Source organism: Lissotriton vulgaris, chromosome 1_1 (genome assembly GCF_964263255.1).
Source record: "Lissotriton vulgaris chromosome 1_1, aLisVul1.2, whole genome shotgun sequence".
Taxonomy (NCBI): Eukaryota; Metazoa; Chordata; class Amphibia; order Caudata; family Salamandridae; genus Lissotriton; species Lissotriton vulgaris.
This window is the reverse complement of record NC_141685.1, coordinates 750,640,197-751,111,509: the sequence shown is the minus strand read 5'-3', so window position 1 is coordinate 751,111,509 and position 471,313 is coordinate 750,640,197. Positions and strand designations below refer to the sequence as shown.

The 471,313-nt window shown below is 45.9% G+C and overlaps 1 protein-coding gene across 1 annotated transcript; it reads left to right on the top strand.

Moving 5' to 3' along the window:
• Window positions 1-112,054: 112,054 nt before the first annotated feature.
• On the top strand, window positions 112,055-367,291 carry LOC147747758 (2-5A-dependent ribonuclease-like). Its single transcript, XM_086955550.1, has 7 exons — window positions 112,055-112,158; window positions 114,988-116,709; window positions 214,495-214,595; window positions 217,589-217,773; window positions 273,345-273,474; window positions 362,832-362,956; window positions 364,835-367,291. The coding sequence occupies exons 2-7, from the start codon at window positions 115,194-115,196 to the stop codon at window positions 364,974-364,976; spliced, it is 2,199 nt and encodes a 732-aa protein (XP_086811676.1). The 5' UTR covers window positions 112,055-112,158; window positions 114,988-115,193; the 3' UTR covers window positions 364,977-367,291.
• The last annotated feature ends 104,022 nt before the right edge of the window (window positions 367,292-471,313 follow it).

Below are 471,313 nucleotides of genomic sequence, written 5' to 3'. Positions count from 1 at the left end.
ACATTTAAGGAAGAATGTGCACGCTTGAAAATAGGATAGTATATATGTAACAGTATACTTGCAGCAATAATCAAAAGACTTAGAAAAAACATAATCAATAGTGTCACGATACAGTGACTACGAAGAGATTTACAATATTTACGTTTCTTGAGCTGTTTCTGTCTATCTCTCTCTCTGTTGGGGTCTAGGGGATACATGTCAGAAACCCGTCTAACCGATTCACCTAGGGGAGGACTTAAACAATTAAACTGTCTGACTTGCTAGACCTCAATTTTAATTTATATTCTTGAGAAGAAGTTTTCTCGACCAGGGGGAGTTTTGAGTCAGTCTGTGGAGGAGGGCAGGGCTGGGAGTCTAGATCTGGCGGCAGTCCATGGTATTTCTTAATATGACTTGAGTGAAGCCAGCCCTTGCGGCCCTCGACTTTAATCGCGGTCCTTGTGGTCAAAAGTACTAGCTTCGGCGCTTGCCAACGGGGCTCCAGCGGACTTCTCCTGTCAAAGTTCCTTACGAAGACGAGATCCCCCGGAACAACCTCATGTGGCTTCACCTCGGTGTTGTCGGGAAAGGCTGCAGCAACCTGTGAACGACATGATTGTAGTGCAGACATCAAGGAAGCAAGGTAATCTGTCAGCATGTTACAGTCAACATCAGTGATTTTGCGAGGCAGAGGCGTCCCCCACATATTTGGTGGCCTACCAAAGACCACCTCATACGGGGATAGCCCTGTTCTGGAGTGTGCGACCATTCTCATGTAAAAGAGTGCAACTGGTAAAGCTACTATCCAGTCGACACCTTTTTCTCTACAGATCTTGGCAAGACGAATTTTCAGAGTCTGATTATGACGTTCCACGAGACCTGCTGCCTCGGGATGTCGGACACAGTGGAATTTCCATTGATAGCCGAGCAGGAGAGATACCTGCTTCATAAGCTCGGACAAGAATGGCTGACCGTTATCGGAGTATACGATGCGGGGCAAACCATATCTGGGGAAGAATTCACGAACCAGCTGCTTGGCAGTGGTCGGAGCAGTGTAATCTGGGACTGGATATGCTTCTGTCCAACGGGAGAGTGCACATACAACTACGAGGACATACTTAAATCCTCGACAACGTTCCATCTGGATATAATCCATCCGGAGGACTTCAAAAGGGTGATCGGGAGGATGAAATCCACCTTGCTCTACGGGAATGCTTTTCCCTGGGTTGAACTGACAACAGATCATGCAAGTACGCACTTTCTGTTTGGCTGCTGCTCGTAGATGTTTATTGAACCAGAGGTTTTGAATACTGTCTAACATGGCTTTTTCTCCTAAATGTGCAGGACTTTGTACTGTGTTAATGATTACTTGGACCATAGAGTCAGGGAGAAACCATGTAGATTTTCCCTTCGTCATCCATCCCTGTTCTGTCTGGATCCCTCCTAGTTCAATCCATTTCTTGATTTCGTCTGGTGTAGCATGTGTCTGTATGTCAATTACATCTAGGGCGGGATCCTTAACTGTCATACAATGTGTCGGTGTCTGGACTATTGTCTTTGTCAGATCAGTTGCGTGAGTCTGAGTCTGAGCTGTATGCTTTGCTGTTCGGTCTGCCAGGTCGTTACCCTGGGAAATTGTATCTGTGACTTTCGTATGTGCCTTGCACTTCATGATGGATATCGCTGTAGGCAGATGTATTGCATCTAACAGAGCTTGAATGAGGGGACCGTGCTGAATTTTGGCTCCGTGAGAGGTCAAAAAACCTCTCTCTCGCCAGAGGACACCGAAGTCGTGTACGACTCCGAATGCATAACGTGAATCTGTGTATATGTTAACTCTCTTGTTCTTTGCTTGAATACAGGCTTGAGTCAGAGCGATGAGCTCTGCTGCTTGAGCTGACAGGGTGTCTATACAATTTGTTTCTATGACTTCAGTTTCTGTCGTGACTGCGTAGGCGGCCACTAATTCTCCTGTACTTGTTCTCATGCATGAACCATCCACATAAAGTGTCAGGTCTGGATCTGGTAATGTGGTGTCTGTCAAGTCTTGTCTTGGTTTCGTCGTGATGGTAATGATTTCAATACAGTCATGTGCCAATGGGTCTGTCTCACTTAATGGCAGAAGTGTAGCTGGGTTCAATGTGTTGCAACGTCTGATTTCTATGTGTGGCTGAAACAATGTAAATTCATAACCTGTCAGTCTTGCTATAGTCAAGTGCTGAGTCTGTGTTCGGTTTAAAAGAACTTCCACGGAGTGTGGAACTTGTACTGTCAATTGATGTCCTAACACTATGGAATCACTTTGTCTGATTGCTAGAGCTGTTGCTGCTACTGATTTCAAGCACGCAGGCAGCGCCTGGGCTACTGGGTCCAATGTACTAGAAAAATAAGCACACGGTTTGTATGAACCTGCTTGATCCTGAGTGAGTACTGACAATGCGGTACCTTCACGTTCTGTGACAAAAAGTGTAAAAGGCTTATTGTAACATGGTGTCGCTAAAACTGGTGCTTGACATAAGGCTTTCTTTAAGTCGTCAAAAGCTTGTGTGTGTTCCTGAGTCCAAGGGAGGGCAGTCGATATCGCTGCCTCCTGGGTTGTCAACTGTATGAGTGGTTTCGCTAGTACTGAGGGATCCATTGTCTACAGTAAGAAGTGAGGCCTATAAAGGCTCGTACCTCCTTTTGTGTCTTGGGCTGTGACATGTTTACAATTAACTGAATGCGGTCAGGTGTTAGCTGTCTCCCCCCTTTGGACAGCAAGTGCCCAAGGTAAACCACTTGCTGAACACAGAATTGCAGCTTCGAAGGGGACACCTTGTGTCCCTTGTCAGCCAGGAAATGCAAAACCGTCAGTGACGCTTGCTCACATTCAGGTTCGCTGCGGGCGGTGATCAGTAGATCATCGACATACTGTAACAGGGCAGTGTTGTCAGGCATGTGTATACTGTCTAGTTGTCTTTTCAGTGCTTGGCTATAGATGCTGGGGCTTTCTGTGAATCCTTGAGGTGCGCGTGCAAATTTGAAGCTTCGACCATTTAAACAGAATCCGAAAAGATATTGGCTTTCTGGATCAATTGGGACACTAAAGAAGGCGTTCTTCAGATCAATTACAGTAAAGAACGTTGCTTCGGAATCAATGGCTGTCAATAGAGACGAGATGTCTGGGACCACGGGATACTGTGGTACAATGCATTTATTCAATTCGCGCAAATCGATAACTAATCGATAAACTGGGGGTGCATTTGGATCAGTACGTTTAAGAATAGGAATGATGGGGGAGTTACATAGATTCGAGTCGGTTTCTACAACCACTCCTTGTGCAATGAGCTCGTCAATGATTTTCAGTAAAGCCGCTACAGCATCTGGAGGTAACTTGTATTGTCGGATTCGTGGTAAGACTACTCCTGGCCTGAGTGTGACTCGATATGGTGTAATGTGCATACAACCTACATCAGTGGGGCCTTGTGCCCATTAAATGTGCAGGAACATTCTGTAATCTGGGATCAATATCTCTCAACACATAGTGACCCTTAAAGTCACGTAAGAACAATCTTACTCCTTCCGGAGAACAGCAAATCACAGCTCCTAGAGCTTTCAGTGTCTTGATACCTAACAAGTTTTCTGGACATGATTTCGTTAATAACAAATCTGTAGTGCGAGACAACGGACCAACTAAAAGTGGTACTGGTTTTGATACTTCATTTACAATAGGTTTGCCTGAAAATCCAAGGGAAACATTCTGGGAGCCTGAGAGGGGTGCCCCTGGAACCTCGTCATGACTTATCGTTGTTCTGCTTGCCCCTGTATCAAAAACTTTCTATCTTTTCCTAACACTTGGCTATGTACATAAGGACCCTCTTGATCTACAGGAACCTCAATAAGAGGCAAGCCAACTTCCCTCTCTAGGCTGTTTCATGTGTATCGCTGATAATCGGGGTAATCTGTTTGTGCATACTGGTACATCTGTTGCGTTGCATGTTGTGTTGCGGCAATGGGCTGTGGCTGTGGTACTGCTACGGTCTGTACTGTCTGTTGTGAAGCTTGCATAGGCTGGATATTCTGCGATACTTGTTGTTGGGCCTGGTCCTGTCTAGGAGGACGCGGTCTTTCTTTAGTTTTACCTGTAGCTATATTGTGTTTCAAAACTGCACAATCGTTTATATAGTGACCTGGCTGTTTACAATAGTTGCATGTCCCTTTAACAGGAGCTACTGAATTATTGGACTGTGTCATGCCCTTTTTCTGACCGTCAGCTGGAACTGACTGAGCAACTAACATTTTCATTTTCGTGTCTTTCATACGTCTTTGTTCATGATCATGTTCTTCTCTAATTCTGTTCTGGTGGTACTGTAACATTTGTAACATTTGGGAAGGCGTGTTTGCTTGCCATGTGCTCTCGACTTTCAGAACACGATTCTTGACTTGGGGCAGAGAATTCTCGACTAACTTGGATACAAAAAGGTGTGGATACGACTCGCTACTTGCTTTCAGGCCACTATTAATAACAAAACATTTTTCAAATCGGGAATAAAAATCACTAGTGTCTTCATCGGGTTTCTGTTTACAGGCTGAGATTGCATCCCAGTCTTCCTTTTTCGTTGCTAATAAACGTGGCAATACTTGTACTAACAATCCTGGTAATGCTTTAGTTTTGTCCCCAGGCCCTAGGCCTGGGGTTCTAGTATTCTCTTCGTTCTCTAATGCCGCCCAATCAATCTTTTGCTCTCCCACCTCCCATTCTTTTTCTTTGAGTTTCTCGTAAATACCGGCAGGCAATAATACTTTCAATATTTTCATGATGTCGGGATAGGTATAATCACCCATGAGTAACATGTCTTTTATTTCACGGTGGAAACCTGCAGGGTCTTTATCGTGACTGGGCACTAATTTCTTCATTTCTAATAATTCCATTTTAGTTATGGGCGTGTACACAAACACTCGTCTAAAGGTATTATCATCATTCCTGACTGGATGCACTTCTCGTAAGGGATTCTGTCTGTCTATGTAATACATTTTTCTTTCTACTGGTGGAGCTGGAACAAACTGTGGATTCAGGAAAGCACTATATCTGTGCCGATGTTCTAGAATTACCTTAATTAAGTCGGTACCTAGGCCTCTCCATTTATTCATGAGTAGCTCTATTAGTATATCCGGTAGGGGCCCCGGATCAGAATGTTGGCTTTTATACAATATAAGGAGGTGCTGTATCATATACATACCAGCTAGTCGCTGTTCGTCGGGGGAAAGATTTAAAAAGGTCTGCGCTAATGCGTCATCACTATATTTATCGGAATTGTCAGCCCATTGTACTGCTGATCTGGCTAATTCTTGCTCATCCATGGAATCGAGTACATGGTACCCCATTCGTTCTTGAAGTATTTTATCGGTAGCCTGAAACAAATGTTCAGGAGTCTTCGGATTTGACATAGCAGTGTGAAAAAGTGTTTTACTTTCTGGACGTATCGGTTTATTAAAGGGTATACCCCTCCCTACATAGGCTATTGTTCCTCTATCTTCTGTCTCTTCCTCTGGTTCCTCCTCTGAGGATTTATTTGCATCAGATTCTGCTTCCCTTTCAGCTTTCGCTTTTGCATGGAATACTACTATTTCTTTACGAATCTTTCTGTACATGGTCTCTATACAATTTTGTTTATCATGTTTTCCGTCTGAAATATTCTGGCTCCATGCAGTTAGTACCTTCATCTCTTCTTGATTTACACCAGGCCTGTCTCGTTCTCTTATGAAACAGTTTATGAGGAATCTTAGTATTAGGCTCTGAATGTCGACTTTCTGATGCGCCATGGCCTCGTGAACACATTCCGGACCCTCCCCCGTCTGAACGAACTGATATATCCTGTCTAGATTAGCTTTTATTCCTGGAAACAGAACTAAAAAGTCTGCTGCACGTCTTATACGTATTGAGGCTAATAACATGTAACCATCTTTGCCTGGTATGGGGTCATATCTACAATATGTGAGAAGTTCTTTCGCTTTTTCACTGGTAATCGGTTTCGGAGTACGTTGCATTGCTAGTTCTCTAACATCTAATCGATGTACTGGTGGCGGGGTCTGGAAACCTCCTGATGCACCTCCTGAAGCGGAGGCTTGAGCATGATCTGTCGGTAGGGCCGTGTCAGGCCCGAAAGGATTTTGTGGATTAATTGGGTTAATGGGGTTTGCAGGAAGTGGTGGAGGAGTGTCCTGTCGTTGGGGATGGCGGTCAGGGGGTGGTATGCGTGCAGGCGGAACATTGATATATTCGGGAGCTACAGCGTCTAAATAGGAAGAAAGGAAAATATCCTTTGTGGTCTTGTGACGTAATTTAGTCGGAACCAATGGAGGGGGCAGATCTTTCGGTACTTCCGGGGTCGCCTTGGGCAGGCCCTCGGCCAGGACTGGATACAATCCTGTCATAATAGTATTACTGCGTCTATCGTGTTGTTCTATTCTAACTCGTTCTCCTTCTTCTAGTAGTTCCTTTTCTTTGGCTTTTTCGGAATCCTCTTTACTTCTCTCTGCTTTTCTGAGTGCTTTCTCTGTCCGTCTGTGCGATTCTTTACGCCATGATTCAATGGCAGCTTTTTGTGACTGTCTGGCTTTCTTTTTCCATAACGCTTCTTCTACTCTCATGATGCACTCGGCATCCCATGTCCCTGTAACGGGCCATCTCTGATTCTCTGCTAGATCTTTGGTGTAATCCACCCACAAATCGAGAAATAATACAGCATCTAAGCCGTGTTTGTGGTACATAAAATACCCTGGAGTGTCCCTGGGTGGGATGGGAACAGCTTCCTCGAGTATCCCTTTTCTAGTTCCTATCTGTTTCAGTTTGGAAAACAGTGGCATGTTTCAGCCGTGCTACTTGGTACTTGATACTTACTTGGACTTGGACCCAACTAATACAGTAAACACGATAATGTAGATCGGACAATCACTCATACCACGACATTAAAACACATTTTAAACATTTTGAAAACGAACAACAATAACTAGAATAAAACTAGCTACCTGCATACTCGATATACTGCTAAACAGTACAGATACACCGCTAAACAGTGCAGACCGGGTCTGTGTACCCAAACCCGTCTTGACCGGGCACAAATTAATGCACCCGTCTAGATGCGTCCCCAGCAACGGTACTCACCGGGAAGCACGGAACGGAAGGCCTCGGAAACTCGACACTGCACTGGACCGGACTGGACTCGACTCGACTCGTGACGTAGGTACTTCGGAACTTCGGAACTGGTGGGCCTCTGAATACCTCGGACCTTGCTCTCTCAGCTAGGCTCTGGTCGGGATCCTCCGCACTCCTCACCGCCTCGTCTGGGTGTCGATCGCAGCCTCAGTCACCTCCGTTGGCCTGAGGGAGATACAGGAAATCCTGCGGGTACGTGTAGTTGTCCGTCCGGCTGTGGCAGGGGGCTAGGCCTGCAACGCACCGCCGGCGCGTAAGGTGGGGGAGGGGTCCCTATTCGGGCGCCAATTATGTGGTAAATTTAAATTACCTATACTTAATTTATGCGGTAAAGTTCAATAAGAATAACTCAGTCAAAAATAAGAGGCAGAGTCCGTGGCATCTGAGTTTATGAAGGTTTTATTCCTTAAAAAGGAATTGGTTCGAACCAGGTATCATGTTCCATCACCACAAGGGTTCAGGAAGGGAATGGACATGGACATGTACAATGCTTTATTAACAGGATATCATATATATAGTCAATACACATAATAGTAATGAATGCAGAAGGCTTAACAGCTGAGAGAAACGAGATAAGAACACATGTACGTAACAGAAGGCGTGCATGAGGGCGTACACGGAGGTGTGTGCTAGACAACGTCACTTGAAACGTATCACAGGAGGGTGGATCCATAGAAGAATCCTGCAGTGTCAGCAGAAATACATGGCAGAGATGCGCGCGCAGCAGCATGACGTGTGATTGACGTGGAACTGGAGGGTGAAGGGGACTTGACATTTAGCCCTACATGAGGAGACAGAAGTCTGGGGTGTCAGAACAACCTAATCCCAAATCATATCTAATATCTTGAGTTTGAGGAACTGTATTATCTAGAAGGAAAGGTCTCTCGGGCAGAGGCTATTCTATACTGACTGCTAGTGCGTGCATATGTGACTTCGTGTCTACGTGTAAAGCAAGGGGGCCATGGGCCTACCATGGTAACAGGAGCTATGAATTACTTGCACGGAGACAGGAAGGCCGGGCCCTTTGCTCTGCAGCTGGGGAGATGTTTTCCTAAACTACTAGACAGGAATGTATTTTCGAGGAGCGGAGCAGATAACTTGAAGGCTGAATACAGTCTTGGCAGGCAAGCAGGTCGAGCCAGGCACCGCTCGCCTCACAGGGAGTAAGGCAAGGGTCAGGAAGCAGCAGACTGCAGTTTTCAGAAACAGAAGGCAGAAAGGGCTCGATGGCAGGAATCAGGGCCTAACTCACCAGAGCGAGTAAAACATGAAAGTGCACCATGTAAAGACGTTGGCAAGGCACACTTAGGAACTGAATATCCGACCCATTCATGTTGGATCTGAAAGAGGACATGTTAACGTTGGACGCAAATGTATTTGCGTCTTCATAGCTGAAATTGGAGGGAACATACATGTACTTGAAGCACGTACATGGAGCCGTTGGGGTCTACGTTAGGGGACATAATTGACCATAAAATTCATATTACCTCATAAGCACATTTGGGAGAGGGTCGGATACATCAAGGGATCTCTAAATCTATACTAGAACTAAAGGAGACATATAGGTGGCCAGGGATGAATACCCACAATCATGAATTTGCAATCAACTGCCATGACTGCAACAGAGATTGCAGCAAAGAACTCCGCCAGATACCTGACTACAGTGTAGCCAGCCCAGTACAGACACCGTTGTTAGACAGCATTAGACTGTCTACACGCAGACGTCCCTATGGACAAATGCAGTCCCACAACTATTAGGACAGATTTATTTGGATGTGGCCTCAGCGCTCGTTTGACGCCCGAATTGTAATGAAAGATTTGCAAGTTTTTATCAGCACATACGCAGTCGGCACGCTACATATTGACCAGGGTCCTGCGTTTAGCTCAAAAGCTTACAAAGATGCCATGGCCAATCTGGGCGTTGCATTGCGATATTCTAGTCCATTCCATCCTGATGGAAATTCTGTAGTGGAGAGAAAAAACCGGGACATAAAGCAATCTATAACAGCTAGGGAATTAGGCTTGGTGACGGGTGGGTCTAATATCTAATAAGTGTCCTACGTAGTCTAAACAATCTGTCAAGAAGTTCACTGGGTGGAATCACTCCATATGAAATCCTTTTTGGTACTAGAATGATTGTCCAGGACCTTGATCGTCACACTTCAGTGGTAGAACAAAAACCTTTTGATATCAAAGACCGTTTGGCTGTTTTGCAGGACTTAAATGAAACAAGGAGAAGTCAAAGCAACACATTGCAGAAGCCTACGACCACTGAAGGGGAACCACCCGTCCCTGCAAAGCCTGCCTGGATTCCAAAGATTGGGGATCTAGTCTAAGAAAAGATCGCGGATAAGAAGGAATTGGGGCCTTCTTACAGACAACCAGTACCTGTGCTAGCAATCCATGAATCAAGAACAGTGTTACTGCCGCCCCTTGCTGGAAGAAAGGAGAAAAGGTTCGTATCTATCGACCTGGTAAAACCACATCCTGTGGCCAATCAAAGTAGTAGGCCAAGTGGACTCCAAAGATGTAGCAGATGACCAAATCTGGCTACTATCCAAGAGGTTCAAACTGAAAAGAAGGACTAAGCAACAAAGTTATGGAACTTGTGCCTCTTGAGACCCAAATAACAGTTTGTCAAGAAACACCTGTCTACCATGATATAGCATCTGACTATACTAATATGAGAGGGGATCCAGTAGCTCCAGTGATTTCAAGTAATCCTGATGCAATACCTACAATTGACAGACCTGCATCTGGCTATTTCATTAACTTTGATACGTTTTCCGAGGATCCCAGTGAACGTAAAACGACGCCAGCAAATAAAACTTTTAAAGAACAAGCAACATAACTTTTTAATCATCCTGAAAAATTGTATCTGGTTTCACCATGGGTTGAACTTTGGATTGTGCTAGGTGTACATTTTCTCCTACTTTGGCTAATTCTTGCTGATAAATGGAAGATATAGTAAAATAGACACAGCAAGTAAGAACATGAACTTACTCCTCAAGCCACACAAATCATCTCATTGTGAACGAAGAGACTTGACATCAGTGAACATCACAGCCGTTCCTATACCCGGTGGTATAGCCTGGGACAGAACTGATTATGACATCTTTGGTCCTGCAGAGCTGTTGAAGATTCCACACAAATTCAAGGTTTCCTTGAGTGACTTTGTTTCACCCAGCACATTTTCTGATGATTGGGACTTTGAGACTGTTAATAATATGATGTTAGACTTAGAGATGTCTGCACAATTTACAAAACATGAATACTTAGAAGGTTCATCGGATTATGAACAAATGTACTGTTATAATCACTATGGTCATCATTATTTGCAAAAATTCTGCAAACCCTAGAAATGTTCATACTTATAATCAATGAGAACATGGTCCAACACCACCAAAGGGTAGTTAAAAAACATGCTATGAAAAATGTCCATACTTCTCAGGTTTTAATGTCTCAAATCCAGAAACATTTTACTTTAAAAATGTTAATAAGACAGGAATGAAAAGTATGTTGACTAATACTAAGCAAATTTATTCTGCAGCCTTTTATGCCCAGCTGTCCTCGTTAGGTTTTGACTTTTGGAGGGACAACATTGAGACAAAAACTGTCTGAGGCACAAAAGACTGGCAGGTGCAGGAAATAGAAGCTTTATTTCGAGCCTGCATTATCCCTGAACAAATAATGTTTTTGAACGACCCTGTCCAACAGACATCCTGTCTCGGCCTAGCTTGTAAAAGATTTGAACAAACTGTCCATACCTACACTTACACCTGATAGTAAAAACACTACAGAGGGCGTGGTCGACGTAAAAACAATTTTACTTAAGAACAGAACTGATCCTGATTGGAAAAAATTGTTAATCTGGTCCACAGACACAAATAACTGTCAAGATAGATTCCTGAATAAGACACAAGGGTTTACATTCACTAGGCCAGATCCAAGATATGTCCAGAGACAACATCCAGGGGTAGTAACAACATACATTGTAGGAAAACTGTGCCTTGATTGGCTACAAAAATCTACACTAACAGAGGTAAAACAACACTTATATTTACTTAAAGATGGCGTTGATTTAAGGGACTTCTTACAAGGTCCTGCGAAACGGCGTCATAAACGTTTTATATAAGCTAGTATATATGCCATTTATAATGAAGCTTGGAAAGCGACACAAGCATAGACTGCAGAACGAATACGAGAAATTGATCGTATTAATTTAGAGAAATCTCTCTCTGTAGTTGACAATAGGTTAAAGATTCTATCATCCAGAATTTATTCTTTGGACAGCATAGTATCCTCTGCCATAGACATAATGGAACAGGACTTGCTCTTGCTACAGCATGGACAGTCAAAATTACGTTCTATAATGCTTTTAGGCTGGACGTTACAAAATCTTCGTTCTGGATTTGTGCCATGGCGTCTAATCAACACCACGTCATTGTTTTCTGTACTTAACCTTACAGATAAACAAATCACTTTGGCACAAAGAGAAGCAGACTATACAGTGCTGAGCATTGAGAAACTCGAACGATTACCATTAACTGTTTCAGAAAAATCTGCAATAGAATGGCTAATACACGGAACAGTTACTCTGCCTGTCACAATTTTCCATTTTCAGTATTGTTTAAAACATATACCAGCTGGCGTATATGAAAGGTTGGGTAAAGACTACATCAAGTCAACCTGTGAATTATACACACAGATTTTGGAGTGGGGGAAAAGAAGTATTTCTTAGTGATACAAATTGCAAAAGCGGACTAAATGGTACACTTTTATGTCAGGGTATTAACTTACAAGGGGCCTGCGATGGTTCTTCGACCAACTTATCCTGCCACCTGCAAGGGTCTCTATCTGCAGTGATAGATCCAATTTTTAGGAAGCTTTCTAATGGAAGCTATATTATGTTGAATGTTCACAGCTGCTGTGGAATGTTGCCAGGAATAGCCTATCTCGTAACTGTGTCAGCCAAGGTCACTTGTTGTATGCAAGTATTGTTTCCTAAAACTAAGACAGACGAGGAGTTACAGTTATGGCCTTCCTGAACATCTCTTCTATATGAAGTGATACTTTAAGCAGGATGAAAGCCATTCTTTTACAAAAAACGGTGCCACTGACCTCATCCAAAGAGACGTATGAATTACAAGTTGCAAGGTCTTCTGCAGAGATACATGCCCTTTTATCAACAAACTGCCCTATACATTTCGTTGAAATGTTAGGATGTATCTTAAATATGGCTGATACCAGTGGTTTTGTACATGTATTTAAGACAGTTTTTTCAGGACTGTTAGCACCGTTTGAAGCAGTCCTCAGCATATTTCCAAACTTCGTGCACTCTGTGTTCGGCGGCCTGCCTCTCATTTTGGGACTTAGCAGGAATACTATTTTCATTCCTTCTGCTCCAATATGGCAAGTAAAGTCCATTCACCAGCGACACCCAGATTACCTTAGAGAACACTCTCCTGGCAATGAAGTGTCGTGAGCGCATGATCCAGATTCTGGGCTTGCCTCGTTTAAGAGATCTGAATCCCACGTGGTTTCCATCATTCCGACCAATCTGGCAAGATTGCATCTTACCTGTTCTACGATGCCTGCTATGTGGAGAAGAATGTGTGTTAGACATCTGTCTGACACTTGCATCAGTCCTGCCAACGAATGTTGATACTTTGCTTGGATCGGTCACGGCTCATGCATTGTGTTGTCCCCAGCGGCTACCAATCCTGATACCGGCATTCATTGAGGTCTCACAGACGCAAACTGCTGACGGTGAGATACGTGGAGCGACAGGCACACAGGTACCATCTCCTTTGAACATTGCTAATGCGGCTGACGGTGATGCTTCTCATTTTTGTACAATCGATCTACTTAATGATGTAGTCCAACTTTCACCTACTGTAGTAGACAAATTATTCACAAGCTTAGAAGATTTGATGTATTCTCCAAACAATGAGACTGACTTTTGAAGTTAGCACACAGTTTTCTATGGGACTCTGTATTCGACCTTCACTTTTCAAAACAAGCTTCTAACTTTGGAACTCTATTTTTCTACAATTTGATTTTTTTTTCAAAATTGATTTCTTGTTTTTGGGCACAAAGTACTCTGCTTAAAGTAGAACTATTCCTAGAGAACAAGAATTGTTTGAATACTTCCAAGACACAATATTTTACCTTGTCCTAATACAAACATACTCTGCCATGGAATGGTCTCATTTTTTTTTCTGTATTTAAGAGCCATTTCATAAATGTATTTTTCTTGATTTATTCAGATAGCATTTCCAATATCATACTATATGCTTTGATTGAAAACATTGCTTTTAAAATGCGTACAGCACAAATGCTCTTTTTATGTACAACTCATTTCAAATGCATTTCTCTGTATTTAAGTAGTGTTTTTTAACACATCATGCTTTAGATATGTGTTTTTGTGCTTAGAACTTATTAATGTCGAACATAACAAAGTGGAGTGGGTGTTGTATGGCGTTTTAGGATCAGAGACAAATTTCCCAATTCATGCCCATATATAGGTACAATTCACATTGCCCTAATATAGGCATAGAAATCATACCCATATTTAGACATAGCCCATGCAGTCCAAATACAGGCATGGCTACTTCCACCCGGACCAAAACATCACAACGATTTCTTGGAAAATCGGCTTAAGCAGTCGGGGACTTCCCCTTGCTTGAATATTGATTTGTCCAAGAACTCATGGACTTTACAAAGAACTACTGTTCCCTTGGGGTTCTTTCCTGACCTTATCATGCCCGACTTTACGTCAAACTAGGCACCTTCAAGGTATGAATATGCCTTCACTTGCTCTAGCAAGACAAGGTGGTTCGGAGCAGCTCGACTATCTACTTGCCCGACGCAGCTCGCTACAGCAAGTGCCGAAGGAAGCCCACCCTCCAGCTGACGCACTGATCGAGAGGCTGCAATTCTCTCAGCGAGAATCCAGCTCCAGTGTTTCCAAGCTCCCCTCAAGGGGTGTTGGGAAATTGATTCCCGAGACAGACATACCAGACGTCCTTCATTCTAAACTAAGGTAAGAAGCTGATTAGACCCTAAAAGAAATCTTGGATAGATTCTTGGCAAAGAAAACCAAACCTATGCTACACTAATACTTACTCCCTCTCGCGTACTAGACTTAGGTTAGGTACATTGGGGTAGGCGCATTTTAGATAGCACTAGTTGAGTATTTTAGTCTGTGTATTTATGTATGTACTTTTATATGGCTTAGAAACCATAAAATGCTTTTACAGTATTATTTTTTAATTCTATTCTCGCTGTACGCATTATACTTTGCAGCATGCATTACAATTGTAGCAGTTCACTTTACTTGCAAGAGAAAGAAGTCTGTTCAATAAATCCTTATTGAAAACACCCGTATCTCTATTTCTCTGCACCTCTGTTGAAACGAAGCATGCACGATTGACTGAGTAAAATATTTATCGTTTGTTTCCAAGATTCTGAAGATACGTCTTGGGGAAACAAAGTTGTCATGTTTATGGGGTTGTCAGAAACGAATCCCTTCTTGTGTATTCGAGGAAGTTTCTAGTGACCTCTGAGCTAGCTGGCACTCACTATTAAGTTTAGTATATTCGATAGAGACCTAGATGACTTTGGTCCTACGTTCAAATTCAAAATATTGCTTTATTTGATTCAGTAATTCAAAATCATAAAATCATACATATTAAAAACACATGTTACAAAATACATCCTATTAAAACCAGTCCGATGCATGACTATTAATTTTGCTAGTAAAAAATTCAATATTACACATCAAATAGGTTGCACTCAGCTCATACTGTTGCGAAACTTTACCACAAGTTTTAAAAAACAGTTCAGTGCATAAATGACATAATCATCTTCCAGCCGTTGCAATTTAACACCTTGGCTGCTAGAGGTTTTCCCCTCCTGTGCTGTTACTTCAGATTCCCCATTGTTCATGACGAGCTCAGCTCGTCATAAGCACAGCCCCAGTGTGACTCATGACGAGCAGAGCTCGTCATGAGCAGCGAAGGGGTTAAGAAAGGCTAGCTTACAGGATCAAATCCCCCATGCCTTGAGAATAGGTAGTAAGTACGTCCTGCGAGGTGCCTGATAACATTTACAAAATAGCACACAATGTATGTTAGATTGATAAGAAATATCATCGCAAGGACATACAAACTCAAGCATGGACCAATTGTTACGATCAGGGAATGTAACCAGTCGGAAGAAAGTGCCTAGCCTAAAATGAGTAAGCAGCATGAGGGCATAGGGGCTGCTAACAACTGATAGGTATTTTTGTAACCCTTCTTGTGCAGTAATTTGCTGATATCTAACAGTGCTATGTTTTTCTCTTTTGATATTCCACCTCAAGGTGACAAGGTGCTCCAGGGCCATATTTTTAAGGTGGCATTTTGGAACCTTCTCCATCGTGCTAGGTCTTAGGAAAAATTCCAGATGGCCAATCTCCTTAAACATGTTTTTCACAGAGTGTAGCCATTTGATTTTGAGGGCTCAATCTAAAGAAAGGCAGTCAGTGATTAGCTCTCTGTTTAGAGAAGTTTCTGGGGTGACCCAGACCTTGTGCCAAAGGAGCATCAGGGAAATCCTGATGGTATCTGTAATATAAGAAAGACCTGCTTCTATATGCAACATATACCTGGATGTGGTTTTGGGAACCCCCAGTAGATAAGTAAGGAACTGATTTCCACAGCTTTGCATCGCCGGTGCTTTTTCAATGCCCCATAAGCCAGCACCATAAGTGGCAGTTGAGACACACTTAGCTTTGTAGATATGAATTAATTCTTTGGCTGGCTTCCCTCCTAGTTTACTAGTGAAATTTCTCAAAGCACCAACAGAGCGTAAAAAAGTGCCTTGCATTAACCGCTGGTTGCCAAGAGCTTCTCCTGTCGAAATTCACCCCTAAGTAAGAGAATCTATCTGTCGATTCGATTCTCTTATCTTCAATGAAGATTGGACAGGGGGTCCTTTTTCTGCCATTTCCGCAGACCATTGTAAAGGTTTTGGATATATTTATTCTTAGACCACGGAGCTTCATGTATATGTTGAATTTATCCATGGTTCTCTGAAGCCCTAGTCTAGTCCTTGACATTAATGCTGCGTCGTCAGCGTAAAGTAGTGGTGGAATGGAGGTCCCTTTAATTGTGGGGTAGTCGTGCTGAAAATCCCTAAGATATGATCCAATAGAATTAATATATAAGGTGAATAGCAGGGGTGCCAAAATGCACCCCTGCCTGACACCCTTTTCTATGGGGAATTTATCTGAGCACTCGCCCTTGCGGCCAAACCTCACCTTGCACCTGCGCCTCTATAAAGTTCCTTGATGTATGTTATAATTTGACTGTCGATCGCAATGTCGCTAAGTGTCGACCATAGGAATTCATGATCGACACAGTAAAAAGCCGAGCTTAAATCTATAAATGAAATAAAAAGGTGACCGCTCTTTGCCTGAGTGTATTTTGCCATAAGGAGAGCCAGATTTATACATTGTTCCATGGTTCCCTTTCCTGGGCTAAAACTGTATTGCAAGTTGGAAAAAAAATTGTTTTTCCTCCCCCCAGGTTTGTATCCTATTTAAAATAATTCGACCTGCCACCTTTGCCAATGCATCCAGCAGTGAAATTGGCCGATAGCAGGTGGGGTCGTTCCTATTACCCTTTTTATAAATAGGTATAGCTATAGCGTCAGACCGGGTAGATATGAAACCTTGTTGGTTTGCTTTATTTAAAACATTGGTGATCATGGGGGCCCATAGATCCATCTCAGCCTTATAGGCATGTATTGGCACGCTGTCCGGGCCCGATGCCTTGCCCGACGAACTGTCCTTTATGCCTTGAATAACTTCCTGGCAACTGAAGGTTAAAGTTAGTGGGAAAGAGCTTGAGTAGTTTACATCCAAGGGGTTGTTTACCTCATCAGTGGGAGCAATACCGTTATTATAGGAGGTAGATCTACCATACAATTTTTTTAAATGAGCAACCCAGAGATCGCTAATGTGATATGGCTCCAGAGACCATGTTTCCTGCAGGCAAATGATGTTATGCCTGATAACAACATCTAACCAATGCCGATGCATCACTTTATCGGCTAAGCCAGCCACATTCCATGAAAGAACGCTATAGATAGGATCTCTTTGTTTGGTGGTTTCTATTAATGGGACAAATTTTCCTTGCTTTTCAATTAATATTTGCGAAGGATCTAATTCCAAAACATTATGAGAAAGGGTGGGTCATCCTTGACTGCTAGAGTGATTGATTGATCATTGTGTAATGACGGTTTACCAGGTGGGTAGGATAATACCAAAAGTTCCCTAGTTGCTGAGACCGATCTAAACCTCCCGTGCTGACTGGGATTTATCAGCGGCGGTAGACATGATATTTTCATATTATGAGCCGTGATGATTCTCTGGAGTCAATCTAAATCATTTAAGTTCGAGAGAGCATCATATCGGTTTGTTAGGAAGGGGCGCCAATGTGATGAGTTAAGATCGTATTGAGTTGACTCTCTCTGGCGATAGGTGGCCCTTTAGCACACTCAAAGATCGGATAGGTGGAACGCCGTTGGAACCCATCGCATGGATGGAAAGGGTAGGAGTTACCTCTATGGAGCCTAGGGGCACATCGCTGTCTGCGCGGGACTATCAATGCCTCGGGATAAAAGTAGGTCAGGGTTCGAGTCGCTATGCTGCTGCACCCCTGACTCTGATACCAATCAGCAATGTGTTGGACCACCCTTCGGTCTCTAAAATTAATCATGATTATGTCCCCGGGGATATCTTTTGGTCTAGATCCTACCCACGCTAGTCTTCTGGCAAACGCTATCTCCCCATCTATGTGGGTGGGGGGCAGAGGTCAATTTTGTCTAAGCCAATAAATAGCTTTGTTTTTTTAGATCAGAATAGCCTTCCTTCGTTCCTTCAGCAAGTTCTGAAACACCAGTTAGGACCACTACATACGGGACTGCCTCTGGTGGTAAATTAAGGTGGGGTCCTTTAGATCTGATGGATTTATCTGGAAATTGAGATTTATCTGTATCGGCAACCTTAGTGTTTGGTGGGCAACTTCCTGCAGTGTGACTATTAGATAAAATGGCAGACGTTTTAACCACTTTCTCAGGAATCTCTCCGGGCTTATTTGGACCGGAGGAGGGATCTTTGCACGGCCTTACTTTCCCAGATGACATTTTGGGACCGGATAAAGTGTCTTTTATACTAGTCTTATTTGGTATTTGGTGTTCACTATTCTTAGTGTTCACATTGATGGCTACCAGACCTTTTAGAAGCTGTGAATTAAGGGTAGTTTCTACCACTAAATCGTTTAGTTGGTCACCCAGCCTTTTAATCCTCTCTAATACTGGGAAAATTAGGGATCTTACTAGGTGTTCCATATCTTTCACCGTGCAATGATTCGAGGGCGAATCGATGGGTTGATTCTTAAACAAATTTTGCATTGCCTGGGGTTTTGATTTTAGCTTTGATGAGGATGGATGTTTCTGTTGTGTTTCTTTATTTAGGTCAATTAGCGGGCTTGAGCCTAGTCTCGGTGTTTTATTTTATCTACCCTGGTGTAAATTTCCCCCTGTCTTCCTTTTCAGCATTTTAACTGGGCTTGATGGTTTTTGTATGGGTAAGCTCTTTTTATTTGCAGGGGTCGGTTTAGGCAGCTGTAGCAGGGAGGATTCCTCTAAGGAAAAGTCCAAAGACGGATCTAGATTTAAGACATCAAGATTGGGACTCCTTAATAGTACTTGAGATAAAGGTGGAGAATTATCTTGAAAGAGGAGGGGAATACTATTATCCCTCAGAGAAAGGAGCCCTGGGGCATATTATCAAGGGGGTTTATCTCTGCTTTTTTGGCTTTAAAAGCCAAGAAAGCGGAGATAAAATTATCTCCCTATTACCTAGCTGTCGCTAACACCAGTTAGCGATAGCTAGTAGGAGATAGCGACCATCTTGGGCTCCACTTTGCATGTCAGTGATATTTATCACTAATGACATGCAAAGTGGGCGTGCCAAGATGTTAGCGACTGAAAACAGTCGCTAACATCGCTATCTCCTATTACCAACTTTTGGAGATATTCGCGCTAAGCGCAAATATCTCCAAAAGCTAACACCTGCCCTGAGCAGTTCTTAGCCATGTTATCCAATGGGAGGTGGATAACATGGCTAAGAGCAATAGCTTGGTAATGCATGAATATCGCTGACTTTTCAGCGATATTCATGCATTGCGGCGATTTTTATCGCATTTGCGATAAACCTTGGTAATACCAAGGTTTATTTGCGGTAAAAATCGCCGCAGCTCTGCGGTAAATTTTTGTCTCTAACCAAGCAATAGCGATAATTATCGCTATTGCTTGGTAATATTCCCCCCTGTCCTCTAAGTACTGTGTGTGGGAGGGGAGGGTATCTGTACTAATGTGCCTAATGAAGAACGCTTGTGTTGTTGCAGCTCAAAGGATAAACGAGACTCTACAATGGAAATTTCGTGATCCAGGTTAGACACCGCCTTAGATAAAAAGGCATCCAGGGTGCCTCTAGTCTTCCCCCCCGCAAATGTTTTTCGAGCGTTGCTGGGCTTCGAGGTCATTGTCAAATTTATCAAGTATAGTTTCTCTTAGTGGGTAAAGGAAAGTACGACTAGCAGGAATCAAGTACTGGTAAAATAGTTGGTGATAGGGAAAATAAGTCACAAGGACCAGGGGCCAAAAGGGGGGGCCCAAGCCCAGCCTCGATCAACCTAGGACGGCCCGCCCTTTGCCCAGACTTAGCCCGGCGTCCGCCCGCGCGTCCTGCGGTGGCGTAGGGGGTGTTCCTGATATAGGATGAGGAGGGGGCGGGAAGAGGCACCAGGTGCGCAGGGTTGAGATAGCGCTTAGACCTCTGGGCCTCGCAGTCCCGCTCCCCCGTTAACACCCAATTAAGGGAGAATCGGCAAACACAGCAGTAGCAGCTCCCAAGTTGCAGCAGAGTCTGGCTTTCCAAATCAGCGGCAGACCCGGTCAAAGTGGCGGCAATGTTCCCAAGTGTGCACCAGTTGCGATAAAAGCAGAGTTCCTCGACTGCGAGCGGCTCCTGCGAAGCGGGGGCCGCGAGTCGTATTCAGGTGAGCAGGGAGCAGCAGGGAGGAGGGGCGGGAAGAGGCACCAGGTGCGCAGGGTTGAGATAGCGCTGAGACCTCTGGGCCTCGCAGTCCCGCTCCCCCGTTAACACCCAGGAAAGGGAGAATCGGCAAACACAGCAGTAGCAGCTCCCAAGTTGCAGCAGAGTCTGGCTTTCCAAATCAGCGGCAGACCCGGTCGGAGTGGCGGCAATGTTCCCAAGTGTGCACCAGTTGCGATAAAAGCAGAGTTCCTCGACTGCGAGCGGCCTACGTCTAAACTATAGGATATACTATTCCAATGCCCAGAGCCTATTGGAAATATAGGAACTACATTACACAGGGACCTGAAAAAAAATAATCAATTATGTGAGAATTATGCACAGGCACTTGCAGCTAAAAGACAGGCACTACAGGAAGAATCATGTACTAATTTAGCCAAGGCATTCGAGTCTAAGGACTTGGTTCTCATCTGGCACATCATGAATGCCCCTTTCTTAAAGGAAGAGTCTATGCTTGAAGTTAACACTCTAGTTTCTTGTGAAGCATGGGTCACCCAGTTTAGCTGCATTTTTAATTAGTTGATGGTTTATACCCCATTAGATAGTGGCATGGGACATTTGATTGACTCGCAGCTACCCTTGTCTATCACATTGGACGAGGGTCTCCTTGCTATTGATAAAAGTGTAGGGGGATACGCACCGGGTCCGGATAGAGGGATTCAAAGCCTCAAGGGAGTACTCCCCCCCCCCATCCATCTTGGGTTGTATCTACTTGGCCTGAGCAGTGAACTCCAGTCCATGGGTGGAGTTCACAGAGTTTTGCTACTCTGCACTCCGCTTTGAGCACAAAGTTTGGCAAAAGCTCCACCTCCACTGCTTAGCGGAGTTCACTGGCACTGGCGACTAAATTCAATTGATTTGGAACTTGTAACATACACAACACACTTATCAGATGTGGCCTGGAACCAGAAAGCAAAAGGGCATATGACAAGTTCAACCTGGTTGCAAAATGTCACACTGGGGTCACACACACAACAACACGCATCTCAGAGCCAGAACCAGAAAGCAAAAGGGCGCGTGACAGAGCTCCAGCTTTTAGGCATCCAACTTTGCACTGCAGTGGCTGTCTGTAATATTTAAAATATATCTCCATGTAGACCGGTGCAGCTGCCCTCCTTGCACCTGAGCTCCCTCACCGAACTCTGCTGTCGTAAAGGTGAACAGAGAGATTGACCCCATGTGCTGCTTGCTGCCCAGGCCATTCTCCTGGATGACGCGTCCATGGTGCAGAACACCCCATTGTGCCAGGAGAGGGGTCAAGCCGGCTGGCAGTGGGAGTCAGCCATCAGAGTGGACTACAGTGCCCCCGAGCATCTCTGTATCTGACTGGCCACTTTACAGATGGTGGGGAAGAAGCGGGCATGGAGGCATTGTGCAAGCCAAAGTGGTGGAGAACCGAAGTTTGGTGGTATGGCTCCTGGTTGCAGAAGCCCATGGTGATAAGAGACCCAAAAATGTGTTTTGTTTCTGGGTTATGTTGTTTTCGGAGGTATCGGGGTAATTTTATTGTGTGATTGCCCCTTTTCTAGCAGGTTAGGCACCTTCTCATGGTGTGCTTTCATTAATACATGACCAATAATTCCCCACCATTCCTCTTCAACCCCTTGTATACTTGTTTCACAAGTAAGCGTATTTTCCAGCACAGAGACGCCTGCGGGTATTTGTCGCACTCTAGAAATGTCAAAAATAAATAAATAAATAAATAAATAAATAAATACATTTGTAAGCGACGCTGCGCAGCATAATGGCCGCGAGTTAGAGCAGCTCCTGAAACAATTACTTCCTTCTTGCAATCCACCACAACAATCCGACTCCCGTGGAGTGGGTGAGCCGTCAGAACCTAAGAAGGTGTCGCGAAGCTTAAAACCGCCTCTGACGGACCAGTATTAGCAGAGCTACGGCCATCTGAAAGTCGCGGCCTTCCCGGACCCTGAAGCCGGGACCTGTGGTGAGTGTGCGTAGCTGCGCTGAGTGATTGGCCTGCGCCGGGGACGGCACAGCGAGCTGCACCCAAGACGAAAAGTAGAGGAGGTATTGCGAAGCAGCGGCTCCGAAAAGCGACACTGCGGTCTGTAGTAGCCACCAACAAAGCCCGTGGGTAAGCGAGGCCCATCGGTGCAGAATGAATCAGCAACCGAGGAGGAGTATTTCGATCCCGGGGGTCTAGGCCGCAACGAAGCACTGAGGAGGCCGGAAATGCAACGCAGGCCGCATCAGGCCCACAGAACTGATGCGTCTTAGGCTCTCGAAGGGTTGCTCATGATCTGCAGGGGAATAAAGGATATCAACGAGTGCGACACAACCAGCCTTTTCAAAACAAGCAAGAGGAATCTGCTGCCACCCGAACTGACCTGAGGGTGCGTGAATGCCCAGAGTCCTGCTTTCCTTGGTGCTGGTCACATCAGGATCTACGACAGATACAGCACATCAACTGGGCGATATCGTCTTGCCCACTGAAATTGCAGAGAGAGGGCAATGCCTGATTAAACATTTTAACTACACCCCCTCAATTAACGCCAGCGTGACTACCCAAAGATCTGGAATGAGAAAAAGCAGATCAGCCGGAAACCACATTGCTGAATAAACCTAATGGAACTGGTCACATCAAGGGTGGGTCGTTTCCCCCCCTGCTCTCCCGTCTCGACATCACATCGTAGCTGGGGCCCCCATGACGTTTAACAACCGGTGAGACCTGGTGAGTAGTGAAGCGCCTGTAAGCCGAGTTTATGCCACCGCCGGTAATAGGGAGTTGCACAACACGCGACTGGGGAAGATGTCGAGTTCAAGGTGACCCAACAAATCATGTTGGACAGATACACCACACCGAGGTCGGAGACACCTGAGCAGGAATCCAAAGAAAAAAAGGCAGCCGAAATGGAGGGTGACCTCTCTGAACTCACCCCGAAGGACATTATCAAAGCAATCTCGGGGGTGCGTTCGTTTTTGGAGCAGCTTATGGACGCAATAACATCGGAGGTGACACTCATCAGGGCTGACCTAACAAAAATTGGTGAGAAAGTCAAACAGATGGAAATCACTACCTCTAGCCTTGTAGGTGATGCCTCACAAATGCAGCAAGACATTAAAGAGTTGCAGGACTTCTGAACGTTTGCTGAAGACAAACTAGACGAGTATGAGGGATGCACCAGACGCAATAATGTGCACATTATTGGAGTGCCGGAGAGGGCGGTGGGGCAGGCAACCGACCTGTTCATCGAAGACCTCAATCTTAAACGACTGCAACCCAAGAGTCTGTCAAAATTCTTTGTAGTCGAAAGGCCTTGGGCGCCCTGTGGGGCGCCTGAGGCCTGGTGCACCTTCACGTCCTACCCTGGCAAAATTGTTGAATTTCCGAGACCGGGCCGATATCTTGCAAGCGGCCAGAGTGACCTACCTCTAAAGTATGAAAATGCAGAAATTTCTTTCATCCCGGACTTTACCATTAATGTGCCAAGGCAACGGCGTTCATTCCTCGTAGGGAAGAAATAACTAAGAGACAAAGGGATCAAATATGCAATGCTGTTTCCAGCCCGTCTCCGGGTGGAGGCCGACGGCAAAGCATGGTTCTTCGACCATCTCGAAGCGGCTACAGACTGGATGGAGAGGAGCGAACAATCATAATGTTCTAAGAAGGTCAACTCTATCCTAACCAAAGGTTGAAACTGTACGGAGAAAGTAAGGTGCTCCAAGTATATACTGGCACTATTAGACTGTCCAAATCTATCAGGGAGGTAACTTGTTGATCCATAATGTGGCGCAATGCCCTACTAGTGATTTTAGTGATATGGCTTTATTTTGTTGTTGTTGACCGGTCCCCAACCTGGGAGCCTCATTATCATACCAAATAAGGAAGGGAGTGGAGTTGTTGAGTATCTCACCCCGCATAAATCTACCATTAGATCTAGTTCGGGCAACAGGCACTCTGCATAGATGTTAGATGAGCAGTTTCAAGCCCAGAGTGCAGGGGAGCAGGGAGCGGGGTAGTTAGGAGGGGGAGGGGTGGCTAAAACACCCACAAGTTCAATCAACATGGTTTAGCTGCAGACAACATGAGATAGACATGGATTACACACGCTGTAATGAGTACACACTGGGACAAAAGCTTTAAACTCCTGAGTTGGAATGTCAATGGGCTCAGAGACAAATTAAAATGAGGCATAGTACTGCAACATCAAACGACACTCCCCTGATATCGTGCTTCTTCAGGGGTCCCACCTGGTAGGCAACAACTGTAAAGTGCTGAATAGATGGGGCTATAAACTGATGCCACACTTTGGCTTCTCTACTGGCTCCAGGGGGGTGGGTATCCTACTTAAACACTCTTTCCCGCTTTCCATACAAGGTACCTGGATTGACGATATGGGTCGACACGCCGCGATCTCGGGCAGTGGGAAGTGCCGACGCTCACTTTGTTGGCGGTATATGTCCCACCAGGCATACAGGTCCGTACCTTCAAAGACTTGGGTACAATCATACTCTCACTCCTGGAGGGCCACTTAATTGTAGGGGGAGACTTTAATTCTGTAGCATCGGGACCTCTCGGTCACCATCCCCCATGCGACACAGGCTCTTCAAGTAGATGGCTCCCAGGCTTACTAGATGTCTTAGTCCTCACAGACGTATGGAGAGACTACTACCCGGACAGTAAACAATACACCTTCCACTCAGGGGCACATAACAGTCTTTCCTGGATAGATTATCTGCTTAACCCTGCACCACAGATCGCAAATATCCGTGAAGTTAGGCACATGGCAAGAGGGATTTCTGACCATTCCCCGGTGTGGGCCCAACTTGTCCTGAGTGAGAAAAGGGTGGGAAGCATTGCCCCTGTCAACCCGTGATAGCTTCGCAACCCAGTCTAAAAAAAGCACTCTTACTGACCCTAGATCACTATTTCCAGGAAAACAAAGGGTTGGTGGGGTCATCCCAAACTATATGGGAAGCCTTTAAAACGATAATAAAAGGGCAGTCACTCTTGCTAATAGCAGGAGCACATAAGGAGTAATTCAAAGAGCTGGTTCACATAGAGAATGAGGTCCTCCAATTAGAGGAGGTGATGAGTGAAGAGGACAAGCAGGAGAGAATACATGCATTGAAACTCAAAAGGGACGAGTATAAAGCTATAGCTACCAATATGGCCAAAACTCTAGCGAGAGATAAGGATGGAAGAGCCGATAATCCGGGAGATAAGGCTGAGAAACTGATCGCCTGGTGGGACAGGTATGAAAGAAAAGGAGGGTAGATTAGTGCCAGAACTGATAGATGACTTGGGTGGAAAATAACAGATCCACAAGAAATTGTTAACAAATTCGCAGAGCACTATAAGTTAGTATATCAAAGAAGCTCACATCTACCAAAAGAAGACTCAAGAGCTCTACTGGCAGACGTTACGTTACCCAATTTGTCAGACGAGGAAAGGAACATGCTAGATAGTGATCTCACAAAAGATGAAATAGAGCAGGCAATAAGAAACCTCAAACCTGGCAAAGCCCTGGGCCCTAATGGCCTGCCTATTAAATTATACAAATTAAAACTGGATAAACTGGCCCTGTGACACCGGGCCATGTTTGAGGAGAGCCGAGAGTCGGAGCAGCAATCACAAGACCAGAGGGTTGCTACATTGATCACCATACATAAAGAGGGAAAGCCAAAGAGGAAATGCTCATCTTACAGGCCCATCTCCTTACTTAACGCAGAGCCAAAAATACTAGCTAAGGTACTGGCCAAGTTATAAGCAAGTTGGTACACCCCGACCAATCAGGATTCATGCCGCATCGGAATACCGCATTAAACTTTCAAAGGCTGCATGGCGTGCTGGAGACAATTGACAAGATTCAGGAACATGCAGTAGTATTTTCGTTCGACACCACAATGGCGTTCGACACCATCGAATGGCCATACCTCTTCACAGTATTGGCAAAGATGACTTTCGGAGCCAGTTTTATTGAGTGGGTGAAGCTCCTCTATGCTGCCCCTCTGGCCCAAGTCGTGGTCAACAAAAAGAAATGGGGAGGTGTTCGAACTGGGTGGACAGAAGGATGGGAGGGCTGCATCTCTTTATATGCGGACAATATCCTTTTATACCTTGCCTCCCCGAAAGCGTCGCTCAATAGAGTGCTCAATATTTTCACAAACTTTGGTAAATGTTCTGGGTATATGATTAATTATGGGAAGTCCCTGTTAAATGTTCTGAACGGAGACCCGCCTTTCCCACCCCAGGGTTGTCCAATTCAGGTAGCAAGGATGGGCTTTTAATATCCAGGAGTCTTTATCACCACAGACCCCAAACTCCAATGTGAGCGCAACCTGCTTTCCCCACTGCAGAGTTTGAGGCGGGATGTCGCAAATTGGAAGTCACTGCCGCTGTCCCTGCTGGGTAGAGCAGCGCTCTTTAAAATGATCTTGTTTCCACGCTTTCTCTATGCTTTACAGAACTCCCCAGAACATGTTTCAGCGAGATATTTTAAAGAAACTGAGGTCCTGTAGAGGGAATTGCTATGGGACGGTAGACTCTGAATAGCGTCGCACAAACTGGTACTCGGTTGGTATGATGAGGGGGATAGGACTCCCAAATTAAAAAAATAATATTGGGCCGCCCACTCAGCTGCCATCAACCACTGCACCTTTCGACAAGGAGACAACACTGGGTACAGAATGGACAAATGGCTACTGCCAGGTGGCAACTACAGCCGGGCTATCTACCCTAGACCCCTTAACAGGACCAAATAAACACTCAGTTCAGGTCTGGTATGTATCAAATAGAAGCCTGGGATGGGACCAGAAACTCACACTAGTCACCCCCTTGTGGGACTCAGAACAACTGGGCACGTTGAGGATCTCATAGGGATTTGACAAATGGTACTTAATTGGTATCTCAAAGATTGGAGACCTATGGGAGAAAGGCGAGGTTATGACATTCGTATCACTCCAAAGATATTTAGCTAGCACAGAATATTTCATATACCTGCAAGTGTGGCACGCACTAATGTCAAATCTAGCAACTTGCACCTCTCCACCGGATTCATCTCCACTGGAGGATAGATTACTGGACGGATACCTGCCAGAAAAAGCGATATCCCTGACCTACAAAAAGTTGATTAATAATACTTCAGATCCCCTTGGGCAGACAAGAGAGCGCTGGGAGGGAGATGGGCAGGACCTAGATGACGAGGAGTGGCAAGAGGCGGTGGCCTCCCCACGAGAGCTGGTGATTTCTTCCAGACTGCGCCTCATTTAACTCAAAATCTTACAAAGAGTTTACGTCTCTGGGCCCAGACTAGTCCAAATGGGAAGAATAGATAATGGGAAATGTAGGAGATAATGTGGTCAATTAGGCATGTTCATGCACATAATATGGAAATGCGGGGGTGTTCCTAGATACTGGAAGAAGATACATGACTGTATGAGCATGGTGCTAGATTTTGTTATAGAGCCTGAAGCCAAAAGATGCCTTCTAAATGTATGGGAGCCCACTGACCTCAATAGTACAGACAAACTATGGGTTACACTAGGTCTAATAGTGGCAAAAAGAAACATTGCACAGTAGTGGGGGGCAGAGGCAGCGCCAAAATTAAAGGCCTGGAAGGAGAATATGGAGTGGTGTATGATTAGAGAAAGAACAGTATACATTGCACGTGGATGCCCCAAAAAGTGGTCCGCAGTGTAGAGCAAATGGAATGCCTACCGGGGGAATATATGTGTCCCACCTGTTGTCCTCTCCTTTGACGAACCAACTACTCTGTAAATACTGTAATCCACTGAGTTTTCAGTTGAATGTACTCTGTGATCAAATGTATTCCATCCTACTTTGTTGCATAAGTCTATTTTAACCATACTGCAATGTAGATCATTCTTAATGTTCAATAAAAAGATTTATGAAAAAGATATACATTTGTAAAAATTTGATTTTCGCCGTCTTTGTGCAGTGCTGTGCATGCTCATCATCATGACACTATTGCCTATTGCTAATTGTTGCACCTTCACTGGGTGCTTAGAATTGGATGTTGCCCGACACGATTCATGCATCTGCACTACTCATTGTTTATTGAAATGTCTTTAATGATTGTGAATCCTTGGCATTTAGGACGTCTGGAACAGGGTCATTGTCCACTGACTTTGCTGGAAGGTAGTAGCTTGAGAGATGCCACTACATGGCCACTCCCGCGTGTGGGCAGTGGGAGCCCGCAACTCTGCCGGCTCACAGAACTCTGCGGATTTTGACAGAGTTTTTCAGTTACTCCACAGAATTCCCCTGAGTAGAACTCTGCGAGCTCCGCCTAGGCCTAGTATTGACCATAGTCCCTATTTTTAAAAAGGGAAATGAATCTGAGCACAGGTGTTATCGCCCAATTTTCCTTCTCGATTCGTCAGGTAAATTGATGGAGAAGGATCGTATGGAGAAATTGGGCAGAGAGTATTTCCATTATTTCAAATGTGCAATTTGGATTTAAGAGAGGACGGCAGACAGTGGAACACAGTATGAACCTAGAATTACTTATCTGGAAATGTACCAAAGCTAAGTCAGGTTCCCTTTTATTTTGTTTCGCTGATCTCAATAATACCTTCGACTTGGTTGACCATACTTTACTCTGGACTACATTGATTGCCCAAGGTGCCCCTAGCAACATAATTAGCTTTCTAGCACATCTTTATGGAAATCTATCTGGCACGGTGCAGTATGGCCCTAATGGGAAATGCTCCCTCTCATTTAAAATCATAAGGGGTATAAGACAGGACTGAGTATTAGCACCGCTCCTCTTTTCACTTTTTATCAGTGGGGGTAGTAGACTCACTTCAAACAGTGCAGGCTGAGGCCCCTGATGTTGGTAGATACCCTGTACCAATCTTATTGTATGCCGACAATGCTGTTCTACTATCTAGGACACTCGTTGTGTTACAGAAATAGATGGACACCCTCAGGCACTTCATGGATTCTAGGAAAATGAAAATCAATAAGGCAAATACCTTTTTGATGTATGTGGGAAGCACAGAAACATATGACATTTTATATCGAGGGTGTCCCTATTAGTAATATAAATTCCTTCTCTTATCTAGGGATTCCATCAACGAGTAGTGGATCATGGGTTCAGCAGATTTTAAGCACACAGATGAAATTGAGCAGAGTTTGTGAGAGAGTATTCAGATGTTCTTACAAGATTGGCAGTCTCCCAAATAAGGAAATGATTTAAATCTACAAGGCTAAGGGCATTTCAACTGCTACCTATGAGGGAGGTGTGTGGGGTTAAGCTCCCAGTCAACTATTACCGGTGGAAGACTCCCACTTTCTTAAACATCTGTTGTGTGCAGCTCGATTTGCAACATCCTTTATAATATATAAAGAGGCTGGGATACTTTTTGTAGAGGACATACTAGCTCTAAAACCCTTTTTACTTTGGCACTCTATATGGTTGAAAACAGAAACAAATGTTACCAAGTCAATTATAATTGACTGCTTAGCCCTTGACTGTGCATTGAAAATACCTTTGTTGTCTTATAATATTGGCTTTTATAAACTGTTGTATGACCTACTTATTGCGACAAACCCTTCAAGTTGTTCCTCACTGGAAAAAAAAGCCTGCATTACAGAAAGGAGCACAGAACACTTGGAGAATTTAAGAAACATACTGCAGTTCTATATGTATCAAATACTTTGTTGGAGGGATGTCAGCATTATTTAACCTGGATGAATAAATGTTTTGTGTTAACCAGACTACGAATGGGTATTGTACACCATTTGCTCGGCTTCTCTGAAATGAAAAAGCATCCGTCAGCCACTATACCCTTGCACTAATGAATCCTTTGGTCCGTTTTAGAATAGCGCCTTATATTTGGGCAGCTATGCATCTCGGGTAAAGCATAGTACTGTAATGTATTTTATGTAGATTTCAAGTTATTTTTTTATATTTTTATATATTTTAAAATTGTGCTGTACCTATATATTTTATTATTGTGGTGTTTCAATGAATTCCTATGATGATACTTTTGTATGCACGTTTATGGCCTTTTGTTTTGTGCTGAATAAAGTTCAATCAAATAAATTTGATTTGAAAGAATCAGGAGTCTCTCACTTATAATAATAATAATAATCTTTATTCGGTTTTTTAGCAGTGCAAAACCATAAAAGTTATCATAACATACAAAAAACACAGAATTTTTAAAAAATGCAGTTATACAAAAAATTTTAAAAGCATACTACCAGGTACTGTGCGAAAAAAAATTGGTAAGGGGCAGTAGTAACCTTCTGATTTTTCTTCTATTTCACAGGTTATTTCTATGCCTCATGATACACTTTAAAAAATTGAGTACGTGGTAGCAGGTACATTCGGAGTCCAATGTCTGAAGTGCTAGCATGGCTGGGCGACATTGTCTGTGACCCCATCTTTTTAATAAAGGGGTTATCCAGATTTTTCGATGAGTGTGGAAGAACTTACAAAACAAAATTGTATGAATGGTAGACTGTTGGGACAGATCATCACATTGGCAGGGGTCCATGTTAGTATTCCAATTGTTTTTTTCAGGGAATGTCACTAGTCTATAAAAGAGATTCAGTCTGAACCTTGTTAGGAGCATCTTGTCATATGCTGTAAGCTCCAGGGTCAAATATAGCTGGATTTTCGGGGACTGCTGTATCATATTCGCATGAATCACAGATTTTTTGGTTGTCAACAAAGTCAGTCTCAAGGACTCTATGTGGCTCAGCGCGATTTGTTTCAGTTCTTTCTTGGATATTTCTTTTAGTTTTTCTGGGGTATGATAGTACTTTTGTAATCCTAAATTGGAAAAGAAATGTCCGACATAGGAGAGCCATGCTATTTTCTGTACATGGTCCAGTTCCATGGTATCCTGTAAAATATTTTTAGTCAGGCTATTATTTTCCGACAGCCAGACGCGCCTCCAAAGTAAGAGTGGTTGGATCTTTATTAAGTCTTCAATATATGGGATTCCCAATTCCATATGTGAGGCATAGATGGAAGTGCCTTTTGGCGTTGACAAGAGGAATCAAATGAAGATGTTTTCTTCTTTTTGGAGTGAACCAATGGCTGTATGTCCCCAAATCCCTGCCCCGTATAGTGCGATGGCTTGGCATTTTGCAGCGTAAATCTGTAACAGTTCTACTGATGGTCTTTTTCCAAGTTTATTGGAGAAGTTCATCAGCGCCAGAATTGCTCGTTTGAAAAGATGTCTCCTAGCCTCAACCGCTGCTTTCCAGTTTAGGCTGTCATCGATCATGATGCCTAAATATGGGTATTGCGAGGTCTTTTCGATTTTTTGGTTTTTCAAGAAAATGGACTTAGTGGCTTTTCGTTGTCCACCCGCTACCATGACAAATGTTTTTTTTACGTTGATATGCAGGTCCAAAGCACCCATAAAGTCCGCATATTTAGATAGAGATTTCTGAAGTTCGATAGGGGTACGTGCTAAAATAACTGCGTCATCTGCATAAAGCAGAGCGGGGATCGGGCGATGTTTCACTCTGGGCAAATCCTGCCCCCCCCCTCAACATGGTCTCCTCTAGACCGTTGGTATACAGAGAGAAGAGGAAGGGGGCCAGGACGCACCCTTGCCTTACTCCCCGCTCTACCCTAAACGGTGCAGTCAGCTCTCCTTTTGTCCCATATCTCACTCTTGCAGAGGCTTCACCGTACAACTCCCTCAGAAAGGCCAGGAGGGGAGGGTCAACCCCTAATGAACTCAGCAGTGACCAGAGCTTCGCGTGTGACACGCACTCGAACGCGGAGGACAAATCCACGTAGACCATATAGATGGACCCTGGTTTAGCATGGATGTACTTTGACACTAGCAAGCTTAGATTTAGGGCCTGTTCGACTGTTCCAAAGCCCTCCCTAAATCCAAACTGCAGATCCGAGAGGATATTTTTGTCTTTTGCCCATTGCTGTAGTTTTTCTAGAACAACTCTGCCCACTACTTTGCCCAGGGAGTCAAGCAGCGATATTGGTCGATAACACTTCGTGTCTTGACGGTCCCCCTTCTTAAAGATAGGGACCATGATGGAGCATGACCACGACTCCAGCAAGCCAAGTTTCGCTGCTGCTGTGCATACTCTTGTGAGTATTGGTGCCCAGAGATCAGGAAGATGTTTAAATGGATCGACTGGGACCCCGTCGGGCCGGGTGCTTTACCACTCTTACTCATTGATAGTGCCATTTCAACGTCCTGTAGTTCGAAGTCTATTGGTATTGGAAATGCTACAGGTGGAAGGTTAAAATGACGTTCTTCTGTTATTGATGTTAGTTCAAAAATCTTTGAGAAGTGGTTCACCCAGGTTTCCTAATCGATGGCCACGTCAATCTGTGGGATGTTGGAGTCCGTTAACAAGGGCGACTTAACAATTCTCAAGAATGCCTGACTATCTTTCAAGAGTGCACTTTTGTGCAGAGCGTTCCACAAGGACAGTTTCAGCTCCTTTTTCCTTGCCTTTCTGACATTATTGTACTCCCGCCGGAGATGTTGAATCTTTGTTTTATCTCTATTTGAATTTCCAAGTGCTTTTCTCAGGTTGGTCTGTGCCTTGGTACAGTCATGGTTGAACCAACCTGTAGTGCTTGATTTATTTTGTTTGGGTGATTTGGTCAACAGTTTTTTAACTTGTTCTAATATCGTCCTGAAGTTTTCCAGGATTTGCTTTGGTTCTGCGTGTGGGTCCAGGCAAATCAAAATGTTGCTATAAACGGACTTTACTAAAGTGTTAGTGAGATTGTTGGGATCCACTTTTTCCCATTTTATAGTATATCCGTTGTTTTTACCCAGTTCAAGCCTGTTTTGTGATAGGGTGTTTGCTATTGTTGCCATCAATGATCTTGGTTGGTTCATTTGTAGATTCAGGCTTAAGGCAGAGTGGTCGCTAAGGGTATTTTCCAGGATTGTAAAGTTACTGGTTTGCTCTTTTAGACCTTCTGTGATAATTACATAGTCAACTGTGGTCTCGTGCCCCCTTCCTCAATAGGTAGGTTCTAATTTATTGTCTGGTTGTAGAGTAGGGTTTATTATTTGAAGTTCCAGGTCTGAAAGTGTCTTGTTCATAGCTAGCCCCGCTCTTGAGTGGATAAAGTGGACGAGTGGGTTCTCGTGTTCGTCCACCAATCCACAGGTCTGATTGTTCGGGCAGGGGTGTAAGTTGAAGTCCCCTCCCCAGATTATATGAGCATTTCCCATTCTCTCATAGGGGTGCCGATGTTGGGTGATTTTTTCTTGAATTAGGGAAAGGGTGTTTATGAAATTATCGTCATCTAGGTTATTGTATAAGTTGATTATCGTGATAAAAAGTTTTTTCCCAGTTATGAGAGTGAGCAACTGGAAATTTGGGAATAGATCTACCTTTGAAACCTTCATGTCGGGAATTGTGTTCGCTATGTAGGTTACCAGCCCCCCTCTAGGTCTACCTGAGCTACTTGGAAGGGCGGGGGATGAATATGTCTTGTATCCTACAAGGTGTAGGGGCGTCGTGGCCCAGGTCTCCTGTAAGCATATGATTTTGGCATCCTCCAAGAAACGGGCGGCCAAACCATCCTCTATTTTATTTCTGAGGCCTGCCACGTTCCAAAAAATCACCGGGAGCTGTAGGGTTTCCTTTTCTGAGTCTGCCTTTTTGGTTTCTAATAGGGCTGGGGTAAGATTGGATGTGGCCGGGGTTATATGTAGGGGCGCCGGGGATTTCACTCGTGGTCAGTCGACCATTTCCAGGCAACTAAACCGATTCATGGTCGGTATGCCTGGCCAGTTTTGCCCATATGTGGTGTCTCTATAAGTGGGTCTATGTGATTGATAGAGCGGTCTCTCCCACTGGTCCCAATTTCTAAATCTGTTTTGTGGGCCCACAGTCTGCCACGGGGCTTCTTTTTGTTGGTAGTTCTGGTTTGCTGACCACCAAGAGTTATCAAGTTCACTGTGTCGTTGAAATAGTTTTGGGCCGGCGACGTCTAGTTCCCATGGCTGTGGGATAGGTTTTCGCCAGATGTTATCAATATCGTTTGTATAGTTATTATAATATCTTTCTGGGTAGAAATAGGAGAGGGATCTTGTAGCAATCCCCCCAGAGGTGTTATTATATTCCCAAGAACAGATATGCTCAACTATGCTGGGATCCTCAAAAGTGATCACTATACAATCTCCCCGGATAGTTTTTTTCCTATGCCCCACCCACGGGGTCCTACAGACTGATGTTATTCTACTTTTCCAGGTTGGCGGAACAGGTCGATTTGTGTTCAGCCAATACTGTACTTTGTTCTTCAATGACCAGTTGGGTTCCGTCCCCTCTCCCGTTAGTTCGGGAACCCCCGTCATTACTACCACGTATGGGCATGCCTCAGGTGGCATGTTTAAGGAGTGCCTGTAATCAGTGGTCCCTCTCAGGGCTCCTTTGTTATTTGAGGGATTTGTCTTTTTGGTGGCAGGAGTTTTGGGGGCCGGCGTGTTTGCAGTTGGCGTATTTACTTCATATGTATTAGATAAGGTGTTAATTCGTGGGGGAATGGTCAGAACCTTAGGCGTGGGTTTCTGTACAGTGGAAACCTTTGGTACTGTAGGAACTTTTACTGTGGGTTGCTGTTTGGGCGGCGGGGCAGCTAAGGTTGCAGGTTTCTTGTGTGTGGGCAGAGTGGTCGAGGTGTTTGAACCCACTTTTGGCAGTCCCTGTAAAGGTGTTGGCTTAAGGCAACCAGAGATTTTTGTCAGTTGGGCCTCAATATTACTGAGTCTGGTCTCTAATGGGCGAATATAGGAATCTAGGAGGGAAGCTACCTCCTTAATTAGTCTTGATGATTCTCTTTCCTTGCCCATTGTTTGTGGGACAGAGGATTCTAAGATGGACATATCTTGGAGATTCTGTGGTGGCTGATGGATCGTTATCACATTATTACTTGGGGCAGCAGTGTGATGGGATAGTGCTGCCGGATTTGTAGTGTCAATCAGGTCTATGTGATCGATCACTTTGGTGTTTACGATGCTGTCAGAGTTTTCCCTAGCCTTCCTTTTCTTTATAGCTCCCTCCCTCCTCCCTCTCGCTTGCCTTACTTCTTCCGGGGTAGAATCAGGGAAAATTTCAGGAGTTTTTTCTAACTCGTTTTCTGAAAAGGTTACAGAAAGTTGCGAGGCTGAAAGATCTATATTATTTAGGAGACTAAGTCTGTTTGTGGCCACTGTTGTTTGTGTCGGGGCTGACTGTGTATCTGGGGTTCTTGCAGTTGCTAGTGGTCCCATTGAGGATCGCCTTGCGATTGCGAGTTCAGTTGATACTCTCCCCTCAATCAGACTTATACTTTGGTCAATGAATGTGTTTGCTTTGGAAATAAAATCATCCATTGGTCCTAACAGTTTTTCTCCTATCCCGCTTTTTTTGAGTTTTTTTTGCTTACTTGATCTCGTGTTCATTTTCAGTTGATGGGTTATCAGAAAATCTTTAGTTGGCAATAGTAGGTTATAGCAAGCTTCGGAGAGATGGTAAGTACCTGTGTTTGAATATCCAAGATGTAAAGCTTAGGGGTGTGGGCCGGACCGGACTCTCACGTTCTCGAACGGCCTCAAACGGCCCGCTCTTTGCCCGGTCTTTGCCCCGATCTCCGCCCCGCGCGCGTCCCGCGTCGCGGTTGAAATGATGGTGATTATGTACTTCTCGGCGGTGGGCGTGTCCGTGGGCGTGGCCGCCGGGGGAAGAGGAACCAGCTGAGCAACGTGGAGATTGCTGGTCCTCGCAGTCCCCCGGCTAGCTGCTGGTGATTCGCCCAAGCCTCTACCCTCGGGTCTCTAGCTGGGAGCGCTAGACTAGCTCTGCCGGTTGCAGAGCTCGCTCCCACCAGCGAGTCCTCGTCAGGGGAGGCAGCAGTCAGCAAGGCAGAGGTCTTTGTTGCGCGGACCTTCACAGCGTCCTGAGCACAACAGGCAACAGAGTTCAATCAGGCAAGTGAGTGGCACCCGCGAAGCGGGTGTCACGAATGGTTTTGATGACGGTCGGCGGTGGGCGTGTCCGTGGGCATGGCCGCTGGGGGAAGAGGAACCAGCTGAGCAACGTGGAGATTGCTGGTCCTCCCAGTCCCCCGGCTAGCTGCTAGCTGCTGGTGATTCGCCCAAGCCTCTACCCTCGGGTCTCTAGCTGGGAGCGCTAGACTAGCTCTGCCGGTTGCAGAGCTCGCTCCCACCAGCGAGTCCTCGTCAGGGGAGGCAGCAGTCAACAAGGCAGAGGTCTTTGTTGCGCGGACCTTCACAGCGTCCTGAGCACAACAGGCAACAGAGTTCAATCAGGCAAGTGAGTCTCTCACTTGATTTTTGCATGTTGGCACATATGCTTTGTCCCCCACTCAAAAACACTGGCTCAAATTAAACACCGAATCAAAGTGTACAGTGTAAAAACGTGATATTCGCAGTAAATGTTACAATTGCTCATAACCTAGAACAAGACTGGCTCTCAAAATGGCAATTAAGTCACAATTTTGTCAAACTGCATACAGGATACCGTGGAGCTGACTAAAACTAGGCACGCAGCTTATATTATGGAATCCTACAACTCGGGAATTAAAATATTAAACTGACATAAGAAACATCTCAGAGCTTTAACATGCTGTAGAACTTCTAGAAAAAGTATTTTATTAAAACTTTTACAATTATCCTACTTACTTGATTTGATTATGCTTCAGCAAAATGTGTTATTAATGTAAACGACAACCAGGACTTCTGCTAATTGCTGCATCTTAAAATGTCTGGGAGCAGAACCATATCCCAATATTCAAGACACCCCAACATTCAGATCACTCTCCAAAATGTAGCTCAGGCGGTTATTCATTGGGATGATTTTGCACAAATAAGGCACCCTCCCCACCAACATCATTTTAGCAGAGTTCTAGATCAGAAGAAAGATAAAGGGTTTTATTACAAAAATCTCAGAAATCAAGTGGTACAGAATACATAGAATAAATGCCATGAAGGCTAAAATTCCGAATTATACAGAGTAATCAAAAGTAGAAAATCATTTTTTTTATTGGTTTTTTTGTCCTCATACGCCAGAAAAGATATTTTCAGTATTGATTATACCGAGAATCTTTATGGATGCTCTTTTTGCAGACACCCAGTATGTATCTCACGGTACCGCCATGTCAACAGTCATCTCAATTTTCCAGACCCTTAAACTGATCTTAGGGTGGTTCATTCTACAAAAAGGCATAATCATTGGACAAAGTTGTTCATAGTCCATCGAGCCAAATAATACAAGGAGTCCAAAAATGATTTTCAAAAGTAGAAAATCACTGCAAGCCCCAAATGAGCAGCAATGTTATAAATAAATCTAGCAGCACCCCTAGTGGGACATCTTAGAATTGTAGCTCACCATCAAATCGAGTTCGCGCTATATAAAACGTTATAAATAAATAAAAATAAAGGCATTCTTATACACAATCCTTGCATAACAAATGAAAAACCACAGACTTATTATGGCAACTATCACAAGTAACAATTTTCTTTGCAAATCAGAAAATTATACATCACTACATAAGCACCATCTCATTTGAAGAAAACATCCAACATCTTCCATGTTATTGCCACCCAGAGATGTTCTAACTAATCTGAAACATTACGTCAATGATGCTTCACACAAATGAATGAGACTAGTCCCAGCAACTGAACTATAGCTTAAGGGCTTTGAAAAACTGCAACAGTTAGGAACAGTAGGAATTTAATTCAAAACACACACACAGTAGAAATCCATTACATTCATTTACCTTTGCTTCTGCTAAGCCTGTGGTCAGAAAGATGTGTGGGTGAAGTGGCAGAACAGCATAAATGTTTAGTTAGAATGGTGTTTTCATAAAAATGTGGCGTAACTAAAACATGCAATTAAACATCATATTTAACTTGCTTCAACATTAATCATGTTAGTACAGTATTTGTATATTAGATCTGACATTTAAATGATTATGCTTCATTATTATTCATTGCCCAAAAATATAAATCCAGGCAAACGCTACCACACGTGTCAGTCAAACAAGTTTTTTGTTAGTTAATTGCTAGGTGGCTTGACTATCAGAATTTTTCAATGGTTTTAATTAATCAAAAACAATTAATGTATTACTTATGACAGAACATCTGTACAATCTATCAAAGAACGTATTTTAATTAAAAAAACAATGGACCTGCATGGTAGTTCAGATGTGAGATTTGGTATTGATACATTAAGTAGAAGGGATTACAATATATATTTATAGCATTATATCCTATCTAAGTTTTTCACTCTTCTTGAGGCCTGCTTTGCAAGTTATCATTACTTTCATAGTGAATACGTTTACAGGTGGCTTTCATGAAATGATTGACAATGGGTGTCACCGTTTCTGTGAAAAAATGGTAACAATTTGTAGAGAGGGAGAGTGACACTGAGAATACACATTACTTGGAAAAGTAAGATAGGAGATGGTAATGCATAACATTTCATGCAACAACCAGATGGTGAAGAAGGTTGTGAAGGTTAATGTGTTCATTCATGGTGCGGTCTGACATTGTGCATTGCCATGCACAAGGAGAAGAATACTGTAATTGCTTTATGCACTCCTGTATTACAGCACAGTTACATTATGCTTATTGAGCAATGGGAGGATTTCTCAGTGGGACTGTGGAAGCAACATTAGGTAGCTGTTGAAGTGAAGGAACAATATCTTAGACAAGAGCACCTTAGATAAAACAGAAGCCTCCATTTCCAGATGTGAAACCCAGTGCACAATTAAAATGAAAAGTAACTTGTTTTGGTTCCTTTAACCTAGTGCCCTCCCATTCCAAAAGCATATGTAGATGGATTTTTGGAAAGTGGCTGGCTTGGGGCATCTTACTACTCCCTTCCAAATCAGCCACTTCAGTTTTGCCCAGGAATGGGAGTATGCAGGATTCTGCTATTAGAACCAGAGCCTGCATGTAGAGAGCCAGGGCTAATTTTGGGAAGGGGGCAAATCCTGAGAAGAATACTTGGCATTTAGGATGTCTGGAGCAGGGGCATTGTCCACTGACTTGGAGTTTATGTTTTGAAGGTGAGCTTGGGGGCGATAAGGAGTGGTGCATTGGAGTCTTCAGGTCAGAGCCATCAGACAGAAGGAGAGATTATGCTCACTCACTCCTATGGGGTACTTCAGAATACTTGGGGTTCTGGCTGCGTGTAATAGCTTTTCTGGCCACCAAACACTCTGCCCCACAACCTTTATGGCATTCATATATCAGATTTATATATCATATGGGCCTTGATGAATTGCAGCTGATGCTTTATTTTATCTGTCAGCTGCCACAGCTCACTTTTTGCTTTAACTCCATTTGCCCCAGGCGCAGGGACTGTATAAAAGCAAATGAGCTTTTCAGTGTAGGTATACGCTATCCCCGAACCTTTTTTGTGTTGGCATGTGCCTGTGCCAAATGGTCTTTGATAGACAAGATTAGCAGAATAAAGTATTGATTGAACAATACATTACATAATTCGGAGTGGATTTAGCTAGTGTAGAAGCTTTGAGGAGCAGGATGGAGAACTGGGGAGTTTAATCTTGTATCTCTTACAGTGTGGATGCACGTATGTCAGTCCCATTGGCAGCATCATATACCAGGCACATCAGTTGAAGAACTTGTCTCTAAACCAGACGCATGTGGTCCTTGTTATTGTATCCCACCAGCAGCATCTTACAACTAGCAGAAGATGTATACCTATTGTATGGATGTTAGTGAAAGGCTGTCCATGCTTATGCTACAGAGACTTTTTTTCACGAAACTTCATGAAATTCCATGCTACTTCATGAAATGACGCTATTTGTAGCAAAATGTGATGTGCAGTTCTCACATCACTTTTGTATTTGTTTAACCAGAACACTTGTCTCATAAAAGATACCGTCAAAAGATAGGTTCAGTACAACAGTCTCTCACAAGACTATGGGCCATATGTAGGTAGCTTAATACTGGTCGGTAACGGTCGAAATTCGGTAAATTTGCCGTTACCGACTGGTATTTAGCTTTTTCTAATGTAGGTGGCTGGATTTAAGGATTCGGTAATTTACCGATTTGATCTTTTAAGGAATCGATAAATTATGGAATCCTTAAAATACCGAATTGGTAAATTATCGAATCCTTAAATCCTAAGTAAGGAGCACTCAAGTGAGTGCATTTTTGACTCATCCTCGACATCCCTCGCCACAGCCACATATCCGCCCACCTGAGAATCCTGCTCTGGCTCCCCGTCAGCAAGAGGATCATGTTCAGGCTGCTCACCCACGCGGTATACACCCGTTACAACGCATCTTTTACTCCGCACTACCATTACAACGCGACTTTTACTCCGCATACCATTACAACGCATTGCGCTGGGGGGCGCTCTAGGATAGGGAATAAGTATAATTTACTATCCAACACCTTCCCTAGGGTCCACGGGGACTGGAGTTAGAATAGTAAATTATACTTACCACTATCCAGCACCCCAAAGCGCTATGCGTTGTAATGGTATGCGTTGTAAAAGTCGCGTTGTAACGGTATGCGGAGTAAAAGTATGCGGAGTAACATGGTACATCCCACCCACGCACAAAGAGCGCTCCACAACATGGGCCCCGAATACCTCAACAGCCGCCTCTCGTTCTACACTCCCACCCGCGAGCTCCGCTCCACCAGCCTCGCCCTCGCCAGCGTCTTACGGATTCGCAGAACCACCACCGGAGGAAGATCGTTCTCCTACCTAGCAGCCAAGACATGGAACTCCCTCCCCGCACACCTACGAATGACCCAAGACCATCTCACCTTCAGGAAACACCTCAAGACCTGGTTATTCAAGCAATAGTAGGCAACCCCCCTCCCTTCAGCGCCTTGAGACCCTCACGGGTGAGTAGTGCGCTTTACAAATATATTGATTTATTGATTGATTTATTGATTGATTTAAGGATTCGTTATTTACCACCAACTACAAGCTGGTGGTAAATATCGAATACCTTTAAAAAAGCTATTTTGTGCTTTTTTTAAAGTGCCATGTATTAGACATACATGCCCTAAGGTCATATATGCGCACCACATGTGCACACATGCACGATTCAGGGATGCAACAGGGTGTCAATGTGACACCCTGCCACCCTTGAATATGCTCCCCCTATCACTGATTCGGTATTTACCGAATCTGTAATAGTAAATGGCTTCCCATTCATGCATCACGACCAACACCGACGACACCCTCGCACCCGCAAGCACCTGCACTTCCAGGTCCACATCAACCCCAAGACCACCCTCAGAGGCACCCTCATCTACAGACCCTCGGGACCACGCACACAATTCAGCGAAGACATCGCCGACTTCATCAGCCCGCTCGCCCTCTGCTCCGCTGACTACATCCTCCTCGGGGACCTCAACTTACACCTGGAGAACAACAACGACCGCAACACCACCACCCTGCTGGACAACCTCGCAAACCTGGGACTCAAGCAGCTGGTCACCACCCCCACCCACTACGCCGGACACACACTCGACCCCGTCTTCTCATCCAGCAAGGACATCGCCTTCAGCCACGCCACCGGACTCCACTGGATGGACCACAGCTGCGTCCACTTCAGCTTCGGAAGGACCACGATCCACCACCACCAGCAACAGGTTGCACACAGAAGCTGGAACAAGATCACAGCCGACCAGCTCGCGACCTCCCTGAGCATGAACCCTCCCACCAGCACAACGAACCCAAGCCAGGCGGCCACCAACTTCACAAAGTGGATCAGCGACAAAGTGCAACTTTGAGAAATTTCTTGAATTTCACTTAACCTAGAATTCAGAAATTTTGACAAATTTTACAGCATAATTTAATTGAAACTAATGCCTATGTAGCAGTCTCTTGGCAACAACTGCATTGTAGTAGTTTCAGTCTTTGACTCAACATCGTGTCCCACAGTAAAAATGTATTCCGATACCTTTATGTATGGGAAACATATACATTGAAGTAAACAGACAGCTTCGAAGATCAACCAAATAGCCACTCAAAGCTACCTGCTCACATACTTTTGATGTATTTTTGTTTTTATATACATTGTCTGGAAGATCAACCGAATACCTACTCAAAGCTACCTGCTCAAATGCTTTTGATGTATTTTTGTCTTGATATAGATTGTCTGTAACTGTGTCTCACCGACTATTTATGTCTGTTTACTTCAATGTATATCTCTGAGAAATGTTGTTAAGATATCAACACATATAGGTATCCAACAGACAGATAAAATGTGTATCAGAATGTTTTTTAATTAATTTTGTATTAATAAAATTAGCTTTTAAAGGATTTTGAACATACTATGAGTTCTATATCATGTTTGTGGTTTAGATAGTGTGTTAACCTTTATAAACCGTGAGTTGCCTAGGGATTTTTCCTATAAATTGTGCATTGCCCTGCTCTAGGAATCTACGTTTTTTGCAGGGGGTCATTGTTATCTAACCTTAAATAAAATGGACATTAACATTAGAATGTGCAATGTGAGCACTGATTTTAATGAGAAAGACAGTAGCTAAAATAATTTGTGCTTCGTAAAGGTTCACTTTACCTAGGCTTTCAAATACGGAATGTTGTAATAAGCCTGTAACATGAACAGAATATTGAAAAATTAGCATGGAAATTGACTATGAGTTCAAGTTGTTATAAAAAAATCAATTATGGATATTCCATACTTACATAATGTAGACACAATCATCCACGCGGCAAAGGTATGCCGCTGTACAGCTTGACGAGACACACACCACCCAGACCCGCACCTTATACCCCTACATCGTAAATCCTTGCACCTATCCCCAGTTTTTTCCGCCCCGGTTCTATACAGCATCCACACCGCTCCAAGTATCACTGTTCGCACAAGACCTACTTCTCCGCTTCACACATCATCGTTGACATAATTTATTTACACAAATGCAGTGTATTACTTACTCGTATGTCTTGTCCCATAACTTGTGATGCTCAATTATAAAATGCCAATAAAAACAAGTTTCAAAACATAATGGAGACACAATCATTAGTTGACCTGAAAAAAGAACTAATGAATAGTATTCAACGATGTGAAATTCATATTTTAGGACAAACTCATCACTTATGCTGCGTTTCATAGAGGCCTCAAACTTCTTTCCTTCCTAGCATGAACTAATGAACTGAATAGTCTGAAGCCTATGAGAACTTTTTGTAAAGTTTCTACTTGTGCTCTAACGCTCAATAATTCATTTAAAACTTGTAGCTTATTAGACCGCACTAGCAACACATTTGTTACGTCCTAGAGTACATTCTTGGGAAAAGACTGACAAAGGATGAGAGGATGGACTCGCCTATTTCCTAGATGCCATAACCACTCATATGATTAAAAGTCAGTGGTATTATGGAAATGTGCAAAATAATAGATTGCTTAATCTTACGGATTGGAATACATCATCTCATCCTGTCCTATAGAAAATGACCAATGGGACAAGCTGGTCTGACAAAATTAAGTGATGTCAAGGGGTGTAACCATAATTCAATAGAGTATAATTACCTAAGTTGTGGAAAGGGACGACCCCCTATTTTATCCAACTTCTCAACCCCCTTTTGTTACAGAGAATGATGATTTGGACTGCCAGAAACTAACATGAAGTGAGAGGTATTACTGTGTTTGCTGCCGGCTGGTATGCTTGCGTAAGTGGAACCTTTCCATCAGGAAGGTTTCTGACAACAGCTGTGACATTGATACTGCAGTGTGGACAGCAGCAGATGAACCTGTTCATGAACTGGAACTGGTCATTTGGTGATTCCTGGTACCATATCTATAGGGTGTGTATGAGGGTTATATGCTTTAAAGGACTCATGTCCCATGATACACTCTCCCTCGGCAGAGGAAGAAAAAACTTTTCAAACTTGATTCTTACAGCTTTATTAATGCTTATTAAATCTCTATGATTTGTAAATCAATTTGGCATGAATACTTCTTTAAATTAAGATACCAACTTAGATAATTATTCTGCTGATTCTTTTTCATGTATTTGTTGTGGTCATTTTATCTGTTTCCAAATGAACAAACCTAAACATGTACTGCCTAAACAAATCCATTTGGTAATGAATAAATGTTAACTATTATCTTATTCCAGGTCCTGAAATGATATAAGTTCATTGCCTAAATACTCTAGTCCCTTTCAGTACAGAACAAGATCCTTTGGAGGACCTAATGAGACAAAAGGTGTTAGCTGAGGTTATTCTGGGGAAATTAATTTTGATGGAGAGATTTATTGAGGTCCAACATGTTTAAGCTACAACAGTTTTTCTGGTAGCGTTTCAGATGGTTTCCTGTCTGACAAGACTGAGATATAAAGGGGATGTGTAAGGAGAGTATCACAGATAATCGAGTTCAGTGATTCTTTAGCTGAATGCCAGGTCTGACGGCATCAAAACTATGAGACAAGTGATGTGAGTAATAATAGGGTTGTGAAAATATTGTATTTGTATGTGATACTAATGCTAGCTAGTAAAAAGTCTGTTTTAGTGTTTGATGAAGACTAAAAGTTGTTATAGTATTGAAATTGTATCAGGTCCGAAGTGGCCTAAGTTCCCAGGCTATACCCCTAAGGGTGGTCTCAGTGTGGCATACGCTGAGTAAGTTTGTTTGTTGTTTTGAAGATGCTGTACATGAGACATCATCGGCAGTGAGAGTGTGAGAAGCAAAAATCTTTAGGATTTTTTTCAAGTGCACAGAGATCAATCGTAAGGATTTTTCAGTTGAAATCGCACAGGTTAAGATTTTGTTTAGGATTGGATGAATAATTCTTGGTTGTGTGGGGATCTATCATTTCTTTTAGTGGAGCAGATAAGAGTTTATCTGTGGTTGGTACTTTGTTGAAAATTCGATTTGGAGAAGTCGGATTGAAATGGGAGGATCAGTTGCTGCTAGGAGTTGGTCTGAGGTCACAGAGTGCCTCGCTGTGATAGGACGGTTGGTGTACGGCTGCAATGGGATTGGTTGCTAGCGTCAGGGAAAAGTTGTGCCGTTATTGGAAGCTAGCAAAAAACACAGTCGATGGACAGAATGCAGAACAATGTCTTACATTCACCCCAGTACAAAGATCTGGGCCTAAATCCATAGTTTTTTTGCACTCCACACCACCCTAGGTCAGACAATGGCTATATGCAAATCAGCCTTGACCCTGTGCCTCATGGGAACAGTCCAGCCCGAACTAGCAAGCCATGTCTTTCCCAGACCGGAATCAAGCATCCAAGGACCGGTTTCTGGCTATCAGCCTTCTTCAGCCTGGATAGCTTGACTCCAGTGATGTGGAGTGCCTGGGACTCACGTCTGAACATACCCAGCCCACTCTGGGTGAAAATTGCAAAAAACACAGTTGATGGACAGAATGAAGAACAATGTCTTACATTCACCCCAGTACAAAGATGAAAATGTGGAGATGGGATATTGCATAAGGAGCACGAAGGTATCCTGTTCTGGCTGCAAATAAGGGGGAGGAGAAAAATGCAAGGAAAAGAAAAACATCCAGAAAATGCTGAAGCTCTCATGTTAACTGAGGATAGTTGGAATGAGATAGATGATGAGTTTTTGAGCACATTTTAATGAATCTACCTCCAGCATATAATGAAGAACAGTCACAATCAGGGCAAAACCCCAGAGTGGGAATTCAATCAGGTGCATCTGTCATACCAAATAGTTTAAATTCTGTAAATCCCGTTTTGACTAAAGAGCCAATACCAAGAGGAGCAGGAATTAATAGCTCAATAATACCTAATGCTCCTGGAAACTCCCGATAGAGGGCCACAGGTTCAGACAGCTAGACCCTTACAAATGGGAGCTCGAGGTTCTGAAACTTATGTCACACAGCAAATGGAGGGAGCTAGTAGGGGATCTCAAGAGGGTGTGGTAAATTAAAGAGTAGGGCCTACCCCACAGAGGTTGGATGATTGAATTAAGGAGATAGCCCCTTCTACCTTTAATAGAAATGTGGCAGGAAAGGCAATTTCAGATGCAGTAAATTCAAACTAAAAAACGCTGGACATAGCTCAACTGAAAGTGGAATTGGAAGAGATGATTTTGGGAACTATTAGACCAGGAAGAATTGCTAATTAATGTGACAATGAATTATTGATCATTTGCAAGGCTATCAACGGGAGAGCTAGAACCACACATGAAAAGTTTGTTGAGGTTGCACAAAATATGGGGTGGATATACAGAAGTCCAAAGCTTTACAAAAAAAACTATTGATTTGAATTTAGCGATAAGGATTTGGAAAGTTTAAACCCATCAGGGGAAAGAATACAGATTAAAGCATAATTGTCAACATTCAGGTAATAGAGCGAGTTAGAGAGATGGGAAGGCAGGTGGGCTAAAAAGAAGGAAACTAAAAAGGTAACCATGACAATTTACCGACTGTTCGAAGGGGATACTGAAAGTTTAGAAACAAAAATATTTCCAATGAGAGAAGTACCAGGAGTAAGGTATATTCAATCAATCAATCAATCATATCATTTGTAAAGCGCACTACTCACCTGTGAGGGTCTCAAGGCGCTGGGGTGGGGAATGCTGCTACTGCTCGAAAAGCCAGGTCTTGAGGAGTTTTCTGAAGGTCAGCAGGTCTTGGGTCTGCTGTAGGTGGATGGGGAGGGTGTTCCAGGTCTTGGCGGCGAGGTGGGAGAACAATCTGCTGTCTGAGGTCGCTCTTCGGAAGCGGGGGACTGTAGCAAGGGCAAGGTCAGAGGAGCAGAGCTGGCGGGTGGGGGTGTAGAAGCTGAGTCGTCTGTTGAGGTACGTTGGTCCGGTGTTGTGGAGTGCCCTGTCTGCGTGGGTCAGGAGCTGGAAGGTTATCCTCTTGTTGACCGGGAGGCAGTGCAGGTCTCTCAGGTGGGGTGTGATGTGGCTGCGGCGAGGGATATCGAGGATCAGGCGTGCAGAGGCGTTCTGGATGCGTTGGAGCCGTCTCAGGAGATTGGCCGAGGCTCCTGCGTAGAGGGCATTTCCATAGTCCAACCTGCTGCTGACAAGGGCCTGGGTGACTGTTCTTCTCGTTTCATTGGGGATCCACTTGTAAATCCTACGGAGCATGCGGAGGGTGTTGAAGCAGGAGGAGGAGACGGCGTTGACCTGTTTTGTCATGGAGAGGGTGGAGTCGAGGATGACCCCTAGGTTGCGTGCGTGGTCGGTGGGTGTTGGAGCGGTTCCCAGTGCGGTCAGCCACCAGGAGTCATCCCAGGCCGAAGGGTTAGATCTGAGGATGAGGACCTCCGTCTTGTCCGAGTTCAGCTTCAGTCGGCTGTTCCTCATCCATTCAGCAAGGGCCTTCAATCCTTCATGAAGGTTGGTTTTGGCAATGTGGGGGTCCTTGGTGAGGGAGAGTATCAGCTGGGTGTCATCGGCATAGGAGAGGATGTTGAGGTTGTGCCGACGGGTGACGTGGGCGAGCGGTGCCATGTAGATGTTAAACAGGGTTGGGCTGAGGGATGAGCCCCGGGGTATGCCGCATATGATCTTGGTGGCTTCGGAGCGGAAGGGGGACGGCGGACGCTCTGTGTTCTGCGGGAGAGGAAGGAGGTGGTCCAGTCCAGGGCCTTCTCTTGGATCCCAGCGTTGTGGAGGCGTGTTCGTAGTGTGTGGTTACAGACCGTATCGAAGGCGGCTGACAGGCCCAGAAGGATGAGGGTTGCCGTTTCTCCGTTGTCCAGCAGGGACTTGATGTCATCGGTGGCGGCAATGAGGGCAGTCTCGGTGCTGTGGTTTCTGCGGAACCCGGACTGGGAAGGGTCCAGGATGTTGTTCTCTTCGAGGTAGTGGGTCAGTTGTTCGTTGACGGTCTTCTCGATGACCTTTGCCGGGAACGGGAGCAGGGAGATGGGCCGGAAGTTCTTGAGGTCCGCCTGGGTTTCTTGAGTAAGACGTTGATCTCAGCGTGCTTCCAGCTCTCCAGGAAGGTTGCTGTCTCGAAGGAGGTGTTGATGACTTTCCGGAGATGGGGTGCGATGGATGTGCTGGCTTTGTTGAAGATGTGGTGTGGGCATGGATCTGACGGAGATCCGGAGTGGATGGTGTTCATGATCTTGATGGAGTCATCGTCGTAGATGTTGGTCCAGTAGAGCAGGCGGTTGGTGTGGATGGTGGTTGTGGGGGCGGAACTCTCAGTGGTTATCGGGCAGTCGTGGCGTTGAAACTGTCGTGGATGTTTGTGATCTTGCGGTGGAAGAAGGTGGCCAGTGATTCGCACAGGTCTTGCGAGGGTGGGACGTCGTTGGTGTTGGAGCTGGGCTTAGAGAGTTCCTTCACGATGTTGAAGAGCTCTTTGCTGTTGTGTGCGTTGTTGTCTAGGCGGTCTTTGAAGGAGGCCCTTTTGGCGGATCTGATGAGGTTATGGTGTCTGCAGGTGGCATTCTTGTGGGCGGCGTGGCTGTCTGGTGTTCGTTCACGGAGCCAGATCTTCTCGAGCTTTCGGCAGGTTTGCTTGGAGGCCCGAAGGTCTTCAGTGAACCTGCTGGCTTTCTTGTTGGTATGATTGTTGGAGAGTTTCTTGATCGGGTGTTGGAGCAGTCATTGATCCACTGTCTGAGGTTGTGGGCGGCGGTGTCGGGGTCGGTATGGTCGGCCGGTGGGCTCTGGACGAGGGTGGTGGTTAGCTGGTATTCGGTGACTTTGCTCCAGCAGCGGTGAGGCATCTGTTGGGTGGGGTGGTGCGTGGTGGGTTTCTTGAAGGTGAAGTGGATTCAGCGGTGGTCGGTCCAGTGGAGTTTGGTGGTATAGTTGAAGGAGACATGGGGGCTTGCAGAGAATATGGGGTCAAGCGTGTGACCGGCGGAGTGGGTGGGTGTTGTGACGAGTTGCCTGAGTCCGAGGTTGGCTAGGAAGTCGATCAGGGTGGTGGAGTTGGTGTCGTCATTGTTCTCGACTTGGAAGTTCAGGTCCCCGAGGAGGATGTAGTCCATGGAGGCTAGGGCGTATGTGCTGACGAAGTCGGCGATGGAGTCGCTGAACTGTGGTCGGGGTCCGGGCGGTCTGTAGATGAGGGTTCCTCTGAGGGTGGTGTTGGGGTCGGTGTGGATCTGGAAGTGCCGGTGTTCGGCGGTCCTGAGGGTGTCATCGGTGTTGGTCGAGACTCTGAGAGTGTTCCTGTGGATGATGGAGATTCCTCCTCCCGCTCTGTTGGTGCGGTCCTCGTGGGTGATCTTGTAGCCTTCCGGGACGGCTATGGCTATGTTGGGTGCCGAGGCGGGGTTCAGCCAGGTCTCCGTCAGGAAGGCAATGTCTGGGAAGGGTGAGTCGAGTAGGTCCCAGTGTTCAACGGCATGTTTTCGCGTGGAGCGGGTGTTAAGAAGGATGCATCTAAGGTGGCTGGGTTCTTTCCTGGTCGGCAGCATGGTGGGGCGGATGCTTGTGAAGCTGCAGTTCCGGCAGGTGAAAGCTCCGTGAGTGCGCTTCGGGCGGCCAGGAAGCAGGTGTGTGATCGTCCGGTGTAGAGTGCGTGGAGAGTTCTGGCATCGTAGCGGTGTCGGGTGTCTTGGCTTTCGTGGTCTCCAGGGGTCCTGGCGCTGGGCACGGTCCAGGCACAAACGGGCACAGACAGGCTTGCCTTAAGTGCACCAGCGGTGCACCAGCGGCACGGCCGTGTAGCGGCTTCCATATGAGGGGATGTGAGAGGGAGGAGCAGCTTTGAGGCAGGAGCGGGCGGCGAATGGGATTGTAGGTGGGCGGGGCCGCAGGGATGCAGCGGCGGGAAAAACGGGCGGGGCCGCAGGAGAACTGGGCACAGGAAGGAAAAACAAGTTTAGGCAAGAAAACAAGTACAGGCACAGAGGAATAAAAACAAGTCTGGGCAAGAAAGCAAGTTCAACACAGGGGAATAAAAACAAGTCTGGGCAAGATAGCAAGTACAGGCACAGGGGAATAAAAACAAGTCTGGGCAAGAAAGCAAGTACAGGCACAGGGGAATAAAAACAAGTCTGGGCAAGAAAGCAAGTTAGGCACAGGGGAAAAACTACAAGATTAGGCAAAAACAATGCAGACAGAGCCGTGCAGCAGCATGGGGAGCGACCTGCCTGCGAGCAGGGTCATGGGTCGCTCCTTTCACCGCTGTGCAGCTTCCATATGAGGGGATCTGGGAGGGAGGAGCAGCAGGGAGGCGGGAGTGTGCGGCGAATGGGATTGCAGGTGGGCGGGGCGGCAGTGACGCAGCAGCGGGAAAACAGCCGGGGGCTGCAGGAGAACTGGTTACAGGAAGGAAAAACAAGTTTTGGCAAGAAAACAAGTACATGCACAGAGGAATAAAAACAAGTCTGGGCAAGAAAGCAAGTTAGGCACAGGGGAATTAAAACGAGTCTGGGCAAGAAAGCAAGTACAGGCACAGGGGAATTCTTACAAGTCTGGGCAAGAAAGCAAGTACAGGCACAGGGGAATAAAAACAAGTCTGGGCAAGAAAGCAAGTTAGGCACAGGGGAAAAATACAAGATTAGGCAAAAACAATGCAGGCAGAGCCGTGCAGCAGCGTGGGGAGCGACCTGCCTGCAAGCAGGGTCATAGGTTCATGTTCCTTGGACTAAACCAGACATATTGTCCTTCACAAATGATTTTCCGAAGTTGAGAGAAAAGCCAGCTGAATGGTAACCGCAGGTTGAGAGGTTTGTGAAAGTTTCAAAGGATTTGTTGAAGGATTTAGAAACCTTGTTTGATATTTTGCTACCGAGTGATTTATGGATCGAATGCCAGAATGTGGTAGATTGGCCAGAGACAGAACCTGAGAGAGATTTGAGGACTGGTGCACCGCCACCTGAAGTAAAACATTTATACAAGCGGGTCATTACTTACTTAAAAGGAAAAATTTCTCCAAAGGAGACCTATTCGGTAAAGATTGACAGGACAACACAGGAGTTGAAAGAGACAGTGCATGTGATCCAGCAAGTGGGCCAGAGATAAATACTCTACACAATTCAATAAGGCCCATAAACATTTACCCAACTTCTCATCACTTTTCCCCGGTACCCGCTGAGGGTCATGTTTTACAATTCACTCAGATGTCAATTCATTATTTTCCTGTAGTCTTGAAATTTTCGAAACAAAATAAATAACAAAACTAATCTTTCACGGATAAACACTCTTTCCTCTGGTCTATGGACCATTAGTTGAGTTAGTTGATGGTGATATTAACAGTTTTCTAACTAATTCATATATCTTAGTGAAATAACCACAGACTCTGGGTAAGATTCATAAGTTTTATCTAAATTTCAGACATAAAGGTGAACGCTCTTTAAATACAAATTCACAATGCAAACACCCTCATTTTTACATGGGATATCGATAAATCATTTAGCAGATACAGCCAATGACACAAACTCATTCAATAATTCAATGCAAAAGGAGTGGATAGATGAAGAGACAAAAGGAGTTCAGAGGCTAGAATATATTTGAAAAACAATATGCAAATTATGAGTCAGAATAATATTTACCTATTTGAAATACTGAAAAACAACCCTCTGGCCAAAGGAATGGTGGTCCCCTGAGTTAGAATAAGGAGACAAAGACTATAGGACAGGGCAGATACTTATTAGACTTCTCTATAAACCTGACGTGCCACGGCGCATCCCTCTCTTACACTCTCTCCCTCCTCGATGTTCTTCCGGAATCTTCTAATCTATTTAGGCTGTCATTCGGATCGGAATCTTCCCAGAAAGTTCTCTCATCTCTTTTCTTGATCTTGCTCGACCCAGCTTCTCTCTCTCAACCCAGTAGCAGCAAGCTTAACTTGGCTTCTCTTGGCTTGCCAATAACCCACTAACATTCTAAAGTCACTCTAATTATAATCTCCATTTCTACATGTCCCACCCTCAATAGTTGCAAATATTAATAACTATAATATAACAGAATATAATTGGACAGGGCTAGGGTAGTTTTCATCACAATTTGCTGACATATTCATTTTTATTTAGGTACCATTGTTTAGCAAACCCTTCCCTTTTAGCTAATTCATGCTTCCTTTCAAATTCATATATTGTTGCAACTTTTAATAACAATTCCAATGCAGGCTCCATAGATGAGGCATACACGTCTTTACTTTCCCAGGTCTTCTGTCCTTGAATCGTTGGGTCATATTCTGAGTCTACTGAGCATGCATAATCTCATCGTCATTGGACTCCATTTTCTCTCCCCGTCATATGGGAAACAGTCTTAGATGCACACATTAATAAAAAAATCATAGAAGATGTTGTTTTCTCAAATATATAATTCTCACTGTTCACCACCCACTTCTACTCTATTCCATGTTATTATTATTTTTCTAGGCAAAAGCATTAGCGTAAGTGGCTTTCTTTTTAGTACAAGCAAGCAGATGCCGGGCATGTGGTTCCGCAAGACCACATGTTAGTCCTTGTTTCGCATCTGCAAAGATTGCCCTCCAAAAGCGAGTTAGTCATGTTATCTCTACGTAATTCCAGCTTGCACATGCGCAAAGCCTTCTTACAAATTAAACCAGTTTTATTCTCATTGCACTTTATTCCACATTAATTAAGCATGTGTAAAGCTTTCTTCCCACTTGTCGGTGTTTGGTGTATATTAGTTTTGTCTCATCTACAACTTTTAACGGTTAATAAAGATTAATGAAGGATTTATTCCGCGCAAGTTTCGTTTTCTTGAATCCTTGCTCCATCACATGTATATGATGAAAGACTCCGGCTGGCAGTTACACAATATAGAGGAATGGAGACAGCGACTGGTAAAGACATGGGACATTTTGTCTAACGATTTATGTATGGATTGATGCCTGAGATAAGTGAAAAGATCCAACAGCATTTGATTTGCTGGCAGAGCAAGCCAATAGATGAGATTCTTAATTATGGAAAGTACTGTGGAGATGAAGTGGACTCCAAATATAAAAGATTGAAGCAAGTGTTGAAGTTGGCTCAGATGATGGCAGCAAATAAAGTTTTGTGTCGGTACTGATTGTTCTGCAATAGTACTGGGAAATAACCAAACTAACACTGGCATACAGGGAGTAGCAGATTGACAGCTACAAAATGTGACAGTCAAGGGCAGAGAAAGAAGGGTTTCAATAGAAATATGGAACAAGATTCATCCATGTCATATTTGCAGCATTGGAAGCACAAGTGAAGGTTCAATCCACTGAATCAGATGAATGGGCAGGTAGCAAAAAGTAAAATTACACAAGCCCAGACAGTTAAAATGATGCAGAATCAGCAGACACAATGGCTAAAAACAATGAAAATTTGACTATGCCACAAGCCCCTGTACCTCAATGTAATGGCCAAGTGCAGAAGTATAATGTGCACATGGAATTTCATACAAATGATCACATTGATACCTATTCAAATATAACCCAGCAGTACCTGTTCCAGATTGATGACAGTGATTCTGATTTGTCCCAATGACGGTGCCTGAGGAAGGAGGAGGAATGTGTGCTTGGCGCATCCTTGGAGGTAGACCAGGGTGGTCCTTTTGTGGATGGCAAAGTGAATGGAACACCTATTTCATTCCTTGTTGACACGGTGTTACCCGTTCCTGTGAGCTGCGAGAATAGCGGAAGTTCCCAACCTACCCCTTTTGGAAGAAAGTATCCAAGTTGTTGGAGTTTTAAACCAATTAATGTCAACAGCGGTATCAGAACCTGTTACATACAAATGTGATCATTTAAGGATTTGCACAGATTTGTGATATATGATTGCAGCCCACTGAATTGAATTGCTTCATTTATTGTTGTCCGAACGCAATAGAATTTCATACAATCATAAAGATATTGTACTAAAAATGTCAAAACAAAGAATTCACAAGTAATGACTTACCCTTAGAGACACTGTGTTCCCAGAGGTTTGGTATTTTATAGGAAAGGATATTGTATTGATCAAAGGAGCAGCTCCAAATGTAGGATTCCCTCAGACTCCACCATGTAATCAGAGTCCTGACACAATCGCAGGTATAACCCCTTTGATCAAATCACTGATTGAGAATTTTGAGAGAATTCATGGCAAGCCCATGCAATTCATCTATCCTGTGAATTCAGGAAATAGATAGAAAGTATAGGACTGAGCAGGATTTGCGCAAAGTTAACCATATTGTGGTACTGTGCTGTTCAATCATGCCAAATCCCACTGTGATACCATATCAGATTCCCTTGCAAAGCTGAATGGTTTTCTGTCATTGACTTGTGTCAAACCTTCTTTTCCATCCCTTTGCACCTGGATAGCAACTTTTTATTTGTAATCCGGTTCTGAAACCGTGTCTTGGCATAGTGCCGAGTTTCAACACGGTAAAGGAATTTTGAGTCATTGGTATTGCCAAACCACTCTGTTCTGGTACAGTACATTGACGACTTGTTGGTAGCATCAGGTACTCAGCAGGCTTGCGTATGTGTCACTATTGCATTACTGAATCATCTGGCAGTGAGTGTGCATAAGGACTCACCTACTAAGATACAGTTTTGCAAAACAGAGTTCATTTGCCTAGGACATCACATTGAGAAGGGAGCCAGAAAGGTGTCACAAGATCAGATAACTGCTTTCTTGCAGATAAACCCACTGAGAACTCAAAAGAAGGTTTGCATGTTTCTGGGAATGGATGGCTATTGCTGACAATGGATTCCAAATTTTTCATTAACTGCTAAGACACTTCAGAGGCTTGCACACAAGGATGTGCCAGATCCAGGTCCATGGGGTGATGAATGCATGCGCTTTTTTAAAGAACTGCGAAAGAGTCTGTGTTGAGCTCCAGCATTGGAAATGCCCTACTTTAACAAAAGTTTCACTCTATTCTGCAGTGAGCGCGAAAGCTGATTACTGTCAGTGCTAACTCAGATGCATGGAACTGCACAAAGACCTGTTGCATACTTCTCAGCTACATTAGACCCAGTAGCTGCCGCATTGCCTGGATGTCTAAAGGCAGTCCCTGCTACATATGTGAATTCAGGAGCAATGTGAGAGCATCATGATGGGTCATCCACTGAAAGTGCATGTACCACACTCTGTTGAGATTTTTCTTTTTGCTTACTCGTGCACAAACGCAACATCTCACAAGCAGTCTGTTAACCAAGTATGAGCAGGGGTTATTGGGTACGGCGAACATGTCATTGCTGAGATGCATAGTTTAAACCCAGCTACCTTGATGCCTTTACCAGGAAATGAAGTTGTGATTGATGAAGCAGATCATGATTGCTTGGACATGACCGAGCTGTGTACAAAACCTCATCCTGATATTATGGATATTCCACTACCTGAATCAGATCATGTGTTGTTTGTTGATGGATTGTGTTTGTGGGATGATGGAGGAAACCTGAGAGTTTGTATGTAATTTGAACGGTTGTGGGAGTGGTGGAAGCATCATGGTTGCAAGGAGTGCATTCTGCTCGGTATCTGAGCTAATTGCCCTGACAAGGGTTTGCAGCATTACTGAACAATTGAGAGTTACCTTCTTCACAGACAGACAAAATGATTTTGGGCAGTTGTGTTCTCAGCATGGATTCATGACCTCTTCGGATTTACCGATCGGAAACGGGGAGAGCGTGGAGACCCTACAGCTGTCACTACAATTGCCAGCCCAAATTGCAGTGGTGAAGTGCCCAGCCCCCCAACAAAGAAATGATTATGTGACTTCGGCAACTGCTATGCGGATGAGACCACGCGCTATTGCATTCTAAATTCTTGCATCTTCAATGGGGACCCGTTGAAATAGCAAACTGATGTCGCAGAATGCCGGGTGATGTTTTCAGTTGCGGAAACATGGGAAGAAATAAAAGCATTACGGGATAAAGTTCTGGAAACTGAGTGACAAGTGTGTATTAAATCAGGATGCATACAGAGACAAGAGAATGAGGTGTGGGTGTACACATAAAAGAGACCTGTCCTACGTGATAGTTTGTCATCACCAATGGCAAGAAACTATCATGGACCTGCGCATGTTGGGAGGGATGCCATGATGCACATTCTCCGACCAACCTGGTTTAATCCCCGATTCAGAGCTGCGACCGAACTGTTGTGCCAGAGGTGTGTAATATGTCAACAACAAAATGTGGGGGAGAAAACCCTTATCACAATGAGTCATGTAGGGAGATCTGCAGGACCCTTTATTAGAATGCAACTTGATTTCACTGAGATGCCACGTGGCAATGTTATGTTATGTTATGTTATGAGTTCTTGTATAGCGCATGACTCACCCGGGGGCATCTCAGCACTTACCAAGGGGATACCAGGAAAGGTTCCGGACAAATTTATTCAGGAGAGACCAGATTTAGAACAAGAAAGTTTTTTATTGTTTCCTAAAAGACAGATAATAAGTGGATTTACAAAGGGCCGCTGGAAGCAAATTCCAGTGTTTGGGAGCGATAAAAGAGAAATCTCTGCCACCTGTGTGACTTAGCCGGATACGAGGGAACTTCAAGAGGGCCAAAGCATTCGATCTTAAATTGCATACAGATATCTGTTTGAAAAGTTTGTTTTGCAGGTAGCGAGGTCCCCAACCCTTGAGTGCTTTAAAGGAAAGACAACAGACCTTAAAAAGTATCTTTTTTTTACCGGGAGCCAGTGCAGTTGTCTAAGTAAGGGCAGGGATGGGATCCTGGGGGGCGGTTGAGGACCATCCTTGCGGCAGTATTCTGTATCACCTGATGTTTTGTTAAGGTAGTCCCCCTCCTTCAGCCAACAGGGCGTTACCATAGTCAAGCCGACTAATAACCATTACCTGGACTACTGTTCTTCGGTGTTCTAATGGTAGATAAGGGAGTATTCTGCGTAGTAGGCGCAGGCTATAGTAGCACGCCCCAGAGATGTTTTTCGTGTTATCTTTCATGGTGAGTTTAGGGTCCAGCTGGATTCCCAGACTCTTTACTGAGGAAGAAGGGGTAGGGGCTCCACCAATCAGATGACCAGGAGTGGGCGGCTTTGCCTAAGATCATGAGTTCCGTTTTACCCAGGTTGAGCTGGAGACAATGCTCCCTCATCCAGTCCGAGATTGCTAACATTCCACCCGAGAAACGTAGTTTCTCATCGGTGGGATTTAAGCCTTTTGGGAACAACAGCTGTGTATCGTCGGCATATGAGACTATTTTGAAGCCGAATGGTTGGAAAATCTTGGCCAGGGGGGCCAAGTACATGTTAAAGAGGGTGGGACTTAGGCACGAACCCTGAGGCACCCCCTTGTCCAGCAAGAATTTTCTTTGGGATACAAACGGGCCCAGAGTGGTGGTTTGCCATCTATCTGTTAGAAAGTTAATCAGCCACTGCAGGGCTATACCCCCGATGCCACATTCAAGCAGTCTCTCCGCTAGTCGTTGATGGGAGATAGTATCGAATGCAGCGGAGAGATCTAGGAGGATCAAGATCATGGATCCTCCGGCATCGAGGGTAAGTCTCAGAGAGTCAGTTACTGCCAATGGGCTAAAATACGTTCTAGTGATTGTGTCTTCTCTCGTTGGGTGGCAGCCTATCCAACTAAGCATAATGACAGTATAACTGTGGCAAAATTACTTCTTGGAGAGCTTATACCGCAGTTTGGATTTCTGACCTCTTTGGAATCAAGATAGAGGGACACATTCAAATAATGAGGTGATATGAATGCTTTGTCCAGCATTACAAAATGAACACAAGTTACACTGTGCATATCGACCAGAGGGGTCCGGAGTGGTCAAACAAGAAAATTGAACCTTAAAGTTCCGTTTGGCAAAGGTGTATGCAGCTACATCTTTGAAATGGCAGAGGCTTTGCCTTTGGTGTTGATGAGTTTGAGAAGTATCCCAGACAGAAGAACCAGACTGTCCCCACACAAAATCATAATGGGGCGGGCTATGAGAATGCCTACAGTCCCAGCCAATCAGCTAGTAAATATAACTGATGTTTTGGTACTCGATTACTGTAAAGGATTGGCTGATGTGATCCATTCTGCGTCTCACCAGGGGAAGCTGCTAATCCAACACAACAGAAGCAGTGCCATGACTTGTGCCCCGGCGACTGGTTGGTAGTCAAGAAGCACATGCAGAAAACGTGTCTGGAGCCTTGTTGGCGTGCGCCATATCAAGTGATTCTTGGTACCACAACTTCTGTCAAATATGGTCCTCTGCCTAATTAGGTGCATGCTAATTATACTCACAGAGTCCGATGTCCCCTTGAAAATGATGTGCCTGCAGTGGATGTGCCAGTGGTTGCAGTAAGACGCCCAACTCATATAAATCCCAGAGTAGAGGGGGCAGCAGCAACTGGGTCTTGAAGCACAGGTTGAAATGAGGGTTTGAGAGAGTCAGTTCCTATAGGAAATGAGGGCGAGGTGACGAGGGACCTGACTAGGTGAAATACTGACCCCCTCGATGTGAATAGTATCTGCGAAAAGTGAGTGGTAAATGGAGACCATTGGCCCAACAGACTGACAGATTGAGGCAAGTCTTGGCAGAAAGTAAAATATCTCCAACTGTAATTGCAGTTCCGTGCCAAACTGAACAGGGAGACACAGATGATGATGAGACTATAATGAGGAAATCAAAAATAGCAAGGGTACCAAGTCAGAGATACGCTGTACCAAAGTGGACATATTTAGCAGCAGCAAGTGACTGGAAGAGAGCATATCATGCTTTTGTTTCAAGAACTTGAACTCACAAAAACCACCTTGTGGAACTGATATGATAAGAGACATTTGTGCAAAGCAGGAAAATACATGGGAAATGGCCTTTGAATAATTGAGGAGACAAAATACACTGGATGATGCCAAACCATTGGAACTTGTGAATTGTGACAGTGGGAGACGCAAAGAAAATGTGTTTCCTGAACAGGGGAAAAATACACTTACTGCAAAGTCCTACATTATAAGGCATTCCTAAATTTTGACAACAATTATAAATTCCTCTTCTAGGGAGATGGAAAATCCAAACCTGGTATTGTTAAAACGTAAATGCATATGTACTTGCTTTCTAGCTGCTTTTTCTATAATTCTCATATTAGTAGCAATTGATCTAAATCTGCCTCATCAGGTCTATGTTTCACCTGCACTTCATCCTTGGTGGTCCAGTGGACCTCTGTCTCCATTCTCTTGCTCCGATTTTTCTCTCCTTTTGTACTTGTTTTTTCCCTCACTTCTATCTCCCCCTTCACTCTCCTCCTGGGTCTTAACCTCCATTTTCTGTCATTTTCCCCTCATTTCAAGCTCCCCCTTCACTCTCCTGTGTCTTTCCTCTGTTTTTCACTCGTTTTTTACCCTCATCTCAATCTCCCCCTTTTACTCTCCTGTGTCTTTCCTCCACTCTTTCTTGCACTTTTGCTGCCTTATTTGCACTTTTCTCTCTCTTTTTGCCTTTTTTATCCTGTTTTTCCCCTCCGCTGCTGCCCTCGCGGCCTCTCCCCCCAGCACGACCGGCGCAATCCAGCTCAACTCCCCGCTCCCGCCTCCCAGCTGTCCAGCCCTTCCTGACCACTACTTAATGGTGGACACTGTGCGACCGCTGTGCGGCAGCGCCGGCAGGGTGCCAAAGTCAAGCCTGTCTGCGCCTGTCTGCATCCCGACTGCGACCAGCGCCAGGAACCCTGGATCTCTGCGCTACCAATGCTACAACCCAGCGGCACTCCACGCTCTCAATCCAGGGCGCAATAACAACTGCAAGCTTGCATCACCAGCCGACACCGACGGACCCTTCAGCTATCACCGCTGACGGCACACCTGCAGCACCGCCAAGACCACTGACCCAGCGCAATCCGCCCGCAAGAACACAACCGAACCAAAGACCCTACAATGCATCCTCCTCAATGTCCGATCCATACACAAACACGCCACCGAAATCTAGGACCTCCTAGACAGCACTACTCCGGACGTAGCATTCTTTACCGAAACCTCGACCAACACCACCTCGGGACCAGACATCGCCATCGCCATCGCCATTCCCCAAGGATACAAAATCTCCAGGAAGGACTGCCCAACCCGCCCTATAGGAGGAATCGGACCTTCGCTTCAAGTTACTGGCCAGCCCTACCTCCACCCTCTGTGGAAACTCATCTACCGACCCCCTGGACCCCGCAGACTTTTCGCCAACTCCATCACGGACATCATCTCCCCGCATGCCATCGCTTCCACCAACTACACCCTACTGGGAGACCTCAACTTCCACCTCGACAACCAACTGGACTCCAGCACCACATCCCTCCTGGACAACCTCCCCAACATTGGACTCGTGACTGAACCCACAACTCAGCAGGAAACACGACCCCCTCTTCACAACAGGAAACTCCATCACCTTCAGCCACACCACCGAACTCCCATGGACTGACCATCAATGCGTCCACTTTACCTTCAGAACACCCATCATCCACAGACACCAGCACCTGCTCCCATGAACAAACTGGACTAGAATCACCGACGACCAGCTAACCTCATCACTCAGTAACTCCACCCCAAATATCGTGGAAAACGACGACGACAACACCGCAGCCCGAACCGTGCACAGATGGATCTCCGACAGGGCCAACACCATAGCCCTCCTCAAGAAAAACAACAGCATCCACGCCAAGAAAGCTAGATGGTTCACCACCGAATTTCGAGAGTCCAGACGCACCTGCCGCCGCCTCGAAAAGGCCTGGAGGAACACCAAATCCACAGAAGCCCATAACAACTTCAGAGTCGCCTCAAACGCCCACCACCAACTCATCAAAAAAATGAGGAAAAAAGCGATTGAAGACAGAATCTCCACTCATGCACACAACAGCAAAGAACTCTTCAACATTATCGAGGAGTTCGCCCAACCCCCCAGCGAGTCTACCGACATCCCTCCCTCACAAGACCTCTGCGACAAACTCAGCACCTTTTTCCACCACAAAATCAAGAGTATCTACGACAACCTCGACGAAGACAACCAACACACTGAACTCTCACCAACTTCCCCCGACACCCTGAAGCCAGCGATCAACCCCAACCACCTCCGATGCATACTACTGAACACCCGCTCCGCACGCAAGCATGCCATTGAGCTCTGGGACCTGCTCGACACAACATCCCCGGACGTCGCCTTCCTGACAGAGACCTGGTTTAACGACTCCTCCACACCCAACATCGCCATAGCCATCCCAAACAGGTACAAGATCACCCGCAGAGACCGCACCAATGAAGTCGGCAGAGGAAATGCATCATCCACAAGAACAGCATCAGGGTCTCGACTAGCACCGACGAAGCGCTCAACACCGCTGAACGCATGCATTTCCAGATCCACATAGACCTTAACTCCACCCTCAGAGGCACCCTCGTCTACCGACCCCCCGGACCCTGCCCCCGGTTCAGTGACTCCATCAGCGACTTGATCAGCACGCACACCCTGACCTCCACTGACTACATTCTCCTCGGGGACCTGAACTTTCACCTTAAGAACAGCAACGACAACAACTTCACAACCCTGATCGATAACCTCGCCAACCTCGGACTGGAGCAACTCGTCACAACGCCCACCCACTCCGCCGGCCACAGGCTCAACCTCGTCTTCTCCTCAAGCCTGCACGTCTTCGTCAGCCACACCACCGAACTCCTCTGGACCAACCACCGCTGCATCTACTTCGCCTTCTAGAAGCCCACCACACACCACCGCACCCAACAGATCCCCCACCACTGCTGGAGCAAAATCACCGAAGACCAACTACACGCAAACCTCACTCTCAGCCCACCCACCGAACCCTCCAACACCGAGGATGCTGCCCACAGCCTCAGACGCTGGATCGAGGACTGCGCCAACACCCTCGTCCCGCTGAAGAAACTCCCCCACAGAGAGACCAGCAAGAGGGCCAGCTGGTTCACCCCAGAACTCCTAGCCTCCAAGCAAGCCTGCCAGAAACAAGAGAAGAAATGGCACAGTGAACAAACTCCGGAAAGCCACGCAGCACACAAGGACGCCATCCGGAAACACCACCACCTCATCAGGGTGGCCAAGAGGACCTCCTTCAAAGACTGCCTCGATAACAACGTAGACAATAGCAAGGAGCTCTTCAACATCGTGAAGGAACTCTCCAACACTAACGATATCCCGCCATTGCAACCCCTGTGCGACTCCCTCGCCACCTTCTTCCACCGCAAGATAGCAGACATCCACAACAGCTTCAACTCCCAGACAGCCCCAACAGACAGCAACACAACAAACCCTCCGCACACCATCGACCACGACCCCCTGCTAGCCTGGGCCAGCGTGAGCATTGATGACACCATCAAGACCATGCGCACAATCCACTCCGGTCCTCCGTCACACCCATTCCCGCACCATCGCTTCAACAGAGAAAGCAGCTCCATCGCACCCCACCTGCGCAACATCATCAATCTCTCTCTCGAGAACGTGACCTTCCCAGAGATCTGGAAACACGCCAAGATCAACGCCCTACTCAAAAAACCTAAAGCAGACCCAAGAGACCTCAAGAACTTCCGGCACATCTCTCTGCTCCCCTTCCCGACCAAGGTCATCGGGAAAACCGTCAACAGACAGCTAACTTGATACCTCAAAGAACACAGAATCCTGGACCCTTCCCAGTCAGGGTTCCGCAGTAACCACAGCACCGAGACCGCCCTCATCGACTCCACCGATGACATCAGGACCCGCTGGACACCGGCGAGACCCCAGCACTCATCCTCCTGGACCTCTCTGCCGCCATTGACACCGTCTGCCACTGCACACTATGCGCACGCCTCCACGCCGCAGGGATCCGAGACAAGGCTCTGGATTGGACCACCTCCTTGCTCTCCAGCAAAACCCAGAGCGCCCGCCTCCCCCATTCCATTCTAAAGCCTCCGAGATCATCTGCAGCGTACCCCAGGGATCCTCCCTCAGCCCGATGCTGTTCAACATTTACATGGCCCCGCTCGCACACGTAGCCCGACAGCATGACCTCAACATAATCTCCTATGCCGACGACACTCAGCTGATCCCTCACCAAGGACCCCATCACCGCCAAAGCCAACCTCCACAAAGGAATGAAGGCTGTCCCGACTCGATGAAGACCAGCCATCTGAAGCTGAACTCGGACAAGACGGAGGTCCTCATCCTCGGCTCCAACCCTTCAGCCTGGGATCACTCCTGGTGGCCGACAGCACTGGGGGCAGCCCCGACCCCCACCGACCATGCACGCAACCTGGGAATCATCCTCGACTCAACGTTCTCAATGACCAAGCAAGTCAACGCTGTCTCCTCCTCCTGCTTCAACACCCTCAACATGCTCCGCAAGATCTACAAATGGATCCGGACACATACAAGAAAGACAGTCACCCAGGCCCTCATCAGTAGCAGACTCGACTACCGAAACGCCGTCTACGTGGGAGCCACGACCAACCTCATCAAACTACTAAAGCACATCCAAAACGCCTCGGCAAGACCAATCCTCGACGTACCACACCACAGCCACATAACTCCCCACCTGAGAAACCTGCACTGGCTCCCCGTCAACAAGAGGACATCCTTCAAGCTCCTCACCCACGCCTACAAGGCACTCCACAAGACAGGCCCAGCATACCTCAACAGACGGCTCTTCTTCTACATCCCCAACCGCCAGCTAAGCTCCACCGACCTCTCACTCGCCACCGACCCGCACATCCGAAGAACAACCACCAGTGGGAGATCCTTCTCCCACCTCGCCTCTAAGACATGGAACACCCTCCCACTGAGCCTACGACAAGCCCAGGAACTGCTGACTTTCAGGAGAATACTCAAGACCTGGCTGTTTGATCAGTAGCGCCCCCCCCCAGCGCCTTCAGACCCTCGCGAGTATGTAGTGCGCTTTACAAATGATTAATTGATTGATTGATCGACAACTAGACAGGCCCCACCACCGAAGACACACTGAAGACGATGAAGTCAATCCACTCCGGGGCCCCCATGGACCCCTGCTCCACCACATTTTCAACAGAGCCGCCGACACTATCGCACCCATGCTCTGCCACACCATCAACCGCTCTCTGGCAACCGCCTCGTTCCCTGGCGACTGGAAACATGCTGAGATCAACCCCCTCCTGAAGAAACACTCTGCGGACCCCATCGACCTCAAAAACTACAGACCCATCTTTCTGCTCCCATTCCCAGCGAAAGTAATCGAGAAAGCCATTAACAGCCAACTCGCCACATTCATCGAAGAGCACAACATCCTCGACTCCTCCCAATCCGGTTTCAGAAAAAAACACCGTACAGAAACCGCCCTCCTTGCCACAACAGTCAACATCCGTACCTTGCTGGACAAAGGAGAAACAGCAGCCCTCATCCTCCTCGACCTCTCAGCGGCGTTTGACACAGTATCTCACCGCACCCTAATACGCAGACTCCATGACGCAGGGATCCAAGACAAGGCCCTCGACTGGATCCGCTCCTTTCTCTCAGGCAGAAGGCAGCGGGTCAGACTCCCCCCTTTCCTTTCAGACCCTACACCCACCACCTGCGGAGTCCCCCAGGGGTCCTCCCTCAGCCCTACGCTCTTCAACGTCTACATGGCTCCACTCGCCCCCATCATCAGAACCTACGGACTCAACATTGTGTCATACGTAGATGACACCCAACTCATCCTCTCCCTATCCAACGAAACCAACACCGCCAGACACAACTTTCGAGAAGGCATGGAAGCCGTCGCCAAATGGATGAAAAACAGCTGCCTAAAACTAAACACAAACAAAACAGAAGTACTCATCATGGGCCCAAACCAAGATGCCTGCAATGACACCTGGTGGCCCCCTGCCCTCGGAAGCCCGCCCACCCCCACGGACCATGCACACAACCCTGGGAATCATCCTGGACTCTGAGCTCAAAATGGACCACCAGATCAACTCCGTCTCGTCCTCCTGCTTCCACACCCTCTGCCTCCTACGTAAGATCTTCAAATGGATCCCCCTCGAACACAGAAAGACCGTCACCCACACCCTGGTCACCAGCAGGCTTGACTACTGGCTCCCCATCGAAGCTAGAGTCACCTTCAAGATGCTAACCCATGCTCACAAGGTCCTCCACGACACTGGACCAGGATACCTGAACAGCCGACTCAAATTCCACGCACCCTAAAGGACCCTACAATCAGCCCAGCTCTCCTACGCCGTGGTCCCCCACACCAGAACGACCAGATCGGGAGGGCGCTCCTTCTCCTTCTGCGCGGCCAGTGCCTGAAACAACCTTCCGCTCCACCTCAGACAGATAACATCGCTCCCCATCTTCGCACAAAACCTGGCTCTTCGACAGACCCCCTTCTTGATGGACTGGAACCTGCAAACCCCCCACCCCCCACCCCCTAAGCGTCTTGAGACCCTTATGGGTGAGTAGTCGCGCTTAACAAACACCTGATTTGATTTGATTTGACATGAACCCTACCCCTGTTACTAAATCAATAGAGGGGAAGAATGAAGGAGTTGCAACTAACGATCTAACTGATATGATTTTACATCATGATCAATCAATTAATGATTTTTCTTTAAATGTTTTCACTAAACTCATCTATGACTATGTGTACATTATGGATGCAAGGGATTGCTATGTGTGCATGCAATTACCTGCTTCAGTATCTGAGGGAGTGACTTACCATCAATTACCTTTAACATATGAAATTTCTTGCAGTGTACTAACTAGTTTATTTTATGGCAAAGGGCAATTTCAATTTTATTACTAAAATTATGATTTACCTTCTCAGAAATACCTGCCAAGAAGAATTTGAATGTTGCACCAGATTCAGGAAATGGCCGAAACGATGGATGCATTTTTCCAATCTACACACAGCAGAGATAGAGTACATGCGCGTAGACATAATTTAACTTGCTTTCTAGATAATGTAGAAAAGGATTTCATAAATTCAGTCAAGGATAGACGAGGGCATATTAATAAAAAGGCTGCAACCCAATCAAAAATTCCACCTTTGGGAGGGTGAAATCAAAAAGGGGGAAGCACACTCTTCTATGGCTTTGGACTGGCAACACAAGGGGAAGCTATGCATTCTAGGACGCAAAACCAAACTTAACAATACATTTGCTGGTTCCAATGAATGTGATCAAACTGTGGGAGGTTCAGGTCTATATCTTGGAGGGCCTGATCCTGTTTTCCCAAGGGTGTACTATATTTGTGGTAGAAATGCCTATCATGGGTTGCCAAAACAATGGTCTGGATGCTGATATATGGAAATAGTTTATCCGAAAATGCATCATGTGGGTCAAACTAGTGGAACCAATGATTGTAAACACACTCGTTTAAAAAGGGGAATAAGTGCTGCTGAAATAATTGGAGGTATTTTTGGTGCAATAATACCATCAGGTAAGGTGATTTTAAATTCTTACAAAATTCAAAAGCTCTCTACTGTAGTTGATCATTTCTCAACTGATTCAACAGGAGGTTTCCTTGTTGTAGATACTGAAATGGTTGCTTTTATATCGATGGTTTTACAAAACAGACTTGCATTAGATGTCCTACTTGCAAAAGAGGGTGGTGTCTGTTGCATGTTAAAAGTCCAACAGCACTACACTTATAACCCTGACAAAATTAAAGATTTGCGGGGATATATCAGCACTTTTACTAAATTGGGAAAGGATTTGACTGAATTGGAAGCTGAGAGTGCATCGGAATCTATTGGGAAGGGATTTAAGACAGTGGGGAAATGGTTTGCAACCTTGAGAAGTAGTTTAGTGGGGAAAATATTGACAGCTATATTAACAATTGCTATTGGCTTGCTAGTAATAATAATAATAGTAACAACTTACAGGTATTGTAAACACAGAACATTTGAAAAGGAAAAAAGGGAATAAAGAGAACTAGAAGATAGAAAATGTGGATGTTATGATGAATTAAAGGTTTTAGAACAAACTAGACAAACTAATGTAGACAACTGCCTTATAAATGTGACTCAGATAAAGAGAAGAGTGTGATGGCTTGATACGTCATGAAAGGGGAAATTGATAGAGCCTGGATGTTATTATTCATCTGATCTCTATAAATTAATCTTGGGAAAATGATTTGTGACAATAATTTATGAATATGACAAATGTGTGTCGCATTATCATGCTTTAAAAACATGCACTAAAATGAAGTTTGCTTTAGTTACTGCATCGTAAAAGCATGCAGAATGTTGGACGTAGATTTGTGATGGCACTTAACAACAGATGAACTAATGAGAAGTTTAATAAAGCTATTGGTATATGTTTTCTTTATTCATAAATGAACATAACAGAAACTATAACATAGAAATTCCTAATACGTGTATGAATAAAGTCATTTTAGGTGTTAAGAAAATGGACATTAACAATAGAATGTGTAATGTAAGCACTGATATTGATGAGAAAAACAATTGCTGTAGTAATTTGTGCTTCATAAAGGTTTAATTTAGCTATGCTTTCAAATACTGAATGGTGTAATAAGCCTGTAAAATGAGAAGAGTATTGAAAAATCATTATGCAAATTAACTGTGAGGTGTTATTAAAAACTTTTTATAGATATTCCATACTTACATGATGTAGACACAATTAATAATTAACATGAATGTAGAACTAATGTATTGTATTCAATGATGTGAAATTCCTATTTTAGCACAAACTCAGCGTGCACAGGCTGTGTTTCATATAGGCCTCAAACTTCTTTCCTTCCAAGCATGAACTAATGAACTGAATAGTCGGAAGCCTATGAGAATTCTTCGTAAAGGTTCTACTTGTGCTCTAACACTCAATTCCTTTCACGCTTGTAGCTTATTTGACTGGAATTGCCACAAATTTGTTACTTCCTAGAGTACATATTTGGGAAAAGACTGACAAAGGATGAGAGCATGGGCTGGCCTACTTCGTAGATGTCATAACCAATCATATGACTAAAAGTCAGTGGTCTTATAGAAAAGTGCAATGTAATGTATTACTTAATCTTCTGGATGTGTATACTTTACCTGCATCATCATCATCTCATCCTATCGAAACTGACCAATGTGACAAATTGGTCCGACAACATTCTGTGATGTCAACTGGTGTAACCGTAAACCGATAGAGTATAATTACCTAAATTGTGGAAAGGGACAACCCCCTATCTCCTCCATCTTCTCAACCCCCCTTGTGGTACAGAGACTGATGATTTGGACTTCCAGAAACTAACGCGACCTGAGACATATTACTGCATTTGCTGCCAGCTAGTATGCTTGCGTAAGTGGAACCTTTCTGGCTGGAAAGTTTCTAAGAACAGCTGTGACTCTGATGCTGCAGTGCTTACAGGAGCCGATGAACCTGTTCACGAACTGGAACTGGTCATTTGGAGATTACTGAACTTATATCTATAGGGTTTGTATGAGGGTTTTATGCCTTAAAGGACTCATTTCCCAATCTCCCTCGGTTGAGAAGAAAAATATTTTACAAACTTGATTCTTACACTTTTATTAATGCTTATTTAATCTCTATAAGTAGTAAATCAATTTGGCATGAAAATTCCTTCAAATGAAATAAAGATACCAACTTAGATAATTATTCTACTGATTCTGTTTCATTCATTTGTTGTAGTCATGTTATCTGTTTCCAAATGCACTAACGTAAACAGATCCTGGCTAAAGAAATCTTTTTGGTAATGAAAAAATGTTAACTATTATCTTATTCCAGGCACTCATATGATAATAGTGCATCCCCTAAGTATTCTAGCCCCTTTCAGCACAGAACAAGATCCATCAGAGGACCTAATTAGACAAAAGGTAGTAGCTGAATTTATTCTGAGAAAATTAATTTTGATGTAGAGATCTATTGAGGCCCAACACACTTACGCTACAACACCTATGTTTTGGAGCTGACCGTTAGCATAATTTTTCCCATCTTCATTCTTGTAAGTTACACTTCATCAATGCTTTCCAGTTGAAGACACTCATTTCTGGTGCATTGTGACTTGATCAATAATTCTATTCTACTTCTCATTCTATTTGGGATTGATTTACTATTCACATAGATGCTCATTTAGCTGCCAAGTGACCCCATGTCAACCTAGTGTAAGCTAAGTGTGAGCGTAACTCTAGCAATTTGCTGCACCATAATTACGCAAATTAACACAAATGTACATGTAATTCTACGTAATCATACTAAAAGAGTAATTCAGCATTTATCGTGATTATCTTAGTCCAAAAATGCCCTCTCACTTCCAGAATAAATCCTAGGATGCACAGTGTGCTACTGAATCGTGCTAAAGGCAACAGAACACAAAGAGAAGCACAATGGGGCATATTATCAAGGGGGTTTATCTCTGCTTTTTTGGCTTTAAAAACCAAGAAAGCCGAGATAAAATTATCTCCCTATTACCTAGCTGTCGCTAACACCAGTTAGCGACAGCTAGTAGCAGATAGCGACCATCTTGGGCCCCGCTTTGCATGTCAGTGATATTTATCACTAATGACATGCAAAGTGGGCGTGCCAAGATGTTAGCGACTGGAAACTGTCGCTAACATCGCTATCTCCTATTACCAACTTTTGGAGATATTCGCGCTGAGCGCGAATATCTCCAAAAGCTAACACCTGCCCCTGAGCAGTTCTTAGCCATGTTATCCAATGGTAGGTGGATAACATGGCTAAGAGCATTTGCTCGGTAATGCATGAATATCGCTGACTTTACAGCGATATTCATGCATTTCGGCCGATTTTTATCGCTTAGGAGATAAACCTTGATAATAGCAAGGCTCCTAAGCGATAAAAATCGCCGCTAAACCAACATAGCGATAATTATCGCTAGTTGTTGGTAATATGCCCCAATATTTCTTCCAACTTCTGCCATTTAGCGCTATTCTCTTAGCACAAAATGGACGCGTAAATGCATTTTTCACTAAGAAAATAGAGCTCAGTTCAAAACAACATTAACAGCATCTCGAGCAGCCACTCAGTCGATAAATGGTGTTGTTTCTGTGGCAATTTTCTCCTCAAATTACTCTTAGTTATGCGGGTATATTCACACAATTATTGATAATTCTTCTGTGTCAAGGAGTAACGCTGAATTACCACAATGACTCCAATTATTCCAGTGTAATTAAAATTACTCCCAAGCGTTTTGCAAGCCAACCTTTCTTTTTAGACAATAGCTAATAGCATTATGCTACATGCAGTTTGGCTTTTAGAATTGTTAACCTGGTCTCAAAAACGCGAGCATGCAGAGGGATATGGGCATAAAGATGGGCCTAGGAAAATATGTCAGACTTTTGCATACCGGCCACTTAGCAGATGTGAGCAAAGAGCTAGTCAATGTACCTGTAGTATTAGTTGCTCCTGTGAAGATAACTATGCGGACAGCCATGGACGGTCTACTGGGGGTGAGTGGCCACTCCATCTTAACTTTTGCCCATCAAAAACAGTGTCTGTCAGGCTGAGCAAGGGTCCTTGAGGCCCTTCCCCTCGGTGACGAGATTTAGCATCACACATTGCCTCGGACCTGAATGATTCAGTCTTAAGCTCTGAAGCGGCAAGGGTCGAGTGTCAGTCAGTTACACTTCGTCACAGAGTGGGTTGGGGTGGGGTTACCAGTCTCACCGACCCCATCCCACTCTGTGACAAGGTTGGGACTGCTGCCTTCCCTCATTAACTGACCTTAGGTCAACCAATGAGGAAAGGCAGCAATCCCAACCTTCCTGGGACTTCCGAGACAGAGCTGTGGGTAAGTGTGATTTTTTAAAATTATTATTTAGGGCATTCGTGTATGTTTGACAATGAGTGCTGTGAGTGGATGCATGCATGAATGCATGGGTGTGAGTGAATGCGTATGTGCGCGTCCCGTCCACCTCCCTCCTAAAAATAAGTGGCAATCACTGCATGTGGATGTCTCCCTTAGGGACAGTTTATTATTTTCATGTATGCAGTGGCTCTTGGGAGTCCCCATTGTACTTTAGCCCTTATGAGCACATGAAATCTGCCAATCCTGTGAAGATGAGCACTCTGTGCAGGTGGACTGGCATCTGAGCAAAAACTGAACTTGTTAATTAACTGTCCTAGTCTGGTGTATCCCCCACACCTTCCTGGGCTGCATATGGGAGCTGCAGCCATCTGCATCTGGGACAGTCTTTCTGCTCTCTGACAGCAAATAATGTATCTCTTTTCAGCTAAGCACCACATAGGCCAGACTATGGCCATCGCCATTTTAGTGAAAGCTCTAACTCACACATAGTAATCAAGATTAGCAACTATACAAGCTCACTCACATATTTGATAATTGTACTGTTTTGGTCTCAGTTTTGTACGGTAGAACAGGCATGGCTACCAAGTGGCAGCATACAGCGTCACTTTACTCTCATTTAAGACATCAATGCTTTTATTCTGGCACTCTTTTTTTGATATTTCAAGTACGCACTCAAACCTCCAATCCAAACTTCTCTTGGCTAAAAGTTCAGAACTGAAGGTCCCACACACGAACCTTCGTGTATTGTGAACAATGAGATTGAGAAGTTTTAAAAGACTCCCCGATACCGAGAATATGCTCTTAACTGCCACTTGGCTACTCAACGCATGCCATGGGGATGTTGCTGAAGTAGAGGTGGAGTTATCTCATTTAAGTGCCCCTGGGATGCAACTGGATGTTCCTTCAAACCTCGTGCTGTGTCAGGGGGCTAAAGATCTGTGCAGTCTGCGCAATGGATACATGCAAGGAACACTGCAACCGTTTAGCAGTTGGCGCACACTCTAGAATTGGCATTAGGGCACAATTTCCTAAATGCAATGACCATTGTGCAAATTCCAAAGATCTCAAATGTTGCTCAGCTTTTATTGTACAGTCAGAATGATGGGGTGATGTTTATCTGTAGGTATTTGATCACCACTGCTCTAGATGCTGACTGGGAGTTGGTATTTGGAAGCAGCATTAAGAGTACTGTTGAGGAACAGCACAAATACTCCCACCCCACAGCACAAAAACCATACCTCCACCCCCATGGTCCAGGAATGGTGGCAAGCATTATTCGTTACCAACTGACAATATTTACCTGAATCAGAGCACTCCACTTCCTGCACTGAATGTCTACATTCCACCAGCTGATTCAATAGTGATCTTGAACAGGGGGGTGAAAAGGAGCCTGCATGAGGGACTGGGGCAAATCCCTTACAACTGCCTCCCACATGCCTTATACATGGATATTGAACATCTGTGTTCAGCATGTATCCTTTGGTTTTGAAGGATTTCTAGCACAGGTTGTTTGGAGATGCATCAATTTACATAGGTCTCCCAGGGTGGGTGGAGGATGAGACTACGCCTGTACACAGATGGCACAAGAGCACTGCCTGCAATTTTGGGATTCTTACTGATACCAAGCTGAGTATGGAGCAGTATACGAATTTTAGAAATGCGCAGGATTTAATGTTTAGTAAAGGTAACAAGTGGTCCCGACGTATCTTATTTATCTAGGAATGCATGAGATGCAGATGGGGATTCAATCCAGACGATTATTTAGCAAGCTATACGCGTACAAGGAGTATTAACACAGAGAGGACACAACGCAATTTTATATGTTAGAAGAATCTTTGCTTATGGAATCTATATAAACATCTCATATTTAATACATCATTTTGACAGTAAAACAGGTTGTCAGAAGAAGCGTGAAAACGAAAGTGCTCATGTGAAAAGTGAACGTGGAGAGATAGGAATTCAAGGAAAAATGAGAAACATAAAATTAATATGGTTTACATGTAGAACATTGGTTGGAACAAGGCATTAAATGAACCTATAAAAAAAGAGAGAGGTCCTGTGCACACCTTTGTAATCCATATTGTTTGTCAAACGTCATCAATATGGATTACAAAGGTGTGCACAGGAACTCTCTCTTTTTTGATGACTTAAATTGGTTTCTGCCCTAAAACACTTGTTGCACCCTAAAAACATCGGAAAACACAGGCTAGTATCAACATCGCCGCGCACGTGTGATGCACATCTTCGCGTTCAGGAGGAACTTGGTTGTCAATGAGTGGCTTCATATTAGATCTTTGACCTTGCACAACAAGTACTGTGAACAAACGTATCCATGTTTCATGTAAACCGCTATACATCAAGCGTAATGGCACCAGTCTACAAGTAACAAGAACAGCTTGTAACTGTGTGTAGAAGTATATACAAGAAGTCTTGAATGCTCAACTTAAAAAGCAGCCCCGTGCTGCTACTTTGGGCCTAGGAAACCAGGTTAAGTTTTCAGAGTGCAGATGGTGCTGCTGGATGGACGAATCAGGACAGGCTGAAAGTCAGTGACCTGCTAACATCAGAACTTCCAGTATAGCAGGCCCTAGGGAGGTGGGGGGTCAGAGGGAAGATAAAACAGCCCTCTGCTCACCTCCAACATCTTGCTGTGATGAGCACACTGTCTCTGGGATGCAATAAAATGGTTTGTTTTCTGCAGGTGTTGCGATTTCTTGGGCACTGGGCAGAGGCCCTCGGCTGCACAGGTCATGAAAAGAAGCAGCACCGAGAGTCCGACCACGGCCAAACTCCAGGATTTCTTGTCCGCTTTAGTCAATTCCTCTACAATTATCGATCTGGCCTTCCCATTTCCCCATTATTGTAACTCTATGAGGAATTAAAAATATGACTCAATAGGAACAGAAAGGGTTAAAAGAGAACGAGTGAAACAGCGAAAGGGCAAAGAAGGTGGAGAAGGAAGGCAAAGAAACGGAGAATGGGAATGCGGATGGGGGGCTTACGAGAAAGAGGAGAAAAGGGTGGAGAGAAGGTTGAAAACGGTCTGTAATCAAAGAAAGGGTGGAAAGAGCAATTCAGAAAAAAGTCTTAAAACCAGTTTGCAAAACCATATTTACATATATTTTTCAATTTGGTTGTCAACCGACTTGCCATTGCCATTTTACTGATTAAGGTGTGTGCCAGTGCCCAGGAGCTTTCCACTGATATTCACACGTACGACCCCCAGGTAGAAAATGCCCCAAGCAAAGTAAGACCTTTATTCTCGGGGCAATCGCCAAGTTGTATGTCGATAAGGGGGTTTTGGGGGACCTCGAGGTGGGAGGGGGAGGGGGCGAGATGGCGGCAACCATGTTGTGCTGCTTTGGGCTGTTTGGGATAGCCCAAAAGCAGCCCAATTGTGTAAGGAAGCCCAAAGGGAATATAGGGGGTCTCAGCGCCTGCCCAGCCACCAATTTAGGTTTGGTAACCTGGTGGCTGGGAGCGCTGCAGGATAGGTTTTTGTCTGGGGCCTTGTCTGGCGGTGTCTGACCTTGTAACTTAGTGTTATGGCGGCTGAGGATTTTCCCGTTCTCAAGGCCATCCGCCTGCTCAGTGAGGCAGGGCGGAGGGACCTCCTTGTGGGCCCACAGAGGGGGGCGCGCCCGGTGCAGAACGTGTCTGCGGGGGTGGCGGCAGCCGTTCTGGCCTGCTCGCCACCACGGAAGCTGGCGCGGACCCAGGGCCCGGTGTGTCTGTGGTGGAGGGAGCCAGGGGAGCGGGGGGCCGGGGGAGGCCGTTGCGGCGGGGACACTCTGGGGGTTTGCCGTCGGGGCAGAGCGTGGTGGGGCGCACCACCCCGCTGCTTGGGGGGCGGCCTCGTCTCTGCGGGGGTGGAGGTCTGGGGTGGAGGTCGGGCCTCCGGCCGGGACCCCCGGAAATGGTTCAGGCGGCTCGGGGCGGCCGGCGGGCGGCACTGCGGGGGGAAACGAGGGGCACGTTGCACCCGTTGCAGAGAGGGGGGGGGGGCGGGCTGGAGCGCCGGATGCGAGTGAGCGGGTGCCGCGGAGGGTTAGCGCGAAGAGCACTCCCGTGTGGCGAAAGGACAGGAGTCTTCGGGTGCGGGAGGGGTGGGGAAGAAAGTGAAGGGCAAGCGGCAGGGGGGCAAGCGGAGCGTCTCCCCGGCAAATGTCCCCGGCAAACGTCCACGGACTCGATAATTCTCGCTTCGGTGCCTGACCTAATCATGGGTTCACACTCTGCAACTCTGGGCATTAAGCTTGCTTAATCTCCACAACGGCCCCCCGCGGCGGGATGCCTGGCTTTCACAGGGAAAAACCAGGACGGGTTCCCAAGGCAAGCGCTTAGAGACCCCTGGGTGATAAGCGCTATATAAATCCAATATACAATACAATACAATACCTAAGCACGTGGGCGGTGCGGAGACGTCAGCCCCCCGCGGGATCGAGTGGAGTGCGGGGGCTCAGGGGGGGCGGGGAGGGTTTTGAGTGGTGGCCATGGTCTGGGAGAGGGGGGAGAGGGCCCAGCGGGGGGGGGGCCACAGGGCCTGTTGAAGGGGGGAAAGGGGGCCAAGAAAGGGGGCGGGGGCCGTAGCACGTTGGGTGTTTGGCAGAGGAGGAGGCTGCAGGTCTTTCGGGAGGGAGCCAGGGGGGGGGCAGGTGGCGGCCGGGGGACACCAGTGGATGGGAGGGGCTGTGGGGGCAGTCTGTGTGGCAGAAGGGGAGGGGCAGGAGCGGAGGGGAGGGGGGAACTGGGAGCCCAGGGGGAGCAGGATGAGGTGGGGGTGGTCCCCTCTTTTGATATCGGAAGGGACGGGGAAATTGGGAGGGGCTGGATGTTTTTGAATCATGGGGGAGGGGATTAGGGAGGCGCGTGGGGGGCACGGGCGGCCTGGGGGGTCGGGAGGAGGATGGGCCGCAGAGGTGTGTCGGGGGCAGGTGTCTGGCGCGGCGGGGGCTGGAGAGACGGGGGCGGGGTCAGACGATGTGGGTTTCTGGGGTTTGGCGTGGAGCGACGAGGAGGAGGGGGGAAGAGGAGGAGTTGGAGGGATGGGGGGATTGGGGGTCCGGGGCGCGGGGGGTCGAGCGGAGACAGGGGGGGGTCGGGTGTTGCAGCTGAGTGAGTGACCCAGCACACCAGTCCGGGCATTTTTCTTACAGGAAGAAGAACGTCGAGGGGCTCCTGACTTGGCAGGGCTGTGGGCGGCCCAGCGACGCCAAGGTGGAGGGAGAGCGGAGCCTCCCGCGGCGAGCCTGGTACCGGCAAGGGATCCCGTCACGGCCGGCACAAGAAGGCTTTAGGCGGGCTCGCCTACCACAGCACCCATGGGGCACCAGCGGCCTGGGGAATCTCGCCGCTGGAGGAGCGATACGCGCATTTTGTTTAATGTGGCAGGCAGGTGGCAGTCGGCGCTGCCGGCAGGAAGGGCAGCTTCTATGCAGATTGTGGAAGACAAGGATAGTTTGGAGGAAGGAGAAGTGCGGGATGCCGAGGGCAGTAGTGGGCACTCTAATGGTCTTCATAGTGTTTTACAGAGGTCACGGGGTCAGCTGGAGTGGACGGCTCGGACATCGCATTGGGAGCCGAGAGAGGCATCGGTGGAGAGGCAGAGTGGAGGACTTCCGGTGGATGCATTGGTGTCAGGTACGGGAGCACCGGCTGCCACAGCGCGTTTGGTGTCTGTGGGGGGGACAGGAGGGTTGGGGGAGTATGGCGGGGCGGGATCGGCAAGCAGGGGCGCGGCGGGGGAGGACGTCGCGAAGCTGTAGAGTAAGGAGCTAAAGATTAAGAAGCTTCCGCACATGGGGGTCACGAAGCCGTTGGGGACACACTTGATGTTGGCTACGAAGAAACGAATTTAGAAAGGGGAGTACGTGGAGATCCTAAAGCTGCTTCATCGGGAGGTACGGGCGAAGGAGGGATCGAAGGAGGAGGAGTATGAACTCCAGAAGCGGCCGAATGTGCCTCTCACGATAGAGAACTGGACGGTGGCGTTTTTAATTTTTGACAGCGTATTTTGCGAGAAGTTTCCGGAGCGGTCGGTGTCCATGTTTAAATACATGGACGTCATTCGGAAGGCCCAAATCACGGGGGCGGTTTTGCCTGGGCTCAGTATGATGAGGAGTTCAGGGCACGGATGGCCTGGGATTCGGAGGCGAAATGGGGCGAGCTTGATACCGACCTTTGGCAACATACGATGGGGTTGGCAGGGTTGGGGAAGACCATTTTTACAGCAAGGGGGCTTCCCATCATGTATCAGCCCTTTCAAGGCCGCCCCACCTGGGGAGGGGTGGGGAAAGGGGCTAAAAATCAGTCCGGCAATGTGGGTCCCTGTTGGGATTAGAACAAGTGTTTGTGTACGCGGGAACATTGCCATTTCCGACACGAATGTTCCGGCTGTGGGAAATGCAGCAGCCCACTGGTCAGGTGCTGGGACGCGGTGGGCGTGTCCAAAAGAGGACAGCGAGGGGCATTGGGCGGTCAGCGGGCGAGCTTCAACCAGGCAGGCGGAACGGGCAGAAGCGAGAAGGGTCCTGGGCCCAAGGGCTCATATGCCGGTTAAAGTGGACCGGCTGGTGGCGGCGCTCCGCGATTACCCGGATGCGGAGGCTGCCGAACGTTTGCGGGTGGGGTTCCAGGACTGGTTCCGCCTGGGATACGAAGGGCCCAGGCTGCGAGGTGGGCGGATAATTTGAAGTCCGCTAAGGAGCACCCGGAGGTGGTGCAGAGCAAACTGGAGAAGGAGGTGTTGGAGGGCCGCATGGCGGGTCCTTTTGAGGATTGGCCGGTGGAGGAGTTGATTGTCTCCCCGGTCGGGGTCGTGCCAAAGAAGGAGAAAGGGCAGTTTCGGCTGATACAGCACCTGTCCTGGCCCAAAGGGGGCTCGGTGAATGATTTTATCAACGAACGGGAGACTACGGTCTCATATTCCTCCGTTGATGCGGCCATGGCCTTAGTAGTGTCGGCGGGCGCAACGGCAAAGATGGCAAAGTGCGACATCAAGTCGGCTTTCCAGCTGCCCCCAGTCCATCCAGATGATTGGGGCCTACTGGGAATTCAGTTCGACGGCCGCTGGTGCGTGGACAAAGCATTACCGATGGGCTGCTCGATGTCATGCACACTTTTTGAGTGCTTCAGCACGTTCCTGCAGTGTCTGTTTACGGCACGGACGGGTCACCAAGGTGTCACACACTACCTGGATGACTTATTTTTTGTTGGCTCACCCGGTTCTGCGAACTGCCAGGAGGCGCTGGACAGGTTCAAAGAGCTAATGGGGGAGTTGGGGGTGCCACTGGCACTGGAAAAGACAGTGGGGCCAGGCACGGCGCTGTCCTTTTTGGGCATTGAGCTGGACTCGGAGGCTATGGAGGCCCGCTTACCGATGCATAAAAAGCAGCACATGTTGGAGCTGCTGGCAGGAATGTTGGCACGACCCAAGGTTACAGTTTTGGAGATTCAGGTGTTGCTGGGCCACTTCAACTTTGCATGCAGAGTAGTGCGCTTGGGGAGGACTTTTTGTAGAAGGCTGGCCAGGGCGTTGGCGGGGTGGCACCCGCCACATCACCACGTCCGGCTCCCCGCGGGAGTGAAGGAGGATTTACGGATGTGGAGTTTTTTCCTACAACATTTCAACGGTATCCCCATGCAGATGGGGGAGGCTCTGGTTTGAAGGGTTCGGTTTGTACTGGCAGGGATGGTTGTGCGCGGAAAAGTGGCCCCCGGAGTGGGTGGGAGGGGGCAGGAGTATCGCCTTCTTCAAATTTTTCCCGTTGATGGTGGTGGTGGCATTGTGAGGGGAACTGCTGGCACACAGGAGGGTAACATTTCACGTGGACAACATGGCGGTGGTGGAGGTGGTCAATCGGCAGTCGGCCAAAGATGTACAGGTTTTGAAGCTGCTGCGTGTGTTTGTGCTTGGCTGCTTGCGTTTTGATATTGCTTTTCGCGCAGTGAATGTGCCCGGGGTCGACAATTAAATAGCGGATGCTTTGTCTCGTTCACACTGGGGGAGATTCCGTGGCTTAGCCAAGGACGCAGATTGGGACCCGACCAGCATCCCCCCCAGATGTGGTACGTAGACAGCACAGGATGTTGCAGCTGGTTTTAGGGTCCTTCCGGTGTCTACGAAGGTGACATATCTGAGGGCATCAGAGGACTTTTTGGCGTCTGGGGCGAGGTGGCGGTCCTCGGGAAGGGAGCGGCAGGAGGATGTGGTTCAGTTCATTCATGACTTAATTGATAGGGGTCTTACGCAGGTCAAGATTGCAGGAAAACTGGCGGGGATCGCGTTTATGGGCAAGATGTGGTGGTGGTACGCACGGTCGGCGGGGGAACTGGGCTCGCGCATGCTGGAGGGGTGGGCCCGAGAATGTGGGAGGGAGTGCAGGGTCCGGCAGCCTTTGTCACCTGGTTTGTTGGTACAGGTCGTTGAGGAGTTGCCAGGTGTGTGTTTTGACACTGGGGAGGCCTGTTTGTTCGCCACACTGATGGTATGGATGTTTGCGGGGGCCTTTAGGGTGTCTGAGTTGCTGGGGGTTGTTATGGCTGTCTTTTTGCTAGCTCCTTGGAGAAGGAGAATGATGGAGAGTGACTCCAGCCTATCACCCCCATAGCATAGGGATTAGGCCGATAGACAGGGACCCTGTCTTACATATATAAGGGCATTTTCGTATTATTTTCCTTAGAGTAAGGCTTATGAATTTAAGTTAGGGGATAGATATATAAGTATTAGTTATGATTCACTCATTTGCTAACATGCTGAGCTGTTTTTCATGGAGCTATGCATATTATGGGCTCCGTAGGCCTTAAACGAGACAGACTCCATTTTGCTTTCTGCCCGGTAGCTCGAGAAGGCTTTCTAGGTGAAGAGTAATGTTTTAGTTTCAAGCTGTTGTTCGCTTGGAGAGAACCGGTTCAGGCTGACCCTTATCGAAGGAATGTATTTTTCTCCACTCCGAAGACACAACTTCAGGCCGGCCGGCTGGGAAAGTGTCCTTGGTACGGGGAGGTACAAGAATTTGGTGGGCGGCAGGTTACTGGCCGTGAATTTCCATGAAGGAACGGGCTTTGATATTAGCGAAGGTGTTAGTCAGTTTGTCAGTTAGTCCGTAGGCGGCATCTAGCCGTTAGCATCTCTGCCATTATTCATTTTCATGGTGGACAAATCGCCATCTTTGAAGTCGGAGAAAGATTTAAGACCGAAACTCTCTGAGAAAGACTGAACGAGAAGTAGCGCGGAGCGCACTGATACAGAGAGAGAGAGAGACGGTAGCTAATAATCAGCAAGGTTCCGAGGTCCTGAGGGGAAGCAGACGAGGTTGAGCCTAGCAGTGCAGACGTGTACTTGTGACGGCTGAGGGTGACTGCAAGGCGAGCCAGGACACAGAGACGAGAAGGGAACCTAGATGACTGCCGAGTCCAGACTTCCCACTAACCAGGTGATACCCGCCCAACTTATTTAGGATGTGCACTCTAATCTTTACCTTTTTCTTGCTAAAGTTATGCGGCATAGTAATGTGATTTGTGGTAATTGTTAATAAATACCCTAATTCATATAGAATTACTGTGTACCTGGTGTTCATGTTCAATCTCGGTAAACTGCACTTCTAGTCGAAAGCTGTTTGGGTGAACGGATGAGAAATCCCGATCAGGTAAATGGTGATCGAATAAAGAGGGAGTGAGTGGACCTTTGATGCCAAGAGCAGGGAGTACACTATTCAATCTGGAACTATATTCAAAGTTATTATTGTAGTTCTATTCCGAGTAGGTAACTGAGATATTATCCCAATAATGATTCATAGGAATGTGGTCGTCGTTGATATGCGGCGTTAGTGAGAGCGTTGGGGAGGAGACCAACGTTTATACCCACTGGATTGTGGCTTGAATAAGTGAGAACGCCAGGGAGGATACTGGCGCTTAGTTTCGCAGGATTGCGAACAGTTTGGAAAAGGGAGCATTGGGTTCTGCAGGCCCATGTGTAGTCGCACCGGATTGTGCGCAATATCTGCCCTAGGGTAGACCGGTCTGGGTCTGAGTGGCCGCGAGACCAACTGATGTGAATAAGATATTGTAGAAAATCTGTACATACATATATTGTCATTCCCCATCCTTAGGTGCGACCTGTATATTTACCTGTATATCTACTCATTGTGAATACGATCTGAGGAGGGAAGGTGAGTACGTTTTGGCTGGGTCATAGGGGCCCCTGGGGGCTGATCCCATCTAAACAGAAAATCCAGCCATTACATCTGGCGTCACGAACTGTTTACGAAGCCTGTGTGCATTGTATTGTTTTAATCTTGTTGGTTTGCGCTCGGCTTGTACGTATAAAATTTTGTTTATAATTGTGTATATAATTTTTTTTTTTTGTGTCATTATGTTTGCGAAAAAATCATCGTCGGTTTTCAAGTTACCGATTCAGATTCCCGGCTGGGAATGTACCCCTTACGAGGCTTTGGCCCGTGAGTGGGCCGATTCTACTGGTTTGAGTGAAAATTGGTCTTCATGCTTGGAGCAGGCGGAGCCTGCTGATGTGGTTTCGTGCCTACAGAAAGCGCCAGTAGTGAAGGGTGATGAGCTTCCTATTTTAGGACGCAGAGGTTGGATTGTTCTTAATGCATATAGAATACTGCATGAGAGGTTGGTACAGCTACAAAAGCAGTTTAAGGACATGGAAGGTCAGTGTGTTGAGTTGCAAAATGCGCACACTTTGTTGCGTTGTCAAAATAAATTGCTTGCCGACAAACTTGAAACATATCAGACCATTGCCGAAAGAGCTGCGGTCCGTATTGCACGATATAAGTATAAACATCGTCGTGGACGTGTGTCTACACGCAAAGTGCGTATGGTTGTTGCAAAAGCTGGAATGGATTGGAACCCCGATGAGTGGGACGGTAATATCTGGGATTCTCATACTTCTGACTCCTCGGCAGAGGAGGGTGACAAGCGCGAGTCTTCTCGCTCCGGACGTGATTGTAAATCTGCTTCATGTATTGATTCAACTCCCGATTGTGACCGTGCTCGCTCTTCCCGTGTGGATGACGCAGCTTGCCCTGATTGTGCTGTTAAATTTAAGATGCGGGCTTCCTCGGAAGCTCTTCCCGCAGTTTCCGCTCACCCGATTTTTCGACGAAAATTACAACAGGCCCCTGGTAACCCGGGTGGTATAGCTCTTGATTGTATTGAAGACTTTACTCAGCAGGAGATTAGTGACATTTTGCAACGATTTCGACAACGGCCTGGTGAGGCCTTGCTTACCTGGATGGTGCGTCTTTATGAGCTTGGCGCTGCCGGTATTATGCTCGATGCTGTTGATTGCTTACGATTTTGCTCTTTGAGTTCTGATTCTACGATTCAGGATCATTTTCGGAATTACAATGGTGCTGGTCAAATTTCTTTGCTCCAGCTTGCGTCTGACGGCTGTAATCATAAATATCCAACTGAATCTGATTGGCCTACTGATGAAAAACCTTGGTACACTCTGCGCGATGCGTCGCAACGTTTGAAAGAGGAAGTCATGAAAACGTGTATCTTCCTTAGTACTGCTGACAAGTTATTGGATGGTCTTTTAACATCTTCTGTGCGTAATCGCATAATCCGTGCTTCTCCTGTTGCTTACAAGCAGGTTATGATGACATTATTGATTAACCAAACTGGCAACCCTTTGTCTGTTGTGCTTGAGTCTGTTCGTCAGCTTGGTGAGCTGGGTGAATGGTTTAAACCTGAAAGACAATCTCGACCTGAGGGTCGTACTGGTGGGGACTATAAGTTCTCTAGACGTGACATGTTTCTTGCTCTCATTGCTGATGGTGTCAAAAGAGAAGACATTGATGGCGAGCCTAATAATCGCTTATGGGACATGTTTCGTAAGCGTGGTTTGGATCGAAAGGAGGGTGCCCGTTGTGTGCGAAAGAATGAGTATGATCGTGGTTCGGATGACAGTGGTGATGAGAGACGACGTGTAAATTCTGATCGCCGTGATGATCGGCGCTATGAACGTGATGGATCCCCTCGTCGTAATGATGGGAGGGGGAGAGAGGATGATCGTGAGAGGGGAAGAGATGATCGTGGTTCTAGCAGACGACGAGATGCAAAGAGTTATTCCCCTGACGTAAGAAATAGGGAGGATCGTCACAGACTCCCTGACCGCAACTCACAACTTTTTGAACCTGACACTAATCCGTTTCGTACTGGAGACGGATATGAACAAGACATTCTAATACCAAAGAAAACCGAGAACATTTACCCTGATTTGTCTTGGTTGACAGACCGCAGGAAAAATGACTAGGAAATAGGTCAAGCTCCGGTACGCAAGTGGGCCCACAGAGATTACAGACCCTATGTAGATATTGAGATTTTTTGGAAACATCGTAATATCCAAAGGGCCCGAGCGTTGGTTGATACTGGGGCGGAGGCCACTTTAATTCATGGTAAGTCGAGAAAATTTCATGGACAATCTTTTACGATTACTGGTCTAGGTGGTAAAGAGACACCCGCAGTTCAAACTGCACTCGAAATTAAAATTGGTAGAATTCCTCGTAGAGAATACTCTGTGTTGGTTGTGCCACTTTTGGAATACATTATTGGAATTGACATTTTAAAAAGTATGACTTTGCATCTGGATGATGGTTGTTATCAATTTGGAACTAGACAGTACATTTCGACCAGACCCGTACGGGTTGGCCGTTTACGCATGCCACCTATTAAAATACCTTTAGCAACGAAAGTGATTTCACAAAAGCAATATCGCATCCCAGGTGGTCATGAAGAAATTACCGCTACGATTCAGGATTTGGTTGACGCAGGAGTCATTACTCCGGTCACATCTGCTTGGAATAATCCCGTTTGGCCCGTGCGCAAAAGTGACAATTCTTGGCGCATGACTGTTGATTATCGAGAATTGAATAAACATACACCTAAATTGACTGTTGCAGTGCCTGACATTGTCACACTAATTCAGAGAATTCAAAAGCATCCAGGTACATGGTATGCTTCCATCGATATTGCTAATGCGTTCTTTTCAATACCAATTGCCCCCGAATGTCAGGAACAGTTCAGTTTTACATGGAATGGACGTCAAATGACGTTCCGGAGTCTTCCTCAAGGCTATGTACATAGTCCTACAATCTGTCACCGGCTGGTGGCGGAGCATTTGTCTGAAGTACCCACGAATCCACAAGTTCAGATTTGTCATTATATTGATGACATTTTGATTCAAGGTGAAACGCAAGACCAGGTACAGTCCCATTTAGATCAGATCATTGACTGTTTGCGAGCGAAAGGTTGGGAAATTAATCCTGATAAATTACAAACCCCATCCCAAGCTGTAAAATTTCTAGGAATTAATTGGCATGAGGGTCACAGAGAAGTGATTCCACAAGTTAAACGAAAAATTCTTGATTTTGCTGTTCCCAGAAACAGGAAAGAAGCGCAATGCTTTATTGGATTGTTTGGATTTTGGCGTCAGCATATTCCCCATTTGAGTCAAATCTTAGCTCCACTGTATCGAGTCACTCGTAAAAAGAATGCGTTTGAATGGGGTGAACCTCAACAGACTGCTTTTAATTTGGCTAAAGAAGCTATTCAGTATGCTTTGGATTTGTGGCCCGTGAGTGAAGGTGATGTGGATTTGAATGTGTCCGTGGAAGGCTTGTATGCTAATTGGAGTTTGTGGCAAAAGCAAGGCAGACAAAAAGTGCCGTTAGGTTTTTGGACCAAAAAGTTACCTGAGGCTGGTGAGCGTTACTCACCTTTTGAAAAACAGTTGCTCGCTTGTTATTGGGCTCTGGTGGATACCGAGCAATTGACCCTAGGCCATGCTGTGATTTTGAGGCCTGAAATTCCCATTATGCAGTGGGTTTTAAGTTCACCAAAGTCCCATCGAATTGGACATGCTCAGGAGGCTAGTGTGATTAAATGGAAATGGTACATTCAGGACAGGGCACGTGTGGGTCCGAAAGGTGTGGCGGTTTTACATGAGCGAGTGGCGCAGGCGCCCTCCAATGAGAGTGAAAGTGAGTGCTCGGTTCCCGTAGTGCAGGAGTCTCCCGTGAAGTGGGGTAAATCATTTGATGATCTGTCCGCGGAGGATAGAAAACATGTGTGGTTTACGGATGGTTCTGCGAAGTTCATTGGTGACAAAAGACATTGGAAGGCTGTCTCTTTTAACCCGATTACAAAGAAATTGTTAAGCACAACTGGAGACGGTAAGAGTAGCCAATATGCTGAACTCTATGCAGTTTGCCAAGTTTTGAAACAGGAACTACCAGGTACATGTCATATTTTCACTGATTCCTGGTCCACTGCAAATGGACTAGCGGTGTGGTTACCTACGTGGCATTCTCATAATTGGGAACTGCATTCCAAGGAGCTGTGGGGCAAAGAGCTCTGGCAGGAAATTTGGGAGCTGCTCCCGCAGAGTACTGTAACAATCTTTCACGTGGATGCTCATACTCCAATTGACTCCCTTGACAAATTTTTTCATAATATTGCAGATGAACAGTCTAAAATTTCTGAGGCAGTGGTTGACATGCAAGATTCTGATTTGGCGGGATTGGCGAAGTGGGCCCATCAGAAAGCAGGACATTTTGGAGAGAAAGCCACTAGCAGGTGGGCTGCCGATAGAGGAATTCATATTCCCTTTTCTTTAATTAAAGATGTCATTCTACATTGTCCCATTTGCCAACATTCTAGGAAAAAAGAGGTGCCTCAGATTGTTCGAGGCCACTTACATCGAGGTAAATTGCCCGCCCAAATTTGGCAGATTGATTATATTGGTCCGCTCCCTATGAGCAGGAATTGTCAATATATTTGCACAGTGGTTGATACTTATAGTGGCCTTTTGGTCGCTTTCCCTTGCAAGAACGCTACCCAAGTGAACACAATTAAAACCCTGGAGCTCATTATTCTGTATTATGGTGTCCCATTCCAGATTCAATCAGACAATGCATCCCACTTTCATGGAAGATTGGTGCAGGAATTCTGTACGGAAAATAATATTGATTGGGTGTTTCATATTCCATATCATCCACAAGCTTCAGGATTGATTGAGAGAATGAATGGCTTGTTGAAAGAACAGTTGCGCAAGTTGACTGATGATCGTTACAGCCAGTGGAGAGATGTCCTACTTCAAGCTTTGTTAATTTTAAATAATCGTCCTTTGCTACATGCTGAATCTCCTTTAATGCGTTTGTTTCCTCCACATGTTGATGCAAAACCAAATTCTGTATCGAACACTGTCATGTATTGGGAAATTACCCCCGGTGATGAAGCCAGGGAAAGATGGCTGGGAAGCTGTCCCAGCTGATAAATGTTATTTACGAGAATGATTAAGGCCTGTGTTTGTATTCTTCCAGATCATTCTTTGGATTGCTGCTGCAGGATGTGTCGGCGCTGGACTCCTTTTGGCCTGTTACGCCGGGAGAGGAGAGGATCTACCGACGCCGGTTGATGGGATAATACGAGCCCCGCGGTCTGCGTGGGCTGCTTCATCTAATTTTTGGATCACACTCGCGAAGCGAGTGACGAACTCTCCGCATTTTTGCCTTACCCCCATGAAGAGCGTTACTGACATTTTAGCGACCTGTCTGGTAGCTGTCCCTGCATCCATTGAGACACTTCACCATATTTTTAATTTTTCTAATGCCCGACCTAATGTTATTCTGGGTGACTTTGCAGCACATGACTTTTGTCCCTCATGTACTCTTATTCCAGACCTTGATGTCTCTATTAATTCCAGAATTACTACTTTTAATATTACCCCTGGAGATCTTTGTTTCATGATGACATGCTGTTTTAATTTGTCTGACCATTCTAAAGCTATCCAATCCCATATTAACAAACTCCACGACTTGACTGCAGAAATTAGAGAACATATAGATCAGGGTTTCTTTGACTGGCTTTTTAACTGGCTCCCTGACATGCATTTAATACAACACATTTTAGGGGGGGTTATTCTTACTATTTGTATACTCATAGCTATTTGTTGCTTTATTCAGTGTATCCCTTCCCTGCTACAATTTCTTAGACTTAGTAAGGGTCGTAGATCAGTTAATTTTGTTTCATATTATTCGTCTACTGACGTTAGCTCCATTTAGTTTGTGGTTAATAGACTGGAGTCAAGGGGTGTAATGTTATGGCTGTCTTTTTGCTAGCTCCTTGGAGAAGGAGAATGATGGAGAGTGACTCCAGCCTATCACCCCTATAGCATAGGGATTAGGCCGATAGACAGGGACCCTGTCTTACATATATAAGGGCATTTTCGTATTATTTTCCTTAGAGTAAGGCTTATGAATTTAAGTTAGGGGATAGATATATAAGTATTAGTTATGATTCACTCATTTGCTAACATGCTGAGCTGTTTTTCATGGAGCTATGCATATTATGGGCTCCGTAGGCCTTAAACGAGACAGACTCCATTTTGCTTTCTGCCCGGTAGCTCGAGAAGGCTTTCTAGGTGAAGAGTAATGTTTTAGTTTCAAGCTGTTGTTCGCTTGGAGAGAACCGGTTCAGGCTGACCCTTATCGAAGGAATGTATTTTTCTCCACTCCGAAGACACAACTTCAGGCCGGCCGGCTGGGAAAGTGTCCTTGGTACGGGGAGGTACAAGAATTTGGTGGGCGGCAGGTTACTGGCCGTGAATTTCCATGAAGGAACGGGCTTTGATATTAGCGAAGGTGTTAGTCAGTTTGTCAGTTAGTCCGTAGGCGGCATCTAGCCGTTAGCATCTCTGCCATTATTCATTTTCATGGTGGACAAATCGCCATCTTTGAAGTCGGAGAAAGATTTAAGACCGAAACTCTCTGAGAAAGACTGAACGAGAAGTAGCGCGGAGCGCACTGATACAGAGAGAGAGAGAGACGGTAGCTAATAATAAGCAAGGTTCCGAGGTCCTGAGGGGAAGCAGACGAGGTTGAGCCTAGCGGTGCAGACGTGTACTTGTGACGGCTGAGGGTGACTGCAAGGCGAGCCAGGACACAGAGACGAGAAGGGAACCTAGATGACTGCCGAGTCCAGACTTCCCACTAACCAGGTGATACCCGCCCAACTTATTTAGGATGTGCACTCTAATCTTTACCTTTTTCTTGCTAAAGTTATGCGGCATAGTAATGTGATTTGTGGTAATTGTTAATAAATACCCTAATTCATATAGAATTACTGTGTACCTGGTGTTCATGTTCAATCTCGGTAAACTGCACTTCTAGTCGAAAGCTGTTTGGGTGAACGGATGAGAAATCCCGATCAGGTAAATGGTGATCGAATAAAGAGGGAGTGAGTGGACCTTTGATGCCAAGAGCAGGGAGTACACTATTCAATCTGGAACTATATTCAAAGTTATTATTGTAGTTCTATTCCGAGTAGGTAACTGAGATATTATCCCAATAATGATTCATAGGAATGTGGTCGTCGTTGATATGCGGCGTTAGTGAGAGCGTTGGGGAGGAGACCAACGTTTATACCCACTGGATTGTGGCTTGAATAAGTGAGAACGCCAGGGAGGATACTGGCGCTTAGTTTCGCAGGATTGCGAACAGTTTGGAAAAGGGAGCATTGGGTTCTGCAGGCCCATGTGTAGTCGCACCGGATTGTGCGCAATATCTGCCCTAGGGTAGACCGGTCTGGGTCTGAGTGGCCGCGAGACCAACTGATGTGAATAAGATATTGTAGAAAATCTGTACATACATATATTGTCATTCCCCATCCTTAGGTGCGACCTGTATATTTACCTGTATATCTACTCATTGTGAATACGATCTGAGGAGGGAAGGTGAGTACGTTTTGGCTGGGTCATAGGGGCCCCTGGGGGCTGATCCCATCTAAACAGAAAATCCAGCCATTACAGGGGTGCAGAAGGATGCGGGTCTGCAGTGGTCAGAGGTGTCGTTTGAGGAATGGGAGGTACGTTTGTGGTTGAGGAAAGCGAAAACGGATCAGAGGGGTGTGAGTCGCTGGGTTTCCTTGGCGGCAGTCGCGGCGGAGGGTAGGTGCCCGGTACGGTGGGGATTGAGACTGTAGGCGGTGGGGTGCCTGGAGGGGGCTGTTTTCTGACACGTGGATGGGTGTCGGGTAGAGGGCAACTACTGGCGGTGCTGTGCAAGGCTTTGCGGGGCCTGGGCCTGGACGGGAAGCGCTTTGGAACCCATTCTTTTAGGATTGGCGCGGCTTTGGAGGCGCACCGGCAGGGGCGTGGGTGAGGGGACATCATGCGGCTGGGCAGATGGTTTTCAGATTGTTATCGGCATTACATTGGGGGCACGCCCAGCGTTTGAAACGAGCAGTGAAGTTGGTGATGATGGTACTTACTGTTTGTTTCTTTTCTAGCTTCAGTGGCGGGTCCCCTCGCCAGAAACATGGCGGTCTGGATGTGAGGTATTCTTTTGTTAGGAGGGCACAAGAGCAGGCGTGTTCCAGGTATTTTGAAGAAAATTTGGGTTTCAACCCTACTGTGTTTAGCATAAGTTGGAGGGGGTAAAGAGGGGATGTTGTGGCGAGAATTGGTACCCACGCTCAACACCATGGTGGTAGCGGGTAGGTGTCCTGATGTTTTGGTGCTGCATTTGGGGGAAAATTATATGGTGAGGGACACTGGTCTGGTGCTTATGAGGGCCATGAAGAGGGACCTGGGTGAGATCAAGAGAAGGTGGGCAGGGTGTGTGGTAGTGTGGACAGAGTTTGTGCCGCGTCGGGTGTAGAGGGGCGCGGTGCATCATCAGGCAATTGACAAGGCACGGAGGAAGGTGAATGTGGAGATGGTGAAGTTCTGTAGGCACCTGGGTTTCTCTAGGATATGGCATAAGGATATTAGATATGAAGCCCCGGAATTGTTTAGGAGCGACGGGGTCCATTTGTCCCATGTGGGCATGGATCTTTACCTGCTGGAGCTTCGCGAGGTGTTGTTGCGTTTGTTCGGTGTTCGCTAGAGAATTAGATGGTCCAGCCTATTTGGGGAGAAGGGGGGGGGGCAGGAAAAGTAGGGAGGCGGTGTACCCACCTATCCTCCTGACTTTTCCTGGGTGGCGGTGTTTGTTTTGGAAGTTGGCCAAGTTTGGCTGGAGTTTTGGTAGTTAGCCTTAAGTTGGGGAGTTGGTGTTCAGGAACGGGGAAAGGTTAAACAGGTTGGAGGTTTTACATTGGTGCTCATTAGATACAGTTGCAGGAAGACAGATAGGAGGTAAAGTTTTTGGGGGGGTAAGAAGGTCAAAGGTTATGGGAGAAGATTGTGTATTATGGTGGATTTATGCAATGTATTTGCATTTTATGTATTGTGTTTTGCAGGGAGGGGATGTTTTATCATGTGGGGACCGTAGGGGCGGGGGAGGAAAAGCAAGGGGTCAGGTGACTCGATGTTTAGAGAGGTTTTCATTTTGTAAGGCGGTGAGCCAGTTAATAAAGTTTGTGATGTGCACCTGTTTCAATAAAGCAGCCTTTTACACAAACAATAAGGTTGTCAGTCTGACTTGCCCCCCCTTCTCGCTCCCACGGGGGTTTTGGGGGGCAGCCGAGCCCCGAGGTCGGCCCCCCAGGCAGATTGGGAGGGGGAGGGGGGCGAGATGGCGACAGGCATGTTGTGCTGCTTTGGGATAGCCCAAAAGAAGCCCAATTGTGTAAGGAAGCCCAAAGGGAATATACGGGTCTCAGCGCCTGCCCAGGCACCATTTTAGGTTTGGTAACCTGGTGGCTGGGAGCGCTGCAGGATAGGTTATTGTCCCCGCCCACCCTCCCTGGGTTTTAGTGTTTTGGGGAGGTTTTCGAAATTTTTTGTTAGGTTTTGACAGGGCCCGTTTTGGAACAGGTGCGCAGGGGTTTCTGAATTGTATGTTGTTTTGAACAGGTGCTGGCGGTGTTTGTTTTGGAAGTTGGCCAAGTTTGGCTGGAGTTTTGGTAGTTAGCCTTAAGTTGGGGAGTTGGTATTCAGGAACGGGGGAAAGGTTAAACAGGTTGGAGGTTTTACATTGGTGCTCATTAGTTACAGTTGCAGGAAGACGGATAGGAGGTTACGTTTTTGGGGGTAAGAAAGTCAAAGGTTATGGGAGAAGATTGTGTATTATGGTGGATTTATATCATGTATTTGCATTTTAAGTATTGTGTTTTGCAGGGTGGGGGATGTTTTATCATATGGGGATCGTAGGGGCGGGGGAGGAAAAGCAAGGGGTCAGGTGACTCAATGTTTAGAGAGGTTTTTATTTTGTAAGGCGGTGAGCCAGTTAATAAAGTTTGTGATGTGCACCTGTTTCAATAAAGCAGCCTTTTACACACACAATAAGGTTGTCAGTCTGACTTGCCCCACCCTTCTCTCTCCCAATTCCCGCCTTTAAAGCCGTTGAACGCAGTGGGAGGTGTTCAGGGAAACCCCTCATGCTGCCTCCCGGTTGCAGGAATCTGTCACCACAAGGAAACCTCCCTTCCTTCAGATGCGCAGAACCCCGGCCCCTCGCCAGTCAGTAGTCAACAGGTGCTGAAGAAAGACCGTCCAAATGGCAACATGGGTTAGGGGGGGCTTAAGAGGGCTGTGGTCCGGCAGACTGAGCTCACTGTGGGCACAGATGTGCTGTAAGGAGACACCAGAGCAGCCCTCTTCAGCATCCTTGCCTCAGTCCAATCTAAGAAACTCCTCTGCTGAGGTGAGTTACTCTGCCCCTCGCGCTGAGAAGTGGTGTCAGGAGGGAGGGGCCGGGTCTCACCGGGTATGAGCACCGGCAGTTTTTTAAAGGGGGTCTGGAAACGGGTCTCTATCGGGCTCTGTGTTGAATGTGCCCTGCTGGCACAGGCGGTCCATTTTGTTTTTTCCGGACTGCAGTGACAGACAGGAACAGCAAAATACAAGTCGGGCGGCAAAAGTTTTGCCCGAATTGCAGGGGGTGCTCTCATTCTGAACTGTAATTGCATTTCTGCGTGTGCAAGAGCTAAGAAAATGGCAGCTGTTCTCTCTGAGCAGCCTGATGTTCGAAAATTTAAGAGAAAGTAGATTCGTTCACATGTATTTTTAGCACAATGGCATCCTCAGATGACGCTATTCACTACAATACACTAAAGACTTTGAAACTTGTCAATGACTCCTGTGAATACTGTTTCTGATGAACAAAAAGCCCTGCATTATTACTGCGAGAGAAGGAAGACATGCAAGCGAGTTTGGTTCCAGTTACACAGCGTGATTTGAGTGGGAAAGGCAATATTTTATGTACAGGGAAAAATAACATGGCTACATTTCGTAACAAACATAAACACTGCATCGCATTTCTGGCCCATACTTTGCAACGTTAAATGTGGAACTACAGATTAGAAGTTGCAACCTGCTCTAGGTACGAAAAAAACAGTATTGGCTGATAGCACCGTCACACATGCAATACAACAGCTGCTATATGTTCATTAACAACTGAGGCCTTCTCAAGAAACACTAACAGTGCTAAATATGTGCTCAGGAGGCCTTTTGGTGCAGTGCAACTTTGTGAAGCCCCTCGGGCGGTATTTACTGCTCACGCTCATTCTGCCCTTGAGCGGAAAATAAAGGCCGCCAAATCAAAAGGCATATGCCAGCTGGGACCTGGCACCGAAAGGACTAAGGGCACAAACCACAACATCACTAGAAGCAGGAGGGCGGCCACTGCAGCATCCACACAGAACTGGGCAGCTTTGATGTGCCAACTGTTTAATGGTACAAAAGGGGGTGGTGATGGACGGAGCATCTGAACCAATCAAACACTCACACCCAGTCAAAAGATCTGGGTTTAATCCATCACCGTTCTTTAGCCCACTCTGCCACCCCAGTTCAGACATGGCTATATACAAATCAGTCTGACCCTGTGCCTCATGGGAACAGTCCAGCCCGAACTGCCAAGCCATGCCTTCCCTGGACCGGAAAGAAGCTTCCGAGGACCGGTTTCCGGCATTCCAGACGTCTTCAGCCCGGCTTGCTTGAATCCAGTGGCAAAGTGAGCAAGGGACTCACATCTGAGCATACCCTGCTACACTTATGGCGGCCAAAAGCTGTACAAAAGGGGGTGGTGAAATGTTGCTGGAGTTGAGTTCAAATTCTGTCTTTGCTGGGTTGAACTTTCCTGGACATCCTAATCTGGGTGAACGAGATGTAGTACAGCGGTGATGAATGAAGCTGACTGATGGAAATTTCACATGCAGATCAGTGCCACCAGCTTACTGGAGTCTGCTGATTCTGTGAACGGCCCGAAGAGATGATAGAGGTTCAGTGTGGAGGTTTAAGATCACTGAAGAACTAATGGATTCTTGTGTGATCAACTGACAGCTGATGTGTTCTAGAATCTCACATTTAAATTAATCTGTCCCTTTTGAAAAGGTACACATATTGTTTGCAGTATTTATGTTAGATTGTTAGTGTATGACCTGCGATAAATGCCTGGAAACTGATTTAATTCTAGCCCCTTAAACCTGCCAATAGGCCCCCATGTTTTTGCTTTTTTCCCTTTTTTGTTGCCCCTTTGGCGGTCTTAAAGATGGTTGTCACACAGTACCTAAGTAGATTAGATCTAACACAACTGTTAATCCCAATTATTTTTCCTTTAAATCCACCCAGATCCAGTTCTGCTTTTGCCGCTAGATTCCGGGGCACAGGCCTTTGCTCCACAGCACGCAGGGTCTCTAAACAGCCGTATAGATGCCTTTGTCGGCCGAAACCGTGCTACTCTGCCGCCATCTTGGCCACGCCCTCCCAGCTTATTAAATTAGAAAGCTTTTGCTTGGTTGAAATAATATACATATAATAAAATTGAGATTATTCAAGACTAATAATATTAGTAGCTCTCAATGTGTTTCATTGAATATAAGTAGCTCTCAGTACAGAAAAGTTTGGAGACCCCTGCTAGTCTCTGCTCTTACTGCATGTGTGGCCTCCTCCTGCCTCGGTCTCGGGCAGGACATTCAGTCAGGTGGAAGAAATGAACAAAAACGCACATGATGCTAGGTGACATTCCAGTTCATGAAAAGGTGGTGAAACAAGTTTTTTTAAAAGGGTTATGGGTCTTTCACTGTCTCATCATTTTAAAACTGAAACATTTTCAATGTTATATTCGACACAGCAAAGATTGCTGCTTTTTTATTTTATGCAACTAGCAACCATTGACAAAGGCAATAGTACTGGCTTGTATCTGTAACACTATTTGTTGTGTTATATATCTGGATGCAATGACAGAAGCAGTAAATTACCAGGAGGGAGGAGCACTATGCTAAGCACAGATTTTTAGCTTTGATGTTTTAAGCCATGCCCTTAATTACATCGAACACCTCCTTTGGAGAGACCCCCCAGTTTTTCCATCCCACTTACAGCCCTGGAAACAACAAAATGTCACAGTGGCACTGGGCATCATGAATGACTCACAACTTTTTCGGATTGCCTATGTACAGGGGCATGGTGAGCCCTTCCCAGCCCCACACCTTGCTTTAGGAACTACAGCAGGGGTGAAGTCATTGATGGGTCTCTTCTGTCTGGAACTCTGCAGACAAAGGCTCAGCTCATAATTAATGTGAAAAGGTGTGTAAGTGAAGGCATAGGTGGACGGCTGGATGGATTTGTGGAAGGGTGAACGGATGAATGTAAGGGTGAATGGATGGATAATGAAAGAAAAGATGGACTGATGTTTGAGTGGAATGATGGATGAGAGAAAGGGTAAATAGATGGCTGTATGGGTGGAAGGCTAGATGAATGGGTAAAAGGATGGATGGATGAGTGAGAGGATGGATTGATGAGTGAAAGGGTGGGTGACAGGTGAGTGAATGGCTGGATGGATGAGGGAACTGATGGATGGATTGATTAATTGATAAGTGAAAGGGTGAATGATGGATGGATGGATGAGTGAAAGGGTGGATGTAAGGCTGGATGAGTGAGTGAAAGGGAGGGTGGATAGATCATTGAAGAAGTGAAAGGGTGGATGGGTGACAGAAAGGAAGGAATGGATGAGTGAAGGAGTGAAAGGGTGGATGGATGAGAGAAAGGATGGATGGTGAGTGAAGGAGTGAAAGGGTGGATGGATGAGAGAAAGGATGGATGGATCAGTGAATGGATGGATGAGTAATAGGGTCAATGGATGGATTCCTGAATGGATGAGTATATGGATAGGTTGATGGAAGGATGAATGGGTAATTGAAAGAGGGAAGGAGAGAGAAAGGGCGGATGGATGGATGACTGAAAGGGTGGAAGGATGATTTACTGGGTGGATGAATGAGTAAGTGAAAGGATGGCTGAATGGGTGAAAGGGTAGATGGCTGGATGGATGAGTGCATGGATGGATGAGTGGAGGAGTGGATGGATGAGTGTACAGATTGGTAAGGTGAAAGGATGAATGGAGGGATGGATGAGTGAAAGAGGAGGGATGGATGAGTTGAATAACGGATGGATGGGAGGCTAGATGATGGATAGGTTTGCAAATGGTTGAATATTGATATGGATGGGCACAGAGATGGAAGGACAGAATGAATGGTGAAAGACTGAATGATGGATGGAAGAATGATTACACCTTGTAACCCCCATTATCTTAAGTACATTTCCTATAGATTGACTTTCCCATTTATTTGAGTCATTGTCTCTATATAATATGTGTGTGATGTAACGCACTCCGACACCCTGTCCTAATTACTTGGGATGAGTAGCACTATAAAAGAAATCAAATACACATGAGAGAGGGTCTATGTGAAGAGGAGGGTCCCATTGGAGGGTGTTAGCAAGGCCGGACCGGGCATTGGGTGTTTGCCTGGGAGGCTAAAAAGGTAGGGGGGTTGTGGGGAGTGCGTTTTTTTACCACAAAAGAACCTAAACATTTGCTCAAAACTGTGCGCATACTTTTTTTTTTTTTTCCTCATATTGCGGGTTATGCAGAAAGAAAGGTGATTGGGAGTCCGACAGTATCCGAGCGGTTGTACCTCCAAAGCTGCCCCTAATCGTCTATCGAGGAGTACAAGGGGTGTGTCTCATTCTCGTTCCAGTCAGGTTCCTTCCGCACACCTTTATCTTGCTCAATAATTCCTTTTTTCTGGAGATTTCTGACCCTTAGGGAGTTTGACAGACTTCAAGTCATGCCAGGAATTATTGTTCCGCTTAATCATTGGAATCAAAAGAAAAAAGAAAAAAGAAAAGAAAAAGAAAAAAGAGTCAAAAAGCCTCCGACAAGGAGATATTCTAGTTTATCATCTAGAAACGATATAGTTTTCCAAGATCTCCCAATATTTCATATTTTTAAGTTGTTTCCCTTTTCTATCCAATCTACTAGTTCTTATTACAGCATTTAACCAATTCTCATGGGTTGGTGGTGCTGGTTTTATCCAGTTAATACATATCTCTCTACGTGCTAATAGGATCATAACAAACAGTAAGTTTTCTTGGTGTTTATTTAGCTTAATCTGATTCGATTGAGTAGTATGGTGTATCCCAAAAATAATTAAGATAATACTCACAGTTATCGGTGTTGCCAGTATTGCAGTTAGTGTCTTACCAATCTCTTGCCAATATTGCGTAAGCGATGAGCAGTCACAAAACATGTGAATATCATCCACTTTTTTCTCGCCACATTTACTGCATGATTTTACAGCCGATCCTTTAAATTTTGATAATTTTTTGGGTGTCCAATACGCTCTATGTATAGAGAAAAGATGATTCCTTTTTAAAGCTGCGGGCTTTACACACAGCCAACATTTCTCTATTGATTTTTTCCAGATGTGACATAGATCCAAATCTTCGTTAGGTAGGTCTTTCTTCCATATTTTTTCAGCGATAGTAAGATTTTCTTCTCCGGATTCAATTAGCATCCAATACCATTTTGAGACTTCTTTTTTTAATTCCGTTTCATTCGTCATTTCTGATTCTAGGTTTTCCGGATCTGTTGCTTCCTTCTGGATAGTATTTGCCCAGCTGCTCAATTGATAGTATTTGAACTTTGATATTTTTCGATCTGTAATTACTTGCAAATGTTCCCATGATATTAAAGAGTTTTCATACAAAAGTTGTCCCCATTTTTCAATTCCGGATTGTCTGAGTGGGCTTGATCGTGAGTCCTTTAAACAATCTGGGGTGCCTGGTGAGTCCCATATATGAGCCATACTACTGTAATATGGAATCTTCGTGGCAGTTCTTATTTGATTCCAAATCTTAACGGCATTATTCAGAATCTTTAGTTTAACTTTTTTGAAAAATTTGGGGTGACCAAATTTGAAAAGGAAATGATCTTCACCGTTTGTTAAATGTTGTAAGTAGATTGGGTATGCTTGATGCACCTTCAGCAGAGCGCTAACATTTTTAAATTGGAAGGCTCTATAGTATTCATATATATCAGGACTTGCTATTCCTCCTTGTTCCTTTTTTCTCCTGAGTTTGTTCCATGAGATTCTTGTACTCTTTGCTGACCAAATAAAGCTGGATATTTCACCTTGTATTTTTTTTAGGGCTTCCTTTTTTAATTCTAACGGAATGTTATTAAAAAGATACGTGAATTTGGGAGTGATTGACATTTTTATTATATTAGATTTACCTAAGAAACTTAGCGATAGGCCTGACCAAATTTTAAGGAGTTTTTTCATTTCTTTCGATACTATGTTTAAGTTTGTTTCCGATAATTTTCCAAGATCTTGTGTTATAATGATGCCTAAATATTTTATTTTATCCTTTAAGAGAGGTGAAATTAAGTTCGAGTTCCAGCTCATTATCTCTGTTTTGTCAACATTTATCAAATAACCTGAAACTTTGCCAAATTTGTTCATCGCATCCTCAATCGCTACTTTAGAAGAGTTATAGTTATCAGTAAACACCATTAAATCATCTGCGTATAACGCAACTTTCTTTGTCCAATTTAGGTATCTAAAAGGTGTTATAATTGATTGGTTTCTGATAGAATAGGCCAAGGGTTCAATATATAAATTGAAAAGTAACGGAGACAAAGGGCAGCCTTGTCGTGTGCCTCTCTGAATCTCGATATTATCCGTAAGATTACCGTTAACTGCTACCCTCGCTCTTGGGTTAGTGTATATTTCCTTTACCATGTGGATAAAGTTTGTCCCTAATTTACTTTTTTCTATGATTTTATTTAGAAAAGCCCAGTTAACACGGTCAAAGGCTTTGGCAGCATCGTATGTGATAATCGTGAGAGGTAACTTTTCGCATACAGCTGCGTCGATTGTTGCCACTAGTTCGTGTGTAATTTCCTGGATTTGTCTGCCCTTTATGAAACCCTTTTGGTCCGGGTTAATTAATTTGGCCATAACTTTTGATAACCTTTTTGCTATTATATTCGTAAACAGCTTATAGTCGCAATTGAGGAGTGATATTGGCCTGTACGATGCGCAGTTCTTAGGGTTTTTACCTGGTTTTAATAATATGCTTATCGTCGCATCATTCCATGAATCTGGTATCATTTTGTGTCCCAGATAAGTCTTATTCATTATTTCTGCTAAATGTTCAATTAGTGTGTCTTTTAATGCGATATAAAGTTCATTTGGTAACGCATCTGGTCCCGCAGCTTTTCCTCTCTTTAAATTACTTATGGCACTCCTTAATTCCTCCGCTGTTATTTCGGTGTTCATGAAATTCACTTCTTCGTCTGTCAGACTTGGAAGTTGAATATTTTCTAGATAATTCTTAATTTCTTCCTCTGAAGGATTTGTATCTTCTTTATATATTGAGGTAAAAAACTTGGAGAATTCTTGCCTTATTGAAACATCATCTGAGCAAATGGCTGATTGGTCTTGAGTGTAAATGCTTAATATATTATTTCTAGTCTGATCTGACCTCATTTTCCAGGCTAGCATCTTCCCGCAGCCTTCTCCATATTCATGGTTTGCTAGTTTGCTATTCTCCCATTTTTCTTTAATTATATTCTCCAGATAATTTGTCAGGTTCTCTTTTGAGTTGCGATGCATTTCTTCTAGGTTTTCCCTCAGTTCTTGAGATATATCGCATTCTAGGCGTAGTTCTACTTCTTTAATTTCTGTTTCCAGCTTCTTTATATCCTGTTTTTTTATCTTGTGATTGTGAGCACCCAAGCTGAGTAGTTTGCCTCTTATTACTGATTTGTAAGCATCCCACGTTACTCTTTTTGATGTACCAGCTGCGTTATCTTGAAAATATTGTCGGGAGGTTGTTATGAGTTCCTCCACACATTGTTCGTCTCTAAGAATTGTGCGGTCAACTGTCCACCTATTAGCCAGCTGTAGTTGTGGAAGTGTTATATTTAGCTGAACTGCAGAGTGATCCGATAAGTGCGCAGGTAGGTGTTCAATGCTTTTAACCTTATCTCGCAGATTTTTGTTTAGTAAAAAAAAGTCTATTCTGGATTTGTGTCCTAATTTTTTGTTTTGAAAGGTATACGGGTAGTTTTTTACACCTTTTAGCTTCCACATATCTTCCAAAATTAAATCTTTTTTGTAAATCCCTAACCATTCCCTCATCTTCGGTAGATTCCATTGTTTTGTTGGAGGGATTCTATCTATTTTAGGGTTTTGTATGAGATTAAAGTCTCCTCCCATGATAATTGGGGTTGGGAATGTTAGAAGTTCAGAGTATAGTTTTTTTAGGGGCTCTGGGTCGTCCCTATTAGGGCCATAATATCCCACAATTGTGAGAGTGCGATCTTCGACTTTAACTTTAGCAATTGCCCATCTACCGTTGCTGTCCACTTTATTAGCTTCTATTTTGGCCTTGAGGGATTTCTTTATGATAATTGCCACCCCCTTTGTATTGCATTCTTGTGTTGTATGTATACTTGATCCGATCCAATTCAGATTTTTTGCCAGTTGAGTCCACTCTACATTTATTAGATGTGTTTCTTGAAGGATGATGATTTCACTTTCTATTTCCTTCAGATATTCCATAATCCTTCTTCTTCTTGAGGGAGTTCTAAGTCTGTTAACATTCCAAGTTAGAATTTTAATTGATTTCTCTTTTACCATCTTAAATTGTTGTTTCTATTGAGGCAGCCCTTAACTCCCTTACCGTTTTTATATTCCAATTTTGAGGATTTTTTTTTCTTTTTTCCCTACTTTGCTCCCCACCCATGTGTATTTACAGAGTTGCATCTTGCGTTTGCGTGTTAATTTGGGTTCCCTCCCTGGGGAAGCCTCCCTTTTTCTTCTTTCGGGTTTTTTCCACCCGATTTCGTGCTCTGATTCTCCAGGTATTTCATTCTTTTGATTTTTAATGCGTAAGTGCTTCCCAAATTTGTTATATTATAAATGTTTCTTTGCCTCTGAAAACTTTCCTAGTTCCTTCTTGGTGTTTTTAGTACAAGAAGTTGGTTCCTTCAACTCCTGCATAACTGTATTATTCCTTGTTTAGTTTATCAATTTCAATCTGATCTTTTATTAGTTGAATAAGGTTTTCTACCTCTTTTGGCTCTCTTAAGTTGTGAATTTTATTTCGCCACATTATTCTAAGGGCGGCAGGGAATTTCAATTGTACACTTGCTCCGAGAGTTTTCAGCTCCTGCATGTACTGCCCTAACTCTCATTGCCTGTCTTGCGTGGCTTTGCAAATATCTGATCGTATACGAAATGACCAGTTGAGTTTGTTGAAGTTCCCAATTTTTAGACCCTCACTCAGTATTTTTTCCTTCAGGGAATATGTTCTGAAATTTACCAAGATTTTCCTCGGAGTTTTCTTCTCTTTACTCTTTCTGAATGGGTCTCTGTGGACTCGTTGAATGTCTGCTTCTAAATCACAGTCTTTTGTCCAGGGGAGGAATTCTTCTAGCAGGGATATTACGTAAGCCTTAATGTCTGCTCCCTCTGAGTTTTCAGGGACATTCAGCACGCGAATATTATTCCTTCTTCCTTGGTTTTCCAAAGATTCTAGTTTCTCCTTGATTGCTTTCTCGTTATCTTTTAACTGTCTTATTTCTTTTTGGCTTGTATATACTTTTTTGCTTAAGGAGCCCAACTCGTTCTCAACCGCAGTGACTCTGACCCCTAGATCATTTAGTTTCTGATCTAAACTTTCAACAACCTCTTGTATTTTGTTCTGATTTGCTTCTGAGATTGAACATTTTTCTCTCATTTCCCCATTATTTTTTCCATCATTTTATCCAGGCATTGTTCTAGAATATTTTCTGTCTTGCTTTTGTCTATATATTCCATATGTTCCTGCTCTGGCTCGTCCTCTTGGATCTCTTGATCAATTTCAACTTGCGGTGTGGCACTTGAATTTACTTGCGTTTGATGTCCTGGTTGTGGTGACAGGTTTAGTAATAAAGATGTTTTCAATGGGGAAATCACACTTATGATTGGGGCTGGAGGAGGCGGTGACTGCATATCTACTCCTGTTATTCTTTCCTTGTCTGCAGACTCTTCCACTTCCTTTTCAAAGATAGGGCTGACGCTCTGGTTGTCTGAGTTTAGAGCTAAAAATTTTGAGAGCACTGTGTCCGCTGTATTTTTTATATCTGTTGTGTTAGTCGTGTTATTTGCTATACAGTGACTTCCTCCTCTTACTTGTACCACTTGTTGTATTTTAAAGTATGATCTTAATGATGGTGTGATCTTTATTTTCTGATCCTTGTTTTTCCTTGACCCTCTGCTTTTTATACTCTCTGTCAATTCCTCTAAGCGTGGGGGGTTTTTCACAGTTTTTTTTTGTGCTTCTAGGGGTCATACACTTTTTTTTGTAGGTTGTAGAAGGCTCTGTTTGCTTAAATTTTGATTCCTGAGGCAATACGCTGACCTTATTTCTCCCTCTTCTGATCTCTCTGGCGCAGAGAAAAAAGTTCCAACTCCTTGGATCTTCCTTGTTCTAGATCTTGTAAAATAATTAAAGTGTGGTGGGCTTTTCTCTTTTTTTATATTTGACGCCGTTGTGAGTTTTTCCTGGGCTTTGTGATAATAGATCTGTATTTTCTTGATTTTCTATTTCATCTTTTTCTGTTGCTTTTTCTGTTGCTGCCTCTGTTCCTCTCTGTTGCTCACTATGTTTGTATCCTTCTTCTTCCACTATTTCCTTAGGAGAGAGACTTTCACTTCTCTTTTCAATCATCCAGCTGGGAAATATTGACGGTTTTGTATTTATAGCACTTTCACCAAGTCCTTTTCCACACTTTTTTTCTAATATAAATCTTTGGTTGTGTTTTCCAATGAAAATAGGGCTCCTCGAACTTTCCCAATGCCCCACATTAGAGAGTTCGTAGCTACCACCTTGTAATGCTCCCACCGAGTGTTTTGCTCTGATCCCTACCTCCTCTGCACATTCATTTTCATTCACGGTAGAGTTGCACTCTATGTCACTGCTGCCGCCGCCGCTCTTACCCCGGAAGAGAAAGCCGACTCTGAGGAGTTTCCTCCTGCAGATCAGCGCAGCTTCCCGAGCTCTCTCCCACAGTCCAGGGTTAACTGCCGTATCCGGGTTTTGGTGCACCAGAGCCGCGACCCACCCCGTCATGTAGAAACAATGCTGCTTCTCGTTCAGCTCGACCACCTTTCAAGACGCTGCTTAGCGAAGAACACACAGCGCCGAGCTTGGGAGCACGCCGCCGCCTCTGCCGAGCCTCCGCTGCCGAGATTGCCACACCGCTGCCCTCAGCTACACAACTTGCATCGAGCAGGTAACGGGGCGTCCAGTTATTCGTTTGTTTCTGATATTAATGAGGGCACATAGGTTTATTGATTACCTTGCTATAGCGCCCAGAGACATATCACGCTTTCTGACTAAATTAAACATTGGGAAGCGATTTCAAGCCTGTTTCACCTGGAGTCTTTGCGGAGCTCGCGACGAGCGTCTCAGCCGGCTGCCATCTTCCCTCTCACTCTCCCCCAAAAGTCCCATTGGAGGTTGTTAGCAAGGCCGGACCGGGCATTGGGTGTTTGCCTGGGAGGCTAAAAAGGTAGGGGGGTTGTGGGGAGTGCGTTTTTTTACCACAAAAGAACCTAAACATTTGCTCAAAACTGTGCGCATACTGAACAAGCATTTGCAATGCGATAGGTCTCGCATTTGCGAGAGTTTAAGCTATTGGCATTGTAAATGGCAATTCCTTTTATTTATGTTTTTAAAACCAACACGTACATAAAAGGCATTGTCATTTACAATGCCAACAGCTCAAACTCCTGCAAATGCGAGACCTATTGCATTGCAAATGCTTGTTTTTCCTATTACGGTCAGTGGTGGGGCGGGGCTGGCAAGAGCTAGGGGAAGAGTGGTGTACGCATTAACTGTTAGGCCGGCCCTCTTGGGCCAACCAAACAGTTCATGCGCACTTTGCATGCTCCCACCAGGCTGCATTAGACAGCTTGGTGAGGAGCATGCACAGGCTCCCTGTTCCCCTCTGTGTGCCGAACCACGGGGCTCAGACCAATCACAACACTGCATTTCAGTGTAGTGATTGGCTCAGGGGAGCCTGTGTGTCGGGTTGCTTCCTGCTGCTGGCCGGTACAGGAAGATGAAGATGAAGAGATGGAGGCGGATGAGAGACGGCAGCAGGCCGTTAAAAGTAAATCCTTTTAAAGCAAGGACCTTAAGTCCTGGGTTTTACAGTGACCCCAGCACTTAGAGGATCTGCCCCCTACCCGCCCCTGGAGACCATCACATGTGAGTAGTTGCACTTGATTGGTTGGGGCGTCCCCTCATTGTTGCTCCCATCACAGAGGGCCGGCTGCCTCTATGAAGCTCCCAAGACACATGTTCAGCTGTTCTTTGTTTTATCTCCTGTGTGTCAGTGCACTGTGTAAGCGCAGAAGCATACCCTGCTCTCTCTGGAACACTCATACTGCTGAGTCACTCTCACTTTGCTGTCACTCTCACTCTGCTGTCACTCTCACTCTGCTGTCACTCTCACTCTGCTGTCTCTCACTCTGCTGTCACACTCACTCTGCTGTCCCTCTCACTCTGCTGTCACTCTCACTCTGCTGTCACTCTCACTCTGCTGTCTCTCACTCTGCTGTCACTCTCACTCTGCTGTCTCTCTCACTCTGTGTCTCTCTCAATCAGCTGTCACTCTCACTTTGCTGTCACTCTCACTCTGCTGTCTCAATCTGCTGTCACTCTCAATCTGCTGTAACTCTCACTCTGCTGTCTCTCTCACTCTGCTGTCACTCCCACTCTGTTGTCACTCTCACTGCTGTCACTCACTCTGCTGTCACTCTCACTCTGCTGTCACTCTCACTCTGCTGTCACTCTCACTCTGCTGTCACTCTCACTCCTGTCATTCTCTTTGCTGTCACTCTCTCGGCTGTCACTCTCACTCTGCTGTCACTCTCACTCTGCTGTCACTCTCTCTGCTGTCACTCTCACTCTGCTGTCACTCTCACTCTGCTATCTCTCACTCAGCTGTCACTCTCTGCTGTCAATCTCACTCTGCTGTCACTCTCACTCTGCTGTCTCTCACTCAGCTGTCTCTCACTCTGCTGTCACTCTCACTCCACTGTCACACTCACTCTGCTGTCACTCTCTCTGCTGTCACTCTCTGCTGTCACTCTCTCTGCTGTCTCTCTCACTGCTGTCACTCACTCTCTGCTGTCACTCTCACTCTGCTGTCACTCTCTCTGCTGTCTCTCACTCTGCTGTCACTCTCACTCTGCTGTCTCTCACTCTGCTGTCACTCTCACTCTGCTGTCACTCTCACTCTGCTGTCACTCTCACTCTGCTGTCACTCTCACTCTGCTGTCCCTAACTCTCCCGTCACTCTCACTCTGCTGTCACTCTCTCTACTGTTACTCTCACTCTGCTGTTACCCTCACTCTGCTGTCACTCTCTCTGCTGTCACTCTCGCTCTGCTGTCACTCATTCTGCTGTCACTCTCACTCTGCTGTCACTCTCACTCTTCTGTCACTCTCACTCTGCTGTCACTCTCTCTGCTGTCACTCTCACTCTGCTGTCACTCTCTTTGCTGTCTCTCACTGTGCTGTCACTCTCACTCTGCTGTCACTCACTCTGCTGTCACTCTCTCTGCTGTCACTCTCAATCTGCTGTCACTCTCACTCTGCTGTCTCTCACTCTGCTGTCACCCTCACTCTGCTGTCACCCTCACTCTGCTGTCACCCTCAGTCTGCTGTCACTCTCACTCTGCTGTCACTCTCACTCTGCTGTCACTCACTCCACTGTCACTCACTCTGCTGTCACTCTCTCTGCTGTCACTCACTCTCTGCCGTTCTCCTTTTGCTAAATTTGTATATATCACCTGTGATTCTGTGTGTACGGGTTATAGGTAAATTTCTAGGACCTAAAATTTTACTCACATAAATTTAATTATGTCAAAGAAGAAAGCTGTGACGGGGGGTAACTCTATTGAAAATTATATGGTTCAAGTAGTGTCAAAGATAAATACCGACAGGAGACAATCTTTGGGTCTCAGTCATTCCCCAAATTTATCTCCTCTAAGTCCTTCTCTAGATTCACCTTGGTTAGATATTCCATCTCAGGCTGAGGGTAGCTTAATTTTAGATCCTGAGGCACCTGAAAATGGCCCACTAAACATGAGTATAGCCCAGGATCAAGATATAGCCACAATCAATGTGTCAGACTCACAAACAGTAGACCCTGAAGAAAATCTTACTGTACAAATCAGTGAGCAGACAAGTATAGAAGCCGACCCTCCCGTCTTAACTCCGGCCGCTCGAGCAATTAGAAAGTGTAGAAAAATCCAACTGCCTCGAGGTGGAGCCATCTTAGGGAGGAAGAGGGCTGCGTCTCCACTAAGAAGCAGGGAAAAAGGTAGGAGGAAACTAGAAGAGGATGAAAAATTAGATATGGAAGAGGATCTTATTTCCAGGTTGGTAGACATAATTGATACCAAATTCAGAGCCCTAATTAAACCAGTAGTGGCCAAACTGGATAAGCTATCCGCAGACGTAAAAAAGCTGGGGGTAGATCAAAAGAAGTTAATAGAAGAAGTGTCCATCATATCCGGCACAGTAAAAAACTTGGTAATACCTGTAAAAGAGGTACTTGGCCTCCAACCAGATACAGGATCAATCTCTGACTCTTCAAGGGCAAATCATCCAGATCAGATACCTAACACTGTTCCCATCCAGTCGCCGGCAAGGGATATTCACCTTTCACAACCACGAGGAATAACCCCTCCAAGAGTAGGTGAAGATACACTTCATTTTATTGAGGATGCAGCCCCTATAGTGCTGGTTTTAGCTAATGCTCCCCCTTTAACACCAGACCAAACTGAAACACCTACGGCGCTAACTAGTAAAGCCCTGCATTGGTTAACGGGCAATATGCGGTTGGCCCCCTGGGGGAAGCAACAACTAGCCAGAGATATTAAATCAGCTAGAAGGGCCACATGGATAGGCCCAAACCCTAAAAAATTTAAAGGCGACTGCATCATAATAAATCTTGCCAACTCTGCAGTCTTACCAAACATCCTTCCAAATATTTTACCACCACAACGAAGGAGTGGCACTATCATTCCTCTTACTCTGGATTTCTTTGGTAAGAAACAAAGGAGTATGACATACCCTAAGCCTGACTATAATCACACCTACTCTAGACACATATGGCCAGAGAAAACAATCGGTTGGGGTTTTGACGCTCCAGCAAATAACTGGGGCTATAGTAGGGACGGATATGACCAACAATCACGATCATATCATACAGATCCCTACTACTTTAATATCCCCACCGCAAACAGGTATGATATTTTCTCTGCGGAGGGAGGGTTGGATGGTGTAGAATGACTACCAGAAGATATAGGCATAGTGGATGTGAATACTTGTCGTACTGTAACCCCTATTATTAATTCCCCTGTTACAGAAAGTATGAATAGAATACAATGTGGAGGCAAAAAAAGTGCGGAGGGTCTTCTTTTGTTATCATGGAATATAGCCGGACTCTCTGATAAAATGCAAGATAAGGACTGGCTGTATTATGTTAAAAAATATCCCATACTATGTTTTCAAGAAACCTGGGTAATAGGGACAAACTTGTACATTGAGGGATATCAGAGTTTTATAATCCCAGCCACACCATCTGCAAGTGGAAGAGCTAAAGGGGGTTTGGCTATCTTTGTTAGTTTGTCGCTCATATGTCAGAAGATTGAACATAAATCTGGCAACAAAAACATCCAGGTTCTGGAATTTAGAAGGGGTAAAATCCATTTTGCATTGATTAATTTTTATAATTCTGTGAACCAGGCTGGAGATTGCAATATAGAAATCTTACGTGATTTGCTAGGAGCAATAGATAGTTCTCTGCCATGCTCTAAAATACTAGTAGGTGATTTCAACACACATTTATGTGGGAACCCGAGTGTGGTACCTGTTGGTGAATTGGGATGTAATAGCATGGAAGGAATACACTTTGAACACTCGCGGAGGGGTACAGGGTTAAACGAACTGATGAATGAAAATAATTTGTTTACTGCAATGTCGACTGTACCAGATCAAACTGTATTCCCAGTCCCTACTTTTAAAGGCCATGCTTCAGGCACGTATATAGACCATATCCTCATTTCAGCAGATTTTGTAAATATTATTGAGGACTTTAGGATCTTCATGAGCATTTACAGCGACCACAATCCCTTATGCATTACTCTGGGCATGAGTTTACTTGAATACCACATTCCCCGCGAGGACCGTGGCCGTTTAAATTGCATTAACGGGAAGCGTCGCTTAAAATGGGCTATGGTGGATAGTGATCAATTCTATACATGTGTCAATGCAGCCTGTAATCAAGAATTAATGATTTGTACATCCCCTACATCAGCTCCTCAGCAAATCCTGACATCCTATAAGGAGATAACTAAGAAGGTGGAGTCTCTTTTAATGGTTCCTAATAAGGGAAGGTCAAACTCTAACTGCAATCCAAAATGGTTTGACAGTGTTTGTTCAAAGGCCAGTCGCGAGCTCAAGAAAGCTCTAAATACAAAACCAAGAGATCTATTGATCATCCGGGGTTTGCGGACTGAATACAAGAAAGCTTTGGCTATCCGTAAGCGTGCAGTTAAAAAAAGTGTTTGGGAATCACTCCTAGAGCCCGAGACTCTAAAAAATAGCTCGAAGTTTTGGGAGATAATTAACAAACCTATATTTGACTGTCCTTCTATCCCAAATGTGGGCACGAACATTTCAGAGGACGAATGGATAGACCATTTTAGTTCTATTTTTACAAATAATGTTTCACAGACAGAACATAATTCTGGTACAGGCAGAGATACATCTCTAAGCTTTTCAAATGAGGAAATAGTTAAAGGAATTACAGGCCTCTCAAATAATAAGGCACCGGGCCCCGATGGACTCCCGCCTGATCTCTTTAAGTCACGGGAAGCGCTATGGGCACCGGTACTCACAGCTGTACTTAATGCAGCTGTGCTTTGTGGATGCCCTAAATCATGGGGGGTATCTACAATAGTGCCTATATTCAAGAAGGGAGACCGTAGTAGTCCGGCCTGCTACAGACCAATATCTTTAATAAACTCTGTGGCGAAGGTGATAGGAGGAGTAATTTTAAATAGATTGACTAGTTGGGCAGAGGAAAATCATATAATATCGCCAATCCAGTATGGCTTTAGGCCTGGACATTCCACCATTTCCCAATGTCTGAATTTGTATCTCATAGCCGGGAAGTACACCAAGGCACGAAGAGGAACGATCCATATGGCTTTTATGGATCTCTCTTCGGCCTTTGATTGTGTGAACCGTGGGAAACTATGGTGCGCCATGGAAAAAATGGGCGTTGACAAAAATCTAGTAAACCTGTTGGAAGATATACATTCGGACACCAAAGCGAATGTTAGATATACCCAGGATCTAAAAGTTACCAAAGATTTTGGAGTGTTTCGGGGCGTCCGACAAGGGTGTATTCTGGCCCCGTTCCTCTTCAATCTATATATTAATGATCTGGAAGAGACCCTCCTAAGCACCAACACAGATTATCCTTACATTGGCCGAAAAGGTCTGCCTGTCTTATTATACGCGGACGACGCAGTCCTTTTATCTAGAACGGCCAACGGACTTCAAATATTATTAGACTCCTTTTACACCTTTATGAAAACCAGAGATTTATGTATTAACAACACCAAATCCTACATAATGAAGATTGGTGAAGGATTTAAGAAACCAAATCGCCTAAAAGTAGAAGGAGTGGAAATACCTGTAACGCATACATTCTCCTATCTCGGGGTCCTCTTTGACAGTCAACTAAAATGGGGACCCGTGATACAGAAAAAAAAGGGTGACGTTACAAGGGTAAATGCGGCCATATTGGACTTCTCTAAAAAGTTGGGAAATAGTCCAGTTACCGCTCTACTCCAATTATACAAGGCCAAAAGTGTAACCACAGCTTGTTACGGCAGTGAAATATGGGGCTATGTTCCCTTGGATGTACTTCAAATAGTTGAAAACAATTTTTTAAAACAGATTCTAAGGGTTCCAAGGGGTACAGCAAATTTTTCTGTGCATGAAGAACTGGGGGTTCCGTATGTTAGTGATAAAATTGCTTTGAATCCCATGTTATGTTGGATGAACAGCTGGTTAAATGACAGTATTCCGCTGACCAAGCTTATTCTAAAGGAAGCTCTTACATGGGATAACAGGATGGAAATTCCCTGGCTCAAATATTTATTGAAATGTTTTTCTGATTTGGGCCGTCCTGAACTCTTTTTATGTCCGGAATCCATCACTAAATTGGATCTTATTTTAATTAAAAATGCTTTTACTGATTTAAGAGAACAGGAAAGGGAATCATGTGAATTAAAAAAAGAAAGTGTACGCAATCACATATTAATTAAAAGCACTTTACTTACGGAACCCTACTTGACATGGCAAATGTCAAGCTATGACCGTTTTTTGTTAACTAGGTTCAGGTTCAACTTGTTTCATCTAATGTTGGCGGTACCTAGGGGTTCCCATAGAGGTCAAGTGTTGCCAGCTTGCGGCTGCGACGAAAAGTCTCCGCAAGACCTGGCACACTTCCTGTTCTTCTGCCCTTTTTATGCTGTACCAAGGAAGTTATGCTTGAAACCTTGTTTGAAAGAATTGAACTTTCGTCAATATCGTCCAGCACAATATTTTTTACAGCTGCTAAATTGTGATTGCACTTTATTTGTTTGTGGTTTTCTGAAAATGGCGATCAAATTCAGAAACAGTATGGAAGGATAATTATCTCTGATTGTAATTTTTAAATCTATTGTCAAAAGAATACTACTTTTAAAAGGGTCTCCTATATCTTGATATAGTGCAGTATTTTTAACCTAGTGATCTTTTTTATCTGTAATCGATTATGACTTTTTTAAGATTGTGTGTATGTTATGTTATTATCTGTAGTGTAAATACTTTTATGGTTGTCAATTTGAACAACCGAATAAAGTTATTTTGACTTTTTTTTGACACTCTCTGCTGTCACTCTCACTCTGCTGTCACTCTCTTTGCTGTCTCTCACTGTGCTGTCACTCTCACTCTGCTGTCACTCACTCTGCTGTCACTCTCTCTGCTGTCACTCTCAATCTGCCGTCACTCTCACTCTGCTGTCTCTCACACTGCTGTCACCCTCACTCTGCTGTCACTCTCACTCTGTTGTCACTCTCACTCTGCTGTCACTCACTCTGCTGTCACTCTCACTGCTGTCACTCTCACTGCTGTCACGCTCACTCTGCTGTCACTCTCATTCTGCTGTCACTCTCTCTGCTGTCACTCTCACTCGCACTCTGCTGTCACTCTCACTCTGCCGTCTCTCACTCTGCTGTCACTCTGTCACTCACTCTGCTGTCACTCTCTCTGCTGTCACTCTCACTCTGCTGTCACTCACTCTGCTGTCACTCACTCTGCTGTCACTCTCACTCTGCTGTCACTCTCACTCTGCTGTCACTCTCACTCTCCTGTCACTCTCCCTGAGATATACAGCGATGTCTCACACACTTATCGTTACCTCGCACACACACACTCCCTCAGGCATACACAGCTGCCTCTCTCCGTTACCCAAACACAAACGGAGGCTGCTGTCTCTCTCCCTCACACACACTGTTCCTATTGTGAATAGCTCTGACACCTTCGGGTAAAGCCCACTACAAAAACACATAAAATAAATAAACGCTGCTGTATCTCCCTCAGACAGACACACCTGCCTCACACAAACTGCTGTCTCCCACGGTCTGTGGCTGTGCCGGTCACGGACTTCCAGTCATGTGATCTGCTGGAGGTGGAGCTGAGTCACACGGGCAAACCCTCCAGGACGGAGGCACCCGGGGTCGGACTGGGACAGTAAATAGACCCGGCACCTAAATAAACGCGGACCATGCTATTGTTACAATACACGTTTCTAATGGAGAATTAAAAAGTTTTAAAAAATGTATATGAAATGCAATAACGGTAGCGAGTGGCCATGCAGCACTTTGCAGCTGCTTCCTACTTAAACTAGCGAGACATAACAAGGCAGCGTGACGAAGCTTCAGAGAAGAAACTTAGTCACGACGGCCGTAATGCAGACTACCATGTCTGGAGGGGCAGTTCCGAAAGCGGACAGGGCGGCAACGGAAAACCCTCCTTTCTAATAGGAAGCCAGCGTTTACCATGAACGCTGACGCTGCCCAATAAAAAGGAGAGGCGGGTCTTAGGCTCCCTTTTTGTTTACAAGATCTCTCTGAGAGCGGGGCAGCTTTGCTGCCACACCCACGCGAGACCTAAAAACGATGAAGTGCTCAATTGTCTCAACCTAATATACTTCTTTTCACTTGTACTTAAGTGGTTGTCTATTTACTTAATTTTATATTATTGCGCAACCTCTTCTGATGCCTCTGTAAAGCTTACCTTTTGTCCTGAATTTTGACCCTTTGTCCTGAATGTTTACAGTCATAGTCCTCAAATTGCACCCATGCCAGTTGGTCATCCTAGGGTGCACACATGTGCCAAGATCAGCTTAGAGCGGTCTGAGTGTTAGGAAGATATCGTCTTCCATACATGCCAACATTTTAGAAGAGGATGGAAAGATTTAAAAAAATGATCGGGAGAATGTATTCCCCCATTGACTTTTTTTGAAGTAGAGATAATTTCTAGAGACAGCCAAAATAAAGCCATTTTGGCTTAAAAGACCCTCTTGCAGTCTCCCGCCGGATTGGGGTCTATTGACAGATGAATACACCTATTGTTTTTGAAAAGGCGACACAGGCATCATGTCACTAGGATATACGAGATCCTTACGGTAGCTTCTCTCCGCCCAGGGGAGCTGCAGTGTTTCTTCAGAGTGCGGAGAGCCTTCGACGCCCAGCGGGGCTATGTCGTCACTGTGTAGAAACGAAAGTCGAAGACGCTGCCTGGCTCCTCCCATCGCTGCAGCTCGCGCCCTACTCTAAGCTGCTTGCAGCTGTTGCTGGAGCTTGGCTAACCTGGGCACTGAAGCGTCGGCTGCAACGGTGGACGGCAATTGGGGGTGAGTAACATTCAGTGTTTGTCGTCGAAATTCCCAAGTTATGGCTGGTCGCAAACCAGGCGGCTTTATCTTGCAAGAGCACAAAGGCAGTTTGTTTTGTTTTGTTCTTTAGCAAATGTTTCGTTATTGTTACTTGTTTGAAATAATACAGGAAACGCGAATGGACGTCTAGGCTCCAAATTGCTTAGACAGCTGAAGTGACATCGTGCAGCTTTTGACGCCCGGTGATACCTCAGGGCAAGCTCCGTCCTTAGCCCCTCAAAAGGCTCGTTTTTGCCACTGAAGGGTGGAGGGCAGGGTACGTGATGGAAACTACTGGAGATTCATAAAATCAACAATATTGACGTATTTCGTTGGACCTCCACAGTTAAGGCACCTTCCTCGGGACAACAACATATATTCTTGCACACAAAGAGCATAATTTACATAAAGCCGGTGTGTGTTGTTCGAAAGTCCTTAACCCCTTCCATGCTGATGACGGCCCCCAGCCGTCATGCACTACGGTGCTCGTGTGCTGATGACGGCTGGGGGCCGTCATGAACCCGCCCACTCGCGATTCTGCCGCAGAATCGCGGCCGCATGGAAGAGGTCTGTACTCAATCAATTAAAGTCGCCCACTTTGCTTAGTCATTCGTCCTGTGATCTATTAGAGACCTGCTTCCAAGTCACCAGGATCTCAAGGTGCACAATTTCAACTTCCTTTTCAGGCTATATAACATGATTTGGATTTTACTTCTGTTCTCCATTCATGTACAGGAATTTGAAGGACACATGGCTCTAAGTACTTCTTTATGAAGGATGATTTCCTTATTCCTGTCGCCACTGCATATAAGGGAATGTAATCCTCCTCCCTGTTCTTTCTACCCCCGTATTATTCTTGTGGCAATTGTCCAATTAATAAAAATGGCTTGCCTTCTTGGAAGTACAAGCCGCGTGGATGCCAATATGCGGTTTTATCAACAAAACCTTCGGTGCAGGAAGAAAGCTGAGTTACTTATGGCAGGTTCCTGCCTATGGTAGCTTGGTGGGAGAAAAAGCCATGGACTGTGCTGCAGCCCTACGTTATTAGCAATGACTGAGATCAATTTAAGCATTCTATTAATCACTTTTTTGCCCCGGTGTGATGCTAAAAGTGTGAGGGGTATGTCCAATCATGGGTCCTAAGCTCACTGTACCATTGAACTCAAGTTGCAGCCTATGAACGAGGTCCAAGTGGGCCACAAACAGTCTAGGGTTACCTTTGTTCCTGTTCAGATTTGAACCTGGCCTGGCAGTTCAGCCTGGACTGTTCTTATTGGAGCAGGACCAAGGCTGATTTGCCTATGGCTGCTTTCTAATGAGGACCTCATACAGCCATAATTATTTACCAGTTCCTTGGACCAATTCAAGAATTCCATCCATTACTTTTTCTTTTCTTTAAAGTAGCTTGGTACTCACTTCACTTCAACATTACTGGCTTATAGCACACCAGCCAGTTTCTTGCTAAGGGAGGGATTGTTACACATTCATGGGATTAACTAACAATCAGAATCATGGAAGATGCTTCCAATTATCTCTATTTTTAGACCATCAGTATCTTGTCATAGCTTTACCCTGAAATGGGAACTTTAGCTCATGTAGCAAAAGTGAAATGGTACCCCCTGTAGGCCTTGGGCAGAGAGCATGCAAAATAGCAATGAAGGGTAGAATGCTTTTGAGATGGATACCTTGAGATTTGGGGTTAATGGAGTGTGAATCTTACCGTCTTCGTGGCAGAGGGTCATGGTTGGGCTTGAAAATGGTCCATGTTGCTGGAGCTGAGTTCAAATTCTGTCTTTGCTGGGTTGAACTTTCCTGGACATCCTAATCTGGGTGAACGAGATGTAGTACAGCGGTGATGAATGAAGCTGACTGATGGAAATTTCACATGCAGATCAGTGCCAAGAGCTTACTGGAGTCTGCTGATTCTGTGAACGGCCCGAAGAGATGACAGAGGTTCAGTGTGGAGGTTTAAGATCACTGAAGAACTAATGGATTCTTGTGTGATCAACTGACAGCTGATGTGTTCTAGAATCTCACATTTAAATTAATCTGTCCCTTTTGAAAAGGTACACATATTGTTTGCAGTATTTATGTTAGATTGTTAGTGTATGACCTGCGATAAATGCCTGGAAACTGATTTAATTCTAGCCCCTTAAACCTGCCAATAGGCCCCCATGTTTTTGCTTTTTTCCCTTTTTTGTTGCCCCTTTGGCGGTCTTAAAGATGGTTGTCACACAGTACCTAAGTAGATTAGATCTAACACAACTGTTAATCCCAATTATTTTTCCTTTAAGTCCACCCAGATTCCCTATGGATCACAGATAGTAATGTACGAAACCTAGTTTTACTGTAGCCCACATAGTTAACATTAAAAATTCAATGTTTTGTAAAATATATGTTAAGTAAAAATTATAGTATACCTCTTGTTTTACCTTTTTAAGATTATACAAAATATTGGACAATGGATCACACCTGGCATTTATGATCTCAAGGTACAGGAAGGAAAATAGGGAAAACTATGTGTGGTATGTCTGAATCCCCTGTGGTGGATGATTCACATGAATGGTTTCAATGCTGGATGCAGTTACCGTAGTTGGCGGTTGGGAGACAGAACTGAAAACTGTGAACACTATTTTGAACAAAACAGTGCAGAATTGTTTGAGTGTTTCAGAATTACATATATCAAATATAAAAGTGCGTTTTTGACTAGCTGCACCCAAAACTGGTAAACTATAAACTAATTGTGAAAGAAAGTAGAGTAACGTGGTGCTGACTATATTGCTAATCTAATTACCCTTTCTGCTTTAGGATTAATTGCACAATTTCTCCAGTTCGGATAGAGCCTCAACCGGATGAAGCAGGTCATCAGAGCAGGCAGTACCGTTCAGCAGGGGAATCATTCAGAAGTAACGATTAACTTCATCTGTACTCCAGAACAATCCAGATAGCAGCCTGTGCCATATATGTGTTTCCAACCACTCAAGCAAACTTCACTGTCATGAACTGGGAAGGACATGGGATCCTCCATGCCAAGAGCCCCCTCCGTGGAGGAACAGGAAATTATTACTGTGGCAGAAGAGATGCATAGTGCAGTCTCAGGCATCCAATCTCAAACAGGATCAGAGTCGCAAGTCAACACAGCGCTTTATCCAGCGGGGTTAAGCAAATGCAGGTTGCTTTGGAAGGCTGTTGTAGAAGGGAATACTGATGAAGTCCGCCTCCTGCTGGAACAAGGTGCTGATATCAATGCAAAACTTAAATATGGATGGACCCCTCTGCTTCAAGCAGTGCAGCTGGGATGGGATGAGATTGTTAATCTTTTGTTGGAAAGGGGGGCAGACCCATTAGTCAAAAAGGATAATGGTGCTACTCCCTTCATTATTGCTGGGATGCTGGGAAATGTAGAATACCTGAAGCTTTTTCTTTCCAGAGGAGCAAATATCAACGAGCAAGATGATTATGGCTTCACAGCTTTAATGGAAACTGCCTTATATGGTCATGAGAAAGCCACCAAGTTCCTCTTGGGTGCAGGCGCAGATGTGAATGTGGTGCGGAGCGCAACTGATAAAGGAAAGTCCAAGAGTACAGGTGGACAAACAGCTCTTATGGATGCGGCAAAGAAAGGTCATAGAAGCATAGTTAGGATGCTGCTTGCTAAAGGAGCCGATGTGAATCACCAAGACCTTCATGGACGAAGTGCATTGCTTCATGCCCTGAATAGTTCAGACCCTACTGTCATCAGTATTTTGCTTGATTTTGGTGCAGATGTTAACATGAGAGACAAAGAGGGCAAAACAGTTCTTTTCCTAGCAGTGGAGAAGAGAACCCCAAGCTTGGTTGAGGCTTTATTGAGTAAGTGTGGAGGTCAAGTTAATGTCCAGGATAACACCGGAAGGTCCGCTTTGCAGGTGTCTGTCAAAAACAATGATTATGAAACAGTCAAACTCTTGTTGGAAAATAGGGCAGACCCAAAAAATAAGCACTTAATCCGGGAAGCCCTGACCAAGTATAATCCATTGATGGTGAAGCTGCTTCTCAAGTATGGTGCACCTGTGGATCCAAATGACATGTCGACAAACTGGACTGCTGTCAGCAAATGCTGGGGGGAGAAACTTAAAGAACTCCATGATATGATGCGTCCACTCAAAGGGAAACTGGAAATTTTCATCAAGGACGACTACAAGATTAAAAGTACTTCCGGGGTAGGCATCTATCTAGGCATCTATGATGACCTTGAAGTAGCTGTGAAGATAACTCTGAAAGAAGGTGGGAATGAGAGATTTCTACAGGAGCAGCGGTGTCTAAATTATTTCCAAGGCAGAAGCCATACTATGAAGCTACTTGGAACAGAAGAAGATGATTCTCTCCATTACTTGTGCCTTATGTTATGTGAAAATAGCATTGAGGGACAGAAAAACCTATCTCAATTGAAAACCAAAAACATCCTGAAGGATGTATTCCAAGGTCTTGAAGACTTACACCAATCAAACTTTGCCCACCAAGATGTATGTCCTGCCAACATTTTGATAGGTGAGTACTGTCTTCTCACTCATGCAATGAGTACATTTTGTCTAGTGGGTTAGGTTTTGAGTTGGAACTAAGTGTTAGAAATACAACATTGAGTAAATCAGTTTTGAAGCAGACAGTATTGTAATTAATAATTGAACATATACTAAAAAGCGCCCCCTTGCTTATGATTGGGTGACTTTCTTGTCTATTTTACCTTCCAGTGCCTAACATTTTGACTTTGGCTTCCCTCTCTCTATTATATGATTTTCCCACCCAGAGACGTTACCAAGTTTTGATTGGTTGACTTTTATACTTCATTTACTGATTTCAGGGGACTATCGTCCCTTTGGTATGCTTCTATTGCATTTCTGTATTTACACAGAAAATATGTATTGACCCTTGTCTTTTCTGCCTTTCTTGGTAGGCTCTCTGCTCTCTTTTTCTCTCTGTGTGCATTAGTTGCCCCTACTCCGTCTCCTTTGCCATGCCGCATTTCACCTTCCCTCCCGTTGGCCTCCCCTCCTGTCTCTGAGTATGACGCTTGAGCCTACTTATCGGAGTTCTCCAGACCTTCCTCCTTTCCTCAAGCTGTGCTGTAACCAGCATAGTGTGGGGAATTGGTTGCTGCCAACAAGTTTTAGGCGAGAAGATCCATGTGGATGGATTATATTGGGTTGAAGTTTATTTGGTCATACCTCCTCTTCGTTACTTTGTAAGGGTTGGTTCTTCCCACGTTCCCCTTCTATGAATAAAGTGATGCGTGTAACAGCAGGTGACTGGCTGCAAGAGGAGTACCCACAAGGGCACAATGAAGTGTGAGATCTGAGCACCTCAATGTCATCAGCCTTCCTGAAGCAACACTCTGGGACAGACAAAAAGGCAGCTCTGGTATAGATATTTTCTTATTTTGAATATCAAAAACTGCAAATTCACCCCTCATCCCTACAACCCATCAAATAGCAGTGCTCAGGAAGAACCCATCAGCAGACCTTGCATACAAAGTCTCCATGAATTTTCTGTTAGCCCTGCCTCTACCCTTCTTGCTTCAGTCCACCCTCCAGGTATCGGAATGTAGGCAATAAACTTCCACTATCGGGAGAACTACCCTCACTGTCCATGGTGTGGCATGCCAAATCAGGGGCATCTAGAATGGATTCCAATAGATTCAGTACTCCATCTCTCACACAGACACGCAAACAGAGTTTGAATAGCAAACGTGTGCTATGCTTACTGTATGTGCACATGTACTTGACAAATACACAGCATTATCACTGCCTAGTTCTGCATTTCTGATAACAGCAGAAACTTACATGAGAGTGGTCAGTAGACTGCACCCTCTCTGACACATTTGTCTTTTATTTAATGCCAGTAGCGTAGAGGTAGCCTAGCTGCAGACAGACCATCGAAAAACCTAGTAGAGCAATATTTCATATGCTAATAATGTTGTTTCTTTCTACAGTTGTACATCCTCATAATGCTTGTCTACTTAATATGCCTTCTCTATATTCCTAAAACCCTGCATGAAAAATTGGCAGACTTAAAACGTCCGACTCATCCCTTTCCATGTTTTCTTTCAAATGACTCTCGCCTTACTGTCCATCCTCTGCATGTCTCAGATTGCAACCTACTCCTGTTGCATGTGTTTGCCTTATTCTATATTATTGTATTTTTCCGAAATGCCTGCATGTAATTTTATAGATCACAACTTCTCTTTCTGGATACCATACCATGACAGTATAATAATACCTTATCTCCTCTAGTCCACATGCAAATCTCACTTGTCAATATTCATGAACGCACATAGCTTCCAATGTTGGTCACAAAAAACCCTATCAATTTAATCTACCACAAAGACACTAGAGCATATCCATGTAATGGACTCCTCAACAGCACAAGACAAATCCGAAAAAACACTGTATTAAATGCTAAACTTGGACTCCAGGGCAGCATGCTACCTGGCTAAAAGTGCTTCAACGCATTGTACAGGTAGTAAGTACTATATAAATTCAATACAATATACATTCATTTGCAATGCATATACAATAAACCAAATACATGATTAAAAAACGTGATTTGTAGTTGCCCATTGAAATAATTGTTGTCAAACACAAGTGAGTGCTCAGAATAGTCCAATATCACACAGAAAGTAGTATTACATGAAGACAGAAATGTATCCATAGTAAAAAGAACTGGACCCAAATCTACCAACATAGCATACAATATCTGAAACCCAATCAACAGTCAAAATGATGGTACAATAATATTTTTGGTCTCAGTAGTCAGGATATGATGTTTCCACCTGCACATTAGTACAAGGTCATCATCAGGACGAAAGAGTGCTGCAACAAGAGCAATTAGAGATCGGGTACGACCAACACGTTTGAGGCTCAGTCCATCTAGAACATTAATACTGACTGGCCTCCGTTAGTCAACAAGCATCTCAAATTAGATGCAAGATGTAGGTAGGTTAATATGATTAATGAAGAAATTCAATTTTAGATAGTTCCTTAAGTGTTCACAATTTACTCCGAATGTTCAGAGGGCAAGCAAAAAAGGAATGAAAAGTGGGCTAACTAATTAGTTAGAGTGTCTCCAAAGAAAGCACATTGGGCAATATGAATAATCACTTTAATAGACACAAACACTTCAATTAAGTATTAAAATACTTTTTGGAATTTATTAAAGTAATTGTAGGAGTCATAAGCAAAACGTTTACCCTCGCCTACAAAAAAAATACTGGTCCTAAAAAAGTACTGGTTGTGAATTAAGGCTCTGCTGTGTAAAGTCTGAGATTCTAATATCGTTGGAGAACCTATCAAATTGCACACCTAAAATATTTGTAAATAGAGTTTTTGGCAGTGTCTTTGGAACTTTTTGCTGTGCTTGATTTTCTTTAAACTTTAAACTTTTCTTGGGGACGATCCCCCAAAAAGTGCTGCATAGTTCCCATTTGTTCTGCAGACCACAAAGTATTGGAATAGTTCATGAGTTCCTCCTCATAATTACCTGTTGCACCTTGGACTTTTTTCTTTGGAAAACGTTAATAGGAAATGCACAATTGGGCTTCCCCTTTCCCTTGGTTTTCTTGGGCGGATAACCCTTCTTAAAGAGTCAGGCTCGCTTTCTTTATGTAATTACGCGAGGGATTTACACCCCGTTTCAAACGTTATCAGGCGTCACTACATCGAGTATAGCAATTTGTGCGGTCATTCTCGCCGGTATGGCCAGTGCAAGAGCAAAGGTGCATTTTATGTTAATAGAGCCGTCGCAGCGTGTCACTGTTTCTGTCACCATTCTCCAGACAGGTCCTGGTTGCTTTCTGAGGCAGCTCTGTTTCTGCTCCTCGTGATGCCGCATCATGCGATGGCAGGTTCCAAAATTATCTCAACAGACAGCTTTAAATCACCCTGAGAAGCAGATTGCAGCTGCTTGTTTCTTCAGGGACTAGTGCTCAGAGACAGACTTTTGGTTATCATAGCCTCTACGTCGATGTGACACCACTGTAAACAGGAAAGCTCTGAATGGGAGTTGATTGCACTAAATGTAATCGATAAAATGCAACAAGCAGCTGTCATTTACTCGAATAAACCCAAGGGGTGCAAGAGGTACAGTATTCATCCATACAGACTTCCATTATCCAGAGAGAGCTCTTTGGGAACATTATCACCAACCTCCTTTCAGACAAGGTGAAATGTTGCTTCATGTTTTGACCTTGAAAACAAACGCCTTTGCTTAATCTTCCATAAGCATGTGGCTGTGGTTTTCCTTTTTAATGACCTGGGCCGCTAGACTAACTGACACCCTAGGTCATAACTGTTTTGAACATCACTGTCATTTCCCTAGGCATTCTATGGCATTTCCTCTGTTTCAAACCAACCATAAAATGACCTTGGATATTTTAACAATACATTCTAGTACAGCTGTAAAAGCACTCAGGGTGCCTTGCTGTGTCTTCAAAAAATTTGTAATAATAATATAATAATAATAATCTTCATTCAGAAGTGATTACAACCATAAAAGTTAAGAACAAAATATGAAACACAGCCTCAATACAATTAAAATTCACTTAAAATGTGTGCAAAATCGGAAATTTCTAGCAGCCTTCAATCGCACCTGGAATTTCTGGATCTAAGTGCCGCACTCAAATTCATTACTACGAAAAGCGTGTAATCATTGGGCAGAAGCTGCAGATACATTAGAGCAACACAGGCTTGTCTAAAACTCATGTCTTTTAAAAGGGACTTAAGAAACACTCTCCTTGGGTGACTAAAATATTTACATAAAAGGAGAAAATGTAGGGTATCCTGTGGAGACCTATTGTCACAGCCACATGGACTCTCTCCTCTTCATGTAAAATAAAACCTGCCGGAGATGCCAAAAGATGACAAAGCTGATTAAATCTAATTTGAGTTATTAAAAATCTGTCGGAGGCACTTGTTCCAATAAAGAGATATTTCTCCATACCCTGGACTGATTTTAAAAGTGTGCCCTCTCACCGCAGGTTTACTAAGCTCATTATCCTCGCGGGGAGCCATGGCATATTTAAAAAACAACTCTGTTACTAGAGTCAAATCCCGGGACTTCACTGTGCCATGTTTGAGAAAAACATCTGCTCATTCTAGGGACGTGAAAGACTCTTTAACATACCATACCCAGGGGATTTTGAGTGCATGATCAAGTGAAAGAAAGTCAGAGATGACCAAGCCATTACATTCTGCCTCATCGTTCGACCAAAATTTCACTCAAAACAACAAAGGTTTGATTGCCACCAGTTCATTTATAAACTTAACTCCTAGTTCTTCATGTACGGAAAATGACGGGGTGCCCTTAGGTACTTTCATGATATGTCGTAAATACTTAATTTGAAGTTTGTTAACTGCCGTGTACTCCCCGACCTTGCTCCTGTACACAACCTTGGAGATGAAGAAGGACTGTTAAAGCTATAAAATCATCCCCGGAGACCAAGTACCTAATCTCTGAGCATGGTTAGCAATAGGTCCCATTGATTTATTCATGTCTCCTATTTTACCCTCTATCAGATCTTTTCAGTTTAAATTTGCATCAAATAAGATTCCCAAATAGAAAAAACCTGGGACCTTTGATAAAATGTGGGCTCCTGCATTGAAAGTCTTAGATCGAGTCACCTGGGGGCCAACTTCCATAACGTACGATTTTGAGAAGTTGGCCGACAGGTCCAACTTCTTCATACTATAAACAAAACCATCAATGAAGGCCTGTAGGCCTATCGGTGCACATGCCATCAGTACCGCGTCATCCGTGTATAATAGGATGGGTATTATTTTCCTGCCCACTCTCGGGCTGTCAGTCTTTAGTGTTGTCCGGGCAGGTTCTAGGCCACTGATGTATATAGTGAATAAAACAGGTGCTAAAATCCACCCTTGGTGAACCCCCCCTAGTGCATTTAAAATGGTCTGTCAGACCCGTTCCATGAGAGTATCTGACTACAGCTGTTATGTGGGCATAGAGGGTCATTAATACATTTACAATACCCCCAGGGAGCCAAGTAAGGCCCACAATTTCTTACGATTCACCCGGTAAAAAACTGAGGTAAGATCTAAAAAGCCCAAGAAAAGGGCTCCATGTTTGGCAACCACATATTTGGAAATTTGAGGATAAAGGTATAGGCACTGTTCTGTGGTTGATGTTCCAGCTCAAAAACCGTATTGCACCTCCAAAATAATTTGGTTTGTGTCAGCCCAAGCAAAGAACCTATTTAATAAAACCCGACCTAAAATCTGAACTGTACAATCAATGAGGGATATACGGCAGTAACAGTAGGGATTGTCCCTGTCCCCCTTTTTAAAAATCAGGATGATAATAGCATTAGATTAAGAAGGCGGCATCCCAATCCTTACTGCAGCATTTAACATCCTGGTAAGAACCGGAGCCCATACATCTATATTGTCCTGAAAAAGTCCGGGGCAATCCCACTGGGTCCTGGGTCCTTGCTCCATGACAATCCCTTAATGCCCAGCCTTACTACGTCCAAGAAAAAAGTGACAGGAATATCAAGCGGGAGTCTTCTAACTCATTATTAGATCCCTCACTTTGTTCAAAGTTATAAACTCTTTCATAGTGGGCTATCCATTTTTCCGGGGTAATATGATGGTATAATCCAGGTCTTAATGACTCTGAGAAAACAGGGTCTATTAAGAACCTGCCAGAAGACGGTACCATCCTGCTGTTCACTTGCTTGAGTTTCCATGCTTGCCTCTGTAGCAATCACCTCCAATCCTTGAGGACCCCCTTATAATTACTACGACATTTTGCCACCCAGATTCTATCTCAAGGGATCTGTTTCAGGGCCTTCTACTAAAGACAGAGGGCCCGAGAACACTCAGCATCGAACCATTTCGGATGTTCTAAAGTGGGGGTCAGCTCCCAGAACTGGTAGAAAACCATCTATTGACTGGGCGATGCGGTTAAATAAACATATGACCTCATCATCAGAGGTTGCGGGGTCTAAATAAGTTTGGATCTCTCATTGTCACGTTTTAAAAAGGGAGTGATTAATGGCCTTAGTATATAGCTGCGACCAGCGTAGGCACCTCCCCATATCAATTAAAGATTTTGTGCCTGTGGTTGTGCTTGAGTGTGCTATCTGGGTACCCACCACTTCAAGCACTAGGGACAAGGGGTCGTGGTCACTAAAGGCCCTGTGTAAAATGTTAAAAGAAATCGAGACCAACCTTCGGAGGCCGAAACAAAAATGTAATCAATTATGGTTTTGCATCCCCTACCTTTATAGGTTAGGGGAGTATTAGATTTAAAGAAATTAGGCATTTTGTCGGAGGTGAATATTAAACAGTGAGTATGTAAAAGACCATTCAACTCAAAACCTTCTGGGGAGTGCTCCATGTGCAGCCCCTCTTCTATCATGCATGCTTGCAGACTATGCAAGTATTGTAAAGAGTCTGAACAAGGATGACAATTAAAATCTCCTGCTACGATAAGATTAGCCTGGGAAAAACCTTCACCTCGTATTGAATCAAGGACGCCACTTAAGCTGATAGGCTTGAAGGCCCTTAGTTCCTCCGTTTTGCATTGTAAAAATTAATCAGTGTCAAACGTAACGATCTTCCCACTACAAATTTGAGGACCTTCAGTGCATTGGAGTTCCACTTTAGTGCTTTCACTGACCCACAGTGTTCAGGGGCTATGAAAATGATCAGACTTCCGCTCGCTCTGCCTACTCTGAAGCCCACAGCCATAACAAACAAGCATTTACAATGCAATGGTCTCGGCATTATTAAAGGTAGAGCTATTGGCATTGCTCATGACATTTTTTTTAACATTTTTTTTTAAATCATAAATAAATGGCATTGTCATTTACATTGCCAACAGTTTAATCGTTAAATAAATGGCATTGTCATTTACAATGTCAATAGGGGCGGGTTCAAACCCCCTAACTAAGAAACATTAATAGATTATTACTCCTTTTTCCTACGCCTAGTTTCTCCTTTTCCTCAATTGTACAAATGGAGCTCGAGATACCCCCCCACACTCACACACCCAACAACCGAGGCTCATCTTTCACTCTCCTCCTTATGCATTTATGCTATTAGGACTTATTTCTCGAGTGCGCACTGGGTCGGCACATTAGTAATGTTTGTCATGTTATTCACAAAACATTGATCTAAAGTGTGAGAAAAATGAAACGTGCTCGTGTAACCTGAGAGCCGGTTAACTAACGAAGAGAGCTGGTGTGCACGAAACAAACAGAGAAAGAAGGAAAGAGAGAGAAGAAAGTAAGTAGGATGAGAAAGCAGGACAAAGACTGAGGAAAGCCTCAGAGAAAAGGAAGAGCGGAGGGAATTGGGGAAGCTAGCAGAGTAATGCGGGAGATGGGAAGGGGAAAAGAAGACAAAAGGAGGTAGTGGCAGTTACAGCAGGACCGGTTTATATTTGTTGCATCACACATACAACAGCAGACTCTCACTCTGTGCTCTGGGCACAATGTTGAATGTATGTCGGTCTAATTCGGCCATCTGAGTGAGTCATACAAAATTATAACGCGCCCTGTCACCCCCAGGCTCCCCCCGTACCTATAGATATGCTCTGAAGTGAAGGACAGACACAGGAAGTGAAGGACAGACACAGGTACCGAAGCCAGGTTTTGGTTTTTACTGAAGTGATGCACTGCAAAGAGAATACAGGGCTTCGAATCTCATTCATGTAGAACGGTTCCCTATGAAAGTCATAAAGAGCACTTCAAGAGCAGCTGGGAGTCGTGCTGTCAATACAAACTGCGGGACTCGCGGGGGGGCGGGACAATTCCACGAACCATGAACAAGCCGTAACCCAAGTCTCTCGGGACACAAGGGAGGGACAGGTGTTAGGACAGTACTTTCATTGCTTATGTTAAATAGCTGAGGTACAGAAAGGCATTCTGCAGAAGAGAAAACCGATACAAAGCCTTACACAGTCACATGAAGAGTGAAGTAGATTTCGAAGAGCTAAACATTGTAGACTAGGCAAACCCGGACCATAAACCCACGCTAGTACACGAAAGATTCAAATGTAAATTTATTACCAAACATATTGGAAACAAGGAGGGTAATGGGGGGCATGGAAGGAACTAGGCGGTGCAAACACGACACTCAAATGAAAGATGAAGGAGAGGGAAGCGGAGCGCGTGTAAGGGCACAGAGGAGCAGGGGGGAGCAGCGGGGGGGATAGCGGGGGGGGGGAGCACAGATCATGCGTTTAACCCTCACTCAAGATGAGCAGTAAATGTGCCACCACAGAAGGGCAGGGGTAACCCCGGCCAAGTGCGGATTCAGCGCGCACAATCAGCGCATGCAGGGACCATTACTGAGGGACAAAGAGAGTCAGTCAGCAGCAGGCCCGGGCTCCGTAAATCCCTAGACTAGCTCTGTGTGTGTGTGGCATTTAATGCAAAAAAAAAGACGCTACACAGCTCCCCTTAGCGCCTCAGCTCTGTACACGAGGTGAGGAAGTAAGATTTGCGAAATGCCCCCTGTAAGCAGGCTCCGGTACCAGACGCCTGTAATGGTGTGCATGTGACCCGGCCAACCCAGCTCCCAAATCAGCAGGGCATGGCCCGCCGGCAGCGCTCCCCTCCACAATGGTCTCAGGCTCAGGTTCCGACTTCACTGAGGGCGCTGCATGGGAGCCCGGAGGCGAGGGGGAGCTGAGCCAGGAGTGGAGGAGGTAGGCAGGGGGCAATGTATGTTGGTAGAGCGCCGGATACCAGCTGCTACCCGCACTCCAGTCTAGCACCCCCCCTCCCCGATGCTGAGATCCTGTGCAGGCGGGCGTAGACACCAGACTATCAGCAGCTCAGGCTCGTGTTCCAGAGCTCAGCTGAGAACAGAGCAGGCTGGGACAGGCAGCGAGTGGAGCGGACTGTGCCTCTGAGAGCACGCTCAGCAGGCAAGAGGCAAATTAGAGAACCTACCACAAGGGAAGCCATGGGGCACATCAACCGGAGCAGGAGGAATCCGGAGCAGGGGCCTGCAACGCCCAGCCCTGGGAGCAGCCTAATGCGGCTCCTCTGGCCTCGGGCAGTCGGCGGTGAATTTAAAGCATGCCCGCATCACCGCATCACTTCTGGAGATCGAGGGCCGGTGACGATACAATACCGGCCCTCGGGGCTTCACTTTGATCACGGACCGGCCTTCATTTAAGACACTCGCAGGGGGGACGGGACTGGTGCGGGGGGGGGGGGACGGGACTGGCGGGGGGAGGGGCCGGGCCTGGCGCGGGGCGTTAAAAAATACATTTTAAAAAAAAGAAAACTTACCTGACTGCCCGTGTCAGAGCAGAGGAAGCGGCACTAGTGTGGGTGGAAAGCGGCAGCATCACCGTACTCGGCGCCGGCTGGGCAACAATGGCTGCCTCGAGCTTCTAAAATTTTTCGGATTTGGGGGCGTGTTTTGCTGTCCTGAGTGACGGACAACGTCACGAGCTAAAGAACAGCAAAAATGACGCCCCCAAATCCGAAAAAGACGGGGCTTGTTTGGAATGACTCACTTCTCTTCCAATGGCTGGCCTCTGTTTAGGAAGCCAGCCAATGGAAGCAAACGGAGCTGAGAGGCGGGACTAAACTGTCTACTACACAGCATACGATCTCCTCCCGGAAGCTGGCAAGCCAGCATTTCCGGTCCTCGACCGAAAAAGGCCTTGAAACCCTCAATTAAAAAAATATTTTCAGTTTCGCAGCTTTCATGGAGGCAAATATTGTTAAAAGATCTAATGAACAAAATCCACCTATCATCTGCAAATGTTGCAGCTAAACCTGCTCTTTCCAAGAAACAAAACTTAAATTTTCCACGGTGCCCTGATTATAGTTTAAATAAGGAATTGTGGGACCTGCAAGCTGGTCAATTGTCACATTATTAGGTGCCCCACTAAGATAGTATTCTACATTTTCGGGCCTGTTCTTCGCCAAGTCTTCATCCAGGCATGCTCCCGCATTTCTCCTGCTCAGTGGGAGCCCCAGGGAGCTAAGTAGGCGCCTCTGGATGCGAGAGCGAAGGCATGGACGGCGGCCGCCACAAGTAATGCTGGAGCCTGTAGTCTGCCCCCTTCTCACCACTGGCTGCCGATATTGCTGGTGTCAAAATATTAGTAACCAACTAAAGTGGAAGAAAACAGACAATCTAACCTATTTGAGCCATAATGCTCATGGAAATGTATTCCAAATCTGATTCAACCTATGATTGATAAATGTTTACAAAACGTTTGCATTTTTCATTGATTCCATTTATTTCTTAGAAATATTTATATAGCATGGACCCAGCTATAGGAGCAACAGCATTGACAGGCTTTCGCAACCCAAACCTCTTCTACTACCCATGCAAAATTCAAGAAGATTGTGCTTGCTTCCAAGAGTCTCACAGTATGGAATCCAAGTCAATTAATCATTTGCCAATTAAAAAAATATATCTTAATCAATTGAAACTATTTTAAAACATTTATAGGCACATTTTGATTTTGACGGGCGTTGCGTCACTGCACGAAAGAGGTTCACAAGTAGGGTCTTCAAAACTTTTATTTATTTAGGAAAGCCCCTATATCTTACACATTAGTATTCTTGTAAGAGCTAGCCTCCAACATGTCTCCACCAAACTTTGTATGATGATGTATCTCGGATGCTCAGTTAGGTTCATCTTTTGTGACTTAGTTTGGATCAGTGTTTCATGCATGATGATTCCTCTTCCTTTGGGAGCTGCTGTTCTCCTTCATTATGTGGATACAATTTGTCCTGGGGCATAATCGTCTCCATGGGTGTGAGGCTGATGGTACTGCTTGAAGTGAGAGATGCGTCAGGTTATGTTTTTGTCCCAGGTCTTGGCAATCACCATCGTTCCTTTTTTCAGTCACTCAAAGAGTTTTCACCTCATTTTGGTGTCTGCTTTCCATCATCATTGCTCATCTACTTAAATGTCTTTTGCTTGGTCTCTTCTCTTGGTTTCCGCATGCTTCTCATCTTTTGTTTCTCCTCTTGATCTCTTCTCCACACTTCGTTTTTGCTTCCCTTGTTTGATCATGATACCACTTGCTGTAGAGTCTTCTTCAGTATCTTCATGTATCTTTTGAGCACGCTGTTTGGTTGGGGCCATAAAGAAGGTTCTCTCTAAGAGTATTCTTACAGTTAGATTCCCCATTTTTTGATCTGGGGTGTCATCTTGGCTCTGGGATTCTAAAAGCTGTTCAGCAGTACTTGGAGGTCCATCACGATATTGAAATGTTTTACGTAGTTGAAGAAGCAATTGTGCTTGCACGCCCACAGTACTGCCAGGCTCTCTTTCTCAGCTTGTGAGTATAATATCGTGATATCTGAGAGACTGCAACTGGCATAAGATACAGTATATCACTTATCATCCTCTCTGTAGTGTTGCACCATGATAGCCCCCAGTCTGACTGGGCTAGCCAGGTGAATAGTGTGACGTATTGCATACTTTTATAAAGTTCCAGATGGTGATACCTTTTGTTGAGGTTCACCTTCAAGAATACTCTTGCCCCTTTCAGGATTGTAATCGTGAACACTAGGTGTGGTCCTCAGTGGTGTTCATGCTGGATGATTGTGTTTGGCAGGCTCATGTCAACGCAGAGTGGGTCCTTCCCTTTTTTGCTGCGACTTAGTACCAGTACAAGGGGCTATATCCATGAGGGACGGCCTTGCAATATTTCATAGCTGTCTGCTCACTGAGCTGTTCCTGGTTTTTGTCAGTGGTTTTCTGGAGCTGCAATGATGTTTTCGTATTATGCTGTGCAATTGGTTTGACACTTTCATTTATGGGCAATTGTACAGTGAAGTGTCACATCTTTCCCAGCTTGTGGTGTTAGTTTTCTATAGGTGGCATGTCTACCACCATGTAGAGAACAGCTATGAGCTTCAGTTGCTGTGCTTGTGTCCGGCTGAGGAGGCAGTCCATCAGAATTGCTCCTTCCATCACTTGGATTTCGGCACCAATCGTGTGATCTTTGTAGCTCATTTTTGTTGTGAACTTGCCAATACATGGAAGGGGTTTCTTGACTGTCATCCAGGCACAGCCTGCGGGCTCATTTACGGTCACTACACTGGCTTCCTGTCGAAACTCGCCTGAAATTTAAAATGCTGTCAATTGTGCAACGGGCCCTTTTTACGGTCTCGGCCCCATCTATTTGCAGAAGAGATTTGCTTTTTACATACCAGGGAGACAGTTGCGTTCGTCTTCGCAGTTGCTGATGCAGACTCCGAAGTTTAAGCGTCAGCGACTGGGGGGAACCTCCTTTGTGAGCAAAGCTTGTTTGGCCTGGAATACGTTGCCCTTGGCTTTGAGGGCCATCCAGGATCCTCTTCTGTTTAGGAAAACCTTAAAAACCCTACTGTTTTAATTGGTTAATTGTGCATTTTTTGCCTTTTTGCTGTAAGCGCCGGGACACTTCTGAGTAGCTGTGCGCTGTACAAATTAAAATAACATAACATATGCAGACTTTAACTTTTACCTGTGATAGTTTGAGTTTGGGCTTCATCTTGTGATTTTCAACAATGCAGAGGTAGTTCAGCTATGTACTGCTGTCTAGTATGAAACAAGTGCAGTGTTTTCCCATAAGGAGGCTTAATTGTGAGTATTTCTCTCTTCCCCGTTTTCATGGATGACCATGAGTAGGTATTAATCACTCTCTTGCATGTAGGAGGACTATGAGCGGCTACTTGAGCTGCTGGATGATGATCTTCTTGTCTTGGTGTGTGCGGTCACTTGTGAACAGGATGAGCTGCTGCTCTTTTGCCTGACAGCTTCCTTTGGTTTCATTTGTACCTGTCGTTGGGTTCTTTTACAAAATTTTCAAAGTTATTGTGCTTGCTGTTGTGGTAGTTCTGCCCGATGACAGAACCTGCCCATTTGTGAGAGTATTTTTGTTTGCAGCAATAGACTTCTCTCTTGTTGTTTGGTCTGTGATACATGTACTTTCACCTGTATCGGTCTTTGGATCTGGATTGTCACTCGTGGTTTTTGATTGATCTCTTGTGTTGGTTGTCCTGAAGCCAGAAGGCTTGTTCTTGTTGTTCCACCTTCCCTGCCTCAATTTTCTTTGCATGGATTTCTGCTTGATCATTTATCCATATATTTCTTCAATTTTTTTCTAGGCCGTAGCTCTTTCTCAGTAAGAAAGCCTTAGAGATTGAGATTGACATCCCTCTATGACCCTCATCTGGATGGCTTCTTCATATGAGAATTTATTAAATTGGCAATAGTTGAAGAGGTGATATAGTCTTGGGATAAAGTTGCCAGTGGGTTCTTGCTTTTCCCAGGAGGCTAAGTTGAACATATAACATTCATAATAGACCTTCTTTTTTGGTAGAAATGTGTCAAGATTTTCTGGTTCCTTTTATTATGCTGTTAGTTGGCCGGTGTCAGCTCAATTATGATTTTACCCACATATTTATTGATGAGGTCCTATATTGTTGATATGATTCGTTTTCATATCTTTCTGCCGATGCTTCGATGAAGTTGTTTAAATCCTTCCACTTCCACTTGTTAGAATCCGCTGATCTGAGGTATGAGACATGACGCTGATACTGTTGCCGATTTTGTCTCTGTTGATATGATGACAGTTGCCTTCTCCATTTGCTGGTGCTTGTTTCTTTCTTGGGATATCACCCACATTTGAAAACTGTCTCTCTAAGTCTTGTTTTAAAGGAGCCTGCACTCAAGATGGCACCTTGCTTCCTCTGAATGGGCTGACTGTTCTCAAGATGGCTACCTCATTGTCATTCACTGATAATAAATGACCTGAAGATGGTCCTTAACTGGGCCCTTGTTTGTTGCTCAAGTGGGATGCTTGACTTCAAAATGGTATTTGGCCTGCTACGGTCAATGTTTATTTCTGCTGTTGTGTTTTCCATGAGACTGTTGCTAATTCCTGGATGATGTGACCCTGCTTTGCTCTGCATTTATTTTTCTGGTCTGGAACCTTGAGTGGAGCGATAGTTCCTTTGTTGTATGCCGATTTGGCTTTCTGTCTCCCTAGGTGCGCATGTCACGTGGTGCTCTCAGGACTGTTTCTGCCCTTCACTCGCCTCATTTTAGAGCACGCCCTCCATTGCAGCACTGGGTGCACATGTCACGTGATGCTCTTGTGAGCTGCTTACACGCTTTTATCCTCTTTGCTTTTATGATGCTTTCTTCAAATGCTTTTCCAATGCACAAGCATCAAGCTCCCCATCTTTGTTGCCTGTTCATGTCACTGCAGGCAAAAAGGGGGCAATGTTAGGTTTTTCAATGCTTTTCTTTACTTAGGAAAATCCCTGCATCTTACACATTACAACAGATGTAGGAGCTAGTCTCCCACATGTCTTGCCCTATCCTTCCTAAATCCCCATATATATCTCGTCTGAGGAAGGACGTTTCTTGATCATTTGGAGTGCTGACCTCTCAATTCTGATGTTGCATTATGGCGACATGACCCTTGCTATTCCCCCACTATGTTTAGAGACCAAGGTAGTGGCATGTTTCTAACAATCAATCAATCAATCGATCAGAGTACGTGTAAAGCGCGCTACTTACCCGTGAGGGTCCCAAGGCGCTGAGGGGAGAGGGGGTGCTGCTACTGCTCGAAGAGCCAGATCTTGATGAGTCTTCTGAAGGTGGGTAGGTCTTGGTTCTGCAGTATGTGGGCAGGGAGGGTGTTCCCGGTCTTGGCAGCGAGGTAGGAGAGGGATCTGCCACCGGAGGTTGTTCGTTGGATGCGGGGGACAGCGGCGAGGGCAAGGCTGGCGGAGCCGAGGTGGCGGGTGGGGGTGTTGAAGCTGAGTCTGCTGTTCAGGTAGACTGGTCCGGCGTTGTGGAGTGCTTTGTGTGCATGGGTGAGGAGCTTGAAGGTGATCCTCTTGTCGACGGGGAGCCAGTGTAGGTCTCTCGGGGGGGGGGTGATGTGGCTGCGGCGGGGGACGTTGATGATTAGTCGGACGGAGGCGTTTTGAATGCTTTGTAGTCATCGTAGGTGTTTGGCTGGGATTCCTGTGTAGAGTGCGTTGCCGTAGTCCAGTCTGATGCTGACGAGGGTCCGTGTCACTGTTCTTCTTGTTTTATTCGGGATCCACTTGTAGATCATGCGGAGGGTGTTGTAGCAGGAGGCGGAGATGGCGTTGACCTGCTTAGACATGGAGAGGGAGGAGTCAAGGATGAATCCTAGATTGCGTGCATGGTCGGTGGGTGTTGGTGCTGTTCCCAGTGTGGTCGGCAACCAGGAGTCGTCCCAGGCTGAGGGGGTGGGTCCAAGGATGAGGACCTCCGTTTTGTCCGAGTTCGGTTTCAGACGGCTGCTCCTCATCCAGTCGGCGACGGCCTTCATTCCCTCATGGAGGTTGCTTTTGGAGGTGTGTGGGTCCTTGGAGATGGAGAGGATGAGCTGGGTATCGTCAGCGTAGGAGATGATGTTGAGGTTGTGATGGCAGGCCACTTGTAAATGTACATGTAAATGTACAGGAATTTATATAGCGCAAATCACCGAGCGGTTTCTAAGCGCTTGCTTAGGGAACCCGTCCTGGTATTCCCCTGTGAGATAACCCCGGCAGGGTATCCACAAGGTGAAAGCCAGGCATCCCGCCGCGAGGGGCCGTTGTGGAGATTAAGCAAGCTATTGCCCAGAGTCGCAGAGTGTGAACCCGTGAATCGAGTAGGCACCGGAGCAAGAATTGTCGAGTCCATGGACATTTTTTTTAGGACTCAAGACCCCGCCGAGCCGGGAATTGAACCCTGGTCCCGGGCTGACCTCTGCTTCCAGGTCTGCCTCCTCTAACCAGTGAGCCACACTTCTCCACTTGTGCGAGGGGGGCCATGTACACATTGAACAGCGTTGGGCTGAGGGATGAGCCCTGGGGACGTCACAGATGATGTTGGTGGTTTGGGATCGGAAGGGTGGGAGGCGGACGCTCTGGGTTCTGCCGGAGAGGAAGGTCTTGGTCCAGTCAAGAGCCTTCTCTTGGATTCCAGCTTCTAGGAGGCTTGCCTTTAGAGTGCGATGGCAGACCGTGTCGAAGGCGGCTGACAGGTCCAGGAGGATGAGGGCTGATGTTTCGCCATTCGACGTTCTGCTGGAGCAAGCCTTTAACTGATGGCCAGTGGTCAATACACATCAGACCTTCTACCCTATTCCCTATGAGGGTGGATGTTCTGATGTCTATTGTTTCCTATCTCAGATTGACAATGAAAGCATGTCAACGGCATGACTCTGCTGACTCCACTCACCACAGCGCGGGGACACGCCATACGTGCGTAACCAGGCGCTTTATAAATCTCCCTTAATAATAATAATAATAATAATAATGTCAGTACCAAACAAAAAAGTAAAGAAAATGCTCTTATCTACTGAGAGAAAACTGTGCTTCACTGGAGCTACCATGGCCACGGCTTCTCTGAAGGCACAGAGATTTCCCACCTGCCTGGCAAAGTTTTCTTAATACAGTGAATTATTTCTTTACCAGGGGATATCAGACATCCCTCATCTGACATGGCTGGCCAGTGGGCCTGCCTGTCGTTCTCTAAATAGGCCTCTTAGGCCCTCAATAAATCATAGGGGCTAAATGCTGATCTCTGTGCAAACCACAGTTTGCACAGGTAAATATCTGGACATTTCAAGTAAATTGCAATCGTTTATGGATGACTTCTGTTAAATGCAAACATTTTTCATTTTGTAACAATCCTAGTTTTCATAGACAAAGCATTTTTGGTGTTGCTAATAACTTTGGTGTCATTTGACTAATCTTCCCCAAATTTTCAACACTAGTTTGCCACTTCAGCTGCTGTTTATAAAAAGTTTTGGAGTGACTCGTCAAGCAGGAGCCGAGAAAAAGAGATCCCAAATGCTTTTCCCCATGTGACGTATTGCTCACATTCCCACTCACACATACCCGCGACACTCCACTCACACCCCCCCAAACATACCCACACAGCAACCAGCGCACCTACTCAAAGACCCATACAGCCACTCACACCCCCACAAACATACCCACACAGCAACCAACACACTTACTCAAAGACCCATACAGCCACTCACACACCCACTTGCAGACCCATATAGTCACTCACACACCCACTTGCAGACCCATATAGCCACTCACACACCAGACCCATATAACCAATTACTCACTGACCAATAGAGCCTCTCACTCTCATAGAGCTACTCATATACCCACTCCCATACCCACAAAACCACTTCCACTCACAGACCCATACAGCCACTCACACACCCACTCACATACCCATACAGCATGTTGCAGGGATTCTGCTCAGTCACAGAACTGTGCACAGAGACTCAGGACCTCAGTGAATTAGAATGTACCAAAAACTCACCTTAGTACACAAAATCCCCTACCAGACTAGCATCAGTGTCTCATTAGCTCTTCGTCCTATAGCAAAGTTACCAATGATTAGACAACCCAGAACATGCGACTTAGGATACCTCAGGTTAGGTGGGAAACATGAGAACTCTTTCGTTATACTCTCATTTCAGTCCAGAACAGGGAGTAAAGGGAGACACGAGCAGGTTTAAAATATTTATTTTAACGATGTGATCTCAGGTACAGCATCAAAGCTAATACAAGCAGACATATGATAAGAAATAAGATTGTTAGCATAGTTACTATTCCATAATATTTAAAGGGAGAAAGCATGTTATAATGCTAAATGGAAACAGGGTAAATATATACCTATATTTCACCCTCCCTTGCTAGTAGGTTATTCTATACCTAAAGAAGGTCTCTTAGACTTGCATAGGGGACCCCATACCTCAGAGATTAGCATGAGTGAATCACATTGAGTTCAGCAAAAACTCTCAGCATACAAATGTTCTCCAAGTGTGTTCAAACATGCCTACACAGTGTATTATTAAAGGCACCAGTATCTGAGCTGTCCACAGCTGTATGTATGTTATGTCTAGAACGTGCACTGATCAGTTCGAGCAACAGTGTTGATATAACCTTGAAGGCCTCGGCACTCACTGTTCAGACTAAGCTTACGAAGCAAGTCTAGCAATGTAGAAAAACACGTTTTTCTCATGTGAAGCAAAACACTCAGCCTAACGCGAAACAATATCTAATGTGTGTGCCGTGTGCAAAAGAAAGCAAAAGGTAAAATGGCGTTTAAACTTCTAATAAGCTCATGCTAACTTAACACTGTATAAATGCAAGGCTCATCCCCACCACAAGCCATTCAATCACCCACTCAGAGACCCATACAGCTACTTAAATAACCACTCACATACCCACACAACCACTCACACCCCCACAGCCATTCACACATCCACACACTATAACATACAGTCACTCATACACCAGACCCATATAGCCACTTACATACCTACTCACCAACCAATACTGCTACTCACAGCCCCATAGAGCTACCCACACACATCCACAAACTACTCACACACCCACTCACATACCTATAGAGCCACTCACACACCCACTCACTTACCTATAGAGCCACTCACACACCCACTCACAGACGTATGCAGCTTCTCATTCATCCTTTCACAGACCCACACAGCCAGTCACACACCTACAGAACCACTCCCATACGCACTCAATTACTCATACAGCCACTCGCATACCAAACCCTTAGAGCCACTCACACACCCTTTCACTGATCCAGACAACCACTCACACACCCACTCACAGACCCATTAGGTTACTCACCTTACTCACTTTCAGATCCATACAGCCATTAACATACGTAAAACCACTCACCCACTCATATAGCCACTCACACACTAGACCCATGCAGCTACTTATACACCCAATCACTGACCCATACAGCTACTCACACACCGACACAGACCCACAAATCCACTCACACACACTCAGACTGATAGAGCCACTCTCACATCCACTCACACACCTACAAAAAGCACCCATAAAGCCACTCACAGACCCACTCACACACCCCTATAGCTACTCACACTCCTACACACAGACCCATACACACATTCACACATCCACTTGCCCTTGCAACCATTCACACACCAACACTCATGCAGCCAGCCACAGACCCACACACCCACTCACTGACCCATACATCCACTCACCATCTCACACACACCCCCCCCCACAAAACTCACACACTCATGGACATGCCCACCCAGCCACTTCACACCTGTCACAGACCCATACAGCCCCTTACACACCCACTCACAGACCCATACAGCCACTCACACATGCACTCACTGACCCATACAGCCACTCATCCCTATAGAGCTACTCACAGACCCATATAGTCACTCACCCATACAGCCAGTCATACAGCTACTCACATAACCATACATCCAGCCAAACACAGACTCATATAGCCACTCGCATACCAGATCCATACAGCCACTCACACACCCATGTAGCCACTCACACACCCACATGCACAGACCCTACAGCCACTTACACACCCACATGCCCAAACCCACTCACAGACCCAAACATCCACTCTCAACCAGACCCATACAGACACTCACATACCCGCTCACATACCCATACAGCCACTCATACACCCACTGTATTAAATGTGGTGTTGTTTTTTATTGAATGTGTGCTTTTGGTTGGGGACCGATCCGCTGATTTGCCTCACCTGTATCAGGGCCTTTCTTTTGCAAATCCGCAGTGGATCCGCTGATCAGTAAAATGATTTAAAAAAGCAAAAAACTTATTTTATTGCATATACAAAAACAGCACATAAATTGTATTACCTTGAATTGTGATTTGTTACTTTTAAAATGTACATTTATAATTGTGAGAAGAAAATGTATTTATATACTTGTAATACAATTGTATTACTAAATTAGACATATGTGAAATTATAGTACAGATTTTTTATAACAAAAAACAGTGACATTCACTTAAAATCAAAGGTTAAAAGGACGCTTAGATTTTAGATGCACAAAACCAAAGGAATTCAGCAGTTATAGTTACCTGAGCTAACTATAACTTGTACCCCCGTAATGCATTGCTTATGACCACACATATTACATCACTCATAAATGGTCAGTAACATCACTGATGACAACATCCACCAACGTAAACCTAAATATATTTCATAAAATAGCATTTTTGTTTTTAAATTATGAAAGAAGGATGACAGACATACAGCACAGGGCTCGCTGTACGCTTGACAACAACTACTACTCAACTACTACTAATAAATCAAACCATACAGGTTACTGTATTGCAAATCTTAACAATTCCATTCATCAACATGGAAATAGGTTTTAGTGGATATTTCAGTTTTACACATAGCATTACAACACACACCCTGTACAGAGATCTTAGTGGACAAAGCACTATGTTACAAAGCACTAGTAAAATCATTCTTGATTCTAGAGAAAGGTCTACTATACTGAGCGACACCATAGTCTTAGTGAACAGAGGAATTTATTGTAATCCACTAATACAGTTGTAAACTTTATAAATAAATACATACATTCATCAGAAAGGGTTGGGGTCCAAGGAAACTGATCAGTCTGTCATAAGTTCGAACTATACTCAGCCATCACTATGGAGTGAAGTCTCAATGAACAGCTTAGACTGTTGCAAAGCACAACCATATGCATAGATCAGCAGGGGACATGTGTCAGTGTAGAGGATAGTTTACACTCGCTTTAAAAACTGGATTATAGATCAGATGACATGGGTTAGAAATAGTATCACTCATTAGTAGTACAGAAAGTATAGTACTTTTACTTGTTCAGTAGCTTAGTATATATCAATAAGTCTGAGAAACATTTACAAAACACTAGTTGATGTCATCAGTAATGTCATTTGAGATTTCATGTGAGAAGTCATCAGTGATATCACTTAACATATCATGAGTCATGTAATATGTGAGGGTCATAAGCAGTGTAATGTGGGGGTGTGAGTTATAGTTAGCTCTGGTAAGTAGAACTACTGAATTTCTTTGGTTTTGTGCGTCTACAACTAAGCCTGACTATAACCTTTGTTTTTCCTGTGAGAATATATATATATATATATATATAAATATATATATATATATATATATATATATATATATATATATATACACATATTTTATGATAACGGCAATTCCTAAACCTCGTAGAGGAGGTGATAGGGATAAGATGTTGAGAAAGATGGAATCCAAAATGATACTTGAATTGGATAGCAAATTCCCACATGGTTTAAAACAATACAGAAGATCTATATCACTTCCTATAATGTACATTAGCGTTATATTGAATTTAGAGCTTAGACATCTTTTAATAATAAAGGAAAAAAAATTGTGGATTGGAAATCCAGCTAGGGCAGTCAGGCTCCTTGCAGCATGATTGTATTTAAAAACACACCTTATTTATTCATTTTTTCCACGTAGGTCTTATTTAATCAAGCACTAGCACTTTATGTAGGCGGAACTTTAGACTCTGGCCACATTATATTCAATACTTAGTACTATACTTAAACATGATTTCGGAAGGACACATTTTGTGATGTAAGGACATTAGACATACAAACATATAAACCTTGTTATTCTAGCTATTGTCATGTTATTCTTATAATATTGATAAATTTAAGTAGATATTGAAGTTATTTAGACCAGCATTTATGTAGTTATTCAATATGGAAAATGATCTTCTGTTTGCAATGTTTGCACATGGGTCTAAGTGTAGGGAAGTCAAATCTGTTAAATAAAACACAATAACAAATGTGTTTGTAAGAGAAGAGATTTAATACAGCTTCTCAAGTCCGAGCTTATCAGTTAATGACACAACATTCTCCCCGTGATCCAACTCTCATGCAAAACATAACAATTCTAAAAGAGAACGCTATCTTCCACGAGCATAGAGTGCAGCGGAAGATAGATGCATAACAGTATATATGCAACACATCTCCCCCCCCCTTTTTTTACTTCTCTATAGCCATAACACAATCTTTGAACCTACCCGGCACATGATGTTCCCTTTTCTCCCTTTGATTTTCCTCATTTCCTTTAGAACAACCTGGATTAGACCTAGGAGGAGCACAAGGTCGTACATTTTCCCCCAACCCAGATTCTCTTGCAGCTTTGAAAGAACGATCAAATCCTTTATACAATGAAATCCTATTGAAATTCCACACACTTCTCCCTTCTATTCTGACCGCATTATTAAAGACCTCAATAACCTCCTTAGGATCCGACCAACATTGAGATCCTTTAGAGACATTGGTGTTTCTCTTTACTTGAACAAAATCACCAATGACCACCTTTTTCTTGCTCGGGTGGCCTCTTTTGTTGTCCATGTTCACTTTCATTTTACCTTTGTACCTCTCAACTCTTTCCTTTACCACATCATAATCAATGTTGTTCCGTTTACCACTTGAAACTTTCCCTTTTAACTATCATGGAACCAAGGTAGTACTAGGCTTCTTCCCTCTCAAAAGTTCAAACGGGCTGACTAAAGTAACCGAATTAGGAGAAGGCCTGTAAGACAGGAGCATGGAACCTAAAGCATTCTTCCAATTCAGACCACTCTTAATAGAAAGCTGAATAGCCTCTTTCACCACCCGATTAAAGCGTTCCACCTGTCCATTGGCTTCAGGATGGAAAACAGCAATTCTCTTGTGATTTCTTCCACACTTATTGAAAAAAAACTCCATGTCCTTACTAATAAATTGCGGACCATTGTCTGTGACGATTACTTTAAGAATACCCTCTCTGCAAAAAACGTTATCTCAAAATTCAATAATTCTCTGAGATGTGACCTCTCTGACCATTTTTATTTCCGGCCATTTAGAAAAGTAATCGATCAAAACAATACCAAAGCTCTCTTCCTTAGGCAACACATGAAATGGCCCGACAATATCAATGCCCAACTTCCTCCATGGCCCGTCTGGAAATTTCACAGGAATGGATTCAGCTCGCAGAGGAAAGGCAGACTTGTCACCGTTTGCACAACTACCACAAAGTCGTACAAATTGTTCAATAGAGGAGTCAATCCCCGGCCACCAAAACATTTCCTTTATGCGCCTTCACGTTAAAGAGATACCCAAATGTCCCTCGTGGCCAATCTCCATGATGGTGCGCCTCAGATTAAAAGGAGGAATTATTTTATCTTCCCTTAGAACAATGCCATTTTCAATAGCTAACTCACCATTAACCTTAGCGAAGCTCATTAACTCCCTAGACAATTTCCTCATCTCAGGCCAACCTTGAACAATGAACTTCTTTACTTCACTTATCACAATATCTTTCTTCATCTCAGAAATCCATATTTCTTCCTTCAAAACATGCTTATCACTACCAATCAAGTTCACATCCCGAACAGTAAACGCTACCTCACAGTCATCTTCCTGAAACACACCTTCTTCGACTATGGGCAACCTGGACATGCAATCAGCGTGGATATTGGCCTTACCTTGGACATACTCAATACTGAATCGAAAGGATTGTAATCTTGAGGAAAGTCTTGCCAACCGCGCCGACATAGACCTACCTCCACCCGGGGACATCAGAAACACAAGGGGCTTATGGTCCGTTTTAATTTCTTACTCAGTTCCCCAAAGGAAACTTCTAAAATGCTTGGCCCTTCACACACAAGCTAGTAATTCCCTCTCGATCACAGAATAATTTTTTTCAGGTTCCCTCAACGCCCTAGATGCATAAGCCACTATCCATTCATTATGATCGTCCCTCTGTAAAAGAACTCCACCCAGTCCTAAATTGCTTGCATCCACCATCACAATGCATTTCTTCACAGGGATGAAAGGTTTTAAGCACAGAGCATTAACAATAAACTCCTTCAGCACATTAAATGCAACCGACATCTCTCCAGACCATTTAAAAACAGCATTCTTCTTTTTTTTTTTTTTTTTTTATTTCTTTTTTTTTGTCCTCATTAGCCAAAAAGTCGATCCAACTATGCTCTTGTCCTCACAGACACGAGGACCGACCCCCCCGTAGCACCTATAAGCCCAATACTAAGCTCCAGGTGCCCAGAGAGTCAGCCCCAATGTCGCCAACAGAGCTTGGGTGGACATACTCCCTTCGGACCAGTTCGGACAGTTGTCCAGTAGCTGTACGATACCACCCTTTTGGACAGAGAGATTTTAGACCTAATCATCGGACCCGGGGAAGAAAAAAAAACAAAAAAAACCCCGGGTTGGCTAACTATCCCTCCGCCAATCGATCAAGAGGTCCCAAAATCTAAGAGATCGAGGGCTGCATGTTCTCGATAGATCCAGCTTTGAAGTTGCATATAATGAAGACAGCCACTCTGCATGTGTTGGGGGATTTATGTTAACCCAATTTTTACAGATTTCTCTTCTAGCCAGTAAGATAGCATAAAACAGAAAATCTCTCTCTAATCCCATTATGTTGTCATTTAATCCGAAAATGATTAAAGACCATGAGCACGGGATAGAAACTCCAAGAATAGATTCGAGTGTTGTTCTGACTTCGTGCCAAAAGGTGGCAATGTTCGGACACTCACAAAACATATGAAGATCTGAGGCTGCTGGTAAAGAGCATTTACAGCAGCACTTCCCGGTTTGAAATTTCGACAGCCTTTTAGGAGAGTAATACGCTCTGTGAAGTGTGAAGAAATGGTTGCGCCTCAGCCATGCTGGCTTGGTGATTTTATAGAGGAGGGTAAAAGATTCCTCCCAAATGTCCTCCATATATGGTTCTCCCTCTGCACCCCAAAGTTTTTCCGGGAGGTTGAAGTCTCGCTCTCCATCCTCTATGATATGCCAATAGAAGAGTGCAACTTCCTTTTTTCCTGCCGGTCTTTCAACTAGGATATTTTCTAAAGGACTCTGCTCTCCCATCATTCCTTTCTTCTTAATTTGAGTCCGAATCCAACTTCCTATTTGTAGATATACTATCCAAGAGAGTGATGATGTTACTTTAAGCTTGAAAATATCCCAGTCAATGATTGATCTTTCCATCAGCAGATCGCCCCACTTTGTTATCCCTGCGTCTAGTAGGACTCTTTTGGCTGTGTTGGCTTCTTGTGATGCTAGTCCAGGTAAGTCCCAAATCGGGGCATGTTCAGATAAGTATCCTATCCCGGTCTTAGATTTTATTTGAGACCACTCTTTTAAACTACTCAATAGTGTCTTTAATCTGATTTTTTTGAAAAACTTCTGGTGGCCGAACTTGAAGAGAAAGCCGTTCACTGGAAGGTCCGAACCCAATAGCATTGCCTTGTACATAAGCCCATTTGCATTTTCCCGGGGGAGCTTAAGTAACATCCTAGAGTGGGTCAGATGAAATGCCCAGGCGTAATATTCCAGGTCTGGCAATGCAAGCCCCCCTTTTTCTCTTCTCCTTCTCAGATTTTTCCAAGCTAATCTGCTGGATTTATATCCCCAAATAAATGAATTAATATTTTGCTGGCATTTTGCAAGCTGCTTGGTATCAAAGACTAGCGGAATGGAATTAAAGATAAAAGTAAATTTCGGGAGAATACTCATTTTTATCAAGCTAGTTCTCCCATAGATGGTAAGCGGGAGGAAGGACCAGGCTTTCATCAAAATTTGGGATTCTCGGGAGATACGAGCGAAGTTGTTTTGAGCCAAGTGTTCTAGATCTTTAGTTATTGTAATTCCCAGGTACCTCATTGAGGATTTTACCGGGAGTTGAAGATTGTGAATATTCCAAACCATAATTTCGGTTTTCCCTGCATTAATTTCGTATCCCGAGAATTTCCCGAAATTCTCCGCTTTCTTTATAATTATGGGGAATGCCAATGTAGGATCAGTTGTATAAATGAGTATATCATCGGCATAGAGGCCGATCTTCTTTTCCCAGCCCGAAAAAGTAAAGTGTGGAATATTGGTATCCTCCCTGATAGACTGTGCAAACGGTTCTACATATAAATTAAAGAGAAGGGGGGATAAGGGGCAGCCCGGCCTTGTTCCTCGGCTGATTTTAAAAGGAGTTGTTCGTGTACCATTTATTAGTAGGGATGCTCTAGGGTTGTTATATAATAAGCCTATGGTCTTACAAAATTTGGGTCCCAGATGGAATTTATTCATTATTGAATTTAAGTATGCCCAATTTACCCTGTCGAACGCTTTGGTGGCGTCGAGGGTCATGATGGCCAGGGGTAGGCCGAAAGTTGAGGCAATGTCCGTGGCTCCCACCAAATCATAAGTTAGATCAGCCAGTTGCCGGCCTCTGATGAACCCCTTTTGATCAGAGTGGATGATCGACCCAATCTCCCTTCCCAATCTCGCAGCCAAAATTGAGGTAAAAATCTTGTAGTCATTATTGAGAAGCGAGATTGGGCGATATGATCCACATTCGGCTGGGTCCTTGCCTGTTTTTAATATTAAAGCTATATTGGCTTCCCCCCAGGAGTTAGGTGGTGCCTGCCCTCTAATCATTATGTCATTAAAAAGGTTCGTAAGGACTGGGGTAAGCGTAGAATTAAGTACCCTATATAATTCTCCTGGGAGACCATCTGGTCCCGCGGCTTTGCCCTGTGATAATTGCTTGATGGTGTTAGAGACTTCTAATTCCGTTATATCTTTATCTATATTTTCAGTTTGGGAACTTTCCAGTTCCGGGAGACTTATATTATTCAACCATTCGTTCCTTTCATCTAAATTAACGTTCAGTTCCTCTGTGTATATATTCTGGAAGAACTCACTAAAGGCTTCCCCTATGGCCGTGTTTGTTGACCTACTATTGGCTTCTCCAGCGACCCTCACTTCTTTAATGAAATTTCTAGATTAGTCAGCTTTAATTTTCCAGGCCAGCAATTTTCCTGCAGATTCGCCATATTCGAAGTGGGCAAGTTTACTTGCCTGCCATCTTTTATTTATCCTCTCCTGCAGTAGTGTGTCTAAATTGGCTTTTAATTCTGTTTTTTCCTCTTGATTGTCTGAGGGGAGCTGATCTAGTGATTCTAAATGAATTAATTCTTGCTCAATATGTCGAATTGCCTCTTCATATTTCTTTCTCCTGTATGAGGCCCTCCCTGTAATGCAGCCCCTGATGAAGGCCTTCCAAGCCTCCCATACCATGACCAAAGAGGTAGAGCCTAAATTTTGCTGTAAAAAGGAGACTGTTTCCTGCGTCAGATAATCTTTCTCCTCTTCCTCCAATAGAATTGTTCAGTCAAAAGACCAAGAAGGGTGGGTAGATTTCTGATCTAATTTTACAGAGAAAAGAATAGCAGAATGATCTGACAAGTGTAGAGGGAGGTATGTTATGCTTTTAACCTGATCCTTAATGGAAAGACTGAATAGAGCATAGTCAATTCGTGATTTATGTCTGTATTTGTAGTTGTGGTATGAGGCTCCCAGGGCATTGCCAGCCCTTTGTCTCCATAGATCTATTAGGCCAAGATTCGACATACATCTGAGCAGTGTATCCCTCATGTTACTATGGGCGACCGCTCTAGAAGTAGGAGATTTATCTAGCTTTGGATCTAGGACAAGATTGAAATCTCCCACCCATATTATGGGATCAGAACAGGTAATCAAGTGGTTCTGCAGGATGTTTAAATAAGAAGGGTCGTCCTGGTTAGGTCCATAGTAGCTGATAATGGTAACATCCTTCGAGTGTAATTGAGCATTGACCATCAGCCATCTGCTACTCGCATCTGTTTCCCAACTCGTAATCTGGGCCCTTGCTGCTTTTTTAAAAATTATGGCAGTGCCACGAATACTAGTGTTGTGGTCCGTAGTTATAAATTTATCAACCCATTTGAGCTTTTTAAGTATATCTGTAATCTCCTGTTTATTCATATGTGTTTCCTGGATCGCAATGATCTGCGCGGGTGAATCTCGTAGGTATTGTAAAATTCTATTTCTTCTAGCCCAAACACGCAGACCATTTACGTTCCAGGATAAAAATTTAGTGTCCGACATTAATATTTAACAAAGTTTCCCAACCCTCACCTCTGATACTTTTTTTGCAAAAATGCCTGTTATTAACTATATCTCTTGCTATTTTGGCCAAACAGCCGCTTTGAAACACTGATGGATCTATATTCTTCATGATTTTAGAATTCGGTTTATGAGGACTTTTATATTTTGCCTTTCCCTTCCCACCCCTCCCTCCCCTGGAAAACCCCCCCCAACTTACTCTGGCTTGATGTATTGCCAGCTTGCGGTCTCTGACGTTTTCCTGCTCCATGCCCTAATATCTATCTTATTGGTCACTATGCTTAAGATATAGGCAGTGGTGGTTCATAAAGCCCTATTTTAAGTCCTTTATCTAGTAGTTATCTTATAGCATTTTGTTACTATTGGAGATACTCAGGTGGCCAAGGATGGATTTGGGCAATAGTGTGGGAATTGAAAGTAGGTCCCGTTGCGGCCTTGTACCTCAGACTTTTAAGAATAAGTATGCTAGGGGTTTAAGATCTGTAGTGAGATTCCCAAGTTGATAAGCTTTTGTTTATCTATCACCCACTACTGTTTAGTTTTCCTATGTTTTAATATCGAAGTTGTGTATCATCACCCAAGTGTTCATACTTTTGTGTATTTCCCTCTTGCTTTCCCCCTTTTTTCCCCTTTCCCTTTATTCTTTTCCCTTTACACCCCCTTCTTTTCTCTATTCCCTCTTTTTTTTTTTTCCACTATTGTCTTTCCCTTTCCCTTTTTTTTTTTTTATTTCCCCGTTATGAGTTTTGTTCTTTTTCTTGTTTTTCTTGTTCTATTTTATTTTCCCAGCTTTTTTTTCCCCTTTCCTTCCTTGACTCATTTAACAGATTGCTCTATTATTTTCATTTTTATTTTTTACAAAGATTTTTCACACGTGATCCGGAGGATTAGCGTGTTCGCTAATAGTGACAAGTAACTCATCAGCTTCAAAGGGAGACTTGACATTGTACATTTTATTATTGTACATTACCCTTAGAAAAGCAGGGAATCTCATTTGAACAGTAGCTCCTAGACTTCTGAATTTTTCCATCCGTTGGCCTAGTTCCCACTGCCTATCCAGTGTAGTTTTGGACAGGTCCGATCTCACATCAAAAGAGAAATCTAAAGTTTTCAAGGTCTTGGCTTTCAAGGCTGAAGTCAAAATCCTCTCTTTCAGAGAATATGTTAAGAAATTCACCAGGATCTTCCTTGGTTTATCTCTACCCAGTTTAAGGCGGAACGGATCCCGGTGTACCCTCTGAATATCTGTTTCTATCTCGGACAAAGGTTCGTCCATATTTAGAGAGTCTTTTAATATAGTTGCAACAAAGTTCTTTAAGTCTCCTCCTTCTTTTCCCTCCGGTATTTTTAGGAGCCGTAAGTTATTTCTTCTAGAGAAATTTTCGAGGGACTCAACCCTCTCTTTGACTGTATTGCCTTCTCGTCTTAATGTCTGAATCTTCCCCTCGGCAGCCTCCAGTTTTGCCTTGAGTTCTTCAACACAATTCTCTAGGCCCCCGGTTCTTAGTGAGAGACCATCTACCTTAGACTCTAAATTTTCGCACATTGTGCGGATCTCTGATTGAGTGAGTCTGGACTCCTCAAAACATCTCTTTGATTCCTCAAATCCATTTCCGATCTCTTTCCTCATACTAAGAAGTATGGCTTGAATGGTATCGTCGCTGCCATTATCTTCGCAACCCCCACTGCATTGATCCAAGTCTTTTGTATTACTTCCCGCTCCTGCGGTGAGGGCTTGCTGGTCCGGAGGAGAAGTTGCATCCGCAACTCGATCTACTGGGTCCCCCATCTCTATACCTCTATCTAGCTCTCCTTCGCCTTCTAGTTTTCCTTCCTTATCTTCTAGATTACCGAGTATAGCTGTAGGAGGTGTAGAAGTAGTTGTAAGTCCAGCCTCTTCCACTAATGTGAGTGCAGTTTGTGTACAAGGAGGTTTTTGGGCCTCTTGATTTATGTTTAAGACCTGGGGGAGGACCTTAAAATAAGACTTCAGTGAGGGTGTGATTCGGGAGATTTTTCTAGCTTTTGTTTTGGAGCCCCCCTTAATCGAGCTAGCCTTATGCGGCAGCTCCTTCGGAGCGGTATACCGCAACTGATGTTCCTTACCCCTTTTCGATAACCTTAAGACAGGGGGTTGAAATGTATCAGTTGCAGCCTCGTGCTCAAATTCGGCCTCAGACTCAGACTCTATGAGGGGCTGCTCCCCTGGGCTTTTTTCGGTTCCCTGCGCTTGGCCTGTATCACTAGAACCTGTAGGGGCGACTAATTCTTTGCCTTTATTGCTGCCTTTTCCTTTCCCCTTAGCCTTCCGCTTCCCCAGGGTTCTAGCGGTAGTTATATGTGAGATCTCACTCGATATCTGGCTAGAAGTTTGTAATTGTGCGTTAAATCTAAAGATTTTAGGTGTGGGGTCTGAATTTTGCAAAGAATGACAGCCCTGTATGTCTACGGGGTCCTGGCTATCGATAGGCTGTAGCTCACCTCTCAAAGCAGACAACGCCCTCCCCCTCTGCTGGTCCCCCTTACCGCACCAAGTAGTTGTTGCCACTTTTTTTGCTGATATGCTGTATACCGCTGCCCTTCTGCTTCTTCGGAACTCCACGGCTGCGTCACCCCAACGGTAAGGTGCGGGGAGAAGAAACTGCCCCCGGCACATTGGCAGCTCTATCCAGGCTTGTTTTGATGTAACACTGGTACCGTCCTTGCGCCGTCTGACTTTCAATCTCTTCCTAGGCACAGCACAGCACAGCCCAACGTTTGACTCAGCAGATTACAGCTCCGTGTATACAAGCCAGCCTGACCCAAGCCTGAGCCTGCTCCAATCGTCTCAACCTCCAGGCAGTGTCTCAGTGACTACGAGATACCAATGACACTTATCGCCACTCCGCTCTGCTCTACGAGCCTCGGTGTCACCAAGTTCTATTATTCTGTATTATTCACGCTGCGAGCTCTCTCCTCCTCCTGCGCCTGAGCCTGCTCACTTTCTTGACACACGCCGCTTCTCACGCCGTTCTCAGAACGGCACCGCGGCTCAGTTAACCTCAGCACGCTGCTGGCTCTTGGAGCCGGATCTCCCTTTTTTTTCGATACACACCGCTTCCCACGCCGTTCTCAGAGCGGCACCGCAGCCCCGCAGCTCAGCTGACCGCAGCACACCGCGGGCTCCAGGAACCTGGAGCTCCGCCCGCCTTTTCCCTCTCACTCCCCCTCAGCTTACGGAGCTTACGGAGCCTGCCCTAAACCTCCGCTGCGGACCCGAAAGTTTATCCGTGATTTTGGGGGTCAGTTTTGCTTGCTTTGCCGTCTCACTGCTCGCACGGACCAAGCAGACCAATACTGCTAATTCATACGCCGGGGCATATCGCCAGGAGCTTCGTCAAAGACGAGCGCACCGCCCTAGCTAGCGGCCGCCATGTTTTCCCCAAAAACTTTCTATCTCCACCTTAACAAAAAAAACAGCATTCTTCTTAAGTAAGCATCTAAAAGGATCAACCTTGACTGAGTAGTTAGGAATGAATTTTGCATAAAACTCAGTTAACCCCAAAAACGCTACTAATTGTTCCTTAGAAGATGGAAAAGGCGCATTCACAATGCTTTTAACATGCTTTCCTTTAGGCCTAATACCGTCCCCACTGATAGTATGACCTAGGTACTCAACTTCCTTTGCCTTGATGTTGCATTTATCTAACCTGAGGGTGAGACCCTTCTTGGCTAATACAGAAATAACACAGTATAAATTACGATCATTATTCTCATCACATTTCCCATATACCAAGATGTCATCTTGGAAAGCGACAGCCCCGTCCAACCCGTCCAAGGTATCCTTCATTAATCTCTGAAAGACAGAGGCTGCACTCGCAAGACCAAAAGGCATGCAGCAATACCTGTAGAGACCCTCAGGAGTGATAAAAGCAGTCATATTTTTAGATTCTTCCGACAATACCACTTCGTGGTACGCACTAGCCAAGTCAATGCAAGAAAAAACGTTAGCATCCGCTAAAGTGGAAACCATCTCATGTAAATTAGGTAAGGGATGAGCATCCACCCAAATAGAGCGATTCAAACTGCGCAAATCAACACACAATCTGAGCTCACCAGAAGGTTTCACCGAAATCACAATTGGAGAAACCCATGGTGAGGATTCAATAGGCTCTATTATGCCATCATTACATAGATTTTTCAACTTATCCTTTAATTTACCACGATAAGAAATGGGAACATTTCTTACTCTATGTGTTATGGGAACAGAATCTTCGTGTAGCTTTATAGTGTGCTCAAACCCAAGATACCTGCCCAATGTCCCACTGAATACTTCAGGGAATTCTCTTCTTAGCTTCTCAACCAAAACATCACTATTTTGCGTTGATAGTTCAATAGCAAATACAGGAGGATTTGCCCTAGGGTCAAGCTTAACTCCTAAATCAAATTGTTGTGGCCATCCAAGTAGTGACTTCCCACTTTTTGTCACATAAACTTTGCTTGATGCATGGTTTTTGCCAAATTCTAACTCAGCTGAAAAATATCCCACTAAATCAATTTTATGGCCCGTTTGATAACAGTCGGGACTGCTAATACCAGGATGCAATATTGCATACGCCGAGTACGGTGCTAAGACACACCCAGATGGGCTGGTTTTGTTTAAATAAAGCAGGTGTTCCCTACTGACGGTTGCTGTGTTTCCTGAATGTTGTGTGGCTCGTGATCAAGGGGCAACCCGAAACGCGTAGAGCTGAATGTTTGATGGACAGTGCTGGCAGCAATTGGCGGAACCCTGGGTGGCAGAAGGTGTCCTCCGCTGTGGCCTCCTTACAAGGGCAACCTTTTTGTGTGGATCTATAAAGCGGCCGGTCCCGGTCGCAAGGAGAGCCCGCCACATGGTTGCGGATCCTGGCAGCGAATCTTCGTGTGCCGCTAAAGGGAGCTGAGGTTTTTCAACACCCAGGGGTGACATAATCCAAAGGATGCTGACTATGTACTTTACATCACCCACTGTGGATTTTAATTTTGACAAAAGGAACCAGTGGTACCACTCACTTGAGTTTGATAACAGTCGGGACTGCTAATACCAGGATGCAATACTGCATACGCCGAGTACGGTGCTAAGACACGCCCAGATGGGCTGGTTTTGTTTAAATAAAGCAGGTGTTCCCAACTGACGGTTGCTGTGTTTCCTGAATGTTGTGTGGCTCGTGATCAAGGGGCAACCCGAAACGCGTAGAGCTGAATGTTTGATGGACAGTGCTGGCAGCAATTGGCGGAACCCTGGGTGGCAGAAGGTGTCCTCCGCTGTGGCCTCCTTACAAGGGCAACCTTTTTGTGTGGAGATATATATATATACCGATATATACCGATTTTGACCGCCATACTTGAATGGTGATGTTGAATTGCCGTACATTACAGTAGCCCACTGGGGCGAGACTTAATCTTGTTTAGATTGAAAGTATTATTGTTTATGTACAGAGCAATCAGCGTGGCGCGTCAACATCATTCCAAGATGGCGGCCAAAAAGGGTCGAGTAACTCGTTAATATGAGTAAACCCTTAAATTTGATTTCACTTATAATTTATTGATAATGAGCGAATTATGGCTTGATTTACTTTGCAGTATACCTAGTTTTGCACTAGAATTATGTGTATAAAGACATTATGACAATCTATGTTTAATTGAAAACACCATTCAAGTATGGCGGTCAAAATCGGCCGAGTAGATCTACTGTAGTCCTACCTCTATGCACTTTGTTTTCACTATGTAAATAGCACCATGAAATGTACACAATAACCGTGACCAAGCCTTAGTGGCGAAACGCGTCGGTAGGGAGCTGCCGATTCTGTGCCTTAAATAAATATATTTTGAAGCATCCAAAGGCAGCCTGTGCCGTTCTTCTGAGAGGGGGAACTTTGTTTCTGTAAATAAAAGGGTGTCCGGCACCCACACAGGCTCGCCGTGCCACGAGACGAGGAATAGCCGGGAGCGGTTGTTGGAATATATATATATATATATATATATATATGTATATATATATATATATATATATATATATATATATATATATATATATATATATATATATATATCCAACACGAATGCCGCTAAAGACCCCTGCCACTCGCAGCGGCGGGCCCGGACGGGATAGCGAGTCCCTACAAATCCATCACTCTGCTTTTCAGGTAAAGAAAGGACTGTCCAGGCCACTCGTTGTTCCAAAGAGCGTGTTTATTCTAAAATAAACACGCTGCTTGGAACAACGAGTGGCCTGGACAGTCCTTTCTTTACTGGAAAAGCAGAGTGGTGGATATATATATATGTATATATATATATATAAAACGCTCAATATTTTCTTTACTTCCAAAGAAACAAAACAGCACTCGAGGAGTTCGTGTCAACCACAAACGATTTATTTGCGGGGGACCTGCACAGACGCGTTTCGGCGTGCTGCCTTCGTCAGTGTGTATAGCACAACGACAACATTCAACATGTTAATAAAGTTTTTTTCTCTCATGAATCATGGAAATCGACAGAAGACTTAACCCTCATAAGATCACAGTGCGCCATCTTGGAGTGTATTCACAAGACTATTCGGCCCATAAAAAGCTCATATTCTGCCCACCGATGGGCTATTACCCCTGAATAGGAGAGTGTTTGTAACATCAAAAAAGTCTAAACATTAAACAATTCATAAAGCCGCGGATCGGCTAATGTCCTCTGTTAATCTGTCCCATCATGATTAATCTTATATAACAAGATTCGCACGTATCAAACCGAGTCAATAAAAAGTTCATCAAATTTCATCATTCAAGACTTAATATCAATGGGGCAGTTCAAAATCATACCTTTAATAGATCAATTATTTCAGATTCAAATTTTCAGTTCATCAATCAAATATTATAGAAAAAAGTAGAAACATCATAACTTCAGTGGCAAATTCATATACATAGATATATAGAGCTAATAAGTGTTCTAGTCAGAGACATATATATCAGATCACCTATCACAAATCACAGATCATAGATCATGGTTTACAGCAGGCATTTTGGGAATAGGCTTGGAATTACATGTCGTGTATCTGGACTTCCATATGTTGCAACCCATATGTTGATCCCAATCGTCTTTCAGTTACACCCTTACTTTCCCAGATGAAACGCCATTTCCTCCCCACTATTTAGGCCTTGTGGATGCTTGGTAGAGAGGTCTATAATGTACCTTGACTCCAATCTGCGGAGTCGTCTTAAACAATCACCGCCCCTGGCATTAGGTGGCACTATGTCCAAGCTAAAATACTGTAATTTATTCGGTCCCGAACGTGGACCTCAGCAAAATGGCGGGCTACCGGATAGGCGGAGTCCGCCTTATCTATGGCCCTGAGATGTTCTAGTATTCTCAATTTCAGATCCTTGATTGTGCTACCGATGTAGCGAAGGCCACAGGGGCAGAGCAAACAATAGACTGCATATTGAGTACTACAGGTAATGAACTTCTTGATGAATATTTTCTTCCCTGTCTCAGGTATCATGTACAATAGAACCTTTTTGCTGCCCGCGCAAGCCTTGCAGCGGCCACAGGGATAGAACCCTTTCTGTTCTTTAAGAGTATTGGTCTTAGACATAGGTCTCTCCAGATGACTGGTGACAAGCATATCTCCAAGTGACCTTGCTTTACTGAAGGTGAGTAATGGATAAGTTGGTAGATCTTCCTTCAGCACATTGTCTGTTTGTAGAATGTGCCAGTTCTTTCTAAGCATCATTCTGAGGTCATTGGCCCTTGATGAATAGGGAGTGATTAGCCTAAATTTCCCTTCACTCGTGGTTTCATCCTTTTCACGGCCTCCCCTTGTGGGTTTGGCAGTAAATAAAGTCCCTCTTGGGATCTTTCTCACCTTCCTCAATGTCCTTTGCAGCAATTCCCTACCATATCCCCTAATTGCGAAACGTGATAGGCATTCCGAGGCGGCCGCCTCGAAGTCGGTATCCCTGGAGCAATTCCTTCGGAGCCTCAATAATTCCCCGTAAGGAATGCTCCTGATGAGCTGAGGGGGATGGCTGCTGCTGGCAAAGAGTGTTAAATTGCCAGCAGTCTCCTTTCTATACAGTGCCGTGTGTACTTGTTCTCCCTCTATGAACACTCTCAGGTCCAAGTACTCCGCTGCCACCGGACTAATTGAACCCGAGAACTGCAGGTTAAGGTTGTTATTATTCAATTCCCTGATGTATTCCTCTGCTGTGTTCATACCACCGTTCCAAACGATGAATAAATCATCGATATAACGATGCCAACACACGGTTTCCCCTTTATCATTTCCAACCGTACAGCTCCTGGGCAACTGCTCCTCCCACGAGCCCACCAACAAGTTTGCGTAGGTGGGAGCAAAGCAGGTGCCCATCGCCGTTCCTGACCTCTGTAGATACAGCTGGTCTTCAAATAAAAAGATATTGTGGGTTAGACAAAACTCAACAAATTCAAGGATCATTGTTATGCCTGGCAAATCACAATTGGCTCTGGTCTAAGAAATGCTTAACTGCTTCCAGGCCGTGTTTATGTTCAATACAGGTGTATAGACTGGTGATATCCAACACCAACAGCAAATAACATGGGTCCCATTTCAAATCTTGGATCTTCATCAGAAAATCCTTGGTGTCCTTGATATAAGATTCCAATGTCAACACCAAGGGGAACAAAATGTTGTCTACAAATCTGGACATATTCTCGATTAAGCTGCAGATGGAGAAAATGTGTATATATATATATATATATATATATATATATATATATATATATATATATATATATATATATATATATATATATATATATGGCATGACATTCCTTCAAAGAAAGAATCGGAGGCCAGAGGGGTTTCCCAGGTCAAACAAACAGCTTTATTCCAACAGGTTACAGTGGCGGCGAATGCATTTCGGCAGTGGTGCCTTCTTCAGCGCCCTGCGCTGTAACGAGTCCATTAACCTGTGTACTGCTTCCTGCTTGTAAATACGTGTCAGCACTCAAGCCCCTCCCCCTGCTGCACTCGGCACACCCGTGGTAGTTCCAAGAAATGGCAGAGAACTACCAACCCCAGAGTGCACTGTACTGGCACTGCTGATTTGGTGACATGGGAGAGTGGGACAGACGGTAGGTCCGTGCCGGCAAGCAGGAAAATGGTGCAGGGTTGTTCAGTCCAAATCAGAAGTCCACGTCTGTTACCTCAGGTCCCCTTGGGCCGCTTAGCCAGTCCTCACAGGTCCGCTGCTGGGTGGGGGGCTGCCAAGTAGAGGCGTCACACCCCAGCGAGGTGAAATACCTCACTCCATCCATGCAAGCCTGCAGTTTCTGGCGGTCGCCGGAATAATCGTTACCACGATCAATGACACTCCAAGCAGCCAAACGCCAAGTAGAATCAGGGACACTTGATAAGCAGGGCCTTCCGTATTGCACACTTGACCTGCGCAAAATATGTGGCATGACATTCCCTCAAAGAAAGAATCGGAGGCCAGAGGGGTTTCCCAGGTCAAACAAACAGCTTTATTCCAACAGGTGGGTTAGACAAAACTCAACAAATTCAAGGATCATTGTTATGCCTGGCAAATCGCATTTGGCGCTGGTCTAAGAAATGCTTAACTGCTTCCAGGCCGTGTTTATGTTCAATACAGGTGTATAGACTGGTGATATCCAACAGCAAATAACATGGGTCCCATTTCAAATCTTGGATCTTCATCAGAAAATCCTTGGTGTCCTTGATATAAGATTCCAATGTCAACACCAAGTGGAACAAAATGTTGTCTACAAATCTGGACATATTCTCGGTTAAGCTGCAGATGGAGGAAATCCAGCCCGGCAGGATTGCGCTGGAGCTGGGGGCTACATGACGAGTTCAATTCATATATATATATATTACCTACTGGCGGTCGCCAGTAGGTAGTTATAGTTAGGATTATTTTCAATGCAAAATCTCAACATTCTATTGTGAATAACTTTGGCGCCGGTTGAGGAATCTGCCTGAAAAATTCCTCAAATTTGCCTCGCGGTGCCCCGGTCCTTCCCTGAAAGTTTGGGGGGGATTTGTCAAGCAGGGGCCGAGATAAAAGGGGGGTCCCAAAACGTGTTTTCCCCATGTTAATTTCCAACGGCTGAATGGATTTCCACCAAACTTGGCAAAATTTGTAGGGACTGGTAGCCCGATGTGCCTTTGCTATGTCTCCAGATATGTGCTCCAGTGAATTTTGAGTAATTTAGGTTCAAAAAAATATATATAACTATGGCCGCGACCCGGTACGCGCCCCGGTACGCGCACCGGGGCGCAAACCAGCGGGCTACGCGAGTTCGCGCGCGGAAACCTGATTGGCTCTCGGATGTCTGTAAACATTCCAAACAGTCCGGAGCGGCCGCCATCTTGTGTCTCGGTAGGATCGAGACACAAGAGGTGGCAAAAACAAAGGAGGAAATTACCATAAGGGGGCAGAGTAGACCCCTCCTGACCCCCTAGGTTTGATGTGGGGGCTATAAAAGGGCCCCGCGGGGCAAAAAAAATGTTTTTTTTTTATTTGCGCGGGGGGAGCGCCCGGTACGCACACCGCGGAGCGTACCGGGAAGTGTTTCATGGGAAAAAGAATGATAGAGTTTTTAAAAAATGTAGCCTTTTTTATAATTTGGAGGTAGTTCTAAAAAGAACTGTTTTTTTTCTTCTTTTTGTTTTATATTTTTTTAATGTTTTTTGAACATTTTGTACTTTTTTTGGCTTTTATGAACTATTTTATATTTTTTTTGTTATTTTTATGGGGAGAAACAAAAAACAGGGAATTGAAAATGGCTCAACTGGAGCAAAAAAAGTCAGGAAAAAATTAGGGTTTTTTCGGGCAATTGTGGTTGTCACCAGCCAGGAGGATGACCTTTATGCTCTGTTCACCATAGGAGATGGTCTTACCACAAAAAATACATGTAATTCTGAATTCCCCAAACCATGGTTGTATGCAAGGGATCGTCTCCCTTGTCTCTGGTCCCGATGGAGTGGGTTGCTTTCTTTTGGAGGTGGTGGTTGTAGATTGGGGAGGGTTACTGGCCAGTTCTCTCACCTCTGCGGCAGAATAGTTGTTTGGATGCTTGCGCTGCATGTGCCTAATCATGGTATTATTACTGAAAGAATATTTTTTGTTAGGGTTCCCCCTTGAAAGTTCCATGCCACAGATTAGGCAAGTCACCTTGGGCGCATTGACTTTTTTCTTGCCCTCTGGGATTGAAAAAAACTCCCATACAATGTGCTGCCTTGGTTTGTATGGGGCATTGTCTTCTGGCAGCCACCTTCTTCCTTCCTCCTCCTCCTCCTCCTCTTCTTGACCACCAATGTAATGTTGTGGTGGTCCTCTTGGTGGTGGTGGTGTTGGTGGTGGTGCAGATGCTCCAGCCGCTGCTGCTACTGTAGCCATTTTAAAGTACGACATTTTTCTCAAAGATGTTCAAACAGGTCTTCCTCAGTCAAAGGACAAAGTCAGAATAAGGAAAAAAGTGGGGTCTTTCATCATTTGGAGAAAAAAAACTGTCCTGAACCAATGAAAAGTGTTATTTTCAGGTCACATGACCCGGGCTTTCATCATTTAGAAACCAAAACTGTTCTGCACCAATGAAAAGTGTTATTTTTAGGTCACATGACCCGACGCACTTACGCGACGTGCCCCCGGGCGCGCCCGGGGTCGCGCCACGGGGTGCGTCGCGTAAGCGTCAGATGATTACGTTGCGCGATCGTATTCGCTCGAGTATTTCCGGGTGCGCTTACGCCGTGCGTATCACGCGGACGCGGCTACGCGATACGTCATGATGTTTTTGTTCGCGGCAATAGCGCTAATGGGACGCTCAACGGTGCGCGACCCGGGGCGCTCCGAAAAAATGCGCTTTCCAGTGCGCACACCGGGGCGCGCACCAGGGCAAAAAAAAAAAAGTATTATATAAATATACAATATAGGATTCATTATAAAAAATGTTACTTTTCATAGGTTTGAGGCCCTATATATAGTTAGAAATTAGCATTTAAAAAACCTATGAAATTCAATGAAAGAACCATAGGTTTCACACCAGTTATAGTTAGGAATTAGCATTTAAAAAACCTATTAACCCCTTCGAAGCTAATGACGAGCTGGGCTCGTCATGGCGCTTACCTGCCGTGCGCGGATGACAAGGCCAGCTCGTCATGATTTATGGGATTTTTGTTTTTTTAGCGCAGGACGGGAAAACGCCTAGCAGCCATGTGGTTAAATTCACTGAAAAAACCATAGGTTTCACACCAGTTATAGTTAGCAGGAAGTTTTACTCGCATAAAACCATTGAAATTCCCACGTTATAGTTAGTTGGACTCACTATAACCTGCGCGTGCAATGCACTGCTGATGACATCACATATTACATCACTCATGACATGGTCAGTGACATCACGCGCAAGTTATAGTGAGTCCAACTAACTATAACGTGGGAATTTCAATGGTTTTATGCTAGTAAAACTTCCTGCTAACTATAACTGGTGTGAAACCTATGGTTTTTCATTGAATTTAATAGGTGTTTTAAATTCTAATTCCTAACTATAACTGGTGTGAAACCTATGGTTTTTTCATTGAATATATATTTTAATCTTTTAATCTAACCTCGCTCTGGGCAGCGTGTGACTTCACTGCAGTCCCTGCCGCATGTATCCCTGGACTTCGTGGCTGAAGCGGTACAGGGGAGCTGAGGAGGCGTTGTTCTGTGGACTGCAAAGCTGCTTTTTAGAAAATCATCACATTTTGGTTTTTTATTTTGGGGTCACACTTTGCTTCCCGCACGCATGCACAAGGAGTACATTTTTACTTCATCCCCCCAGCAATGCCTCCAGGAACCTACCAACGGGGATTCTGGGACGTGTAGTTTCCCTTCACCAACTGGGTACTACACAGGTGAGCTGTATTAAGAACTTAGGGGCGGTGCTGACTTGCTACAACAGGTCCATAAGATAGGGGCGGGACCCACCAGCAAAGTGCTGCATCTCTCGAGGAGGCTTTGGGCGCTGACGAAGGCTATCACCGGCCAGAAATGCATCCGCCACTTACCACAAAATAAATGCCTCCAACTGTTTCCCCTTGGGTCTCTGTTCTTTTCTTTGGGAAGGAGAATCGTGGCATAAATCAATGCGTCAGCCAGAGACGCATCACAGAAACCCCCGCTTCGCTCTGGGCTTGGACTTCACTGGCTTTGAACTGTTCCAGTTCGTTGTGCTGCCAAAGGTATTTGGATGGTCCTATGTCCGCCAGGAATCCGGGAAGAAGTTTGGTAGTTGCGAGGTTAATCTAACCTCGCTCTGGGCAGCGTGTGACTTCACTGCAGTCCCTGCCGCATGTATCCCTGGACTTCGTGGCTGAAGCGGTACAGGGGAGCTGAGGAGGCGTTGTTCTGTGGACTGCAAAGCTGCTTTTTAGAAAATCATCACATTTTGGTTTTTTATTTTGGGGTCACACTTTGCTTCCCGCACGCATGCACAAGGAGTACATTTTTACTTCATCCCCCCAGCAATGCCTCCAGGAACCTACCAACGGGGATTCTGGGACGTGTAGTTTCCCTTCACCAACTGGGTACTACACAGGTGAGCTGTATTAAGAACTTAGGGGCGGTGCTGACTTGCTACAACAGGTCCATAAGATAGGGGCGGGACCCACCAGCAAAGTGCTGCATCTCTCGAGGAGGCTTTGGGCGCTGACGAAGGCTATCACCGGCCAGAAATGCATCCGCCACTTACCACAAAATAAATGCCTCCAACTGTTTCCCCTTGGGTCTCTGTTCTTTTCTTTGGGAAGGAGAATCGTGGCATAAATCAATGCGTCAGCCAGAGACGCATCACAGAAACCCCCGCTTCGCTCTGGGCTTGGACTTCACTGGCTTTGAACTGTTCCAGTTCGTTGTGCTGCCAAAGGTATTTGGATGGTCCTATGTCCGCCAGGAATCCGGGAAGAAGTTTGGTAGTTGCGAGGTTAATCTAACCTCGCTCTGGGCAGCGTGTGACTTCACTGCAGTCCCTGCCGCATGTATCCCTGGACTTCGTGGCTGAAGCGGTACAGGGGAGCTGAGGAGGCGTTGTTCTGTGGACTGCAAAGCTGCTTTTTAGAAAATCATCACATTTTGGTTTTTTATTTTGGGGTCACACTTTGCTTCCCGCACGCATGCACAAGGAGTACATTTTTACTTCATCCCCCCAGCAATGCCTCCAGGAACCTACCAACGGGGATTCTGGGACGTGTAGTTTCCCTTCACCAACTGGGTACTACACAGGTGAGCTGTATTAAGAACTTAGGGGCGGTGCTGACTTGCTACAACAGGTCCATAAGATAGGGGCGGGACCCACCAGCAAAGTGCTGCATCTCTCGAGGAGGCTTTGGGCGCTGACGAAGGCTATCACCGGCCAGAAATGCATCCGCCACTTACCACAAAATAAATGCCTCCAACTGTTTCCCCTTGGGTCTCTGTTCTTTTCTTTGGGAAGGAGAATCGTGGCATAAATCAATGCGTCAGCCAGAGACGCATCACAGAAACCCCCGCTTCGCTCTGGGCTTGGACTTCACTGGCTTTGAACTGTTCCAGTTCGTTGTGCTGCCAAAGGTATTTGGATGGTCCTATGTCCGCCAGGAATCCGGGAAGAAGTTTGGTAGTTGCGAGGTTAATCTAACCTCGCTCTGGGCAGCGTGTGACTTCACTGCAGTCCCTGCCGCATGTATCCCTGGACTTCGTGGCTGAAGCGGTACAGGGGAGCTGAGGAGGCGTTGTTCTGTGGACTGCAAAGCTGCTTTTTAGAAAATCATCACATTTTGGTTTTTTATTTTGGGGTCACACTTTGCTTCCCGCACGCATGCACAAGGAGTACATTTTTACTTCATCCCCCCAGCAATGCCTCCAGGAACCTACCAACGGGGATTCTGGGACGTGTAGTTTCCCTTCACCAACTGGGTACTACACAGGTGAGCTGTATTAAGAACTTAGGGGCGGTGCTGACTTGCTACAACAGGTCCATAAGATAGGGGCGGGACCCACCAGCAAAGTGCTGCATCTCTCGAGGAGGCTTTGGGCGCTGACGAAGGCTATCACCGGCCAGAAATGCATCCGCCACTTACCACAAAATAAATGCCTCCAACTGTTTCCCCTTGGGTCTCTGTTCTTTTCTTTGGGAAGGAGAATCGTGGCATAAATCAATGCGTCAGCCAGAGACGCATCACAGAAACCCCCGCTTCGCTCTGGGCTTGGACTTCACTGGCTTTGAACTGTTCCAGTTCGTTGTGCTGCCAAAGGTATTTGGATGGTCCTATGTCCGCCAGGAATCCGGGAAGAAGTTTGGTAGTTGCGAGGTTAATCTAACCTCGCTCTGGGCAGCGTGTGACTTCACTGCAGTCCCTGCCGCATGTATCCCTGGACTTCGTGGCTGAAGCGGTACAGGGGAGCTGAGGAGGCGTTGTTCTGTGGACTGCAAAGCTGCTTTTTAGAAAATCATCACATTTTGGTTTTTTATTTTGGGGTCACACTTTGCTTCCCGCACGCATGCACAAGGAGTACATTTTTACTTCATCCCCCCAGCAATGCCTCCAGGAACCTACCAACGGGGATTCTGGGACGTGTAGTTTCCCTTCACCAACTGGGTACTACACAGGTGAGCTGTATTAAGAACTTAGGGGCGGTGCTGACTTGCTACAACAGGTCCATAAGATAGGGGCGGGACCCACCAGCAAAGTGCTGCATCTCTCGAGGAGGCTTTGGGCGCTGACGAAGGCTATCACCGGCCAGAAATGCATCCGCCACTTACCACAAAATAAATGCCTCCAACTGTTTCCCCTTGGGTCTCTGTTCTTTTCTTTGGGAAGGAGAATCGTGGCATATATATATATATATGTATATATATATATATATATATATATAAAAAGTTTGCGGTGTACTAGCGTGCTGCCAAATCGCTGGTGGTGCTCGGAGGGGGGTGCTACGCTAGCACATAGAAATGAATATATTCCTCAACTGTATTAAATTGAGGAGCCAGCACGGTATTGCACCGTTACATCGCAACTTTTACAACGGGAGTCTATTACAACGCAACTTTTACAACGCTGGATCCATTACATCGCATGCCTTTACAACGCATGACATTACATAGCAGATGCTATTACAACGCATGCCATTACAACGTAAGTATAGGTAAGTATATAATTTTTTTTAATTTTATTTATTATTATTTAATTAATTTAATTATTATTAATTATAAATAAATATATTCATTTATGTTTTTTTATATTATAAATTAAATGTATTAATTTAAGTACTTTTTAAAATAAGTATGAGTATAGGAGTATATGTTTTGGGGTACTGAGGTATATGTTTTGGGGTACAGGGGTATTTTTAGGTTTCAGGGCTGGGTTTGTGTTTTGGGGTACAGGGGTATTTTTAGGTATTAGGGCTGGGTTTGGGTTTTGGGGTACGGGGGTATTTTTAGGTTTTAGGGCTGGGTTTGGGTTTTGGGGTACAGGGGTATTTTTAGGTTTTAGGGCTGGGTTTGGGTTTAGGTACAGGGGTATTTTTAGGTTTCAGGGCTGGGTTTGGGTTTTGGGGTACAGGGGTATTTTTAGGTTTTAGGGCTGGGTTTGGGTTTTGGGGTACAGGGGTATTTTTAGGTTTTAGGGTTGGGTTTGGGTTTTGGGGTACAGGGGTATTTTTAGGTTTTAGGGCTGGGTTTTTTGTTTTGGGGTACAGGGGTATTTTTAGGTTTTAGGGCTGGGTTTGGGTTTTGGGGTACAGGGGTATTTTTAGGTTTCAGGACTGGGTTTGGGTTTTGGGGTACAGGGGTATTTTTAGGTTTTAGGGCTGGGTTTGTGTTTTGGGGTACAGGGGTATTTTTAGGTTTTAGGGTTGGGTTTGGGTTTTGGGGTACAGGGGTATTTTTAGGTTTATGGGTTGTGTAAATTAAATACAATTTTAAAATTAATTAAATTAAATTAATTATAATAATTAACATTATTTTAATTATATTAATTCCATTTTTAATTTAATTTAATTCTAATTAATTAAATTATTTTAAATAATTTAATTTAATTCTAATTTTAAAATTAATTAAATTAAATTATTTAAATTAAAATAATTAAATTAAATTAATTACTATTTTAAAATTAATTAAATTAAATTAAATAAATTACAATAATTAAATTAACTTAATTACATTTTTTTAAAAAGATATACTTACCTATACTTACATTGTAATGGCATGCGTTGTAATAGTATCTGCTATGTAATGACATGCGTTGTAAAGGCATGCGATGTAATGGATCCAGCGTTGTAAAAACTGCGATGTAACGGTCTGCGTTGTAAAATAACGCGTTGTAACGTCATAGATCCACTTAGCACACGTTGTTGTGGGGGTTCTCACGTTTATTACGTTGGTTACAGCATACACAAGAACAGGGACGCGTTTCAGCAGTCAAGCTGCCTTTATCAACCTGAATTGCGCCATATTGGTGTTTCTTTTAAAGCTTACATTTCATTAAAATTGAAGATGCACTTCACTTCACAGTGATTGGGTAACTACAAGCTTGTGGGCAAAAATGCAGTTCGTTTTTTTGCACAAAGAGCATAACAGGAATATATTCAGACAAAACCACAACAGTGTAAATCCTGCAAAACAAAATTTGCCTCAAGGTTATTTACAAACTGTGTTTGCGTTATACTGTCATGTTTGAGCTGTTTTAAAACATTTTCCAGCATGCTATGTTATGTAACAAATGTAACCCGGACTGGATTATTATGAGTCCTCCAACTGCACCTGAAGGCATCATACTAACATCTTTCTTTTTTAAAACCAAAGTCACGCATTTGACCAGTTTAAACACTTTTACTTCAGATAACGTCGCTGTCTTTCGTATCCTGTCAGTTCCTTATCAGTTCATATATCTCAGAGGCAATCCTGTTCTGCACTCGGGGACAGCTCGTTGTTTCGGACCAATTGCCAAATACAAAAGGAAAAGGACTTACATCGACGATTTTCATGAAGCTTGAATTTCGTGGCTCCTCAATTTAATACAGTTGGGGAATATATATATATATATATATTCACTGAAAAAAACCATAGGTTTGACACCAGTTATAGTTAGCTGGAAATTTTACTGACATAAAACCATTGAAATTCCCATGTTATAGTTAGTTGGACTCACTATAACTTGCGCGCCTGCAATGCACTGCTGATGACGTCACATATTACATCACTCATGACATGGTCAGTGACATCACTCATGACATCAATGATGACACCATCCAGTGAATGTGTGTCTTTCTGAAAAATAAATATGTGTGAGTGACTATATAGAACTGTTGGTGTATGAGTGGATGTGTATATAGATGGTGGAATTACTGAATTGGTTGTTGTAACTGGTATGGGTATCTCAATTTTTTTGAAAATTTTAGTTTCTATTTTTGAATATGTGTTTCAAGGGTTACATTACACTGAAAGGAGGTCTGTCACTCTTTCACAAGGATGGTGTCATCAGTGATGTCATGAGTGATGTCACTGACCATGTCATGAGTGATGTAATATGTGACGTCATCAGCAGTGCATTGCAGGCGTGCAAGTTATAGTGAGTCCAACTAACTATAACGTGGGAATTTCGATGGTTTTATGTCAGTAAAATTTCCAGCTAACTATAACTGGTGTCAAACCTATGTTTTTTTCAGTGAATTTAATAGCTTTTTTTAAATGCTAATTCCTAACTATAACTGGTGTGAAACCTATGGTTTTTTCTGTGAATTTCATAGGTTTTGTAAATGCTAATTCCTAACTATATATAGGGCCTCAAACCTATGTTTTTTTCAGTGAATTTCAAAGGTTTTTTAATAGCAAATTTCTATAGCTATGAAATATATAATTTTTTATAATGAATCCTATATTGTATATTTATGTAATACTATTTTTTTTATGTATATTGTTCATGTTTTTTTTTTTTTGCCCTGGAGCACTCCCGGTGTGCGATCCGGTGTGCGCACCAGAAAGCGCAGTCTTGCGGCGCGCCCCGGTGCGCGTACCGGTGAGCGTACCGGTGAGCGTCCCATCATCATCGTGACGTATCGCGTAGCCGCGTCCGCCTGATACGCACGGCGTAAGCGCACCAGGAAGCACCCGAGCGCATATGATCGCGCTACGTAAGCGCCCCGGGCGCGTAGCGTAAGCGCGTCGGGTCATGTGACCTGAAAATAACACTTTTCATTAGTTCGAGACAGTTTTTTTTCCAAATGATGAAAGCCCCCACCTTTTTTCCTCATTCTCACTTTGTACTTTGACTGAGGAAGACCTGTTTGCAGACCTATTTGTAGTGAGAAATGGCTACAGTAGCAGCAGCAGCTGGAGCATCTCAACCACCACCACCACCACCACAAGGACCACCACAACACCACAGTGGTGGAGAAGAAGAAGAGGAGGAGGAGGAGGAGGAGAGGCAGTTCCTGCCTGAAGATAATACCCCATGTAAACCAAAGGAACACATTGTCTGGGAGTTTTTTAAAATCCTAAGGGGCCTAAAGAAAGTTAATGTTCCAAAAATTACATGTCTGATCTGTGGCACTGTACTTTCCTGGGGGAACCCTGCCAAAAAGTATTCATTTGGCAACAATACTATGATTCGCCATATGCAACGCAGGCACCCAAACAGCTGTGCTGCGGCAGAGGTCAGAGAACTGACAAGAAACCCTCCCCAATCTTCTCGCAGCACCTCCAAAAGTACACAACCCACTCCATCGGATCCAGAGACAAGGGAGATGGTCCCAAGTATCCAACCCCAGTTTGGAGATTTTAAAATTGTTTGTAAATTTTGCGGGACTACCATTTGCTATGGAGAGCAAAGTATCAAACTGATTAATCGTGCTGGAGACAACCACAACTGCAAAAACCAATCTGAATTTTTTGCTGATTTTTTTTGCTCCAGTTGAGCCGTTTACAATTCCCTGTTTTTTGTTTGTCCCCATAAAAATTACAAAAAAAATATAAAATTGTTCATAAATGCCATAAAAAGTCAAAAATGTTCCAAAAAACAATAAAAAAAATATAAAACAACAAAAAGAATTAAAAAAAAGTTCTTTTTAGAACTACCTCCAATTTATTAAAAAATGCTACATTTTTTAAAAACTCTGTCATTCTTTTTTCCCCATGGTACGCTCCTCGGTACGCTCCGCGGTGCGCCAACCGGGCGCTCCCCCGCGGAAATCGAAAAAAATAAAACATTTTTTTTTGCCCCGCGGGGCCCTTTTATGGCCCCCACATCAAACCTAGGGGGTCAGGGGGGTCTACCCTGCCCCATTTTGTCATTTCCCCCATTGTTTTTGCCACCTCTTGTGTCTCGATCCTACCGAGACACAAGATGGCGGCCACTCCGGACTGTTTGGAATGTTGACAGACACCCGAGAGCCAATCAGCTTTCCGCTCGCGAACTCGCGTAGCGCGCCCCGGTGCGCATACCGGGGCGCGCCTATAGATATATATATATTTTTTTAACCTAAATTACTCAAAATCCACTGGAGCACATATCTTGAGACATAGCAAAGGCACATCGGGCTACCAGTCCCTACAATTTTGCCAAGTTTGGTGGAAATCCATTCAGCCGTTCGGGCTAAAAGTGAGTCCAACCGCCCTATGGAAATTAACATGGGGAAAACACGTTTTGGGACCACCCTTTTATGTCGGCCCCCGCTTGACGAATCCCCCCCAAACTTTCAGGGAAGGAGCGGAGCGCAGCGAGGCAAATTTAAGGAGAATTACAGGCAGATCCCTCAATCCGCGTCAAAGTTATTCCCAATAGAATGTTGCGGATTTCCTATGGAAAACGATCCTAAGTATAACTACCTACTGGCGACCGCCAGTAGGTAATATATATATATATATATATATATATATATATATATATATATATATATATATATATATATATCCATTATGAGAGTACCCTCCTCGTTTTAGAAATAACTATATATATATATATATATATATATATATATATATATATATATATATATATATTCACTGAAAAAACCATAGGTTATAGACCATATATAGTTAGGAATTCGCATTTACAAAACCTTATTTTACTCACACAAAACCATTGAAATTCCATATATAGTTAGTTGCACTAACTATATATCGCGCACCCGCAATCCACTGCTGATGATGTCACACATTACATCATTCATGACATGGTCAGTGACATCACTGATGACATCACTGATGACATCTCAAATGACATCACTGATGACATCTCAAATGACATCACTGATGACATCACTGATGACATCTCATTTGACATTACTGATCACATCACTGATGATATCATTCATGTGATAATACGATGAACCTCTTCAGACTCTAATATAACCTTAGATACAATCAGTGTAAACAGACACTCACAGACTGTCACTCATCCATGGAGTTACTCACACACCTAGTCAGTCATGCAAAGAATCAATCACACCTCCATTTCCTCAACTATACAGTTATACAAACTTTACTTATTCAAACATATACTAACACATATTTACTCTCTTATACAATCCCTGATACAAGTTCACAATGATCCATACAGCCACTCACACATTCACTGGCTCTTATGCACAGTTATTTATATATGTCAACTCTCACATGTACTGTGTTTTACATATGTACTTACTTTGACATGTAGCACTGAGATATCCATTCACTCACCAATACACTCATGCACACAGTCAACCGCCCATACAGCTGTTTCCACATGCACTTTTGAAACCATACATCTAGTGAATCAACTGCTCACACATCTATGCACAGAGTCATACACCTCCCAACCACCCACACACACACTCAGTCTCCCATACAAATACTTGGGCAACCAATAAATAACCCATATAGTTACTCATATAGCTACTTATCAACACATGCAACAGTTTACAGAACAACAGACATAATGATGCACAAATTAAGACAGTTTAGTCACTAACCCATGCACTCAGTGAGACACATTTAATCCCTCACTCATACAGTCAGTCATGCACCTACTAAATCCTTCATCCAGACACTTATACATCCACTCATTCTTCAATATGTAAGACATATTTTAACTTTACAGAAACATACAGTCACTGGATGTTGTCATCAGTGATGTCATCAGTGATGTCATTTGAGATGTCATCAGTGATGTCATCAGTGATGTCATTGACCATGTCATGAATGATGTAATATGTGACATCATCAGCAGTGGATTGCGGGTGCGCGATATATAGTTAGTGCAACTAACTATATATGGAATTTCAATGGTTTTGTGTGAGTAAAATAAGGTTTTGTAAATGCGAATTCCTAACTATATATGGTCTATAACCTATGGTTTTTTCAGTGAATTTTCAAGGTTTTGTAAATGCTAATTCCTAACTATATATGGTCTATAACCTATGGTTTTTTCAGTGAATTTTCAAGGTTTTGTAAATGCTAATTCCTAACTATATATGGTCTATAGCCTATGGTTTTTTCAGTGAATATATATATATTACATACATATATAAACATATATCATCTGTATATCTATATAAATACAAACATAAATGCATGCATACATATACTTATATGCATACAGATGCATGTTATTTACATGAAAGTTGAAAAAACACTAATAAAAGCAAAGCTAAAAAGCCACCTCATTACAAACAGAATGGCTTTAACGTAAACGAGGGCGAGATCTATTGCATTTTCAATGCTTGTTTACTTTGGTTCCATCAAGAAGGCATTCAGATGTGTCACACATTTGCCATAAATTCTGAATGTTAGCACTCTAGTTGCACATTAGATCACTGTAGTAAAGCTACTGCTCGCCAGGGACGTCTGCTGCTGGTATTCAAAGTGCATGTTTCAGTCTGCATGTCAGAATTTTTTTAATGAAATAGAAGAGGATTTGAGAAGTCACTCAAAATGATCCCTAATTTTTCTTTCTGAAGCACTAATCATACTTTCTATGGCAGAATTAACCCCCTCATGTTGTTCCTTTTTAAATTGAGTGTTTTCAGACTTACCACTTCATTCCAATCAAGATGGCTTCTGGTGTGCCATACTTTTGTCATATGTAAGACTGTTAGCGCTCTAGATGTAACCCCAAGTACTCTGGGACATTCTGTCATTGGGCTATACTTGGGGTACATCTGGGTGATATTTGGGCTACATTTAGGCTCTTTTGTCTCTGGTGGCCATCTTGGGAGACTGTATGTCAGAATTTTTTATTGAAATTGAAGAGGGTTTGAGAAGTCACTCAAAATGTGCCCTAATTTTTCTTTCTGCAGCACTAATCATAATTCATATGGCAAAATATACCCCCTCATTTTGTTCCTTTTTAAATTAAATGTTTTAAGAGTTACCACTTTATTCCAATCAAGATGGCTTCAGGTGTGCCATACCTTTGTAATAAGTAGGACTGTTAGCGCTCTAGTTGTTCTTTAGAACACTCTGGGACATTCTGTCATTGGGCTATACTTGGGCTACATCTGGGTGATATTTGGGCTACATTTGGGCTCTTTTGTCTCTGGTGGCCATTTTGGGAGACTGCATGTCAGAATTTTTTAATGAAATAGAAGAGGATTTGAAAAGTCACTCAAAATGTGCCCTAATTTTTCTTTCTGCCGCACTAATAATACCTTCTATTGCATAATATACCCCCTCATTTTGTTCCTTTTTAAATTAAATGTTTTAAGAGTTACCACTTTATTCCCATCACGATGGCTCCAGGTGTGCTATACCTTTGTAATAAGTAGGACTGTTAGCGCTCTAGTTGTTCTTTAGAACACTCTGGGACATTCTGTCATTGGGCTATACTTGGGCTACATCTGGGTGATATTTGGGCTACATTTGGGCTCTTTTGTCTCTGGTGGCCATTTTGGGAGACTGCATGTCAGAATGTTTTAATGAAATAGAAAAGGATTTGAGAAGTCACTCAAAATGTGCCCTAATTTTTCATTCTGCAGCACTAATCATACTTTCTATGGCAAAATATACCCCCTCATGTTGTTTCTTTTTAAATTAAATGTTTTAAGAGTTACCACTTTATTCCAATCAAGATGGCTTCAGGTGTGCCATACCTTTGTAATAAGTAGGACTGTTAGCGCTCTAGTTGTTCTTTAGAACACTCTGGGACATTCTGTCATTGGGCTATACTTGGGCTACATCTGGGTGATATTTGGGCTACATTTGGGCTCTTTTGTCTCTGGTGGCCATTTTGGGAGACTGCATGTCAGAATGTTTTAATGAAATAGAAAAGGATTTGAGAAGTCACTCAAAATGTGCCCTAATTTTTCATTCTGCAGCACTAATCATACTTTCTATGGCAAAATATACCCCCTCATGTTGTTTCTTTTTAAATTAAATGTTTTAAGAGTTACCACTTTATTCCAATCAAGATGGCTTCAGGTGTGCCATACCTTTGTAATAAGTAGGACTGTTAGCGCTCTAGTTGTTCTTTAGAACACTCTAGGAGGCTGCAGTAGAACACAAAGGAATCAACTGACAGTCTCTGTCCTTGTTGGATGTACATGTTTTACTGAGAATGTCAGACTTCATTTTCACATGACTGAGAAAGATAATGTGAATTTACAGAAAATATGCTTTCAGTTTAGCTTATAGATCCCCTTCCAAACCACTGTGGGAAAATCATGAGATATTAGTTTTCTTTCAAACAATATTCATGATATCACAGCAGAAGGTTTTTTCACATGGTAAAATCACCTTAGAACCCACCACAATTCCTAAAACGAGTATGGTACCATCAACAAATGATTTATAATGTAACTAAAGTCCTAAAACCCTCTATTAACTACAATGCTTTTTAATGAGGTGCTATCATGTATATTGGTCCCAAGATGGCTGCCAACACTTCTTGGATGAAGTGCTGACAGCCAATCAGATCAGATGTGTGGTTAGGCTCCGCCCAGATATATATCTTTTTTTGAACCTAAATTACTCAAAATCCACTGGAGCACATATATTGAGACCTAGCAAAGGCACATCGGGCTAACAGTCCCTACAATTTTGCCAAGTTTCGTGCAAATCCATTCAGCCGTTCGAGCTAAAAGTGAGGCCAACCGCCCTATGGAAATTAACATGGGAAAAACGCGTTTTGGGACCCCCCTTTTTTCTCGGCCCCCCCTTAATTAAACCCCCCCAAATTGTCAGGGGCTGCTCAGAAACAAAATGTTCAATTTTCCTGAAAATTTCAGCCAATTCCGTCCACAAACGCCAAAGTTATTAGACATAGAATTTTCAAAAATCCCATAGAGAAAAAATCCTAACTATATATACCTACTGGCGACCGCCAGTAGGTAATATATATATATATATATATATATATATATATATAACCAAGATTCCGGTACATCACCAGTCACGCTCGCGAGTGGGTCGGAGTAGGGCTCCCGGTCACCAACTATCTTCACCAAAATAATCCATTCAATCGAACAGACGTCTCCGACACTCGAAAGTTGCTGTGCACGTAATCTTTAATCAGCAGGAAAACAACGCGTTTCGCAATACAGCTTGATCACGTGATCAAGCTGTATTGTATTGTGAAACGTGGTGTTTTCCTGCTGATTAAAGATTACGTGCACAGCAACTTTCGAGTGTCGGAGACGTCTGTTCGATTGAATGGAATGGATTATTTTGGTGAATATATATATATATATATGCATATATATATATATATTATTATAATGTGTATGTGTATATGTATATATAGCAGCTGTGGACTGCGCAATACAATGTCGCTCCACTCCTTTAATCCAAAAGAAGATATCGCACTCCCGGGGACGTTGTCAAGAAAGTTTATTCAAATGACCAGCAACAGACGTGTTTCGGTGAAAAGGCCTTTCTCGATGTCAATGACTCACCGGAAACGCCATGCTTTTCAACACATCTCATTCAATGAAAACAAGGAAAGGACTAGCGCATTTGATCTAACATGAGCGCCATTTTGTAGTTAGTATATAACCTCATATTATGTATACACTTCAACTCGTATGTGAATTATTTCACAAGTACCAAAAACAAATATGTATAAAATTGTGTGCACTTGTACATACGCATGATTGTTTATCATCATGATGCATTTCATAATTCTAAAATTAATTCTACATTTTTGCTCGTGAATGTAATTCATGACGGATACCATCAACCGTGTATCAGTTTTACCCTATACCTAATGCCATGGTACATAAAATGTATCTCGCCGTGGATCGGCTGGTGTCCCTTCCTTGGAAACATTTCTAAGAACATTTCTAAACAAATGTTATATATAGATCATATTTCATTATCATTTTGTCGTGAGGCACGTACTAATATCATATTTCCTTATATATCTACATATAGTTTTAGCACATCTGCCATTACTAGACTGAAATACCTCTCTGGCTGTCGTGCATGTGGCACTAACGATTAAAACATGGACCATGCTATAAACATACACAATGACAACCATACCTTCTCAGAATTCTACCACCACTGAGACAAGGACCTCCAAGATATGGTCATGCCAATGGGAGAAGGGTACAAAACGGAAGCTATAATGCACTACACAATGCTTGTGAAACCACCCACCCTACAAAACTATGCAGCTGCAATCCCAGATACAGGAAGTGCCTGTAAATATAATGTGATTGTTAACTGTCTTTTTGTGCAGTATCTGAAAAGATTGGGTGCCTGGCACCACAATATGGAAAATGTGCTGGGCTGGAACCGGCATGGGCGCCTGCTTTGTGCACCCGAGGCACTTTGGTATTACAGAGGGGATATTGTTTCTTTGCGTCCCCTTCTGTAAAACTTGTGTGCATGCAGCACCAGCGCTATCACGAGAGGGCGTTCCCCATTTGCATGGAGGCATGGCCTCATGCAAACGGGGGACTTATTTTTCCTATATACCCACACCCTATTACAGACTTGGACTCAGAAGCAAACAGGCCTTTAGGAGGCTCACTGATAGTGTGTGTCAAAGAAGTGGCGCACTGTTAGTGCACCCTATGAGGGCAGCCCTCTGAAGGGGAAAAGTGGGTCCCTAAGACTACTCCCAGACAAACCCCTGCAGGTGGGTGCGGTCTCTGACTGCACCAACCTGTTGGAGCGCCTATGTACTCTCTCTAAATTGAAACAAGGAGCGACTTGGAATACCCTACTCCGTCATTCATTGAATGTGCTGCCCTCGGAGCAGCTGCGAGTTGATGGCTGCTCTGGGTGCGGCATATTCATTCATAATAGGGTGCCCTATCTCGGTCTGCACCAGGTGCACCTTTTGTGGCGCAAACAGGTGAAGTGCACCCTATGTATAATACGGGCCTTGGTCTGTATTCTGGTTACAAGATATCTGAATGTATGACTCTCTCCCACATCCAGGGGTGGCTTGAGGAGTCTTGAACATGGTGGTCTGGAGCTCCCCTCAAGTGGACCTACCCTCTGTGATCACAACATGTGAAAAGATGCCAGTGTGGAGGGCAAGTGTTTAATTATTAGTTGCCTGGAGGGAGGAGCTGAAGCACAAAAGGTGTCCTGAACAATGCATCTTTAGAAACACATTTTTAACATAAAGATGTTAGTAAGGAGAAAAGAGAAACTTGTCGGCAAGTAGCTCTGACACATGGATATAGAGAGTGAGCCCTGACCCTGCTTGCAGGCCAAGTCACCCCCCTGCTGCCCAAACAGCTCCACCTGCTCCTCAGCCCACCCACTCCTCAGCCCACCCCGAGCCGATCGCGGGTTCACACCAGCTGCGCCCCTTTGCCACTGTTTGCAATCTGCTTTGGGCTGAAGCCTTCTGGGCTGGTGTTTCCCCCTCTTTCCGCTCCTGTTCCCCTGCTCCATATTTTATTTTTATCTTTATTATTTTATTTTTGTTTTCCCGCCACACAGCGTGTTCCACCCCCACCCCCCGCTTGAGTCTACTCCCCCTCTTCCTGCTGCTGCCCCTTATGGCCACGCCCCCTCGCTGCCCCGCTCCCGCCTTCCAGCTGCTCCTCCCTCCCTCACCTCCTTAAATGGCGTCCGCTGCATGACTGCGCGCAGCGCCGAAGGCGGACTAAAGGCAAGCCCGTCTGCGCCCGTCCGCGCCCAGTGCCAGACCCCCTGGACCCCGGACCCGCCACGACGCCAGACGTTGATAAGATGCCAACACCCTCCACGCTCTCAACACCGGCCGAGACCACCGCTGCTTCCAGGCTGCACCCAAACGCACCCACGGACCCTTCACCTGCCACACCTGCAACTTCACATTCGACAGGACCACCAAACCTCCAAGAACCAGACCCAACCACTTCCCCTGCATACTCCTCAACACCCGCTCCGCACGCAAACACGCAGTCGAGCTCTGGGACCTGCTCGACACCTCCCCCCCGGACGTTGCCTTCCTGACCGAGACCTGGTGGAACTACTCCTCAGCGCCTGACATCGCCATAGCCATCCCGAACGGCTACAAGATCACCCGCAGAGACCGCACCAAAGGAATTGGAGGAGGAATAGCCATCGTTCAGAAGTCCACCCTCCAGGTCCTCACCCTCGCAGACAACTCCCTCAACGCCGCCGAACACCTCCACTTCCAGATCCACACCGACCCCAACACCACCCTAAGAGGAACACTCGTGTACAGACCTCCCGGACCCCAAGCCCCTTCAGCGACTCCATCGCCAGCCTCGCCATCACCCACGCACTCGCCTCCATGGACTACATCCTCCTCGGGGACCTGAACTTCCACCTCGAGAACAACAACAACGCCAACTCCACCTCCCTGATCGACAACCTCGCCAACCTCGGCCTCGGACAACTCGTCACCGAACCCACTCATGCCGCCTGCCACACACAGGACCCCGTCTTCTCCTCAAGCACCCACATTACCTTCAACCACACCAATGAACTCCACTGGATCGACCACCGCTGCATCCACTTCACCTTCAAGAAACCAATCACGCACCACCGCACCCAACAGCTACCTCGCCGATGCTGGGGCAAAGTCACCGAAGACCAGCTAACCCTCACCCTCGCCCAGAACCCGCCAACCGACCGCACCGACACAGATGCCGCCGCCCGCATCCTCAGACAGTGGATCGACGGCTGCGCCAACACTCTTGCCCCGCTCAAGAAACCCTCCACCAATTACTCCAGCAAGAAAGCCGCCTGGTTCACAGAAGAGCTCCAGACCTCCAAACGTACTTGCCGGAAGCTGTAGAAGAAAGGGCTCCACGACCACACACCAGACACCCTCGCAGTCCACAAGGACGCCATTCGCAGACATCACCACCTCATCAGAACAACCAAGAGATCTTCATTCCAAGCCAGCCTGGACAACAAAGCACACAACAGAAAAGAGCTTTTCAAAATAGTGAAGGAACTCTCCAACCCCAGCGCCAACACCAACGATATCCCGCCCTCACAAGATCTGTGCGACTCACTGGCCACCTTCTTCCATTGCAAGATCACTGACATCCACAACAGCTTCAACACCTCACCCACCCCGACCGCTACAGACCCCACCCCGAACACCACCTGCACCAACCAGCTGACCTCTTGGTACCACGTCAACGACGACGAGATACGCATAGTCATGAACTCCATCCACTCAGGGTCTCCATCAGACCCCTTCTCCACACCATGGCTTCAACAAAGCCGACGCAGCCATCGCACCCCATCTACGGAAGGTCATCAACATCTCCTTCGACACAGCAACATTCCCGGAATGGTGGAAACACGCCGAAAACGACGCCCATCCTCAAGAAGCCCAAGGCAGACCCCAGAGACCTCAAGAACGTCCGGCCCATCTCCCTGCTCCCATTCACGGGGAAGGTTATAGAGAAAATTGCCACAACTGATACGCCACCTCAAGGACACACAACATCCTCAAATCTTCCCAGTCCAGATTCAGACCAAACCACAGCACCGAGACATCCCTCATTACCACCACAGGCGCAAACTAGACAACGGCGAAACGTCAGCCCTCATCCTCCTGGACCTATCAGCGGCCTTCGACACAGTCTGCCACCGCACACAATAAGAACACGCCTCCAAGACGCCAGAATCCAGAAGAAGGTCCTGGACTGGACCACGTCCTTTCTCTCCGGCAGAACCCAGCGAGTCCGCCTCCCAGCCTTCCAATCCAAAGCCACCGACCTCATCTGCGGCATACCCCAGGGCTCATCCCTCAGCCCAACTCTGTTCAATGTCTACATGGCCCCCCTCACACAACTGGCCCGCAAGCACAACTTGAACACCACCTCCAACGCCGACGACACCCAGATCATCCTCTCTCTCACCAAGGACCCGCACACCGCCAAAACCAGCCACCATGAGGGAATGAAGGCCATCGCCGAATGGATTAGAAACAGCCGCCTGAAACTGCACTCAAACAAGATGGAAGTACTCATCCTCGTCCCCACCCACTCTGCGTGGGACGACTCCTGGCGGCCGACCACACTGGGAGCAGCTCCCACACCCACAGATCACGCACGCAACCTAGGATTTATCCTCGACTCCTTCCTTTCCATGTCAAAGCAGGTCAACGCCATCTCCTCGTGCTACAACACCCTCCAAATGCTTTAAAGGATCTACAAGTGGATCCCACCCGAAACCAGAAGAACGGTGACCCAAGCCCTCGTCAACAGCAGGCTGGACAACAGCAACGCATTCTACGCAGGAATCCTGATTAAACTCCTGCAATGACTACAACGCATCCAAAGCGCCTCTGCCCAACTGATCATCAACGTCCCCCGCCGCAGCCACATCACCTCCCACCTGAGAGACCTGCACTGGCTCCCCATCAACATGAGGATCACCTTCAAACTCCTCACCCACGTACACAAAGCACTCCACAAAACCGGACCAGCAGACTCAATTTCCATACCCCTGCCCGCCAGCTCCGCTCCGCCAGCCTCGCCCTGGCCGCCGTCCTGCGCATCCAACGAACAACGTCCGGCGGCAGTTCCTTCTCCTTCCTCGCAGCCAAGACCTGGAACACCCTCCCGCTCCATCTGCAACAGACCCAAGACCTGCTCACCTTCAGAAGGCTCCTCAAGACCTGGCTCTTCGAGCTGTAGCAGCACCCCCCCCCCCCCCCCTTGAGACCCTCACGGGTAAGTAGTGCGCTTTACAAGTTCATTGATTGATTTATTGATTGATTGATTGATTGATTGATTGTAGTTCACCTTGCCTGTGGCATCTTGGTTTATCCCAGAGTCCACTCACTAGCTTGTTGATTTCCAGGAGCAGTCATGGCTTCATTATGAGTTACCCAGAGCAGTATCCCTTCGGCGAGGATGATTATCTCTCTGGACAACTATAAGCTCCTTGTGTTTCTGTACCTGACAATGTTTGCCCAGAAAACACTGGACTGCGGTGGCAGCAGGCAGAGACGCTGCCTGGCCTCACCCACTCATCTCTTGCTCCATTGTAGGAATGTTCCCCATTCCCAAAAAACAGCCTGTGATGCCTATTATTTTGTGTCTGAATACAAGCTGGCATCCAAGATTTCATTCCCTTGGCACACATGCATAAGCTAACAGGCTCCTTATAATGAGGCACTTAATATTTTTAGGTGCCAGAAACAGAAACATGACTTGCTCTAGATCATGATATTATGAGGGGCGTAGCCTGGATGGGCAAGATAGTGGATGTGCTCCTTTAAGCTCCTGTCCGATACCACTATGGAACCCATGTTTTATGTGCTGGTGTGCCCAAACGAGCCAGCACAGCTTGGCAAAGTCCCTGGCACTCCAAAAGGTTGCGTAGAATCATGAGGTCTCAACTCTGGCGGCGGACATGGGCCGCAGGACAGTAGAAGCCTAACAGTAATGGCTGGATGGGCAAGCCCCCCTGGAACCTGATTGCCACAGAGAAGCTTCTCCTGTCTGCCTATTTGGTCCAGCTGGAGCCAAAACTGTGGGAAACGCCGCAGGTGAAGACTGGCGTTACCCTAGCACCGGCTTTAGGGGATGCCTTGCAGGGCTTGGGACCAGGCCTGGAGGTTTGTGGGCAAACAGCAAGTACTGGAATGCTGCGGGGGATGTTTCTGATGCTGGGGGGATCCAGTGGGATTTGTAGCCCCCCCCGGCGATGACCTTCAGTGAGTGATTGAACTGGTGAGGGGAGAGGAAGAACACCCCTTCCCCGATTACATTTTCACAGCACCTTCCTCCTGCTCTCCCCCCCCATTAGCACGATTAAAGTGGTTGGAAATACGGGCTCTGTTGACAGTGTGGAGGCCGGCCTTATCCCTGATGTGGACTGATGAAGACACCCTCCGGGAGGGACTAAGAATCTGTGGTGGGTGAAGGTTGTGACTCATCTGCAAGAGGCGACTGCTCATTCTGCCCAGGTGCATTCTGAGTGGATAAGTGGGTCTGACCCCCTACAGTGGTGACACCCTGTATAGGGTAGCCGGGTAGGGGGTTTGGGCAACCCTGGGATTCTCTTGGGATTGGCATATTCCAGTATCAAAAGGCCCTGCAGTTCCTTGAGGGATAGGCAACGACAAGGCACCCCAAGACCAAATCGACAAATGCACTGCCCCAGTTGGGAGCGCAACGTGTACTCCAGGTTGTGAGCAGGGCACAAACGACCCCTCAGGGTGTGCATAACACAGCAGTGATCATACAAGCAATCCAAGATTCCAAGGGGGTATTGGAGACTAAAATCAGAGAAGTGGCCTTGCTGCGCCAGGATCTCAGCCAGACCATGGATCGGGTTGCCGAATTTGTGGGCAGGATATCCGAATTAGAAGATACAGTATGGACTCCTTCCTCAGAGGTGTCCCGACAGTCACAAAACTCAAAGACCGGTCAGAAGATGCTGAAAACAGAGCCTAATCACACAACGTCTGTTGCATAGGCTTTCTGGAGGGGCCAGACCGCGGAAACCTTTCTTGAACAGTGGTTTCAATCCTGGATAGTTGCGGAGGAACTGTCTGCCTGTTTTATCCTTGAGAGGGCCCACAGGTCCTTGGCCCAGAAACTGCCCGGGTTCCCCCTCGAGCGATGATAGCAACATTTTGGGATTATAGGGACAGGGATGCTGTTTTGTGAGGAGCACGGGCAAAGGGGCAATTACTTTTTCAATCTGGTCGGATCATGATATTTCCTGACTTCACATGAAAGGTTCAGACGAGATGCAAATCCTACGACCAATTGAAGTAAAAACTACAATCCATGCACTTAGCGTACATATTTCTTGACCCTGCCTGATTTTGCATAATCCACAACTCAAAGTCTGCATACCTTGACAGCCCGTAGGTGGTTTGGGACTGGCTTACAGAACAGAGACCCTTGACTGTGAACCAAGCTCCGCAGTGGCAATCGGCCACCTCATCCAAGACTGGACAGTGCAAACCTGAAGGGGCTAAGTCTGTGCTACAACGATTCTGGAGAAGGCGGGGGTGTCTCAGAGACGGAATCAGAAGGGGAGTGGTGGAAGCCCTCCTAGGCTTAAAGAGCAATGTCCCAGTAGGAGCCTCAGAGGTAACTGCTAATAGTGGGGGCAGGTGCCTGGAACAGAACCTCAAGGAGAATTAACATTCTTCAGTTTCCATATATCTTTTATGGTGTGCTAGCACCAATATATCCTAAGACAAGCTTATCATTTGTATTTCCTTTTTTCAGTATATAGGGGGACTGTCTGGACCATCTAAGCACATCGCTGCATAGTTAGTTTTGTGTTTAAGATGGGCATGAGCCAATCATGCTTCTTCAGAGTGGGAAGTATAGGGTGGGGGGAGTAGTGGGGGTGAAAGTACCATTATTCATTTGAGTTTTGCCTGGCTATTTGTTTTGTTTTGGTGCTCATCATCTCCAGATGTACAGTTCATCCCTCACTTGCCCAGCTGAATGGGGACACACCACTAACGAGGATGTTTCAGGCCACCTATACATAGTCACCGTAGGGGCTCAGTCGGCCATCAAGACCTGGAACATTAATGGGCTGTCAGACCGGTTTAAGAGGGCACCGCTGTACAATTCGTACATAGACATACTCCGGCTATCCTGATGCTCCAGGAAAACCACTTACTGGGGCACAACTGCCAGTTCTTGGCCTTTAGGGGTTATAATAGGATATACAATGCAGGATATTCCAGGGGTTCATGGGGGCGGCCATCATCTTACACAAGACATTACCTCTGGTAGTAACTCAAGTCACAAGGGATGTTGAAGGCAGATATGTAATACTAGAGGGCTCTATGGAAGGTACCCTTACAATTTAATCAGTGTGTACATCCCACTGGCCACAGGCCACACACCACTCTACACTGCTGACTCTTAAGGAGCCATAAGCACCCTGCCCAATGGGGTTATAATCGTGGGAATGTGCTTGAATTATGTTGTGCACCCACAGGCTGGGTTTGGGGGACTCATGGCACATTTGAAACCCTGGAAAATATGAATACACACACACCTCAGCAGCACATGGCACACAGGCCCACATTGACTACCTGTTCTTATCAGCATCGAACCTTCTGCATACCAGAGGTTCACATATCCTCGCTTTTGACCATGCCTTGGTGATTACTCATTTAAGGACTCCGGATGCCTGGGATCGACCAGTCACGCGGCTCAATGCCTGGCTCCTCACTGATTGGCAGTCCTCAGAGTATCCGTCAGAGGTACTGAAAGTGTTCCTTGCCCTAAACAAGGGCTTGGTGGAATCGGCCAGGGTGTTGTGGGGGGCATTTAGAGCCTCAATGAAGGGTATCACTCATTCCTACTCCGGGGGGTCGACTGAAAAGCAGGCCCACATTTGAGACCTGGAAGCCTCCATACTGGCCTGGAATCTGTTGGTTCCAGATATTGAGTCAACTCTGTGGCAATTGCAGTTAGCACTAGAATGACCCTGCGTCAGTTATGCATGGATGAAGTCTGCAAATGCTGGACTGCTTCCACTCAGAGTGAGTATAAGTGTGGGGGCAAGTTGAACAAGCTCCTTTACTGGTTAGCTGCAATGACACAGAGTCCATGTAGGTCCCCAATATAATGGACAGATCGGATCAGATGAGGGTGGACTCTAAGCAAATTATGTCGTTATTTGCTAAATACTATGAAACGCTGTATGGGGAACAGGTATGCCCTGTGTTGTACAGCTTCTACTTTCCCACGAACTGTGCGTTCGTTGGACGACAAAAACATTGGTATTGTGCCAGACTGATTGATTTCACCCCCTCAGGAAATGTTCGCCTATAGTCCTGCTAGCTTACAGTGCACCATCTGTACCTCTAGACCCTAAGCAAGTTACAAATTGATTGTGCAACCTCAGGACATGATGACCCTGAATCCCTAAAGAATCGTGAAAACAAATCCATAACCCGTTCGCTCAATCACACATGCATACCCAAGGATATACGAAAGAAATACGCAGAGGGGAGTCAATATTTATTGAAGCATTGTGGTTCTATTATAAAATGCATGTGCTGCTATGATCAATAGAAGGAAACGCATTATTATAATTAGAATTATGAGAACAGTGAAAAAGATAAATAATTCCATCATCTTGCTAAACAATGTATACATGCTGACATAGAAGTACTATATATAGCGTACTCATACATTGCGCTCCCTAACCGATTTGCTTAGGGTGGGCAATCTTCCAAAATCCCATCTGGATGATGAAATTCCACATTACCTGTGTGTAAGTGTTCTCAGGGGGCCAGTGTTGGTCACAAGTTGGACATCCCTCCTTGCAGAGAAAAAAAACCTGAAATTAGTTGAGCTGAAATTCCGGCATGCAGTGACCTCGCAGTGACAGCAGAGTGCTCTTCTGATTTGAAAATGTAAATGCATGGTTATATATAGTAAACAGCAATCATGCTTCCATGCCTTAGCCTCGGCCAGGCCATTATTGCTTATTCTCTCGTGATAGCTGTGTCGCCTAACTGACGATCAACAAACAACACCATTTGCGCAGTGAACTTTATTCCATGTACTAAATGTTCGAGGTGTTATGATAATGTGCCTCCAAAGTAGAAATGTAAGCAAATGTGGTTTCTAAGAACGATATCGTGCATGGTCACCAAGCAAATGTATGTCAAAAGTCATTGTGTAACAAAGAGTCCAAGTTTAGAAACTTGTGCATGTAAAATGGTGGAGTTTCTTCCCGGGCCTAACCTAGCCACTTGACACCTGACTGTAAGTCCACTACCCTTCTGGGAGCGAACCTCCCCCTGTCTTGACTGAACGACGCGGACAGAGTCGCCATAGATCAGGTGCTCACCTTTGAGGAAGTAGGGAACGCCTTAGCAAACCTAAACTCCGGGAACATATATTGGCCCCACAAATATTGGGCCCAGATGGCTATTTGGTGGAATATTATTGGAAAGTCCAAACCGATATCCTCCCTCCCATTATGGACTTCTTTACTGAGGCAAGTACCAAATGCCAATTCCCACAAGAGATAGACCTGGCTACTCTAGTCCTTCTTCCTAAACCGGGACGCTCCAGGGTCATTATACCTCATACAAGCTCATTTCTCTCATCAACAGGGAGGTTAAATTATATGCAAAGCTCCTAGCCAATTACCCTTTGCAGGTGTACCCCAATTAGTCTAACCAGACCAATGCGGGGTTATCCCCCATCGTAGCACACATATTGCATCTGGAAGGTACACTTAGCATTACATCGGGTTAAGTCCCTAGGGGGTTCAGTAGGTCTTTTGTTCATAGACCTTAAAAAGTCATTTAGCACCCTGACTGGTCATTTGTGGATGAAACCCTTATCAAGATTGGGCTTGAGCCCGAATCGAGAGTATGTTAAGGTCCTTTACACCCTGCAAGCCCAGCTGCAACTCAACCGGGTTCTGTCTTCGATATTTCTAATCAGACGGGGCACCAGATAAGGCTCTGCCCTCTTCCCTCTCCTATGTGCAGTAGCTATTGAACCTCTGAGGGTTTGACTGGGGATTGGTGATGGAGGACTGAATAGCATTATGGGTCATATGTAGGTGGGCCAATATGGGTCGGTAACGGTGAAATTCGGTAAATTTCACAGTTACCGACCGGTATTTAGGCAATTGAGATGTGGGGAAGGATTCAGTAATTATGAATCGGTAAATACTGATTCATCATTACCGATTTCAAAATTACCGAATCGGAATTACCGATTCCTTATTTACCGAATCGGTAAATAAGAAACGGTAAAAACGAGAAAAGAGATGTAGGAAAAATCGGTTATACCGAATTTCTTGAAATTCGGTATTTAGGAGTCGGTAATTAACACTGACTGAAAGCAGGTGGTAATCAGCTTCAGTGTATATAAGCAATCCCAAAATGCAACAGTATGAGATCTAGGGCGGCTTTTATATGTGATTGCAAGGCGGCTATGGCTACAGGCAGCAGGAGTGGGGATCTGGAGATGGGAGGATCGCGTTTACAGACAGCGCATCACACTCTTCCAACTGACTGAGTCAGAGATCCATGAAAGACACAGGCTACACCCCACACCATCCTGGACTTGATAAGGGACCTGCACCCACTCCTGGAGCACCCAACACCAAGGGCGAACGCCATACCACCACATGTGCAGGTGCTCGGTAGCCTACACCTACTTGCATCTGGCATTTACCAGGGGGGGATAGCTGTGGTAGGCGGGGTATCTCAGAGTTGCTTGTCCCGTTTCTTCAGAAAGTTCCTAGATGCCATGATGCAGAGAATGCATCACTACATTAGCTTCCCAAACACACAGACGGACCTGCTGAAAACCAAGACCGACTTTTACCAGATGGGACAGTTCCCGCATGTCATAGGGTATATTGATGGCACACACATTCCAATCTGCCCACCTGCAGCCACTGAGTATATCTACAGGGATAGAAAGTCCTCCCACTCAATAAATGTGCAGGTAATCTGCGATGCTGCCAACATAATCACCGACATCGTGGCCAAATTTCCTGGGAGCACCCACGACTCATACATCTTCCAGAACTGTGGGATCTACACACGCCTGGCTGCTGGAGAATTTGGTAAAGGATACTTGCTAGGTAAATCACTGAGACACACCCTGATAGTTACTGCAGATGAATGTGTTTTGGTGTATGTAACTAATGGCACTCTCTTTCTCACCTGGGCGATAGCGCATATGCCGTGTCGTCATTTATCCTCACTCCCTACCTAAACCCATCAACCCCGAGTGAGAGACGATACAATGTGGCACACAAATCAACACGCAACGTTGTGGAGCGCACCTTTGGTCTATTGAAAAGGAGGTTCTGCTGCCTCCACAAAAGCGGAGGCGCATGTCAGTACACACCCATCAGCTGCTGCAAAATCATTGCAACTTGTGCTATGCTGCACAACCTTGCCACAAAGAAAGTTGAATTAACTCTTTTTGAGGACAATGATGATGAATTTGCACAACCAGAGCCCAACGCAGCAGGAGTGGCGCCAGCAGCAGATGGGAGACAAAGACTGGCAGAGATCACATGCAACTATTTTTAAGTAAGTAAGGAGACTCAGCCAGTTGTATGTAATGAAGTCGTTTTAATATCTGGGCACTACGCCACAACACAAACGGCGAAACTTGGCAGTCCAATTTGTGACATCCTTAGAAGAATGTCATGGGTTACTTCACCCATTTCAGTTCTGAAAATGTGGGCTGCATCAGCGTCTGCGGCCACGTACTACAGTGCTGGATGCCATCAGCTGACTTTCATCACTGGTTGTGGAACCAGTGCCAGCCCCATGTCGTCTGCTGTTCCTCCGGGTGTCTATTGCAGGGGGGGGGGGGTAATGCTGCTCCGACTAGTCATGTCCTCGCTGTCCCCGACTTTCACAGCACCAGTAGTTGCAGACTGAGTCGTCAGCAGCACCTCAAGTGCAGTGGTTACCTTTACCAGCCCCCTAGAGACATCAGTGCTGCAGTGCGCCAGCCCCTCCTGCATGGCCATGGAGCACCTGCAGAGCAGAGAAGTGGCAGTGGCTAGGCGGTTCACTGCCCTCATATGGTGTTCCATTTTCTGCCTCTCACTGCGCCGTATTGCCCTGTCCTCATCCATTTTGCTGCACAGCAGCCTCACTGACTGATACAGAAAAAGGGGGTGGTGATGAACAGAGTGTCTGAATTAAACAGATCACTATTACCCAGTCAAGAGATCAGGGCTTAATCCATCACCGTTGTTTAGCTCACTGCATCACCCCAGTTCAGAACCTGGCTATATGCAAATTAGCCTGACCCCATGCCTCATGGGAACAGGGCAGACCAAACTACCAAGCCAATTCTTCACTGGTAAGGAGACAAGCTTCCGGGGACCGGTTTCTGGCATTTCAGCCGTCGTCGGCCCGGCTTGCTTGAACCCTGGTGGTGCAGTGAGCAAGGGACTCATGTCTGAGTATACCCTGCCACACCTGTAGTGGCCAAAAACGATACAGAAAAGGGGGTGGTGATGAACAGAGTGTCTGAATTAAGCAGACCACTCTTACCCAGTTAAGAGATCAGGGCTTAATCCATCACCGTTTTTTAGCTCACTGCATCACCCCAGTTCAGAACCTGGCTATATGCAAATTAGCCTGACCCCGTGCCTCATGGGAACAGGGCAGACCAAACTACCAAGCCAATTCTTCACTGGTAAGGAGACAAGCTTCCGGGGACCGGTTTCTGGCATTTCAGCCGTCGTCGGCCCGGCTTGCTTGAACCCTGGTGGTGCAGTGAGCAAGGGACTCATGTCTGAGTATACCCTGCCACACCTGTAGTGGCCAAAAACGATACAGAAAAGGGGGTGGTGATGAACAGAGTGTCTGAATTAAGCAGACCACTCTTACCCAATCAAGAGATCAGGGCTTAATCCATCACCGTTTTTTAGCTCACTGCATCACCCCAGTTCAGAACCTGGCTATATGCAAATTAGCCTGACCCCGTGCCTCATGGGAACAGGGCAGACCAAACTACCAAGCCAATTCTTCACTGGTAAGGAGACAAGCTTCCGGGGACCGGTTTCTGGCATTTCAGCCGTCGTCGGCCCGGCTTGCTTGAACCCTGGTGGTGCAGTGAGCAAGGGACTCATGTCTGAGTATACCCTGCCACACCTGTAGTGGCCAAAAACGATACAGAAAAGGGGGTGGTGATGAACAGAGTGTCTGAATTAAGCAGACCACTCTTACCCAGTCAAGAGATCAGGGCTTAATCCATCACCGTTTTTTAGCTCACTGCATCACCCCAGTTCAGAACCTGGCTATAAGCAAATTAGCCTGACCCCGTGCCTCATGGGAACAGGGCAGACCAAACTACCAAGCCAATTCTTCACTGGTAAGGAGACAAGCTTCCGGAGACCGGTTTCTGGCATTTCAGCCGTCGTCGGCCCGGCTTGCTTGAACCCTGGTGGTGCAGTGAGCAAGGGACTCATGTCTGAGTATACCCTGCCACACCTGTAGTGGCCAAAAACGATACAGAAAAGGGGGTGGTGATGAACAGAGTGTCTGAATTAAGCAGACCACTCTTACCCAGTCAAGAGATCAGGGCTTAATCCATCACCGTTTTTTAGCTCACTGCATCACCCCAGTTCAGAACCTGGCTATATGCAAATTAGCCTGACCCCGTGCCTCATGGGAACAGGGCAGACCAAACTACCAAGCCAATTCTTCACTGGTAAGGAGACAAGCTTCCGGGGACCGGTTTCTGGCATTTCAGCCGTCAGCGGCCCGGCTTGCTTGAACCCTGGTGGTGCAGTGAGCAAGGGACTCATGTCTGAGTATACCCTGCCACACCTGTAGTGGCCAAAAACGATACAGAGAAGGGGGTGGTGATGAACAGAGTGTCTGAATTGAGCAGACCACTCTTACCCAGTCAAGAGATCAGGGCTTAATCCATCACCGTTTTTTAGCTCACTGCATCACCCCAGTTCAGAACCTGGCTATATGCAAATTAGCCTGACCCCGTGCCTCATGGGAACAGGGCAGACCAAACTACCAAGCCAATTCTTCACTGGTAAGGAGACAAGCTTCCGGGGACCGGTTTCTGGCATTTCAGCCGTCGTCGGCCCGGCTTGCTTGAACCCTGGTGGTGCAGTGAGCAAGGGACTCATGTCTGAGTATACCCTGCCACACCTGTAGTGGCCAAAAACGATACAGAAAAGGGGGTGGTGATGAACAGAGTATCTGAATTAAGCAGACCACTCTTACCCAGTTAAGAGATCAGGGCTTAATCCATCACCGTTTTTTAGCTCACTGCATCACCCCAGTTCAGAACCTGGCTATATGCAAATTAGCCTGACCCCGTGGGTATGCACCTGTTACAACGCATTCGTTACTCCGCACTACCATTACAATGCGACTTTTACAACGCATACCATTACAACGCATTGCGCTGGGGGGCGCTATAGGATAGGGAATAAGTATAATTTACTATCCAACACCTTCCCTAGGGTCCACGGGGACTGGAGTTAGAATAGTAAATTATACTTACCACTATCCAGCACCCCAAAGCGCTATGCGTTGTAATGGTATGCGTTGTAATGGTCGCGTTGTAATGGTAGGTAGTTGTAACGGTATGCGTTGTAACATGGTACATCCGACCCCGTGCCTCATGGGAACAGGGCAGACCAAACTACCAAGCCAATTCTTCACTGGTAAGGAGACAAGCTTCCGGGGACCGGTTTCTGGCATTTCAGCCGTCGTCGGCCCGGCTTGCTTGAACCCTGGTGGTGCAGTGAGCAAGGGACTCATGTCTGAGTATACCCTGCCACACCTGTAGTGGCCAAAAACGATACAGAAAAGGGGGTGGTGATGAACAGAGTGTCTGAATTAAGCAGACCACTCTTACCCAATCAAGAGATCAGGGCTTAATCCGTCACCGTTTTTTAGCTCACTGCATCACCCCAGTTCAGAACCTGGCTATATGCAAATTAGCCTGACCCCGTGCCTCATGGGAACAGGGCAGACCAAACTACCAAGCCAATTCTTCACTGGTAAGGAGACAAGCTTCCGGGGACCGGTTTCTGGCATTTCAGCCGTCGTCGGCCCGGCTTGCTTGAACCCTGGTGGTGCAGTGAGCAAGGGACTCATGTCTGAGTATACCCTGCCACACCTGTAGTGGCCAAAAACGATACAGAAAAGGGGGTGGTGATGAACAGAGTGTCTGAATTAAGCAGACCACTCTTACCCAGTCAAGAGATCAGGGCTTAATCCATCACCGTTTTTTAGCTCACTGCATCACCCCAGTTCAGAACCTGGCTATATGCAAATTAGCCTGACCCCGTGCCTCATGGGAACAGGGCAGACCAAACTACCAAGCCAATTCTTCACTGGTAAGGAGACAAGCTTCCGGGGACCAGTTTCTGGCATTTCAGCCGTCGTCGGCCCGGCTTGCTTGAACCCTGGTGGTGCAGTGAGCAAGGGACTCATGTCTGAGTATACCCTGCCACACCTGTAGTGGCCAAAAACGATACAGAAAAGGGGGTGGTGATGAACAGAGTGTCTGAATTAAGCAGACCACTCTTACCCAGTCAATAGATCAGGGCTTAATCCATCACCGTTTTTTAGCTCACTGCATCACCCCAGTTCAGAACCTGACTATATGCAAATTAGCCTGACCCCGTGCCTCATGGGAACAGGGCAGACCAAACTACCAAGCCAATTCTTCACTGGTAAGGAGACAAGCTTCCGGGGACCGGTTTCTGGCATTTCAGCCGTCCTCGGCCCGGCTTTCTTGAACCCTGGTGGTGCAGTGAGCAAGGGACTCATGTCTGAGTATACCCTGCCACACCTGTAGTGGCCAAAAACGATACAGAAAAGGGGGTGGTGATGAACAGAGTGTCTGAATTAAGCAGACCACTCTTACCCAGTCAAGAGATCAGGGCTTAATCCATCACCGTTTTTTAGCTCACTGCATCACCCCAGTTCAGAACCTGGCTATAAGCAAATTAGCCTGACCCCGTGCCTCATGGGAACAGGGCAGACCAAACTACCAAGCCAATTCTTCACTGGTAAGGAGACAAGCTTCCGGGGACCGGTTTCTGGCATTTCAGCCGTCGTCGGCCCGGCTTGCTTGAACCCTGGTGGTGCAGTGAGCAAGGGACTCATGTCTGAGTATACCCTGCCACACCTGTAGTGGCCAAAAACGATACAGAAAAGGGGGTGGTGATGAACAGAGTGTCTGAATTAAGCAGACCACTCTTACCCAATCAAGAGATCAGGGCTTAATCCATCACCGTTTTTTAGCTCACTGCATCACCCCAGTTCAGAACCTGGCTATATGCAAATTAGCCTGACCCCGTGCCTCATGGGAACAGGGCAGACCAAACTACCAAGCCAATTCTTCACTGGTAAGGAGACAGGCTTCCGGGGACCGGTTTCTGACATTTCAGCCGTCGTCGGCCCGGCTTGCTTGAACCCTGGTGGTGCAGTGAGCAAGGGACTCATGTCTGAGTATACCCTGCAACACCTGTAGTGGCCAAAAACGATACAGAAAAGGGGGTGGTGATGAACAGAGTGTCTGAATTAAGCAGACCACTCTTACCCAGTCAAGAGATCAGGGCTTAATCCATCACCGTGTTTTAGCTCACTGCATCACCCCAGTTCAGAACCTGGCTATATGCAAATTAGCCTGACCCCGTGCCTCATGGGAACAGGGCAGACCAAACTACCAAGCCAATTCTTCACTGGTAAGGAGACAAGCTTCCGGGGACCGGTTTCTGGCATTTCAGCCGTCGTCGGCCCGGCTTGCTTGAACCCTGGTGGTGCAGTGAGCAAGGGACTCATGTCTGAGTATACCCTGCCACACCTGTAGTGGCCAAAAACGATACAGAAAAGGGGGTGGTGATGAACAGAGTGTCTGAATTAAGCAGACCACTCTTACCCAGTCAAGAGATCAGGGCTTAATCCATCACCGTTTTTTAGCTCACTGCATCACCCCAGTTCAGAACCTGGCTATAAGCAAATTAGCCTGATCCCGTGCCTCATGGGAACAGGGCAGACCAAACTACCAAGCCAATTCTTCACTGGTAAGGAGACAAGCTTCCGGGGACCGGTTTCTGGCATTTCAGCCGTCGTCGGCCCGGCTTGCTTGAACCCTGGTGGTGCAGTGAGCAAGGGACTCATGTCTGAGTATACCTTGCCACACCTGTAGTGGCCAAAAACGATACAGAAAAGGGGGTGGTGATGAACAGAGTGTCTGAATTAAGCAGACCACTCTTACCCAGTCAAGAGATCAGGGCTTAATCCATCACCGTTTTTTAGCTCACTGGATCACCCCAGTTCAGAACCTGACTATATGCAAATTAGCCTGACCCCGTGCCTCATGGGAACAGGGCAGACCAAACTACCAAGCCAATTCTTCACTGGTAAGGAGACAAGCTTCCGGGGACCGGTTTCTGGCATTTCAGCCGCCGTCGGCCCGGCTTGCTTGAACCCTGGTGGTGCAGTGAGCAAGGGACTCATGTCTGAGTATACCCTGCCACACCTGTAGTGGCCAAAAACGATACAGAAAAGGGGGTGGTGATGAACAGAGTGTCTGAATTAAGCAGACCACTCTTACCCAGTCAAGAGATCAGGGCTTAATCCATCACCGTTTTTTAGCTCACTGCATCACCCCAGTTCAGAACCTGACTATATGCAAATTAGCCTGACCCCGTGCCTCATGGGAACAGGGCAGACCAAACTACCAAGCCAATTCTTCACTGGTAAGGAGACAAGCTTCCGGGGACCGGTTTCTGGCATTTCAGCCGCCGTCGGCCCGGCTTGCTTGAACCCTGGTGGTGCAGTGAGCAAGGGACTCATGTCTGAGTATACCCTGCCACACCTGTAGTGGCCAAAAACGATACAGAAAAGGGGGTGGTGATGAACAGAGTGTCTGAATTAAGCAGACCACTCTTACCCAATCAAGAGATCAGGGCTTAATCCATCACCGTTTTTTAGCTCACTGCATCACCCCAGTTCAGAACCTGGCTATATGCAAATTAGCCTGACCCCGTGCCTCATGGGAACAGGGCAGACCAAACTACCAAGCCAATTCTTCACTGGTAAGGAGACAGGCTTCCGGGGACCGGTTTCTGACATTTCAGCCGTCGTCGGCCTGGCTTGCTTGAACCCTGGTGGTGCAGTGAGCAAGGGACTCATGTCTGAGTATACCCTGCCACACCTGTAGTGGCCAAAAACGATACAGAAAAGGGGGTGGTGATGAACAGAGTGTCTGAATTAAGCAGACCACTCTTACCCAGTCAAGAGATCAGGGCTTAATCCATCACGTTTTTTAGCTCACTGCATCACCCCAGTTCAGAACCTGGCTATATGCAAATTAGCCTGACCCCGTGCCTCATGGGAACAGGGCAGACCAAACTACCAAGCCAATTCTTCACTGGTAAGGAGACAAGCTTCCGGGGACCGGTTTCTGGCATTTCAGCCGTCGTCGGCCCGGCTTGCTTGAACCCTGGTGGTGCAGTGAGCAAGGGACTCATGTCTGAGTATACCCTGCCACACCTGTAGTGGCCAAAAACGATACAGAAAAGGGGGTGGTGATGAACAGAGTGTCTGAATTAAGCAGACCACTTTTACCCAGTCAAGAGATCAGGGCTTAATCCATCACCGTTTTTTAGCTCACTGCATCACCCCAGTTCAGAACCTGGCTATAAGCAAATTAGCCTGACCCCGTGCCTCATGGGAACAGGGCAGACCAAACTACCAAGCCAATTCTTCACTGGTAAGGAGACAAGCTTCCGGGGACCGGTTTCTGGCATTTCAGCCGTCGTCGGCCCGGCTTGCTTGAACCCTGGTGGTGCAGTGAGCAAGGGACTCATGTCTGAGTATACCTTGCCACACCTGTAGTGGCCAAAAACGATACAGAAAAGGGGGTGGTGATGAACAGAGTGTCTGAATTAAGCAGACCACTCTTACCCAGTCAAGAGATCAGGGCTTAATCCATCACCGTTTTTTAGCTCACTGGATCACCCCAGTTCAGAACCTGACTATATGCAAATTAGCCTGACCCCGTGCCTCATGGGAACAGGGCAGACCAAACTACCAAGCCAATTCTTCACTGGTAAGGAGACAAGCTTCCGGGGACCGGTTTCTGGCATTTCAGCCGCCGTCGGCCCGGCTTGCTTGAACCCTGGTGGTGCAGTGAGCAAGGGACTCATGTCTGAGTATACCCTGCCACACCTGTAGTGGCCAAAAACGATACAGAAAAGGGGGTGGTGATGAACAGAGTGTCTGAATTAAGCAGACCACTCTTACCCAGTCAAGAGATCAGGGCTTAATCCATCACCGTTTTTTAGCTCACTGCATCACCCCAGTTCAGAACCTGACTATATGCAAATTAGCCTGACCCCGTGCCTCATGGGAACAGGGCAGACCAAACTACCAAGCCAATTCTTCACTGGTAAGGAGACAAGCTTCCGGGGACCGGTTTCTTGCATTTCAGCCGCCGTCGGCCCGGCTTGCTTGAACCCTGGTGGTGCAGTGAGCAAGGGACTCATGTCTGAGTATACCCTGCCACACCTGTAGTGGCCAAAAACGATACAGAAAAGGGAGTGGTGATGAACAGAGTGTCTGAATTAAGCAGACCACTCTTACCCAATCAAGAGATCAGGGCTTAATCCATCACCGTTTTTTAGCTCACTGCATCACCCCAGTTCAGAACCTGGCTATATGCAAATTAGCCTGACCCCGTGCCTCATGGGAACAGGGCAGACCAAACTACCAAGCCAATTCTTCACTGGTAAGGAGACAGGCTTCCGGGGACCGGTTTCTGACATTTCAGCCGTCGTCGGCCCGGCTTGCTTGAACCCTGGTGGTGCAGTGAGCAAGGGACTCATGTCTGAGTATACCCTGCCACACCTGTAGTGGCCAAAAACGATACAGAAAAGGGGGTGGTGATGAACAGAGTGTCTGAATTAAGCAGACCACTCTTACCCAGTCAAGAGATCAGGGCTTAATCCATCACCGTTTTTTAGCTCACTGCATCACCCCAGTTCAGAACCTGGCTATATGCAAATTAGCCTGACCCCGTGCCTCATGGGAACAGGGCAGACCAAACTACCAAGCCAATTCTTCACTGGTAAGGAGACAAGCTTCCGGGGACCGGTTTCTGGCATTTCAGCCGTCGTCGGCCCGGCTTGCTTGAACCCTGGTGGTGCAGTGAGCAAGGGACTCATGTCTGAGTATACCCTGCCACACCTGTAGTGGCCAAAAACGATACAGAAAAGGGGGTGGTGATGAACAGAGTGTCTGAATTAAGCAGACCACTCTTACCCAGTCAAGAGATCAGGGCTTAATCCATCACCGTTTTTTAGCTCACTGCATCACCCCAGTTCAGAACCTGGCTATAAGCAAATTAGCCTGACCCCGTGCCTCATGGGAACAGGGCAGACCAAACTACCAAGCCAATTCTTCACTGGTAAGGAGACAGGCTTCCGGGGACCGGTTTCTGACATTTCAGCCGTCGTCGGCCCGGCTTGCTTGAACCCTGGTGGTGCAGTGAGCAAGGGACTCATGTCTGAGTATACCCTGCCACACCTGTAGTGGCCAAAAACGATACAGAAAAGGGGGTGGTGATGAACAGAGTGTCTGAATTAAGCAGACCACTCTTACCCAGTCAAGAGATCAGGGCTTAATCCATCACCGTTTTTTAGCTCACTGCATCACCCCAGTTCAGAACCTGGCTATATGCAAATTAGCCTGACCCCGTGCCTCATGGGAACAGGGCAGACCAAACTACCAAGCCAATTCTTCACTGGTAAGGAGACAAGCTTCCGGGGACCGGTTTCTGGCATTTCAGCCGTCGTCGGCCCGGCTTGCTTGAACCCTGGTGGTGCAGTGAGCAAGGGACTCATGTCTGAGTATACCCTGCCACACCTGTAGTGGCCAAAAACGATACAGAAAAGGGGGTGGTGATGAACAGAGTGTCTGAATTAAGCAGACCACTCTTACCCAGTCAAGAGATCAGGGCTTAATCCATCACCGTTTTTTAGCTCACTGCATCACCCCAGTTCAGAACCTGGCTATAAGCAAATTAGCCTGACCCCGTGCCTCATGGGAACAGGGCAGACCAAACTACCAAGCCAATTCTTCACTGGTAAGGAGACAAGCTTCCGGGGACCGGTTTCTGGCATTTCAGCCGTCGTCGGCCCGGCTTGCTTGAACCCTGGTGGTGCAGTGAGCAAGGGACTCATGTCTGAGTATACCTTGCCACACCTGTAGTGGCCAAAAACGATACAGAAAAGGGGGTGGTGATGAACAGAGTGTCTGAATTAAGCAGACCACTCTTACCCAGTCAAGAGATCAGGGCTTAATCCATCACCGTTTTTTAGCTCACTGCATCACCCCAGTTCAGAACCTGACTATATGCAAATTAGCCTGACCCCGTGCCTCATGGGAACAGGGCAGACCAAACTACCAAGCCAATTCTTCACTGGTAAGGAGACAAGCTTCCGGGGACCGGTTTCTGGCATTTCAGCCGCCGTCGGCCCGGCTTGCTTGAACCCTGGTGGTGCAGTGAGCAAGGGACTCATGTCTGAGTATACCCTGCCACACCTGTAGTGGCCAAAAACGATACAGAAAAGGGGGTGGTGATGAACAGAGTGTCTGAATTAAGCAGACCACTCTTACCCAATCAAGAGATCAGGGCTTAATCCATCACCGTTTTTTAGCTCACTGCATCACCCCAGTTCAGAACCTGGCTATATGCAAATTAGCCTGACCCCGTGCCTCATGGGAACAGGGCAGACCAAACTACCAAGCCAATTCTTCACTGGTAAGGAGACAGGCTTCCGGGGACCGGTTTCTGACATTTCAGCCGTCGTCGGCCCGGCTTGCTTGAACCCTGGTGGTGCAGTGAGCAAGGGACTCATGTCTGAGTATACCCTGCCACACCTGTAGTGGCCAAAAACGATACAGAAAAGGGGGTGGTGATGAACAGAGTGTCTGAATTAAGCAGACCACTCTTACCCAGTCAAGAGATCAGGGCTTAATCCATCACCGTTTTTTAGCTCACTGCATCACCCCAGTTCAGAACCTGGCTATATGCAAATTAGCCTGACCCCGTGCCTCATGGGAACAGGGCAGACCAAACTACCAAGCCAATTCTTCACTGGTAAGGAGACAAGCTTCCGGGGACCGGTTTCTGGCATTTCAGCCGTCGTCGGCCCGGCTTGCTTGAACCCTGGTGGTGCAGTGAGCAAGGGACTCATGTCTGAGTATACCCTGCCACACCTGTAGTGGCCAAAAACGATACAGAAAAGGGGGTGGTGATGAACAGAGTGTCTGAATTAAGCAGACCACTCTTACCCAGTCAAGAGATCAGGGCTTAATCCATCACCGTTTTTTAGCTCACTGCATCACCCCAGTTCAGAACCTGGCTATAAGCAAATTAGCCTGACCCCGTGCCTCATGGGAACAGGGCAGACCAAACTACCAAGCCAATTCTTCACTGGTAAGGAGACAAGCTTCCGGGGACCGGTTTCTGGCATTTCAGCCGTCGTCGGCCCGGCTTGCTTGAACCCTGGTGGTGCAGTGAGCAAGGGACTCATGTCTGAGTATACCTTGCCACACCTGTAGTGGCCAAAAACGATACAGAAAAGGGGGTGGTGATGAACAGAGTGTCTGAATTAAGCAGACCACTCTTACCCAGTCAAGAGATCAGGGCTTAATCCATCACCGTTTTTTAGCTCACTGGATCACCCCAGTTCAGAACCTGACTATATGCAAATTAGCCTGACCCCGTGCCTCATGGGAACAGGGCAGACCAAACTACCAAGCCAATTCTTCACTGGTAAGGAGACAAGCTTCCGGGGACCGGTTTCTGGCATTTCAGCCGCCGTCGGCCCGGCTTGCTTGAACCCTGGTGGTGCAGTGAGCAAGGGACTCATGTCTGAGTATACCCTGCCACACCTGTAGTGGCCAAAAACGATACAGAAAAGGGGGTGGTGATGAACAGAGTGTCTGAATTAAGCAGACCACTCTTACCCAGTCAAGAGATCAGGGCTTAATCCATCACCGTTTTTTAGCTCACTGCATCACCCCAGTTCAGAACCTGACTATATGCAAATTAGCCTGACCCCGTGCCTCATGGGAACAGGGCAGACCAAACTACCAAGCCAATTCTTCACTGGTAAGGAGACAGGCTTCCGGGGACCGGTTTCTGACATTTCAGCCGTCGTCGGCCCGGCTTGCTTGAACCGTGGTGGTGCAGTGAGCAAGGGACTCATGTCTGAGTATACCCTGCCACACCTGTAGTGGCCAAAAACGATACAGAAAAGGGGGTGGTGATGAACAGAGTGTCTGAATTAAGCAGACCACTCTTACCCAGTCAAGAGATCAGGGCTTAATCCATCACCGTTTTTTAGCTCACTGCATCACCCCAGTTCAGAACCTGGCTATATGCAAATTAGCCTGACCCCGTGCCTCATGGGAACAGGGCAGACCAAACTACCAAGCCAATTCTTCACTGGTAAGGAGACAAGCTTCCGGGGACCGGTTTCTGGCATTTCAGCCGTCGTCGGCCCGGCTTGCTTGAACCCTGGTGGTGCAGTGAGCAAGGGACTCATGTCTGAGTATACCCTGCCACACCTGTAGTGGCCAAAAACGATACAGAAAAGGGGGTGGTGATGAACAGAGTGTCTGAATTAAGCAGACCACTCTTACCCAGTCAAGAGATCAGGGCTTAATCCATCACCGTTTTTTAGCTCACTGCATCACCCCAGTTCAGAACCTGGCTATAAGCAAATTAGCCTGACCCCGTGCCTCATGGGAACAGGGCAGACCAAACTACCAAGCCAATTCTTCACTGGTAAGGAGACAGGCTTCCGGGGACCGGTTTCTGACATTTCAGCCGTCGTCGGCCCGGCTTGCTTGAACCCTGGTGGTGCAGTGAGCAAGGGACTCATGTCTGAGTATACCCTGCCACACCTGTAGTGGCCAAAAACGATACAGAAAAGGGGGTGGTGATGAACAGAGTGTCTGAATTAAGCAGACCACTCTTACCCAGTCAAGAGATCAGGGCTTAATCCATCACCGTTTTTTAGCTCACTGCATCACCCCAGTTCAGAACCTGGCTATATGCAAATTAGCCTGACCCCGTGCCTCATGGGAACAGGGCAGACCAAACTACCAAGCCAATTCTTCACTGGTAAGGAGACAAGCTTCCGGGGACCGGTTTCTGGCATTTCAGCCGTCGTCGGCCCGGCTTGCTTGAACCCTGGTGGTGCAGTGAGCAAGGGACTCATGTCTGAGTATACCCTGCCACACCTGTAGTGGCCAAAAACGATACAGAAAAGGGGGTGGTGATGAACAGAGTGTCTGAATTAAGCAGACCACTCTTACCCAGTCAAGAGATCAGGGCTTAATCCATCACCGTTTTTTAGCTCACTGCATCACCCCAGTTCAGAACCTGGCTATAAGCAAATTAGCCTGACCCCGTGCCTCATGGGAACAGGGCAGACCAAACTACCAAGCCAATTCTTCACTGGTAAGGAGACAAGCTTCCGGGGACCGGTTTCTGGCATTTCAGCCGTCGTCGGCCCGGCTTGCTTGAACCCTGGTGGTGCAGTGAGCAAGGGACTCATGTCTGAGTATACCTTGCCACACCTGTAGTGGCCAAAAACGATACAGAAAAGGGGGTGGTGATGAACAGAGTGTCTGAATTAAGCAGACCACTCTTACCCAGTCAAGAGATCAGGGCTTAATCCATCACCGTTTTTTAGCTCACTGCATCACCCCAGTTCAGAACCTGACTATATGCAAATTAGCCTGACCCCGTGCCTCATGGGAACAGGGCAGACCAAACTACCAAGCCAATTCTTCACTGGTAAGGAGACAAGCTTCCGGGGACCGGTTTCTGGCATTTCAGCCGCCGTCGGCCCGGCTTGCTTGAACCCTGGTGGTGCAGTGAGCAAGGGACTCATGTCTGAGTATACCCTGCCACACCTGTAGTGGCCAAAAACGATACAGAAAAGGGGGTGGTGATGAACAGAGTGTCTGAATTAAGCAGACCACTCTTACCCAGTCAAGAGATCAGGGCTTAATCCATCACCGTTTTTTAGCTCACTGCATCACCCCAGTTCAGAACCTGACTATATGCAAATTAGCCTGACCCCGTGCCTCATGGGAACAGGGCAGACCAAACTACCAAGCCAATTCTTCACTGGTAAGGAGACAAGCTTCCGGGGACCGGTTTCTGGCATTTCAGCCGCCGTCGGCCCGGCTTGCTTGAACCCTGGTGGTGCAGTGAGCAAGGGACTCATGTCTGAGTATACCCTGCCACACCTGTAGTGGCCAAAAACGATACAGAAAAGGGGGTGGTGATGAACAGAGTGTCTGAATTAAGCAGACCACTCTTACCCAATCAAGAGATCAGGGCTTAATCCATCACCGTTTTTTAGCTCACTGCATCACCCCAGTTCAGAACCTGGCTATATGCAAATTAGCCTGACCCCGTGCCTCATGGGAACAGGGCAGACCAAACTACCAAGCCAATTCTTCACTGGTAAGGAGACAGGCTTCCGGGGACCGGTTTCTGACATTTCAGCCGTCGTCGGCCCGGCTTGCTTGAACCCTGGTGGTGCAGTGAGCAAGGGACTCATGTCTGAGTATACCCTGCCACACCTGTAGTGGCCAAAAACGATACAGAAAAGGGGGTGGTGATGAACAGAGTGTCTGAATTAAGCAGACCACTCTTACCCAGTCAAGAGATCAGGGCTTAATCCATCACCGTTTTTTAGCTCACTGCATCACCCCAGTTCAGAACCTGGCTATATGCAAATTAGCCTGACCCCGTGCCTCATGGGAACAGGGCAGACCAAACTACCAAGCCAATTCTTCACTGGTAAGGAGACAAGCTTCCGGGGACCGGTTTCTGGCATTTCAGCCGTCGTCGGCCCGGCTTGCTTGAACCCTGGTGGTGCAGTGAGCAAGGGACTCATGTCTGAGTATACCCTGCCACACCTGTAGTGGCCAAAAACGATACAGAAAAGGGGGTGGTGATGAACAGAGTGTCTGAATTAAGCAGACCACTCTTACCCAGTCAAGAGATCAGGGCTTAATCCATCACCGTTTTTTAGCTCACTGCATCACCCCAGTTCAGAACCTGGCTATAAGCAAATTAGCCTGACCCCGTGCCTCATGGGAACAGGGCAGACCAAACTACCAAGCCAATTCTTCACTGGTAAGGAGACAAGCTTCCGGGGACCGGTTTCTGGCATTTCAGCCGTCGTCGGCCCGGCTTGCTTGAACCCTGGTGGTGCAGTGAGCAAGGGACTCATGTCTGAGTATACCTTGCCACACCTGTAGTGGCCAAAAACGATACAGAAAAGGGGGTGGTGATGAACAGAGTGTCTGAATTAAGCAGACCACTCTTACCCAGTCAAGAGATCAGGGCTTAATCCATCACCGTTTTTTAGCTCACTGCATCACCCCAGTTCAGAACCTGACTATATGCAAATTAGCCTGACCCCGTGCCTCATGGGAACAGGGCAGACCAAACTACCAAGCCAATTCTTCACTGGTAAGGAGACAAGCTTCCGGGGACCGGTTTCTGGCATTTCAGCCGCCGTCGGCCCGGCTTGCTTGAACCCTGGTGGTGCAGTGAGCAAGGGACTCATGTCTGAGTATACCCTGCCACACCTGTAGTGGCCAAAAACGATACAGAAAAAAAGGGGGTGGTGATGAACAGAGTGTCTGAATTAAGCAGACCACTCTTACCCAATCAAGAGATCAGGGCTTAATCCATCACCGCCTCACTGACTGGGACATGTCCTGCATGCCCACGGCCATCTCCTTCATGCCCTCAGCTATTGAGCTAATGCCCTTCTCAATGTCTTTCCTTCTAGGCGCTGCACCTTCACCATGTTTTCCTCCAGCCCTGCCAAGAAACCATTACCCTCACCCTGTTGAGGTGGACTGCTTTCCCGAGCCCTGCGGCGGTGTTTGGCACCTGAGTGTGCTCCCTCAGAGGTGGACAGCAAACCAGCATTACTGCCATCCAGTGGCACAGTTGATATCCCCCCTCCCCTCATGTCTTCTAGGGACAACTCCATCTCCTGGAGAGTGGCAACAGCATGCCTCCTGGGTCTAACCACTGCAGGTGGTGTTGCTGCTGGTGAGACTAGGTGACGCTGGCTGTGGTGGCGAGGCTGGCTGTGGTGGTGTGGTGTGCCCTGCACTTTCACTGGCCTTGTCTGTTCTGTCCTTCCGGGGTGCCCTTTCTCCCTTGTCCTGAGCAGTCCTGCGTGATGTCTCGCCTGTGGACAGAAATTGTACATTAGCTCAGTGGTCCTGCAGCCCTGCATTGCAAAATTAAATATTCATTTCTGCCACACTATCTCATTGTCCTCTGCCTGCTTATCACTGATGTGTGTCACATGCCTTGTTGTTCAGTGCGATTACTGTCATGATAGGGGTTTCACTGACTACATCTCCCATAATGCATTTTGGTCTTAACAAAAACCTTTACTGGAGTGGGATTCACACAGCCTAATTGGGTATTTGGGATAGGGAAAGGGGGGGGTGCACAATGCTGTGCATTCTTCTTACTTTGTTTGGTAGCAGCCCTGGCAGAGCTGTCTGCATCCCCGATTCCACAGACACTTTCTGGCTCTATCGTGGACTCCACAAGCTGCTCAAGTTCAGTCAGGGCAGGTACCCTGTCCTCCCTCCTCCTGTCTGGCTGGCTTGTTTTTTTAGATCCGCCATCTTCTTTTTGGCGATGCCCCTGATGTCATACCACCGTTTCTTGAGCACTTCAATGTCCCGGGGGGTCACTCCTATCGCATTCACCTGTGTCTGGATTTCCAGACAGATTTTTATTTTTTCCGATTCAGCCACTTGCAGGGACTGCTTCCCAAACAGCTTAGTATGCTGTTTTACTACCTCCTCCACAAGTACCTGCAGTTCCTTTTGGCAGAATTTCAGTTTCCTCTTCCTTTCTCCTGCTTCTCTTTCTTTGTCCTGGCTGGCCATTGTGCACGTTTTTCTGGAAAAGTTCACCCAGTGGACTCTCTGTTGCTCTCCTCTGCACTCCCAGCCTCTCCAGAAGGTTCTGATTGATTGCACCTGTCTGGGTGTGGCCACTTCCTGGTTGGGAGGGGTGGTGGCTGCACAGGATTGGTTGATTCCTCAATTGCTGTTTTTTTAAATTTACGAATCTGTATTTACCGATTTGGTATTTACTAATTTGGTAATATTTACTGATTCAGTATTTACCGAATTGGTAAATACCGATCGGTATTGTGGAATCGGTAACATTTTTCAGACTTTTACCGATTCGGTAAAATGTACCGATTTTTTTTTTTTTACATACATCAGAAATACCGATTTCTAAATACCGATTCGGTAAAATTCTGTATTTAGGAATCAGTATTTCCAAATTACCTACATATGGCCCTAAATGCTGATGACGTGTTACAGTTTCTCTTTCGTCCTGCTGAGACACTTACTAAATACCTTTGGGGCAGGATCCAGTTTGAAGGTTAATTTATTTATTTTTTATTTCGACATTTATACAGCGCTCTGTTGTCCTGGCGCTAAGTGTTACTCCTGAGATAGAGGCAGGTTAGGGAATCAGTTGGTAAACAGCCATGTCTTTAATGCTCTTCTAAAGGCCATGAGGTCCGTCAATTTTCTGAGAGCGTGGGGCAAGGCATTCCAAGCTCTGGCTGCGCCCAGCACAAAGCTTCTGCCTCCCCTTCGTGTCCTCTTAAAACGAGGGATCACAATCAACCCCATATCGGCTGATCTAAGATTTCTCGTGGGACGGATAAATCCAACCTGGTGCCTATACGGGGAACTGCCAAGACGAAACTTGGCAACCCGAGATCCCCATAAGTCGACTGTGCTTTTTATATCATATACATTTCCCGGAATCCAGAACTTACTTGGTGTCTCTGCCTTGGCCCTGTGATGAGGAAAGTTCATTAAGATATGTCCTGGAGGGGCAAGCTTCCCCTAAATGTCTTGAGTAGAATAACTATTTTTAAAATGGTGATCCTTCTGTGGCTACTTGATGTTCTTCCGAATTATCCACTCCATATTCTGTAGGCCTAGTTTGATTCCTTGCCGGCCATGACAAGAAGGTTTATCTGGGAACACAGGTCCCCAAGTGTGGCTTTTGCAAGTGTGTCAGCTCTATGTATGAAGGAGGGCTAACTATGACGGACGTTCATCTCTACTGCTGGGCGGCTCAACTCAAGACTGTAAATGACTGGTTACTTGGGGTATTTTGGGACCCAACATACCACAGGAAGTAGTTTCTCCTTGACCTGAATCTGGTATTCGGGTCCTCTGTGGGGCACCCATTCTGTCAACACTTCCAGAATTGACTCAGGTGGTTTTACGGTTGTGTAGGGTAGGTCTGAGATGGATAGGCTGGGGTTGCAAATTCACGTCAGGCCCACCTTGTGGGAGGGCTGCTGGCTGGCACAAGTGACGTCTCTGGAGCATTTCCGGGGAAGAGATTGTATAGGAATATTTTACTTGGGAGATGTATGGGACCAGGACCATAATAGCGCTTTTGGAATACAAGGGAGAGTTGGACGACATCCCAGAGTATAGTCCACTCGAGAGCCACTTGCTTATGGGTCTCATATTGAAGGGTGGAATCTCGCAGATTTACAAGACCCTGGTATCGCACTCCCCTTACCTGCTGGTCCCGTTATGGGAGAAATGGAAAGGATGGGTGGGAGCCCTAAAAGGGTCACACTGCCAGGTCGCATGTATTCCCCCTTGCGATGGAAGTCTTGGCCCGGCTCCGGCTCACACAATTTAAGTTTCTGCAGCAGGTGTACCTAACATCCCTCTGGCTATGGAAGGTGGAAACCCGCATTTCCACCGAACATGACAGATGCCAAGAGCCCAAGAGTTTAGTCATGCCCAGTAATACAAATGCATTTCAACACCATGATATCTACTTTAGCACAGTGCCGCAATATGTAACTTTAGAGTTACATATTGAGGCACATCCAAGAATTGCGCTGCTGGGCATACTGGAAGATCTAGGGGGCCCCTGAGGAGACAGAACACTAGTGGGTTTTGCCACGATGGGGGCTAAACGGTATATAGCCAAACAGTGGAACTCTGCTGTGGCCCCTTTGTTAGTGGCATGGACAAATGGCTGGTGTGCCAAGATGGAAGAGCAAAATACACTGCGAGGGGCTGCCCCTGTAAATACGAAAAGGTCTGTAGCAAATGGTGGTCATATCAAGGACTAGATGGATGAAGATGGTGGGGCATATTGCAAGATTGTTTATCCGTGGGATGAGATTAGGCGGTGGAGGGGGGGGGCTAGATGTTTCATTTATATGCTGTGTATTCCAGAAGAGCACCTAGTTGTACTGTTTTCCACTAGAATAAAAATTAAATGTTTCTATTAAAAAGAAAACATATCATGGTATTTTTCATCAGACAATGAAATGGCAGACAAACATGTTTTTCAGTTCTAAAGCTGTCCCCATAAGAGATACTCTAATATTAATTTTCTTTGTCCCCATTTGTCACAGCATACAGGCTTCATGTCCTCTTCCTATGTTTGCCCTCACTAAGAGCGTGGACTAAGTACTTGTGCCCATCAATTTCTTCCGTTTTTGTAGCAACTTTTTTTTGTGTTCAAGCACCTCATATGAGTATTTGTGTTTTCAGTTTGTATCCCATATACCCATCCATGTAGCTTCTATTCCCTCCTACCTGTTCCCCTTCCATGTTGCTTGTTTTTCCTACCACTTCCTTCCCTATGCACTGCGCAACTGCACTCTATGCCACCTCACTCGACACCACTGCACTCTATGCCACTGCACCCTACTTACCACCACTCTACACCAGTTCACTATACTTTGCACCACTGTACTCTGCGACTCTGCACTTTACGCCACTCTACGAAACTCTACTCCATGCCACAGTACTCTATGCCACTCTGCCCTTCTCTGCATCACTCTACTCTATGCCACTCAACTCGACCTCACTGCATTCTAGGCAACTCCACAGCACTCTATGCTACTGCACTTTATGCCACTCTACACTGCACCACGCTACACTAGTTTACTGCTCTTCGCTCCACTGCGCTCTACTCTGCACCACTCTACTCTACTGCACTCTATTCAATGACACTGCACTCTATGCCCCTCCACCACTCTACGCCACTGCACACTAAACCACTGCACTCTAGTCTGCACCACTGTACTCCACCTCTGCACTCTATTCCACTGTACTTTACATCACTGCATTCTACTCTGCACTCCCTACTTTACTCCACTGCACTCTACTCCATGCCAATACATCCCATGCCAGTGCACTCTATGCCACTCTACTTTAATTTGCACCACTCTACTCTGTTACTGCACTCTATGTCACTCTACACCACTGCAGTCTACACTACTCTAAGCTATGCTGCACCACTCTACTCTACACCACTGCACTCTACACCACTGCACTCTTTTGTGCACCATTCTACACCACAGTACTCAGCACCTCTCTATACCACCCCACTGCACTGTACACCACTGCACTCTATGCCACTGCACTCTACTCTGCTTTATCCTACTCTACGCAACTGCACTCTACTCTATGCCACTGCACTTGGTGCAACTGCATTCTACTCTGCACCACTCTGTTTTGTGCCACTCCACACACTTCACTCTTCTCTATCCCACTCTACGGCACTCCAAGCCACTCTACTCTACTCCACACCACTCTACGCCATGCTGTTCCACACTACCCTGTTATACAACACATGGCTAAAAGACATGTGCAAAGCCAATGGTAACACCTATTGATTTTGCCAGTGCATGTTTGATTCTGTATGCCTTTGAGAGGCAAAATCAAAGTATTATCTTGTCTTTGGCATAGAACTCAAGTATCATTATGCCATTTTGTGAGGAGAGAGAGACCTGTGCAGCTGCACCTCACACCTTCATTTGGTACCATGACAGCACTCTTCTGCTTAATAAATTGGCAAGGGCTGCGCTAAACAGATACCATTTACATAGATAAGCGGGAAAAGCTATGGGGCAACATAAATTACCCCACAAGTGCAAGTATTACAGTATGTTGGGCAAGAAATTGGGACACAGATTTGACCTGCCTGCTTTAAGATTGTTGGTTTTTTTCCCTTCAATTGGACTTTGTTGTAAGTTCAGCTTTGTTTTGCTTATGTTGTGAGCTTTGTTTTATTTTTTGTTCAACGTCTTGAGGCAAGGTCCTTCCTGGCATTTTCTGCACATTGTGTCTGAATAAATAATTCATAAAATCAGTTAGATAAATACGTACTTTCATCCCCATCTTTTTGTTTAAAAAAAGATTTAATTTAAGAAATTAAGACAGTCAATGGAAACCTAGGCATATATATATATATATATATATATATATATATATATATATATATATATATATATATATATGTAAGCAAGCGAAACTCACCTTAAATACCCAATATGATGTAACTGCCTTTTCCCAGAAGTCTTTAATAATATCGTTAACTGGGTAAATGCAATGAAAGAAGGAATTAAGCAAATTATACAATTTTGGAAGAATGGTAAGTTTATAGGGTATCCTGGTGTTGGCAACAAAGGAATAACAGCTTTTCAACATACACAATTGCTATCACAAAGAAGTGATAAAAGAAGTAGCAAAGTAGAAGGTGTACTGTGGGAGTACCAAATAACTATGAATTATTCGTAGTTAATACTATAATCTAATGCGCCAGTAGAAGTCAACAAGAGAAGATGTAATAAAGGAGAAAAGGGAAATTAGCTTTGTACTAATGCAACTAGTCAACATTATTTAATATTTCAAGATGCCATTTGTCTGTTAGGAGAGTATGCCAGATTTGTTTCCGCTTCTAAAGTAATCGTAATTTGTAATCTGTGAGGCAGTAAACAATTACTTTCACAATCTAATTTCAAGGTTACTGTGGTAATAAACAGTTTTTTTGCCATCGCACTGTAGTAGTAAATCTGTGTTTATTTGTACAGTTGCTCTAAATAACACAACAGTACTTAGCAACATTTAGACAAGATCTCCATCTTCCATACCTCCGAGCCACACTAGACTGACCACCACTGTGTTCACTTCTCCTTCACCAAACCCACCGTTCGCCACCACACCCTCTGCAATCCTTGCAGAAGCTGCAGCAAGGTCACCAAAGACCAGCTCACCACCTCCCTCCGAAAGACCCCTGCGCTGGCATGGATGCCAACACCTCAGCAAGCAACCTCCACCACTGGATCTCCAACTGTGCCAACACAGTGGCCCACTATCAGGAAACCACTCAGGCAAACAGCCCTCCAAGAAAGCCAGCTGGTTCTCCCCTGCCCTACAAGAGTCCAGGCGCACCTGCAGACGGCTCAGGAAAAGATGGAGGAGCAGCAAGATCAGGGCAGACCACGCTGCCTTCAAATCCACTTTCACCGCACACCACCGCCTCGCCAGAACGGCAAAGAGAGCAGCCATCTATGAACGCATCAACACCAACACACACAACAGCAAATAAGCAAATAACTCTTCACCGCTATCAAGGAAATCGCTAAACCCAGCACAGAGACAGCAGAAATTCCCCCGTCTCAAGACCTGCGACAACCTTGCCACCTTCTTCCACTGCAAGATCGAGGAGATCTATTACAGCTTTGCAAACCAAGTGTCACCCACCACACCTAATGGCTCCAAACCCCAGCAGACCTTCACCAGCTGGACTACCCTGACCACACCCTCAGGATCAGGCAGAGCATCCACTCCGGAGCCCCTTCGGATCCCTGCCCTCACCACATCTTCAACAGAGCTGGCATCTCCATTGCACCTGAACTCTGCTGCACCATGTTATGTTATGTTAAGACTGGATTTGTAGAGCGCACAGCTACTCAGAAGAGTTTCCCGCCGCTAAGACAGAAAGATGCAGAGGTCAAAGAAGGAGCATCGGTCTCGGGGTGGTCGGCCATTATACTGCTTGTTGGAACAACCATGTTTTCAGTTGTTTCCTGAGAACCATTATGCCAGCCTCAGCGAAAGAGGTAGCTTGTTCCAGAATCTAGCCACTAGCACTTAAAAAGAACGTCCGCCACGGCGGGCTCTAAGACACTAAGGGATAACGATTAAGTGTTGGTGTGCTGATCTAAGGGATCTGCCAGGCACGTAGTAAGAAACTCTTCTATGAATGTAATGTGCCCCTATGCCATGTAAAGCTTTAAAGGCAAGGACAAGTGCTTTAAAAAGTATCCTGCATCGGACAGACTACCAATGCAGCTTCTTCAGGTGGTGGGAGATCCGGTCTCTGGGTGCGAGTCTCAGGACTGCTCTAGCTGCAGTATTCTAGACGACCTGCAGTTTATTGAGCATAGACTCCAGAAGGCCCAGATAGAGGACTTTGGCATAGTCCAATCTGGAGGTGATGAGGGCCTGAACGACCGTCTGTCTGTGCGAGGTCGGTAATATGAAGAGAAACCGACATAGCATTCTAAAGAGGCCGAAGCACGTGCCCACTACTGACTGTACTGGGGGCGCCATAGATAAGGCATTGTCAATTTTCACTCCCAGGTTTTTTACAATCTTTACTGTTGACTGGGGGGGGAGACATGTCCGTGGACCACCATTGTTTCTAGGCGTCCAGAAGGGGGTAACGAAAAAAATGATTTCAGACTTTTACGGGTTGCATTTAAGATGGTTATGTCTGAACCAGGCAAAGATTTCTCTCAAGCATTTGTTAATCTTCTCGCCATTGAACTCCTCACCCTTGCAAGTGAAGAGCAGTTGAGTGTCGTCGGCATAGGATATAATCATAGCCTCACCCGCTTCCGCCAGGGTAGCCAGGGGAGCCATGTACAGATTAAAAAGTACAGGATTGAAGATGGATCCCTGGGGCAAGCCAACCTTCAAGGGTGGCATACTGGCTGAAAATGGGGGCATCCAGACCTCTTGATTTCTATCCTCCAAAAAGGAGGAGAACCACTTCAACACCGTGCCTTCGAGTCTAAGCTCCCGTAACCTCTGCAGGAGGAGGCTGTGGGGGACGGTGTTGAAAGCCGCAGAGAGGTCTAGGACAGCTTTGCCACCTTTATCCAGGGTCTCCTTGATGGAATCGGAGACCTCCAGATAAGCTGTCTCTGTGCTAAGGTTCTGTCTAAAACCTGACTGACTCAGAGATTATTGGCTTCAACAAAATCGCTGATCACTGAGTGAACATATTTCTCTATTGTCTTTGCGAAGAAAGATAGCAAAGAGATTGGTCTGTAGTTAGTTAAGACCGTGAGATTGGCTGAAGATTTTTTCAGTAAGGGGATAGTTTTCACGCTCTTCCAGCTAACTGGGACCTGACTGCTAAGAAGAGACACGTTCAGAATGCTGTTCACTATGGGATTCAGAACCTCCGCCGTAGAAGCCAGAAATTTGGCAGGGCATGGATCCACAGGAGCTCTGGATTTAAGACCCTTCGTTATTGATAAGGACTTCTCGGGGACAACGGAGGGAAGTTGGAAAGGTAAGCCCTACCGTCATGATTCTGGGGGGCAGGTGATGAGGAAGTCATCACATCTTTCCTATCCAACCCATCAAAAGATGATTGAATGGTGATAATCTTTGTGTAGAAGAAGTTAGCTAACTTTCCGGTCCAGTCATCTGAGGGAAGGGAGAGCCTAGTTGCAGCGCTAGGTGAAGAGAAGCTTTTAACAATCCTGAAGACTTCTCTGCTTTTATTTCCAGCGGACTTAATTTTGGATGCAAAGAAACTCTTCTTAGCTTCCTGTATTCTTCTGGGATATTCTCTTAAGGCCTCTTTATCGTTCTTTTTATTTTACACATTAAAATCTTTCCTCCATACTCTTTCCTACAATCCGTTCTACACTGTCGCAGGGTATCGTTTTAATAGAGCACTGGGTTAAGGGGGCAAGGGACAGGGTACCTTGCATGATCCACTTAACAAGGGCTTCCGCATCCTGCTCTGTATTGCCTCTAGGCATAAGAGGGTATTTATCGAGTTCATCTTTGAGGGCAACTGGGGTAATCTTATGAAAAGACCTTGTTTGACCAGGGTCAGTGAAGGCTTCGTTAGTTTTGGTAGCTTAAATCCCACCAGGTAGTGGTCTGACCATAGTAGAGATAAAGGAGTCTCAGCCTGGATATTACAGTTGGCAAATACTCGGTCAAGGGTATGGCTTTTGTATGCGTAGGGGTGAAGACATATGGGACAAGATTAAGCACATCCAAGGATTCCAACAGAGAAATAGTCTCCGGGATATCCTGTTTGTCCATATGTATGTTGAAATCACCAAAAACAAGAACATTTTTAAATCTAGAGGCCACTGACGCGATAGCTTCACCGAAGGACTCAGGAAGGCCCCTGCGTGACCCGGGGGTCTATATATAGGGACTCCCGCTACGCACTGATGGGGGGAGAGGGTAGCCTGAAAACCGAGGCACTCAGCTCCTTCAATGTCTTCCATGGGAATGCATGTGATGGCTATATCCAATTTACAAATCATAGCAACACCACCTCCCATGCTTCCAGCATGATCCTTCCTTACAATAGAGTAACCCGGGGGGTGGCTGTGGCCATAGTCGGATTCGAGGAAATCTGGCTTGCTCTCGTATAACATGTCAACTGCTCCATTGAGTCCGCAACCTTCCTGGAAGACTGGAAGCGCACAGAGATCAACCCCCTACTGATTAAACCCTCTGCCAACCCAACAGACTTCAAGAACTTCAGACCCATCTCTCTGTTGCCTTTCCCAACCAGAGTCATTAAGACAGCAATCAATGCCCAGCTTCCACCTCTCAGAGTTCATCGAAACGAACAACATCCTGAACCTAGCCCAATCGGGCTTCAGAAGCAACCACAGCACTGAGACCGCTCGACCTTTCTGAGGCACATGACATCTGCATCCTCCTCGACCAAGGCGAGACTGTGTCCCTCATCCTCCTGGACCTCTCAGCCGCATTCGACACCGTCGCCCACCACACCCACTACGCCAGACTCCACAATGCCGGCATCTGCGACAAAGCCCTAGAATGGACCCGCTCCTTCCTCGCTGGCCAAATGCAGAGAGTCAGACCTCCGTCGGTCAACTCCAAACCCATAAAGATCAGCTGCGGAGTGCCTCGTGGATCCTCCCTGAGCCCCACCCTTTTCAACAGCTACATAGGCTAACTTGCAGCCATTGTCCGAAGCCACGGACTCCACATCGTCTCCTATGCCGATGACACCCAGCTGATTCTCTCACTCACAAACAAACCCACAGCCTCCAAGATCAACTTTTCCACAATTGAATGAAGGCAGTCACTGCTTAGATGAAGGACAGCTGCATCATGCTTAACTTTGACAAGACATAAGTCCTCATATTGGGCTCCCCTCCAACTGGGCTGACTCTTGGTGGCCCACAGCACTCTGACCCCCCACACCCTTCCCAAACTTACGGACCACGCACGGAACCATGGCATCATCCTGGACTCCTCGCTCTCAATTAACCATCATATCAACGATGTTTTGTCCTCCTGCTTCCACACACTCCGCTTGCTTTGTAAGATCTTCAAATGGATCCCCACGAGTCCAGGAAAATGGTCATCCATGCGCTCATCAGCAGCAGACTCGACTATGGCAATGCACTCTATGCTGGCACCACCCAGAAACTCCAAAAGAAATTACAGAACATCCAGAACGCCTCTGCCAGATTCATCCTGAATATCCCACACCGCAAGCACATCACAAACCACCTGAGAGACCTACACTGGCTACATGTCAAAAAAATAATCGCCTTCAAGCTCCTCACGCATGCCTACAAAGCCCTCCACAACGCCGGACCTACATAACTCACTCACTGCCCCTCCTTCTACACTCCCACAAGACAGCTCAGCTCTGCCCAACTGGCTCTGGCCACCATCCCACACATCTGCATGACCACAGCTGAAGAAAAATCCTTCTCCTAGCTCACTGTGAAGACCTGGAACTCCATTCTGCTGCTCCTCAGGCAATCACCATCGCTGTTGCAATTTAGGAAGGACCTCAAGACCGGGCTCCTCGACTGAACCGCAGACCCACTCCCCCTTAGCGCATTGAGAACCTCACGGGTGAATAGTCACGCTTTATAAGATATCTGTGTATCTATCTATTTGCCTACCTATCTGTCTCTATGATGGTAAGTGCTTCAAACCGGAAACAGTAATATGCTTTTCTAAAGTCTGCTACTTTCGATATAGACACTGCTTGTTCCTCTACACTTAATTAAGGATAGACACCGGTACACTCTTCGAAAGTGATAAGTGCTTTACTTTTTCTCTGCCAGAAAGCTCAACGCATTTTGGCTACACCAATGGCTTTTTCATGGGAGTGCTTTTAATAATACACCACATGATACCGACAATAATAGAAAAAAACAGTTCTGTGTCAGCCTTACAATTTTGAGCATACTAGTGAATACTGGAATAGCCATCCAATTGATAAATTAACACTGAATTGATTTGTATGCCCCAAATACAATTAAACTTGTTTGTTTACACGTTCAAGGTCCCCAGATTTGTCCTCAAAACATAAACAGATTGAGAAGTTTAGCCCCAGTGGGCTTAAAATGCATAATGCATTTAAATGCAATTACCACAATATATATGAATTCAGAATATATAAATATTGAACATTTACAAAATAATTATCTAAAGATCAAAATCAAATGATTAAGGTCATGTTCATGCAGACTGCTATTGAAAAGAAATTCTTCTTTTTGAATGGTCATCTCCAAGTTTTGGACTGATGCTGTCCGTTTTTGCTAACCAGATGCCAGTGCCATGACCCCAAAACGTGTATGTTACATTGACTATACCCAATTGACATAGGCTAACTTAACTGTATATGGTCCCCAGTGCATGTAAGATATAGAGTCGCTCCAAGGATTGCAACCTGGTTGTGCCAACCTAAGAGCGACACCGGTAAAACGAGCCTCCCAGTCAGACGGATCCTGTGAGTTCTGCCAGAGAGGAAGGATTGGAATCCAAGGAGCCGCCCTCGACTGGATCCAATCCTTCCTCTCTTACAGATACCAGAGGATGCGTCTCCCCCCTTTCCTCTTGAAACCCACGGACATCATCTGCAGAGTCCCCCAGGGATCTTCACTCAGCCCCACGCTCTTCAACATCTCCATGGCCCGCCTCGCCGCCATTGTCAGACTGCACGGGCTCAGCATCGTCTCTTACGCCAACGACACTCAGCTCATCCTATCGCTCACAAAGAATCCCGAAGACACCAGACTACGCTTCCAGGAAGGCATGAAGGACGTGGCAGCCTGGATGAAGGACAGCTGCTTGAAGCAGAACTCAGAGAAGACCGAGGCCTGGGACAACACCTGGTGGCCCGCCGCCCTCAAGAACCCACCCACCCCTACAGCCCACACGCGAAAAGTCAGCATCATCCTTGACTCCTCCCTCTCCATAAACCGCCAGATCAACGCCGTCGCCTCCACCAGCTTCAAATGTCTTCGCATCCTCCGCAAGACTTTCAAGTGCATCCCTTCCGACTGCAGAAGGCCCGTCACCAACGCAGTCGTCTGTTGGACTACGGAAATGCTTTGTACGCCCTAATCAACAAAACGCTCCTACACAGACTACAGTCCATTCAGAATGCCACCGTCAGACTCGTACTAGAGACTCCACGCCACAAACACATGACCCAACACCTTTAAGACCTCAACTGGGTCTCTGTCGAGAAGAGGGCCACCTTCAACCTCCTCACCCTCGCTTATAAATCCCTCAACAACATCGGACCCAAATACCTCAACGAAAGACTATCCTTCCACGTACCCAAGAGGAACCTCCGCTCTGCGGACCTCGCCCTGGGAGAGGTCCCCCGGATCCTCGGGATCAGAACAGGTGGGAGAGCCTTCTCCCACATCGCAGCCAAGACCTGGAACAAGCTCCCTCTGAACATCAGACGCTCCCCAACTCTGCACGCGTTCAAGAAGGACCTCAAGACCTGGCTCTTCGACTGATCCGGAGCTCCCCTCCCTCCCAGCGCCTTGAGAACCTCGCGGGTGAGCAGAGCGTTTTACGACCCCTGATTGATTGATTGACCCATTGCAGACTGGAAGGGCATATTTAAACTGCAAGCCTGACTTGGCTTTAAGGCTATGGCAAAGTAAAACCTCCCTCTATAATACATTTAAGTCACGTCTACCGAGCCCTAGGGCATGGTGCAGCACATTTCATCAGCGGAACATGCATTTTTTTGTTCTGGATGTACAAAAGCAAAACTGTGATTTTACTGTGGAAGGACCTGGTATCCCCATTGGCCAGAACAGGGTTACACGCTGAGCCCCTTAGCTGTGCTAACTCCTGAATGGTGCAACCAAAGTTGATACTCCAATGTATCAAGCAACTTGTTGTATGAAGCCCAATTTGAGACTCAAGTTGAAATTAATTTAGCAATAGTGTGCAACTTTTACAAAGTTGCCACTTAGTTGCTTTCGATTTCCTGTGTCCTTAACAGTTACACAAGGAGCTTGAACTGATACAGCTTTCTGCCTTCCTAAATTGACGTTCTAATGAATCCCAGTATAGAGACAATAGGGGTCTGCACTTGAGAGAGGTGTTACCTTCCTCCTGCAAAACACCACGCTGGTGTTGGCCCAAAAGGGGAGCTTGAAAGCTGAAGCCACCTATTAAGAGCAAGTGGGGAACACTTGGGAGAGGGGCAGCTGGATTGTTTAGGTACACAAGCTGACACCCGGATAGGAGGAGGGAAACCTGTTGTCAAACTGGTTTTAGGGGCGGGTAGCCCCCATGGTAGCCACAAATTTGGGTTGGGCTACAGAGCTCTGGACGCTGAGAGAGAGAGGGGTTCTGCCATCTTGGGAATAGGCAGAATAGTGCATCCTGGGATAGCCAGATGCCACACTTCCTAGGAAATGGTCATCAGGAGGGAGGGAACCTAGTATCCCATTGGCTAATGACTGCTCCTTCACTGGGGGCTATTTCTGAGCACCCAGAACTCAGATCTCAACTGGACTGGAAGTAGGACTGAAGAAGGACTACCCTGCTGCACCTTGGAACTGGTAAAGAGAGACTGCACCAGCGTAAACTGCACCTGCTGAACCTGGTAGTTAGCAAAGAAGAGGGATTGTGCCTACTGTGTCCTCCTCATGGAGAAGTTGGCTCCCGTGCCCAGCCAAAGCAAAGAGACTCTAAGGATCAGTTGACTGTTCTGTTCACAGCACAGGGCCACAACAGCTGAGAAACTTACATTTTGTTAGTTTATTACAAAGCCAAAAACAATTGGACATATACTTCAAAGGGAAAAGTACAATTCATGCCCACAGAAATCGGTCAACATAAGAAATGACACAAAAGCCTCATGAAATAACATATAAAGCGAACATGATTTATGGTGTATTTCCAAATTACCACATTACATAAGCACATCAAACACATGAATAATTGTCAACATCATGTACAAATTCTGCACATTAATGTTTTCAGCTAAACACAAATAGTCGCAACTTTAATTTCTTCACGTTTACTTTGAAATATCTCTAACACGTCACCTTTGACCTTATTAGAGTTCACATTCTATGGACCTAATGTTAACACAATACAGGATTATATGCAGGTGTGGACTACCCATGGAAGAGCGCAATTAGCGCTCTAACAGGACTATTAGGTTATTTAATTTACTGTATCTGTAGGTCTGAAAACGTTTGTAAGATGACAACAAGGACACGTCTTTACATATGTGAAATGAATACTGCCTGAAATATAAACTAATGCAACTCAGAGGTTTTCAGCCTTCACACAAATTGCATCAACTGTATAGCAGTGCCTTCCTTCTGCAGGAAGTGGTTCAAAATTGTAATGTACCTGTAGACCTCATTAATCATTGTTGTGCACAACTGCTTTCAATATTATGTTTCAGCTAATATTATGTTCCATTCTTCTGCCAACATAAAGAGACATCTGCTATACATATAGGACTGATTCATTCCAGTGCACCATTTTCTTACCAACGTGAGCAGCTGCTACCATATGCTGAAGTTAAGATCACATAAAAACTGAATGTGTTACGTTCTGAGTAGTTTATATTTTCACCTATTTTTTTTTTAGTTGTATTAATCACATTGCATATATTTGTAGTTCCTAGTATTTGTATAGCACCCAAACTGCCCAACAGTCGGAGTCATTGCACACTGGTTGTGTTGCCCTGTACTTTTCATCTTAGATCAGGGTGCATTGGTTGTATAGCAACACTTCATCGAGCGTCATTTCCCTCTTTCTTTAGGTTTTGCTATTTTAAGTTTAGAGTGTAGTGATATGTTGATACATGTTTTACCATATCAACCATTTCCCACGCCTCTAAAATAATCCATGGTCAGTTATACAGGATTTTACATGGGGAAACAATCTCCACATCTCATTTAGATAAGGTTTTCAATCAAGTGGAAAAACCTCTGCCTTGCCCCACGTCTTCACTGTACAATTGTGTAACGTGTTTATGGTATCGATACACGAGAAAATCCCATTGAAATTGCTGTTATTTCTAAAGCAAACAGATGAATGGTATTTATGAAAGTGTTCCCACTGTACTTAGATTACAGGGGGAAATGTTACCTCGCAGACTTTGACAAGAGCCGGCAATTTGAAGGCAGTGCCGATAATGAAAAGCGAGAGCTGATCAAAAGTGACATGAAGGTAAGCGCTAGAGGCTTCCAGCTTCACAAGTTTCTCTGCAAAATGCTTATTGTCCTTTCGGTTGTGTCAGGTTTCTCTGCAGATAGTGGTGTCCGCGCTTTTCTGGTCTCGGTCTACTTGTAGGAAATGATGTCTGTCCTTTCACCCCCCGTGTTGGTGTTTCTACAGTCAAATTGCAAAGCAGATTATGTATTTTCCTTCCTCTCAATGTGATTCTCTCTGCTGGTAATAGTGTCTGTCCTTTGCTCCCAAGGAAAGGATCACTCACAGATGCAATAAACATGGGAATCATCATACCCCAGAGGTGAAATCACAAGTTGAACACGCTTTTGAAGGATATTTTGTGTTATGAAGCTTGTTCAGCTAACAGTTTTTGCAATAGAGTAGAGAGCAACTGAAAATAGTGCGAAAAATGTCATTGTTTCACAGCCTTGTTCTCTTTTCAGCATGTAGGCAATGTCCATTAGCAAAGTACTAGAAGCCTCATCATGCAAAGGAATACCTTCTTTCCAGTGTTGCTGTTATACTTTTGAGGAATGTATTAATGTAGATGTAGTTTTTTTTTCTCTCTATAATCACTACTAGCTTAACCTGTCCTATCTGGCTGGGATCTGGAAGCTTCCACTGCCCAATGGTGAAGCACCTGCTGTGAGATCTGAAGTAGAGACCTTTAGTGAGGTGGTCGGATAGGAAACCTTAGAGGAGAGCCATGGACCTGAAAATAACATTGCATTTTTTTTAAAGTTTCTGGAACAATAAAATACAATACCTCTCTCACACCTACTAGCCCACCAATAACACATCCTGATGATAATAATGGAGTGGAAAAGGAATGGGGAATGATAGAGATCGCTGTCATACAGGCACTAAAATGCCAACAGAGATCGTTGATTCACAACAATCTTAGTCTTACACCAGACACATTGCAGCATTTTCCGAGTGACTGTTAAGACAGTCAAATTACCCAGGTGTCCCCCCGTTTGATCCCCTTGGGATCACAAAGTACAGAGACTGGAAGTAAATAGGGTGAGATGAACCAAACTTTGTGTACTGTCTATGTGTAGAAATAAAATGTAATTTAACGGTACCCAGAGTGAAGAGTACCCTAGATGGCAAAAGATTACTAGTTTTGGAATGCCACTTGTCCTGAGCAGGATTAAAAGAGCATGGTAATTGCTTCCAGACAGTCAATGCACTGGGGATGTGGCATCTGACCAGGTGCCAGTCTTTCTTGGATGGTCACCTCTCAGTGACGACTGTTGCTGTTCTGAACGGTGATTCACAGAGTTATGTGACTGTGAAGTAAAAACCTTCCCTGGAAGTCTGGTGTGTAAATTCCGTCAAGGGAAGATATGGGACTGCATCCAGGATCAGCATTTATGAAACCAGTGGTTTGAAGAAAGTATAAAAAATGGATTTAGTTTGCACAAACAATGCTAGGTCCACGAGCTCATTGATAAGTGGGTTGCAGAAGAGCTGAAGACTATTTATGGAAAAAGTGTCTTTACCATCATTCTTTGCATCATAGTACTCGGGTACTTTCTTCCACACTTGCTGCCAAGGGGTGGTCGGTGTGCAGATCTCTCAACTTTCCTTCTTGATTGCCCGAGGAATGGATGAAACTGCCCAGTAGCCACGGTTCCACTGTGCACATAATATTCAAGAGCAAGATATCAAGTGTCTCCTAAAGAGCGTTCCCATTAGGAGGAAAAGCCAAAAATGGCAAAAAAACACATTGCCAATATTGGTGATTCCAGATTATTGATGATGGCTAATACAAGAGTTGATAAAGCTAGTTACAAATTGCACAAGGAAAAAGAGTAGAGTGTGTGAACCCAGCATAAAGACTTCAGAATTAAATAATTCAGAAGTGAACTCAGCTGCAGAAAAACAGACAGAAAAGAAGTCATGGACAAGAAGGCTTCCAAACTAATAAAGAATGTGACGGAAAATAGCAGAAAAACAATTGTTGGGATGCATCCATGTCAAAACTTTGCTTCTGTATATGAGGCCCAGACAGAAAAAAATTACAATGCAGGAAAAAGGGTTAGAAACATCTTAGATGAGCAACTTCAAACACTTGGAAAGTATCTATTATAGACAGGATTAGATTTAAGGCCAGCTACACCCCTTCTTCAGGAGACTGGTGACTTCCAGGCGTGAGATGAAGAACGCCTTGTTGGACAGCCTTCCTATTTACAATGCTCTTGTCCCCTGCAAGCCATCCCTCCAGGCTGGCGTTCCACATGGCCCACGGTACAGCCCTCCTACTGGCCCTGGAGTTGCTGATACTGACTGGGCAGTACAGGGGAATGTACCTCACCTTGTACTGAGAACGAGGAATTGAATATCTCAGGCAGATTTAACACCCACCAACCTGGATCTAAATCGAATTCCATTCTGTGTTTTTATAGTTCTTCAGAGTGGAACACAATTTGAAGCTTTCATACGTCTACATTGTTCATGTTCATCCTTTTACCTTTATCTGTTTCACTGTAACAGTCAAATTAGTCGATTTGCCTCTACTTATTTAGGCGTAAGCTACGTTCATTTACAATGTCTCGTCATTCCATATGCAAGGCTTGTTAAAGTCAAGGTTCTTTTTACTGGTGGCTGTAAAGGAATCGAGGTGTGAGAAAAAAAGAGAAGCATTATTGGAAAGGGCTGCATAGGCATCTTTGGCTTAAATACTATTTAACCTGTAGATTGGTTCCAGGATTGATAACTCTGGTACCTCGATGCCATTTGTTGGGATGTTAGTGTTTCAAACTAGTGGCACAGTGGTTTTAGGAAACTAAACAACTATTCACTCCCAAAACAGAATTTCATTAACACATGAAACTGTATTTTACACTGTTATAGCAAAATGCAGTACATCACCTCCAGTGTATTTAGTTATGACCTGTGCTTTAATATTAATTTGAAACAATGATTATTGAACATACAAGAGTCTATTGTGCGTTGGTAAGATAACATGCTTCCTCCGGTTCCAGGGCCTGGCAGAGGTGGTTCAGTACATGACTGGAACAGTGGGACAGGATTTGGATGGATTACCTCCAGATGAGGTGGACAGCTCTGTGGAGGCGGGGGACTTGATCCGAAAGCTTCTGAACCCAGATGAGGAGCACCAGTCAATAAAAGACTTCTTCAAGCACCCTTTCTTCTGGAGCCGTGAGAGGTGAGAAAGAACACATGCGTTACGTAACACAAATAATAGGGATAGGACAGTGCTCAATATCTTCTTTATATTGCCTATGTATGTTCATGTTACTCAATTACACATATATACAATTTGTGACAGAGGAAAGTATACTGATTTGTCCAAACTCCCATGATTGATCCCATGCCTAAGTAAGGAATATTGCCATTACGCCACATCTCCCACTGGGAATATGTAGCCATTGTTTCTCTGTTTGAGCCCTCAGATGCTTTGGTGTTATAGCTTGGCTGCCCGTAAAATGTATAGGTGTAGACTCACATCCTGAACCATTGTGTGCACATTTATGCAGTACTCGATTAACTCTTCAAAAATCACATGGTCATTACACTTGCAAATGTGTGGCTAAGCCTTGTTGTTATTGTTGTCCAAGGTACCTTTCAGCAAACCTAACACAAAGCTGCAATCGTGTCAAACTGCAATATTTATTTACAGATTCAAATTGTGTACAGTTCTGTAACCATCATACTGTCATATGCTGGTGTAGCTCACTCATCTCAGAGACCATAACAGTATAAACTCCCATATTCACTCCAGATGTTGCAAATAGCTTACACTCATAACAATTAATGGTTAGGCTGTAAAGAATTTTTTATGACACTAGATTACGTTTTTGTAAATTCTGATTATTGGGCTACCTGTAAGTCATGGAACCTCATGTTTTTCTAACACTAATGCTGACAGCATAGGTTTTCAAGCAAGAGAGTTGCTTTGATAAGAAATATCTTGTGACAGTAGACAGTCGTGAGGGAAAGGTACACACAATCATTTATTCTCATGAGCCGATAGTGAAAATGGGGCTAGTGATGATAAACACTGCAAAAGTCCTGATTTTCAAGCAGTCGTGGACCCTTATGTTGCCCACATTAAATCTGTAGTTCTCACAAGCATTATGCATGGTACATGAGAAAAAACTATGCATGTTTGTCTACCTCTGGTAAAGATAAATCTTGTAAGATTTTGTCTTCCTCTTAAGGCTGGGTCATCTGTACATATCCCAGTGGGAGACTAAAGTTGGCACACACATTCCCTGAGCTGTTGTGATGGATCCTTCCTTCCGACTCTCATTAGGGTCTATGTGATATTAAGTTGTGCTTAGAATTAATCAATCAGGGTTCTTGTATAGCGCGACTTCACACCCGTTAGAGTCTCAAGGTGCCGAAAAAATATGTAGCTGAGAGCTAGGTTTTGGCTAGGTCCAGTCCCTCAATCTGGAGGTAGGTCCTACCTACCAAATCTTCTTCACCTGGTTTGTTATTTCTAAGAATGGTGACTCGCATTTGGTTGTCCACTTATTGTTCACAAACAAATTATCCATTTCTGGGTTCCACCAAGTCCTCTCTAGCTCCTGTGTTGTGCACTTCTTAAAGATGGGCTGGTTATTAGGATGGCTGTAGGGGACGAACCCTCTGGTGGCTCGGACCTGTCAGGGTTTTACTGATTAGATGATAACCTATAGTTTCTCTGCTCTCCTGTTCTGCTGCTTTTTGCAAACTAACAGAAGAGGAAGGATATTGGAAAGTGTAGGAGAGGTCAGAGAGAGAAATTGAGACATTGCAGCGACCTCTACCGTTTGGTCGAGCACTGGTTCAAATAATCACAAGTAGGTATACTGGGACACCCTTAGAAGTACTATAAGGGAAAGGTCATAAGGGAACAATGGTTTCAGACATGTTACAACTAACAAAGCACCGGAAAATACATCCCCAGCTTCAAAAGTAGCAATAGTGATGACTGGTCAGCAGGGAGGACCTGACTTTCAACCCTGGAGAATGATAATCCAGAATCTAATGAGGAAGTCAGGACACAGGGTAGACAGAAGAAGCTGAAGCCTATAGAATACTTGCATGCGAGCACCTGTGGAAACTGGAGCAGAAAGGACAGCTAAGGAGGAGAAATTAAGGAAAACAAAAAGGTATGAGGTTGGGAGGTTTTGTGCAAACTTGGCCAGAAGTAAAATTCCAGAGACACCCAGGTCATTTAACCAGGTGTCACGTTTTTGTCTTTAAATGGCATTACAGTGCTTCTGCTTGTGTTCCTCCTGAATCCCTTATTGTGAGACAAAAGTGATACTTCCTTCCTCTGGGGAAAGCCACTTTTATTGTTTTTATCTCTGCAAAGCAATATCCATTTCCCCATAAATGCAAGTCCTGTGTTGGAAAATCTCCCTCTCGGAAGGCCACCCCAAACACTTTGCCTTCCTCTTCCTCTTTTTCTGTCCTTGTTTTTGTTGGCTTTAGGACTCTGGGCACTTTACCACTGCTAACCAGCGCTAAACTGCATGTACTTCTTCTCTAAACATGGTAACATTGGTCTAGCCACAATTAGGATAGTTAATTCATCTGCAAGTCCCTAGTAGAGTGTACTACCTATGTCCAGGACCTGCAAATTAAATGCTACTAGTTGACCAGCAGCACTGAGTGTGCCACCCAGTCAATTAGCTTTTAAACATGTCTCAGGCCTGCCACTCTAGACCCTGTTTGTGCAGTTATATGGCCATGCCGATTTGCCATTTAAAACTCCTTGCAAAACCTTAAACTCTACTTTTATTACACATAAATTACCCCTAGAGTAGCTCCTAGGTAGCCCAAAGGGCAGGGTGTTGTGTCAGCAAAAGGTAGGACATGTACTTTTAAGTTTTGCATGTCCTGGTAGTGAAAACAAACACATTTGGTTTTCCCCACCGGGAGGCCTACCTCTCTCATATGTTATCCTTAGTAATTTCTTACTACACTTTTAAGTTGTAATTCCTGATTGAGAAGGAGTAGATCTGTCATGTTATATATCTTTGGAATGGTAATTATAAATCCTCTTTACTAGTAAAGTTAGATTTAACATTACTATTTTAGAAATGCCACTTTTAGAAAGTGGACATTGCTCTGCTCTTAAAGCGCTGTGTGCTTGATGCCTGTCTCCAATACATGTCTGGGGTGGGTGACAGCTTGACTTTGTGCATTTCCTCTAGACAGCCGCACCCAAAGAAAGGTTGGATGTGTCTGAGTGGCCATCTGCATCCTGATGGCTCATCTTGGGCAGGATGGTAGGAAGGAGCTGACACACCTGAATAGGCTGTGTTCTGTCCCCACAAAAAGGGTTGATTATTCCCTTGTGGTAAGTCTAGAGCCAGGGCTAGGAAGAAGGGACGTCTGTGTACTTCAAAGAGCCTTCTTTGAAGTCACCCCCACTTCAAAGGCACAACTGGGTATAAGTACTGGATCTCTGACCCCACAAAATCAGACACTTATGGACCTCTAAAGAAACTTTGTCAGAAGAACTGCTGTGCTGCTATAAGGGCTGTCACATTGCTAGACTGCTGCTCTCGAAGAACAGCTTTTCTGCTGTGCTGCCCTCTGACCCTGTTGAGGAACAGATGGACTCTGGTCTACAAGAGCTTGTGATCTTGCCTCCTGTTTCAGAGACTCAGGACTATCAAAGTCTCACCAGTTACTCCAGTGCCTGATCCATTGGAAATGAACCCAGGTGCTTGCTCTAGTCAAACCAGCGCATCTCCTGTGTGCGTGTAGCAGAGCCGATTCATCAACGTTGTTGCGGTATCAGAATCGGCATATTGCACTCAAAATCAGCACATTGCCTTAAAGAACTGACACATCTGACTAGACGCATCGCTGTCCCTGCAGTGTGGGAAGATCAACTCAACACCTTGACTGCTTGGAGGAGCCCGGCGCATCGCCTTCAGAACCAACGCTTCTAGGCTCGGTGCATCATCTTCGGAAACGGCACATTGCCACCACTGCATGAAGAAAATTGACGCATCACCTTGACTGCGGGACCGACGCATTGTTTGGCTGCACCCCCTATCTTGCTGTTGCCACCAGGATCAAGGTACTGTGTACAGCAGGTCTGCGTGGCTCCTGTATCAAGCATGTGCTCCATTGCGCTCAGGCTGAGTCCTTGACTTTTCCCTGGTCCAGCACAACCAGATAACACCTATAGGCACTTATTGCTTCTAAGCACTATTGACATTCTTATTCTTTTTTAAAAAATCATATCTCGCCTTCTACTCATTGGAGTTTTGTTGTTTTGGTCTTGTTCTATTTTTTTTAAAAAAAATCTATTTTTCACCTCTGGTGTGGAGTCACTTTGTGGTGTTTTCATTGTGTTACTGTGTGTTGTGTTGCACAAGTACTTTACACTTTGCCTCCTAAGTTAAGCATGCCTGCTCTGTGCCAAGCTACCAGAGGGTGAGCACTGGTTGAGTTATGGTGTGTGACTGACTTACCCTGACTAGGTTTGTGACCCCTTCTTGGACAGGGTGTATACCTCTGCCAACTAGAGATCCGATTTCTAACATCCTTTCTCTGTGGAGACACTTTGTGTGCCTAATCTGCTGCATATGGGCCCGCAGAGTAACCCCACACCAGAAATCCCACCCCTTATGGGGAAGACACTGACCATATTTATGAAGATATCTGTGGTGATACATGCCCATTAAGTGAGGGACATAAACCTAATTAGCACATTTGCATGATCTTTTGAAGATATTGCACCCTTTCCAGACCATTTAATAATAGAATTGACTATGTTGTATAAGGGAATCAAGGATGGACTTCACATCATGCTCTTTGTATTCATCTACGGTTACGGGAATGGGAGGAGGACTACTGGGCTCGGACAGAGCTGGTTTTTACCTGGGTACATGCATCAGGAAGAGGTAAATCTGCAATGAGACTGCAAGGAGAGCCATAGTGTTGAGGAAGCCATCCATTTGAGAATCTTTAAAGGACCAGCAAACTTGGGACTAGGGTGACATCCTGTTATGGATAGAAACGTTGCAGAAAGACACATTTTCTCTCTAACATTGTTGGGGGGAGTAGGCCAGTGATGCCTGTCAAGGAAGCTTTGCTACTGTGCCCTGGCATGTAGGAGGTGCTGATATTGAAGTTGGAGGCAAGGCTTGAGGCAAAATGTGTGGAATTCATATTGCAGGAAAAAGACGAACTCCCCAAAGACTTATTCAAGGAATTACAGTATGTAAATTCAACTACAGCTACCAACTTTGCCCAGTCCTCTTGATGATTTAAGAGGCAAATTCAGCAATATTGTTCAGGGTTTTGATTTATCCTTTTTATCTATCCATCAATTTAAAAATGATAAATTGTGGATTTGAAGTCTTTTCTTATTCATTTCAATAGAATTTTCAAATATTGGGATGTAAACTTTGTACCTCTGTCTGTGAATCTTTATTTCTGGGATACTACTGGTCTCGTTTTATGAAATAACCCATCTCAGCTAACAATGCATTATGTCCATGATACTTTGGTTGTTCATTAGTTAAATCCATAGAAGTCATGATCAGTGACTTTGAAAGTACAACCATAGTTTATAAAGGCCCTGCAGGTTTCCTTTGCTTTGTCTTGGCTTGTGCACAGATGGAGAAAAAGGAAACATAGTTGTTGATTTGTTCCTACATCTGTGTAACCAAGTTATGATCTAATAGTTAATTGAACTTCTTTTTTCATAGTGGGCTCCCATGAGGGAATTGTAACACCACCATACAGCCTTTTGTTGTTGCTCCTGTGTGGACAAGAGCAGTGGTCTGCAAAGATCATTATTTCATTCTGAACACTGGCCTTACTTTGATCCTCTCATTAGCTTTACAGTAGTCTGAGCATAAGATACCTGCCGCAGAAATTACTGCAGTTCTTCCGACTAGTTTGATATAGTGGTGAGAATATATGGGGTGGAAGGCTCACCTTCTGAGCCTTTCAGTTGTCTTTATAGGGCCTCAGCCTTCCCCTGCTAATGATCTGCTTGATAAGTGATGTAGTAATTAATATAAATTGAGATTAAAATAAAGTCCACCCTTCATGAAATGTAGGAAAAGTATGTTCTTATGGTATATTCAAACCCTGATCACATGCTTGGTCCCCTCTAAAGCCCTTATTACATATTTCGTAGAGTAAACCTTGTTATTTGCCCTCCCCTGGCATTACCATTATTGGGGTGTCCTAAAAATCAGAGAGTGGGGACATAATAGCTAGTACAATTTTCTGGGAATAACATATGCAAATCAACTTTCCTCACATTTTTCTTCTTGGTGTTTCTCTTGGAGATTTCGGCCGCATTAAGGAGCTGAAATCTCTGTGTAAAACACTGCAACTTCCATTCTGATGCACCACTCTTAATGTCACTTTTAATGTCATGCCCAGAGCTGTACAAAGAGCTTACGCTAGGCACTGTGGACTCTGAAGGGGAGGAAGTTTCCTATGTGCTTCATGTTAGCATGCTACTGCACAATCAAGAATGAGACAACGCTCAACTTGTGACGAACACGAACCCGGACAACATAGGTGACCATTTTAGGACACAAGACACAAGCCAACTATCAATATATAGTTTCTGTGTGACGATGTGGCTAGCTGGGACGAGGGGCCTTTGCTACTACTGGTCACCGTTTGTTCGTAATAAGGGTCCAGAAAAGGTGGACTTTGTCCTCGTGCCCTGAAGAAATTGCCACTACAATATACAGGCAATGAAACATGTCGGCCTATCATTACATGGTCTTCAAACATACAGTTTGTTTTTATTTTGAATAAGCCCACTAGTTGAGAATCAAAGTAGCTCTGTGGTGACAGTGGGGCTTATCTCAATTTTAATTTCACGGGGTTGCATTGTGTGATTGTTACACACATATTCACTGGTTTCACAGGTTTTCTAGACACCCACAATACTATTTATTTTTTGCAAGGCAATCATCAATGATGAGAAATGTGGGCATTACTGGTAACAAATAACCAGTAAGCTCCTCTGGTGGTGCGCACGTGAGGTGCTACCTTGTTTTTTTCACATTTATTCATTCACACTGACGCACATTTTTGTGTGATAATACCTGTTAAAGTAGAGGATATTCTAGTTGAACACAGTGACTGGTTACTCAGAGGTTGTTTCCCTTTTTAAATTTTTTTTGCAAAATTCAAAAAGAATTAAAACTAGAGGGCGAGTATGAGTAGGGACAATACCTATATAATAAGAAGCGTTGTTGGTAAAGTAGAAAGTCAACTCCCATTCCCACTCAGAAAATGGAGAGAATTGATTGCCCATGCAGGTCAGGTCTTTTTGTTGTGGTTGATTACCGAAAGTGGAGGGCGACCTGATCAGAATCCCCCTGTAGCTCCTTGCTGTGTAGAGCATGTTACTGCACACCATGCATTTTCCGACTTAGGACTCCCTTACCGCCAGACGTGCTATTGTGTGTCCAAACCAACAGCGACTGGGGAGAGTTTCTGGTGGGGTGCTAGTAGTGTGGAGCACAGGCAGGAACAGCAGAGTTCCAGAACATACCATGGTGCACAGAATATCAAAATTGTTCGAGGTAGAGCAGACATCAAGAATTCACAAACAGGGGTGGAGGGTGGCCCTATAAAATGCCCTTTCCAAGATGGTGGTCAGTCAATTGGGAGTTACTGGAATATAATCCAAGATGTTGCAGACATTCTTCCTATGAGTTAGGTTCCTGTATCAAGCATATAACTGCGTCAGTTGGAACAGCATAATGCATAGTAAATCCTCTCATTCCCTGATAATGATTTTTTTTGTGGTAAATGCCCACTTATTAATTGTTTCATATCCCTGATTTCTTTTCCTGAACAAATTGGATTTCTCATTCCTGCATCGTCCTTTCTTTGATCCCTTTTCAGTTAGTGTTTTTAACACTCTTTGTGATTTTCTTTTTCGCAGTCGGTTGGATCATTCCTTGTTGATCATCTTTCTTTAAAACTCTTGTTCTCCTTGGCCCTTTTTTCATTCCTGATGTCAGAATGTGTTTAGTGCCCTGCTATTATCATCTCCATTATCTACATCTTTTGTCAACAATTGCAAAGAGTGCCGGAGGAGATTTTGTTTCCTTTTTGTGAGTTTTTCCTCCAAATTGTGACCCTCTATGGGAGACAGCGGTCACCGTTTATGTATATTATTCCATGAAAGGTGTACCAGTCGCCTTTTTCATGGGCAATCTAGATGGACATTTGACAGATCTCCTCCACATCCAGTTCTTGGCATGTATTGAATGCCTAAGTAATGGCAACAATGGTAAAATTATTCTTTGATGGCCAACAACCCTTGGACATATATTGTGTAATTCATTTCGGTCACAAATAATATCCTTGAATAAAATGCCACAAGTTGTAACTCCTTAGTACTGAGATACCTTTGTGACAATATTGCAATTACATCTACAGAGTAAGCATCTGTTTCCACAGTGAAAGGTACCTGTTCACCTGAATAAATGAGAATAAGGGCTATTGGGAAGGCTCCTTTCAATGATTAGAAAACATTATCTTAATCACCAGTGAAATAGAACCCCCATCTCAGCTGGACAACGATCTTGATAGTAGATGAGAAATCCTGTATAAAACTGGGATAAAATTTGTAGAAGCAGATTAAACATATTTCCTTGACACTGTGGGCTGGGGCCTGCTCACATTGCTTTAACTTGTTTTCTTATACAATACCAGCAGCAGAAATACTGAAGCCCAAAAATGTGATGCTGAAAGCTTTGATGCACACTTCTCAGCCTTGACACAAGGTGATTGTTGTCATAATCTAGTCAAGACCTCGTTAATGTTTCTGCTGTGTTTTGGGAAAAATATTAAGATATCTCTGAGGGACATAATTACACACATGTTTAATAGATTCTGAAAATCGAGTTTTCAAAGTGATGAAATACTGCTGGAGTGCTAAATAAGTAGAAAGGCATCACCAAGTATTCAAAGTGGCTCTATCCTATAATAAATTTGGTCTTCCCCACATTGAAGAAATATAAACCTCCTACAGGGGTTCACTGATACACCTGGTTCTTTTAATCAACAAAGGAGAGATTGGCTCAGAAGCTGTAATATAAAAAGAATGCATTTATTAACCTCAGATGAGGGAGACTGCGTCATACTGTACCCTCAGGCCACTGTAGGAAGCATTCTAAGGAGTACAGAGAACAGTGGCCTTATATATGCATAGGTTTACATAGTCAGCATAAAACCAAGGGGAGGTCCTGGCACATACAAGAATACTTACTGACTAATATGGCTAAACAAAATTTGCTTGCTCAACAAAGTAGGAGGAAAGACATTTCTCCTTACATCAGCAAGAATAGCCTGACAGATCTATACTAGGAGCAGGTGCATTCTACTAGCTAGGCCCCTCTGAGCATGTGCAAAACTCTGGAACAGGGAGAAAGCACATGGCTAACTAAGATGGCTGCTAAGTACATAATGGCTTACAGATCCTGCTAACAGATTCCTGCAATCTTTAACAGATAGTCCTTTTAGCATGAGGTAAAGACATTCCTATGATCTAGTGGGAACATAGAAAATATTTGGCACATTTATTTTCATAAACTCATCAATATCCTAATTCATTGCTAGGTGGGCATTTTTCATTCTAAACATTTCATTAAGCGGGTATATATAAGGTATAAGCAGGAGTACAAAGGAAACAAAGTATACAGAAAGCCGGAGAGAGTAATGCATCAATTTTTCCAGCCCTAAGCAAAAAGCAAATCCTAGAACTATGTAGTCCAATTCTATGTAAAGAACATTTTCAGGGCTCCTGTGCATTTCAGTGACCATCCATTTCAATTTCAGAATAGCCAACAGTACATATCTAATAAAAACATTTTCAATAGACTTTTCCAGTGTTCCTTTTGTAAGGGCTAGAGTGTCAAGTAATATATTCAAAGATAATCTTGGCTCTAGAGGACCAGGAGGACCACACAGGGTCATAGGAATTAGGACAAGGAGCTGGGAAGGGCTGCTCCTCCTCAGAAATGAGACGTCCAAAGGGGTACATTATTTTTTTTCAACTTTGTTTTTATTTTATTTTATACAATTCAATAACATTACTACTGACAGATGGGAAAAAAAGTCATCAGTGCAAGGTGTATTATCAACATTAGGCATGGAGGTACAGCAATGGTTGATGAATTTCGCAGCAGAGGAATTCAAGAGAAAGTGGCCATGCATATCAACAGTGACAATCCGATTAGTACATAGATCCATTCTACTAAAGGTAAATATGCGAATAGAGGGCGAGAAAGCGATCCCTATAAGCCAGAACTAGACCTCGCATTAGATAGTTCAAGGTCTCCCTGCTCTAAATCCAACTCAAGCTTGTTGAACTTCAACCACGGAGACCACATTTTCCTGAATTTACGTGGGCATCCCCTTGCTTTATAAACCACTTTTTCGGCAGCCATGTAGAAGTCCATATTGGATTTCCATTCTGTGAATGTAGAAGGCGTTGTGCACCCCAGTACTTTGCTATGTCCCGTTTAGCCACCACCAACCCCAGGTTTACCAGTAAGAGCCCATATCTGGGAAGGTCAACATCAGTGGGAATGCCTAATAGTAGAAATTTCACATCCATCTCAATTGTTGCCCCAAGTATTTTATTTAGGTCACCCACTATCTTGTGCCAGTAGGGCTGGATGTGATCGCATTCCCAAAGGGTGTGAATGTATGTGCCATGCGCTGTGCAGCATCTAAGGCATGTAGGGTTGTCCACCCTCCCCATCTTGTGCAATCGTTCCCTATCATAGTAGACCCTGCGAAGGATCTTGTATTGGATAAGCTGTAGTCTTAATTTGATCACCACCTCACGTGGATGCATGAGAGGGTTTTTCCCCATCGATATCCTCAAGGGGTCCCGTAGTAAGTTCCTGCTTCACACGAAGTGGGACGAGATAGTTTTGCACATTGTTGAGCTGTGTTTTATATGTCAGTGATATCGCCTGAGTCTGGATCTCCTCCCGAAGGAGTCTACCATCAAGGGGTGCGTATTCCGGCAGCACCTTGTTGTCTAACCCTTCCGCTCGCCAGGCATGATGCAAATGGGTACATTATTAAAAAAAAAAGAAGTCCTTGGGAAATTGGAGCCCCTGTACAACCAGCCAGAGGGGAGTCTTCCCCCTGTGTCCGTTTGAGCCTCATAGAAAGGCTCTAGTTGTTCCCACGGTGGAGCTGCACAACTCGCAAATCAGGAATCACGGCCCAGTTTAAGAAGGAAAAGAAGTCTTTCAATGATCCTGTCCAGTGTCTCAGGCAGTGCACCAGTTTTCTTCACTTCAATCTAACATGCACTGGAGACACAGCACCTGTACCCTAAACTTAAGCCCTTCACTAAATCCTGTATTGCTGTCTTGGCGCACTGCTCTTCTGTTGGGGCCACAAATTATCCAGTATGCCCAGGCACTCTTGGTCAACAAACAAAGGTGCAAACTTGAATTCACTTTGGGACCAGGATTCAGAGGCCTGATGCTAGGATTCTCTGAAGCAACCCTTGTTTCAAAAGGGATCACCTCAAGCGAAAGCCTCCTAGCCGTTCTGGTCGTTCTGTGACTCTCAGCTGGGCATCAAAAACTTGATCCACGATTTCTCCTTTCTGATTTTATGACCCAGTCTTTCGCTCAAGACAGTGGCCGGGGTACACACTTCACATCCCAGTGCTTCAGTCTTCACTGAGGTCTTAGTTGCCAGCAACACCTGTGTTGGTTACCTTCACCTTGGCTTCAAGCTGGACTGGTGCTGACTCCCCAGGCTGGATCTGATGTCCGGGCCCCTCTGGCAATGGTTGTAAGGCAGCAAATATCTATTGGTGAACAGAACAAAAGGTCTTTAGACAAGGCACAGGAATAATCTATCAACAGAGAGGATAGTCTCAGAATACTTCCTAGTCTTGGGACACCCCATATATTAGCAAGGAATCCAAGAACTATTTCATCTATCTGAGAGTAAAAAAACCTTGGATCTTTTACTCTATTTGAAGCAGCTAAGGAAGTCTGTGTTCATTTACTAAATTCTGAGAAGAGAAAAATAATACAGACATACTGCAAATCCTTACATCTGTGTATTCCTATATTACTAATCTGAAGACCCTCAAGAAACAAAATGCTCTATACTTTTACTCATATACTTTACATTACTTGTACAGGACTGCAGATACTTCTAAAATGATTTCTCTTAATAAAAAGACCTTCATTGTACACTTAGGACCATGCTCTTATGTTAGAGGTGCAGCAGGAAAAAACCTAAAACATCTAATTTAACAGGGATTCTTATTACATAACAAATAAAAAACTTCAACATAGTGGGTACATACATTTCTCCAGCAGAGCACAGTTGTGACAAACTCCTATAAAACAATATTTTCTTCAAAAATGTTTGCTGAGGATCACATGGGCGTCATTCCTGTATTCTACGTTTCACGATCCAAACTATGCAACATCAGCTCTAATAAGGACTGTCAGTTTATTTACACAGACTAGCTGACAATAATGGTGTTATCACCTGAGAATTTTAGAACAAAAACTACCTACATCTAGTTCCCCTTAAAGGTCAAATAGGGGAACAGCCATCTAGACTACTCATCCTTTCATAATTTCATCTGACAGGATGGGCAGTAACATAGCATATATATTTATTCATTTTATTAATGCTAACATTTTTTAAAACAGTGTTACTGAATAGCCAATTAAATGTTTCATGGCTATTTCACAGACAGCTTAGACAGTCTCAAAAGAGTTTGAGAAAAAGAGAGAGAAAACATAAATTTGCCTACCCTTAATTTATAGAGGAGCTCGCCCGCTTCACCTATTTCGACAATAGGAAAACCTGAAACCGGTTTTACTTCTATCGACACTATCCACTTCTATCTGTGGCAGCTGGGCACAAATACTCTTGTAGGAGGTAAATAGCACATGTAGCTAGCTAGAAAACATGAAGAACCAACCACCAATCCCTTTAGCAAGTATACTAGTTGTAACATGAGGGCACATGAATTCAAACTAAATCCCATTGCCTCCTTACCTCAGCCCTAAATGCATTAGTGCTATATACATGGCAGAGCTATTCTCTGAATCAAAGCTAACATATAACATTATATTTCCTTCTGTTCATATGAGTGCACAACTACTTGATTTTGCCAAACAAAGTACGCAACACTTCTCTTTCTCTCCCTGCGCTGTAAAAAAGTTTCATAGGTCGAAGTGTCAAAGCAAACCTTGCTCCGAGCCCTGCTAGGCTTCTAAATACAGAACTCAACCTTTTAACCTTCTTTCCTATTTGTGTGCAAGGCTTTCAATGCAGCTTTTCCAATTCAAAGCAACTATGAAGAATCACAGCTGAAAGACAGTCCTGTCCATTCCTGTTTGCCAGTAATTTAGAGGTACGTTTAATAACTTCTTCTGGGTTTTTACATTTAGTTTCATTTGTGTGCAGTGTGCGGTGTGCTTTCCTAGCACTATAGAGGTCAGCTGTTTATGTTATACTTAAATGTGTGCATGTACTGGAGCCTAAGAGCAGTTTGAAAGCTGCTCTGAGTGGCAGAATTGCTTTTAAACAGTGAATTCTGCCCAATTTCGACGTTGGAATTTGGGACACTTAAAAATTAATACCCTACAATGTTTTGGCATATTAGTCATCCCCAGACTGTCCTCTACATATTTCAGAGATGGGGAATCAGAAATGTATAAGGTACACCCTTATAAAAATTAGTTTTGTACACCTGGGTGATGTGACATTTTCCATGCTAGTTTCCCCAATTGCGGTAAAATGCTGCTTAAATTCAATTTTAATGTTAGAACTTCACAGTATGATAATTAGACAGTATAGAGATTAAAAAACGTTTTTAGTGAACTTATTTTTAATGAACATGTTTGTTTTCATATAATCAAAATTCCCCTTTTTTATTATTATTTTTTTAATAACACCAACCCTGTTGATGGTTGCACATATGAAAAGCAAGCTTTATTTCTTTCCTATCATATTTAAACACATTCATTTATAACCCTAAGCACAGAAGCCTTACTTGAAATATGAAAAATCAGTGCCACTTTTTAAAGGACAGTTCTTATTTAACATCAAACCTACGGATGTGCTTACGTAAAAAGGCATTGAGAAAGGAAAATCCCTACTTTCAATTTTTTCTCTGTTATCCTAAATAAAGAAACTCTCTTTTGTACCAGGTTTACACTGACTTAAAATCTAGTTGACTCAGCAGTTTCCTTGTGGCTTGCGGTCAGGAATAGCCATGTGCTATTGACGCAGCTGTTGCCTGACCAGCAGGCATTGAATTCTGCACCTTTCTCAGGAGAAAAAACACCTTTTTTCTGTATTTGTAGTGTCTTGACTGAGTTTAATCCCCATTTGTTGTGTCAGACAGCTTCTTCTCAGTGAGGCAGTTTAAACACAGCTGTTGGAAAGCTTTTTTTCTCTGGTGCTAAAAATAAGCACGTCAGTCTATTTACAAACTGAGGCATTTCAAGGCGGTCAAAATCAATCGTTCTATTATGTCATGTTCAGTTCAGCAACTACCAATTCACTCGAGGTGAATGCCTTTTAATATCTAATACAATGTATCTAAGGAAAATGCTGTAACATTTTGCATTTTAGTCATAATTATTACAAAGTACCCAATTTCGTTTTTGAGGCCTATTTTATTCCTATTGAATGTGAATTCTAATTTTGTCTTTGGCATTGTGGCAATTTGCACATATGTATAGTTTCTTACTCTGTCAATTTAATAGTAATATGTAGCTATTTAGCATATGTTATATAATTCATTTCTGGATTTTTTATTTTATATATAATTAATTAAATTACATATTACATAACAGAATGATGACAACAAAATCAAACAAACACATTGAGCTCATTCCAGAGATTTACAGAAGGGAGTCATACACTCAGAACACGCAATACAGCGCGCTTAAGGCTAGCCATTCTTACACAGAAAGCGCAATCGCTACTTACTCACACAAGTACCACTGATGTCAAACCACATGAACATTTAAACACACGATTAGCACACAAATGAACACTTAGGACAGAAACAAAAGGCAGCCCGCAGACTGTACTTAAACCAAACCATTTGTAAATACTAATTGTAAGTCATATTTACAAGAAAAGCTTCTCATAAGTAGTCCAAAGGACTGCACAAAAATAGCCCAAAGACTGTTCCATGTACAAGAAGCCAAAATACTCCAAATTTGCTAGTTTTGGCTGGCAGAACACCCAAAAAGCGCTCTGTATATCACTACTTATAAAAGTTTAAAGTGTACAAATCGGGATCCTTTTTTATGTACATATTTAATTCCATGGGGTACGTAGTCACCAAGGAAGAAATACATTTTTATACCTAAACCTATTTAAGTATCCCCTCTAGGGGAGCAGGCTGATTCCATTCAAGTTCCATAATGGTACCTCCAAGAAAGCAACATATTCTACGATGTGTGCTAAGAACAGTCATGCCAAAAATATTGCAGCATTTGCAATATTATCCGCAAAGTAGCACTTATCTCAATGTGTGCCGTTCAAGTTTTATAAAAAGTAGAGAAAAATCTCCTCATTATGTGTCTATATTAATTGCAATTCATATATATCCAAATTCCAAATATTGGCCAACTTCCATACAATTCCAAAACCAAAAAGCGTCGCAATAAACGACCTTACCAAGCACAAATCTCCCACCTCCCACTGCCAAGTGACCTAACAGTCGTATTAGAATACTCAGGCTAAAAAGGTTCTCAGTCAGGAGCGGTAAATAGTTCGAGGAGTCAAATCAGGAAGACCAGAAATATACTGGGCTGCACAGACAGAGAATCTCAGTGCGCAGGGTACCTCCTTAGTAAAGTCCTTTCCTGACCTCCTCAGTAGATTCGTGTCAAGACCACTCCCTTGGATAGCTGCTTCTCTGATGAGGTCCACGTGGGGCGCCATTTGAAGAAATATAAACCTCCTATAGTGGTTCACTGATACACCTGTTTCTTTTAACCAACAAAGAAGACATAGGCCTAGAAGCTGTAATCTAAAAAGAATGCATTTATTAACCTCAGATAAGGGAGACTGTGTCATACGGTACCCTCAGGCCACTGTAGGAAGCATTCTAAGGAGTACAGAGAACAGGGACCTGTTAGATTTGGGGGTCTTCAGTTGGCACAGGTAGGTACTTATGACAAATAGGGACCCTTGCCTCTAGTCAGAGTAAGGGGGTACACTTCTAAAATGACCCCTGCTCACCCCCTTGGTAGCTTGGCACGAGCAGACAGGCTTACCTCAGAGGCAGTGTTTAAAGCATTTGTGACCACATACAGTAACCCAGTGACAACACTACAGATGGACACCACACAGTTCAAGTTCAAGTTCAAAGTGCTTTTTTCGGTATATATATATATATATATATATATATATATATATATATATATATATATATATATATATATATAACCATATAGCAGACAAAGCATAAAACATGACATTACATATGAAGAATATAGACATAGGACACATTTTCAGGGATAATTAGACAGTCACAAAGTATGTACAGGAACTACAGTACTCTTTATGCGCAAAACACGCCTAATAAAGTGCAATTTCCTTTATAACGCATGTGCAAACTCGCAATGGTAAAGTGACACATGCTAATAACCAGAAAACACGTGCATGCGGTTTCCTTGATAACACATGTGCAAAACTTGCAATGATAAAGTGCAATTAGATATATAGCACATGTGCAAAACTCGCAATAATAATAATACGTATACTAGTAGCCAGATAACACGTACTGGTACTAAAATAAATACTCGTCTCTCCCACTAAAAATAACATATGCTAGTTCTTGGTACTGCATATTCATATAATAATTGATTTCCTTGCGGACATACATCTTAAAATATATGTAGCTACATAAAAGCATACATCCGGACTTCCCAGTTCAAACATTATCTGCATCGCAGCCTTAGTGGATCGAACCTTATATTTTAAAAAGATGAGTTTTAGATAAAATTTCCTTAAAAAAGTATAACATTTACAAAATAGCATAAAATGACAACAGCTCTGTTTGGATATACCCTCGCAGGGGCATGGAAAGGTACTGTTCCGTCTAGTATAAGGAAATGCCACAAGGTGGTGTACAGTGCCTAATCTTAAGCGTGTTAGTGCAAAGCGATGAGAATTTCTTGTGACTTCTGTTAGATAGGGCTAGAAGCCTTCACTTATATTGTGCTCTTGATAAAAAATAAAGGTGCATTGTTTCTCGCATTCGACAACCCTGGCATTCCTTGTGTATTCTAGGAAGGATTCCTTAAGCTCTTTTTTAGATATAGAGGCGCCCTGTTCCATCTCCTGGAAAGGATCTAGGCCATAAAGTAACTTGTACCAGTATTGAATGTGTCTAAGCCATGGGATGCGTAAACAATAATCAAGCTTTAGGCAATCTTTAATTCCGTCCTGGGTGAATTTAGTTTCGGTTTTAGACCAGATAGATCTCCATAATGCCAGCGGACGCAGGGCTGTTAAGTCCTTAGCATAAATTAAGCCCACTTCCCTATGGATTATCTCAGGGGCACACAGCAAGCGTTTCAGGAATATATTTTCCTCTTGTTGGATTAGCTTGCCACTGTGAGTGTGGTGGCCCCATACACCTGCCCCATATAATGCAGATGAATAGCACCTTGAGTTATAAATTGACACTATCTCCTTAATTCTACGGCTCCCCAATTTGGCGGCAAATTTAAAAACGCTATTAGTGTTCCTAACCATTTTATGTCGTACGCTCTCTTGTTCATTGGCCCACCTTCCATCTCCAGAGAATGTAATGCCAAGGTAACAGAACTTTTTAACAGTTTCTAATTTTACATCATCTAGATAAAAAGTCCTATTTTGCTTTATCTTCTTCCCACATGACATTGCAAAAGTTTTTTCTTTGTTAATTAACAATTTCCTACTGTCTATAAACATCTGGAATTTGTCAATAAGCCGTTGGAGACCGTTTTGGGTACGTGATAGGAGGACCGCATCATCAGCGTATAGCAATATTGGGATAGAATTACCATCAATCAAGGGGGCATCCGCTGGGGTCGTTCTAAGAATTGAGTCAATTTGGTTAATAAATAAAGAAAAGAAAAAAGGTGCTAAGACGCAAACTTGTCTGATGCCTCTATTGACCTTAAAAAAGGGTGTACATTCGCCGGTAGGACCAAAACGCACTTTACTAGACAGACTTTCATAAAGTCTTGCCAGGAAGTATATAATATCCTTTGGCGCTCCCATTTCTAGTAAAATTGGACATAAAGGGAATGTTCAACTAAATCAAAAGCAGAACTTAAATAGGCAAAAAATAAAAAATAAATTGCCTTCTTTAACTATGGTATATTTATTAATAATAAGGTTGAGATTTACACACTGCTCCATTGTTCCCATCCCCCTTCTGAACCCGTACGGTACGGGTGATAAGATGGTATTTTCCTCTGCCCATTTTTCTAGTCTGTCTAGGAGGATTCTGCTCAGAACCTTAATCGACGAGTCCAGGAGGGAGATGGGATGGTAATTGCGTGCCTCTGACCTTGAACCTTTTTTAAAAAGGGGGACAGTATTCGATTGTCCCCAAGTCAATGGAAGGTTATCTTCAATAGCAGCATTAAAAAAACGTGTTAATATAGGTGCCCATAAATTCATCTCATGCTTATATAAGTCCACTGGCACGCCATCGGGGCTGTGGAATTACCAACATTGCTCTTTGCTAAACCCTCATGTACCTCAGCCAGACTAATAGATATTGACATAATCGGCCATTTGGATTTATTTTCCATTATAGAATTTAAAATCAACCCATCCGAGGTAAAAATCTTTGAAAAATGGTCTATCCAGGCGTTACAGTTTACATGGGAAGTTATTTCAGGAATATTTTCATTCTTTAAAAAGGGGCAATTAATAGTTTCCCAGAATAATTTGTTATTTTTTGTGGCCGCCGCCAGTTCCAAATTAGACCAGGCCTCATTTTGTAATTCTCTTTTTTGCGCCTCCAAAGAGATCTTATAATTGTGGCGCTCGTCCCTGATTTGCACTGTCTCTTGGTTTGGCAACTAAAGTCAATTTTAATTTAACTAAGGCTTGGGACAATTTTTATCAAACCAGCCAACCTGTGTAGTCCTCATTTTCCGGCTCCTAACTGTCAGTAAGCCCTCTATTACCATATTTATCTTACTAGAATTTGGAAAGCAGGGTAGCAGGGGTCACCTCGTTACTTAAACAGTAACTTATTTCTGCGCTATATTTAGTTTGGACATCCGCCAAGAGTTGATCAGGATTAATATTGACCCACTTATTTCTCATGCCATTCGGTTTTACCGCCGTTATATCCTGAATGGGACTGCCATGGATATGAGTTTTACGTCCCCAACCCAATAATATCAGTGAAATGCTGTTATGATCGCTCACGGCCTGCTCAACTATCCATAGATTAGAGTAAGCCGAACCACAGGACACAAGGATATGATCAATATTAGAATGGGCGTCCCTTCCTTTAAAGGTTGGGCACTTGATGTTACCCTTTTTCATAGTGCAATCCAGTAACTCTAAATCCAATTTGGCAACTAGATTATTCAGCCCAGTTCCATAGTTATTATGAGAAAAGTGATTTTGTGAGGCACTGCCTTTGGGGTCCTGCTCGCCAAGAAATCCACAGATCCCCTTTTGTGCATATTTGCAGGCCTGTATACTAAAATCTCGAGCCCACAGAATAACCGGTGGGTCTTTGGACTGGGCTAGGATTTCATTTATAATCTTCTCTATGTCCTGCACTATCGATCCCCTGCTAGCGTCAAAAATATTATTATAAAAATTAATTATGACCAAATCCCTACCTTTATGATGCTCCAAGCGTAGTGACTGTGCATATGGGGCAACCTTGGAGCAACTCCTAAGTTTGAACTCAGTTAACCTGATCAGGACGCCAGGCAGCAGGCTTACCACAAAGCCCGTTTGCTTAAAGATGATTCCAATGTCCTTGTAAGTCCTTGTGAATTCAGCAGGCAATGTGATGATGAACCAAAGAGAATGGGCCCAGCCCAGCCTCCTTCGGCCTCGGACGGCCTAATACGGCCCGCCCTTGTCCCGGGCTTCTCCCGGCGCCACCCGCACACGTCCCGCGACGCGGGAGCGCTGCCTTGGTTATATGCGCCTCCGGGCACGGAAATGGGCGTGGGGCGCGTGTGGCGCAAGGAGTCCTGGGACGTGGAGTCCCCCCCCCTCAGCGGCCGTGCGATATGGAAAGCAACGGCGCCGGGGGAGACCTGCAGCAAGCGTCGCGCAGGGTAAGTGAGCCGGGTGGTGGCAAGTCTAAGCCCCACGCTGTTGTTTGCTTCAGAGATGGCCCCCGCTCTCCAGCAGCGCTGCCTTGGTTATATGTGCCTCCGGGCACGGAAATGGGCGTGGGGCGAGTGTGGCGCAAGGAGTCCTGGGACATGAAGTCCCCCCCCCCCCTCAGCGGCCGTGCGAGATGGAAAGCAACGGCGGCGGGGGAGACCTGCAGCAAGCGTCCCGCAGGGTAAGTGAGCCGGGTGGTGGAGAGTCTAAGCCCCGCGCTGTTGTTTGCTTCAGAAATGGCACCACACAGTTGTATATTGCAAATAAGTATTCTTTATATAGACTTAAGACCACAAATGTTTAAAAAAATCCACAATACTATACTTAAAATGGTAGTTTTAGCTTAGTTCTGTTCAGTTCTTAAGATGCAACACTTTAAGTCACTGTACCTTACGATGCGGGGCGCTTCCACAACAAAAGTGTTGCAGCGATGGAAATGCTGCAAAGTTCCGGTGCAAAGAAATAAAGACGTGAAGATCTTCCAGATGCGAGAAGTCTCGGTTCGATGCGTCAACTGCAGCGGCAACACCCTTGTTCAGCGATGCGACGGCAACAGCCTCGGCTGCGGCACTCTTCTCCAACGTTTGCGAGACGCTTCCGCGCAATGCGGCAACTACAGCGGCGACATCCAAGATGCGACGCAACAGCTCCGATGGCGGCACACTTCTCCGTGGGTGCGAGGCGCTTTCCTCAATGCGGTGCGACAACTACAGCGGCGACATGCACGATGTGATGGCAGCAGCGTCGACAGCAACGCGCTTCTTCCTCGTTGTGAGACACTTCTCTCGATGCGGTGCAGTGCGACAACAGTTGCGACATCCAAGATGCAACAGATGCACAGACACGCTTCCTCTTTGTTGCGAGACGCTTCTCTCGATGCGGTGCAATGCGTCAGCTACAGCGGCGAATCCCTCCTTCGGAGTTGCGACGGCAGCAGCTGCGACATGCTTCTTCCTCTTAACTCGCGCTTCCAGGTCCTTAAGACACGCAGTCCCTCAGAAGGCCCCAAAACAGCAGCAGGCACTTCCAAAGAACTCTGGGGAGCTGGGGTTTGAAGTCAGCAGGAGGCATGCTCTGTTCCAAGCCCTTGGAGATCCTTCACAAGATGAAAATAAAGCACACAAAGTTATTTCTCCTTTGTTTAGCAGCCAGGCAACCACTGCAGGCCAATCCCCCAAGCAGCACTTCAGCTTAGGGATAGTCTCTCCTCAGTTTCTTCAGGTTCCTCTCCTCAGCAAAGGTTCTCTTCTTGTAGTCCAAAGTGATCTGATTTCTTGGGATCAGGGTCCGAATATTTATACCCAAAAATCCTTTGTCCTCTGAGGGCAGGGGGCCTTTGGCCAGTCCAAACCAGTTCTGGAGCACTCTGTTTATGACCCCTTCTTTCCTTTCACAGTGAAGGGCAGAAACATCAGACGCCCCAAAAGAGGTGGAGCCAGCAGTGCGGAGGGAAAGCACAGCCTGGAGCACTTTGTTGACAGGATTCCTTCTCTCCTTTCACAGTGCAGGACAGAGACATCAGACGCACCACAGGGGGTGGAGCCAGCACTGTGGTGGGCAGGCACAGTCCTATTTAGGTCCCAGGTGCAACTCCTCCCTCTCATCTAGATGCAGATCTCTCTATTCACCACTGGGCTGGCTCATCTTGTCTCTTTGAATCCCCCAGCCGTGTCCCCCAAACTCCAGACAAGGAATACACAACCTAGCAGAGGCAGGTTTGGATAGTTAGACAAGAAAATACCTACTTTCTAAAAGCAGTATTTTCAAACACAGAATGTTAAAACCAACTTCACTAAAAGATGTATTTTATCATTCTGAGTTCAGGCATACTGAACTCGAATTTCTACCATGTTCCCTGAGTCATTAGGATTATAAGATGTAATAATCTAACGGCCCATTCCGGCCTATGGAGAACAGGTAGCCTTAAAATAGTGAAAAACGAAAATGGCTGTAATTCACTATTAGGACTTGCCAAACACACCAGGGCAGGTCCTACCTTATACATAAAATGCACCCTGCCCTTGGGACTTCCATAGTGGTGTTTGATATGAAGACAAGGGAAGGTTTAGGGACTGGCAAGTGGGTGCACTTGCCCAGTCAGCATGGCAGTACCAGACTGCACACAGGCTCTGCAATGGCAGGCCTTAGACACACTTTTACAGGCTGCTTCTGTGGGTGGGACAACCAGTGCTGCAAGCCCACTAGCAGCATTTGGTTTACAAGCCCTGGGCACACTCAGTGCACTGTACTAGGGCCTGACCAGTAAACCAAAACAGCCAATCATGGAATCACTAATTCATACATCAATTTATAATAGTGAGAGCAAACGCACTTTAGCACTGATCAGCAGTGGTAAAGTGCCCAGAGTTGTAAAACCAACAAAACAGGTCAGACAAAATACAAGAGGAAGACAAAAAGTTCAGGGATGACCCTGCAAAAAGGGCCAAGTCCAACAATGCTCTACAGGTATAATCCCACTTTACTGTATTTTATTTTGCAGGAATATACTAGTTGGTTTAACTATCCAATTATGTAATGGAATCAGGCCAAAAGGACTCATATTCTTTATGTGGAGTGCATGATAATATTTTATCCTACTCTCAGTAAGTGTATCATAAAGTATCATTATAACTCCACCTAACGATATAGTACCAAGAAGAGCCCAGCTTGCTATATGTGGGCAGGATCTTGTGTTTAAAACGTGCAAGATTTGCGGGTATTAAGGTAATCTAACAATGCTCATTACTGCACATTAATACTCATGACTAAGGTGACTGTTGTTAACAGACCTATTACAAGGTCCGATGCTCCCATATCAGCTAGTATTCACTTGGTGATAACCCCCGTTTATGTTCAACATGCACCCGACATCCAAACAAAATAAACAGCGCGTTGCGCCGTTTTTAAATTCACCCTCACTTGTCTCTAACGAACAATGCCATACCTAGAAGCCGTTCTACATCAGAGAAAATCTTTCGATGTGTGGGCACCATCTTGAAGTTCCTCCCCATGATAAATGCCCTATAAGTGATAACCAGTTATGGTACAAGAAGATACATATCGCCTCACCTTTAGTTTAATTGTCGATACCGAACTCTCTCAATTTTCACATGTCCACTAATGTCCTCAATTATCCTAATCACAAATACGAGTACGAGTAAGTTAAATGTGGCGCTTCCGTATCGTATGCCCTCATTTGTCTATCTCAAACAATGTGATGAACCATGTAGTGAAGGCGAGCTGTGCTATATGGAATTAACCAGTGGTCGAAGGAATAACCGAAGATTGTATCAGTGGGCGGAGTCAGGGGTGTGGCTAGAAATAGCAAAACATACCAATTTTTTATACGTTTAGCATTTCACTGACCAGTTACAGCTTGGAACGTTATTTAATCCAAACAATGAATAAATATGTGTATTTGAGGTTTACTTCAGGAAAAAGCAAACACTCATAGGGAATACAGGTTTATGTAAAGCGTGCGAAATATAAGCAGGAACAATATGTTACCTTAATGCTTTTACTCTCATTGTTCAGAAATCCTTGAGTATTTTTTGTCTCAAACATTGAGGACATTAATACAGGGCTCCTCCTGTGCACATGTGTTAAGCAGGGCTCGAAAAAGACACTTCAGGAGAATCTAGACTTAAGGAAACCCACAAAGGCTCCTTCATATTCATGTCAGCCAGCTAGCTGCTCAATCATAATATAGCAAAAAGAACAACTGGTGGACAGAATGCAGAACAATGTTGTACATTCACCCCAGTACAGAGATCTGGGCCTAAATCCATAATTTTTTTGCTCACCATGTCATTCCAGTTTGGACCCAGCCATATGCAAATCTTGATTCTGCGCCCAATGGGAACATTCCAGCCCGAACTGCCAGGCCAGGTCCTCCCTGGACTGGAAACAAGCATCCTAGGACCCGTTTCGTGCTTTCATCCCTCATAAGCCAGGACAGCTTGAATCCAGTGGCATGGAGAGCACGGGACCCACGTCTGGGCATACCCGTCCCACTCGGGTTGACAAAAGCAAAAAGAACAACTGATGAGCAGAATGTAGAACAATGTCATACATTCACCCCAGTATAGAGATCTGGGCCTAAATCCATCGCTTTTTTGCTCACCATGTCATTCCAGTTTGGACCCAGCCATATGCTAATCTTGATCCTGCGCCCAATGGGAACATTCCAGCCCGAACTGCCAGGCCAGGTCCTCCCTGGACTGGAAACAAGCATCCTAGGACCCGTTTCGTGCTTTCAGCCCTCATCAGCCAGGACAGCTTGTATCCAGTGGCAGGGAGAGCACGGGACCCACGTCTGGGCATACCCGTCCCACTCGGGTGACAAAAGCAAAAAGAACAACTGATGGGCAGAATGTAGAATAATGTCATACATTCACCCCAGTATAGAGATCTGGGCCTAAATCCATTGCTTTTTTGCTCACCATGCCATTCCAGTTTGGACCCAGCCATATGCAAATCAGTCTTTTTTTTTTTTTTTTGGAAAACCTTTATTGGTGATTCAAAGTACACCGCTATTCAGCCGTACATCCCGGAGGCTAGGCAGCATTATGAAAGCAACGCAAGGTGTGCACAAAAACAGTAAAAGGAGCTGTCAGGTTTAATTTTATATTATTAACGTGAACCTAAGAACAAGGTAGAAATCGGAAAGGAACAAGGGGAAGAAAGGAAGAGAGGAAGGGGAGGAAAACGGAAAAAGATGGCAAGGCTAAAGAGAATGAAAAAACGGTAAAGCACATATCCAGGGGGACGAGTGGGAATTTCAGCATCTTGAAGTATACATAACAAATAAAGCATACAATTGTGGGGGGGAGAAAGAAACAGGAGTATCCCACGTGAAACTTGGGCGGAGGGAATAACTAAGGTGAGAGACGAACCTCCGGCCGGACTACCTCAGGGGGTACACAAATATCGCCTCTATACGCATTCCATGCCCCCCAGACCATCCCCCACATCCTATGCTTACCCCGGGGCTAAGTAGACAGTTTTCTCACGAAGCATGCACCAGTCCATGTTGGTTTTCCAAAGACTCACAGTGGGGGGGGTCGGAGCGCCCCATTTCTGAGCAGTATCCCTCTTGGCCACCATGTTACCCAGTGTGACCCAGCGGGTTTGAGCATTGTTATAATCAGTCGGACCCCACACATTCAACAAGCACCGTCTAGCTTCCGCAGGCAAATCAACACCAGTCACATCACGCATGACCGCATGCACTCATTCCCAAAATGAGGCAATGACCTGGCACTCCCAAATGGTATGCATAAAGGTGGCAAGAGCACCACATCCTCTCCTGCAAAGGCCATCCTGGGAAAGGCCCATATGAATCAGCCTGGGGCCAGTGACGTAGACCCTGTGTAGCACTTTCAGCTGAACCAAGCGCAGCCTGGCCGAAATTGCTACCTCCTTGGGGGAGGATACCGCACACTGCCAGTCCTCATCATCCATCTCAATCCCATCATTCATCCACTGATCTCGCACTTTCATCAACAGGTCTGTCCGAACATGAATTCGTTTTTTGTAAGTCAGGGAGATGGCGCTGTCCGGCATATGGCTGTCCAGCACCCTGTCCTCCAGCGGGGATGACTCGGGAACTTTTTCACCAACAGGCAGGGTGGATGTAAGGGCGTGCCTCAATTGCGCATATCTGAAGTGTTCCGTGGCGCCCAGTTGGAACTCAGTCTGTAGAGCATCAAACGATTTAATTACCCCCTGGCCATCACATCAGCCACCTTGGAAATGCCGATGAGATCCCACCGATCAAACCCTTTGGAGTGCCATAACCTACCAAGCAAGTCAGAATCGTAAAGGGGAGTTGCCATGGTGAGCCTATCCTTCCACCCCAGTGCCCTCGTAACGGCCCTCCACAGATGCACTGCGGTCCTGGTGGGGCCAGTCAATTTCCGGTCCAGAGATCTAGAGTACAGTGCTCGGTAGTACATCCCATCGTTCATGAGCCAGCGATCCATGGCGTACCCTGGACTTATCGCCGGTCCGTAAAAGCCATGATTAAGAGCCGCCAATTGGGAGGCCCAGTAGTACCGGCGGACATCGGGCAAGGCGATACCGCCGTCGTACCACGGAATGGTCAACTTAACTACAGCAATGCGCGGTCTACCTTCCCACAAAAGGGTTCGCTGCAAACCTTCGATCTCCCGGAAGTATTTGGAAGGGACTGGGTCCTGCGTGTTTTGAAGCGCATCATTTTGAACAACGCCGCTCGGCCCAGCAGGGATAGCGGCAATCTCTTCCAACCCTCCACGTCACGCCGGAGGCGCGCCAGTGGAGGGAGCAAGTTGTTAGCGTAGCGTACCCGGGCATCCGTTGAAACATAGATACCCAGGTATTTGAAGCCCTGCTGCGAGATCTGTATCGCACAACCTCTAGGGAGACGAGGAGTGTCTCCGCGAAGCACATATAAGTAGGACTTGGACCAATTAATGACCAGGCCCGAGTATTTACCAAAGGTACCCAGCGCATCGAACACCACAATCAAAGATCGACAAGGGAAGGTAAGGTAGAGCAGAATGTCGTCCGCATACAGCGAAACACGGTCCTCAAATCCCGGTGACCACTTGATTCCACTAACATCAGGATGAGTGCGGATCCAGGCAGCAAGCGGCTCAAGCGCAAGGGCAAAGAGGAGCGGTGACAATGGACAGCCCTGTCTAGTACCCCTGCGTAAGGCAAAGGAAGCAGACATGCGACCGTTGACCGTTATATTGGCCAACGGAGAGGAGTAGAGAAGCCGGACCCAACTGATGAAATCAGGACCAAACCCAAACTTGGACGGCACAGCCCAGAGTTAGTTCCATTCAAGAGAATCAAACGCCATCGTCGCGTCCAGTGAAGCCAGGACAGTTGGCTCGGAGAGCATGTGCGCCCGCGCCATGACAGCATGAAGCCTCCTCAGATTAAGGGCCGTATTGCGGTGAGGTATGAAGCCCGACTGGTCTGGATGGACCAAGTCTGCAATCACCCCAACGAGCCGGTTGGCCAGCAACTTAGCCCGGATTTTAGGTTCGGCATTAAGCAGGGAGATGGGGCGATATGATCTACAAAGATCTCTAGGCTTCCCTTCCTTATGTATCACCACAATGGTGGCCAGGCGCTGGTCTAGTGGGAGTTCGCCAGCTTCCCGGGCTTCCAAAAACATACTCCTCAGGGGCACTGCGATGGTATCCGCTTTGATCTTATAAAGCTCCACCGGTAGACCATTGGGTCCGGGAGCCTTCCCGGATCGCAGGGACCGTATTGCTAGCGCCACCTCGTCCGCCGTAATGCCCCGGTCCATGTCGTCACGCTCGGTGTCCGGCAGGCAAGGGAGCTCGACCCTCTCCAAAAAGGAGGCCGAGTCCGATTCAGTCAGGGCGGAGACTGAGGTATAAACCGTCTCAAAGTAATCGGCAAATGCCGAGGCGATAGCATTGGGGTCAGTAACGACCACTCCGTCATCGCCCAAAATCTCAGGTACCACACGGGAAGCCAACTCTTTCTTATCTAACCAGGCAAGGAGCTTTCCCGCCTTGTCACCGGCGTCGTATATCCTCCCTTGCTGTTCCCTGCCCATCGCCTTGGCAGCGTCAGTAGCAGTGGCCTTATATTCCGACTGCTTCAGGGAGAGAGCATGCAGCAGTTCGGGTGTCGGTCCCAGCGCCAACTGGGAGTCTAATCTTGCAATATCCGACTCCAACCGTACCATGTCCTCATCCCTTCGTCTGCGCACCTCGGCTATCAAGGAGAAAGCCTCCCCTCTCAGGACAGTCTTAAAAGCCTCCCAAAGGGAAAGGGCCGACGTTACCGTACCTGTATTCTCAGTAAAATACAGGTCAATGGCTTTAGCAAGGAGGTCCCGAGTCCTGGGGTTGCGGAAATACCAAGGATTGACCGGCGCCACCCTAGTCGCCGCCGCAATACCAAAGTCAAAGGATACCCAAACTGGGGAGTGATCCGATATTCCTCTGGCCATAAGGCGAGCCCCAGAAACGGTCGATGCCTGAGCCGCCGGAGCCAGAATGTAGTCAATTCTGGAGAGGCTACCGTGTGCGCCCGAATGAAAGGTGTACTGCCGCTGGACAGGGTGTAAAAGCCGCCAGCAATCGATAAAGCCCATAGTACTCATGAAGTCCGGGAGCCATGATTGTGCACTGCGCAGATCTCTGGACGGAAAAGGATCAAGGGTGCCCGAAACCACGGAGTTAAAATCCCCACCCAATATTAGCAAGCCCTCCGGGAGGCCCAAAATGGCGCCTCCGAGATCCTGAAAGGTAGCCGTCAGGAGGCCCGGGGGGACATAAACAGAAACCAAAACCAGGGTGCGCCCCTCCCATCAGCTCACCACAGCAACATAGCGGCCCCTATCGTCAATCACTTTGGACTCCACCTCCAGGGGAAGAGACATGCGCACCATGATCCCAACCCCCCGGGATCCCGAAGAGAACCCGGAATGGGCCACCATTTTGAACCCCTTTCTGTTTAGAGCCTGGCAAGTATTGCCAACGAGATGAGTCTCCTGCAGAAGGATAACATCGGGCACACAACGTTTAAACATTTGCAACACAACACCACGTTTAATACGATCCCCCAGCCCATTCACGTTCCAACTTAGCACATTTAAAGTCTTACCCCCCATCCTCAAAGATGCCCCGTCCCAACCACCCCCCCCAGAATGCAGCCACCGCAGCGGTGTAGTCGAAACAATAAAAGCCTCGCCATGAGAAAGGAAAGAGAGGAAAAGCAAAAGAAGAACACACAAACCAACCACCCCCCACCCTGCACCCCTGCACCCCTGCATTAGACTAACAGCCCCCCCAACTAGCAGTGTGCCTGTCGCCCCATATAACTAACCTACAAAAAGCCCCCAGAGGAGAAAGGAGACATCCTATCACCCCCCGTTACCCTCCAAAGTTAAGAAACAGGAGAATTAGAAAAAGAAAACAAAAGTCAGTGAGTGATGGCATCCGCAGAGCCCTCCACCGAAAGAAGTCCAACGCGACACCGGTTATTCCTGGGAACCAGGATCGCCCAACGCCTCTTCCGATAAGTCCTCAGGAGCAGTCCGACGCTGAGGCAAAGTGTCCAGCCAGTCCCCAGCTGCATCTGGCAAGTCAAAAAACAGCGTTCGAGCGCCATGCTCTATTCGAAGCTTCGCTGGGTAGAGCATGGAGTATCTCAGCCCCATCTCTCTCAGTCTCCGTTTGACGCCCATGAAACTCTGTCGGCGCTTCTGTACAGCCTGAGTGAAGTCAGGGAAGAAATTCACATCAGCATTCTGAAATTTCAACGGACCGCCACTTCTCGATGCCTGTAGGATCGCATCTCGGTCTCTGTAATTAAACAGTCTGGCAATGATGGGGCGCGGGGACGCACCCGATTTCGGTTGGCCACCAGGCAGTCTATGAGCTCTCTCCACCGAGAAGAACTTACTCAAGCCCCCGGGAGCTAAGTGCTTCACCACCAGGTCCTCCACAAACAAATCAGCAGCGTCCTCCTCCGCACCCTCCGGTACACCTGTAATGCGGACGTTCTGGCGCCGTGCCCATCACTCAAAATCATCAAGCCGGCGGGCAAGCATCGAATTAGCGGCCTTCAAGTCCCGAACCTCCGTCTGTACATCAGACACGTCAGTAGTCAGACTCGACGTCTTGATGTCGAGTGACTTGACCCTGTCATTCGTTTTCCCGAGGTCGGCTCTGATGAGGTTGAGTTCGATCGTGAGGGTATCAACCTTGTGGGACATCACTTCATGTTGTTTGTGCATTTCGGCCTTCACGCCCGCAATGGCTCCCATCACGTCTCGGAGGGTGGATTCAGCATCTTCAGGGGATCTATCCCGATGCGAGTCTTTGGTATGGCCCGATGCGCCAGGCGAACCTTTGGAGAGGGAGAAGCGTTCAGGAATGGTGGGCTGCGAGAGGGAAGGTTTCCTGCTGACTCTTGGAGGCTTCCCTTTGTCCGGGTCCCCTCTGCCCGCCATGATGGGCGACGGGAATTGTGCGACCCGAGACGACCACTGCCACCTCCAGACGATCGAGGCCAGTAATCACCTCCACCGTCCCCAGGGAACTTCAAGCCTCGAATCGGAGCAATACAGTCACCAGCGCTTAGCGAAGCAGCTCGTCCCTTCTCTAAGTGCCACCGCACAGGAGCGCCGCCGTCACCCCAACAACGCCAGGCCGTTATGGCGTCGTCGTCATCAAGCTTCACAACGGTGTAACTCGGCTCAGGAAGCTCGGATCTTCAAACGGAGAACGGGCGCCGCGTCAGCATCAGCACCACAACTGATTCCCACTGTCGTGGGACAGGATAGTTAACAGGATCGATACGGAAGATCGGAGGGTCTTCGGAGCTCCGAGCTTACGCGGCCATCTTGGTTGCCCGCGAAGCTCCTCCCCGTGCAAATCAGTCTTGATCCTGCGCCCAATAGGAACAGTTCGGGCCGAACTGCCAGGTCAGGTCCTCCCTGGACTGGAAACAAGCATCCTAGGACCCGTTTCAGGCTTTCAGCCCTCATCAGCCAGGATAGCTTGATTCCAGTGGCATGGAGAGCATGAGACCCACGTCTGGGCATACCCATCCCACTCGGGGTGACAATTGCAAAAAGAACAACTGATGGACAGAATGCAAAACAATGTCATACATTCACCCCAGTACAAAGATCTGGGCCTAAATCTACTGTTTTTTTGTTCACCGCTCCTGCCCGTTCACTGCTCCTGCTTCTGCCTAATCACTGCTTTTGCCTGGCCACCTCTCCAGCCCCAGTCACCTCTCTGGCCCCAGTCGCCTATCCGGCCCCAGTCGCCTATCCGGCCCCAGTCGCCTCTCCGGGCCCAGTCGCCTCTCTGGGTCCAGTCGCCTCTCCTTTCCTATTGCCTCTCTCCTGACCCGTCACTGCTCCTGCCCCGTCACTGCTCCTGTCCAGTCACTGCTCCTGTCCAGTCACTGCTCCTGCCCTGTCACTGCCCCTGCTCCATCACCGCTCCTGCCCGTTCACCGCTCCTGCCTGTTCACTGCTCCTGCCCGTTCACCGCTCCTGCCCGTTCACTGCTCATGCCCGTTCACCGCTCATGCCAGTTCACCGCTCCTGCCCGTTAACCGCTCCTGCCCATTCATCACTCCTGCCAGTTCACCGCTCCTGCCCCATCACCGCTCCTGCCCCATCACTTCTCCGGTCCCATCACTTCTCCGGTCCCATCACTTCTCCGGTCCCATCACTTCTCTTGCCCCGTTCACTGCTCCTATCCGTTCACTGTCCCTATCCATTCACTGCTCTTACCCAGTTACTGCTCCTGCTCATGCCTAATCCCGCTCTGGCCCGTCTCTTCTCCGGCCGGTCCCTTCTCTGACCCTGTCCCTTCTCCGGCCCTGTCCCTTCTCCGGCCCCGTCCCTTCTCCGGCCCGTCCCTTCTCCGGCCCCGTCCCTTCTCCGGCCCCGTCACTTCTCCGGCCCCGTCACTTCTCCGGCCCCGTCACTTCTCCGGCCCGTCACTTCTCCTGCCCGTTCACTTCTCCTGCCCGTTCACTTCTCCTGCCCTGTTCACTTCTCCTGCCCCGTTCACTTCTCCTGCCCTGTTCACTTCTCCTGCCCCGTTCACTGCCTTTATCCGTTCACTTCTCCTGCCCCGTTCACTGCCTCTATCCGTCCCCTTCTCCTGCCCCATTCACTGCCTTTATCCGTTCACTTCTCCTGCCCCATTCACTGCCTCTATCCGTTCACTTCTCCTGCCCTGTTCACTGCCTCTATCCGTTCACTTCTCCTGCCCCGTTCACTGCCTCTATCCGTTCACTTCTCCTGCCCCGTTCACTGCCTCTATCCGTTCACTTCTCCTGCCCCGTTCACTGCCTCTATCCGTTCACTTCTCCTGCCCCGTTCACTGCCTCTATCCGTTCACTGCTCCTGCCCCGTTCACTGCCTCTATCCGTTCACTGCTCCTGCCCCGTTCACTGCTCCTGCCCCGTTCACTTCTCCTATCTGTTGACTGCCCCTATCCATTCACTGCTCCTGCCCGGTTACCGCTCCTGCTCATGCCTAATCACTGCTCCTGCCCGGTTACCGCTCCTGCTCATGCCTAATCACTGCTCATGCCCGGTTACCGCTCCTGCTCCTGCCCCGTCACCTTTCCTGCCCCGTCACCTCTCCTGCCCCGTCACCTCTCCTGCCCAGTCACTTCTCCTTTCCTGTTGCCTCTCCTACCCTATCACTGCTCCTGCCCCATCACCGCTCCTGTCCCATCACTTCTCCTATCCATTCACTGCTCCTGCCCCGTCACTTCTCCTGCCCCGTCACTTCTCCTGCCCTGTCACTTCTCCTGCCCTGTCACTTCTCCTGCCCTGTCACTTCTCCTGCCTCGTCACTTTTCCTGCCCCGTTCACTGCCTCTATCCGTTAACTTCTCCTGCCCCGTTCACTGCCTCTATCCGTTCACTTCTCCTGCCCCGTTCACTGCCTCTATCCGTTCACTTCTCCTGCCCCGTTCACTGCCCCTATCCTTTCACTTCTCCTGCTCTATCCGTTCACTTCTCCTGCCCGTTCACTTCTCCTGCCCCGTTCACTGCCTCTTTCCGTTCACTTCTCCTGCCCTTTTCACTTCTCCTGCCCCGTTCACTTCTCCTGCCCCGTTCACTGCTCCTGCCCTGTTCACTGCTCCTGCCCCGTTCTCTGCTCCTGCCCCGTTCACTGCTCCTGCCCTGTTCACTGCCCCTATCCATTCACCGCTCCTGCCTGGTTACAGCTCCTGCTCACATGCCTAATCACTGCTCCTGCCCGGTTACCGCTCCTGCCTTTTCACTGCTCCTGCCCGGTTACCGCTCCTGCCTAATCACTGCTCCTGCCCGGTTACCGTTCCTGCTCATGCCCCGTCACCTCTCCTGCCCTGTCACCTCTCCTGCCCCGTCACCTCTCCTGCCCCGTCACTTCTCCTGCCCAGTCACCTATCCTGCCCCATCCCCTCACCTGCCCCATCCCCTATCCTGCCCCATCCCTTATCCTACCCCATCCCCTCTTCGGTCCTGTCACTGCTCCTGCCCAGTTCACTCTGTGTACAACATTGACAAATTACACAAGGGGGTAAGTTCCCCACAGTACTCTGTTTGGGGAAAGCTCCTTTGAAATCGCTAACTCTGATCTCACTGGCACATGATATGTTAAAAAGGCAGGCGGGGGTCAATTGTCATTCGGAAGGGGATAATCGGCCTCAGTCGGAATGACAATGGGCCTGGCCACAGTCTCAGAGCTCAGGGAGGGGCTGCTGCAACCTCTGGAGTTTCAATAGAGAAATCCGAGCCACCCCTGGCAACACAAAAGCTGAATGAAAAAGATATCATTTTTAAGTTGGACTATTCTTGCCTTCCTGGGATGCTTTTTTGAAAGAAAGAAGTAAGGGAACAGACTGAAATATTTTTTTTAAGTAAGGGCACCTTCCGATACCGCCCACTTCTACCACTGGAATTAACTTCCCCAATACCATTTTGACGTTTCTGAACCATGTTCAATGCCATGGTTTTATTGAATGGGGAAAACAGTGAAAGGCACTGCCACCTAGCGTTCGACCTAGGTAATTATAAACAAACCTCATTATTTTCCATTGTTATGTTTGAAAGAATTCTTAACTGCACTAGCTTGAATATACATTTGTGTAGATTAAGGATGTAAACACGAGTGTGTCCCAATTTGTATGACCAAACTGAAGTCTAAAAATGTGGGCCGTGTAGGCATATTGAGATGATGGCTGACCTTGTAGACAAGCGCCATCTTCCTATCTGTTTGACTGCCACGCTGGATTCAGCGGTCTCCCGTCTCTTATCAGGGCTGAGATAAATCTTTTTGCTATATCTCTGCATTATTTTACGGTGCCCAACCTAATGCACAGGTTGGGTTTAGTGGCTGGTTCCTGTTCATGGCTGGTTAGCCCTTTATCTGTTCGTTTGGCACAGCCCTTTGGCTGCTTTTATTCTTTTCAGTCCTCTGACTGTGCTTAGCCCAAGAGGATACCCGTACCAGGGATTTGCCTTACCCTATGTGGGTATTCATGGCATTCGGTTCTGCCGTTTCCTTGGTATGCTCCTATAGATTCTCCAAGCACACGTTCTGCTGGGAGTCACTTGTCCATTCCTACAGAGTTCCTAGTGTGACTTGCTTCTTGCAGGTTGGGTTTCTCTGTCTGTATTGCATCTAAATTTGGCATGGGTTCCATGCTGTGTGGGGTTTATCCTGTATGCCTGGTGAAACACCAGGTTGTAGCAGTTCTTTCCCTACAAGGCTTCCTATTTGCCGCTATGCTGTGTTCTAATGGTTGCTCGTCTTAGTGCGACTTGGACATACAACCCCTTTTGGTTCTTGCTCCAAGCGAGTGGTTTAGCAGTTGTTCTTGGTTATCCGTCGTCATAGCCTCTTTCTGGCCGCTTGTGTTACAGCGGTGTGCATATTCCCTGCTTTTTCAGTATGAGTGTTCCCACACTTTCTTTGCCTTCATACTGTGTACCCTCCAAGGGCCTGTTTTCCTTTGAAATCCCTGCTTGGGGTCCGTGACCTTTCCATTGTCCTCACTTCGGCCGTGTCAACGACTTGTTCTTCTCCTAATCTGTCTTGCAGGGGGCGGTTGTTCCACTCTGCAGGGAGCATGGGTTACTGCTCTGGACGTTGTCCTACCCAATTTACACATCTCTGCAAGTGTGTTCAGCATACTGTAGACTCTTGTTGAGTCACGTTTTCATTGTTTCAATGTTTTTCTTCCTGCTATGGAGCTGCTCTGTGTGCTTACCCTGCAGATTTGTTCGGGCTTCTTCATTCACACAGTGTCTGTGGTCCCTGCCCAGGTCTACTTGTTCCACCAGCTCTCGTAGTTCCCGGCTGGCTGGTGCCTCTTTTGTACCATTGCCTTCTCACCTTCTTACTATTAGGTGCCTTAGGCTACTACGCAACCCAACAGGAATACTTTGCTTCCTTCGTATGGCTCCAGGTCCACATAGCATACTTAGGTCCCTTCCGGTCTTCGCTTGTGGTTGTTAACGCACAACTACTTGTCTTTGGCCCTTCACATATTATAACAACATCCACTAGGCCTGGCATGTTATCTGTTTTCCTGCTGTCAGCATCTTTTGGGCATCGACTGGCAATCTGCCACTGCTGTCACGTGGCTTGCTGGTTCCGGTTTCAACAAGGGTTCTTTTCGCTCTTGTGCATATTGGACCGGTGTACAATGTCTCTGTTATACCAGCTGCCATCTCTTTAAATTTGACTGTGGTTGGCATACTGTGCCCTGCGGTCTTCTCGGTCCTTCACTTCGGCTACACTTCTTGCAAAGTCATGGCCTTCCTTTTAGTCCATCATATCTGATATGTAGTTTCTTTTCCATGCTGGCACTTGCGGGGTAAGGGTTTCCCTATTGCCTCTGCTTTCCACTTGCCTTGCAAGTACAGGTGCCACAGTGTTTTTTGACACTATTTTCTGGGTCGACTGGTAATTGTTTGCTGCTGTCGCCAGTTCGGATCCTGTGGATCGTTTCACATTCTGGGTTGGTTCATCTTCTTTTGACGTATGAACTCTGACTTCGCCCCGGCATCTAACTTGTGTTTCTTTCTCAGAACCCAGTATACATAAAGGGGTCTTCCGTACTGTTCTTTACGGCTTCTACTGCCTTTGCCCCTCATTGCTTTCTGCTCTCCTTAGAGCTTTATGGTCTGGAGGTTGACTGCGCTACCTTTCATGGCCTTATACTTCGTCTCTAAGGTTAACAGTGCTGTTTAATCACCTTAAGGACAACTAAGTTCATTCACAAACTTAATGGGGTTCAGTTGCAAACCCGCCTCCTCTACGGGTATTGCTTTGGTATCCATTCTAAGTTAAGGAATCTTCAGCTAGACGTCTCTATCAGATGAACGGGTTACTTACCTTCGGTAACGATGTATCTGGTAGGGACATAGTCTATCTGCAGATTCCTTAACGCCTGCCCAACCTACTCGTTCTCCGAGGACCTTTTCTGGTTGAGGTTTTCTATACTCGCCTCCTTTAGGGTGACTTGCCACTTCCTGGGTGCTCTGCTCTCACTCCATTACATACTGATTTGTTCTCTTTCTCTGCTGCTTCCCGCCATTCTCTAGAATTAGGTGGTATGTTAAAACATCATATGTTCCTTCCAGCACTAGACCTGGATTGTACTGTGTGAAATCTATTCACGCTTTTTCTCACAATCCCGCTTTCCACTTCTACATGGCCTATTGGTCGTTACCTTCTTGGCAGGCTTTTCCTTCATGGCTATTGGCTATGTCCAATTATGGATCTTTAATGGAGATTGCAACGTCTCCTTCTGGTGACGTCTTGTGGTGCACTCTCCTTACTCTAGTGTTCTGAACTTGTTCTCCTTCACAGTTTTACTTTCAAGATGTGGGCTTTCTTCTTCTGCCGGGCTGTTTTTCCACATCCATGTCTTCCTTTGACACTAATTAAGCCTACGCTCTTGCGGGGTGGCTCTGCAGAGCACTGCTCTGTCTCACCTGTCAATCATTTTTGCACACTGTTCCCATATTCTCACAGTTTTTTGGTGATGGCTCCGTTTTCTGATGAGGAAAAGTTTGTCTGACGAAAACTGATGTCAGCGCGCCGGGTGGGGGCATATATGGCTCCACTGACCTCATGTCTTTGGACGACGTCAGGGCGGAGCCGGGCAGCGCCGCCCCCCGGCATGCAGAGGTGCTGCTGCGGAAAGTTTTCCGGATCCAGTCTGACACCAGGGGATATTCTAAGTTAAAGAATCTGCGGTTAGACTATGTCTCTACCAGATACATCGTTACCGAAGGTAAGTAACTCGTTCAATAGAAACTTAACTGCAAAAGATGTGAGATAGTAGTTGTGAACATGAAAATAAAGATAACTGCCATGTTTAGAACTCATGCTCCAATAATACACCACTAAATTCATGGAACTTTAGAAGTAGCAGAATTATCCTGCCATGGTTGGCATGTGTTTATCCTCGTAATATAAAAAGCACAATAAATTCCTACGTTGTATATAAACATAGCACAAACACTCTTGGTAGCAGCATGCTTGCTAAATATACATACAACGACGGGGTGGGGGCGGCGGGTGAAAGTAATGATCAGGGCAGGGATGGCAGTTGGCGGTGGATACCAGCAACGTTGGTAGTCGGAATGGGGAGAGAACAGTCTGAAAAAACATTCACTCGTTTGGAGTGCTACAGATTAAGTGAAAAAATAGAGGAAAGGGGCAGGACTTAGGAGGAGGCATAACGACCAGAACTGCTGACCTTGGAGCTGGGGAGCTGGATTTTAATCTCGGCATGGGTTCACAAGGACACTTGAAATGCATGCCCAAAAAGTTTAAACAAAAAACAAGATAAATGCATGCAGCTAGGAAAAGTAAACCGTATAGAGCCTTAAAAAAAGTGCTGTGCATTAAAGAAAAAGTGTCCCAACAACGGAAGGATACAGTACTTTGGTGCCGGGAAACTGATAGGAGAAGCACACGTGTAACAAGCATTGGTAAACGCAGAAAACCATGCTACTGCCATTAGAAATGGAGGAATACTTTGTGACAAGCAAAGGAACCAATGAAATACGAGGGGGGCGAGATGTAACCCCTTTTTAAGATTATATTGAATACCATAGGCGAGACCTAAAAAGGGAATAAGTACAAACCATTGCTTACATCTCTCGAGTGCTACATTCTTAGGCCGTTTCTTCAGGTAATGTGGCTGCAACATCAAATTGAACATGGCATCCAAGCAGGCATTAGTCTCTAGGAGCTAACAAAAGACTTAGGGTCAACAGGTATAATAACCTCAAAAATTCCTCAGCCAAGGTATGTTGTTATAGATCAGGTAACTGACTACCTGTTGCTGCCCACGGCCGGGCTCTGCTCTGTTGTTTGTTTTCAGCCGGGCTTGGCTCCGCCATTGTTGCTGTGGGTGCTCCTGGCCGGGCTTGGCTCCGCCATTGTTGCTGTGGGTGCTCCTGGCCGGGCTTGGCTCCGCCGGGGGACACTTGAAACTACATCCCCCAGCAGCCCCTTTGCGGCAAGGACGCCGCCGCCGCCACACTCGCAGTCCGGAAGCGCCGGGAGGCGCATAAAGGAGAGCACGCCGCTGAGTCCTGTGGGAGGCGTAACTGACTACCTGTTGCTGCCCACGGCCGGGCTCTGCTCCGTTGTTTGTTTTCGGCCGGGCTTGGCTCCGCCATTGTTGCTGTGGGTGCTCCTGGCCGGGCTTGGCTCCGCCATTGTTGCTGTGGGTGCTCCTGGCCGGGCTTGGCTCCGCCGGGGGACACTTGAAACTACATCCCCCAGCAGCCCCTTTGCGGCAAGGACGCCGCCGCTGCCACACTCGCAGTCCGGAAGCGCCGGGAGGCGCATAAAGGAGAGCACGCCCCCTCGTCCCGCGGGACGCGCGCAGGCGCGCCCGGGAGAAGCCCGGGACAAGGGCGGGCCCTCTGTGGCCCTCAGAGGCCTGAGGAGACTGGACTGGGCCAGGGACTTTACATCGTTTTCTTTGGACCTCCAACGTGCTGCGAGCACGTAAGACTTTTTTGTCATATCTTTTGACTTTTCTTGTGAGTGTGTAGACCAGAGGGTATTAGTGTATAAGTTTTGTACCAACACTGTTTATAATGTCTAAATCCAAAACGGATAAGGTGGTGGTGGGTCCCGCCTCTCTGGATAATTATCTGGTTAAGAAAGTAAATCAGATAAACAATGATAGACGTGCCTCTTTGGGGAAGGGCACTATGACAGTGGAACTATCAGAAAAATCCCCAATTACTCTGACCCAAGACATTGAGGCTAACACAAGTGATGTTATTTCTGTAGATCCTCCATTGCCCATTGTAGTGAGTGTCGAGTTCCATTCAGACTCACTGGCCCGGTTAAGCGAAGATACCGGTGTGCTGAATGAGACCCAGCCTGAAACTAGGCCCCTGAGAACTTGCAGGACAGTACCTCAAAAAGAGGCGGGGAAGCACAATAACTCTAAGGCTAAAAAAAAGGGCGGCAAGGCACTTAATAGTCCTGCCATAATCCCTTTTGTATTTACTGGCACTAATGGTAATGGTGTTAATTTAAACTCTGATCTGCTTGCTTCACTGATAAAAAATCTAGAAGTCTCTTTAACAGCGAAGATAGAGGAGCTCATTAAACCATTAACCAGGTAAAGGAAGTGGCGAGGCTGGGTGGTCTGTTACCGACACAGCAGACTGCAACATCTAATGGTAGTGTACACTCTGGGGGAAAAGGGAAAGAAGCTGTGAAAGCTAATGATCTGCGGAATAAGGGGAGGGGGAATACTGTTGCAGCAGTTGCCACGGGTTCTGAAACACCTAACCGATTGGACGCCCCTGTGGTAACTGCTTCGCAGCTACAACCGACTATAGCCCACCAAAGTAGCAGAGCCCCTAGACCCCCAAGGTATAATCGCTATCTAAATTTACCACCAGATTGTGCACCGTTTGTGGCAGTATTGACCAATGTTCCCCCTTGTGGTACCCATCCTGCATCCCCTTATGATGAATCCCACACCTCTTTGAAAAACAAGGCAGTGCCGTGGCTTAACAAAAATTGTGGCTTTCCCATTTCATATTCTGACCAGATAATGGCAGTAAGGCGTATAAATTGGGTGGGACCTTCCAAAAAGATAGGTTCTGGGGATTGTATAGTTATAAATTTTAAAACCCCCCAGCATGTGGCAACTGTCCTTCTGAGAGCTTCCTCATTGGTATACAATGAGAATAGTATCTGTGTGCGCCCACTGGGATACTTTTATGCACATTTGTGCAAACCCACACCCCAACAGAGTTTAACCAGGCGGGTGTTTGAACCTTATACTCCAGTTCAGGACACTCAATTCATCTATAACATCACTAATCCCTGTGGGTCAGGTGGACCGAACAAAATTTACAACAGGAATACTAGTGTGGGGCGCTATCAATATAGGTCGAATGTCAACACACAGAACAGGTACGAAGTCTTATCCGGTCTTGAGCTGTGTGATTGACAGGTGGTACCTGCGGCTCAGGATACTGTGGCTACAGGTGAATCTATAAACTCAGAAAACCCGGTGGGTATAACGTCAGGATGCCATGTTGTTTCATGGAATATTGCAGGCCTTGCGGCCAAAATGTCTGATGAAAACTGGGTGACCTATATTAAGCAATTTACGATCATCTGCCTACAAGAAACATGGGAGGTGGGATGTAACCTCTTTTTGGAAGGGTATAAGGCCCTCTATGTGCCAGCTTTGCCATCAATAAGGGGTAGGCACAAGGGGCGTCTTGTAATTTTTTTTTTTTTTTTTTAAATTTAAAACCTTTATTTCAAAGCAGTGCACACAGCTATTTAGCCTTACATCCCTGAGGCGAGGCAGCAGAACGGAGCAAAGTAAATCAAAGTGCAAGAATCATTACATCAGAACGAGTAAAAGTTAATTTTTTTTACTTTTTAAACAGATGTGAGAAAGAGAAAAGGAGAAGAAGAAGCGCCGAAACTGGCGCAGAGAAGAAGGCAATGAAATTCAAAGTACAGTGAGGTGTAGTGGAAGGGCCGGGAAGCACAGTGAACACAGTAATAATCAGTGTAGTAGAAACACTAGGAATATGGGGGGAGGGAAACACAGGATAGCAGAATAGTAAATCTCCAGTTGGAGTCATAGGCTACGGTGATAAGTGTTCTTCCTGTGGAGCGGACTCCGGAGGTATGCAAATGTCCCCTCTGTACTCGTTCCAAGCCCCCCATATTTTCTGCCACTTTTTAGTTTTACCCCTGGCAACATACACAGTCTTTTCCCGGAACATACACCAATCCATGTTGGCCTTCCATTGTACAACCTTCGGAGCCGTTGTAGCCCCCCACATCTGTGCAATGTCCCGTTTCGCGACCATATTACCCAGGGTCACCCATTGGGTCTGAGCCACGGTATGGTCCGTCGGACCCCATATGTTCAGAAGGCATCTCCTGGCTTCAGCATGCACCTCCACTCCAGTTACCTCGCTCATAATCGAGTGTACACGCTGCCAGTAAGAAGCTATTGCAGAACACTCCCATATAATGTGCATGAATGTGGCGAGGGCACCACAGCCGCGCCTACAGAGGCCATCAACAGAGTGTCCCATACGTACAAGTCTGGGGCCAGTGACATAGACTCTGTGCAAGATTTTAAGCTGCACCAGCCGAAGACGGGAAGAGATAGCGACCTCCTTAGGAGAAGATACCGCACTCTGCCAATCTTCGTCGTCAATCTCTATCCCGTCTCGCAACCACTGGTCCCTCACTCCTAGAAGGAGGTCTGTACGGACGTTGATAAGCTTCTTATATGCCAATAAAATGGCACTGTCTGGCATGTGGCCATCTAGCACCCTATCCTCCAAGGGAGAACCATCAGGAACCGCCTCATCCTCCGGCATGGCGGACAGTAGTGCATGCCTCAGCTGAGCATACCGGAAAAATTCCGTTCCACCCAGCTGATACTCTGCCTGTAACTGGGCAAAAGATTTTACCTCGCCACGCAACAACATGTCCTCCACCCTGGAGATGCCAATCAGATCCCACTGATCAAAGCCCTTGGTATGCCACAGTCTACCCAGTATGTCCGAGTCGTAGAGTGGGGTCATCTTTGTTAGCCTGTCTTTCCATCCCTGTGCCTTTGTAACCGCCCTCCAGATATGGACGGCGGTTTTCGTTGGACCAGACATCCGCCTGTCAAGAGACCTCGAGTAGAGTGCCCTATGGTACTTCCCTCCACCCAGCAACCACCGATCCATGGCATACCCCGGATTGTCCAATGGACCATATAAACCATGATTAATGGCCGCTAGCTGGGAGGCCCAATAGTACCTCCGCACATCAGGCAAAGCTGTCCCCTCATCGTACCACGGCAGCGTGAGCTTCGTGATAGCGATGCGAGGGCGACCATCCCAAAGCAGAGCGCGTTGTAGGCTCTCGATCTCACTGAAGTAACGGGCAGGGACCGGATCTTGAGTGTTTTGGAGGGCGTAAAGGAACCTGGGCAAGGACATCATTTTAAACAACGCCGCGCGCCCAAGCAGAGAGAGCGGTAGTTTACGCCACCCCTCCACGTCTCGCCGAAGGCGGAGAAGAGGGGGAAGCAAGTTATGCTCATAGCGCGCTTTGGAGTTAGTGGAGATGTAGATCCCTAGATATTTAAAGCCCTGGTTCGCCACCTGTATGCCGCAACCTCTCAGGAGGCGAGGCGTTCCCCCTTTCAGGACGTACAAATGTGACTTAGACCAGCTAATAACTAAGCCGGAGTACTGACCAAAAAGTCGCAATACGTCACAGGCCACAATGAGGGACTTGCAGGGGGAAGTGAGGTACAGAAGAATATCATCTGCATACAGTGATACTCGGTCCTCGAAGTCCGGGGACCACCGAATACCATGCAGGTCGGGGTGGCTGCGTAACCAGGCCACCAACGGCTCGAGTGCAAGAGCGAACAGGAGGGGTGACAAAGGACAGCCCTGCCTGGTGCCCCTCTGAAGAACAAAGGATGCTGAAACTCGACCGTTGACCGCTACATTAGCCAGCGGATCAGCGTATAAGAGTTTGACCCATCCTTCAAATTCCGGGCCAAAACCGAGCTTCGCCAACACTGCCCACAGGTAATTCCACTCAAGGGAGTCAAAAGCCATCGTGGCATCCAACGATGCCAGGACAGCCGGCTCCTCGAGCGTATGGGCCCTGGCCAGGGCGCCATAAAGTCTACGTAGGTTAAGAGCAGTGTTGCGGTGTGGAATAAAGCCCGACTGGTCCGGGTGCACTAAGTCGCCGATGACGCCAATCAAACGGTTGGCGAGCATTTTGGCTAGAATCTTAGGCTCCGCGTTCAACAGAGAGATGGGGCGATATGATCGGCACAAATCTCTTGGCTTCCCTTCCTTATGGATAACCACAATGGTGGCCAACCTCTGGTCGTGGGGAAGTAAACCAGTCTCCCGCGCCTCAAGGAACACGTTCCGCAAATGCGGGGAAACCATATCCGGCTTGATTTTATAAAGCTCTACCGGAATACCGTTAGGGCCAGGTGCCTTGCCAGATCTCAGGGAGCGAATTGCGAGTGCAACCTCGTCTGCAGTTATGTCCCTGTCTAGATCGTCTCGATCCGCTTCCGACAGGCATGGGAGGTCGATGTCCGACAGGAGAGCGCCCGAGTCGGCCTCAGATCGGTCCGAGACCGAGGAGTAAACGCCCCGAAAGTAATCCGAGAAGGACTGAGCGATTGCGCTCGGGTCAGTAATCAACAAACCTTCGTCACCCAATATCTCCGGGACGACGCGGCTGGCCCTCTCTTTCTTATCGAGCCAAGCTAGTAGCTTGCCCGCCTTGTCACCCACGTCGTAAATCCGGCCCTGTTGTTCCCTGCCCATGACAAGAACAGCGTCGGTGGCCAGGTCTCGATACTCCAATTGCTTAAGGGAGAGGTTATGTAGCAGCTCGGGCTCAGGGCCCTCCTCCAATCGAGAGTCTAACTCCATAATCTCTGCCTCAATGTGCACCATGTCGGCGTCCCTGTTCCTACGAGCTTCCGCTATGAGGGCAAATGCCTCACTCCGCAAGACCGTTTTAAACGCCTCCCATAAGGTGGCAGCTGATGCAACCGATCCCACATTCTCGGTAAAGTAGAGCTCGATCGCCTTGGCCAAACGACCACGCGTTTTTGGGTTCCGAAAGTACCACGGATTGACCACCACCGGTCGCTCCGTTACAACAATATTAAAATCGAATGAGACCCACAACGGGGAATGATCCGATATACCTCTCGCCAAAAATCAGGCCTCAGAGATCGCCGGTGCGTGAGCAGCCAAGGCGAGAACATAATCAATCCTTGACAGGCTACCGTGTGCGCCAGAATGAAAGGAGTATTGGCTTTGGGTGGGATGGAGGAGTCTCCAGCAGTCGACCAACCCCATAGTATCTAGGAAAGTGGGCAGCCACAGTTGCGAGCTACAGAGGTCTCTAGGCGGGTGCCTGTCCAAGGTTCCAAGCCATTGACATTCCAACAAAGAACTTTCAATGTCCTACCCCCCATCATCGTGTCCCAAGCCTTCACCAGCCCTCAGAGGCCCCACCGATACATGAAACAAAGCATAGCATACGAACCATTGCCTAAGAGAAAGAAGAAAGAAACAAAGAAAGCACACAAAACCAACCCCAACACCACCCCCCACCCTGCACCCCTGCAGCAGACTAAAAAGCCCCCCCAACCAGCAGTGTGCCTGTCGCCCCATAAACTAAGCTACAAAAAGACCCTAGAGGAGTAAGGAGCCCCCACAGTCCCCCCCTGCCACCCTCCATGTGAGAAAAGGATAGTCCCATTAAAGTGCAACAGCATTGGCTTTATCGGTCATAGTCAACGGGCACACCAACCGACAAAGGTAGTGCGAGAAGTACTATTCCTGAGGATCAGGGCCACCAGATGCGCCTTCAGAATGTTCCTCCTGCTCCTCCCGCCGATGCGGCAAAGTGTCCAGCCAGTCGCTCGCAGACTCAGGCATATCGAAAAACAGGGCGCGGCCATCACGTTCAATGCGCAGTTTAGCGGGGAACAACATAGAGTATTTCAGCCCTAGGTCCCTGAGGCGCCGCTTCACCCCCGCAAAACTTTGACGCTGTCTCTGAACAGCTCTGGTGAAGTCCGGGTAAAAGTTCACGTCTGCATTTTGAAAGTTGAGAGGCCCATGTCGGCTCTAGGCCTGGAGAATCGCATCTCCATCTCTGAAGTTGAATAATCGGGCGATGATGGGTCTCGGTGCGACGCCCGTCTTCGGGGGGCCGCCTGGTATTCTGTGGGCCCGCTCAACCGAGAAGAAGTGACTAAGGCCTGCTGGAGCGAGATGGGTCTTAACCAAGTCCTCGACAAAGAGGTCAACGGCCGCTTCCTCCGCTCCCTCCGGCACCCCAATAATGCGAACATTCTGCCGCCTGGCACGTCCTTCGAAATCCTCCAGCCGCCTCGAAAACAGGTCATTAACCGACCGCAAGGTACGGACCTCCGCTTGCAGGTCCGAGACATCGGTAGTGAGGCTGGAGGTTTTGATATCGAGAGATTTCACTCGATCATTCGTTTTGCCCAGGTCGGCCCTGATCAAATTGAGATTGATAGCCAGGGTGTCCACCTTGTGTGTCAGGACCTCATGTTGTTTATGCATCTCAGTCCTGATGCCTGCGATCGCCCCCATGATGTCGCGAAGAGTGGGTTCCGACTCCTCGGGTGAGCCCGCCCGTAGGGAGTCCTTAGATTGAGCGACCACAGTGGGCGAGGTCCTTTGCTGGGCGTACCGGTCGATTTTGTTGGTCTGGGGCTGGATCGTCTTCCTACTGACCCGGTTCGCCGTCCTGTCGGGATCACCTCTGCCAGCCATGTTGGGTCCGGGCAGAACAAAGGGCAGCGGGACGATGTCGCTGTGAGCCCTCAGATGGGCGCGGAGCGCAGCCTCACAGAATGCAAGTCAACAGTAGGCAACTCTGCCGCTACGTTCACTCCGCCAACAGAAGCTGGAGGCGCTCACTCAGCATATCGATCATGCTATGCGTCGTCTCGACCGTCGGCCGTCTCCGGGACAATGGCGCATCCCTGGCACAGAGTCATAACTCCGCCAAGAAATGTCGGATTTGGAAACGGAAAGCGGGTCCCGTGTCTACGACCACTCGCCAAATGGAATCCACAACCGTGGATCAGGATTTCTCACAGGATATATGCGGAGGGTCGGAGGGTCTGCGGAGCTCCGAGCTTACGCGGCCATCTTGCTTGCCCGCGAAGCTCCTCCAGGTCTTGTAATTTTTGTTTCCATATTAATACCCTGTGAAGTACGAAGAATTGAATCACAGCATACAGGTGTAATGGGCTTAGCTTTATCTGGAGGTAATTGCCATGTTGGCATGGTGAATTTTTATAATGCTACTCAAGATAGTGCAGGCAGGAATCAAATTCTTATATTAAATTCTTTTGTCTCTAGTTTTATGAAAGATCTGGGCCATAACCTCATGATTATGGGGGATTTTAATGTGCATCCTTGCGTAGATCCATTGAATAAATGTTTACCAGAAATGTTTTGCGAACGTGCGGGTTGTTGCGGGGGAATTGTGTAATGACTTGTTGGATGATTTTGATCTATCACTGGCCATGACACTTAGGGACCCGCTATACTGTTTTGATATCCCCACCTTTAAAGGGCATGGCAAGGGCACCTTTATAGACCATATACTGGTCTCTCGGACGATGCAAACTTTCTTAGACTCTTTCTGCATTGTCTCAAGCGAATTTAGCGACCATAACCCTCTAACAATCTGCCTAAAAATGTCCCTGGGTAAAAAAGGGAAATAAGACTAATAGTCAAGGCAGGCTGGGAACAACAGATGGAAGGAGGCGGTTAAAATGGTCAATGGTCTCTGCGGATATTCTCTACAAAAATATTGCTGAACGGTGTTCAGAGGATATCAAAGATTGTACCATTGAGGGGGGTGATCCCAGGCAGGTTCTAGCGGCTTATCAAAATATATCGGAGAAGGTGTCAGAGCTATTATCTGTCCCTAATAAAAACCAGGTGAAAATAGGTCCGAGGTGGTTCAGCCATGATTGTACTAAAGCTGCTCGCAAACTGAGGCTTGCTTTGTCAGCTACCCCGAGGAATCAGGAGAACGTAAAATTATGCAGAAAGGAATATAAGGCTATAACTGCCCATCGCAAGGAATTCCTAAGAAAAGAGGCCTGGGAGGAATTACTTGATCCCTCCACTCTGAATAGCAGCACCAAGTTCTGGGCACTGGTTAAAAAACCTTTTTTGGCTGAGGACCCAGGAGATGGACTTGTCTGTTGCATAACCAAAGAGGATTGGGAATGTCACTTTAAAAACCTGTATTACTCTGAGGATCCTGGAACCATGGATTTCGCCCCCCCTGACAGGGGTGGCGGTATTACATTTGAGAAAAGTGAGGTCTTGGCTGCCATAATGGGTCTTCCTGCGATAAAGCCCCGGGACCTGACGGAATACCACCGGATCTTTACAAATCTGATCCAGCTTTCTGGGCACCCATTCTGGTGGCTGTATTTAATGCTGCAACCATAGTGGGTTGTCCGGGAACGTGGGGTTTGTCAACTATAGTCCCTGTCTTCAAGAAGGGAGATAGGGGAAGTGCTCTCTGCTGCCGACCAATATCCTTAATATTTCAATGGTTAAGATCATGGGGAGAGTCCTACTTCAACGTTTAACAAGCTGGTCAATTGAAAATAATATTATGTCTACTTCCCAATACGGCTTCTGCGAAGGCCGCTCTACCATAACCCAGTGTCCCAACCTGTTTCTTATTCTGAATAAATACACTGTTGTACAGAAGGGAGCAGTTCACCTTGCCTTCATGGATCTGTCCTCAGCCTTCGACTGTGTTAAGAGGGGGAGGCTGTGGCAGACCATGAGGGATAAAGGTGTTGATAGGGGGATTGTGGATTTCCTAGTGGATTTGCACAATGACACAAGAGCCAATGTGAGGTTCTCATCGAACGGGGAAACCACAGGAAATTTTAGTATGAATAAAGGAGTTCGTCAGGGCTGTATCTTGGCCCCATTTCTTTTTAATTTTTATATAAATGATTTAGACGCCGTACTCCAGGAGGTAAAATCAGATTGTCCTAGAGTCGGTACGAGGGGTATTCCTTTACTTTTATACGCAGACGATGCGGTTTTAATTTCAAGAACAGAAAAGGGTCTCCAGGCACTCTTGAATGTTTTTAATAACTTCATGACTGATAGGGACCTTAAGGTCAATAATTCTAAATCCTATATAATGCATGTTGGCCGTCAATCAAAAAAGAAGTTCATTTTTAAACTAAATGATGTCCTGATCCCCATCACCCATACGTTCTCATATCTTGGTGTCTTATTTGATACAAAGCTTAGTTGGGCTCCACATGTGGCAAGGAAGAAGGGGGAAACGACCAGAGTAAATGCCTCCATTTTTAACTTTGCCACTAAATTGGGGAAAAAGCCAAATGTGGCCATGATGAAATTATACAATGCTAAATCAATAGCCACCGCAGTCTATGGCAGCGAAATATGGGGCTATGCAAACGGCGAACAACTACAGATAGCTGAAAATAACTTCTTAAAGCGTTTGCTTTGTGTCCCAGTAAGTACATCGAATTTAGCGGTACATGAAGAGCTGGGAAGCCAGCACTTATCCGGCATTGTTGGATTAAGACCACTGTTATGCTGGGTAAAATTATGGTCAAATCAGGAAATTCCTTTAACCCACCAGATAGTGGAAGATCTTGTATCGCTTGATCATGCAATGTGTGTACCATGGCTTAAATACTTGAAGTCCCAATTTCTGAAGCTTGGACGCCTGAACTTGTTTTAAAACCCGAGTGAAATAGTTAAGGGTGATGTTGCAGCAATTAAGAGGGCCTTTTACATGGATCACAGTGCCCTAAGAGAAGAAGTTGAGCTCTTGAAACCTAATGTTAGGAAGTATATCATGTTAAGAACTTGTGATACCATGGAACTGTACCTAACATGCTCCTTTACCTCCCATGAAAAATTCTTGCTGACCCGGTTCAGGTTTAATATTTTCCATCATCTTTTAATCAGACCAAAGTTGGACATTTTTAAGAAAACTGCAGCTCCCTGTGGCTGCGACGGGAAGTCTCCACAGGATATGCTGCATTTTATATTTTTATGTAGATTTTATGAATTCTATGTCAGGACCGGAGGCTTCGGATTATGCTTTTCTCTCTTCGCTGTTTATTCACATAACACCACACAGCAGCCAGAAAAGCATCAAAACTTTGAAAAAATTTTGTATTCCAAACACAGGAATATCAGAAAACATCATAATAACACTTTTATAACTACAAGTCCCATGAGATCAACATTAGGCAGTCCTTTCTTAGTGTCCATAAATCCCAATATAAGGCGTCCATCTTGTGAACTCCTCCTCTTTCTTCGCTGCTTCGCAGCCAGTTAAGTGCTATTCTACCTCTCTTTCACAATTTGGTGTCTGATGGGGTTTTTGTTTTCTTGCATGGTTGATATTCTATTTGCATAGATTCTTGCTATTGCTTTGGGGGTCTGTGGGGTTTTTTCTCTTCCAGAGCCCCTTCCATCGCGGGGACGCCTTCGCCCCTTACGCGATGTCCCCGTGTGTTCCGCGGTGTTGATATCGCCGCTAGAGGGCGCCGTAGCGTCTCGCCTGCCCGCGCGCGGCTTCCGTCTCGCTGATTGGAGCCGCGCTGGGGAGACGACGTCGCCGGAGCCCTGCTGCCGCCTAACCCTGACGCCCTCTTGGGTTGTACTGTCCTGTGTTTGAACGCCCCGTTGGGGTCTGTACTGGTGGTTGTGACCACGTTGACGCCTGCGGGCGATTTTAAGCACCTTCCTACATCAGCTTCCGCTGGGGTGTTACCCGCTCAAGCGCGCTGGGAGGCGGTGCGACCCGGTCTCTGGAGAGAGGGTCGGCGCGCTAAGAAGGCTGGTGCTGCCTTCGTGACTGCCTGGTTCCGCCGGCCTAAAAATCCTTGCTAACCTCCGGTTGGCCCATACGTGGCAGTTGTCTACGCCATCGGAGCCCTCAGATACCTATTTTTTCTTTGCTGCGTGGTGGACGCCATGGCTGAGGGGTACTACGTCGAGGAGGAAGAGTCACACCAATACCTCCAAGACGACGAATTCTATGCGGCTGTGGATCAGTCGATTTACCGTTGCGTGCAGGAAATCGTAGGGCCTATGGAGGACAGGCTATCGGCCCGCATTGTTGAAGAGTGCGCCAAGTTGGCGCCGGGCCTCGCGGGGATGCCCGCCAACGATCCTAGCCAGCCACCGGCGGCCAAGAAGCCACGTGGGGACGCGGGTCCCAGTGGTGCGCAAGGCGTGGACAAGGACGCCTTCGAGCGCCTACGAGACGCTTTCCTGGCTAAGGCGACCGGGCCTGCCCCCGCGGCGCCCCCGCCTCAGGTCCCTTCGACGCCGGCGGATGCTGTCCCTGCCTCCCCGGGAGGTGTTTCCCCCGCGGATACAGAGGATGACGACGACGAAGACTCCGTGCGGTCGTGGCGACCGGCATCTAACTCGACGGAGTTGCCCAAGGACACTTCGGGCATGCTCGACCCGGATGAAATCATGCACCCACGGTCAGCTGCTTGGGCGCCTGGGGACAAGGTAGCGCAGTTTGTGGCGGGCCGCCTCCGCAAGCCCTTGGAGAAGGAGGCGCGCAGTTGCTTGAGGGGTGAATGCCCCCGCCCGACTTTGGATGGAAAGGTGGCTATGACGCCGGAACTAAATGGAAAAATGGCCACCTTCATGGCGAAGTTTGTGAAGGACCCCCGTAAGGGGATCGACCGTTCTTGGCGCTCCTGTCAGGACAAGCTATTGGACACCATTGGCCCCCTCACCAAGATCCTGGATATGGCCGAGGAAGCCAAGGTGTCGGGCAGCGCCATATGCCCGGAGGTGTTGTCCAATTGGGCGCAGCGGGCCGTTATATTCCTAGGGAACGCTAACTGCGCCCTCTCGACCGAACGGCGTCGGTCGCTTCTGATCAAACTGGACCCCAAGTTGGGTGATTTGGCCTCCTCGGAGGCTGGCGCTGTTGCACAAGGGGGTCTCTTTGGCGAGCCATTCATAAAGGAGCTGGGAAAGTTTGTCTCCACCTTCACTTCCCTGGACAAGGCCCAGTCAACCATCAAGCGGGTCTTCCACCAGCGTTTTTCCCGAGGGGCTGGTCGTGGCAGGGGCCTCACGACCGGCCGTGGCGGTCAGCAACAACCCAACAAAGGGCATGGCTCCGGCAGAGGAAACTACAACTCCTCTGCGAACTACAACAACTTTTACCCAACAAGAGGTCAGCGTTTCCGAGGACGCGGAAACTTCCGGAATGACTCCGGCGGCAACAATTCCCACGGTGAGTGTGATCCCTGCGGATCAAGTTGTTATTGGGGGGAGGTTGGCATGTTTCCCACAGGCATGGGCGGCTATTACGACGGACGCATGGGTCCTTCAGACCGTGCGGGGGTTCCGCATAGAGTTTTACGACCAACCGCGCCAGTTACGGCCTCCTCTGCCCATAACTTTTTCTCAGCCAGACGTGCTGTTGATCGATGAAGAAATCTCGGCGCTGCTGCGCAAAGGGGCTATTTGTCGAACAACGCGTCACCCCGGGGGTTTCCTGAGCAATATTTTTCTTGTGGAAAAGGTGGACGGGGGCAGACGGCCGGTCATCAACCTCAAGGAGTTCAATGGCTGGGTAGTGTACAACCACTTCAAGATGGAGGGCATCCATCTGTTGAGAGACGTTTTGCTCCCGAACGATTGGATGGTCCGCCTGGACTTCAAAGATGCGTATTTGGTGGTTCCCATTTACCCTCCGCATCGCCGTTTCCTCCAGTTTTGCTGGAAAGGCATGGTTTTCGAGCTCAAGGCCCTTCCGTTCGGTCTTTCCTCGGCCCCTTGGTGCTTTACCAAAATTCTGCACCCGGCCATAGGAACCCTGCGGAGTCAGGGGATTCGGTTGATCGTCTATCTCGACGACATTTTGCTGCTGGGACAGGACCCGAGCAGGTGGGCCGCTCATCTGTCCCAGACAGTCTCCCTGTTGCAGGGTCTGGGGTTTATCGTCAACAAGGAGAAGTCGGTTTTCACGCCCGCCCAGACAATGGTGTTCTTGGGCTTCGTGGTGGATTCAGTGAACTCGACTCTCAGTCTACCGTCCAGGAAGATGGCCAAAATCAAACATGTGCTGCGGCAAACTATTTCCAAGTCGCACACCTCCCTTCGGCAGGTTGCCAGAGTGGTAGGCCTTCTCTCGTCGTCAATTCAGGCGATATTTCCAGGCCCTCTTCATTATCGGGCCCTTCAGCGCCTGAAAGCGCATCATTTGCGCAGGGGGCTCTCTTACGACCGCTTGATTCCCCTGTCAGTAGAGGTCAAGGAGGAAATGTCCTGGTGGCTCGCCCACATGGAGGCGTGGAACGGGCGAGCGATTTTCGGGTCCGTTCCGGACTTGGTGATCGAGTCCGACGCCAGCAGGTCCGGCTGGGGCGCCCGCTGCGGGGATTTCTCCACAGGCGGCGCTTGGTCATCCGACGAACAGCGACTTCACATCAACTGCTTGGAACTTCTAGCAGGTTCATTCGCCGTCCGTTGCTGGACGAGAGATTCGGTGAAGTCATGTGTCCTTCTGCGGATGGACAATGTTTCGGCGGTTCGGTATGTGAACCATTTAGGGGGTCCGCGATCGCGGGCACTAGCGGATCTGGCGAAAGACTTTTGGGATTATTGTCTCACCCATCAGGTCTCGGTAACGGCAGAATATTTGCCGAGACGGGCCAATCAAGTGGCAGATTGGCACTCGAGATACCTTCGAGACTCCAGCCTGTGGAAGCTGGATGTTCAAGTGTTCCACTGGCTGGCGGCATGCTGGGGTCCTTTTTCCCTAGACCTGTTTGCATCCCGTCTGGACTTCCAGCTACCGAGGTTCTTCAGCTGGAGACCGGACCCCTTGGCGGAGGCGACGGATGCGTTCCTCCAAGACTGGGGCCAGGAACGACCGTATGCCTTCCCGCCTTTCTCCATGATAGTGCGGGCCGCGGCCCAGATTCGCCGCCAAATGGCGGACGTAGTGATGGTGACGCCCGTGTGGAGGTCGCAAGTGTGGTTTCCAGTTCTTCTGGAACTTTCCTGGGATTCTCCAATCCTACTCCCCCGGCTTCCTCGTCTTCTCCTCAATCCAGATGGGGTCCCTCACCATCTCCTCCAGGGTTCTCTCCGCCTCATGGCATGGAGGCTTTCAGGCGACGCTGGTCGCTCCCTGGCCTTTCGAACTCAGCTCAGCAACTTTTGTCCAAGGCCTGGGCAGGCAGCACTGCCAAGAGGTATAGATCGGCTTGGACCAGGTGGGTTCGTTGGTGTCTTCGACGGGATTTGGATCCCATGGTCGCAGGTCTCGTTCCCATCCTGAATTTCCTGGCGGAACTTTCTACTGCCGGCTTAGCATACCGGACTATTAACACGATACGTTCTGCCATATCAGCAGCTCATGTGCAGTTGGATGGAGTGGCGGTCGGGGAACATCCCCTTGTGTGTCTGCTCCTCAGAGGAGTACGTCTAGCTTTACCACCGGAGCCACGATATTCTGTCCTGTGGGATGTTAACGTGGTGTTGAACCTTTTTCTTTCCTGGCAGCCTAACAAGTATCTCTCCTTAAAGGAACTGTCAGCTAAACTGGCGATGCTTCTCTGTTTAGTGTCATGTCGCAGAGTGTCTGACGTGCGTGCCCTAGATGTCACGGCGAGAGCATTTTCCCCGGATGGGGTGACCTTTACCGTGGGCCGCCGCACGAAATCGGCTACGAGGTCTATTTCTTATCCGGCATTTGCAGATGTCCCTAAGTTGTGTGAGGTACAGTGTTTAAAAACATATGAGGAGGTCACAACAGAACTTCGCCCTCCGGGCGAGCGGCAATTACTCATTGCGCTGCGCAAACCTCACAAGGCTGTCTCTTTCCCCACTATAGCCCGGTGGGTGCGTTGGGTATTGCAGGAAGCTGGTATTGATACAAAGCAGTTCGGAGCGCACTCCGCAAGAGGGGCCATGGCCTCCAAAGCGTTTGCCCTTGGGGCACGTTTAGAAGACCTCATGCGCGCTGCGGACTGGTCTTCGGATTCCACCTTCAAAAGGTTTTATTTTAAGCCAGTGGTGGATATTGCTAGTTTGGTGGTGAACAAGCTTTGAACAAGCATAATCCGAAGCCTCCGGTCCTGACATAGAATCAAAATTTTCCTAGCGTAGTAACGGTAAGTTTCAATTCTATTAAGGACACGGAGGCGAGGATTATCCCACCCATACCTCCTGCGGAGATCCTGCCCGTACTGGTGTAAGTAATCTCTTTCCGGATTTCAATGTGGATTACTGTTTCTGGATTGCATGTCATTGACTTGTAGCAATGTCTTGTTATCTTGCCTTCGAATTTAGCGGGTATGGCTTAGCTCACGTTGTTCTTTTTTCCGCCAGGAAATGATGGTGCGAAACGAGATGGTTGAGACTTTGGCCTGACTCGCGACGAAGAAAGAGGAGGAGTTCACAAGATGGACGCCTTATATTGGGATTTATGGACACTAAGAAAGGACTGCCTAATGTTGATCTCATGGGACTTGTAGTTATAAAAGTGTTATTATGATGTTTTCTGATATTCCTGTGTTTGGAATACAAAAATTTTTCAAAGTTTTGATGCTTTTCTGGCTGCTGTGTGGTGTTATGTGAATAAACAGCGAAGAGAGAAAAGCATAATCCTCGCCTCCGTGTCCTTAATAGAATTGAAACTTACCGTTACTACGCTAGGCAAATTCCGATTCCCCTCGTAGGCGGTATCTTGTCACTCTTTTAAAGAGATTACATTTTAATCAAATTAGACCTGCCCTCATGTATTTACAGCTTTTGCACACTGACAGTGTCCTCCAGGTGCTAGAATTTTTAAAACTAACTGTGAGATTAAGAAAATGTTTAGATGAGTAATTATGAATTAGCCGAAGTCCAACGCACTAATGCACTTTGTTGTACGTGGGCACTATTTGCACTTTATCTGTGGTACTGATTTTGTCTACTCACTCTTTTAAGAAAAGTGTATGATGTATGAATTATGATTGAGTTTGTAAATGCTATGGTGTTTTTATTATGAAATGTGTAATGATTTTGTGCTTTTATGGATTGCAATATATCCGAAATAAATTCAATTTGAATTGAATTTGAATTGATCAGGTTCTTGCCCTTTCTGCCCATGTGAGATGTTCACACTTCCATAAACACCACAAGGTAGACTTTGGGCTTGAAAAATGTCCCACCAATGGGGTGCTATTACAGAAGGTGCAGAGGGGGCACAACGGCTGTCTGTGCCCTTTCTTTTGCCCACAGAGCTCTTTAGCATTAGAGAAAGGTCTGCAGACACTTGAGTTGCTATTCCTGTGTGGATGATTCTAACACACATTTTATGCGTGCCCAGTCCTAAGATGATGTTACCTTATTTTCATGAGGCATGACTCCATAAAAAGGAGGGAACACCGTGCCTCTGCTCCCATGCCACAGATGTGCAGCAGAAGAGAAGAACTAATTGTGTGCCATATACAGCGCCTTGTGTCAAAAGTGAGAAATTGAATGTTAAAAGCTTACAAAAACAACAATAAAATATTCTAAAGATAGCACGGATAATTAAAAATACATCAGTTATAACTGATCCACAATTGTTGCAGCTTGCCATTCTTGTGTTCGTGAGATATGTTATGTACAGTAACCCTTGAGTTTTTCTATTTTTACATTTTTTACCAAAGCATGCAAAACGTAATTTCCCTTTTCACTTTGCCCCTTTCAGCAAATTTATTTTTCTCCAAGAAGTTGGAAATGAACCTGACATCAAGACGTCGGAGAAGTGTACTCTGGTTGTGAACTTGAACTGCCCGGATGCAATTGAGGGAAAAACTTTCAATGAATGGACGAAAAGGGTAATGTATTTACCAGCAACTCATGAGTGTGCCTAATGTATAAAACAGTTGTGGATTAATATGTTTCTAAAGAACGGGTTACATTTTGGACATCTGCGTTAAATCAGATTGCAGAAACTCATCCGTACACAATAAGGCCCCGATTTTCTAAACTGTGGGGGTGAGTACTTAATACTCAGGCAACACAAAATGGGTGCTGTGCAACAAACAGTGGCTTAAATGATATTCTCAATCAACTTTCATGAACAACTTTCTTGTGCCAAAAGTTGACAAAAGTGCACTACTACAACACATGAACCCGCTGGTAATCTGTGTAAAGTGGGTGTAATGATGTGGGAACAGGGCAATATCCATATCAATTAAAGTCATGCAAAGTAGCGCAAACACCTAAAGTCAAGCCAAGTAGCACAGCCTATCTTTGCATAGAATCTTAGTGCCAAATGAAATCAGTCTGAAACAGAGTGTGAACGGTAAACAAGCATTATATTGCCAAATGTACTATATCTTATTTCTATCAAATTAAACACATATGCGGTGATGTATCTTTTGTTTAAGTTTAAGAAAGACTTTACTGATCAAAGTTATATGAAATGTATATGAAATATAAGATAATTAACATTCTGTATTGAACAGCAAAATTACGCTTTAACGTAGAAAATAGTGTAAATTGAACTTCATTTCTAGAAACGACTCAAAACATTAATGAAAGGAATATATACAAAACTCCATGCATAATCAATAAGGAAATTAGAAAGAAAGTAAAAAGGAAAGAGAAGAAAAGGACTGAATCATGGGGAATTACTTAAAGGTTAGAAATATTGAGTAGTAAATGGTAAACGTTTACCACAAAACTTTTTGTTACAACGACCGTGTTGTGATTCTGCATACCATTACTCCGCAAGTCATAACAACGACTTGCGGAGGAGGGGGGGGGAGGTGTTGGATTTAAAATCCAACACCTTCCCTAGTGTCCGCACAGACTGGAGTTGGAATAGTAAATTATACTATTCCAACATCCAGCGCCCACTCCGCACGTCGTTGTCCGACTTGCGGAGTAATGACATGCGGAATCACAACGCCGTTGTTGTAACGACCACTTTGTGATTCCCAGTGGGGAAAAAGACTGCGGGATAATGACACACATTCGAAGTAAATAGGTGAAGCATATGAAATAGCAGCAAGGCCGGCCTTAGGCATGTGCAAGCTGTGCACCTGCACAGGGCCACCAAACCCCAGGGGCCACCACGCCAATAAATATCCTTAATATAATAATCCTCTGAGGATGGATACATATTTGCAAGGCAGCTCCTGGCAGGGATTTGGTGGCCTCCGGCTCTGTTCCTCTTCCAAACACCCTGACACCCCCCCTCTTCACTGGCCTCCGCACCTGCGTTCTTCCGGGGGCCCCCTACCTACGCTCCCTGCCCAGGGCCACCATGAGCCTAGAGCCGGCCCTGATAGCAGGTCTGGTGAGGGTGTTAGTTAAATTACATGAACACACCTATGCACAGGTCCGATGGGGTAAGCCAGGGGAAGTGACAGCCAGGTTTGAGGTGTTAAAGGGAGTAAGACAGGGGTGTGTCCTGGCCCCCACGTTATTTTCCCTATTTATTAATGGGGTTATGAACTATTTTACTAATAACCCTACTGATTCCCCCTCCTTAGCGGGAATGAAGATACCTCTGCTCATGTTCGTGGACGATACGCTTCTAATATCCAAAACTCGCCAGGGGCTACAGAAGGCCCTGGCGCAGTTTGAGCTGTTCTGCCGCGAACATGAGCTGGAGGTTAATGTGGGGAAGACAAAGTTTATGGTGTTGAGGGGGTCTAGACCAATAAAAGCAAGTGTATTTATGGCAGGTACCTCTCTCGAACAAACACCCATCTTTACTTATCTAGGTGTGACTTTTAGCGAGACATTGAGCTGGAAGCCCCAAATTGACCTGTTTTCCCTAAAACATACCCAATTAGGAGGGGCCCTACTTAGGGAGCATAAAAGATCCCTCACAAAACCACTGGCTGCACTTATTAAAATTTATAGCTCAATTTTTTTTACCAGCAGTATTGTATGGAGCAGAGTTGTGGGGTTTTAGTAATGTGGATGCCCTGAAAATTGGTCAAAACCAATTTTTAAGATCGGCAGTGGGTTTACCACAATCTTCCCCCCGTATACCCATGTTATATGACCTGGGTTGCCAGCCTGTAGAGGACATAATTCAGTACAGACCGCTGGCGTTTTGGCGACGCGTGTGGACTGTACCTGAATTATCGTTGTACGCAAAGGGTCTGTTAGAGATTATAAGGGGCTCCCATAAGATCGTGTGGCTCGATGGAGTCAAGTCATTGTTACTTGGAATGGGGTTGGGAGAGTTGTGGTTTAATCCTGAAACTGCGATATTCCCCCCAAAAAAGGTATTGAAAGAACAATACTGGAAGTGGATAACATGCAGACGTCAATGTAGTGTAGCTGATGATTCTCTTTCTGCTAGCTTTTTAAATGCCAAAGATAATTGCCTCTTGGAGGACTACTGGGGCATTATATCAAAGAGCTTTGATCGTAAGCTCTTCCATCAATTTAGAGCTGGTTCATTGCCCGTAAGGGGATTAACCAAATCCTGGGGCAGGGGGAACAGTAGCAAATGCTTGTCTTGTGTTGACCAGGATGAAACATTAGACCATTTCCTCTTCGGTGGCCCGTTGTGTTGTGCTCCGAGGCGGAAGTGGCTGCGTCCAGTTTGCTGTCTGTTGGGCACAAGGTCTGCTCTAACAGCCAGTAGAATCTTGAAAACTGACACTTCCATTGTAGTAGTGACTGGGGTAGCCAAATACATTAGCTGGGCATGGATTATCCGGTGCAGGGTTGCCCGAGAATGTTCTCTTGGGCTCCGGGTAGAGAATAGAATTTCTCTCTAGCACCATTGTGTCATTATTTTATCAACATATATTGTAAAGTCTTTTCTGGATTTATTACTTTTTTATCTATGTTTATATATCTATGAATTTTATTAACCCTTTCCATGCGGCCGCGATTCCCCTGGTGTGCTGTAAACAACACGAACAGGGGCGGGCTGTGACGAACCCCAGCCGTCATCAGCACACGAGCACCGTAGTGCATGACGGCTGGGGTTCGTCATCAGCATGGAAGGGGTTAATATGTACATTACTTGCATCAGATTTTATTGAATGGTTTTATGGTGATAATATAACTGGGATGTTTTTATTAATGAAATTTTATTAATTGTATGCTAGTATGTCTTTTATGATGAAAATCGAATAAAGACTTTTTTTAATTGAATTGAAATTGAAATAATAAACATGTAGCATTATATACTTATAATTCAGTAAAAACCATAGCATATTATTGAAAAATTATAGTCCTTTAGAATCATCGTGTTATAAAGAGTACATCTATAGATTATAGATAAATGTGGGTATTAATTTTTAATTGTGCTTCAAATAGAATTACTAAAGAAAGATTTTCAAGGGTGTTTGGGCACCCTTCAATCAAAGGTTGATATAAAGCATCCAAAATAGCATTATTTGATGAATGGTTACAGGAGACCATGGAGCTTCCCTTTTCATAGCAAGTGAGATAGGTGCAATATAAGGTCTATCAGGTTTGTTATAACATATTCCATACCTCCAAGCTTGAAACTAAATGTTTTTTGAATTCGTACCCTCTTTTAAGTCAAGCCTAGAGCCAGCGCGCTGGCGATGCAAAACTTATTGTAGAGGAGTAGGATATAGAAGCCCCGCTCACTCTCCGCCCATATTTGCCATTGGCGTGTGTCATTGTCCATCCTAAATGCTGTCCACTGATTCACCTGTAGGCTTGTTAGTTCCCCCTTAGTACCGCCTCCTCTTCATTTGTCACCTCCAGGGCGACTGGACCCTTTACTTCGGTTTTTACCCGGTACATGTTTAGACTGTGAGCACTATTTTCTTTAATGAGGTTCTCCTACTAAAGGCACGACATGCTTTGGTGCCTTCTCCCCCCACAAACTCCTTCCCATTGTCCGTGCCTTCTTCCCCCCCCCCCCCGCCTGCCATCCCGTTGTCCGTGCCTTCTCCCCCCACCTGTTGTCTTTGCCTTCTCCCCCGCCCGCCCTCTCTCCCGTTGTATGTGATGCCTACCATTTGAAATGCAACAGGTCTCGCGTAAATGCGACACCTAATGCATTTGCTTGTATAGTGTTTGTAAGCGCTGCAGGAGCATACGCTCTAGAAGTCCGTCTTTTGGCAGACAGAAAGTGGATTGGTGCCATGCCGTAACCTGGCTGCCACAGTCGGAGGTCGACAGCGCTCTCTGATCACCATGGGGCATGTGACGTGCGCGCGGCAAGATCAGTGAAACTTTCTGTGCCCAAACCCTTTGGAATTCGATAACAAAATGAGTATTGTTATGAAGCCGTGATTGCACTTCACAAGCTCCTTGAGGGCGACAGATGGTGCTTGCTAAGTTCCTCTTTACATATCTAAGGTTTGATTTTATCATGTAGTATTACTTCTCTCAAAATAAAACAACTAATGGAACCGGGGAACAGAGCAATAAGGCGACATGCCCAGGATCACACCATTTCCTGAAGCGAGGAAATTCGTCTAAGAGTTTGGTGCAGCTTTTCAGCGTGAACCCCTGCCTTCTTTTAATGCCACAAAGTGTTTGTAGCTCCAGTGTGTTCTTTGGCAACACTGTTTCAGTCTGACACGTGTTGGAATGTACATAAACGTCCTAGATTTTCTTTTGACTCTGAACAATATTGCTTTTAAAGTTTGGCCTCAAGGACATATCGCCTTCAGTGCTTTTTTTCTTGCCATCTTGACACTACATAGCATACCCATTTTCTTTGCATTGGCGTCTGCTGATCTAAACCAAGTTATTCCCAAATATAAAGCGCTAGATTACTGTTTGCAACTAGAGCACGGTGTAAACATATCATGTGTAAAGACGTATTGTGTGTGTGCTGCGTTTAGCTAACTAAGGAAATGTATGTGATGTGACTAATGTGATATGACTAGAGGTTTTTTTTTGCATTGTGCGCTTCTCCCTCTCGTCTGCACCTGAACACTAATCGCATAGGCGCTTTCCTCTAACATTGTTCAATTGCATAAATGGTTATGCAATACCCGCCACTGATGGCTGAAGAGTATTGTTGGGAAAGATTAAAAGTTTGATCTTTTTATTGTGGAATGAGCATGGTGCGGGCTATTTGTCTCTCGCTCACATGTAGGTACTCAGAGGTCGTAACTCTTTAAGGTATTCCTGGGTGTTTTATTAAATGTATCCTTCCATTGGGTCATTTTAATGGCTTCAAAATGTCACATCCAAAGAGTGCATGTGGTAGTTGGGAGTGCAGATTTGCATCTGTGCTCTTTCCCCTCTTGCACGTTTGTCTGTCTTCTTCGCTATCTCCCAAGAGCCAGCAGCAGCAACATTCCAGGGCTCTTCCCACAATAATCCAAATGAGCATTTGCTACAGCGCTTAGAAAGAAAAAATATATAAATCCGTATTTGTAAAGCGTGAACTACTCACCCTTACGGGTCTCAAGGCGCTGGGGGCCGTAGTGGAAATTAAGTGAGCTATTGCCCAGAGTCACATGGTGCTGATCTGAGCTGTCGCTGGAGGCGGGGATCAAACCGTGAATCCTGTGCACCGAAGTCAGCAGCTCTGACCGCTGCATCACTAGCCAAGAAACAATGCCACTTAGACTGTTTCCCCCAAAATGATTGAGTGTTATTACAGACAGCTAAGGAGAACAAGCATTTACAATGTAATGGTTTCGCCTTTGGAAAAGTTAGAGCTATAGGCATTTGACGTTTCCCACCGAATGTTCTCTCAGTGCTTCTAGATCTTGGTGGAGAATGTGTGCAAAACCAACCAGAAAGAAGGCAGGCAGAGAGGCTCGACCTAGTGCAGTTACCAAAATATGCTTGGAAAACGGATGGCACTGACTTACTGTAGTGGCAATTTAGCCGAGTTACAAGCCGGGCCAAACTGAACATCTTGCACCTACATACTGAGTCTGAGTTATTCAGGCTTGTCAGTTTGTCTGTCAGGGGAGAGTTTCCAAAGACAAGCTCTGAAGTGGCTGTCTTTAGGGGGATAGTGAGTGTGTTAGCAACAGTTCTTTATATCATTAGGCTGAATCCTTGCTCATATAATTTGAGTCAAAAGCCCGGAAGTTTCAGACATGCGCCATGCGCCGTAATAAAACGCTGTTTTACGGACACCAGCACTGTCCATTTTTATCCTCAATCATTGAATTCACTTAAATAATGCCACTTTGAAATGGCGGAGTCTAAAAACACGACCCGACAATTTTAATAAGTCCGTTGTTGATTATTACCAAATACGTCAGCCTGTCTGAAACTTCCGGGCCAACCGACGATAATACCTATGAATGAACTAATAAATAATATAGCACGATTAGCTCCTAGATATTATTGAGTCTACTTAATCTAAAACGCATACCGTGCATTGTTTATCTGAAATATAGGAAATAAACTAAACAAACACTTTTTTCGCAATACAGCACTGACTTTGCCTTCCGGGTTAATTTTTGTCCTTCCGGTTTAAAAGAGGCAGCCCGTAGTCATACATAAACACACACGCGAAAGCGGAAGGAACGACCTGCAGGCTCCCGACTACGTAACTTAGGGATTTCCCCTCACAAGTAAGTGCGCCTACTGTCTCTATGGACAGGTTTCCTTTTGTAATACTTCCTCTGTGTCCGTATGACTTGACTCTTGCCTAAATACGGGACCATTTTGTCTTTCACACTTGGGCAATACGCCGATATTTAACAATTTTGCTAGCGTAATACTCTGCCAAATACCATATACCGGAACCCACATGCCAGACTATTAAAACTATTCCCAACTACTAACTTGTTTTTCTAATTAGTTTTAAATAATAGTGTCCCCCTTTTCAAGTACTACAACTTCTGAGTGTAAAATCAAAGATGATTTAAGCTACCTAATTCTACTCCCTTTGACTAAACTACAAACATCGCTGTGCATTGCCTCTCAATTAAACCTGTCGCAAAGAAGTCAAATACACTACAATATAGATAATGGTTTTTTTATCAGTTTCGTAGAGAGAAGGCAACTAAATCGTTTAGCAATAGCTCATATTTCATAAAGTGAATCTCTGCTTGTTAAGGAAAAACGCTTTAAATGTATTGCTATGAATATAGTGGATAAAACTGTCTCTAAATGTAAATGTTGTATTAACAGATCTTTACTTTGAAAAACCGGACTTTGTTTGAAAAGTAGTACAAATTATGATGAAGAACTGAAAAGAACAAACTGTAATGTAAATAGGTATGCAGCACTAACTGTAAAGCCTCTTTTCCTGCTTCACATCCCTCTGGCATGTCAATTTGATCACTTGGAACTATACTGGTCTGCTCTATTTTGATTTAATTTGATTTTGAACCCTTTCCTGGCCAAACTAACTACACTTTTGCTTCATATACAAACTTCCACAACACTTACGTATTAAAAAATCACATAGGTGAATGTTCTTCCTTTGCTTGGTATTCACCTTTTGTTATGTTCTAAACTTGTCACCGAGGCTCTTCTCTACACTGATCACTAATCAGAAACTTCACTTTAGAATGAAATTGGTGCCTTTTTGTCTCACTTCAATCATTTTCCTTTCCATTTTTTCACTCACTGGTATTGGGGTCAAAGGTCAGTTTTCAGGCCACTTGTTTTACACATGTACCTCTGATCTTTTACAGCCTTGAAAAAGCCCTGGCGCGAATCGCCACAGGGGGCGAAACACGTGTCGGCTGTTTATGTTTTTTACCTAAATCAATAAAGAGCATTTTCCTATACAAAATGGACTTTTGACTCAAATTATATGAGCAAGGATTCAGCCTAATGATATAAAGAACTGTTGCTAACACACTCACTATCCCCTAAAGACTTTACTGTTCAAAACACAAGAGGTCCAGAGTTTTTTTGAGTGTGTTTTCTCTACAAAAACCATGTGAAAACTGATATGGACTTGGATTCTTCCTTGGACCACCCTTCCTCTCTAGAAATCTGAAGTGGCTGTCTTCTCCTTTGGTACATCACTAATAGGCTATAAAGCTTGCTTCATACCAATGTTGATTTATGAAGCTTGCCCATGGTGTGCTCCAGGGTTCACCTCTGAGCCGTACATTGTTCAATAGGTAGGTGGCTTCACATGAACAACTAGTTAGATTATTTAGTTTCATATGGATGACTCAGGGTCACGATAAACAGGCTATTGAGCAGTGTGATGCTCTGCTGCATAAAATAGCCCATTTCTAATGGTATATGCGGGCAGTGAGGAAATGGAAAATCTTCATTCTCAGGGGTCTTACTAATATCAATAAAGAACTTGGCACAGAAGCTGAAATATGAAAAAGACATCTTTATTAAACTTAATTAAGTGAGGCTACGTCACCCAGCTGCCTTAGCAATTGAATGAGGCAGTCTGAGGAATACAGATAACAGAGGCCTTATATATGTTTTGGGTTACATGACTCAGCACAAAAGTAAGGGGCAGTCCTAGCTTTTGCAAGCATGCAAAAAACCCAACATTCCTTCTTACACAATGCTGGACAAACCCATAATAGAACACCACAACCCATATCGTAAACAGGTCATAAAAAAAGGGAACAGAAACAGATGAGAGGTAGGATAAGGGGTGTGTATGTGCATACCAAACTTTACAATCTCCTGTGCTTTGATCCTTAATCTTGATCAGCTACTGGGCAAGAAACTGGTCTAACAAGGTCAGCTTCTGGCAACAGGGTCAGTTCACTCAGGTCATCCAGCAGTCAGCTAAAGTTATCAGCCTATGTGAGGGCAACTACAAAATGGCTGCCATGTACAAAATGGAACCCATGTTTCAGAACAAAATCTTCAAATACACAGTGAATCCATCGGTGTAACATGATAAAAACACTCATACTTGCTGAACTCACTGTTTAGGGTTCGCTGTTACCAAAATCGTAACAGAACCACGACCTTTATGACCCAGGTTCAGAATTCACGGAACCTCAGCAGTGGCAGACTGGAAGAAAATGAATACCCTGAAACTTAACATTGAGAAGAGCAGTTGCTGTCCGTGATTGCCTACAAATTATTTTAGACTAATTAGTGGTAGCCTGCTTAGTGGGGCCAGCAAGTGTCACTAGTGCAAAACAGCTCTAGTTAGCACATTAAACACAGAACTTGTTGGCTTTGCCAATGCTGGTTTGTTTCTAGCAGCACAAGCCTGTAATAGTATACAGGTGAGTCTGCACATAAAAGAGCATCAGCCCCCATTTTGGACATCTGCCCCTTTATGACACGCAACAATATTTTGACAGTTTAGTGATCCTGTTAATCTTTACAACAACAAAGCACCCATGGATGATCAATGTGTTGAATGAAGGTCTTTCATTCGTTCAAGACTAGGCTATCTTGGAAAGAGCACTGAAGACTAAGATGAAAAATAAGTACTGAGTCCTAGAGTTGAACAGCTGGAGAAAAACGCTGAGGGAAGTGGTAACGACGAGAGCAACAAAGAAAGAGTGCAGCTCACATGGATGAGGTGCATCAAGGTCAAAACACATGCTTGTGTTCTTGATCAACTGGGTTGCCACCTAACTGTTTGTGCTAGACAGTCCTTCTTGAGACTGGGTCAAGACCAATCTGCACATGGTTTGTTCTGTTCACTAACTGCTACAAGTCAAGCACAAGTCAACCAAGAGCTGGGTCTCCAAATATCAATCTATTAAACTATTCACTTGTACCATCAAATCTGTCAACTTGACTTTTTAGTGTAAATATTCTATTCATTTCCGGCAATTAGAAAATGTAGCCCATGTGCCCGATGCATTTCGACTGTGCTCTTCATCAGAGGTCTTGTGTTGAGTACAAGTCAAAGCATCTCTGCAGTCACCAGAAAGTCTTGTGCACTGATTGGGCAAAGTCTTTGTCTAAATGATTTGATGGTACAATTTAATAGTTAACAGAAAAATACATAACAGTTGTGTAAACTAGTGCGCACCAGGAGATACAGGTTAGAAATGACTTGCTTTATTAGTTGCATACAATAGGAGGCTGAAATGATCTATTCCTGTCTACATAGTCAAACTGAAAAAAATCCAAACTTTTGTCCCATCAGGATTTATGTAGTCACAAAAGAATGTCTCGACTTTTCACCAGTTGGTAAGGCACATGTAAGCTAAGAGGTGATAGAATGTGCACAAGGGTCAGAATGACTCCAGCATTTCCACTCAATACATTTGGTGTTTTCTAAGGAAAGGAGGCTTAAGACATTTCCTCAAAACTCTAACATATTGACATGTCGAACACGCCATTCATAAAAGCTACAGGGAATTTATTACAATTGTGGTCTCAATTGAAAGTTTCATTTGCCTCAGTGTAAGCAGTAAGGTCTACAAGACCAAAGGGATGAAATACTGCACACCTAAAATGCGGGTGTACTGTTTACTGTAAATACTTTAAAAGTGATTGAAAGATTTAGGGAGAAGTTACGCTGTTTTGGGCTTGAGGCTCAACATTCAGCACAGGTGGTGCCAGCTACCAAGAGAAAACAGCCGCCTTGCTCCGTGAAAACGAGGTCCAATATAAAACAGTTTTCATTCTTCAATATTTGCATACATTCAGCTCGCAGAACTTATTGTTGATTTTCCAGCCACAAAAAAAAACATTCTTAGTTGGGGCTAACGGGGGTTGGGGTGCTTGGAAAAAAAATACAAATTTGAGAGCAGGAAAAGGTCGATAATCGATACTCCTAAATTAAATAATAAGAAAAAAACAGTGCCACCTTATGTGCCAGTTCACGTCAACGAAACATTGCGAGGCAACTAAGATAAAAGTACCAAGGATAAATCAACATTTTATTTGTTTCCAAAGTACAGGTCGCCACCTCAAAGGACAACAGTATAATGAAGAACATTCTTATTTCCCAGAAGAAAGCATCACGTAAGGAGGGCCCTCTGAGGCCCAAGAAAAGGATTGCTGCCATAGCGATCTAGTTGAAAGATGCAGGTGCATCGCACAGAAGATGAGATAAACTGCGGCGCTGTGTCAGTCTCCTGAAATAATCCCATGATGTCATTGTGCAGCGTGTGCAATGCATTTAGGGACCACTACTATTGCAGCCTTGAATTCACGCAACCTCGGGAGTCTTATATGGCTCTTCGTCGGGATTCTACTCCAAGAACATCTCTTAGAAGAGTCTGATGTCACCCGACAGTCATGGCTCCACGCTACTTTTAGAAGGCCAACTAAAATTGAACACCCCATGATTGAGCACATCTGCGCATAGGAAACCTGCGAGGACGTTATCCGTATCTAGACACGACCTGACCCAGCACCACCCTGTCAACTCATCAATCCATGGTTTGAGGCAGACCGCGCGTGCTGCGTGCCAGCACTTCGAAATGTAAATGATGTGGGCGAGCACTGCCATCCTCAGCCGGTGGTAAACAAGACAGCTCCACCCTGGCTACGTCTCTGCCTTGAGTGGGCATTACAAAGTGCTTCCACGACATGAACATAGTGTTAAATGGGGCGGGGGAGGAGGGGATGTTAAAAAGGGGTTCCAAAGACCCTTTTTTGTTGCCCGGCGGTATCGCCTCTATGACCCACCAATGTTAATCAATGAAGAAGCAGGCGCTGGAGACTGGAAGGCAGGAAACGAGGATTTTATTCTCTCCGGAGGAGAACACATCAATTCAGACAGCAAGTATCGTCACGAGGTGCTCTAACCACATCTCTGAGGCCTGGCCTCTTATACTAGGGTTTATGACCTTTATTGCACATAACACATTCTCGCAACACGTTGATAGTTGAAAGAACATCCTCGGAATCTCCCCTTCAGGCCCGTTCCCACATACATTTACAGTTGGATTCCCCACCCCGGTCACAACAGGTGATGGTTGCCGCACAGCAGGGCATTCCGCCGATTCACGGAATGCATGGGGTTGATCGGATCTCATAGGGTGGGGGCTTTGATCGGCTCGAGGGTCTTTTGATGGGGAGGGGAAGCTTCCTACTGTACGGGGTAATAAACAGTATCCGCAGGGCCGGGTGGCGGCCTGGGAACAAGGAAGACAAACGGGGACACAGGAAAAGGGGGTTTGCATCAAAAGGATTTTGAGGCCATGAAAGGAATGAGGGGAGGTGTTGCGCTGGGAACAGGATGGGGTTCTGTGGTGAAGCTGCGCTGAAGAGGGGTTTATGACCCAGGGCATGAGAGAGCGGGGGTTGTCAGTGTGCGGGGGGATGCTTGCGAGGTTAAGAGAGAGAGAGAGACGCGCTGGCTATCAGCGAGGGGCAGGGAGGCCATGGTGCTCAAAATGGCTGCCGCTTACGCGCACGAATGGGCTCGAAAAGGGGCAAGATGGCGCCGATAATGTTCACCAAGTTTGTATTAATTTTCCACAGTCCTCCCTTTAACATTTCCAAGACATCTTGCTGGCCTATTTCCTATCTATACCTATATGCAGCGATCATAAGTAAGGGAGGGAGGACTTAGGCAAAGGAACTGTACATTTGCATCATATTATAAACGTCACATTGAAAAATCTCATCATCTAGTAAGCAGGTTCATCGTTAAGTTGGTTGTAGAAAAAAAAAATCATCGTAATGTAATATCAGACTAGAATTACGTAGTGAGGGCGTTGGGTACAGATCATAGGTACTTATAGTCATTCGAAATAGGAGCTGGTAAGTTATCATATAAGTAAGTCCTTTTTGTATTCGGCGGGTGCATAGTTAGTCCAATGGTGATTGGGAGAGAAAGGAGATACAGTAAAAAAAATATCAGAGTTCTCGTTGTCTTTTGTCGTCTTCTGTCGGCACTGTTGAGCACCTGGATTACCTATCAACAGAAATGTTCATGTGGATTGAGTCGTTGGGGGTCTGCGGGTAGGGGTGCATTTTGTTTGGTTTTCGTCAGACCTCGTAGGAGAAATGCGTTACGGTTTTGGAGCAGGTGCATCTTCTTCCGTAATGCAGAGCATAGATTTGCAATGGAAAATGCAATTGTTCCAGAATTGTGAGATCTGTTTGTTTCTTGAGTCTCTGTGGTGGGCATTTCCTGTTGCTTCCATCATCTTCGAGGCGTTCAGCAGCGGGTAGAACCACATACTTCGTTCATCTTCTCTTTAGAGGCGACCCTTGGTGGAGTTCTAGGTCACCGTTCTAAGATTAACATAGTTCGTGGTCTACTTAGTCGGAGCTCCCTCCCTTCTGACGCAGGGAGTACTCTTCTCTGGGTAGCTCAGTAGGATTTGGAGGAACTTGGAAGTTTAGGTGGAAAGGTGTGGGTGTGAACAGTCCTTATGGTAGGTCGGAGGAGGAGGGGATGGAGCAGGGCCAAGTCGGGAACAGATCAGGGGGACGGAGAGTTTGCGACAGGCGGGTCCGTAACCATGTTCAGAGAGCGGGGACTTTTTGGCACACGTTGATCATAGAGCAGGGGCTTCAGGTCAGCCCTTTCCTTAGCTTTGTCTGAAACAGTGCCCCGTCCTGCGACTCCTTACTGCTGTGGTCTCGCCTCGGCCTCCGTCGCTGATGTTCCACAATCCGCAGTCAGGCCGCGTGCTCCCACATCCGGTCTCTTTCTCCTCCGACAGTGATACCCTTAAATGAGTTTTGAAAAGACAGTCTTTAGAGATTTTGCAGAAGAAGGTAATTACATAAATCTATTTCTCCCAACACCAAGCAACTGGGGTAAGCACTCGCTACATTTGAGATTTTTGCGGCTAACGTATAAACAATTGATGATGGGTTTGCTGGATTCCTTACAACTTCCTTTTGTTGGCTAATTCTTTGGCGCTTTGATGATTATTACGTTCATTTGTAATAGGTACGAGGTCTGGTACTCATTTATTGCATACGTCTATTATAGTAGATGTCAGTTCTTCTGGTAGAGACCCATTTCCCTAGTACGAGTCTTGCAAGGCTAGGCTGGTCTTCAGGGCCTTGTATTTTACGAAAAAGTGCAACGTGCTATTCACCACAGTCTGATAGGCATCCTTCTGAGGGGTGAACATAGGCTAAACAAGTCTTCATTACATCAAAACATCTTATTTTCAACATGGCTTACTGCAACAAGTTCTTTCGATTTTCGATCTAATTTTTAACTTTGCACACATCTTTCTAACTTTCTATATAAATCCTCGCAACCTGGTTACTACAAAAACTCGGGGGGGTGGTTTGCGATAATTAGTAAACTTATCCTCGGGGAAGGTGGGATCTTATGGAAAACAATTAGGAACACAGTGAATTGGAGCAGGGGGCGTTTTTCAGGCTCTCGTTCAGGGCAGCTGATACCAAACTGGGGGCATTTTGGGAAGACGGGGGTGTCTCGATCATTTCTTACTGTTTGGGGTATGGGGACAATTTGGAATGGGGATGGTCGCATTACCACAGACATATTTTATCATAGAAGCCACTGACAAATAGTTCCCTGGTTGTGGGTCAAATTTGGAGAACCTTAGCTGTCTTACCTGTCCTTTTCCTTTCGGTCAATTTAAATTTCATCCATATTTTAGTAGAAAAGGAGAGGTAGTAACGTGGTACCGATACAATTTTATTTAGGACAAATTTGTGCAAATACTTGTGGTATTTGGGGCCAATCAGGAGGTGCACCAGGTTCGTCAATTAGGTGCCAGTCTCTAGGAAGAGGGAAAGTGTGGAGGGGTGAAAGAGTGAGAGAGAGAGAGAGAAAAAGAGAGAGACAGAGAGAGAGAGAGAGAGAGAGAGAGAGAGAGAGAGAGAGAGAGAGAGAGAGAGAGAGAGAGAGAGAGAGAGACAGACAATAGGCCAAACGGTACACGTGTGACATGGAGAATGACCGTGTATTGTTTGGGCTATTCAGTGCGTTACCCAACGTTAGACGTTTTGGGTCTAGGTTAGGACGTAGAAAGCATGCAGTTTTGGGACGGAAGAGCATTAGGTCAGGTACAGAAAGATCGTGCATTGGGTAGGGCGTCTTTTTGTGTCGTCTTGCAGCGTTAATCCGTTTTCATGCATCGGGCGTGACGTGGCTCCAGATCCTTTACGGTACCCTAATCAGGACCCCAATGTAATCTGCAGAGAGAAAAAGGAGGGAAAAAGGGGGGGGAAGGTGGGGGAACAACATTCGAACACATCAAATGTGAGGGCACGAAAAGTCCTTTACTTACCGCATACTCGTACTTATCTCTTCGGGATATAATCCTTAGGGTCTTGGTCTCTGAAGTCAAGGGGGGGCGGACAATGTGATAGATGGTTCATGGGGGGGGGGTTCGAGGATGGCCTGAAGGATCGTGTGTAGGGAAACGCTAAAAAGGAATCAGAGGTGCCTAGCGTGAGGTACCCGGTTTTGTAGATGTATCCGGCCATCGGGATCCTTAAATCATTCCCAAAGCTGTGAGGTTCTAAGGCATATCAGTTCTTCGTTTAACCCGGTACCTTAGTACCTTTGACCACCATATCTTTATAACATTTTATCAATCACACCGCTTTACTTTACCCATTCTCAGACGTCGAGGTCCTTCTCCATACGTTAGTTCCTGAGCTTAGTCGCATTTTTTGGAGGCAACGTATCATACCTTCGATTCGGTCATCAATCCAGGGCCGAACAACCATTTCTTCAGATAACCTTAAAAAAAGGAGCAGAACGGTTGCGTACAGAAAAACCCTCCCACCGATACCCGCATTTACAAAAGTATGCGATGCCTATTCATAGTTTTTAAGACCTTTATTTGTATAATCATTCAGTACGTAAAATGTGAGAGCGCAATCATAATTTGGCCTGACATGTCGTCGATGGAAGCACATACAGTAGGGGGTTATTTTGTAGCACAAGAACATGTAAAAAAAGGCCTAATTTATTATTTGCAAGTAACTAAAAACATTTCATTGCGTGACGAGGGAATCAGGGGCATTTCAGTTCATAAATGGAAACACAGTCAAGCTCATCGGAATCACATTTCCTAGATGTAAACCGTGGGTGTGCATCATAAGCGACGTTATGTACCAGTTACAATAAATATCAAAAATAAATCGTTCATTGAAATCAACATTTTTACGGAACCCCTCTCAAATGTTCGCCAAGTGAACCCTCCTCCCTTTCTCATCGAGTGCACAATGGTTCGTATATATATCTTAGTACATCAAGTTTCATTAGCTAAGGAACACCACGAGGCATCCGTTAGTTTCCATTGATACCGGCGCCATTTTGGGCGAGGCCGGTTTAGTCCGGAAGTAGCATCAGGGGCAAAAAATGTCCCCGACGATTGGCGGTTGGACCAGGGTCCCTTTCGGCAGTTCAAAAAAAACTGTGCTAACAGAGGGGCTGGTGGCGTGGACCGTCAATCAAGAGAGGGAGGGGGTAGAGTCTTTCTTACCGGGTCATGTTGATGTTCAGCCGGAACTTACTCGAGTTCGTTAGCCCATAATGTTCCTGGGTGGTTCAGACGGAAGCTGATGCAGACACGAGAGCACCGCCATCTTGTTGCTGTGCCATGGTTATTTCATTTGAGATCAATGCAGCTGTTCCTCACCGGAAGCCTGAAGGGGCTGAGGGCTCTTGGGACTTTGGTAGAATCTTCAAAGTCGAGGGGATGTTTGTCGATGGTGGGGGCTTGCGCCCAGGTGGGCAAGTGCCCGAGTTGCAATTTCGGACAAAGTTACTCCAGCGGCCTAGACCCGCCTTCCGAGGGCCCAGACGCCATTTTGAGACCCTGCGGTAGCCGCCCGTCGCCGTATCTATCAGGAGTGGAAGAAACTTCTTGTGGTGATGAAAGACAGAACATCATGCTGTTGGAGCAGGACATTTTGGTTCGGGGCGCCAGGGTGCAGCAGTGGAGCCTTCATCTGGGGAGGTGAGGGAGGCTCGCCCGTGCCGTCTCCCTCTCCCGGCGCATCCCACGCTGTCCCTTTTGAATCAGGGGTGCACATGATGACCACCCTACACCCCTGATTCCGACTCTTGGGGGACCATTGTACATCCGGTGCTCCGTAAATATGCCCGTCGGACATTGTATGTCCTGTGCTATGCAAATATACCAGTCGGGCATTGTATGTCCTGTGTTGCGGAAATATACCAGTCGGGCATTATATTTCCTGTGCAGCGTAGGTATATGGCCGTCGCCCGGCTGGAGGACATCGGCGCCGGACCAGGGCAGGGGAGCCTCCTACCTGTGGAGGCGGGAGAGGCTCGTCCGCGTCGCCTCTCCCTCCCTGCCCACCCTGCATCCGTTCGATGGAGGAATTCGTGATGGCCGGACCAGGAGATACGAGGGAGGGGGTCATTTGCATCCGCCCCCTCCCTACTCGTGGCCCGGGGGGCGCCATCTCGGGAAGGGTAGTATGGGAAGACCATTTCATTGCCTGCTTTGTGGAGCCTCCAGTACCTTCTCGCCAGCGATCTCTTTTGGCCCATGGCTGCTGGCAGGCCCCGCCCCACACGTGCTATGTGTTTCGGATGGGCGGGACCATCGAACTGTTACATTTCGAGGACTTCCGGAGTGAGCATAATACGTTTTATATTTCTCCTATTAGTACAGTTTGTTTTAGAGAGTGTTCTACTAGTTATTCTATTTACCGTTGGTTGTGTGTTTTCTTTACCGTAATTAAATCCTAAGTTATATAATAGACGCTTGGCTTCCTTGAGTCCTTTCTCTAACGGGGGTTGTTTACACTGGTCTGTAATTGTGTTTGGTTTTCAGAGTGGGGGAGCAACAGAGAGCAATCAGTCCCAGAACTCTAACATGTCGTTAGAATTGGTCTGACGAAATCTGTGCCATCGAGCATAATCAAACGGGGTGGTTCTGTCTGTCCTGTCTGCACTAGTCTGATTGGTTTTTATCTCGCGCCTTTTCCCTTTCTGTCGGCCTGTCCTTTCTGTCGACCCTCCGTTCTTACCTATGCTCTGCAGAGTCGGGCATTGGGCTTTCCAGTGCCCGAGGCATTTACAGAAAGCACATTGGTTCTGTTTTAAATCTATTCGTCCTGTGCGCAGTGTCGGGGGATTACCTTCGGGTCGTTGTGTCCCGGGGTTGACTTGTCGGCACATCCCTTTACACCGTTCTCTTTTCATGTCTACTCCTCGGGACTGTGCCATCGCTGGCCCTTCCCTTTGCCTACTAGACGTTTGGAGGGTTGTCCGTCGTGTCCCTTCACCTTTTCTGAATTCGTCGCCTTCCCTTCGTCGTGTGGCTTCTTTGCGCCACATACCGAGACTATCGAGCATAATAGGTGTTGTTTCATTCCTACGAAGGGCTATTTCTACCGTTTCTATTTTGTCAAGATCAAAGGATCCTCTCAGTGGCCACTGACTTTCTCGATCCTTTTTCGTATATTTATGCCACAGCTCACTATAGGCTATAGCGATCAATCCATGCTTCATGAACATGTCCTTATTAGGGGTGCCTTCCAGTGGAGCCGGATGGTTCATCTCTAATAAGCGGTCCGGGCTAAACAGGCTACTAACCAGTGGGGAGAAGACAGGCATGACGGATCACAATGGGATAATAGTCAGCACTACCTATCTTATCGCTGCGTGCAAAGACTAGACAGAATATTTCTATTCTACGTTGTTTGCACGTAGTGAATACCTCATGAACCAATCTTGAGCAATCAATGTTAGGTCAAAAATAAAAAATCAATATGGTCAATGGGGAGAATAAGTAGGCTCGCAAAGGTTCGCGTCACCTACCCTTTCACTATCTGCAAAGAGGGGACCTATTCTTCCCTGTTTGCAGACAGAGAATCTCCAGAAAACAATCTATAACAGTTAATCAATGGGGGGTGGGGGGGCAATTGTTCAATGGGGGAGAAAGATAGGTCCGACGGGTGCGTACCTATCCTTCGCTGTTTATAAAGAGAGAGCCTGTTGTTTCTCCGTTTGCAGACAGCGAATCTCCAAATAAATTAACAAAAAGTAATACTAGTATTTTCTCATCAATTATCAATCACTTTCAATTATCAATCACTTTCGCAATTCGTCGTGTTTACACGACCTTACCCGGACCGCATGGACAGTTTCTTGTCTTCCGAATCCAGCGCCCGATCGTCCTCTTCTCTTCGTACTTCTCGTGGCACTCCTGATGGTTCCCAGTCAGGACCGCAGATCACTCGAGAGAGGTCTGTTCGGAACCAGTGAAGTTCGGATGATCGGCTGTCAGACGAGGGTCTATCGGACAGGGTACCTTCCGATCGTTGCAGTCGTTCACTCTGTCGTCAGGACCTCTCCCACTGGATCCACGAGTCGCTGATGGGCCCCACGTTTGGGACGCCAATTGTTAAAAAGGGGTTCCAAAGACAACCAGTAACCAAAGACCCTTTTTTGTTGCCCGGCGGTATCGCCTCTATGACCCACCAATGTTAATCAATGAAGAAACAGGCGCTGGAGACTGGAAGGCAGGAAACGAGGATTTTATTCTCTCCGGAGGAGAACACATCAATTCAGACAGCAAGTATCGTCACGAGGTGCTCTAACCACATCTCTGAGGCCTAGCCTCTTATACTAGGGTTTATGACCTTTATTGCACATAACACATTCTCGCAACACGTTGATAGTTGAAAGAACATCCTCGGAATCTCCCCTTCAGGCCCGTTCCCACATACATTTACAGTTGGATTCCCCACCCCGGTCACAACAGGTGATGGTTGCCGCACAGCAGGGCATTCCGCCGATTCACGGAATGCATGGGGTTGATCGGATCTCATAGGGTGGGGGCTTTGATCGGCTCGAGGGTCTTTTGATGGGGAGGGGAAGCTTCCTACTGTACGGGGTAATAAACAGTATCCGCAGGGCCGGGTGGCGGCCTGGGAACAAGGAAGACAAACGGGGACACAGGAAAAGGGGGTTTGCATCAAAAGGATTTTGAGGCCATGAAAGGAATGAGGGGAGGTGTTGCGCTGGGAACAGGATGGGGTTCTGTGGTGAAGCTGCGCTGAAGAGGGGTTTATGACCCAGGGCATGAGAGAGCGGGGGTTGTCAGTGTGCGGGGGGATGCTTGCGAGGTTAAGAGAGAGAGAGAGACGCGCTGGCTATCAGCGAGGGGCAGGGAGGCCATGGTGCTCAAAATGGCTGCCGCTTACGCGCACGAATGGGCTCGAAAAGGGGCAAGATGGCGCCGATAATGTTCACCAAGTTTGTATTAATTTTCCACAGGGATATAAAATAAAATACATACCAACCACAAAAAAAACACTCTTAGTTGGGGCTAACAGGGGATCCTGAAAAGAATACATTAAAGATAAAGATAAAGAAACTTTCCGGTAAAAAAACAAACAAAAAAAAAAAAAACACAGGTACACTGTGTTCCAAACACGTGACTGTGCTCTTACAACAACCAAAAGCACAAGTGAATGTCAGGGTTGAAGGACATATCAGTTTAGTAGTGTTGCTCAATGATTAGAGCGGCAGACCCTGATGCAGAGGTCTAGCCCGGGACCAGGGTTCAATTCCCCGCTCGGCGGGTCTTGGGCTCAAAATTCCATGGACCTGATAATTCTCACCTCAGTGCCTATTCCAATCATGGAGTCCCGCTCTGCAACTCTGGGCAATAGCTTGCTTAATCTCCACAACGGCCCCCCCAACGCTAAGGATGCCTGGCCTCCACCTTGGGGGTGCCCAGGAGTGGACGCCTCACAGGGAAAGCCAGGATGGGTTCCACAGCGGTATTCGTACAAACGCCTTGAGACCCTTGCGTGTGAGTAGTGCGCTATACAAGTATCAATTTACAATTTTTACAAGCAAGCAAAATGTACTTGGTCACGTCACGAAGATAACTGCTTTGCTGTAGAAACAAACAGTATTTTCAGGATAATGTCATCCAGGAAATAACAAAACGATATGTAGTTATGCAAGGAATGTGACTGTTGTAAAAAGGGTGAAGGACGTAAAATTAAAGAGACTCCGCGTAAACGCGAACACTGCCTTTAGAAAGCAATAAAAAGGTGAGATGTTGATTCTGTGAGCACAGCAAGGAAAGAACTGCGTTTCAACATTAAATCGAAACGAAAATAAATTACACACGCTTATGGGAGGTTGAAAATGGCCTCGCGGTTGTATATGTGCAACGAACCTGGGCTTTTTTTACGGTTTCTATTTTGGAAAGGTGATGTTGGAAATAGGAGGGACGTGTACAATTAAGATACCCGTGCCGTTACTATCATCCCTACACCAACGCCTCCTCCCCACCCTATCGCAACAAAAACAAGTCCTAAAACAAGACTGGGATTGAGGGCTGAGATACGGCTAGAGGTGCCCCATGTGACAGCGGGGACGGGCACACGGACAGCGGGAGTTACGAGGGGGTGGCGAACAAAGACACGGACAGTGGGAGGGAGGACGGACAGCGGGATACAACCATGCAGGACCAGGACGATCGAACAAATGATGAAAAACAGCCATGTAAAAAAAAAGTACACGCCCACAGTGGACACGTCTTCATGACGTTGCGAAAAGCATAAAAATCGCCGGAACGCCCACGAATCTGCTCCGGCTATGACAGACAGATCTCTGTTCCTATGGCTAGCCTCCATTTATGGTGCTAGCCAATGGAACAGAGAGGCGGTGACCAAGCCACATACTGTTCTCATTAGATTTCGCCTGCGCGAAAGGCTGCTTGCGCAGCTTTCGACAGGCGAAACCTAAAAACTTGTCCAGGGATCCGTTTCTTCTGCTGAAGGTTTCAGGCTCCAACAGAAACCTTGCTGATGCAGCCTGAAATGTACCCCCTAGCGCACAGGTGGCAGCTCGAATCACCCTTATTAATTCCTTCGTCACCATGGAGAGAAGAGCACAACATGCCGACCCTCTGATCTACTGAATAGGTTGGTGTCTTTGAGTATGTGGTTTCTGCCTAGAGAATGTGTTGTCCAACATGGAACCTGTGTCCACCCTTATGTGTGTAATAACAGAGGTGATTGGCACAGAAGGGATGCAGTTCATATCTCATCAGTGACCTATGTGTAACAAGCATTTGCAATGCAATAGGTCTCGCATTTGCGAGAGTTTGAGCTATTTTTATTGTAAATGACATTGCCTTTTATTTATGTTTTTATTTTTGAAACTTAAATAAAAGCCATTTTCATTTACAATGCCAATAGGTCAAACCTGTGTAAATGCGAGACCTATTGCATTGCAATTGTTTGTTGTATTCGTTCACTAGGCACATCTTAAAGAATGGTTGACAGAAGGTACATACTTTGTTTGCAGTTGGGGCTGTCTCGGATATTCTTATGTAGTGCCTAACCCATTAGGGGGGCTTTTGTAGGGGTGCAGAAGGATTGAGGTCCATAAGAGATTTGCAACTATTTTCAAGAATGCCTTGCTGCCGTGTTTGTTGGGGTAAGTGCTGTGGGAGATCTAATGTTGCGGTGCTGCTACTGCTAGGCTGTGGCCATGTTTTTGGTGTAGTATTCAACATTTGCTACTGTGGAATTACCATGTGTTCTGCTGAATTTTAATGTTAAATGTATCAAAATTAACCTTTCTTGTCATCTTTCAATGAATTAACAAAAGCATTAACTGTTACATTGGATTGGCCTTAGGGCTCCTTTGAAGGGTTGCTTTAGACAAGGCGCAATTTAGCAGCAAGGTTATTATCTTTAGGGCGAAGAAACCTAGCTTTCAATCCCTGCTTTCTACTCTCCATTAAATTGTGTGATCTTGGGCAAAACACTGCCTTTGGCTCAGCTCCATCGTCTGCGACAAATGTTGAGAGTGCCTAGAAGCAATTAATTTTACAGTGTGTCATTTGAAAGAAAATGTTACCCACTCCCGAGTATCCCACTCATCACTGCATGGGGAGGGGCAGTCTCCTTCACAATGACCAACTTGCTGTGAGATGTATGGCGGGGAAATTCACATTACAAATCCACACTCTGAAGGGGCATTGAATTTTGACTCCAACATGCTTTCACTACAGTGGAGCCTTTTGGGGGGATGCACGTGTGGAACAAACATCCTGGCATGTGGGGAACTGTACAATGAAAATGTACTTTGCGTTAATGTAAGTAGGCTACCATTGTCCTCCTTACATCTCAGCCTTGCCCCACGCCTCATCCCATTCTCACACCTTGTACGGTTTTCTCAAAGACGGTTGCAGGCAGCCGCCTTAGACCCGTCACGAAGCCCCCCTTGAGTCTGCCACAGGAGCTCCGACTGAGACCCATACCAATATAAATTTTTAAGCCCAGTGGCCTCCGGAGAATCGTTCCCGGAGGGCGTGACATTGCGTACCGGCGCTGCCGGGCTCGCCACCCTCCTCGTCGAGCTGCCCAGAGTTAATCCGGATTAATAAGGCTCTCATGTTACTTCCACGTGCAAGTGCTCTCATTGACGTGAAGGCATTCAACAGAGTTTACTATGCAAACACCGAGTAATGAAAAATGTTTGGTATCAGTTATGCGACCAGGGAACTTTCTGCACCAGTTGAGTAAGGGTTACCGCTCCTCTCCCTACAGATAGGAACGTGTCTCGTTGCCTCCAGACCACCTTCCTTGTTGTGGGATCGGAACTGGTCGCAGGAATAGCACGTACGGAAGTCGGACATTTTGGGACAATCAAACCTTATTTAAAGACTACCTTGCGCAAAATCACAATACCGCGCAACTGAGTTATTTATGCCTTTGTTTTTGTGATTTTTATATAGCAAAGGCTAGGCCCAGAGCGCTTTACAATAGAGTTGAAGCAGTTCAGTAACAAGTCACGTATTGAAAAAAACTCACCGCCGCAACCTGGATTGGAAAGGAAGCCAGGCAACCTGTTTTGGGACGGGGGCGAGGCCGCAAACAGGAAGCAGACGGGAGCCTACCCCGCGCTCCTGTAGCCAGCCGGAAGATTTGCGTGTGAGCTAGCGGGACTCCCGTGGTCGTGGAGAGCCCCGCCTGTTGCCAAGACTGACCCGCTGGCTGCGGAGGGAGACAGGGACACGCGGAAAGACCCCGGTAAGTGGGGGGGAGGGGGGTGCGCATGTGTGTCTGTGTGTGCGCGTGCGTGTGTGTGCCTGCCTGTGTGTGTATGTGTGTATTTGCGTACTTCAGGGAATCTGAGGCAGGAGATGTGCACAGCGCCGGCCTGGACGTGCGCGTCCACAGACACCAATCGCCGCGCATGCCCGACCCCTGTCTCAGATTCCCAGGAGACGGTCAACATTAGATACTTCGCTGGACGCAATGCTTCGCGTTGCTTTCTCCAGCTCGACCTAAAAACTGAGGTGATTGGCACAGAAGGGATGCAGATCATATCTCAGCAGGTACCCGTCAGCATCCACTGTCCATGGTGACTCCATAGGCATTTTTACAGTGCAGTGTTGGGGTGTTTGGCGCTATGCTGTTGGGTCGTTCACTGAAAAGTACTGCAGGGATAACAGCCAGAGACCAAAAGTAAAGTGTCGGTTTGTGGTAGTAAGAGCCAACACAAATGGCATAGCGATGGCACTCGGCTACCACAAGTGAATACATTCATGAATTTGTATTAGATAAACTGACCGAAAAAGCACAGTGGACAAAGGAAAATAAGAATGTAATGCTGACTGTCCAGGCCTTTAACTGATGTTTCAGGCAATAAACAGAATCAGTGGTTCTTCCACCCATATGGTACGTGAGGCCAGCGCATCCACGTGTGCTTCGTCAGATGTAAAGAATCTTGATAAGATCCAGGATGACATTGAATGTCCTTGCCGCCACAACGGTCAATCATTAGGCTGCAATTAGCTTTGATGGGAGCTCTGCGGCTCTGGGATGATTGTGGTATGTTATGCATGCTGTGGGTCCCCCTCTTGGGCTAGTGGCCTTTTCTGAATACAGTGGCGGGCCGGTAGGTTTTGGGGAGAGGGGGGCAGACGGGACACACACACACACGCTTACATACACATAACACTCACAACCAGACGCACACACATAAACACATTCATTCACAACACTCTTTCCCAAACATTCACACATGCACGCACGCACCAAACAATGTAAAAAGAAAATAAATCACACTTCCATTCAGCGAGCTCTGCTCTGCCTCGGAGGTTCCAGGAGGCTTGGAACTGCTGCCTTCCCTCATTGGCTGGTCACAGGGATGGGGTCAGGTAGACTACTGACCCCACCCCACCCTGTGATGAAGTGTCACTGATTGACACTCGACCCTGGGCGCTTCAGGGCTTAAAACTGAAGCGTCCAGGTGCGAGGCTATCAGTGACGCTATCCCTCGTCACTGAGGGGAGGGCCTCACTAACCTTTGCTGAGCTGAGAAAGTCACGCCCAACGGAGCTGTAACTTTCTCAGCCCAGCAAAGTTCAGTTCAGGCAGCCAGGAGCCAGCGCTAAATGCGCATGTGTGTCTCATGGCTGCTTAAACTGAAAATGAATAGTGTCAGCCTGACAGACACTGTTCCTAGGGGGAAAAGGGGACGGGGCCCTTCCGCCCAAATGGACCAGCCGCGCCTGGCTGAATGGATAAACCTGATGGGATAATATGGTTATCTTGGCGCATGGGCAATGACGATTAATGCAAACCTGATGGGGCCGTATGATGCTTGCATTTTCAAAATTATGTACATTGTAGCCATAGTTGTTCCTTATTTATCTTATTGAACTAACAATCATTGACAAAGCCAATAGTCCTGGCTTGTTGTAGGTGTAATGTTACTTTTTGTATCCGGATGGAATGACGAAGCGGCAAAATACCAGTGGGGTGTCACACTATGCTATGCATAGATTTTCCGTTTTTGTTTATAAGCCACACCCTTCATTACATCGGCCACGCCCCTTCGAAAGCCCCCTTAAGGTAGTTGGGTTGAAAGTTATCTTAGACACAATTTTAGGAGTTTTAAGAAGTCTATAGTATATGAACAACAAGAATTGGGTAATGTTTCTTCCCTTGAAATGTTTCAAATTTCATTGCACACATTAACAACCATTTAACATTGAGAGCTTCTCACTTCAGTTCTGGCTGTGATTTTTGCCTCTCAATCAATCAATCAATCATATCATTTGTAAAGCGCACTACTCACCCGTGTGGGTCTCAAGGCGCTGGGGTGGGGAATGCTGCTACTGCTCGAAAAGCCAGGTCTTGAGGAGTTTTCTGAAGGTCAGCAGGTCTTGGGTCTGCTGTAGGTGGATGGGGAGAGTGTTCCAGGTCTTGGTGGCGAGGTGGGAGAATGATCTGCCACCTTAGGTCGCTCTTTGGAAGCGGGGGACTGTGGCGAGGGCGAGGTCAGCGGAGCAGAGCTGACGGGTGGGGGTGTAGAAACTGAGTCGTCTGTTGAGGTACGTTGGTCCGGTGTTGTGGAGTGCCTTGTGTGTGTGGGTGAGGAGCTTGAAGATTATCCTCTTGTTGATGGGAGCCAGTGCAGGTCTCTCAGATGGGGTGTGATGTGGCTGCGGCGAGGGATGTCGAGGATCAGGCATGCAGAGGCGTTCTGGATGCGTTGGAGCCGTCTCAGTAGTTTGGCCGAGGCTCCTGCGTACAGGGCGTTTCCGTAGTCCAACCTGCTCCTGACGAGGGCCTGGGTGACCGTTCTTCTCGTTTCAGTGGGGATCCACTTGTAAATCCTGCAGAGCATGCGGAGTGTGTTAAAGCAGGAGGAGGAGATGGCGTTGACCTGTTTAGTCATGGAAAGGTGCAGTCGAGGATGACCCCTAGGTTGCGTGCGTGGCCGTGAGTGTTGGGGAGGTTCCCAGTGCGGTCGGCCACCAGGAGTTGTCCCAGGCCGAAGGGGTGGATCCGAGGATGAGGACCTCCGTCTTGCCCGAGTTCAGCTTCAGTCGGCTGTTCCTCATCCATTCAGCAACGGGCTTCATTACTTCGTGAAGGTTGGTTTTGGCGGTGTGGGGTCCTAGGTGAGGGAGAGGATCAGCTGAGTGTCATCAGCAAAGGAGATGATGTTGAGGTCGTGCCGACGGGTGACATGGGTGAGCGGTGCCATGTAGATGTTAAACTGAGGGATGAGCCCTGGCGTACGTCGCAGATTATCTCGGTGGCTTCGGAGCGGAAGGGGGGAAGGTGGACGCTCTGTGTTCTGCTGGAGAGGAAGGAGGTGGTCCAGTCCAGGGCCTTCTCTTGGATCCCGGCGTTGTGGAGGCGTGTTCGTAGTGTGTGGAGGCAGACCGCGTCGAAGGCGGCTGACCGGTCCAGGAGGATGAGGGCTGCCATTTCTCTGTTTTCCAGCAGGGACTTGATGTCATCGGTGGCGGCGATGAGGGCAGTCTCGGTGCTGTGGTTGTTGCGGAACCTGGACTGGGAAGGGTCCAGGATATTGTTCTCCTCGAGGTAGTGGGTCAGTTGTTCGTTGACTGTCTTCTCGATGACCCTTGCTGGGAACGGGAGCAGGGAGATGGGCCGGAAGTTCTTGAGGTCCTTAGGGTCCGCCTTGGGTTTTTTGACTAAGTCGTTGATCTCGGCGTGCTTCCAGCTCTCTGGGACGGTTGCTGTCTAGAAGGAGGTGTTGATGACTTTCCGGAGTTAAGGGGCGATGGCTGTGCTGGCTTTGTTGAAGATGTGGTGTGGGCATGGGTCTGACGGAGATCCGGAGTGGATAGTCTTGATGGTGTCGTTGTTGATGTTAGTCCAGGAGAGCAGGCGGTTGGTCGAATGGTGGTCGTGGGGGCGGAGGTCGTGGCGTTGAAGCTGTCGTGGATGTCTGCGATCTTGCAGTGGAAGAAGGTGGCCAGCGAGTCGCACAGGTCATGCGAGGGTGGGACGTCGTTGGTGTTGGAGCTGGGGTTGGAGAGTTCATTCACGATGTTGAAGAGCTCTTTGCTGTTGTGCGCATTGTTGTCTAGGCAGTCTTTGAAGGAGGCCCTTTTGGCAGATCTGATGAGGTGATTGTGTCTGCGGGTGGTGTTCTTGTGGGCTGCGTGGTTTGCTTGGAGGCCCGGAGGTCTTCAGTGAACCAGCTGGCTTTCTTGTTGGAGTGACTGTTGGAGGGTTTCTTGATCGGGGCGAGGGTGTTGGCGAAGTCGTTGATCCATAGTCTGACGTTGTGGGCGGCGGTGTCTGGGTCGGCAGGTGGGCTCAGGGCAAGGGTGGTGGTTAGCTGGTCTTCGGTGACTTTGCTCCAGCAGCGGCGAGTCATCTGTTGGGTGCAGTGGTGTGTGGTGGGTTTCTTGAAGGTGAAGTGGATGCAGCGATGGTCGGTCCAGTGGAGTTCGGTGGTGTGGTTGAAGGAGACATGGGGGCTTGCGGACAAGATGGGGTCAGGCGTGTGACCGGCGGAGTGGGTGGGTGTTGTGAGGAGTGTCTGAGTCCGAGGTTGGCTAGGGTGTCGATCAGGGTGGCGGAGTTGGTGTTGTTGTTCTTGAGGTGGAAGTTCAGGTTCTCGCGGAGGATGTAGTCTGTGGAGGCAAGGGCATGTGTGCTGACTAAGTCGGCAATGGGGTCGCTGAACTGTGGTCAGGGTCCGGGGGGTCTGTAGATGAGGGTTCCTCTGAGGGTGGTGTTGGGGTCGGTGTAGATCTGGAAGTGCAGGTGTTCGGCCATGCTGAGGGTGTCATTGGTGTTGGTCGAGACTATGAGAGTGTTCCTGTGGACAATGGCGATTCCTCCTCCTGCTCCTTTGGTGCGGTCCCTGCGGGTGATCTTGTAGCCTTCCGGGACGGCTATGGCTATGTCGGGTGCCAAGGCGGAGTTCAGCCAGGTCTCCGTCAGGAAGGCGACGTCTGGGGAGGTTGAGTCGGGTAGGTCCCAGGGTTCAATCGTGTGTTTGCGAGCCGAGATGGTGTTGAGAAGGATGCATCTGATTGGGTTCTTTCCTGGTCGGCAGCATGGTGGGGCGGATGCTTGTGAAGCCTGTGGGGAGAGTGTATCCCAATTGGATGTAATCTGGTATGTGACATACTGTGCCACAGTGGGCGCCATATCAGAAAGGTCGCCTCCTGCATGAGCAAAATATGAAGATTGCTCATGAAACTTATAAGAAAAGTTGAGTTTTAACATTCAAAAAAGAAGTTGTACAATGAGGTATTGCACGAGGATGTTCCTGGATTCACTATTTCAATGACCTAATGGTGCTGCCCACGTAGATCCTATTACAGCCCAAAATGTAGGTGACATATGTGGTCTTACAGTTAATCATCTGTTTGATATTGTATACTTTTCCAGTGTTGAAACTAAAGGTTTTAGTTTTGTCCTTTCCTAATCAACATACACTGCAATCCCTACAAGTAAAGAAGCCCTTTATTGTTTGGGACTACCAAGTTTCTGCCTTTGGTGTGGCAATATAGCTAGGGCATAGCCAGTTTCTCAAAGTTTGTCCACTTCTGTATGTTATTCTGGGTGTAAGGGTCGTGGTGTCATTTAGACTAGGTATATCCCTGAGGAGATGCCAATGTTTTCTAAGGACAGTATGGATCAAATTATTTAGGATGTTTTATTGTGTGTTGAATGATACCGGGATGGTATTCTACCTTTACTACGCGGTCATTATTTCGTATTACTACGCATATTTTAGTTCGCAGATGCCATTACTTAGCAGTCATTTACTTAGCATGTATTTACTTAGCGTGTTCCATTACTCAGCATGCACTTACTACACATAATGGAGTTACTGTGCAAATTAAGTTGCGTTTAGGTTTTGGGGAGCTGGGGTAATTTTATAAGTCAGGGTGGGTATGGGTTTTGGGGTGTAGGGCATAATTTTACGGTTCAGGGTGCTTTTAGGTTTTGGGGTACTGGGGTATTTTTAGGGGTCAAGATGGGTTAGGGTTTTGGGGTGCATGGGGTATTTTTTAGGGTTCAGGGTGCATTTAGGTTTTGGGGTATAGGAGTATTTTTTTGTGGGCAGGGTGCGTGTAGGTTTTGGGGTACAGGGGTATTTTTAGTGGTCAGGGTGGGTTAGGGTTTTGGGGTGCAGGGGTATTTTTAGGGTTCAGGGTGCATTTAAGGTTTTGGGGTGCTGTGGTATTTTTGGGGTTTTGGGTGCGTTTAGGCTTTGGAGTGTTGGGATAGTTTTATGGGTCAGGGTGGGATATGGTTTTGTGGAGTAGGGGGGATTTTTAGGGTTCAGTGGTGTTTAAGGTTCTGGGGTGCTGGAGTTTATTTGGGGTTCAGGGTGCATTTAGGTTTTGGGGTACAGGGGTATTTTTAGGCAGCAGGGTGGGTTAGGGTTTTGGGGTGTAGGGGTATATTTAGGGTTCAGGGTGTGTTTAAGGTTTTAGGGTGCTGGGGTATTTTCTGGGTTCAGGGTGGGTTTAGGTTTTTGGGTGCTGGGATATTTTTAGGGGTCAGGGTGAGATAGGGTTTGAGGTGTAGGGGGTATTTTTAGGGTTCAGGGTGCGTGCCAGGGGATAGGTTAATATTATGATTGATTTTTTAGGTCTCGCCTATGCAGCGCGCATGCGCTGCATAGGAAGAGACCTCTTGAAATCGATTGAGCTCTGCATGCAAAAACGTGCAGGCGTTGCATTGCTTTCAATACAAAAGCGTGCACGTTTGGCGATTTCCTTGCGGGAGCAAGCTCCGCCATATGTTAGCAATTATTGTGCTCGTTCTCGCAAGGGAAACACTGCCTGCTCTCGGCCGCACACCCCCTCCCCTTCTTGCACGCGTATATGGAGTGGGTTTGGAAATGGGATGCATACATACGTGAACTCACCAGCGATAACACTGCTAATACAAGCCTCAGAGAGTCAGGGACATTGGACAAGCCTAGCAAACAACTTACTGCAGGTTATTCTAGCAGTGCAAATTACGATATTCCTTGCTCATGCGCAGCGGCATCACGCATGCAACTCACCCAAAATCCCTGCCCTGCACCTTCAGAGTGCGGTGCTTGAGATCATTAAACCAGACCGCAATCTCCAACCAGCCTCCATCTTAGAACAGGAGTCATTTTCGTCAAAACAACAGAAAATGTCAACGCACATAATACAGTTCAATAAACAAAATATCAGTAAAAATATTTTTATTAACACGTATTTTTGTTGAATACTTTACAAAAATGCTAACAATCAGTATTGTGTCTATATACTTTTACAATGATACTACAATACGTTTTACACTGAACTAAAAATAAATATTAAAAATACTGTTTGTAATTCCACAAAACTAATTAGGGCTGCTATTTACTAGGTTAAATGCACTCTTTTAAATCTGTCCGCCTTCTTGTCAGTAAAACGAAGGGATTTCTGTGTATCCGGATGTGCGTCATGCTGCAGGGTTCTGAGCTCTGTCTTGTATCTGCCACTCACAGATATGCGGCTTAACAGAGTGTGAATGGGGAGCGTGCGCTGGGCTTTCGGTTGCGGGGCACGGACCCCCTTGCGCGCACAGTGGCTTCACGCTGCTCGCTGTGTGCAACCAGAAGAGAAGCTACGGATCGGACAATTTGTGTTCACTCGGGATTCCAAAGCCGCCATGGTACACGCATTGCCTACTTCACTAGTTGCTTATATATTGCATTTTGCAGTAGTGGCATACAAGGCACTGTTCAGTTATGGTGCACAATTCAGTTTTTGCTTACTGGCACATAATGAAAATTAAAGCGCACAATAAAGCAAAGTGATGTCCTAAATCATTATGCCCCCACATAGAGTGTACAGCCTACTTAAATTATCCTGTGTTGCACAATGGAAAGGATGTTTTTGAAAGTGTGTCTTAGCCGCCATACGTGCCTACATTTGGAAACAAAAGGATGGAGAGTTAAAAAATATATATATATCGGGGAATTTGTTTTTCCTACTGCGAAGCCACCCTGCCACAATGGCCGAAGGCAGTCCTGCTCTTGAATAAATAGACACCGAGTGCTCTACGCCCTGCTACTGTGGTATGTAACAGCAGTCAGACCTGCCGCCCATTTTTCGGTACATGCACTGAGGCTCCAAGCTTCCTCCGTGCATACAGTGGTGCAAGTTATTACAGCCATCACAGGTACATGTGTACTAAGGTTGCGTGCTTTCTGGAGGTTGTTACACAGGAAGACTCTGGGTAAGTTACCAGATGACGCAATGTCATAGGAGACCTTGTGTTTCAGTCTTAAGCATTCCTCCAAACCCAGTGCATTCTGGGAGCTGTAGTTTTGGTTCGCCTCCATTGTCAAATTGGGTTCCTCTACTACGCACATGTTAAAGAGAGGGTGAGCTTGCACCCTGGAGTTGGCTGCATGCACCGTCCGTCCAGTGCCAGGCAGAAAGGCACATCAGCACGTTAGGTTCTTATTGGCTCCCCAAATGTTCCTCTAGTTAGGCTGTTGGCAGATGCCCCTGGAAAACCTTTGGATGGCACTAACCTGGACGTTGGGAAGCCTTCTTCCCCTATTGGTCTCTTAAACAGTCCCAGCTCAGCTTTGACCCACCTCCGTTATTCCGGTGTTGGGCCGGAGTCGAGCAAAGTGCCTGCTGCTACTAGGACTTACTATTTAATTGGCAGAGGTACCATATGCCCATGTTAAGACACAGGTATTTGACTTTCTGATTTTATTTTAAGGTCTTGCATTAGCCAAAACCTTTTGATTTTTACTAAAATGATTTGAGTGATATACTTAATTATAGGGGCTTTCAATCAGCCCTCTTCATCCCACTACTGCAAAGAGCAAGGTCTACCCATGCCAAAACTAGTGGCTTTGCCAATGCTTGTTTTTCTTCCTCCACCTACCTCTTCCTCACTCCGGTGCAACGTAACAAAAAATTCTACTGTGTCTGTATCTGCCATAGCCCTCCCATGTTGGGTGTTGCATGTTGGCATTTATGAGTTATTGACACGAAATCTGGATTTATCTTTCAGTGATAGGAAAGTGCGCCAAATCTCAACCTCGCCCTGTAATCGTTCCTTTCTTTTCAGTGTACTCTTGAAGTCAGTAAACATTTTGCTTGCCAGGATCTCCACCTGATGGCATCATGTTCTGAATCACCAAATGTGCTAATGCTGGGCGTAATATTGCAATATTGGAATCTGATTATTTACGCTTGGGTGCAAATTTGAGGAGGCATTAAAACTCCTTTTTAGGTCTCGTCTAGCGTAGGCGGCGCATGCGCAGTCTCGCTTGCGAGATCTCATGTCTTAGAGTAGGGAGGCTTGAACTCGCCCCTCTTCCCTATTGGCTGGCTGCCTAAACGGAGGCCAGCCATTAGAAAAGAGGGTTCTGTGACGTCATTTTTGGTAGCTAAGCCCCGTCCGTTTCGGATTGAGTCTGCAAAGGACTGGGCTTACAGGGCACTGCACTGTAGGTACCCGTTACAACATGGCCATTATATGTGCAAGGCCTCTCCTCTCTAGAGCTCGTGTTTATTTAAAACTGAGTTCTGTATTAATCTATATATGTTAGAAATGGGGATTTCCGGTTGGCTATGGCTTGCGCCAAAGCCAGGCAGAAACCACCATTCTACGTCAGGGCAAGGAAGTCACCCGCCAAGATAACCCCTGCTCACCCTCTTGGTAGCTTGACATGAGCAGTCAGGCTTATCTCAGAGGCAATGTGTAAAGCATTTGCGCACGCACCCACCAGCAACAACATCCAAGGCCCCCCACAAAAGGAACTCCACACAAGGTTATATATAAAAATAGCCTTTGTATTATACCAACACATTAGATAATAAACACACACTTTACAATGTGCCATAGGCATGGGCAGAATTTACAAGGGATTATATACACAGGACAGGGCCACATGGAGCACTGTTAGGAATAAGCACTTGGTAGAACTAGCACTTTGTAGAAATAGCACTTTGTAGAAATAGCACTTAAAACATTGCAATTGTAGCACCAAATAGCAAATGTAGCACACAACCAGTAACCACTGGTAAAAGGTAAGTACCACCTACGCAACCCTAACCCCCTTAGGAAAATATCACGCAGGGAACCATGAACTCACTAGCATAACCATACTAGGAAAAACAACCACCTAAGCATAAAAATACATTTAGGGGTATAGGCCAGAAGCTTTACACATGATGCATGAAGACACATTCAGTGGTGTAGGTAAGACACATGATGCATGAAGACACATTCAGCAGTGTAGGTTAAGACACATGATGAATGGAGTCACATTCAGCGGTGTAGGCAAGACACATGATGCATGAAAACACATTCAGCGGTGTAGGTAAGACACATGATGCACGAAAACACATTCACCGGTGTAGATAAGACACATGATGCATGAAGACACATTCAGAGGTGTAGGTAAGACACATGATGCATGAAAACACATTCAGCGGTGTAGGTAAGACACATTATGCATGAAAACCCATTCAGCGGTGTAGGTAAGACACATGATGCATAAAAACACATAATAATATTAATAATCCACATTTGCAAAGCGCACAGTCACCCGTAAGGGTCTCTAGGCGCTGGAGGCCGTCGGGAAGATAAAGCAAGCTATTGCCCAGAGTCACATGGTGCTGGGCTAATCTGCAGCCGGTGCCATGGATCGAACCGGGATCCCAAGATTCCGGAGTCAGTCGCCTAAGCCTTGGGGCCACACCTCTTCCTCTTCCACATTCAGAGGTATAGGCCAGAAGCTTCACACATGATGCATAAAAACACATTCAGAGGTGTCAGAACACAGGGTGCGCAAAACATACTACACACAGTACATTTCCTAACACCCAAAAAGCAATAGCACATGAATCATAACAGCACATAAATCATATTAGGGTCCAGGTTGCGCCACCGCGCCAACACCTAAACGTAGCAGCTGCCCACTACTTGCTGGGCAGCTAGGGACAATAACAAGGGGCCTAAACGCTGCACTGGCACTAAGTGCTGCGCAGCTGGGGAAGACCAAGGTAGGGATCAGGGAGTGCGACTCACTCCTGAATCCAAACAGCATGTCCCTAGGAAGGAAAACCTAAACAGTGCAGCTGCCCACTACTTGCTGGGCAGCTGGGAATCAGAAAAACTGCGACAGGGGCCCCCACTGGCCCTTAGGACAGAACTGTGCCACAGGTTTGGAGTCCTCTCGCTCTAGAAATAGCTGTTTGCATGGGCTCTCACTAGCCCCTCGTAGAGCGTACTAGTGCTTTAAAAAGGAAATATGCCCCCAAATGGTTGGAGCCCTCTAGGCTCTAGCAATAACTGGGGCCTCGTTGGAGGAGCTCTCAGGCTCTAAACATATGTCCCCTTCGTTGGAGCGCAATAGCTCTGGGGGACCCGGTGCCGCAGGACCCCCACAGGGTCCCTGAAACAAAGGAGGGGCGGCGGTGGAGCGGCCCGCAACTGCGGGCCCGCTCAAACAATCAGGAAGGACTTTGCGCCACTCTGGGGCGGCCCGCTCTCCTAGCGGGACCGCTCCATCTCTGCCCCTTCCCACCCGGACTCCCTGGCTGACTCAGCGGCTGGGGGTGGGGGGGCAGAGGTAGAAGTCCTCAATCGGCAGCGGTAGCGGGCTCTCCCAATCCCTGGGAGCCCCGCCCGACAGCACCCTTGTTCACCCAGTCCCCCATCTCGGGACCGGGACTCAGAGTTAAGCCTGCGAGGCTCGGTGGCTTCTCTTCTCCTTCTCGGCAGCGGGCAGCCAATCACAGCGTGGCAGCGGGCGGGACTTCCTGGAAGCCAGCGGAAGTCCCGCCTTGCTCCAGGCACCCGGCCGCCTGTCTTCCTGTTTTGTCGGCATTTTCCTCGGGGTCGCGGCGGTGAAAACTCGGGGCATAACTGAGGGGTAGGCTCCCTCGAGAATAAAAATAAGTAGCAGGTGGGCACCCGCTCAAGGACTTATAATAACGAAGCGGCCATAATCGGGGTAGGCACCCGAATTTAAAAATACCATAACGAAGTGGCCATAATCGGGGTAGGCACCCGAATTACAAAATACCATAACGGGCATAATGCAGGGTGGGCACCTGCGATGGGATTCCCTCGCACAGTGCCACAGGGGAAAGGAGCACAGCGCTCCCAGGGCGCCTACAGGCAGCATCAATTCCTGGGGCACAGGCAACAGCAAAGAAAAAGGTCCTGAAGGTCAGGGGGGGCATGTAAGGCCCAAGGGCCAGCACACAGGGCACTCCAGCAAGGAGACAGCCCCCATGGCGGTCCCTCCTGGGCCCCACTAGCAGCAAGCCCCACTCTGTCAGGATTCAGGAAGTAGAAGGGTCCTCCAGCATCCAGGGACTGGGCAGGGCCCAGGGAGGCACACCTTCCCCTGGGCCCCAGCAGCAGCACGCCCCTCGTAGATTCAAGTCAGGAAACCAGAACATTTTACAGGAGGTCACAGCCTCTTTTTATTCACAAAATCCCTTTGTCTCTAGGGTGCAGGGTGGGGGAAAAACCAGACGCAGCTGGTTTTGGAGCACTTTGTTGCTCAGCCCCTCTCCTTATTCACTGGCCAGGCTAGGGTCATCAGTCGCACCACAGGGGGCGGAGCCAGCATTGTGTGGGGAAAGCCCAGCCCTATTCAGGTCCCAGGTGCACTCCTCCCTCACATCAATCATGCAGATCTCTCCACTCACCACCGGGGCAGACCCATCCTGAATCCTGGAGCCAGGCTCACCAGCCAGCTCCTGCCAGTCACAAGCCAGACAGCCAATTCACATAAATTACACAAACATGCCAACTTCTAGAAGTGGCTCTTCCACACTAGACACATTTATGCCGCACACATCATAGCGCAGCATTTAATCACACAAGTCCACACATACCAAACTCGCACCTGCACTCCCCACGCATCAGGAACTACCAGGGACACACATATTCCCCATGCATTCCTATGGGAGGGCAGGCCACTCTCACACACTCACTCAGAGACCGCACACACTTTACACTGCGCCACAGTGCTAAAGTGTGCAGAGGCCAGAAATCACTATGAGGTAACCTTACAAGGCAAAAAGTTTAGGGGTGAACCTGCCAGAAGGGCCAAGTCCAACAATATACATTTTACATTTGTTTTGGCCAGTTTTCATAAATTCTTGGAAGTCACGAGGACTGCTGCCATCACGTCACAGGTTGCACTTCTCAATTTATGGGAACCGTGACAGCATGACAAAAATAAAAAAACTCACGCCGAAGAATTTTCAAAAATGGATATATGACGTACAGCAGCACCGGCAGCAGAGCTGCGCGTTCTCGGTTCACGCGCAGAATGTTTTACTTTACAAGTTACCGGGATATTCACACGCGCGTCTCCACTCAGGTCCATGACTGAGACACTCTAGTCGTAGGTCCCTCACACAGAGTAAGCAGCAGCATTTCAGGCCTCTGGACAGACATATGTCTCGTGCCTGGAGTCTTCCATACAAAACCGAAAGAGCACGCACACACAGGGAGGTGGAGACAGGCAAGCCCACCTGACAGAGGGAGAGAAAACGAAACTAAGTTTGGACTCTTCACTTCCGGAATCATGGACGCAGCAGCAGCCGCACTACAGTTCAGGAATCTCAAGGAAGAGACAAGCTGTTCGATCTGTTTGAAATATTTTAGTGATCCGGTGACCATCGATTGTGGGCACAACTTCTGCCGCTCCTGCATCACTCGCAGCTGGAAGGGAAGAGATGACAACTTCCCGTGTCCGCAGTGCAGAGCAACATCTCTGGTAAGACATCTCCGGCCCAACAGGCAACTTGGAAACATTGTGGAAATAGCAAAACAGCTCCATCGTCCCCCGGCGAAGCCCAATGAGGACACCTTATGCGACAAACACGAGGAGATGCTGCGGCTGTTGTGTTCCTGCCTACACCGGAGCCTTCCCCTGCTGCACTGCAGAGGCGCCATCTTCCCGGCTCCGTCTTTCATCCGTCTGCGCGCACAACATGAAGGCCCGCGCCGCACTGACAGGTTCAGCATAGCTGCTGAGGGCGGGAGGTTCACCGCGAGAGCGCACATTCCCGGACAAACACTTATTTCCGGCTCTCTGTTTACCTCCCCCGCCCCCCCATCCAAGCCGCTCTCCGCATGCACCACCTGACCAGGCCCGTCTTGGGGAGCCCGGCGCCTGTGTTCCTGCCCTGACCCTGTTTGGGTAGATTGTGACCGAGTGTCTGCTTTTGGCCCACCTATCGGAAGCATCCCCCTCCTCTCAGAATTGTCTCGTAGCTGCCCTGTGTATTTATGGGAAATCTATTTCTGGGGCCAACCTTGCAGGACAGCACTGGATGGTGTAATATATCTCCATGGTTGAATGTGGCATCGAACAAAGTAAGGACATGATCATTTGCTTAACATATATCTCTACGTGTTTCACATTTGGTAGGACTATAGTTTACGATCTTTTGTTAATTTTCAATAGTGTTTATGGACTCCGCTTTTTCAGAAGTTTGAACTGTGCCTTTTGCTAATTATTTTACATTTATTATATATAGCCGCGTGGTCAAAAGGGTTCGGGTTGGGGGAGGCAGACTTTCTCTGTATTGTAGACATTTTCTTGAAGGATGACCTTTGATTTACTTTATTGATCTTCGTCTCGAAAGATGGGCTCTTTGTTTGTTGGGCTCTGTGTGTGTTGGGCTCTGAGTGTGTTGGGCTTGACCTTTGATTTACTTTATTGATCTTGTGTGTGGCTCTGTGTGGCTCTGTGTGTGTGTGTGTGGCTCTGTCTGTGTGTGTGGCTTTGTGTGTGGCTCTGTCTGTGTATGTGGCTCTGTGTGTGTGTGTGGCTCTGTGTGGCTCTGTCTGTGTGTGTGTGTGGCTCTGTCTGTGTGTGTGTAGCTCTGTCTTTGTGTGTGTGTGTGGTTCTGTATGTGTGTGTGTAGCTCTGTGTGTGGCTCTGTCTTTGGGTGTGTGTGGCTCTGTGTGTGTGTGGCTCTGCTAGTATGGCTCTGTGTGTGTGTGTGGCTCTGTCTGTGTTTGTGTGGCTCTGTCTGTGTTTGTGTGGCTCTGTCTGTGTGTGTCGCTCTGTGTGTGTGTGTGGCTATGTCTCTGTGTGTGTGTGTGGCTCTGTCTATGTGTGTGTGGCTCTATGTGTGTGTGTTCAGCTCTGTGTGTGTGTTGGGCTCTGTGTCTGGCTCTGTGTAGGTAGATTGTTTTGTAGGTGGGTCTGTGTGAGGGTGGCTCTGTGTGTATGTAAGTGGGTCTGTTTGAGGGTGGCTCTGTGTGTGTGTAGGTGGCTCTGTCTGTGTGTGTGTGTGGCTCTGTCTGTGTGTGTGTGGCTCGATCTGTGTGGCTCTGTCTGTGTGCGTAGGCTCTGTCTGTGTGTGTGTGGCTCTGTCTGTGTGTGTGGCACTGTCTGTGTGTGTGTGGCTCTGTGTGTGTGTCTGTGTGGCTCTGTGTGTGTGTAGCTCTGTCTGTGTGTGTGTGTGGCTCTGTATTTGTGTGTGTATGGCTCTGTCTGTGTGTGTGGCTCTGTCTGTGTGTGTGTGTGTGGCTCTGTCTGTGTTTGTGTGGCTCTGTCTGTGTGTGTGTGGCTCTGTGTGTGTCGCTCTGTGTGTGGCTATGTCTGTGTGTGTGTGTGTGGCTCTGTGTGTGTATGTGTGGCTCTGTGTGTGTGTGTGTTCAGCTCTGTGTGTGTGTTGGTCTCTGTGTCGGTAGCTTTTTTTTGTAGGTGTGTCTGTGTGAGGGTGGCTCTGTGTGTATGTAAGTGGGTCTGTTTGAGGGTGGCTCTGTGTGTGTGACTCTGTCTGTGTGTGTGTGTCTCTGTCTGTGTGTGTGTGTGTGTGTTGCTCTGTCTGTGTGTGTGTGTGTGGCTCTATCTGTGTGTGTGTGTGTATGGCTCTGTCTGTCTGTATGTGTGTGTGGCTGTGTGTGTGTGTTGGGCTCTGTGTGTGTGTTGGGCTCTGTGTGCCTAGCTTTTTTTGTAGGTGGGTCTCTGTGAGGGTGGCTCTGTGTGTGTGTAGGTGGCTCTGTGTGGGTGACTGTGTGTGAGTGACTCTATGTGAATGGCTCTGTGTGGGTGGCTCTGTGTGTGTTGGTAGCTTTGTGTGGGTGGCTCTATGTGTGGGTGCAAATGCAATAGGTCTTGCATTTGCGAGAGATTAAGCTATTGGCACTGTAAATGACAATGCCATTTATTTATATGTTTTAAAAACAAAAACATAAATAAAAATAATGTCATGAGCAATGCCAATAACTCTCACTTTAACAATGCCGAGACCATTGCATTGTAAATGCTTGTTAATTTTGGGCGCCAGTCTGCTTATAAATTTATAACTTTGGCTAACCACCGCAACAAGTATGCTCTCCTTGGTGTCCATGCTTTGACCAGAGTCGCAAACTTGATTGCAGACATTTCCAGTAGAAACTATTGTAATGGCTCTATTTGGTAAGTACTACTACTGTCATGTAATTCTTTTTCAGCGCTCAAGATTTCTGATTCCCATAGTAGGTGGCTGGATAACTTTCCTTTCGTCCTCGGACATATCATGTAATTCAGTTTTAGGTTTGCAGCAAACCTGTATTGTCTGGTTTTATCAGGTCTCATGAGTCTGTAACCCTTGGTTATAGTTATTGCTATTTAATTTTTCGTTCATTTCTCAAATTCCTTTTGTTTGGTTGACAGATCTGCTACAACGGCGATTTCAATAACTTTGTTAGGCAATGCAATTATCCTTTTACATTTTTGCAATTTCTGTAACACTGTATTTGTCAGTATTATTATCCATTCGTCTCGCATTTATTATGGTTTCCGTAACACTTTGGCGGGCACTAATTTCATGTTATTCTTGCACATTAATTGGTAGATTCGCTATCTTGTCAGTTTCTTGCACTTCTAGGCTGGCAGAAATGATCTCATGTCCGTGGCCCTGGTTGTTAGTAATGCTCTCAATGCATGATACAGTAGCTCTCTTCTGCATGAGATGTAGTATAGATAACGTATGATACTCTGGAAGTTAAAAAAAAATATATTTATATGATTGCTTCTTTCTTCTTGAGTTCTCATTACTTTTGCTTTCTGTAGCGCGTTGGTTATAAGTTTTGTTATCCTGCCATCTTCCAGATCACACAATTTCTGTTGGACTTGGCTGGTGGTACTGCTATCCAAAGCATGCACACTAAAATCATGAGTAGTGATGGTATTTGCGAAGTAAAAACTTCGAAGTAAATACCTGCGGAGTAATGGTATGCTAAGTAACATCATATATTCAAAACTTCCAGTATTTCTTACATACACTAGAATTACTACCAGTAGTTTGTGAAGTTTGCTGCCTGCGTGTTTTGACAGTTGAATCAAACTTTTTGCATCCAACATCCATCCAGATATAAAGTCTCAAGAAAAAGAGTGTCAAAGTTAATACATGAGAAAACAACACATCCATTTTCATTGCTAAATAATACTTGCTATAACAGAGGACTCTCGTGAATGCATAAGCCATTGTGGCCCTATCTGCTTCCTGGCTGCTATGATGATGATTGGGTCAAGCATGTTTTTGTGTGTGCCCTAAGGGTACCTAGCGGTGAATACAAATAATCCTGGCTCCATTACATAACAAACAAATGCCCCCAGGGCAATGCTCCCTCTAATCTTTTTCATATGTCGGCGGCAATGGAAAGCGTCTGTGCACTTCAGCCGCAGCTATGTGCACCGAAGACATGCACCAACTCTCTTTGCAAGCAAGCTCGGTGTGCGAGCTGCAACAATCAGTGGTGTTTCCCACTCCGAAGATTTGTTTAAAATTAAAGGCAAAGAGTTGCATTTTGACTCACGTTTTCCTACCTGTGCTACTTATTCCTGAGGCTAAGTGGAGAGTGTATCCAGTTATTTGCTCCTTTGTGAAAATATTGTTTCTTATCCTATCTTGGCCGTTTCTATGCAGGCATTTTGACCATGTCAATTGGACTCATAGATCACCTATTCCAAGAAGGCGGGATTTACAGTTTAGTTTTATACACAACCAATTTGCTCTGCGTCCTTCAGTGGTTCATAATAATAGAGAACATTATTCGGTCTTCTCCAAGTCGTCCAAAATCAGGCGGCCCGCCTGATCCATGGAACCCCCAGATGGCAATCTGCCAGGCCTCTGCTTCATAGCCTCCACTGGCTCCAAGTAGACCAAAGGGCTGCCTTCAAGGTGGCGTGTCTCACCTTCAAAGCCCTTCACTGTCCCGGTCCTGGGTTCCTCAAATCCCTCATCTGTCCCCACTGACCCACACGCAACCTCCGATCAGCCCACCGTGACCTGTTAATCACCCCAAAAAACAAAACCAAGAAATTTGGCGGCCGCCGTTTCTCTCACCTAGCTCCTACCCTCTGGAACCTTCTTCCTCTCTCTATCACATCCTCTTCTTCTCTCCTTACTTTTAGGAAACTGTTAAAAACCCATCTCTTCCCCTCCCTCAGCTAGGCCCTTCTGCCTTCCGTGTTCCCTTCTCTCTCAATCTGTCTCTCAGCGCCAGGAAGCTTCGGCGTCAGTGCGCTTTACAAGTGGCACCTAACATAACATAACATAACATAACATTGGTACACTGGATCAAAGCAAAGACACACATGGTTTCATGTCAATTGTAGAGGCTCACTGTTGGAATAGCTAGAGTGATCAATGTCAGAGTCTCACTAAATCCCACATTGGGGTGCATCAACAGAGTGAATTAATGAACTAATGGGGATCTTATAGAGCGTGAACTTTCCCCAAAAGAGTCAAGGCGCTAGGGATAGAACGAACGGTCATGATTAGTAGGAATGAAGCTTCAGATATTAAAGTGGAAAGAGCCATGTTTTTAAAGATTTGCGAAAAGGTAGATGCAACTCTTGACAGGAGATCGTTAAAGGGAGAGTGTACCAGAGCTTAGAGGTGGCGACAGCAAAGGCTCTTCTCCCCACTTAGCCCCTTTAAACCTGGGGACTGCCAGCCAATTTTTATTGGCAGACCGCAGCTGTTCGGTGGGGTCATACCGTTGGTATAGTCTTTTGATTCCTCCAGGACCAGAATTATGAAGAGCCCTATGAACAATGCCAGGGCCTTAAACAGAATTCTCTTTCCTAGAGGAAGCCAATCTAATTTACGTAATGCAGCGGAGACCGGGTGGAATTTAGGAAGATCCATCACGAGTCTTGCTGCTGCATTCTGTACCTGTTGCAGTTTATGAATGGATCCCTTGTTAATGTCCAGATAGAGAGTGTACAATAATCCAACCTGAACAGGATCAGGGCAACGGCTCCCTGTTTGGAGAGCTACCTCTTGAACAGGTGATGCTGAAAGAAGGCTTGGCCTGCATTGGTAGATTTGTACATAGGGTTCCCTAGCACTGCACTAAAATATTGTACATCTTTTATATATTTTGAGGGTGTGTGTTGGGTGGTGGGGTGGGCAGGCAGGCATTCAGTATTATGCTGCCATAGGAGTCTTGTAGTTTGTGAAAGAATGTAATATCTGAATCCAGTTTCTCATTGTAAATGTACATAAGAGCAATGTACACAAATGTTCTATCAGTCCTTCTGCCAGAGGAGGCCATGGCACAAGAGAGATGAAAACTCCAAACCATGGACCTTGCAATCATGATGCACCAACCATAATTAGTAAGCAACACACCATGAAGAAGATTATCCAAAGGCGAAACTTTAATAATCCGCCCACAGCTCTGCATCTTAGAAATATCAACTCTTCAGAAATGTATTTTTAATACTTACGTTAGTGCATTGCTGACAGAAGAGTGCCCCCACCCTCATTCAAGGGCACTGGATTACTCATCCATTAATGGAACAGGTGGGTGTAGGTTATTAGTACCTGTCCCTGTCATTACATGTTCATGCCAGTGCGCTCATTCTCCAAACCAGAAAAGGCACAAAACAAAGCATGGAGTCTACAATTAACCAGACTAGTTTTCTTGCTGCCTATCTCTGTCAATCTTGTCTTCAATCAGTGGGTGGCCCATGCGTGTCCACTCCTTTCAGCTGTGCATTTATAATTGTGTTCAGAGCTGTTAAGTTCAATGTATGCCAGAGGGTTTCTTGACACTAACCTATCCGAAAACAAACAAGAAGTTGAGAATGAAATTGATTTCCCACCTTTTGTAAATTTTAGTTGTCTCTGTGGAGCGTGGGAAAGAGTGTATAGATGGGCTCTAATAGTGTGTGCTATAAGAGTTTTCATGTAATTTAAAAGCCCATACTACCACCAAATCCTCTGCCTGCCGACCCAGACTGCAGCCTCCTCTTTCTGTTGTCACATTCACACCATTGCTTCCTTTAGATACTGCCATCCTTGCAAACTGTAGAAGGTTTACATTATACACTGTTTGCCACTTGTGTTTGAAGGATGCAAGCGTTACCATGTCCACGTGGAATAGCATTTCTTTTTTACATTTCTTAATAGTGCTTTATTCACTTTTAGCAGAAGGAAAGGTTGGATTGCCCAATACAAGATTTTAAATTGTGGCCTATCTCAGTATATAATAGTCAATCTAGCTCATTAGGAAAATGCTCTTGCTACAGAGATCTGTATGTATAAAGCTGACCATAAGATTGAATCATCACCAGGTATTTTAGAGGGTTAATGTTCCTGTGGCAGAATCACTGCTAAATATTTAGCCTAGCTGGTTACAGTATTATAAAAAATGTTTGCTGAGGCCATTTTGTAATTTGCAAGTCACAAATTTCTATCATAATACACCATTCAGTTGGTTATTTGGTCCCTGGTGTGACTTTCGAAAAGTAAGTAGGAAAATGCAAAAGTCGCATATTTGCTATGTTATGCAAAATTTCAGAAAATGTATCCAAAATACAAATCCGTCATGTAGTGCTATATTTTAGTGTGAAGTGCGTTCTCGGCATAATTAACAGACGTGGTGTAATGATTTAATTTAGGGAATTTTGTGTAACAGGCAAAACACGATGTTCCTAAAATTACACCAGCATAATTGAAACTTCACCCAGGCCTACATGTAACTAGACCAGCACCTTTGATTCTTTGTGGATGTGACTGGAGTTTCATTCCACTGAACCATTCTATTGGTTAGTAATTTAAACATTCTCTAACTCCCAAAAATAATTTACTTTGCCATTTGGGCAGAATAAAAGGTAATTTAAAATGATTTCAAAGTAGTACCTGAATGCACATTACATTACATGAAAGAATCACATTTAAATGCACTGAATAAGTAAGTATTTTCCATGCTTTTACTGAAATTCAAGTTGCACCGTATCTTGCAATGCTGCTGTCTCTCCTTGGTCATCTTTCATCAGCAGCCTCATTTCCTTCAGAAATCCTTTGTTTATTTTTAGGGCATCTTGTGAGTAGGTTTTTCTTTGTTTCTATAGATGGCTCTCTTAGTTTAGATGTAAGTTATGGCAGCGCGCCCAGCTGTACGGACTTCACACACCTACTGGAATACACCTCCTGAAAATAGACAGTACTAATTGCCCATCAACCTGCTCAGTAGTTGCCTGCCCTTACCTTATTCCTTTTCAGTAATCACTGCTGTGTTTCAGACAACCGCTCTCTGGACCTGCAAGTGACAGAGGTCTTTGAAAAAAGCAGAAATCTTGGGAAGGCAGCAGGGTTTGGGGAGGGTGCCCATGGATGTCATTTAGGCATCGCCAGGAGTTGCTCCTGCGACACCTGGCAGGCCCCTTGTGACACCTGGCACTGCTTTTGGGACCCCTAGAAAGAGCAGTGGCAAAATCAGTGGCAGGAATATAAGCAGCTCGTCCTTATGGATGTCGGTTGGGGCTTCGCTCGCTTCTTTCTTTTGGGGTAAACTTTTTATTATACTTATAGTGAATAATATTACATTATTCGCTAATAGTTTAGTAAACATGGAGTACAAATAGTTGGAGTATGATTTTTTTCTGGCAGCTGAGATAAGATGCTTTTAAATGTATGTATGTTGTTTGCGTGCTTGCAGTTTTAAGAGTGTTGATGTAAGAGAAAGTGTGTGTATATGTGTACATGTCTAGGCAGAGTGTGTGTGTATGTGTGTGTGTGTATTCATGAATATGTGTGTGTGTGTGAATGTGCATGTCTGTGTAAACACGTGTGTATGTGTAAACATGTTTATGTTTGTGTGAGCGAAAGTAAAGGTCAAGGGACATGTGAAGTCACTTCCAATACTCCTGGCATTTTGGTGAATTGACGTCTATGAGGGTGCCTGCTTCTGCAATTACATTTTGACTGGTGGCGTTATGACTACATCAGTTGTTATTATTTTCCTTCGCAGACATAACCTCTATGGGCCCGATTCACAGAATGAACTTAAGACTCAACCCTAAACTTACTACTGTTTTGGTATTCACAGATTGCACTTACTACTTTTGGTATTCACAGAATGAACTTACTACTTTTGGCATTCACAGAATGCACTTACTACTTTTGGTATTCACAGAATGAACTTACTCATTTCGGTATTCACAGAAGTTAGGACTCCTAACTTTAGGACTCCTAAATGCCTTCTGTGAATACTGAAAGTCCTAAAATTAGGATTTTTCTCAATTTAGTAGTAGTAAAGTTAGGAGTTCTAACTTTACTACTACTAAATTGAGAAAAATCATAATTTTAGGACTTTCGGTATTCACAGAAGGCATTTAGGACTCCTAGAGTTAGTAGTCTTAACTTTACTACTACTAAATTGAGAAAAATCCTAATTTTAAGACTTTCGGTATTCACAGAAGGCATTTAGGAGTCCTAAAGTTAGTAGTCCTAACTTTACGACTACTAAATTGAGAAAAATCGTAATTTTAGGACTTTCGGTATTCACAGAAGGCATTTAGGAGTCCTAAAGTTAGGAGTCCTAACTTTACTACTACTAAATTGAGAAAAATTCTAATTTTAAGACTTTCGGTATTCACAGAAGGCATTTAGGAGTCCTAAAGTTAGTAGTCCTAACTTTACTACTACTAAATTGAGAAAAATCGTAATTTTAGGACTTTCGGTATTCACAGAAGGCATTTAGGAGTCCTAAAGTTAGGAGTCCTAACTTTACTACTACTAAATTGAGAAAAATCAGAATTTTAAGACTTTCGGTATTCACAGAAGGCATTTAGCAGTCCTAAAGTTAGGAGTCCTAACTTCTGTGAATACCGAAATGAGTAAGTTCATTCTGTGAATACCAAAAGTAGTAAGTGCATTCTGTGAATACCAAAACAGTAGTAAGTTTAGGATTGAGTCTTAATTTCATTCTGTGAATCGGGCCCTACTGTCTTTATAGGTTTTTACATGTTCAACAGTAAGTGACTTGGTTTAATAATTATGCATCATTCTCATATGAAGCCACATTTAAAAAGTCTTACTTATTGGTATTGCAGGTACCCTTGCAGTTCTTGTCAGGTAAACAAACCATTTGCTTTTATGCAGTTAGCTAACCTAATTGGCCAATAAAGTAGTGTATTTTAATAAATCATCAATTAACTAGTGAATTTCCTCGATCTTGTATTTAAATGTTCTGGTAGGCTCTAGAGGCCAAGGAGTGTGCAGCAATCCTCTGTGTGCATATGCCTAGAACCATGGTCGTGGTTCAGGGTCTGTCACATTCAGACACTTCAATGGAAGACAGCCAACTCAAGGTCTGAGTGACCCCCCCCTGAAGCGTCAGCACCTTACTGCCCTACTGTCCCACCTCCATAAAACTCATCTCCAGATTCTATCCTTTGGGCAGTGAAAGGCTTATTGTGAAGCCCTCTATGCTCCTCCTCCCTGGAAATCGCTCTATTCACCTGTGCCCAACAGATGATGTCTGCCTTGCATCTGCTATGTGATGGGCCCGTTGGGGAGTTCGAGGCATGTGGGCTGCTGAATTCATATCTGTGCATAGATCGCCGCCTAGTGTTGGGTCCGGATGATTGCACATTGTTGTCCTGGAAGAGTCTTTGAAGTATCACGAGATAGGTGACTTCTCCCCTGGAGCACAGTGTGCATGGGCATCCCCTCCATCCTCAGATTGTTTTTTTCCGCCATTGGGTTCAGATGTTACTATCTTAGCTCAAGTTAGGAAAACTTTCTACAAAGCCAAAAGGCTTTCGACAGCGTCGGTATAGTTTTGTTCGGTACCGATAACTTTGCTTCGAGAGGACATCGAAGAATCAGACTTTTTTTTTTCCACACTTGACCCGATCTTTGATCTAAGATGGAAAGAAGCCCATTCAAAAGGTGTCCACTTTGTAATGCAAAATACCTGCACATCGATGTCCACCCGGTGTGCAACAAGTGCTTGTCACTGGATCACAACGAAGCCAACTGTATGGCCTGTGCCCGGTTCAGGTCGAAGAAAACTCTTCGGATTCGACGCCTTGGCTCGGTTAGAGTCGCAAAGATCAGCGCCTCGTCCAGAAAATATCTTCAGGACCGAAGACGAAGAGGTCGTTGATCTGGAGGATCGGGAAGAACACTCAGATCCGGTTTCGGGCCATGACTCAGAGTATGACGCCGAAGATGAAGAAATATTAGAAGAAGAAGAAAACGTCGTCGATGAGGTAGGAGACGACGCAGAGGCCCTTGGGGCTGTAGAAGATGGCTCAGGCGAGGAGCTAGGCCCAACCGGCTATACGGTGGCCGACGATAAAGCACTCCATAAGGCTCAGGTCGAGGGATCGCCACAAGGCCATACCCGAGATCTACAAACTCATTCTACAGCCCCACATAAAGGCCCGGCTTCGAACATACATAAAGAGCCATCGGTATCTAAACGCCATCGGTCGATCCAAAGAAAACGAAACCGAAAGAGTCACTGCCAAAACAGAAACCAAAAGTGCAGCTGACTCTGGCCGGTTCCAAGGCCTCAAACTTCTCGGAGCCGATGAAACAGAAAAAGGCCGTCGATACCGAGAAGCTCAAAAAGGTCATCGAGCCGAAGGTTGGGGCACCGAAGACCAAAGTCAAGGCTGTCGAACCGACAAAATCGGCACCGAAGACAGTCGACACAGACAAACGGCTCGGACCAAAAGAGGGGGTCGATCCTCGGACAAGGCCTGCGGACAAGACGAAGACTGGCTCCAAGGACCCTGTCGAGTCGTCGCAGCCGAGCCAATTCGTGGCCAAAGAGGTGTCGGAGTCACTCCAACGCATCAGAGAAAAAGCTACAACGGTGGGGCCGAAAAAGGCCCCAACACCAAAGTTGGTCGGGAACATTCAGACCGCATCGACACCAATCAAATTCGGGTTGCCTCCAACAGTGCGACCGAAGATGTTCAAACCAAAAAAAGGTATCGGAGCCAATAAAAAAGTGTCGATGAGAATGGGGGCTACAGAGGAGCCTGAAGAACAGGAGTTGAGGCAGTTCATCGACTCAGACACTGGTAGACTGTCCATATATAAAAGGAAAATAATACCAGAAACACCCATGGAGTCATATAAGATTCCATTAAAGAAAAAGAGGGATTCAACCACATCGCCAGTTCTTGTGGAACCTCTCCAATCCTATGGACAAGAACCTCAGTCTTTTTCACCCACATACTCAGAGGTGAATGCAGGGGATGACGAAGAGGAGGAAGACACTTATCATGTGGACACTGATCCCGACGAACAAAACCAACCATGGGCAGACCCAGCTGACCCAAGGGATCCACAGACTGCCCCTGACACACATGTATATAGTGTAAAAACATCTCCTACTGAGGACACTACTGCCTTTAAGGCCCTTATTGAAAGAGCGGCAAGTAACCATAACGTGCAACTACATGCTGACCCTGTTGAGGAAGACTTTCTGGTCGACACCTTTTCCACTTCGGAAAGATCCGTCAAAACTCTGCCCATGCTAAAAGGGGTCCTTAAGCATGCTGGTGACATTTTTAAGGAGACCACCAGGGCAAGGGTAATAAACCCTAGAATTCAAAAGAAATATAGACCTGCACCTGTGGACCCTACTTATATAAAAGGACAGTTGCCACTAGACTCATTAGTTGTTTCTAATGCACGTAAGAGAGCAAACTCCCAGACTACAGGTGATGCTCCCCCTCCTGACAAGGAGTCAAAAGTACTAGAAACGTCTGGAAAGAGGGTGGCAGCGCAGGCAGCTAACATCTGGCGCATCGCCAACACTCGGGCACTCTTAGCCAGATATGACAGGTCCCACTATGATACCCTTGAGACACTGTTGCAACACCTACCAGATGAGTACAAGGAGGAAGAAGAGCTATTAATCCAAGAAGGAAAGCTTATAACCAATGCTTCCATCAAGTGCGCACTAGACGCAGCTGACACTGCAGCCAGGGCCATTAACACTAGCGTTAAGTTAAGAAGACATGCCTGGTTAAGAATCTCGGGATTCAAACCAGAAATTCAAACTACTATACTCAATCAACCAGTTAACCCGGACTACCTATTTGGACCTGAGGTTGACACCACCCTTGAAAAGATTAAAAAAGACAACGAGACTGCAAAGTCTATGGGGGCTCTGCAGTCACAGCAGTTTCGGGGTGGTTCTTTTCGTCGCTCCAATACTAGAGGACCTTCAAGAGGCCAAAACACACAGCAGATGCAGTATAATAAAGGAAGTACACAATCCACCTACAATAAACACAACAGAGGTGGATATCGTGGAAACAACATCAAGGGCAGAGGAAGAGGAAACAACAATTCCAGATCCTCTGCCAATAACAAACAGTGACGCCCTGTCACTGCCCCCCTACCATATAACACCTGTCGGGGGGGAGACTGCAACAGTTCCTGCCGGTCTGGAAATCCATCACCACAGACAGGTGGGTGAGAGACATTGTCCAGTACGGGTACTGTCTAGAGCTGACATCCACTCCACCCAACATACCACCAAGACACCGTCCTATGTCCGCAGAGCACTTACACTTATTGCAGCAGGAGGTCATCTGCATGCTGCAAAAAGGAGCCATAGAGCTCGTGCCTGTAGAAGAGCAAGGCTCAGGGGTGTACTCTCTGCATTTCTTAATACCCAAAAAGGACGGGTCTCTCAGACCCATACTGGCCCTCAGGCCTCTAAACAGATACATCCTGTCAGAGCATTTTCATATGCTCACCTTACAGCAGGTTCTACCGTTACTCAGTCAGGGAGACTTCCTAGCAACACTAGATCTAAAAGATGCGTATTTCCATATACCCATACACCCATCACACAGACAGTATCTCAGATTCACTATTCAAAATCAACATTATCAGTTCAAAGTCCTCCCTTTCGGAGTAACGACGGCACCCAGGGTGTTCACAAAGTGCCTGGCGACAGTAGCAGCACACCTAAGGAGAGAGCACATACATGTCTACCCTTATCTGGACGACTGGCTTATTCAAGCAAAGACGACCCAGCAGTGCGCAAGCCACATGTCCCACACCATTCATCTTCTTCACAATCTGGGATTCTCGCTGAATTATCCAAAGTCACATCTTCAGCCTCCCACGTGCGACAGTACCTGGGCGCGACAATAAACACTCTGGCAGCCAAAGCTCAGCCAAATTCAGTGAGGATAAACAGCATGCAATTGCTGATACAAAAATTCAGACCCCAACACTCGCTTCCAGCAAGAGTGTTCATGCAGTTGATAGGCATGATGCCCTCCTGCATCTTCATAGTCCCGCACGCAAGACTACATATGCGGCCGCTTCAGGAGTGCTTGGCACGTCAGTGGAATCAGGCTCAAGGACAGTTAAAAGACCTAGTGTTTGTGAGCGGTCGGGCGTACAACTCTCTGCATTGGTGGAACCCACAAAACCTTTGCAAGGGCCGACCGTTCCAGGTGCCTGTGCCACAGATTATACTGACGACGGACGCATCTTTCCAAGGATGGGGAGCTCATGTACTCCACTACACAGTGCAGGGACTATGGATGGTACAGCAAAAGAAGATGCACATCAACCTTCTGGAATTGATGGCAATCTTCATGGCAATGAAAGCTTTCAAAGTACACCTTTGCAACAAGGTCGTGTTGATCCGGATGGACAACATGACTGCCATGTACTACATACAGAAACAGGGAGGAACACACTCTCTCTCCACAGTTGTCTCATCTGGCTCAGAGCATGTGGAAGTGGGCCATTCAAAGGAACATCTTCTTCATGGCGGAACACCTCCCAGGCAAGGACAACCAGATGGCGGATCTGCTCAGCAGACACAGCCACCAGATGCACGAGTGGGAGATACATCCATCAGTACTCCAACCTTACTTCCAGCAGTGGGGTCATCTAGAGATAGACCTATTCGCCACAAGGGAAAACGCAAAATGCCAAAGCTTCGCTGCCAGGTTCCCACATCCGCAGTCACAGGGCAATGCGATATGGATGAATTGGTCAGGCAGATTTGTGTACGCTTTTCCCCCAGCACCTCTAATACCGCTGTTGGCACGCAAGCTGAAGCAACACTCGATGACACTCATCCTAGTTGCTCCAACGTGGGCACGCAAGCCATGCTACACCACGCTAGTAGAACTTTCCGTGGTACCGCATCAACGACTGCGACTAACACCCAGACTTTTGACGCAGAGCCATGGTGAAATTCACCACCCAGATCCACAACAGCTCAACTTGGCGATCTGGCTCCTGAAGTCTTAGAATTTGGCTACCTCAACTTGCTGCCAGAATGTATAAATATCATCAAGGAGGCAAGACGACCCACAACCAGAGCATGCTATGCGGCTAAATGGAAAAGGTTTGTCATATATTGTAACAATAATGACATTAACCCACTGGACGCTTCAATTCAGAACATTATCTGTTATTTGTTGCATTTATACAAATGTAATCTAGCGTACAGTTCCATTCGTATACATTTATCCACAATAGCAGCTTATCTTCAGAACAGGCAGCACCTCTCACTATTCAGAGTGCCTGCCAATAAAGTTTTCTGGAGGGACTTAAAAGAGTGATCCCTCCCAGACACCCACCTTCACCAGTCTGGAACCTGAATGTGGTCCTCACCAGACTGATGGGGCCACCTTTTGAACCTCTACACCCTTGTGAGATTCAATTTCTGACCTGGAAAGTTGCTTTCCTAGTAGCCATTACCTAACTAAGAAGAGTTAGTGAACTCCAGGGACTAACCATTCAAGAGCCATTCATAGAGGTCCACGCAAATAGTTGTACTACACACCAACCCTACATTCATGCCTAAGGTAATTTCGCAGTTTCACATGAACCAAACCATAGAACTGCCTGTTCTCTATCCTAATCCAGAAAATGTCGCAGAGAGATCTCTACACACATTAGACGTCAAAAGGGCTCTCATGTACTACATAGACAAAACACAGGATTTCAGGAAGACAAAACAACTGTTTGTTGCCTTTTCTCCACAGCACAAAGGCAACCCCATTTCCAAAGCAGGAATAGCCAGATGGATTGTTAAGTGTATACAGATTTGCTATGCAAAGGTTAAACGCACACTAACCATTCCTCCAAGAGCACACTCCACACGCAAGTTAGGAGCATCCATGGCTTTCCTGGGGAATATTCCTCTAGAAGAGATATGTAGAGCAGCCACATGGTCCACTATACATACATTTACAAAACACTACTGCGTAGATGTACATTCAAGACAGCAGGCAACAGTAGGACAGGCTGTTCTTAAAACTCTTTTTCAGACTGCTGCAGCTGGCACGGGCAGCCGCCGCTAACAGGAGGGACTGCTATATAATCTATGCACAGATATGAATTCAGCAGCCCACATGCCTCGAACCGAATATGCTACTTACCAGTATGCATCTGTTCTTGGCATGCAGGGCTGCTGACATTCATATCGCCCACCCTCCTCCCCGGCGCCTGTAGCAGCTGTAGCATTCAGAATTACTATGTAGCATGAACATCAATCACTGTATTACACTCCATATCTGCCACAATGGCGAAAAACAATCTGAGGATGGAGGGGATGCCCATGCGCACTTTGGTCCAGGGGAGGAGTCACCTATCTCGTGATACTTCGAAGACTCTTCCAGGGCAACAATGTGCAATCATCCGGACCCAACACTAGGTGGCGATCTATGCACAGATATGAATGTCAGCAGCCCTACATGCCAAGAACAGATGCATACTGGTAAGTAGCATATTCGTTTCCAGTGTCGTGCAACATCTCCGAGCTACTCCTAGCACTATGTCCAGGAATCTTGTACCAGCGGTTCCCCAGGAGTGCCCCCTGTGCAATCCCAAAAGACAGATCTCCGCCTTATATAGCTTGATCCTGCCCATTTTGCTTTCCAGCATCTCTATGACTTGCATCTAGAACCGCCCTATAATCTGGCACTCCCACAACATGTGTAAAAAGTCTGCATCTGTGACTGCACATTGGGGCCATCCCAGATCAGGTGTGTTTAGCATCACATTCAGCCTGTAAGGTAGCTGCAGTGTAAGTAGTTAAATTGTGTGAATTGTAATCTGGTGTTGCATGTATACTTATATGTACACTTTAGTGTCTGCTCCCATTCCTTTCCCACAGTTTGTCTATCGAGATGTGTTTGCCACTTAGTCCGGAGGTTCAGCAGCATGTCCATTGTCATATTATGTGTCATCTCACATAACTAGGACATTAAGAGAGTCCCACGTCCAAAAGTAATATCTATCTGCAGTAGGACGTGGATGGGGAGTTCTTGGTCTGCCTCCCCAAATCATCTGCACGTGATACCACATTAACAAACAGGATGGTCTAGGCTCGCATTTCATCTGCAAGGATGCCTGAGAGTGTGGTACTGGGCAGAGACTCACCAGATCTCACTTTGAATTAGCCATCTAGCTGGATACTTCCACATGCATCCTGACAATCTTAGCAGACACGATCTTGCTGATCTCAAATGCCATCTCCAACCAAAGTTAGTTTGGTTTATTTTCACACTGTTGTGCATACTTGAGGATGAACTAGTTCACCACTTGAGAAAATGTTCACTGCCCACTGTTTTGCATTCTGCAATTTCCATTGCAATGGTCTCCTGTGTATGTGTTCCATGTGAAGTGGAAATATGAATTTACCTTGAAAAAATGGAAAGACAAGAGGCATTTGGAAAAACAGGAACAAAGTGATTTAATTAAATGTAGTGGCCGGGAAAGCAGCAACGTAGTCATGTCTGAAGACTGTCTCAACGTACAGAGGTTTTGGCTGCCATTATATTGAGTTATTAAAGTACAATAACCGGTTACACATAAATCCTGGACTAGACATGAACCATAAATTCAACCATCTGATAAGGGAGCACAGGTGCCTCTGGACTTTGTGGAAACACAATGTGGGCCAGTGTATATGTGTCCAGATGTCCAGCATGGGGAGTGCCTGATCACTGCGAGTAGTGTCCTGATTGGCTGAGTGTTCCTAACTACATGTGGCATCTGACTTCGTGGTATTTTGGGAACATGCCCCTTTCGCCACACGTATTTTATTAGGGCCAATCTCCGTGGACCTTTTGTGGTGTAGCTACCTATTGATGTGGGTTTTCCCTGTTTGCGCGTTTGTCTGTGGGCTAAGTGTAACCCCACCTGTGACCTATCAATCTGTAGGCTTGTGTTTGAGTCACAGGGCCTGTCTGACCACGTATCTTTGACTCGGAGTTGATGGGGAGGCCATCTTGGGTGGATTCAACAGAAATGATACAAGTTTGTTATTACGTGTACATATAACATGGCAGTCATTGATATTGCGTTTACTGACATTCTCATTATTTTGCGTACATTTGTCATGGCGTACATTGACATTGTATTTACCGGTATAACCGGTATTGAGATTCTTATGTGTGCGTATATTATGGCGTACATTGACAGCGCATTCACCGATATTAACATTCCCCCCTCTAGTTGAATTTCCAATTACATCATTTTCCCCATATGTCATGACAGTCACGTTATTTAAGGCTGGGTGTGTTTCTGTTGTGTCTGCTGTCCTTTCTATAGCTATTTGCATACTACCTAATTTGAGGACTGAGTTTTTATAGCAGGAAACCCCCACTTGTAGGAAAGCATGTGATAATAGTAAGAAACTGAGAACCAGACGCAATAACATGCACAGTTTGGCCACCCACAGGGGGAGCCAGGAAAAAATACTATGAAACCAGTCCTGCTCAGGGGCACGCACCTCCTCCTTCTTCATGTAAGCTTGTAGACACTGCAGTACTTGGATGGCAAAAGCGAGAGTTCAGTTTTCAAGATAATTTCCAGGAATAAACGTGCAATAGGAGGCACCAATCTTGGCTTTCACTCCACCCTCCATCGCTGTCATCAAGTCCAACACATACCGATGTTGCATCACCATGAGGCGGATGGCTCTTAACACTTCACTGATGGCATTTAGGTTAAGCTCAGTGTTGTCAATCATCTTCAGTAGTTCCCATCTGGTTATCTGTAACGTGTGGGCATTTACTTTTGTTTATATGGTGAAGAAAGGTATTGACCCTCCTGCTTTCACCTGAGTGTCAGAAAACTGTGTGAATTCATCTAGAATATCCTTGTACTGAGCCCAGCCCAAAATAGTCAGCAGCCTGATGCAACAGAATTGTTTTCTTCTGTAGCAAATGTTGGAACAATTCAGACAAATCTTCTTCAGGAATGACTAGAGTTGGAGTGTATATAGTCACAAGGGTGCAGACTCCCGGTCATCAAGGGACATGTGCATAGGCAAATTCTCCACATTGCCAGTAGTAATCCATCAATGTGGAGGTGCACCATAACAGGTCCATTATGTGCAGTATTACTTCACAGTTTTCACCTGTACTAAGTGGCCTCTGGAATATAAGGGTACAGTGTAAGTTTCCGTACAATTAGGGGTTGTCCCTTCCTTTCCAACTATGTGTACCTATTTATCTCAGTATCCCAAATGCCCTGTAATGGGGTATCTGTGCGGGTGTTTGGCCCCCTCCCATGGGACTCATTTCCCCTAGTTTCATCAAGGTGAATGGCCCTGCACTGGAATTTCATATCAGGGATCAATTTCTCATTAAGAAAAGCTGCCCCAAATATGTTAAGAGCCATCCCGGGGCCACAGATGTAGGTGGCAGGGAACGTATTTGTACACTTGTGCAGTGGTTTTGTTACCTCTAAGAACCTATTCTCCACAAAGTCTTGGAGCCAAATAGTGTCCTCCCCTATTGTGCCCCTTCTGCACAAACCTGTCTGCTCGGTTTGAATGTTGCTAGGTTCGGTAAGAAGGTATAGTGCTGTGGGGTTGGTCTCATATCTGGTGATGTGTATTACTGCTCTATGGGGTTCTAGTCTATTGGGTTGTATCTTGGCCCTAATCCTACATAGGCACAGGTGGATGAGACATTTTGCCTTTAAGGGGGCTATTTCTTGGAATAAGTAAAGGCTGCCTCCACCTACATTGTGGGATATCAGCGAACATATGTAACACAACCTGTTCGTGGTTTGGGGGCCCGCAGTGGACTTGTGCTGATACCATGTGTTGTGTAGGAGTGCACTGTGTAGTGCGTGAGAAATCCAAGGGTTCAGTTGAGTATAAGTGTAAGTTAGATGGGAGAGGTCCCTATGCAAGCGCTGGAAGAATGTCAAGGTCGTCTCCATGAAACAAGGTACATTCCTGGTCTGTGAGGAGCTCAATAGCACCTATGCTGGACAGAGAGTGCACAAGAATATATAAATGCATAACTTTGGAAACATTTGTAGGTCTTGGGATGGTCTCCAGGGCAGATGTTTGTATTCAGGGTCCCCAGGGGTGCCTTGGCCTGGTACAGTGCTAACAATAGTCAAAAAAAGTGTCTTTAAAAGCAGCTTGCAGTCTGTGTTCTTGAGCAATTGGGCCTTGTTGAAGTCCTTTTGGAAGATTTGGCTGCAGGGGTGGTGGGCTGCTGTATAGTTGGTGCACATGCGGCTCAATTGCAGAACTGTTGGATAAGAGCTGTGGGTTGTAGGTTAGCTTGGAAAAAACATTTATCGTTCTATTATACAGTTTTCAGGAAATTTCTGTGCCTTCTTTTTAGGGGTATATTTTGTAGCTTCACTATAAGTGAAACTTTTTAGTGGGGTATGGGAAGGAGGTGGCAGAACTTTAGGTAATGGTGAGGTTAGGTCACCTCAGGGTTATTTGTGGGTACTTTGGTCCACCCACCCCCCACGTTGCTATGGCAGGGTAGAGTACTTAGCGGGCTGCTTCCTTTAAATGTATGTGTGTGTGTGATTTTATTGGTGTGGGGGAGTATCCTTTTGACCTGCACGTGCATTGTGCAATGTGAAGGTAAGGCGATGCTGCTTCTAATGGAATATACTGGATTAGTCTGGGAGTTGTTTGTGGCCTCTGTGGTTCTTCAGGAGAGTGACTGGTATTGTGCTTTATGCTGTGCGTTCGACAAGAGTCGGGTGCATGGTTAGGACTTGTCGTGATCGGTCCGATGTAGGTGATGCTAATGGCTTTGCTGGATTCTCTTTACGGACCGGTGTCATGTGGTTGCTTGCATCAACATTTTGAGAACATCCTTGTCCTAAGTCTGTGGGAAACCTGACTTCAGACACTGGAGCTCCGACCTTGTTTTGGAACTGCAAGGGGCCTCCATTTAGTGGAAACCCTGGGGCTGTTGAGAACTACATAGCTCGTCCAAGGCTGGAATTGAGTGAGTGGACCTGGTTGCTGGGTTTAATGCACCAGTCGGGGGCCCCTCTGACCCCTCCTTGGACCATCCATCCCCCCCCCCAGGGCGTGGACAGTCAATCCTGTCCCGGAGGATCCACAGCAGAGAGAGGCCCAAGCCCCTACGGGCACCTGGATGGCAAACTTCCCAATTGATATAATGTACTGCGGCCTTAAATTTGTCCACAAATGCAGGTAAGGAAGTGTATCTGGGAAGGGTGTGAAGGGAATAAGTCATGTTCGGGGGTAGTTTTGGATTCACTGCATTTTTTGCATTCTGAGATTGTGCAAGGACATTGCCTCCCCAGACAGACACCCCTCCCTGCCATGGCTGTTGCCCTGCTTCTTGCTAGGCTGTGCTCCCTGACTGCTACGGATGTTTCCATGTGCTCAGACAACCACCTAGCCCCTGCTGCTTCAGGGTGGATTTTGCCTGATTTTCCTGAGGGTGATTGTACAATGCATTTGTGTTGCTCTGGGGTCGGTTTTGAGGATGGGTATTCTATGGGGGATGTCCTAGGATAAATTCTCCCAGCATGTGGTACGTTTTTAGGTGAAAATAGTCAGTCCTGTGGTTTCTTCTGTAACAATAGTAGCATTCTCTGAGATTCGGCACCTGCCAACTTCTCAGCCATCTCGTGCTAGCACTTTGTTGGAACCGTCTGTGGTTCCGCAATTGAGTCGTCTTCAAGCCAGGTGCCACTTCCTCGCTTGTGTCCACTGCGCCCCTCTTGAGGGCGGTCTCACCTTGTTCTTGGTCTTTCCAAAGCTGCCACTGTGTGGGCGGTATGGATAGTGACCTGCCCACTTTAGCCTGTGGGATTTTTCCAGTGTGACTGGTGGGGACATCTCCTCGGTGTCATTCCATTAGTAGAGTGAGCTAAATTTCCTACAGAGGTCACTCGCCTGGGTACCGCATTTGGTAACAGTTAAGGGGCCTATGGTGCAGGGAACATTCAAATGGCATGGGCCATCTCATCTGCACCACTCACTTGTGGAGGTGTCAGGATGGTGACAGAGGCTGAACTAGGCAACCACGGGGTGCGTATGGTCTGGTTTCTACTGACATTGTCCCTAAGTGCATTGGTCTGACTCCCCACCTAGCCTCAGGGGATTCAATAAGTATGTGCATGTTGTGGTCTTGAGCCTCCTGCTCCTTGTGCACCTTACATGCTATCTTTATGGCAGTTTCAACCTAGAGGTGGTGTGCACAACCTGCCCACTGCCGAGCAAGTTTGCATCTCTCTAAAAATCTTCCAGTATATTCCAGGACAAGTGAGCTCGATAGACTGGGATCACCCTGGCTGGTATCCATGTGGCTTGAGAGCGGTTAGCTGGTTTGTGCTCTAAGAGGGAGGTTCCAGGGGAAGAGCAGGCAATAGTCCCATTCTCTGTGAACTGGATGGACAGTTAGCATGCACAGTAGGTCTCGTCCTAGCATATTGGTCGTGGAGGAAGGACAATACAGCAATTGTCCCCTTATACTATTCCACCCTACCTCTAGCTTGAGGAATTTTGTTAAGGGGAGCTCAGCCACTGAACCTGAGGTACCTTGAATTTTGGCAGTAGCTTATGATATGGGGGCTTCTCCTACCCGCAAGCATGACATTGCCACCCCTGTATCCATTACAAAGTTGTATGGTGTCTTGCTTATTAATATCGTAACCACAAGGCCCTCCTCAGGGCAGACAAGAGCGGACAGTGGAGTGAGCACGTCTTTGGATATGTTGATGTCCTCTGGTGTGTTTACTGTTTTTCCACAGTGTTGGTGTGACTGGCCCTGCACAGTGGCGTAGCCTGCCCTTGTCCTGCCTGTGATAGTCACTGCCGCATGAAAAAGGGTGGGGGGCGCGCTGGTGATTTCTGCGTTGCCACCCGTGGCGGCCAAATGAAAGAGCGGGAAGTGGAGGCCGCCACCCCCAAAACTCATGCAGCCCAGGGCGGACCGCCCCCTCACCCTCCTTGTTATGCCACTGGCCCTGCACTCTCGCCCTTGCTGACAGATACTGAAGAACTACAGCCTTTTTCCTTGATGTTGCTAGTCCTGTAGTCATGTAGGTTACATGTTTGGGCCACCATGAAGTTGGCCCAAACTTTTAACAGAGCCATTCTTCCAGCCCTCTCTTGACCTACATATTTGGTCTGAATGTATGTTCTTATGTGCTCTGTTATGTTGGTATTGAATGTTCCCTCCATCAGGTCAGGGAAATGCATACACCTTGGTATGTGCGTAAAACTCACAGCACTGTTACTCTAGCTTCCTAGCCTGTGTGGGCAATCTATTTTGCATGTGGTCTAGCGGTAACTCTATAATGAGTTAGGAAACTTTTTAAGAAGTTTGTAAACTTCTGACTTTCTCGAGTTTTGAATAATAACAAATTCTACTCTGATCGTGGGAAAAATGTGTACCTGGGGTTGTGCCGGCAATAACTATGAGTTGTGAGCTCCATTAAGGAAAACGATGCATCACATAAAAACACTTTAACAGTAAACAAAGGCAATGCAATGAAATAATAACCTGTGAGAAAGTGCAATGGTAAATTCAGAACAATGTGAGTTGCTTTTTTAGCAGCGAAATAGCAAATATGGAATACTGACTTGTGGAGAAAAATTGTAACTATTTTATAGACACATAAACTTACTAACTGGACATACCATTTCAACATAAAAAACAATAGAAAAATGTAACAGCACCACAACATCAACAATGCATGAATTGAAAATCCAAGAAAAAATTTGACGGAAAAAATGATTATTTGCTCCTAGAGCCTACTGCCCGATGAAGAAGGAATATTCTGCACGGTACGCAGAGCTAAGTAAGCTCGATAGTCTGTCAGTATCAGCTCGGGGAGAAAAATAGCAATGATCTGCATGGAGAAGAACAACCTGACCGTTATCGGCCCTCTCTGGCCAGACACAAGCTACACCTTACTCACCAAGGTCCGAATTTTTCCCTATAGTCTGAATGACACCCTATTTCACACCACACCTAGGGATCATGCATACCATCTGTATAATGCCCAGTTTTTCAAGGGAAAAAGCACACCTCTTCACTTCTTTCAGACACTGTCAGTGTTTAGAAACCGACAGTCCCTAGGAAAACTCCTTTATAATAATAAAAAATATCAAGATGGTGACCCTATAATACACCCAGGGCCAATGCCTACCTTCTGTGTAATGTCCAGCAGTCCAAGCGAAGAAAATAATTAAGTGACCCTATTTCACACCTAGGGCCTATGCATACCATCTGTTTAACGCCCAGGGGTCCAAGCACAGAAAATAAAAAAGCGGCCCTACTACCACACCCAGTGCCTATGTGTACCATCTGTGTAATTCCCAGCGGTACAAAAGAACCAAACTCCAACTACATTCACATTTCCTAGCTTGCTGACTAGAGAAAAGGTTATGCTGGGATTAAGGATCAGATTTAGTCTTTTACCCTATGACGGTGGCCTCCGAACTGACCTCTGCCTCGTGGATTCAGCAGATCTTTTAATCAATGATGGCATCTGCTCACTGGTTTGTTGCACAAATGTGAACATGTTCGGGAAGGGGTCCTTGATCTTCGGCAACAATCGGGATCGATAAACCAATCTCTCATATCTGGCTCGCCAAAATGTTGTTTGGATATGAATTTACCTTGACAATATGAAAAGACTAGAGGCGTTTGGCAAAACAGGAACAAGTTGGTCTAATTTAACGCTGCAGCTGGGAGAGCAGCAACAGAGTCATGTTGAAGACTGTCTCGATGTACAATGGTTTTGGCTGATATTATATACTATTTTTAAAGTACAATAAACTGATTACATATTCTTGTAGAGCATGTAAATCTGGTCCTAGTCATGAACCATAAATTCAGCCATCTGATAAGGGGGCACAGGTGATTATCGACTTTGTGGAGATGCAATGTGGGCCAGTGTCTATGTGTCTATGTGTCCAGATGTCCGACATGGGGAGTGCATAATCACTGCATGTAGCGTGCATGCTGTGTTCTGATTGGCTCGGTGTTCCTTACTACATGTGGCATCTGACTTTGTGGTATTTTGGGATAGCGCACCTTTGGCCAAACATGTTTCATTGGGGCCAATCTCCTTGTCCTTTTTGTAGTGTAGCTGACTATCTGTGGATTCGATCTTGGTTTTCCCTATTCTTGCATTTGTTTTAGGGCTAAGTGTAACACCACCTGTGATCTATCTATTGGTAGGCTTGGGTTTGGGGTAGTAGGCCTGGGTGACCACTTATCTCTGACTCAGGGTTGATGGGGAGGTCATCTCCGGTGGTTTCGACAGCAATGATGCAAGTTTGTTATTACATGTACATATAACATGGCAGTCATTGATATTGTGTTTACTGACATTCTCATTATTATGCGTATATGTGTCGTGGCATACATCAACTTTGTATTTACGGGCTTTGACATTGTTATTTGTACATATATTATTGCGTACACTGACATCGCATTCACCAATATTAACAATTCAACATCGATTACATGTTTCCCTCCATTTCCAATCAGTTAGGACATTTTCTCATACTGGGTAGACAAGTGTTTTACCCAGATCTCATAAACCTTCAAATTGATCTGAGCAATTTGAGTGGCATTGATTTGCCTTCTGAAAGTCATCCTAGCTAGCAACTGCTGGTTACTTTTTCTGATTTGGTGTGCCAAAGAGAAAGTCAATATGCACAAGGAATGATTTTCTGACATTATGCGTGTGTGCTTTCTTTGGCTGGGCAAGGCTTTTCTCTGTTATGTTATGTTATGTTAATTATATTTTTATAGTGCACAGATGCCCCAGCAAAGGGGCGTCCTGGCGCTAGACAGGTACTATAACATAACACACAAAGGAAAAAAGAAAAAAATGGCAACTACTCGGAGGCGGGAAACAAAAAAGTTTTGATTGCACGTCTGAAGGTGGACAGATCATTCAGGGCTCGAATGTGCACCGGGAGCGAGTTCCACAATCCCGCAGCAAGCGCTCGGTAAGAGCGGCCACCCATTCTGCTAAGTTTAAAACGGGGGCAGACTGCTAGGTGAAGAGCCTCAGACCTTAAAGATCTCGGAGGGATGTAGGGAGTGTACAAGTTGGACAGTGCCGGCGGTGAAGAGAGTTTCATTAATTTTAAAGGCCAGACAGAGTGCCTTAAACTTGATCCGCTGTCTGACCGGAAGCCAGTGTAGGGCCGAGATGGTACCTGACACAGAACAATGTCTGGGAAGACCCACAATGGCTCGCGCCGCGGCATTTTGAACCCTTTGGAGCCTGGATGCCTCAGCCTGGTTTACCCCTATCATCAGCGAGCTACCGTAGTCCAGCCGGGATAGAATTGATGCCTGGACCACGAGCTGTTTGGTGGGGGGATCAAAATATTTCAAGACCGGCCTTATGCCACGCAAGATACCGTAGCAGGTAGCTGCAACCCTCTTCGTGTGGTCAGTGAAGGTGAGTGCAGGATCCAGCCAAATTCCTAGGTTTTTCACTCCAGAAGCTGGGATAGGAATAATGCCCAGCTCTGGGGGCCACCACTGGTTTCCCCATAACTCGACATATTTCCCCAGGACCAGCACCTCGGTTTTGGTGGCATTCAACTGAAGGCAATTGGTACGAAGCCAACTCGCTACTGCCACAAGTCCGGCTCGGAATTTGGGGGCCTCCACTTCAGGGTCTCCACTAAGTGTCACCGCCAGCTGCGTATCGTCCGCATATGAGGTCATCGTCAGACCCCACTGTTTGACGACTGCAGCTAGCGGCTTCACATAGAGGTTGAACAATGTGGGGCTTAATGAAGAGCCCTGTGGGACCCCCAGATCCAAGGGATAGATGGTGGATTGGCAGGGTGGAATTGCCACTTTAAAGGTTCGATCTGAGAGAAAGGATCGAAACCATTGGAGAGCGGTGCCTGCTACTCCGGCTTCCTCTAGGCGTTGAATCAGTATCTGGTGGGACACAGTATCGAAAGCAGCGCTCAGATCTAATAACAGGAGCGCTGCTGTACATCCGGAGTCAAGCACCAGGCGTAAATGCTCGGTAATAAAGAGCAAAGCAGTCTCTGTACTGTGTCCTGGCCGGAAGCCATTCTGGCTGGGGTCCAATATCTGATTACGGGCCAGATGTTCGGACAAGATCGAGTTTACATGGGCTTCAGTGACTTTAGTCATCCAAGGCAATAAAGATATGGGGCGGTAGTTTTCTGGCAAAAGAGGATCAGAATTTGCCTTTTTAGGATAGGAGTGACTACCGCCTGCTCCCATGAAGATGGAACCGTTCCAGTTGACAATGACATGTTGATAACATTTAGTATGGGAGCTCGGCACAGCGGAGAAAGAGTACTAATAAGAGCTAGCTTCAGCGGGTCCAGAGGAGAGCCTGATTTAACGCTGAGGCCAAGTTTGTCAAAAGCCTCAGTGGACAAATCAGGTAGAGAGATCAGAGTCTCATACCCCAGGAGATTAGGGTCAACTAGCTCTGGATCCGGCCGACATGTATCAAAACCTCGGTATATTTTCTGCACTTTCTCCAAGAAGAAAGTTGCCAAATTCTCGCAACGGGAGTCAGTGCAGATCTCAGCCGAGGTAGCTCGTTTATTCATAAGGTCTTTCAAAACCTTAAATATTAGTTTCGATGGATTGGTGCTGGCTAGAAATTCCTGCGCATAGAATGCGGCCCATGTTCTGCAGATTGCCCTATGATAGAGCTTAAGTTTGGCGAAATACAGGGTTTTCAGGGCAGGATCATAAGATCTTCTCCAATCCCTCTCTGCTCTCCGGCAAGTTTTTTTTAGCTCGGCAAGGGACTCATTATACCATGGGCACTGTGAAAGGTTACCTATCAGCTTTTCTTTGTTTACCAGATCATCTACTCTTGTTCAGTGCCCTTGTGATATAGTTTCTAAGAGACTGAACCATATATTTCTTTTGGGGATTACATAAATCACAGATACATAGTGACGAGTGACGAGTTTTGTTGGGAGTGGGGGAAGGGCATTTAAGACTGCTTAGTAGAAGACAAAAGTGGTTGTGGAGAACCAGAGAATGGGGTTGAATTGGGCTTGGTGGAAACTGGGGTGAACACAACACACCCCTACATAGATTCACATAGCATGTCAGTGTCCACTTCCAGTGGAAATCAATTAGAACCTGTTAGCATTGATAAATTGCTTAACAGCTACCGCTTGTAGGATTTTCCAGTACATGCAATTCATCACTTGCGAGAGTGGTCCTGCACTTTTGTTTTGTTCCTTTTCCCTATGTCAGTTCCTTCAGTATCCCTTTCCGCTTGTAGCATATTGTTTCCTCACTAACCAATTAGCTCCCCCACCTTTAGCTATTTCCTGGGGTTCATGGAATCATTTCTGGTTTTCCAACTGGCTTGTTAAATCCCCCAAAACTAAGAAACTAGTAAGATATACAGTACTTAGTACTGTTTATGATCTTACTGGGAAAAAAGTCTTTAATGGATTGTTGGATTTACTATTTATTATGTATTCATTTGCAGTGTTATTCAACCAGTCATATAGTGCACCTTTTCCTGCTCACCTTTCTTGGTTTTATCAACTTTTTGAATGATCATTTTGTCAGACCCAACATCGTTAGAGTGGTATTCCTCCATACTTTTTTCCATCACACCACTAGTTTTTGCTGAACTCCTTTTTTGTTAGCATTGGGATTTTGTGCACATTACCTATGCTAACCAGTGGGAAAGTACTTGTGCTCTCTACACCAAACATGGAAAATGTGGCTTCAACCTAATTGGCACATTTAATTTACTTTTAAGTCCTTAGTAAATGGTACTACGTGCATCCAGGGTCTGTAAATTAAATGCTATTTGGGCTACAACACTCAGTGTGCCACCCACTAAAGTAGTATTGTACGACATGTTTCAGGCCTGCTACTGCAGCATGTAGTGCATTTTTAAACTCCTATTTCTACCTGGCAAAAAATACATTAGGTCTGAAGGTAGGACAGTGTGCATCATATTTCAAAATTGTACACGTTTTGACAGTGAAAAATCCTTTAAATCTTTGTTCACTGTGGTAGGACTATCTCTCCCCTTAACTAACACTGGGTTACCATATCACATTTCATGTGTGATAACTTCAGTTTGGGAACTTATAGTGAAATGCTTATTCTTCTCATTTGAATTGTAATTTGATGTCCTCTTTAAAGGTAAAGTTGGATTTTAAGTTACTAATCTGAATATGCCACTTAAAGTTACAATTTTTCTGCTTGAAGCAAATGTGCCTTTCTGACAGTGTCCAGGGTCATATGACTGTGAATGGCTCTCCTGTTGTGTAGTCCTTCCAGACACGTGGACAAAAGGACTTTGGGTGTGGGGAAGGGTATCTCTCTCCTGAGCAGGATGCCTTGGGGTGGTACTCGGCCATTCCTGAGCATCTAAGAGTAGCCCCGGGGCTACGCCCACCCCCTTCATGACTTCTAAGGGCTGCCCACCCAACTACCGACACAAATGCAGCTCATACCTATACCTGCCTTCCCATCAATACCCTAAACCGTTTGGAGCCAAACCCATGAAATGGCAAAGGTTAGACAAAGGGGGCATCCCCCATCCACAGGCTGGAACTGGCTATAATAACAGGGCCTACTTAAGACCTATGGTGCAAAAAACATCAGCATATCTAAGAGATTCAAAAGATGTCCTAGTACTTCTGGAAGACATCTCCTTTGACCCTCAACACCAACTTCTGATAAGCTGTGATGTGAAGAGCTTATACACCAGTCTCCCCCATAGTCAGACCTTAAGTATCATTGAAGAAGTACTCTTCAATACAGATTGGGTCTATCAAACAACTAGGAACGTCATTCTGGAATGCTGCAGCCTGGCATTGAAAGAGAACTTCTTTGGGAATAACAAGACCTTTTACCTCCAGAAACATGGGACCAGCATTGGGAGCACATTTGCTCCCGGTATAGCTGGTCTCTATGTTCATCATCTGGAGAAAACAAAAATCCTACACTCTGATAATCCCTTCCACAACCATATCAACACCTGGAAACGGTATATTGATGATATACTAATCATCAGGGATGGGGATGAAGTGACAGCCAAACGTTTCATCACTTGGCTCAACTACCAGGATGAATTCTTGAATTTCACCAGCACCATTTCAAATAAAGAACTGGTTTTCCTCAACCTAAATATATCACCAAGAGATGGAAGACTTGTGACTACAGCACATTTCAAAACGACATCTAAGAATTGTGCATTGCTGTATCAAAGCTTTCCCCCTAAACACCTACGGGACAATCTCCCCTACGGGCAATTTCTATGTCTTAGACGTAACTGTATAGAAATCACAGACTTCAAAAGTCAATCAGAGGATCTTAAGAAGAAACTCAAAATAAGATAATACCCCTAGAGAGTTATGGAACAAGCTTACAAACGGGCACACAATAACTGCAGGTAGAGTCTGTTGGAACCTGCTCCACAAAAACCTGATAACAGACGGCCATTCTGCATAACAACATACAACACCAACTCCAATCAGGTAACCAAGATCGTCAATAAACATTGGCGGTATGAACTTTCTATAACCAATATTCTCCCACAGACGTGGAAAAAGCTTTTGTGACATGATTGTACACACAAGACCCTTACAGACTGGACCAACTGGCCAATCAGTGGCTAACATTCACGGACGACACCCATGCGGTAAATGCAAAGTCTGTCAACTAACAAGGAAGAGCAAAGAAATCATTTTCCGCAACGGCACGGAATGGGAACAGAGAAAATTTACTATCTGCAACAGTAGCAACGTAGTATATCTCATCACCTGTCCATGACGAATGGAGTATGTGGGAATGACCACACACCCAGTAAAAACAAGCATGTGCAATGCAAGAGGTCTTGCATTTGCGAGAGTTTGAGCTATTAGCCTTGCATTATTACTTGCAACACCAATAGCTTAAACATTCCGTAATGCGAGACCTATTGCATTGCAAATGCTTATTTTATGAACATCAACCGCCGAGTCCCGCAGTGAATTCTACTAGTGCTTATGCACATGTTACTGGTACTGCGTTGAGATCCTCTGTCCTGATCTGTTCCGTTTGTTCATGAAGTTGCATTTAGCACAAAAGATGCCAGCTTCGCCACATGTGTAGGTCACTCGTTGACAATACTGAAAGATCTCAACTCCAGGAGAACTGCTTCAATGTCTTTATTAAGAATCCAGGAACAGCGACCCCAGCCACAGTGAAGGACACCCAGCTCTCGTCTTGCAATTGACTCTCATAGAACCCTTACATTATTACAGTGATGAGGTGCTAGATACAGGCCACCACATCATTACAAGGCAACAGAACCGGATCAGGTTACAATTCTAGATACCACAACTTTCCTATTCTGCTACTACCCCAAGCCAACTTATGAAGTATTTAATACGCCTTAACCACCAAATGCCATCACTCTCTACTCCCTTTACAACACTTGGAGGACCCGAAGTCAAAATGTTTTGCTTTGCTTAGCATGAAGCTTGACAAGGTTTGAAGGCTACAGGAATTCTAGACCGCCACTTCCATCTCGTTAGCGTACATTTCACTTTCTGTGGTAGGAATGTTCATCCAGCATAAGGAAACGCACCACCAGTATCCATGAAATCATGCCGCTTTTCATGCGCTTGAATTCCCACTGTTGATATGTGCATCACCCTGGGTTTATTGCACTCCACAGGAGGAGTGTAAATGCCACTAGCATCAGGATCACTAAACGATCCCAGTGCGCGGTAGTGCGTGATGAACGGGTATTACCGAACACTGCCATGACCAAAATACCGAAATGCGTGTAAGTTACTTAGGTATGTTTCCCTTTTTCCAACCACTCTCACCTCTTCGGTATTTCCTTCTTCAAACTGGTCAAGTCGCCATGTTGACTCTTTTCAGTCATGTTATCTGTTATTTTCTGCTCTTACTTCCTGGCCTGTTATTGTCACAAATGGTGTCATTACGAGCACCAATAAAACCAAAATGAGGACAAACGTAATCGCCATCTTGGTATGGCAGTAACACCGCTTGTTGCCGCTTGCACGCCGTTGTTAACAGATTATTGATGACTGCTGGCAGAGCAACTGGAATTATGCAGCATAAAGCATTACATTTTGTTTCCCCGCTACCTTCTTGTTTTGTCATTTTTACATGTTAACACTCAACAAAGGTTTCACCTCAACAGTATTTGTCTGACACTCAGATACAGCAACAAGCAACAGAAGGACAGCGAATATGGTGTTGCCAGGTACCTTAACAAGAGCAAACAAGCTCGCGCAGCAGCAGGAGGAGGCGCGGCAGCACGGGGGAGGAGGGGGGCCTGCATTTGCGGGAGCGATATTTGTTGCCAGATGGCGGCACGCTCCCACAAGTAGATCGCCTCACGTGCACGCTTTGCCATTGATGGCAATGGAACGCGTGCGCGTTTTTGGCTGAAAAGACGAAGCGATGGTAAAAGGTCTTTTTGCCTATGCTGCGCATGCGCGCTGCATAGGCGAGACCTAACCAGGATAGGATAACATAAGAGCAACATCAAGTGCAAGAAAAGCACTACGAAAATGGCATCTTGGAAAAAGGACATACACCTGAAGGCATATCTTGGACAGTGATCGAACAAGTTCCTAACGAGAGCTACCTTTTTGAAAAGGAACAGAGATGGGTGTTCCGTCTGAAGACAAACATCAGTGGGTTGAATGATGAAATCCCATGGGGCCAATTATGAATCTTCCAATGACCATAAGGCTAACAAAAAGATCATAGTGATCATTACTGAAACTTAGTTCATCCGCGGTTCTTTAACCAGTCATTACAAGGATTACATGGCAACTTGTACTCTCCCTATGCTTCAATGGGAAAAAGTTCATTTCTCAATTTACCAAATAACTATATAAATGTTCTTAACAACAATGAAATAGTACTGCACCTGAGATTATACGCACATTCCTTGCATACATTCTGTACATACACCTTTGGAATGGTTTTTACATCTATACAATGCAAAACGATCAGTCTTGTCACTGTAAATGCAGCTGTCCACAAGGAACAAGACTTCGTTGCATACGCGCATGCTGTAGCCCACGCAAGCAGCACAGCATGTACTTTCTGCACATGGGATTTTCATAATCGTTTTTACACCAATTGAACTCAAGACGATCGGTCTTTTCACTGCAATAAAGTAGTTCCAAAGTAACAAGACTTCGTTGCTACGTGCATATTGAAGCCCACGCAAGGAGCGATTTATCAGAAATTATTAGGACAACTAGACAGAAAACTACACTTCCTGGTGTGATGCCCGCTCTACCAACCCTGATGTGCACAATAAGAAGAACTGAAACAATGCTTCCAAACTAAATTAGTCGCATCCCCCTGGGCACACCTTGGTTCCTTCAAAAGAAATCGGACTCCAAATGTATTTGTATATACTTTTTATTATTCCAATGTTTGTTGGATTATTCATGAAATTTTCATCATTTCATTCTTTGTTCAGAATTCTTCAAAACATCATGTTCTTTACGTATAGCATTTCTGATCGCTCCTATTCATTTCGGGCTGAAAGCCCTTCTTCAGGGAGCATCACTAAAAATCTAAATCATAGCACAAATATTTGTCCATTGTATAAATTCCACATACATTATTACGAATAATTCTATAGGCATTATAAACCGTGGTGCAATGTGGTGTCAACCTTTGATTGTTTTCCATGTGTGAAACCGTGCGCATCAATTTGAATATTGTGCTCCCACCATGTTTCCCATGTGCCCTAATGTGAGCTAAAAAAGCGTGTATAAACTTATGGTGCTTCAACTCGATCCAGTTTATCTAATGGAGATTACAACGAAAACGGAGAGGTTAAACATTTGGTGAACACTGCAAAAATACTTGGCTCTAAATATCACTACGTGCCGAAATGTAACCAAAAACCTATTGGCATGATATTTGTTGTTCCGAAAAAGCTCCTCGTTCGTGCCGAACGCGGGCGGCACTTCCGTGTCTCCTTCTTAGTTCCCCGCGATTGGTTAAACAAAAGCGTGTTTACGTGTGCTGGCGATCTGAACAACAGACTAACCGGTAACGCGGTCTAGAAAACAGACGGCTGATGAATTTCCTTGCACCAGCCAATATTGTGCAAAGGTCGAATAGGAAAAAGGTAGATAGGAAAAAAAACTATTAAAAAGTGAAGATGAACTGTTACCTCGCGATTGTGAAATAAAAATCCCAAATTGAAATGAAAAAAGTGACAAACTGACCCCATTCGGTGTTTTGTGTTGTTTCTGAGTAGTGTTCATGTTAGATCAAAGCAATATATGTATGTGCAATGACTGATGGTTTGCATTACTGTACAATGGAAAAAATGCAAAAAAATGCACAATGGTGAAACATATATGGTGGTATAAAATACACCACCAATCATTGTACCAAGGTGACAGACAATTAAACAGCACATGGCTGTTCGCAATTTATTACAGATAGCATGCAAGTTCTATGCGGTCATTAAGACCATTCCGTTTGCTGGAATTCAATTTGCTCATCCAAAAATTCTCACGAAGCAGTAAATACTTGATGTTGTCCCTTCCTTCAATTGTTTCGATTGTTTCCAAAACCAGAAATTTCATTTGTGAGATATTATAATGTTCTTCCAAGAAATGTGTCGCAATTGCAGATTTCATATTTTGTGTTCTGAAATTAGATTTATGTTCGTTAATGTGTGTTTTGATTTTACGTTCAGTCTTTCCCACGTATACCTTCCCGCATGGGCATTTTAATAAATATACCACGTTGGATGTGTCACATGTGGCAGAAACTTTTAATTTGATGTTATAGCCCTTCATGGGTTGTATTATGGTATTGCACCTTAGTATGTTATTGCAATTCATGCACGGTCTAGTTCCTTTTGCCAATGTCATCTCGGTTTTCTTTTGTTTGAGTATCTCTCCCATGTTTTTGCTCCTAGTGTGAGCAAATAACGGTGGTTGTGCAAATAAAGAGTTAAAGTCAGGTTCCATACCAAGAATTGGCCAATGTCTTTTTATTATCCTCTTGAAGTTGGTACTCAAAGTTGAAAACTTTGACACCACTACCATTCTTGTATTTTTCGTTTTAGTGATTTTCTTTATTAGGTTGGTTCTATTCATCGAATGTGTACGTTGTTTTACTACATCTATCACGCATTGTGGGTAGCCCCTGTTTATGAATCTTTGACCCGTTTCCTCAATCCTGTAATCAGATTTAATCGGATCAGATGTTATCCGTTTAACTCTTATCTTCTGAGAAATTGGGAGATGTGTCAGTGAAATCTGTTGAAAATTAGTGTAGTGCAGAGTGTTGTTTTTATCCATCGGTTTTTTAAACACATCAGTATCCAATCCCATTTGGGTGAGGGTAACTTCCACATCCAAGAATGTGACACACTCTTTTGAAATTCCCCATGTAAATTGTATACGTTCATCAATTTGATTCAATTGTGTCAATGCTTCCTCTAACATCTCCTGTGTGTTCTTCCACAGTATAAAGACATCATCAATATATCTCACTAGAAGTTTAATGTTGTTATGCCATTCGGGTTCGCTAAAATGTTCTCTTCCTCATACTGCTTCATGAATAGATTTGCATATACCGATGCAGCACATTTGCCCATGGATGTGTCCACTAATTGGAGATACCATTCCTCTTTGTACCTGAAGTAACTCTGATATAGGGTAAAAAACATAAGCTCCATCAAGAATACTTGCATCAGTAGCTCCAAGTCAGTATTCATTATAGCTTGTTCCATTGCTTCAATACCTTGGAGGTGCGGAATTGAGGTATAGAGGGACTTTACATCGCCATGCACATTAGTAAACTCTCTTCCTGCTCGATTTCAACCGCCTGTAGTTTCAGTAAAAAATCAGTTGTATCCTTCACGTAGGTTTTCATGTTTTTCACCACCGGTTGCAGATATTTGTCCAGGAATTGTCCTACAGGTTCGTGGAGACCCCCTCGTGTGGATATTATTGGTCTTAATGGTGGGTCTCTTAAGTTTTTATGAACCTTCGGGATCATATATAATGTGGGACTCTTTGGGTTCTGTTTGATCAAAAAAAATCTTTGTTTTCTCATTAATGACTCCTTTTTAGGTCTCGTCGAGACCTATTGCTGCGTAGTTCGCTCTCAAGGGAGATAGAGCGGGGGACGAGCGCCGATTTCCTATCGTGATCGCGCACGTCCAGCCCGGCGCCGTGCACATCTCCTAAACACATTCGCAACAAATCAGCTTCTCGCAATCGCGCATGCACTCATACAGCCACACTCATGCATGCACACACACAGACGTGCACACACACACGCATGCACCCCCCCCCCCTACAACTAAGTAGTCGCACTTTTTCCCCAACATCCACCCCCAAACCACTTAAGTCGATTTCCTAGTGTCTTACCGGCCGGATTTAAACTCCTGACTTCCGACGTCCATTACCTCGACTGCCTCTCCGTTCTTCAGCAGGCTAGAGCCCTCCCACTCTGCCTCCCTGCTCTTCAGCAGCACCGAACCCTCTGACTCTGATGTTCGGCCAATCCACCACCTCCAGGCGGATCGAAACTACGGCTCCCACCGACTGTAAAGAGAAAGTCTCGGATAAAGACATTTGCGGAGTCGACAGCGAATCAGCACTTCGAAATTCGTAATTGCTCGCTAGCATTGGTTTGGGTGCCTCCAATCCTAGATCACTTTAAGCTTTAGCAGTACCGCCCACTTCCAGGCGCCTCCCAGAATCTCTCCATTCCTGGGATTGAGTGTTATATGACCCGGAAGTGCTAAACAAAATTATGGTTAAATGACATTGGTGAAAAAAAGCAGTAAAAGGCCACTAACATGAGGCTGAATTCAGGGATGTCCCGTGTAAGTAGCGGACAGGTGGTATCCGCAGATGAAAAAAACCCAACAAAACAAATCTGTTTTAGACGCTCCCGTGATTTCCTGTCTCCGAAAGAGGACACACATTACAAGAACGTCTCCGCAGCCCTGCAATGGTGGTCCATCGAGAGAGGCCTTACAGGTGACTGGCAAAGCGAGAGAAGACCTGGAAATGTAAACTAGCGCTACAAAGTGGCTTCATGCCGCAAGCCAGCGCTAGATAGTCATAAAACGCTTACTACCAAGATCTCAGGCTTCTAACTGCTATAAATAGAGTGCGTACTACACATACACATATTAACAAACACCTAGTGACAGTGTTGTGTAAAAACGAAACCCGACGTTTCTGTTTGATTCTGCAAAATGCGAGGAATGCTGAGCTCTGACGTTTCTCTTCTCATCAGGCTTGGTTTTGCCCGTCTCTTCTAGCCAGTCTCCCCTCACACCAAGCGCCCTCATGTGAAAAGCATAAGCGCGCACTGATGTACTAATTAAAGAGGCTCGGCCGAGTGGCAGTATGCGCAAACCAAAAAAATATGCTAATGCATTAAGTTCAGTGCTTAATTTGTCAACAAAAAATAATAATAAATAAACATAAGGGCCGGGGCCCTCGTCAGGGGCCACTGTTCGCTACCTCTTACATTTTGTTTGCTTTAGACACTTGCACAAGTGCCACCATTGCCTCTTAAAATCGCATAAATAAATGACGCCCATGGAGGCTTTCCAGCTGCTCACCTCGGGGCCTCCCCCTCTCTTCCTGCCGCCTTCGAAGCCTTTGGTAGAGTCTGGGGGGTTGAGGCGTGGTTGGGCGCAGGATCTTCAGCCACGGTTTTCCGGGTCAGCACAAGCCCCGGTGGGCCGGCTACCGCCGTGAAAGAATTTCAGTCAGACCAGGAGAACGGGTAGTACGGGTATCGCAAAGAGACGTCGACGCTAGAGGACTTGCAGGGCCACAAGAACATCGGTATGTGCTCCTCGTTTATCACTTATTGAGTGGTGTAATGTTTGAAAATTGGAGTGCTCCAAGAGTACCTGTTGTTGAGAAGTGCCGGTGCTAATCCGTTAAAAGCAGTGCTTAATTTGTAAAATAAGTGCCGGGGCTAAAAATTTGCTCTGAAACTGCCGTCGCCAGCACTTCAGAAAGTCGTGGTGGCTCGGACAGTTTGCAGTTACCGGTTTCTTGCGTTAATAAGACCCTAAAGAGGTGACACTGACTCTGCAGTCTCCCTGCAGCAGAGTTCTCTGGCTTTGTGTGATGTGCCAGGGAGACACCTGTGGTCACTACTTGTAAACAAACCACACTTTAATAACAGGGTGAAGGGAATGGTTTATTCTTTATTCCTACACACTTTTTATTCATATAGTGTTTTTATCCAAACGTCTTTGCATAGTACAATAGTGGTAAAAAAATATTATTATTCTTTCTAAAGCTGTACTCATTTTGTCGAACTCGAGAGGATGAAAGGCTGAGTTTACTATGAACTTGACTTGAATCCGTGACCTTGAGATCTCTGTATGATCTCAGCAGTGCGTCCTTAACCCCTGAACTATATGTAAACGTGTGCGGTGTTTCATTCAGCGCTGTGATCGTACAAATAACAGGTATGTAGAAAGATTGCATGTTAGATGTACACATGTAACTCAAACCGATGCTAGAGTTTTGTGTTTTTAATATCACGTTTTTTCTAGATTCTGTTCACATCAATACATTTTCTAGGTATGGTTTCATCAGAGCAAGCAGGATCGCGAAAAATCGAGACCCCCATCTTCAGCTTTTCCAGATCGATAAATGGATCACCATTGGTTGAGTAGCAGAAGCACCTGCTACATGTAGCACTAGAAAATGTCACAATTGCTGTGGGCTGATCGGCGGTCTTTATCCCTGATGAATTTAAAGTTCCTTATTTCAAGACATTCAAACAAATAAAATCTGTCGTACCGCGATCCGGGGCTGGTAATTATAAAGAGGCGCTCAATCAGAGCCACAACGCGCATGCATCCTATACTGCTGCAACTTTCACCTTCAAGGCGCTTTGACCTTCAAAGGGGGGCGGGGATGTGAAGGGTAGAAAGCGGCTCGCTGTCAGCAAGAAGGATGTGCAGATAGCTTGTCCTCTGCCGAGTGAACAGTAAATACTTGCACAGGGGCTGGTCTGGGACACTCCCTCTGTTCTGAACATCCTGTGCCCCCCACCTGCCTCTCCTCTAAGACCCGGCTTTGCTGATCACCAGTTAACAACAAAGGCCCTGATTTCGATTGGCCTGGGATCGGATGCCATACCACTTTTTATACGGTTCGATCTGAACATCCTGTGCCCCCATCTGCCTCTCCTCTAAGACCCGGCTTTCATGATCACCAGTTAACAACAAAGGCCCTGATTTCGATTGGCCTGGGATCGGATGCCGTACCACTTTTTATACGGCTCGAATTAGAACCGGAGGTACTGGGGCGCTTTGCACTAGACAGTTACATTACACAAGGACTTATGCGCACCCTGCACTAGAGCGCTACGATGCATGCACGGGAGGGACACACACAGTAGTGTAAGTTAAATTGAAAAATGTGACGTGCGCCTGGTGCGCGCAGTGCAGCAGATGTGTGTAGAGTGTACAAAGCAAAGCACCGGCACAAATTAAGCCCTGGTTAAAAGCATTACACCTCCGCTGAGTAGAGCAGGTGCTGAGTACCTAAAAGTTCCTGCCCATTTAAAGCACTGCTGTGGTGTAATAGTGGGCTCCAGTGCTTAATTTGTAAAAAAATATGTGCTGGGGCTAAAAATTTGCTCTGAAACTGCCGTCGCCAGCACTTCAGAAAGTCGTGGTGCCAAGTACCAGGCCGCGGTAGGTTTGAGCACCCTTCTTGCATCTTTAACACATCACCAGACACTCTCTGGCGTTCTAGTGTTATAGTGCGCGTGCAACCCATGTCTGGGAATGCCCGTTGCCACTTAGGGTTTTACATCAAATGTTTGTGGACATTTCAGTGGAATCAGAAGTACAAACAAACCACCAGACTGTAAAACAGGGCCACAAACATCCCAAAAAACGGCCCATAGATTGACCTATCAGACCAGCCTCTTTGCCACTGCCATATTGCCTTATAGACCAGTCCATCCCCTCCTCCTGTCAAACCTTCCCCCCCCCATACCCCTCACTCCCCTCCCCCCCCCGCCCCAATTCCACCTGCCCTCTGAAGAAGTGCACAGGAGTGATCCCCTTTGGTGGCTCGGACAGTTTGCAGTTACTGGTTTCTTGCGTTAATAAGACCCTAAAGAGGTGACAGGGCTCTCTAGTGTCGTGGACGGCAAGAGATAAGTGGACAAACTACGTATCAGTTTTCATAACTGGATGTTAAGCACACTAATGTGGAGTAACGTGCAAAGAAACAGTAACAGCGTTGTAATGTTAGTTGTGTGTCCATCATCATGGGGTCAATCCCTTGCAATTCCAACTGACGTATCTATTTAACTTTACTGCATTCCAGTCAATTCCTTATCTCAGTCTTTATTTACACAGCTCACTCTGAGCTACTACTGTAACGAGGGACCCTGCTTCTCGCCACATGCTTACTTTCCAGTTTAAACCGTATTGTATTACCGCAATTCTGACCACTACAACCAGGAGAGTTAATGAGAAGGAGGGTCTAACTCCAAAGCTGCTGAATTACCCCCTCCAGTGCCTGGTGGGGTCCCCTTTTGTGGGTCTTTATGGGATGCACTATTGTTGTGTTTTTTTGGGCTAATGTCTTGATAGTTGGGCTTGTATTGTAGTTCGCTCATTCTCAGTGTATTATACAGTACCCGTCAGAAAAACATTTGAAACTCGGAAAGCAAGGTGGGTAAACGATTGTATTTGGTCGGGAACACTTTGCAATTCTTTTTATTGGTGTTTGCATATTTTCTTAAAATCTGATTTACAGTAAAAACAAAGCACAGCGTGATAGTGGGATCATGGCAACATGTGCAGAGAGCTGAAGTCTGGATGGAGCTTGAAGGGCCATAGGGCTTTGATGTGGGTATGGTTGCCAAAGTAAAATACCAGGGTCACATGTTTTGATTCTACAAAGGCCTAGATACTTCAAAATGCTTTACATAAAATAGCCTGTTCTCTTTTTCAACATAACTTCTCTGTCTTTGTTTACTTTATCTGGGAGCGTTAAGGGAGCTCTTGAACACATGTACATTTCTTTCTTCTCAGGTTTACTGTTTAAAATATTTAATAAGCGGGAGCAACACCAGCTTTTGGTTACTTTGCTAATTTTTAGGTGTCATCCTCAAGACCTATTGTCGTTGAAATGCCTCTCAAGGGATACAGGCCGGGGCACGCGCGGCGATTGGGGTCTGTGGACGCGCACATCCAGCCCGGCGTCGTGCACATCTCCTAAACACATTCACAAGTCAGCTTCTCGAACTCGCGCACGCACTCATACAGCCACACTCATGCATGCACGCACACAGACACACACGCGCACACACACACACGCATGCATGCACACACACACCCCCCCCCCCCCCCCCCCCCCTACAACTAAGTAGTCGCACTGGCGGCAGCCGAGTGAGGAGCTCCCGGGTTGGGGATATCCCCCTATTTACCCCAACATCCACCCCCAAACCACTAAAGTCTATTTCCTAGTGTCTTACCGGCCAGATTTAAACTCCTGAGTTCCGACATCCATTACCTCGACTGCCTCTCCGTTCTTCAGCAGGCTAGAGCCCTCCCACTCTGCCTCCCTGCTCTTCAGCAACACCGAGCCCTCCGACTCTGATGTTCGGCGAATCCACCACCTCCAGGCGGATCGAAACTACGGCTCCCTCCTCTACAACGAAGACATCATTTGTTCCTGGAAGTGGGGACACTTGAGCTGCCGGTACTGAATAATTAGCAGGATTGCTCTCCTTGTTTAAGAACAGTGCACAGCTTCGCGCAATGCATGCCGGGCTCAAGTCGGGCCAGTGACAGCGAGGACACCACGCCTATGATAACTCGTGTTTTTACTTTCACTTTCTTTGACTAGCGTTGCTCTCTCGCCTATTCGCTGCGAAGCTGTGCACTGTTCTTAGAGTCCTCACCTCTCGATAGCTTGCGAGGCTGGGATGTAAATGCGCCCTGGCGGCATTGCGACTAGTCATCAGCTGCCCCTGTCTTTTCGTGGCCCGCATGAGCCTGGATTGCCCCGCGTGGTACGTTGGCTGAGTCAGGAGAATGGCTACCGACTTCTCGTTTGGGGCCGGTACCGCCACCACCACGCTGGGGGCGACCACAGGAGGCACCTCCACAGGTGGAGGGGGCTTCTCATTCGGAGCGGTGGCGCCAAGGTAAGGAGATTCGTTGAGTCTGCCCTATTTGTCTGTCTTTCAAAGTTAGATAACCCGAGGCTATTCAACACCAGTGCTGAAGTTCTCGCTTCTTTTTATATGTACCCCCACCCTTGTTGTAGCCCCCATCTTCGAGAATTGCAGAGGATGGCTAGATATGTTTTATTAAGCTGCAACCTGAAACTTATTTCTCTTTGTTGCACAGTCTGTGCGCCTAGTTTAACTCTTGTTGCAGTCTGCCTGGCCAGTGTGTATTTATCATTTGCACTACGTTCTGCCTGATTAGTGTATTTTACCTCTTGTTGCCCAAAGTGCCCGGCGAGTGTATTTTTACCACTACCTGCTTATTATGCTTGGCTACTGTATTTTTTCTCTATGCTGCACTGTCTACACACCTATTGTATTATTAACCTTGCTACACAGGCTTCCTGGCTAGTGTGTTTTTATCTCCTGCTGCACATTCTGCCTGGCTAATGTATATGTATGAAGTGCATTCTTCCTGGTTAGTGTATATTGCCATTTGCTGCCTATTCCGCCTGGCTAGTGTAATTGTACCCCTTGCTGGACATCTTGCCTGGTTAGTGCATAGCTTCCATTTTCTGAACATTCAGCCTGGTTAGTGTATGTTTACCTCCTGCTGCACATCCTGTCTATCTAGTGTATATCTATAATTTGCTGCACATTCTGCTTGGCTAGTGTAATTATACCTCTTGCTGCACAGTCTGTCTCGCTAGTATATTTTTACTTCCTGCTGCACATTCTGCCTGGCTAGTGTATTTTTACTTCCCGCTGCACATTCTGCCTGGCTAGTGTATATCTACCTTGTGCTGCAAGTTCTTCCTGGCTAGTATATATTTGACATTTGCTGTATACATGGCCTACGTATTTTCTTGCCTATGTTCCCTGGTTGTGATCGTTTTTTCTTGCCTCTCCACCCTGGTTGTGATCGTTTTTTCTTGCCTCTCTTCCCTGGTTGTGATAGTTTTTTCGTGCCTCTCTTCCCTGGTTGTGATCATTTTTCTTGCCTCGGCCCCCTGGTTGTGAACGCTTTTCTTGCCTCTGTTCACTGGTTGTGCTCGCTTTTCTTGCCTTTGTTCCCTGGTTGTGATCGCTTTTCTTGCCTCGGTTCCCTGGGGCGTTACTGGGCAGAGGTGGCCGTGTGGTGAGGGGCAGTGGGTGCCAAGGGCACGGACGCCAGCGCACCGGCTGTCCTGTGTCTCTGTGGCTCTGTGTGTGTGTGTGTGTGTGTGGCTCTGTGTGTGTGTGTGGCTCTGTGTGTGTGTGTGGCTCTGTGTGTGTGTGTGTGTGTGTGGCTCTGTGTGTGTGTGTGGCTCTGTGTGTGTGTGGCTCTGTGTGTGTGCGTGGCTCTGTGTGTGTGTGTGTGTCTCTGTGTGGCTCTGTGTGTGTGGCTCTGTGTGTGTGTGGCTCTGTGTGTGTGTGTGGCGCTGTGTGTGTGTTTGGCTCTGTGTGTGGCTCTGTGTGTGTGTGTGGGGGGGGGCTCTGTGTGTGTGGGCTCTGTGTGTGTGTGTGGGCTCTGTGTGTGTGTGGGCTCTGTGTCTGCTAATACACTCGACTACTCTCTAATGCTCACCTATTGCCATTGTAAATGACAATACCATTTATTTATTTTTACAATAAAAAACAAAAAATGAAAAGAATGCCATTTGCAATGCCAATAGCTCTAACTTTAACAAAGACGAGACCATTGCATTGTAAATGCTTGTTCATAAGCTCTATCTACTATCTCCTTCAATGTTTTCACGAATTGTGTAGTAGGATTTTCGTTGAGCTTCATCTATGTGGGGGAGTCTAGAATATGATCCATAAGTTTGGTTTCATAGTGTTCATGTTTACTAATGCTCCCCCTTTATCGGCCTTTACACCTGTAATTTGTTCATTGTTGGCCAATATCCTCAGTGCATCAAGATCCTTTTGTGTGATGCTTTTCTTTGTCTTTCTGTTAAAGTTAAGTTATGACAAATCCTGTTTTACCAAATTCTTAAATAGATCTTAGGTCTTATGGCTAACAGGAGCTTGGTACGTGCTAGCTCCAAGTCAGTATTCATTATAGCTTGTTCCATTGCTTCAATGCCTTGGAGGTGCGGAATTGAGGTATAGAGGGACTTTACATCGCCATGCACATTAGTAAACTCTCTTCCTGCTTGATTTCAACCGCCTGTAGTTTCAGTAAAAAATCAGTTGTATCCTTCACGTAGGTTTTCATGTTTTTCACCACCGGTTGCAGATATTTGTCCAGGAATTGTTCTACAGGTTCGTGGAGACTCCCTCGTGTGGATACTATTGGTCTTAATGGTGGGTCACTTAAGTTTTTGTGAACCTTCGGGATCATATATAATGTGGGACTCTTTGGGTTCTGTTTGATCAAAAAAAATCTTTGTTTTCTCATTAATGACTCCTTTTTCATAAGCTCTATCTACTAACTCCTTCAATGTTTTCACGAATTGTGTAGTAGGATTTTCGTCGAGCTTCATGTATGTGGGGGGGTCTAGAATATGCAATTTTGCATGTTTGTTTTGAAAAATAGGCATACACAAAATATATAAAAAAAAGATATATTTTGAGTGCAGTCGGAATCATATTAGGTCCTGACCAGCAAGCCGTGGGGACGGCCCACGAAACATGTTGACCCAGTAGGGGGCATCCCATCAAAGTACACTCCCGACATAGAATATTTCCCACTAGGGAAGTGAATAAAATTAGTTTTTTTTCCTCTAGCCAGGGAATTTTTACAACTGAAACCTTATCCTTCACAGACCATACCACTCTCACTCCCACACTACACATAGCCTATTTCACAAAAAAGTGCTCCCACGTATTCTTAAGTTGCAGCACGCCCCACCCCTTAGAGGGACGGGAAGACCCCTATGATGAAGCATGACACTAAGGGATTCTTAGTGTGTGAGGGGTATTTTAAAAACACTTACTGCTTTCCATGATCATGGATCACTAACACACCTTTTTCTAACCACTAAAAAACGAAAAACTATTTTCTTTTTGTAGGGTAGAATCTTATTGTTTATAAAAGTATAATAACAGGGCCCTCAGAACCGCTCATCAGAACACTCCTGGACATGTCAAAGATTCAGAAGGACTGCCCTGCTGTCTAAAGAAGTAAGACGTCACCTGCTTGCCTTGAACCTAGGCTCCCCAGAAGTGGCTCCAAGGATTAGTGGACTGACTTCCTGTCTGAGCTACAGGAACACAAGCGTCCAGATGCTTTCTCTGCAACTGCCGGATTACCAGCACCACTGGACCTGCCTGATCCCTGCTGCTGGTCTCTACTGGAGTAGTGAGTTCTAATCCCCAAGAGGTGCTCCCAGGTCCACTATCCTTGGCTGGCATCAGATGGAACTCTTCCTGGACTCCTTGAGAAAATCCGGACGTTTTGGGCTCTTGGCAACTGCGGTCAGACTCTTTGCGGCGAACAACAACCATCCGCTATGCCCAGCGATGTCAATCTCCAGCAATGACTGCTCTTTGCTTCAACAGTGACAGTCCACGCTGAGTGCAAAGCTACAGCAATGACCTACACTCCACGCCAGAACATTAGCCGTCTACCACGCCTGACCTGCTCGTCACACCGACAATGGCCTCCTCATGGCCCCTGGTAAAGCAAAACAGCACCTGCAACTCCTCATGTCGTCCTGGGCCTGAGAAGGGAAACTCTTCAGCGGAATGAACCTGATCCATGTATCTGACCTGCGCTCCATTGCAGTTGGCCTGAACTTTTGACTTTTCTCCAGTGTAGCACTACCACATAACCAAGACTGGCCCTTTATGGTTTTTGGTGCTATTTTACTTAGAACTTTAGAAATTCGTAACTCCTGTTCTATTTATTGGATTTTTTCGTTTTGGTACCATTTTATTTAAGAAATTGTACTTTATCTTTCTAAAGTGGATTAGGATTTTTCTAGTGTTATATTTTCACTTCATTATTGTTTGAGGACTGCATAAAAACTTGACACATTGCCTGTAATTTAAGCCTAACTGCTTTTGTACAAAGCCACCAGAGGGTTAAGCACAGGTTTATTTAATTATTTTTGTGTTCACCCTGACAAGGATTGTGCTTATTATTTGAGTGGAGCTTCAACCCCTTTCAACTACCAATCCCATTTCTTAGACATTTCATTCACCCAGCTATTGCCAGTTAGGATCTTGTACCTTGTACAAATGATATTCTTTTTAATTGCCTCTATGTCTGAGTTTTTACACCAGGCCATCCGTCGCACTGTGTGTTCAGTGTAGTTCAGTTTAATAAGAGGACCATTCCTCAAAACAACTGCTTTAATGTCCTCAATTTTGTAAGAATGTGTACAGAGTTATTAATGCAGAACTCAATATTGTTTTTTCTTCTAACAGACAACATATTGTTTTGAACATCATTCCATAGGTCCTCTCCGTTTATCTTTTAATCCTTCTACTTTTAAGTTTAATAAACAGACCAGACGAAAATTATCATATTGAAATGATTTTCTCCCTCGTACCTATGAGATGCATGAACATCTTAAGCACTAAAATATTTGTAGCCTACAGGGGAGTTTTGTATTTTTTTCATTTGGTATCCTTTGAATCATATTTGACAGGTGTTTACCTCTTATGTATCCTTGCTTTTTGAATCACTGGGCATGGGATACCACCGGTTGTATCAGTACAATGGTACCTTGCAATAAAACTCCCCATTAACAGTAGCACCCTTTTCGGATGCACCAAGAAATACGCCTTAATACCACCGTCCATTTCTAATAAGGACCAATCATTCTCTGCCCCTGGAGGCAAATACAGATTGAGCAATAAAATGTTGCTCTGTTACTTCATATCCATCTTTAAATTCTCAATTACTTATTTGAGATATTGTTTTGTTTCACTAGCAATGGTTCTGAAGCTGCTCCTGACTTGTATTTGGGATGCTTTGCAGTGATATGATTAACCCTGGGCATAGTTCACGTAGTAGCGCTACGCGTAGCGCACTTTGCGAGATATGTGTAGCACTACGCGAACTGCATAGTGCGCTGTTCGCGACGATTGCACAGTGCCGGATCCTTGTCCGCATTGTGCAATCATTGAAAACGGCATGTTGCACAGTGCGAGCTGTCGTTTTCTGCCGCTCAAGTAGATTTTTACTCGAGCAGCAGCTTTCTCAACTCAGACTTGTAGTTTCTCATCGCGAGCGGTCGCGAGCATACGTGACAACTCTCAATGAGAAACATAACCTCCCCGCATTGAGAATATCGCCAGGAGGTTTATTTTCCACGCTTGCGATTGGCAACTTGATGTTGCTGATTGCGAACGAGGAAAAAGTCTCGCCGGGATGTCATTTTGCTCGCTCGCGGTCGCCAACTTGACTTTGAGGACTGCAAGCAAGCAAAAAATTACCGTGATGCTACGCTACGCGTGTTTGCACTGTGCTACATGCAATTCGCATAGTGCGAAGTAGCGCAAACTGCGCAAGCGTAGCGTAGTGCTTCGCCCAGGCTTAGATATGATACTAGCAGGGGACGGCCGTTTCACCTCAATATTCTGTGCTGTAATGGTCACTTCAACCCCGAGGTGGTGCAGCAAAAGTGCATACAGAGTATCTAAGCAGGTTTTGTTTCTAGTAGGACTTAATCGATAATGGTCGCCATCTGGGATAGTCTGTAACTGCATACATTTCAAAGCTCTTCTTGTAGCCTGTCTCGTCAGAATCAGAGCAGCGCCTGTTGCGCATTGCTACACATTAGCAATATTTAGCCTTAGCTACTGCCCCAGACTACCTTTATTCTCCCTGGCCAAGGGGAAGTTCTGGTACTCAAGGCAGGGCCAAACTGGCCGTACTGGGCATCAAGTGTTTCCCAAGGAGGCTGGATGTGTGGGGACCGGTTTTGAGTTGGCAGTGCTGCAATATCAGTCCTCAGCAACAAAAACAAAAAAAACAATTGATGGACAGAATGCAGAACAATGTCATACATTCACCCCAGTACAGAGATCTGGGCCTAAATCCATCGTTTTTTTTGCAATCCACACCACCCCAGTTCAGAAATGGCCATATGCAAATCAGCCTTGACCCTGTGCCTCATGGGAACAGTCCAGCCCGAACTGCCAAGCCATGTCTTTCCTGGACCGGAATCAAGCATCCTAGGACCGGTTTCTGGCTATCAGCCGTCTTCAGCCAGGATAGCTTGACTCCAGCCAGTGGTGTGGAGAGCATGGGACTCAGGTCTGAACATACCCATCCCACTCGGGGTGACAAATGCAAAAACAACAATTGATGGACAGAATGCAGAACAATGTCATACATTCACCCCAGTACAGAGATCTGGGCCTAAAGCCATCGTTTTTTTGCACTCCACACCACCCCAGTTCAGACATTGCCATATGCAAACCAGCCTTTACCCTGTGCCTCATGGGAACAGTCCAGCCAGAACTGCCAAGCCATGTCTTTCCTGGACCGGAATCAAGCATCCTAGGACCGGTTTCTGACTATCAGCCGTCTTCAGCCAGGATAGCTTGACTCCAGTGGTGTGGAGAGCATGGGACTCACGTCTGAGCATACCCATCCAACTCGGGGTGACAAATGCAAAAACAACAATTGATGGACAGAATGCAGAACAATGTCATACATTCACCCTAGTACAGAGATCTGGGCCTAAAGCCATCGTTTTATGCACTCCACACCACCCCAGTTCAGACATGGCCATATGCTAACCAGCCTTTACCCTGTGCCTCATGGGAACAGTCCAGCCAGAACTGCCAAGCCATGTCTTTCCTGGACCGGAATCAAGCATCCTAGGACCGGTTTCTGACTATCAGCCGTCTTCAGCCAGGATAGCTTGACTCCAGTGGTGTGGAGAGCATGGGACTCACGTCTGAGCATACCCATCCAACTCGGGGTGACAAATGCAAAAACAACAATTGATGGACAGAATGCAGAACAATGTCATACATTCACCCTAGTACAGAGATCTGGGCCTAAATCCATCGTTTTGGTGCACTCCACACCACTCCAGTTCAGACATGGCCATATACAAATCAGCCTTGACCCTGTGCTTCATGGGAACAGTCCAGCCCGAACTGCCAAGCCATGTCTTTCCTGGACCGGAATCAAGCATCCTAGGACCGGTTTCTGGCTATCAGCCGTCTTCAGCCAGGATAGCTTGACTCCAGTGGTGTGGAGAGCATGGGACTCACGTATGAGCATACCCATCCCACTTGGGGTGACAAACGCAAAAACAACAGTTGATGGACAGAATGCAGAACAATGTCATACATTCACCCCAGTATAGAGATCTGGGCCTAAATCCATCGTTTTTTGCACTCCACACCACCCCAGTTCAGACATGGCCATATGCAAATCAGCCTTGACCTTGTGCCTCATGGGAACAGTCCAGCCCGAACTGCCAAGCCAGGTATTTCCTGGACCGGAACCAAGCATCCTAGGACTGGTTTCTGGCTATCAGCCGTCTTCAGCCAGGATAGCTTGACTCCAGTAGTGTGGAGAGCATGGGACTCACGTCTAAGCATACCCATCCCACTCGGGGTGACAAATGCAAAAACCACAGTTGATGGACAGAATGCAGAACAATGTCATACATTCACCCTAGTACAGAGATCTGGGCCTAAAGCCATCGTTTTTTTGCACTCCACACCACCCCAGTTCAGACATGGCCATATGCTAACCAGCCTTTACCCTGTGCCTCATGGGAACAGTCCAGCCAGAACTGCCAAGCCATGTCTTTCCTGGACCGGAATCAAGCATCCTAGGACCGGTTTCTGACTATCAGCCATCTTCAGCCAGGATAGCTTGACTCCAGTGGTGTGGAGAGCATGGGACTCACGTCTGAGCATACCCATCCAACTCGGGGTGGCAAATGCAAAAACAACAATTGATGGACAGAATACAGAACAATGTCATACATTCACCCTAGTACAGATATCTGGGCCTAAATCCATCGTGTTTTTTGCACTCCACACCACTCCAGTTCAGACATGGCCATATGGAAATCAGCCTTGACCCTGTGCCTCATGGGAACAGTCCAGCCGGATCTCTGTACTGGGGTGAATGTATGACATTGTTCTGCATTCTGTCCATCAACTGTGGTTTTTGCATTTGTCACCCCGAGTGGGATGGGTATGCTCAGACGTGAGTCCCATGCTCTCCACACCATTGGAGTCAAGCTATCCTGGCTGAAGACGGCTGATAGCCAGAAACCGGTCCTAGGATGCTTGAGTCCGGTCCAGGAAAGACATGGCTTGGCAGTTCGGACTGGACTGTTCCCATGAGGCACAGGGTCAAGGCTGATTTGCATATGGCCATGTCTGAACTGGGGTGGTGTGGAGTGCAAAAAACGATGGATTTAGGCCCAGATCTCTATACTGGGGTGAATGTATGACATTGTTCTGCATTCTGTCCATCAACTGGTGTTTTTGCACCCTTCAACAAAAGCAGCAGTGCTGCTCACTTGAAACCCCCCTTCCCATCCGCCTTCCCTTCCAGGCCTGTTCCGAGAAATTAGCCAGGTCTGCCTAGTGTTCCCAGTCCGACTCTGACTTAAGCTGAAAAAATGGGAAAGTGCCAGCTCATTAAAGCAGGGCTCAGCACATGACAGATAGAAGAGGTAGATACCACAACAAGTAGGTTAGTGAATAGCATCTTGTAGTGTGTGAGTAGTACTATTGTAAAAAAAACAAGTGTACTACAAAATGCAGTTTGTGAATAGGGTCCATTGTGTTTGGGTTATAAACGCCAACCTAATCAGCTGAGATGAATTTATAAATGTTAAGCAAGATTGCTATGACCCCTTTTAGTCTTCCTTTTGGTCCTCTTGTTGGCACCTTCATGAAGGGGGTGAAGCTGTTAACAATAATGCCATCACAGATCCATGCTTCCTGCAGCAAAAAAGTATCTGTCTTATGCCACATTTTGGAAATTGTAGTAAAGCAGGGCCAGTCGGAAGCAATTACATATTTACACATTATAATGCTTCATTATGCTTCAAAGGAGTCTGTGCTGCAGGAGGACATCTAAGCTGGTGCATACCTGTAAACCATTAAGAAGAAGAAACTAGGGCTTCGGCGAAGTTTGATTTCTTTTTTTTTAAACAAAAAGAACACGAGCTTTGCAAACTACATAGCTTGTGAAGTTTAAAAGATCAGGACATGTTTAGCACCCATTTGCGCTTGTAGGAAATAATTTGTGATGTCACGATGGATGGGGTGCCACCATTTGCCGCTGCCCCATCCGAGGCCCAACCCCTGGCATACGTCTTAAGCCATTCCTTTACCTCGGCCAGTTATAATGACCACTCCCTCTTCCAAGGTCCCCGTGTGTGATCCCTTGCGTCCTATCTAAGTGTATCATAGAGCTCAAGCATCCCGAGCTAAGACCCCATCTCATCTGTCCCCTGTCAAATCCACAGTCAAGCTTTAGTGTACACAACTGTTTTCAGCCACAGGATGTACAGCCCTTCACAGGTGAGTCATCTTGTGGTGCGAAGTAAGCCCAATTTCGCTGAAGGGCGGATGGTGAATCTTAACTTCAGTTAAGTCATAAAACCTTCCCTTGTTTCCTGAAATAGTTTTCCTAAAGGTACCTTAATTTGGGGTTGAAAGTGAAGCTATTTCCTGCCTCTACTACAAACTATAATGGAATACGTGTGTTGTGGACGCACCCTCATAGACAGCTCATTTAACACCTTCAATGTGGCTATTTCGATCCCTACCTCTTTTGCAGAGTCACTTCCTGTTGACAAATCTCCCAATATCTTTATAGATCATTGCTTCTTTGATGCCAAAGTGTGAAGTTATTCAGATAAGCTATGTTCCTTTAGTGAAATACAGCTGGATTACTAAGGTTGGCTATTAATATCTCATTGTATCGTGTGCTCCATATTCACTTGCCTTGCTAATTGTGTAGTGTGTGTAACGCTCTAGATTGACAGGAGGATCCTGGATGACATGAATCGTCGCAATCCGAAGTACCCTTACAAAGACACCGTTGAAAGCCTTTTGAAGTTCATCAGAAACATGGGCGCTCACTTCCAGGAGAAAAAAGAAAAGTAAGCAATGAGCGTATGTTTGCTAGAAACTCACCCAACCCTCTGACAATTTGTGGTGTCGGGTGGATGGAATTTGCTTTGATTCTGTATTTCTATGATTATCAGTACAACTGGAGGTGTGAAGTCAGGAGATGGCTTGAGTACATTTTTTTCTCCATCACACTTCAAGTTAAGATTTGTTTCATAGTGGCAAGTCATAAGATTTTCCTATGTGGGCACCATCATGGACTCGTGGGGCACAAATACTATTGCTCCTGTCCTTATCCGAAAAGTGCTTATTTAGCAAAGGGCAGCAGTACATGCTTCAAGCAATAAGCACATCACGTACGTACAGTGTGTTCAGTCATGTCTTAATACATCTCAGTAAAACAAAACACTATGAAAACGGACCTTCAAATTCTACTCTTTTGACCCTCCCTATATGTCTTTTAGACATGAAGGTAAAACTCTAAACAGTGATCCTCAAACCGAAAAAGCATGGGCTGGAGACCTCAATGCGCATCCAGATTTAGCAAATGAGACACATAAGCTTCTGAACACTGTGTGTCAAGCTCATATGTTAAAATCCATAGGTTATGAAGTAAAACATAAGCTAAAGAAGTGCACAGAGAGATGAGGAGGAACAGAGACAAATGGATGTAGAATGGTCAAATCTGCCACTCATTACAGGGTATTGCAACTCAGATTCCAAGTAGACAAATTAGCACTGGCAGTTGTTCGAAAGGGTTATTACAGAACCTCAAATTGAATGTGCAGAGGTCATTCCTTAAACTCACTTTATTTGTTGGCTATGCTCTACCTATGGACGCTCAGTTTATTAAAACGTTTTACGCTAGTGGGTGATGTTTTATGAAAGTTGATACATTAATATGCTTTCAGCAAAATAAAAAATGGGATAATTGTTCGGCTTGCAGAATATGCTACTTGAAGTTAACAGGGATCCTGTTGCGAAATCCTTCTGCTATCATTCCAAATCCAAATAACTGACTAACCTACCCACCACTTAAAATGTACTTGCATGTTTCACTATACTAATTCAACACTAATCCTCTATGGGTCCCGGAGTAGCGTGCTACTCGCCGATAAAGCGCTTTGACGCCTCGTCAGGGGTAGTGAGTGCTATATAAATGCAATTGCAATACAATATCCGGTTAAGACTTATGACCACTGACAGATGGGATCTTAGGGTAATCAGATGCCATGAGCTAAGGCTAAGGGATTTTAGTACCTAAGGGCCTGATTCACAAAGTTAACTAACCCTTTTGATAAAGTTTACTCTTTGGAGTAAGTTTACTACTTTCTGTATTCACAAACTTCGAGTGTAAACTTACTACATAAGCATAAGTTGCATGCCTCCGCCCCCACACATGTAAGCAATTGGCTTACTCGTGTGGGTGTGTGACTTCCCTCCCTACAAATCTCCCCAAATGCCTTTTACCCCTCCCTTATCACATCCCCTTTTGTAGTAAGTCTGATGGTTTTCCCACCGACTCCCTCCAGTTCCACCCACATTTACTACTAAAACGTATACTTACGTGTGCTGAGTTCTCTGCTTTCACTGCAGAGTCTATTTGTGTTTGTAAGTATAAGCATTGCAGAGTCTTAAAATCTGCACATAGTTTGTGAATTGCAATTAGTAGTTCGTTTGTAGTACTACTAAACATACTACAAAGTTCAGTTTGTGAATCAGGCCTTAAGTCTTCAAGATTCACCTGCACACGTCCCCACCATTCATCTAATATTCATCAATGTTCTCCTTTGTTGATCTTGTTCATCTCTCATTCATGTATGCGAGCTGTCATACATTTTGTGCTCTTTATTTAGGTTTTTGAGAATTTCTTTGTTGCTGTTCATCACAGTCCCTCTCTCCCCTTTCAGCATAAAGGAGATCATGAAAGACCCTGGCGAATACTTCCTGAATTTGTTTCCGGATCTGACCCTGCACATCTATGAAACCATACGAGTCTTGGAAGACCAGAAACGTTTGCTGGACCCCTATGGGATTTCTCTGCCGCCATGATCAACACCAGAAGAACATGGACTATTAGTAACTAACAACATGATATGAAAAGCTTCTTTCAAAATGTAGGTGTTATTTACTCCTGGTTACTTATAGGTAAATCAGGAGTAAACCACACATACAAAATGTTTTCCTTAATCTTCCCCTGATGAGCCTGCAGTCCAGTATTGGATTTTTTGTGTACCGGAATGCTAAACAGCATAGAAGTCTAGCTTGTGCCTTGATTCTCAGAGAGTCAAATAATATATTGTCACCTAAAGAATCTGGCTCACTAAACTGTCTGCCTGCTGATGCTATTAATAGTACATTTAGTGGCGAGAATAGTAAACACTCACTCCAGAGGCCCACCAGATCAACACACTAGTGTTTTCGGGTACCATCTTTTTATGAGAGTTTAAAGGGAATTTTCGGGGGGAGGGGATTATGGACATTTTGATTACTAGTCATTGTTATCTGGGGTGTTGGTTCAGTTGGTTTAGTGAAAGCAAAAATTAACTACAGTTCCCTGACTGCATCAGAATGTCATATGAAAGCCCAGGGCCGAAAATGAGTTGCCCTGGCCACATGGAGCGAAAAAGACCACTTTAGGTGGAGGTGGAATTTGCCTATTTTGTTAATGAGGAAAGCGTGTGTGTGTGTGTGTGTGTTCTGTGTGTATAGTTATCACTGCACCTATATGTGCATTCTAGTGTGTGTGAGAAATAAAGGAAGAAATGGCGTTCACTCCATTTGCTGTGTCTGCTCTGTGTGGGTGGAATGCTTGATTGCTGCTGCACATGCTATTCCTTGTCTGTTTATGGAGGAAACTTGTGCTGCGGTTGAATTTCGAAAGCTGGCCATGTGTCACGGACGTGCTTTTCTTTTAATGCTTTCTTGCTTGCTAAAGACTGCATTTCAATTGACTGTCTTGTCTCAGCAGAAATGTATGTTTATTCTCATAAACACCAATGCACACCAAAGAAAAGTAATTATAAGGTTCCTTAATCAGTTCAACATTGTCTACAGAAAGTCCAAATTATTTAGTCCCATTTCACACGTGCTAACTGCACTTTTAGGCATAGATGCATCAAGTGATATTACGATCGCAATCGCTGCGAAACATCGATTGCAATTGCAATTCCCACTTCCACAATGCATCGAGTACAAAAGCAGCAAATAGCAAAATCGCAAAAAAAAGACTCGCAAAACCATTTGGAAACCCCATTGGAATTTCTTAACAGCGATAACCCACACATTTAGTGAAATCAATTGCGAATTTGCAGTCAAATTGCGAAATCGCTAATAAATCGCTATTCCCATTCATCATAAATCGCAAATTGCTAAAATACCATAAGTCGCTAAATACGAGTCGCAATTTAAGGAGAAACAAAACCAGGCGGTAACCATGAAGTCCAATTGGTGAAAAAAAAATAATTGGCAAACAAGAAACAGGTGTTGGGTAAATCAAACACACTTAAGGAGACTCAGTAGGAGCATTAGAAAAGTCACAATTCCAGGTCTCTACATCATGGCAAGGCGGCTGAGGCTCCAGGCTGCAGCCCAGAACCGACGCAGGATTCAGGAGCGCATCTTCCCGCTGAGGATTACACTCCTGGGCCAGACTGAAGAGGAGATCTACTCCAAATACAGGCTCAATGGGGCAATGATAAAGAAGCTCATCAGAGACCTTGACCCCGTGATGCAGCACCCAACCCGGAGGACCAATGCCGTGACCACCCATATCCAGGTCCTGTGCTGCCTGCACCTCCTGGCCTCCGGCAGCTTCCAGGGGATAGTCTCGTATGCAGAGGTTATATCACAGAGTACACTGTCACGCTGCCTACAGAGTTTCCTGGACGCCATGCTGAGCCGGATACACCACTACATCACCTTCTCAACAACCAATCAGGACTTAATGCAAACAAAACTGGACTTCGATCACACCACCCATTTCCCCCATGTAATTGGCTGCATCGAATGCACCCACATTCACATCTGTCCACCCGCAGAGACCGAATACATGTACAGGAACCGCAAGTCATACCACTCCTTCAGCATCCAGATGGTCTGCAATGCAAAGACCATCATCACAGACATTGTGGCACAATACCCGGGGAGCACGCATGATTCGTTCATCTTCCGGCACAGCGCCATACACACCCGCTTGGCCAGGGGTGAATTTGACGAGGGACATCTCCTAGGTAAGTACATGCCCACACACAGTATGTAAAGACCATGTTGCCGCGCATAACAGGCACTGACCCTCTGCTCCTCCCTTCAGGTGACGGCGCCTACGGCCTCCGTGAATACCTCCTCACCCCATACCTCAACCCTGCAACACCACAGGAACGGCGGTACAATGCTGCACATATACACACCGGAAATGTGATAGAGCGGACATTTGGCATGTTAAAGAGTAGATTCCGCATCCTCCACAAGACTGGCGGGGCCCTCAAATACCGGCCTGAGATCTGCTGCCGCATCGTGGCCCTGTGCGCCATACTCCACAATATTGCCACCAAGCGGAGGATACCTGTGGAGGTGTCTGGTAGTGAGTCGTAGGGGGACAACCTGCCACCTGCACATTTGCATCATGCACACGGGGAGAATCCTGCTGAAGGTCACAGGCGCCGTGCCAACATTACACAGAACTATTTCTAGTGCACCCATACCCCTCACACAACACTTTACTCATGCAAGGCACATGAATGATTGACATGAGGAAGATTTGTGTTCAAAATAAAGCTTTTGTTTATTTCACAAGCTGTCGATGTGCTTTAATCAGCAAACAATAGTGCTACTGTATTGAGACATACAGGCTCATGTTTCCTGAGCAGGCGTGCGTGGTTACCTCACCACTGCACTGCCGGAAACGTCCAGTCACTGGCACCTCCTGCTGGACGCACCCTGTCGCCTTTCACCCTCCACGTTGGAAGTGTTCTGATGTGATGCAACTTTGGGACGGGAACTGCAGTGCCTTTCAGACTGCACCAGCACAGACAAGCTGCTGAGGCTAGATGTCCCTTCACTGGCATCACCCCCCCCTCCCTTGCATGGCCATGGTCAGCCGCCTGTTGGTTCTCCACAGCGGTGGTGACCTGCTCCAGGGCCCTTGCAACGTCTGCACAACATTGGACCATCTGTATCTGCATGGCCAATGACCTGTGCGACAGCTGGGAAGTGGCGTTCCCAATCAGGTGGTTTGAGCGTGTGTAGGCTGATAGCCGTGTGAGCAGCTGCCTGTGGCATCTGCGTGTGATGTCCTGCTGTGCCACCCTCAGTTGGTTACTCTCCTTGACGCTGTGGTCAGCTACTGCACACTCTCAGTGAGTTGACTTATGTGTGTGCAGTTTTGTAGAGCTGCAGCTGCATTGCTGCCATGTGCTGTGCCTGTTTGCGGTGCACAGAAAGCATCCGAGCCTAAATGCCAAGGCCAAAGTTGTGTGCCTGTTGCTCCATGTCTGCTGGGGTGGGCACAGAGCGCTGCTGCCTCAACCTGCTGCTTGTGTGGGACCGCAGAGTTGCTGGGCATCATGTCTGCCTCCTGGGTGGGGGTGGGATCTGCTCCACTGCTATGCGTGCCGACTGGTGAGATTGTGCTCCACCTATGGCTGCAGGGGTGGCCCTGTGTCTTTGTGCAGGTGCTGGTCCAGGTGCTGATCCAGGTGTTGGTGCTGTTTGGCTCTCTCCCTCTGTCTCATCAGGTGTCTCCGCAGTGTGGAGTGCCTCACTGTCAGACGTCTCAGCATCTGCAGCACCTTTGATGTGGATGAGTGCATGACTAATGATATGATTCAGGCACCTGGGATGTAGAAACATGCATGCAGGCTTGCATTCCCTAACTGGCTTTAGGGGTATGTTTCACTTGACTATTCTGGCTGTGTGTGGCTATCAGGGCACATTGTCACACTACAGGTCCCACAATGCATTTGGGCGTTTGGGAGGGGCAGGAAATGGATTACTGTGGTTACAAATATGGCTTGCTCTGGGGGCATGTAATTGAGAACAGCAATATCCAGGCAATCAGAAATAATATCAAACTGGCAAAAAACACACAATGTAGTGCAGAAGTATATAAACACAAGTAAAAGAAAGCAAGATAACCATTAATTATAATCACATATAAAATGTAATACCATGGATACAAATTGATAAAAATTATTACATTATTAATAATAAGGTAAAAAAGAACATTAAGAGAAAACAGATAGACTAATCTCTTTATCGTAACAGACGGGGTGGGAACAGTAATGGCTCCCACAGCTGATAGTTGGGTCGATGTCAACGCGTTTCGACACTGAGTGCCTTCATCAGGACCTTAACAGCACCTTATCAGCACATATCTAGAATTATAGAAGGATAACAGATAAACTTTTACTTGTGTTTAAAATTATATGTTTCATTTGATCTGATAGATTGCACTTACATTTACTGCAAGAAAATATTTATAGTACATTTCACCGCACAAAAAAGACATTGACAAGAAACAAAATAGCAAACTATATACAACATAGGTCAATTTTTCACATCCTTTTGTGACACATATTTCACATCTCCTAAGAAATCACTGATTTTTTACATGATCTTGGAATTCTTTTGTAATGCATATTTACCATTTCCTAAAGAACACTAATTTCTTACGTACTTTTGGAATTGGCTAACAATGAACAAGAAATATATACATACATTGTTATATCAGAGATGAATCATATAGAAACATACATAAATAGTATATATACAACATATATTCTGGTCCTTAGAAGGTAAGAGGAGAAAAGAAGCCAAAGAATGGCTATTTCTAAAGGTTGATCCTATGTAAAGGGGGAAGAAGGCCTTCCTATTAGGTTGTGTTTGAAAAGAATAAGACGCCAAGCAATAAGAATGGCTCGCACTCTAATCAAAGGACTCCATTTAATATGGCCATCTAGCTATTCGCAATGTTTAAATTTATTCAAGTGTGTGTCATTTGCGCTAATATCATTGTAACATCAATATAGCTATGTTACCAGCGTCAGTATCACTGCTATAGATAAGACTCCATCTAAATTAGTCATGGTGTAAAGTGCTCAAGTTCATGTTTAAATTACACACGTTATTTGGATTCCAAACGCTATTTAGATTCCTAAGGGCCAACTTATGCCTCAATTTTAGTTCCCATTTATTACCTGATTATATCTGAAGATATCTCTTAATTGAATTCTTCTGGATAAAAATGGGTTCAATCGATTAAAAGGCAAAGCCACGAAGTATTATTCAAACCACTGTTATACAAAGAAAAGTAAGAACAAGGAATGTCTCAGTCAAGAATCATATTTCAGCCAAAATTCATCTCATATTTGACGTGGTTGCTGACATATTTGAAACATCTCTAATAGTTACCTTCATGAATAGGAATATTAAGTGCCCGCTGATGTTTAAGGAATCTTCAATATTCAGTATTATCCTTACAATAAACGAACAGTTCTGTGGGGGAACCGATATAGTATTCAGTATTAGATTTTCCCTATACTGTCCCTTTGGTATCTAGATACTTTTCTCGAGTAAAAACGCTTACCTCTAAGCCTTCATGTGGGCGTGCTCTTGTGAGCTCCCAAAACATACAGGATGGTGGAATGCGACGCACGTTTCTCTTCCCCAATGTATTTTGCCTTTATATAGAGAGAGAAGGTGAATATTTGTTATAAAATGGGCATCCATTAAGTATCTATGTCAATGTTTAAAGTAAATAACTACATACGTAGTTTGTATCCACTGTCCGCCGGAATCTGAACGTTCTCTGTTTAGGTTAAGAAGCGGCTGTATTGTCACACGAGACGGATGGGTTCGGAAACGTGGTGCTGCATTTAAAACAAAGACGGCAGCGTGATAGAAACATTTAGACCGTTCGAGTTGTGTTCAAAAACACAAAGTATCTTTTCTGGTTATATTTAAATGCGAGCTAGTTCGTGAAGGGGAACAAACAAATTCATTACTTTTTAACAGTCCCTTGGGACTGCAAAAATGCTATTATTCGCTCAAACGAGAGGCATATTTTCAACGTGAGAAGTTAGGCTCGCATGAAGAGTTCTAACTAAATATTTATCAAAGCGGCATGATATAACAGACCGCGCGGCGCATACCTGTTCAGCAACAGCAATCCGGTGTGATTAACGGCGGCGAGAGTGTTCGAGGCACGAATGATAGAAGTCAGTAGGTAGCTGATTGGAGAATATATAGCGCAATTCTCATTCGCTGTCTGGGCTAGATCCTCCCCCTTCTTAAAGGGCTATACTGTCAAGCCGCCATCAGTAGATATTCAGCATAGATAAAAGAAGCTACATTTAAGGGGCTATACTGTTAGTTTTCAATCTGCAGGTTATTATCATGGGCATAGACACAGAGATGGAGGCTACTTAATCAAAGTGATTAGAGAGTAATCCTTAAAGATATCTGGCCAGTTAAGAAGGTCTAAACGTTTATAAGCATTCACACATAGGAAACCGACCAACATTCAATTGAAACGATTGAAGAGTAGTTTTAACTTTAGAAACGTAACCTGCTAGAAAGGCCCAAATACTTACAAACCCGATATTCATGTATAGAAACCTGACCTCTACATTACCAGTCAGGTTACTAGTGTATTTTTGTGTAACCTCCAATCAGAATCATATACGGACCAAATATGTACAGAACGGTCTGAATTCTATAGATCAAAACACAACCATATCGCCTACCTATAGTACATATTCCTAAATAATAGCATTCTCCCACGGAAGTTCAAGGTTCAAACCCTTGTTGACAGTATTGAGGGTGAAAATCCAGTATACCTCCTTCTTTTTACGAATTTTGCAGCCCCCTTTAAGTTCTGGTATATGTATTGTTTCCAGAACACACCATTTCATTTCTGTAGGTAGATGTTTATACTCCAGGTAATGGTTAACCAGTGGAGCCATTGATTTCTTTGTTTTCACTGCAGATCTATGCTCAGTTAAACGTATTTTTATAGACCGAGAGGTCTCGCCCACATAGCCAAGCTCGCAAGGGCACACAATGAGGTAGACTACATTCTGGGTGTTGCAGGTACATAATTCTCTTGCATTGATGTTCACTTCATTGAATATTATGTTTTCACCAGTAATAATGGAGTCACAACTCTGACATGACCCACAGCGTGAAGTGCCTCTAACTCCGTTCCTTCCATCAATCGTCTTTTGTATGAACGGGGTATTCGTGGGTTTTGAAAATCGTGATCTAACAATCTGGCCCTTCAAATTTTTGTTTCGCCGATGGGCAAACAAAGGTTTAGCCAGTTTGTTTTTGTTTTGGTCTACATTGAGCAGATGCCAATTTGAGTTGATGATTTGTTTAATGGTTAAATTCAGAGTAGAGTGCCTCGTAATACAGACCAGTTTGTCTTCCTGTTTGTGCCTCTGAGTATTTAATAATGAGTCACGATCATAGAACCGTGCCCTTTTGTAGGCTTCTCTTACTAGGCGATGTGGGTACCCTCGCTCAATGAATTTTCTCTACATGGCTACAGACTGGATGTCATAGTCTGTAAGATTGGTACAATTCCGCCTCACCCTGAGAAATTGTGAGAAGGGGATACTGTCTTTTTGACATCTCGGATGGTAACTTTTGAAGTGTAGCAAGGTATTTCTTGCAGATGGTTTCGTATATAAATCCACTTCAAGACGTCCTTCTTCGTTATTCCTAATATAAATGTCCAATAATTCTACCTGACATTTATCTATGTGAGCAGTAAAGCGTAAGTTGCTATCTGTAAGGTTCAGCCATGTTAGGAAATCCCCTAGAGTCTGTTCCCCATCGGTCCACACAAAAAAGATGTCATCTATGTAACGGTACCAATGGGAAACAGACTCATAAAAGGGGGCAATTTCATTGAAGATGAATTTAGATTCAAAAAGCGACATATAAATGTTCGCTATTGAAGGTGCCATGGAAGCCCCCATACTTACACCTTTTATCTGTAGGTATAGGTTCTCACCAAACTCAAAGAAGTTATCTTTTAGGGTAAGTGAAAGACATTCTCGTAAAAAAGGTTTGGAACAGGGAATCTTATGTTCATCAATAAACCACATTGTGGCAGTAATTGCTTCATTCTGTGGAATATTACTGTACAATGATTCGATGTCTAACGTAACTAGTATGTCCCTATGTTTATTGAATGGAAGGTTCTCTATTTTAGAAATAATGTCACCAGTATCCCTGATGTAGGACGGGATTAGGGAAATGTAAGGGCGCAATACTTTATCCAGATATTTAGAGACTGCCTCAAGGGGGGTTCCTATTGTTGAAACTATTGGTCTATATGGGGGATCTAATTCATTTTTATGTATCTTGGGCAGCCCATATATACAAGATACCTTTCTTTCTGAAGTATTTAGGAAAGCAAATTCCTTTTCAGTGATGATACCAGATTCTTTTGCTTTCAGAGTTATTCTTTGTATCGTTTTAATAATCCTTTCCATTGGATTAAGTTTAATCTTTTTATAGAATGAGATGTCGTTCAGCATGGTCATCATCTTTGCTTCATATTTAGTTGAATCTAACAGAACAATCCCACCTCCCTTGTCGCTGCTTTTAACGACGATCGATTTGTTGTTTTTAAGGTCATTCATGGATATGTATTCATCTTTAGTGATGTTATATTTAGGTTTCGGTATGAAGCGAAAGGCCTGTTCCAGTCGGTTCAGGACCACCTTTTCAAATATTGCAGTTTCTGGACCTATTTGATCAAGGGAGGGAGTGAAGTTAGAAGGAAGAGACACTAAGTTGGCTATCCTAGTATCTGTTTGCAATTCTTCACTTTCTGAGAAAAATTTCTTCAATCTAATTTTGCGGAAGAAAGAATGAATATCTTGGTACACTTCAAACAAGTTGGCATTAGCATGGGGGACAAAGGAGAGGCCCTTCGATAGTAGGGATACATCCTGACTAGTTAGTTTATGTAGAGATAAATTAAATATAGGAATCACATCCCTTGTCTCCAGTACTGTTTGTTCCGGGTCTCCAGATATTGTTGCGGTTCCTGAGGGTATTGATGATTCTGGTATTGGCCTCTCATCTGACCTCTCGACTGATTTTGAAATCTCACTTTCTGGCGTCCCCTTCTCCCCCCAGGTTGGGCTAAAAAAGGCTGCCGCATATTCCTTCGACCATTCTGGGGGATGTAAGGGCCTTCATCTTGATATGCCATATCACTATCTCCATCTGAGTCTGGGTCAGAGGAGTTTGAGAAAGTGTTCATTTTATGGTGGGTACTAAAATTAACATCTCCTTGTTGGTAATCTGGTTTATAAAAATTCTCTCCAAGATAGGGGTATGTTCGCTCTAGGGTATAGAACCTTTTGTCCTTTGTAAATTTATCATTTTTCCTTTTGCTTAAATAGTCGGAAAAAGAAAGGACATCTTTTTTTATTATCTCTAGTTGTTTTTCAGCCTCTTCCAAGGTGGTGGATTTTTTGATTTTATCTTCCGGGGCCTCTATCTCTTTTTTTATCTCTAGAGCTATTTCTTTTGATGTAGATATAATCAGAATCATCAGATCCCTCGAGCATCGATTAGCTATAATGCTCCACTTAGTCAGGAAAGTTTTTATATCTACAAATAGTCCAGGGATGTTACGAACTCTAAGGCCTAAAGGGATTATGCCAGCTTTTAGGTAGTTAAGCATAAACTCCCCATGGGACTCTATCCTAACTAGTTTCTTTTGTAGAGTCTGTAGCTTATTTATATCTGAACTATTTTGTGAATTTGCTGTGGAACTATTACCAAAGGATGCACTAGTGCCCACTAGGGTTTCAAAGTCTTCATCGGAGAAACCGAATGTTTGAAGGTTGGCCATTTCAAAAAGCTAAAGTCTAAAGATACAGTTTAATATAGTAAGAACCCAAAGGTTTGAAATCCAAACAGCTAATTACAATACAAGGACCAGAATATATAAGGAAAGGAATATGCAGTAAAGAATTACGATGTCTAGTGGCGTGGGCATGGTCATTGTTAGGGTACTGGGTCGCAGTTGCATGGCTCTTACCTTGAGATTTGTGTGTGGCGCGGGAGGTGTCCAGTTGAGTGACCCCCACGCAGGCTGCAGGGTTGATGGTGTCCTCCACTAGGTCCTCCATTGGTGTGTTCTCGGGTGCTGGGGAGTCTCCTCCTCCCATAGCCAATCTCTCCCCCAGTCTCTCCGCAATGCGCTCCTTGGCAGGGCCCCTGAGGTCATACCACCTCTTTTTTAGGTCATCGATGGACCGGTCCGTGACTCCCACCGCGTTCACCTTGGCCTTGATAGGCAGCCAGATGCGCCTCTTGGTAGCCTCGGGCACCTTCCGGGACAGCTTCCCAAACAGTTGGTCATGGTCCCTGCTGACTCCTTCTATCAGGTACTCCGGTTCTTTTTCGGAGAATTTGATTTTGCGCTTCCTGGCTGTTTCACTTTGTCCTGCAGCTTCCTGGGACATTGTGGTATTGATATGTATCCTGTATTGGGACTGCAGGGTGTGTCTCTTGGAGCTCAGTGCTCTGCCTCCTCCTCTATCCAGCTCTGTGATCCAAATGATGCATGTAGCAGGCTACTTCCTGGTATTGATGATTTCGGTATTTGCGAAATCGCAATTTGGGGTTGGGAAACAGCCGATTCTGCGATTTTATAGTGATTTCAGCAAATTCGCATATGGCGATTGCGGCCGCTTGCGATTCGCAGATATTTAGCGATTTTGGTGATGCATTCCATTCTGCGAATTCTGAATAGCGATTTGGTATTTTTCGCTATTTAGGATAAGCAGAATGGGTGCTTCATGCATCTCGGGGTTAGTCCACAAAAGAATGGTCCACATCCAGAGAAAGTGTTCAGTTGTCACTTTTGTTTTATTTCATACACAAACGGCAGCCGACGGAGATTTCAGCTAGCAGGACTTCCTCAAGGCTCATTTCTACTTTCTATGTATATAAGGTAAATCAGTCGCTTTTTTGTATATTTAATATTAAGAAAGAATAATATGTCTCAGAAATCTTCCCTTTGATTCTACTACAACACAGTCTTAGCGATTTCTATTGGGTTTGAAAAGTCAGGCATCCTTAATACGACTGATGTGACCCGCGGTCAATCCATAAAAAAAGGTACCATGGTAAGTCCTTTCTAAACTAGAATAGAGACATAATAGACAGAAACGACTCTTAGCAAGTAGTCAGGAGCAGGTAATATACTAGAGTTGGGACCGTGGCCATAAATGCAGAGCTTGATTTAAGATTTCTGCTTGGCGTGTACCACAAAAGCCGTTCTTAGAAGTACGACGGGCCAGTCTTGTGAAGAGCTTTATGCATTAGTCCTAGTGCCTTAAAGGAGATCCTCTTCTCCACTGGCAGCCAGTGAAGGCCATGCAGTTGATAGGACACTAGTTTAAGTATAGGAATTTGTAAAAGTGTTCTTGCTGCAGCATTCTGCAGGGATTGCATTTTTTTATCAGATACTCGGAGATGCCTAGATACAGAGCATTACCATAATCCATCTTCGATGTGATGAGGGCCATTATTACCGTTTTCTGTAGGGAGGATTTTTTGGAGAACCCGTAGCAAGAAAAAGTCCCCTGAGGTTACCACATTAATTTGGGCAGAGAAACACAGGTTGGTGTCAAAAATTACTCCCAGGTGTCTTGCCTTCTGCACTGGTTTCGGAGGGTTGGCCAGCTCGGATGGCCACCGGGAAGCACTCCAAAAGGAGGTCTCTTTCCCAAAGAGTAATACTTCAGTTTTGCTTGAGACAGTTACTCCACATCCAACTCGCGACTGCCCCGGTACAGCTCCAAAATTTTGTGTCATCATTCTCAACTTGTGATGAGATAGATACCATAATCTTTGTATCGTCCGAGTAGGACAGTATGGTCAGCCCGAAACTGTGGATGAGCTTTGCCAGAGGGGTAATATACACATTAAAAAGAGTGGGGCTAAGTGCCGAGCCCTGCGGCACCCCACAAGAGAGTGAGAAAGGGCTGGACCTGGCGTCTCCCATCTTCACTCACTGTATTCTATCTGTCAGAAATGACCTCAGCAGTTTTAGTGCTGCGTTCCTAAAACTTAAGGAGTGCAGACGCTTAATCAGTAGTGTGTGGTGGACCGTATCTAAGGCAGCGGAGAGATCCAGTAGAATTAGTGCTGCTCTGCCGCCTTTGTCCACCCTAACTCTTACTTAGTTTTCTGCAGCCACCAGCACTGACTCTGTACAATGGTTTGCTCTGAAACCGTATTGAGCAGAGTCAAGCAGCTGATGAGTGTCCAGGAAAGAAAACATTTCCTCATTCATGGCCTTCTCTAGCAGCTTAGCTGGGAAAGGAACCGGGAAATTGGTCTGTAGCTTTCCACAAGCTTAGGGTCCAGGGACGGTTTCATCACCAAGGTCACTACATTTACAGTCTCCTTAACTGTTAACATAGGGATAATGCACATCTCCCTTCCACGATAATGTTATTGCCATTTTGGGTATTATCTTCGCTTTTAGTCTGCAAGTTTTGATGGGGATGGGCTCTCTGTCCTGTACATGCTGGGAAAGTGAAGGGAACCTTTTCAGACACTGATAAGGAGGCCGTAGAGCAAACAGTGGTTGCTGGGTCCCACTGTGGTGGTTGAGTTTGTTTGCCACTGATGTCCTGGTGTTGGAAATGGCCCTTGTTGCAGGGTTAGCCCAAAACTTTTTGCTTTTTCCTCCTATTTTTTCCTGACCTGTGGTTGTTGGCTTTAGGACTCTGGGCACTTTACCACTGATGATCAGTGCTAAAGTGCATATGCTCTCTGTGTAAATTGTTATGGTGATTGGTTATCCATGATTGGTATATTTGTTTTACCAGTCCGTCCCTAGTAAAGTGCACTGAGTGTGCCAGGGCTGGTAATCCAAATGCTACTAGTGGGCTTACAGCACTAATTGGGCCACCCACATGAGTAGCCCTTAAAGGCGTATCAGGCCTGCCACCGCAGTGCCTGCGTTCAGTTTGCTAATTGCAATGTTAACCTGGCAAGTGCACCCACTTGCCAGGTCCTACCCTTCCCTTTCCTTACACCTAGGACACCCCTATGGAAGGTCCAAGGTACCCCCTGGGCAGGGTGCAGTGTATGTGAAAGGTAGGACATGTACTGCTGTGTGTACCATGTCCTGATTGTGAAATACTGCCAATTTCGTTTTTCACTATTGAAAGGCTGTCTTGCCAATAGGACAGAATGGGGAATGCTCTGTTACATGTTTACCAACATATCTTCCCATAGGAGTGAGATAGAAAATTGGAGTCTGGGTTCCCTGAACTCATAATTTAATACCACATCTTTTAGTAAGGATGGTTTTAAATTCTGTGTTTGAAAATAGCACTTTTAAAAAATGGCTATTTTCTTGTTCAACCTTTCTGTGAGCCTCTGCCTGGTTGTGGATTGATTGTCTGGCTTTGGAGTGACAGGGGCTAGGGTGGCTCCAGGAGTCTGGGTGAGTCAACCTGGGCTGAATAAACCAATCTGCATTCGGAGTGGTGGGAGGAGTAGTACCTCTCCCTGACTAGGACTGTGCCTGCCTTCCACAAAAGACTGGCTTCACCTCCTGCGGTGCGTCTGAAGACCCTGGCCCACATTCACAAAAGAAGAAGTTGTGCGCTGGCAGAGTTCACCCAGATCTGGTTTGGACTGGGTCCAGGACCCCTTAATAAGGAAAGGAAAATACAGTCCCTGCAAGTGCCAAATTCTTTGACTGTTTTTGATCATATCATTGGCCTAACGGAATACTGCAAGTAAAAGGTCATTTTTAACAACACCAGTGGAATACAGATTCTGTAAGTTGTTTTTAATAAGATCATTAATAAGAACATTTCTGAGAATAAGTTTTCATCGTGTATGTTGGATTTTTGTTGCTTTGGTTTTGTGAAACTCAGATAAAAGAACTTTATTTTTCTAAACCTGTGTGGTGTGCCTTTGTGGTGTTATCACTGTGTTACTGTGAGTGTTGGTACAAATACTTTACAAATTGCCTTGAAGATAAGCCTGTCTGCTCGTGCCAAGCTACCAAGGGGGTGAGCAGGGGTTAACTAGAGTGGGTTACCCCCTTACCCTGACTAGAAGCAAAGGTCCCTTTTTGGTCAAAGGTACCTACCCCTGCCAACTAGAGACCCCATTTCTAAAATCTGGGGTATGCACTACTATGGTATTGTAAACTGGGATAAGTACAACTTCCTCCACATTTGACTCTCATGACAGCAAAACTGAGAAATCCAAAGCTACTCAGGGAGTTAAAGTGGGTCTCAGGAGCTCAGAAGTCAATAGTAAACCAACAGACACAATAAAGGTACTGCCCAGTCAAGTGCTTATTGTTTTATGAAAGAAGGTGTTTTGATCTTCCAACAAAATTAAATACTACACATTTTAATAGGAAACACAATTACAGGGTTGTAAGATCAGCTACCGTCTTTAGTATAGTGGTGCAGCTCCTCTAAGTACCCTCTTCCGGTTCTAGAAGATGCCTAATATCTATTGTTCAACAGGATGAAATGAGAAAGGCATTAATTAGGCATAGGTGCAGATCACTTCTGTTTACCCCAGTGGTTACAGGTGCAACTCAGTTCAACAGTTCTCATCCTAGATGTTCATTTGGGCAAAAAGTCGTTAGTCCTTGTGCCACATTCCTCAGTGCACATTTAGTCACTTTTTTCAGTTCACAGACTAAGCTCTGCTTTACATACTCAATGATTGTTGCAGCTCTAGTTGTTTGGAAGACCAGCTAATATTCACAGGCTGCACAGCTGCAACGTCTCAGTGCTGGAGCCTCTATAGCTGCCTTCCTACTGAACAGGAATTTCTAGAGGGTGTCAGCATGGCAGGTCCTGAGCAGCGTCACAACTTCTTTGGCATTTGCAGTGTGACCAAGTGCAGGCAGGTGCCCAGAGATATTTGCCTTATAGCCGATTAGTAAATGGTGATGTGTCTTCAGCAGGTGCGGCCTCCAAGACTAATTTATTATTGGCAAGAAACGTACACCATAGATGGATTTATTTTTAGTTGTTACTTTGCTTCTTAACGTATATGCTTGCATTTCTTACTGCTTCCATTGAAATTAGCATTCTTTTAACAAATTTGTGTATTCTACTTAAATCATATACTTAATTCCGTTACATATTTTATTGAATGGGTTATTTTTGTGCTTTTATGATATGTCTGTCAAATCAAATAAAGTTTATGATTGATTGATTGACTAATTTGTCCTCCTTTTTATCAGCAATGCGGATCCTCTTCTCCAGCATTGGTAGTGGCAGCACCAGTTCTCAGATCCTCTGTGGAATGCTAGATGATACAGTGGGGCTCTTATTTGCAATATCTTGGTGCACTTCACATGCCTATTCCTGCTTCCTTCTCTATGTGTTCCTCACGTTGGGAGCATACTGCACCTCTTCTCCTGAACCTTCTCTCTCTCTACAGGGCCAGGTACTCTGCTTCCTTCTTTCAGCATGCAGACAGGCTTCTAGGCAGTTATGTTATTGCTTATTTGTATAGCGCCTATCACCGCCGGTCTCTAAGCGCTTAGAAACAGAACAACACAATACACTGTTAACCCAAATCCGTCAGGCTACCCATCGACTATGCTGAAGTCATCGCCCTTTTAAATAAATGGGTTTTTAATTTCTTTCTGAAGGTCAGTAACTGAGATTCTTCCTTCAGAGTAGTCGGAAGTGCATTCCACAACTGTGGGAGAAGAACAGACAGAGCTCTGCCTCCTCTGGTTTTTAGCTTGAATCTTGGTTGAATCAGATTAGAGGTCTTCCCTGAGCGCTGAGGTCTACCGGGAACGTATCTCATGAGATGTTGTTTTATGTACTCTGGTGCTTTACCAAAGAGAGCCTTGTGGGCCACACAGAGGGTAGTCTGTCATCTTCTCCAGCAGAAAGTGTAGACTTCAGGTCATATGCCCTCAGTTCTGGGAGACTGACTGTCATGCAGACACTAAACCTTGTCACATAGTAGTTCTTTGAATTCTCTTTGGATCACTCTTTTCCTTGGCCATGAATAACTTGGAACAGGAACAAAGTAAGGTGGTGTTCAGGTTACTCATTGAATACAGCCTAGGTGAAGGCTTTACGGTAGCCATGAGACTGGCTCCAGGCAGGAATTTCCAAAATAAGGGCACAATGAATGTCAGATCTCTGCATCTGGCTGCTATCAGCCTTCCTGTAAAGGGGACAGACAAAAGGGCATGCTTGCCTAGACGCTTCCTCACTTTGAACAACATAAACTGTAGCCCTACCCCTCACTCTGCCATCTACTAAATGGAGATTCTCAGGAAAGAATATTCTGCAGCCTTTTACCAACAAGGTCCTCATTGAATTTCTAAACGTAGCGCTGGCTCCATCCTCCTCCTTCACTGTCTCGATCTCCACCTTCCGCCCACAGGAATGCAAGCAATACATTTCCACTGTTGGAGGAAGCTATGTCTATTATCCTCCATCTTGCCCTATGCTAAACCAGGGACATGCAAAATGGTTCTCACTGGTCCAGGTATCAGTGGCGGCTAGATAATTTCAAAAGTGATGGGGCGTAAAATGAAAGCATGACTGCCTGAGCAGGTGTGACTGTCCTGCAGGTTGTTTGTCGAGGGAGAGAGAGGTTCTCCCCCCTAGAATCTTTTTAAATTTTTACCAAAAATAGGTTCAAATGGTGCGTTTTCCAGTACAATTTTCATAATCAAAGAACCAAAGTAAAAGTTTTCACAGGTATTTCTAAAGAAATTGTGCACACTTTGCTTGCCACATATTTTGAAGATTCGAGTGGTGCTTAGTCTTTTAGCCGCTTGACCGCGGCGCGAATTCCACTGCGGTGCTGGCAGAATAATGAGTGGGCAGGGTTCAGACGGCCCCCGGCCGTCCTCCACACACGCCCAAAGTGACGTCGGACAGCCGGAGACCGTCCGACGCCTGAAGGGGTTAGTACCAGTGTCGACTGTCGACCCCTGACTGTTACATGTCTGTCAAGTATGTGGATCAGGTGTGATGCTAACAAAATTTGAAGATATTTCAGCATCTCCACACATTTGGAATTAAACACATTTCTCACTTTTCAGCGAGGTCAGTTTTAGGTAAGTGAGGGAAACACATGACCAGGGAACTGAATAAAATTAATTTTAACAGGAGGAGAGTTCAAATACAGAAAGTTCACACGTTTTTAGAATGCCAAAGCAGGTAAGAGAACAACATTAACACTCCGTGGATGCCTATTTACAGCATTAAAAAAAGCACAAGTAACAAGGGCTTCAGTAACTTTCACTGCTGCACTATTTTCAATGATAACATCAAAGGTCATTGAGTGTTGAACTTCTCTCTTTCAGCATTAATGTTTTTATTTTAAATACTATTGATTAATACCAGGACAAAAATTGGGGCAGTGTTGATAAAACATGTAATTGTCTATTTTCTGGAAATGTTGGCCCTTTAAAAGAAAGTCCCAATCTTTTTAGGACATCACATTTCATCAAGGGTTGTGCAGTGCATCAACATGACATTTCTGACAATCGTGCCAATCCCAGTCTGCTTCAATAAATGTATGTACAGACCATGACATGTGCGGCTTTGTAACCAGAAGCTGTAATCATACTGCCTGACAGGAGCCGCATGGCACACTGTGACTTCCAACTGCCAGCATAGCAAACTACAAAGTGTGAATGATATTGTCACTGCTAGTACTATTTCTGAAGATTGGGACATTGATACAGTGCATAATTTGCTAGGAGATATACAACATTCCACTGTATTTGCTTCTGATGAATTGCATGCTGGTACATCTAATTACAGTGATATGTTCTTTTATCAACATTATGGTCACCATTTACTGCATAAAGCAAGTACTCCACATGCCATTTATAAATACACCCAATGGGAACACTGCCCAACACCACCGAAAGGTAGTTCAAAGACATTTGCACAGATGTTTGCTTACTTTTCTGGTTTTGACACATCAGGCCCAGCATAATATTTTTACCAGCTTGCACCTACATTTGGAAAAAGAAATATGCTACCAAACAGCAAGCTGATATACTGCTTCCTTCCCAGATGTCTGTACAGGGTTTTGACTTTTGTAAAGACACATTAGATGCATAGTCTGTTTGAGGGGAAAAAGATTGGCAGGTTCATGGAAATGAGGCTTTGTTTAAAGCATGCCTAACACCACGCCAAATGACTTTCCAGAACAAAACTGTGCAACAAATAACATGTCTTGGAATAACCAAGATAAAAGACTTAAACACACCACGAATTCCCACATGTGTACGTTTCAAGAATTGGCAGCACTTTACATGCTATAGTGAGGATATGCTAGATGCAATGCTATGCAACAGCTCCTACAATTCATCTATCCCTAATTGGAAGGGATGGTTAGTTTGGCCTTAGACACTAATGGGTGTCAGTCCAGATTCCTGGGTAACGCTAAAGGGTTTAAGATCAATAGACCTGACCAACATTATGTACAATCTTAACACGGGGTGGTGACATCATACAGTGTTGGGAAGCTATGCCTTGAATGGCTAAAGACCTCAACCCTGCCTCAGGTGAAACAACATGTGTCCCTTCTGTCAGATGACTTGAATCGCAGGGATCTTTTTACGTCCCCAGAACCCAAGTCAAATGCGCTTCTTTTATGCCATATACTATGAATTATGGAAGGTTTCTCAACAGGAAGCTGCAGAGAGGCTGCGCGAGATTGATAGGGTTATTATAGAAAAGGCTTTGGCAGTGGTTGACAATGGCATGACCACGTTATCCTCTTGGATATATTCATTGAGCAACATAGTATCATCTGCAATTGACATAAGGCAGCAAGACATGTCTATTTTACAACATGGATTTACAAAAGGGGGTGGTGATGAACAGAGTGTCTGAATTGAGCAGACCACTCTTACCCAGTCCAAAGATCAGGGCTTGATCCATCTCCGTTATTTATCTCACTGCCCCATCCCAGCTCAGAACCTGGCTATATGCAAATCAGTCTGTCCCTGGCCCAGTGCATCATGGGAACAGGGCAGACTAAACTACCAAGCCAATTCTTTACCAGAAAGGAGACAAGCTACCGGGGACCGGTTTCTGGCATTTCAGCCTCTTCGGCCCGGCTTGCTTGAATCCTGATGGAGCAGTGAGAAAGGGACTCATGTCTGAGTATACCCTGCCACACCTATAGTGGCCAAAATCGATTTACAAAAGGGGGTGGTGATGAACAGAGTGTCTGAATTGAGCAGACCACTCTTACCCAGTCCAAAGATCAGGGCTTGATCCATCACCGTTATTTATCTCACTGCCCCATCCCAGCTCAGAACCTGGCTATATGCAAATCAGTCTGTCCCTGGCCCAGTGCATCATGGGAACAGGGCAGACTAAACTACCAAGCCAATTCTTTACCAGAAAGGAGACAAGCTACCGGGGACCGGTTTCTGGCATTTCAGCCTCTTCGGCCCGGCTTGTTTGAATCCTGATGGAGCAGTGAGAAAGGGACTCATGTCTGAGTATACCCTGCCACACCTATAGTGGCCAAAATCGATTTACAAAAGGGGGTGGTGATGAACAGAGTGTCTGAATTGAGCAGACCACTCTTACCCAGTCCAAAGATCAGGGCTTGATCCATCACCGTTATTTATCTCACTGCCCCATCCCAGCTCAGAACCTGGCTATATGCAAATCAGTCTGTCCCTGGCCCAGTGCATCATGGGAACAGGGCAGACTAAACTACCAAGCCAATTCTTTACCAGAAAGGAGACAAGCTACCAGGGACCGGTTTCTGGCATTTCAGCCTCTTCGGCCCGGCTTGCTTGAATCCTGATGGAGCAGTGAGAAAGGGACTCATGTCTGAGTATACCCTGCCACACCTATAGTGGCCAAAATCGATTTACAAAAGGGGGTGGTGATGAACAGAGTGTCTGAATTGAGCAGACCACTCTTACCCAGTCCAAAGATCAGGGCTTGATCCATCACCGTTATTTATCTCACTGCCCCATCCCAGCTCAGAACCTGGCTATATGCAAATCAGTCTGTCCCTGGCCCAGTGCATCATGGGAACAGGGCAGACTAAACTACCAAGCCAATTCTTTACCAGAAAGGAGACAAGCTACCGGGGACCGGTTTCTGGCATTTCAGCCTCTTCGGCCCGGCTTGCTTGAATCCTGATGGAGCAGTGAGAAAGGGACTCATGTCTGAGTATACCCTGCCACACCTATAGTGGCCAAAATCGATTTACAAAAGGGGGTGGTGATGAACAGAGTGTCTGAATTGAGCAGACCACTCTTACCCAGTCCAAAGATCAGGGCTTGATCCATCACCGTTATTTATCTCACTGCCCCATCCCAGCTCAGAACCTGGCTATATGCAAATCAGTCTGTCCCTGGCCCAGTGCATCATGGGAACAGGGCAGACTAAACTACCAAGCCAATTCTTTACCAGAAAGGAGACAAGCTACCGGGGACCGGTTTCTGGCATTTCAGCCTCTTCGGCCCGGCTTGCTTGAATCCTGATGGAGCAGTGAGAAAGGGACTCATGTCTGAGTATACCCTGCCACACCTATAGTGGCCAAAATCGATTTACAAAAGGGGGTGGTGATGAACAGAGTGTCTGAATTGAGCAGACCACTCAGGAGCAGACTAATTTGCATACAGCCGGGTTCTGAAACTGGGATGGTGCAGTGAGCTAAAAAACGGTGTTGGATCTAGCCCTGATCTCTTGACTGGGTGAGAGTATTCTGTTTAATTCAGAGACTCTGTCCCTCACCACCCCTTGTTGTAAATATTTTTGTCCACCCTAAGCGTGGAAGGGTATACTCAGATGTGAGTCCCTTGCTCATTGCACCATCAGGATTCAAGCAAGCTGGGCCGAAGAGGCTGAAATGCCAGAAACCGGTCCCCGGTAGCTTGTTTCCTTCCCAGTGTAAGAATTGGCTTTTGTAGTTTGGTTTGCCCTGTTCCCATCATGCACTGGGACAGGAACAGACTAATTTGCATACAGCCGGGTTCTGAAACTGGGATGGTGCAGTGAGCTAAAAAACGGTGTTGGATCTAGCCCTGATCTCTTGACTGGGTGAGAGTATTCTGTTTAATTCAGAGACTCTGTCCCTCACCACCCCTTGTTGTAAATATTTTTGTCCACCCTAAGCGTGGAAGGGTATACTCAGATGTGAGTCCCTTGCTCATTGCACCATCAGGATTCAAGCAAGCTGGGCCGAAGAGGCTGAAATGCCAGAAACCGGTCCCCGGTAGCTTGTTTCCTTCCCAGTGTAAGAATTGGCTTTTGTAGTTTGGTTTGCCCTGTTCCCATCATGCACTGGGACAGGAACAGACTAATTTGCATACAGCCGGGTTCTGAAACTGGGATGGTGCAGTGAGCTAAAAAACGGTGTTGGATCTAGCCCTGATCTCTTGACTGGGTGAGAGTATTCTGTTTAATTCAGAGACTCTGTCCCTCACCACCCCTTGTTGTAAATATTTTTGTCCACCCTAAGCGTGGAAGGGTATACTCAGATGTGAGTCCCTTGCTCATTGCACCATCAGGATTCAAGCAAGCTGGGCCGAAGAGGCTGAAATGCCAGAAACCGGTCCCCGGTAGCTTGTTTCCTTCCCAGTGTAAGAATTGGCTTTTGTAGTTTGGTTTGCCCTGTTCCCATCATGCACTGGGACAGGAACAGACTAATTTGCATACAGCCGGGTTCTGAAACTGGGATGGTGCAGTGAGCTAAAAAACGGTGTTGGATCTAGCCCTGATCTCTTGACTGGGTGAGAGTATTCTGTTTAATTCAGAGACTCTGTCCCTCACCACCCCTTGTTGTAAATATTTTTGTCCACCCTAAGCGTGGAAGGGTATACTCAGATGTGAGTCCCTTGCTCATTGCACCATCAGGATTCAAGCAAGCTGGGCCGAAGAGGCTGAAATGCCAGAAACCGGTCCCCGGTAGCTTGTTTCCTTCCCAGTGTAAGAATTGGCTTTTGTAGTTTGGTTTGCCCTGTTCCCATCATGCACTGGGACAGGAACAGACTAATTTGCATACAGCCGGGTTCTGAAACTGGGATGGTGCAGTGAGCTAAAAAACGGTGTTGGATCTAGCCCTGATCTCTTGACTGGGTGAGAGTATTCTGTTTAATTCAGAGACTCTGTCCCTCACCACCCCTTGTTGTAAATATTTTTGTCCACCCTAAGCGTGGAAGGGTATACTCAGATGTGAGTCCCTTGCTCATTGCACCATCAGGATTCAAGCAAGCTGGGCCGAAGAGGCTGAAATGCCAGAAACCGGTCCCCGGTAGCTTGTTTCCTTCCCAGTGTAAGAATTGGCTTTTGTAGTTTGGTTTGCCCTGTTCCCATCATGCACTGGGACAGGAACAGACTAATTTGCATACAGCCGGGTTCTGAAACTGGGATGGTGCAGTGAGCTAAAAAACGGTGTTGGATCTAGCCCTGATCTCTTGACTGGGTGAGAGTATTCTGTTTAATTCAGAGACTCTGTCCCTCACCACCCCTTGTTGTAAATATTTTACAACATGGACAGTCGCATCTTCAGTTCATTGTGTTATTAAGCAGGACACTTCAAACCTTACTTTCTGGCCTAATGCTGTGGGGATATATTAACACCTCCAGTCTGTTTTCTTCATTCGAAACAACTGAAAGACAAATAATAATGGCACGGAGAAATGTAAAGTATATCATGTTGCGCAATGAAAAACTAGAACGATTACCTTTCACCGTTGATGAGATGCCATCCACGGATTGGATAATCCATGGATATATAACCTTACTGGTCACGATTTTCCAATTCCAATATTGTCTACAACTTTACCAGGTAGGCAGATATGTAGTGTTAGTGGAAGAATTTGTGCATGAATACTGGGAATTACCTTTCAAGTTTAGATGCAGGAATAGGAATACAGACGTTTTTCTCAGCTATTTTGACTGTGAGAATGCTTTGAGTGGGTCCTTAGTATGCAAGGTCAGTTCACTTCACGGAGCTTTTAATGCTTTGGTTGCGTCCTGTTATCTGAAGGGTTCTCTGGCTGCCATGATTAGTCCAGTTTTCAAGCTACTCTATAATGGGAGTTATTTGATTCTGAGCAATCAAGGCTGCTGTGGAATGGAACCAGGCGTCGCCTCTCTGGTGGCGGTTAATTTCATGGTTACTTGTTGCACACAAGTACTGTTCTGTAGTAGGGGATCTCTGTGTATAGTCATAATCTAGTGAATAGTCCCGCCCATGTGCGTGAACCCCGGAGCAATCAAAAATAATCTCTTAAAGTGTCGAAAAAATGCAGAATTGCACAGACACTTAAGAGAGAAGTAAAGACATATAATGCAGCCTATAACCAGGCTACACTGCCCGGTACTTCAACTAGAAATTCCACCAAAAATCCACAAACAGCAAAGTCTGTCCAGATTTTCCTTGCCTCAGCAGCAAAACCTCTGGAATGATAGAGAGGAAGACAAGGACAGACAAGCCCCATAGGCTGCCATTATGTGGCTCAAAACAGGATACTGTGCATTTAAGTGAACTTTCCAGAACTTCACAGTATCCCAGAATGCACTGCAGGTCCCTTTTACTTTCAGTTCTTTTTTCCGGCTCCTGCAAGCAGGACCCTGGAGCATTGAGCTCTCCCTTTTTAAGGGTTTTTGGTGATTTTTCACTGCTTTTTCAAAGTTAAGTGCTTTCTAAGTACTTTGGTGCCTTTCTCCTTGGTTTCTGCACTCTGTTCTAGGTCGAATATGCCTGCATTATTCGACAAATGCCCGGAGTGCTCAAGGAAGAAGGCCAAATCATATCCCCACGAGGTGTGTATCCTCTGCCTTCCTTCTTCCCATGTCCCAGAGGAGTGTGTGATCTGCCAAGGCTTCTCTGGCAGGACCCTGAAGGACAGAAAGAAGATCAGGCTTCAGGGCCTTGAAGAAAGAAGGCTGAAGGCACAAGGTGGGTCTGGAGGGGCTTCTTCTGCCCGTGCTGAGGCCTCTGGGGGGCTCCCCAGGGGCAGGAAGACCAGCAAGCGTCCCCATTCTCCATCTGGGTCGATTGCACCGACTACGGCGTCGAGAGGGATGACTACGGTCTGTTCTCCGTCGTCGGGGGCGAAACGACGTCGACGCTCGGCGTCGAAGGACCTTACCAGGCCACCGTCGAAGTCTCCGGTGACTATCTCGTCGTCGTCCTCGTCGACGTCGACGTCGAGTGATCGACGTCGAGAGGCACGGCGTCGGCGCTCGCCGTCGAGGCGACACCACCGTTCGCCGTTGGCAAAGAGGAGACGATCGTCGTCGAGGAGATCCTCGTCGTCGAGGAGTGGCCCGCCGTCGAGGCACAATTCGCCGTCGAGGCATAGATCGCCGTCGAGGCGCAGATCGCCGTCGAGGCGCAGAAGATCACCGTCGAGGCGCAGAAGATCGCCGTCGAGGCGCAGAAGATCGCCGTCGAGGCGGACGAGGTCGCCGTAGAGGCGAAGGCGTTCGACGCCGAGGAGAGGACGCTCGACGTCAAGGGACCGATGCTCGCCGTCCGGTCGCCGTTCTTCGACGCCAAAGAGAAGTGGGGGCGCCGTGGGAGGTTCTCCATCGTCCCAGGCTGGTAAAGAAGGCGGTTCACCGGGCTCGGTGTATTCCGAGGTGTATACCCCGTCACAGAGGCAGGTTACGCCTCCGCCTCCGCCTCCATTGCCTTGTGGAGAAGTGTGGCTCAGGGGTTAGAGGCGGCAGACCCGGAAGCTGAGATCGGCCCTGGACCAGGATTCAATTCTCCGCCTCGGCGGGGCTTGGGCTCAAAAATTCCACGGACTCGATAATTCTCGCTCCGGTGCCTACTCGACTCATGGGTTCATACTCTGCGACTCTGGGCAATAGCTTGCTTAATCTCCACAAAACGGCCCCTCGCGGCGGGATGCCTGGCTTTCACCTTGTGGATACCCTGCCGGGGTTATCTCACAGGGGAATACCAGGACGGGTTCCCTAAGCAAGCACTTAGATACCGACCTCGGTTGGTGATTTGCGCTATATAAATACATTAACATTTACATTTACATTATAGGGGTCTCCCTCCGAGGAACCCTACTCCTCCTCTGTTACTCGGACCTCGGTTACCAGAAAAGCCGCCTCTGGTTCCCCCGAGGTCGGCCTCGCTACCTAGACTTCCGACCCCTCCCAAGGGGACCCCTAAGCCGAAGGCCCCGGCCAAGCCTAAGTCGCCTGCTCCTGTGGCACCGGCGGATCGACCGAGGCCGAGGAAGTCCCGATCACGCTCCTGATGGAGAGGAAGATCGAGGAGTCGACGTAAATCCTCCACCAGATCAAGGCGTCGCAATAGGAGGCGGGGTTCTAGGTCCCGCACGGACTCCTCCAGGACCCGCTCCTACTCACCGACTTTATCGGACTCCCCTGGGACCAGGGTGTCTCCGGTCGACGAGATAAGCACATTCCAGGAGGTTTTCCTGAGGGGGGCTGCGAAATTGGGTATCAAGGTGACGGCTCCAGCACCTACGACGTCCGTGATATTCAAGACGCTTCACAAGAGGTATTTGTCTCGCCCTCTGCTACCACTAGTACCTGGATTGGTAGAGCCTGCGGAGGAGCTGTTCCTCACACCTGCGGTAGTGAATGCCGCTCCCTCCAGACTTCTGAAGAAGTACAGGGCCCCGGATTCGGACCCTGGATTTCTGAGGATGGATCCGGTACCGGATTCGGTAATAGTGACGGCGACCAGGAAGTTACACTCTACCTCCCCGTCCTCCACCGTGCCGCCAGATAAAGAAAGTCGATGGATCGACTCGGCTGGAAGGAAGGCTTGTGGAACTGCGTTCACGGCCATGAAGGCGTCCAGCGATACGGCGCTGCTAGGACGTTATGACCGAGCCCTCTGGGACTCCCTGCAGTAGTTCGTGGAACTCCTACCCAGAGACAAGAGGGAGTACTTCCAAGAGATCCTCAAGGATGGGATGCTGGTGTCCAATCGGTCATCAGCGCTGCGGCGGACGGCTCCCTGTTGGCTGCGCATGGTTACTGTCATGGGATCAATCAGCGGCGCCATGCTTGGCTCAGGCTCACGTCACTCAAGCCGGAGGCCCAGCAGCGGGTGGCCAATCTGCCTTTTTCCGGGGAAACCTTGTTCGGAAAACACGCAGATGATGAGATGGCCCGCATGAAGGCGGAGGCTGAGACCCTTACAGCTGTGGGCTTGGAGAAGCCCAAAGAAAAGAAGTCCTACCGCCCGTTCCAGAGACGGTTCGGGGCACAAGGAAAAGGACGAGGGCAGTCTTCGGGACAGCAGCAGCAACAACAGCAGCAGTTCCGGAGACCCTTCCAGAAGCGCCAGAAGGGTAGAGGGGGACAGCAGTCCTCTACCCTGAACAAGGGCCCGGCCGAGTCGCGACCCTGAGCTGTTACTTCCCCTTCATCCGTTACCCGCTCCGGTGGGGGGAAGCATTCAATTTTTTCTGGCAGAGTGGAGAAAAATTACTCAGGACAAGTGGGTGCTGAATATTGTTTGCAATGGATACAGTCTTCGGTTCATCAGCCCTCCTCCAGCGATCCCTCCGGTCAGCTCACAGTATCAACTGCGCGAGCTCCAGGCGGAGGCCGATATCCTGTTAAGGAAAGGGGCGATAGAAGATGTACCTCTGTCTCAAAGAGTAAGAGGTCTGTACTCCTGGTTCTTCCTGGTTCGCAAGAAGGACAAGAACGAGTTCAGGCCCATCCTGTTGATCAAGGCCTCCTCCTTCTCGGAAGCTAAAGCACACTTCCAGAAGACGTGCGTTCTCTTAAACAAGCTGGGGTTGCACATCAACATGTCCAAGTCTGTCCCCACTCCGGTCCAGTGCATTCAGTACTTGGGAACCACCATCAATACGCTGTCAGCAAGCGTGTCTCCTTCGGAGGAGCGACGGCAATCGATCCTTCGGAAGGCTCAGGCTCTTATGACCGCTCCATCTACAGCAGTGAGGACGGTGTCTTCTCTACTGGGGTCGATGGCCTCTTGTATCTTCCTCACTCCTCATGCACGGCTTCACATGAGACCTCTGCAGGAGTGCTTGGAGGACCAGTGGGATCAGAGGAAAGGATCTTGGGACGACAAGATATGACTGTCTCTGCATGCTCTTCAGTCTCTGAAGTGGTGGTGTTCAGCGGAGAATCTCCTCAGAGGGGTTCCCTTCCACAAGGACATTTCCATTCAGACTATCGTGACGGATGCCTCTCTCCACGGCTGGGGAGCGCATTCGGGAGACTTACAGATTCAAGGAACGTGGTCCCCGACGGAGTCCACGTACCATATCAACTTCCTGAAACTCAGAGCTGTTCACTTGGCACTGAAGGCCTTTCATCCGTCCTTCCAGACCAACTCTCTGCTTGTACAGACGGACAATACGACCACGATGTATTACCTCAACAAGCAGGGGGGCTCGAGATCACGCACTCTGTCGCAGGAGGCGCAAGCGATTTGGCACTGGCTTCTGGCCAGAGGATTGACGATAACGGCTACCCATCTACCAGGTGTGCAGAATGTTCAGGCAGACGCACTGAGCAGACTGATTCAGGAAAACCACGAATGGGTCATAAACGACGAAGTACTAGGAGAAGTCTTCGAAAGGTGGGGGACTCCAGACGTAGATCTGTTCGCCACCGCCGAAAACAGCAAATGCCGAGACTTCGCCTCCAGGTACTACCAGCAAGGGACGCTGGGGAATGCGCTATGGATCAACTGGTCGAACAGCTTTCTGTACGCTTTTCCACCCATTCCCCTGATTCCAGCGGTGCTCATCAAGCTGTCCCAGTCCAGGGCACGAATGATCCTGATTGCCCCGGAATGGCCCAGGCAGTGGTGGTTCACGGACCTGCTTCACCGTTCTCTCCTTCCGCACATTCGGCTGCCTTGCAGGCCGGACCTACTCACGAAGTTTGGGGGGCAGATGTTGCACCCCAACCTCTCGTCTTTGAGTTTGGCGGCATGGCTCCTGAGATAGTGCAATATGGCCATTTGAATCTATCCGAGGATTGCATGGACATACTGCAGGAGGCTAAGCGACCTTCCACTCTGACTTCCTATGCTCACAAGTGGAAGATGTTTTGTATCTGGTGTACGTCCAAGAACTATGACCCGACGATGTGCAAGGAAGACGTCATCCTTCCTTACCTTCTACATTTAGCACGGTCTGGCCTTAATGTTCATTCCATTAAGGTTCATCTCGCTGCATTGACTGCCTACAGGAAATGCCCTTCACAGACTTCCTTATTCCAGATCCCTGTGATCAAAGATTTCTTGGAAGGCTTGAAGAAAGTATTCCCTCCTGTCAGGCTTCCTTCGCCTTCATGGGAATTGAATGTGGTGCTGTCCAGATTGATGAAGGAGCCTTTTGAACCTATTCATAAGGCTTTGTTGCAGCACCTGTCCTGGAAGGCGGCGTTCCTCGTGGCCATTACATTGGCCGCAGGGTGAGTGAAATTCAGGCGTTGTGTTGCCAAGAACCTTATACAGAATCCTTCATCTCCAGCGGAAAGGTCTTTACATTCCCTGGATGTTAGGAGGGTGTTGAAATTTTATCTGGATAAGACCAAAGATATTCGTAGGTCAGACCAATTGTTCATCAATTATGGGTCGGTCAGGACGGGTCTTGCTACCTCCAAGCAGTCCATCTCTAGGTGGATTGTGTCCTGCATACAACTGTGTTACCAAAAAGCTAATAAGACCTTAGGGGGCAAACCTAAGGCTCATTCCACCAGGGGCAAAGCTGCCACGACAGCTTTGCTCCGTAATGTTCCAATTGCAGAAATCTACAAGGCCGCCACTTGGAAGTCGGCCCATACCTTTGCTAAGCATTACTGCCTGGACTCTGATGCCAGGGCAGACGCTCAGTTTGGGCAGGCTTCGCTGCGAAATCTGTTCGCACAATAGTGGTGTTATTTCTCGTTTCTCCACCGCCGCTTTGGTGTGGGGATGGGCTTGCCATTCTATTCACTAGATTATGACTATACACAGAGATCCCCTACTACAGAAGGAGTAGTTTCTGTCCTGTAACTCCAGTTCTGTAGTAGGGGTATCTCTGTTATAGTCATAAGCGCCCGCCCTCCTCCCCGCTGGAGAGAGATATTCATGTAAGCAATGCTACAGGTCTGGCGTGTTACGCCTTCAAAAAGAACTGAAAGTGAAAGGGACCTGCAGTGCATTCTGGGATACTGTGAAGTTCTGGAAAGTTCTTTTAAAGGCACAGTATCCTGTTTTGAGCCACATAATGGCAGCCTATGGGGCTTGTCTGTCCTTGTCTTCCTCTCTATCATTCCAGAGGGTTTTTGCTGCTGAGGCAAGGAAAATCTGGACAGACTTTGCTGTTTGTGGATTTTTGCTGGTAGTTCTAGTTGAAGTACTGGACAGTGTAGCCTGGTTATAGGCTGCATTATCTGTCTTTAATTCTCTCTTAAGTGTCTGTGCAATTCTGCATTTTTCCGACACTTTAAGAGATTATTTTTTATTGCTCCGGGGTCCACGCACATGGGCGGGACTATTCACTAGATTATGACTATAACAGAGATACCCCTACTACAGAACTGGAGTTACAGGACAGAAACTACTCCTTTCCACCTACCCGCACAGTTAGGGATGCAACGCTGTAGCCTTTGATAAATGATTCCAACACACACTTTGAATGTCTGAGCAAACTGAAAGCAATGTTTTTTTAAAAGGATGTGGCCTTGATATCTGCTAAAGAGACGTTTGCTCTTCAGGTTGCAAGGTCCTTGTCCGAAATACACAGCCTACTTCATACTAACTTCCCACTGCATTTTGGGGAGCTGGTCCACCGTATCATCAATATGTCTGAAGTTAGTAGCAACTTCTTTTGGGCGTATTGGCTCTGGATTGGTTATCACATTTCAGACAGTTTTTGGAGTAATTCCATCATTTATACCTGCTACTTGTGGTTGGGATTCTTATTTTTCTTTTAATGCTCTGCAACGGATGTTCCAGTTCAAAATGGAATGGAGACAACACTGCCTGTGCTGCAATGGTGTGAGCACAGGATACACTGCTTCGGCACACCTCGGCTTTGTGAACTGAATGAGCAATGGCTCTTATCATTCAGGCCTGTATGGCCTCACTGTGTACAACCTGTATTCTGCTGTCTGCTGTGCATTCATGAATGTGTAGTGGATTTCTGCCTTGGATCTCACTTGGTTGCACCATTGGACATCAAGGTACCTGACGGACCCTTAAAAGGCCCATTGGTATAGTTGTCCCCAGGGTATTGGAAACAGCAATGTTACGACTACCACTCAGAACACAAACAATTGGCTATTCTGTTTGGTGGAAACAGTTTATTTGTCATGTTTTAAAAAAATAGAAACAAAATTATGTTTTTCTGCTCTCTTCTTTTACTTCTAGGCACGTTGGCTTTCTGAGTGCTTTGACTTTCAAAATGCATGAAGGTTTTAAATAATTTTTAGAGAATACTTATAGGTGATTTTAGAGTAGTTTTAGATTTTACAGAGTTTATAATTTTATATGGCCTGTTGATTTTTAGAAAGCTTTTATGACTACCCTTGGTATGAGGAATGGGTGTTATGTGCCTGAGTTAGGCCCATGTAGAAACGCAGCATCATTTCTTACTTAACCACTGTTAGAAATGGGGTAGCGTGGTGCAGAGCGGGTGGGCCAAACACCGGAGGAAATGTGTAAAGCACCCACGCAGCACATACAGGCGACACACAAGGAACACAACAAAGATACGCTACACAAGGTTATGTAAGAATAACTTTTGTATTATGTAAAACACAGGATAATCACAGTAACCTCTGCACTGCGCCAACTAGCGCCAGGTCAATATTTACAGGGGATTATATACAGGGCAGCACCAATCGGGCCGCTGCCAGAACCATCGCCATCACAACTAGAATAATTGTAAAGTCCATGAGCATTAGGACACATTGGCATTAGGCCTGAAAGGAAATCATGCTTGAAGGTCATGAGGCTTCACCTTAGGCCTAAAGACGTCGTCAGGCATTGGGGAAAAAGCATTACCATTGAACGCAAACCCATCAGCGTCCAGCCCTAGGGGGGAAAACATTATCATTAATATAGAGCATTAGGCCGGATCAACTGCAGTAGGCATAGCCCTGTGAACATCACATTAAACATGCACATTAGCATTGGTATATAACATGCAATGAAAACATCATGGCATCACCATAGGCAGACTCACATGCAGTAGACATCGCCATGAGCTCAAACACCTCAGGCTTTATCAGTAGACAGGAAAACAGTAGGCATATAACAGCAGGCATGAAAACTCATTATGCATCAGAACCCATAAGGCCTAGTACATTATGCATAAAACCATCAGCAATGCGCGCATTCCCTTAGCATAAACAACACATTATGCATGCCTTTAGCAAAAAGCCCCATTTGCATTAGGCCTAGAATGAATCTAGCATGGCATGAATCCAAGTGGGCCTGCGAACATAACCAAGACATCAGGCATCAAATCAGCACTGCAACCATTAAGGAAGACATTAGGCATGAAAAGATTAGGCCTAGAAATACATTATCATGGTAACCCCGAGGGGAAAGAAGTAGGTAACGTTATGGGCCTAAAGACATTATCATCAGGCATAAACGTGAGCATACATCACATTAGGCATGAATATGGGCATCACCAGATCCATTGTGCATCTCACCACTGCGAACATTGGGGCAGAACATTAGCGGAGGGGTGCATCCATTGTAACCCCAAACATCATTACCCACACTGCAGGTTAGTCTCTGGCGTCGCAGCGCCTGGGGAGCTCCCCCCCCGAGGCCATCAGATTACAAATGCCCCCAACGCTGCAGCTCCCCACAGTCCTGCGGGGTGCAGCGGTCAAAATCAGTACTGCCACTTCTAGGGGGCTCCGCTCTAGTCCTCTCTTTATTCACAATGTGCCCCCAAAAGACCACTGGTTCGTTGGGGTCCTCCCTCCGGGACTCGGAATGCAGGAAATGCCTCCAAAGCAACCACGGGGCCCTCAGGGTGGCCACAGGGGGGTGGGCACCAACAATGTGCCCCAACTTCATCCCCACCAAGCTGGGACTGAGCCCTACTCACCAGGCTCTCTAGAGTCCTTGCGCAATCTCTGGGCACAGGCGATGGGGGCAACGGGAATGTAACACGCACTGCTCCCGCTTCTTCGGTGGCTGCAGGGCTCTCTCTGGCAATAACGTGGGGAGTCCCACAGGCCTTCTCCTTGGGGGGGTTGAAATACAGCACACAGGAAAGTAGTGCCCACGCTCCTCACCTCCTTCTGGGGCGCAGCTGTAGCGCTCACGAGGCGCTAGAGCAGTCCCAAGTCCAGTGTCCTCCAGAATAAAATAGCGCTTTGGCAGCACAGCGCTGCAGGCATCAGCTCCCCACCTCCTTGAAGTGCAGGCAGACAGACGATAGCGCTCATGAGGCGCTAGGGCAGGAGAACAGGCAGGCAATGCTGGGCCAGATCAGCAGTCAGTGGGCACTCATTAGTACAGGACAGCAGCTCTTAGAAGCAGTCATCTCCCATAAAGTGGCACTCCTCCTGGCACCGCAGTCTCCACTCCAACAAAGGGCTCCCACTAGCCCGGTGGATAGCAGAGGGGTACAGTTGGGCCCAGGGGCCAGCACACAGGCCTATGCGGCGGTACTTCCTGGCAGAGTGTCCCCTCTCATTCAGGTCCACGCTCAGTCTGAGCACATGGCATCTCTACTGCTCTACATATACACCCCTCCTCCCACCTACCAGAAAGGGCTGGAAGCTACTAGAACAGGGTCTCCAACCTTTTCTGTACTGGGAGCTACTTATGTTCAATAAAACACATTAACAGCTACTAATATTATTATATTTATATTATTTAAGCAAGCAAAATCTTTCTAATTTAATAAGCTGGGCTGCACACAAGTGAGCTACTCAGAGTTAGCTCAAGAGATACAGTAGCTCACGAGCTACTAGTTGGAGACCCCTGTCTAGAAGGTCGCTGGCAGTTCCAGCCTCAATTGTAACTGTGGGGGAAGTGTAGAGCACCTTGTCACTTCAAACACTAGACTGCCAACCCACCTCAGGCAGGCGGCACAAGCAGACAGAAATGGCGTCCATTTTAAAAGTTACATTTTACAAAGGTGCATTTCTACAATGGTGGAAATAAAGGTGTGTACACCATTGCACAACATTTATTATTTTCAGTTCAGACACACCATGTCAGTAAAAAGGCTAGGGGGAAAAGCTTAAAATAAGGGCCAAGTCCAACACGACCCACTCCCAGCCAAAAGCCAGGGTAGACCGATCAATGCCTTGATGGGCTTCCCTGTCAGCTTTCAGCGAATATGCACACCTCAGAACCGGAATGTAGCTCAATATGGTCCACCTCCCAACACCTCCAACTCTATGATTTATATATACACACATAGGGCCAGATGTAGGTAAGTAACATTTACCGATTCTTCATTACCGAAAATTACCGAATTTTACCGATTCGGTAATGAAGAATCGGTAAATGTGAGGGGTGGGTATGTAGGGAATCCAGATGTTCCCTTTTACCGAATCGGCAAAAGTCGGTATTTACCTATTCGGTAAATACCGAATCGGTAAAGCCTATTGATTCCTATGGGCTTCAAAGCCCATAGGAATCAATAGGCTTTACCGAATCGGTATTTACCAAATAGGTAAATACCGAATTTCACAAGGGTGCAGGGGGTGTCACTTTGACACCCCCTGGCACCCCCTAAACAGGATTGGGTGCCATGTGGCAGGCATACAAGCCCTAGGGGCAGGCCTGCCTGCCACATGGCATAGGTGTGCATGCACACATGTGCCAGCACACCGGAATCGGTATTTTACCATGAAGTTGGATTTCATGGTAAAATACCGATTCGTTAAGGCCTTTGGGACTCAGAAGAGTCCCACCTACATATGGAATTTACAGAATCGGTAAAATTACCGAATCGGTATTTTACCGATTCGGTAATTTTACCGATTCTGTAAATGTATATTTACCTACATGTGGCCTTGGATTTAGGCCCCTACATACCGATTGGCCATTTTCCGGTCGGTAACGGCCGAAATCGGCCGTTACCGGTCGGTAAATGGCCTGAAACGGCCACCTACATCGGGCCCAAAGAGTAGTAAAGTGGTCAGGCGAGGGATCCAGCCAGATGTATCCTTATTGTTGTTAATTCTACAATATAGCAAAACAGGTTACTTCAGTATTCTGTTTCATGCATGCGTGCCCCCAAATACCTCAAACCACCCAATCATTCTTTACATACCACAAACATCTAATGAATAACCAGGGAATAGCAGAATCCTTGGAAAAGTTCTCTGATAACCAATAAACAAAGTCTTGAGCCACGGAGCCTAAATAATCCAAATGAGAAGTTCAGAAATCTTCACGTTCACTTGAACACTAATCCAATTTAGGAAAGGAAAACATTAGAACAAAAGTAAACCATGCTTCTTCAAAGCGAAAAACCTTCCCCAAGAAAAGGTTACATCACCTTAAACGACTGAGCCTTCATAAAGGAGACCAGCATCCAATTCACTACAATGTAATGATAATAGTTTTGCAGACAATTGCCTGTAGCAAAGTCAAAGAAGTTCACACGATTACCTCGACTCCACATAGGAGGTAATCTGAGCAAGCAAAATAGAAAGACTCCTGTCTGCCGAAGAGAGCGTGTGCGTAGAGCCCTACACACACGCTAACGGCTGATGTAAATACCTGGAGGGTGAGGAATGAAGGAAGGCCACTCTATCTCCCACAAACTACCCTCACCTCTGAAGCAGCAGAGTCCGGTGCCAGAATCCTGAACCAGAAGAATTACGCACGTCAATGCGTGCTCTTCCTAGCAGAAATACCCATGCGCCCGGCTGGGCATCATGGGAAATGTAGTTCCTTTCGGCCGAAGAGAAATCGGTAGGCGCCTATGAGTGTTGCGCCTCACAGTGCACCCCTCCTCCCAAGCGCCTCTTTGCACCAGGCTTCGCCGGAGGTGCAGCATGAAAAGCACGAACAGCAGCAGGGGCATGTATGTTCTGTACAGGCTCCCAGGAATCGTCCTCCGAGGAATACCCCTTCCATGAGACCAGATACCACAACCTGCCATTCTTAAGTTTGGAGTCCAAGATGCGACACACCTCATACTCCAACTGTTCATCACGTACCACAGCAGAACTGCCTTTCTACGAGCCCCCTTGGCTGGCTTCAGAAGGCTGCAGTGGAACACTGGATGGATCCTCAACGTGTTTGGTAAATGGAGCTTGTAGGCAACCGGATTGATCTGTTTGATCACGGGATAGGGACCAATGAATTTGGGGTGAAACACGCTACGTATCCTGAAACAAATGTATCCCGTAGACAACCACACCCTGTCACCCGGCTTGTAAGTGGGACCATCCCTCCAATGTCTATCCACCCAGGCTTTGTATTGTAACTTGGCTTTGACAAGGTGTGCTTGGACCTTCTTATGGATCGCTCTCATCTTTTTCACTCGTCCTGACACCTCTGGTTGTGCCTCGAGATCACTGGGCCACGAGATAGGCAGTATTCTTGCATTAAACCCATGATTAGCAAAAAAAGGAGAAACACCCACTGAGCTGTGCCAGGAATTATTATATGCTAGCTCTGCCAACCATAGGAGAGATATCCAGGACTCCTCTGCCTCCGCTGCATAGCAACACAGGTATTTTTTAAGTGTTTGATTTAATCACTCTGTTTGCTCGTTGGTTTGTGGGTGGAAGCTGGTGGACAATGCCGGAGACACTTGGAGGGCCTTGCACCACATCCGCCAAAATCGAGCTATAAACTGGGGGCCTCTGTCTGACACAATGGTATTCGGTAGGCCATGAAGACGAACTACATGTTCTAGCAGTAACTGTACCGTTTGTCCAGCTGTTGGGAGGTTGTGGGAGGGGATGAAGTGTCCCATCTTTGTAAAGCTATCCACCACCACCAGGATCGCTGTCTTCCCTTGATCGTTTGGCAGGCCAGTGATGAAATCCAGACTGATGTTCTGCCATGGTTGAGTGGGGGTCGGCATGGAATCAGTTTTCCTCTGGTTCTTGTGGTATCTCCCTTAGCCCTGGCACAAACCTCACAATCCGCTATCCGGGCTGTCACATCTTTGATTAAGGTATCCCACCAAAAATGCTTTTGTATCAGTTGCACAGATTTGGCACTCCCCTGGTGTCCTGCCAGGATTGAGCTGCGGCACCAGTCGAATGCTTTGCGCTGCAAAGGCTTGGAAGGTAGATATAGTTTGTGTTCAACAAACGGCAATGTGTGTTTCATAATCATTTGAGGGTGCTCACTTGCCCATTTATTCCAGCCGTCTGCAGAGCGTAACTTCTTTACTCCGTCAAGGAAATTCTCGATTGTCACAGCACACAATACTTTAGAGGGGGTGATGATTGACCCAGACGGTGCTTTATGTGAGAGACTATCGGTGCCTTGTCTGGACAAGGTATCAGCCTTTATGTTTGCCGTTCCTGGTCGAAAGGTGACTATGAAATCGTATTCTGCGAAAAAAAAGCATCTATCTCATTTGTCTCTGAGACAATTGTCTAGCAGTCTTCATATATTGTAGATTTCTGTGGTCCGTGAAAACCGTGACTTGGTGTTTCAACCCCCACAGATACTGTCTCCACTCCTGGAAATCTCTTTTTATTGCCAGAAGCTCTTTTTCTACGATAGTATAGTTGAGTTCTGCTGCATAGAGTTTTTTGGACAGGAATGCTACAGGATGAAGTTGACCTGTTTGTTTATCTCTTTGTGACAGAACTGCCCCTAATGCTACATCAGAAGCGTCGGCTTCCACGATGAAAAGAAGATCTATTTGTGGATGTCTCAAGATAGGGGCGGTGGTGAACGCTCTCTTCAGTTCTGCGAAAGCCCTCTTAGTATCATTTGTCCAGACACAGGGTTCTCTTTTTCTAAGCAATCTGGTAATGGGTGCTACAACATGGGAGAAATGGAGGATGAAACTACGGTAGTAGTTGGCAAACCCTAAAAAACTCTGTACTTCTCGTACCGTAGCTGGAATGGGCCAATCCTGCACCGCCTTCACCTTTCTTTCTGTCATACACAGTCCTGAAGGGAACAACATCACTCCCAGGAATTCAACCTCATATACGTGAAAGTCGCATTTACTCAACTTGTAAAACAAGGAATGTTCCCACAACTTTTGTAACACTAGGATCACATGTTGCTCATGCATTGTTTCATTCTCAGAATACACGAGAATGTCGTCGATATAAACTACAACAAAGGTGTCAATGTATTCCCTCGAAACATTGTTTAAAAAACTACTGAAAGGCCGCCGGGGCGTTACACAACCCGAATGGCATGACAGCATATTCAAACAACCCATACCGGGTTTTGAAAGATGTTTTCCATTCATCCCCCTCTTGGATCCGGACCAGATGATAGGCCCCTCTCAGGTCTAACTTTGTATAGATATTGGCTTCTTCACCTGGTTCAGTAGTACCGAGATAAGAGGAAGGGGATATCTATTCCTTACGGTAGCTTGATTTAACTTCCGATAATCGGTACACGTTCTCAAATCCCCATTAGCTTTTGATATAAAAAAAGGGGGGGAGGCTGCCCGGGACTTAGAGGGGCGAATGAAGCCGATCTCAAGAAAATGATCTAAGTATTCTCTCAGGTGTTTTGGTTTCTGACACAGATTTTGCATACACTCGGCATGAGGGAAGTGGGCCCCTTCTATGAGGTCTATCTGACAATCATAGTCTATGAGGTGGTTGTTGTTCGGCTTGGGATTCACTGAAAACATCCTGATACAGGCAATATGCTGCTGGTAAGTCTACACTCTTTTCCGCTGCCGTAGCAAGGCACCAAGGGTGGGCCAAAGCACTGGCCTGGGAAGTCTCCTCTCTAAAACAGTTCTCTAAGCATTCGTCAGAATGGAAATGGAGCGTTTTTATTCTCCAATTAATTTCAGGGTTGTGGTACCACAGCCATGGCATGCCCAAAATGATTTCATATTGGGGGCTACAATGATATTCAATGACAAGATCTCCTCATGAATATGTAACCCATCCCGCACTGCCACTCCTACCTTTTCAGTCTGTTCTGTAACAGGACTCGAGGTTAGCGGTTTACCATCAACCGCCAACACTGTTTCTGGTATCTCTCTACTGACTCTCTTTAAAGACAACTTATGAACCAGACCTTGGTCTATAAAATTGCCAGTTGCTCCCGAGTCTATCATTACAGTGATAGTATATGATGACTCCCTGACAGTTAACTCCATCTGAACCAAAATGTGTGCCTCTGTCTGTCCTCCCTCTGAGGCCGATAAAGAAGGCACCTTCCACTGGCAACTGTTTTCTCCTTTATCCATACCTTCTTTTATCTCAGTCTCCCTATTACTTACTCCTTCTGGCAAAACCACTATAGCTAATTTTTTCCTGTCATAGAAGATGGAGAGGTCTTAGGTCTGGTAGGGCATTCACGGACGAAGTGCCCTTTCTTCCCACAGTACATGCACTGCCCGTTTACTCTGCGTGCTTCCCTCTCCTCTTTGGATAGTGGGGATCTAACAGCCCCCAACTCATGGGTTCCACCCCAGGTTTGTTTTCTAATGTCGGTTTCCTCATCCCCTTATCATACCTTGGTGTCCATCTTTCACCTCTCCTCTCACCCACTCTCTCTGATATTCGGTGATCCAAACGAAGAGTGAGGTTCATTAAATCAGTACAGTTAGTGGGTTGGGGATCGATTTGAGCTAAAACGTTTTTCATTTCGTCTCTCAAACCCTGGTAATACAAGGACATTCATTTTTTTTCTGGCCACCCTGTTTCTGCTACTAGCCGATTGAAAGAAGTAAGGTAAGTAACCACATCCCTTCTTCCCTTTTTTAACTCTAACAGATCACAGTTAGCGCTGAAAGTAGTGGCTCATCTATCAAACACTCTTTCTAGTTCCCTCCTGAAAGCGCCCAATCGGACAGTACGGGGTCGTTATTCTTCACCAACGGAACAGCCCAATTAGCCGTATTCCCTGCTAAGTAAGATATCGCAAAGGCTACTCTGGAATGGTTGGTGGGAAAGGACGAGGGTTTGCAAGAGAAGTGAAGCATGATCGGTGTCAAAAACACCTGGATTTTTTTAGGATCTCCTGTGTACCATTCAGGAGTGGCAAGAGGTATGGGTGGTGGTACATGTACTTGTATCTGCGAAGGAGTAGTTCATGCATCAAATGGATTGCGAACCTGTCTCTCTAACTGATCTGTTAGAGCTGCTGTTTCTGCCTTAGAGGTAGCTAATTCCTGTTGTACTAGAACTAATGCTTGCATAACATCATCTAAAGTAGCCATAGTCTACCCAACCTGGTCGGGAGGTGTTAAATACGTGGGTGCGTAATTCTGTCAGCTTCCAGCAAATATGCACACCTCAGAACCGGAATGTAGCTCAATATGGTCCACCTCCCAACACCTCCAACTTTATGATGTATATATATACACATAGAGTAGTGAAGTGGTCAGGCGAGGGATAGGGAATAGGGAAGGGAACAGCAGGGAGTAGGAAGCTGTGAAAAAGAAGAAACAACAAATTATTAAAATGCTATGTCAAACTTTCTACTCTCAATATTTCTCGTAAATATCCATAAAGGCATATACCTTTGTATGCAACCAACACCTTTAACAGTGACTTGCTTCCTGCTGGACTAGAACCATCCAGATGTATCCTTATTGTTGTTAATTCTACAATAAAGCAAAACAGGTTACTTCAGTATTCTGTTTCATGCATGCGTGCCCCCAAATACCTCAAACCCCCCAATCATTCTTTACATACCACAAACATCTAAGGAATAACCAGGGAATAGCAGAATCCTTGGAAAAGTTCTGTGATAACCAATAAACAAAGTATTGAGCCACGGACCCTAAATAATCCAAATGAGAAGTTCAGAAATCTTCACGTTCACCTGAACGTTAATCCAATTTAGGAAAGGAAGACATTAGAACAAAAGTAAACCATGCTTATTCAAAGCGAAAAGCCTTCCCCAAGAAAAGGTTACGTAACCTTAAATGACCGAGCCTTCATAAAGGAGACCAGCATCCAATTCACTACAATGTAATGATAATAGTTTTGCTCACAATTGCCCGTAGCAAAGTCAAAGAAGTTCACACGATTACCTCGACTCCACCCTTAGGTTCAACCCTTAGGTTGAACTGGTGCCAGGGGCGAGTCCTCCCTCCCCCTGCACCCCCTCCCAGAGTTCTGCACCCTCCCAACTGTAGAAGTACCCCTGGTAGACAAATCTGGGGGGACACTGCATACAGATGTCCCACCCGCCAGGTCAGGCAGTACCTGTCCCTGGCCGCCCAACCCAGGATCCAAGCCTTGTGGCTGAGCCGGTGCCAGAGGCGAGCCCTTCATCCCTCTGCACCCCCTCCCAGAGTTCCGCACCCTCCCACCTGGAGAAGTACCTCTGGAAGTCAACTCGGTAGGGACACTGCTGACAGACATCCCTCCTGCCAGGTCAGGCAGTACCTGCCCCTGGCACCCCAGCCCAGGATCTAAACCCTGTGACTAAGCAGACCCCGAACCCATGGTGCTCTGATTACAGACGCCCCTGGTTCTCCTGGCACTAGGGGCTCCCCTTCAATGGATGGCCTATCAGGACAGCCTAGGCTCCCAACCTAGGGTTCACTTATGGAACTCTCCAGGCCCTGAGACTGCGGTTGGGGCACCTCCCTGTCTCACTCCTTCCTGTAGATAGGACGTGAGGCCCTACAACCCTCTCACTACCCTGGGACCTAGCTGGGCTATTCAGCACCTCTCCCACCTCGCTGGGTTGGAGGATCCCTGCACCATTCACTTCAGGATCACTCCCCGATGCCCTCTCAGACTCTCTGGCACTCACCCAAATGTCTGCCTCCCGTGCAAGGTCCCTGGGGTCAAAGAACCCACACTGCAACAGGTGTTGGCGCAACCTGGGAAAACAACTCCCGAGGACGTGCTCCCTGATAATCCGATGGAACAGTCCTTCCCAATCGATCACCGTGCCACACTCTCTCCACTCCTCCAGTGTTGTCCAACACACGTCCACATACTCCCCCCAAGATTGATGGGACAGTTTTTTGCCGCCCCTAAAATCCAACCTGCCCCCCTCCTCCTGGGGATCAGGCACCATCTTCTGGGCTCTGGGAGTAGGACTTCCCACACTGGAATCACTCTCGCTGCCACCACTGGATCCCACCCTCACTGGTGAATCCAGACTCCAGAAACCACTCTCGGGGGACAACCTACCCTCCTGAGTTAGTCTCTCCCTGGCAAAAGCCCTTTCAGCCTCAGCCATCCTTTCCATTGCAAGGACCTTTTCGGTCTCTAACCTTTTTTCTTCCACCCACAGCTGCCCTATCTCCTTGGTGTGCTCCAACCTGAGCTTCTCCAAAGCCAGCTGATTGTCCCTTTCTTCCCTCCTATCTACCCACTCTTCTGGGGACAGGGAAAGGGATGGGACAGTGCCTCTGGGACTGGCCCCAGCACGGGACTCCCTGTCTATGATGTCCTCACTCGCTACTGGCGTCTCCGCCCTGTCATCTTCTTCCTCCTGTTTCAGGCTCCTTAGGGCCACCCTCTCGGCATACAGCCAGGGCCCTCTCTGGTTCATAGTGCTCCCGGTCCCACTCATCCTCTTGCCATTTATTCAGGAATCCCTGAAGGCCTGGCTTGGTGTCTGACCCACTTACTGTTATATTTCTCTCCTCACAGAACCCCCTCAACTCCACCCCACTGTACTTGAACAGATGGTCAAAATCAAAGGCAGATTCAATTTTGGCAAGACTTACTGCAAGACAAGGGACCCAGGTGCAAGAGCTGGCTACAGGAGTGCACAATTCAAAATACCACTTTCTGGGTGCAACAAAATCAGGAACAATAATCCCCAAAACCTGTGATTACTCTACCTGTAGAATTTGTAGTGCCACCAGTTGTCGCCGTGTAACTGCGCAAACACAAGTCCTATCCCACCGCTGAGCACCAATATTAGAAATGGGGTAGCGTGGTGCAGAGCTGGTGGGCCAAACTCCAGAGGAAATGTGTAAAGCATCCGCGCAGCACTCACAGGAGACACACAAGGCACACTACAAAGAGACGCCACACAAGGTTATGTAGGAATAACTTTTGTATTATGTAAAACACAGGATAATCACAGTAACCTCTGCACTGCGCCAACTGGCGCCAGGTCAATATTTACAGGGGATTATATCCAGGGCAGCACTAATCGGGCCGCTGCCCGAACCATCGCCATCACAACTAGAATAAATGTAATGTCCATCAGCATTAGGACACATTGGCATTAGGCCTGAAAGGAAATCATGCTTGAAGGTCATGAGGCCTCACCTTAGGCCTAAAGACATCGTCAGGCATTGGGGAAAAAGCATTAACATTGAACGCAAACCCATCAGCGTCCAACCCTAGAGGGAAAGCATTATCATTAATATAGAGCATTAGGCCGGATCAACTGTAGTAGGCATAGCCCTGTGAACATCACATTAAACATGCACATTAGCATTGGTATATAACCTGCAATGAAAACATCATGGCATCACCATAGGCAGACTCACATGCAGTAGACATCGCCATGAGCTCAAACACCTCAGGCTTTATCAGTAGACAGGAAAACAGTAGGCATATAACAGCAGGCATGAAAACTCATTATGCATCAAAACCCATAAGGCCTAGTACATTATGCATAAAACCATCAGCAATGTGCGCATTCCCTTAGCATAAACAACACATTATGAATGCCTTTAGCAAAACGCCCCATTTGCATTGGGCCTAGAATGAAACTAGCATGGCATGAATCCAAGTGGGTCTGCGAACATAACCAAGACGTCAGGCATCAAATCAGCACTGCAACCATTAAGGAAGACATTAGGCATGAATAGATTAGGCCTAGGAAAACATTATCATGGCAACCCCGAGGGGAAAGAAGTAGGTAACGTTATGGGCCTAAAGACATTATCAGCAGGCATAAACGTGAGCATACATCACATTAGGCATGAATATGGGCATTGGGCATCACCAGATCCATTGTGCATCTCACCACTGCGAACATTGGGGGAGAACATTAGCGTAGGGGTGCATCCATTGTAACCCCAAACATCATTACCCACACTGCAGGTTAGTCTCTGGCGTCGCAGCGCCTAGGGAGCCCCCCCACTGGGGCCATCAGATTACAAATGCCCCCAACGCTGCAGCTCCCCACAGTCCTGCGGGGTGCAGCTGTCAAATTCAGTACTGCCACTTCTAGGGGGCTCCGCTCTGGTCCTCTCTTTACTCACAATGTGCCCCCAAAAGACCACTGGTTCATTGGAGTCCTCCCTCCGGGACTCGGAATGCAGGAAATGCCTCCAAAGCAACCAGGGGGCCCTCAGGGTGGCCACAGGGGGGCGGGCACCAACAATGTTCCCCAACTTCATCCCAACCAAGCTGGGACTGAGCCCTAATCACCGGGCTCTCTAGAGTCCTAGCGCAATCTCTGGGCACAGGCACTGTGCCCCGATAGGCCCCTTCCTTCTGGCAGGCGATGGGGGCAGCAGGAATGGAACAGGCACTGCTCCCCCTTCTCCGGTGGCTGCAGGGCTCTCTCTGGCAATAACGTGGGGAGTACCACAGGCCTTCTCCTTGGGGGGGTTGAAATACAGCACACAGGAAAGTAGCGCCCACGCTCCTCACCTCCTTCTGGGGCACAGCTGTAGCACTCACGAGGCGCTAGAGCACTCCCAAGTCCAGTGTCCTCCAGAATAAAATAGCGCTTTGGCAGCACAGCGCTGCAGGTATCAGCTCCCCACCTCCTTGAAGTGCAGGCAGACAGACGATAGCACTCACAAGGCGCTAGGGCAGGAGAACAGGCAGGCAATGCTGGGCCAGATCAGCAGTCAGTGGGCACTCATTAGTACAGGACAGCAGCTCTTAGAAGCAGTCATCTCCCATAAAGTGGCACTCCTCCTGGCACCGCAGTCTCCACTCCAACAAAGGGCTCCGACTAGCCCGGTGGACAGCAGAGGGGTACAGTTGGGCCCGTGGGCCAGCACACAGGCCCATGCAGCGCTACCTCCTGGCAGAGTGTCCCCTCTCATTCAGGTCCACGCTCAGTCTGAGCACATGCATCTCTACTGCTCTACATATACACCCCTCCTCCCACCTACTAGAAAGGGCTGGAAGCTTCTAGAACAGGGTCTCCAACCTTTTCTGTACTGGGAGCTACTTATGTTCAATAAAACACATTAACAGCTGCTAATATTATTATATTGATATTAATTCAAGCAAGCAAAATCTTTCTAATTTAATAAGCTGGGCTGCACACAGGTGAGCTACTCAGAGTTAGCTCAAGAGATACAGTAGCTCACGAGCTACTGGTTGGAGACCCCTGTCTAGAAGGTCCCTGGCAATTCCAGCCTCAATTGTCACTGTGGGGGAAGTGTAGAGCACCTTGTCACTTCAAACACTAGACTGCCAACCCACCTCAGGCAGGCGGCACAAGCAGACAGAAATGGCGTCCATTTTAAAAGTTACATTTTACAAAGGCGCATTTCTACAATGGTGGAAATAAAGGTGTGTACACCATTGCACAACATTTATTATTTTCAGTTCAGACACACCATGTCAGTAAAAAGGCTACGGGGAAAAGCTTAAAATTTTAGGACAATAAGGGCCAAGTCCAACACAACCCCCTCCCAGCCAAAAGCCAGGGTAGACCGATCAATGCCTTGATGGGCTTCCCTGTCAGCTTCCAGCGAATATGCACACCTCAGAACCGGAATGTAGCTCAATATGGTCCACCTCCCAACACCTCCAACTCTATGATTTATATAACACACATAGAGTAGTGAAGTGGTCAGGCGAGGGATAGGGAATAGGGAAGGGAAAAGCAGGGAGTAGGAAGCTGTGAAAGAAGAAATAACACATTAATAAAATGCTATGTCAAACTTTCTACTCTCAATATTTCTCGCTCATATCCATAATGGTATATACCTTTGTATGCAAAAAAAACCTTCAACAGTGACTTGATTCCTGCTGGAATAGAACCAGCCAGATGTATCCTTATTGTTGTTAATTCTACAATATAGCAAAACAGGTTACTTCAGTATTCTGTTTCATGCATGCGTGCCCCCAAATACCTCAAACCCCCCCAATCATTCTTTACATACCACAAACATCTAAGGAATAACCAGGGAAGAGCAGAATCCTTGGAAAAGTTCTGTGATAACTAAGCATGGGCGAATTTTGCGAATCTCGCGTTCGCGAATTTTGCGGATTTGCGAACTCGCAATTCGCAAAATCCGCGAATTCTCGCGAATTTGCGGATTTTTTTTTGTGTGTTCGCGCGGGTTTCTGCCAGTTCGCGAGGGTTTTGTACAATTTCGCAAACGCGAACTTACCTGTCGGGTCGCAAGTTTCGCTAACTTGTTGTTTCTACGTGTCCAGCCTGTTTGAGACACTCTTCTTCATCACTGCCACTCTCTGTCACCACTGCCACTCTCTGACTACTCATGCCACCCTCTGGCCCACCCATGCCACCCTCTGTTTCATCACAGCACCCTCTGGTTGTCCAGTCAGTGTACATTATTGTGGCAAAGCAAGCACACCTTCCCTGCCTCAAGTGACCTGAATTAATTTGGGGCTGATTAATGTGTCACAGAATATTTTTTTAGCTGGCACCTGCTTCCTTAGTGCTTCCTGATTAGTGATCTTTTGCACTTGCTAAGTGCTTTCATTGTTGCAAAATTAGTTACAACACCTGCCCTGCCCCAACTGACAATAATGAATTAGGGGCTGATTAATGGATTTGAACTTCCAGCCTGGCTCCTGCTTGTCTCCCTTAGCTGTAATTCAGGGCCTTTGTGGCATATGTGTAACTATTCTGAGGTTCAGAGCAGGGTCACATAATAGTTGCAACTGAACTCTGGAGGGGCCCCTCAGGAAGCACTACAGGAAATGGCTACTAATGATGAGCCTGAACTTTTGAACCTGGTAAGTAGTTTCAGTTTTGCTAAGATCGTATTTCTGCAATTTTGCGCTTATTCGCGGGGCGCGAAGTTGTACTGGGAAGCCGCGAACTCACGCGAACAGTGCGAGCAAGCCATAAAATCCGCTGCTCGCGGATTTGCGGATTTTGCAGGAGATTCGCGAATCTCGCGGATTGCGAATTTACCGAAAATCCGCAAAATCCGCGAGCGAAACGGATTTTCCGACCATGCTTAGTGATAACCAATAAACAAAGTCTTGAGCAACGGAGCCTAAATAATCCAAATGAGAAGTTCAGAAATCTTCAAGTTCACCTGAACACTAATCCAATTTAGGAAAGGAAGACATTAGAACAAATGTAAACCGTGCTTCTTCAAAGCGAAAAACCTTCCCCAAGAAAAGGTTAAATCACCTTAAACGACTGAGCCTTCATAAAGGAGACCAGCATCCAATTCATTACAATGTAATGATAATAGTTTTGCAGACAATTGCATGTAGCAAAGTCAAAGAAGTTCACCCGATTACCTCGACTCCACATAGGAGGTAATCTGAGGAAGCAAAATAGAAAGACTTCTGTCTTCCGAAGAGAGCCTGTGCGTAGAGCCTTACACACACGCTAATGGCTGATGTAAATACCTGGAGGGTGAGGAATGAAGGATGGCCACTCTGTCTCCCACGAACTACCCTCACCTCCGAAGCAGCAGAGTCCGGTGCCAGAATCCTGAACCAAAAGAATTACGCACGCCAATGCGTGCACTTCCTAGCAGAAATACCCATGCGCCCGGCTGGGCATCATGGGAAATGTAGGTTCGAGGCATGTGGGCTGCTGAATTCACATCTGTGCATAGATCGCCACCTAGTGTTGGGTCCGGATGATTGCACTTTGTTGTCCTGGAAGAGTTTTCGAAGTATCACGAGATAGGTGGCTCCTCCTCTGGACTACAGTGCGCATGGGCATCCTCTCCATCCTCAGATTGTTTTTTTTCGCCATTGGGTTCGGATGTACTTCTGTTGCTCGAAGTTCGGAAATATATATTTGTAACTTTTGAAAGGCCAAAAGGCCTTCGGGGCGTCGGTATTATATCTTCGATCGGTACCTCCTACTTATTCCTGTTCTTTCTACTCAGGACGTCGAATCGGGCCGCGTGGCCTTCTCGACACCAGGGCCAATCGTCGATGGAACGAAGTCCTTTCAAGCGATGCCCCAACTGTAACTCTAAATACCCGCACATTGATAAACACTCAGTCTGTAATAAGTGTTTATCTCCTGAACACAACGAAGCAGACTGCTTAGCCTGTGCTCAATTTAGGTAAAAAAAGTCTCTTCGGGTTCGACGTGCAGCGAGACAGACGATGCAGAAGTCGGCGCCCGAGCCAGAGAACATCTTTGAAGACGACGAAGAGAGCATGAGGACTCAGATCAGCAGTCGGGGCAGGGGTCCGAACACGACTCCAACTACTGCGTCGATGAAGAGGAAGACATCATCGAGGTAGGGGACGACCAACCAGGCATGGGAGCCGTCGAGGACGACTCCGGGGAAGACACTGGGCCGACCGTGCGTACGGAGCCCAATATATTTGCAGGTTCAGATCCATAGGCTCAGGTCGAGGCATCGCCGGAAGGCCTTAGCCAAGATCAGCACGATGATTCCATAGCCCCGCAGTTAAGCCCGGCTACGAATATATTACAAGAGCCATCGGTACAACTTTCCAAAAATCTGGAAAAATCGAAATCGAAACCGAAAGTGGTAGCTACCAAACAGAAACAGAAACTTATCGACATCCCATTCTTCGGACCCAAAATGGCGGATCCGTCGAAGCCGGCCAAGCAAAGACAGGTCGTCGACCCATCGAGGTCGCTTGTAAAGGTTGTCGAGGCCAGAGCCGCTACTCCCACATTCGCGGTTAAGCGGAAGGCAGTCGACCCGACGACATCGACGTCGACGCCTGGCAACACTAAAAAAGGACTCGAACGGACAAATTTTATCGATCCGAAGTTACGCGTCGAACAACCGAAGCAGGTGCACGCAAAAACACTTAAGCCAAAGTCGAGTCTCGAGCCGAAGACCTCCGTCAAAGCAAGGGACCACAGCATCGCTTCGAAGCAACATGCTCCAAAGTCGACACCGGCCCACAAAATGGTTATCGAACAACCAAAAAATATCGGATCGATACCCACGGCTCCAAAACAGGTCATACAAGCTACTAAAACGGTCCAACAACCAAAGGCTCTCGGACCGATAAAATTCCGACTCCCTCCGCATATCAAGCCAAGGGCGCTCGAGAAACATAGCGGATTCCAACCAAGCCAGCCAAAAAGGCCAAGATTGGGGGACATAGCTACTGTAGCAGAGGAACAGGATCCCTCAGCTGAAGAACTGTCTAAACTGTATGTCAACCCCGACACTGGGAAGATTACCCTGTTGAAAAGGAAGATCAGGCCTGAAACTAACGTGGAGTTCTACAAAATACCTCTAAAGAAAAAAAGAGACACTTCAACATCTCCAGTGCTCTTTGAACCTATCACACCATATGTACAGGAAACATATATGTACTTGCCCACACGCACAGATGACTATGGGGAGTATGAGGACAATGACCAATACAATTATCCAACAGATGCTGACCAGGACACACAAACTCAGCCATGGACTGACCCTGTGGATCCTGGAGATTCTCAAACAATTCCTGATAACACTGCATACCCTGTTAAAACATCGCCTACAGATGACACAGCTGCTTTTAACGCGCTAATAGAAAGAGCTGCATATAATCACCATGTGGAGATGCACGCAGATCCCATTGATGAAGACTTCCTCTTTGACACTTTTAGCACCTCTGAAAAAAGCGTCAAAACATTGCCAATGCTAAAAGGGATGCTTAAACATGCAGGGGACTTATTCAAAGACACCACCAGGGCACGGGTCATTAATTCTAGGATAGAGAGAAAATATAGACCAGCCCCGGTTGACCCTACATACATTAGGGGACATCTGCCTTTGGACTCTCTAGTTGTCTCCAATGCACGTAAACGTGCTAATTCTCAAACATCTGGCAAAGCTCCACCTCCAGACAAAGAGTCCAAAATTCTGGAGGCATCAGGAAAAAGGGTGGCTGCTCAAGCAGCTAACATCTGGAGAATTGCAAACACGCAAGCCCTGTTAGCTAGATATGACAGGGCGCACTTTGACACACTGGAACAAATCTTTCAACACCTACCTGACCTTTATAAAGAACAGGCAGAATTCCTGATACAGGAGGGCAAGCTCATATCTGATGCATCCATAAAATGTGCCTTAGATGCAGCAGACACAGCAGCCAGAGCTATCAACACCAGCGTCATGCTTAGACGACATGCATGGCTACGCATCTCCGGGTTTAAAAATAAAGTTCAAACAACTTTACTTAATCAACCCGTTAACCCTGACTTTTTGTTTGGTCCTGATGTGGACACCATACTGGACAAAATGAAAAAGGACACGAGACAGCCAATTCTATGGGTGCCCCGCAGTCACAGCAATATAGAGGCGGTTCCTTTCGTCGCTCCAGCAACAGAGGAGCTCTTAGAGGAGCCTCAACACAGCAAACCTCTTATAATAAAAGCAACACGCAAAACACCTACAACAAGAACAGTAGAGGTGGATACCCTGGCAATAGCACCAAGGGTAGAGGATGGGGAAATAACAGCTCCAGGTCCTCCACCAACACCAAACAGTGACTTCTTGTCACTGCCCCCAGACCATGTAACACCGGTGGGGGGAAGACTACAGCAGTTCCTGCCAGTCTGGGAAACCATAACTACAGACAGGTGGGTGAGGCAAATTATACGGCATGGCTATTGCCTAGAATTAATGTCCACACCGCCCAACATACCCCCAAGACAACGTCCTATGTCCGCACAGAACACCTACACTTATTGCAGCAGGAGGTCATCAGCATGCTACAAAAAGGGGCCATAGAACTAGTACCCTTAGAACACCAGGGTACAGGGGTGTACTCTCTGTACTTTCTAATCCCCAAAAAGGACGGGTCTCTCAGACCAATTTTAGATCTCAGGCCCCTAAACCAATACATCTTGTCAGAGCATTTCCACATGATCACTCTGCAGCAGGTGTTGCCACTGTTGCATCAAGGAGACTTCCTCGCAACATTGGACCTCAAAGACGCATATTTCCATATACCTATACACCCGGCACACAGGAAATACCTCAGGTTCACAATTCAGAACCAGCACTACCAATTCAAGGTCCTCCCTTTTGGGGTAACAACAGCCCCAAGGGTGTTCACCAAGTGCTTAGCAACAGTAGCTTCACACCTCAGAAGACAGCACATACATGTCTATCCATATCTGGACGACTGGCTAATACAAGCACAGTCAGCCCAGCAGTGTGCCAGCCACATGTCGAGCACAATTCACCTCCTGCACAACCTAGGTTTCTCGCTGAACTACAACAAATCCCATTTCTAGCCTGCCCACGTCCAGCAGTATCTGGGAGCAACAATAGACACTCTGGCAGCAAAAGCACAACCAAATCCTGCCATATTAAACAGCATCCAAACGCTCATCCAGAATTTCAGGCCACAACACTCTCTCCCAGCCCGAGTGTTTATGCAACTAATTGGCATGATGATGGCCTTGTGCATCTTCATAGTCCCTCATGCCAGACTTCACATGCGTCCGCTGCAAGAGTGCCTAGCACGGCAGTGGAACCAGGCTCAGGGCCAATTAAACGACATAGTGTTGGTGACCAGTCACACATACAACTCTCTACATTGGTGGAAACCACAAAACCTTTGCAAGGGATAACTGTTCCAGGAGCCTGTACCACAAATTGTGCTCACATCGGACGCATCCCTGATAGGGTGGGGAGCACATGTTCTCCACCACACAATACAGGGCCTATGGACCACGCAGCAAAAACAATTGCACATCAACCTGCTGGAACTGATGGCAATTTTCATGGCAATAAAAGCTTTCAAAGTACATCTCTGCAACAAAACTGTGTTGATCCGGACGGACAACATGACTGCGATGTACTATCTACAGAAACAGGGAGGAACACACTCTCCACAACTGTCGCATCTGGCACAAAGAGTGTGGAAGTGGGCCATTCAGAGAAACATTTTCCTCCTGGCGGAACACCTCCCAGGCAAGGACAATCAGATAGCGGATCTGCTCAGCAGACACAGGCAGCAAGTGCACGAGTGGGAGATTCACCCCTCAGTGCTTCAACCATACTTCCAACGGTGGGGACAGCCGGAAATAGACCTGTTCGCCACAAAGGAAAACGCAAAATGCCGGTCCTTCGCCGCAAGGTTCCCACACCCGCAGTCTGAGGGGAATGCGATATGGATGAACTGGTCAGGCAAATTTGCATACGTTTTTCCACCAGCACCACTGATACCGCTGGTGGCACGCAAACTGCACCAGCATTCCATGACGCTGATCCTAGTTGCTCCTACATGGGCGAGTCAACCGTGGTATACCACGTTCCTAGAACTTTCCGTGGTGCCCCATCAAAGGCTACGCCTAAAATCCAGCCTCTTAACGCAGAGCCATGGAGACATTCAGCACCCAGATCCGCAGCAGCTGAACCTTGCAATCTGGCTCCTGAGGTCCTAGAGTTTGGCTACCTCAACTTACCTCCTGACTGCATGAACATTATCAAGGAGGCAAGAAAGCCTACAACTAGAGCTTGCTATGCGTCATAGTGGAAGCGTTTTGTCATTTATTGTAACAACAACGACATAAACCCACTGGACGCGTCCATTCAAAATATCATATGCTATCTTTTGCACTTACACCGCTGCAATTTAGCCTATACGTCCATAGGGATACACTTAGCAGCCATACCTGCTTACCTTCAGAACAGACAGCATCTTTCGCTGTTCAGAGTGCCTGCAATTAAGGCATTCATGGAGGGTCTCAAACGAGTGATTCCACCAAGACACCCACCTTCCCCTGTCTGGAACCTAAACGTCGTTTTAACCAGACTAATGGGACCTCCTTTTGAGCCATTACACTCCTGTGAGATACAATTTTTAACGTGGAAGGTGGCTTTTCTCGTAGCCATTACTTCGCTTCGAAGAGTTAGCGAGCTGCAAGCCCTAACTATTCAAGAGCCATTCATTCAAATTCACGCAAATAGGGTTGTGCTTCGGACAAACCCTAAATTCATGCCCAGAGTGGTATCACAATTCCACATAAATCAAACAATAGAACTGCCAGTGTTCTTCCCGAATCCACAGTCAGTACCTGAAAGAGCCCTGCACACACTGGATGTTAAAAGAGCTCTGCTGTATTACATAGACAGAACTAAAGATTTCAGGAAGACAAAACAGTTGTTTGTTGCCTTTTCACCACAGCACAAAGGTAACCCTATTTCAAAGAATGGCTTAGCTAGATGGATAGTTAAATGCATCCAAATATGTTACATTAAAGCTAAACGTACTTTAACAGTGCCCCCAAGAGCGCATTCCACACGCAAAATTGGGGCATCTATGGCTTTCTTAGGGAACATCCCTCTACAGGAAATATGTAGAGCGGCCACATGGACAACCATACATACATTTACCAAACACTACTGCGTAGATGTACACTCCAAGCAGCAAGCAGCTGTAGGACAGGCTGTTCTCAAAACTCTTTTTCAGACTGCTGCAGCTGGCACAGGCAGCCACCGCTAGGGGAGAGACTGCTTTACATTCTATGCACAGATATGAATTCAGCAGCCCACATGCCTCGAACGGAATATGCTACTTACCGGTATGCATCTGTTCTTGGCATGTAGGGCTGCTGACATTCATATCGCCCGCCCTCCTCCCCGGTGCCTGTTGCAGCTGTAGCACTCTTTCATTCATTCTTACTCTTACTTTCTTGCATGGACATCTCTTACTGTATCACACTCCATCTCTGCCACAATTGCGAAAAACAATCTGAGGATGGAGAGGATGCCCATGCGCAATGTAGTCCAGAGGAGGACCCACCTATCTCGTGATACTTCGAAAACTCTTCCAGGACAACAATGTGCAATCATCCGGACCCAACACTAGGCGGCGATCTATGCACGGATATGAATGTCAGCAGCCCTACATGCCAAGAACAGATGCATACTGGTAAGTAGCATATTCCTTCCTTTCAGCCGAAGAGAACTCGGTAGGGGTCTATGAGCGTTGGGCCTGACAGTGCACCCCTCCTCCCAAGCGCCTCTTTGCACCAGGCTTCGTCGGATGTGCAGCATGAAAAGCACGAACAGCAGCAGGGGCATATATGTTCTGTACAGGCTCCCAGGAATCGTCCTCCGAGGAATACCCCTTCCATGAGACCAGATACCACAAACTGCCATTCTTAAGTTTGGAGTCCAAGATGCGACGCACCTCATACTCCAACTGTCTATCACGTACCACAGCGGAACTGCCTTTCTACGAGCCCCCTTGGCTGGCTTCAGAAGGCTGCAGTGGAACACTGGATGGATCCTCAAGGTGTTTGGTAAATGGAGCTTGTAGGCAACCGGATTGATCTGTTTGATCACGGGATAGAGACCAATGAATTTAGGGTGAAACATGCTACGTATCCTCAAACAAATGTATCGCGTAGACAACCACACCCTGTCACCCGGCTTGTAAGTGGGACCATCCCTCCAATGTCTATCCACCCAGGCTTTGTATTGTAATTTTGCTTTGACAAGGTGTACTTGGACCTTCTTATGGATCGCTCTCATCTTTTTCACTCGTCCTGACACCTCTGGTTGTGCCTCGAGATCACTGGGCCACGAGATAGGCAGTATTCTTGCATTAAACCCATGATTAGCAAAAAAAGGAGAAACACCCACTGAGCTGTGCCAGGAATTATTATATGCTAGCTCTGCCAACCATAGGAGAGATATCCAGGACTCCTGTCCCTCCGCTGCATAGCAACACAGGTATTTTTTAAGTGTTTGATTTAATCACTCTGTTTGCCCGTCGGTTTGTGGGTGGAAGCTGGTGGACAATGCCGGAGACACTTGGAGGGCCTTGCACCACATCCGCCAAAATCGAGCTATAAACTGGGGGCCTCTGTCTGACACAATGGTATTCGGGGGGCCATGAAGACGAACTACATGTTCTAGCAGTAACTGTACCGTTTGTCCAGCTGTTGGGAGGTTGTGGGAGGGGATGAAGTGTCCCATCTTTGTAAAGCTATCCACCACCACCAGGATCGCTGTCTTCCCTTGATCATTTGGCTGGCCAGTGATGAAATCGGACTGATGTTTTGCCATGGTTGAGTGGGGGTCGGCATGGAATCAGTTTTCCTCTGGTTCTTGTGGTATCTCCCTTAGCCCTGGCACAAACCTCACAATCCGCTATCCAGGCTGTCACATCTTTGATTAAGGTATCCCACCAAAAATGCCTTTGTATCAGTTGCACCGATTTGGCACTCCCCAGATGTCCTGCCAGGATCGAGCTGTGGCACCAGTCGAATGCTTTGCGCTGCAAAGGCTTGGAAGGTAGATATAGTTTGTGTTCAACAAACGGCAATCTGTGTTTCATAATCCTTTGAGGGTGCTCACTTGCCCATTTATTCCAGCCGTCTGCAGAGTGTAACTTCTTTACTCCGTCAAGGAAATTCTCAATTGTCACAGCACACAATACTTTAGAGGGGGTGATGATTGACCCAGACGGTGCTTTATGTGAGAGACTATCGGTGCCTTGTCTGGACAAGGTATCAGCCTTTATGTTTGCCGTTCCTGGTCGAAAGGTGACTATGAAATCGTATTCTGCGAAAAAAAGCATCCATCTCATTTGTCTCTGAGACAATTGTCTAGTAGTCTTCATATATTGTAGATTTCTGTGGTCCGTGAAAACCGTGACTTGGTGTTTCAACCCCCACAGATACTGTCTCCACTCCTGGAAATCTCTTTTTATTGCCAGAAGCTCTTTTTCTACGATAGTATAGTTGAGTTCTGCTGCACAGAGTTTTTTGGACAGGAATGCTACAGGATGAAGTTGACCTGTTTGTTTATCTCTTTGTGACAGAACTGCCCCTAATGCTACATCAGAAGCGTCGGCTTCCACGATGAAAGGAAGATCTATTTGTGGATGTCTCAAGATAGGGGCGGTGGTGAACGCTCTCTTCAGTTCTGCGAAAGCCCTCTCAGCATCATTTGTCTAGACACAGGGTTCTCTTATTCTAAGCAATCTGGTAATGGGTGCTACCACGTGGGAGAAATGGAGGATGAAACTACGGTAGTAGTTGGCAAACCCTAAAACACTCTGTACTTCTCGTACCGTAGCTGGAATGGGCCAATCCTGCACCGCCTTCACCTTTCTTTCTGTCATGCACAGTCCTGAAGGGAACAACATCACTCCCAGGAATTCAACCTCATATACGTGAAAGTCGCATTTACTCAACTTGCAAAACAAGGAATGTTCCCACAACTTTTGTAACACTAGGATCACATGTTGCTCATGCATTGTTTCATTCTCAGAATACACGAGAATGTCGTCGATATAAACTACAACAAAGGTGTCAATGTATTCCCTCGAAACATTGTTTAAAAAATACTGAAAGGCCGCCGGGGCGTTACACAACCCGAATGGCATGACAGCATATTCAAACAAACCATACCGGGTTTTGAAAGCTGTTTTCCATTCATCCCCCTCTTGGATCCGGACCAGATGATAGGCCCCTCTCAGGTCTAACTTTGTATAGATATTGGCCTCCTCCCCCTGGTTCAGTAGTACCGAGATAAGAGGAAGGGGATATCTATTCCTTACGGTAGCTTGATTTAACTTCTGATAATCGGTACACGTTTTCAAATCCCCATTAGCTTTTGATATAAAAAAGGGGGGGGAGGCTGCCGGGGACTTAGAGGGGCGAATGAAGCCGATCTCAAGAAAATGATCTAAGTATTCTTTCAGGTGTTTTGGTTTCTGACACAGATAGTGCATACACTCGGCATGAGGGAAGTGTGGCCCCTTCTATGAGGTCTATCCGACAATCACAGTCTATGAGGTGGTTGTTGTTCGGCTTGGGATTCACTGAAAACATCCTGAAACTGGCAATATGCTGCTGGTAAGTCTACACTCTTTTCCGCTGCCGTAGCAAGGCACCAAGGGTGGGCCAAAGCACTGGCCTGGGAAGCCTCCTCTCTTAAACAGTTCTCTAAGCATTCGTCAGAATGGAAATGGAGCGTTTTCTTTCTCCAATTAATTTCAGGGTTGTGGTACCACAGCCATGGCATGCCCAAAATTATTTCATATTGGGGGCTACAATGATATTCAATGACAAGATCTCCTCATGAATATGTAACCCATCCCGCACTGCCACTCCTACCTTTTCAGTCTGTTCTGTAACAGGACTCGAGGTTAGCGGTTTACCATCAACCGCCAACACTGTTTCTGGTATCTCTCTACTGACTCTCTTTAAAGACAACTTATGAACCAGACCTTGGTCTATAAAATTGCCAGTTGCTCCCGAGTCTATCATTACAGTGATAGTATATGATAACTCCCTGACAGTTAACTTCATCTGAACCAAAATATGTGCCTCTGTCTGTCCTCCCTCTGAGGCCGATAAAGAAGGCACCTTCCACTGGCAACTGTTTTCTCCTTTATCAATACCTTCTTTTATCTCAGTCTCCCTATTACTCACTCCTTCTGGCAAAACCACTATAGCTAATTTTTTCATGTCATAGAAGATGGAGAGGTCTTAGGTCTGGTAGGGCATTCATGTACGAAGTGCCCTTTCTTCCCACAGTACATGCACTGCCCGTTTACTCAGCGTGCTTCCCTCTCCTCTTTGGATAGTGGGGATCTAACAGCCCCCAACTCCATGGGTTCCACCCCAGGTTCGTTTTCTAATGTTGGTTTCCTCATCCCCTTATCATACCTTGGTGTCCATCTCTCACTTCTCCTCTCACCCCCTCTCTCTGATATTCGGTGATCCAACCGAAGAGTGAGGTTCATTAAATCAGTACAGTTAGTGGGTTGGGGATCGATTTGAGCTAAAACGTTTTTCATTTCGTCTCTCAAACCCTGGTAATACAAGGATATTCGTTTTTTTTCTGGCCACCCGGTTTCTGCTACTAGCCGATTGAAAGAAGTAAGGTAAGTAACCACATCCCTTCGTCCCTGTTTTAACTCTAACAGATCACAGTCAGCGCTGAAAGTAGAGGCTCATCTATCAAACACTCTTTCTAGTTCCCTCCTGAAAGCGCCCAATCGGACAATACGGGGTTGTTATTCTTCACCAACTGAACAGCCCAATTAGCCGTATTCCCCGCTAAGTAAGATATCACAAAGGCTACTCTGGAATGGTTGGTGGGAAAGGACGAGGGTTTGCAAGAGAAGTGAAGCATGATCGGTGTCAAAAACACCTGGATTTTTTTAGGATCTCCTGTGTACCGTTCAGGAGTGGCAAGAGGTATGGGTGGTGGTACATGTACTTGTATCTGCGAAGGAGTAGTTGATGCATCAAATGGATTGCGAACCTGTCTCTCTAACCGATCTGTTAGAGCTGCTGTTTCTGCCTTAGAGGTAGCTATTTCCTGTTGTACTAGAACTAATGCTTGCATAACATCATCTAAAGTAGCCATAGTCTACACACCCTGGTCGGGAGGTGTTAAATACGTGGTTGCGTAATTCTGTCAGCTTCCAGCGAATATGCACACCTCAGAACCGGAATGTATCTCAATATGGTCCACCTCCCAACACCTTCAACTTTATGATGTATATATATACACACATAGAGTAGTGAAGTGGTCAGGCGAGGGATAGGGAATAGGGAAGGGAACATTAGGGAGTAGGAAGCTGTGAAAAAGAAGAAACAACAAATTATTAAAATGCTATGTCAAACTTTCTACTCTCAGTATTTCTCGCTAATATCCATAAACGCATATACCTTTGTATGCAAATAACACCTTTAACAGTGACTTGCTTCCTGCTGTAATAGAACCATCCAGATGTATCCTTATTGTTGTTAATTCCACAATAAAGCAAAACAGGTTACTTCAGTATTCTGTTTCATGCGTGCATGCCCCCAAATACCTCAAACCCCCCAATCATTCTTTACGTACCACAAACATCTAAGGAATAACCAGGGAAGAGCAGAATCCTTGGAAAAGTTCTGTGATAACCAATAAACAAAGTCTTGAGCCACGAGCCTAAATAATCCAAATGAGAAGTTCAGAAATCTTCACGTTCACCTGAACGTTAATCCAATTTAGGAAAGGAAGACATTAGAACAAAAGTAAACCATGCTTCTTCAAAGCGAAAAGCCTTCCCCAAGAAAAGGTTACGTCACCTTAAATGACCGAGCCTTCATAAAGGAGACCAGCATCCAGTTCACTACAATGTAATGATAATAGTTTTGCCGACAATTGCCCGTAGCAAAGTCAAAGAAGTTCACACGATTACCTCGACTCCACCCTTAGGTTCAACCCTTAGGTTGAACTGGTGCCAGGGGCGAGTCCCTCCTCCCCCTGCACCCCCTCGCAGAGTTCTGCACCCTCCCAACTGGAGAAGTTCCCCTGGAAGACAATTCTGGGGGGACACTGCTTACAGATGTCCCACCCTCCAGGTCAGACAGTACCTGTCCCTGGCCGCCCAACCCAGGATCCAAGCCCTGTGGCTGAGCCGGTGCCAAAGGCGAGCCCTTCCTCCCTCTGCACCCCCTCCCAGAGTTCCGCACCCTCCCACCTGGAGAAGTACCTCTGGAAGTCAACTCGGTAGGGACACTGCTGACAGACATCCCTCCTGCCAGGTCAGGCAGTACCTGCCCCTGGCACCCAAGCCCAGGATCTAAACCCTGTGACTGAGTAGACCCCCGAACCCATTGTGCTCTGATTACAGACGCCCCTGGTTCTCCTGGCACTAGGGGCTCCCCTTCAATAGATGGCCTATCAGGACAGCCTAGGCTCCCAACCTAGGGTTCACTTATGGAACTCTCCAGGTCCTGAGACTGCGGCTGGGGCACCTCCCCGTCTCACTCTTTCCTGTAGATAGGACGTGAGGCCCTACAACCCTCTCACTACCCTGGGATCTAGCTGGGCTATTCAGCACCTCTCCCACCTCGCTGGGTTGGAAGATCCCTGCACCATTCACTTCAGGATCACTCCCCGATGCCCTTTTAGACTCTCTGGCACTCACCCAAATGTCTGCCTCCCGTGCAAGCTCCCTGGGGTCAGAGAACCCACACTGCAACAGGTGTTGGCGCAACCTGGGAAAACAACTCCTGAGGACGTGCTCCCTGATAATCCGATGGAACAGTCCTTCCCAATCGATCACCATGCCACGCTCTCTCCACTCCTCCAGTGTTGTCCAACACACGTCCACATACTCCCCCCAAAATTGATGGGACAGTTTTTTGCCGCCCCTAAAATCCAACCTGCCCCCCTCCTCCTGGGGATCAGGCACCATCTTCTGGGCTCTGGGAGTAGGACTTCCCACACTGGTATCACTCTCGCTGCCACCACTGGATCCCACCCTCACTGGTGAATCCAGACTCCAGAAACCACTCTCGGGGGACAACCTACCCTCCTGAGTTAGTCTCTCCCTGGCAAAGGCCCTTTCAGCCTCAGCCATCCTTTCCTGTGCAAGGACCTTTTCGGTCTCTAACCTTTTTTCTTCCACCCTCAGCTGTCCTATCTCCTTGGCGTGCTCCAACCTGAGCTTCTCCAAAGCCAGCTGATTCTCCCTTTCTTCCCTCCTATCTACCCATTCTTCTGGGGACAGGGAAAGGGATGGGGCAGTGCCTCTGGGACTGGCCCCAGCACGGTACTCCCTGTCTATGATGTCCTCACTCGCTACTGGCGTCTCCGCCCTGTCATCTTCTTCCTCCTGTTCAGGCTCCTTAGGGCATACAGCCAGGGCCCTCTCTTGCTCATAGTGCTCCCGGTCCCACTCATCCTCTTGCCATTTAATCAGGAATCCCTGAAGGCCTGGCTTGGTGTCTGACCCACTTACTGTTATATCTCTCTCCTCACAGAACCCCCTCAACTCCACCCCACTGTACTTGAACAGATGGTCAAAATCAAAGGCAGATTCCATTTTGGCAAGACGTACTGCAAGACAAGGTACCTAGGTGCAAGAGCTGCCTACAGGAGTGCACAATTCAAAATACCCCTTTCAGGGTGCAACAAAATCAGGAACAATAATCCCCAAAACCTGTGATTACTCTACGTGTAGAATTTGTAGTGCCACCAGTTGTCACCGTGTAACTGCGCAAACACAAGTCCTATCCCACTGCTGAGCACCAATGTTAGAAATGGGGTAGCGTGGTGCAGAGCTGGTGGGCCAAACTCTGGAGGAAATGTGTAAAGCATCTGCGCAGCACACACAGGAGACACACAAGGCACACTACAAAGAGACGCTACACAAGGTTATGTAAGAATAACTTTTGTATTATGTAAAACACAGGATAATCACAGTAACCTCTGCACTGCGCCAACTGGCGCCAGGTCAATATTTACAGGGGATTATATCCAGGGCAGCACTAATCAGGCCGCTGCCCGCACCATCGCCATCACAACTAGAATAAATGTAAAGTCGATCAGCATTAGGACACATTGGCATTAGGCCTAAAATGAAATCATGCTTGCAGGTCATGAGGCCTCACCTTATGCCTAAAAACGTCATCAGGCTTTGGGGAAAAAGCATTAACATTGAACGCAAACCCATCAACGAATACCTGTGAACATCACATTAAACATGCACATTAGAATTGGTATATAACCTGCAATGAACACATCATGGCATCACCATAGGCAAAATCACATGCAGTAGGCATCGCCATGAGCCTGAATACCTCAGGCTTTATCAGTAGACAGGAAAACAGTAGGCATATAACAGCAGGCATGACAACTCATTATACATCAGAACCCATAAGGCCTAGTACATTATGCATAAAACCATCAGCAATGTGCGTATTCCCTTAGCATAAACAACACATTATGCATGCCATTAGCAAAAAGCCCCATTTGCATGAGGCCTAGAATGAAACTAGCATGGCATGAATCCAAGTGGGCCTGTGAACATAACCAAGACGTCAGGCATCAAATCAGCACCTCAACCATTAAGGAAGACATTAGGCATGAATAGATTAGGCCTAGGAATACATTAGCATGCCAACCCGAGGGGAAAGCAGTAGGTAACGTTATGGGCCTAAAGATATTATCAGCAGGCATAAACGTGAGCATACATCACATTAGGCATGAATATGGGCATTGGGCATCACCAGATCCTTTGTGCATCTCACCACAGCGAACATTAGGGCAGAACATTAGCGTAGGGGTGCATCCATTGTAACCCCAAACATCATTACCCACACTGCAGGTTAGTCTCTGGTGTTGCAGCTGGTCCTGCGGGGTGAAGCTGTCAAAATCAGTACTGCCACTTCTAGGGGGCTCCGCTCTGGGCCACTCTTTACTCAAAATGTGCCCCTAAAAGACCACTGGTTCATTGGAATCTCTCTCCGGGACTCGGAAATGCAGGAAATGTCTCCAAAGCAACCACGGGGCACTCTGGGCGGCCACAGGGGCACCGACTATGTGCCCCGACTTTACCCCCACCAAGCTGGGACTGAGCCCTACTCCCCGGGTTCTCTAGAGTCCTTGCGCAGTCTCTGGGCACCGGCACTGTGCCCCGATAGGCCACTTCCTGCTGGCAGGCGATGGGGGCAGCCGGAATGGAGCACGCACTGCTCCCACTTCTTCGGTGGCTGCAGGGCTCTCTCTGGCAATAATGTGGGGAGCCCCACAGGCCTTCTCCTTGGGGGGGGGTTGAAATACAGCACACAGGAAAGTAGCGCCCATGCTCCTCACCTCCTTCTGGGGCACAGCTGTAGCGCTCACGAGGCGCTAGAGTCCTCCCAAGTCCAGGGTTCCCAGAATAAAATAGCGCTTTGGCAGCGCAGCTCTGCAGGTGTCAGCTCCTCACCTCCCTGGAGTGCAGGCAGGCAGACGATAGCGCTCACGAGGCGCTAGGACTTGAGAGCAGGCAGGCAATGCTGGGCCAGATCAGCAGTCAGTGGGCACTCACCAGTACAGGACAGCAGCTCCTATAAGCAGTCATCTCCCATAAAGTGGCACTCCTCCTGGCACCGCAGTCTCCACTCCAGCAAAGTGCTCCCACTACCCCGGTGGACAGCAGAGGGGTACAGTGGGGCACAGGGGCCAGCACAAGGCGCATGGGGCGGTACCTCCTGGCAGAGTGTCTCCTCTCATTCAGGTCCACGCTCAGTCTGAGCTCATGGCATCTCTACTGCTCTACATATACACGCCTCCTCCCACCTACCAGAAAGGGCTGGAAGCTTCTAGAAGGTCACTGGCAGTTCCAGCCTCAATTGTCACTGTGGCCAGCCTCAATTGTCACTGTGGGGGAAGTGTAGAGCACCTTGTCACTTCAAAAAATAGACTTGCAACCCACCTCAGGCAGGCGGCACAAGCAGACAGAAATGGCGTCCATTTTAAAAGTGACATTTCACAAAGGTTGCTTTTCTACAATGGTGGAAATAAAGGTGTGTACACCATTGCACAACATTTATTATTTTCAGTTCAGACACACCATGTCAGTAAAAAGGCTAGGGGGAAAAGCGAAAATTTTTAGGACAATAAGGGCCAAGTCCAACAGCCACATATTTGTGAGTGCGACAATGTTGGATTTGTTTCTCTGAAACTGCTTTGCTTACACATCTTGCTTCACGCATCAATATCATAATGCCTCAAACACGGTGTACAAGGCCTTTGCACACGCTGTTCAATTTTGTTCTATCTTCATCCACGGGGAGACAGGGCTATCTGCAACACATAACAATACTAATCCCTGTATGCATTGCAAAGATGCATTTTATTAGAAATAACTAAGCATTTCCAGGGTTTAGGGAGTGAAGACACTTCTGCTGACATTGAGAGGTCCCTGCATGCTGATGCTTTGCCAAGCAGCTGCCTAACATCTCCGTGAGGGGTGTCCAGTTCATGACCAAGACAGGGGTCCTACATTCTGTTCCGCTAGGTAATGGGGTTTGATCATCCCGTGGGGGATTCTCGGCTACACACTCATGCACACCCTAGACGCCCATAGAGTAGGGATTGCATAGCAGGAGTAAGCCTGTTTACCACCTTGTTTTATATGCCTGCATTTATATGCACTGTTTTAGCACTATAATGGAACTATACTTACTATTTTGGTGCTTTTAGTCACTTTCATATGCTTCTGTCTACTTATCGCAGCACATATACTCTATACAAGAATATCATTGGTTCAATAAATATATTTAAGATCATCCCATTGTGTATTCCCTGTGTACTTCTTTGAGAACAAGAGTGCACAAATGACTGAGCGAAAGGGTTCTAGATCTGTTACCATAATCCCTGAGGGGTCAGGGCTGACATGTTCAGTGGTTGCCAGAAACCATTATCTCCCTGTTTGGGTTAGGGGGGCTTGTGGTGGCACTCTGAGCAAGCTGGTCTCTAGGCCAACATATACTACGGGGGTGCATAGAGTTCAGTCTAGGCATTTTGCCCAAAGTTTATGTTGTCCACAAGCATGCCGAACCTACTTATAATGGGAACTACATAACAAATCTAATATTTTTCAAGATAAATCATGCATGTTTTGGAGGTAGGGACGGCATGGTAACACTCCTTTACTGGATGTGAGAAGCCGAGACTGCACCAGACCGAGCCACCAACACTTGAACAGCAGGACCCTGCAGGCTTCATTGCTCCAGCAGCGTGCCATGTGAGGGGAACAGCTTCTACCCAGAAAGTGAGTTGAAGAGGCCCTCCCAGTTCTGAAACAGTGACCTCTATAGTGAATCGGGATGCATGGGAAGACTTCAGAATGCTTCATAATGGTGGAGCAAGAATGCACTAGGAGAGATTCTGTTATTTGAGGGCCAGGTGCTAAATCAGGTCTTGTGGATCTGAAGATATCCACACTGGAAAGAAAAACAATTTCAGCTCAACAATCATTTCTCCTTTAAATGTAATACACCCGAGGGCAGATGGCCCGACACTCAAAATACACTGGTCCCTTGCTGCCTGGCTGTAATAGATTCATGAGCCCTGCATGCACTCCCAAGTGCCACGCCTCCCCCAACCAACCAATCCAAGCACTACTCTTATGCTGTGTATAGTAGTAAACAGCATAAGAGCAGTGCCACGATTGGCTGGGACAGCCAAACATAACACTTCATCTTAAACCAATGAGAATGTCTCTGCTTCCCCAGCTCCCCCTACAGTGCGGACTATGGAAACATCAACTGCTCATGTCTGGCTGGCCACAGGAAAATATTGGCCAATCTGATATGCGCAGTTTAGATACACATCCTCAGCTGTCACCTATCAATCATGCCTGCTGCCAGGTGAGACAGCTCAGTGGTAGCCCCTCCCCCATTAAGGAAGCAGTGACTAACATATGTGTGCTACCCACTAATTGCACATACACATACTCAGCATACATACTCAAGGTCATCTTCTGGGTTTCACATAACTCCTGAACTTTACACAGGAGGAGCCAGTAGACTCATCTATTCTTGTCACAGAGAAGATGGTCTGGTCATATGAAGGCAGAAAACTTTAAAAACACTGCCTTCATGATGTGGTCATGTGGCCTGTATTATGGCATGCTGGGATAGGGGTGGCTTTATTGGGTGTATTTTTTCTATGGGGGCTGGTTGAGGTAATCAATAACTTTGGGAGCAGAGGATTGCTAATTTAGTAAGGACTGGACAAGGAAGACATACGAGAAGGTACGTTCCCGGCCGGGCTCTACGTTCATCTGAGGCCTGCAGGCTAGCCTCGTCCAGGTACAAACTAAAGTCTAAAGGGGGGAGAGCATTCTCGGTTCTCCTTCCACAGATCTGGAATGATCTACCGGAGAACCTGCGCAGGGAATCGGCTGTGCTCTCCTTTAGAAAGCTTCTAAAGACGCACCTGTTTAGAGAGACATTGACATCCGTCTAAGCTCTGCCTTTGCAGCTATGCTAGTGACTTGCTCCTCTCTGAAGTGCTTAGAGACCAGTGGTAATTTGCGCTATATAAAAATAAAATAACATAACATAACATAACAAGGTAATAGTCCTTGCTCAGGAAGCGCTATAAATGCGTGACAGTGCATTTCGGTGTGGTGATGTGGGCCACCATACTGAAATGAGTTAGCCTAACCCCTGATCCATGGTACTTGCCAGGACTGTGCTGCTGGACGACTTGTTGATATATTTAAATTGTTAAAAAAATGTCTCATTATATGCTTTTGCTGGTTTCTTTGTAAATACATATTTCTAAAATCTACTTTTTGAACCACTGCAGTCTGTGTAGAACATGGAGCCTCTTTGCAAGCTCGCCCGGAAATGTGTGAAGACCTGCTGCACACTGGATGACCCTCAACATTATGAGCAGGTGCAGCACAGAGGCTGAGTAGGTAATGGTTGCTTTTCAAAAATCAAAACATTAACACACACTCCAGTATTTTGTAACCCTGGGCGTAGTTTGCGGAGTTGCACTACGCGGCACTATTCGAAGTGCAAAAAAAACCTCAGTCACACTACGCAGAGCTACGCAAGCGGCGGAGTACGATAGAAAAATGCTGCTCGCGGTGATTGCACAGTGCCGGAAGCTTGTCCACACTGTGCAGTCATTGCGAACGGCACCGTGCCCAGTTAGAGCGGGCCCTGCTCTCCTTTTCTGCCGCTCCAGTATATTTGTACTCGAGCGACAGCTTTATAAACGCGAACGGGCAGTTTCACAATGCGAGCTGTCGAGAGCATACGCAACCACTCGCAATGTGAAACCTGACCCCCCCGCGTTAAGAAATCTCGCCAGGATGTTGATTTTCCCCGCTCCCGCTTGCCAACTTGATGTTGACGATCGCGAATGAGGAAAAATCTCACCAGGAGGTTGATTTTTCTCACTCGCGCGGTCGCCAACTTGACGTTGACGAATGCGAGCGAGAAAAATCTACGCCACGCAACGCGAAGCGGAGTTTTTCGAAACGCCGCGATCTCCACGTAGCGCGGAGTGCAGGAAACTCCGCAAGTGGAGCGGAGTTCACCACCCAGGTTTAGTATTTTGTAAAGTATTCCATTCTTCCTGTACTCTCCAAATTCCCAAGTAAATATCCGTGTTTCATCTTTACATCATAACTGCTTTGATTTAAGTTTGCGATTGTGCATAAGACTTTCTCTTCAGACCTTAACAACAAGACCTCTAAGTCTTCATTGCCAAAGTGTGACACAGCTTTATTTTCACCAGCGTATTTAAAAAAAATGCTCCTTTAACATTTAACATCAGGGCACCCCTTTATCCTGGATCAGATCTGTTCTAAATGGTGGCACTCAACAGGTCTCCCTTCAACCATTTGTTTCCCAAGAGAAACCTCTGAACTGCGTATATATCTCTTCTATGGCTTCAGTGGTAGAATCTTGTGGAGTCAGAGTGATCTCTACGCTGACGACACCCAATTGGTGTTCTCATTTAGGGACCACTCCGAAGCAACCTTCTCAAATTTTAGACGCTGTCTGTGCAATATTTCTATTTGGATGGCCCTAAATACGCTTAAACTGAGGTGTTGTTTTTCAATAAAAGAAAAACCCTCCTCCTCCCCTACTTTGGTGGCCATCTGAGCGGAACCCTCCACTGGAACCAGTGGCTTCAGCCAGGAACTTTGGATTCTGGTTCAATAATGAATTTTCATGAAAAAGCACAAATCAATCAGGTTTCTGCAGCCTGTTTCGGTAAATTGCACATGATTTGTAAAATTCTCCCTTTTCTCCCTCAAGATTCTCGCCGGACCATTGTTCACACGCTCATCACAGCACATTTGGACTATGCTAATAGTCTGCACGATGGGGCTCCGGCATACCTGATCAGACGCTTACAGATTGTTCAGAACGCGGCAGCCAGGTTGATCTATAACATTCCTTATCGCTACTCAATCTCTCCGTACCTGAAAAAGCTTCACTTGCCTCCAGTGACCAAGCGCATTCAGTTTAAGTCAATGAATGCTTCTGGCTTTTAGAGAATTGCAGGGAAAGGGCCCGGCCTACCATAGAGCTCAGCTTAAACATGCAGTCTAATCGCTCACTCAGATCTAACCATCTTCGCCTTCTGGTGATTCCTAGTTTCTGCTGCGCCAGAATGGGCTGTAGAGCTTTTGCAGTGTTCACCGCCAAAACTTGGAATAGCCTGCCACTGTCCTTGCGGTTGGCTGAATCTGAAGCCATTTTCCGACGGGACTTGAAGACCTGGCTTTTCTCTAATTCTTAGCCTGCTACGAGTATTCTTGTCTATCACTTGTCCTAGCGCCGGGACACCCCCGTTGAGGGTAGCTGTGCACTATATAAGCTTCTAATAATAATAATAATTTGAGTTGGAGATAGGTTCCATAAAAAAACAGCCATCTTTGATTGTGTGTATTTGTATAAATGAGAGCGAAAAAGTGAAAGTACTTGTGAGAAATAGGGGTTTGAGAGAGCATGTGAGTGAGAAACGGATGGTAAGAGGAGTGTGTGTGTGACAGAAAAGATAGTCTTTTAGAGGAGGATGTGAGAAGAAGTCAAGACTAGAAGATACATGAAAGGAAGATATGACAGATGAGTATATGAGATACAATTGTGAAAATACTGCCAGGAAGTGTAGTGTGTGCAGTGAGTTTTAGAGCAGTGGGAAGGATAGAGAGTGCAGGGTATTGGAGAGTGGACCGATATGGGCATGTGAATGAAAAGTATGACAGTACACTATGCGAGACAGAGAATGGGGTTGGAGGGTTGAGAAGAGAAAGTGTGAGACTAAAGCATTTGAAAAAAAGAAGGGATGGATGATAAAACAAAGAGTCCATGGGTGTACCTGTTAGAAGAGAGGAAGTGTGCGACACTTGGGAGGAAGAGCCCTTATTTTGGGAAGAGAATAACCAGGTGGATGCCATAGCTGCCACCAGCAAAGAGTATCATATTTAAAGCAAAAATTGTGGTTCCATTGCTTGAAAGGGTGGCACAGAAACATGGGATGGCAAACGTCAATGTGCTGGCTCTAGCTGCTGCAGACGAACATAGAAGTAATAGATAATTAGGAAAGAGAGGCCGAACATGAAAGACTGGGGGGAGTAGGTAGGAGAAAAGAGACGATGTAGCAGAGGCCTGTACCATAGTTTGAATTGAGATAGAAGAGAGTGAGAGAGGGGCAGGTGTGACGAAGAGAGTGACAGTGCTAAGGTGAAGAGAAAAGGGTGAGAAACTGTTATATCCTCAGTATTACATTTACATGTAATGTCAATGTCAGAGTTTCTTATATAGCGCAGCTTATCACCGTAAGGTCTCAAGGCGCTTGCAGCACAAGGAACCGGAAAGAAGATGACAAACAGAAGAAAAAAGAGACTAAACAGCACAGGGGGTCCTACTTGGGAAAAGCCAGGTTTTCAGTGCTTTACGGAATTTCTGGTGCTCCACGATGGAAAGTAGGTGAGTGGGCAGTTTGTTCCAGAGTGTGGGGGCAAGGTAGGAGAACGAGCGTTGGCCATACCTGGAAGAGCGCACACGGGGTTGTGTCAGCAGAAACTTATTGCCAGACCTTAAAGGTCTTTTCGGAACATACCAAGTAAGTTTTTTTTGAAGGTAGTGAGGCCCTTTACTGTATAGTGCGTTGTGGGCCAAGCTCAAGATCTTAAATTGGCTTCTTTGCTGGACGGGGAGCCAGTGCAATTTTTCCAGACGCGTTGAAGAAGCCGTCCTGGGTGGCATGCCCAACACTAGTCTGGCGGCAGTATTCTGCAGAATCTGCAGCTTTGCCAGTAAATCCCCATTCAGGCCATGGTACAGGGCGTTACCATAGTCAAGGCGACTAATGATAAGGCCCTGCACCAAAGGTTTTCTTGCCTCAATGGGGAGCCACCTAAATATTTTCCTGAGGCGACGCATTATTCCATAGCAGGTGCCCGTCATCTTGGCTACATGATTTTTCATAGACAGAGTGCTGTCAATAGTTATTCCCAGGTTGCGGACAGCCGTCTTGGGGGTGGGGCATATCCCCAATTCGGCGGGCCTCCATTCCGGGGTCCAGCACTTCTCGGCCTTGCCCAACAGGATGATTTCTGTCTTATCAACGTTTAGTTGGAGCTTGTTATCTCGCATCCAGCTGCTGATCTCACCCATGCAGTTTTTAAAGCGAGTACAGGCGTCTATAGAATCTGCACCGCACGTGATCAGCAGCTGGGTGTCATCAGCATATGACACAGTTTTAAAGCCAAATGATTTAATGATTTTAGCCAGAGGAGTCAGGTATAGGTTGAAGAGCAGCGGGCTCAAAATCGACCCTTGGGGCACCCCCACAGTCACAGAGCGACTGCCGGAGACCAGGGAATCGACTCGAACGGTGGTGAGGCGATCGGTAAGGTAGTCCTCAATCCACCCCAAGGCCCCCCCTCTGACACCTATCTCCCACAGCCGATGTTTCAAAATGCCGTGGGAAATGGTGTCAAAGGCCGCGGAGAGATCCAGGAGGATGAGGATGGCCGAATCGCCCCCATCTACCGCAAGTCTGATGTTATCCACTATCTCAACGACAGCCGTCTCAGTACTATGGGCGGCCCGAAAACCGGACTGAGAAGGGTCAAGAGCACCACACGCTTCTCTATTGGCCTTCAGTCGGTTGTTAATAAGAAGCTCCAACACTTTGCCAAAGAAAGGTAACAGCGATATTGGCCGATAATGGGGCGGTAGAGTGGGATCATCCGAGGGTTTCTTCAAAATGGGCTTTACTTGGGCGTGCTTCCATTTAGTGGGGACGTGCGCTTGCTCAAGCGAAGCATTGAATATGGCTGTAAGGGGTTCTGCAAGCAGGGGCATTATTTTTGTACCACGGCGGGAAGGGAATGGGTCCATAGGCGATCCTGACTTTATTTTACTTAAGCCTTTCAGGGTTTCATCAACGGTAATGGGGGCTAATTCAGTTAAATGGAAGATTTGGCTACAAGCCCCTTCCAGCGAGGACGTTACCGGATTACTATGTGACGGGGGTTGATTCGAGTCTGAAATAGGGAAAGCAGAATATATTTTTTTGATTTTATTCTCGAAGAAATTCGCCATTGACTCAACCCATTCTATGGAAGGGCTAAACAAAGATTTCTCAACGCGGGGGGACGTAAATTCCTTTAATATCTTATATAGCTCCTTACTAGAACTCGCCGCAGTGTGTATTCGCTGCGTCAGGTAGTTCTTCGCTATTTTTATATTTTTCATATAGCTAAGATGGAGCCGCTTGTACTTAGCTTTGTCCATTTCCATTCTAGAAGTCCGCCAGTGTCGTTCAGCATTTCTACTAGCCAGTTTTTCGTTTTTTAAACTGGCCGTAAACCATGGAGATGCTGTCGATTTTACTTTAACGGTAGTTTCCGGAATGGCTTGGTATAAGGCTTGTAGAATAGAGGACTCCAAATTAGTTACCATTTGCTCTAAAGAAGAAAAAGGGCAATCTCCAGGTTTAAAATGGGCTTGGAATACTTGCGGTGTAAGTTTATGCCATGGACGAATCCGCACTCTGACATTGTTCACGGGGGGAATTAAAATATTATAAGAAAAGCTAAACTTTAAGAGATAATGGTCCGTCCAGATCATGGGGAGAGGATCTTCCATATGAATTTTAGGACTACTGGTAAAGATTAGGTCAAGAGAGTGGCCTGCACGATGAGTGGGGCCCCTAATTCTTTGTGTGAGACCCAAGCTTTCCATTGTGCTAATTAGGAGACCAGTCTCAGGGTCTCCAGAGAGTTCCCCATGATAATTAAAGTCACCCAATAGGATGAAATTCTCGGAGGCCAGAGCATGGGCCACTATTGTTTCAAGTATTAGATTAACAAAGCCTGTTTTGCTGGTCGGCGGCCTATAGATTAAAGCTACACGCCAACTCTCCATCTGGGAAAATTGTAAATTCACTATCCTGATTTCAAGCATGGAACTGGACCGAGACTCCAGTAGCTTGGCCTCAATCAGCCCAGGTCCTCCTAGCTGTTCAGCCGGAGTGAGAGATGGCAACTCATGCTTCTTTCCTGGATCTGACGTAAAGCAACAAAGAGAAAAGACAAGAAAAAAAGAGACTACAGTAACCAGCGAAAGTAAGAGAAACTAAAGCATCTACATGAAGCAGTATGGAGTTCCAGGCAAGCCAGCCCCACCAGTGTCCTTGTCAACAGACAGCCCCACCCACCAGTGTCACTACCAACGGACACAACAGCCTAGAAATAGTCCTCTGGCTCTAAAATAAGGTTTGGCGAGTTGGAGGTGTAGTTACTCTACAGATACATCTGGTGTTCCAGCCACATCTATCCACAAAGACCACATTGTTTTCAAAGAAAAGGCATCTTGATTTTCTTCAAGAAGTCACAAGGATCTGCGTGCATCCGCTGGACTCTCATATGCTGCCCTGGCTGCAAATAGGGTTTGGGGCTGCAAAGGCCGGTAAGAACAAGGAGATGTATTTCCTAAGAACAGTGCTGAGGAGGGTCACTAAGAACATCGGGCAAGTACTGATATCCTTTACCCCTCGGAAAAGTTCCACACAAGATGCATGTTAACATGTTTTAAGTGACGTGCACTGTACAGATATGTGCACAGAGTAGTTCTACTTGGGTGGGAGGTCCCTCACCGGCATGGGGCACAGTTCACTTGTGTTCCACAGTTAATCAAATAGTTTTTGTATTAACTACGGTACAGTTTTGTTTGTAGTGATGCCATAGTCTTGGTTTATTTACGTATGGGATGTGTTAGTCTCCTAGTTGGGTGGACCTCTACTTCAGGTTTGGGCCATGGGTTAGTTCCCATACTTTATCGTTATTGAGTATAAACCTTACACAGGGTTAGGATATGGGTTTAGACCCCATTTATATGTTGCGCGCAGTAGTAAGGTTCAGCCCTACATAGGGTGTGTTATGGGTGCTAGCCCCTCACGCAGTTTCATGGGTCGCTGTCCCATTTCTTGTTAGTTCCCTTGCAGTTGGGATCGGTGTCACAGGGTGTGTTACCCTTTGCGTCACTCCACATATCTTCTTTGGGATTGGTTGTGGGGTGTGTTATCCTATGTTACAAAGTATTACAATTTGTACTTGAATTTCTACAAGTTTATGCTTTATAATATTTTGTTAATTTTTCATGGGGGATATTGATGCTCATATTTCCTGATGTCGTATTTTGCCCATCTTTTCTTGATTTGTTCTGTTCTCTCTCTTGTAATGTTTTGCTTTAAGTTGCATCATTGACTTCCGAACATTACTGCTTTCTTGTGCATAGTTCTGTAATGTATTATTGTTATTTTTGTTTTATTTAAAGGAAAGGGATAATGTTATATCCTCAGTATTACATTTACATGTAATCAGCCTAGGTCCTCCTAGCTATTGAGCCAGAGTGAGAGATGGGAACGGAATGTTGATGTGACTGTGATGAATGGAATGCCTGGGTGACTGAGTGGATGAGTGGTGACAGTTGGAGATGGGCTGAGCAGCTAGGCAGGCTGCTCTTGGTGGGGCTGGTACATGGCCGGTACTTAACCAGAGCTGGCCGGACTCAGAAAGATGTTAACCCCTTCACCGCGGGGTGAGCTGAGCTCGTCATGAGGCACAGTGGAGCTGTGCTCATTACGATCTGAGCTCGTCATGACTCCGCCCACTTAATGGAACGCCCCGCACAGGAGGAGAATTAGCGCTGCGTGGGTGTTCAACGGACGTTATGACGAGCTCAGCTCGTTATGAGCACAGCTCCACTGTGCCTCATGACGAGCTGAGCTCGTCATGAGCCTCGAAGAGGTTAACAGGACATAGAGCCAATAAAGAAGACTTGGAAAATACTAAAAGGCTACCTGTGTCTCTGTACAGGGTACAACAAAACCCCCAAAATTGTGAAACTAGAGGAAATGAAAAGAAATATAAATGTTGTACATGGTGAAGACTTCATTGTCAACATGTTTTCTGGGAACAGGAAGACTCCAATAGATTGTACAATCCTGTGATAAAAACTGCCCGTTATCTCTGGGTTCCAAGCACTGAGCACTACTCCGCGGGTTACTGAAACAGCTTCCTATTTGGCTTTTCCTCTCAACTCTTGGAGACTAACACTTAATGCACAATCATGTGATTGTCCAGTCAGTGGTATTGCCTTTGCAAAGGAAAATGGTATTCACAGACTTCAGTGCCCTCAGTAGCTGCACTCCCTTACCTTCTTTCAGCCCCTGGATTTCTCTGAATAGCAGCACACTTGAGAAAAAAACTGAAATAAAATATGTAAGTGCTCAGTAGTGTGGTCAAAATGTGAAGCTCCAAAGTGATATGAATTACACTCCAAAGGGCAGATTCGGACTCACTTTAGAAGGTAAAAACCTAGTCCTGAACATAGGCCTTCTAGCAAAACACAGGAACATCTCTGAGTTTACACGATCAATGGCGATAAGTGATGCATATTTGGTTAAACATCAGCATTTCGAGAAGGTTTGGGATTGCATCGCAGTTCAGTACTACAAGTTCGTCATTTAACATGAGCACAGTCGTACTGATGGTTGTTTGCTGGCTGAGAGGATGACAGGAAATCACCTCTATCAGAACAATTGTGTTTGTAGGGGGCCTGGGTGCCAGTGAGTATCCCCCAATCCTTACTGGACGTCCACAGGCACAACAAGGGGACACAAGGCTATAACCAGAGGACTAGTCAAGGTGGCAGTCCCTCGGAGTTTGTGCAGGTCTACAGCATAGCTGCTCAGTGGGTTACAAATTGCTGGAGGGTCTGGAGAGTGCGCACAGGAACAGGAGAAAGGGTAATCGGGCCAGAAAGGAGGAAGAGCAGCTCTTCCCTTAGTAGGTCCAGCCTTAACACACCAGAGAAAATCTCTTACCAGAAAATAGCAGATAGGGAATATATCCTTCCAGTAGTTATGTTGTCTTAAGTGAATTGGACACCACCGTCTGCCTTTAGAGCATGAGCCAGACCCATTTTGCAAGAGGCTGGCACTAACAGCTGGCATTGACACATCTGGCCTTGCATGTCCCAGAAATTCCTGTCTGCTGGTGCACTGAGCTCCCAAACATTGGAAGGCGAATTGATATCCTAATTTCAAGGGCCATCCTGCATCACAAGGTTGTGGCAGTTAATGCCACCCACTCAGATGCTGAGCTGCATCTAGAGATGTGGTCTGGGTCTGATTCAGTTATACATCTTTGTTTATTGTCTGGTCCCACGGAGATGAGGCAATCCACAAAACAGGATCCATCAAAGGATTTTAAAATCCTTCGTTTGAGCTTCAGCCTATCAGAGACAGTTACTAGGACTGCAGCCCACCATCCTGAGCTGAAGGCAGGCTGCAGGTAATAGGCACAGAGAAACTCTTTGCTTCTCTGAGTTAAGCTCCCATGCCCGTTGCTTTTAATTTATAAGTGCCAACTTCTTGTACGTCCCAAATTGAAATGCTGGATCTAGCTCACAGTTGGGTAAGCACAACGTCCTCCCTTGGGCTTCACAGTTGATTTTTTAGACCCAGACCAATCGGACAGCATCACATAACCATAAGAGATGGGGGGTAAAGAGAGGCAGCAGCAACATTTAGGGGGCAATAGGGAGAGGCACTACCAGCAAAGTCCATATCTGCCTTCTCTGACAACCCGCCATCTTGGTGTTACCCCATCCCATCATGTACTCACAGCCACACTAACTTCATTCTTCTGGCAGTGGAGTAGAAGTGATTTGCCCCAGCTGATTTTGCCTTGGAGGAACAATACGAGGCCTATCTGTACAGAGTGAATTAAAAAGGCTTGTATGTCTCGAATTATAATCAGATGCCACCAAACAACAGTCAGGAAAGTCTTGGTAAGCGGGTCATTGGTCTCCCATGTGAAAAGGATGTACATTTTGGGTTAACCCTTGCCTAGCTGAGCACTCTGCAGGGGAGCAACATATACAATAATTGTCGAGCAGCTCTCAGGAGAGAAGTGAAAAACGTTTCCTGATGATGATAACAGATTTGCCAGAAATGTTGAAATCATCTCCATTTCTTTCTCGCTGAACTGGGGAGCTTGTTATCGTTTCCGGCTGGGACATAAATAAAGCACTTGGTTGATGTTACTACTGTGTTATCAGGCCTCATTGACAGCATGTCCTTTATCTTGAAGTAGCTGGCAAATTTACAGCCTGAATGCTGGACTTTGGTTGTTGACGTTGTGGTTGATAACTCAGATGGGGTAGGTTTATTTGTATCCATGTTACTGATATTCTTATTGGCAAAACATCCGCATTTTTGCTTCAAGTGACTAAAGGTCAGTGCTGTGGCTCGAGGCTCAGGCCTTCAAAGATCAGAACTGTAGGGCACCGAAATCATGACTATAGATATGGATCATGCCGCCCGATTCATGAACCTAAATTGCGCTCGCAAGGGGCCGGATTCTGAGAATCCGGCCCTTTGCGAGAGCGATTTTTGCATTTGGGATTCAGCATCCCAAATGCAAAAATCGCTAATTGCGATGTCGCAAATGTGCGAGGAATTACATTTAAGGAATCTCTATTAGAGATTCCTTAAATGCAATTCAACATCCAATTTAAATTTGCGAATTCGCAATTTCTTGCAGCAATTTACCGCGAGGTCAGACCTCGCGGTAAATTGCGAAAACTCAGAAAAATGCATTTAAATGCATTTGTCTGAGTTGCATGTTACACACACACATGTCCTTTGGACATGTGTGTGTGCAACACCTGTGTGAAATTTCATTTGAGGGGTGCTACAGGGAGTCCTATGGACACCCCTGGCACCCTTCAAATCGCAATCTTATTTGCGATTAGCTATTTGCTAATCGCAAATAAGGAATACTCCCCATTCATTCCTATGGGCCTTTTGGCCCATAGGAATGAATGGCGAGTTATTCCTTATTTGCGATTAGCAATTTGCTAATCGCAAATAAGGAATCAGTAGGAATCGAATTTTATTATGCGATTCCTACATGATTACCGTTTTGCGAGTCCTTAATAGCGAATCGCTATGATTCGCTATTAGGGGCTCGCAAAACGGCCCGTTGATGAATCAGGCTGTTGGTTCCATCATTTTAAATATACGCTAATTAGGACTTTTATGATGCAATCTGGCCAACATTTCATTTTTCCCCTCTACAACTCCCACACCAAGGCTTTTCCAGTGAAATCTTTAGGCAAGGGCAGATTGAGCTGTGACAAAAGACCCCAGCCCCTCGGGACCCTTGCAGTACCTGGCTAGACATATGCTACTGCACTGTTACTCTTGTGTGAAAAGAACTTCGGGCCCAAATTATAGTTTAGCAGACAGGGTACCCCTTTGCAAATGAGAGAGTATCTTGTCTGCAAAGCCCGCCTCATTTGGAGGAGGGCAGACCTTCTGTTTTCCATTTAAAAGAACCACCTGTTGGCTTTGTCGGTGGAAAGCTTACAGTGTAATGTCTTTTTTTCTGTCAGTCCCCACCAGGAAAAGCCTGGTAATGTTCTTTAACATCCTGACAGATGGAGTGGACCATAAATAGCAGCTTTCTGAGCTCTGCATTGTGAATATGAGGGAGTTTGACTACTAGGCCTCAGGGTAGATTCCACGCATCAAATGAGGATATAATTATTTACAAAAGAAAATGGGACGTCCTCATAAAGTGCCTCCTTAAAATAATGCCATGCCCCATGTACTCTTAATTCTGAAAGCTGTTAATGGAAGATATATGCATGCCTTGTACATTCACCCTTAAATGTACTGGATGCAAATTATTTTTCATTTGCATGTATTTATTGAGGTATTTTATAAGTTAATCATTGCACAGTGACTTGTTTTCTTTTTTTTTTTTTATAGTTTTTTAGATTAGTGAAACGAAGCATAGCTGTTTAACCCTAGTGCTGAGCATGTGAGGCATATGTAGCTTGAAGGATAGATTTGTTGCCAAAAGTATCAGTCTGCAAGGTATTTGTAAGTTGAAGAATAGGTCTGTTAGAGAATTGACTTTTAAGCAAAAAGAATACAAAGTTCCCCCGGGAAAAACGAACAATAAAGAGGTATGTGTGTGTATGGGAGTAGAGCAGAAGCACGGAACAAGGTGTTCCCTTGTTGGAACTAGAAGACCTCACACACCCAGAAACCTAGGTGTCATGCTTCATCATTGGTCTCCTGCTCCTCGTCAGACTGGCGCTGCAATGTCCGACGGGCGCCATTGGCGCTCTTTGTTGGAGATCTTTTGTTCCAGCCAATGGTTGAGTGCGTGTGAGGGGCCTGGTGAAGGTGTAGTCGTGAGGGAATAGTGAGATTAAAAGAAGGTGGGTCAGTCCACAAGGGTCTTTATTCACGTGGCTGACTCCCTTAGTTAAAAGGGTGGGAGGGGTGATAGGGACTGTGAGGGGCACAGAGGGCTAACTCAACCCTCTAAATAGGTCGACATGTTTCTTGCCTAACTGGCAATTCTTCAGGACCTCGGGTGCTAGGTACTACACAGTGGAAAAAAACACAGTAAAATAAAGGAGAAAGATACAACCTCACTGAGTCAATCAGGGAGCAGGCCAAGTGGTCCTGCTCTAGCAGGGAGAACCTAGGAGTTTCACTAGTGGGCCCCGCAGTCTGTTCCCGTGGGGCTGCTCGTTAAGGTAAGGTACCTGTAGCGCGAGCAGCCTGGGTGTGAAAACCTACCCCCACGCAAGGCGCCCCGTCGGTAGCGTGGAACAGCTGGCCATGCCATGCCCCATGTACTCTTAATTCTGAAAGCTCTAAATGGAAGATATATGCATGCCTTGTACATTCACCCTTAAATGTACTGGATGCAAATTATTTTTCATTTGCATGTATTTATTGAGGTATTTTAGAAGTTAATCATTGCACAGTGACTTGTTTTCTTTTTTTTTTAAATAGTTTTTTTAGATTAGTGAAATGAAGCATAGCTGTTTAACCCTAGTGCTGAGCCTGTGAGGCATATGTAGCTTGAAGGATAGATTTGTTGCCAAAAGTATCAGTCTGCAAGGTATTTGTAAGTTGAAGAATAGGTCTGTTAGAGAATTGACTTTTAACATCTGAATAACCCTTCAGATTCTGTAAGATGGCCAAGGCTTTGCTGTTTCCAGTATCTGATGTGACATCTTTGTCATTATAGGGATAGTGTATCCGGTCAGACCTTAGCATGTAAGACTTCTCCTAAGGATAGGTTTGCTATCCAGCTCCCGAGCCTGTACTAAAAAATATTAATAGTCTTCTGTATGTACATAAAATGCATAGTTCACGGGGGCGTGGCCGAGCGGCACCGAAGATGGCCGCACTCTAACGAGGCTCCCGAGAGGAACTCCCCACGTACCCGTAAATCTGGCACTGATCCTTAGCCCTGACTGTCTTGGAGGCCGAAATTGAGCGCTGCGGGGGCTCCGGTTTCCGTGGACCCCTCCACGGACCCTCCCGGTGGCGTGTGGACGCCGCGGTGAACTGCGGCATTTTGCGGCCTGCTCCGTGGTGGTGAAATCGTCGGACGCCGGCCTCGCGTGATCCTGAGGCCGGCGGAGGTGGGGCGGGCCTGGCGGCAGGCACCAGGAGACCGGCCGATCCAGAGGTGTGCGGCAGAGCCAGAGACGGTACGGGGGGCGCCGGAGAGGGTGTGCCCCTCCCCTAGGTGGCAGTGGAGAGTGGGGACCCTGGGGCTGCGGTCGGCGGCGCAGGGGTAGCGGCTGATGATGACGTAGGCTCGAAGGCATGGGTCGGGCTTAAAAGTGAATCCGGACTCGGCGGCGATACCCCCTGGTCATCGGGGGGGGAGGCCGCCTTGATGCACATCCTGACACCCTGGCAGGTGACGATGGTGGTTGCTGGCTGCTGGATGGGCTAAGAAGTGACACGGAGAGCGAAAAGGGCCCTGCGCCGGCATCTATCGACTGGGCTGACAGGGCGACGAGGGCTGCGCTGGAGTGAGGGTGCTCGTCTGGTAAGCTACAGAGGAACCCCTGGCACCCCGGGCAGGGAATGTTGAATTGCGGAGGGTAGCCAGCCCTGAGCTGCCTGTGCAGGCGGAGGACTTGGAAGGGGTGCCCCGCGTCCACCGGCTGGTGGTGTGAGATCCTTGGACGAGGGACCCGGCGGGTTTCGCTCACCTGGAGAGTGGATTGGAGGAGCGTCTGCCGCAAAGAAGGAGGTGAAGTGGACCAAGGGACTGATAGTGGACCCTAGACTGGGCCCGTGTGGGGTTGCCCGGGGACGCGGAGCCGCCGTTTGCAGTCGGGGGTGCCGTTGGGCCCCCGTGGGTGGTTCCCCTTCTCCCCTCGGAGGGCCAACATATCACCGGACGCAGCCATGAAGCCCAAGAAGTCCAGGACTACCCAGGCCAACACTATGGACAACTACACGGCTGCCGCCAATGGTGGAGGGGACGTGCAGGCCGGGACCCAGGTGGGCGCACAAGAGCCATCCCTGGCATCGATCATGCAGGCCATACAGTCGCTGGGAACCACTCTGGAGTCTAAAATAGACAAAGTGTCCATTGAAATGACATTACTGAGGGCGGACTTAAATAAAACGTCGGAAAAGGCTTCCCAGAACGCAGCTGACATTGCAGACCTCCGAACTACAGCTAAGCAAATGCAACAACAGGTTCAGAATCTAACACAGCAGCAGAAGGTGGTGATGGACAGGCTCGAGGACCTGGAAGGACGGGCCCGCTGTAACAACATACGTGTGGTAGGGGTGCCGGAGAAGATGTAGGGGCCAAGCGTAGACCTGTTTCTTGAGGACCTCCTCCTCAAGCACCTACAGCCCAAACGCCTTATGAAATTCTTCGCAATCGAGCAGGCCCACAAAACGCGTCTTGGTGCCCCACCACGGACCATAATCGCACGGATCCTTAGCTATAGGGACCGCAACACCGTTTTGCAAGCAGCTCGCCAGCGGGAAGATTTGAGGCTGACAATGCCACCATCAGGCTCTTTCCGGATATCATGATGAAGGTGCAGCGGGAGCGTAGATCCTTCGATGGAGTCAAAAAGGTGCTTTGGGAGAAGGGCATCAAATACATGATGTTTTTCCCGGCGAAACTTAAGCTTCTCAGAGGCGTGAAATCCTTCTTTTTCACCTCCCCGGAGGACGTTCATTCATGGCTGGAGGAGCACGGGGATGCGGCTGGCCCTGACTCAGAGGGAGGCTGGAGAGACACGGCACCACGGTCTCCGACTTCCTCGGTTGGCTCTCCGGGGAGGGGGCAGCGGCGGCGGGGTTCTCCTTTACCTGCCAGCAGTAATCGGCCGCGGAGCCTGTCGGCCTCGCCGGACATGGGGTGAAGGAGCCCGGACTGGACTGCAGTGGAGTCGTTTACGGAGATTCATGTGAAGTATAATGTCTCCTTCATGTCCCATGGGACTGGGTATTGGAGGTGACTTTGGATATTGTTTTGGGGGGCCGGTGGGAGGGGGGCCCTACGGGAATGCTTCCCGAGTATTTACGCTATGTGAGATCATATTGGACAGGATGTGGCAATTATAGGACTATGTAGTGGGGCCGGGGGGGCCCTCAAGTTGCGGGACTACGTAGAGGTACTCACCCCCTTGGTTTTTGTTTGAAGGGCTAAAGGTGGTCTGCTCGTTGGGGTATGTCCGGCCATGTTGGCTGGAGTAGCAGGGTAGCAGGGAGGGGGGTTAGTTCCACGGGTAGGGGGGCGATGGGTTTGTCTCTGTTTAGTTCCTTGTGTTTCTTTTATGATGCATCTGTTTTGGCTCCTAAGGCACTATCGGTGGGAAGGCGGGATGGAGGGGAGGGAATGGGTTTATCTCCCCGACTGATCGTATCAGTAGTATATCATGCCCATAACACACGCTAACCACATCAAAGTAATGTCCTGGAATGTTAACGGCCTACAGAATAAGATAAAACGGACCATGGTACTCCAGTATCTCCATAGTCTTACACCGGATATTGTCCTGCTGCAGGAGACACATTTGCTGGGGAACCATCGTAAGGCCCTTAATATATTTGGCTACACGCTGCGAGCGCACGCAGGGTTCACCACAGGCTCAAGGAGGGTGGGGATACTCATTAGGAACTCCATGCCATTGGTAATTGGGAGGCAATGGCTATACCCCTTAGGCCGCTATGTGGCGCTGTCAGCCCAGTGGGATGGTAGGACTATCAGTCTGTGCTCGTTATATATACCTCCGCAACTACACAGCACCACCCTCCCAGATGTCGGTAAACTGTTGTTAGATATGACACCGGGGATTCTGATCCTAGGGGGGGACATGAACGCAGTAATGGAGAGGGGCCTTGATAGGTCACAGACTCGATCTATGAGGGGAGGGACCTGTCACCTCCGGGACTTGTGCATGCTATGGGGCTGGTGGATCTCTGGAGGGCACACAACCCCCTGGTACGACACTTCACACACGTATCGGCGGCTCATGGGTCAGAGTCTCGGATTGACTATATATTCACGCAGGTGGGCAGCATGGGACAGTTCCAGGGTGGGTGTCATAGAGCCAGGGGGATATCTGATCATTCCCCGATGGAAGTGCAGCTCCGGGGCCCGGTCCAGGACTGAACTAAACCCCCCCCCAGACTTAACACGTTCCTATTTAAGGACCAAGAGCTTCAGGATGCATTCAGGGAGCGAGTTGACCACTACTTCCCCGACAACGTTGGCTCTGTCAGCTCACATAGTATAGTGTGGGAGGCGTACAAGACTGTGGCCAGGGATTTTGTGCAGGCGGAGATAGAGAGACACCGTAAAGACAAAATGGCGCACGTTGAGCAATTGGAGCGCGACTTGCAGGTGCGGGGGAATGCGGGACAAGGATCTCCTGAGCAAGATTGGGATAGGAGGCATAGGCAGCAGCTCCTAGGGAAGGAGATTAGAGATGTCCTTACTGACCAGGCGAGATCCCATGCCCTGGCAATCCAGAGGCGAGTGTATGACTTAGGAGATAAGGCCAACCGAATGATCGCCTAGCTGGAGAACAGGGACCGGGACCGGAATTGGGTCCCAGGGATTGTATGATTGGACGGATCTATGCACACCATGGGTCGGGAGATAGCGGCGGAATTCGCGGGCTATTATGAATCAATTTATAGATCGCACAATGTAGCAGGAATACCGGGACTTCCTGGCCCCCTTGCGGCTCCCAGCGTTAGAACAAGCAGATATAGACACCCTTGAGTTGCCCATAACAGTTCAGGAAGTAGAGCACGCCATGGGGGATCTGCAGAGGGGGAAGGCGCCGGGCCCCAACGGGTTTCCAGCGGAGACATTCGGGTGTGTATCAAGTCGACTAGCGCCCAACATGCTGAGTATGTTTCAGGAAGCCAAACAGCGGGGAATCATGCCAAAGGATCTGCGGTCGGCAACCATCGCGGTCATACATAAAACTGGCAAACCACAGGAGCGGTGCAGTTCTTATAGGCCCATCTCCCTACTTAATTTGGAAACAAAGGTACTGGGTAAAATATTGGCCACGAGAATGGGGGCAGTTGTCCAGTCCTTGATCCACCCGGACCAGTCTGGCTTCATGCCCCACAGGAGCACGCGGCTCAACCTAAGGCGGTTATTCGGGGTCCTACAGGGGGTGTCTGAGAGGCCTGGAGTGCTGGCTGCGCTGCTGTCTCTTGACGCCCAAATGGCGTTTGACAGTATTGAGTGGCAATACATCTATGCAGTCCTGGAAAAACTGGGCTTTGGCGAAAACTTTCGGGCTTGGGTGCGACTACTATATACTGAACCGCTCGCTAGAGTCCGGGTGAATGGAGTGCTGTCCAGGGAGTTCCGCCTGTGTCGGGGCACGCACCAGGGGTGCCCCCTTTCACCCACCCTGTTCGCACTGGCGCTGGAACCTCTAGCGCACTGGATACGTATGGACCCCTTGATTTGGTTGTCGACCTGGGAGTGGGCTGGGAGGAGCGTATTTCATTATACACAGACAACATCCTTCTCTATGTCCAGAGGCCGGACGCTTCCATCCCTAGATTGATGGAAATTGTACGCGAGTTCAGTACGTACTCCGGCTACAGTATAAATTGGTGTAAATCCTTAGGTCATGTACTGCCGGGGCCGCAGCCATTGGCGGCCTGTGAGGGCCTGGCCTGGAAAGAAACCTTCAAGTATTTAGGAATCTGGATCACGCGGACCAACTCGGAGTTCTTGCGCCTAAACGTGTCGACCCAGCTAGACCGACTCTGCGGTGATGTGAAACATTGGAGGTCTCTACCGCTTTCTTTGATGGGGCGTACCGTCTTATTCAAAATGATGGCTCTCCCGCTTGCTCTACGCCTTGCAAAGTGCACCCTTCATGATCCCCGACCAGGTTTTTAGGATGATCGAATCGGAACAACGCTCCCTGCTTTGGGGCGGTGGGTGTCCCAGAATAGCCCTTAAGAAATTGCAGAGGGGGCATACGAGGGAGGTCTGGCGGTGCTGGACGTTTGTCTATATTATTGGGCGACGCAACTAGTTAATGTGAACAGGTGGGTGTTTGCCCCGCTGGATGAACCAGCCTACAGGGTAGATAGATTAGCATTTGGGAGTGCCACGTATTTGGGCGCCCTCTATACCAGGGGCAGGCGCGGCCGGCCTCTGCCTCCCCATACGGCGGCAGTGGTTGGGGTGTGGAAACGAGCAACTAGATTACTGGGATGGGATGCAAAGCTCACGGAACAGACTCCTTTGTGGGCTGGGACCTTTCTGCCGGCAGTGGCAAAATTACAAGATCTGAGCCGTTGGAGCCTCATAGGGATTGATGTGCTGGGGATGTCTGGAAGCGGGGAGAGATGGTGGGTTTTTCAGCGTTGCAGACCGAGTATCAGATGGGCAACGAGGAGTTCCTGCATTATCAGCAGCTTAAGTTTGCTCTGCACAGGCACCTGACCCCGGGGGTAGAGTTGCCGGAATATGCCCCACTGGAGGATAGATTGCTACTGGACCCTATGATTGACAAAGCAATCTCCCTCACGTACAGAAAACTTGTTAATAATGTTCCGGACATCTTGGGACCCCTGCGGGAAAATTGGGAGTCAGATTTGGGACTGCTTGAGGATGATGATTGGGGGGAGGCGCTAGAGTGCCCCCGAGAGGTGGCGATTCGGGCCCGGTTTAGGCTCGCCCAGCTGCGTATCCTGCATAGATCATATACCCCGCGAACCACGCAATACCGGATAGGGTATACAGACTCCCGCTTTTGCTTATGGGGATGTGGGGAAGAGGGGACCTTTTTTCACATACTGTGGGACTGTGCTAAAATTAGGGAGTACTGGTCCAGATTGATAGACATTATGACAGAAGTGGTGGGAGCGGAGGTTCCGCTGGAGGCTAGATGGCATGTACTGGGTGCCAGTAATGACATCACCTGGCCGAAATGGCACAAAGTGTGGCTGGCCCTAGCTAGCATGGTGGCCAAGAGAAATATCTCAAGATTGTGGGGTAGTGATCTGTCACCCACAGTGGAGGAATGGGAGCGGGATCTGGACTGGTGTCAGCGGGCAGAAAAGGTGATCTACAAAAGTCGAGGATGCCCCAAGAAATGGGAAAGGATATGGGCAGCTTGGAGGCGGTACAGAGGGGATTGGATGGACTCCCAGCCGAATGTAAAGTCACCATGAGTGGAAAGAAGTGTAGGACTTGTTGGTTCTGGCCCGTGTACTTCAGGGCAGAGGACTGTGTTGCCTGCCCCAGGGTGGTTCCGGGGGTTGGGACTGCATTAAGGAGAGGGGCTGCAGGGTTCCGGTTGTAGGAAGGGGGCGAGCGAGGGATGGTGTTCACCATGTGTAGGCATTGATGGGTTTCTGTTTGGTGGGAAGGGTTATCGAGGGTGGTGGGCCTAGCCTGTGCAATGTAACTGTGGGTGATTATATTTACGATTGTCAATGAATTCCCGTTGGTAAGCTGATATGCTGTGTCTTGGAGCCGGTTATTTCAATAAAATAATTTTTTTTTTTTAAATGCATAGTTCGCATAACATGATCCAGAAGAGCTCAAATATACCCCATATTTTGCTAACATTAATTACATTAAACAAAGCTGTTAAAGGTCAGCGAGGCTAGTATTTTTCCTAAGCATAGTGGAATATATACCATAACTCCTTCGAGGTCTGCATAATTTCTAACACCTATATTAAGTCTGAGGTCCTGATTATAACTACAAAGCTAATTTCATTTTGGGTTCAAACTGCTGTTTGCTCCCAGCAGAGGATTCTGAATACGACAGTGTTACTGCAGAGACAGAATATTGATGTAAAAATATCGACTTGCACAAACATCGAGGTAAAAATATTGTGATTCAGAAATATCGACAGACAAAATATCATGGTCAAGAATATCGATTTTAGGTGAGTAATATCGATGTTTAAAATATCGAAGTGTTTAATATAATTTGGAAGAATATAGTTGTTAAAAATATCGATTTTGTATTAACGTTATGTATTTTAGTATATATTTATATGCATGTGATGTATGTTTTTTGTATAAGAATTGTTTGTATTTTTATTATATGTGTTAAAATGTTAGTAGTTATTAATTTTTTTGTTTGAATTTTCTTTTGAATTTTTAGTTATGAAGTGGGTTGTGGGTTTATAGGGGACTTCGGTGGGAAGTAATTTAATTGTAAACATTTATTGATTATTTTTAGTAGTTTTTATTTTTTTATTTGAATTTTGCGTTTTTAGTTCTGTAGCGGGTTGTGGGTTTATATGGGAATAGGGTGGGAAGTAATTTAATTATACTAAATGTATTGAGATTTTTTTAATAATATTTGTTTAAGTGAGATGCTATAGTGCTAAATGTGGAAAGTAATTTAGTATGAATTAATTAATAATTTGTTAATAATTTGGTAATAATTAATTAGCAATTAGTTATGGTAATTGTGTAAATAATTGTAGGTGTGTGTTGTGGTTTTTATAGGTGTGAATGGCGAAAAAGGTGGGAAGTAATTTATTTTTAATTGATGAATTAACAATCAGTTGTTATTTAATATAATTAATTAGTAATTAAAGATGGTAATTTTGTAATTAGTTTTGGGTGTGTGCTGTGGTGTTTATATGTGTAAATGGTGGGAAGTAATGTATTTTTTATTGATGAATTAATAATTAGTTGTTAATAAATTTTATTTATGTTAATTATGGAAATACATTGCAATAACACTTTTTAAGTGTTTATTTTATTCATGTGGTGTTATAGGGTAGGAAATAAAATAAATACATTTATGTTTTACATAACTATTTTGTTAATATTTGCTCCTTTTAAATAAATATTGTTTTTAAATGTATTCATTAATTTATTTTATGTAACATTTTTATATGTAATTTATATTATAATATGTGTTCTTTTCTATTTGTTTAATATATTTAAATGTATATTTTTTAATACTTAATTTAAAAAAAATATTCTAGTGTTTAAATGTTATTAGTACTTTTTGTATCTCTGCAATCTTACACTTTCCCTACTGTTGCACTCACTGAAGTGGGAATAGTATTTTTTACCCCTCCGCTATTCAACACTTACCCTACTGTTGAATTAATTGGAGTAGGAATAGTAATTTTTACCTCTCCGCTATCCAATACTTTCCCTACAGTTGCACTCATTGGAGTGGGAATAGTAATTTGTACCTTTCTGCTATCAAATACTTTCCCTACTGTTGCACTCACTGGAAGGGAAATAGTAATTTTTACTCAGCCGCTATCGAGCACTTTCCCTACTGTTGCACTCACTAGAGTTGGAATAGTACTTTTAATTCCTCCGCTGCTCAACACTTACCCTACTTTTGCACTCACTGGAGTGGGAATAGTTATTTTTACCTCTCCGCTATCCAACACTTTCCCTACTGTTTCTCTTACTGGAGTTGGAATATTAATTTGTACCCCTCCGCTATCCATCATTTTCCCTACTGTTGCACTCACTGGAGTTGGAATGGTATTTATTGTATTGCGAAATGTAAGTTACATTTTCTTAATAAGTTTGTGTTTTAATTTATTATATAATGTTTTTTTATTTTAAAATATTGATATATATTTTATTTTAATATAATTTTAAAGTTTACAAATTAAAGATAATAGAAAAATATATGTATAAATTATTATGTTTATATTTTTTTTAATTAAGTGTATTTGTTATATTTAGTTTAAATGTATATTACATGGAACTTAGGCCCCCATTAGGATGGTGGGCGGACTTTGGCCGCCCGCCATCCTCTTGGTACAAGGGACCGCCCGCCATAAGGGCGAGGGTCCCTTGGGTGGAATTAGGATGCGCCCGCCAAGTGGCGGGCGCATCCTGTATTTTTACCAATGGTAAAAATACATGTTGTGCATTGCAAAGTACAACGTGACAGGCACCGCACGGTGCCTGCCACGTTGTTCTTTGAAATGCTGGGGGGTACCATAGGTACCCCCCATGTGCACCCCCCGGAGTCCTTGGGGGCCCACAACCGGCCCCCAAAGCAGACTCTGCATGCCTTTCTGTGGCGGCATTGCACAATGCCCATTGTAATATGTCTGATAGACACCACCACCATATAAACCCTTGCGACCGGGGCGGAAAAGCGTCCGACGGTCTTTCCGTCCGCCGCGGACCCCCTCCCAGCCATGGTAATATGACGTGGGGTCATTTGTGCACGGATGGCGGGCGGATCACCCCCGCCAGGCCTGGCGGGGGCGATCCGCCCACCATCCTAGTTGGCCCCTTAGTTCGTTAAAAATAATATTAATATTTAATATATTTTATTTTATATGTAGTTACCTATTTAAGTATAGGCAGTCGATATTTGTGCATTCTATATTTTTACTTCAATATTTTTGTGATCATTATTTTTTACATCTTTGGAAGCACACAACTCATAATTTCATCCCTCAATCCGTTCACAATTGTACTGGGGACTTCTGCTGAATTCTCATTAATTTTATGAAGAAAGAGGAATTGTTTCTTAAGCTTGACTACCTCTGTGGTATTTCTGGAGTATTTTTTTTTTTTTTCTTTTCATCAATGGGGGAAAGGATCACTTGTCCTGCGAAAAACTTAGGTCTGCAGGTTGGTAACTGGGTGTCTCCCAATAAAATGACCCTCATACACGTGTGTTTTTTGGCTTGCTTGCGTTAGCGGTATATGAGGTGTCCCCGCTTATATCACACGTGCGTGCGTAATCCCGGGGTCAGTTCATTCGTGTGCACCCTCCACCAGGAGGTTTTACCTTAAGTTTTAAGGCAGTAGTGATCGTGGAAATGGAGTGATCAAGGCGGTGATGAGTGATTAGATAAAAAAGTCTGGACTCTCAGAGCTAGGAAGTTTATTAAATCTGGATTCCAGCTTTTATTAAAAGAAAGTTCGTGCTGCTATGGAATCTGTTTATGAATTCAAGCGCACTTAAGGGTCTAATAAAATGGTCGACATGTTTAAGCTGTGATAGACTATTGGTCAAATAGCTTTCTTCAGGACCAGGGGGTGTAAGTTGTGAATTAAGTGAAAGAATAGGTAAATTATGACCTGATTCTTGAAGTGATGAGAGGTCTCATTGTACCTGTAAAAGAAAGCACACAACAAAAAGGCAAAGGGGAGACAAAGAGGTGGGGGGAGGGGGGGGGGGTTAAAGGAAATGGATAAAGTACAAATTTGTACACATTCAAAACCAAATGATTTTGAATTAAGTAACTGTAAAATGGCAATACTTCGCACAGAATCACTCTCATATCAGGCATCAACTCACCCATTCTCATATCAAAAAACGGCGTGAGGTGACTGTGCTATACTGTTTTGTGGTGCTCTTAGATCTTGCCGGTCATTGGTGTATATAATTAGCTCTCATACGGTGATATGGCATGCTGGTAGCTCGGCACTGAGGTGCTACTGATGTGACATTTTCAGGGGTTTCTTGGTGCCGTTCGTGATTGCGACATCATTATCACGCGGTATTTTTTGTGTTATTATGGCTTGGTAGTCAGGGGTGGGCGTGGATGGCTATACTAAATACCGGATTATGCCTACCTCTTGGTTCAAAGCTATTAGCTTCATCAGGGGAGGGAGGTTTTTGAACTGGACGGTAGCGCTAGAAGGAGGGAAATAATTGTTAGTATGGAGGGGTTTTACTTGCGCTTTGCGTCTGGTGAAGAGTCGAAGCCTCCGTCTTGTACCTTCTGCAATCGCGTCCTCGCTCGCAGCAGGTGCTGTCTCTGCCTCCGTCCACCCGGAAATGGTGGCGGTTAGCGAGGCGGATGTTTTTAAGGGCAGTGTAGAAATAGAGGAAATACTCGGTATTACGATAGTTGTTATGATTCCCAAAGGTGTTTACTAAGTGGGTTTTTGCCAATTTTAAATTTTTATAAAAATGGTATGTGTGTTTTTAGAAAATTGTTGGGGAATTAGTAGAATTTGTGGCGGCATGTAAGTTAGCAGCCTAGATGGGCTATCGGTTTGTCAAATGTCACAAAGTGGTATTGTGTAGCTAGTAGCTGATTGATAGACCGGGAATTAAGAGTGGGGTAGTGACCCAAGTTAATGAACTTGAATTTAGCTAAGAAAAAGGCAAGGGATAAACTTATTTAGTTTAGAGCGAGCCATGGGATAGAGTCATTCAGTCCTTGGGTGTCAGTTCTGAGTCTGTGCACCCAGCGTTGTTCCTTTTTCGAACAATATTTTTGAGGCATTTCTGTCTATGGTTTCAAGGGTTTCTAAGATGACCCACTGCAGATCTTTGACTGTATGTCCCAGTTCTTTGAAATGTGTGGACATTTTTGTTGTTGTCCTTTTGCAGTTCACGTTGCTGCGATGTTCATACATCCGTTGTTTGGCCTTGCAACAGGTCATGCCTATGTACTTCATCTGGCATGGACATGTTATCATGTATATCACATGACTCGTATTGCAGTTGGTGTGTCTTTTGAGTTTCCAAAGTAGATCTGGTAGCAACTGTAGATCTTTAGTAGGTTTTGTGGTTTCACAGGCTAGGCAGGTACCACAGGGATAATTTCCTGTTATGGCGGTAGTGTTCCATAAGCCCGGTTGTTCTTTTTTCTTTTTCGGTGGCGGTCTAGTATGTACTAGTAGATCTTTGAGGTTACTGCTTCTTTTGTTTGCAAAACGAGGTTTTGGCCAGTCAAGGTTGTTCGATGTAATTATTTTCCAGTTTCTGTTAATTATCTTTTTCACCTTATTTGTGACGGGACTGTAAGTAGTGACACATGTTGTTCTGTTATCTGGTGTTTTTGGATGTGTTTCCAATAATGCGTCTCTCGGTTGGTTTTGTGCACGTTTCTTGCAAGAGAGGATTATTTTCTTAGGATATTCGCGAACTGACAGTTTTTCACAAAGATCATTTGCTTGGTCCTTGTAGTCACTCTTGATACTGCAGTTTCTTCTGAGGCGAAGAAATTGGCTATAAGGGAGATTTTCCCTTAGGGGTCGTGGGTGGAAGCTTTTGAAAGAGAGTAAGCTGTTTTTCGCTGTTGGCTTGAAAAAAGTTTTGGTATGGAGGGAGTTGTTTTTCGCAAAGATGGTTATGTCCAGGAAGTCTAGTGTTCTGTTATTGGCAGTGTACGTGAATTGTAGGCAATCATCCTGTTCATTTAGCCATTGATGGAAATAGTTAAGGGTCTGTTCATCTCCTTTCCAGATCAGTATGATACTGTCTATGTACCTTTTCCAAAAGGCAATATTTTTCAGGAAAGGGTTGGTTGTATTTTGGATCAACCTGTTCTCAAAGTGGCTCACGTACAATCCAGCCAAGCTGGGGGCAAATGTACTGCCCATCGAAGTCCCATGACGTTGGACAAAGAGAGTGTCTTTGTACATTAAGAAATTCTCCATTAAGGCCAAACTGCAACATTCTAGCACAAAGTGTTTTGGAGTTTTATGAGACCACTCTATGCTGAAAAGAATATCTTCTAGAATGTTCAGAGTTTTTTGCTGAGGGAGGCTCGTATAGAGGCTCTCTACGTCTAACCCCACCAAGAGCATAGTATCTTCAGAATATTCAAATGATTTGAGTAAATTCAGAAGGTCTCTTGTATCTTTAAGATATGTCGGGGTTTTTTGGACTAAGGGTCTTAGGAATTGATCAGCAAATTCTGACAGGGGTTCCAGGAGTGAATTGATTGCTGAGACGATTGGTCGTCCTGGGGGTGGTATCCTCCCTTTGTGAGTCTTGGGGAGGGAGTAGAAGTAAGGTATTGTTGGTAATTTGGTGATTAGGTAGTCTGCTTCTTTTTTTGATAGCCAATTGTTGGCCTCAGCTTCCTCAATCATTAGTGATATTGTTCTTTGTAGGCGTGCAGTAGGATCTGAATCAAGAATTTCATAGAATTTTGTGTCGGCCAGTAAATCAGTGCATTGTTTGTCATATCCCTCTGGGGTGAGGAGTACTATCCCTCCTCCTTTATCTGCCGGTTTGATCACTAGTTCTTTATCATTTCTTAGTTCTGTTAGAGCTATCTGTTCCGCTCTTGTGATGTTTTGGAAAACCTTCTGTGGTTGTTGGTTTAGATCGTCAAGCTCTTTCATTATTGCCTGTTCGAAGGTGCAGATTTCGATGGGGACTTGAGAATTCAAGGGACAGAAATTGGATTTGTTTCTGAGGGTAGTATCTCCTTCTTGTGGTGGTGGTGCTTCATCTTTGAAGAAAGCTTTCAGTTTGAGAGTGCGACAGAAATTGGCTATTTCGCATTTTGTTTTGAAAATATCTGTCTTTGGAGTAGGTACGTATCCAAGACCCTTGTTGAGAACCTTTATTTGGTCATTTGTAAGGGTTTTGCTGGTCAGGTTGACGATGAGGTCGTTGGATTGGGACCTGTTTTCGCCTTGGTTACGCTCCTGGTCTCGACCTGTCTGGTCTGGTCGGACCAGGTTACTCCTTTTTGTTTTGGTCGACGGTTGTTCCGGCCATTCCCTAAAAAAGGAATCCTTGGTTGAAAATTGTGTCCACTTTGTGGCTGCATTTGGTGGTTTAGAGGTAGCTGGAAATAAGGATTGGGCCATCCTTGAAACATGGGATTGAATGGATGGAAGGGCATCCCTTGTCCACTGTTCTGGTAGTATGGAGGGCGTCCTGAGGTGTTGTAGCCTCTTCTGTGGCCTCTTTTGTTACGGAAATTGTTTCTGCCTCGATTGGACTGTTCATCTCCACTTTGATCTGAACTGTCATTGGATGAGGCACTGCTCGATCCAAATTTGAAGTGTGTTCATTTGGTTTGTAGTCCTTGCTGCTGTAAGGGTGGATTCTTTCCAGCGAAAAGCGTTTGAGTTCTTTCGCTAGCTTTTGTAGTTTTGTTTGGATTAGGTATTCTTGGCTCTCCTTCATCTCTTTGTTGATCTCCTCTAGACGAGTTTTGTAAATGGTTATGTTTATAGTATTGTTTAGTTTTGTCTCAAGGATTTCGATTTTTACAGTCAATTCGTTTGTTAATCTTGTGGCTGTTTTTATTATTAGGACTAGATAGTCTCTGGTACATTTCCAGGAAATGGCGGACCAGTCTGTCCTGAAAGCAAGATCTTTAAGAAAGATCCGTGGTGCATTTGTTACCCAGAGTCCTCTAGGTGCTGCATTAACCCGAAGGTATTCAGTCATTATAATCCCATGCACGGCCGTGCGTACTTGTTCTTTTTTGGCTTCACTTAGTTCATCCCATTCTGCTGTTGAAGATAGAGTCTGGGTGAGGTCACCTTCCATGAGTAGTGGTGGTCTGGCAAGTATCTCGTCAAAGTCTTCAGAAGTGTAACTGAGTCCGAAGCTTCCAGCCATGATGGGTTCTCAAGGCAGGGAAGATTGTTTAGAAATTGAAAAATGTATTCAATTCTTTGTTTTGAACTCCCACAGCTGTGCGCTGCTTGAAACAGGTAATCAATTGGGGTGGGGAGAAAGAGATAGGATCCTTTCAAACTCCTGTTAAATTGCTTTTCATCAATAGGGGAAAGGATCACTTGTCCTGCGAAAAACTTAGGTCTGCAGGTTGGTAACTGGGTGTCTCCCAATAAAATGACCCTCATACACGTGTGTTTTTTGGCTTGCTTGCGTTAGCGGTATATGAGGTGTCCCCGCTTATATCACACGTGCGTGCGTAATCACGGGGTCAGTTCATTCGTGTGCACCCTCCACCAGGAGGTTTTACCTTAAGTTTTAAGGCAGTAGTGATCGTGGAAATGGAGTGATCAAGGCGGTGATGAACAACCACAGAAGGTTTTCCAAAACATCACAAGAGCGGAACAGATAGCTCTAACAGAACTAAGAAATGATAAAGAACTAGTGATCAAACCGGCAGATAAAGGGGGAGGGATAGTACTCCTCACCCCAGAGGGATATGACAAACAATGCACTGATTTACTGGCCGACACAAAATTCTATGAAATTCTTGGTTCAGATCCTACTGCACGCCTACAAAGAACAATATCACTAATGATTGAGGAAGCTGAGGCCAACAATTGGCTATCAAAAAAAGAAGCAGACTACCTAATCACCAAATTACCAACTATACCTTACTTCTACTCCCTCCCCAAGACTCACAAAGGGAGGATACCACCCCCAGGACGACCAATCGTCTCAGCAATCAATTCACTCCTGGAACCCCTGTCAGAATTTGCTGATCAATTCCTAAGACCCTTAGTCCAAAAAACCCTGACATATCTTAAAGATACAAGAGACCTTCTGAATTTACTCAAATCATTTGAATATTCTGAAGATACTATGCTCTTGGTGGGGTTAGACGTAGAGAGCCTCTATACGAGCCTCCCTCAGCAAAAAACTCTGAACATTCTAGAAGATATTCTTTTCAGCATAGAGTGGTCTCATAAAACTCCAAGACACTTTGTGCTAGAATGTTGCAGATTGGCCTTAATGGAGAATTTCTTTATGTACAAAGACACTCTCTTTGTCCAACGTCATGGGACTTCGATGGGCAGTACATTTGCCCCCAGCGTGGCTGGATTGTACGTGAGCCACTTTGAGAACAGGTTCATCCAAAATACAACCAACCCTTTCCTGAAAAATATTGCCTTTTGGAAAAGGAACATAGACGATATCATACTGATCTGGAAAGGAGATGAACAGACCCTTAACTATTTCCATCGATGGCTAAATGAACAGGATGATTGCCTACAATTCACGTACACTGCCAATAACAGAACACTAGACTTCCTGGACATAACCATCTTTGCGAAAAACAACTCCCTCCATACCAAAACTTTTTTCAAGCCAACAGCGAAAAACAGCTTACTCTCTTTCAAAAGCTTCCACCCACGACCCCTAAGGGAAAATCTCCCTTATAGCCAATTTCTTCGCCTCAGAAGAAACTGCAGTATCAAGAGTGACTACAAGGACGAAGCAAATGAGCAAATGATCTTTTTTTTTTTTTTTTTTTTTGTATTCCTCATATACCAATTTTTTGGGTGCTCTAGACGGAGATCCTCTCCCCCCCCCTGGCATCACGATGTTACGACCACAGAATTCGATGCCAGAGAAGGCAGGAAAAAGATACTCCCCTCTAGTGTTTACTGTTTGCTTTATCCACCTCAGCCTCTGTGACTTGGCAACCCTCGGATTGGTTGAGGACTAAGCACCGACAGTACCCAGGTGAAATCATCGGAATACTCTCATCTGTTCCGCCATGCCACAAGGAGCTCCCAGATCTTAGACTCTGAGGAATTATCGCATGCTATATCAGACTCACTAATATATATAATATACCTTAAACATTCAGAAAAAGTGGGAGCATCTTCAGATTTCCATACTTTACATATTTCTCGTCTTGCCAATAACATCACATAGAAAATACATTTAGTCTGCTGATTCGCGAGATGGTAATCCGTCTCCAGACCGAACAGAATCATTACCGGTGAGACCACAATCCGTGTTCCTAGCACATCCATCAAAAAACCCTCAATTCTTTTCCAAAACAGGTTAAGGCTAGGACATTCTACAAACATATGCAAGTCATCTGCCTCTAAAGATTTGCACCTTGGGCAGCTATATTGTAGGTTTGTGATCCTTGTCAGTCTTTTTGGGGAGAAGTACACCCTGTACAGTGTGAACAGATGGTTTCGTTTAAGAGGAGCTGATTTTACTATTCCGTTCACCAGGCTAAAAGAATCCCCCCACAAGTCTACCAGTTTGTTACTATCCAGCCCCACAACATTTCCCCAGAGATTCTGAAGTTCCAAATCAGTAACTCCCTCTTTTTCCATCAATGCCTCATACCAAAAAGCGAGCTCTTTATCCCAACGCCCCTTTCTATTTACAAAATCAAATTTCGGGTTAGATGTACAATCCCATTTTTCCGTAGACCACCAGCTTGACAACTGGTAATATTTAAATCTTGTAAGGGTTCCTCCCGTCAACATAGAGAGGGAATCCCACCCCAATAACTGTTGATCGTTTTGTAAATCTCTCCACTGCATTAACCCTGCTAATTTGAGAGGGGTTGACAATTGGTCTCTAAGACATTCTGGGGTCCCTGGAGAGTCCCATATTGGGGCCTGAGAGGCATAGTATGGAATTTGTAATTTTTTCCTGAAGAAAACCCAATTCTTCAGAGCCGTGACTAAAACCTTTAGCCTGACCTTTTTATAAAATCTGGGGTCTCCAAACTTGAATAAGAAGTATTCGTGGCCTTGGGGGATACCATGCAATATTGCCTGAAACAAACGTCCCAAAAAAGATGTATCTGCCTTACCTGCCATAACTCTGAAATTTTTAAAGTGGAAGGAATGGGCATAATGCAAGATGTCAGGTAGCGCCAGACCTCCCATTTTTAATTGTCTTCGTAACTTTTTAACAGAAATTCTGGGCATTTTGGAGTTCCAGATGAATGAACCTATTTTTCCTTGTAGTTTACCCACCGCCTTTGTATCAAAAGATAAAGGTATTGAGTTAAACAGGAAAGTTACCTTTGGTAGTATAATCATCTTTATAAGATTGACCCTCCCGAAGATGTTTAATGGGAGCCCGGACCAACGCTGTAATTGTCCACAGATTTCCTTATACACCTTGTCCAGATTAACTTTCGATATCTGAGTAATGTCCTGGACTAACTGGATCCCAAGGTACCTCATCCTTAATTTTGCTTCAGGCAACACTACCTCCTGGTTCCGTTGCATGATTTCCGTTTTATCCTTATTTATTCTATATCCAGAGGTCTTTCCAAAAGCTTCTGCATGTTCAAAAAGTCTAGGTATTGCTACCTCAGGATTGGAAGTGAACATTAAAAGGTCATCTGCATATAGGGCGAATTTTAGATCCAGATCGGTTATGGAAAAGGGTTTTATTAAATGATCTGCCCTTAATTTATTCACTAATGGCTCGATATATAAATTAAACAATAAGGGGGAAAGGGGGCACCCCTGCCTAGTACCCCTTGATATTTGAACCCAATCTGTGAGCGTCCCATTTACAAAAATCCTTGCCTTTGGGTTCAGGTACAGTGCTTTTATAGAGGTGATGAAGTTAGTTGGTAAGCCGAATCCGGACAGTACATCCCAGAGATAATCCCAATTTACCTGATCGAATGCCTTTGCGGCATCTATTGCTACAATAGTCAACGGAAGTTTCTTATCAGTAGCATAGTCTATTGCTGTGATGGCCTGAAAAGTCAGCTCGTTAATCTGCCTACCTGGCATGAAACCCCTCTGATCCTCATGTACAATAGTTTTAATCACTTTGGCCAGCCTCGTCGCCAAGACTCCTGCAAAAATTTTGTAGTCAGTGTTCAGCAGGGAGATTGGCCTATATGATTCAATAGTCAGGGGGTCCTTATTCGGCTTCAGGATCAAAGCAACTGAGGCCTCCAACCAGGTCTTTGGAATAGGTTCACCAGCCAGATATATTTTGTTAAACAAAGAAGTGAGAACTGGGACAATTATCTCCGCACCAATTTGATATACCTCCACAGGGAGTCCATCCGGGCCCGCAGCTTTTCCTTTTGCCATCTTCTTCATCTGATTGTGGACTTCCCCCTCTTTTATCTCAGATCTTACAAAGTCAAAGTCGTCATCCTGACACTGCGGAAGTCTGACCCCCTCCAACCATCCATCTACATCCAAATTAGATTTATCCTTGGTTTCAGAATATAGGGTCTGCATGTATCTTCTTGCCTCTTCCGATATTACCTCATTAGCATAGGAGACATCACCAGAGCTTTGCACTTTAAGGCCGTTGATTTGATTTCTTGCTCTATCAGACCTAGCCTTCCATGCAAGAAGGCGGCCACATTTTTCTCCATATGAGAAGTTGCTAAGTTTACTTGAATCCCATTTTTCTTTGATGATCTTATCAAGATTCGCCTGATATTTCGCTTTCAAATTTTCTAATTCTTGTTGTAAGATGTGTATATTAGCATGTTGTTCAAGTGAAGCCTTCTGCAGCTGTTGCTCCTTTTGCTTAATCTCCTGTAATGAGTTCCTCTCTGTTTCCTTCCTATTCTTACTTCTCTTAATCATTATAGTGGTAAATAGACCCCTTAAGTAGGTCTTGAATGCTTCCCACACTATTTGTTCTGGAGCAGTAGCCTTGTTAAACATAAAATATTCCTCCATTTGTCTCCTCAGATCTCCCCTTATTTCCTCCTGTTGTAGTAACGATCTGTCTAATGTCCACCTTCTGGCCTGCCCTCCCTGTGGAATCTTTATAGACAGGGTTACTACTGAGTGGTCAGATAATATTGCTGGAACATAGGAAGTGGTCATAACTTTAGATAAGAGCTCTTGATCGATTAAGAAAAAATCTATACGCGAATGATGTTTATGCCTGTGGCTGTAAAATGAGTAATCTCTATTTTTCTGGTTTTTGACTCTCCATACGTCTAACAGACTGAATTCTTTCATGATAGTTTTAAGCTCTCTCTTCGATTTAGGTAGAGAGAGAGAGACAGCCCTAGAAGTACGATCAAGTTTTGAATCAAAAACTAAATTAAAATCACCTCCTAAGATAATAGGTGTATCTTGCTCCAATAGACTAGATTTTAAGCTAATTAATGCATCTGGACAGTCCTGGTTCGGACCATAGTAGACTCCACATGTCAACCTCATGTTATTAATAGTTATGAAGGCAGTCAGCCATCTTCCCGTGTCATCAGTATTGTACTTTTCCACCCTTACCCCACTATTTACTCTAACAATGATAGCCACACCCCTTATTTTGCTGCTTTGATTGGAGCAGAGGAGATCTTGTATCCATCTTTGATTTTTGAAGGCTATTTTACATTCTTTCTGGTCTAGATGTGTTTCTTCTAGCATAATAATATGAGCATCTGATTTTCTCAGAAACTCACAGATTCTTTTCAGCTTTTTATCCTCTCTAAGCCCGTTCACATTCCAGCTTATAAACTTTAAATTATCCCCCGCCATTGATCATAGAGAAGAAACAAGAAAAAGATGGCCATCACTGCGTTTATTCCACCCCTTCTGTCGTCATTATTTGCTATTACTATAATCTCCATAGCCATTTCAGATAACATTGATATATGAGGAAAATTTTCTTTTATATTTTTTAACCCCTCCCCCCCTCCCCTCCCTTGAGGAACCCCCCCTCTTGAACCTTGGCGATCTTTTCGCCGTTGAGAGCCTTGTCCCTGGCCTAGTCTCTGCCGCACCTTAGTGTATTTAAATATACTGTGTCAATGCCTCTATCTCCACCTCATATCAGTGTATTTAAGTGCAAAAGAAAAAAGAAAATAGTGATAAATAAAGTTTTTTTTTTTTTTTTTTTTTTTCTCCTCCCTTCTCTTCTTTCCTTTCCCCTTTCTTCCTTTCTACCTTTTTCCCTCTTGCTTTTTTCCCTTCCTTTTTGTTTTTATTAATTTAACTCCCTCTTTTTTTTTTTCCCCTTTCCTTTCTTTTTTCTTTTCCTACCCTTCCCTTCTTCATATTTCTTTTTTTTTCTTCTTTGTTGTATTATTTTACAATGTTTTCTTTTTTTTTTACATATATTTAGTTTCGGGCCTCTCTTTGCGCTTGCTGAACTTCTTGGTGATCCTTCATAGCTTCAAGAAAACGGTCTACTTCCTGTGGGGAAATGAAGTTATAAGTCTTGTTGTTCCAAACATCTCGTAATGATGCTGGGAATTTCATCATGACTTGAGCACCAAAACTTCTTAGTTCCTGCATACGTGATCCTAACTCCCACTGTCGCTGAGCTGTTACCTTGCCTACATCTGAACGAATTGAATATTTAACTGAGTTGATCTGCAATGATGTATCTGTAAGCGCCCTACTCAGAATCAGCTCCTTTACCGAGAATGTTAGGAAATTTACTAAGATTTTCCTTGGTGCATTCCGCCCAGGATGTTGCCGAAATGGATCCCTGTGCGCTCTTTGGATCTCCTTTTCCAATTCAATGTCTGGTCTATCTTTCAATACACCTTCTCGCAGTAGTTTGCATACTAGAGTCTTCACATCCCCATTTTCTATTCCTTCCGGAACTTTTAGAAACTTCAAATTATTTCTCCTGGAATGGATTTCCAATCGCTCCAAATCTAGATGCAGAGACCTGTTCTGCTCTTTCAATTCAGTTATGGCCTTAGAGTGCGCCTCATACACTTTTGTGAGGGTAGCGACCTCTCCCTCTAAAGCCTCCATTCTAGTACCTATCTCATCCATTTTATTCTCCAAACTTGTGCATTTTCGAGTGATCTCACTCTGGTTGGCTTCCGATGTTGCAAATTTAGGGAGCAGACTTGCCAGGAGATCTTCCCTCAGAGTAAGTAGAAGGGTCTCTAAGCTTTGATTCTCTTTCCGCGGTTCATCTGATGATGATGCTGATGCTGACATGGACATGGATGCAGATATGGGTATAGAAGAAGATATAGATATGGGTGCTGTCTCGAGCTCAAGTTCTTCTGGGGTCCCCCCTAGGTCTCCCAGGTCAGTCTCAGGGTCCAACAGCAGAGGGGCATATTTGTTCTGGAGCGTAACATTTAATTGTGAAGAGTTTCCCAATGCATTAACCGGGGGGGCCTGTCCTGTACCTGCACCAGTACTCGCTTGCTCTACTTGCTCCATTTGCCCACCACTCCCTTTTGGACCTGATCCAATGTTTAATATAGGGCTGGAGACTGTCTTCTCCATTATCTTGAAGTAGGATACCAAAGAGGGAGGAGGTTTAGTTGATTTGGCAATAATACAACCTCTCTTCTGCTTTTTACAATCCCCTAGTTTACTTTTTTCTTTTTTCTTCTGTTTCGGGGTTAAAGGGGTTAATGTGGCTGGGCAGCCTGGTCCATTACTTCCTGAGAGTAGCAGCTCTTTATCGTGTAAGGAGCGCAGGAGGTATCTATTCCTAGCTACTGGGGGGACAATAACTCCTGGAGTCTGTTTCAATGTTATGCCTGCCCCTCCGTTTTTCTGGCTCTCCTGGCCCTTTTGACCCTGACTCCCCTGCAATGGACACGACCTCTCCTCAATACTAGTTATGGTTGATGCTGTCCCAATGTCCATTCCTTCGGGGCTCCTATACTCTGCTGGAGCCTGACCCTTTATCTCCACCACTGACGCTACACTAATCCGCTCCCAGTGCTCCACACTTTCCTTAAATACCAATATATCGTTCAGCAGCCCCCCTCTTTGCTTTTCATAAGGGGAATTGATCACGCTCACCGTGTTCGCCGCTAGCCTGCCTCTACAGCTGCCATATAGGTAAATCCTCACCGCTGCCGCTCATGTCCTGTACCAGACTCTTGCCAAACTCCAGGCGCCGCGCTGCTCTGCAGCTGCCCGTAGCGTCGCGTCTTTCGTGTAACTCTCCCGGGGACGTCCCATGCGTGCACAAGGTCCTAGCGCCCCTGGGTTCCCACTCGGCGGCAGCTCGAAGGGAAATCAAATAGAACCGTCAAAATCCAGAGCCATTATTTTCTTAACAAAAACCCCGCATAATCTCACCGCTTAGATCCCTGAATCTCGCTGCTGCTGCTGCAGGCACTGACACCGCAGTCTCACTCGGCAGTCTCTCCCAGGTCAAGGACGTGCTCTCGCAGCCGGCGTTAGCCTGCCGCCATCTTCCTCCTTCCAAGCAAATGATCTTTGTGAAAAACTGTCAGTTCGCGAATATCCTAAGAAAATAATCCTCTCTTGCAAGAAACGTGCACAAAACCAACCGAGAGACGCATTATTGGAAACACATCCAAAAACACCAGATAACAGAACGACATGTGTCACTACTTACAGTCCCGTCACAAATAAGGTGAAAAAGATAATTAACAGAAACTGGAAAATAATTTCATCGAACAACCTTGACTGGCCAAAACCTCGTTTTGCAAACAAAAGAAGCAGGAACCTCAAAGATCTACTAGTACATACTAGACCGCCACCGAAAAAGAAAAAAGAACAACCGGGCTTATGGAACACTACCCCCATAACAGGACATTATCCCTGTGGCACCTGCCTAGCCTGTGAAACCACAAAACCTACTAAAGATCTACAGTTGCTACCAGATCTACTTTGGAAACTCAAAAGACACACCAACTGCAATACGAGTCATGTGATATACATGATAACATGTCCATGCCAGATGAGGTACATAGGCATGACCTGTCGCAAGGCCAAACAACGGATGTATGAACATCGCAGCAACGTGAACTGCAAAAGGACAACAACAAAAATGTCAACACATTTCAAAGAACTGGGACATACAGTCAAAGATCTGCAGTGGGTCATCTTAGAAACCCTTGAAACCATAGACAGAAATGCCTCAAAAATATTGTGCGAAAAGGAACAACACTGGGTGCACAGACTCAGAACTGACACCCAAGGACTGAATGACTCTATCCCATGGCTCGCTCTAAACTAAATAAGTTTATCCCTTGGCTTTTTCTTAGCTAAATTCAAGTTCATTAACTTGGGTCACTACCCCACTCTTAATTCCCGGTCTATCAATCAGCTACTAGCTACACAATACCACTTTGTGACATTTGACAAACCGATAGCCCATCTAGGCTGCTAACTTACATGCCGCCACAAATTCTACTAATTCCCCAACAATTTTCTAAAAACACACATACCATTTTTATAAGAATTTAAAATTGGCAAAAACCCACTTAGTAAACACCTTTGGGAATCATAACAACTATCGTAATACCGAGTATTTCCTCTATTTCTACATCACTGCCCTTAAAAACATCCGCCTCGCTAACCGCCACCATTTCCGGGTGGACGGAGGCAGAGACAGCACCTGCTGCGAGCGAGGACGCGATTGCAGAAGGTACAAGACGGAGGCTTCGACTCTTCACCAGACGCAAAGCGCAAGTAAAACCCCTCCATACTAACAATTATTTCCCTCCTTCTAGTGCTACCGTCCAGTTCAAAAACCTCCCTCCCCTGATGAAGCTAATAGCTTTGAACCAAGAGGTAGGCATAATCCGGTATTTAGTATAGCCATCCACGCCCACCCCTGACTACCAAGCCATAATAACACAAAAAATACCGCGTGATAATGATGTCGCAATCACGAACGGCACCAAGAAACCCCTGAAAATGTCACATCAGTAGCACCTCAGTGCCGAGCTACCAGCATGCCATATCACCGTATGAGAGCTAATTATATACACCAATGACCGGCAAGATCTAAGAGCACCACAAAACAGTATAGCACAGTCACCTCACGCCGTTTTTTGATATGAGAATGGGTGAGTTGATGCCTGATATGAGAGTGATTCTGTGCGAAGTATTGCCATTTTACAGTTACTTAATTCAAAATCATTTGGTTTTGAATGTGTACAAATTTGTACTTTATCCATTTCCTTTAACCCCCCCCCCTCCCCCCACCTCTTTGTCTCCCCTTTGCCTTTTTGTTGTGTGCTTTCTTTTACAGGTACAATGAGACCTCTCATCACTTCAAGAATCAGGTCATAATTTACCTATTCTTTCACTTAATTCACAACTTACACCCCCTGGTCCTGAAGAAAGCTATTTGACCAATAGTCCATCACAGCTGAAACATGTCGACCATTTTATTAGACCCTTAAGTGCGCTTGAATTCATAAACAGATTCCATAGCAGCACGAACTTTCTTTTAATAAAAGCTGGAATCCAGATTTAATAAACTTCCTAGCTCTGAGAGTCCAGACTTTTTTATCTAATCACTCATCACCGCCTTGATCACTCCATTTCCACGATCACTACTGCCTTAAAACTTAAGGTAAAACCTCCTGGTGGAGGGTGCACACGAATGAACTGACCCCGGGATTACGCACGCACGTGTGATATAAGCGGGGACACCTCATATACCGCTAACGCAAGCAAGCCAAAAAACACACGTGTATGAGGGTCATTTTATTGGGAGACACCCAGTTACCAACCTGCAGACCTAAGTTTTTCGCAGGACAAGTGATCCTTTCCCCCATTGATGAAAAGCAATTTAACAGGAGTTTGAAAGGATCCTATCTCTTTCTCCCCACCCCAATTGATTACCTGTATTTCTGGAGTATCCAAGTCAATTTACTGAAGGGACAAGTAGAGGAAGCACTTGACTCACTTCCTGTATAATTTAAAAGTATGATCGAACAATGTGAGACTGACTTCACCTTTCTCCTTGTGCTACTCTTATGTTTTTCCCACTGTAAAGAGGAATTGGAATAAACGTTTGTAACACCAAGGCTTTATGTTTCCTTTCAAGACTCAATCATGGAATCCTAGGTAGAAAGGGATCTTTTTCTTCAAGTGTAATCATTTCACAGTAGGATTACTAGGGTGGCTTATTTGTCTGCAATCAGTGATTAAGCTGGCTAGGAGAATAATGTTGGCACATTAGATCGGAGCAATTATAGCCCAATGGAAGGTATCCACAAGATCTCTGAACACGTAACAGAACATACATACACCAACGTGCTGACTTCACCTATATTGTACCTAGCAGCTTCAAACATTTGAAAACATTGCTGCAATGAGAAACAGCTTTTCCAAATGGAAAACTGGATGGAAGATGGCTTTCTTCTCTTAAATCCTAAACAAAATAGGAATTCTAAATGCTTGCAACTTCCACCCTGACAATCTTGAAACATTGATTCTGGAATTCCTGAATCCCACGCCCGTCATCCTATCGCGAAATGGAACTGCCCGCCATAGGGCGGGGGTCCCGTGGGGGCCATTACGATGTGCCCGCCACATTGGCGGGCGCATCCTGCATTCCTGACATTGTGGTGGGCGGTGCACTCAGCACCGCCCGCCACAATGCCAGGAAGGCATGTAGTGCACTTTGATGCACAACGTGGCAGGCAACGCGCGGTGCCTGCCATGTTGTGCATGGACCTGCAGGGGGTACCATAGGTACCCCCAAGTGCACGCCCCACCCCCAGAATCCCTGGGGGCCTGGTACGGGCCCCCAATGTAAAAAAACACCTGCCTTTCCGTGGCGGCAAAGGCATGTCCCCGCCAAATATAGATGGCGGTGTCTACCAGACACTGCCACTATATAAACTGCTTTTTCGCCCGGTAGGCAATCAGGCGGATTGCCTACCGGCGGAAAACCGGCAGACGCTCTTCCCGTCCGCCGGGGTCCCCCCGCCATAGTAATGTGGTGGGGGAAATTAGAAGCAGGCGGAGGTTTTTGGCGGGTGGATCGCCACCGCCATATGGGCGGTGGCGGTCCGCCCGTTATCCTAATGGGCCCCCTAGGGTTTTATACTTGTTTCTGCTCTGAGACTTGCAATCGCAAATAAACAAGGTGTCAAAAGGAGCAATCTTTCACCTCTGCCCTGTGAAGAGAACGTGTAATTGAATTCCACTGAAATAACTCAAAACAAAAATTTGAATGCAGGCCACTGCCAAACTGGACTTTGAGAAAGCCATTCTAACAGGCATTCCCAGACATCCATGACCCTACTTAAAACAGTGCTTCACTTGGTAGCCAAAACAAAAAGAGCAACCCTTATGTCCTTGCGACATAAGGGGTGAATCATGAAGCAACGCAATGAAATATTTCGAAGGAAAAATAGCTGAGTTATTTTTGCTCCTTCTGAATATTTCATTCCATTGCTTCATGATTCAGTCTACACAGAAATATCTGAGATTCTCATACATTAATGTTTAAAATGAGTTCCATGTGAACGTTTTCTCTCAAGGATCACTTGGTAGCCAGGCTTGTCCACTCCGCCAATACATTTTAACACATCACTCTTGTACCGCACGGCCTCCTGCTTGCTCCCAGTCATGGCCAGCATCCTATTTAAAGTTACTGTCTTTCCAACAAGGCCATTTTTACAATAACCATCTCTACCTAGCAGACACTGTCGGAGAGTAGGGTCTGCTTCCTATGGTCACCCCCACTTTTTGCTGTGATTCTCAGGTTTTTCAACTTTAAAGTGGCTGTGGACCTGCTAATCAGACCCACAGCCCAGCTGTTCTCTCTCTAAATAATACCATGTACTTTAGGTACATACCAGATTGGTTACTGGGTCACCCTTGCGAGCCCCTGTATAGTGTACCATAGATACCCAGGGCATAGGTGCACCCTAGGCCTACCGGGGGCTGCAGCATGTATTGTGCCACCCCTGGTTTGCCTTCCAAATTGACACCACAGGTCTATTCTTAGAGCCTGGGTAAGGTGGTGTAATCACCCCTTACTCAGATATAGTATACCTATATCTGTATACCTATATAGACACATATGAACCTATAAGCCACTCCTATGGCAGACCTCGACAATTCTGGAGGTAGAGTGCTTGGTTTTATGTGAGAGGGTGCCCTAGTATTAACTGAGCCCCTATGCAGCTTTCGAAACCATCTCCTTATAGCTGTTTTATGATATAGCCGTACCATATACTCTTAAATGCATTATAATCCTCACGTTAATGCTAACTTTGGTTTGGCTTTATCAAAACAGATGTATGATGGTACAACGCGTACCGTTACAATGCGTACCTTTACGACGCAGGTTTAACAACGCAAGTCGTTACAACGACTTGCGTTGGGGGGGGGGGGCTGGATAGTGAATAGTTTAATTTTCTATTCCAACTCCAGTCCCCGTGGATAGTAGAGAAGGTGTTGGATAGTAAATTAAACTATCCCCTATCCTAGAGCGCCCTCCAGCGAAAGTCGTTGTAACGACTTTCGTTGTAAATCCTGCGTTGTAACGGTACCGCGTTGTAACGGTTCCGTTGTAAAGGATGTTTCCCTATCAAAACATGTTGTGTAAGGTGTCAAACACTTTGGAATACTACCCCCCCCCCCACCAGTTCTGGCGGCGGGGTAGCATTCCACCCTTCTAGAGGGAGAAGATATGTAGTTACTGGTTTACCCGGTTAAAGTTAAACAGAACCTCAGCATCACAAAACGGATGCTGCTGCCACAGACACGAGTCTGCCCTCCTGCTGCTGGACGAAACTCCGGCAGGGGAGGTCTGGACAATAGGTTTCCTGTCCAGGGAGGTGCTGGCACCTCCCCAGACAGGCTCTTAGTGTATTGGGGCAGGGAGGGCTGCATTCAGTGAATGCTTTCCAGACACTGCCTGGGGCACACAAGGTGCTCCATGCATTTCCCAGTT

Coding starts and splice junctions, on each gene's coding strand:
- LOC147747758 (XM_086955550.1), top strand. CDS start 115,194: ATGGGATCCTCCATGCCAAGAGCCCCCTCCGTGGAGGAACAGGAAATT. Junction 217,774..273,344: donor TTCTTCTGGAGCCGTGAGAG/GTGAGAAAGAAC, acceptor TGCCCCTTTCAG/CAAATTTATTTTTCTCCAAG. Junction 362,957..364,834: donor TTCCAGGAGAAAAAAGAAAA/GTAAGCAATGAG, acceptor CTCCCCTTTCAG/CATAAAGGAGATCATGAAAG.